This window comes from Balearica regulorum, chromosome 2, assembly GCF_011004875.1.
Source record: "Balearica regulorum gibbericeps isolate bBalReg1 chromosome 2, bBalReg1.pri, whole genome shotgun sequence".
Lineage (NCBI taxonomy): Eukaryota > Metazoa > Chordata > Aves > Gruiformes > Gruidae > Balearica > Balearica regulorum.
Genome location: NC_046185.1, coordinates 140,433,719 through 140,955,980, shown reverse-complemented (window position 1 = coordinate 140,955,980; position 522,262 = coordinate 140,433,719). Strand labels below are relative to the sequence as shown.

Genomic DNA, 522,262 nt, shown 5'->3' with positions numbered 1-522,262 from the left:
TGCAGAACATGCTATTAGCAGAGATGCCAAAGCCTAGCTAGCATCTGACACCTTAACCTCCCCAAGAATTATATTAAAGTAGTGGAAAGATGTACCACAGTCTCTATTTGTAGAACGGCAGGGACCTCTGGTACAGCAGACGAGTGGGTCAGAAAAGATTGCTATATACAGCAACTGTCAGATGAAATTGGTTGGCTGCTCAGAAATCTGTTTCTGACTATTTCTCCAAATGTACCTTAAGCTTCGTAAGACACAAAGTGGAAAGGTGACGAGGTATATTACGTATTCCAATGACCTGTTTGATTTTAATAACAGTTAACATTTTCTTAGCATGTGGCAGCTGCGTGTTGCCCTTTACCTTGCACAGGCACCCTATGGAGTGCTGCTAAATTACAATTAGGGCATTTGAAACAAGGACAGCAGGGCACGTGATGATTTTTACACCACTGATGAACCCTTCAGTTCTGTTCTTTCAAGCTGGGACTTGCTAGAGATGCTGTTATCAGCCTTTTGCCTGGTGCCAGAATTACCATCACATTTTAGCCTTGTGACAGTACAATTGATATGCCCGCTTAGGCTATTTGTACTGCAATTAGCACTGCGTTAGGGTATGTCAATAGTAACCATCAGTGGGGACTTGCACTGCGTGAATATAACCATAAGCTTGCTGGCTATTTGTGGGGGAAAAGAAGGTTGAATCCAGACAACTGTCAAGAAAAGGGACCTTTACCTATTCCTGATAACACTACAAAACCCACTAGTTGGTCAGGGACTATGAATAAATAACTCTTTAGATCTGAGGAAAAAGGCACAGGAACAAAAGAGCAGAAAGTCTGCTTTATAATAACACACTATAAAGGGGGGAACAGAATTGTGTGCCCTATAAATATATGGGCACTGGTTCAGGCAGTACGGCAACACAGGCGTTGCTGAAGGGCAGGGCAGTGCCCAGGCAGACTACAAGCACGCAGTGAGCTGGAGAGCACCGGCGGAGAGACAACGCTGCGGTCAGAGCAAAGCCGTTTCCTGACAAACAGTAATATCGGTATTTGAACATCCATGCAGGGTAAAGCTGACCCTAAAGAGCCAGTTGCAGCAAAGTCCATTGAATTACATCTACCTCCCAAAGTTGAGCAAACCCTTTGCTGAGCCTATCCTGCTGTTTCCAAGTTCACTGCTGGGAAAAGGTGCGTGGCTGCCCTGAACTCAAGGGCACGGTGCCTGCCAATGTCTGTGCTGAGCACACCCCTTGGTGCCAGCAGCTCTGAACTATATCTTGCTGGGAATCCGGAACCCAGTCTGTCATCTGTGTCCATTTCTCCCATAGCCCTGCCCTTGCCTCCACCATAAATTCATAGAATTTCAGTGATTTCTTTCTTTTGGTAGCTTTTGTTTGGGACAATTTTTTGATACATTGAAGGGAGTTTGTCCTGGTTAAAAATAATCTGAAAGGAGTTGCACAGGCACCTGTACACACAGAATAACAAGACATGAACAAAGTCAAACTCTTAACTAAAGGAGTTTCAACCTGCTGGAAAGAGAAGAGAAGAGAAGAGAAGAGAAGAGAAGAGAAGAGAAGAGAAGAGAAGAGAAGAGAAGAGAAGAGAAGAGAAGAGAAGAGAAGAGAAGAGAGAGAAGAGAAGAGAAGAGAAGAGAAAAGAGAATAGGAGATAAGAGAAGAGAAGAGAAGAGAAGAGAAGAGAAGAGAAGAGAAGAGAAGAGAAGAGAAGAGAAGAGAAGAGAAGAGAAGAGAAAAGAGAAGAGAAAAGAGAAGAGGAGAAAAGAGAAGAGAAAAGAGAAGAGAAAAGAAGAGAAGAGAGAAGAGAAGAGAAGAGAAGAGAAGAGAAGAGAAGAGAAGAGAAGAGAAGAGAAGAGAAGAGAAGAGAAGAGAAGAGAAGAGAAGAGAAGAGAAGAGAGAAGAGAGAAGAGAGAAGAGAGAAGAGAAGAGAGAATAATACATTTTTATATGTAACATTTGGTTTTTATATGTCAATACACTCACAGTGTGATTTGCAGCTGTTGGGTAGATCGGAGTACAGTATGTACCACAGCATTGCCCCAGCCTTAAAGGTCTCTAATGCAATCAAGCCTGGTGTGACCTGCAGAATATGCAGCATTCCAGACTAAAACTGAGATCCAACTGCCTTACTATTTTTGTGGGATTACTTTAGAAATTATTTGGAGGGGTGAACACAGGAATCTTTATTTCCTGCAATAATTTACAATATTTGCATATTATTTCAATGTTTCTCTGACTGCGTGCTCCAGCACTCAGGAGCTCAGCTTTGGAGGGTGGGTGCAGTAGCCAGCAAAGGTGGCAAGCACCAGCTGCAGCGCTTGGGCAGCTGGATTAGCCTGAGGATACGGATGGGAGCGAGCCAGGTGTCCTCCCCTCCCTGGCTGTGTAGCCTCTGGCTCGTGAGATGGTGCCTGATCCCCACTGCTACTCCATCACTGCACCCTCTTTTAGCTAGGGCGGCAGAGGAGCTACCCTCTCTGCTCCCCTGTGGTTCTGTGGGTTTGTGCCACCCTCCACCACCTGTGGGTTTCCAAACCTGCAGAAAGCCACCTACCCAGCCTGCTGAAACAAAGTCTTCATTTAAATGCCCCTCACTCATATGGTGGGTAGATGAAACCCAAATTCTGGATGGATTTGGAGGGCCAGACAGTGTGCCTGGCCTCACTCAGCACCAGCTGAGGCGAGCTGCGCTCACACATTTTGTCTGCCAGCATGGTGGAAGGTTCCTATCCTGTAATCAGAAACACAGGAGAGACTCCTTTTCCTGCCAGCTTTCCCCAAAATCAAATTCTGCACCCTCCAGTGGGTGTGAGAGTAAGTACATACCAGCGACCTGGGCTTCTAATGACACCAAGACCCTCTGGAGATGTGAGGCTTATCAGCAAAGCCACTGTCCATGAAGACATTTGTCTCTGGCAGCTTTTTGTGCCACTGGGGTGGTGGTTGCACCCTGCCCTGGCCAAGCCGGTGCTGTCCGGGTGGGTGGAAATGGGCAGATGTGGCAGGGAACTGATGGAGGAGACATAGGAGCTCAGCTGGTCCAAGTGGTGTGTGTTGCGGGGGGAAGAACTGAGTGAGAAAGGGGAGAAGTGGCATTAGAGTTAGAAGTGATACTGTGGTTTTTCACGTGGTGAAAACTGAGTGTCTCCATAAACCAGGGAGAGTGGGCATACACACCCAGAGATGAAGTCCAAAAGCAAACTAGGGGGAAAAAAAAAAATCCAATGGAAAACAAAAAGATTAAACATTGTCTATTTAACGACAAGAATCGTCAGCATTTTCAGGGCTGTGAACTGTGACTTGTGGTACTTGAAACTGACAGTATTGTTTTGAACACAGGAGTCTCCACTTGGTCACAGATAACATTTCTGTGTGCTCTTCCCCCAGGCACACCCAAAGGCCTGTCCCTGGCACGAAGGACTCAGGAGCCACCAGAATGGGCTGCAGCCCTTCCGTGGAGAGCAGCTTCCCACTGCAGTCACTCCAAGTTCAGGGCAAACCCAAATGTTTTCTCCTGCGCTTGTCCTCAGGGACAGCTGAGGACTCTCGGGGGGACCCTAACAACAGGCAAGCAAACAGGTGAATACACACCCCCATCCCAGGCAGACACATGATCTTTAGCAAGCCTTGGACAGAGGCATCCGAGACACCCTGACACAGCTGCGCGGAGCCGGGTGCCTCTGTGGACCAGCTCTCCTACTTTTCTTTCCCGCTCGTTGAAACTTCGCCGGTACCTGCCTCACTGCGCTACGGCGGTCACGGTCCCGTCTTGCGGGGCACCTCACACAACACCCGCATATCTCTGTGCTGTGGGGGCATACCTGAGCTGCTGGTGTCCCCTTAATGTCCTTGTCCCCTTTCCATCCTCTCAAGAGCTTTGACAGAGGGCTGGTTCAGCCTGGAGAAGATCAAGAAGGAGAACTCCTTTTTCAGCTAACCAGGACACGCTATCCGCTGTCACCCAGCTGTGTGGGAGTGTTTGCTATTAAATAGCACCCAGTCCTGCCCGGTCACTGGCACCCACTGGAGCACAGGGAGAGCTGCCCTTTCTGATGCGGGGCAGGGAGGCGAGGAGAGAGGCAGCCCTGGCTCCCCTTCATTTTCAGGTGACCTGGGGGCACTGGTGAAACTGGGGGGAAGTGGCTCTGCGCAGGCAGGAGCAAACTGCAGGCAGTGTCTGGAACAGACTCGAACGTGGGCTTGAACTTTGACGCTGCTCCTTCCAGCAGCCTTGAAAGGGAGGGAGAGCGGTGACGTGACCCGCCCGGGTGGCTCTCGCTGACTCGACATAAGCATGTTTTTAAGCTCCTGGTGCAGCCGGCGGGAACACGCCGTCCCTGTGGGTTCCCTTCCTCTCGCCTGGGCAGCTGCCAGTGCAACGCAAAGCACTTTTGCTTCCCGCGGCCCCCGGCCCCGACTGGAAGAGGCCGTGCTGTATACTGAGCCACTGTTTGTCCTTTTAAAAAATATTTTAAAAAAAAGTATGGAAAGCTGTAAGCAGAACAAAAGAGCCAGCAGCTAGCAACTGAACAGCAGCCATGCGTTTCCTGAAGGGTATTTTTAAGGTTTATAATCGTTCCCTCCTTATTTACAGTGCTGTTTTGTGTCCTTTTATCTAGCACTAGCTGCCAGTCTGCCCTCTGCTTAAACCAAGCTATTCACGTCCAAGTGTCTGGAGCTCCACTGACTATGGGAGGCAAGCTTAGCTTTTTTAGGCTCCCAGCCCCAAACAGCTGGAATAATCTTCCAGCCGTATTGAAGCGGGCCCTCACATTGTTCAAGGTTTGGACACTCTTAATCCTTTTTTTATAAAAGCCTCAGCAGTGTGAAAGGAGCACAAGCAGTGGCTGATCACTGTTGGGTGCTGTTAAAGAGTCCTGTCCTGTCTCCAGGCGCAGGCTGGGGACATGAGGACAAACTGCCTGCTTTGCCAGACAGGGACAGACTTGCTCCTCAAACCCAACAGCAGCTCTGCACCCAGACTTCGTCAGCATGGACCTGGGTTTTTGGTCTCGCCTGGCTTGAAAGGAAAGGCTGAGAGCTGACCTCCCTCTGGGTTGGGGCATTTGGAGCTCAAGGTGTTCTGCTATTCTGGTTGCGCTGCCTTGGATAAGGGCAGTGGGGCTGAACCAAGAGCTGTCAGCCAGTCTAGTGCTTTTAAATTGGCCGTATGGGCGTATACACGTGTTTCTGTTCAGCATGTCTTGAATGTCTAAATGTATGTCACGTACTTCTCTTCCTCCCCAGGTATGTCACTCGATCACAAATTCCTCCAGCACAACACGTGCCACTTGCAGACAGCATGGCAGGTAACACAGTGAGGCCAGCCTCTTGCCTGGTCTTGCACTCTGAAGGAGTTAAAAATTAATTTACTTCTTGTCTTCTAGAGACTTCCAGGAATCTATGCGTCTCCTCTACTGACCAGCAGCAAAAACCATTTTGGCTTTGTCCACGGTTCACTGGTGTCAGGAGGAAGCTTGTCATAGATTTCAGTGAGCATGGTGCGAAGTCTAAAAATGAATTCTTACTACTCTAAAATTTATAATTTATATTGATTTATTTGTTGATCACACGTTATATTATACTTTTTTATTGCTCGAAAAAGAACATAAAGGATTGGCATATGTTAGAACATAGATTGGCATATGTTACAGGAAGGAACAGTGCTGGCTACGGAACGTGAAATTACATCAGCAGAAGTTCTCAGACAAGCTTATAGACAACCTATTGATCCATTACCTATATTTTGTATTCTATACCCATAGAAATGAGAACAATTAAGTAACTACCTCTGGAAAACTATTGTCTTAAAAAAACTTCTATAAGTGAAAGCTTAAGATAATGTATGTGAATGGCCTTCTGCTAAAAATGTTTACGTTGAAATAAAAAAACCAAGCAATCTTCCAGTGTTAATATACTTTAAAGAAATGGTGAAGAGCATTTATTTTAGCTTTTCATTGTCAACAGCTTTGCTGCAATCTCCTTTCAGTTCTTATGAAATGAAACGATGCCCCTCTGAAAGAGCGTGCTGTTGAGAATAGACCTTCTTCCCCCAAACTCTCATTTCCTGTAGCAGTGGGTGTGTTTATTCCTGGGAAGAAATGGGAGGATCTGCAGTGCTTCTCTGCTCTGTTTGACTGCAATAGCACAGATTTAAAGTCAAGACACATCCACTCCCTTAACATCAATACTCACAGGTGGAGAATATCATTCTGCTGTAGAGCAAAGGAGAAGGCAAGGACAACTCTTTGGAGAAGGATGAAAGCATCTCTTTCAGTGAGCCCTGAATACTAATCTCTTTAATATAATTTCCAAGGTCTGCCTACATCAATTTATGGTACTCCAGTGAGTAGTTTTGCCATTGCTCCAGCTGGATGTTATCATTCAAGAGACAGAAGCCTGCGATTATGCAGAAGGTGCTATGATTTTTTTAATATTTTTTTTCTCAAGTGAACCAGTGGCCTTGAAAAATCATCAAAAGCTTTCGGAAGTGTGACATGCCTCTGAAGCATTGTTCCCATCCTTCAGCTACAGAAGATACCCTCAGAGCGTGCACAGCCCGGCACCAGCAACAGGGAGAACAGAGGAGCAGGATGGCAAGGCCACAGAGGTAGAGATCATGGAGTGATCTGGAGCAGCAGGTCTTCTGGGCATCTCCACATATAACATGAATAATGTAAACTTAAGAGTGTTCCCTATCAGAGTTTGAAAATGAAGTTTGCTTCATCATGTAGTTATGTAAAACCTGAGGAAAGTTGATTAAAAACAAGGGAGAGTTGTCCGTGAGTTCAGAGGGTTTTATAACAGGCCCTAACTAAGCACAAACAGGTGCTTCTGTGTCAACACAAACCAAGTTTTATGCCTGAGCAAACAGCTTCCCACGGTCTCTGAAGCAATGGCACATGCCTGTTAATATCCAGAGTGGTACAAACCATCCGACCCACCCCTGCACGAAGGTTAAATTCCTCCAGTAACATGCTTTGTAAGCAGGGGAGTGACTCTGGTCACCAATACCCTTCGCAATGCACGTTACTCATTGGGCTGTATGCTATAGCGATTGGAGGAAAGGACAAGGATCCCTGCCAGGTATTCCACCCTGTTTCTCAGTTAATTTGTTAAAAATCAACCAGAAGTGTTGTGGACAGAAAAGCCACTAGAAAAGAGAAAGCCACAAGCGTTAACACCCAGAAAAGAGCTTTCAATGCATCTGATTTCTCAATATGCCTCATGGTATCTCACAATCAGCATCAGTTACAGTTAGCTCCTAATTTTCTGTAAAAGGTCTGCCCAGTTAGTGGTATTTGGGTGTCCCAGGAGGAGTAAGCATGGCTCAGACAGAGCTCTCAGGTGCTGGTGCTGCTGCCCTGCGCGGTGCAGGGCCCCCAGTGATGAGCCTCACGCTGTCTCCTGTGGTCCTGTGGCACTGTGGCCAGCCCCAAACCCAGGCAGACCTGCAATGATGGAAGATGCAGCCAGCAGTGACAAGCTGCACAAGGGCAGCTCCAGGCTGACACAGCTTGTGTCGGCAGCCGGTGGGGTTCCTCTGCTATAGTCCCATTGGCAGTTGTTGCAGGATAACTATTGTCTGGGATTTTCCATTGTCTACCCACCCTGGCCAGCAATGACACAGTGGTGATGTTTCGAGCTCTGAATTTCCAGCCTCCCTCAACCACCCAGAATTAGTAAGGGGACTTGAGTCATGTACCTAAACATAAACGTTCACTGATACTTGAGAAAGCCAAGAGTGTCCATACAAGGTATTTGCATGCGACTGGCAGACGTGACAAAGGACCTGTGGAAGATCTCTGTTCTTCTGGAGTGACAGAAGAAAGACAGGCAGAGTGCTCCAGGGTTCCCCATATAGCATCAGGTGTCTATTTTTAGGTGACTGAATTAGCTGGGAGCCAGCTCAGAGCCGAAGCCATCTAAAAGCAGGTGCCTACATGTGCCCCAGGTGTCTAGGGTCCCATTACAGTCAGTTGAACTCTGCTACTGAAGACAGGAGAGCTATTCAGCTGGCCAGAAGTAGGTGCCTGCTTCAGGAGGAGCTGATAGCTTTCTGCAGTTCTCTGGATATATCGACTCTAGTCACTAGAGAGGGAGCTTAGATATCCAACTTACACCTTGGCATATACATACAGACACATATGTAGTGTCATGATAAGGTGTTGTACTTGGTGTGCCACATCCCATGCCAAGGTTCTTTGTTTTCAGGCCCAGTCCCCTAACTGGGGCAACATAGTACGGGAAGCCCAACCTATAAACATCAATGAAAACAATTATCTTTTTTTTACTTGATTTTTTTATTTGAGCCTTTCAGACAGGGCATAACTGGATGTATCATATTAATGTAACTTAAAGTATGGCCGTCCTAAACTAGAAACTCTTTGCCAGCATCCAGGAGGATGCTCTGCAGCCCCAAATGGTGGGAATGGTGGTTACTCTTCTTGTTGTGTTTCCCACATTGCAGGTCTGTCTGGGTTTTCAACCAGACTTGGCTCCAGGAAGGCAGCATGAGGCTTGTTCCTCAAGGTCCCACTCACGCAGCAGGAAATCAGGTAGGTCCTTTCTTTTCTTGCCTCTTCCTGCTAGGAACCACAAAGCAAGGGAGTGGCACAGGAAAATCTGTGCTAATTCTGTGTGGGCCAATTTGTTGCACTATGTTTTGGTTTTCTTTCATAGCTGCAGAAGGAATATTAAGGAGAGTTGGTGAGGAGCATCTCCTGATACCCCATACATATTTTGCTACTTATATAAAAATATTACATTATTAGGAGGCCTCAGAATATTCTGAAGACCGAGGACTGTGTTCCAGCCTCTTGCCGTGCCATCCAACATTTGAGATTGCAGGGATTTTCTGCCCTCTCCTCCCTATGAAGTGAGTGGAAAGAAGCAGGACCGACTGAGACTGCTTGCCAGGGTATCCCGCTTTCTCTTTGCTGACTGCAGGAGGAGCAGCATCTGGCCAGGTACTAGGGAAGTCATTCTGTCTTGAACATGCATGCCAGCACAGATGTGCAGTCACCTTAGGGCCTCTAACACAGGGTTGGGATACAGACACTTAAAATTGTTTTGTCAGCTTTTAAGGAATGCAGATCCAAAGGTGTTAACCCAGAAGTGTGCCCCTTCCTCTTCCCACCTCCTCAAATTAGCTGAGGGATCATAAACTGCCAAGTTCTACCTTCCATTTGCCAGAACCGCTCAAGAATTTACAGGTGGACAATTCTTGGCCATTATATCTTGATCCTCTCAAGTCATCATCACTACTGTAAGGGGAAAAAAAAAAAAAAAAATCTATTTTTCCAGTCCAGTAGTGTTTCTTATCAGAGGTAACAAAGCTTGTTTTGTAATAATGCTATGGGAAGGACACAATTGCATGCTAAGGGCAAAGTCTGGTGGATTCGAAAGCTTAGTTAAGCAATAGGAAAAAGACGATAATGAACAACCCCTTATCAAGGTTCCAGGGAGATTAATCTGGATGTGTGCCCAAGGCACCAGTAACAAAATCAGTGTACACGTTTTAGCTAACGATCTGGAAGAGAAAACAGGGCGCTTTGGTGTGTTGACATCAGGAACCTGGCTTTGCAAGGTCCTGATCAGGGGGCAAAGGAGGGAAGTGCAACATCTGCTTATCTCCTGTGAAACCAGAACGCCTTTTAGCCATGAGTAAATTCGCTGATGTCAGTGAACCTTTGACGTGCTAGAAGCAAGCCAGTCGCGGTACCTCCGGTGCTTTGCTGAATCAGGACCTGGGTGCACGGCCTCTGTCACTCACTGGGTTTATGCAGGGGAAGGGGAAAAAAAAAAAACCATTTCCACTTCTGGCGCCTTCTCGACTGCAGGAGCTTGTGGTGCGGGGAGACCGCGTTGCCTGCTGGGGCCGCGTGCTCTACACGGGACCGTACAGCAAGCCAGGTACATCCGTGCCGCATCCACGGCGTGCCTGGCTCCCACGTGCAGCACATGCGTCTCCTGAGCCTGCCGTGAGTGAGGCATAGAATGCATGTATATGTATTTCTGCTTGGAAAAAACCTGAGGGGAAATGAGCTAGTCCTGTCTCTAGGTACTGCAAGACAGTAAAGGTGGATGGGGAAAACACAATGGGTGTTTTTGTTGTTGGCTTTCATTTTCTGTAGTAGCTTATTAAAGTCCCTGGTGTACTTCAGTTCTGGGCTGTTTCCCTGAACACACCTGACATACTGACAGATGTGATAGTACATTTTTGTAATTGCAAAATGCTTAAAGTTTACACCATCTGATCCACTTCCCTGGCGTTACAGGTGAAAAAACATGGTTAAGAAGGGGAACTCAGCACACAAGGCTGCCACTTGCAGATTTACTGCCAGACACCCACAGTCTAGCTGGTTTTCACCTCTCCTTTTTCAGGTAAAGCACCTACACGCATTTTTACAGCTACTCTATCTTCTTAAGAGAGATTGCAGGACATTCCCAGGCAAACACAAGTCCACTACAGGACTGTTTGGTCATGGCACAGTCTGTGCTGACAACCACCCTTCTCTTACAAACCAGCTATTGAAAGCCAGTTGTCCCATTGCTTCAGAGCTAGAAGAGACACTTCATTTAGTCTGTGGAAGAAGTTGTTTGTTAAATATGGATTCAATGGCAGATGTCTTTTTATATAAAGCTAAAACTGGTGGTGAATTTTCACACTTTTTACATTCTAGAGGGTAAACGTGCACTGGTGAAGGATTCTCATCTCTGATGATGAATGCCATCCTAATTACAAAGAACAAGGTGATGCACTGGTTTTAGGCACTATGTAAACTCTCAGCAGATGCAACATTAAGCATAAGTAAACCACGATGTCAGTGTTTCCCTGCCCTGCTACATCTATTTGTACTGTATGAAAGTTGCTTTGCTCAACTCTATTTGATAATACTTAAAATAAAAAAGGCTTTTGCTTGCACTAGACTTCTTAGAATGAAACGAAGATACAAGATAACCATTTAGAAGATTTTTATTACAAAATTATTTCAAGATCTACATCCACATAAAAGGCTTAAAACTACAGCTGTACTTTCAGGAATAAAAATTCAGTAAATGCTGAAAAAAGTACTGTATTATCTCGGTAGATAGCCCTTAAGTAATTTTTAATACTACAGAGATCGCACATGCTATACACACCTCTGCCTGCATTGTGACTGTGTTCTGCAGATTCTCTCCGCCAAGGAAGATTACAGACATGTTTACAGCACCCGTGTGCTTCAGCTGCTTTGAGATAGAAGTTACAGCTCCTACCTGGAGTAGCTGCAGCTATGTTGCAGATGTACAGTGTATCATGAGATCATAACTCATGTTCAAAGCGTTACTGGGCGCAGACAGAGAGGTCTAAGTTGTGTTTACTTGACGACTACCTACATATGTTTTTGTGACCTTGTATTCAATACAAAAATCAACAAATATTCAAGTATATTATGGCAGTGAAGGCAGCTTTTTTTACACCTGTATATTCTAGATAAAGATATTTCATTTTTATTATCCATCTCATTCACTGAGCTGAGCTCAGATACATGATCTGGTGACCTTTGGTGACTGCAGCTTATTCAGTGGGATAAAAAACAGCCTTAATGCAGTACTGAAGTTATGAAGATCAGTTAGTAGTTGCTTCTTAGTTTTTAAAAGAAATGAAGCATATCAGAATACTATTTTATTTTCAATTGAGAAATCTATCCCAACAGGATTTTTATAACACAAAAGTAGTTCCAGCTTTCTCTCGTTCCTATTAAAAAATATTTGATATTCACAGTAGAGTATGGAGTGGCTTTCTGTCCAACAAATACAAATCTGTTTTAGAAAACCGTCAAATAACTGAGGACACTTTAAATACTGTACTTGCAACTTCTTGCAAAGGATACACTTAAGATAATATGCTAATTAGTAAAAAAAAATTCAAGTCATATTATACAGCCCTGATGAACTTTGACTGGCCAGTTTGGCTATGTCCAATAGTTTAACTTCTATTCGGTCATTAAGTTCACCTTGCTTACAAGGGGGAAAATCCACAGAGAAGATGGGAAAGGAAGCAGCTTATTGAGAATGGAATATTTTCCCAACAGCTCGCTCCCACTGGCACTGTTCCTGTGACAATTCCCTGTTATTTTGCTCTTCGTAAAACTTATTCTATAGGTTTCAGTGCTGTTCCTATTTTGAAACTTCTCATTTCCTAAGCTCTTTCCATTGCAATGAACAGTTCTTGGAATTAGAATTCTAGTTCCAACATCACTCTTCCCAAAAACCTTTCAAACAGACATTCAGTGCTCATCACAGCTTTCAAGGGGTAGAATCCACATGTACTTCTGAGCTAGTGTGGTCTAATATGAGTTTGACGAAGACGATAGGTAGAATTTGGTTTAGTGTACTGAGCCATTAATCTTCCAAAAGCATGACAAAAAGGAACAACAAAACCATGTTTTAAACATGCTGTTTCCTACGTCATGCTTACATAATACAGATCACCAAAACCTTTCCATTCAACTTGCATGTCTGACTTCAGTTCTTGGAAAATCCTAACCGACTTACTTGGCACATGCTTTCCAGAGTGCGGGGATGTAGGGTAGATGTAGCCTAACCATACAGCTGCTACAACCAAGTAGCTTTCCATTTCTTTCCAGTAGCTTTCTAAAATATCCCAATTTCCTTCTTAGTTACCTCATGCATAGGAGCCTTACTTGGCTGGTTTTTCCATGAACAGCTTAATGTAAAAAAAGTCTAGCAATTAACTCATAGAGCAAGGCATCACATAAGAATTATACTGGAATACAGGTGCATCTTTTTTTACAACTTTTTAAAAGGACTTCCTTATATATGGAAAACACTTTCTCCCTACCTCCCAAGGCTCCCTCCCATCCAGTCAGGCTGTATTTGAATGCTGTTTCTATCTTGCTACAAGACTGCCATGTCAAGTGGATCTTTTCCAAATATCATCAATACAGCTTTAAAGTACAGGTGTTACCTATCTGAATAGTTCCATAGTAAGATGAACCACTGATAACTATTCTAGGAGAAAAATATACACCGGCATAACTGACATTTATCAGTATTCAGAATTCAAGCATTAAACAGGACTCAAAAATTGCACAGCTCTACCACATCATGTCTTTGATCATAAGGGAATAAAAATAGTCTGATTTTCCTCTATACACATATCTTCTTTAAAGACATACGTGCTCCCATTTTCTTCATCCTGAAGTCCACAGCAGGATTTCACATTCAGCACATACAGCCTAGGCTATAACATCCTTATCTTCTTTCTCTTCTACCAGTCCCGAAACTGAAGAATTTGCTTGTTTGGAGGTAGACGAATACTTCCAAACGCTAGTCTTTTTTGAGAAGCCAGCTTGATCCCCTTGGGTGCCTGGATACCAACTTCTCTTCAGAGAGCTGCACTCTGCTTTGAGACATTCTTTGGGCCTTTACTTGGGACACACCAGTCATCTGCCTCTGAGGTAGCCTGGTAATGCTTGGAAGCAGATTTGTTAAAAACTGGGAGTTTTTCTACCGATTCTGTTGATAGGGCCTAAAAAAAAAAAAAAATCAAGAAGGAAAAAAGTTACATGGTTTCCACCTCTCAATAATGCCACTTTGCAAAAATTCAAGCAGTATGTTCAAGTGTTAAGCCAGTGACACTAAAAAATTGTTATTTACACAAATATTTCTACAGTAGATGCAGTAGTTTACATGCTTCAGTATCTATGGCTGCTTTGGATAATCTGGCAGGACAAATGCAGTAACATCAAGTAATATTTATGCATCTTTATAGGCCTTAAGCGTTACTCTGTAACCTGTTTGCAAGCCAGTCCTGGAAACTGTAGGAAAGAAATTTTTGAAGTTTCTCTGGGATTTTTAGGATGTTCCTTTCCTACTTCTGTATTTTGCAGCTAAAAAAATAATTCATATTCTATCAGGAAATTGTTAAATAGGAATGCTATATGTATGTAGCTGAACTGCCTCTTCCTTTTGTACTGCTTCTCTGGGCTGTGCTTCAGTGTGCTTAGAACTATGTTTTTGGTTTAGCCGAAGAAATTCAAAGCAATTTTTTCCCATGAGTAAGCGCAAAAAAGTAGAAAAGAATACATAGGCCTTTTTTTCCAGGTTATCTATAAAAACTGCAGTGCATGTTATACACCAGGTATTCAGGATTACTGATACCTGAATCCCATATATGGGCTACATGGCACACGTTGAATATAATCACGTAACTGGATTCTTTAAGGATTAGTTTATACAGACTTTCTGGTTGACAGAGTGAAAAAACAACAGTAACGAAACTAGATATATTGCTTTCTGTTACGTCACTTTCTCCCAGTACTATGTATTCTATGAACCAGTAGGTAAAAATCTTAATACAATCTAAAAACTATTTGGATAACTACTGAGAGCCCCATTAGACTATTTAAAGTCAAGTGACCTCTGTAATTCTAGGTACCAGTTACAAATCTTACTGGCATTTCTTAATAAAAATGAGAGTTTTTCTATTCATGAGCAGAGAATTCGTTTACCTTAGAACGGTACAAAGTAGTTACCTCATTGCATTAATGGTGGCTATCAACACTATCTTTTATTTAACCAAATCAAAATACATACCTTCAAGTAGATAATAGCATCTGTTCCATAACCACATATGGAGTAGAGATTTAAATCTCCTTGAAAGTATTTAGCATACAGACGAGAAATTGGCAAGCCATACCCAAAGCCAGCCTAAAAATAAAGTACAAGACAAAATTAATTTATTTTTTACTAGCTCTTATAACTTAGAATTAAATAGTGGAAAGTGTTCAGAGATTTTAAGCTGTTAGAAAGTCCTTTGCACTTACTCATCTCTACAGAAATCTCTAATCAGTTTCATATAGAATATTGAAACTGACCATTAAAACAAAAAACAAATCTCCATGGAAGAGTTTTATACGTACATCTTACATTCATGTATTTTCCCTGCCCTGTTGTGGCTAGTGCAGCTTGATTAGTAAAAGGAGTTTGCTACTGGTAGATAAACAATAGTCTATTACAGTCGTGCTTGCCTCCATAAAGATAATGCAATTTATAAGTTTGAGGACTGAGTGGGAGTGAAGACCAAGTAAGGTACTGTCATTGGAGTAGAAGAAAAAAAACAAAACCAGATTTAAATTCAGGATAAAATGTTCTTCTTTGTTTATACCTTTAAAAGCGTAGTTTTGTCCACTAAGCTAGATATTAAAAATCTGTTTCAGAAAGTGTTAATTCATGTTTATGAGGCTAAATAATCTTTGCATACCCCACAGAACAGTAGGGTGGACATAGTGTTTCATAATTTAACCTACCAATCTGTCCAATACTTATAGCAGCCTTATTAGTAACATAAGCATTGAAAATATCTTACAAGAGGGGTATTTCGACCATCATCCATCCTCGGCCTTGGTGCTGTGGAATACATGTAGCTAAACAGCTGCTCAATTCTCCTTACTGGAACACCACCTCCTCTGTCTGAGATCTGAGTTAAGAGAATAAAGTCAACTACAATCATGTGCTAAGAATGGTATTTAAAAATGCTGTTATTTGAACAAACCCTTCCAACAGTAATAAATGCAAACATTTGTTTTGCAGCATCTTATTTTTCAATTAGATTATAGCCTCTGTTTAGTGCAATTACCAGAAGGCTCATGCGTATTATCTTTGATCTGTTGTCAGAAGCTGCAAATTCTTCTAATAGAATTTGTGGCAGCATATGCAATCATAAAGATTACATTAAGCCCATGTGGTAGTAGACCAACAACATACCTTAATTGCCAGGTCTTCTTGTCCTAGAACAACTGTCACTTCAATCGGAGAAAGAGAAGGACTGTTTTCTTGGAATTCAACGGTGGCCCGCATTGAATTCTATGGAAATGAAGGTTTCCATTATAAGAAAGTGTCGGATCTATACATTTGAAATCATACCTCTATTACGCAGAGGCTGAGCACAGTTACCCTCCATTCCTATCAGTGCCTAGCTCCCAAGGAACACACTTAGCAATTTAGTGTAACAGGAGCAGAGGAGGTCTCACACCTAAAAGTGACTAAGCATAGCCAAGACTCTTCTGGGCTTGAAAGATTACACTGTTCTTGCCCAACACATAACTCAGCTAGTGTAAATTAAATAACATAACTCCCTTAAAGAACCAGGTATCTGGAGAAGAGCAAAGCTCAGCAGTTGCTAAAAGCTGCCAGAATTCTACACCCCATGTTGGCAGCATGTTAGTTCAGCCCTGTTCACTACTTCAAGATGTATCACCCACTCCAGAAAAGGCACCAGGGCAAACCTGCATGGCAGACGTAATCCCCAAAAGCAGAAAGCTAGCAGTGGTCACAAGTCCATGTCCCACTTTTACTCTTTCCCTCCCTTACCCTGTTCCATTTACCACCACACAAAAGTCTCCAAATACTCTTATGAACTACAATCATAGCTTTGGCAGCTGGGACAGGAATTTCCCCAAATAAGAAAATGTTAGAAATCTCACTGTCCTATGCAAAGCTTTACTTCGTTCACATCTAGCTAGAGATTTTAAATATTGACACTCCAGCTCAGACTACTAAGGGAAGAAACAGCTTATATTGACAAACCTTGAAGAGTTCAAACAGCATGTGAAAAAGATGAGATGGAACATATACGATGTTAATTGGCTCTCCTGGAAATTTTCCTAGAGGAAGGAAAAAAGTGACAAGCAACATTTAAAAAGGTGATGGAATTTCTGTGTTGTATCCAAATTTTACAATAAGCAAGCTGTATGCCAAAACAAACAACAAACTAAATCAAGTCTTAGTTTTGACCGAACAACTTTATGCACTCATAGCAGTGTTTAGACTCTTAATTACCACTTGCTTAAAACCAGTTGACTTTCAAATAAACTGAAAGAGTCAAGCATTAATTCCATTTTATAATTAAAGGATTTTAGAGGTTAAGCAGATTGCCCAAGATCAGACACATGCAGGAAGCCTGGACCAGCAACAGTGTTTCTCAGTCAGCCCCTCTTCCTCACCCCAGATATAGAGGTCCTCTCTAGCAACTTGTCATATTACTTTAAGTGCAGGCTAGTCTCACTTCCTGAGGTAATATTTATGAATTTGAGGAAATGTAGTGTTTAAGATACAATGACATTTGAGTTCTAACACAGGTGCTTGTAACAGAAAATGAACAGGAACTAGCCCAAGACAAATCAACTGGTATGTACCATTATGGCTATAGAAATGGGAGCCTTTTGTCTCAGTAAAAGCAGCAGTTTGGCTACCAATCAGAAGGCAGACATAAGAGCTCTCATCTTACCATTCACTTGAGTAAGTTTCAGTTCTGGAGATGTTAGGTAATACTGGTCACACAACATCTTGGAACTTACAAAAGCATCTGAAAGAAATATTTAAATAGAATATGTGAAATGTAGTATCAATGCATGGCAAAATATGATTCTTAATTGCATTAGCTGCTCAGATGTAACAGACTCTAAGCCTGTGTTTCATAGGGAATGATAACACTGCATTCACTGAGTGCATGAAAAACTGAGAATAAATAGGCAATTACAGCAGCATGGGCAAATCTTCAGTGCAGTTAGATAATTCTGTAAAACAGATGCATCTGTTATCTATCAGTAGGTAAGGACTACCTGAACACCACAGACAACTTGAACTCCTAACTCATCAGTCATTTGCTAGGCCTTATTCCAACCCTTTTTTTAAATGCTACTTTGTATTTTAAATTGTCCTATGAAAGCTTGTGTTTTGATAGACTGCTTTCAGATTTTGCAATAAAAACCAGTCAGCATCCTATACAACACACATTGGTCACCCAAATTGCTTGCAAGCAGATATAAATACTGATCATGAAGAGAAATGTTAGGGCTGAGAATACATACCATTGACTACTTCAGCAACATCACAGCAAGGATCAATACTTCCAATGTGCCTTGGGTGCCCTGAGCCAGATTTATCATCAAAAAGAAGGGCTGTTGGAGATGAAAACAATACCGTATTTAATCCCAAATACTGTATTATAGAAAAGCCTTAAATTTAGACTAATACAGTGTGATCACAGCCTATAATCACATAGAATACTGAGTGTTGTTTATGCCTTTTACAAGTTAAAAATGCTACCTACTGCCAACAAACAATGTTGGCTTTTCTGTAGTTCAACATCTAAAGGCTTTTCAGATGTAAAGAATGAGATCCCTACGTATTCCACACAAGATTTATTACAATTAGTCTGTAATCTAGAAAACAAGATTTCCCACTACTTTCGTTAAATTATACATTGTTTCTAACTTCTCAGTGTCAGACAAGTCATCTGAGGCAGATCTCCAACAGTTTTAATGAACGTTTACATTAACATGTTTCTCATTAGGTTGAAGTTTTTCCTCAGGTAAAAGTCTCTACTTACTGTGTTGGTTCATTAGCATCCGGGTAGAAATACGGCTCATGTAAAAACGATCCAAGAAGTACTGAATGTTTTGATTGGTGACAGGATCTACTTTAAAAGTATCTTTGTATTCAATTACTCCTTGTGCCATTGTAGGAACCACATCATGATGTCTGTTTCGGACTCTAATTAATGTATCTATAAAGCTAGGTCAAAAAGAGATCTTTTTAGAATATTATTCTAAGACTATGTAGAGACAAGCTTTGTACAACATCATTATCTATTCCAGCAGCAGCACAGATAACTGCAAAACAACCTTAATACTAAAATACAGACTGTTTTTTCACTCTTTTAAAAGTAATTCCTCACTGACCTAAACCAGAAGAGTTTACTATTTTTAATATAAAAGGTATAATCATTAGCCATATCAAATTCACTGCCTGTTACTCATTCAAAATAGTTTGAGCAGAGGAGAATGCCAGGGAGGGAAACAGGCCTCTAGCTGACGTCTTGCAAAGAAGAAGGTAATTTCTGCTGATATTTCTCTGTCGCGACAATTCAAGGGGCAGTATGCCCTCAAAACCAAGCTGCAACAGGTCATATTTATTTGCAATATTGCTAAACACGATCAGACACTTAGACCAGCTTGCTCTATGCACAGCACTTCATGCAAGATTATCAAATTCAGCTCATGACAGCTGCCAGTCTAAACTGACTACATCATTGTGAAAACTGGAATGCGAGATCAAAAGCTCAAAGAAACAAATGAAAAGCTTACTCGGATAAGACCTTTTGGTCATCTGGGCTTTTCTGATGGAACTCAACCAGATCCATTAGGCTTTGGATGTACCTATTGAAAAGAACACAAGAAATATATGCTATTCATTTGATTTTTATTAGTCTAGAAACAGGAAAAATACCACCTTGTCCATAACATTACTCTTAACAAGTCAGCTAGAACTTTGAAGTATCAAAATTCCATTCAAGTATGGAATCATAGATGGACACATCTTGACTGACTAAACCCTAGGAGTTTTAGAAGTCTTTTCTTGTGCTTGCCACCCAGAAAGGAATCTAAACCCTTACTTTAGGTACATAGGATCTCCTTATAGTTCCTGAGAAGTGAGGTATTTCAAAAGAAGATCCAGATGACAATACTGATCAGGAAACCACCTAAGCAAAGTTCTTCCAAGCCTGATCAGCTTTGGCACAAGCTAAGCACTTGAGCCTCTTTGGCTAGCATCTGACAGTCTTGACGCATATTGCAAAGGCACAACTGTTTGCTAGATTAAGAACAGTTTCTGGATCTCACTCTAATACTTTTGCCCTTGATGCCAACCATCCTTGCAAAGCTGCAACTGTGCCAGTAAAGCAAGGCTAAATCAGACTCAACCACTCTGTCAACCACACAGATTATGTTAACTGAATTCCAAACTTTTGGTGCACGGGCCAAGGCAATCTGCTATGGAACGGAAACTCTGTTAGTAATTCCATCAGTGAGACACTCAAACAAGTATATAGCCTGCTCTTCCACTTTTGTGTAGCTCTAGGTGTCTGCAATGCTATGTGAAAACAAAACACGTTTTCTTCTCTCCTTTCTTAAAAAAGAAAGAAGTGGGATTTGCTCTACCAGCTATGTCAAAAGTTTAAAAAAATACTATTTAATAATAACAATATAACCAGATTGACTCTCAATTTAATTTTAGTATGCTAGAAGAGAACAGCATATAATAGCTTGCAATTCAGCTCTGATGAAGGAACAGCATTTCCACTGTATTTTGTTACTGTCTTCTATTATTCAAAAAAGTCTGTAACAACAAAGTTGTCAAAGCTATGTATACAGGCTGAATTCAAGTAGTTCTTACTTACCAGCTTTTTACTAATTGTACTGATGGAGTGCCTAGTAATTTATCAGGAAGAAGTTCAATTTCTCTCAGTATGTTTGCAAACCTCACAGGAAGTTCTTGTCGCAAAAACGCAAAAGACGTTCTCTCACATCCGTTAGTTGAGCCTATGAATAAGTTCAAAATAAAAGTGTTGTGAGAAAGGTTTCAAGATACAAGTCGCTTTCTTTCCACAGATTTCAGGACTATATTCCTTTGCAATCATCATGCTATTGCTGGCCAGTTCTCCTACGTGTATGCATATGCTTGTGCTGAACGTTGTTTACATGACAGCAAGATACAGCGTGTTCCTGGGAGGAATATTTGTACATTTCCTATTTAGAGATGGGACTTAGGTGTAATCCTCTAGAAGCAGCACTCCAGCCTTTGTAAACACACGCTTCTTCGAGGTGACGTCTGAAAGTGTCACGTGAGCACAGACTTCACAGCTGCCAAAGCGTAATCGGATCTGGGTACAGCTTGTTCACTCCATCAAGACAACACTAATGACTCCTCCCCGATAACGCGTACCGAGAACACGAAAACACCTATTAGCCGATTTAACTCTTTCTCCCTCCCCATCCCATTAACGCCACCGAAACAGCTGTAGCGTTTCTTCAGCTTTGATCGAGGCAGCCGCAGGTCCCCATCGCCCGGGAAGCGGCCGGCGGGTGCCCGAGGCCGGGGGTCGGCACTGCACCGGCCATCCCCGGGGCCGGCAGGCCCCCGAGCGGGGCTCAGCCCGGACCGTGAGGGGGCCGCTCCCCGCCCTCCGCCTTGGCGCTGGGGAGTCAGGCCGGGGAGCGGCAGCGCCTTCAGCGCGGGCTGAGCCCGGGCCCCTCCAGGCGGGGGGGATCGCCGACTCCTCTGGCCCGAGCAGCGCCGCTCCCACATCCCCCTCCCGCCGCAGCCCCCGTGCTCGCCCCTCAGCGGGGACAAGTCTCCGAGCGACAGGTTTTCAGCCGTCCCCCGCCGACCGGACCCCCGACCCTTCCCTCCCTGCCCTGTTCGTCCCGTCTCTCACCGAAGTCTAGCAACTGTTTGATGGAGAGCGGGGAGGGGGAAAAGCGGGAGAACTGCTCCACTTCCCGCGGCAACTGGCCGCGGCTGCTGCTGGCCCCTGCCAGGGGGGCGGCGCTGCGCAGGGCGATCCGGGCGGCCTTCATCGCTCCCGGGGTGTCGGTCGGTCAGTCGGTCAGTGGGTGGGTGGCGGGCAAACCGATCGGCGGGTCAGTCGCTGGGTGGGTGGGTTGCGGACAAGCCAGCGGGCGGGTATCCGTTAGAAGTGCCGGTGGGGACCAGCGGGGCTCGCACTGTCCCCTCACCTGTGGCGGGCCGCTTCACGTGCCGCCTCTATTTACAGTCCCCGGGGGGCGGGGCTCCGGCAGGCCACGCCCCGCCGCCCTTAACGGAACGTTCCCTGCTCGGGGCAGCTCGTGACAGCCGTTGGCGGGGCTCCCCCCCCCCCCCCCGCTGTCCCCCCCACGTCCCCGCAGGCGAAGCGCCAAGGGCGCCGAGCGGGCCGGGAAGGCCGCGGCGGAGCCTGGGGCCGGGGGGGGGGGGGGGGGGGGGGCTGGCCCTGCACCCGCTCCCGTGACCTTGTTTACTGGGCAGGGGCCGGGCAATGTCAGCGGCGGGGCGGCCTTGCCAAGATCCAGGGGAGCCGCGCTCCTCCCGCTCCTCATTGGCTGCTCGGGGGGGATCGGGCCTTCTAGAGGGAGCCAATGGGCGCCGGCGGGCTCCCTGGGGCGGCCCGGTCCCCGCCGCCGGCCCGGGCAGCGGTGGGTGGTCGCCGGCAGCTGTATTTCCGACCCCGAGGGGATCGCCGATGGCCTGTGGGTTAACCGGGGGGAAAGGTGTCTGTCTGTGTGCACTCGGTGCAGGGGATGCTGGCGGTGGAATTACTCAAAAGTCCAGAGTCAGGGCAGAGAATACGAGGAGGGGCAAGGGGAGCAAAATTAGAACCTGGCCGAAGGGTTCAGGGTGCTTGACATGTAGGTCATCACAGTGACCTGGATTAATAGTGACCAAATACCTGAAGACAGCTGCTCTGGTGACGCACTAGTCCCAAATCACCATGTGAGCCTATTTACTCTCTCTCGAGCTGACCTGTGAGGTGACTGACTGAACCGCTCGCTTTTGGGCAGCTCATCTTCCAGGGTCAGCGATGAGCTGGAAAAAGCCTGGGTACCTTTCCTCTTCCCTGGAGAGGGAACTCTGATCTCCAGCGCTGCCTGGCTTTTTCCCAAAACGCCAAGCCCACTAAAGGCAGGGTTTGCCTGACGCATTGGAGAGTGGAGTTAATGGCAGTAAAGGACTTCTGACATCCTAAAACTTGGTCAGTAACAGCAGGAGCACATAGCAGTAAAACAACCATACAAAAGATTTAGCCGTAACACATAACTCCTCAATCCGAGTTTTATATGTGTATGTATATGCACACACACATATGCCTACTTTTTTTCCATGGGAAGGAATATACATTCCTAACAAATTTGTATTTTGATGTTGAATAGGCAGGGGAGAACCCTTTAGCGTATCATTAGATTTTTTTTTGAAATTTATCTCATTTTTGTCTTTGTAGTCATTATATCTGTTATCCCAGCTTACTGCTCTACTTCCACAGTTATTTCTGTTTTATTATTTTATTGCTCCCTGTTTTATTATTTTATTAGGAGAGTTTCTCTGTTATTATTCCATCGGATATCTTAGGTTTACCATTAGGTATATGAAATGTGAAACGAAGCAAAATGAAGACATCTAGTAATAACAAATGTAACCATTTTGACTTTTCCTGTGCTTGCCAGAAGTTGAAAATTTGAGATTAGATGTTGGGATTTGCTTTTGACTGTTTTAACTTTGTTTGCCTGCAAGTTGCAGATGACTCATGGAGGTAAAAATATCCTACAAACTTTTTAAAATTATGGAGCATGTGTATGATAGCTTTCATTTTGTTTCATGTTCTTCCTGAAGCTACTAATCAATGGGAAGCAAGAATCTCAAAATTAACACTTTGCAATAAAATCTGAGTCAAGAAAGTCCTCTGCGCTAGGCAGTTATTCTAGTTTATAAGGTCACTATATCTGTTCCTATGAAGAAACTTTATTTTAATCTGCTGGTGTGCTGACCCTGCTTAATATAACTAACTTGAACAACCTTTGTGCGTAGTCACATTACACACTCTGTTCTGAATAGGGAAAAATCCCCCTAGGAATAATTCCTGTTGTTTACATTCCTTTTCTTTACAGCAACTTGTTTTTTCAGTTTTCCTGGTAGTTATATGCAGTAAGGGATGAACAAAAATTTTTTACATGTTCAGTTTAGCTCTTAACAAACAGTACAAGTGTAGCTGCAGGAAATATAGGAAGCGTATTCCCTTCCCCAATTATTAAAAGGGCAAGGCTCCAGTAACTCAAAACCTGGCTGCTTTTCAAAACGGAACAAACTTCTACAAGGATTTTACACAGCAGCAGCGCAACAACTAATGGTTCTATTACTCCAATGAGCTTCTGGAAGAAACATGTCTTCTTCATAATGCAAAGTTGCTTCTCACTCTTTGTACTGTGGGTTATATATTACAGTAGGTTCTGAACAGTATAACTTTCCATTCTTGGAACAGTGAACTGTCATATAACATAAATATCTGGGAAATAATTTAAGAGTGTCCTGAATATTGGCCAAGACAGCAAAGTTTTAGGCACAAATGTAACAACGTATCAGGAATCATCCTCAGCCAAGCTGCATGTAAAGAAGACTAGGCTGTGAAATTTTAACCACTTCAAGTAACTCCACACGCTATCCTGACTGCAGTACTGTTTGTTCTCGTTTTATTTCCTCTCTGAACCACCATTTCCCCCAGTGCACGTGACAGTTATAAGTGCCGGTGTCGCGGGACAGCGTTTTGGTGGTGAAGGACAGTGCCAGATTCTGAACTGCCGCATTCATCAGACGGAGGGGTCTGATTGCTGCTGCTTTTATATTTTAACTAACTTTCCTCTTCTGAACTGCCCTGGGGCAAGTTTTGAAAAGGCAGTAACAACACTTTCAGTTGCTCAGTCACAGTCGGGTTTTGCCAGCTATCCTTAACAACACGGGGCTGTGTTAACATTCTGCTTTTTAGCACGACAGCTGGCTCCAGAAGAGTGGCACGAACAAAGCCCAGATTCCTGGCCATTTGCCTCCTAATTGCTATCCATCGCAATCAGCTGTCCCCCTCCTCAATGTTCCTTATGTCCTCCCTGCTGCTGGAGACACAACGTGCTGTACTTAGGTCAGAGCCGTGTTCCAGGCTAGCCAGAATACGTGATAACTGAGCATGTTGCTGATGTCTAATAGAAGGCTGATATTGCCCCACCTTTTTCTCCATGGGGATACAAATTTAAGGCTTCCTAACCCACCTGCCAACAAGTGTTGGAGACACAATATGCTGTGCTGGGGGGGGGTGCCCTTTCCTGACCAGCCGCAGTATGTGTGACAACAGCTGGTGGGCTTGGTGCTCTCTAGTAGAATGAGTCTTGGGTGAGCTTCCCCAGCCTTTTCCTCCATGTGGACCAAAATTTGAATCTCTCCTCCTTAAACCATCTGCCAGTTTGCACAAAATTTGTAGGAAGTTGATTATCTGTTCAAATTTGGTTGAAATGTTTAGGAGGGATGGTTTGGAAAACAGGTGAATAAGCAACATTATTTTTCCCTTGGGACACTAGGCAAACATTTTCTACTAGGACAAAGGTGACTTCTAATTTAGCTTCTGTAAGGAAGGGTAAATTATGACCCAGGAGGAGCAGTAAGTCAAGGTGGAAATTAATGGTAGCGCTAGAAAGTTTTGAACGTAAGCAGAAGGAATGGTCTGATGACTGAAGGGTATGAGCTGTATTCACAGCGCTTTGTGAAATTTCCAGCAGTACCACGGGCAATGCCCTCACCCTCTGCCTGCAGACGAGTCTGCATTTATGCAATTGGATTGACACTTTAATCCACTAACATGTTTGTTTTCTAAATATTTATGCGTCCCTTTGCATGGAAAAAAAAAAAAAGACAGAAATAGCATTACAAACAAGGGTCATATCTTCCCGTTCTCATCTTTCTATCACCCGACGCTGCAGCCGCAGGAGCTGTCGAGCTGCCGAGGGCTCCCGGCATGACCAAAATAGCTGAAGTAGGTGAAAGGTGAAGCAGCGAACAAACAGGCTGGCGTGCCCAGCTCCGCCACAGTTCAGTGAGGGAAAGGTCCTGCAGCTGCTCCCACGCTTGCGCAATCTCTCCAACCCACTCATAGTTTGCAAAAGTCAAGAGTACAGTAGCTGGATCGTTTTACTGCCGGAGCTGCGGCCGGCTGGCAGCCTGCTTGGAGCTGTAAACACCGGGGTGCACGTGGCAACCAAGCAGCCCTTTTCTTCCTTCCCTGCCTTTGTTATCCGTATCTGAAATTGTATGTTAACTGCTTTAAAATCAGGGGAAAAGGAGAATGGATCGCTGGTTTCAGAATTGCTTTTCCAAAAAAATAGCAAGAGGCTTGCACAAGATTAACTGTGGGTGTTTCAAACCGGGAGTGTAGAGATAGCAGAGAGGGAGAAAACTGTTTTGGAGTATAGCTGTACCCTTCAGGAAAAAAACTAAGACTCAAACTGTGATAAAATATCACCTAAAAGTGTTTATTTTGAAAAGCTTGTCACTAGAGCATGTTGAATTCAGGAGGCTGCTTACTGTGTAGAATAGTAATCTTCGGTCAATACACTATTGCAGAGGAAATAGAGGTGAACTCTCAGTGTGGGCTGGCACTGATCTAAAGGATATAGCTAGACAAAAAAAATGTCCTTCTCCAGCCTCAGCTGGCTACCGTAGCAGTTCTTGTGGAAGAGCATGTGCCATCCTTCGTAAGAGCTGCTGACGCAGGGGAAAAAAAGAGGAAAGGTGTCATCAGGAGAGCTGCCACTCTGGGCCATGGTTGCTTCTACTGTGAACTGCCCTGCTCTGGAGAGGAGCTCCTGGGAAAAGGTGGGCAACTTGTGAAAAGTCAGAAAAAGTGAATGTTACCAAAAGAATATGACTTTTAAGGTCTAAATACATTTCAGCAGAATCAGAAAACAGTTATATTTTTCTGTAGCAATATGGGAAGGGAGTTAGTGGAACAAGATGAATCAATTTAAAACCTTGGATTAGACATTTTAGGGAACACTTCATGCTGAGAAGAAGGAGCTCTAGCTTCAGCTGTAACCCTTACATGAGTCATGGGCTTTGAGCTGGTAAACATACTGCTTTTATTTTTCAGTGTGCACCACTCTGGGTGGAGATGTTTTTGCTGAGTCTTTTATATCAGCTGCGCTCGATACTGTTGACTGTAGCAGGACACTTGGTAAAATGGATGTGGTGGCTTGAGTTTCTGCTCAGAATGGTAGCCTTGAACTGTTACTCCAGATTATTGTGTCTGAGGCTGATCTTAGAAAGCGCTGTTTCCCCAGTTGTTCCCTCTCAGCATTTCTTTCATCAGATCTGGAAATATTTGTTCTCTTTTAGTGTCTGACATCATAGGAACTTGAATGAGAAATTTAGCCTAGGAAATACTAAGCCAAGACAAGAGAGAGCATCTAGAGGAGGACTCACTGTGATGTTATCTGGCCACCTTTTCGAAAGAGATGCAGAGTTTATGGTATCACTGGAATGCCGCTTCTTCCTTGTGTTTCGAATTACCCAAGGGAAGTTTGTTTCCTGTTTGCAATGTTGTGACTATTATTGCTAAGTGTGAACTCACAGATATTAATAAGTTGATCTCATAAAGACTGACTTTCTATAATGTAGTCTACAGAAGATATCCACACAGTAAGCCTATGGGACTTACTTTTTTGATTAAATGTATAACCACAGGCTAAGCTGTAATAGCTGCAGTTAAATAGGAAAATGAAGCTTGCATATTAAAATAGTCCTGATAAAGAACCAGTACAATAAAAAATGTTGCACTGTGCAATTAAAATTGTTTGGTATTGGGTCTGAATAAGTACAACAATATCTTTTTTGTCATATGACTAACAGGTATCTAATTATGGGTAAATTATTGATGCAATGTTGCTGGAACATTAAGAACAGCCTAAACAAGGGAAGCTGTTCATTAATTGTGGAACTGTTTCAATCTCGTAGTATACAAGACTCTAGCAAATACACGCAGTTTCATTATGCAGTATTAATATGGGGTTTTTTTACTGTAATTCTTTTAATATTCTTTATTACTCTATCCACATTGGTATTTTCAAATGAATTTTTCGATGTAGTGCTCACCTAAGTCACTGAACTGAAAAATAAAATCATCAAAGCTACGGTGATACTTGGTTTCTAAGATTTCAGTCTACCTAAAGTGACATAAAAACCCACACGAGTTTAATATTTCTTCATTTCACTCATTGAAATGGCACCAATATTCTAAATGAACTGTAGTGTTTATATTTATATGCAGGCATTCCCGAACATACATTTTATTTAGTTTCTAAGACCATAGATATTAAAAAATACTGAATGAAGAAAGTAGACTTTTAACTGACATATTTACCTATTTTTAAAAAGTTCAACATGTGTGCAAATACAAATCTTGATTCCCTACTATCTGGGCCATAATACCTGGGTACAAACAATCAGCAATATGTTTGCAAGCATTGGTTTCACAAAGCCGCCTTTAAAAGAATATATTTTAACATTACTAGCAGTAGGATATAGTCTGTGAAACAGAGATGAAGAATGTCTTTGTCTCTTGTTGTGAGACCAATTGAATTATAAATTTAGATGGAAAAGTTATGTTATTTAAAAAATAGATTTTCACTGCACAAAAATAGATTCATTGAAATGTGTAAGATCTCCTTTTATACCTGAGGAAACATTGTAATTTCCTCTTACACACTCACACAACTACTGTTGAAGTGTGAATTGTCTGGTCTTCCATTTCATGGCTAGTCGTTATTAATACAGATTTAAGTAGGGTTGCATATTTGGGGGTTTCCTCATTCCCGGAAATACAAGCTAGTTCTCTGGTTCATTCAGTACTGGAGAAATGTTGTGAAATGTTAATATTCAAATGAAGCAATAAATCTACTATAAACCATCAGAAGATACTCTAGCCAAGAGAAAATTTGGTAACCACCACAGGAGACCTTGCTACCTTTCAATGACTGCTGAGAGGGAAGGCAGTGCTTTCCCCCAGGGTAGCAGCTGAAACACCTGTTTCCCTCTGCTTTCCATTCCAAATATGCTATGTGAAAGCCTGAAGACCTGTTCCGTATTTGCAAGTCCCTGTATGGAATCATAGAAAGGTTTGAGTTGGAAGGGACCTTAAAGATCATCTAGTTCCAACCCCCCTGCCGTAGGCAGGGACAGCCTCCACTAGACCAGGTTGCCAAAAGCCCCATTCAACATGCCGTTAAACACTTCCAGGGAGGGGACATTCCCACTGTCCATGTCACCAACAAAGATGTTAAACAGCACCAGTCTCAATACCAGCCCCTGAGGAATGCAACTCGTCGCTGGTCTCCACTTGAACATCGAGCCGTTGACCGCAACTCTTCGAGCGCAACCATCCAACCAATTCCTTATCCACTGAGTGGTCCATCCATCTAATCCATTTCTCTCTAATTTAGAGGCAACGATGTTATGTGGGACAGCACCAGATGCTTTGCACAAGTCCAGGTAGATGACGTCAGTTGCTCTTCCCTTATCCATCAATGCTGTAACCTTGTCATAGAAGGCCACCAAATTTGTCAGGCACGATTTGCCCTTAGTGAAGCCATGTTGGCTGTCACTGATCACCTCCTTATTTTCCATGTGCCTGAGCAGAGTTTCAAGGAGGATCTGCTCCATGATCTTGCGGGGCACAGAGGTGAGACTGACTGGCCTGTAGTTCCTGGGGTCTTCCTTTTTTCTCTTTTTAAAAATGGGGATTATGTTTCCCCTTTTCCAGTCAGTGGGAACTTCAACGGACTGCCATGATTTCTCAAATATGATGGATAGTGGCTTAGCAACTTCATCTGCCAGTTCCCCAGGACCTGTGGATGCATCTCATCAGATCTCATGGACTTGTGCACCTTCAGGTTCCTTAGATGGTCTCGAACCTGATCTTGTCCTATAGTGGGCAGTTCTGCATTCCCCCAGTCCTTGCCTTTGCCTTCTGTGACTCGGGTGGTGTCACCAGAGCACCTGCTGGTGAAGACGAGGCAAAAATGTCGTTCAGTACCTCAGCTCTTTCCACATCCCATGTAATCAGGTCTCCCATTTCCTTCTGGAGAGGGACCACATTTTTCCCTAGTCTTCCTTTTATCACTGATGTACCTATAGAAGCTTTTCTTGTTGCCCTTGATGTCCCTGGCCAGATTTAATTCTATCCGGGCTTTAGCTTTCTTAACCTGATCCCTGGCTGCTTGGATAATTTCTCTGTATTCCGCCCAGGCTACCTGCCGTTGCTTCCACCCTCTGTAGGCTTCCTTTTTGTGTTTCAGTTTATCCAAGAGCTCCTTGTTCATCCATGCAGGCTTCCTGGTGGTTTTGCCTGACTGCCTCTTTGTTATGATGCATCGCTCCTGAGCTTGGAGGAGGTGATCCTTGAATATTAACCAGCTTTCTTGGGCCCCTCTTCCCTCCAGGGCTTTTTCCCATGGTATTCTACCAAGCAGATCCCTGAAGAGACCAAAGTCTACTCTCCTGAAGTCAGGGTAGTGAGCTTGTTGTGCACTCTCCTCACTGCCCTAAGGATCTTGAACTCCACCATTTCATGGTCACTGCAGCCAAGGCTGCCCTTGAGCTTCACATTCCTGACCAGCCTTGTTCATGAGACAAAGTCCAACACAGCACCTTTCTTTACTGGCTCCTCTATCACTTGAAGAAGGAAGTTATCATCAACACATTCCAGGAACTTCCTGGACTGCTTATTCCCAGTTGTGTTGTCCCTCAATAGATATCAGGGTGGTTGAAGTCCCCCATGAAGACCAGGGCTCGTGAACATGAGGCTGCTCCTATCTGTCCATAGAGGGCCTCATCGGCTTGGTCTTCCTGGTCAGGTGGCCTATAGTAAACCCCCACTACAGTGTCCCCTGTCCCTGCCCTTCCTTTAATCCTGACCCATAAGCTCTTGATCAGCTCCTCATCCATCCCCAGGTAGAGCTCCATGCACTCCAGCTGGTCACTGACATAGAGGGCGACACGCCCTCCTTGTCTCCCCTGCCTGTCCTTCCTAAAGAGCCTGTATCCTTCCATCCCAACACTCTAGTCATAGGAGCCATCCCACCACATCTCCATGATGCTGATGAGATCATAGCCCTGCAGACATGCACACATCTCTAACTGCTCTTGTTTATTCCTCGATATGTATTTATTTATTTATATGCTGAAGCTTAAGAAACAGTGATAAAGAAGTAATCAAAGAAGCAACCTGGAATTCAGAAATGCATATGTAGTTCCAGCAAGAACAGGATAATAATTTGAGTAAGATACTTAAACTGATATTGCATAGCTGTTGCCACACTGAAGGGAACAGGTATATCTGTATTTATGTTTATGGGTATTTTGTGCTTTATTAGCGCATACACATCAAGTGATGTATATGCTAATCTCCTCTCCAATATGGAAACACAGAGTCTTTAAATTGTAAGCATTTAAATTAAAAAGTCAAATCAAATCAATGCCAAGATACTAGTTGGGATGTAATTTTTACTGAAAATTACTTTAAGGCCTTGGGAAAAAACAAAGCGAACTAACGAAGACATTTCTATCGCATTTCCCATTAAAAATTTTAGTCAAACCTTCATTACATTTTTGACTCTTCTTGTGTAAATGGATATGGTATCTACCCTTTCCATGAGAAATACTCAAAGGAGTGGTGGACTACATTTTCAGAAACAGTCTGTAATTTTGTGTGAGCAGTTTTGGCTGCTTAATAAAGGCAGTGAGACGCCACAGCTCTGAGGGACTTCGGTCAGAGTTGTGAACTCATATCACCTTCAAAAATTAGGTACTAGCTCTGACCAACATCCTGAATTTAACTGTACTATTGAAAATGTGGGATAAATTTTCATCCCAAGTCACTCAGACCAATTACAGCATTTTGGCTCCCAGAATTTTCTCTTTCAAATAAAAAGGGTGTGTGTGCCCTGTTTAACCATTCATTCCTGGAGAAATCTATCTAAAATTGTACTTTTGAAACATCCAGATAATTCTAGTCCTTTACAGTCAGTTCATGTTTCAAATCTTGTGCCAAATGCTTGAATGCCTTGGAGTAGAGAATACCCAGAGGGAACACATAAAATTATATGGGAAAGGCACCAATTCACTCTTGCTGAGCAGTAATTTGGTTTGGTTTAGTAACCTGTGAAGTGGTTCACTAAAATGATGAACTTTAAGGAAACTGTAAAGAGTGTGATTATTGATATCTGCTGTAGGTGACCTTTATGTGCTGAAAAGATCATGAGGTAGTCAAGACAAAAAAATTACAACCTACTTCTCTTCTTCTCCCTAATGGTCTGAAATTGAAAAATTGGATCTATTGAACCCCAGTTAAAGTTAGGACAGCCAAATAAAACAAGTCTACAACCTGCAACTTGCAGTTTTCTAAGTATGTCATTTATATACCTTAGAGACTAAATGCTTCTGCTCGAGGGAGTCATGACTCGCCACCCTCATCTGAACAGAAATCACTTCAGGTTATTTCCATCCATTCACTACCTCTTCCATTAGCTTTCCCCTCTATGGTGAAGAAACACATTCCAACATTTCAAAGGAATAGTTAAAGGCACAGATGCAGATCATCCAAAACTTTTTCTCCTGCTTTTTTCTGTGCTGTGATAAGGACTGGGTTCCTTGCCATCTTCCCTACTTCTGCGTGTCTTTCTGGCTGCTCTTTGGTTGTTGTTTGTGTTAACCTAAATCTAAACTCCTGTGAGCATTATCAGATTTATACTGGTATTGATCAGCTTGCAGGATATGGTTAATGCTTTAGCATCCTAGTTCCTGGCATTACATCAATATATAGCAGGTAACATTTCAAATGCATTAGCTATGCAGGTGACCTTTTAACTCTGCTTAGGAGCATCTCTCACAGTTGTACAGAGTCAGCATGCCGATTAACACAGCGTTCTGAGGGTGGCATTTTAAGTGTCACTCGTCATCTTGATAAGGGACCAAAAATGCAGTAGCGTGCTGTCAGGTATGTCCCATGACATAGACATTGCCTGGGTGTGCTAGATTCTGGGAAATGCTGAAGGGGGCCCAGGCCGGAGCCAGAAAAGCATTGCTTTCCTTGATGTTAATAGCCTCTAACGATTCCCCCATAATAACATCAGCCAATGTGATTCCACAGCTCCCTTTGGGAAGGGACCCTGTCTGGTCCTGTCCTATCCTACTCTTTTCATTTTAATAAACATGTTTTCCAGAAGTACACTGAGCAACGTGACTAGTGTTTGAAATATGTGATTGCCTTATTCTGCCAATTTTTTTTCCATTAGGAAAGTTATTCATTTTTTAATTTATTTAAAATTAATTTTACATCTGATACACCGTTTACAGCATGGTCAAAAGGATATGTTTCCCGGTTCTAGCAGAAATGTAGGGACTGTCTCATCCCAGCTGCTGCGTGTATTTGCTACATAGCCTTGATTTGGCCTAAGAGAAAGTTTTTATGCTTTATTATGATTTATTTTGTGTAATGACCGAGAAACTGAGCTGTCACCAGCAGCGTTCAATGCAGACAATGCTTTTTAAAGTATTTGGGGAACTGGCAGCTGTGCATCTGAAAATAGGTTAAGGAGAAGTTGTTTACAGGGAAGGACAGGCTCTGTGTGCTCACTAACTACTGTGTTGCTGAAGAGCTTGCTGTAATGTTCTGTACTCGTCAGAGTTCAGATAACAACTGACAAGTTCGTGTATGAGTAAAGTGGATGATTTTCAGCAGGATGGTATGAAATCTTCTTGCCAGCTGCAAATAGTATTAAGTATTATGCATAAATGTTGCAATGTGAGATATTAGAGGGGATCACTGGGACATCCTTGAATGATGCGTTAACTTCTCAGCAAGAGGGAAGTTGTATATGTGTTATTTCCAGTTACTGGATAGTGTGTGAATGACTGTGAATGTAGTCCTAATCCAATATTCACTGCATTCAGTTAAATGTTCCCACTCATTTCAGCTATAGTCTTCAGTGGGGACTGGATCAAACCTCTGTAAGATAGGAGAGGGCAAAATGCCCCCTGAAAGGAGAAAATCAGTTTTAGGCTTCATATTTTAAATTTTCCATTCATTTTTTAAAACTTTCAGAAACGTATTTTGGAGTCTGATTTGCCCCTTGTTCAGCTTCCTATGTTACACATAGATTAATTGACTGAGTTGAAAATTTTTTTCTTATGACTATATCTGACTTGAGGAGGACAGTGACCTAGGCCACCTTTACACCAAGGAAAAACAAATCAGACGTTCATATTCTCGTCTTGAAATCCTTTTCTGTACATGCTTTGTTCTTTCTAGCTAAAATAAGCAGTTCTTTGGTTTTAAAAATGTTGTGACGATGTCATGTCCATCATTGGTCATGGACTGTCAGAGGAAAGAAGCACGGGATGTCTGAATTGAGAGACCAGCAAGGAGGGCGATCTGGTACCAGGAACCAGGGGGCAGGAGACGAGGATGAACTGACATTCGCCCCTTGTAAGCACTAACATCCAAGTGCTCTCTGAGATCAGGAGGGAAGCGGGGGACACCTAACCCTGGAACTGCTGAATGACACAGCAGTGTTACCTGTCTCCTCTCCAGATGTCCTGTACTGTCGTAAGAAAATATTAGAAATGTAGGATGGAGCTCTGCATGGAAATCTGTAACACATTGAATGTTGCTTTTTGCGGATCTCAGTGAAGAGAGCGTCCTTCTAATTTTCAGTCAGATGTTGGGGCCATGGCCACCACGTTCTGTTAGATAGCTCTTGTGAGCTTCCCAGACTAGACATGCAATGACATGTTAGATAGTTTCACTAAGCCATCCCAGTTGCATCCATACAGTATAGACTCCTTCTAGGACAGATATCCCGTAGTTGTCCTATCAAGGCCTTTTTAGGATTCATAGCACTATGATATAAAGGGCTCTGATTAACTGTTGCTATTATGCTTCAGCACCTCATAGCTAATGACTGAGAAGAGTGGGGTCTCAGGTGGACACTAAATCCTCAGTCTCAACTCTCACTGCCCATGGGCAGTGTTCAGCACTGTTCAGAGCCAACATCCTATGCTTTATTTTGGGACAGATAATGGTGTTAGAATTAGGGTAGAGTTACAGTTAGGGAAAGGAAGAATGAAAGGAAAATTGAAAGAACGTAGATGTCCTGTGTGATCTGCATGGACATGGACAGGTCTGGTGTCGATAGTGCACTTTTAGACAACATTTTAATTTAGGTATTCAGGTCATGTAATTTCTTGTGGGCACTAGTCACTTTGCTATTTTTACTTTAAGGATTATTTCAGATCTATGTTTAGGGAATGAAAGAAAACGAGAGTGGTTTCGTACTGCCTATATAATTTAGAATTCAGATGAAGGTTGGTGTCCATACAGGACAATGGTTTACGATTGATTTCAGTGGAAACTTTAGTCACAAAGCACATTGAAGGCAATGGTTTGGATTCAGACTAGGATTATGAATGGCAACCATTATGGAAGCCAAAGAGCTTCTCTCTCTAATTTCCACCTTCACAGAATTATCAGTGAGGTGGCATCTTCTTTATGATGGCTTGAGTATGAAGCAACATGAAATACTTCGGCTCCATTTCTTCAACTTTTCTCACTTCAAACCTGTCAACAATATATTTAATATATTGAGACTTTTGAGGGTGACACTACCAAAAAAAACCATCTTGAGGTTGATTTTTGCTGTAGGCCTGTATCAAACTGACTGTCTTAATGGGAATTTACAGTCCTGAAAATCAGTCCACGGAGTGTGCTGTTTCAGGGAAAGCTCTGACAATAGTTTCAAAGAGTCTTCTGGGAGGGTAACCTTCTGTGAAAGAACTCTGATCCAATAGCCCTGGAAGTCATGCCAAGTGGTGGAGGGTGGCAGGATAATTGCACAGTGCATCATTTGCACACTTAGTGTCATGCATCTTTCTCCAAAACACACTTCTCTCCCCATGTCTGTTGTCAGTTATACAACTTTTCAGAGCCAGCAGCCCATAATCCAATTTTAATTGATGAAGAAGTGCAGCAAGTTCTTTTCTGAGGAGTGTCTCATAATACTTCCAGGCATAACGGTTAGCCCTGCCACCTGTTGTGTGGTCCCAGGGCATTGCCCAGCTTTTTGGGTCAAGTCTTTTATTAAATCACAATTTGTGGTTCCAAGGTGGAAGAGAGGGGGACAACTTCCATGTGAAGGACTGACTGACATGAAAGTAATTTTACTACTCACATTGCTGAGAGTATTAAATACAGTTTTCTCCCTAATGTTAAAGGACAAAGTAAAAGAATTTTTGGTCTTAGCACTGAATTAATCAGCTCCATCAGCTCTTCCAGAGCTTGCTGCTACAGTCTATCGTTTGGAGATGGTGTCTGCTTATTCTGCTTACTTTCACTGATTGCTTGAGTGAATACTTTCCATCTTTTTCCTTTCATAATGATCATCCAGTTCATTATTACAGAGAAGCTTCTACAAATATTATTACAAAGAAGCTTCTAACCTGCTTTGAAAATGGTGGAATCATCTCAGAAAATAACATGTCTATGAAACAAGTTCTCTGTTAAACCCATATTGATGATATATGAATTGTGCATTAACTTTTGCCTTAATTTCTGATAGCAAGCAGGAGGATGAAAGGGGTGTACCTGTGGGCTCCAATTCTGTTTAAATGTTGGAGAGATAGAAGGGAGAATGCCTGAGGAAAAAAAAAAGGAAGTGATGGCAAAGAGGAAATAATTGAGTGGAAGAAAGAAAATGGAAGGAAGTGGAAACAGATTCCTTGATGTGTCCTTCCTTACATCTTCTGGTTTTGTTTAACTTCCCTTATACTTTTACCTTATTCCACCTTTTTCATTTCTCTATTGTCCTTCACTATCAGTGAGCTCAATGTTCTCTTGCTACGATCATTTTTGTAAATTGAAGAACTCAGGTCCAGTGACCGAGGTCTTTTTGAATACTATGAATCCTAAATTCAAAACTTTCTAGAGCTTAAGAAATATTTAATTTGTCTTATTTTTGTTTCTATTGCAAGAAAAGATGCAGGGTTTTTTTAAAAAGGTAAAAGTGATTTTTACTTTTGTTCATTTTCCTCTCTACTTACAAAAATATGTCTAGAACATCAGGGAACTTTATTTTAAAAGGCTTTTTTATAACGTTTGTTTCACTTCATTCTTCAAAGAATACTTCACTGTCTCATGGTGAAGCATATTTTATGGTCTCCCGTGTCTGCAGTTTTGGAACAAAAATTATCTGTGTGAAAGGTTGTCTGCACAGATGCTGCTGGGGTGAGCGACGATGTAACCTCCAGGGTGAGGCAGTGCTGCCACCTATGTTCATGCGCTCTCCAACAGTTCCAGACCTTTCCTGAACTTTGACACACAGAGAAAATTTCCCATCACCTGGTAGAGTAGTGTTACAGTTGGTGAAATGGAAGAAAGAAGTTCTGCTTTGGAAGCAAAAGAAAAGTCTCTGTATCTGTTTGTCCGGCTAGCAACACAAATAGAGGGGCTAGCTTACCAGCCTGGTGTTTCCAAGAAGCACTGGTATTTCATACCCGGGACTACCAGCCTGCTTGATCATGACTTTCACAGAAAGGTGTACATTCCATTCTGAATGTTAATGTTTTAGTCCCGTCCCCCCCCCCCCTTTTTTTTTCTATTTTATTGAGTACTTAGTAATGTTTCACTGGACTTCACCTCTACAAAACACCCAAATCAGTCAACCCCAAAACAGCAAACCCAGTGTATCAATCCCAAAAGCTCTGCATTGTTTATGTACTGCTTGTGGTTGGTTTTTCTTGTGTGTCATATTCTTCTGATGGACATGGAAACAAACTCTGTCCTTCTTGTCTGGAAAACTTCATGATTAGAAGGTTTTGTGGAGGGAAAGGAAGATGTCTAGACTAGTGACTTCTAGTAACTAGAAGTCACTTATCTTCATAAATTATGTCATATTTGAACTACCTGGGTAAGGATTAGATTTCTGATAATTTTTACAAAACAAATTGATAGGCTCCATTACATGAATATCATATCATGTAACATAACAGGCAGCACCTAGAAGAATAATGTCAAAACCAAATCTATATAGTCTGAGCTAATAGTGTTATGAGCAACCTTTGATGTAATGGTATGGTTTCCCCAGTTCAGCTTCTGTTCTGCTAATAGGTAAAGATGTACCATTGTCTGTTCTGTGAACAGTAAGATTTTTGAGGATATCAATTTTCCAGAAGTATAGACTCACATAGCTTCTTTTTCTCGAAGGAATCAAGGAATTCATTGACAGGATACTGATGAGAACTGACCCTAGTTCTGCAAGGAACTTCAGTGCAATTCTGCACTAAAGACACAATGTAGGTAGGATAATGAGCAAGGCAGTATATTATTATCATCTAGTTTCCAAGCAAACAAGCTGTGAGCATTTGAACCAAGTCTAGGCATAATTAGAGCCTGGATTACATCTGCTGCATGACATAAACCCAAAGCTACTAGCTCACATAAATGGAAATTATTTACTTTAACAAAGGTATGAAAGATGTATAAACATAGCTCAGACAAATTAGTTCCTGCCAGAAGCATGGCAGTTGTAGGTGTTGATTCTTTAGAAGTAGCCTAATTATGAGAACTAGGCAGCAATACAACGGCATGGCATTCCTACTTTACTCTGGGAGACAATACTTAAATATCACCTTGCAACTGAACACAATAAAATGAGAAATATTATTTACTATTCCATTGACCTCTCCTCCTCCTTACATCTGAATTCGTTGAAGATGTGTTGTTTTTCTCATTCGCAAGGTGTCAACGTTTCCATAATACATAAATCTTTTCCCACTTCGGAAAGAAGCAGTTCCTGATTCATCTGTGCTTGTCTGAGAGCTTGGCATGCCTACACGTGACCAAGTCTCCACATGCAGCATGATTTGTGCTTTGGCTCTCAGCAGAGATGGTAAGGGAAAACATGATATAGGTGTACAGAAATAGATTAGGTATTTAGGATTCAAAACAAGTCATTGTGAGATCTAATCTAGGCTTCTGGTTAAGCGATACCCGTTTTCTCTTTTAACAGTGACAAATTCTGTAATATTTTGGGGAAAAATGCTGCAGAGTTGAAAATGAAAACTTCCATAGGAATTCAAGATTATTCTTCTGAAATTATTCCATACATTCAAGTTTTCCATCTAAAATTTTCAAAGCTGTGCCAATTCTCACTAACTGGAAGTCTGTCCCTTTGTTTAAATCAATACCAGCTAAGAAAATGATGGAGCATAGTATTGCCACTAAATCTATTTATACTCCTCGTGCAAAAATGGAAGTGTTTTTAGAACTGACAAACACCTTTTTTTATGCCCAGATTTCTGGGAGTGTAACTCAAAACACCTTAAATGGACAATTAATCCTTCTCTCAGAAAGTTGACTTCCAGACTTACACTGAGCAACCAGACACTACGGTATCCCCAGTGATACATAGTGACAATATCCGCTAGGGAAGTTCTTCCTGGCCCGGGAAAACTAAGTTTCTGGTAAGTGCTTTTAACTAGAGTTTACTCCTGAAATGTGGAAAATCTTGGTGTGCACTGTGCAAGCATGATTTATGTAGCTGTTAGAAGAAATGTATGTTATAGCCATTCTTGGTAAATAACCAGAGAGAAAACTTGGAATTTAGCAAACTCCCTAAGTTAATTGTATTCTAATAAATGAAGAAGCAGCAAAATTTTGTAAAAACAGTGTTGCTGTGTCTAGAGAGCAAAAGGTTTTGAAATGGACAGTGGGCATTATTACAATGGATGAATTCTGGCTATGTTCTTCAAGACATCCCACCCCAGCAGATTTCTGCGGAGGTGCAGGATGTCATGACAGGTAACCCAGCCTAGGTTAGATATGCCTGGGTGGAACTATCTGAGCTCCAGGCTGTTGCCTGCTGAGATCCTGAAATGTTTTCTTCCTATAAAGCTGATCCTTTATTTTACCTGGTTACTTTCAGTCATACTTAAGACTCATATTTAAAGTTTTTATTTTTATTTGTTTTCAATGTTTATAGTTGGTAATTTGAGTATCTTTTGGTGTTCACTAAAGAATATGTTTTTTAAGTTTCTTTGAATCATAGTTGCAGATTTCTGAGCAGAAATAACAAATTCTTAAGAAAAGTCTTCAGGCTGCTTTAACAGTCCCTTACTTTTGGTTTTTACATTCCTGCACTGTGTCATCAGATGTACAAAAACCAACCTATCATAGCATTATTATATATGACCAACAGGCAGCCCTACAGGGTGTGAGAAGTCTGTAATTACTTTGGAAATTACTTGATTGCAAATTCTAGAAAAATAATCTCTTTTTCCTCAACATTTTGTCCACTGTTTTGCTTGTTAGTTGCAGGCCAGCTCATTTCTGATGGTGGCAGCGATGGCTTAAAATGAAACAGGAATCTTAGCTACAGCACACATAATATTAAAAATAGAGTAGAAAGGATCTAGTCCCAAGTCCAGTCCCCATGCACAAAGAGATGACCCTCAGGTGACTTGGCGAAAGGAATATGGGGTAGTTCTGTGGATCCTGCACAAAGGACTGCCAAACCAATGGAAGTCCGTTGATGTCAACAGAATAAAACACATTGCATAACATGTTCAATATACAGCACAAATTTAGATAGTATTATCTGCAAAACAATAATGATAACAACACAGTAGGACATAAGCAAGCCAGGAGTGCATTGATGAAAACTCCCTCCTCCAAGTGATAGAGGAGCCAACAAGGAGAGGTGCTGTCCTGGACCTCATACTCACCAGCAAGGAAGGATTTGTTGGGGATGTGAGGATCAAAGACAGCCTTGGCTGCAGTGACCATAAGATGTTGGAGTTCAGGGTCCTGAGGGCAGGGAGGTGGGTGAAAAGCAAGCTTACAACCCTGGACCTCAAGAGAGCAGACTTTGGCCACTTTCAAAGACCTGTTTAGATGAGTCCTGTGGGATAAGGCCCCAGAAGGCCAAGCAAGCTGGTTAATGTTCAAGGATGACCTCCTGCAAGCTCAAGAGAGTTCCATCCCAATGAATAAGTCGGGCAAAAATTCCAGGAGGGCCATGTGGATAAACAAGGAGCTCATGGCCAAACTCAAACACAATAAGGAACCATACAGTGGGTGGAAGGAAGGATGGGTAACCTGGGAGGAGTACAGAAACATTGTCCAAACATCTAGGGATGAAGCTGGGAAAGCTAAAGCCCAAATGGAATTGAATCTGGCCAGAGATGCTGAAGAAGACAAGCAGGGCTTCTATAAGTACATAAATGACAAAAGGAAGACTAGGGAAAATGTCAGCCCATTGCTCAATGAGATTGGGGACCTGGTTACACAGGACATGGAAAAGTCTGAGGGACTGAATGCCTTCTTTGCTTCTGTCTTTACTAGCAAGACCAGCCTTCAGGAATCCCAGGCTCCAGAGACCATAAGGAAAGGTTGGAGTAAGGAAGATGTACCTTAGGTGGAAGAGGATCAGGTCATGGAATACTTAGGCAGACTGGACATACGTAAGTCCATGGGCACTAATGGGATGCACCTATGAGTGCTGAGGGAGCTGTTGACATATGAGCTGGATAAGCAGGGAGGTGGATTGAAAGGTGGCTGAAAGGCCAGGTCCAGAGGGTGATGATAAGTGGCATGAAGTCTTTGCTGGACTCTCTACAGTATGTCCATGTCTCTCTTCTACTGGGGAGCCCAGAATTGGACACAGTACTCCAGGTGTGGCCTCACCAGCGCTGAGCAGAGGGGAAGAATCACGTCCCTTGACCTGCTGGCAACACTCCTCCTTGCACAGCCCAGGATACCATTAGTCTTCCTTGCTACAAGGGCACATCACAGGGTCATGTTCAACTTTGCATCCACCCAGACCCCAGATCCTTTTCTGCAAAGCTGCTTCCCAGCAGTCCTGTTCCTTCCCATGATCAGGACTTTGCACTTTTCCTTATTGAACTTCATAAGGTTCCTGTCCAGCCATTTCTGTCAAGGTTCCCCAGGATGGCAGCACGACCCTCTGGTGTATCAGCCACTCCTCCCAGCTTCCAGATTTGTGTCATCTGCAAACTTGCTATAGGTTATACACTGCCCCATCATCCAGATCATAAATAAAGATGTTGAACAGGATTAGACCCAGCACTGACCCCTGAAGGTACACTGCTAGTTCCTGGTCTCTGACCACAGATCTCTTCGTGCCACAGATCACTGCTCTCTGGGCCCAGCTGTTCAGCCAGTTTTCAGTATACCTCACTGTCTGCTCATCCAGCCCATACTTCATCAGGTTGTCTATGAGGATTTTATGAAAGACAGTGTTGAAGGCCTTACTGAAGTCCAGGTAGACAATATCTACTGCTCTCCCCTTGTCTTTATACTTTCTTTATACTTTGCCTCCAATTGCTCTTTGTAACTCCCTCAGCGTGGTTACCAGAATGGCAGAGCTAAGTGCACCAGTATACAGAGTTTTCCAAAAAGTAACCTTGTCAAATGAGGATCGATGCCACTACAGTTGTAAAGCCTTTAAGTGAGAAGTGTAAGAGAGTAGACAATATTATCACTATATCCTCGGACGTCGTGAGTAGGAATTGAATCTGCTAACCTGTTGCCCTGACAGTGTGAATTGTTGCCCTGCCACCCAGTGGCAATATGTCCCTGGATAGCAGTAATTAAGTCTATTTCTGATACTAGCTTTATTATGATTCTCACACTTTTATGAGGTGTTTTATTTTTCTTTTCTATGTATTAAACACCTTCGTATGAATGGGATCAATGTCAAGAGTCTTAATGAAAATTCTTCTGTGTACTGAGAAGCCTGAATAAATAGGAAGATCAAGAATCTTCCTATTAAATGTAGGCAGGTTAAATATTAAATAACTATATTTTACTAGCAGTCTATCAAACACATCAGAACACCAATATTTGAACAGGCTCAAAATACAGACATGAGTAAGAAAACAAAAGTAGTGTTTTTGTAATAAGTCATTTAGGGCTGTTTTTCTTATCTCCTAAATTAGGCATAAAACTTAGTGCTTAAACAAGAATTTAAATGGGGGGAAAAAAAAAAAAAAAGAATGGTGGCTGTTCCAATCATTCTGTTATATCATGTATATGCTCTACCCTGGAATATACCCATCCTCTCTTATCGACCCATCATATCTTCCTGAAAAGTATGATGGTTAATGATACGATGTGTGGTGAAAGGATTTCTCCCACAAGAATTAAAGGGATGGGTTCATGGACTAAAGAAGTATTCGTAATGTGAGTACACAGGGACAGAATCCATGGTTTGGATGATGGAGAGCAGGATCATCAACTGGATGAGATGCTGGTTTTTCAGGGGCTGGTGTTGTGGAGCAGCTCGCTCTTCTGAAAGACGCTTCATCTGAAGACTGAACATCCAAGCACTTCCCGTTGACCGACTTGATTGATCCTGACTTATCTGAAGAAGATGATGGTTATGAAAATGTACTATTCGGACAGAGGTAGCAAAAGCTCTTGTAGTGGAAAACTTACATCGGGCATCTATATGGGGAGAGATCACAAAACACGACCGGCTGCAGCTTTGGTAGCAGAACACAGGACAAATATCAATGGAATGAGCCTAACGGTCCGTTTATGAAGTTCCCAAATGCAGACCTCCCTCTTGCTATGTCAACGGCCATGCCAGACTGATCTCACAGCTCCAGAGTCACTTTGTACGTAACTCAGCTTATCTTAAAGGAGGGTAGTGGTCTGAAGTAAATGCTGAGGCATGGCAGTAGTATGGAATGCAAAAGCTTCTACTTCAACATGACACCTAGGTGGTGATGGTATATATCTGTTTGGTGTAAAGTTTCTCACAATGCACATTACATGCACTCTGAGCAAGGGAGAATTTGGCACTGACTCCAGCGTAATCAGCATTGGCTCCTTTACACAGACATAGGCCCTGGGCTGGTCACTGCAGTGTTGCACACCTACATGTCCCATGGAGCTCACTGAAATGTTTTGCAGTCTGTTTCACAGCCTACCTGTATGTCAGAGGGTTTGGGACAAGGATAGGATACTTTCCAAATATGAAGAAAATCCATAAAAATCAAAATATATACTATAGAAGAATAGAACAGTCTCAGCATGCATTGAAATTCATTGAAATTAAGTTTCCTGTTTGTACATAGAGAAACATTTTTCAGGTAAACAGGGAAGATATAAAGAAGTCTGTATTAAAAAGTAGAACATTAGCTGTCTTTCTTTAGAATAGTCATAAAAAAGTACATATATAGGATGAACCAGTGGAAAGCAGAGTATCTGGTCATGCCCCTAAAAGATATTTATATTTACTGGAGAGAGTTGTATGTTGTCTAGACACATACACAGAACTATTTTTATCTTCATCGTAGTCATGGTGAGAAACCTGTGCTGAGGTGGGGATAGATGTGTGGAGTGTGACACATAGGTAACAGTTCCTCTTGCACAGTTTGACATTTTTCACAGATACTTACTTTTCTATTAACTCCTTTATAGTAATGCCACAAGGAGGTTTTTTTAGGGGGTGGGAAAGAAAGCAGTATGCCTTTATAAATCCATCTACTTTACTTAGTGGTTACAAACACAAAACTCCATCAAAATAACATAGTTATAGTATAAAATCAGCAGTGCCCTTCTTGATCTTTATATGATCTGTGGGTTTTTTTCCTGTGTAACCCTTGAACAGGATTTCTTGGATGTGTAATAGACTGGGGGGACATTTACAGCACCTTTGTAAACTTTTTACTCCTAAGATGCTTACAATGCTTTCAACATAATTCCATGTTATCAACATTTTGCCTTGGTATAGTTGTATTAATTGGACATTAATAAAAGCTGATGATGATGAGTAGGGCTTTACATCTGTACTGTACTGCAAAGCCTGACAGTTAATTTTCAGACTCTAATTCCTGCTAATGAGTTACTACTCCTGGATGCTTTTGGAGAGGCATTAACAATACGTGCCAGACTTGCCAGCTGTGCTGCTGGGAGGTCGTGAGATCCAGGAAGCACACACGGACTGCAGGCAGCTGACAGGCAATTATGTAAAGGAAGGTATTACAGAAAACACTGCACAGCAGGTGCAGCCTGAGGAAGAAGAGGCAATGCTAGCCGCTGCCATGGAAGTGGGAACGGTTGCTGAGATAGGAACTGGTGGCCCATCATGGCTGCCCTATGAAATACACAGTCCCAAGGCTGCAGTAAAACCTCTACCTTGCCATTAGCTGTGACTATGCAGGAGCAGGCTGTGAGAACTGAAGCAGCTGAAAATGAATCTCTCACAACGTGCATTTACATGATATTTTACAACGGATGAGGATGGTTGATGTGTAGCTCATCTGACTAAAAGATGTCATCCACATTTAGGCTACAGGCATCTCCCAAAGCCGAGGCCTGCGTTCAGTCATGCAGTCAGGCAGTTTCTTGCTCCCCTGTTCATTCAGAGGGAAGCCTAGAGGCAATGATGGCTCCAGGTGGAGCTGTGCAGTGCTCCAGCATCCCTGAGCTGTTTCCCAAGGTGGCTGCAAGGCAGCTGCTGAAAGACCCCTCACCCTCTCTCCCATGTACCTGCCATACATAGCTCTCCCCCCACAAAAAGGCCTTGGAAGTCCATGCTCTTCCCCAATAGATGACACCCCCGTGTAACACAAGGTCCCAGAAATGCCAGCATCGCAGCAGGGATGGAGGGCAGCAGCACTGTTAGGGACAGCAGATCTCCAGCCTCACGTGCATTCCCACACCTCAGCCACATCACTGCCTTCTGCCGATTACAGGAGTGGCAAGAAGAAACACCTTGTCTTGGGAACGGCTGGAGTAGGGTGGGCTCACAGTGAGGCACAGCAGCACCTTGGGCAAGTACTGCAGCAGAGTCAAGACAACACTGACAGATTTCTCTGCTGACACATTAAATTTCACAGGCAAAACTTTGATCCTCAGTTTGGGTTAAGAGGTCCCCCCTTCCCTGCTTTCCCCAGACTTACAGCCAATTAGAGCCATGGCAGCTCTGCATCAGCCCTGGTGGATGATGCCAAATAGCCCTACTTTAAGCAGGTCAAACAGTGTGCACACATGAAATCAGTGCTTGTCTTAGCCACTCCAAAGCATGCCTTCTGCCTCCTCCACAAGGAAACAACCCTTTCCAGGAGGACAACAGTGTGATGCCTCTGAGATGACACAACTCTGGCAAGTCAGATGCCCACTCCTCCACGTTGGGCATCATGAACAGACAGACGGTTTGGGGATTGTCCCATTCCCTACACTGTGCTTACATGGTCCCACAAGGAATGCAGGTCCACAGGTTTCCTACTGTGGCACCTAACTGGTGCTCCACTCTGCAGCTGCCTGCATACAGACAGGGATCTGGGATGTGATTGCATTGCAGCAGGTAAGGACTAGGTTCATAGGGCAAGAAACAAGTAATTTAATACAATTGGTTGCTTCCAGCATGACTAGCAGTAAGGTAACAATGCAGACACAAGGTGTCTAGTAATGACACCTTACTTTCATGATCATTATGAAACATCATGATCTTTTCATCACTCAGACACCACCAAGCCAACGCACAGTACTTCTTTTGTGACCAGACTCTATGTTTTCCCTCTCCCTGTACAGAACATTGCCAGATGTCTCACAAGCTACGTGGGAATATGGTCTGTGGATGGACACTTACATGATTTGGCCATCACAGACTCTGGCCACTTTTAACAGCCCAAGAGGTAAGAGAGACTTATGTACGCAGACTCTGCAGCTCCTGCAGACCCTTCCTCCTCAGAAGGCTGAGGGGTGAGTTCCTTTACCACAATACTAGGAGACAAGGGAGGTGTCAGACCCTCATCACTCCTTAGCACTATTGCTCTTGGACCCTCACCTGTATCTTGCAGAGCTGCTTGTCCTGACCCTGTCCAGACCTAAAGTTCATCCAAGGCCTTAACTCTCCCTAATCCCTTTTTACTCTAATGGACACTGGCTTTATACCCATCTAGTGTACAATTTCCTAAACAAGCCTTCTGCCTCCATCTCTTCTGTGGTCTCTACTAATCCCTAGGCTAAGAAGAGTGGGGCAGGAGTTTTTATTACCAGTGAATAAGATTCATTCTTGCCTGTGGCACCTCATTCTAGAGATGCCTTTTTGGTGCATAGTTCTGTCATGCCTGGAGAGACCTTGAGAATGGCATGGGGGATGAAATGCCTACATCACAGGGGATGGGTTAGAGGAGATCTGTCAGTTATATATACGTTAGAGTGACATAGGCATCCCTCAAAGCAAAAATGTCGGAATTGAGCTGCCTGCCAAGCATAGACATCTCAATGCAGGAGATGGGTATATTAAAAAATTGTGGGGAAGTAGTCAAGATGAATCATTGTCATGCACCACAATGGATAAAATGGCACTAGATGCCTGTGTACTTTTAGTCCCAAGTCATAATCTCAGTGTCCTGTGAGTTGAGGGATCCCAAATCACTGTATCTTCTTTATGCCACAGACACGTAGCTCTGTTCAGGCATGAAGTGAGGACAGATAGCCCTGTTCAAGTCATGCTAAGGAGTCCTATTCATTTTGGCTACATGGATGCAGCCTCCTAACTCTTGACTGAAGCGCATAAGTGATTTGATTTTCCAAAAGCCTGGGTATGAAGGCCACTTTCTGCTGAATTGTATTTTACATTGTCTTGGTGGAACAGTCTGTGCTGCCATATCTTTTTCCTTAGGCTTCCTTACTAAGATGGTTGCCATGTCTGAAAGCTCATCGCATTCAGTAGTAATTTTCCCCAACTCCTCCACTATTTATTTTTAGATTTCAATGAGAAAAAACATACCCATCTACAACTCTAGGCGCTGACAGCTATTTGGGATCAGAAGCAATGCCGAAATAATCACGCTCACTCACTGCAAAATTAAATTTCCTTATCCAAGCAGCAACTCGAAACAGTGGAACAAGCCCCTTCCCAGAACTGTTTTATCAGCTATCCCCTTTTAAGAAGATTAAACTGTTATATTTCTCTGCTGCTGCTTTCATCTTCCCTCTGTGAGTGTCATCCAGGCCTCCAGGCAAGCATAGCTGTTTATCCTCATCTGGAGACTTTGAGTCAGGAAAAATGAAGGAGAGAGAGCAAAAAACACAGGCCTATTTGTCAACAAGCAATGGGTATGTATGAGAAGAGCATGGTTAAAGAATGGAAGCCATGGCCAGGGCTGGATGTCTCAGGCTCCAGGTAAGTGATTTTCTAAGACGGCAGCATAAACTCAGAGCTAGGAGACTGCTTGGAAACTTTTGTTGTGCCCCAACACATTGATAGCCACTTCTAAAGAGATCCAGATCACTACTGTAATTAGCTCCTGTTATTGTTGTCTCTGTAGATGTGACATTAAGACTACAATTTCCTATTAATTTACATCAATTAGAGCATCCAATCCATGGTTAAGGCATAATGGAGAGGCCAGCGAAGATGACTGTCTTGGGCAGAACTAAGTATGAAAAATAAGGGAACTTTTCAAAGATCCTAAAAGAAAGCATTTCTACTTTCAATCATATGAATAATTTGCCATAAGGTACGATTTGTTGTCAAAAATAGGACTTAGCTGGTTTCATATGTTTTAATATATCATCATGATTTATTAAATTCATGGATCACCTTGTATGTACTGGTGATTTTAACTATGGCTGGTGAAGATAAGCTTCAAGTTAATATTTGAGAGGTCTTAGGAATCCTATAAAGAAATGTAGTATCCTTTGACGCTTGTAAAAATGAAAATTGTTGTTGTTTTAAATCAAACATGAAGGATTGGATTTAAACCAAAGGTGGTGTAGGGAAATGAGACAGCATTTTGTAAAAAGGACCAAATAATTGTAAAGATCGCTGAGTGCTGCCAGTAATTCTGCAAACTCAGCCATTTCTTTTGCTCCCTTCAACGAAGTTCTTGAGTCATCAGGAACCTGAAACAGAGCTGAATGGAGACACCGATTTAATTTGGTTTTTGAGAGTATTTCAGTCTACGTTCCCTAAGCCACTCTTCCAGGCCCTATGATACACACTGTGGAGCTCTCCTGTTGCAGCTTCCTTGGTAATTCAGAACATGAGCACAGTAGCAAAGCACAGTAAAACCCTTCAGACCTGAAGTCCTCTACAAGTCGCTGAGTCCACACGACCATTGCCAGGAAGCTTGGGGAAGTGTCTCCCAGAACCTTCCAGTTCCTTCCTGCTATGTTTCCAAGCCCTTCCCAGTACACTGAACCTTTTCAAATAAAAGGAACCAGTTGCATTACTGGCAAGCATCTGCCATTTACAAAGGCCGTAGCAGAATTTCCAGAGGCTTTCTTTCTGGCAAGCAGTTTCTGTACCTCAGTTACAAGTACAAAACCAGAAACCTGGGTAATGATGTGTTTTAACAGGCAGGGTCTCAAACGTGAAGTCATGTTCTTGATTCCTATTTCAGATGTACAGTACTGTTGCATTTTAAGACAACATGGAAAAGAGTTTCTTGGAGAATGATAGTTATTTTTTATGGAAAGACTAAGATTCCTTAGGATGAATTCTACCTTAAGAACCAGGTTGAATCCACAGTCATCCTGCTTAGTGTTGCTCTGCTAAAGTTTGTTCAATTTGTAGAAATGTAGCTCTAACTTCCAGCTAATTGCTATTTTAGTTGGTGCTTATTATCACTCAACATTTATACTACAGCTCACCAAGCTTTATCAATCACAGTTGACGCATTAATCTACTAACTACTGTATAGGTAGATTGACTGAAGAATTTATAGTCTCATACAAATAGCAAATATAGAGTGTGCACCAACCACAATGTATAGTTAACATTGTGAATGCAGTTAGGTTTTTATTTTTTGAAAGTAGGATGGAAAGGAGGGCACACTGCTATTCCTCTTTCTCTTAACCAGGACTAGGGTTCCTCTAACTGGGACTAGGGTTCCTCTGTAGCGTAACAGGCCATACATTATCCTCCCTTCAACTTTGTACCTGCAGAAGCCAAAAAAACTGCGAGATCTTTCAAGGTGAAGTGAACCTGTCAGAGGAGACAAGTCAGGGCTACAGAGTGCTAGTTGTATGAACAACAGGGGTGGAGCTGAGGCTTCCTGGAGAAAAACCCAAACAAAACCACTAGATACAAATGGTTGTGCCCAATGCTGCTCTGTTTGAGCATCAACACGTTTTCCTCTCTTGCAAGTACCAGTGTGTCCTTGGCCGACTTTAAATTCCTTTTCTGTTGCCTGAATAGCAGCAAAAATAAAATATACTGCTGCAGCCTTGCTACTCCTTCCCTGGACATGCCGGGCATTGTGTGGGCCACCGCAATTGGGCAGATTTGCAAATCCTGAAACCAGCAACTTGTATCTTCTAAGTCCCTCAGTTACTACCTATGGCCCCAAGAACTTTGCTGAAACTATTATTTCCTGGCCCTCTAACTAATCCCTTTGGTGCCAATGTTGTAGGAAAGTGAGGAACAAAGCAAGAAAAGAGGCTTAGAAAAGAGTCTGTCACTAAAATCATTGTTTCTAAGAGCACACAAATGCAATATCTTTGAAGAGTAACCCAAATCTGGAAGAACATTATTTTTGCTGTTTCTTTCTAAGAAATAGTTTGTCCTTTTTAAGATACGTGCTTTTTTTAGCTTTGTACATGTGTTTGTGCAAAGGTCTTGGAACTGGCAATCTACTAATAGCAAATCAATTGTCAGAGGAATTGTTAGTGACTGTGTACCAGATACATTTAAACTCTTCATTTATATTCTTGCACCTATTGTGGATATTCTGATATTGCAGAAATCTCAATTCACTGATCTACCTGGAGAACTAACTGGTTTTAGCAAACAGTAAGAAAAGCTCTCCAATACTTTCTGCTTAACTTTTTGATAACCAAGTAACTACCCATGTATTTCTTCCAAGACTAACTAACTAGTTCATTTGTGAAGAAAAGATTTCTAAAGCCACGTGGAATAGCGCCTTATAGTGACTTTACTGCCATAACAATAAACCTGACTTTAGAAGCGATATTGCACACTTTTCCTAAAGCCTGCTTTCATTTTTCATTCTGCCTTTTGATCCTTTGTTTAAATCATTACCTTTGAAAAGCTGGAAGGCATTTTGTAACATCCTCTGTTACTTGCAGAGCCCAGGTAGTCTATCATGCAAAGTGTCTAGAAAGTGCTGCCATTTCCATTAAGCCTTAGAAACGTCTGTTTTGAAATTCATTTTTAATCTTCCAGTGGCACAAACTTTCAAGAGGGTTTGCTCATTTGTTACTGCCCTTTGTGAAGTAGGAGTTGCTGGTGCCTTAGGCAGGGAAATGCAATGCACTACTAATTATTTCTCCCATGTTGCATCATAAATGGTTATTGGTTTGTCAGAGCAACTTATGCCAATCTTCATTAATAACTTACATGTGAAACACTCAATATAAAGTAACTTCAAAAGGAAATTATGTCAAAATGTTTTCCCTTGAACTTTTCAAATCTAGTAATCAACCACATATTGCACTTGTTAAGGTCCACAGAAAGCTCTAAATTTTACATGTGTGTCTGTAAGATAGAAGAGGGGAGACAGGCAAACATTGAATTCTTGTAATTTTATCAACAGCCTTTTTTCCACACAGTCTGTGGGCTGTGATGAGGCCCAAACTTTCCCTTAATCTTTGATTTCTCTTTAGATGACAGCATGGACGCTGTGTGTCCACGTACAACTGACCTCTGCTGGAGAGACGGCAGCTTGTCAGATGTACGCAATCGCTGACCGCTTTGCCCTCTGTTGATGTCATAACGCACCTTGAGGCTGCAGTAACTACCTTCTGAATTCACAGAGAGAGAACTTTAAAGTTCTGAAAATAATCTTAACTCTGCTCTACTGCGCATTCACCTGGTAATTAAGACAGATACATAATCAGATAATGCCTACTGGGAGAATATGACGAGTTGGATAATATTATAGATTTGTGTTTAATGGGAAAATGTAAAATTAGTACACATCTTGAGATACACTGAAATGACTGGAAGTTTTTCATTAAATACTGTTAAAAAGATATTATTGATCATAATGATTCTTTTGTTAAATTGGATATAAACATATTTTCTTGGAATATAAAGAATTTATTCCTGTCTTGTAATATTAGTACATCCCTAGAACAAGAAATCCACAAAAATGGTGAGAGCTTTTGCTGTGGACAGTTAGAGAAGACAATGGTGAGAATGAGGTCAAAGAGAACAGAACATCACTTGTAGGGAAATGAGCTATTCCTTCAGAGAACTCCTTAAATGGGCTGGTTGTGTATTTTTTTCATATTCTTGAAGTTTGTTGGTCCTAGAATCACCTATAAAGAATATAGAGCTAGGCTCGCTTCCCCCAAAATCTCCTTAAAATAGGTGATTTTGTGGAGAAATACTGTATTTGTTATACTACCCTGGCCACTGGCATTCTTTCCAAACTCTTCTGTGAATTCCCCATCATTCAATAAATGTTTGACCAGATCTGTCATTATGTTTTGTGAGGTTTTTTACACTTTTTCCTTGATGTTTCCATTTTGATGCTTTATTTTTATGCTGTAAAGAGAGTAGTTGACCTCTGGCAACTGTTGTGAATACAGCAAATATCAAAGTTGTGTCCCATCAGACTGGTGTTTACAGTGTTTTTTAAATAAAGTCCTATGTGAGTTACTAATAGAACATAAAATGCCATTACTTTGTAACAAAAAATGTAGGACTTACTTAAGCATGGAAGAATTATTTACAATGTATAAATAGTAACTAAATAAAGTTATTTTTAATTTATGGCTACTTAATGTGAAATAGTTGAAGAAGTGCTACAGAATTGGGGGGGTTTGACCTGCACAGCCAATAGGCCAGAGGACAGAGACACTGCACTCCTTTGTGTTCAAAAAATGCCTTATATCATCATACAATGCGATGGCATGGTATGGTATATGTTGCATGTTGCATGTATATGAATCCACAATATCATATAGATATTATATATATATTATATTATATATATATGATAGCATGTTATCATATATATATAATGTCATATATATATATCATGTATATATTATATATATGTGATAGCATGTTAACAATAGTAGAACCTCATCAGGCATCATGTAGAACCAGTCTGATTTGTCAATTCAGGAATACTAAATGACCCCAAAGCCCTCTCAGAAACCAGTCAGGAACAATTTAAATGAATCCGCTGAGTTTGCAGGGAATTTGCAAATGACGCACAATCCAAAGAAATCTAAACAAGCCCCATGGGATTTATGCTAAAGCTGAGACTAAGGCCAACACTTCCAAAAGCAAACAGCAGTTTCTGAAGCTCAGTTTTGAGTGTTTGATTTTGCAAGGGCTTTATTTTAATAAAGACTTGCAAACTGAGTGCCCCAATCTTGAAACTTTCCAAATTATGCATTTAAAACCACGAGCTGTTTTCCACATGCCCCAGCCTGCACAAGCAGAAGATGTTGCTCTTTAAGGACTCTTACAGGAGATCAAGATATGAATCTTTTCTGCTTCAACTCCAGTTAAATTGAGTAACCATTATTTCATCACTGTGTCCTCACCCACAGTGGATGTCCTTGTTCTTCCTCGGAGCTCTTTGTCTCCTGGCCAGTTGCAGTCCAGCTGAGTCTGGCAGAAACTGGAGGTGAGGTGAATCCTTGATGGCTTTTCAGTGGTATGGGGTATACGCCATTCTTCCAGGGACGAGCCCTGGACCTGGAACGACAGAGGCTGGAGTTAGCACTTCCCACCACAGCAAACCAAACATGGCTCCAGGGACAGGTTTCAGAAGGGTACCTTTCCTGCTCTCTCAGACCAGAGGGCTGGAGAACATATGTCTAGGACAACATGTTTTTAAAGAACAGACCACAGTACTAAAGGGCGCGTGTTTTCGTCCTGTGTGGAGGGAACACACTTGAGTGCAATAAGAGAGGGAAGCTGGGTTATCTACACCAGAGGTGGATGTTGGTGTGGGGAGAGAGGCAGGTGTGCTGCTAGAAGGAGTCTGGCCTTCCTCTCTGGTACCTGTCCCCACAGGAGTGATGTGAGGAAACAAAACCTCTGCCTTTGGGCAGCCTCGCCCTCGTCTAACCATGAAAGCTGAGTATTGTTCACCTGCTCTGAAGCTCTCCTCATTCCTCCCCAAAAGGATAGGCCCTCAGCATGACAACTGGCCAGCCTGCTTCAGGGCTGATGGCCAGGCTGCAGTGCGGGTGATGGTGAGACTGTTGAGGATATCTAGGCAGCTTTGAGGGTGATGGCTAAGCCATTGTGGGGCTGATGGCTGCTGCCATGGGGATGGTGGCAAGGATGCTGTGGAGGTGGTGGTGGGTGATGGCTAGGCTGTGGTGGGACTGATGGTGAAGCCGTTGTGGGGCTGATAGCCAGGCTGCCACGCAGCTGCAGGCTAGGCTGTGGCAGCGGGGGAAGCCTGCGCCAATGTGGGGGTGACACCAGGGGCGACAGCGAGGGGACCTCGGCGCAGCCGGGGGAGCCCACTTCAGGCCGGAGTTGCTGGGGGGGTGGGGGACGGGCGGGCAGGCGCGGGGGTCCAGGCCCGGCGGAGCCCCGGCGGGGCGTCGCTCCCCGCCATGCCCGGAGGCCCCGCCGTCGCCACCTGCCCCGCGCCCCCCGCGGCCCCGCCCGCCCCGCCCCGCCGGGTGCTGCTGGGCTGCCGGGCGGCGGCGGGGGGTGTCGCTGCTGGGGGCGCGCGGGCGGAGGAAGAGGAGGAGGAAGGCGGCAGCAGCAGCTCTCGGGAGGAGCCTGTCCAGCGTGAGACAGCACATTCAGCCGTCGCCGGCGGTCCTGCTGCAGCGGCACGGCACGGCTCGGCAGGGCGCAGCGCCGCGGGCAGCAGCCGTTCAGGCGGCGGGGCGTCCCTCCGCTCCTCCGGCGGCGGGGGCTCGGTGAGGGCTGCACGGCGCCGGGAGCCCCTCCGCATCGCACGGGCGCCGGCGGAGGTAAGTAAGGCACCCGCGGGGGCCGGTGGGGCCGGGACGTGGCCGTGCCGGGGCGGAGGGGGCGAGCGGGGGCTCCCTTGGAGGCCCGGCGTTGGCGGCGGAGGGGCCGGGCGGGGGTGCGCTCCTCGGGATGCGCATCAGCCGCGGCCGGGCACGGAGCCGCGGCGCGGCCGCCGGAGGAGCTTCCCGGGCACCCGGCCCGGGCTGGGTTAGCGGGCATCCCCCGGCCGCCCCGCAGGAACCGGCCGGCCCTCGCCGGGGGGGTGGGCTTTTGCATCCCGGCGGCTCGTCTCCGGGGAAGGAGCGGGCGGGGAGGGCTGCGGTGAGCCCCGCCGGCCTCAGCGGCACCTGCTCCAGTCCTGGGGCTCCTCCTGGCACCGGCACCGGCTCTGGCTCCGGCTCCGGCACCATCACCGGCACCGGCACCGGCACCGGCACCGGCACGGCCCCTTCGCCGTCCCGCTCCGCCGGGAGGGGCTGCAGCAGGGTCCCCGGCTTGTGTCTCAGCGCCGAGCAAGGGGCGGGGGGGGACGACCAAAAAAAGTTTCCCGTCTTTAATTCGTTGCACAGCGTGAGCGGGTTTACTCAAGTCCACAGTGACAGCAGACGGAGAATTAGATCTTTTCCCATTCCTAAGGTAATCCTTAAAAGGGTGAGAGAAGAAGGGAATCAATGAGAGGCCTTTTTCACTAGTAGTCCATCGAAATACACTTTCAAAAGGATGTTATTACAGTTACATTGCCCTGGGAACCCCCCTGGGTCAGCAGAGAGCATAAGGCCCCTAGATATTTCCTAGACAAAGCCCCTGTTTTACTGAGTGGAACAAAGTATGTTTTTCTGTCAATATTGGCATTGACAGAAAGTACAAATTTCAGCTATAAATACGTATAAAATAAGGATTCTCAGCAGATCAAGCGATCTAACCTGCTATTATTGGGGGGATGAAATAGAAAGACCTGACGTGAAGTTGGCACGTGGCTTTGGCACTTGGACTTGGTAATTTATCCTGACATACAGGGTTTTGTCAGCTCTTCGCTTCTGTGTGAGGGCATTAAATTGCCTCTGAAATGGCTCTAAGCATCATGAAGCACACTGTTGCAAAAACCTGTTTCAGAATGGAAATCCAAATCCCAGGACCATCTATCTCCTGATAGGTGGTATTATCAGAGCTATCAAGGAATTTCATTTCTGTTACTACCAATGTGCTTTGTTGAAGTGCCTCATTTGTTCTTGCTAAGTTAATAGGAAGAAGTTGCATGTTTTCTGATTTTTTTAAGTTCCTTTTTTTGTTTTCTTTCCATTTGAGAGGACATCTCTAGTAACTGTCTCCACACTTAGTGAAGGTGGATAAAATTCCTTCTATAATTTCCATGTAGCACTTCTCAGCAAGAATGGGTTTCCTCAATACAAAGCTTGGGGCTGCACGCAGGTCTTTGCTCCTGGGAGTGCTCGCTCTGATAACCATCCTCTGCTTCATTTTGTTTTCCCAAAGCCATCCATTTATAGTCCATGAAAATATAAAATGTGTTGCCCCTTCTGCACATTCTTCTCTGTGCGTAGACTATTTTCAGGATTGGGACTTGCTATCCTCTTCCTTGATATGTGAACGACTTCTGAGGGCCAGGTATGTGGAGGTCCGAGAGATTGTTTAGAGTTGGATTAGCTAGATTTCTCCCAGCTCTAAACACCTCTGCCTCAAATTAGTCTATCCTAAAAAAACGCATTAACTGCAGTGCTGCCTGATCCGCAGTTTAGGAGAGGAATCTAAAGGAGCAGCAATAAACCACACCCTACTCATGCAGTGCTTGTTGAGAATTTGGAAATCTGGCTACTCAAAGAATAGTCAGGCAAATACTCTTTTGTACCCTGCAGATCTTAAATTAAGAAGCTGACCTTCCAGCTCTTTCTATAGGAGGAAGGGCAATGTGCTGCCCTCCTTTGTGACGCCTTTCAGTGGCTATTTTTTCATTATTGAAATGAATTTGTTTGCTTTCCAGTTTGTGTTTTTCCAGCTTCATGTTCCTGGTTCCTGTTATGCCTTGCTTTAGCAGCTGTCTTTAGTGAAGGTAATCTAAATGATGTGGCAAGAACTTACCTGCTTTATTTTCAAATAAATTAACAGATCACATCTCTTGGTCTCCTTTTCTTTTGTAAGACAGGTTTAAAGAATGATTCCTTGCTGTGATCAGTTTTCCAATCTGCAAGAAGAGAGAGAGGGAATACTAGATAGAGCTGGACGCAATGGGTTGTAGCAGAGGTCTCACCATTGCAGAAATCTGGACAACGAGGTGAAATGGGCTGGGAGGGAAAAAGGTAAGGGAGTGAAATAGAAAAAGCATAAGGGTATAGAAAGACATGGATGTTTTTCAGAGTTTCACCAACTCCTGCTAATGATTCAGGTAATCATGCGGTATCTTTCAGCTCCTCAAACTTGACTTCTTCTCGCAGAGATTTAAAATATGTTCACAGTCTCTCTCTAGGACTACTCAGGCTTATTAACTAGTGCTACACCTCAAGTGCCCTGTTGAGCTTCTTTGGCTTGGTTTGACTAACAAAAGTAGTCATTAGGAATCTTTCAGAGTCACTTATGTCTAGTGCCAAAATGAGTGGCTACTTGGAGAGGTGGTGGCGGGATCTTAAGATCCTCCTGTCCTACCCACGGGCTTTAATACTCAGGGAAGTTAGAGGGAGCTAACACTGAAATCCCCACTGAGGTGCAGGGGAAATTCATATCTGCAAAGGTATGGTCTCAGGTTTTCTGCAGCCATAGCCAGACATTATGGCCTCAGTGCAATACTCATCTGTTATTTTCATGGTTTTGTTTAAAAAAAAACCTTAAATGAAACAAACCATAATGACCGTAGACATAGTCTGTGTGTAAAAGGGACATTTTCCGGCAGGAATACTGATGGAGCGTGCTGGCAAAGTGCCCTTAGTACAGATGCATCTTGTATTAGCAAAACTGTGCTTTTGCCAGTGCAGCTTATTTTAGCTCATTTGACCAACACGAGTTATACAGGTGAATACACATTTATGTGTCCGTAAGGTGGCTTGCTTTCCAGATGAGGGATCGTATGGTCTTCCACTCAGCTGACCTATATAAGCAAGCAGAAATGGTAATGCAAGAATGATACTGCTTAAAAAACCAGAAAATTTGGAAAATCGGGGAGGGGGAGGGAAGTGTCTGAAAAGCTGCGGTGGCAGTCTGAGACCCTGGCTCAGTCTTAATCTCAGATAGACACAATATGTCCCTTTTGCTACTTGGTTATTAACCATCTAAAACCGTGCTAGCTCTTTTTAGTTAGACATGAGATTGGGAGCCGTTGTTCACTTGGCCATCTGCAAGCACTCAAAATAAGGCAGTATGCAGTATACATGAGCTTGCTCCTCCAGTACTGTTCATTTTAGGTGGCATAATCTTGCCAACTTTTCTGGGAAATGGCTACTTCCAGGCAGATGGCAGGAGCTGCAGGAGGCTATGAGGCAGACTGATGTGGAAGCCACTAGATCTCATAGACACAAGACACCTCTGATCATCTGTGAAGAGCTATGATGTCCCATCTCTTGAGTTTAAAACTGTACCACACGCCCCCCCTTGTTTTTACTGTGCTTCTTCAGCACTTTTTGCTTTCCTTTTTGAGGCAAAAGGTTTCTGGTGAGTGTCCGGGAGTTCACTGCAGCATGAGAAGGTGTGGGGCAGGAATGACAGTTCTGGAAGTGTCTTGTGGGTGGCACACCGTGACACCACGCTGGAGTTTCTGCAGGGATTAGGGGCAGAGGCCTCAGCCCCATCGCTGCTGACAGTAACAGGAGTTTCTCTGTGACTTCTCTGGTGGTGAATGGTGAATTTAGCTCTAGAGTGATGCCAGGAGTCAGCTATGTACATTGTTTGAAAGCCACGAGACATCTCCAAGCTCCGTTGAAGCCAGTCAGAGTCTTTGTGTTGACTTAACAGACTTTGGATGAGGTCCTCTGTAACTGCTGCTTTGACCTGTGTGCAGATACCTGTGTTACCTGATGAATAATCGCCGCTCAGGTGACTTTTGTGATTTTTGTGTGTAAATCTTAGAGTAAAAGTACAGCTTTCATATTTAACACTGCTGCCATGCATGCAGGTCAGCTCACCTGACCTGGAGACACAGGTATGTCATCCTGAGGAACAAACCTCCCTTCTGGACCAGTGCAGTCCTACCCGTGTATTCCCAGGTGCTGGCTAGCTGGCCCTGCTTGCCTCTAGAATAATTAATGAGTAATTCGGCAGAAGAAGAGGGCTCATTTACATCCACTCAGCAGAAGATAATAAGAGAGGGAATCTTTTAAGGACATAGCTTTTTGTTTCCGGTGATATCTTCTCCTCTTTGCAGTTCATTTCTTTCTTTCTACCATTCTCTGAGGCTTATCCTTATTTTCTTTCTTGCTCTTTCTAGTCTAACGCCATGTTCCTTCCTCACTGGTCTTCCCTTCCCTTTTGTCTTCTCTACCTGGGATAGAACTAGGTTTAGTTCCTCATTCTTTTCTCACTCTGTCTGCAGTGTGGTACAAGTAATTCCACATCCTGCTCCTCAGTTATTCGTCTTTCACTTTAGTCCAGCATTCAAACAATGGGGAGTTATAATAAGGCAAAGTTACAAAACTGCCTAGTATGATTAAATATAAGTGAAGTATAATGGAGAATATGTTGTTTGTCTATTTATCTTCAGGTCTCCAAGCCATTTCTAATACTTGATTCTAATATTTTCAAGCTGAATTTGGCAGAAAAAGCTATCCCCCAAACTATTCTATGTTAGTATTAAAAGTTAATCACTGTAGGTCCGAGACCACATGCAAGGAAAATATGGATCTCTCTTGCTTTAAACTGTTTAGCCCTTCCGTTCTGTATCCATTAACACAGATCTTAGCTTTTAAAGTGCATAGGCAGCGGTATTAAATCCATACTATTCAAGGCATGCCCTTGTTTCGTGTTTTGCACATTAGACCACCACTGTTAGGATCAGAGTGGTTACCAGGTCACTTGGTAATTGGGGCAAAGACATTTCAAATGATTGCTATTGTGTATTTTCAGAAATTAAAATATTTAACAAAACAGGGTTACAGAAAAAAAAAACAAACCAAACCAAAACAACCCAGACTGCCATCTAATATGGTTCCTTGTATTTGGACCTGTCTGTCCTGGTTTAAGCACTGTTCCACTGACTGAGCATTTAAAAGATTTTCTTCTCTGATTCTCACAGCACAAACAAAGTTGAGGGACTATCTAAACTCATGTGACTTGCTTTATAATACATGTTTGTCTTCTCTTTAAGGGAGATAAAAGAATCACCATTTTCATTAATCACAGTATTCAAAGTCGTATGACATAATTTTTTTCATCAGTTTGTTTTGAGCAGTTGCTGAACCAGAAGGTGGTTTATATCATAAGCCTGAAGGATTTCAGATCTCAATTTGCCCCTGAATGAATTCTTATTTTCTTGATCCTTTTTTAGCTCTGACTGCTCATAGAGCTGTGTTGCACACACAGCAGTTTGTTACAGACTATCGACTTCTGCTGGTCTTCATTTCCTAGGAACACAAATTACTTCTGGAAAAACCAGAGGAAAGATAGTTCATGTTATATGTATGTATGGGTGTAATCTGTGTGGTGCGTTAAACAATGAATGGCTTACAAATCTATAACCTTTTGGAATTAAACAAGAAATTTGACCTAAATCATACCCCCTAGTGTGCAGTTAGCTATTCATGTACGTAAGCTGCTGCACTTGGCAAAGCCTGTGAATGTTGTACTCCTGCCTTTCACTATCTCCATAGTAGTAATAATAATACAAAAAAATTGTGCTGATGGGATAGGAGGGTATTGTACTGGAGACAAAAAAAAAACAGTGATGCCATTCTCTGTTTGTACTGAAAGAGCCCGTGGGAAAACTGTCCCATTATTTCCCACAATATTTTCTTTTTCACAGAAAGTTGATTAATAGCAGGAAAACAGAGGAGAGCCTAGTTTCTCAGCCTTTATGGGCCGCTTCAAATATATTAAAAACACCCTGTGCAAATTCAGTACTATTTTTATCTGATAATTATAAATTATAGTGCTTATTCTCATATATTTATAGATTTTTTTTCTCATATGTTTAAAGCATAGAACTCAAAAGGTGATGGTAAATTGTATTCTCTGAAAGGGGCTAAGATGGAAAATAAAGATGTTGCAACTTTCTTACTATTGTTCTCCACACCTTTTATGGCAGCCCTTCCTTTATGTACATAACACTTACTGGGTTTATTGTTTACTTATTAATGAATCAGAGGACAAGGAAATAAAAAACTGTAGGCAGCCACATTGACATACAAACATATGATTTTTTTGAACAAGATTATAATATAATGCAATGTTAATATTAGTCAATGCTATTACTGATTTTAAAGTCTTCAAATGAAGATCATGTCTCCTCAGTGTTGATTCAGTGAACTTTCAGTTAAAGTTCTTAAAGTTTAATTACAAGTTCTTCTGAAGAAAGTTTCTGATCTCACTAAAGTCAGAGGCCTCCCATTTTTTGTACTATTTTTCTTAAAATACTGTATATATCTATAAAGCAATAAGACTGCTGTGCTTTCTCATATCACATAGCATGTATTTCTGCTAAAGGGCTGACTGTATTATCTGCTTACTCCTGGGTTTTCCTTGGTTCTCTCTTGTGATACTGCAATAATTTGTAGACTTTCTAAACTCTGTTCCCCTCTTAATTCTCAAGACTTTCTACTGGAACCAATAAGCCAACACATTTGACAGTTTAATGTGTTTGGAAACCAGACATGGACCATTTCTGATTGCCTTGTGGGCCACAAGTGGTCTGATATTTTGAGAACCACTAGTAAAAGTTGATTTCTTTTCCAAAAATATCTATAGCATTGGGTTCCTCCTTTGAAGAGAATTGGTGGCATCTGACTGGTGTCCTGGTCTCAAATTCTGGAGCCGAGGTCCTGGCGCAGTGAGTCATGCACTGAGGCTTATTTCTGGAGGAGTCCTACAGTGTACTCCAGAGATGCGATTGCCCCACCATTTAGGCTGGGGACTTGTTTGCTTCTGCTCTCAGTCAGCCCATTTGCCAAGTTTCTTCTCTGTGGAAGCTAGAGCACTTGACAGGTACGTGTGTGGGTGGGAGAGGAGATTTCGTGTGCAGCCAGCCTTGCCTTGGTAGGAGACTGTGCTAAAGGAACAGAATGTGCCCACATTTTGAACCTTGAATGTGTACCTGAATTCCCCAAACTTGAAGTTCTTATGGTGACTGGGAAGCTCAGGTAAATCCAGGCTGACAAAACAGAAACCCAAATTGCAGTCCCCAAAAATCTCTGCTTGGCTGTCACGTAGTTCTCAAAGCACATGCAGTCTTTAAAACCTCCTTTTTTCACCTTAGAGTTCTTCTTCTGGACATGTTCTTACCCCCAGAGTCAACAGCCTGGGTGTCCGCTGTCTGTCTCTGCTGGGCTGCTTCACCTAGCTTGCATTTCTGGAGCCCATCTGTCAGACTGGGTGCTCCCTGCCAAGCTGCAGCTGGTGGCATGTGCTCCCTTTTTTAGTGCACCCTAGTTTTAACAGGACTCACCTAAGGTAAAGGACCCTCAGGTAATTTTTGCCTTTGCTTAAAGAGATATTTGCCTTCATCTGTGCTTTAATCAGCAAGATACGTGTCTTCTGCAGTAGGCACCCTCCCAGTCTTTCCCACTGAAGCTGCTCCACATAAGTCTGAAGTATTGAAGATTCTTTGGGTGTGACAGAGAGTATGGGGAAAAGAGAAAGGACTCTTCAGCACCTTGCTTCAAGCGCTCAGCAAGGAAGAGGAGTCTTGGGCTCCAGATACTAAATACAACATTGTTTTCTAAAATAAACAGACAGTGCGTATAATATAAACTAACCCTGAAACAAAGACTAGAACCCAGGGGCCTCAGTTAGGGACTAAGGTTCACTCTCTTGCATCTGCTTCTTCTGGTCCAATGAATCTTTGCTGAAAAGAATTTAATAGAAAATAGCTTCAATGATTAAGAATGCAATCTCCATTCCTCTAGTTTTTCGCACCCATTAGCCAACAGTCACCCTAGGGAGGTGGGTTTCAGTCTCTCAAGACCAAAAAAACCTCTAAACCCACCCAAAACCAAAACAAAACACAAGCAAACAAACAAAAAACCAAAAAAACCCATGTCTTTCCCCTTTGGGTGGAATACTTTAACCACAGAGAAGGTAAACAGAAGACATAGACTTCTTGCTTCTTGGTCCTCTCTTGTATTCAAATACCTTGCAGTTCTTTATATGTTCTTTAAAGTATGCTGTTAGACATCTGCATTTATCATCTTGCCTTTTTATCTTGGTATACCTTTTTCCGCCTTTGTTGATCAACAGGGATGATTGCTAAGGCTAGCTCCGATCATTCATGTTGCTTTGTTACTACAACCAAAGAAGCCCCGAGAAGTACAAAGGGAATGGTAGTGTTGTTTCTTCCCCTTTCCTTCCTTAAAAATGAACTCATAAGAGAGATTCTGCATATTCCTTACAGCCAGAGCTCTTCCCTACTTTCTAAATCTTTAGGTGTATTGACTTCAGAGATGAAATCAATGTGTAATATTTTTAGCCTAATTACGTCCTTACAAACATCAGCCACAAAGCAAAGCACATTTTTGTGTTAAGAAAGAAACGATATGTGGGTAAGTCTTCCAGCAAAACGTGTATGTCAGCAGCATAGCTTGTTCTTTGATGTCTGTCTGGCAGTTGTCATAACTGGGTTAAGAAGCAGACGCTCGAGCATGCATTTTTCATGTTTAGGTAAATGGCTTTAAGTATCAGTTTGCTGGCCATATACCACTGGGTTATCTCAAGAGGAGGGTGGAAAAGTTGGACAGGTCAGTTTTACCCCCACTAAGGAGTGGATGTACATGTTTTAATGTCTGAAATGTTTTCAGGATGGAGAAAATGAGGCTTTGTTCCACTTCAGGAGAAACAAGCAGACGTCTTGAAGTGAAATTCTGTGTTAGGTCTTAGTAAGTCATTAAATATACTCCTGGGAGGCACTTTGGTATTGTTATGATGAACCAGATATTTTATATAGATTTTGAAGAATTGGTGATATCAATGATAGCAGCAGATATCATTGAAATTTGAGCATTATATGAGTACATACAAAAGAAACTGAAATCAGAAACATGACATACAGGGCTTTTCTTTTTTCCTCCTGGATAAGTGACCTGCAGCTTGAGGATTAGATTCTGTCATCTTTCTCACATTATCCATCTCTAAAATCTTACCAGTTTATAGCTTGCATTTGATTCTCTTTGAATGTCAGAAAACTTTTTTTAACCTAACCTGCTAGGTCCTGCGGTTTCTCTCTGAAGCAAGCTGGGAAATTTGCAGAAGATAAAATAGCACGACTAGTAAGACCAGTTAGTGTGTGGGGAATGTAGAGTCACAAAGATTCAGAATTGTGGTAAGTCCATCCCCAGCCAGATGCAGAGCCACATGTGGAGCCCTGTATTTTACTGCAGTAAAAGATAACAGAAACAGAAGCTGATAGAGAGGGAGCTGACCCAGAATACCCAGAGATCTTTACTAGATCAAAATGTTGTCAGGCATGCAGCTGATATTGTTTTGTTAAAAACATCTACTCTTGGTAAGTAGGGCACGATTGCTGAGTCGGGTCCTGAGGAGATACAAATTGGTATTGGCTGCATCATTGAGGATCATCTCCCAGCACCACATCTGAGAACACTGTGCAGGTCTAACTGTGCTCATTAATGCTTATTGAGGGGAAATCAAAGACACTTTAAAAGGTCTATTTTACAATCTGGTTTGAGATGATACATACAGTCAGTTCTGTGGAACTCAATATAAAGGGAGGATATTTGGTGGGAGATGTGCAGCAGCTTTGCTGGAGTGACCTGTTAGTATGTAGTATTTAAATTCATTCTAACCCTAGCTGGAATGTGGTGTGTTTCTTACTTATCTCCAGCGAGTTGTTGCCAGCAGCTTGTTCACTTCAACCATGGCTCTTCCATGGAACTATCCTTCTTGGAATTGAAAAGATCATGGTAAATTTAAGAGGCTAAGGGGGCATGAGAGAATGGGATGATGGGCAGGTGATGCTTCATTGCCACTACGCCTGGTGCCAGAAGAATGGGCAATAGTAGAGCTTTGCTTATATGCTGCTTTTTAGGGACCCTATAATTCTGCTGCAACTGAGTTAATTTTGTAGAAGGGCCATTATGGAAGAACAAGGGTGAAAAGATTGAATGGTAATAGATTGTAAGGCATGTATAACTGAGCAGTTGTGGGTACATACCTTACACCTTGTCAGACTCAAAATAAATAGGCTAGAGATGCACTGACCTGTTGCATGGCAACCAGGAGGAAGCACAGAAACAAATCTCTGGGTGTTGTGATTCGTAAACCCTTACAGAACAAAGTACAAGACCTTTTGCCGTCTGCTAGAAATGTTCAGAAGCTGAAGGATAAAAATGGTACGTTCCCTGAAATCTAACACTTAACAACCATTTTTATTTATAGATAAATACACAGATGCAGTGTAAAAAACCTGTTTTGCCTCAAGGTTATGTACAAAAAAATACTTAATCTCTCCAATTTTACTTAGTACTTCCCTGAATTAATCACAGAGGAGATTCCTTAAAATATTGCAAATGCTAAGTTTTTGCAGCTGCAAATATTTGCCCATTGTTGTGATCTTGTAAACATTGATATGCCTATTTAGCAAAAGTATTTACGTTATTCAGCTGAAGTCAACTACAAATTCTGATGCATGATGAAAAGAGGTACTCATATGTTTGCTTAAAAATTGCTCTCAGGAGGATGATTCTAGCTCCTCTTGCCCATTTGAAGTGTGTTTTGAACATTATTTTCAAATGAATACCATGGATTAGAATGCATTTATGCTAGGGTAACAGCTCCCTCTGGTTTCTTGCAGACCAAAGATGTTTATCTGCCTTGTGCAATTTCATACTTTGCATGCACACTTTAGACTTGTAAAGTCATAGGTGGATCCCATGGGAATTTCTTCTGTTGTAAAAATGTATTATATTCCTAACTGTAGGAAATGTGTTAGTCTGTACAAAATAAGGACAAATATGGTACATAATAGAAATAAGTCATTTTTTCCAGTAAAAACCTCCACATGTAATTGTTTGAATAGTAATAGTACTCCCACTCCATAAACCCGTTCTTTAAAACCAAAAATCACTGAGTAATGTATTTTATTGTGCAACTTCCTTTGCACAATATCTTCCTCAAGACATTTTGTAGTTTTGGACTCAAGAGTAACTGGCTCTTTATGAAGGCATATGAATAATACAAGTACAGCATCTACAAGTACTAGATGCTGCCTATTTATTTTAGAAAAGTATATTAATGAACCAATTATTTATAATTAATTATATAGGATGACTAATGCCATATGTAACAGTATTTAATGAACCCCTTTGGTAATTGCAATGGAGATAGATAATAATGAAAAGGAAGTCATAGGAAGTCACAAAACAGGAAAGACTGATGAAGTGGTGAATATAGTTCTACTCTAGTGCAGCTTAGTGAGTGAACAGCATGTAAAAATCCCCCAAACACCAAAAAGCAATAAAATCTGTAGGCTTTTTTATCTCCTACCAGATTTGGAAACTTAGATTTCTTTTTAGATGAGCTTGGTAATAGCATACAGTCAAGATGCTATTCCAGGAGATATAAAGAACAGGCTTTAAGAGAAAGGAGACGTTATATCTTACTTTCTTTTTCTGCTTATAAAAAGCATGCACTGTCATGATCTTCTTTGGTTTTATGTTATTCATTATACATTGGGCACTTCGTGCTTCTTTTTTCTTATATTTAGTCCAAGCTACATACATGTGTTGCACTCTGTACCTCTGTAACTGTAGTTTTATTACTCTGGCAAGTATCAATTTATTAGGTCTGCAGTTGTAGTAAACCTTTTTAGATGCCTATGGCTGTTTCTGCTGTTAAGTGCTCATATAAATGGTTCGAAAAAACATGTGCTCAAATATTGGGATACTGATCATTGATAAAGACCTTGTAGCTTATCATAAAACTGCAATGTCGACAGGCTTGTACCTATAAAAGTACTTGCATAGTCCAGTTGAGTGTAAAACACTCTTGTTCACATCTTCCATGCTTATGTGCTTACTGATGCCACTAATGAAATGGTCATGAGATGTTACTACCTGTGCGATGAGCTTAGTGGAGTAGTTCTGTCTGTGTTCTGTACAGCAGAGAAGTTTGTGCAAACACCGTTATTATTTTAAGATGAACGTAAATGGTCTTTCAAAGATCTTGTTTCATATGCTGCAAAGGTAAAAGGAACTATTGGAAGTGTATTAAGGGCAGGAATCTTCTCACCCAGTCTGAGACATTTATGATGGAGATTTGTAGAACTTAACTGATCACCCAGGGCCCTTTATCATCATTGGAGAGGAATGGGTGGCTTTGGGGCATGCTTAATCTTAACCAGTTTTAGACATCTGCTAGGATACCCACATCCTAGGATACCCAGACTCTTTTGACTTTACCTGCATTGGTGGTAAGGACACCTCTGCATCTAGACTGTGGGCATCCAGATGTAGTGAGATAAGTGCAGTAGATGGTGAAGTCCCAGAACGCAGTCCTCAGAAGCGTCGGTGCTGCATTTGCAGGTGCCCGGGTGGCTGCCATCCTGACGGGTGGTCTGGTGACCCTTTGATGTGCAAGTGGAATTGGCTGTATTTCCAAGCCTAAGAGGGGAAATCTGAGGCATATTTAAGGCATACGGAGAGAACTGACATCTTGACATACAACAGTCCGTTTCATTAAAAAAGAAGCAGACTCCTTCCTCCAGTGGCTCTCAGAGAGGAGGATTCCCTCAGAGCATGGGCAGTGCAGGCGAGTGCTCTCTGTGCAAGGCGGTTCACATCCGTGTCCCCTGCTACATCTCAAGAACCTGTCTTCGCACTTGGGTGTAAGCTGTTCTGGAGTGGGAGGATTCTCTCCTTTTAAAAGTCGGTCACTTGACAGTAAACTGGGCCAAACAAAATAAAACTTGATCTAAGATTATGCACCTCCCTCGAAGAGGGGAGCCTTTGGCTGCTGCCCTGCTATGAGAACTATTTCTACATTTAATGCAGTGTTCTGTGTGTTGGTTCCTACGTGTTCCTTCTCCCAGATGGGTTATTTAATTACTTCACCACAAAATGTGCTCCTTACTGTTTCCCTCTGACCAATGCCTTCTCCCAGGCTGGAGAAGATTAGGTCGTACATAAGCCTTGGGCTGTCATTCTGCACCACAGAGAATGTTAAAAGTAAATCTTTTTTACTGTTTGCCTTTATCTCTTTTGGTGTGGCATGCCTTTTGGCACTCGCAATGGCAATTATTATAAATTTGTTTCCAGTAATGAGTACAGAATGTTAAGTCTATGGTTAATGCCAAGTCAAAAGATAAGTACGCTTGCCTCATTGCTTACTGCTGATTTGCTGACATCTGAGAAAGCTGGTTACGTACCCTTGGTATTCAATTTGTGCTGAAATTGTAAATAGCCAGTTTGAAGGTTGGTAAGCTTTTCGGGGGGCTAAGGCATGACTATAATATATGCAGGATGAAAGTAACAAGATTAATTTCTTTCTATAACTCAGCTCTGGCAACATTCTTTGAAGGAAATTTAATACATCATCTTTGTTGTATGTAAGATCTGTTTTGTTAAAAATAGGGCAACGTTATAATAGGATTTGATCACCCTGACTGGAGCATTGTAAAGAAGGGGCCAGGCACTAAACCGGTGATGCTCAAATCAGGGAAAAAGCTAGTTAGCTTCCCTGGCATTAAGGGAGTGAATTTTTAGGAAGCCATTCATTGATATCTGACAAACAGCTTGAAAGGGATGCTGGACCCTCAGGGTTTCTGTCATGAGCCTTAAAACGCATTTGCATATTTTTTGCATAGAAACAGGAGCTCGCTGTCTGTTGCCAAACTGCAGAACTAAAAGGATGCAAAAACTATCTAGTCCGAAGGGCTCTGAGGGGAAACTTCATAATCAAAATTTAAATGTGTGCAACAGATTAGGAAAATGACTTCAAATAGGATTTCAGCCGTATCTGAAAGACACCCACAAATCCTGGGCAGATTAATAGGCAAAATACTACCTGCACTTCCATTAAAAAGCTTATTTTCTTCTCTGGGCATTTTCTCATGTAAAAATAGCTTGCTGACGTCAACTGATCACATAGATAAATGTTGTTTAAGGTGCTACTGCTTAGTTTTCTTGATATCAAATGCAGTTTTTCTGACAGTTTTGATTTCCCTTTCTCAAATTGAAAACAATATCATCATGAATAGGACCAGACTGATGGAGGAATAAATAAATTATCATCCTCCACATACAGCCAGTGGTCCAGTTTAATGGCAGTTTGTTAGCAGTTTAATGTCCTTCCTAGCTATACCATTCACTGTGAGTTGTTGTGGGTTGAACCGGGAGTCCCTTTGCCCTGAAAGGACTGCAGGGTACCTTGCCAGGATGGGCAGCTCTGCTGAAGTAAGTGCAGAATCTGTGCTGGTGTGAGCTGGACTGGTGTAAGTCCTGCTGGTGGGCTTCAGCTGGGAGTTTGACTGGGAAACCTTAGGATCCCTGCTGTGGTCCACACACGGATACAGGTGTGCTGGCCCCTCTGGTATTCCTCATGCTGCTATTACGGCTGCCATTTTCATTGAAGGGTTTCCTTTTATGATTCCACATTTTATTCTTTTCTTTCGTGAAAGGAAAGTGCTTGCAAAGACAACAAAGCATTTGGGGATGAGGTTGCATTTAATGTGCAGGTGGCATTTTGTTGGCAATATTCTCCATATCGTGGGCTAACTATGCTTTTATCATTTTAAGGAGGAAGCTGATGACTGCAGAGGAATTTATGATGGGTGAAAGTGCTGTATATTTTTTAGCATACAGATTTACTCTCCATCCGTCCATCCACCCAGGCAGTAGTATGGGTGGAGTTCTCATTACTGTTAACAGAGAGTTGCCAATTAAATTTCCCATGCATCAAGCAAACAATAGACTTCCTTTGCATATACATGGCACTGCCATTGATCTTATTGATTCTGGGTTGCAGTGGTGGATGTGGTCAGTGATGTGTGAATTAATAGGAAAGGCATAGCTAACTCTTTTCATGAATGTCTATATTAGTCAGGACTGTCGTTGAAGTAAAGTGCTAATAAGAAAATCAGTATTACTACAGTTAGATGATGGCCCATAATGCTGATGATGTTAGAAAATAAATAAATAATCTGTGACTTAAGTTACAGATTTGTGCAACACTGGTGGGGTTTAAAAACTGTAGAAAAAGATTGGTGTCCTGTGTTCTTTTAGAGTTCTGGCTCTGTTTCTATATGGTGATATTTCTTTACCCTTCACTTTCAAGGCTCATGTAACAACAGCATAGAGAGATTCGAAACACAAAGGGTGTGCATGGCTTCATATCACTGTCCTACAGACAACTGTGTTTAAATGGCAGGAGGGTCTTTTAGCAGCTAAGAAGAAATGCTTTTGCCACGTTTGCTTGGTTGGAGTCGAATCAGGAATATTAGGCACGTCTTCTGCCTCTTGGAGAGATGAGCTGAGCACGAGACTGTCAGCGGAGCAATGTGCCGCTTCGTTAAAGAGAAGCTCAGGTTTGCTGGGTTGCCTGGTTTTGTGCCTTGCCTGCAGCTTTTTGGGGGAATGGCCCAGCTTTCCCTGGAAAGGGTGGAGGAGATTCCTGCGCAGGATCGCCCCTAGCTCGGTGAGGGAGCTCCCCGGAGGGGGGAGCACGCGAAGGATACTGAGACGGAGCTGGTGGTCTGCGTGGGGCCGTACCAGCGGAACGGGAGGGGGTCCTGGGTGCCCCCTGTTCGTGGAGAAGCAAAAGCTATCGTGTTTCCAGGTTTTGCGAGTAAAATCGTTACTCGTCTCAGAGGTATGGGGCTGCTTGGGGTAGATCTAGTTCTCGTGCTTAAAATTGAAATCTGTTTATGGATCTGGGTCCCACGGTCTGGCAGAGCTGCCGAAATAAAAATTGCAAAACAAATATCCTGCTTTCTACAATGTCAGTGTAGTCCAAGGGCCAGAGTTTGTATAGAAATACATTTGTAGCAATTTTAGAAGCACTGTTTTTAATGTAATTAAGTATCTTTTTTCAGTAAATAGAAAAATCAATTCTGTTTTCAACTTGCTTTCCATAATTTTGTTTCCAACAGAGTCAAAATGTCAGACAAAAGCGATTTAAAAGCAGAACTTGAGCGCAAAAAGCAGCGTTTGGCTCAGATAAGAGAAGAAAAGAAACGGAAGGAGGAAGAAAGGAAGAAGAAAGAGGTAAATATGCAAAATGCCTTTTAGATAGCTCATGCTTGCAGAAGGTGCTTGCTGAGGTTTTGACGTCTCAGTACCGTATACCCCAAGGTATCTGTCATGTGGAATGAGATCCTCAAACCCACATCAGTCTAACATTAAAATCAAAATGCTTATTTCTAATCAAGAAAGTTGGGGTGAGGGAATTGCTTTTAAAACCGATGCACTGTCAGATGACAACAGTTTAGACAACATGATGTGTATGTGTGTGTAGAAAGAAAAAATTGCTTTGCCACAATTTTTTTTCCTGGGCTCTCCTTCAATGGAAAGGGAGTGGAGAGTGGGGAAAGACAGAAAGAGGGCTTACATTTTTTTCAAGCCATTACAACCTAAATATGTATTTTTGTACTCTGAAGACTAGTTTGATTACTAGCTAAGGTAACAGATTTACAATTATTATTCTCCACTAAAGTAAAACATAATTGCAATTGCATTTTCATCTTCTGGCATGGGTGCATCTTTCAGTTCCGTTAAAGTTTGATTGACATATTAGTTTATTTGTCCTTGACAATATGCATTAGGTTTTTCATTAAGGGATTTGTACTTCTTTTTATTCAGTCACTTAGTGGAATAGAGGTGAGAATTGACAGGGAGTGGATATTAATTTTCATGCAAAGTCAGAGAAGCATTAAGTGATTATGTTTCCTTTCCTTCAAATGTCAACACTTACCATAGTTTAAAGCACCTGTTATCCTTTACTAATAACTGGTTTCCTTTTAAACTGACACTTTAATATTGTACATGAATTTCATGGAATTACTGTGGAAATGTGATGTGATCCAAGAAATCAGCATTCCAGTTTTGGCTGTCTTTTTAATCTTTTTTCATTTGAACCATTTCTGTGCAATTACCAGCACACCCCCCGGTGAGGCTCCTGGAGTCACGAGGGGAGTCCTCTGTAAGCAGGACTTTAGAGGTTAACATTTTCAGTGTTCATTACTAGCCTGTTAATGAATTAGAGGGAAGGGAGCCAAGCTAGCGGCTCGAGGAAGCTATTAAGGCCGTTCCTTTGTCCCCTGCCTCTGATTTAATGCCTTGTGGAAATCTTGTGGTGGTTGGAACTTTCCATTGGCCCTGATAGCCAGACCCACCTCTGGACACCCAGGTCTACAGATTACGCCACGGTGCCTAACAGTGGCACCGTCAACGGGGTGCACTGGTATGCCTGACGGCCTCCAGGAGCGAAGTCTAACGTTCACTTAGGTGCTTAGCCATGTACGCTGGTGCAGAAGAGTTGTCTACAACTGAGATACTTCCGGCTAGTTCATGGGAAGAGCTGAGCACAGGAATGTGGCTGAACTTTGTCATTGTCTGTAAAAGCAATGTTCTTCTGCATCCTGGCCATGTCCAAACTGGAGAGCATGGGGATGCTTCTGAACTTCAAGGTTTTCTGTTGTGCCTGCACCATCATCAACACCAGGCTGAGGCACCGTGCGAGACCCCTGTGCCCCACACTCTGGTTTCAGCAGAAGGGAAAACCTCTCTGTCTAGAGGTTAGATAGGATCAGTCGATTTAGAAGCCACCTTAGGATCCGAAGGATAGAGGCAGATGCTGCCATACGTTCTCTATAAGAACGATGCTGAGATTGCTGTATTTAAGACATGATGAAATGATAGACACGACCACTTGCATTTTATTTTACTTGCATTATTGGTTACTGGACTAGACTACAAAGTGGGACATGGGTTCAGTTCCCTCATCTACTTGGGAGAAGGGTTGCAAGCCTGTTTCTTTCAAGGGAGTACTCTAACCTCTAGGCTGGGGTACTGGTGTTTTCCTTCTGCCTTACTGAATTGGGGAACAGTGAGCCAAATATAAGGGATTCTGACTAATGCAGATGTTGCTCCTCCTGTTTCTAGGTCCCAGTAGACTAGAAGAGAAGGAGGCTAGCATAGATATAAGGAAGCTCCAAGTGGATACAGATATCTAAGCAAAGAGGGAGGGGTCTTGTGGAACATTAGTTTTGGCTGTTAGTGCCTGGGGCTGCCAAAATCCTGGTTTAGACACATTAGTCCTTTCCTTTGCTCCTATTAGATGTTGACATTTATGAGAAAGTATTTTTATTGCCAACAAGTGCTGGGGACCAATATAGGGCCTTAAGCTACACCACTGAAGTCCAATGAAATTTTATTTCTTGATCCTTGAGTAAGTAGGAAGGGGCCATTTTTATTCAGGGTAATGATATCTGTTATTCTATGGTTGGCTTTTATATTAGCTGAATAAGCTGCATCTGATGAGTGAGAGGCAGAAGATGTCCATCAGTGTACTGTAAAAATCCTTGCAAATATACTTGCAAAGATGAGTTTTCCCATGCATTCAGGGAAAAATATTATTGATATACAGAGTATAAATTATCTAAGTTATAAATTATCTAAATGTATCTAAGTGAATTTCAAAGTGTACCTAAGCAGCGGTGCCTATAAATATTTTCCACACACTTAATTGCTAGAGCTGATTATACGTGGATGAAACTTTTCTGTTTTGCTTTGTTTTTTACTCAGGCTGATCTACAGCAAAAGAAGGAGCCAGCTCAGGAAGATTCTGACCTAGACCGCAAAAGAAGAGAGACAGAAGCTTTGTTACAGAGCATTGGTATATCCCCAGAACCACCTCTAGGTATTTAAGAGAAGCACAGTGTAAAGCATTCAGCTCTGCCACAATGAATGCATTCTTTCTATTAAAGCATGCTTGGCTTTTTTTGATTTTTGGCTGTATTAGTGAAGTGAACTCTTCTGTTTGAATGCCTGCCATACCATTCACATATACCAGCTCATGGCATTTTGAGTACTTGTCATTGCCAAAAACATCTGTTTCATTTCTTCAAGAAATTTTTGTGAACGTAATGCAGGTTGGTTTTGCATACCAGGAGTGATTTCTTTTCTGATGGACTGCGCCAGTCTCACATCTATCTGATGACCCACAAAATAATATTATAAATGCTATAATTCATTAGCCCCAAGTTTTGTTTCAAAAATTCAGATTAAGCATTTGCTAAGGAAGGAGGAGCATAGTCGTATGGGAACTCCCATTTATTTTCTTTTAAAATCAAGCAAAACTAGAGAGGGGAAATAAAAAGACAGATCACATCTATCATCATTACTGTAGACTTTAGATCTGGTTTCATGTGCGTGACCTCTTTTTTGGTTTTGATGTTTCTATTCTAGAATCTAAAGTCTAAAAATACATGTGGCAAAGTTTATAGTATCTGAATTTTGGTTACCTTGATTAAGTTCTGTCTCACTTATTGGGTGGCCCTAAAGTGAGAAATTTCCTTCCTTCCTTCCTTCCTTCCTTCCTTCCTTCCTTCCTTCCTTTCTTCCTTCCTTCCTTCCTGTGCTTTCTTCTCCCTTGAATCCAGAATCACTGTCACTGTTTTAGCTGCACTATTGGCCCCTCTGAAGGTGCCAAGCCTTGTCATTAAATTCATTGGGGCTGAATCTAGGATTTTACCCCTAGATGTTCTTGCCTGTAATATTTAGGGAAAACTCCAAATTTGACAAAATACTGAAGCCTTGATTTAGGAAAGCACCTTAACAGATGCTTGGCTGCCTATCCAAGTAGACTGTGACATTCTGAATTGGGATTTCAATTCACAACTTGCATCAACCAACATTTATTGAGAAAAGTTACTATTTTTATAAGTTATGATATAGTGACTGAAGCTTTTAAATACCACTTCTCAGAAGAACTGTCTGACAAGTAATGGTTAGGTTATTTTTATGTATCATAAAATATGTTTTGTAAATTACATTGTGATATTATAAAATCTGATACATTTTTAATTTTCTAGCATTTAAAATACTAATTTTTATCTAAAAATGAGGATATACTTCCTTATCGTATTATTCAATAAGCACATAGATTCATGTTGCAAATTAAAAATTCTTATCTTAGTTAATTATTTTGTGTTTGGTACTATCCAAAGAACATGAAAATTCACATATAAGATGGTTCGTTTTAGTTAAAGAATAGTATTTTGCCCTCTCTCATTCCCTGTATATACATTCACAATTAATATACAAAGGAGGCTTCAGTTCTGCCTTCAGATCCGCATATGATACCCAGATCTCACTGTGAACATGGAATACATAAACAGCCACGCCATACCTGTAACCTGCCAAAGGGCTGTCACAAAAATGAATTCACTTTTCATGCTGCAGTCATTTCTGTGACAGTCTCTAGTGAGAATCTGCATGAAATGTTTGACCACATGGAAAATCCAAATCTCTTGACAGGTCTGTCATTATACATTATAAAGCATAACAAAATAGTTTAAAGTTTTACTCCGTTAAATCTATAAAAGGAAATGCACATGATTTAAACCAAATGGGAAACTTTGCTCTTGCATTAAAACCCCTTTTTGTGTTTTATTCAATGTGGCTGTGTTGAAGAACAGTTGCATTAAATCTTGACTGGAGCCATCTCTGCATTTTAAATATTTTTGAGAAGCCATTTTAAAAGAAATCAGGATATTTTTACTTTTTTATTTATTATTTCCTTGCTGAAGAGCTTTAACTCGGGCTGACCTTGAGCTATGAACTTCCTTTCCTGTTTCAGGAAGCAAAACTGCCTTTGCATGAAATATGCTTCAAAAGCCCTGGCAAGCCAAAGAGAAAATCATTTCTAGAACTTGGACAAATAGCATCTAAACCGAGGGAAAATTTCCTTGAGTGTTGAAATCATATCCCACCCAAAATGGAAACTTTATATGACCTAAATCACTTGACAAACATGATCGCTGAGCAATCTAATACATATTCTCACCATCTTTGGGAAATGATTTCAGCTTAGCTGGATTTCCTTATTTAGCTTTTATTTTTGATGTCATATCCACACTGCAGTCTTAGACCATATCTAATGGACACTGGCTTTTGATTTAAATTCAAAATTTGAAAAGTATGCTTGTTCTATTGCCTACTTGACTTTACCAGAAGAGTTCACTTAGTTTTTCGACAAGACGAGCCCCTGATATTTCCTCATACTTTTAAAATCTTCTGCAAGTCAACTTTAAGCTATACTCAAGAAAACAAGTGCTGTTTTATTTCCACAGATATCTCCTCCATTGATTAGCTGTAGATTCCCATTGGGCTTTCAGTCCTGTCTAAATTCATGTCAGTCTTAACACTTCCAAAAGACTTAAAATTCACTTGACTCTCTTCCTTTTCTTTTTCTTTCCTTCCTTATTTGCTTTCACCATTTCAAACTCTCCTACTCATTCATCCACTATCATTTTGGTCCATTGGTTTTGATTTGTCTGACACTGCTCTTCATCAGTGCAGTCGCTGCATGTGTTAACATGGGATACCTGTTATTTTCATTATTTAGTCCCAACCCCTATGTCTCCCTCTTCGAAATCAGTGAGCACACCCAGTGACGCAGGCAGCCAGGACTCGGGAGATCTGGGACCCATAGGAAGGTAAGACACAAGAGTCGGTAGCATTGAATAAATGTGGGTTTTTCACTTTGCTCTTACTTTCCCATTTTTACCTTTGCTTCTGTAAATGAGAACATGCTGTATCTAATGTGTACTTTTGTTTCTGCATTTTCCACGCTGTGTTACCATCCAGTGAGACTGATCTCAGATGGGAGGTAAATAAATGCATGCAGCAAGCAGGTCTTAAGCCACGAGCCGCACACCTCATATTGGAAGCAAGAACAGAATTTACGCTTCTAAAATAGCCCACAGAAAGCTGTGAATTCTGTGTGGATATACACTAAAAACAGAGGGAAGTGCCCAGTGGTAGAACCTGTTACTCATGTGAGTTATGTTTGCTCACGTAACCAGTCCTCTTTGAAGTCCTCCCAGGTGTAACCCAGGCTGCCTCGGGTTCTTGCGTGGCTGCTCATCGCAGTGTGTGCCACTGACAGGATCAGCTTGTAGAGAAACAGGCTGAAATACCCCGGGACCCACTGGCAATGCTGCCTTGGAAACTGTGGATATCAGAGAGTTTTATGCAGAGTGGGAGGGAAGCAGCTCTCTTCTTGTTGGACAGGGGTGGTGGGGTGTGTGTAAGGGATGGGCAGAAGACCAACCTTCTTATCTTTGTTCGTACGGCTGAAATAGGAAGTGAAGTGGCAATCCCAAAATAATTCCTGCTCTGGAAGAGAAAAGAAAGGAGGATGCTGCTGGTAAAGGAGCGCATGTTCAAGGAAGAAGAGGTCCAAGCAACTATACTGTATATTTTGAGAAATATGAAACATGAGTCCTACTAGCTCTTTCTTTATCAAACTAATTCAACATAAAGCTAAGCTGTCAGCTCATCCAAATCTGCGAGCCAAGACACTGTTAATGACTTGAGAACACAGCGATTGCTCTCTGCAGTTAACAGTTGTCAGGAGTAGACACCATACCTCTACAGGCATCAACACTAATGTCACAGAGCTTCAGATTTCACCAGATCACCAGATTTCATACCACGCTAGCCTTCTGCTTAGAAAAATCACACTTCTGTAAAATGAAATTATATTGTGTGCCTGTTCAGGCAGATGCAGACGCCATCCGTTGTGATGTGGAGGTTGCGCAGCTGCTGCTGAAATCTGCTCAGCCCTTCTCCCAGATCTGCTCTCTAGAAGAAATGGAAGTTGTTAAGTAGGAAAGCCCTAGCCTGTAAGACATGGTGGTTCAAAACACAGAGAATAGTGTAATGCTACATTCATCAATAAATGCAGTACACTTCAGCAAATCAAAGTACTTGGAGCAGAATAAAAATTGTTTTTAAGCAAAGCATAGCCAGCTGTTCAGGATAAAGTTGTTTCCCACAGTCCTACATACAGCTATGACAACATTGGCTGGAGACATCTAAATTCCAGGTTTTCTTCTGAACCTTAATGGTGTAAATTTTTTGCTGTTAAGATAGTGGAATGCCCGTGGAAGAATTTATTTTACTCTGACCCATGCTAGCACTTCAGATCCCTGTCAGCAACAAGCAATGAAAGCACATGACCACATGTCCTTCCAGAGGAGAATGGCGCTTGTCCTCTTCTTCACAGCTCGTGACATACTGCGTTGCGGACTTTCATTTTGGACCCATTTTCTGGCTTCTTATGGCCATAATAGGAATTGCGTGGGAATCCCCAGACCTTGCTTGCCATCCTCTGGTATTGAAAGGGCTGTGTTTTGTGCCAGGAAGGCCGCTTGCAGGTGTTTGCCTGGAGCGATTGGTTTGTGGTAATGGCAATTCAATGATGTCTGGTCCAGGACCCAGGGAATCTCTGTAACCTGTGGATAGTACTGGGTGGCAATAAGTTTGTCACTGGGTGCAGGTAGATGTGCTCAATGTGTGGTTGTGTGAACGAGTGCACTCAAGCACGCATGTGTGATGGAGCAGTCAAAACTGGAGAGCAGAATGTTGGTAGACCTGTCATTACAGCAGGTAAAAAGCATGAAATCACCTCCGCTGTTTTCTCTCTGAGAGATGCCCAGACCATATTTCTGACTTATTTTGACTACTGCGTACATGAATACCTATCTGCGTAAGCAAGGTTACTCTGCTTCATTTTAATGCATCCTTCCACCTCGCTCTCTATGATGGAGGGCTCTTTTGCTGGATCCCCTCTCATGCCGTCATGCTTGTAACATCTTCCCCTTCTCCCCATTCTGCTGCAAACTTGCTGTACAACGGTAGACTGAGCACAGGCATTAGAGGAGAGCAGATTAGTTCCAAAGCTGCTAATGCCCCAGTCACGGCTCGTCTGTTGTTGTTGCTGCTAACACTGCTGCAGAAATGCCAAGCTCGCACAGGCTGGCAGAAATCCTGCATGCAGTCTGATTAGTCATTGCTGAAGTGGTCTCCAGAGGAAGATGCAGATATGAAAAAAAAAGACGCTGTGAAGTCATAGATATTGCTTCACTAGACGAGAGAGGCCCTGTTGAAAGCATTGAAGAAAGCAAGAGATCTTCATACGTTCCCATTTGAGGCAGCAGTTTCTGGTGCAGAACTAGGTTAGGTTCATACTTCTGTGAGTTGCTGGTGCTTCTGGTAGTTGTCAGACTTAATCTATGGGTCCCAATATCACCAAGTATATCTGAGGTATGTTTTGATGCGCAAGCACCTGTGACTTCTTACAGAACCGTACACGTAGTTTAGCCAGAAATCCAAGTTTCTGACATCCACTTTTCAGGAAGGACAATTGGTAAACTGGAGAGTTTGGACACTGTTAAGTATTTGTTATCCTGGAAACACAGACCTAATTCAATCTTACTTCACAAGATGAAAAACAACTGGTAACTTGCTCCCCAAGTATAATAGTTACTTGGGGAGCAAAAGGGCTCCAGCAGGCAATGGGTAAGAGCAGCACATTGTTTGGTATTGAAGCTGGACAAATATAAAACCAGAAAAGCTTTGTAAAATTTTAATGATGAGACAAATTAATCACTCCTAAATTTACATGAAAACTCTATTGAATCTTCCATCACTGGCCATCGCTCATTCAGGATAATGTGCCTGCCCAACAGGCAGATAATTGGTCAAACAAAAATTCATTCAGAAAAGTCGTACAGCTTTTTTTCTTGCACAGGAAGAAAAGCTGCATGGTCACAATGGTCCCTTCTGCCATACGATCTGTAGACTAGTAGTGCTGCTACCGCGCAGGACCATTGTCCATTATCTCCAGCACAATAGCTAGAGCAATGTCATCTTTTCTCTGATGCCATTAAGCTTATTAGGGGAAGGTGTGGGGCGGACTGTGTAATAGCACTAAGTTATGGAACCATTTCTGTCCTGTGTAGCCCAGGTTTGTATGGGGGTTTTTGCTGCTTGATCTTTAGTACCATGTTGCTATTTGTCATTGTCTTTTCACTAGGGATAACACTAGGTTTCAGGAGCGTTCCAGCTTCCCCCTGAGCCATGACAGCAACTGCAAGAATGAGCAGATGTTAGATGAATAATGGTGCTAGAAACTACTGATGGTTTTCTTTGAATGCTTTCAGTTGGACAGGAGAGCCAACTTTTTTTTTTTTTTTTTTCTGATCTTGGGGATTAATTCTGGGTAGGCAGAGGTGTGTTATACTTTGATTCTGGAAGATTTTACCATAACTACGGGCTTAAGAAATAGATTTGGTATGTGGTGCTCTTAGTTACCAGGTGGTTCTGAACAATTCCTTAGAGCCCTGTTGTTAGACAGCGAGCAACTTGTCTGTCTCCACATTGTTTTGCACACCCCACCTCACTTTTCTGATGGCTGTGTTGCTTGTGCTACACAGATAGGACAGGAAAATTACATCACAGTCTGAACAGATACCTGTCTCTGGATGGATGGGTTCCTGGTTTGCAAGGCTTTCTGTTATGCTGTATTCAGACATGACTCATTTTCCACAAGACAATGTTGCAGGATCTCATGAAGATTCTCCTTGGAATAGAGTATGCTTGGCTCTTTCAAGATAAGTATTTTTTGTTTAGTATTTTCTAAGCACTTTGTTGATGCCCGGTGTCCTGTTGCAGATGGTCAGCTTATACAGACATGCATAACTGAAATGTGGATTTCAGCTAACTAGATTTGAGTAAATGTTGAGTAGAAAGAGGCTGAGGTAAAAGCATTTGCCGAGACTCCTGTGCTGTAGCATAGTGTGAACACAAATTTGCCTCTCCAGGGCTATTAATATGAAGCTTCTTTGCGATAACTATCTCAGCCCTCCCTAGCAGATACTCTGAACTTTTGCTACCTTAGTGTGCCAGAGAGGATGCTAGCTATTATAGTGCAACTGTCATGAAACGGCACCCATGGAGAGGCATGTTTTACTACTCAGCATACCTTAGCCATTCATAAATCTCATCTTCTCAGCACTCACAGCCATAAACTGCATGTTTGTGTCATCCGGGAGACTACACAAGGACAGACCTTGTACAGTACTTCAGAGCCAGGCAGTGCAAAACCGGGTCTTCTGGGCTGAGCCAGCTCTCTGGAAAAGCCCCGGTGTCCAGTCACAAGTAAAGCCAGAGTACAAGTGTTGGTCTACGCTTTGCCTGCCGGCTCAACATAAGATAGCAGAAACGTATCTGTGCTGGAAGGGTGCGCTCCTGTGGCTGCGTAGCTTTCATGTGCTAATACTAGCCTGCATTCATATGAATTCTTGTGTTATCTGCAGGGTGTCCGTGTGTTCACTCTGGCGTATTGCACGCTTGGAGGAGTTGCATTTGTGGACCAAGGTGTGATTTATCTGTATGGCCCATTTTTTCCCTGCATCCTTCACTGCTTCTGTATGTTCCCAGCTAGCTTTATTACCCTACAGTGACAGGTTTGCACGGTAGCATCCCATTTGTTGTTGAGCTGGGTGGTGTGTGTGTGCGTGCAGTGAAGTGCCATGCGTGCACCACTTCCCTGCGTGCATTTTGTACTGGAACATGAGAATCCTATTAGGCTGCGTATAAGGTTTCCCACCTTCCATCTGCTCATTAAACCGCACCAGGCTCAGTTGTCATGGACGTGTAAAGGTTAATGGTTGCCATTCTTTCTGCAACAGCTTCATCTGTGCTGTTTTACTTTCTAACTTGCATATATTGCTGCCCATACATTGACATACCTGATTATTTTATGGGCTCCTGTCAAGACAGAGATGATGGGAAGCATTCTTCATCTTCTGGTAGCTTATTTCATAGAATGGTGATGTTTTATCTGCTGTAAAATAATACAAGGTGGATTATTTCATACTATTTCTCTCACAGTCCATTGTTTTTTGGTGGGTTTGCCTGGCTACAGCTAATGATTGTTCTTACTTGGATTATGGCACTGCGTAATACATAGCTTAAATGCTTCTTACCTGAATTATGTTGTCGTTCCATTGATATTGCAGTTTTTGAGATGCGTTTGATGCACTGAAATCAGTTAGCTTCCTTCAGTGTGTGACATTTACTTGCAGTGGACCAGGGTTAGTCCTTATTTAGATGAAGCTGTAAATATTTAATGAAAGTTCCAGTGAGAATGAGTTTGAGCATAGCATTAGACAGCAAAGAAAAGAAAAAATAAAGGGAAATCAGATTTCTCAAAGAGGTTTTGTAGCAGTAAAATGCCATTTTTTTTTTGGAAGTAATATGCTGTAGAAGTTAGACCACTCTGGAATCCTGATTGCCTTATCTCACCACAGGTTTTTATTTCTAGATAAGATACAGTATGTGAGCAATCCTAGAAATAGAACAGCTGTCTGTAATGCTGGAGAACTTCTCTGAGAAGCAATCTCACCTTTGGCTTTGGCTGTTAGCATAATTTTTTGTCCACTGTGTCAGTCCATCTTGCAGTTACTGTGACCTCTGAATGTGTTCCCAGTTGTATTCCAGAGAACGTGGTAGCAGCTGTCACATTAGGTTGGGTGTCATTAGTGGTAGAGAGTCAGGAGCATGTCTTCTTCTCTCTCTTTTGAAGTTTGCTGACAATATTAGTCTGCATTCATGTATGTTTCCATCAGATATGATTCTGAGTTGCTTCCCTTTACCAGGGCCACTTTGAGCCATTTATATAAAAGAATATATATGTAGTATAAAAAGAAATACATTAGGATTTTTTTTTCACTGTGTTGATGTCCACCCTCAGTTTATATTGGCCTGATGTAATTCCAGTCCTTTTTCACTGCAGCATATTATTTACTCATTTTTGTACAGTTATTAGGTGTTCTGCTCTATAATGCAATACCTAAACAGGCACAAGACTTGTGTTAATCCTGCATTGCTTCATGTCTGACTCTCAAACAGAAACATTTCTTGTTTCTCAGATACACAATCAAAAGGAAAGAGGTAGCTCTGGAGCATCTGGGCAGCGAGTGAGTCAGAGCGTGTCATTATTGTATTTACCCTTCTACAGTTTTGTATTTAATCTTGCTTATTGTCAGTCAAGTAAAAAAAGGCATCTCTAGTTAAGAAGTATGGTCTTGCCACATAATATTTGAAATCGGAAAGATTGTTTGCTGATCTCTCATGAGCGTATCTAAATGTCACCAAAGTCTTTAGGTTCTGTGCTTTTCAGGCTTTTTGCCTGAAAAATCAGACTTGGCAACTCAGCTTTTATTTTCACTGTTTTATTTTTAAACAGCTCCTTGTGTAGTACAGTAATATAACACACTGACAAGCTGAAGAAAGGGTATCAGAATGCCATTCTCCCTTTTAAATGTCTGTTTAATGAGACAGATAAAGAAGTCAAAGGAAGAAGGTGGATCCTCATCTCTACTTCATTTATACGGGAAGGTTGGATTATTGTAGTAGATGATTGCCTTTTACAGTCCATGCAGCGTATTTCCTATCTTCTCTTTAGCTACAGAAAACATCTCTTGTAGACGCTAACAAAACCATGTTTCTGTAAGATCTGCTAAAACCACTGCTAACATAACCGTATGGCCTAGGGCTTAGCTACTTTATCATTAAGTAAATGCATTTGACAGGTTCCGTGCCATGATGCTGTTTCATCACTGCCGCTCAGCTTTGCATTACCAGCATTTCATTGTGTTACTGCACTCACAAATGATAGGGATCCTTCTTCAAATGCAACCAGTACAAGTGGGCCTGTGTCGTATTGCCTCAGGAGCTGCAGCCGGAACTGTTATTAGTAGCAGGTTATTATTTTTTTATGGTGTTTTTTTTAAGATCAGTTTATATGTACAAAATGGCTTTTAAATGGCTGTGTTAGTGGCATATGTATTTCACAAATGGGCTGAGCCAAAGGAAAGCACAGAACAATGTAAAGACTCTAAAGGAGCTGCAGGAAAGACCGAGGGAAAATAATTACTTTATGGCGACCTTTGCTTGAATGGCGTTTTGTTCAGAAGAAGAAGGATTGTAACCCTGGGGACAGTTGTGTATTGCAGACATGAGTCTTTCACAGTGGAGAGTCAAGAGGAATGTTTGCTTGGTGGCTAGAAGCAAACGGGATAACCCGTGGGATGCTGGCATTGCCACTGTGTTTTGGGGGGTTTGGGCTTGGTACGGGATGTTTGCCATGACACGGTAAGGCTGAAATACGCACCCCAGCTGTTAAATTTTTTCCCATGTAATTTACCATGACACCATCCTCAGGATCTCTTGGCACACGTGTTTTATCTTACAGTTTCCAACAGTGTTAGAGGCCAAATTGTGCCTTAAGCCTTCTTGACCTGAATCGTGCTGGCATCTGTGAAGGAGTGACAGTGTTGGCCTCCTCCCCTTGCCCGAGGGGACCCTGGCTGCCTCAGCCATCTTTCTGTAGGAACTCTCCTGCTTTTTAAAGCGATGCTGCAAATCTCTCATGCTTCCTGCCCCCAGCCCCTTTACAGGACAGTATTAGGGCGGGACGGTCCTCTTTCCATGGAGCGGGGGCTGCGTTGAACTGCTTGCACACATCATGGCATCTGGCCCTGCATAGGTCAGTATACAAGGCTGGAGGAAGACAGTTTCCTGCAGTCTTTTCCCTCCTTTTGTGCCTGCACAAGAAGAACCACATTCCATCTCCTTTATATTCAATGTATACTTAGCCCTAGATATCTGAAGCCTCTCCCTGCCAATTCTTTTAATTATTTTTTTTTTAGCCTATAAACACAAGCAGACACCTTAGGGATTGATATTTGGCAGTTGCTTTCAAGTGTCTGTATATATGACCTAGAAAGTAGGGAGTGTTTTTCAGTGCGTGCCAGTTACAAAGTCAGAATGGTCCATATTAATTAGAATCATCTGCAATCCTTTTAGCATGTGAGCCTGGGGCATCATTAAGGATTTTCATGCTTTCATTCCTAAAGGATAGATAGAGTTCAGTCCTCCAGATCTTTGATTATTTTTCTCATTAGCAAGCATCTCCATGCTATAAATTAAAGGAGAAGGAAAGATTGCCATTCCCAGGGTGCTTCATAAAATGCCTTAGAAACCTGAGCCCCAGCTGCATCCAGAAGAAAATAATATTAATGTATAAAGCCCCACTTAACCATTTAGGTTATCAGGCCAGCTGTAGTTACTTCTCTGTAGTTATTTCCAGGCATATCATGCATATATTTAGTTAGACAATCAGATGATTTTAGGGACTAAAACACTAATCCTCTTAAAACAAAACAACTTACTTGCTAAGGCCAGCTCGGCTTAAACAGTTCTCTTACGCAGAATTTCATCTTGATTTAATTAAATTGTGTGAGATCACCTTCTATGTTAAACTGTTTAACATAGTTAAACTAGTGCAGTTTGTGCATGTAGATGTTTTCTCCTTCACTAGCCTATTGAAAAGCCCCTCAGAAAAATCCCCATTCACAATGTAATGTTTAATCTGAAAAATTAAAAAGACACTCTGTGTAGCTGTGTCGGTAACTATTTTTTTAGGAATTTTCTTCAAGTCCCTAAAATGTGACTTGCTGCCACTGGAAAGATATTGGTAAGTCTCCAGATCAATTTTTTTTTTTTCCCCAAGGAATTTTGGAACGGTCTAAACATCCCATATTACATTTTTTATAAGCAAAACATTTTGTTTTTTCATTTAAAACTGATTTTGATTCAGAAATTTTAGTTGTCCTTTTTTACTTTAATAATTCAAAAATCAGAATAAAATTTCTGAGCTGGTCAGATATTAAAAGTCAGATAATTGGGTCATGAAAAATTTTGACTGTTGATGTTGTTAGAAATTTTGACATTTTGATAACTCTTATACCATGAGCTCTTGTTTCAACCTAGTTGTAGCAAAAATCTCATCCCCTTCTGGAATGATTTTGCTATTTCTGTTCATGCACATAGATATGTGTATTAGCACAAAATAAATTGTGTAAAGGAAGGAAACCACCAACTCTTCTTCCAGCGAGTAGCTACTGGATTTTAGCACTGAAGCAAATGTGAAAATTTGCTGAAATCTTTCACCTTTTTCTTCAGCTGAATAATACCAGACTTAAAAATTGTAGGTTCCAGCCATCCTGTTACCTCTTTGACTCCTCTGAAAGGCTATGGGCTGTCCTTCGTAGATCTGACTAATAAATGTAACTTTGACTTTTACGTGACTGTACCCAAAGCCCCTCCAAAAAGAAAACTTCCCTTATGTGCATATCCACGGACTCTGGATCGAAGTGTTCGAATGTGAGTACTGCAGTTCCTTTAGAGCATCCACAGGAGCCGATAACATGTAAAACTTCTCCCGCCGAGTTCTTCCCTTACATTTGTGATCATCTGAGTTCTATTTTGTCATGTAGACTTACTCTTGGTATAAAAAACAAGATTAAAATACTGTTTTAAAAAAGAATTTTCTGCATTTGCTACAAGAACAAAACAACTTGTGCCTTCCCCTTCCTGAACGTGTTTTTTATTAATGCACTTTCAAAATGACCGTTCGTGCTATCTGGCACTTACAGTAAATCTGTGTCAGTTCATAGGCTCAGCAGAAGCTTCTAACTATTTGACCTTCTGTCCTCGCCGATCCAGCCTGCTGCCCACAGTGACCCTCCTGGTGAACCGGCATAAATTCACAGACTAAGATTCCTGTAGCTATAGCATATAAATTGTGAGAATGACAAGGTTCATTACGCTGACAGGAGACTCTATTCTGTAATGTAGACCTGAATCAAAGGACAGGCTTTTAATATATCTAATAAGTTCAGCAGATTGGATTAATTTAACTGCTGATTTAATTAGAGGAAGTCTGTGAAATGTAGGAATCAACAAGGTGTTGGTCCTGTGATATGTCCTTACAGTTAAAGGCATGCCTGAATTGTTCATTCTGATTTAAAAGTCAAGTGGATTTTGAGAAATGTTAAATACATTCAGCAGCATAGCCTTGATTTTAAAAGAATTTTGAAATATATGTGTGTTTTAAATATTATTTGTACTCTTTTTTTAATAAATACACCTTAAAAAAAAAAAGACAGGAGTATTTTAAACTCGTGCCCTTCTGAGAAGGACTGTTATGGTTGCTAGGCAGCTGAAAGATAGAGCTCTGCTCTCGGGGAGGTCATAGTTGCTCTTTTTATTGGGGAAGACTGGAAGTCAGAGGTGTCAGCCTGCTTGGAAGTGTAAATGCAAACGCAAGTCTCTGGCTGTGCTCCAACGGTGGTGCCAAACTCCTTGCTCGCTGAATGTATTACGGCATTTCGTTTTATGATGAGCAGCCCAGCTCCGAACACAGGAGCCCGCGGTGAAGTCAGAGCATTAGTGAGCATCTTGTTGAGAGGCACAAATCCTCCCTCACTGCTGATAGCCATCTTGCTTATAATGTGCTTCAGAAAACAAGTAGCACAAGGAAGGTATTTTTCTTTTTGCCGGTCCTTTCAGAGTGGAACAGATCTGCAAAACAGAGCACAGATGGCAGCAGAATAGTGGCTTAAATGCAAAGCATCAATTGAGGCAAGTGGTACTTTTCCAACTCTGAGTAGTGGCTTTGAGTCTTCTTTTTCTTGATGTATTTTGTTTTGGAGATGCACTTTAAATGTACGACAAATATCAGAAAGTGAAAATTAGAGTGGAGAAAATTAAGATTATAAAAATCTAGAATGAAAGGAATAAACCAAAATAGCTTATCTATACACATATATATTTTTAAACATCTGCAGTAATTTCTCACCAACAGTTTCCTACTTCAGATTTTCTAATTAATCAACAGTAAAGTAAGAGCTTTGGAGAAACTGACACAACAAAGTGGGTAAAACTCTTTGAAATTTTATAGCTAAGTAATTATGCAGCCTTAAATTCATTCTGACAATATACAGACCTAAAACAAAGAAAAAGTATTTTTTTCATTTAAATTTCATTTCAATTACATATTAAACTTGCAAATAATAGTGGATTGTAATTTGGTGACAATAGTTGGTATCATATCAGAAAAAGGCATTTAAACACATCTTAAGCATTGTATTCTACTGGTGATTTTTAAATAGGTCTCATATCTCACAGTTGTTGCATCCAGTAATTTTAAGAATATGTGAGTTGGGTGGAACCTGGTTTTCAGTACATCATCCATGTGCAGGTGCGCAGTTCCTAGTATAAGCAATTCTGAATCTTTTGGAAATTGTAATCCAGGCCTGTATTTTAAGCATAGGGCTTCTCTTTGAGTCAAAGAGAAAAACAAGAATCCTGTTATTCTCTGCAATTTTGGGCTTTTTGGTTTGTTCTTTTTTCCTAATTCACTTCTTTTGCTAGTTGCATTTGAAGTTAGAATAAAAAGAAAGCAAGAAGCAGACTGACCCTTGCAGCATCCCAAGCAGCTGTCCTGTCAATGCCCCTTGGCTCTTCGTTGGGTGCTAGCAGGGAGATGGAAGGGGGAGCACAGAATCACACAACCGAGACTGGCTGAGGTGGGAAGGTCCCTCTGGAGATCATCTAGTTGCCCCTCTTGCTCAGAGCAGGGTCACCTAGAGCAGGTTGCTCGGTCTGTGTCCAGTTGGGTTTTGAATCTCTGAAAGGATGGAGACTCCACAAACTCCCTGGCCAGCCTGTTCCAGTGTTTGATTACCCTCACAGTAAAGAAGGTTTTTCTTATGTTCAAGTGGAATTTCTTTTTTTCAGTTTGTGTCCATTGCCTCTTGTCCTGCATCACCAAGCAGAGTCTGGCTCCTTCTTCTTTACTCACCCTCCCAAGTAACCCACCCAAGTTAGTTGGGCTGTCCCTCCCTGATTATTTGTGGACAGCCACCTCTAAAACCTCCTCATAGTTGCAGTCTAAGTTGGGTGCTTGGAACTGTTGCATGGAGTAGTCTCCTGTCCTTGTGTTTGTATGCAGAGAGCCCATGGTGACATGTTTCATTGCTGGAACACTTCATTTAGGTGCCTGAAGGTAGCATAAATACCCACTGTAATGTCAAGAACCTCTGCTACCCCAGATGGAGTAAAAGAGACTAGTCACATTTGTATCATTTTGGAAGCATTACTGTGGTAAGCAAAGCTGCTTTGAGACTTCATAAGCTTTGGGTGACTCCATATGCTGTGGCTGAATCCCTTCTTAATTTCTGGTCTCTCTCTTTCAGTTTAGTAACAACCTATGCTCTGCTTAATGGGATTGGGCTTTGATCTCTGGAAACCTCAGGGCAGCTTAATCTGTGGAGTCATGGCACACTCCTTCACTGTATTTTAGGGTTAGGGGGCATAACTATTTCCCACACAAAGGGTCATTTTAGGATGTTGCTGTTGCTGCAGGAGAAGATGCTGGGTTTGGGACCTGTCAGGTCTAATGGTGTTTCATTAGGGACACATATGGATATCTCAGTTCAGCAGATACCACGGGACTCAGTACACTGTCAGTGCAGGTTTCTCCTGGTCTGGAAAGCACAGCAGCTGTCGATGACAGGACATGCCAGAATATGGTGCTTGCTTTCCTCCAGTTCTGCTCGAAGATGTGATTTGCAATGCTGTAAAGAGATTTCTACCCTGCCAGAGGCCCCTTGGGAAAGTAGGGTTTGCTGTTATTTCTGTGAGTAGCCTTTGTCAAAAGCATGTCTTTTCAGGCCTGGTTGCTCTTGACCTGGGAAGGAAGAGTGGGGGCAGAAAAGAAGTCATGCAGAACACATGTTCTGCAGCATCAGCAACAGATGAGGGAGGATTGGATTTTAGCTTCAGGGAAGCAAAGTCAGAACTAAGCTGCCAGCATGTTGCACACTGCTTGAAATGAAAAGTGTTGGATTGGGGCACTTACCAGAGCCAAGTTGTACTGCAATCTGACCATGATTCCAGATATTAAATATCATTTTACGATGGAGATTTAATAAGTATATGTATTGGCACTGATGCTTTGCGTGTTTCATATACTATCACTGAGGCCAGACCCAAAGTTCCTTAAATCAGCTGAGAAGTTCTCAGGGATTCCAGACAGTTTTACATGACAGACTCCGTGCTTCGTTAATGCATTCTGAGGTTGGGAACTTTCCAAAAGAGTTCAAATATTTTATTTCATTTTTAGTTTGTTTGTTTTAGTCTTTTCCACATTTTTAATCTACATAATTGACATTATGCAATCAGAATAAAATCTTCTGGAAGTCAGGTTCCACTGAGCATCGTAACAGATGGCAGAGTGTGTGGTTTTCCATGGTAATAATAATACAGAAAAGGGAGTGCTTCTGTTCAAATTCCTTTCACCTCCCACCTGAAATTTTGCAATGGTCTCTACCCTCTTAAAACCATGCTCTGAATATCTCCCTAATGCTTTGGACATGAATTCAGAGTAGAAAAATGTAACAAGTTGCTTTACCATCCAATCCTTTAATAAATGCATGACATCTGGGTCTCTTTCTCCTGTTGGTTTCTTTCTGCAGGTTATTCCCCTACTGACTGGAGAAAAAGATGCACTGTATCAAAATGATCTGGTACTTTTTCAGTACAAAGAGCTGAAACAGCACCAGCATTAATACTGTCCTAAATATGAGAGAAAAAAATAGATTCTTGAGATCGTAATACAAAGCAAATGGAGAATACTAAAATATGCCTATCTAAAGGAAAAGAGTGAAAGCAGATCAGTTTAAAGAGATGTAATAACACTTATACCTTGTCTACTTAGTGCAAGATCTAAAAGCCCTCATTCCCTTCATGCTGCTTTAGAACAATATTTGGTAATAGAGCTTTTTATCCTACAGTCAGCCAAGGGCAGCCATTGTGCACCAGACGTGTAAAAGGGAGATAGATTGATAGCAGGGCTATTGTTTGTCACTATGTGGGAGACTTATATAGCAACCAGCTTGGAAACAATGTTGGGTAGTTCTGATTAAGGTAGTGTCCGTGCTGTCTGGGTGGTGGGAACGGCCTGATCTGGCTTCGTCCTGATCGTGCTGCTCATGCTCGGTGAGTCTCCAGGGACCCTTCCCACGCCGCATGCACTCGCAGGAGGAGGCTCAGCTCAGATGGCTTGCAGAGTTGTGGAAGGACTGGAACGTGCAAGGGAGCACTACTTTTCCCTGGCAGGTCTAGTGCTCAGGTCTCTTTTTTCCCATTAAAATGTTAAGGTAAAATGTTTTATATCTCTTCTACATAGACCTGTGTCAAAATCCACAGAATCCGTTTAGGGGGTCTTTCACCAACTTGTGCTCTCTGAAAGGGTCCAGAGTGGGAGCACCTGTGCCTGAGTGCTGACCTACCAGCCAAGCAGTTCTCCTGGGCCATGCATTTTTCCTTGGGCTCTGTAATGTTACTGCCTCTGCCTCTGTCTTTGGGTGACTGGAAGTCCCAAAGCTAATTTCAGTTTTCTTTTATGAAGAAGAAAGAAAAAAGAGGAGGAGTGCCTAATCCTTTTCTTCCTGAAGCAAGCTCTGGAGAAAGAACTCATGCACTAGATTTGAAAAAGACTGGCACTGCTTTTTCACTGAGATTTAGTGCCATTTCCTAATTGCCACTGAGAACTGTCCACAGGAGAACAAGCGGAATTGTAGTGCTCATCCAAACGATCAAGGAGTGTCATACGCTATGTCTGCTCATCACAAACAGATTAGCTTTAATTTCCTAGTCTGGATGACAGCACAGTCTATTCAACATCATCTTTGAGTTGCTAATCCTCAAAGAATCTATTTATTTCCTTTTCAATGTTATTGCCATGGAAACTGGCTAAATTGCAGGTCCAGATTACATCTTTACTGTTCACTCCCTTTCATATTGATCTGCAGACATTCTTCAGGTGCCAGCAGGAAGGAAAGAACAAATCAGTATTATTCCTTGAAACATCTAGTCACTTGCTGTGCTCTCCAGCCTCCACTATGTGAGTGTAGCCACTTGCATTCTGTGTCTCCTAGGGCAAGAGACTTGAAACCTGAAGATCTGCTACCTGCAGCCTCATTTTCTGTGATAACATTGCTCAGCCAAGCTTGAGAGGACAACATGACAGATTGCTTCCATATCTATTTTTCAAGTCTTTGCAAGTGATAACACAATGACACAGAGCGAACAATTACCATTTGGAGCACAAATCCAGGAAATGTTTCGCAGATGCACTAAAAGTGAAAACAGGTGTAATCAGGAGTCAAGGAGAATTGCTATCAAAAGTCCATATCACTGTCAAGAATGGTGAAGTCTCTATGTCAGAATCCAGATAATGAAGTACTTAAGGGAAGAACGCGTCTCCACTACATGCATGCTCTGCCTATAACAGGTGATGGTCCGAACCATAGGTGTTGCTAGTCTCATATTTTGAGGATTTGAGTTCTGTCTTGAGTGTTTAGGCATTCAGCTGAGTATGAGGTAAATGTGCCCTCCTGTAACTTGGTCTGGATTCTTAGAGGTGGAATGTAGGGGCTCTACCTCTTTAGAGACCTGTTGCAAGCTTTTGTTTTAATCAGATGATAATGGAGTTCTTGATGATGGAATAGTCTTTATCCCTTGGGAAATTTTGTAGGTTTGAAAGTGGATGGAAGGCAGGGGCGACAACTGAAATGAGTGATATATGTTTTCTTTTAAGTGTTTGGAAAACCTGGATATGCATGCATAAGTAGCCCCTAGAGAGCTATAAGATTAGAATCCAGCATTTACATAGCAAGTCATAAGATATGCTACTGACCTTCGTGACATTACAAGAGTCATTTTCACACAGATAGCATTTTTAATGATCTGTAATGCATTAGTCATTGATGTCTTTGCCTTGCATCATGCGTTCAGATCCTAATGTCCACTTTACTTTCCACTGTACTTGAGCTACAGTCAAGTTACAAGGAAAAAAATCTGTTCTTTATTACTGTATTGTTTTGTCTCTGACCCTTTTGTAATACAGTTTTGTTTTGGAGAAGTCTTTCTGTATCCCTGTAAAGTCTTTCATGCCAATGCACATCACTATGGATCATAAGAACCTGAGGGGAATAAGTGCCCTTATGTTGCATGGGACGGCACCCTCACATTATAATTCTTCATTCTTTTTGTACATACAGGGTGTTGAGGTTTATTCTCTTTCACTCTGGCATGACAGAATGCAGCACATGCCCTTGTCTGTCTCTCCAGAGAGTGAGTTAATGTTGGTAATAGAATGGGTGAGTTTACTAAGTACAGGAGGTAACATAATTATATGGCTTTAAGAGATCTATTTCTAACCTAATTCAATAACTTGTTAAGTTTATGAGTGATTCATAGGCAGAGGTTGCTATTGTTGCAGAAAGGCTTGTGTAAATTGAGCATGGCTGGTTATGTGGCTGATTTTGGCTGAACCTGGTAATATTATGTTCTCTGTATCTTCAAAATTTGTATTTAGAAGAAATGAGGGGAGTTTTTGAGGACTGTCATTATCCGGTGTGTCTGCATGACTTGCTTTAGGGATGGAGTGCTTTCCTTCACTTTAGCCTCTGCCAGTGAGAGCAATGCATGATCTAGTGTTCATACTACAGGAAGAGGTGCTCAGGGGCCAAACTTGTATTCCTGATTCCATCATGGATTATGGCAGTTTTCTTGCATATGAGATGGGGCTTCCCGAGGGAGGAAAAATAAAATAAAATCAAGAGCCAGGGAATGAGTAGGCACTTTTGAAAATGTTGGCCTCAATATGTCAATTTATGTATTTCTAAATTGGGGGATTGTAAGTCTTTCACAGTACTCCATAAAGGCTCTGTGAGGGTTTGCAAAGTATTTTGCAGATGGTAGCATGGAAAGTTGCACTGCAATGCCAGGAACAACATCTTCATTTCCGACCACACCTCTGGAGCATTCATACATTTGGTGACAGTCCCATGTGACAGCAGTCCATTAAGAGACTATCATAGGTCTGATTTCCCCAGATGTATCGTTTTCCTCTTCCCCAGAAATTTTATCTGGAAGAAAAGAATAATTTTTTTATTTATCCCAGATACCCCCAGAATATGTCAGAGCTGGTGTCAGTGTGGCACTTGTTGGCATATGCCCTATGCGATGTTCATGCCCAGAGCACTGTTTTACAGGATGGCTTACCGTCAGGCTCGGGAGTATACGAAGGAAGAGCTAGACTCTTCAGTGGAGTTCATGGCAAGTCCTCAGTCCACCTTATCATAAAACCATGATTACAATAAATTGTGTGTGCAGGTTTTACAGATTATTATGAATGCATCAACCATAATTACAAAGAGTTAGAAATCTTACAGAAAAAAGAAGAAATGTTTCATTAACCAATATCTGAAAGGAAACCCAGCTTCTTCCCTTTGTTTACCAGTAATATGTAATTTTAATAAGTTGCCTGCCCTATCACAGTTTGACTTACCAACCTTGTTTGACATGCTGCGGCTGTCCCTTGCACTTGGAGGTTGAATGTACTACATAGAGCATGTAACTAATGAGATGTGGTTTTGTTCATCCTTTCAGTTAATTCTGTGTGTTCTTTTTTCCCCTCCCTTTGTGCTGCACGGCTGATTACCACCCTAGGACCTTGCAATGGGACACAGACCCCTCAGTGCTGCAGCTCCAGTCTGACTCTGAACTTGGGTATATGTCAGCTCTTTTTGTTATTTGTTTATCATTTCTTTGCAAGAATTATGTTGAAAATGCTTCCCAGTTGAACTGGTTTTATGTGATTTTCATTTGCTTTGTTGACTCAAAAAGTCCATAAATTAAGTTTCCTTTTTTTAGTTTCATCAGTAAGAAGCTTCAGCTTCAGCAAAGCCATCTTTGTGGAAAAACCCAACATTTAAGGAAGCTCATGAAAAGATAAGCTGCTATTTATGTTGCCTGAAACACAAATAACTATTTCATTACAGATGAAATGTTATTATTGTGGCACTTTTATGTGCATGTACAGTTACAGTGGTCTTATTTGTACCTGTTGATTCAGAATTTTCTCTCTGAATCATTTGCAAGGTACTTTTTCCCCTCCTTCCTGTCTGCCATAGGTCTGCTGTTTCCACATGCAGTAACAATTTCCCCTTTTTCCTTAGGAGCTGTATATGTGCTTATAATTGTGCATTAAATATGATCATAGTCCAAAAGTAATTGCCATCTTAGTTGAGTTCAGGCCAATCAAGCATTTTTTAAATTGTACTAGAGCTACAATTAATATTTTCTACTTTGGGATAGAACTTTGCTACCCCAAGTATCTGAAAAAAAATCAGTTAATTTAAATAATTTAGAAATGCCTACCTGCAGAGATATTTAGGACAAACCATTCCTCTAAAAAGGATAGGTAGCATTCCCTCAAGTTCTTCAGAACTTGAATCATAGGCAAACCCAAATCTCCATGTTGAAGAAATTGCTCTACCTGTCAACTTACGGGCTTGCCTGTTTGAGTCTCCAGGCAAGCATCTTATGCTTTTACTAGTTCATGTGAAATTGATTCACTGTTCTATAAGAAAAACAACAATTTCCATTTAATTAGTGATTGACAGTGTTCCCAGCTGCAGATCGGGATGTTAGGGCCATTCACCAGGAAAGATCAGAAGGGGTGGAAAGTATCCAGAGAGCTTTCTAAAGAAGGTTTCTCCACATCCAAAACTGCTAGGAATGTTTGTGATTTCCACCTGAGCATGGCTTCAAATAGATCCAGCTTCTGCAACTTTACCTGAGCTATACCAAAAAAGGTAGAGTTTTTTTGAGCTGTTTTAATGTACAGAAACCTTACGGAAATCTCAGCTGTCCTTTCCCAGAAGTTTGGATTAAAAGATGAGCACTCCCAGGAGCAAGGTTCCTCAAACATCTGTGCAAGGCAGGTTCCTTTATTTGACTTGTGAAAAGATAACACTGTATAGCCACAAGACTTCAATCTGAGTGGTCAGTGCAGAGAGAGAAAAGAAGCATGCCAAAGAGTAAATCCACAGGTATACTCCATAATGGAAGTCCTGCCCCTTTTGAAAGAAAATTGTCGTCAAAACCAGTGGAGAGATAGAGTGAGGACCAAACTTTCCTCTGATGTCATGTGACTAGATTTTAAAAAAACCCATACCAATGGAAAAGAAATGCTGCAGTCAGCAATTAAATGATGCGTGTAACAAAACACTTCTAGCAGATACATCTTTCTTCTGACACCTACAGACAGAGGAATCAATTTTAATGCATGGACTTTAGTTACTGTCCTCCTACTGGCATCCCATAGGCAGTTTTGAAAGGAATCCTTCAAAGCTTATGTGGTCTCTAAGATGAATAGTCACCAAACTGTAAATTATAAGAATTATGAGCACCTCTGATGAAAAATGGGGATGCGAAAGCAATAGACAGTTTAGTCCTGTCCTAAAAAGAACGGGAGACCAGAACTTTACAGTCCATATTTGGTAGAGTCCAGATACTGAAAGGATGCTCCAGTTGTCCTCCAGTGCTTGAGGGCTGGGCCAACTTTCAGTTATGTAAAAAACATTACAGGTTGTTTAACAGGGGCAAAAAAGAATTAAGAGACCACATTCCTTCAGAGGAAGAGAGACCTCCCTGTCTTCACCAATAATTACCAGGATATGGGCGACACTAGCCATTTGTACAGGTATCAGCAATTCCAAACTAGAAATGTCTTAGGTGAAAAAAATCCACACTTTCTGTCAGCACAGTGCTCTGGGATGTAGCTCACTTCTTGTTTAGCAGTCTACAAAGAGGCTAACCCAATTAGCAGTTAAATCCAGCTCTCCATTAGGATCGATGTTCCCCATCCTCAAGCAGTTGAGGAGATACGGAGTGACCTCATGTGAAACTGTTGTTAGAATTAGGTGAGGTTCTAATTAGGCCCAGATTAGGCACATAATTACTTAGAGATTAGACTTAACCAAGACCACAGTCAAGAAACTCTTTCAATGCAGAAGGCTTAAGAATCTCACTAAATGGAACCAGTAGCCTGGCGTAGCAGAGGACTGGTTACATAGGAAAGTCTACCTGACCAAGCAGACAACAGAGATTTCACATCTGATGCTGAAGGAGGGAAAAGCACGTGAGGTTTTTTTGTTATGAGATATATTTATTAAAGTTTGAATTCACACAAACTCTCAGTTAAAGCAGCTACAAAAATGTTACACTACTAAAACTTTTGTTAGCTGAAGTATATCACAAGCTGTGGTTTTTCTGCCCCCACGTAGGATTTCAGACAGTTGTAGCTTTTGTTCGTATTGGCAAAGTCGCAGATGGCTGTAAGGAGGGAGACTTGTTAATTTTTCCTCTTTGAAAAGCAGACAGACTCAAAGCTGTATTTCTGCTCTAGTGGTTTGTTACGCGATATGGCTGATTCATACCGATTACCTGCTGAATCTAATTGCGTTCAGCTTAATAACAACTCAGCCAGTAAGATAGATTGGAAAAATATATAGCTGATGTAGCATTAACCAGCTGAAGAGTTCAGTAGGTGTCATCCGATGATGACAATTTCCTTTTGAGACTCCCATTTCCTTTCAGATCAATCTTAATTGAATACTTAAACCTTTGTAAATGAATTAGATCAAAAAGCCTTTGACCTCTGTTCTTCTGACAATCTGGAAAACAGAGAGGATATGGATAATATGTATGAATTTTCTGCTTGTCCAAATTGCTCTCTCTAATGACATGGCAGTTCAGAAACCTCATGTCCATTAATTTATTTCCCATAAATGTATAAGTGTGCTTGCACTTATTTAGTTGATTTTTTTTTTTTATTATGCTCATATCCTTTTCTCTGCTGAAAGCTGGCATTTTTTCCAGTAAAATATTTGCAAGTAAATGTTTATTCTTCCTTCCCTAAAGACAGTCAAATAATATTCAGGAAATAAATTGATTTTTTTCCCCCCACTGTTGAGTGAACTATGTATGACCATAAGTGTTCATGTTCAGCTGTCTCTCTTCTTTCTCACTTACCTGCTTACAGTTAGTTGGCTTTACTGATTTATTTCATATGGTTTATGTAAAATTAGGGAAGTAGTAGAAAAAGAAGGCTATACTTGCCCTGTTCCAGCTGTCTCAGAGCTCCCGTTCTTAATCATAAACCTACATCAATTCCACTACTAATGACTCCTGTGGAAGGGACAATCTCCTTTGTTATGGAAATTACCCACCTTGCCAATTAAAGGCTCTGTTATTGCTCTCAGGTGAACATCTGACAGTCCTAATCCAGCCTGCTTTACATCCAGTGTGCCATTTCCACTATTGTGTAGCTCAGGCTGAGGATTAACTCCTTTGAGCAGGCAGAATGCTGTAGTAATGGTGGTGTGAAAGAGAATTTTGTTGCATGTTATGAGGGGCACAAGCAGGTCACTTCTCTCTCTCATTTACAGTCCCTCTCAGCCGCACGATCTAGAAGTTCAGTAACTGGACTTTATTACGGCAAATGGTTCCCAGGTTACTTTTCTTCACTGCAAATAGGTACTTCTCATGAATAGTGTATTGTGTTTCATCGTAGCAAACACCAAAGTGGGTTTTTTTATCCTATTCATAAAAGCAAACACTCTTGTTCCTGCTGCTGATTTATATTTAGCATGACTAACCTTTTGATGTCATGTATTCCATCTTAGACGCAGACTGCACAAACTAGGGGTATCAAAGATTACCCAGGTTGATTTCTTACCTCGGGAGGTGGTATCATACTCCAAGGAGACGCAGACACCCCTTGCCACACATCAATCTGAAGGTAAGATTTTACTTTTTTTTTTTTCAAAAAACATTTTCATAGAAAATAAGTATTTGAATAAGAGTTAAAGAATGTAAGAAAAATAATAGTAAATCATCATATAGCTACTTATCACATATTTTCTGCAAGCCAGGTATTGTTTATGTGATTAATGGCTGTTCTGGTGAGAATAATTAGAATAATGACTTTAAATTCAGGTGGAACCAAACTACTTCTGCCTTACAATGGGTTATGCTTAGATAGCAGTTAAATGAGAACATATTTTCAAATAAATCATTATGAATATAATTAAAATAATGCTTTATTCCATTTTTCTTGCTTTCTCAATAAAAGTTACTCATTCCATGCTTTGTAAAGAGGCAGTGATGAAGAGTTGCCCTCAGATATTTGGTCAGAGTAATTGTGTCCCCCTCCAGTAGTAGGTGACTCTTAGGAGAAGTTACACTTTCGCTCCATGTGCTGAAAAAGGAGGCTTACGTGTTTTGATGTGGACAGTCCTGCTTTCTCTCTGCTGACAGATATTATCGCTACTCATGGAGCTGTTTGTTAGCTGTTTGGCTTTCCTGTTGATAAGTGAATGTATGGACTAGTTAGTAGGGGAATGCTGATCTATCTGTTCCTTACACTACACATTTGCCAGTGTTGTACTGCAAAGGCCTGATTGCGGGTCAATTGAAACCATTTAAACTGCATGTAAAACTGTACATTAGCCTGATGTAATTTACATCCTATTACAAAGCAGATAGAAGAATTAAAACTGAAGACAATCTTGACTGTAATTTTTGCTGTTAACAATTAAGGATCAAGAAAAGTTCAACAATTGGGTGCTTTCCTGGAGCATATAGTGTAGAACTTCACCAGCTTCCATGTATTAGAAGAAGATTCAAGTAGGTTCCAAAAGGTGTCCGAGTAAATCCATCTAAATATAAGTTACTGTCAGAAAAGATACAGTGATAAGCATAGCCAGCTTTCTTTCTGCAACTGGGTTACCAGGTCTGCCTTTAAGAAACCAGAAATGAAAACTGCTGAGCTGGATACTCAGATTCTACTTTCCCAGACCACAAGTTTACCCTGTTGCCTGAAATAGTGCCTTCAAGCATAGACAACCCTGTTGCTTCTTAAGCAGCATGTCCTGACAGCTTTGCCTTCTCAGAGGGAGAGGCTGCCTTGGAAGCCTCCCTAGTTCAATCCAGCTCACCTCTCCTCATCTCTCTGAGGGCTGCTGAAGCCTCAAGAAGATGGGGTTTGCCCCTAAGGCCTTGCCTTCCTGGCTTGAGACCAGTAGGTTCTCAACCCTGGGGCATCGTCATGGAGTCGTCATTAGATAAGATGGAGAGGATGCTCTTCCTCCCTGACACAGGGCCTTTATCCAATGCAAGAGCCTATGGATATGGGGAGTTGAAGACATGGCTTTGATGTGTTTACCTCTCTCAGGCCTGCAATTCCAGCACTCATTAGTTGACATGCCTTTCTGAACAGGCCAACCTCTCTTGAGGAACCAACTTCTTCCAATAAGTTCTTCTTACTTCTTCCTAAGGAGCTCTTCAGCTATTACAAAATCCTTTTCTTGGATGGAAAAAAGGACAACTTCCAACCCTTCAAGGTAAAAAAAACCCAAACAAACAACAACAAAAAAAACCCCACCCCAACATTGTGCTGCTGTGGAGCCTGGCAGTCAGAACAGCAAGCACAGGGGGCAATGTGGCTTTTCTTGGTTCTCCCAACACAGAAGAAGCTCTTGCTCCTCACTTGTACGAAAGAAGATAAATGCAAACATAAAAAGTGATGGAATTTCAACTGCCTAGGCAAAACCTGTGATGGGAAGGGTCAAATGGTGATAAGTGCTTTTGGTGACTGGATTTATTATCTTTCATATGCTCTGTGTCATCACAGTCAAGGAAAAAACATCAACAAAAGTGAAGTTTTAATATTTAAACACAGAGAAAATAATACCCGATCACTTCCCTCAGATGTGTGGGGGAAGAGAAAGTTTAACTTAAATTTCCTTTCTAATCTGCTGCTAGGGAATTCTCTGTGCATAACTTGGACATCAATATGGCTCTGCATCAGTAAAGGAGAGTCAGGAAAGTCTGGTTATTCCATTGAAATGGTATTTAATAGGAAACTCTCAAGGGGGTAAATAAGCTCTGTGATTTTGGTCTCCCAGGTCTGATGGAAATGACTTCTCAGGTTTTCAGTCTCCCAAGCCTCTTTATGAACGCTGAGTCCTTCATACTGTCACTCTAAACGTGAATTCCTTGGGAGAGCAGTTTGGAGGAGAAGTCTCCATGCTGTTCCTATGCATTCATGTGATAAAATATAGCCATTATCTCTTCAAGATAAATTGTTCAGCCATTACTATGGTCATGTGCTCAATTATTCAGTATCTGAAGCCTTAGAGTTTGAGAAAAGAAAAAACAGAAACTCCTTATTTACGTAGATGAGTCTGACTTCAGCTTTCAGAATTCCGTTTCTCACTGCCTGCCTTGCACACTGGAAATGTCAAAATGCGGAATTTTAGGATGAGATTGTCAAACACTTGCTTCTGGTTTGGAAGACAACTAATGTAGGGTACAGCTGAATGGAAAGATCTTTCCTGTACAATTAAGCCACCGAAAGAGGACTTTGAGTCTGTTCAAAGTTCTACAGCTTTTTTGAAGGGTCAGCATCAGTTTTTCTGCACATTCCTTCTCTAGAAAGAAAGAAACTCTGAGGTACCTTAGACCTCCTGTTGTTCTGGAGCTCAGTGGATGTAGGCCTTTTTGGTAATGGCTATTCCCCACCAAACCTTATAAAACTGCTAAAGGAAAGCTTCATTGTGGTAAGCACATCTGGCCAGATAGCCAGATGCTATGAGCACCAAAGGCTGAGCTTGTCAGCTGCTAATTTTAGAAGAAATAATGTGGCATCATTCTTCATTGTATAAAAACAGATTAACTCCTCTTTTCAGAGCAGGTAATTTGCTTTATTTCAGAGGAATAATGACATGACATTTCCCCCACCCACTCTATTATTTAGGGAGATGTGTATATGCATCATTCAACCCTTTGATCACAAATACCTAATTCTTTTGCCTTATTTAGGTCACAGTAAGTTTCAGCCTTTTCTTTTGCTCCTTGTAGGATGACTTAAAAAACCACCCAGATCTTGGCTCTGGAGCCTGAGAAAAAAAAGTGCTCTTTATGTTTCCCCTCCTCCTTCTGTAATTGGACTTGAATTTAGGTATTCATAGGCATTAAGAGACATTTCACTTGTGCTGCTTTTTCCATTCTGGAGTTAATTAAGACCTAGACTATGCCAAATGTTTTCTGAGAGGTCTCTGGGACACATTCTTTCACTGTGCGGAGACTCTCATGTTGCCCTGGAATGGCAGCCCCGTGTAGCCTTCAATGGTTGGACCCTCCAAAGCACTGCAGAACTGCCTGTTGCTGAAGGCACACCTAGGAGAAAGCAGCAACAGAAAAGCCGTGGCCTGACCTCTGCCCAGGATGAATCCCTCACTGCCATATAGCAGTAGAAGGAACTCTGTATGTCTACCTGCAAGCTACCTTTTCAGATAGCAAAACAGCCTGCACATTCAAGCTCTGCTGGGTGCCCACCTCAGCTTCAGCTTATTGTTCTCCTTCTCTCTAATGAGCCAGGAGGTAAAATCTCAGTGAGGAGAACATCACACTGTTCCTGCACTGAAAAGGGAGATACTCCTCTGATCTGACTCCCCTCAAAAACAGACGGGCAGCAAGAAGGTGAAGGTCTGTGAGCTCTCTAGCTTTGCTGGCCAGTGTCATGAATGTTGTTATTCCTCTTTTGCAAAGTAGAAACTACTTCTTCATCAATAAAAAGAGATGTTCTTACTTTTCTGCCTTGCCAGACTGTAACTGCAAACAAGTTAGTTTGAAATACGTTTCTGAAAAAGTAGATCTCTTATAGACGGGAGGAAGATCTGACTTTCTAGAACAATGGAAGTCCTATGTACTTCACCTGTTTATGATCTTCAACAGATGGTTGTTCATGTGGGCAAAACAAATGTGTTACCATACTCACCTCCTGAGCAGGATAACCTCATCCTACGTCACAAATGTTTGCCCAGCTCTGGCAAAGAACACAGTTCAGGCCCATGGTCCATCTGTTTATCTCCCGTATTCAAATAATGACGATATTTTGCCTATTAGGGAAAGTGGAAAAATAAACTCCCTACTCCATTTGGAAGTAGACAGGAATGAAATGGCAAAACGGAGGTGCAACTCCAGACGCTAGGTTGCATTTTGCGTCTCTCTGACACTAATTATCTGAACTAATGTGCCTGAAAGTTATCCTTTTTAAAGCACTGAGGGAGGAGAGGGGAATTCTGCTTGCAGTCTAAGGCTCATGAGACTAAGACACATGAGTTTAGGTATCTGTGTGTGATACCAGACGTAACTGCTGTAGGGTGAACCAAAACTCTCTCTAGGCATAATGACTGTATTGACTAGTTCTTCACTGACTAGCTTGATAGCAGAGTGCTTCATGCAGGCATATTAATGTAGGTTTCTCATTATTGAGTAAACTATGTGTGACTCAAAGTGTCATACACTGACACCGTGTAAGGGCTGTGTCCTACTTGGTAACCAGATGAGGAGTTATCTGCGACTAGGACTACCAAGCCCCAATGCTGTGACAAGAAGTCAGACCTCTGGGAGTTCCATGATAAAATCCATAAAGTTATTTTTACTTTGATTGTTAGGGACTGAGATTTCCAGGTTTAATCACTGTGGAGCTCTGGCTCTGTCTGTCCCGTAAGATAATGTGCATCAGACCTCCAGTGCAGAAAATTCTGTACCAGGCCTGCTGTGCCTTCCCGTGTATGAGTGTAGCTCAGCTCTAGCTTTGTGAATGCATGCTTGGCTTAAAAAAAGCCAGTTCCAAAACTAAGCAAGATCAGACTTGAGCTTTCCAATGCCCAATCTGTCTAGAGCTCATGGATCAGAAGCTGGGGGTTAAGTTAAAGAGCTTACTGTGGCTTTTCCCTTCCAGAGAATCTTAGAGCTCAGCTCCAGTCTGAAGAGGACAGGCCTGGACACAAGAATAGCTTTGAACCCATCATTTAATGGCGAATGCAGATGCACATTTGTGCATCAGCATGCATGCAGCATATGTACCAGGATACATGAAAATACATGTGATAGAAAGGCATTGGACGTAACTGGGGGAAAGCAGAGGCCCTCTGTTGTAAACAAAAAGTGGTGTCAGAAAGCAGAGCAGAACCAAGATAGAAGTCACTACTAAAAAGAGGAGACGACCTAAAGATGAATCAGTGATAAAGCAGAAGTTCTATTTTTAAAGAGACATGGCCTTAGTATTAGTACTAACGGACACTAATTTCGTAAGAAATATTATGGTCTATCCTAGGCAGTATCATGTGCCACTGAGTGTTTTTAGTTAGCTATAAAAATCTAGTTTGCCTTTTCTTCTCAAACCTCAGTCCATCAGAGTCATACTGTGGATCTCAATAGCTGGCATAAACAACCTAATTCAAGACCGCTTTGTTTGATTAAATCAACAAAGCTTATTTTGTACTGTTGTACCAGACTGTACAAGATTGGATGAGACTAGAACGAAGCGGAGCAAAGATTTGAGGCATTGAACTGTGTAACAGTCTTTCAATAATTCCCCTTTATGCCTGCACAACTGCATCCTCTTTTCGAAATAACAAGATTTCAAAGGTGGATTTTTAATGTTTTTAAAATTTTTTTTAATTTAAATTGGGCATAAAAATCTTTCACAGGCATTCAGGCAGCTCCCTCTGGTGGTGAAGCGATGAAGCGACACGTCGTGCCGAAGGGATGCTGGAGGTGAGGGAGGGATGCTGGTGTGACCAGCAGAAATATACTCGCCTCATCTTTTTCTGAGGAAGAATTATACTTCATAGAAGATGTTTGAGTTGTATGACTGAAAAGCTGTGTGAGTGTAAGTGCTGGAGAAAGAAGTGCGAGAAGAGACCAAGCTATTATATAAAAAGGTGTGTGGAGGGAGATATTATGTAGAAATGTAAAAAAGAAGCCTTAAAAATTAAGTTGTTATGACAAAAATCCAGGGGGATAATACACGAGTGAAATCAGCTGCAATCCTTTGTTCTTGAAGTAAATCAGTAAAGTACGGTTTGTTAAAATACATTTTCTCCAAGACAGACACATCAGGCAGGTACCAGGTTTGGTAAGTCTGTGTTCCACACCTAGCAAGGTACAGACATGAGGTGTATACAGCTAAAGGCTTTCTTCTACCAGCCAATTCATGATAAATTTATGTAGTATAGAATTAGGATAAGGGCTTAGCTTTTGAAAATGTGTTTCTGTGTTTTTAGTTGTGCAGTATAATGTATTTGATGCTGACAAAGGTTTCTTCTGGGAGGAAGAACGAAGAGGTTGTGGCCTGTGGTCATGCACGATTTGGTGTTTGGGAGCAGGAGTAGACGAGAAATGTCTAATTTCCTTAAATATGTAGCACACATGGTCTAAAATAGGATTTTTGTGACACAGTCCCCCTCTGTTTCTAAAAGGTGGCCTGTTACATCGACAGTCTACTGGTATACTTATCAGTGATCCTTGCTGCAGTATTTGCTCCCATTCCCTGTCTCTCCTCCCATGTCCTCTCTAAAGACTTCTAGAGAAGGGGTTTTCTTATATTCAAGATGGTTTTCAGATAGTTTTCAGCAGAGAGCCCTCTTAATGCTAAACTGTTTTGAACAGGCATATCTGAGAATTTATTAAGCATCAGTAATTCTCTGGGAATTATACACTAAGAACTGATTTAACAGAGAGAAGATTGGATCTGGTCTCACACAGTAGGAGGTCTGAGGAAGGAAAACTCTTTAGGGATCTTAGACTTTGTCCTGGATCCTTTCATTACATGAAAGACAGAGTAATTTGACTCATTGCCGCTCCTCCACAATCTTAACAAAATCCTGGAAAGGTCTTCTGAAAACTAGGCCCACATGCATGGGAGTTTGCTGCTCCAAAGTGGCTCAGGCCCTCTCAGACCCTGGTCTCCCTTGCACAAGGTACCTCTGCATCAAACGCGAGCCCAGGAAACACATCTAATAATTCTCTACAAGGCTGGAAGGAGAACAACAGGCTTGTCATGGCTGGGCCTAGAAACAAAACAGAAAGGTTAACTGCCTTTCTCAGTGAAACAAGGAACCAGTTTTGAGGCTGTGGCTGCCTTGGAGAGGGCTGTGCAGCTGTCATTCTGTGTATGGAAGGAATACTGCTTCAGAGCCTCTGCAGACAGCATGGAGAAGGACCATGCTCTGCCTCCCCTCCTTGCAGATCCTGCTTGAACCTAACGGATGATCCTTGCTCTATGCTTTTGAGCAAGTGGATCGCATCTTCCACCCAAGAGATGGGAGGCTACTCTATCCTAGAATAAAACAAAAAATACGGTAGTCAGCTCCTTTGTGCAGAATCCAACCTGCTCCTTTAGTTGCAGTGGGAAATAAGTAATTGAATGAGATCCTGGTACATCTGGTGTCACTTGGTGGAAAACAAGAGCTCTGATGTTAGCAGCCTTGACCTCAAACTCCTTTAACTAGCTGCAAGTCATCTCACAGTGCCTTTGACCCATCTTTGTGTCCTGACATCTGAAATAGCAGTGATCCATGAATTCAGAGAGGAGCTCTGTAACACCTGTATGCAAATTGAATCCTTTGTTGGCTGGAAATGAAAACCTTCCTCTAAGTCCTTCCTCTCTGGAAAATATCCTGGCCATATTTTACACATGAAAAACTGCCGTATTGAGCTGATCTGTTATGTGTTCCCCTCAAGCAACCAAATAGTTCTAAACTTATTTGCAAATACATGACTATATGTTACAACTGAGCTTTAACATGAGAACAGAAGGAAACTATCCCACTAATGAACAGCACCATGATTTCCCTAGTCAACAGTCAGTGAAAAGACAGTGACCAATTTTTCTCTATTTGCTATTTTCACATGTTCCTAGTTCTCACTTTACCATATGTACCATTTCAGTAGTATTTGAATATCCTTTGAATTAACAATATGTTGTACATATTACAATGCTCAAATTGGAAGTTATAGACATGAAAATGTAAAAAGGGGGAAAGTTGGGTGCTTCCCAGTGCTTCCAACAGAACAACAAAGACACAGCTTTTTGTCTTCTGCAGAAACAAAGTATGCTTTTTCCTACCATCCCTGTAATTCCTTCTTTAGCCTAATGGATGATGCCTATTCAGTATATACAAGAAAACTAATACCCAGCACCTTCTATTGCATGTTTAGTAACCTTTGGCAAACTTTGGCTTTGTAACATGGACCAATCTCCACTGGTATTAAAGACAAGATTAAGAAAAATGTGCATCGCAGAAGTAGCATTATTAATCCTCAGTGCTCTAATTAGCACTTAATCTTTCTAATCCTGTAAGTAGATACAAAATCAGTGCCGAAATAGACACAGGCCATAATGTGGAAAGCCCTTCATTAGTAGTGTTAAAAAGATGTACAGAAAAAAACCCCACTGCTCTGTTACTTCACACTTCTCAATTTGTTTCTTGGCACTTGTGACACAAAGAAAGGAAAAAGATTCACATGCCAAAATCCCCTCCTCTGTTTTAACCCACGCTACTAATATACTGGGTCAAAAATGATGCAGCTGAAAATTCTCCTGTTCATCACCTCTCTATCTTCAATTCTATAGCTGAGCCACAGCTTAAGAAGCTGGCCAATTGTGCCCCTCTGTAGTCTCCTTTAATTGGCTCATTTCCATAGGAGAGCCCAGCTGCCTTGGATAGAGGAGTGTCAGCTGCTTGCCCTCAGACTAACTGGAGAGGGAGCCAAGTGGCTGGGTTGAGTAGAATGAGGAGGGTTCGCCACACACCACATTATCGATCACCTTGAAGATGAATGGGGATGAACCCCAAGCTGGGTCTTTGTTCACCGAGTGTGTCTTCACAGCCTGACCCGAGCACCTGGGCAGAGCCCTCCAATGGCAACCCTGGCCCCCCCTTCTCCCTCCTCAGAGCTGCTCCCAAGGTTGTGTAAAGCCATGCTATATTTATTATAATGATGAATTGTAGATCTCATCTGAAGTACTTGAGAATCCCTCCTTCAAAATCGGTAGTAGCTGGATCTTTTCCAGAGAATCCTTTTACTCACTGACACACACTCTCAAGAGTTACTGTGAAAACTGAAGAAAGGATCTGGATGAAGAAACTTTTCATGAAATGGATATGTCAGTGCAGTAAAAGTCTCAGCATGAATTCCCACTGGCCACTATTAATAGAAGATGGAATTCTCTTTTGCTACAATACAATAGACTGTCTGCACAAATAATGTCACTTTTCAACCAGGCCCATCTATCTTATTTTAAATAAACTTAGCATAAATTCACTCTGAGCCACAATTAATTTAGATGTATGTCCTAGCTGTAAAACTCCAAACTAGTCCTTGCTCTTCCTGCAAGTTAATGTGCACAGGAAGTGAGAACATAATCATTATTTTTCCAAAATGTGTTGCACTCGAGCCATGAAGTTTCACACTTATTTTAAGTCTGTAATTGCATGTTGTTGCTGTGGATACTCCTCTTTTTTTTTTCCTCACCCCGCTTGCCTTGTAAAGTTAGCCACATCAGAGCTCAAAATGGGTCCAGCGCTTCTAAGTTTGGCACAAGCAGATGCCTGCACTTACGAATAGTCCCACTGGTCTAAGTAGCAGCTGCTGATCTTTGAGGACTCTTTCAGGTCTCACTCCTTGGTTTGGAGCTGACTTTTCTGAAGGTCCGGCCCCAACTGTGGAGCTGGAGAATTCTTGAAATTTTAGCCCTTAATCATGGTTGTTTCATATTTCATTTCTTGTCATCTCCATCCAGATGTTCAGGTCTCACCCTCTCCTAGGCACCAGTTACTCAGCAATGATATGCTCAAAACAACCACTCCTGCTATGAAACACAGAAAGCACTGAAGATTTTGCCTGTGACTCCGTGAAGAACTCTCTATGTGCTGATGCTGCATCACAGATAATGTGCAGGTTGAAAACGCAGCTCAAACCAGCCTTCCAGAGTGGAGTCTCAAAATTGCCTTGCCCTGTTGTTTTCACAAATGAGAACTGGAGGGCACATACATTGTGGTGGGATGACTTTGGTTGCCCATCCAGCCCCTCTCTCACTCCCCCTTCCTGAACAGGATGGGGAAGAAAATAAGATGATAAAGCTCATGGGTTGAAATAAGGACAGGGAGATTACTTACAGTTACTATCATGGGCAAAACAGACTCAGCTTAGGGAAAATTAATTTCATTTATTGCCAATTAAAAAAGATTTGGATGGTGAGAAACAATGACAAAATTGAAATAACACCTTTCCCCCTGTTCCTTATTCCTGGACTCAACTTCACTCCTGCATTCCCAGCTCCCCTACTTCCCTTCCGCTCCAAGTGGCATAGGGGGGATGGTGATGGGGGGGGTCATGGTCAGACCATAAAAGCTCCCCTCTGCTGCTCCTTCCTCCTCATACTTTTCCCCTGCTCCAGTGTGGGTCCTCCCCATGGGCTGCAGTCCTTCAGGATAAACCTGCTCCAGCATGGGCTCTCCACAAGCCACAGTTCCTTCAGGAAATATCAACGTGCTCCAGGGTGGAGTGCTTCATGGGCTGCAGTGTGGATATCTGCTCTGGTATGGTCCTCTTTGTGGGCTGCAGGGAAGTACCTGCTCTACTGTGGTCTCTCCACTGGCTCTGGGGTAATCTTTGCTCTGGGGTAATCTCTTTGCTGCTTCTCTCACCTTGGTGCTCATAGGGCTGTTTCTCACACTTTTTCTCCTCACTCCTCTCTTTACCACGTGGTGTTTTACCCTTTCTTCAATATGTTTTCCAAGAGGCACCAGCAGCATGGCTGCTGGCCTGAGCTGTGTCCTGTGGAGGGTCTGCTATGGAACTGACTGTGTCTGGCATGGCGCAGCCCCTGGTCTCTTCTCACAGAGGCCACCCCTGCAGCACCCCCCTGCTACCAAAACCTTGCCACCTACACCCCACACATACACGTATTTAGAAAAATTTGTAGCTTAGTAGCCAAAATTCAGTTGTTTCTTGTATGGCACGCCTGGGATCAAGTCGTTGCTTTGCCTAATAGCGAATGCTTTAACCAGTAACGTGTTGGGTGATCTGGGATAAGTTATTTGTTGGACCAGGCACCAGAAGCATAGCATTTGATATTCTAGCTGCAGGTTCTTTATTGTCATGATACAGGACTGATCTGTCTCTGGATATCTAGAGCAGCAATCCTGTCTTGCCTTGGTATTCATGGATCTGAGACAGCAGTTAAAAGTTACTGGCTAATTTGGGTCCCTCTTGTGTTTTGTCACGATAGAAAATTTGGTGGTAGATTTCTTGCTTTGGAGGAGATCCATTGTTGAGGATGCTGAGAAGTGGTAGATGCTTGCCTAGACCAGAGGTAGGAGCTTGTTTCCAGTCAGGTCAACTACACAGTCTATATATTTTTGGTGGTAATCCCAGAGAATGGTCCATGCTGCCTGTGCCAAATGGAATGAATTGGCTCATCTCACCTCCCGTGTTAAAACCTCAGAACCTCTAGGAGCAGTCGGTTGTACCCATATTTCTTCTTGTCAGGCTCACAGTATACTGCAATAGCTATCCCATCATCTTACGTGATGAGACAGCACAAACTCTTCTTGCATACATTTCACAAACTTCTTACCTATGAGCATGACACATGCTGGGATTCACCTGGGGGGATGATTGAGGCTGAGAAACCTGAACCCAACACAGCCTTGTGAGGCAGGATATGGTCTGTAGCCTAGACTGTGCTTCAGTCTGTGCCCAAGTTTCCAGCCTAATGGAACTACTTGATTTGGTCCAGATGTGAACTGGGTGTGATATAACATGCTTACAGTTTGGACTGATCAGGAATAAGGATGTTGTCTTGTTTGCATTTTACTCTTCGCTGGTTTGGGTAATGTGGAAAGCTTGGATTCAGGGCTGTGGATTTCCAAAGAGGCAGGATTCCTAGGAGTTAGGCACTGAAGCCTTTGCTTACATTTTAAGGATGTAAGACTTGCTAAGTAAGTTAAGATACAATAAATTTACATCTGCGTCTCAGTTATGCAGTCCTGAAAAGGTGTCCAGTGAACAAAGTGAGCTTCCATTTTCAAGAAGGCCTTGGACAGAGTTACCGTTGAGTGTGAGGCATGAGTGCACCGCTGATACTGTGTGCCTGGGAGACATCTGTCCTGTGATTCCCAGGTTATAACGGTATGGAGGCAGAGAGTGAACAGGAGATTAATCTGGTCTCCCTTTTCTCCTTTTGTCTCTCTAGTCAATGGACTGAACTATGTTTAAAAGTTATAGAAATATTTATATAGTTATTAAGTATTTACCTATAGGTATATTCATAGATACAATGTTTAGATAACATCTATCTATATTACATCTATAGATATATCGGTACAGATACTTGTAGATACATATACCAAGCTGACCACTACAAGATCTCACCACCTGGCAGGTGATAGCCTTGGGGGCAGAGCAATGGAGTGAATGTCAGGACTCTGATCTTTGTTATAATCTGCACGTGCAATTCAGATCAAATCACAAACTGAGTTACAGTCACTGCAGAGACATAGGTATATCTTTTCATTTACCCATAGTGGAGACTACTAACAGTTTAAACATGAACTAAGTGAACTCAGAGCAGCCAAATTTACTAGGATTTTTAGCTGTCACAGAGCTAGCTGATCTAGCAGCATGACCGATGCTAGTACCCAAGCTAACTAGTTACATCCTTGTTGAGATACTTCAACATTTCAGTGTAATCACATGAGAAAGCTCTACCTAGAGGGGCCTGGCCTATTTCTGTAGACTTTCTATGGTCAAAAGAGTGAAACAGACTCTTCCAGAAGGCAGTTTACCCTACCTATTGTATTTATCATAACACTGAAAGAATTACCTTCTATTTGTGCCTTTCTTCATTGCCTACAGGACTTAGCAAATACATTTCAATTATAAGCTTCATTTTTAGATGGTTGAGGTTAGGTGAGATAATTCCTGCCATTTTGTGATGGGAATATGGGCAAATGCATTATGCAATGCTTTTCTGTCAACCCCTGAAACAGTTCTGGGAGTATTATTATTGCTATTTCTTTTCTTCAGCTCCTTCACCTCTTAGCTATTCTCCTTTGAAGTTGTTTGTTGTGCTTGTGTGAAAGCAAAGTGAAAAAGCAGGCACCTTATTTTCCTCTGAAACCTATGTAATTGAGGACAGCACTTCTACAGCTGATATTTAAAGGCAATAGGACAGAGAAAAAAATAGAAAAATGACTTTACTATTTTGTTTCTTCAATTAAATAGTGTTTTCATACTAGTCAGTATACTGTATTGTGTAGACTCAATAACACACTTTACGTGCTAACATTGATTTTGATCCACCAAGCTAATTTTTCTATTGTATAGTTGCTCCAGTGCTTGTTTCTGTCACATTTTGCTCAAGGCATATGTCTTACAGTAAAGGTAGAACTACAGCCTGTTGAATTCCTTGCCGCAAAGAGCACGGAGCAAAATTTATAGCACCATGACTATGAAATGGAGAAAACCACAAGCCTGTTTGCTGAGATGTAGGGTGGAGAATATACACTTTTGTCTGCTCTTTCCCCACTTTCAACCGTGTTACGTAGGTTGTGGGACTGTTCATCTGACGTGTGATATTTCTTGTATCAGAGTGTCTTGACAAAGTATGAAAAATGAACACCTAACCCTTATGTATTAGCTATGCAGTGAGTATGTTTTCAGACCTAATTACTGAATTAGTTAGTACCAGTCTGCAATTATCCTTAATAAGTCTGGATTAGGAATGGTTAGTAAAAGTAACTTTTCTGTTTCACAGTTCATCAGCTTGAGATAATTTAGTAACAAAGGCTCATGTTGCAATCAGGGAAAGGACTCCCACTGACTTCAATGGGACCTGGCCTGGGATCAAAATTAAGTGCCTGCCATGAGTCTAAAGAGCTGACATTGTCAATGACTCATCATGTGAAGCCCTTCAGTACATTGTAGAATAATTTTATTTGGATTTGATTAAACATAAAAGTATTTTGCAAGGCTTTCCAGCTTTGAAAAACAAAGTCATTTACATAAGAGCTAAGCAACCACATAGCTATCCTCTTTTACCCTGGTTAGGAGGTTTAATCCTGCGAATATTTATGCATGCTCTGAGCTCATGATTAGTCCCCTGGCACATTTGATTGTCTGACATTAGGCATGTATGTGTTTGCAGGAGGAGGTCTGGTGCTGTAACATTCATTTACATTGTATTTTACATTTACATTTACATTTACATTTCATTGTATCCTGCTTTGCTGATAGACTGCAAGCTTTGAAGGGCGGGAAATGTAATTGTGTATCATACAAGTATGGGATGTAGAAGACACGCTGTAAAGAAATACTGATCATTAAAAATGTTTATATATGTGTGTTTTAAGGGGAAAATAAGCTTCCTTCCTCTATTCCAGGTCAATTCACTTCGTCAGCTGCTAAAAATATGCCTTTTATTATTAACACCTTTTATCAATCCAATGAACAATAGAAACAACAACTCTGCTCCAAGACTGGCCACATCTTGCAATGATTTATAAATGCCGTATTAAAAATAATACACTTACTTACTCCAACTTTTCCAAAATGTCCCAGGGTGAGCAAATGCTTTTGTATTATTATTAGTTTTGACAAACCTGATTGTGTGCTGGCCATTGTTAAAGGGTTCTATCTGCCTCCAAACACAGTGAGAGACAAAGAATTTTTAATGAATTTAATTAAAACTTTATGTGGTTTATGGTGTTCACCTCCAGCTGGTGTGCCATTCTTCTCTGGTGAATGAAGTTTCCTCTAATGCATAATGATGTGTTTTATATGAGGGATGTTTGAACCCCCTTCCTAGTAGCCCTGAGGTAGTTTCCATGGTATGACACAGTGGTGAAGTATTTAAAAGCAGGTCTCTTAAACTTAAGTGAATTATGTATATGGTTAAATGCACATGCATGAATGCATAGATATGAATCTTAAAATAAGTTTAAGAATCCTTTTTTCCCCAGAAACAGTCCTTGTGGGCTAGCTTTTATGACCCATGCTGCTGAGCATTTGTCGGTACAAATGGCACGTTGACATGAAAGGATCTTGCTATTTAACTGCTTATATTGGGAGTAGGAAGTTGAATAATCTGGTCTCCTTTGGTTAACACACTGAAACCTGACATCTGTACCAGGCAGAAGGCCCTGATATTGATGGGCACTCCTGGTGCTGCTGTAATAAAAATGAACAATAACATGCTGATAGTCCTGTTAGCAAATGTTTCAGTGGGTTTTATGAGACATGCTGAGAAACTGCAACAAGCTGGGTCATTCCCGTGGATGGTTAGAGTTACTGGTGGAATTCTAGTTCTCTGAATCTCTCGTGCTGGTGGGACTTTCATGCAGAGTCTCTAAAAAGGGCAATGGCCTGTCTGCCTTCACTGCAAGCTGTGTTCAGTCAATATTTCTTCTGTCAAGAAACAAGATCTTGCTAAAAGAGGTAAGCTATTGATTTGGTTTAAGCACTTGCTTTTCAAAATCTTGAGTCTGGGTGTGGCCAAACTGAAACACAGAGCTGTCTTTTTGTGGTTCTTTGGATGCTGAGATCTCAGTTGTGCAAGAATCTTGAACAAGTTCCCCAGGGAAGGAATGAATGAAGCAAGATGTCTGTGACCAAAGGAACAGGACTTAGGAAGAACTCACATCCCTACAGGGAGTAGCATGATCCCTGGAGAAGTCTCAGTAATGGAGTCTACAAACTTTCAGTGGTTTTGCAGAGACTGGAAAAACTTAGATGAATGTTGAAAGGCATCTTCATAAATGATTCCTCTTGTTCTAATGCTTGTGAGGAACTGGATAGGAAAGTGGTTACAAAATCACCATGTGCCAGCATCACCTTTTATATCGTTGACCAACTCACTGGGGTGAGGAGAGCCCTTTATATAGCCTCATAGGAAAGTGACTAAGAGGAAAGGCTTTCCAGGAGGTGAACCCTCAGTGTATCAGCTGGAAAACCAATCATCAGTGGTTTTCTGGAGATAAGACCTTTTTTTTTGGGGGGGGTGGGGGGGTGGATTTCAGTCTTTAAATCCACCTGTGATCTTTAACAGAGTTTTCCAAGGATTAGTCAATAGTAGTAACAACAGTAAATCACTATATGTGTTCCCCAACTGATGAAGAAACAAAATTATACTGGAGAGGACTAGTCATAAGCTAGATTAGAAAAAGTCTTTGGAGAAAATACTGAAAAAAGATTACATTTGGCGCTTGGAATGACAAAGAGCTGAAGAGATGCAGGAGCATTATAAGCTAAAGAATAACTCCTGGTGATAGGGATGGACAAGAAATAAAGGTGAATAGAACAAGCAGGCAGATGAATAATAGATTGTAAAGAATGAAGAAATAATGAAGAGCAAGTGGAGGAAGTCCTGAAAACCACAAAGACATATTTGTATTTTCCTAAGAAATTAAGAGGATGCTCCTGGAGGTGGCAGAGGGAAAGGATGTGAGGAGCTGACATCCTGCACTGGACGAAGTCTGACCACAGACTACTGAGTCATCTTGTTGCATTGGTCCTGATTCCAGATGCTCTGATTGCGATCTCCACTGCAGTTTTGCTCTTTAGAGTAAATGAGAAATAAACTTGGTCTGATCAGTTGCAATGTACCCTTCAGAGAAGGTAAGGCTTCTGTCAGTCAATGCAGAGAGCTCTTGGACTAAATGCACCAGCAGCCGAGCGTCGTGAGGTTCTGTCTTTGAGGGTCTGTTGTCAGCTGGCAGACTAGATACTGCGCAGTATAAATCAGAACAACCCTGATATAGGCTGGGAGTGAAGGTGGCAGTCTCAGAACTGCCACCCTGTGCATCCTGGCATGGGAAGTTTGTCTCTGGAGGTGGGCAGAGCCAGATGGAGGGAAGATCACACAACTGTAAGGTCATAATTTCATCATGCAACATGGGGGTGTGCACTTCACTAGGTAGTATCAGTCAGGACATCAAAGGCTCTATAACTCACCCCCTGGTAAATCAGTGCTGCTCTTTGCCTTTGGTTAATGTTGTCAAGTGGTCAGGCTTTGAGGTTCCTATCTATATTCCTCTGGTCTCCAGCTCTAAAACAACATTATGTTTAACTTTGTTCCTGGAGGTACTTTTGGCAAGCAGTGGTGGGAACAAAGTAACAGAAACCTGAGAAAGACTAAGGTTTAGGACTACAAGGGTTGAGTTTCAGCTGCAGATGTCCGTGATGCACTGCTAGCATTTCATCAGCCTGTGAACACTGACAGTCTTGACAGTGGACCAGTGGGTCCTTTGCCGGCATAAGCAGAAAGGCAGGGCTGTAAGAAAGTGTTGGAGTCCAGGTGTTGGTTGTAGTCTTGCTGTTAAAAGTAGAGAGAGAAGAAATCCAGCAGGAAAGAAGTTAAACCACTGAAACCAAAGATTTCCATAGTTTGTCGATACTTTGCACAAAGTGGCTAATTAACAAAGGAGGAAGATGCATGAAAGTCTGATTTGTAGCAGATTTTATTGGTACATGAAACTGCCACAACAACACTGAGGATTGAAGAATGAGCTTAGCTTGAAAAAGGGGAGCTTTATCAGTTCAGCTGAAGCATAAAGTGCAACCCAGCCTGCCAGAGTCCTAATGCAGAACAAAGGCATTGCATAAAATGGTGCTGCTAAGAACATTGCGGTAGGTAGTCAAGGTGCATCCAAGGTACACATCCAAGGATGTGCCATAGGAGACATTTGTCCTTCAAGGTACACTTCTAAGTGACCTGAGTGGGAAATTTCTAGATTATTTGGATGGATTTTGGAAGCAAATCTGTGCACACATATTCATAGTAACTGTTGGCAGGACAGTACTGGGAAACAAAACCAGGAAATCTGTGCTGCTCACTCTTTTGCTTATGTTAAGCACTTATTGAAGCACAAAGTGATTTAGTGCTAGAGCGGTCATTAGGAGGTATCGTACATACCTGTCTGTATAGACAAATGTCCATTTCTTTTTCTTTGCTTACTTCAAAAGTGTCTTGGGAGTCAGCCCTATTCTTTAAAGGTGAGTTCCTCACACTCCTACTGTCACTGCCATATATATAGTTGCAGGGCCGCAGCATGCAATGTGAGTTAAGTTATGTTTTGTGCATTATTTCATAGCTTTGCGGTTGAAATATTGCACGATCATTGGAAAAGATATATATCTGCATATACATAGACTGACATGTCATTTTAGGGTGAAATAGGGTAATTTTGATGAAAAATATGGATAATTAGTAAGATACACTATAGATATCCTCTAAGTATTCTTGGATTGGAATCACTGATTCTATCTGAATATAAAAAGAATTTTATAAAGATAAAAATAATAGAAATAGTAGACTTACAAAAATAATGGACATTTAATAAGTCTGCCTGTATTTTCCTTTGTCTCTGGCTTCAGGCCAGATTGTCCGTGTGTGGAATGTCCTTAAAAGCATAAGGAAATTATATTTTCTTCAGAAGAAATATGAGATTTGGCTCCTGTATCTTCCTTAAATGCTTGAAAATCCCTGGATCAAAGCCTACAGAATCTCTCCTGAGGAGAGATTTGAATGTGGATAATTATGCAGGAAACGATGAGCACTTTTATGTTTTAGCTTCATTTACTATTTAAGTAGAAGTTAAAATGAAATAAAAAGATGTATCATGTCTTATCTTGACAGGTTTTTTTTTCTTTGTTTTGGAGTCTAATATTCACACTGTCTCCAAAGACATAATGAAAAATTCTATGTAGAATTTGTTTAGATCTTTCCTCCAGTATTCTTTTTATTGAAAAATATTCTCTTTGAAAAGCAAAACTTTATACAAAGCTTGCCAGTATTGTCAAAATGACACACTTTTTGGTGAGCTTTGCTAAATCTGCATAAATATTTCAGTCATTTTTGGTTGAGTATTTTTTTTTTCTGCAGTTTAGAAGATACTATCCTATCTGTGTCCATGTCATTAGCAAAACTCATGAGCACCTCCTTTTCCGAGGGCAAATTTTTCTCTCCTAAACTTACCCACCCATCTGAAAAACAGAGTCTTCAGCTTTGAGCCCTTTGACACTCTTGGTCATTCCAGTGAAGGGACAACAGGAGTTACTCAGCCCAGGAAGCTGTGTAGCAGAGGACGTAATTCAGTTGTGGAGGATATAAATCAATGATCCCTGTAGGATATGAGTCAATCACTGTTTTGGCAGTTCAACTTGTTTGGTCACTTTGCATTGAATGGCAATTGCCACATCCGACTAACCTGTAGGCGTGTGTCATGTAGCCAGCAATAGCCATTCCCATCTTGGACTCTAGGGCAGAAATAATTGCTGAAGTCAATTACTAAATCTCCATTTACAAAAGTGAGATCAAGGATTTACCTTGGGGATCTAAATCCCCTGAATAGCTGGGCTGCTTTACAGTGTTGTGTCCAACTATACATTTACATTAGCTGTAACGCCCTTCTCCAGTCCCAGTGCTGTATAAAACAGCTTTGGTGTACCTGGACGTGAGGCCAGAACGATTTGCATCCATTTGAATGATTTGCCCTGAAGTGATAGCCACTTGAACCATAATGCCATAGGAGGAAATTCAGCAGCTTAGTCTGAGACCTCCTCCCCCTGCCCACCCCAGCCTCGCCATCCATTCCTAGGCCAGCTTAAGTTTTGCCATAAGAAATCTAGCCCAGAATGGATTCATGTCAGACGATGTGCTGCACAGGGAACATGGAAAAGCACCTAACCCTGTAACTGAAGGAAGCTGTTCAGTGGACTCTCAGTCTGCACCATACAGTAAGAAATTGATATCAACCAGCTCTTCATGCTTCCTCCAAGCGCACCACTCATTCATCTCAGGGGTCACCATTTACAACATGGATTACTGAAAAATGGCAATGCATGTAAAATGATTAAAGTGCTGATCGTTCTGCAGCCTAAGGCTGACTCAGGAAACGATGGTCTCTTTGCCTTACTGCTGGGATCTCCTGCTTTATTGAGGTAGATGTGCATGAGCTTTGTATCATTAATCGGTGGTGCGTTCTGGAGTTGTTATAAATATGCTCATTTTGGGTCACGATTTAAAAAAAAAAAAAAGCAGTCTCTCTGATTTGTTGTAATGACGGTGTGCTGTCTGCACTGTGTCATTTTCTTTACCGTCGTAGTGGGATAACATACAATTAGGGACTGATGTCAGCCTGTAAAATTTTGGTGTAAAATTTTGGTCGCACCAAAATACCATACATCTTAACAAAGCTGGCAGACATGTCCTTTGGCAGCAGCTGCTTGCCATGTGATTTAAAACTTCCTGTCACTATAATTGATGTGTTTTTATTCTTTCCACTTCCTGAAGCCTGATCAGAATTAAAATTGCTGTTGGAATTTCCTGTCAAAGCAACTCATTTATTCGCTGAGCGCTACACTGACAGTACTTTGATTGGACATTGCCTTCAGCTATTCTCGGGCAGAGATTGCTGTGAATTATGCTCCTTGCCCAGGTTTGACTTCCCTGCATGCCACATCTGCAAATATATACAGATTGTCCATCATGTGGTAACCTTGTCCTAATGAAAACTCCACATGTAAAATGTTAATGATTTGAATATCAAACTTGGCCACCTGCTGGGGCCTTGGCTCTTGTGTTTATTTAGGAAACCCCACAGACTTTTTCAACTGATTGTCTCACCGTAACTTTCGTGTCGCCTACCAGAAAGGGCTCTGCTATACTTCTACACTAAGGAGAATTTATGCCCTTTTTCAGCTTTCCTTTAAAAAAAGCTAATGTTTGTGTGGGTTTTTTTCTTTAATTTTCTGCTTCAGTATGCTATCTGCATTCTTTCCCAGAGGTGGCTGTGTTACACTGCCATGTGGCAGCCCTCAGCTGTTACTGCAGAGAGTTTCTCCAGTGCTTTGGGAACATTCTGGTTGAAAGATGCTGTAGAGATGCAAGTTGTTATTATGTGCAGCACGAGTGCAATGTGGTGGTAATTTTGCCTGTTAGGAGAATAAGCCGTTAAATTCACTGATGGATGAATCATTCAGTTGCCCCATTTGTAACTTCGTTTTCCTGTTAGAGTTGCTTAGAGAATTACAGGTTATTTTGGGAAGCTGAATAATGGATAAGTATTGGATTGTTCTGCAGTTATAACTGACACAATGTCATTGTCACCTCAGAGTAGAATAGATATAATGATACTTACTTAACTGCCTTTGTAAAGTGTTTTGATAACCTAGGTTGAAAGGTACTTACAACCCTGTGAATTATTACTATGATTATTAGGGGCAATATATTCTTTTTAAAGTTCTAACCTACATTATTTTGAGGATGTAGTGCGAGTCTAAATATTCATGTGCAGTCTCCTTTCCCTGGCCAAAGTGGGTGCCAAGTACTCTTCCAATATTTTAAGGAAGTCACTGTGACTATTTTGGCTGGTAGTTGTAGTATGAGATCATGAGTGTCCATATGTGATTTGCACTCTACCTGCAGCTGGTGGAAACAGCTCCCACTAGACTCTAGTTGGTGGTGTAAACTACTGTTGAGCATTTATAAAATCTACCATTTCTCCTATACTAAAAAAAAAACCCAAGATTTTTATTTTATTTTCCAAATAGTTGCCCTAAGAATATACTTGCCTTATATTCATTATGGTTTTTTTTGTGGTCAGGAACTTGGACTTTTTACTTTACAGAGGCAAGTAAACAGCATGCCCCCTTCAAGCCTCTGCAGTGCCTGCAGGAAAGGAGCAGTGTCCCTGGGCTTTCCAGCTGAAGAAGTGGGAACGGGGATGCAAATGTTTCATGGAGATGGGAGAGTACGGCTACAAAGTAGGAGCTGTGGAAGGGAGTGGGCTACAGGGGAACAGAGGTTCAGGGATGGACAGTAGGGAAGCAAAGGAATGGCCTTGCTTTAAAGATCAGCAACTACCTTCTCACTGCAGACAAAATGTCAGCTCTCCTTTGTATTCAGGGTCATTCTGCATTTAGATAAACTTGGTATGTAGGAGAAAATACTGAATAATGTGTTTGAAAGAACATGCCAAAAATAAAGGTACAAAATCAGTAAGAGAAATGTCCAGCTCTGGGAGGCAGGAGCATTAACAGGACCGTGAAGTTTCTCTGACCAAGTGATACATTCAGAAAACTGGAAATTTTGTATTTTACTGAAGGAAAGCAAAAGTGAAATCCTACTTGGCGAAAAAAAAATGCTCTTAGTCTGAGGGTCAGGACAAGGCTAATGACTGCTAATAACTCATTTTAGTGCAGGATTTAAGGGAGACTCAAGCTATTCAAAGGTTGGTCTTTTGGACAGGGCTGGATAGACGAAACCTCTCACTAAAGGGAGGATTACAGAGGTGTACATACATGCATCATGAGACATGGCAGCAGGACCTCCACTGGCCAGTCCGTAACAGCGGAGATAAAGCCAGTACCTCTGATCAAGGCAGAGGGAAACATCACATTTAAAGAGTTTCAATAGGTCACTCACCTAAGTAGACACCAATTTCTGTTTGGGAAGCTATAGAGATGAGGCTGCGCATTGCAACATGTTCGACAGAAGAGGCTCAAAGCGAGTCCCTGGCTCTGGGCTGGACTCCTGCCTGCGCTGCATAGCGAGGGGGGAGCACAGGCAGACCTCTGAAAAGGAGGGGAAAGGATAGGCAAAGTGAGTTCAGTTCTTCTGATGTGGGTTGCGTTTTGTTTTGTGTTTTTTTTCAGGAGGGGGGCCAGGATAAAGAGTGAAGTATAATAAAACAAACAAACACACTCGGTATGCTGCTTCTTCAGCTGCCACGTCAGCCCAGCTGTAAATGCCCAGTGTAGGAACAAGCCAAACCAACAGTGCCGAAGGCTCCAGGAAAGACATAATGCTGACACAACAGTAACTGAGTTCCCAACTGATTTCAATCACTAGATAAATATCATTTCCAACCCTAAATGATATTCTGAAGTAATTGTCCAATGCCCAGTTGGGCTGGATCGCTGTTCCTCTGGAACCAGCTCCGGCCAACTTTAACTGCTTGGGAGTGCGTGGCCAAGAGCAGACTTATGTGCTGGAGCCTGAAATGCCATTAAACAGGCTGTAGTCAAGAGGACAAACTGCCTCGTGTGTTTAGTCTAATACACCATGGGACTTGTTTGCTACAGTTACAGTATTAAAGCTGTAATTATAGTCAGTGAACCGCAGATGTACTGTAGCCATAGGGTTTAAACAGGGTGTTATTGCAGTAGAAACCACCCCCAGTAGGTTATAAGTTCAAAGGGTCATTTTTCCCTCTCTGTTTAATCAGATACTCAAGCCTACGGACTTCTTAGTAATCGTCATCAGGTATTTAACATCTCAACCTGTTTTATGCAGTCCCCTTGGATTAATTTTAGGGTTTTGTTTGTTTCAAAAGAAAGAGTATAGCTTAATGCTTGCATATGACTTTGTAGTAAGTATTTAGTGTGAAGTGCAAATGGAATACGATTTTTATGATGTGGTGGTTAGATAGAGGGATGCCACCCTGCTGCAACCCGCAGTTCTCAGTAAATAGCGATGTAGATGCTTTGTACTTGAGTGGAGATTGAAAATCATAGCAGAAAACACAGATTTTGGTGCAGGAAAGAACAAAAATAATCTCTGAGACAGTGCAAGTATAGCATATTTGGAGATGGCATTACGCTTTTTTTATGATGTTAAAACAAAGAGATTTGGGGTTTCTGACACTGTCAGTGCCATTGTGTGGTGGCAGTCTGTATGGAAATGGTCTGAACACGCACACAGGCCTTTTGCTAGCAGGTATAGGTGTCATGTCTCGATTTGAAGTGAGTAGGGAAAAATGTCAAAATTCATATTCTTTTTGCTCTCTGTGCTTGACAGACAAAATTTCATATTGAACTTAAAAGAGATGATAGCTGAATATTGACTTTCCATTTTAGCAGTGAGCATAACCATTTTTTTTTTCTAATTAAGCAGGACTGTAATGGTTACCATGTAGGAAAATATAGGTAATATTAAACTGAAATATGTCTGTCTAGGGATCCATTCATTTCCCCAAAATAGCCAGTTTCTATTTATATATGAATGTCTGTATGTTTATATATATTTAAATGCCCCATTTGCTACACTGGTTTTAGCTTCTTGTTAGCATCACTTCTTGTTAGCATGATGTTCTACAGCACAAGGCAGCTGGAAAAGTGAAACATGTGTTCAAGAATTTATGCAGTGTCTTTACTTTCTTTCATTAAGAGAACTAACAATAATAGGTACATATTATAAGTTAGCAGTGTTAAGCAGTATGTTATAGCCATGTCTGACAGACACGTTGTTTACATTCATATTTCATATTGGTGAAACTGTAGCTTTTTTATCAACATGACATTTTTCAAATGCAATATTTATACCTCTTCTTCCATACAGAGGAAACTTAGTCATCTAAAAACATGATATGCTTTAAATCCACTTGTCTCCTTTTCAATAAAAAAAAATATTTCCAATTATTTCCCCAGCAAAATACATAAGTCAGCAGGTTCTGTATTCCAGGCCTTCTATTAATTGATGAGGGGAAAATTTCTCACCTCATACAAACAATAACCCATCTTATTTTAACATGGCTGAAACCTTCTCTGTGGGCACGTACAACCCTCCCTTGTTGCCCTTAGCAGTTTCTTTTGGGCTATGTGTACCCTCATTTTGTATGATGTGCTGTATCTGCCAGCATCAGTGGGAGTTGTTCAGACAGAGCGGGAGCAGTGGAGCACATCCTACCGTTTTCCCCGAGGAATATCCTTGCCTAAACTGTCTGAACTGTGATCTCTGTGGTCCTCAGACACAGCTAAAAATGCAAAATCTTTTTCTTACATTCATATACCCCAGGGAGACCATGTGATAATGAGCTCCAAAGTCTAATTGCACTTTATGTGGAATTGATATATATGTGGCTTGAAAAGACATCTCTGACACTGAAGTAAATAAATAAACAAATAGCTAATCAATCCATCTGAGTGTCATGTCCTTAAAGAAACCCACATTGCAGACAGTACTATCTTATCGTAGTATACAATCAACAATACAACATACGGGAGATATTCGGTAACATAAATGCCAGTCTGGATCAAGTCTGAGATCCATCCAGTGTAGTACTTTTATTTTCAACAACATCCAGAATGAGTTATTTCAGAGGAAGGTTTCAGCAACTCAGAGCAGGCAGAGGTGGATAATTCTTCCCTCTTTTCATCACTCTCAGAAAAGATCTCTCTCAGTAAATTGAGATTGCTTTAAATCCTGAAGCATAAGGTTTCATTTTTGTTCCCATACTCTTCCTTTTAGCATTAACTATTACAACCCTGGATATTACTACCGTTTCAGTACATGCCTGTGCTCTCGTAAGACCATAACCCCAGCAACATCCTGTCATAATGAGCTCCAAGGTCCAATTACACCGTATTTGAAAAAAGTGTTTCCTCCTTTCAAGTTTGAATTTGCTGCTGTTCACTTCCACAGACTGTCCTCTCGTACAGTGCATTAGGAATTTCAACCTGCAGCATGGCAGCTGCGTGTTGCAGACACACCGGTACCTGAAACATACCCTCATTGTCAGCTGGCCCTCCAAATATTATAAGCTTTTCTCATATTCACCAGTGGATCAAATCCACGTAGATAAAAGTAGCAAGAAACAAAAAATGCCACTTGTAAGGAGAGACGAAGAGTGATGATGCCCAGCAGGGAGTGTTCACCAGGTCAGTGGTTAGTCAGGAGAAGGTACTCTCCTAACCTTTTGCTGGGTGCTCCTGGTGAAGACTGCAAGGAATGCCATGCTTATCGCTCTTTGAGCCAGCCCTTTTGAAGACCCCAGCTGCAGCCTGATCACCGAACACAGCATCTGTCTTACCCAGCTCACGATGAAATGCCTTGCTTATGTTAGTTGCTGGGGTTGCCTATATAGTCAGGGACATCTCTGGAGAGCGGCAACAAAGGAATCTAAAGTGGGATGAGCTGCCTTCAGGAGATGCCTATTTCAGCCTGTTGACCACATGAAGAGCCCCAATAGCTTGCTTAAACTAGACTAAATTTAGGTAGGAGAATAGCTTGCTTAAACTAGACTAAATTTAAGTAGGAGCAGACCCAACCCATATCAGCAGGCAGCAACTGTGGAGAACACAGCAGTGGTCACTGGCCTCCCAACACAATCATGTAATCACGTATCACACGCTGTCTGGCAGGCTCCGCAGCAGGCAAAGTGCTTGAAACATGCTTTGGGAAAGAGAAGAAACATATCCGTGCAGCTGACTATTTGCTTAATAATCAGTTTCCAGTGGTTAAAGTTTTCTTCCACGTTTAGACGATGCAAGTAATGCTAGACAGCCCCCTGATTACTTCTTATTTCATACGATTGCAGGTCGTAGCGACATTTCTCTTTTGCTGTGCTTATGTTTCCTCAAGCTTTCAAAAAATACTAGGTCATAAGACAGAAATGACTCCATGCTTTTTAGACAGTTATTAACATGTAATTCTGAATCTATTTTAGAAGGATATGTTAGTGTGTGTGTGATGATGAGCTGATGTGGTAATTAGATTTCTTCTCTACATATTGGTGTGTTTTTTAAAGTCCTAGAGGGGAATTTTGTGACTGTGTGTATTCCAGAATTTCACTCAGTGATTACACAAAAAGTTACTTGAAAAAATTTGGCAAAGAAACAGTAAAAGGTGCAAACAATGCAAAGCGCACATAGCTTGTCGTGTTTTCGTGTGGTTCAGGCAATCCATTAATTAGAACAGAAAAAGTATAAGCACGCAGACAGGTTGATAGACTGTCACATTATCCTAAAGGAAGTAAGTAAATAAAATGGACCTATGCAATATTATTATTTCACTTTGAGAAAGAAGAAAAGAAAGAAATTAGTGAGCAAGAACTTGCAAAAAAAAAAAAAAAAAAAAGACAGTGGCTTTGGGGTTGTATAGCTTTATAGATTGATTGTGTTATACCCTGTGGATTCTGCTTTGGAGAGTGATACTTTTGCACATTGTATTCTCTGGAGTACTGAACCTTCAACTGCTCTGCACATCTTGGTTTACCACAAAGTTACACACTCCTGGATGTGAAAAAGACATCAATAAATTAATGAAGCTAATAATTTTTCTGTAGATGTACAAACCAAACAAATTTGATCCTTATCACATTATGCCTATTCTTTATAAACCTTCTGTACTGTTTTATCCTGTTTTTTCTGTTGTTAGACCCTCAATCATAAGAGCATTGACTGCATTTTTATGGAGTTCAGCAGTCAGCGCTTTTGTGTTGCTCATTTAGGCCTATGGGGTGTACCTTGATTTCAGTAACAGTGAGATGCAATGTGATTTCAAGAAATGCTTATATGGTCAAATGGCTTTAACGTACTTGACATGGGAGAGCTGTTTCTGGTAAGTGGCTCTGCCGACAATCCATACCATCTGACCATTACACAGAGCCTGATTGATAACAATGAAATATAATTCTTTCTGGTGAGAACGTGAAGGGAAAAAGGATCCACAGATGTCACTCACACTACTCAATGCTCTACTGAATAATGCATGGATGGTAGAGTACCACGGAGATGCAGATTCTAGAAGAAAAAAATAGATAGGCAGCATCTCTCCAAGAGGAACCCAGGGTTCTGGATGGCATCCTGCTAGGACTCGGCCAGATTTATAGACTTAAAACACATGTAATAGGCCCTGTGAATTCTACCTTGGTAAATTTAGACTGATTGTAATCACCATATAAAAGGAGAGTCCTTGTGCATCTGACCCTTACTATTATATTTATAGGTGTCTGTTCTGTTAATTGGCGGCATTGGGATGTGGAGAGCCTTATGCCATGCGCACTCCCCTGCAGTGAAGGGCTCCGAGAGCCGAGCTCTGAGTAGGTCCCCTTTGCTGGGAAGGAATGCAGGGCTGGGAGAAAGTTGTTTTCTGAGATGAATCGTAGTTGTTTCCAGCCAGAACCTGGCCTTATTTTCTGCCAGTAAAACAAAAACAGCTGAATTAGTTTCTGGATATGAATTCCTTTGGCACACTAAAAATCTTAGCTGTCTCAAGCCAACCATTCTTCTGAGCCCATTATGGAGATACACCAGAGGAGAAGGTACAATAGATTGATGCTGTATCCCCCCCCCAGTTAGTTCTTTGGTAGATAATATTAGCTAAAGTAATTTAGAGCAGCCCTGAGGCTTCTCTAAGCCATGAAACATACACACTGGTTCCAAGGTTTGGGAGGGAGGGAAGGCGTAAGGGTGAGTGAAAGGTATAGGAGCACGGTTTAGGATCTGAGCCAAAGTTACTGCAGTCAGGGGAAGTCTTTCTATTGACTTCAAAAGGTTTTGAATCAAGCCCTAAGGACGAAGGAATTGAAGTCTGACTGGTTGAATTATAATACCAAAAGGATTTAGCTTCTCTGACAGGGGTAAATTTCATCCCTCCTTAGCTGTGAGACAGAAAAGTGTGCAAAATGTGCCAGCTGCCCCAAAGATGCCATTCTCCGAAAACTATCTTACCTGTTTCCCTGTGGTGCTGTATATGATCATATATGCTTTTGTAGACAGTGAAGTAGTTGCATAAAGCAAGCTCTTGTCCTGTTTTCTGGATAAAAGAGCTAGGTACTCTATTCATAGGTGTGACTGGTTGGATGTAATCTCTTATAAACATAGAAAAATAAACTTGAAATTCTGTTGAGAACTTGATAAAGAGGAGTTCAGTTTAGTGCCATTATAGAGTCGAAGTTTTGTGGAGACGGTATTGATTTGTTTTCATGTAAACTAAAAATTACAGCTGCACAGAAGAGCCAGTTTGACTTTCAGTGACCCCAGGGAATTGTCTCTCTCTGCAGAATAAAAGCCTGGAAGTCTCTTGCAATCATGTTGTCTCTTTTATAGACTCTGTAAGAGTTTGCTTATATTTCTTTACCTGCAAGCAAAAAAGGCAAATCATGTTAAATGAATTTATACTAAAGAAATAGGTTATTCATAAAAATGTTTCTGTGTAAATATGAACAAAATTATTTGTAGGATCTGGGGTTTTGTTACTTTTTATCTTCTCACTTAATTCTATGTCTCTAGTTAGGAAGTTTCTTTTAATAGTGTTATATAGGTAGTCTGTACATATACAAAGCTGTAGTTGGGAAATGAAGATATGTTCTTTCTGAGTTACAGAGAAGTTAGTGTAGAGCTGTGATAAGGAAACAAAGATATCTGGAGCAGTGAAATACTACAAATGGTAGCATAAAATGAAAGTTACAGACTTGTTTCAAACTATTGCAGTACACTAATGACTGCATATAGTTGTTTGTGAAACCGATGTTTTTTCTCTAGGAGCTTGCATTCTTTTTAATAATAATTAAAAAAGAAAAGAAAAGAAAAGAAAAGAAAAGAAAAGAAAAGAAAAGAAAAGAAAAGAAAAGAAAAGAAAAGAAAAGAAAAGAAAAAGAAAAGAAAAGAAAAAGAAAAGAAAAGAAAAGAAAAAGATTAATTTATTTTAACCTGAAAGAAGAGTTCCGTGTATTAGACATTCAGGGATGTGTGATATATTTCAGTATGCAAGTTGTTTTTTTAACAGTAATGTTTTTGGAATGTACTGAATTGGTATATTTTGAAAGGAAAAACACGTTAAACCAATCAGTTACATGAAACTAGATTCTGTGTACCGGGTGCTAACAGCAGAAACCTCACACAACACTGGAGCACCAGTTTAGCTGTTTCTTGTGGTCTAACACACAACTTGGCATGTAGGGCATATGCCTTTGAGATGGACTTTTCATCAGGGTGAATGACATCTCTTTGTAATGTACTCCATGCAAAATCAGCAAAATAGCAGTCTTCAGTTTCATCAGTTATATACTTTCCAGGCAAAATCGTGTATTTGCACAGAGACATAAAGCTAAAGAACAGAAAAAGTTTAACCACAAACATCTTGATAAGTATACAGACATGCATTCTTCTGAGACTGTGCTGTGCTAAAATGTGGAAGAATCTTGAACAACTGAGTTGGTATGAAAGATGAAATTTAAACCTCTACCATTGTTTTTTCATTGTTAATATAGTAACAACAGTACTAATACTCTCTGTCTGTGCCTTTAAACTGTGTCACTGTGCTTTACAATGGTTGATGCCATTCTCCTTATTCTTTTAACATGGAAACTGCAGTGCTGCAAGTCAAGTGCTTTGCCTTGAGCAGTATGAGCCGGTGGCAGAAGCAGGACTTGCCATCCACATCCTTCAGTTTTCTTTTTTTCCAGTTAGACTATATTGTCTCTGATTGTATCAGAGGAACAGTAAAAGATATTGATTTACAGTAATGCGTAGGGGTTTATCTAGAAAACTGCAAGGAAACAGCCAGTAGAGTGTGCTGCTCTCTTATGATGAAACAAAACCAAAAAAAATCATCAGTTGTTGCTTTGCCTAAAACCTCCTAAATGTGTTTTCTTTTTATTATTCCTTAATATAAAATTATGCTTGCTGGGTTAAAATTCATATCCCTTTAGCATTGCCTTTTCTGGAGTGGTGTTCACAAAGTCAACAGGTAAAACAGCTTTGAGTCATGTAGAAGACAGTGTGAACCCCGAGCCAGAAGTACAGTATAAGAGAGCAATGGAGTCAGATCATCTCATTTTTCTTTCGGCCTGAAGTTCCTATTCTGAGAGTCCCATTCATGAAGGTCCAAAAAAAGTGTTTACATTCCCCCTTTTCCAGCTGACCTTACCAGTTATCCTCTGACCCTGTGTTATGATCTCAAAACATCTGTGAAACCCTGGCAACTTTGGTATTTGGGGGAGGGATAGGGAGGGGGAACTGAGGTTGTACAGGATCTTTCATCGCCTTTTGCTTTGGTTATACAGACACTGCAGTATTTTCGTGCCAGAGCTTGCATAAGAATATTTAAAGTAGTTCAATGAATTGTTTCTGAAAGGCTCTGTGACACTGTTATATTATCTTTTACGATGTTGTCATAAGGGTTTGTTTTTTGTTTGCTTTTTACAAATAACTTATTAGAAACAGCATTTCTCCATGTGGCCAAACTTCTCCCTACATGGCACTTTCCCACCAACTGGGAATGGAGGTGATGAGCGTCCTTTGCAGCTGGTGGGTGCCACTCTTGGCTGGCTGATTAGCTGGCACAAGATGTATTGTGACAGCATGAAAAATGTCGTGCGTTGGCAAACGAACCCATGCCTTCTACCACGCATGCTGCTTTTGGACGGGGAGTTCAAAAGAAAAAAACATGAGTCATGCCTCAGAGTGGATGGGGTTTGCTGTTCACTATAATTTGAATAAGCCTCTATCTTTAATGCAAAGACTAGGAGAAAAGACTGAAATAGCTCTTAATCTTTATTTCTGGTAAAAATCAATAAACAAAAAGAGGGCCCAGGTCTTCCTAGGTTCCACAGTATCCCCTTTACAATTTAGCTTGTTTTCAGAGTTTTGTGTGATGAGAGAGGATCTCTCCAGATTATTATTTTGGCCTTGTATCAAAAATATTGTCTGTCATTAAAGCAAGCCTGTGCCATTAATACAATCTTAATTATTTAACTAGAAAGTAGAAACATGATTTTTTTTCTGTATTCATTGGCAAAAAAAAAAAAAAAAAAAAAAGAAGAAACGTGATTTTAACGTTAATGAGTTAGATTTCTGGAAATGACAGGAAAAGTGGCCATAGTTAGAAAGATGGACTCAATAGGTAAAACTGTAAGTGTGTGTGAGATCAAAAGAGAACAGTACTCAAATGTAGACAGCTCTTTGTGGCTTGTATAAACAAGTGCTCCTGTTGTTACTACCTCTGTTGAAGCTGCAGGCATCATAATGATCACAGAAAACACCATGGAAAAGGGCAGATTTAGCAAATGCCTAAGATGACTGAGGGAAGATCACAGCTTTCTTAATGACATTTGTTTAACTTTTGCAACCGTATATTTAGCAGGATAGGAGTGGACTGACTTAAGTCATGATGAGCCTAAGGACCTAAATGCATCAGTGCCAGAGGATGTAGCAAAATCAGCGTGAAGGTCCATACTGCCTAATGCGAGTGCCATTTATATTAACATAGAGGAGAAATATTTCTGGTGTGATTTCCTAAAAATACTCTAGCCATGGCTACACATTCAGAAATTAGACAAGTCAAGATTTTTCTGTATGCTCTATAGCAAGGACAGCAATGCAAAGAGAGCGTGAGACTTCTCTGAAACTACACTGGCCACGTCTGTGCCATTTGTGGGCACGTGGAGCAGGGGCTGAGCTATAAAGCACAGTGCTCTCCCTGACCTGTACTCTCACTGTCCGCATTGTGCACCCTGGGATATATCTAGGGCAGCTATGTTACAGGGTTACGAGAGCTCAGGCTTCACCTCTTCCATGTTCTGGGTCGTACACAAGCACACGTTGCAGCATGGATAGTGGACAGCTGCACAGGGAATTTGGGCAGACACAGGGACTCTTGTCCTACACTTATTCCCTGCCTACCCTTAGTAATATGTCATGTAGGCATACCATGATCAACTCCGTGCCTGAGAGAGAGTTTACATGTCTCTGTTTTGACCCCAGTCTTGCTCTGCGTCTTTGTGACAGCACCTCATTGAGATTTGGGGGCTAGGAAACTGGACCAATTCTTTCTGCACCCTATTAATGCAACGTGTTTTCCTTTGTTGCTCATCCTAAAAAAAACCCGCAAACCCCCCCCCCCAAAAAAAAACCCCAAAAGCAAACGAACCAACCAAAACCAAAAAAGCCCAGATACATACACGTACATGTCACTTTTACTGTAAGCTGTGGGAGGTACACAACTAACATGAAGATGAGATTTCCTACTGCTTTCATTTGGGGTACTATAAGACTTGACTATTTAAAGCTTTTGCAGTATTACTGTATATACATATGACAAGAGTTCATTACACTAAAACAAAATGTATAGTGTTTAGGAGGCATAATCAACCATACCTAACTTAAAATATTTTAAGTTAATTAAAAATTTGACAGTGCAAAATATACTAGATTGCAAAATGAAAGTAGAATTTAGAACTGTAAGAATCAGTCAGATAGATCGTCTCAAATCCTGGCATTTTCTGCAGGGAGGAAGAAAATGGAAATAGAGTGTGCTTTGTGTGCTTGTCCTTTGCCTGCGTGCCTTTGTAATATAATTACTAGGTAAAAATGTAACAGCATAAGAAAAAACATGGCGTGTCTGAATTAAGTATAGTCTACTGCATACATGCATAGGAACAGAGGCTTCTCTTAAATTCCTGCCGTTCTGTGCAGTTTGTGAAGTAGGTCCACAATTTTTATTTAGCAGCAAAGTCCAGTACTTGTGGTGCAGTTACATGAAGACTCAGATTCTGCAATAAATATCAGTGTGCTATAGTCGTTGCTGTGTTTCTTAAAAAGTTTGTGAGAACAAATGCTCCTGCGGTACACCCTTCTAGTAACACCCACCGTCTTTTATCCTTGGCACTTCAGCTTTCCCTTTCATATGGCTTGCTCTTGTTTAAAAGAACAATATATATTTAGTTTGTTGCAGAGATATGCTTGAGTAATGCTGTCTGGGGTGATAGACTTGAGTTTCCAGAGGATAATCCGAACATCAGCCTCATTATCTCAAACGTTGACACAACAGTCACCTATCCCAGATAGAGACAATATGTCACATGAAGTGCACAACCCTTACGGCAGCTTTGCAGTAAGACTAAACAGTCTGCAGCACTCTAAACTTTAGAGAAGGGCTGCAGCATGCATCTTTTACAAGGAAAAAGTGGTTGAACAGTGATGGTACATTGAGGGCTCTGATGTTCTAAGGTGGAAACTCTGCTCTCTCCCCAGCAGGCCATTGCGTTAACGTGGTCAAGGTACAACACACAAAAGAACATGTGGTTAATTGCAGGTGGCTTTCGGCATCAGTCCAGAAGAACTCAAAACCTGTGTGTCTGTACACATAGCAAAACACCTCAACTGCTAAGCTCTCTGCGCTCTTGTAAACATATCTCTTATTTACACACGTGTGTATTTGCACACTCCCAGTGTTTAGGTTTTGTCCATGTGAATCCCAATGTTTGTGTGCCTGAGGGACAGTGTGTAAAAACTGCACCCATAAAATTATGTGTATCTAAAGCAGGCTATCTTGGGTCTTTGAAAATGTGACATTTGCTGCTATAGGGACTTATTTTGTCCTCAGAAATAAGTGCAAAAGTTATGTGACTGCAGTGGGATCTAGGTGTTCTAATAAGAGAACACTATTTTTGACCCTTAGGAGACTGTAGAATGAACAGTTTTTGAGAAGTTTATCAAGCAAGGTATAACTAGATCTGTGACAACTATCTGCAAAGATTTACCTAGGTTTCACAGCACAGACAATTTACATTTTAACTAGCATGTGGTTACATTTTTTTCCCCAGGTTTAATCATTAAACACTGAAAATCTTAATTTCATCAAATGCAATCAAAGAATTTTGTATAGTAGCAATTAAAAGTATAAAACTAGCATTTGAACTACAGCAAATTAAACAGCTGCATTGGAGTATTTTTAGCAGTCATCCCAATCAAAATGCACAAAAGGCTTTTATTTTTTTAAAGAGTATCTGCCGGGTGTAGCTCTGGTTTCCGTAATTCAACAACCTCACTAAATATACACATGTACTTTTAAAAATTCAGTTACTGATAAGCAAGAAACTGTATTTTTTTCTACAAGGCAGCTTGGGTGAAAAAGTTCAGAGGGCTTGTGCTGACTGAGTTGCTTTTGCAGAAGGGGAGCTTCCAGCTGTAGTTGAAGTGTTTAAATAAGGAAACCAAGAGCTACTTTGTTGTTTCTGTTACTTTTACTGTACTTCATGTGTGGCATTGAGTTTTCCATATTGTAAATGCCACACATGAAGCCAGAAGACCTTGTTTCTCATCATTCCTAGCTCCTGCCACATTGTGGCAGTAGGTCTTTCTATTTATTTTACTTTTTTTTTTACTGAAATGCCCAAGCTTTTGTGTGTAAGTCAGCCAACGGAGTCCTACATAATCAGCTATATAATTAACCGAATGGTAGTTCTAAGCTTCAAGTACCAACATGTTCCACATCCCTACTGTTTAGAGACTGAATGAAGAACTTTGGAGGAATTTTAGAAGCCTGTGCAATTCTGAGTTGCCCAGCTGTGGGAATTTGCCTGCATCCCCCTACTCCAGGGGATTTAAGAGACCTCAGTCTTGTTATGCGATGATATCTAGAAATACAGAGAGGCTCACCAGTTTGGTTTCTGTCCTGACCCCCCTGGAATCTTTTGACCAAGTGTTTGAGTACAGGACTAGACAATATACTCACAAAGGGACAAATTGGGTCCAAGGCATGAGTAGAGAAAGAAGTTTTGGAGTAGAAAGGAGAAGGGCTGGGTGGGAAAGGCAGAGTAGCTCCATCAGTGTATGTGCTCATGGAGAAACCTCTGGCCTGCCTCCAACACAGCCATGGAGTTTGGTGTAACAGTGAGGTGGGTTCACAGCTTCTTTGCAATCTAAGCAGAAACCTGATCACTCGAGTTATCTTGAAACTGATCTTGACCCACAAAGACCATTAGAATAATGGCATGTGAAATAGTCATAAACTGACATGGTTTCATATCCAATTCTCCCCTCAGCTTCTCCATATATTTTTTTTCTGAAAAAGAATAAAATAAACACCCAAGGCATCCATTGGGACAGAGCTCCTACTTTGTCTAATAAGCACTTAGGGAACCTACATCGTGTGGTTTTTGTGTTGCCTCTCCTGAGAGATGGTATTCTCTTCCATTCTTCTTCTAGCTTCCTCCATCTTTCTCTGTTTCACCCTTTGCTCCATCTGGCTTTTGGGCATTCCCGATGTTTTACAGATGATGTCCTGTTAATCAAAGCTGTTCTCCCTCCTCTAGTGATTCAGTTTGTTGTTTATCATGAAATGCATTAGCTTAAACGTAATGAACTTCCACTAGAGCTCTTTCCTGTTACTTGCTGCCATGAAGCATCAATCAGTATCACAACAGTAAGTGCTAGTTTAGTGTGGATGACATCTTTAGAAGGAGGGATGCAGCTGAGGAGGTGAAGGGAAGTGGCTATTTAGAGCTCAAGTCATCAATTAAATTACTCAGTGATAAAGTCACTGTCTTGTTCTTTAGTGATGTTCATGTCATGTTGCTGTGTGGGGAGATGGTGATGCATCATTGCACTCTGGTGCTTTGTGATGTTGTATCGGCGCTGGAGATATTTTGGGATAGTGCCAATATTCTGCAAGCTTTGCAGGCACGAAACGCTATAATGAACAAGAGAAATAATTACTAAATCACCCCTCCCCTTACACTGGGAGCTGGGACTGGAACTCAGCTTTCATTTAAGTGCATTTCCCAGAGTGACAGAGGCGGCCTCCTCACTGCTACCAAAACCGCACACTGGCTGGCTGGAGAACATGTTTTCATACATATTTATGCCTGCTTCAGGAAGTGACATTATGATTTTCACTGTACTTTTGAAACTTTTCAGCCAATGCTATAAATAAACAAAACTAGTGTTGCTTCTTGTTGTGGGCTACTGCTAGCAAGCTGAGAGCCCTCCAGACCTCGGCATAGCTGTCTTAATCCCCAGCCTCTGCCTAAAAATTTACTCTGATGTGAAAGGAAGGGACGAGATGTCATTGACAGTTCCCCTGAGAAGGTTATTCAGAGGAAGTGTTTTCTCAGAAGGTGTTTGGAGGCAATAGTGAGTCACTGACAGTTCCCCTGAGAAGATTCTTCAGAGGAAGGGTTTTCCGAGAAGGTGTTCGGAGGCAATAGTGAGTACAGCACAACTGGGAAAATATGGACATTCAAAATGGGGAGTAACCATTTGAAGAAGAGAGGGACTCATGAGCCCCCAAATTACTTCATCAACTGACTTACTCCATCAGCACTGTCTGGCATGGTAAGCCTAGAAATGTTGGTGAGGCTGCTCTTAGACACCTAGCTAGGACGAAACATCTGTGCACTGCCAGCCAGTCCTGGCCGTGGTGATGTACAGTGTGTAGCGTTCACCTAAATTCCCATGATCAAACATTTCTCTTGCCCAAGACTGATGCTTCTGAGTTTTGTAGACTCATGCTTTTGGGAACTGTAGCATGCACTGAAAGCCATTTTGCTGTTAACTATTGGCATGAAAATACCCTCCTAAGTATATGGAACATATGATTACAGTGGCATTAATTAAAAATACTTATCAGTCTACCCTGTTGCCAGTGCCTGAAGAGGTTTCTAAGGGGTTTCACCAGCAGCACTGTAAATTATTTGTCAATGGATGATGACAACATTGGATTGTTTATACTGCAGGGATATCCTCTTAATAAGTGACTGCCTGCCTGGCACCCTCCTTAATTTTTTTTGCCCCCTTCAGAAAGGTGTCTAAGGTGGGGGTCCACTGTGCGAGTTAAGATACCATGTTTATATTTCAAAAAGCAAGCTGAAGCCCTTAGATTTGGTCTCCAGCTGAGAGAAGCACACATTTAGAAATTACAACATTGGTATTGGCTATCTGGAGCTTTAGGAAGTGGCTGAGAGCTGGCAGTCAATTAAAACTGGGCTGGAGTTCAACATCAGAGTTATGCTGCCTGTTTTTGTAGGATGTGTTTGAATCCCAGGCTATGCTGCAATATGGTTTTGATGTAGAAGTATGTAAAAAGGAAATGTAACCCTTAAGAAGCTGTCTGCATTTTCTGGTAAAGACAGGTTGTTCTACATAACTCCAGTTCAGGACCGTATTTAGGCTGGAAAGTTGCGCCCCTTGTACTGTGATGCAGATTCTAGTCCCATTCTTTTGTGTAAACATGTGGTAAAGCTGTTAACTTTGTTCCCTTGAGCAAGGAGCTGTGTTACATGAATGTCAGAGTGTGACCAAGGTCTGTCTTTCTGTCTCTAGCACAACGATGGCTTTGGAGTGAGTGCTGTGCAGTGGGAGAAATGAGAGATTGTGCTTCTTTTTGATAGGAGAGATATAATCCTTGTACTCTAGAAATGAATATGGATAGCTAGTGGTTTGGTCCCCAAACTTTCCAGCTTTGCTATGGAAGATTTAACTGGTCATAGCAAATCTCTGTGCCCGGCATTTTTAAGCAGCTGGTTTATACAGCTGAATTCACAACTGCTTTTATATGAGGACGCTTTTTTTTTTTTCTCCCCCCCTTTTTTTTTAACTGTGGCACCTTTCAGTGTTTAACGTGTTATCCTTTACTCCCACAGCATGGGACTCTAAAAGTAATTTGCCCTGTCTGCTCGCAGTGAGTGAGGTGCCCAGATCTCTTAGTGCTATCACATTTGGTGTTCACTGAAATATTATTGCTCTTATCAAAGAAAGCAAATCAGATTCATAATCCAGAGACTTTTTTTTTTTCTTTTTCTTTTTTTCACAGTATGGTTTGGGGCTTGTAATAGGAGTGCTTGGGAGCATTTGCAGCACTGTTGTGTATGCATGAAAAATACCACCTCCCGGCCCCACGAGTTGGAGAACGAGTTTCAAAAAGGAATATTTGCCCTAAGGGCCTTCCCCAAAGACACTGAAACTAATTAAAAGGCTCCTATTAACTTCAAGAAGTTTTGGATCCAATCTCCAGTGTTTTTGTTTTCAGAGAGCTGACTGTAACCGCGGTTTTCAAGCCATGGTGCGAGGCGGCTTAGCTCCGATAGCGTTCCCAGCAACCGATGCCCCTTGGAACAGGCCGCAAATGTGTAAAACAGATTCGCCTGTTTACAAAACTGTTCTCAGATGAAACCATTTAAACTCATTTTAAAAAGAAAGGAAATAATTGTTCCATTTGCTTTAAGGGTTAATTACGCTGGCTAACGAGACTATGCAATAAGGAAAGGATCCAGGGATCTTAGGCCTAGGAGTGAAGTCATGGCCCTTACCAGTAGAGAAAAGAATGGTAATTGCCCACTGTGAGTACGAACATACTTTGCTGGCTAGCAAAGAAATGGCATTGACAACTGGCAAATCCACTCTGCTGAGGAAAAAATGTATTTTTGAGGCAGGCACACAGCCAGCGTTTTCATTCGGGAAGTCTCATAAGTGGAATCAAAACTCTTGCGGAGGTAACATGAAACTGTGCGTTAGAAGGTTGTTTTTTTTAATCCCACATTTAATTCTGTCAACATTTCATGCTGGAATAAGAAAAATATTCCTTAGGTTGGTTTTAGTCAATTCCCCTCATCTTTTTTTTTTTTTCCCCCTCAGTTCCTTTCTCCACCCCTCTCCTCAAGATTTCTTTCAGCAGCGTATTTGTTTAGAAAGCAGTGGTCCTTAGCAAAATGGTGATATGGTCTCCTCTCAGACGTGCCATGAGGGCAGCACCACACAATTTGAACTCGGCCCTGAGTTGAGGATGTGCTGAAGACCAAGGATTCACACAGAAAGGGTTGGTCTGGTGGACAAGTGGCAGGTCTGGAGACCAGCAACCCATCCAGGGCACCTCTGATGCTCCCAGGTCTTCTGCAGCCCTTCCTGCCCTCACATAGCGATGGCAGTTTTGCAATGAAATAAGAATTGTAAAAACACCACTTGGTAGTGAAATTCACTGGAGATGAAGGGGCAGAGCCAAGGCCTCAGAGCTGAGGCAAGTCTTAAACTGTGCATCTAATACTACTAGGCACAGAAATTAACTGGTTTAGTGTAGAGTCCTAGGGTCATGTTTGTAAATACATTTAGGTCTTATTTAGGTCTAAGATAAATGGACTTTGTAATTAATTCTCTACATGCCTCAAGGTGGCCATACTGGGAGCTGTTTGGTTTTGAGGTCTTCTGAAAATCTTCTCTACAATGTAGATTTGCACCTAATCTTTTTTTTTAAATGCAATTAAGAACTGAGCACTTCTGAAATATTAACCCTCTGCCTTTGTGCTTAAGGATTTATAAAAAGCTGGAACTTTGGCTCATAAATCTGTATACAGGCACTTAAACAAATAGCCTGGTTATCCAAAGTGCTGAGCACTCAACCTCTCCAGTTGATTGTCTAAGGTTTGGCCTAAAAAAGGCCTATAGAGCTGAGCTCCCTTTCCTCCCACACTTTTAAGTGGTTTAAACTGTGTTCCTCTCTATAGAACTTCACTTTCCAGTCATGTCTGCTACATTTCCTATATATCATTTGCAAAGTGAATCACTAAAATATGTTGCATGCAGAGTTTGAAATTGCAGGTCTCCTGCAATTGCCAGAACACGATGCCTTTTTTATACCAAAAGCTTCATTTCAGCAAAATTCTTTGACAACCCCATTTTTAGCTAAACCTTTGCTACTCTTTGTGCCGATCCTGGTCTCATCATGCTTCAAGCTGGTGTATGCTTTTGGTATTTGTCAATTAGGAATTAGACTAAGGTCACCTTCTTTCTTTGTATACTCTGGTGAACGGCTTTCAGTTAGCAATTCCTTCTTGCCATCAGACAGAATTTGATCCATAGAAATGAAAGTTCCTCAAGACCATTTCTTTGTCTCATTTGTTTCCCCAGTTGTTACTCTTCCTTATAACTTGAACACTGCAATAAATGTTCTGTTGTTTAAGATTTAGCTTAGAAAGTCTATTATATTCAGTCTTCTGATCTTTGTTCATGCTGTTTGGTGTGGTTCTTTATCACAAAGAACCTTAACTGAGGGGAAATACAATAAGTATCTGATGCCATAAATTTTCAACAGAGCATCTTTCCCCCCCTGTTTTTAAAAGACTTCACCAATGAGCATACCTGTTGCCAGAAAATTGATTTGTTCAGGCTTTTCTATTTGTTACAGAACAAGTAGCATAACAAAGTACAAATGTGCAACAAAAAGTTGTGGAAGAGTGGAAGATCTTTTGGAACAGGAACTACAGAAAGCATTAACGTGGCCTTATTTATGGATGAACTTTAAAACAACTATATAGAGGCAGGAAATAAATGTTTTATTTTCTCTAGAAATTATCTGCTGTTGTGTTAGAGTTTTCTGTTCTGGCAATTTTGTGATGGCACTGCAGTGGCAAAACAGAGAACAAAGTAAAAATTCCTGAAATTCTTAAAAGAATAAAAAAATCTCAGATTATTATTAGTGGCAGAAAGGAAAAAAAAAGATATTTTAATAGTCTGTCTGGATTTCCTCTAAACAAAGATGAAAGTAATTTTGGATGGAACTCTGCTTAGAACGGATTGAGATTTTTTTTGCCCTGCATTGTTTTATAGTACTGCCAAAAAATGTAATTGATGGAGGTAAATACAAAAGATAAAATATATTTGTTGTTAACTCTGGGAAATATTTTGTTGTCTTTTTACAAAAGCATGTATAATAACTGTAATGGGATTGAAAAGTGAGGGGCAGACAGAATCCTCTATAGAGTCAAGGATACTGTGCACCTGCCTACCGTTTTATTTGACCTGGGTATAAATAGAGGGCTTTGGACCAGGTTGCCATTAATCTCTCATCTTTCATTATTATTCAGTAATTTAATCCACAAAAATACTTGAAGTGGTATATTATGACCCTTTGATTTCTAAATTATTTTCCTCGCAGATCTTTTTCTCCCTGTGTGTTTATTGCATTCCTGTGCACATGGAAAGTCTGGGTCTGCTAGCAAGGCCAGAGCAAAGTTTTCCGAACAGAAAACAGTTCACCCTCACTTTTGAATTGTAAAGTACTTCTAAAGGGAGGCTGGGCCCTTTTAAACATCATAAGAGAACTGAGCGTGAACAGACCTTGCAGGGCTGAGTCCTTCAGAAGCAGGGCTGGCTTTGTGCCTGAACTTGCACTCACTGAAATTATGAGAGAGGTGTGAAGTAGAACTGTGCTTGTGGTGTGTAACATAGGCCTCTGAATGGAAATGAAATGTAGAAGGAGGTGTTAGATGTGTTTCATTATTGTAGGCTCTGGAAGAATTACAGAAGTAAAAGAACAGCCCTTTTCACTCTCCTACTAGATACAGATAACTGCAACTCCAGTGAGAGGACGTTGTTCTTGGGCTATCAAAAAGGATGAGATGGAGACCTCAGCTACAAACACTGTGAGGGAAGTTGTTTGTTCAGAAATGCATTTAGCATTTTATTAGTATGTGCTGGCAATAGGAAAGTTCAAATAAAAAATCCCAAAGATTCATCTTCTGCCCAAAATTCAAACAACTCATATTTGTGAAGACTCAGTTAACTTTGTTTAGTCAGTTTTCATAGAATCACAGAATGGTCAAGGCTGAAAGGGATCTCTGGAGATCATCTCCTCATCATTTTCCTCTATTACCTTTTGGGCTTGAGCGAACCCATGAAACAAAAATGTAAGCAAGCTGCAAAATACTGTCTCTGACCTGGATGAAACCTGAATGATGTGGAGATTTGAGAGCAAAGAGATTTTCTTGTGAAATTTCCAGTGTACTTTCAGAAAAAAATAGATGTTGGAATGAAGTCCTCTAAACTTTGGAGAAACATCTGAACTCTGGGATAGTCGCCAAAAACAGGCTTAAAAAAATAAAAAAGAGTATTAAAATGCAATGAATATTTGTGAAAGAGGCAAGATTGACATCTGTGGAGATCAAACATCTCTGCTTAAGAACGGAGCTGTTGGCAGCAGGGGTTCAGTCAGGGCTGGGCTGAGGCAGTGCTTTTCCTCAAGTGAACTGTGTGCCCAGTGTCCACAACTCTTTAATTCTTCCGTTCTGCTGAAGGATCACTCCAAAAAAGTCTCAACATTCCCTGTTTAGAGTGTTAGAAATGTCTAGCTGGTGAATTTTATCATTTACATCAATGGACATTGTGATTTTGTTATCAATTTCCCTTGCCCTTTACTCACATCTTTCCCAAAATAGGTGATCAAGTATTACTTTGATGTCATTCCTCCCAGAAGTTAACTGGTAGAATACACATGATGGCTGGGTAGTTTCACCTCTCACCCTGACGTCTTGTGATCTATGCCCATGGCTGCTTCTCCTCACATATGTGGGAGGCTCTTGGAGGCACCTACCCCAAAAATCACAGTTCCTACCACCTAAAGCACTTCATAGATACACCTTAACTTTTGTAGAGAAAGCTTGTTTCTAAAACTAAAAGACTAATTCAAGATCTTTTCCTTTTTCTGAGACAGTCAACTCATGTGTCAGCTACTGGAAGCACCTGTCCTTTAGGCTTGGAGAGAAAGACTCAGCTTTTCATCCCATTTCACTGCAATCCTCTACTGGAAATAGATTGCGGACCACTTTAATAATTGCTTTCTTTTGTTTGTTTGTTTTTAGTTAATAGGAAAAAAACAGAAACATTCTAAACCAAGTTCAAAGGGAACTCGGTCATCTCTATTTCTCCATTGAGGAGAAAAGGGGTAAAATCTGTTTTGAGTTTAGCTATCAATCTAGAAGTAAATTGAATTAAATACGAAAATGTTTGAAAGCCGAGTTGTATTTCATTCCAACTGCATTGCTGATTTAAATGGGGTGGTGGAAGGGGAAAGGGCTTAAATATTCAGCATTTTTATGATTAAGTATCCCTTGTGCCCCCACCACACCTCCTCTGAAAACAAAACACAAAGCATGTTTGGAACAGCTCGTTACTGCCACGCTTCAAGGCCCTGATGCCTGTTCTGTTAAAGCATAGCCCAAAGCAAGGTGAAGTGCTGAGCTGCACCAGTGCATGTTAGCACCGTCTGATTGTGCACGTGTATGCTTGCACATGCACATTAGCCATTGTACAAACATATCACAAGAGGCAGAGCTCATGCTTTATGTGTGTTACAGTGGACTTCTGAGGCAAATGAAGGAAAAGAAAAAAGTGTTTCCTCAATTAAAAAGCGTGCTCGTGGAAGAAAATGCCATTTGAATGATCAGCGGGCAAAAAGAATAATACTATTTAGAGCTTTCCAAGGGTAGGGAAAGAAAGTAAGTCTGCCTTTAATTCTGAATTCCATGAGCAGGACAGGGAGGGAAGTGTATCTCTGGTATTTATTTCATGTAAGGATATTGTACTGTACAAGTGGTCTGTATCACTAATTTGTGCAGAATATTCTTTGGCCCTTGCAGTGTTAGGCAGGCTCAGCAGGGTGACTGATGCACCAGTTGAAATGAGAAAAATGACATGCATAGAGATGAAGGCTCTCTACAACAAAATTAACAAAAGGAAATAGTATGAATAAGCATGTTCATATTCAGCATACCCAGGAAGTCTGGCATTAACAGCAAAGCTGCCATCATTCTGTTGTAGTCTTCAGGCAGTGGTACTGGTTCAAAACTGGGTAGATCTTATTCGCATTCCTGGTGCTAAAGACCTCGATTCAGTCACTTACACTGCCTCTTGTGTAAGGTATCAGATCAAAATACAGAACCCTGGCTTCGGTTCTCGTCTCTGACACTTAGGCTATGTCTTTCTGTTGTCATGAGGGTTCACAGTTTGAGCTTCTGCTCAAGTCTGAACGCCTCGATGCTCTGACTGTTGACTGCAGTCTGGCACAACTGTGAGCCAGCTGTGATCTCCGTGTGGAGAAACTCAGTTGGGTAAGAACACAGCAAGACACTGATCTGAGATCACATCACACCTCCACAAGCAGGATGGCTTGTAACTGGCTGAAGCTACATGAAGCCAGGAACACAAGCAGACATTCGGACGTGGCTAAATAGGAAAGGGTCAACACATCCTGAACCGGCGATGTGGGAAGCAGGAAATGATGGACAGGACAGACAAAGCGTTAGGCCAAATGCGATGGCATGGACTGATTTGTATCAAGGTCCAGCCAGAAGGTAACACGGGGGCCTGTGTTACTGCGGCAGTAAATGCCACAGGAGGAATCTGGGGTGGTAGTAATATTTATGTGCCGTTAATGAAGCTTACCTCCTTAATATTTGTAAAGAGCTCTGGAGCATGCTATCTGCTAGATTAACCTGCACTGATTTTGCATCCATTTATATGGGAAGACATGTATTTTTAACATTAATTCTGCTGCATGTTTAAATGAGACATGCTTTACAATGTAATTAAGAAACCTTCTTTTCGCACAATTGTCAGCTCGCACTTTTCCCACTTTGCTAATGCCTTCAATGCACAAAAGCCATGAAGAAAATCTTTCCGTGACATGATGGCATTACCAGCTCTTTTCAAGTGGGAGGACTGTACTCCTACACAGCAGATTTTCCCTGTGTTGTGGTATTCATGCAGCAAAGAGCTGTACTTCTGAAGGGTTTCTTGTTTAAGCTCTTTCATGCTTCTTGCCTTGGAGACTTCTTTTAGACTTGTAGCCAAGAGGAGGTCAGGAAGTGCTCTGTGCTGCAGCTTCTTTTTCTGTATATGTTTCTATGTGGTTCTCCACAGATCCATGGAACACATTCCCTTCCATCTCTCTCCCTTTCAGAGTAGTTTATGTTTCATTATTTGCAGATGGAAAAATGACAACTTGACAAACAGGGGAGGATCTTTTTATTTAAATCATCGTCTTCCTTCAGGCTCCCATGTAATGTAATGGGGTAATACCGAGAATGCAAAAACCGATAGGATTTTATTTGCCCAGTGTGTGAAAAATGAACTTCCGTGCACATTTCCATGCGAGGTTATTTTTAGCTGTCATTCTGCTAATGGAATTTGCCCATCTTCGTGACTTTCCGGTTTGGCCAAACTACTGATGCATTTACTAATGCCTTTACTGCCTTTGATTTTAGGGGGCTGAGTTTGGCTTTATAAAGTCTGTATTTTCATCTCTTTTGTACTTCTTTTTTCACTGCTAAGTACACAGAAACAACCAGGGATAAATGAAATTTTGAAAAAGCCACTAGGAATTCAGCAGTCCAAACCATCCCATCTAACCCAAGACACACAAGCTCCATTCTCCAGTTTTGTTTATTCTTTTCCTACCGTGATTTACAGCCAAAACACACTAGCTGTGCTCACTCCTCATATCCCAATCACAAAACCAGGAAAGACTTTTCTTGAACTGAGCAGCACTGTTAAGCGCTTGTCTAACTGTTTCATTTAATGAATCATTTAACCGTGAGCACAAAGTTAATCAAGTTTCACAAAGATCTGGGTGTGATCTCAGTCATGTTAGTAGGAGCTCTGGAAAGTAGTGGAGTTTGAGGGCAATGTCCTGCCTGCTGCTTGTGCCAAGCTGCTTCTCTTGTGCTTCTTTCCCTGCTATTACATTTCAGTGCTGTAGGGGAAAGCACTGAGAGCATAAGGCCGTCAGCCAGAACTGATTCAAAATCTTTCAGCGGCAAAACTGAGTGGTGGGGAAGGATGGGACAGACTCAGGGAAGAACCTACCGCAGAGTGGAGTCATCAGCTCAGGGGACTGAAGATGGGCACCAGCTGGCATTGCCCGACCATCACTCCTCCATCTTCCCCCTTTGCTGGGCTGCCCCTGTGAGAGGGCAGTGCTTCCACTCTCCTCACCTGAGTGCGGGGCTGTTGACCAGGGTGCTTTCCTACCCACCTGGCTGATCTTGTGGCTAAAGCCAGCCTATTCTGTAATGCTGTAATCAGGAGCAGCAAGGCTATAGCTGCATCACAGCTGTGGGGTTGGCAGAGCTGAGCTCAGGGGGTATTAATCAAAGAGGACATCCTTCTGCCTTTCTGCACTACTGGCCCTTGAGTACTGTGGATGGTCTGACCACTGCGTTCACTATTTAATTTTGCATTTGTGTCCGCAGTAAGAGATGTAGTACACCCAGAGATCTCTTCCAGCATCCCAGTTTTCTAGCATAGTGAGTGAGCTTTGAAGTGACTTGCGTTCATGAAAGCAAGCAATTACTTCATAGCAGCATATACTGTCGTGAATCTGTACTAAGAGCAGGAGCAAATCCCGAAACTTTCCTGTATCCTATTTTCTTGGAATAGGTGTTTTTACAGAAATTGATGTCATGGAATCAAAACAAAATTCTTCTTTTTTGTCTGTGTTTTGCTCTAAATCGTGGTTGTTACTGCAGTATAACAGAGTTCTGCTGTTATCTTCCACTTTCTCCCCCCAAAAATCAACCCATAAAAAACCTGTCAGGATTTTAGCCACCTGGTTATAGTTAGTTTCTTATTTTAAAATAGCTTTCAAAATAGATCAGACATTACACCGTTAAAAACAATTTTCCCTGTAGGTATTGAATATCAGACAGGGCTTGTAGTAATAACTGATAGGTATCTAGAATAATCTTCAGTATGGACTGAGACTACAAAGATCTGTCAATCACTGCATTTAACTTTAAACACAGATGATTTGAATTCATGTTAGCAGCATGAGGAAGTCAAAAAGATGGAATGGTGCTGTTGGAGAAAAGATGATAGGATTACCTCTGCTGTTAGCCTTTCCTGCTACTTGTTTGAGATACTAAATCAAGGTGAAGTTTATGAAAAAGGCTACAACGGGGGTTTCTAACTCTTCATTCCTGCTGGGATTTTCCTATTATAAATCTGCTGTCAGAAATAAGTGCTTTACTTGTGGCTTAATTTTATGCAGGCACAAACACCTTGGTTCAACACGTTTCGCCAGAGACAGTTTTGACTGTCTTAATGCAACAGAGTCCTCATTAACAGGGACCTGTGAAAAAGAAAAATGCACACATGCTCTTTTGTCGTTGGTCATTCATGAGCAGTCCGATGAAAACTGAAATAAAACATAAATCCCGAGGTGGTGTGGAGCTGGTGTGGAGACATGAGTGTTTGAATCACACAGCGTATGTGAATTATCCATCTTGAAGAACATTACACTCCACCTTTTGAATGAAGTTTCATTAATGTGGTGGAAAGCTCACAGTTTTTATTTGTTCTGCTGTGGCTGCTGAATTTAGCACTACCCCCAGTGCTCACCCCCAAAGCAAACACCTCTGTTGTGGTGATTTTTCCTTTTTTATCCAACTATATAACAGTACATGCGACTAAGACAATGGTTTCTGAGAAGCTCGTCAGACTTGCTTGGGCAGTTCTTTCTCCATGCAAGGACCATCAAGACAGATTGGTGGTACTTTGCTGGCTCCATAATCCATTTGTCACATTCATTTGGAGTTCTGCACGCAAAAATAAAAAGTCAGGATCAAACCTCAAAAGTGATAAATGCCCATTTGCATATTTCCTCCTAATTTTGGCACTGTCTGGTGAACTGGGCTGTCTTCCAAATGTGCACCGAGTAGATTTGTCACTGGTGTCTGTTATCTTCTTCTCAGGACATGGATGTGAAATTTGCCTTCAGGCACTCAGTACTGGAAGGATGACTTAAAGTTTGTCCCATCTAAAAGAAATTATTAATTTGAAGTCGTAGGAGAGGGAATCTCAGATCACAGGAAGAGAGATCTTGTCATTACTGTGATGAAATACATCCTTACCCCCAACCCAGTGTGTGCTTCTGTGTAGCATTAATTTCAGATTTTTAAAATCCTCACTCAACTAAGACTGCGTCCCTAAGGCGGCAGCATCAGCATTAGTCAGGCCCAGAAGGAATCCCTTCTTCATGCAGTGCTGTGAAATTTCAAATTTCAAAATATAATTTTGTTCCAGGTTGAAAGAAAACTCCAATGTACTGAAACACCACCTTAAGTAAAATTTTATCTTATTTTCCAGTCTAGTCATTCAGCACACATATGTTTTAACAAAACCCAAATATTTTTGTTTTCATTTGCTTCATCTCATATTTTAAAATAATCTAAAAGTAAAAAAATACAAGAAGTACTTTTTAATGGAAAGCCCCCCATAAATCCATTCAGAAAATCTGAAAACAAGCCATTTTGATATTGCCAGAAATGTCTCTCTGTCTTGCTTTTTCTAATCTCCCCCCCTTCCACAAAGAAAGTGGCACCATTTTGCAAAAGACTAATATTTTTCAGAGCTGCACCTTTTTGATGGAATATGGCTCCAGTGTTGCTGGCTTTTGCGATCGGCTGTAGATGGAATAGTCAAGTGATGAAATATAATGTGCTTTGAATTATCTCAGCAAAACGCTTCGCTTGCGGTAAATTCATTGGCATGTATGCACATTGTGTTTCCTCAGATCAGGATGACAACCTCATTGCTGGCTGGCTTGTGGCATCCCAAGTTAACACGTGTAAACTTCACAGCTGTGAGCTGTGTTACAACCGAAAGGACGTAGGGGCTGAAGCCAGCAACCTCTTTCTTTTGTTTTCCTCCAAAAAAAAAGTCCATTTTTTTGAAGAAGCAGAGATGCTTCTTCAAGTGAAGGACTATGAGGGAACACAACTCAGTTTATTTAATCTCTGTTTTCGCGTGGTTCTTTTGACTTAACACCCCTGTCTGTAGCAGAGAGCTCCTGAACGCTGGCTGAAGAGAGGGTCTTTGCAGTGTTTTGGGAGGAAAGGGAGGATTTTGATTTACAGGCAGTCTGTCGTATGGCACTTCAAAGCATTCATTTTCCAATGTGTGTCACATACAAAGTAGCCACAGAAATTATTTTCCTGATGGGTCTGAACTGTGAGGTGAGGAAAGGGAAGCGTGTTCCAGTGAGCGGTTGCAGTGCAGTTTAGTCTTCTCAAGTACCCCAAATGCAGATGCAGTCTGCCTGTTGAGGCATCTGAAGCTACTGAACTCTATTGAGCTTAAGCACAGAAAAACATACCTGATCCTCGAAGCTGTGGCGGATATGCTGGGTTTTAACCATAGCAAGTGGGAACTTGGGGGGCAGGGGCTGGTTTTGGTTGTTTTGGTTTATTTTTAATTAGTGTCTTACAACCCAAGTTCTGAGAAAAACCTTGAAGTGTTCATCTGAGAATCCAAATCAGAGGGCATTTCTGTGTCAAACAGGTATCTGCAGGTGGGTATGGCTTTCGGCGTGCACAAACCCCCGGATTGCAGGTAGGGGATTTTTGATATCTGCTTCAGGAAAACCGATGCCAGGGAGGCTGGAGAGGGGCCAGGAGGAAGGAAGAGGCCTTCCTGGGGGGGCGGGAGACTTTGAAGCGTGACCCCGAGCAGAACTGGGGTGGGAGTGGTGGGAGCGGAGGTGAGGAGCAGCGGGGTGCAGGGGCTGCGGAGGCAGGGATGGGAAGGCAGGGGTCAGGCAGGAGGGCGTGCGGACAGGGAGGCTCCCAGCACGGGGACAGCAGCGCCAGGAGCGGGGTGCTCACCAGACAGGTTGCAACGAGCAGTTGGGGGAAAACGGCTGTGTTTTTTAACAGCTGGTTTGACATAATGAAGGCTGAGCCCTGATCACATACCCTGGGGCAAGCAGCAGCTGAAGTATCAGCCTAGGAATCAGGAGACATGGGGTTTATTCCATCATCTGCAGCTATTTCAGGAGTGACTTCGGGTAAGCAGCTGATGTGCTTGTGCCTCGATTTCCCCACCACCAAAAGGCGTTGCTCACCTTGATACCCGCGAAACGGAGACACTAGAAGAGGAAGCCTCTCCTCTCGCAGTGCAGTAGGATAAAAACAGTGAAATTAAAATATGGCAAGTTCAAAACTGTCAGAGGGAATTCCTTTTTCACATACACTGATGCAAATCAGGGCTAACACCAGTGACTAAGGTAAACTGGCGTCAGTGGGAAACAGAATTAAGTGGGGTCTGTTCAGTGCCTGTATAAGTAATAAGCACACACTCATAGGGCCCTGACCCAGCTATTCCTCTGTAGTTTAATTTTTTAATAAAACAATTTTTTCGCCTGCCTTTTTTAAGACAAATGTTGAAATGAACCTTTGCTCATGTAAAATGCATTTGCCATATGACTAATGGTTATTTTTAAAGCGCTGAGCAAAGTATATGCATGTGTGCGTCAGGGAGACAAAGAGAGGGAGTCTTTGTGTTTTTGCTGTGGTAATTGTTTAGGAATATAGTTGTTTTTTCCAATTATCCTTGTAATACATCAGCAGTCTTGTCTCCATTTCTCTCTGTTGAGGTTTGTGTATAAATGTAGAGATTTATGCTCTCAGATATTTCAGTTACAAAAGTATATGCTACATCTTAAGCACTGATCTTTATTCATAAAGTGCTATAGGACAGAGAGAGAGAGAGATATTTGTGGAAAAGATGGAGTTAAAAGTTAAATCATGGTCATGCAAACAATTGTGTGGCCATACAGCTAATTTCAGGGCCTTGGACTGAAATGTTATTTCATATCCAAAAGACAAAGGAGAAACTCTGAAAGGCCAGAACTCATGCTAATATCTGCAGAAGTTAAGGCCAGAGTCAGGGCTGGACAATTTGACCTAAAGCATAGTAGTGTGGCTTCACTGACGGAGACACAGTATGGAAGTGGAGAATTTTTCCACAATAGCAAGATTTTATAATCTTGCTCAAGCAAAAGCACGGTGGAAAATAGGAGAGGTGGCCTGTGGAGTATAAAGTCATTTGCGCTTGGAATAAATGAGTCTGCGAGTGAAGTCCCAGCCCCTATATGTCAGCAGTAAAAATCCCACAGACTTTCCTGGGTCTACAATGTACTTAAGGTTTTAAGTACTAGTGCCCAGCTGAGGGAATGGTCTTCCGTGACCTCCGAATCAGGCACCATGTAAATGCCAGATACATCATCTGTGTGTGTGTGCGTGCGTTTAATATGAAAGCAGCTTTTGTTTTACAATTGCTGCTAGTGCCATAGGTTGTGGGGACTGGTTTTCATTAACATACTTAGGCTTTTGTGATTTAACACTATTACATGATCTGAGTATTTGAAAATGACTTGAGCAGGCCCAATCCACAAAGTCTGCCACGTGTCTCAGTGCCCTTTCCCAGGGCTAGAGTTGTTTCACACTGCTGGCACGACGTGATTCCTTCCAGCAGCACAGCGGGAAAAAATCCTTACAGGTTTCAGAGGTTGTGAAAATCTGCATTGTTTAGCAACCCCTTCTTCATCCACAGAAACAAAGGGTCTCTCTTGCTATCTTCCTCAAGGATAACACCACCACAGTTATATTGCAGCAGGATATTTTAAATTTATGCTATTTGGTTTTGGAGCTAGAGCTCTGTAAATGCTGCTGCAAGGCTTCTGCTGTTCAACCATTATTTCATGTTGGCATTTTTATTTGAAGGCCCAACAATGGCCAAGAAAAGGAAACTTCTGTACTTTTCTTTTTGTGTTACATCTTCCAACTGGAATATTTTCAAGCACAATAGAATTGAACATGGGCTTTGGGGAGGGAGGAAGAGGAGAAAAGGGAATCAGCTAGAAGAGATGATGGTTCCAGTGGGGTACTCTGCAGTTTAGTTCTCTGGGGACTGAAAAATCCTTTCAACCAGTGTGATGTTGCAACAATCCAAAAGAGGAGAGAAAAATCCACGTCTGGTCTAGACCGACCAGAAACTAAAAACAAGGGACACTTTGAATTCTGAGACTCTCACCACAACTGAAAACTGTGCTCAGGCCAAGTAACTGGAAAATCAGTTTCTTGGGTTAGAGAAATGCTTCCCTGAAGAATCAGAGGCAGCTTTCCATTTTAATTGGTAAAGAAATTATTATATTCTGAAGCATTGATTCTAACACTTGAAATGGTGCAAAGGTTTGCAATCAGGGCTGTGAAGATATTTGGGTAGTTTCATATGGAGCTTAGTGAAATGCTACAGTAAAACATTTTTTTCTGTGACATTTTCTTGCCATTTGGCTGCGATAGTCTATCATTTGTCACAAAATGGAAAAATAAGATCTGTCTTCATAATATACCAAAAAGAAGTCTGACTGCAAACACCAGTCAGGAAGAGGCATAGGGACTGGAGCTGAGTGGTGAAACCCTAGAACAGGAGATGGTTATGATAACTCATATACCAGGAGAGCTGAGAATCCCCCGACCAGGAGTAATTGAATGCGGTAATTGTTAAGGAGAGCTTTAAAAAGAAATGTTGAGTAAAAATTACTTACAGGGTGCTTGTTTTAAGAGGGAAGTGTAGTAAATTTCAGGACAAATTTTTAAGTGGCAATAGTACAGGCATGGCCTATGCTGTAGGTAATATAAATTTTCTGAACTAAATGACTCCTCTCAGTCAGTCAGGCTACAGTGTTTGTTTTCAGGATGAAATACGTATTTCCTTCATTGCACTGGTACAAGGATGGCTAAAGCCTGAGAGGAGGACTCTGGGGATCTGGTTGAAATGCCCGGCAATACCACCTGCTCCTTGTGGGATGAGGAGTGAACTTTGCTGAGGTTTGCATTGCAGAATAAGGGACAGGATCAGAAAACCCTGTGGGGATGTGACAGACTGATACATGAGTAGTATTTCATATTGCAAGAAACAAGAAAATTGAGGTTTTTTTCTCTTAATCCTGCACTTTTAAAAATAGTATCTTTTTGCTAGTCTGCTCACTGTGGAAGGTTAGGCTAAATACGTTAATTCCAGGGAAAAGTGCCCTGCAGTCTTCTGGATTAGAGTGATATGTAAGTGCCAAACATTATCTATATTATTTCATGATTAAATTTTAAACCAATATTTTCTTTGAAAAGATTCAGTCAATATACCCAAGTCTGGTAAAAGTAGTATGACTCATATAGCCTATATTTTATCAATATGTGAAGCCTCTCTTTTACAATTACAAAAGAGCAACACAGTACTTCAAGATAACAAAAAAATCAAGGGAGTTGTTTGAAGATGCTGGCCAGTCTGTTCTTGTAGTGCTGTGATTTATTCTTGCTCTTGCAGAACTGAAGTCAAAGAAGATACAGATTGACCATTTTTTTCAGATGATTAAAAAAGGTACAGATAGAAAGTGGAGAAAGAACGTCACATGCTTCTGTTCAAGTCCTTTAGGTGCTCTGGCCATATGATAATTCCAGACGTTCATTCATCCAATGTTACCCTTTCTTTTCCTAATGTTCCCTTTTCATCTGATGGCCATTAGAAAGCACAACTTCTTTGTACTAGTTCATAAGGACAAAATGATGTGTTGGGAATGTGCTGTATCAGGGACGGGGAATTTCAGAAGGATGACCTGGAACTTTTTTGTGCTCCTGCAATGCATATTTAAGTATCGTTCTGGATAGGAGGCAGAGATATCTTGCACGCATATGATTCTTGCATGCAGATATGCTTGCAAGCTCAGGCTCACATGAAATTCTCATCAGAAATTTGTTGCCTGTTGCACAGAGCTTTGGCCAAGATCTGTTCACCTCTGTTTTTTCAGTATTCAGCAATGAGCAGTCTTCCCTGCTTTGGCTAACTGAAATACATTTTAGGAGGCAGCTGCCTATTGCCAAGAAGAGCCCGCATGCAAGAATATTTCCATCTGGGATGACTAACATGTGCCCAATGTACGTCTAGTCTCACATCCCACTCTACAAACAAAATCTACTGATGAATTAATTCTCTTCTTGCTTCAAAGAGAAGTCAAAAGATGAAAGTGAAAAACTGGACATATTTCAAAAAATTACATTATATGAAAAATGGGTCATTCAGCCAGATTGCAAATCATAGATTTTCAAAAATGTGACATGTCAAACAGTCCTGTTTGAAAAAGTACGTGTTTCCTTGGTTGTTGCATATTTTGCTAGTGATGGAAAGACATATTCAAAAGGGAACGATAGTGTTTTAACTCCTTCTTAGGATAATGCCAACAATATTTAACTTGTTTAATCCAAGCTTATGTCAATATAAACACGATGCATTTGTTCTTGCCCAGTTTGTAATTCTTTCATAATAGAAACAGCAAAATTAATTTGAACAGTTGTAAATACAAAAGTGATGCAACAGTTCCTGGTATTTCACAGTTGCAAATATCAAGTCTGCCTCTTGTGAAGACACTTGATTTTATTGAATGTGTCATATGCACAGCTGATCCTTCTCATGTGCTGAAGGAATGTCAATGCTGATATAAAGCCCCATATAATAACCCACTGGCTTCTCATATATCAGTGACTCAGGCAATAAAATATATAATTGTGATGCTAATTAAATTGCTGTTTTAAAGATATGTCTTTAATAAAGCGATTGTTGGTGCCTACCCAGTATTAAAAACAGAACTGTCAGTCTAATGCAGTATAGCTGTCAATACTTAAAACAATACACAGAAGCTGCAACTTCTTAGCTAGTCTCAGAGGTGCAAGTCTGAGGAGGTGTAGATCCTCCACCCAAGACGAATGCACAACATGCTGCATGCTGTTTAACTGGTGGTACATATATTAGCAGAGCAGAGGCCTATAATTACATAAATCCTCAAAAAAAATTAGCTGTTTAGTAAACTATTTGAGCAGTACCAGTGCTAACTGCTTAAAACTGGCAATCCAAAACTCAGCCAACAAAGAAAATGTTGACCCAAGCAAAACAGTATTCATCTCAAGAATTAAAAACCTAAGCCAGTGTCATGTGCAGTCCTCTCAGATGTAATTATTGTATTCTAGTTTGTCCTGAATGTGCCCGGTATGTTTTTCCATGCTGTAAAAATAAATCCAGTGATTCATAACCCTGGAAAGTCCAAGTAGGTAATAAATAGTCCAGCTCTGTAGAAATGTGGGGTCTGACTTTCTGAGGTCATCTGTGCTCTCTGAGAACATTTCGTCCAATTCAGCACATCTGGGCATTTCTCCTGCAAGAGCCAGCGGCTTAGCCACGTGTTTACAGGGCTTCCCCTTCCATTTATTGCAATTGCAAAGTGGTGATCCATCCTTGTGGAGGCCAAGGCAAAGGCCAGGCATAGTGCTCTATGCTCATAGTGCTCAGGCTCATTGGAGCTAGTAGTTGGGCAATATTCGAAAATTAGTAGTTTACATGCAGATTAAACAAAACCAGCTTTGTAAGGAGAGATCATACTTTTTCATTAAAGCAACTTCTATAGTTGGACAAAGAAGGCAAGCTTTTAGACTGACAAGATCACTTCTGGTCTGGAACAGAAGCAGTGGTGTTCAAATCTGAGTACAAGCTGAGAACAATTGCTCTGTTTTTACTTCATCATGTTAAACAAAGTACTGTTAGGACTGATTGGCCACCTCCTAGAGCCTGGAGAGTCATCAAACTCTGAGTTAAGAAGAAACGGTATTTGGTCTAGCTATGTCAGTCTATATTAATCTCACATATGGCTCCCTCAGTTTCAGCAGATAAACATCTTTAACCTAAGCATTTAGTGATCATTTCCATTGAGGAATTGTTTACTTACAGTAGAAGGCAGGGTGGCCTTAGTGGACAGGACTCTAGGCTGAAACTCTGCAGCCAACCCTCCATGCTTCACTCAGCTGCTGGTCTACTGAGTGATCTACAGCAAGTGGGTCTATCCATCAGCTTCTGCGTGGTAAATGGGCATAATAAAACTGGCCTCCTTGCAAAGCCCTTTGAGATCTACAAAGAAGAAGTGTTACACTGCAGCTATACACTTCTTCATTACTAGGTCTTTTTCATGTGGTTCCTTTAATAGACATTTGGGTTCTGATTTAGATCTTCTGAACAGGGTGTAACACTACTGGAGCTAGTAGCAACTCTGTGTTTGCCAAATGTGACTAGAAGACTCCTACTACTGTGATGTAAGCAATTAAAAAGTTATTTCTCTAAACTTCCCAATATCAGATATGCTCTTAAATAGGGAAAGGCTATTTGTGTTCAAGAGCTACAGAAGCGTCTTCATCTCCCTGAACAATTACTACGATGGCACATCCAATCTGAGTAGGCACGTGTAGAAACAAATAACCATGTAGACACTCACAAATTCTCCAATAAATGTATGATAAATGTTATCTTTTTCACATTTAAGTAAAACACAGGAAAATTAATGCTGAAGCATTTGCCATTATTCTGTAATGTACATGTATGTGTACATATGCATAACTATACTTCGGCACAATAGCAAATTTATGTACTATGAACATTTCTAAGTATGCATACATTGGCATTAAATAGTGTGCAATATAAAAAAAAAAGGCAAATAAACATTCAGATCGCAAAGCCAGCCAACATTGGATATTCCAGAATGCAGGTTTCCTGGGCATCCATAATTAGCCCTTTTGAATATGTATGATGATACCATTTTAATTACATGATAATGTGTAGGGTTTTTTTCCCTAACAGATTCTTGGTTCAGCCAGTCAATGAGGAGTAATTTTTTTAACCCTTCTATTTTTTATCTTCTTCTATTTGGTGCTCTGGCCTCAGATCTCATGTTAATGCAGACGGTCCAAGCATTACACTGAACACGGAGAAGATTAATACCCTTCCAAGCTTTTGTTTCTCTTCTGCTCCCATGACAGCATCTTAATATCCCAATGAACGTCTCTCTGCAACACATTTGTGCAGGGTGAGAATACTACTATCTTCACATTATTGCCATCATGCAGAAACACTGAAGCACAGGGAGAAAAAGGACAAAAATATCAGAATGACAACTTTCAGTGAAAGCTGAGAGATGTGGGAGCTTTTACATGCGTAGCTTTTCCCTAGCACTTTCTCCACTCAAAGCACAGGCCCAGTTGACTTCAGCTCTCAGCACTTCTACATTTCAGGCCCCAGGTGTCTCTTGTTGAGCACCCAGAAAATGAGGCCAAGCACTCAAGAGGGAGGAAATTCCAGAATGATGTCATCATGCCTACACATGGGGAGGGGGAGGGAGCTAATCGTGCCCAGGCAATCCAAATTCTGGCATTTGCTAACATTTTAGCATTTGGCTTACAACCATATCGTTCTTTTAGCTGAGTTTCTCTGTGCGTGTGTGTACATTTCTCTGTAAATAAATAAGGACATCTGAACTGTGTCTAACCTGCTAAAAACTCTTGCACTGCCTTCCCAATAAAACTAATTTATTGATGTGTATCCCTTGGAAAAAAAGGCATGGCATGTGTTGTAATAGCCTTTATTATTTTTCCTGCTGCAATTAAATCTAGGGAAAGCTACAGAAGCTTGGTTTTGATTGTTCCCAGAAGAAGAAGGGAAGAAGATCTACCTTCGTAGGTGCTGAAGTATCAATACGGCCCCCAGCTCCAGCTCTGCCTCAGCCAGTCATTCCTTCTCTGCGTTAAAAGCAGGAACAGACAATGGGCAGGAAAACATTATGGCACCCAAAATCTGGGGGATCAAGGACTTGTAGGGGACAGGGATAAATTTACTTCACTTCATCCTGAAAACTCGGTACTAAATCTCAAGCTTTACATTTGCTACATCACCTCTATCCATTAGCAGCTCAGGCATTAAAAAGCATAGCATGCTGCCTTAAAAATGCCAAGATTTTCAATTAAATATTAGTTTATTTTTGGTTTGCTTCCTGCAAGTTTTCTCAAACCATTCCCTTTTTGAAACTTCCCTGCACAAGCAGACAGGTTGGAAACAGGTTAAAAATGGAAGCTGAAATCCATATGTAAACAGCTGGCTCCAAGAGCTGGTGCTCTAGGGAATGAAAACTTGTAATGCAAGACTCACAAAACTCTTGTGGGAGTTGGCTTCATTAGGTATCTACCATAAGCGTGTCTGTGTGCATAGATCTGTACACCGTTGTGATCCTATCTGTGTGTGCATGTGTACCTGAGGTTAGCAGAGTATTCACTCCCTGCCTCACCCGTCACTCCTCTCTCTTCTCACACTTCTCATCTGTTCTTTGAAACTGGGAGTGCCTCTCTCTTTCACACATCCCCATCTCCACTAGTGCCACAGACTGATGGCAGAAGGACCTTTTTCTTACACCTCCTTTGTGCATACAGCAGGTGAGCTTTTCTCGCTGACTGCTGACTGCGTCGGATGTTATCTACCTTTCAGCCAGTGGACAGAGCGATGTGTTCACCCTGCTGAACTGAAATGCCCTGGCTTGCTCTCTAAAAGCTCTTCTCCATAGCCCTTCTATATAGAGTACCTAGGGAAATGTAATTGCCAAGGGAGGCATCAAAGGGAGGCATCGTGAATATCCTACCTTTGCCTCACTCTGAGTGGCTGTTTCCTCTCATGGTTTGAAAAATCCCTGATAAAAGGGTGGCATTAGTTAGTAGTGCTTTTAATTCGGGAAATGCCTCCCCATCCATGCTGGATTCCTCCTCCCTTCCCAGCCTGGGGACCACATGGTTATCCCTCCTTGCTGATGACTGGGGAGCCCAGCTTTCCTCTTCTCCTCGGTGCAGTCACTAGCAATAGGGGGAGCAGATCTCATGCCAACATTTTTTTTCCTAAGAAGGAAAAGCATATCTGTCCATGCTGAGACACTTCCTTACAGTATGTGGCTAAGCCATGCTCTCCAGCCAAGATGTCAGCTAGCAACACGTGTTCTGTGGGCTTCTGGGGGAAGAAGTCCTAGGGTAGGCAACGTGGTGGGAATAGTATGGTGCCTAAAAACAAAATACGTTACTAAAAACAAAATACAGCTGCGTGTTACTGTTGGCTGAATGCAACCTGTCAGCACCAACATCTCCCCAAGAAGCCAGGACTGATTGCAGCCAGCCTTCACAGGAAAAGGTGCCAGTAGCTGAGCAGTTGGAGAAGCATGACATGTTGCCCGCTTCCAGGCCATGTTAACGCGGCAGTGTCAGAAAAGGGAGTGTGCCTGGAGAAGCGCCATGTCACGAGGAACCGTGTGGTGACAGGCAGATTGCTCAGAAAGCCCCAAAGGAACTGCAGCCATTTTGCTGACAGCTGAGTGCCCTGGGGCTGGGACAACACGCATTCTCTCACGCGATGGGCCAACCCTGGGCACCAGTGGTGCTTGCTATGCCTTGATGGTATGTCAAGCTCCAGAATAATTCCTCCATAGGCCACAGATTTGCTCATCCTAATTGCTAATTACTGTAACTCTTTTAGGACCAGGTCTATCTTCAGTCTTCGTAATTCACTGAATCTAGGTGGCTAGCGGTCCCTACCCTCTCATGAGTGTGAGTGGGTTGGGTGCCAGCCCTGGGCACTGGAGAATGAATCACATCATTGCTGTAGCTGGGAAGAAGTAATGAGGGTTAGGTAGGCTATGAGCCATTTTGGTGCATCACCATCTTTCCAGCTTTGCTGTATTATGCTTTGGTCTGGACAATCAGAACCCTTGTAACTTCAGACAGACATCAAGGAAAGGAATGAATGGTTTGCCCTCCTGAATAAAATGAGAACATGTGAATGTGGGGAGAGAGGGGAAGGGAGAGAGGCATTTGCATAGGTCAGGAAAGGTCATTAAAACATCTGGCAGTAGTAACTGACATGTGTCAAATTTTAGTGTTCGTTAAATTCGTATTAATGCAAGAATGATTCTTAAGCTCCAAATGCCACTTTCGGTTGCCGTGTTCCCCTAGTTGATGGTGATGACTTTTCAGAACTGTACCATGCTTGTTTGCTTGCTAGTGGCATCTGACCTGAGGTCAGTTTTCTATTTAACCCCTTCCTGTAGGTCAAAAGACAAATTGATCTGGTGAGAATTGAATTGGAAATGAGGTGTCTGGATAGCAGGTGTCCCAACCATGGAATAGCTGCCAGACTGAAACATGTTTGCATCTGTTCTTATGCCATCCCAGAAGTCATCTCTGAGGTCAGGGAGATATTCAGCAGACATCTGAGATGGGAAGTTGCCACAGGGAGCACAAGTGGCAGGTGCCCTGTGTTAACGGATTATCTTGCAGTCTGGGGGGAAATGTCTGAGAGTGTCACTTTAAGTATAAATGTAGACATTTCCATTTATTGTGTGCTTTGCTTTACCTGTGTTTACTACCAGTTTATAATTGTAAAGAAGATACACAATTTCCATCCCCCTTAAAGAGGAGAATCTCACAAGTCTTTTTCTTCCTTTTTTTTAGAGGATGAAGATGATGAAGAGATGGTGGAGCCAAAAGCACAGGATGACTTGGAGACGGAAAATGAAGATCAGAAGCAGGAAGTTAAAGAAGGTACTTTAAAAAAAGAAAAGGATTTTGTTACAACTTTAAAGGACTGAATCCTGCAAGTAGTTATTCACATGGGCAGTTTCTGTTATTAAGAACACTGCAAAATCGAAACAGTCACCAGTTTTATTGATTCAGAACCACGTGAGGTGCATAAAGCAGAAAATTGTATCCCAACAACCCAGCTGGTAGGTCTGAGAAGCTTGTGAAAGACACAAGACTTACTTAGGCTGTTTAGCAGAACAGCATGTCCTCATAATTTGGGAACAAAGTAGAGATTCTTGGATTCCAGGACTGGTGCTTACTTGTCCGCTGGCTCAAACAGCCTGCTTACATGAAAGATTTAAAATGTGAATGCCAGGCATTCCAGCGGCTCCATAAAGTTGGTTGGTCTTCGGAGGTACTTAGAGCCCATAACTGTCTGCCTGCTTGAGAGGGGCACACTTAAACATAGTGGTGGTCAGGAATCCTCCAGAAGAAAGCCATTTCACTGGAAAATGTTGACTGTCAAAATTTTTTGTAGGAGCTGCCCCCAGGGAACTTAAGGTCAAAACTGAAACCAGACAGGTCCAGCCCCTCTATCCATTTCTCTGGATTGAGACACTCTCCAGGGTTACAAGAGACAAAAATTCAGATTACTACTTCTTTCTGGTGCAGACAAGAGACACGTGTTGAAGTGGTGCATGTCAGCATTGGACATAGTAGATATGCTGAGCGTCTCTTGTTTCCTTCTCTTGGACCTGTTCTAGCTTTTGTAATTAGAAGAGGGATGTGAAATTTGGTCTTCCTCATCTGGGAATTTACTGGAGTATTGGTTATTCTGATGTGTCGCCTTGAACAGTCAATGCTCACCCCTATATGGAGTGGGGGAAAAGAGCTGAAATATCAGCAGCTCCGGGCTGAGAGGAAATGAGTTTCTTCTCCAGCATTTCTTAGCTCTGCATTGCCAGGACTGTTCACAACGCTGTTTACCCTCTTGCAAGGTAACTTCCTCAGGTAGGGCCTAAGCCACTTTGTGCTATGGTGATCATTATTGGGATGATTCTGTGACCTTGTCTTTGTTTTCCACAAGATAATCTCACTATGGGAAAAATATGGAGTTGTTTTACAGAGAAGCGCATGAAATTGTTAACTGTGAATACAGCAGTGGATGCTCCTTTCTTATCCAGGGGAGCCTGGCATGATTTATATCAGTGTCTAAAAAAACGTGAGTCTGGTGTGTAGTGCCCACATTCAGTATCTTCACACACCAAAGTGAGTTGCAGTACCAGCCATGCTGTTTTGATTATAAATTGATCTTTCTTCCCTCTTAAGAGCATCAGAGAAATCACCCATGCCATAAATCCTGCAGCGTCCATTGCTCGTTAGGTCCTTGTAGAAACATGAAGGGGGGAACTCATGCCTCCCACCCCTCATCCTTCTGCATCTCCCAGGGCCCCCAGGCACCGCTGCCGTGGGCGGAGGGGAGCAGCAGGAGCAGAGGTGGCAGCAGGAGTAGGAGTCACAGAAGAGTCTGCAAAGGCAGAACTGAAGACATAAGCAAGAAACATGGCAACATTGGAAAACTTACTTTTTCCTAAAAATTACTCTCCCTCCAAAACTGTAGGCTCAACTCACAGGTGGGCTCTAGCAGTCACTGGACCTAGCACAGTATCTCTTTTACTGATGACAACAGGAAGCCATAAAACCCGGTATCACTGCACTTAAGCACTGTCCTGAGTTGCCACATGTCCCTCTAGTATTCAGCTTACAGCTGATCCCACCCCGATTTATTTCCACATAAAACTAATGCTAATGCTTACACCTGGGGAGAAAGCACAAACGCCTGCATGATGAAGAGAAGAAAAAAAAAATCTAAATACATTCTGAACTGATTTATTCCACTTTTTCATGGGCTTTCCAGTTAGCCTTTTACATACTTTGCTGACCAAGCAACACCGCCAACATCTCTTCTTTGTTGTGTTTTAGTCTCAGGGCAGTGCTCCCCTTCTCTGCCTAGCAGACTCCCCAGGAACAGTAGATGAACTGGGCTAGTTTAGTTGTGTGTCTCAGACACACAAACTGCAGGCTGTGCAAGCAAGGCACAGCTTGTTTTATCAGAACCGGCTTTGTGAGGTGCTAACACTTGACTGGGTTCAAGAAAGAAGAAAACATGCTCATCGCCTGATAGAAAATGAACTTGACCTGCAGGACGTGTTGTGACAGATAAAATAGTGGCATGCTTATGACTGGCATTAAATGCTGTGAATCAAATGAAGCAGTCGTGCCCGAATTGACAGGGAATGGAGTCACATTTTTAGTGTTTGGTGTCGTTCTCTCCCTGTTGGCTTTAGCCCTTTCGCCAACAAAATCCTGTTTTCCTCTCTGTTGTAATCACCCTTCTCATGTTCTGAGCAACATTCAGAATTTGAAGCCATCGTTTGTGTTGCATGGAAGTGATTAAAACCATGTTACAAGTCAAACAGGAGTTTAGAAGAACATTTCCTGTCAGTGCTGCACTGTGTGCCTACTCAGAATTAATAGCTTTTCTGCAAATTAGCACATAATGGGTTAAAAGCATGTTTATGTTGGCATTAAGTACTCTGGCTTCTTTTTCTCTGCAAGGCAAGACAATATTTTGCAAACTTTTTAAAGAATCTCTAATAGATATTATAGTGGCGCCATTCACACTGCTATATAGTAGTTAAGGCTGTGTCAGCACTTCCATTATGAATCCTGTTTTTCAGGGATTTATAACCCAGCCGTAAAAATTTGCTCTGGGCTGAAATTTGGTTTCAGCTCAGGGAGCACATTTTTTAACAGATTAAAAAAAATCAGCATGGCCTTTTTTGAGTTATAGGAGTGTAAGAAAAAAAACCATGGGAGAGAGAAGTGTGAGGAGAGAAAGGCAGACAATTTTTTCACCAATATAACTCAAAAATAGGTCAGGATTAAAAATAAAGCTTGGTTCCAGTCTGTTCAGTCTCCCTCTCCCCAAGCCAACAGGACAGGGGTGCTCTATTTTTATAATGGTATTTTAAGAGGAAATGTGATTTTTTTTTTCTCTGTGGTTTATAGGTAGTCCAATTTAATTCTACAGACATTTATTGCATGCTTAATTTCCTCGTCTTCCCCCTGCACACCCCAGAGTTGCTCTGCGGGGTTTGGTGGGATTATTCAGCAGGTACGGCTGTTTGCAGGGTCTGACCCTAGTTCTGGACCTGCCTCGGCATCACCGTAAGGCACAGTGCACCTGCGGTAGGGCAGCCTGCCTGGCACAACACCTCTTGCACGACTGCAATGCCACAGAGGTGCTAAGGGCAGAGGAGCGGCTCAAGCCCCCAAAGTGTTTCTGGAGTGAGAGGTGAAGATCTGGCTTGTTGACCGTTTGAAGCATATGAAGCTGTGGGACCCTCCTGTGTTTCTTCCATGGTGCTGCCTGTTGTCACCCATGTCGCAGGTACATGGCGTCCCCGCCATCCTTGGAAGAGCCGAGTGTGGGATACTTGCTGGTGAACTGGGCTGGGCTCTGCCTGTTCCCAGCCTCTCCTGACCAGGTAAACAAGAGACTGGTCCTAAACTGTGGCATCAAATGGGTTGGGGCTTTCCACCGGCAGAGAGCTCTGGAGCTCCACCTAAGGTGCCTCTTTGTGTCAGTGAAAACCACATGAACAGCGGGACGGGCTGGGTCTTGAAAGTGGGCCTCAAACTGCATTTATCTGAAGCCGTGGATATATCTGCAGAAACTTGCATGAGAGGCTGTGATGGGGGAGGCTGGGATCTGCACCTTCAACGTACTGCTGTGCCCCCCTCTCACCCTGGCCCTGTGCGTGGGGCTCGGGTGTCCATGCGGCAGGTTGTGGCGGGGGAGATGGTTTAGCTCTCACCAGCTCAGGCATCAGTATGGGAGAAGCAGGACAAGGTTGCCGGCTTTGCCCCTGTGATCTCTGATGTTTGTAATGGCCTGTAACACCACGGTTTCACTGCCGCTGACACCACAGAGAGCTCGGGGGGGCTGACCCATCCTGACAGCCCAGCTCAGGCATGCTCAGGGATGGTGCTCAGCACGCCCCTGGAGAAGCACCATCAATGGGAACAGCCCTGCCTGGCACAGTTTCAAATTTAAGGCTCTGGACCATGCTCCAGAACTGAAAAACCCCTACATGCACCTGGAAATCTCTCTTTACATGTTCAGCAATTGCGCCATGCAGGGACTTGTGTTTTAAACCCAACACAACCAGGATACAGCCCATATCAAACCAGGATACGGCACACATCAAGCCTGACGTGAAAGCGAGAAGCACAAGAAAAACAAGAGGATCGAGGACAAAAAGCTGCTGAGAGCCCCTGAGCACCTTGCAGTTCTCATGCTGTACATTTTGACCATCCTCGGTCGTCAGCACATCTGAAGTTTACATGGGTTTAAATACACGCTGAAAGAAATAATACAGCTCTTAAAAGGGTTTTACTAATCTCCTTCTGTCTCTCGTTATATCTCTGGGCTCATAACAAGGCTGCTTCCTGCTTTAGTGTTTTTATTAGCTCGCCCTTTCTTTCGTTCACTTACTCTTTCTGTTCTTTTTTTTTTTTTGTCTTTAATGGACTTCATTTCTTTTGTCAGGTTTTTACAATTGCTTAGGAGAATATTTTTTATATTCTATTGTACTTATTTAAATGTGGGTCTCTTTTCTGGTTTTGGGGGGGTTTTTTTGTTTTTTGTTTTTGTTTTTTTTAAATATCTTTTTGGCTCCCTTGGGAGAAGACTCGAATCCTGGTATTTAAATATTTTTGAATTTGATCCTGCACTGTTATCACAACTATTTATATTATATTTACTACAAACCTGGTTCTACCGGATAAGAACAAGTCTGAAGCATTTTTTATCGTAGCTCCTAAAGATCCAAGGAAATGTTTTCATGCTGATTTTTTTTTTTTTTTTTTGCTGTTTTGTGGACAAAAGACCTAATCAGAATTTTTGTATTTCTGAGGATCATGTTAAATCACATGTGAAATTAAAAAATGCTCTTATTTTTCAGAAATAAGTGTTGAGTAAATCTGGGGTTTTCATGTCACGTTCAATATTCGTTAAATATTCTAGACCTTTTTGCTCATGCACAAGTGTTCCATGTCTTTCATTGTGGATATACCTGGCATTTCCTTCCCCTGTGGTGTCCTCTGTGCATATATAACTGCACAGTGCTTTAATTTCAAATGTAAATGCCATTTTATTTTGTACAGTATTACACATTAACATGAGTACAGGGCTTCCTAGGTACATGTTATTGACCCCATAACCCCAGAGCCGCCCAGACTGCACTCTGCTTGTGGGTAGGGGATCCCATCGATCAGTGGACAGACGGGATGCCTGGTGGCCCTGTTAGGCAGAACTGGGTGGCTGCACTGTGGGTCCTCCTGCCGTGAGCTGTGCGGAGCCGTGGATGGGTTCAGCTCTTCCGGGTGGGAAGGAGAGCACAGGCACAATAGTTCATTACGAAGCTACGGTATAGAAACAAGAGCAAAGTACGAGTCTTCCTTTGCAGGAGCTTTCATTGCACGCCAGGCAATAAGCACGTAACTTTTAGCACTGGTAAGCTAAGCATCGCGCTAGGCTTTGTTAGATACGGAAGGTTAGATCTTGTTTGTTTGGGTCTTTTACACCAGGGAGAGCAGATACTTGAAGGCAAATGCTGTATTCTTGCAAGGAATTTCTGAAGATATTGTCACATCACATAGGTCTCTGTGACAAAATAAAACAAAAAATACTTTGATCAGCTACTTATATTTCTCAAGAGTTTTTTCCTTGAAGAAAGCCCATGTCTCTTGAAAGCTCAGATCAAAGTAACTGTAAGCTCCCAGATAGGAAGAAAAATTGCTGAAAATTACATAGATTCTTTTTATTTTATTCAAGGTAATGGACAGGCAGGGAGAAGGAACAAGGGGAAAATGGAAGTGGCTCTGAAAGATAAGTGGTTAGAAAACCTTCATATTTGAAAGAACAAGCCTGTCTGTTTTGGGTTTTTTGCTTATACTTCATGTATTTGCAGTAGTTACAGCAATGTTTTACACTGGAAAAAGTAATGATGTTAACATTCTTGTAAGAAGAGATTGCCTCAAATAAAACTTCAGAGGCAGCCGAATGAAAGAAGAAAATAAGGTTAAAATATGAAGCTTAATATCGCCAGGGGGCATCTGGTGTGTCAGTCAGATGAATGAGGTAAGCTGATTTATGCCCTACAAACTTTAGCCAAGGTGTTTCTGATGCCGAAGAGGGTTTAATAGACTGCTGGCCTCCCACGGATCAGTGCGAACTGCAAGGGAGATTTTGCTGAGGTAGAACTGCAATCATGTATGTCTCCATTGCCTGTGAACACTCCACAGCTCCCAAACTGTTTATTTTTTGCCTTTTCCCTTTCTATTGATTTTTGGTTGTATTTTCTTTGCCAGTTACAGTCAGCAAATGGCGGAGTAATAAATTTATATTTCCAAGCTGCAGAGAGGATTTGATTTAGCAAATAATTTTTACCATTTGGAGCGGTTTAAAATGAGTTTTCCAGTTGCCTTTGCAGTTATTTTCTCCCCTTTTATGCCGTTTTGCTGCATTGTCATGCTTGTTGTCTTTGATTCTCGGAAAGCGATGCTTTAGTGGTGACAGTGGGATATTGCCTCATTACAGGCTTCCTTGCCAGATGAGTTCCCTTAGTGCCAATTACTATTCAGCAGTGGATGCTGCAATAGGTCAACCTGTACTTTTTGCTAGTCACTCTTTTTTTTTTTTTTTTTCCACATGCATTGCTTCTGTCTAAAGCACTTAGAGGCAAATTGTGCTCCTGCCTTGGTAATTGTTGCTCTGCTACTCAGGGGGACCATGCAGGGGGACGTAAATATTCTCTGGATGTGTGGAGCTCCACAGGGACCACTAACCTGGTGGTAGGAGACATAGGGCCAGGGCCATAGGAGATCATCAAAGGCTAAAGTTTCTAACTTCCTAGCTGCTTTGTCTCCTGAGGGCCAAATTGCTTCTCCACCTTTTGCATTTTTCCTACTCTCTATATTTAACCCAGGTGTAGTGCAGAGATTTTGTCTTTCAGAGCTAATGCTTTGACCAGTTGAAGCAAACCTAAGCGTGGTGGTAACAGCCTCTCCCAACCACAGGGAGTGCTCTGAAAGCAAGTACTCTGAAAATCGGGGGAGCCGAGTAATGCTGACCATGTCATTGCTCCTCCTTGCTGTTGCACCTTTCAGTCTCTCCTTGCCTGTGGGGCTAGTGGTGGCAGCGTACTTGGGCACCAGAACTCACAAATCTAGTGTGAACCACGGGAAAATCAGGCAGTAAGCAAGGGCTCCCTGATAGCTGAAAGTAGCTGGGTGGCACGGCACAGCAACTGGAAAATAATTTCAAACTGCAACTTTAAACTGTGTCACTCGTCATTTAATTAAACATGAAGATAGGTACGACAGGGCTGGGAGTTAAACTTTGATGTCTCCTGGGTGTTCTCTGAGGCACCGTGCTGAATTATCTTTTTTGGCTGCTGGTGTTTTAACCCCATATGGCCCAGGGAGACTGCACGCTCATTTTCACAACACCTCAAATCTGTAGTGTAAAGCCAATGCAGGAGACCTTTGATCGACAGTTAAACTCTAAGTATGAGTCTCTGTACTTTTGCAATAAATCTGTTTACGATATGTTGTTGTTCCTGTACCTAATTATAAATTTGGAACAAAATTCTCTGTTAGCATAATTCCTGTGATGTCAACAGAGCTTTTCATGCTGGGAATTTAAGCTAGTTGCAAGGTTTGTTTGGTGTAACTGTGAAGATACTAACGGCATTTTTTGAAATACAAGTAGTTCTGAAACATAACTAAAATGATGGTTTAAAAGCATGTGTGGGCAAAGGCATAGTTGAGATACAACATTGCCACAATATCAATATGACTCTGCTAGTATAATTGAGAACAGAATTTTGCACCGTAGCAATAGCAGCATCCCAATTTCCTTTCTCTCTGATGCTAACATTTCAGTTGGAATTTACTGACAGATCATTAAACTGATGAAGACATAGCATTGGTGCATCCTGCAAAGATAGTGTTTTTCAAATGAAGGGCCGTACTGGAAATACTGGTTTGGAAGCAAAGGTTTAGCATCTCTGTGTACGTGTAAAGAAGCAACTTCATCTTGTGGGGGCCAGGCTATCCTAATCAGTGCCCGAAACAGCTCCTACCCCTTCCCAGGGCAGCTTTGGCCATCACTCAATGGCATTTGTTGTTCTGGCTCTTAGGATTCCTCTGCAAGGAATAAAACTGCCTTAAAGAAACTGATGTGTGGTCGGGTGCTTTCAATTTTGCTGCCTCAGAGAATATCTTTGGTTATTTACTTCATTGCTTCACAAAAGCTCTAAAGCAGAGACAGAATTTATCAGTGACACCAAGGAGAAATGGGAAGAAGTGAAGGGAGAGATTATGTGAGCCCTTTTAACACAAAGAACTGTAGTATAAGTTAAGAAGATTATTTTATCTTTGGCTCCTCTGACAGGTCCCCTGTTACATAAGTGTTCTGCTTTTTTGAGTTAGGTATTGCCTAAACGTCAGTCACAGCCATTTCCTGAAATAGGAACACTGAGTTTATTTAATTTGGGGGGGTTTAAGTATTTTCCATGTCAGAATAATAAATATATAAGATATAGGATCTCTTCTATGTAAATGCTACATTCTGGGAATATACAGGAGTATGTTTAGATATACTAAAAAGTTCTTAGTCATGATTTTAAGAGTAAAGCTTTGATTTTTTCCTGACATTGCTACGGCAAGCTTTCATGTCAAAAGAAACCCACTGAAGATGTTGATTCATTGGGAAAGGGGTGAAATGTCATACTCTTAACTACATCTTTTCATTTCCCAAGCTCCTCCTAGAGAACTGACAGAAGAAGAAAAACAGCAAGTTCTCCATTCAGAAGAATTTCTGATATTTTTTGACCGGACAATACGTGTAATTGAGCGAGCTTTAGCTGAAGATTCGGACATCTTCTTTGACTACAGTGGCAGAGATGTAGAAGAGAAAGATGGGTCAGTTTGGGATTTGTTTGCTTTTGTAAAATAACCTTTATAAAAATAATACCAATGCCAGGAAGCTTTAATTTTGGAACTAAACTAAACATTTTTACAGTTAAGAAAAGTTTAAAACCTCTCCGTGAAGGCCTGGGTCACTGTCTTAATCTAAATTATTTTGTAAAATAGCTTCATGCTTTTTTTCTCTGGGTTTTTTTCTTTGATGTGTTATGCATGTGGTTTAATTTTGGGGTTTTTTTTTGGGGGGGGGATGAAATTTCAAATTCTGAAGAAAAACATTAATAATTGAAACAGATAAATGTGTGTGTACACATGTATGTCTAGATGTGCATGCGTACATTCCAGTGTGCTTGTATCATGATATTTTTACAAATTCAAATTGCTTTTGTTTATATTTTACTACTGCCTCAGGTCTGTAATGGATCCCACTGTGCTATGCATTGTGTGGATGAAAATGATGATCTCCCAAAGTGTTTGCAATCTAAACACATAAGACAAGAGGTGACAGGTTATGTATTCAGCAATTGATAGGGGAGTAGAAGAAGCAAAACTTGTTAGTAGAATAGGAAGTGTTTAGATTTCAACAGCTGCGTATCCGATGAAGCCTCATGGCACATCAGTAGCTGTGTTGCACTGAAGTTACTCACTGGAGGTTACTCTAGAGCATCGCTCCTATGACCAGCTAAATGCATCGGTGTGGCAGTGGTGGACCAGCAGTAAGCCACCCTATTGGTGCCAGAAGGCATCCAGGCAACCACCATCTCCATTGTGGGAGGAGGTGCTGTACCTTTAATATTTCAGGAATCAAAAATAACAGAGATTTGGTTATAGCGTGGAGGTGAAGATTCAGAAAAGGGGGAGCTGAATGCTGGGGCCAGGTTTGGTCCTGAGAGACAAAGATGGCAGAGGTGGCTGAGGGTGACCCAGAAGAGTCAGGAAGGCAGTGGGAAATTAAGAAATGTGGTTTTGTAAAACAGATGTAAAATTTGTTCCTTGGTGCAGATTTGTTATCAGCAAGATAGTCAGTGAGAGCAATTAAATCAAGGTGGGAGACTTCCCCAGACTGCGCAGAGATTTGAGAAGTAGTAGTCAGAAACTTTCACATTATTTTTCACAGCATTTAAATGCTGGTACTTCAAAATGTCACTTTGTTTGAATTCATACAGAGATGTTCAAGCAGGAGCCAACCTTTCCTTTAACCGTCAGTTTTATGATGAGCACTGGTCAAAGCATCGTGTCGTCACCTGTATGGATTGGTCTCTTCAGGTAAGATGTGAAGCTGGGAGAAGTTTCCATATCCCTTCCAACTTCTCCCTTAAAGAACATGTCCAGCCTGTTTGCCCTTCGTTCTGCAGACTATGATGGTTTTTTTTTTATCTAACAGCAGGGCCCTGAATGAGCAAATGTGTGTTTCTCTGTAAGGAAGAGCAGTGGGCAATAATGAAACTGTCATTTTTTTTGAAGTATGTTACTTGGTCTTCAAAACCAGGATGTTGTATTAAATGTATAGGTTAACAAACCTACTAAGATGAAGGAGTCTTTACTTTTCCTCCCCTCTCCACTCCTTCAGCACATGGAATTTTTTTTAGGACAAAAGGTTTAAAATTGAACCAATTAAAAATAATTTCCTAAATATGTAACAATTGATTTAATAGTTATACATAATAATATATAAAATAACAAATAAGAATAATGAGGAATAAAATTTATTTTTCTAATACACTAAAACTCAAAATGTGAATCTGAACAACTTGAAAAGATTGAAAAGATGTCTTTTGAAAAATGCTGAGTCCTGTCTTGGTCCAATGGAAGAGGAGGCTGCAGCTGGCCAGGGGGCATGCTAAAGCAGCGTGCCTGGGACATGCACCACAAAGCATTGTCATATTGCAAAATAAAACTGACCATAGAGCTGCTTAAGCTTCCCAAAACCAATACAGCCACATCAGCAAAGCACAGAAACCAGCTGAATTAGTTACTCTGTTGGAGAGCTGGGATTAGCACACACACATCACCACAGGTCCTGTCAAATTCATTCGGTCCCAGTTTCGCTCCAGCCACCCTCATCCTCTCTGCTTCACCCCTGTTAGCCCGTTCCTAGGTTCCAGCCTGGAGCAAAGCAGCTGCTTTCCCTGGGGAGGAAACCAGAGAGATTCTGCTCCAGGGTCCTGGAGCAGTTTCGAATTCATCTGTATTGTGAACCTAAGCTTTGCTTAGCCTAACCTTAGAAGTAGCTGCTCTTTCCGCACTATGTTAGGTGTTGCACATGGAGACAGCATGCGTTTAAGGCCAAGCATGTAAATGGTGCGTGTGGGCTGGAGGAAAGCAGTGGATAAGGAGCACAGTGACTCTCGCATCCATCCTTCTCTCCTTTGCCTTGAAATAGCAGCAGGGCTGCTTCCATCCCTCCAGGTGCTCCTCAGGTAAGGTGGCAGCTGACTGCACAGAGGAGAGGACTTGGAGGGTCTCGCCAAGCATCACTGGTAGGCTGTGCAGGTCTGGCTGTCCCACCAGGTGTGGTGCACAACAGCCAGCTGCAGAGAGGCTTCTTGTAATATCCAGCTCGTGCCATGTGTGTGAAATGAAGGATTTATCCCTTTGCTTTCATACAAAATATCAGCTTAACAACAGGTATGCACTGCTGTGACGTGGGTGGCCTTTAAGCACATATGGATTTCCACAGAAGTCAAATATAAGCCTGAGGAAACACTTATCTTAGGTTGTTCACTTGTTCAGGGGCTGGAAATTACATGGAATTCTTATCTGATATTTTCCTAACAGGCAGCTCTTACTGTATTCCCAGGGCAGCAAGAAAAAAAGCCGCCTCAGAAGAGCACTGCCAAATGTAATTGCTCAGCCCCTGGGGCTCGCAGGCATGTTCTGCTTCCCACCTCTTTGTTCCAGGGTGGCCCCTCCTGCCTTCCCCTCCGTTAACTCCTCATGCTCAGCTCCCTGGCACCCCAGCAGGGGCTTCTCCGCCCCGACTTCTTCTCCATGCCGAGGGGCTTCTGCACGCTGCCCTACGCTAGCTTGGGAGGAGGGATTTGCCGCCTCTCTTGCCTGCTTTGAGGTGTGTCATGCGGCAGGAGCTGGAGCCGGACGGAGGTATTTCACCTAACCGCTAGCTGCTCCGCTTCTCACCCACGCTCCAGGACATGGCAGTGTCCAGTATGCCAAAGGATAACTTGAATAATCATGGGAACTGCAGAACACATTGCTCAATTTTCTGTGATAAAACTGTTGCTGCAAACAGCCTGGAGGCAAATAGAAGCTTAATCAAAGGACCTTGATGCATTGATTAAACAAGTTACTCTGTTCCCAGTCACATGTAAAATACAGTCCCAAACATGTGGGATCATTCATACCATTAAAGCTAACCCACTAGCCCCTTGATTCTTTTGCAGAGCAAAGGGGAAACGGCTTAGATGCTTCATCAAGGATCTAAGGGAAAGGCCCAACAGTGTAAACATAGAGAGTGGGATCACCTTGCTCTGTCCATGAGGAGGTAACTTAGCTCATCTGAAGCCAAGAAAACCACAGTCTCGGGGATACTGCTGTGTCTTTCTTGACTCTCAGGTGGCAGCCTTGAAAGCTGTTTCCCACAGCACCATTTCCACGTTGTTTTGAGTTGCAGTCACAGGACAGCTGGGAACCTGGTGAGGACCGAAATTCCGTAAATGCGAGTAGATTGAATGAAGTGGCGAGTGTGCAATGCCAGTGTGGATTTAGGGTGCTGCACTTAGCTCTGCTTTTTTAAGAGTCAAAAAGCCTCATAATGATGTTGCTCAGCTAGGTATGACCCCAGCATCTGTGGAAACCTGAAATTGTATTTCCAGTCCGATGCATAAACTGTGATTGCAAAACCTATGTATAGACGAGCAAGATTGGAGTCTGTTTGTTTATGGCCAGACATGCTGCCAACCAGAACATGCTCGCTAAACTTTCCAAGAGCGTGAACCAACCCCAAAGTGCCTCCAAACTGGTGCTTCAGACCTGGTCACACGCCCTAGCTGGCTGCAGTCACGCCGGTGGAAGGGCTTGTTGCTTCTGCCTGCCAAGGTATCTGCCCCTGCACGACTGCGGGCTCAGCTGCTCGCGCGAATGGTACCTAACCTGTTCAGTCAAAACGAGGTGCCCTGGCAAGAGCCTGCTGTGCACTCTGTTTACTTGAACCTGGGCCAACGTGGGATGAAAAGGTTCAAAGGAGAAGCTGAGCTCGCTGTTCAGAAGTGGTTGTAAACTCTGTTGCAGGAGAGAGAGTGAAGAGGGGGGTGAGATGGATGAGAGCAGTGGAGGGCAAGCTGGTACAACTGTGTCCAGAGAGGTGGTGTCTCAGGTGTGGGATTAAACCACCTTCAGGTCTTCCTCAGTTCTTGAGGAGGGAGAAGAGGTCGTTTGTCTGCTGCATGCTTTAACTCCCATGCAAGTGATTTGGGTGCTAAATTACCCTTACAAGCTGCGCCAGCAGCCAGGGTCTGCTGGGATGTAGGTACCACTCAGTCAGGGCTGCCCCAAAATGGGAAAGAGATGGCTATAGTGGCCACGTGTGGTCACTGGTTCTCCCACACGTGGGTCCAGGCTTATTTGGAACAGTGAGCTTGAATAGAAAAATCATCAGCTCCATGATGTATTATCCACGGAAGTGTACACAAAGTGGGAAAGAACAGCTGCTGATGGCAAAAGTTATAGCTGTGTGCATTATTTCTTCCAAATAGATTTTGAGAGCTGAGAGGTTGAAACCTCGATAATAATGATATAAAAGGTAGTGGGGATTTTTTATTTATTTTTAAAATGTGTGTTGTGGACCAAATTCACAGTTTCCAATAGCACTATTGGCAGTTTCTTTGTCCCACTTCTGTTATATCTATGAGCTGCGCTGTTCCCCTATAAAGTGGTGAATGGATTGGCAGGAATTTACCTGGGAATGACAAAAAGTGGCAATGATTTGCAGAGATCGTTGAGGCTCAATTTTGAGGGAAAGCATTCCTAGTTTACAAGAGGAGGGTGTGGGTCCTGTGGAGCTTGGGCTGCTGGCTCGTTGGTCTGCAAAAGCCACGTGCTTTTCTCTGGACATGCCAGAGAGGGACTGTTTACAAGGGCAAGTAGTGATAGGACAAGGGGTAATGGGTTTAAGCTGAAGGGGGGTAGATTTAGATTAGATGTTAGGAAGAAATTTTTCACTGTGAGGGTGGTGAGGCACTGGAACAGGTTGCCCAGAGAAGCTGTGGATGCCCCATCCCTGGAAGTGTTCAAGGCCAGGTTGGATGGGGCTTTGGGCAACCTGGTCTAGTGGAGGGTGTCCCTGCCCATGGCAGGGGGATTGGAACTAGATGATCTTTAAGGTCATTCCAACCCAAAGCAATTGATGGTTCTATAAGGTCCACTGCCTTACTTTGACTATTTAGAGGGAAGGACAGAGGCTGCCAGAGGTGCCTAGAGTCAGACATGAGAGAGTGGAGAACTGGGTGCTATCGTATAGGCAGAAAGTAATTGATGTTTTGTGGGCAAATTGTTTCTTCTTACAGTGTTTTGAAATGATACAAGGTCATCAACAGAATGTGAAAATCTGACTTTTCATAAATGATACTTCTGTGTGTGTGTGTATATATATATAAACACAGCAAATGCATGTGTGTTGCATATCTACTTCTATACATAGCGGATAATGGGTGTACAAGAAAATATGGATCTGATTTTAAAGTGCTCATTGCATCAATCTTACTGAGTCAGTGGAATTCGAGGTAACCCTGTGCTTTACAAGATGACCTCAGCATCTTGCAAAATTGAGCTGTGAAGAAAATGTTTTGTTTGCTATTTGAATCATCAAGAAGAGCTTTCAAGTTGACTCTACACATAAGTGAATAGGAAGAGTACATAATGAAATAAGAAAGAATAGTTTTCAGGAATGCTGAAAAAACTGTGAATTTCAGAATAAAAGCAAGTCAATGCTATGGTCATAGTGTTTTCATTATCAAAATCAATTAAGACAATGGTTTGTCCCTGAAGAAATGGTTAAGCAAATAGATCAGAATTACTCAAGCTTTCGGATTTTTCCTCTTCCTTGCTTTGCATTCACTTTATAAATATGCTGCTAGTTGTCTTTTCTGAGAATTACCTGCAGAAAATAACATTGCCTTTGTGGTATCTGAGAATAACTGAAGGAGAGCAAGGAGCAGGGGCTTTAAGGATGTCAAGGATGAGTAAAACAGAAAACCAAAATGAAGCTGAATACGATGTTTGGACTAGAGTGTATTATAATTAAAACCAGATATTGCACATTTAGTGTGAGATTATTTCTGTCTCATCTGATTTTGCATCCATCTTATTTCATTTTCTTTTTCTTTTTCTTTCTAGTACCCAGAGCTGATGGTTGCATCATATAACAATAATGAAGATGCTCCACATGAGCCTGATGGGGTAGCCTTGGTATGGAACATGAAGTTCAAGAAAACCACACCAGAATATGTTTTCCATTGTCAGGTAAGACTGAGGAAGCCATTAATTTCATGCTAGACAAAACAGAGTTTACTACGTGGTGCATCTGCCCACTGTTTATATGAAGAGGTTGAGGTTAAAAATAGGCATTTTGGGAAAAAATACAAGTGGCGGTCCAGTGTTTTTAGAAGGCAACCAGCCTTCTCAAACAATACTGAAAGCCTGTCAGGGCTGCGTGTCATTCTTTGTCTATTTAAAACAGTCCCTCGGAGATTTACTTTATAAAGTCCTTGCACTTATGAAGTAACTGTGGTGTACCACTTCCTCACCCAGGCAGCAACATATGCTTTCCCACCCACATTAGCTTCCTCGCATCCTCTGCACTCCAAGCTGCCTACCCTTGCCTCGGTTCTGCTCAATATCAGGTTTTGCCTTTAAAATTGGGACATACACTTTGCATTTCTGGGCATGTGTCTTGCTTACAGCTTGATAAAAACAGTCTCGATTACAAGGACTGCTCCACCAATTCCTGTTTGTCCTTTAGGTTAGCAACTCAGTGTTTCACTTGACTCAATGCTACTTTATAACCATACTATTTTAGAAGTTTATGGACACTTCAGAAATAATTGTGTTTTATTCTATAGGTCTGTTTACTCCTCTTTTGCCACAGCTTTTGTGTGTGAAATGGCACAGCCTCATAGTGACAGAAATGTTCTGCTCATTGGCTCTATCTCTATCAAACTGTCCAAACTGTGGACCAGGGCTTGGGCCAAATTTCCAACCTCTTCATTAATATCCTTCGGTGGTAATTAAATACAGGACAGTGGTACAGCCATATGGAAAAGTTTCAGCAAGTAAAACTGAACAATCAGAGATTAGTAAAATGCAGATTATTCTGCGGTAAAAATTGCTTCTCTTGGAAGGATATGTATTACCTGGCTAATTGTGTAAGCTAAGTGTCATTTTACATTGAATGACCAAACATCTTTTTGAACTAAGTTTATGTTTGGACTTGGGTACATTATCAGATGTAACATAGTGGGAGGGAGTTGCTGGAATTGAAGTTACTGCTTCAACCCGATTAAGTAACCTTTAATTCTGGGCATGTTTTTCTAATTTGCTATACTGAAAAACAACTTCACAAAGAGTCTAGGCCTGCACAGCAAATATGCTATACAGATTTATATACATATATATTTATGTGTGTGTATTACCTTTGAAATGAGAACTTGCATTTTTCTGGATATCATATTCGGCAGACTGATGTCTTCTTTCAGACTGCTTAAGATCTTAGCTCAGATCCCATGTTCAAATTCTTCTAGGATATACATGCAGTTTAATGTTTTCTTTAAAAAAACCCAAACATTCAAGAGAAGAGATTGCCCATTGCATTTTCAGGAGAATAATCCTTAAACTAGATTGATTTTGCAAGATAATAACCAGATTCAGGGTAGCCCTTCTAGTACACAAAGGGGAGATTGACTACAGCCATAACAATGTGCTCTGTTAATTAAAAATTCTATCTAGTTTTAAAAGTAGGTACAGTTAAACAGGGGAGGTATGACTCACTAAATTGAAAGTATTGAGTCAAGCTATACTTTCTATTAGAAAAACACACACAGGAAAAAGTAGTGGCCAGAGATTTGGCGTGGTTGAGCTTCTGTCTAGTTCTTCCTTGAAGTTGGATGTCCCCCTTTTTAGAACTGGAACCTTAAAACCTGTGAATTGAGAGACACATATGGCACTGTGTTTTTACATGCATCCTGGATTCATCATCTTCCAGTTAAACAAAACCAGTTCTTCTGTCCATGAGAAATATTTATTTTCTTGGTCAAACTGTCCACAGATAATTTGCATTATCAGTCTGTTATGAGTTGGAATCATGTTTGAACCACCATTATGGGGTTTTTGACATGTGGAATATCTTCTGCATCTCAGATCGGATGGGGATACCCACATGAGATTAAACGGGGAACCAAAAAGCATGAGAGTTGGTCTCCTGAACACAGGTTTTGTTCTAACTGACTCAGATGGAAAATAAGAAAAAAAAATTATCTTAGCTCAGAGTCTGGAATTCAGATCTGTAGATCATCATGTTATTCTGTTAGTGGAAACCAACTGTATTATTAGTCAGCCCCATATCATTTATATTACCATTTTGCAAGAGAAACATTCCCTTATTCAGTCCTGATTCAGTCATTTCTCTAGGTCCTCTGTGAGACAGGCCCAATTTTAATTCCGCAATACACGACCTTAAAACAGTCCAGCCCAGCAGCTGGAGATGAACTCACACCTTATCGTTACAGCTAGGTTGCCCAGATATGACAGACGCAGTTCTTTGAGCGTATTTTCCCAATAGACCTCTATTTTCCTTTCCAAAGACTTTCTATAAAAATATGTTCTTAATAAATACTATATGGTGCTGACTAATATACCTTTTGCCTTTCAATTTTTGGGCTCACGGAGCGAGATACAAGCAAGTAGAAACTCATTTCAGCTGTGGCAGTTGAGGAACTCATGCAAGCTACTTCTGAGGAGCCAAATCAATAAATAGGTTTATGAAGCCGTTTCTGAGGAACTTCTAAGAAATTCCACCTCAGGAGTTCTGACAACATCAATAGATATAGATACGTGAAACATCTCTGGACAGCTAAAGAGTTGGCAGAACTTCAGCAGGTAGAACTTTAGATACCTCTTGTGCACATTTGGTAAATTCTGGAAGCTAGGAACCGTAATATTTTTCTGTCCTTCCTGGTGTATTATAGAGATTTAAGTGACATGATTACCAAGGAATTTCTTAATTTTCTTTACCTCTTTCTATGACTTTTTGTAATCTTACATAAGGTCATTGAAATGGTCATAATCAGAACAACAGGCTTTCCCAGTTCCTTTTGCTGAAAGTTGCCAGATCCCAGAGGCTTCACCTAAAGTTGTCTGTCAGCCATGGCAGACAATGATGCAAAATCTACCAGCGATGATGTTCTTTCCTAAATCCAATCAGCAAAACATTTGATTTCAGGCCTCAAGTGTGAGGGATGATATATTCTGTAAATGTTTATCTTAGCTGTTGTCACTAATGATCTTACTGTTATGAAAGTCTTGCCCAATTTAAAGTCATATTAGGTTGTTGGCTCATTAATACAGTGTAGGTGGTAGTAAATTTCCTAGCTGTACAATATGTTGTGTTCCAAATACCGAGTTCAATTTTACTTGATATGCATTAAGGGAAAAATTACTATCAGCCAAGTGGACTTGTTTACTCATTAATTCATGTGAACTGCTATGTGATTGATCAAATCCTTTCTAAAAACACCCAGTCCTGCTGGCTTCTACTCTCTCCTCCTGTGGAATATTTCTTTTCTTCTACTTGTTTTATTTTTGCCCTTCTTTGGGTTTTTATATTTCTACTTAACCCAGTGACATGCTGACAGTATTTTAGCTGGGACTCCCACAGATTTTTTCCTCTATAGCTCATCCTACATCTTTTTACCACAAGGTTAGAAATGGGAAAGCAAGGAGGAGTGAGGGATCGGGCAATTTGTTCATTTGTTTTCCTATGCAAGCAAAAAAATGTTGTCTCAGAAGCAAAATCAAAGTGGAAGGGTGATATCATTTGCTAAAAGAATGAATGCTCAATGCTTTCCTTAGGTAGTGAAGAATAAATTGAGCATGCAGTTAATACTGCAGAATGCAGACTGGGAACATCCTTGTAGGGAAGAGTCAGGAATCTCCTCTTCCCCCACGCTGGAGCATCACAAACTCTTGGTGTAATCCAGTGCATTCCAAAGGCAAAACCCAAACCTTTCAGAAGTACTTTATGAGGCCCTGTGGATGAATCATCCCTGGTTGGGTTGGTTTGGCAGTATCCAGAGAGGGAATGAATTCCAGCGACAACATGGAAATCACATTGACTCTTCCTCGGTTTGGTGGTAGAATTTAAGCAGTGGTTCACACTGCTTCTCTCAGCTACTGTTGGTCTGCGTTTAGGTGGGGGTGACAAAAACGAAAATCGTATAGCACGGTTATTGATGATATGACTTGACATGAGCTCAATCCCATATTGATTTATGCAATACATGGGGCTGGCCTTATATGTGAACATTCCCGTACTACTGATTGATAGAGTAGCATCAACGATCTTTCTCAGTCTTACTCTCTTTCTTAGAAAGCGCTTATATCTCCATAATGTGTTTTTTCACTGAACAAACAAATAAAAAAATCTACATTACCCATTAATTATGAGTATGATTTGTAATACAATGCCCATGGTCATCTATGCCCATGATGTTGTTCCCGTTTCCTGGTGGTCTGACCTGAGTTTTCTAAGCCAAAGTGACCTGCAGAAGTATCTGAAACTTTGTACCGACATATCTGGTTGAGTGAGGCAAATGAGAACTCAGACTGTCTTTGCAATAAATTGGCTAGTTGAAGTCTGAGCTATTATACCCTTCCTTTCAGCAGGGCCTGTTAGCATGGCTACAGCACTGCTCTTACACCAGATCTCATAGCTTTTGGGTTAGAGCTGATCTGCAGAGACAGAAGACTCAAGGAAAAGAAATAATCAGTGGATCTAAGGGACTTTAGTATATTACAAACTGTTTTCTTTCTTCTGGAACTAAAGAGGGGTTATTAAAGTTCATTGAGGTATCTGGACCTCAGCTTCAAATGTCCATCATTTCAGGAGAAGAGGGGTGGGGGAAGACAGCTAAAGGTATTAGTTTTGTGCAAATAAACCAAATTGAATGTTACTTTCTGATTTGGAGGACTCTGCATTGTGTTTGGAAAGTTTGGTGAATTCTGCTTTCCTACACCCAATCTAATGATAGCAGCAATAATGAAAAATACTACATTGACTGCATTTTGATTTATTTTAGATTATTTCCTGATCTATTAATTTCCTCTTTCTCAGCTATGTCTTTTCCAAATGTCTCCAAAGGGCAGTGAGAAGTACAAATCTGACACTTAGAAGTAACTCCATTCAGTGTTTTTTTAAGGAAGGAGAGCACATGCGAAGTAGCTTTTATTTGAGGAAGCAGTAACCATTTAAGACTTCTTTCAAGGACTCAGATTGACTTCTACCATAATCACAAAAAGATTTCAGCAGTATATCACTTTTAATAGCTGCAGCTATTTCTGTCCTTTTCCTAAAATGCCATGCAGTCAGATTTACTTGGTTGCTTCCATCTCTTTACTAAACTGTCAGTTTTTTGTGGGATATGGGACTTGTGTTTTCTATTTTAATTTCAAGAAAAGCTGTCCATGGTTGGAAAATATTGGTGGATTGGGTACAGAAATCAGCCACTCAGCCGCACCACAAAATGTTTCATTCTCCCCTAGCTTTTTTGTAGTGGCTTCTATACACTGTCATTAAGTTATGTGTTTGACCACTCTTCATTGCTTATCCTGGTGTGGTCTTTCCCTTTTCAACTGACTGGATGGAGTTAGAAATGCGTATCTTAGAATTAGATGCACTGAGGTAAGTGAAGGGCTATATTTAGTGGCTGATACTGGCTGGAGTTGCCTTTTTTTTTTTCCCTGATTTGGTTCCTTTGTTGTTGTCTGCTCTTTCAAAATCAACATAAATTCCTTCAGATGTGCTTTTTGCTCCAGCAGCCTGCCTTCTAAAGGTGCTGAGCGCCCAAATCCATGAGACTTGTGTGCGGAGCAGTCTGAGGTAACAGCATAAATTACTAATATCCTCCTTTTCCTCTTGTCCTTGAGTTTCCTTCACTGTGGAAGCCAGACCAGAGCTCAGTCCCTCCAGAACTTTAAAAGAAAAGAAGTACTGAAACAAGTTTAATTGTCAAGAAAGTGTGCTTGGAATACTTAAAAAATAAGGAAAATTTTTTCTGATAATTATATTGGTGTTTTTCCACAAAGGCTTCTTCACTTTGTTGCTGCTGTCTAAATTTCAAGTAAGGATTCAGCTTTTCAGAGCCACAAAAGAAACGACAGCCCCTAAACTCCCTCCAAGCTTCCCAGAATTTCCTAAGTAAAATCAATCCAAAGAACCAGCAGCATGTCCAGTCCCAGAGCTGACTTGTCTAGTTCCTCAGTTTCTAGTGAGAGGGGGCACCTGTGGTCAGTCTTTAAAGTGCTGCAAATCTCAGAGAAGATGTATGGCTCTGAGCTCATGGCAAATTTTCTAAAAACAAAACAAAACAAAAAAACCCCACCACCAAAAAAACCCCCCACCAAAACAAAAAAAAACACAAAACACCAAAAACTCCAGCTTTGGAAAAGGCTTTTTCATCAAAAAGTGTCGTCTTGTTAAAATAGAACTGGTCAACAGAAGATAAATAGGTTTGATGGGTACCACTGAGGCTTGGTGCATGATGGGAGAACGAGAGACAATGGAAGAGGAGAAGTTCAGACTACGTGGAAGGAAAAGGCTTTTCCCCATGGGGACAGTCAAGCATTGGAACAGGTTGTCCAGACAGATTGTGCAGACTCCATAGTTGTCTTTTCAAGACAGGCTGGGTGAAGCCCTGAGCAACTTCATGTAATGTCACAGCTGGCCCTGCTTTGAACAGGAGGTTGGACTAGAGGTCTCCTGAGGTCTTTTCCAACCTGAATTGTCCTGTGATTCTATGATCCTGGACATGAATCCGATTCTGCCTGGGTTTGTAGCAGTTATCTGGTAAGCGGACCTCTGAATGTCTGCCTTTGAAGATACTGGGGCAGCTCCCATACTGGGAATGCTCCAATACCCAAATTTGTGGCAGACTTTCTGTAGCACATACCAAAATGTTGTAACATGAATCAGGAAGGACATCTTCATAGATATGGCGGTTGTTTTGTTTTCATTTCTGTTTCATTTCCTGCTATGCGTCATTGGTAGGATGATTTTTGTGGACCTGTGTAGAGAGGGCTCTTCTGTGCCTGTTCTCCGGGACTCTTTGTTGTTACTACAGTTGTGACTATGATGTGGTCATTTGCATGCTGCAGTAATTCATGCAGATGTATAGGGGCACCATTTTGAATTAAAATTTGGGAAAATTTATAACTGTGCTTCTGGGGGAGGAGAACAGTTTCAGCTGTGGCTTGTGATAGAAGGATATATTCATTCTGTTCTTATTTTAAAAATTTTTTTCCTCTGTCCTGTTGTGTTTGTCCAGGCTGGAACATAGAAACACAGAGCACAGTTTGTGCTGGGAGGATTTCAGTAAACAAGAGCCCATGTCTTGTCTCTTAGGCTTTTGTTGTAGATTATTCCTCCTGATCTCAGCTGATAGCGGCTATCTTTTTTTTGCTCCTCTTATTGGAGTTTACACAACTTCTAGCCTTTGGTGATTAAAAATAACTATCATTTGGCCTAAAATTAGTGCTCCAATACTTGTGGAGACATTGTGTGTGAGTCAGTAGAAGTTACACCCACACATCTGAAGGCTGAATGTAGTATTTTGAAAATAGTTTTCAGTCTCTTAGGTGAAAGGAGAGAGCTGCTTGCAGCAGATATGTAGAGGGGGGCAAAGAGGACCAAACAAACAAGAGGCAGAGTCTCCTGTCACCCAGATGCTACTGAACTCAGAGGCGTCAATGGGGGAGGACAGGAAAGGCACTGAAAATGTGGAAATGTTTATTCTGTCTTGCGTGCTACAGTGTCTTACACAGTCCTGAAATCGCCACTATGAAATGCCCCACGTGAGCCTCAAGTCCTGCTTTACTGCTGAAATGCCACAGCTGTTAATGTGGCACCTGCTAGCATCTGCAGCTCAGGAAAAAGTATGCCATGTTTCCCATATAGCCTTTCAGTCCTAAAATCTCTTTCAAATGGCTTCATTTCCACAGAAAATCAAATTATAATTTTTTCTAGCAGGAGTGGGAGAAGGAAACCTTCTTCCAGACAAGGCTGGAGAGAAACTAAGCATCATTATTGAGACTGAAGGGATGTCAATTGGATACACAGAGTTGTATGTCTTCCCTTGGGCTTACCTGTACCTTTCCTAACCCTTAGCAAAGCTGCTTTTTCCATGATGACTCGGATCTCTTACTATCTTGTGCAGAACCCTGAAGAGCAACACACCCATCAAAGCCAATGTGTACACTATAACAGCAAAATTGTATGCCATATCCCGTCAGTCTGTGAAATGACTGCTAATACAAAAGGTGGGTGCAGTTTCCCTGTTAGTAATTAACATTCTGAATTACTTGAGGACTGTGTTTATACACACGAAGTCTGCTAGCAACAGAATGCTCCTTTGCTTAGAGCAATGCTTAACATAGATAATCTTCCTCATTTGAAACTGAGATTTCAATTATGAATCAAAGAATTAGGAAGTGAAAAAAATCTGCTTTTCTTGGATAGAAAATTTTAGGCGGTTCCTGCTTCTAAGCCTTTTTTGGAGAGGGTAGATTATCATATGCTTAAATGATACGCTGTCACTACTAGCAATAGCATTGTGCTTTTTCTAGGTGTTCAAATAGTGATTTGTAATGAATCTGTACTTAAATATCCTGTTTCTCTCCTTAAAGTTCATGTATTCTTCCTTTCAGATCAAATATAAAGAATATGTTGGCCACTCAATACGGCAGGCTTTTTTTTTTGTTTTCAAAATTTCTTTGTTTCACTGATATCTTGCATTGTACCTTTCTGAATTTCTGGCATCTAATATGCAATATGCAAATAATGCCATTTGGAGGAAACCTAGCCTTTGAATTTGCAGAGTTAGACATGCAGTATTTTTAAACTTTAGCTAGCTAAGGAAAAAAAAATAAAAGATCTCAGTCAAAAACTATATTTCATAAGAGAAAATTATAGTGATATTGACGGTTTGCCAAAACCTCAAGCAGTGACAAAATCCACAGAGTGTCCTGAAAGAGATGCCTTTGCAAAACCATGCCTTTGCAGATGGCTTAGATTATTGATACTTATAAACACATGACATTATTCATTCGACTCAGAATTTTTAAAAACTCTGTTGATAAAAAATGCAAATTTGTCAGACTATCCCAAGATCACAGAGAAAAAAAATCACCAAATCCTGCAGTTGTTGCTGAGGGTGTTTTACAGGTTAGTAGTTGTTGATTTGGTTACATTTCAACATGACCTAGTGTAAAACATTTTAAGAAAAAAAGGAGGAAGGAAGAGAAAAAAGAGCATAACTTTCCTTTGTTGATGTGAACATTACAGTTCATAGTTTTTCTTGTATATCTGAAACTCCCAGTGCTAAAAGGGTTTTGAGTGAACAAGAAATGGAGGATCAGATGTGAATCAATAAGTCACTGGGATCCTTCCACCGAATTTTTTTGCATAAAGGATATAAAATACCATGCAATTCCCTAGCTGCACTGCAAATGATGGATAAACAGCCATAGGCATGACTTTTCTGTTTGGGTTATGTAACTGTTCTCAGTGCAAGCTACTTGCAATGGAGAGGACATTTGGTCCAAATTCAAGAAAATTATTTTACCTCATGATTTTTGTCTCTGTGGGAGCTCTGTGTGAGGAGTGAAGCCTCTTTCTATGTTACCTGGCACAAAATATAAAACAGTTACTCTTCTAAAGTGCTGTAAAAGGCCCCAGAAACCAAGGAATCCATCATTACCGGCTGGGATACAACTGTCCTCTGCCTTAGGTCTAAAATCAACAGTCTTCCGCCCTCTGCCCCCCACGGCTAGATGACTGACAAGCACTTCCCTGAAAAGAACTTCTGTATATGGGCAACATTGATTTAATGATGATGAACACTCCCTGCTTCCCACAAAGGGAAAGCAGAAGCACGTGCTGATGGCTGAGATGCTGACATTATCCTTGGAAGACGTTTCCCGTGGGGCAGAGGGTCTTCTGGAAAGTGGCAAAAAGGAGAGTCTCTATCAGCCCCCTCAGAGACTGCCCAGTAATTATTGTACGAGCACTACTCTGCATAGTGAGATCATATTTGCTGTCACTATAATGATGTTTACAAAAAGTGAGCCTTTGTTAGTAATAAGTGCCCGTATGAAGTCATTCATAGTGTTTTTGCAAAAATTTCACGATCCATTATATAACCATAATAACAGTATACGACCGATGACAAATACCATAGATTTAACTTTCACAAAGCAGATCTATCATCTGGTGAAATTTTAGTAAAACAGGATTGTCTTTATCATGAAAAGTATCAGAGAAGAAAAGCTAAAGTACATTTATTTTAGCATGAGATGACAAGCTAATGTCCTACATGCAAGAAGCAATATGCTTTTACAAACTTGTCATATTGGAGAGATCAGAGTGTTTTCATTATCTCTACGACAAAATGTGCCAGGGTGCATTAGGATCTATGATTAATTCGATTGCTCTTATAACTAGATTTAGTACTTTGCAGCCAAGATAAATATCAATTCCACTTCAGTTCCATATTGTTCATGAACATACACTGAATCACCAGTCATTCTGTGTGGAGAAGAACATGCTTAGCATTTGCTATCTCATGTTTACATCTGTAAATAAACAGAGCTCAATTCGGACTGAGTTAATAATGTACAGGAGTTGTGCAGAATTGCTATTTGCCATGAGCTGTCTGGGGTAAATCCATTCTTCCTGGCAGGAACGTGATGCATTATAAAATGTTTTGTCACTGGTGAGAGCTGATGACCCAGGTGAGCTGGTTTTGAGCAAGATGGGGTTCTCTGTTACTCCAGGAGTGAGCAAACATAAGCTGGCATAACTACGCTGATTTATTGTAACCAAGACTTTGACCCTTAGACTAGAAAAACACTTATCTCCTTCCTTCCTCCTCTGCAAGACTACTCATGGCAAAAAACAGCAGAACCTTGCAGGTGAGGAAAGTGGGATGGGAAATTTCAGGAAACTAAGGTTTGTTTGGATAAAGGGGGATTAAAAATTGGGTCTATAATGGGAAGTAGTCATCTATCCCTGCCTGGCCTTAGCTGCTCCCTGATGCTCTATGGGTGCAGAGCCAGGCTACTCATATCAGAATTTGTAATTTACTGTAGGAGACATGAACAGTGTGAAGGCAACTCATGTTCCCTCCCTCATTCTTAAATACAGACTTGCCTGTGGTATCTTCTGCATTTCCAATAGATAGCTGTTTATCTGTGCCTCTCAGCCTCTCAATCGTCATATCTATGTGCAATGTTTAATTAATTTTCAATGATTTCCAATTATGTAGTGACACTACTTATAAATGATACATCAGTGAAAGTGATGGATTTGGGCAAATATAATAGCCTGTCAGTCTTCACTAGAAGCTACAATTAAATCAAAAAGATAAGAAAAGATTACTGTAATTATTTTGACACTGAACTGATAGAAGTTTGCCCAAGTGACACAGACTACAGAGTACAGAATGTCATTTGCTTAGAAACAAGTAAAATAAGATACACTGTTGTCCCTTTGCTCCTGTAGGACTTCCTGCTGAGGTCACCTCATAGCCTTAAACTGGAAAATGGAGTGACCTCTCTCCAGGATCAGGCGGAACTCCATTCAGTCTCAGTCAAAGACTTGTAGGGTCCTTGATAAGTTAAGAGGGATCCAGAGCCCAGAGATTCTGGGCTTCCCAGTGCAAGAGAGACTTGGACATATTGGAGTGAGCCCAGCATTTAGGGACTAGATCATCTCTCATGCGAGGAGAGGCTGAGAGAGCTGGGACTGCTTAGCCTGGAGAAGAGAAGGCTCGGGGGATCTTATCAATGTGTGTAAGTACCTGATGGGGGAGTAAAGAGGATGGAGCCAGGCTCTTCTAAGTGGCACCCAGTGACAGGACAAAAGGCAATGGACACAAACTGAAATACAGGAAATTGCATTTAAACATGAGAAAAAAAACTCTTTTACTATGAGGGTGACTGAGTACTGACAAAGGTTGCCCTGAGAGGTCATGCGGTCTCCATCCATGGAGGTACTCAAAACTCAACTGGACACAGTCATGAGCAATCTGCTCCAGCTGATCCTGGTCTGAGCAAGGGGTTGGACCAGACAATCTCCAGAGGTGCCTTCCAACCTTGGCAATTCAGTGAGTCTGTCTGTGACATTTCATGCTCCTTTCTCCTTTCCTGTCTCTGAGCTTACACAGAACTCAGCTGGGCTGTTACTGTCTCGAATTCTGCAGTCTTCCTGGGACCAGCTGAACATCAGGGGATCCTTCCTTCCTCCTTGAAAGAAGGTCACTGGCTCTCAGAAGTCCTGAATCAAGAAATTGCCTGTTTAGGAATGCACTTACCAATTTGTTTGGCTGTGAGTGGGCTTTTGAGTCATTGAAATCATGGGGAGCTTAGAAGAATTACCTACAATTAAGTTCATGGACTTCTGAGAAAAGATGGACTTACATATATAGATAAGTTCTTTCCTCAGCTGGGGCCTTAAAGTGTTCTTGGTCTGACATGTTCAATCTTCTTACCATGCCTGGGTTCTCATGGCCTGTGCATTTATTGTGGGGGTTTGGACTAAGTGCTACACTTGAGATTTATCTGCAATTCCCTTATAAGCAGCTGTGACTACTATGCCCAACTTCACAGGCTGAGCTGTAGATAATTGTTCTTGCAGCATCTGCACTGTGGCTTTGCATAGTTTGATTGATCAAATGATGTGTGGTTTAGGGAACTGCTGCCATAGAAAGCTACCACCACAGCTCAAGAACAACTCGTGTTTCTATTCTGAGTCTGGAATTTGCTATTTCTATATGCTCTGTAAAGCCCAACTGATATTTCCAGAACTTGCCATCAAGTGATCATCTGGTTTGCTTTCTCTGTGAAGAGTCCAGGACACCAGGATGCGAGGCAAGCCTAGCCCATACCTCACTCTCTGGGGAATCTCTTCTGCTTTTGCATAGTGCTAGACAGGGACCACGCTGGATAGGAACTCTTGAGCCTTGCTCATGAGGCCAGCTCATGATTTCGTCAGAAAGCAGTCTCTGCCTGGAGAACAGGTTGCAGCAACAAGAAGCTTAAGTTCTTAGACTAATGGCTGGGGCACTTTGTGAGCATGGAGCTGAGCTGCTAAAACTATATCTGTGGTTTATATTAGATAATACCGGAGAATGTGCATAAGTAATTCAGGAAAAGTGACCAGAACTCCTGGACTTGTCCCTCCCAGCCAGGTTACCCCAGAATTTGCTAGACAGAAGTGGCTTCACCTTCATAGATGCTTTTGCCTGGAGTTGCCTATCTGCAACACTTAGAGAGGGCTTTGGTTTGTGTGATGTTTTGAGTATGTGCTTCTCAAGATCTGTATTTCATTTTGCAGTGCTTAAAATACTCCACCCCCAAAAACCTCCACAGGAATGCAGAGATATGATGGTGAATATATTGACCAAAACAGGCGAAATTGAACTCTTTCTCTTTTTTTCACTATGAACTCTAATCTTGTTATCTCTATTCTGCAGTCCACATGTGTGAATAATAATGCATGGACATGTAAACAGTGCTTTAAGGCTATGCAGAACATAGGGCTTTTGCAAACTTGTCCTATACTAAATGCTCTGCCTCTTTCAGGACCTTCAGGCACTGAATGCTGCAAGCTCTGCCCTGCTCGCCAAAATGACTGCTAAAGAGAAAGAAAAAGGATTAGGGAAGCATCAGTCTCCATTCCTTATTATATTATCAGCATGTATTTACAGTAGATTTAATATATACACAGTGGATTATGCATAGGGTATAGTTTTTAAGACTTAGTGCATAGTGTTAGGGGTAGTTGCTACAGCAATTGTTGGTCTCTTAGTTAAACGGTCCCTAAAATTCTGCCAAGACTATGTCCATAAGCATATTTCTTTAGAGTCTGTAGGGAATGGAGAATTAAGCATTTCAACGGAGCTGAAAAGCTGAATGTAAAATCTTTTGTTTCTCTTCAGTTATTGTCCCTTCATGAATTGCAGCAGACCATTCATTGTAACTTATCTTACTGATTTTCTGAGCCCAGATGAAACCCAAACACAACTAAGCTAACATGGAGATTGCATGGCCCTTCCATGGGAGGGTGGTCACACTAGCACAAGATGGAGGTTACGGTTTGGTTGAGGTTCTTTATTTGGGGTAGCTATCTGTGTTAAACTGCCTTTTAATATTAGAAGTCCAGTCCAATAAGTCCTTTTCTGACAAAGACAAAAAAAAAAAACCAAAAAACCAATTGCAATCTGATATTACTTGGTATTGAAAGGAAAACTGTATAGTCTCCATGGCAAACAGTGTGCAAGCTGAAAATAGAAGACTCGCATCTTGCCCTGAATTATCAATGAAATACAGTTGCAAATTGTTTGCTGCTGAATCTGAATTTTGGCTGCTGGCAGACAAATTAAGACATTAATTTATGTTCCAATGTTTTTGAGCTAGATTTACAAATGTGGTTAGGTGACTAACGATGAAGAAAAAGGCAGGCAATGGGATTTGCAAGTACATTTTGCAGCACTTAAATACCTTTGTCTTACCACCCAGCTTGTGCGTGGATAGACATCTTTTGTGTTTGAGATGCTTTTTTAAAACAGAAGTCAAAGTGACTAAATGTAAATGTGTGCAGAACGTTAAGGAGGCGTCATCAATAGAAAATTATTCAGCCTGCAATTCACCAAAGATTTTAACTTCTAAAATCTCTTAGAATTTCCCTCTGTGTGAAAACAGCAGCCACTAGTTAACAGAATCAAGCGTGCCAGTAGAAACACACCAGACAACTTCTGTTTTGCCATGTCCCATGTAGGTGATGACTGTTTTCAGAAAGCAACTGAACACTCTTCACTTTAAGAACTGCCTCTTACCTAATGCATTTCTGACCACTGCACCAAGAAAATTTTTCATATAATGTTATTATTTGGTCAATTCTAGAGACCTTCACTAGACCGAGATGCATTTGAAAGAAATTTGTTACAAACCCACCGTAACAAAGCAGTCTCTGTCCCAAAGAACTTGTAGCTGTAGTTATGAGTGGTGGCAGGTGGTGACACCATTTCCCCTGCCCTGAGCTGGCAGCTCTGGTCCAGAAGCCTTTGGCTAACACTGTGCTGAAACTAGTGAGCCCTGTTGCATGCGGAGTGCCAGAGCTCCGTGGTCAAGCTGATACCTACCATCTGCTCCAAATTCTGGCCAGCCTGTGGTATGAGTGGGGACGGCAGAAGGTCTCTGCGCTCCACCCACAGACACATGCCCTAAGGCTCCAGGTCTGCAAGGGCAGTGCAGACCCGTCACTTCAAGTTTATGAATAACTTAATCAAAACAATTAAGAGTGCTCTCGTATAACTGTTAGAATGTCATGACCTAAATAAAACAGACAAACCAAGGAGATGCTTGCTTCTCCATGACACAGGCACATGGACCTTAAGGATTTGACAGTCTGATAAGCAGCCAGGTCTTAATCAGAGAAAACAGATGAATTTGGATACTTAGCATGTAAGCAGTTGGGTGGAAAGAAAATTTGATTTTGATGTGCTCTTGTTATGAAATTGCTCCTTATTTCTTCAGGCTTTAATTCTCTTATCCTCAGTCTAACAAACAAAGTACAATACTCAGCACAGACTGTATTCTTAGGCTTGCATGTTATCTGCCGTAATTCAGGGTTACCAAATTGGTTTGTTGTTGCAGTCAGGGATAAAGGCAAGCAGGATTTCCCCATATTGCATTTGAGAATTATCATGTTTATCTGCTTTTGCAATACAGCAAACAGTTTTGCTGCTTTTCTGAATCATCACAACACCACCAAATGAATAATATTAGCAAACGCGCCTTCCAAAAGGACTGAAGTGCAGATTGCCTTTTGGCAAGGCAGCTTGTGGACTTTATTCTAACTAATTTTTTCTCATAGTTACACAGACTGAACCTGCAGTTACAGCGATGAAAGCAGAAAGCTTTCTGCCCTGCTTACAATGAAGGCATGAGGCTGGATATTGCCTTTCTGCAGACTTGGGCAGAGCACTCTGCTTCTGCTGCCATGCTCAGATGTCAGCGCTGAGGTTAGATGTCAGAGTTACCTACCCCGTAAACTCAGCTAAGAAAGAGCTGTGTTTCCTGACATACTCTTTTCCTTCTTTTTAAGGACTTAGTACTTTTTCAATAAAAATAAATTTAATTTGTGGCTACATTTCAGCTCCATTGGTTTGATGGTATAAGTGGAGCAATACCAGCTTTGGATTTAGAGCAGTCGTGTGGCTGAGTCTCTCTGTGCAGCTTTCATGTGGTCGGGTGAGACATTCTTAGAATCCCCAAACATTTTTGAAGATCCTAAACTGGAGACATTCACAATTCTTCCCTCCCTTTCTACCATTAATCCTTCATGTTTTAACAAGCACTGAAGTTAATACAGCCTACACTCTTTCCTGTCACACTGGGGCCCCCTCCCTCCTTTCTTTCTCTTGAATAAAGCAATCTGTTCTTTCCAGCCCATACTCTTGTAAATCAAAGGGATAGATGTCGACACACACCATAACCAAGTATAAACTTCCTTTTTTTAATTAAACAGGATTCTGACATTTGGTTTGAAGAAGTGTTTGTTTGGTTTTATTTATTTTTTTAAATACATGAAGGATGTCAACTGCTTTTATTTTATTTTTAGTAGAAGACGAATTTTGTATGGTGCCACAAATAATCTCTAGTACAAAATCCTTCAGATGCTATTTTGTAGTTGAATAGGAAGAGAGTTGGGGGGAGCAATACAGAAGTCTTGGCATTTAAAGCTTTTAGAATTAAGAGTTAACCTCTTCGGTAAAGGTTTCCGTACACATAAATCATGCTTTAGGTACCTTTTCAAATTTAATTGGGGAAAACAGTTGTAATTCTGTTGCTATCCTCTCTTGTCATTTGCTTATTACTATTAATTATACTTAGACATTTATGTGAAATACAGAAATATCCAGATTCATAATAGCTGATACTAAAAATAAGCAAGACTTTTGGAAGGAACATAGTCTCTATTTCAGTGTACAAATCCAGGTATCTCATTAGCCAGGGCAAAGTCACCCTAGAATTGCCTCTTTCAAGGTATCTCACACCTTCTTTTGTGGTGCAAAAAGAATGTAATTGGGCACTGAACCAGACAAACCAGTGTTCAGATCTGATACCACTACTTTCCATGCTGATTCTCAGTCTTTGGCCTGGCAGGAAAAGGGGCTTTATTTAGCAAACCAGTTGCTGTTTTTGTTTCTAGGTGATGATTTTAATCCACCTTTGCAGTTGCGGTATATCTTCTCTATCTGTTCGGGGCCACATATAAGTGCGTTGAGCAATGCAAGCATGAGGAGCATAGTCATAAAGGACTATGAGTTTGGCAGCTTTTTGTGATTCTAGCTAAGTGACAGTACTACAGCTTTGTCCCTCTGCTCTCAGTGCCTCTAAGCCAATTCCCTCCAGCATGGAAAAGGATCTGCTGCTTCATCTCAGCTACAGTTAATTTTATTGCCCGCTGTTGTGTGTGTCAGACTGACCTATAGTAGCATGCCGCAGACTAGCGCTTTTTCACATGTGAACGTCTACCCAGGGGTTTCCTGAGCGCCTGCTGCAATATAACCTGGTATTTTGGAGTCTAGAAATGCCTGTGAACTCCTCAGATCGCTTCTTCCCACTGACGAAGCTTTGAGATCCATCTGGTGTCAAGTGTAGGCATATGGCACCAGTATGGCAGCGCTGCCTACGGGGGTGGTTTCCTGCAGAAGAGGTCTCGCCGAATGCAGTAGTCGTTGCCTATTGAAAGTCATTATTGTTTAGCACCCAGGTCTTTGTGAACTTGTTCAACCGGTGGCTGGGCAGAGTGCCATCCGAATCTACGGACATGAGCACAGACAGCTGAGTCTCTGGGGCCTTACAGACATCAGATGTGGGTACTGAGGTCAGGCTTCTCAGTAGGGAGAATCCAAATGACTGTCTGTCCCAAGCATGTGTATCTGTGGTTGAAGGGATATGCCATCATTAATCCAAATCTGGGCCAGATTAAGCTGCTAAAATAAAAACCAGCTCCACCAGCCACTTGAAGAGGGTTCGGGGCCTGTTTGAGTCGAGCGCATCAGCGGGGAGGGAGGAGGCAGAGGCGGCTGAGCAGCCGCCATCCCCTTGCCCCTGTAGTGCTTCTCTCCCTTTGGCACGGGACGGGCTGACATCCGCCAAAGCAGGGCTCAGGGGTGCTGCCCTTGTCCCCTCAACTGCAGGCCTCTCTGAGGGCTGGGCAACGCTGATGTTTCTGAGCCCAGCCCTCTCTTTGTTCTTGTAACAGCCAGGAGCAGAAGCTTTCACATTTGGGGAGTGGGATCGCACATTTGCCAGACAAAAATCTCAGTTTGCCAGCCTGGGCCTGGCTCTCCCTTTTGCCTGGGCAGTGGTCCTGCCTGGAGCTGATTCAGGGTCGTTCGTCTGGCCCTTTGAGAGCTGCTCACCTCCGCAGACAGGCAGAGCATGCACAGGGGGTGAGGCAGCAGCACCAGCGTGGTGGCACCCACCAGAAAGCCGTCACGAAGGTACAGGAGTAGAAAATCTGGCTGGAAGATTGCAAAGTCAGAAGTATGAAAAGTGCTTTAGTGGAGGTGCTGAGAAAGCTAAGGAGAGACAGAAAAAGCTAAATCCAGTAGACTGTATTTGCACAGAGTGAGGAAACACCAGAGCATTAAGCTAAAGTGAATAATGAAATGATTTGCTGTACAGAGCAATTCAGAGAAATGACCAAACACTGAGGGTTACCTGGTTCTTGCAGGTCTCAACAACTTGCAGACACAGATGCTCTGTGACACCCATAAAAAAGATAATGCTGGGAATTTCCTATTCTAAATGCCACTTTTATACTCTGGACACTAAACTCCCTGTGGAATTGCCTTCTGACATGATGCCTCTTATATTTCTTACTGCACTGTTGCCATGTACTATGAAACTAGCTGCTTCTGTCCAAGCACCTACAGCAGGTAAAATATGCCAGACTGAATAATTGGGAAGCTTTACGGTCGTTATTGGAAAGTGCTGTGAGATTTCCCTAGAAAGGTGTGGTAGAAATGCAAAGAGGGTTGTGCTGTTATTTTAAAACCTGACCGTGCGCTGGTTCCTCCCCCTTTGAAGTCAGTGGCAAAACTCTGGTTTAGAGGAGCAAGACTGCTTGAATCGGCAAACAAGAGGCAGCCTGGAGGCAGAAGAGGCTTACAGGGAATGGTCTCTGTTGCTGTCCTCCAGCACAGAGCTGCTCAGACAGACTGGAGACCTGTGGACCGCTCTCTCCCATTAAGGCTATGAAATGAATGCTTTTAAGGTTGTTAAATGGATCTTACAGCCCTTACTCATCTGAGTACCGCCATTAACTTCAAGAAAATAATCACTTTATTAAGTGCTATGGAGTGGAGTCCTTGACTTGTTAAATTCTAATATTTGACAGAAGGTTTTCCTCGATAAAAAAATAATATTGACATAATTAAAAGGATGTGAACATTTCATCGGTTGAACAACGTGAGTTACTTTGGAGCAATACCTAAAACTGGAAGCAGCGCAGAGGCCTTAAGTCCGTGTCACGTCTGTAGGTTATTTTTGAACTTTATGAAAAACATACTTTAGCAGTTTATATCCTGACCATTGAACTGTATTCTGGGATTCTGAATTCAAAAACATGCTAACCATGAAAACACAACATTTAAAAATACACTGTCCAGTTGGCTTCTTCGCCCTGCTTCAGAGACTCCCGAGTTTGTTTCGGACAAACTGAGAACTTTGTTGTGGAATGACTGTTTGAATTGGGGTTTCTTAAAATACATGTGGAGCCTTGTAGCTGCTGCGGGGTGTACACAGTGGTGGAGCTGTACTATTTTAAAATCATCTGGCTATTTCACTTCATGTAAGAATATCTGTCAGCTTAGTTATAAGGAATGAGAGAGGTTGATTAAAACAACTCACGAAGCCATTAAACAAAGAGATAAAATGTAGAACATGTGCTGTAGGGTAGTTTTAATTATAATGTATGGGGGATCTGTGGAAACCGGATGGCAGCTGCATTGTAGCTGAGTTTTAAGCCCCTTTCAACAGTATCAAAGTCCTGTTACTCAGAGGTGGGTTTTCTTATCTGCAAAGCTAATAGGTCCTTCGGAAATGTTGTTTGGAAACTACCTTTTGTTACTACAACTGACCATAGTGTAATTATTATGCTCAAGCGCTTAGATATATATGGACTAAAATAGGCAATTATGTATACTAATCATCTAGTCATTAGCTACTAGACTGTATAACATCAGAGAAACGTATGCAAAAGCTTTAGTCAAGAAGAGAAGGGATCAAAGATGTCAAGTGAACAGCCACAAGAATCCAGAGAGAATGGGGAAGAAAAAAGGTAGCGCCAGCTTATTTCATTGTCTTGGCGATCTTATTAGGTCAAAAAACCAGTATTGAATATACTGCTGTATGCTAAAAGTATGACTACTAAGTCAATTTAGCATATAATCTGGCTTTAAGAAATAGATATCGGGCAGCCACATTAATTCTGTAAAAACTGTTTAAACTTCACATTTTGCTTTATTCTTATTAACCTTGTTATAGACATCAAGAGTTAGCATAATTAATTCTAGTCCTACCAGAAGGGGTTTTAAATCTCTGGTGGAAGAGTTCAAACCAGTCTCTAGCCACTAGAAATAAGGACGAGAAGCAGTAAGGAAAGAAGACAACACATCTGCTCACATCAAAGTTTTTACAACTCCATCCACTCCTGCCAGAGACAGGGTCGTCAGCTAGGTAGACACTGGGTCTAGTTCAGCTTGGCAGCTCCTATGTTCCCGATTCAACAAAGTTTACTTAAATGTCTGCAATGCTTTTTATGCAACTGAAACAGGGTAGTTTAGTTAACCTTTTATCACTGAGTAAAATGGATTCACACATAGGAACATCACTACTTCAAAATATCCAGTCATTAAGCTATACCAAAGATTTGTTACCAAAACTCATTAAAAACAGCCAGAAAATTATGTTTTAAGAGTGCGACCTCTAACAGTGAATTTAACTTTCTGACCGTAATTGCCACAGCAGTTCATGTCTTGCTCTGTGGCTTGTAAGCATGGCTAAAACTGCCCATGAAAAAGATGACATTTGCTTCTGTTTGCAAACTGTCTGTATTAGTATGTGAATTCTCAGGAAATTATATGAATGCTGAAACTTTCGCTTTCCAATTTGCATGAAACAAAGACATAACATCCAGGACCAATTATATAAAAATGCGAAATAATTCCTTAGAAAGAGGATGGAGGACCTGAAGGAGTTACAGCTTGTTGCTCTTGGCTGTAGCTTGTTGGCACTTGAAGGGTCTGAGGACTGTTCCCTTGAGGTCTTCAGATATTGTACGTAATTTTAAAGAGACCGGAAGGTGATAGTTGGGGTAGATACCCATCTCCATACTGGCTTGTGGGGCACTATACCAGATAACCAGGGTAACCATTACACCAGTCTCCCCAGCTAAAGAAAATGTACAAAAGCAACTCAGCTGTAATTAAAACAAGGGAAAACTCAGTGTAAAGGAAAGTGTGGTTCCCTCTGCTATTAGAAGAGGACATCTCTGTAGCAGAGAAATCAGTCATTGATCCAACAATGAGACGCAGCTTGTCAGCTGATGCTCTCAAGGCAGCACACCTTGAGGTGCACTTTGCAGGGTCTCTCACAAACTCACCTCAAATTGTTTGAGAGTTAAAATCTAGAGGAGCAATAGGGGAAAGGCTCTCCCTGATGGGAAATCATGGGCCAGGATGCCAACCTCTGTTGGGTTGGCATCTGGTCACTTGAAGTTCTCACTTTTGGAAATGAAATTAAGCACTTTTCCATCACTGTCATGGAGAGGTTATCTCAGGTTTCTAGCATCATGGTAAGACTCATCCTATAGTACATATTTTCCCTAGGACCAATGGAACTACACATTACAGGGTCAAAATTAGCTCTTTGCATGTGTCCTATTGGCTTTAGCAGAATTACTGGTGTGCAAGGAATATGAATAGAGGTCATGCAGTGATTTCTAAAATGCAAAATGCTAATTACAATATGCTTCCTTAAGGAGAGAACTGAAGATGGCTGACCATGTAACCCCTCTCTTCTTCTCTACCTGTTTTACTCCAGTCCTCTGTGATGTCTGTCTGTTTTGCCCGCTTTCACCCAAACCTGGTCGTTGGTGGAACATACTCTGGCCAAATTGTGTTGTGGGATAATCGCAGTCACAGGCGCACTCCGGTTCAGAGAACTCCCTTGTCTGCTGCTGCTCACACGGTAAGGATAAAAATCACCTCTTCATTCCTTAGAGAAAATGGTCAGCAGGGAAGTGGAGCTGTCTACAATGCCGGTTGCCACACAGATGAAAACAGAAGTGTGGCCCTTGAAGGGAAAGAAATAGATGAGAGATATGTACAACCACCTCTTGTAAGTGCTTAACCATCACTCTTCGTATGGTCAGGTCAGATTATCCTCCTTTCCAAGGAAGAGGGCAGGATCAGTTACAACACTCGAGTGAGGCCCCTTTGTGCCAGTGCAGTGGCAGTGTGACTCTTGCTCTCCGTTGCCCGTAAAGAGAGCCAGGTCACTACAGGGACTGTGTGTCTGTCAGTCCAGCGTGGCAGGCAATTTGAATCATTTAGTGTTGTCTTGTTGTATGCGAATTTCCCTTTTGAAACAGATTAGGCACCTATGGTGGTCTCAGTGGAGTCCTGTAAGTAGACACTGGTGGCCTTGAAGACAGTGGGGCAGTTTCCTTCTGTTTTCCAGCAGAGCAATACATAAGTGCCTGTCATGGTCTCCTACTCCAGACAGGCCCACTGGGCAGAGCTTGCACAGTGAGGAGGAGTTTGTTTCAATAGAATGATGTGGAAGAGCATTTTGCCAACACACACAGATACCTGCAGATATAGTGATGGTGGCACAGGGCTCTGGTGATGTCTGGGAGACATACAGGCAGAGCAGTAGCACAAATGCCTGAGAAGAAAGAGACTTTCTTTGTGATACAAAGATGCTGTCTGTGGTAGAAGACTCTCTTACATTGCAAAGTACTCATATTGTGCTGGAGGAAGAGACAAGCCTGGATTGCCTACTAAATTGTCCTCACTCTGCTATGGCGCGACCTCCAGTCCATCCTGCACTAAGATGCTGTGCATTCGTGAGCTCTCCTCTTCCAGAGTTTGGGCTCAGGCAGCCTCTTCATAACAGCTGGGTGTACTCTATGGATGGTAAATGTATCTCATCTTGGCAGCGGGCTTAGGACCATTCCTGGATGAGAAGCAGAAAATACAGGCTGAAAGAAGGAGAAAAATGCAATAGCGTGATATAAGAATGCAGAAAAATGTAATTTCCTGAAACACAAGAAACTGAACTACACGAAGCACTCTGAGAGATAAGATAATAATCTTGTTCTAGCAGAGTGAAGGATCAGACAAAGTGATAGGTCTTTTGCACCTCCAGCTTTTACAATTCAGCGATTCTTATCTTTGGAATTTGCAGATCAAGGTTCAGTTTTTGGTTGACTGTGACAACATAATCCCTGGAGTTAAAAGACAAGGTCTAGAAGCCATGCTATGTGAATTAATGCAAAAGATTCAGTGTGGGGCCAGTATGATGATGGCGAGTCTGTTATATTAAAGAATGGCAGGTGTGCACAGACACACTTAGTGGGCCAGGCAGTACAAATATTGTTCCCTAAATTTCCACTATCATGAGTGTTGATGTAATAATGTAATGATCTGTGCCATGGGTTGCAACTTCAACATTGCTTTTCATTTCCCTAATGTTTTTGCTCATTTTGTCACCGGTAATGTTGTTCAATCTGCATGAAAAGAAACAGTCTCTCCTGGAAGTGCAATTTAGAGATGTAGCAGACCAGAAAACTAGTGGCAAGAAGCTGACTATCACTGAAAATTGAACAACTGGGATTTAAAATCTAGTGGAAAAGAAAAGATTAATGGGAAGTAATTTGTTTACACTCAAAAAAAAAAACGTTTGAGACAAAATTGTACCTCCTGGAATTATACATTAAACTACTTTTATTATTGCAATAGAACAATATGTGATGTTTCACTTTTGACAAATATAAATAAATGACTTTCAGTTGTGGATGGGCACTTTATGTGCTGTCATGGATTGGTATAAATAATTGTTTACACAGTCTAACACGAGGAAGCATGATGTTTTTAAAGAGCGATCAGATTTTACAATAAAAGAGTGCTTACTTTATGTTCATATATAGGATTCACTTACATAAACTGTAAACAAAGTCTTGGTTGCAAAAGGCTAGCTTGAATCCTAGCTGCCAAGAAAAAAAAAAAATTAAATTAAGACAACTCTACTGTGTCAATGTTACTTTATGTACTGCTAGATACGTGAGTTGAATAGTCATTTTTTAATTTGAACTTATAATGCCATATGTGAAAAAAGGATTTTTCTCTTTTCTTTCTCTCACTTTGTTTATTTGAAACAGATAGAGTGGGTTGTTATCACTGACTTAAACCTTCCTGGAGTTCAGTATCACTGGTTGCCGCCTGGATTCACCAGGGAAGAGAATTCTACCCGCAGCTTACTCACTAATTTCCTTTCACACCCACCACACATCTGCATTTGGGACAACAGGAAATTTTAATTAAGACAAAACCGTTTTGCATGATGATTTCATTTCCAAAATAAATAAAAGCAAGCTGGCAGCGACCCTTTGAAAGGAAGGAGCCTGTTTAGACTTTCTGTTACATACAGTTGGTTGTCTTTTCCATCCATTTTCCTTACATCTTTTCATTTCGGCCGTTAGTTTTATTGTGCATGAAATTGATGACTGGTAACCCTGATTAAAGCCAGACCTGGGCCACTGAGGTGCTGCTGGAACGACATGGCTCACTCTCTCCCTCCCCCTCTAAATATTCTAGATACTCGGCTGCTTGCTTTAGCTTCCTCCCACCCGCTCTGTCCCTGCCTGTTTGGACTAGTGGTGGTCAAACACCCATTAAAAAGTAGGACTGTACTTAATTTCACATATCAGTATGTGCTAATCATATTTAGCACTGGGGTCATTAGCTCACCGCTAAGCATGAAGAAGGTCCATCGTATGAGGGTAATAGCGTGAGATACATGAGGACAGGCTGGGGTCCATTTGATCATCTGGGGGACACCAGGTGCCTGACAATCTTGCGAGGAAGAGAAAAATCAGTGTCAGAATTGAGACTTACTGGTGTGTACAGGTGGCCTCCGAGCACAAGGTACTGTTTCAGCAGTGATTGCTAATGAGTCCCTCTCCAGTGTGTGCATTCAGGTCCTGCCCTTTTGTTTGCACTTAGAGGCAGGGGCATTTACTGGGCTCACTCAGGTATCAAACCTGAGAGCTAGCCAGTGCTCTGAAGATTTCTGCCTTTCCATGCTGACTGGGTAGGTGACCTGCAGCTGGATCTTAAAGTAGTTTAAAATAAGTGGTAGTTCTGCCATTTCTTTCAGCAGGAGCAAATGCTAGGTTTCTAACCCTACATGCAGTTGGCTTCGAAGCTCTATAGGGATCTCTTGTAAGTTGGTCCTAATTTTCTTTGAATAAGGAAAGTATTAGTGAAAAGTATTTTTTCTTCCTGGAGACGCAGGTCTTCTATTCATCGGCAAAAGAGGCAGAGAAATACAATTTTTCTTTGCTTGACTTGTGTCTATGTCTTACCCTTAATTCAGCCATATGACTTGTACTGGTCAAAGGAAATTAAATCTTATTGTCCAGTCTGACTGATTTTTCACTCTGGTGATTGCTGAATGTGAACCATCCCTCATATGTCACCATTAGCTATCAGGTGACACTTCAGGCTCAAAATGTTACCAGGTTCCTTGGAAAAGGACTAGGCCAAGTTTCATTATTGCGTATTGCAATGTGTATCACATTGGAATTCAGCCTCCATGGAATGACTATACTATGGTGAACCAGGTGTAACACCCTAAATTTAGTCATTCCACATTTGTAACGACAGATCTAAAAAGGTACCTTGGCCAGTGCTGGAGAATGCTGATGGACTTGTTCATGTTTTTCAACTGGAGTACTTTTGCAAATATTTAGCATGCAAGCCAAATTCTGGAAAAGTTCAAGTTTTACGCAGCTGTTTTCTTGAATAAAGTTTTCATTTTGATTCCATTTGGACAATTTGCCTCTTTCTGCCGGTTATTTTCAGTGTCAAAAGACATCAGTAGAATGGTACATGTCCCAGTGGGTGAAATCTCATCCACATAATTCAGTATTTTCACAGCATTACTCAGCTGGATTGTTTTATTATGACAAAAATGAAACTTTGAAAACATTTCCACCTCCATAACATACCTCTTAAAACTTACATTAAAATAAAACCAAAACAATTCCTATCTGGTCAAAGCCAAGTCCTGTATTTTCCAGGCATTATGTGCCTACTTAATCATTCTTTAAAATAACATAGGAGACGTTAGAAATTTGTTCGTGAAGATGCGAGAATGGCTCTCTGACTTCCCGTGTTAATGTGTTTTCAGCATCCCGTGTATTGTGTGAATGTAGTTGGAACACAGAATGCGCACAATCTCATTACCGTCTCTACGGATGGCAAAATGTGCTCCTGGAGCCTGGACATGCTCTCAACTCCACAGGTGGGTTTGTTTTCACCTATACAGGAAAAAAATGCACCTTCGGTAGAGCAGGATACCTGCTTAATGGAACTTAGCTCCTAAAAGCCAAAACCTCACCGTCCTCTACAAACTAAAACCAATGGATGCACTTGAAAGAGTACAGCTTGCTTCCAGCAGTCTCTGCTAAGAGCCAAAACCCATTTCCTTTACCACAAATCATGTAATTATTGTAATACGTTAATACATAGGTCAGTTTCAAGTGAAAATGAAATAATCCATTTTAAAGCAAGGTAATTACAGAAGTCGCCTGTGGTATAAATTGTACTTATTCTACAGCGTTGTTTAACAAATATGGACTAGATTGCACTGCTGCTGCACACACCCTAGGCGCTACAGGTTTCCAAGGCACACAGTCAGAAAGCTTACTTTGCTGCCTGCCTGCAGTAGCCAAAGGAACAAACAATGCAAATCCAAAGTTTGGGGACTAATTTCCCCCCTCTAGAATGTTTGCTGCTGTTGTCTTTCCCCCTCTCCTCTCTTTTGTACTAGAAATGAAAGGAAATCCAGGAAAATTGTCCAAACGAGTAGTGATTATAATAATGGAATCTAATCAAAGACTCTGATATTGAAAAAAGATGCATGGAAAGCATCTTTTAAAGTGTTATCTTCTGGAGTAGTGCATTTTCTATTCCAACACATCACTGATTTTGTATACATTATTTCTTAGGAAAAAATGCTGTAGTATCATTTTTGCTAAACATCGTGGGATCTGATCTTGTTTCAAAATGCTGCGTAGAAACTCCCTTTAATGATTCCATTAATCATGTATGAATGTGCAATTAATACTGAATTATTTGCTTTTCAGCCTTGACATAAGAAGTGGGACTCCTCTATCCTAACCATAGCCGTCTAAAAGTTAGGTCTGTGTCAAGGCTAAGCTAGTCATTTGAGTTCCCTTTACAGTTAATGTAGAGAGAGACTGGCCACTTCTGGAGGATGACTCATCCCATCCCAGTGTGAAATACCATTTTGGATACCCCGGGGTTTAGAACTGCCAAATCTTAGGATGGAAGGGGCTTCTGGAAGTTAGTGCATCTAATCCCCCACTCAGATTGAGGCCAGCTTCAAAGTTAGATCATGTTGCTCATGCTCTTCTGAGGCAATGCTATGGATCTGGTAGTTGTGTCCTGGGACTATAATAAATCAATACTCTTCTGGAATAGAAGTGGGGGCATCTAAAATGGCTCAGACATCTATGTTTAGGCATCTGAATCCCTTGCCCAGTTTCTCACTTAAATATCAAGAAGATAAGTCCCACCCTTATGTATTCACTTACTGGAATGCTAAATTTTGAAGCAGAGATTTGTGAACATCTCAGTTCCAGTATTTCATCACTCAGATGGAATTTCCCAGCTCCAAAACTGGCTTTCAACAAGGATGGGAACACACCCCACATTACACTGAAGTTTGTCGCATGGCTCGTGGTGATCTAGAAAAGAGAGGCACAGAACATGATGTCAAGCTACATGCCATAGCTTTAAACTGGGAGGAGTAGAGCGTTGCTGATGTGTGTCAGTCCGAAACTTGCCAAAGACACAGAACTAGAGCACTCATGAACAGGGAGTCCACCACAGTTTCTGGCCGTGTCTCCACAGAGACACTACATGATGATCTCACCCCAGAAGTTTTTCACAGAAATATATGGTCCACAGGTGCTCTGCCAATGCATTTTCCAGGTCTTGTTTTGCCTTTTTAATAGAGACAAATGTATTTCAAAGAAAAGTATAAACCAAGCAAAAGTATTTCTCTATGGATTTGCAGCCCTCTCCTCTCAGAGGGATGCCCACTTTCTTTAGCTACAGCAAAAAGCCCTTCTGAGAAAATGCTACAGGCTTTGGCCCTGGAAGAAGAGCAGCTTAGACATCTTAAACATAGAAGACATACTCACTTAAATAGCTAAAAATGGAAATTGCTAAACCATTCAGCCCCTTTATGGATTCTTGAGTTGTACCATTTGGGCTGACCAAACAAAAAGTTGTGCAAAATCTGCTCAAAGTGTATGCATCTTGCAATGGCCACAAACTGTTCTCGCTGGTTGTACTTGCAATAGCAAAAACGGGCACGCTGATTTACTTTGAAATATAGCTACCAAATAAAAATGGAAAATATGCTTGCTGGTTTGTGGCTTGATGGTGGAGTCTAGAGGGAGTGTTCATAGTTACCTCAGAAAATCCCTGAAAAGCAAAGCTTAGAATGGTGGTAATTACAGGACCCCAACTTTCTAATTTTGTTCTGCAAAGGGACAAATGGCACAGTCTGATAAATGCCTCAGGTGCACACAAGATTACACGTGTTTCCTGACAAAAAATTGATTTCAAAAATGTTTGTAAATAGAAGGGTATTGCATGTTTTATTAGAGCCTGGGGCTGGCAAATGTAACCATTAAGGTATTATCTTCAGTTTCCGCACCATTAGATTTTAAATTCTCACCTGTCATCTCTGTCTGATTTAAGATGATGTAGCAGAGACCAGTGCCTTCCAGCCACTCTCGAATGCGTGACGGACAGTGGCAGGGATGGCAGGAGCAGTGCATCCTAGTTTGTGACGTTGCATCTTCTCGCAATACCTTATGTAGAAACCAAAGTCCTGTGGCTGAGTCAAATGACTTCTTCCCCCCTGCTACCCTGTGTAACATTTAGAAATGAATTAGCAAAAAAGCCCAACCCCAGCCAAACAAAAGGATGGCTGCAGAGTAATAACCAAGACCTGTTTTGGTAGGAGAGCATGGAGCTGGTGTACAATAAATCCAAACCAGTGGCGGTTACAGGAATGGCCTTCCCAACCGGAGATGTCAATAACTTTGTGGTTGGCAGTGAAGAGGGAACAGTCTACACAGCCTGTCGTCATGGAAGGTGATGTTTGGCATTTTGTACTTAAATAACATTGTGTACCTGTGTTGGCGTGAGGTAGCCAAGTGTGCGTGGAGACTGTTTCATTTTTTTTCTCTGGGATCAACAGCGTCTGTGCTGTTCTGCTTCACACCACTAGGATGCGAGTCGCCTGACTTTGGGCATCTGCGCTACAGCCCTTTGCACTGGGGTAGCTGCCCCACGCTCCCTGGTGGGGAGCAATGACTGCTCTTAGGGTTTGATTTCCCTCACCTCTTTCAGACATCTGCTTGAAGAAGAGATGATTGGCATCTCAGAAATGCCTTGTTTCTCACCCGTGAGGTGAGACGGAGGTCTAGACAGCTAGCTAAGATGTAGGTGTATATGTCTGGGCAGGCCAAGTCAGGCCCTAGGAGACAGTTTTGTTGCAGGGTTGTTTGCCTAAACCACTCATAAGAGATGGTAATCCACTTTCTTTTTTACCATCCTCAGCTCCATCTCCAGTCTCCACAGGCATACATCAGACAAATGCCACCATGGGCACACCTGCGTGTGAGAAAGAGAGCACGTGCGCCCCGATGCACGGCCATCCAGCACCGGGCATTCCCAGGCAGCACCACAGGCTGCATCTGGCTAGAGACTGAGCACCGCTGGCACCTGCTCTCGGTGGGCACTTTGGACGCACCCACCCTCTCCCGGAGAGCAAGAGAGCTTTGTTGTACAACCGGGAGCCACACCACACCGTTTACCCTCAGTCTGGGCTGCTGCCTGGTTTATTTGCTAACAGGGACGTAGCCACAGCGTGCCACGCAGATGCACGAGCTCTGGCTGACCCACTCCCCAGGACTGGTACCCTGTGCTCCCTCACACGTGGTGGTCACATCCCTTCCTCACAACCCAGACTCTGGTTTAATACTGCAAGTTCCTTATTTTGCACCCTGTCAGTCTGCAGGATGCTTGCATTCTCTGTTAGCTTCTGGCAGTAGTTTCATACTCTGGAATGCTTGTAAGGTTTTTGTAAGGAACAAACTTTTTTCACTAATAGATTTAAAGCTCACCCCCATTCTACAATAGTTTGCAATATTCTCTGAATTATTTTTTTATTTTTATTTTATTTTCTTGTTTTGTTGACCAAATAGACATTGTAAGACTTCTATCACACGTTCCTAATGTTGGATAAGTACTGTTTTACATATATTTTGTTCAAAATAATTTTTATTTTAAAACCTTTTTTTTTTTTTTTATTTTAGCCTGACTGCTGATGCTATTGCAACAGTGTGTCTGTTTAGGTATTACACTGATAGGCTGTGTGGCACCTGATGGTTTGAATTAGGCTGCTGTGACAAATGAAGCGTGCCCAAGGGCACTTCTCACTTCTGATCTTTCAAACATGCCTGGTTTGTCCTTCACAAGAGGAGTAAGGTGCCAGATCCTCTCGTTAGCTCACCTTTGTAGCAAACCTGCTGACCATCAATGAACACACTCCTTTTCTGCTCCTGCCAGCCTTCCCCAGAGCTTTTTGCTATCATCATCCCTGCTTCATTTCCAGAGGCTCCTTTGTCCTTCAGCCCAGCAAACATTATTCTGAAAAAAGGTGTGTCAGAAGCGCAGCAGATGATACACAAGGTGTTCTCAGTGCTCGAGAACTCCCCTGATCCCAACGACGACGTGGCAGACAGATGGGGATGAAATAAGAGATGTGCTTTGTACCCAGCACTGCAGGCAAAAAAGCAAAGCGCCTGGTTGCAGAGGCACTGCAGAACTCAGCCCCTGCTCCAGCACCTGCTGCAAGGGCTGCCAGTGGAGCCTAAGGGTGGCCATGCTCTCATGGTCAACAAGAGAGGTGAGGGGACACCACACTCGCAGTATGAGGGACCAGTTTCCTCCAGTGCAGCTCCTCATCTCTTTGGGTATGCTGTATTCACACTGGCACAGGGCTGGCAGCCTTGTCAGAGCTGTGGCTAGTTTTAATGTATTTTCTTCCATTGGCAATTTTTCTGTAATGTAACTAAAAGGGTAATTTCATGATTCCCCTTTTTGTATACACCATGAGACAGCACTGACAACTGATCTAGCATCATTTGCTTCCAGGAAGAAGAAAACTGCGCACATTCTCTCTTACACAGCACTGTATTTTTCCTCCCTAATAGCTATTCCAGCCTCAGGCGATGAAATGCACATCTCCCCTTATTCGAAGTAATGACTGTATGACACCTGATCACAGGAACGGTTCCTGCGCTTTTTGTGAAAAAGGATTTGCTTGCTTGTGGCTTGATTGACTGCTGTGGAAAGTTATTTTAGATATTTAGAAGAAAAAGAATTGCTCATGATAAGTCATTAACATATTTGCATTTTTATTTTAATGGTTATTCCTTGTGATAATTGCTTAGAGGCATAAGCTATAGTATAATTATAATTTAGAATTATTTTATAATTATACATAAATGTTGTTTCAAGCTACAGTAGTAGAGAGTGTATGTAAAAGTGAGTAAGGCAAATCTTCAGAAGTAAGAGAAAGTCTCCCTGTGCTGGATCCTGAGCATTAATCGTGCTCACAGCAGTAAACCTCTGCAGGCAAAGGCCTTACTGAAAGGAGAGAGATTTACAGATTAAATGGAACTTTAAAAGGAAATGGGAACCTCAGAGTAAAGAAATATGATGGTAAATCACCAGATGTTAAATCACTCTCTGAATGCAAATGTCTCTTCTTCCTGCAGTAAAGCTGGCATTGGTGAAATTTTTGAAGGCCACCAAGGACCCGTCACAGGAATCAATTGTCACATGGCAGTGGGTCCAATTGACTTTTCCCATCTCTTTGTGACATCATCATTTGACTGGACAGTCAAGTTGTGGACGACAAAGGTGAGAAATCTGAGCTGGGATGGGATGGGTAATGCTACTTGTGAAAATGCTGTTGTCAGAAATATTTCAATATTGTCTATATCAAGTCCTAAGGATCAATTAAGTGAAAGGCTGTGCTTAGAAGAGGTGTAGTGATAAAATTATAAGTAAAATATATACCGATTGTAACTGTGTCAACCATATTCACCCTGGAGTACACACTGTGCCCTTTAAAGGTAGCTTCAGCTGGCCTGCACTTCAGTATTAACCCTAGTACTGAGCAATTTCAGTAGACAAGGACATGTCTTTTACTGCAAGTCATCAAACAATCCATCCAGCACTCCCTGTGCAAGCTAAATTGCAAGGCTAATACTATGTACCATGGTGGTGCAGCAGCAGGAACACTTTGTTCTGATGAAGCAACAGGGGAAGCACAGATATGACTTAATGTAATCAATATCGCTTATGAAATTTATTGCTGTAGGAGGTTGTGATAGCCAAAAAGTATAAATTGTCCCAATGACATTAGACACCGATGGCTGGAAGCAGGGAGAAAATACATGCTGGAACTTACATTCATGACCGCAGTGGATCTGTTGCTGACTACTCTATGGACGTGTCCACATGACCGCTTGCAGGGAGAGCACTGTGAACCACGGAAATGAGTACACAACCCTGTGAAGCTTTGAAACCCCAGCACCCCGTAGAACTGCATGAATATGGGGTAATGACAGCATGAATAAAACTGTGGGACAGACTAAACAGACCAACCTCTTTCATTGGACAGGCTGAGTAAAACAGGAGAATGAGAGGTAAAATCCTAATTATATGTCATCTAAACAGTTATGTTTGTCATAGACCAGAGTAGAGAACGCCTTCCAAATGCCAGGCTTTTGTCCTAATGGTGTCTTTATGCCTGCGTTTGGTTCACATCTTGAGCTGCACCCGGCAGAGTTCCCGTACTGGAAGTTGACCCCGGTCAGGAAGTATCTTAGCGTGTGTTCCTCCAAGACATCAGGGCTTGGAGATGCTAGGACAGATGTACAGCAAATGTAAACACAGAAGTGATCAGAAGGGCTCATGTGACAGCCTTGTGCTGGACACAGAAGCACAGTTATCTAGATAATAACTTGAATCAGCCTCCATAGTAGCTTCAAAATGCATTTGTTAATGGCCTGATCCAATGTGCATGCTAATTAACAGGTATATACAGTGGCCACAGCTGATGGTTTTGTCTTGACCGTTATATTTTAGGGAACTTGTTACGAGGAAGGTGCATGATTTGTCTAATTTGCATGCAACCATACACATCAGTGGACTCAAGCCTTAACCAACGCAGAAGTGGTCCAGGGGAGTGGTCATGGGCAGGCTGGAATGGGTCTGGGATGGGTCCTAGGTGGTAAACGTTAGAAAGGGCTGCAGGATAACTAAGGGATAGAGAGCTTAATTGATAGCTGTTTGGGGCTGGCTAGGCTGTTTGGTGTCAGAGATCAGGGAGTCCTGGACGGTGGTAACGGGTGGCAGGGGAATACTGGAGGGCTGAAGTTGAAGCTGAGTAAGGGGAAAAGAAAGGGGGGCTAAGGGGAAAATGAAAGGCAGGTACAGAATTCCAAACATACATGTCCAGAAAAGTCTAGGATCAGTATCAGACCCTCAGCTTGAGGTTGAATATGGCAATAAGGTTTCATCCATCTGCAGCTTAAATGAAAATATATTAAGGAATAATAAGGCCTGGTTTTTATTTTAATCTCCTAGGATTTTAGCAGTTAGTGGTAACACTAACACAGCATATTTTGGGCACAAAGACACTGCAGTTAGCAGTACACAGTTATCCTTGTGGAAGAATTCAGTGCCAAAAAGGTTAGGTCAGATTCTGTTCAGTGCAGTCACTTTTCAAAGAACTAAACCATTTAAATTTCTAATATCTATCAAGCTGTGGCTCATCTGGCAAGAGGGGCTTCCTGAGAAAGCCGTTTGACCTAGCTGATGTGAGCTGTGATGTGCATGTGACACACCACAGCACCAGTCAGAGCCGGAAGCCGCATTGCTGTGTTGGATCCCTTGCTTTCTTCTGGAGCAGGTTTGAGCAGCAGCAGCCCCAGGCTGCTGTACTGCCAGCCACTGCCCTGTGAAGACATCCTCTGGGACACTAAGCAAGTTCTTGAACTGTGATGAATGTTTACTTTTTCCTCCAATTTGACTCCGGCAGAAATTTCTTTCCATACTGTCTGGATAATTCTCTTGGCTGGAGCTGTTACATATTTAGGGCTTGCTTTGTTCAGTTCCTATAGTCAGGGCATGGTCAGTGAGTGGGCTTTGAATAAACCCATCAGCATGCTTGAATATCTGAAAAAATAGTGGATTGATATGAAGCATTGAGTGCTACTGCTGGTTTATGAGAGTTTACTCAGAATTGGTTGATTCCTTTGGTTTCTTATTTGTAAATTTAATCTCTATCAGCATTCAGTGCCATATTGCTTTCCTGCTTCTACCAGTGTTGTCTACTTAATCCTGTGCACATTATCCTCTTTGGTCATGAAATTCAATTCCTTTCTGTTTCACAGGTTCCGTGTCAATGTCCAATTGTAAAGTGAACCATAAAAGCTCTGTGTTCATATTGTCTATTGATGTTCCGTAGCACCCTGGGGTGCTTACAAGAAAGGCACTTTCATAGCAGGCATTTGACTGATGGATTGAAAGCACTGTCTCCCTTAAAAACTCTGGCTTGACATTTTATAATCTGTTTTTGTGGTTAACACATTTTCTATCCAAAGGCAGTTCAACCAGGTGACTGAGAATAAGGTTTTCACTAACAGAAGAATGAAGGTTTTGTAGATAACTCTAATACAAGGTTCACATTATCACCCATCACATTAGCCAGCAATTAGATCCCTGGGTGAACAGTCGGCAACCAGAAGCAAGAGGAAAAGAAAAGTAATTTGCAAAGATAGTCGCTTGATAACCAGGGCATTACCTGGTTCCTGATGAAGTCAATAGGGCTTTCAACTTGAATTCATGCCATATGAGCAAGTGTTGGATGCAGAGCTCTGAAAGGGAAGTCCTGATGCGAAGTGTCTGTGGAGCTCTGCCCTTAATTAGGTATTGTCTGTACGATGCTTTGAAGAGGTAAAGCACTAAGTGGAAATGCTAAGTGTTGTTAATTAATTAAGCACTAATCCTCATGAATGAATAGCATGAGGTTAAATAATGAAATGTAAGTATTGTTATTATTATAGAAATTGCTGTTTGGAGTGGGAATTTTTAGATATTGTGTCAAGGGACAGGAGCTAGCTTGGAATTGTTAAAGCATAGCAAAACATCAGCTAGGTTCAGCTACAGCCTACAGATGGTTTGTTTGCTGCTGAGGGAGTTCATAAAAGTCTGGATTGAGAGCTGGAGTTTGTTAGCTCTGATCCTTCACGTCTCCTTTATCTCTTATCCTTCTACTGAGGGGAGGTGCTAATGACTGTGTTTTTCTCCTCTTGCATCTATGCCTAAGTTATGCTCAGATGGGCAGCTGACGAGAAGAGAGATTGGGATAACTGTAACAGCATTGCAGTATCCCCATCCATTCTTATCTCCCTCTTTGCCTAATATTTAAGTAATGGTGGTGAGTGCCACAATAAGAAGTGAGCAGATTGGTAGTAGGACCACCACATAACCATTAGCAAGGACTAATCGAGCGAGAGGACATGTGCGCCTTCAGTGATGGACTACCTCCTTTTGTGTCCCTGCTCAGCTTTGCCTTACTAGCATGTGCATCAGTGGTAGCTCCTTCCTAGCCTCTCTCCTGTGTCTTCTCTTTCTTTTGCTCTTCACATGCTGCTCTCTTCTTTCGGTGTCCTGTGTTGCTCCAGTGTGCAGTCTGTTGCACCTTTTGAGAAACCACATTTTAAACAGCAAAATTCACATTTCTGCGCTATGTGTCTTCACGTGTATTTTTGTACCTTCAATATCTTATGTCCATCTGTTTGCTGATTATCTTGGTATGACCCAGTCCTCCTGACTCCTCGACTAAATTATTTTATCTTGCACTTTTGTACTTTCCTACCAGCACATAACTTCAAACTTCACTGGTTTTAATTTGGTTTAGAGGTTGAACACTGTCTCCTCAGAGGTCAAGCTGAAATCTATCACTAGAACAAAGCAAAGAAGCATGTGGTGATGGTGTTGCTAAGACAGGTACCTCTACCCCTGCAGTGCCCTCCCTCAAATGCCTGGCTGATAGGATCTGACAGGATCAACTTGATAGACCAAACTTACTGTGACGGAAAACAGTGTAGCAGAATGAATCAGAGCATTATATGATTGTGTGGATTAGTCACCAAGAAAACAATGCACTCACAAATGGGCAATTTTTAAGATTTACTAAAATAACAGAGTCATGTCATCACTTTTTTTAAGTGACTTTAAGACGTTACAATTTTTACATTATGTATCAAGAAATCTGTTTACTGGCTTAGATTTTTTCTAGTGTAATTTTAATCACATTAAGTGAGAGCCTCTTGCGTTATAGATAGCATTGCCTGACGTTAAAGATCCAAAGAGAAATGTAGTCAAATATTATGCATGATAAAAGGACAGTTAACTTTGTGAACTATTGCAACAACATGGTAAATTCTCCCTCATGAAATTTTTTTTTAACTGTAATTGGAAATGCTGGAATTAATGACTTGATTTAGTGAGGTCCCGTGGCAGGTGATTAGAGTGGATCACAGATAAGAGACACTGATATTAGTGGTTATTGGTATATAGCATTCCCCTGCCTTATGGAAGATGTTCCTATTCCAGTGAATATGTAATTATTTATGAAGAGTGTAGGAGCTCCATGAAAGTATCCCGTAAGCCAGTGGTTTGGGCACCAAGCCACGCTGAAAAGGTCTACCTAAGTGGGACTGGAACATGTGTCTTCCCTAAGGGGAGGAAATGCTGTAATTATCTTGCCATTTTGCTCTGAGCTGTATCTTGTGCCTATGAACAACTCTGGTTTCACTGAAAGTAGGATCTTCTTGGAATAAAGCTTTGATATTAATGTGCTGATGCTCCCTGATGAAAACCAGTTTTGTCCATTTGGGGCCAGCCCTACTGTAAACAGGATCAGACTGGTCTCTGACAGCGAAATGGACTGGTGAAATGCGGAGGTTACTCATGTACCTTATCTTGCATACACTTAAGTGTAGATGAGAGTTGGACTTAGTGAAATTTAGAAAGTATCATTACTTTCAGTCTTGAACCTGTTCATTCTTAATGTTATTTTCTAAGCTTTCCTAAACTCTTTGGGCCATATTCAGTCTTCTCACATCAGCACATGAGGCATTTTAGATCACTCTTACTGCATATGAAGTTGGATCCTCCTGAATCCTTTATTATTTAGGGCTTCCATACTTTGGTTTCTTATGCAGCCACTGGAAAGAAGTAATGGCAATGCATACATTAGACATCTCTTGGAGGTACCACCATTACTTCCCACCACTGACTATACAGGAGCCCAAGTCTGGCAGATAATCAATTGTAGCTTTTGATGGCTTTCTTGCATCTAGACAGCCTTGGGTCATATCTAAACTGGCAGATGTGGCAGCATTTCTGAGCTCCTGGGTCGTCTTCTTATTCTGGCCTCTCCCAAACCGCTACCAGGAAGGAATCAGCCTCTTTATCCCATGCCACGCACACAGAGCTATATCTTGATTCTGCAGACAGAAGAGCTAAGATACAAGCAGAAGAAAACCAGGGTGTGCTCTGACCAGATGCTAAATCAAACTACAGGGGTGTCAGGACCTCTGAATCACCCCACTGAATCTGGATGCAATCCGCATCTGCCTGTAGTGCTATGGTGAGTGATCTCAAAAGGGCCCAGATTGTTTAGGGAGGCGTAAGAAATAACGTCAAGAAGAAAAAGAGGAAAAGAAACAATTTACTACTGTGAGGGAGACAAAAACTTCAGTCTGTTTTGGGAGTAGGTGGACTGAACACAGCTAGTTCTCCCGATTTTCTTCTCTCTGTGGAATCCATTACTAAACCCTCCCTCCCATTGATTTTGGTGGGGCTCAAATGTGTAGCTCAGGGGATGATTTAACCTCTCTTGTTTTGGATACCTGGCTAGAATGGTCCCCCCCGCTGCTGCATCACAACACGGAGCTCCTTCTTGACTCTGCTCATAAGACAGTCACCTTCCTTTGACAACACTGCATTTCCAGTGCAGGCTTTTCTCTTTGATAAAAGCAATTAAAATTATTAATTTGATAAATCACTGTCCAAATACTAATTTTATCTGATTATAGGAAAATACAAACAGTGATAGTGTGCTGGATTTCATGGAAATGGTCTCTCTGTGGTGTGAGTTCAGAATTTTGAATTTTGTCCAAAAACAAGGCAATGAATGAATTTGCTTCAGAGCTCACTTTCTGTCAAAAGGCCAAGCTGACTTGGGGAAGAGGGTGGAGTTGCCTGTTCAGACAGGATTTTTTTAGTTTTTGCCCTTTACCTCTGGAGCCAGAGGTCTGGCTCTCATCCAGCTGTACAAAAAAAGAAGATTATGGTATTTTCTAGGTAATTTTAAAGAGCAAAACCAAAGTGAGGTCAGGTGGCTTGAAATCAGCCCCAAGTTCTTCACATGAAATGTTTCTCATGATCCTCAGTTTTGAAAAGCTCAGCATGACCCGGCAGTGTGCGCTTGCAGCCCAGAAAGCCAACTGTGTCCTGGGCTGCATCAAAAGAAGCGTGACCAGCAGGTCGAGGGAGGTGACTCTGCCCCTCTACTCCGCTCTTGTGAGACCCCACCTGGAGTACTGCGTCCAGCTCTGGAATACCCAACATAAGAAGGACATGGACATGTTGGAGCGAGTCCAGAGGAGGGCCACGAAGATGACCAGAGGGCTGGAGCACCTCTCCTGTGAAGACAGGCTGAGAGAGTTGGGATTGTTTGGCCTGGAGAAGAGAAGGCTCCAGGGAGCCCTTATAGCACCCTTCCAGTACCTAAAGGGGCCTCCAAGAAATCTGGAGAGTGACTGTTGACAAGGGCATGTAGTGATAGGACAAGGGGTAATGGCTTTAAACTGAAGGAGGGTAGATTTAGATTAGATTTAAGGAAAAAATTCTTCACTGTGAGGGTGGTGAGGCACTGGAACAGGTTGCCCAGAGAAGCTGTGGATGCCCCATCCCTGGAAGTGTTCAAGGCCAGGTTGGATGGGGCTTTGGGCAACCTGGTCTAGTGGAGGGTGTCCCTGCCCATGCCAGGGGGGTTGGAACTAGATGATCTTTAAGGTCCCTTCCAACCCAAACCATTCTATGTTTATATGAAAATATTCTTCAGCTGGCCAACATACTTCATTTACTTACGCAAGTAAGTATGCTTCTTTGTGAAATGCTTCGTGAAGAATGGTGCACACACACACATAAAAGTAATCTAAAATACCAAGGCTGTTCTGAAAAACTCAGTGGGCTAAACTCTATTTCAGAAAACCCTAACATATATCCAGCTGTAGCCAGTGAACGCTTTATTTGCACATGAAAACCAGAATTGGATTTCAGGAACTCATATAATCTGTACAAAACAAAGTCTTGATTCCTTCTTCCTCAGAAATCAAAATGCAAACCTCCCACTGACTGTTCTGTTACAGAATTACACTGGAGGATTGGGCTCACATGGAATAGTGAAACATTTCTGGAAAATTATCAATATATAAAGACTAGGACTTCTTTACTGTTGGAAATTTTCTCCCACCTGCTTCATACAGCCATCCTTTCTCTGCTATGTGAGAGACTTTTGTTATCAGTAAAAAAAAAGGTTCTGCATTCAAAATCCTACAAGATCAAGTTCTCTTCAGTAATAATTAGCCTCAAAATCATTGCTTGCTGACCCATGAGAGCTTTGCAGGCATCCTGGTGGCAGCAGTTACAAATACTAATCTTGACTGTTCAGCAGACGGTGCTGTAACATCAGGCTGTGTCAGCCACCCTGCGATGTTCCCCATGCTCCTGCCTGCTCTTCCTGGCAGCTGGAACTGCAGCAGCAGTCACTTGAAAGCCTGGTAATTCACTGAGTCCACATGCAACGCCAGGCTGGGTACCCTGTGATGAAGCAGCATTTTCCGTTAAAAAGAAAAATTGAATTTTCAGGCGCCTCGTGCTGAATGTTCCCGTCAGAGCCACAGGGATGGGAAACAACCCCATAAACCACAGCTACATTATCCCACTTCTCTCCTCGCCTCGCAATTTGAGCTAAACTACCTCTCTTTACCAACTTGAGGCCCTAAGCAGGGAGATCATTCCCATTGACTCCAACAGGAGTAGGCTCAGGACATAAGTGCATGCCGCTGCCTCTCCTGCATGACAGGAGATCACTACTAGCAGAGTTATCCAGCTTCTCCCAAAGCATCCCACTCACCTTCCAGCTCTGCTTCCTGATCCCACCTATGTGGGATATAAACAGAGAGTGACAGCTGGAGGTAGAAGACCAAATCTGCCCTTCTTCAGTGTTTCACTCTGTGTTTCCTCTGACCAGGATTCAGCGATTCTTCCGTCAGTCTAGCAAAACAATACCTGGCTCGTATTTCTCACCAAGTTCCCCAAGTGTTTCTCTGAAAAAAATCCAGGAATATAGTAACGTAAAGGCAGATGTATGAGCTACAGAAACTGTGAATCAGTTTGCTAGGCAAGGACACTAAGACCTTCTATAGTGTTCTGAGCTTCTTAAAAGAAGAACATGAGCCATCTTTAGAAATACGTAGAAATTTGAAAAGAAAATTATAGTGACTGAAATTCATAGTTAGTAGGATAGGAAGAAGTGCTGGCTTGCTTAAAAGCATGTTTCAAATAAAAGGTGGAAAACCTTATTAACATTTAACGATGAAGTCAGCAGTCTGAGGAAATACAGAACAAATGGGAAATACCTGTACAGGCTTCTCCACTGTTGCCATCCACACTGCATCCAGCTTGATGTGGGCAGGTAAGTATTAAACCTCAAGCAGTGGAAACCTGTAGGCACAACTCTTGCAAGTGCAGAGTAAGAGGGGCTCCAGACAGGGAATGAAACTGGGTGATCTAAACCACAGAAACCAGCAATACACAAGCTTAGCCAGTAGGAACTGGGGAGAAAAGCGAGCTGGGGAGCACTGTCCTCCCCAGTGCCTCACTATAACCCAGTCTGCATATTAGCTTCTTCATAAAATCTTGCTTATGCCTGTCTTGTAGAGTTTCAAGGCCTTACATACCGTTTGATGTTTGTAAAGTTCATCCACGGCAAGCAATTAATGATATAATTAATTCATTTACCTTTACATTAGACATCAAGTAATACACATTTATATCAAACTCACTGAAAATAGTTCCTCGGCTAATATGCAGTGCTGAAGAGGACTGCCATACTTTCTGCTTTTTTTATTCAGAAAATAAAAAGGTCTTTTTTCCAATGAGTAAGTGGAAAGGCAGGGTAGAAGAGAGCTGGAAGACCAAAGCGAACAACTGAAGTCTAGCAGCACAGCCTGAAGTTGTCGCATCTCTGCAGAGGACTTAAAACAATTAAGGAGGATTAACCAAATAAGCAGTTTACCAGTCAGTATAGCTTCCAGGCTATCTCCATAGACCCCGAAAGCTCTGCTGTCTGACTTTGTGATGCTCCTAAAAGTCAGGTGATGTCTGACTTCCCAAGTGCTTTTATTTTTTTTTTTTCCATGCCACAGTATTAGACATTAAGATCGGTTCTCATCAAAACCGCCTGTGCCAATCATCAAACCTTTCTTCCTTCACTTCCTTCTTGTATGTTCACCCGTGACGCTTTGCTTTGAAGGAAACCACAAAAATGTAATCATCATGTTATCTCCAGACTTGGTCTGCTCTCATAGCCCCTTTCCTTTCGGTCTCACCCTTGTGCCCTCCTCCATCTATAATAATTCCCACATGTTTATGCAAAAATATTGGACTTTCTTTTATTATTGGCAATTAAGAGAGGCAACAGTTTCAGCATCTCTGCAAGAACAATAATTTCTAAAAGTGAATAGTTTTCTGCCTTGACTGTCCGCAACTTTTAGGATGCCAAAAACCAATCAGCGTAGTAACACTACAGTACTTAAATAAAACAGGGCTGTGAATAGTGTAGGGATTATTTCCACGCTCATTTCTTCGCCCCCTATTGCCACTGAATCTAAAAATGAAGATTTCTCAAAAAAAATGTAGTTTAGACTCACCTCAGTGACCTAATAATTATCTGACAGTGCGATGACACAACGTACATAGGTCATAGCCCAGTGAAATGTCCATTGAGCCCCAGAGGCTCATCTGTGATTCAGCACTGAATCTGGCTGCCAGAAGGAATTTAAAGACAGGCAAAAGAGCTATTACTCATGTAACTCAATTTAGGGCACCTCAGTTAGCCAGTGACATAGGGTGGCTAAAGCTGAAGAGCATAAACATCCCCCTTTTGCTTTTGCATTGCCATCCTTGAAGGTCCTGGAAAAGGTGGAACAGACTGCAAGTTGTGAGTTGTATAGTTGTGTGGTATTGGGGTCTGCGGGATAATGATACCCTTCGGGGAGAATGCAGACAGGCACCAGGGATGTACCTGGAACTAGCGCCTCTGTTTTATGGCATCTCATAACAGTTCCTGGGACTGCTGTAGCTTTTAAAAGCTAGCATAATCTGAACTAAGGCAAGTCCCATAATAAGTATAGTATTAAAGTAGGAACTATTGGATTATCCTAAATTATCATAAACGTTAGAAGACAGATTTGGGAGAAACATGGCAGTCCAGAACTGGCAAAATTCCCACGGGGATCAATGAGTCTGAATAAAAACCAGGACCTCTCTGACTCCATACAAATGGAGAATGTGAAGGCTTACAAGAGTAGTAGAGCCTTATACACAGGAGAGTATATACATACCACAAGAGGTATGTACCCCAAACAGCTAACATTTGGTGACCCAGGAAACAGACTGTTGAAGGAGGAAAGGTCAAGACCAGGGTAAAGCTGATTTGAGGACTATTTGTGTCAAAATTCCCAGCAGCTTTTAGTTTCTGCTTATGCGGTCTGCATCTTTTGGGTTGGCCTGGCTAACTGGCAGGGTCAGAAAGGAAAAGATGAGCCGGGATTCAGCAAAGTAGTAAGATGCCTCTCTCAAGGTAGAGAAGACTTGGCCTAGCAGCTAGGGTCTATAAAACAGGGAAAGAGCTCAGATCCTAACCTGAGTAGAAGTCCCACAAGCTCTGCCTTATCCTGGTTTCTTTTGCATCCCTCTGATCTGTGTGACACCCTATCACTCGCTTTAAATAAAGACAGCAGAGTTTTGCTTCCCTATGTGTTATCTATGCTGAAAGAGATGTCTTCTTTTGACACCATGGTGTAGTTTGTTTGGTTTTTTTCTTAATGAATAAAGGTTATTTATACAATATTTGGTCCCATAGGGGCCAAACTACCTGGTTTGTTCAAGGGCCAGACACAAGAGCAGCCACTCAGCTTGGGACCACTTTGGCTCTGCTCTTGCCAAGTGCCTGAAAGCTGGAGCTTGAGCCTAAACAAACACATCAGCTCATTTGGAATGTTTCTATGCCAAGGACTAATGAATCTGTCATATTTGCTGCACACCTAGAAAAAAGCAAATTCACTTGAATCAGCTTACAAGACAGCACAACACTCATGGCTGTTGTTAATACAGCGTGAGCCAGAAGTACGGGTTTGGCTTATTGTCTTTAGAATGGAAGACAATGGAGTGGAAAGAAGGAAGGGGAGACCATAGAGTTATGTGGTGTCACCATACATCTGTTCTGCTGAAGGTACGGTCTAGGGAAGTACCTTTAGGTGGAGCTGACACCCACAGAAATTGCGCCAACCTGTAAAACACTCCTTTCATGAAACAGGCAAAGCCAATAGCCTTTTCCATGGCTTTTCAGAAGTCAGATGCTAGTTAAAACCTGTGGATATGTATACATTCCTTTATATGGATAATTAGCTACTTTATGTGTGGCGCCTCCTGGATTAAAGAAAATTCTTCTATGCAAATAAGAAGTGGAATAGACTGGTCAAATTTATATGTGGAAAAAAAGACCTCTTTTATATAAATACATAGTATTTATTTAGGTGAGTTTCTTATTTCATAGACAAGTGCTAGTTCCTAGACAGCTCCCGTGTATTTAAAACGTTCATTCCGCATTGTTCTTTTAAACAATGCCCGTATACAAACCCTGAGGAAGAACAATAGAATTTGACGACATGCTTAAATAAATGAGACAAAAGCATGGCTTTTTCGCTTTTTCCACTAAACATTCAAATCCTGTCCTGCTGAAATCAATGGCAAAACTCCATGGATTCCGTAGGGCTGCATTTTCACCCCAAACTCTCTTTTTTCAGTAATAAGGAGATTTGGCCCAAGTTTGTCTGAAGATACTGCTTTAAACTATTTCTTCTGTTCTATTGAATAACAGAGTGAGTTGATATTTAAGAATGAAAGCTCATCAAGTTTAAATTTCAGTTGTTTTATAATAATAGCCATATGTTAGTTGTAGATTGTGTAAGTCTGAAGTTTTGGTAATTTAAAACTGCTTTAAAGTGACCTTTACATGGTTCCACATTTCAACATTTTCTAAAAGTGGTTGGTATCGGTCCTTACTCATAAATCCTTACATTAAAAGAATCTTCTGGCCTGGGCCCTTAGTTAACAGGCTTACAGTAAGGAAGTCCTGCAAACATTTCTCTACACACTTAACCTTACAAATCAAGTCTTCACAATGAAATCAACATAACTGCTCTCAGCGGGCAAAATCAGAGCAGGATGAAATGTCAGCTTTTAAGAAAGGTCACCACTACTCGCTCTTACTATTGAAGACAGGATGCTAAGCAAGAGGGACCTCCAGCCTGGCCTGATGTGGTTATGTTCTTCTCTAGTTAAAAGTGCAAGACAAAAAGACATAGTATGGGAAATGCTTTATTTTTCCCCATTGAAGGGTACGCAAGCGGCAAGAGCGGGGAGGGAGGCAGATACGTACTGGGGGCACTATGAAGGCTTTAGCTCAGCTCCACCACCACTGCCTGGCGGGGCCATATTGTAGGTCTTTCTTCCCCTTTCTCCAACCACACCACAGTTGATCTTGCCTTTTTCTTGGGCTGCTCGCATGGCTGCAATTTCTTATTGCCTTACAGCGCTCCGCTCCCTATTCATCCCCATTAATTTGTGTATCATTCCTCGCGTGTCAGATCTTTCTCAAAAGCCGTATTATTCCTGTTGTCCAGATTTTCCCTCTGACTTCCTAATCTGACTGAATATTTCCACTGTTATGGTAAAGTCAATGCACATTGCATATCTGCTATGCCTTTCACCTCCAATACCAGCACTTCAAAAGTGTTTTTATTTTGCTAACAGGGAAACTGAGGCACATCAGCTACAGCTATTTGCCAGAGATTGTACAGCATGTGAACAGCAAGATACAGACTAGAACCACATCTCCTGACCTTTCCTTCTAATGCTTTGGTCTTCAGGCTTGAATTGGAAAATAAACTGGCAGAACTAAAAAGAACGTAATAGTGTCACACTCAAAATAAGATCAAAACGAGTTTTGATATGTTGACAAAAAGGAAATGCTGATTGAAATCTGCCCTGGATTGATTGATATCTTAATAGTCCTCTTACTTCTGTGGAGTTTTGTTACTTCTCCCATGACATTAAATGTTAAAGTGCTATATGTGCAGCACATTTCCCATGAATAAGAAAAACACTGGCCACCTAGCAGTTGACCAGATTTCCTTTCCCTTCGGTATACTATTGTGTTCAATGCCCATTTTTCCAGCATTTAGACGGTTGATGTATTCGAACCTAAATTAGATGTTTTCAGTGAAAATACACAATACAGCAGATAGACATTGTGGATCCGTATGGCCCACTCTAAATACTATTTCCCAGCTCATAGCTGAATAGATTAACTTTGAAATTTCCTCTTAAATACCTCTGCCTCTTCTAAAGCTTAGTCTTCATTTGGCCCTCAACCCTGCAAATGTTTTAGCACAGGCATGTAAGTAATTCCATTAACACGTGTAAGTAACTCCACTGGTACTGATAATATACTAAGCAGATACATATGTTTGGAGAACAAGACCTTGTTTAGGTAAGAAAATATTCTAGTTATTTTTTCCTTTTCTTTTGCAAAACTCCAGCTTTGGAAAAGAAATAAAAATGTTATGTAAATTTGAGGTAATAATCTGAAGCTCTAATTTCACTTTATTGTCACACAAAACAAAAGGTTTGCTATTCTTAAGAAATGCACCAAAAAACATTAGGCCAGTTATGAAAATTTGGGACCTGATCCTGTAATGATTCGAAGTGCCTTTCATTAATTCAAGCATAGGAAAAACTGGCCTATAGAACCTGATCTCTTTGTATCGTCAGTATTTTTTCAAGGGACAAAGTCCTGTAATGGATGCTTTTGATAGTTTTTCATAATGCCTGTGATGAGCAGAAGTATTTCTAAATTATTTAGAATACAGCACTGCAATAACAACATCCCGTGACTACTTACAGATATTGCCATGTAGAGATACGCGTGCGCACACATACCCGTCCACATGCTGAGCCGTGGCGCTTGCAGCCCCAACACGGAACGAAGCACCACGAAGGGCGGGAAGACCGAAAACAAAATTGGCGGGATTAAACAAATCGCTTTATTGTTCGAAATTAATAATATACAAAAGAAAAGTGATGTTATAATTGCAATCAGTCACTCCGCTTTTTGGAAAAATAACGCACGGCAGGCATTCACGATGTTATTTCCTTTGTGAAACGAACGGGGGTGCATTCTGGAGGGACCTGACCGAGATATCCCGTAGATAGGACTCAGACATTTACAAAGGCACCCTACGCCGTACTTTGTTCCCCGCAGAAGTGTTCGGGAGAGGCCGGTGGGGGCTGCGGGCGCTCGCCCCGCGTTCCCTCCGGTCCCCGCCGTGCCCCTTGCCGGGGGGGGGGGGGGGGGGGGGCGGCAGGGCCGCCGCAGGCAGCTGGCGGTGAGGGAGGGAGACCCCGGAGAAGTCCCATTGTTTAGATTTCTGTCACAAGCCATGAGAATATTTAATTTCTTTCATCTCTGGAGTTTTCATTATCATTCAAATTTCATTTTCCATTAATTGATCGGGGATTAGCGAAGCCATTATGCAAAAATTAGACAAGCCAGATGCGATGAATAATTCATGACAATTACACTATATTCGCGGTGTACTTCCTAACTTCCCTCCGACTTCCCGCCTGCTGGAAATGACAACCGTCGCTCCCGGCCGAGCGGGGCTCGGCTGCCGGCACGGCGCCCCGGCAGCGCCGCGGGGCCGCCGCAAGGCGAGGGACGGGCGGCGGGAAGCTGGGCCCTGAGGCGGCGCGCGAGGCCGGGGCTGTGCGGGTGCTCGCCCCGCCCGCCGCTAGGTGGCAGGCGCCGCCCGCGGTGCGCGGAGGGCCGCGGAAGGAGCCGCGCAGCTCCCCGACGATCTCACGATCCTTATCGGCGGCGGCCGCAAGCGCGGTTGGGGCGGGCGCGGCGGTGCCTGCTTGCCTGCCTGCCTGCCTGCCCGCCCGCCGCAGCTCCCCCCCCCCTTCTCCTCCCCCCCCCCCGCCGTCGGGGTGCCGACCGGGAGCGGGAGAGGCCGCGGGCGCTCCCCCCCGCCCCGTCACCCGCGCGTCCCACACCCCTCACGCCGGGCATCTCATTTATCCCACCGGACAGTTGTTGCCCCATTAAAGCGCAGTCCCACCCTTCGCGAGGACCTTTCATCTGGGGAAGTTTTATGACACTTTGTAAATGTGCAAAGTTTTTAATTAGACTCGCCAGACAGCCCCAGGCAGCACTAGCGCCACGAAGTCTTCATGCTTCTCTCTGCTTTACAGCACAACAAGCCGCTCTACTCCTTTGAAGACAATGCCGACTATGTCTACGATGTCATGTGGTCGCCAGTGCATCCCGCGCTCTTCGCCTGCGTGGACGGGATGGGGCGCCTGGATCTGTGGAACCTGAATAACGACACCGAGGTGAGGCGGCGCGGCGGCCCGACGGCGGCCGGTGGTGGGAAGGCGAGGGCGGGAGGGCGGCGGGGCGCTGGGCGAGACCTTAACCCTGTGAGGGCCGGCGTGGTGCGGCGCTGCCGAGCACCCCCGTCGCCCGCCCTCGCCGGGGGTCTGCGGGGGCGCCGGGCTCCCTCGGGGTCGGCCGCCGCCCGCGCCCCGTGGCACGGCGGGGAGGGCAGGTCCCGCTGCCGGGGGCGCCTGACCGCCCCCCTCCCCCTCCCGCCTTCCCCGCCTCCCTCCTTCCTTCCCTCCCCCGCGGCAGGACTGCTGCTCCCGGGTACCTGTCAGGGGTGGGGAGGGCCGACTGCGGTACCCCCGGCAGAAGGCCAACACAAATAAATAGCCGCGGTGCCGACTGGGGATGGAATCTCCTTTCCCTCTCTGTTATTTTAAGGTGCACTTTTAAACTGCGCCCGTTTTGTAGGTTTTTATGTAACACACCGCGTTTCTGGCACCCCACGGTTCAGCCAGGCGCTGCGAACGCCAGGTTTTCGATGCCTCCCCTCGCTCAGGCGGTCACACCTTGGCAGCCCGGCCACAACCGCCACAGGCCTGCGGCGTGGGCCGAGGCGCCGGGCAGCCCTTCGCCAGCCTCCTGCGCTCCGGAGGTGCGCCCTGTTTGCGGGGGGAGCCTTCACTTCCCTTCGGATTTATCCTCTGCTCCAAATCCTCTGGAGATGGTAACTTGGAAGCCCCGTACCAGTGCTCCGCCGTGTCAGAAAGCCAGCGTGCCTCTGTCTCTTCCTTCACCTCCGGCCTTTCTGAGTCGCTAGCTGCTCCGCTTTGAGTTTTTTAAGCACAAGGCATCTCACATGTTATTTGTGGTTTTATACCCTCACCTTTTTTTCTCTTCAAAATTTGCTGTGAAACTTAAAGGCACAAATGCAAATGAAAAATAAAAAGTTTGCTTTCTGTCACTATTAACTAGTGGGGACCATTGGGGAAGAAATGTCACACCTTTACATTTCACAGACGAGAAAGGATTAATCAGAGAGCTTTTGCAAAGATTGAGAACAGTAAATACTGTATTTTTAAAGTCATTTTCTAAACGTGCCGAACTCCCCTTTTTGCTCATGTTATTTCAGATTAAAAAAACCCACATGCTGCAGACATATATTGATGCTATTTTTTCTGGATTTGAGTTTCCCTAAAAAATGTTTTTAAGAAAACCTGTCATGTTGCTTGAGGTCAGTCTTAGATGACCAGCAATCAGCACGACAATTGAAATATTTTTCCACAACTGAAGTCTTGCATATTTTTACTTAATGCCACGTAAAATTAAGAACAAACAGACTGAAAAAAAGGCACGTATTAACTGTCGGTTTCTTTTTATTTCCAAAAAAGAGAAGACTGAAGAGCAAGCCCCAGTATTTCCCCCCATACACCCTATTTTTTACAATTTTTAAAATTTTTAAGATTAGTTTGATCATTAATACGCCCTTCACATAAACATGCTATACATTCAGCCAGAGTAAAATACGGGTGCAGTTTATGGCTTCCAGTGAGTGGTGCTTGCCATAAATAAGCATGGACAGGTAAGAGGAACCAGCACTGGGCGCTGCATTGTCAAGGGGAGCAGTAAGGCCTTTTGAAGTGCTCTGAGCAGGAAGCAGCGCAGCCTTTTTAATTAGAGCACATACAGCTGGAGGATATACAGGAGGAGTCTCCTCAGAATTTATTTTGGGAAGGGAGGGACATATCCTTCAGGTGTTCTCATTAATGCAGGTTTAAACACAGAGCATAAACCCCAGCATTTTAAGAAGAAAAAAAAAATAACCCTTTCCCCCCAAATACCAGGGCTGAAATCCTGCTCTGCTTGAAATCAACTGATGTTTTGCCATTTAACTCAATGAGACCGTAGTTTCTTTCCAAAAAATTAGTATGGACCGCTTGATCCCAGTCCCATCAATAATAAGGCTGTACACAGAAAACTGCTGATATATTTTCAGTGTGTTTACATATAAATACATAGGAACATCAGAAAAAAAAATTCATTTCAAGCTTGATCCTGCTTTTCTTCTGCATGCAAGGCCACCCCTGATTTCACAAATGATTTCCATTCTGAGAGGTCAAAATCAGTTCTCATGTAAGGATCAGACTGGAATTATTTCCATGGTATCGGAGCTTTGTATTTTTATGAGAATTGAATTTGAGTCTCTGGAGGCAGAAATACCATTTGGTTTCCTTACTGAGCACTGATGAAAGAAATAAAAAAAAAAAAATCTTTAGAAATGATAAACTGGCAAATTCTGAATAGATGTGAGGTTTTGTTATGCAGGAGACGCAGCAAAAGTATCACTGAAAGAGAGAACTGTAAGCAGTTTTTTAAACATCGTAACTGAAAGTGATTATTGTTTGCTTTTGCCCTTTATCTGGTAGGCCATAATTAGTTTATAATTTTCAAGATTTCTGTAATTGATTATGCCGTTTAAGTCTGCAGTGCTATTTGCTAAGAAAAAGTCCTTGTCAGCACTTTTGCCTTTGTAACAAGAAATCTTGAAACACCTATTTTTTTAGATCATTATTACTTTTAGATGTCAGATATGTGACGTTAAAGTATTTGTGAAGACAGTAGAAAATGACAGGTATATTAATGTGTTTAACTGCTAGATATTGATAAAAATCTCTGTGTGAGAACTAGATATGATTGTTATTAATGAGACCTGGGTTTGTTTAATTTGGGAAATAAGTCACATTTTTATTTACGTATTATTTTGTAAACCAATTAAGGAAATACCTGGTTTTAGTTACAGTATGCTACCTTCAAATTTTTGAACTGTAACATAGTTTCCACTAGTGTTACTCCCCGTATTTATTAAAAACATTTCCCCTGAGAGCTAGATGCTTTCTGATCAAAATAACTAAAATCGTTTGACCGTACCACAGATTTAATCAATCTGATTATTCTCAAAATCTCAATGTAAAGTAACCAGAGTATCTGCATGTTTCACGTTGATCTGTGGATACCAGAAATTGTTTTTGTAATAGCAATGAAAGTCATCACATTTTATATTTCACAAATGAATATAAAACCTTAAAAAGGAAAAAATCCTTCATTCTTTTGCAAACTGAATAGTATTTTATTTGGATCACTATAGTGAGGTTTGCAGATAGTTTCAGGATAGCAAATGCCGATTTCTTACCTATGTGTCTGTAGGTACATTTCTTTTTTGATCAAGAGTGTAAAAGGTCTTGAGGTTATTGATGAGTCTTATTTATCCATGAACTGATATTAAACAGACTTACAAAATTGCTTATTTCAGCTGTGTTATATCCTATTCACATGTTTGTTGGGGTTTTTTGTATGGTGTACCTTAGCTTTGAAAGTGTGAAGATGGTGTCTATTTCTAGAAACAGGTAACAGATGTATTTGCAAGCAGGTTTTGACACTACGTAAGCAATAAAAGTAAAACAATAAAAGGTGTATTCTTATCATGCAGGCTTTTCTGACTGCATCCTTCTTAATCTGTTACCTGTTAAAATCTCATTTCAAAATTGTTAAAAATCTGACAAGCACCAACTTCAGAGGATTTATAAAGTATTTCAAATGTGATTTTAAAAACATAATGCTACCATTATAAAATAAACTCTTATCTTTGAAATCTAAAATAGGCACGTGTAATTTAACCTATCACTACAGAGAGCAGACAAATTTATTTTAAGATACTATGGTTTGACTATATTTCTCTCCATGTCACTGGAGAAGAGACTTTTTATTTAGATTTTTAAAGACTGTTTCATTATTGCTTTTTATTTTGTTAGATAGCTTTGTGGAATAGTAACAGGATTTTACAAAACCGTCGGGTTTTGGAAAAAAGCATGGCTTGTGTCTTGCGTCTGCGGCATGCTTGCTGCTTATTTTCATGTGGAACATTGAAAGAATGCTGTATTAACAAAAAAACGCCAGCTCTAGAGTTATGTATTTCATCCTTCTGAAAGATTTTTTGAAAATTCAGTGCCTGTGTATATTTATGTATGAAACAAATATCTTTGATCTACAGTTTTCTGAGAAACATAGCTGGTTAGTGGATTAGTGCTCTAAAAATGTGGCATTTAGTTGTTGTTTGAAGAAACCCATTTCCAAATGTTATGAAATTAATTTTGGCTGGAATTAAAATAGTGCGCCTTTTTTTTTTTTTTTTTTTTTTTAAATCACTGATCAGAGGAGTAAAACTTGTTTTTTTTCTACTGTGATTTTATCATGAATCAATGACCCCATGTCAGATTTAGGCCATTGACTCTTTCCCACTAAGCATTAGCAGACTTGGGATGAGGAGTGCCAGCTTTTTTGGGTAATACTGCCTTGGACAGGACCTAGGCCTTGCACAATGGGAAGATGAGTCCAGTAGCTTATTTGCATTTGAATGACTTCTTAAAGGGGGGGGATGATGGTATCTGCTTTCTGATTGCTATCCAGCATTATTTCTACATCATTCTGCAAACAAAATCCTCTTGTATTTCGTATGTGGGGCTCAAGGATGTTACCACAAAGCCCTGTGCAGAGGCAACGCTTTAGCTGGGCAGGCTGGTTTTGGTTTTGAAGCCTTGTGTCAGGTTTGGTGAGGAGGAGTTGGAGCGAGGAGTCTCCAGGGGAAGAGGGACAAGGCAAGCACTCCTGCTTCCCAGTCTTTGTCCTGCTGCTGGCATGGCTGCGCACACAGTGCAGCCCTAATGAGAGTCTCGGGAAGTCTGCAAGGGTTCAGCTTCCTACCGTCACTCATCGTGTGTGACACAATGAAGGCGTTATTGCTGAGGAGAGGGAGATTGGCATGGGAGCTATACAATGTTTGTTTTAAAGTTATTTCTCTCCTGAATCTTTGGACCTATCTCACAACTACAATATAAAACTACAGCCAGAGAACCCAGATGAAGTCAGCAAAATACTGGTTTTGTTAATCTTGTCAGGTTGTCAATGTTCAGACCAGGCTTTAATACCACCTTACAGCTGCCGCCTTCCTGCTTCTGCTGTATTGTGCTGACAATGAGGACAGGAGTATCTGTCACTCCTCCAGAGGTAGCTCAGACTCTGGTTCCTGTCCAACTGCCTCTTCTTGCCTGGACTGCTATCCTATTCCATGTCCATTTATAGATCCCAGGACACCTCCTTGTCCCCATCTCCCTGTGTGACCAGGACCCGTTCCCACAGATGGATCTGGTGGAGGAACTGCTTTTGCAGCTATCCTATCCCATTTGCGCTGACCTAAAAAGCATTAAAGCTAAAAAGCCTTGTTTGGAAGATTGTCATGCCAAGCTACAGGCTCCTTGCTCAGGCAGGTTCTCCTATTAAAGGCGGCTGGGTGGAGCATTAGCAGACTTTCAGGTTACTGTCATTTGTCTTATGAGGTGACCTAAATCAACTGAGTGATCTACCTATCTGGGACAAACACCCACACAGTTCCTTCCTCCTGCAGCATCTTTTGATGCCCTCATTCCAGTGTAGATTACAAATACTTCTCCTAAGATTATGTTCATTGCTTTATTCATCCCATGCATTAACCAGAATCTTTATGTATCCTTGTGGATCACCTGTTAAGTTGGTTGACTTGAGGTGGGGAGGGGTGTTGGAAATTAGACAGCATCCAGGTGTATTTAAAGCAGAAGAAGTCTCCCGGGGATGTAAAAGAGAATTGTGGGAATATATTGTAGGAGTTCCTAAATGTCAGCTCAGCTGTCCTCACTTCTGCTGTGTCCTCACTCTGAAGCGATTAGCTCAGGACTTTTCTGACGTAATACCTAAGTTTCGACCTCTGCATCTAGCCGCAGAGGTGAGTATGGATTTAAAGAATGTGTCAGCATGAATACAGGGATGTGTCTGCTGACCATCAGGTTATCTGAGCCCGAGTCAGAGACCAGAAGCCAGGGCAGGACTGAAGCCAAGTCCTACTCTCAGTTGGTTCTTGTTAATAAGTCACTGACTTTTGAGAAAGAAGCACATGTGGTTTTGCATGTCTCTGAGGTTAAGAGGAAAAAAACTGCTTCATTTACCGGCCTTTACTGTGGAAAAGTCTTCCCTGCTCATTCCAAGCAATCTCTTACTCTTTCCTCTTTTTAGCACATGTGATCGAAGAAACAATGAACCCTTTTTTTTTCCTCCCCCCGATGAGGGTTGTATGTTATTTCCAGCAATGCCAAGGGACTTGTGACTCACCCAGCTAAGCAGGACATTCAAAACTGACCCCCAGGTTTGCAGGCAGCGTGATTTTATTGTCCTTCCTGTTCCTATTGTTTTGACAGGTTCCCACAGCCAGCGTCACCATAGAAGGAGCTTCTGCCCTCAACCGTGTCCGCTGGGCCCAGGCCGGGAAGGAGGTAGCAGTTGGTGATTCAGAAGGCCGAATATGGATCTATGATGTTGGAGAGGTATTATTATTGTTGTTTGGGGTTTTTTTTAAAGCTCAGCTCCTGGAGAATACTACATCCAAGTCTGAAGAAAGATCATATATCGTAACACATGAATAGGACACCTCCAAAGATTAAGCTAGATTTCTTTCAGTTGAATCCCCATTGATTTTGGGTTGCCAACAGTGTGTTAGTCGTAAAGCTACCTTGCAAAAGAGTTAACTGGTTAAAGTCTTTTTGAAAGTTTTCAGTGTGTTTAAAACTATTTTTTAATGGTTCTACGGTTACAGTTGGGAAAAGTTACAAAGGAATATAAAGAGGAAAATAGAGGTGCAAAAAGAAGCTGTGTTGTTCTGAAGTTGATCCTGAAGGGTTCACCTTTTATACTCCAGTATCTCTTATTTCATGACTGGCTTAATGCTGTAGATTTTGCTCAGCATGACATGTACAGAATACATCTGTTCTTTTAGTACTGAATAATGCTGAATATGTCTGAATATGTGCAAAAGTACTAACAGGAGGAAATAAGAGGTGTCATTGTGGAGGATGGTAGGTGCATGTGTGATAAAGAGTATGTAGGTGCTGAGAAATAGCAGGATATGTATTCTGTGTCTAAGGCTGCTCTCAATTCACCCTGCTACATCTTATAAAAGCCATCTAAACTGCAGTGTGTTTGGCACTGATGGAATCTACCTCTTTGTTGATGAATAAGGTATAGAGTGTTCTGTCGGCATTACAATTCCTTGGAACAGTTAAGGGTGAATCTCTGAGCAATCAGCTTTTATGTAGAGAATTTGTTTTCCATCATTATCTGTGATAGGATACTGAGATATCCATCTCAACACAGTAGGGAAACATTATAGAATATATACAGAATTATCTGTAACTCTCATAAAGTGATTTTATGGCCCATAGCAAAATTGCTTGTGCATGACTCATATTTTTGGATTGCGTTCACTTGTGCAGGAGTTGCCTTTCCTCACAAATGTTTGCTGAAACTTCTTGCTGTATTGTTAGCGTAATTTCTAAATTGTCTAAGGTTACTGCGTTCAGATTTCCACTATGACACTGGCAGGTCAGGCTGTTTTTATTTATTTTTCTTTTTTGCATGACTGTTCCAAAAAGGTGGGATTTTTGTCTACCAAGTGATACGACAGGCTATGGAAATGTCTTTTGATGACAGCGCAGTCTGATCTTGTCTGGGAGTCTAGACGGGCTGTAGAAATGTCTCTTTTTGCATATCATACACCAAATCATTCATAGGATTGTTTATTCCTGGGAGCTCACCCAGGAGAAAATAGATTTAGTGTTCTGTGCAGAAGAAGTAATATTTAAGTTTTTGGCCTTTCCTCTGTATAATCAGAATTCAACTTGCAAAATGAGTAACAGTGATATGCTCAGATCAAAAAGAAAGACAGGCTTCTATTACTTGAAAAGGAAAAAGACAAGAGAGTAATCCAACTATTTATTTGTGCGACTCCCGATCAGTGTTAAATAGAGTGTTCTGCTTCATGGATGTTGCATACCCTGCCCATGCAGAGCCCCAGCAACTCAGCTCCATACACACTTACACAGATGGATATCCATCCCCATGGCTGCTGGCAGGTCATGGGCCATTGCCACCCCTCCTTCTCTTTGAATGAAGGAACTCATTAATTTGTTGCCTGGGTCATTTTGGCAGTCTCTGTAGTAATTCCTGTACCAAATTTAGGACAAGTGGTGTGGGCTGCAACAGCTTCAAATACTACCAGGGCTGCTGTGTTGTTAGTGGCTTTTTCTGGTTTAAAAAAGGAGAGTGCTCCTATATTCTCCAGTGCCACTGTCCTCACTATAAAGCCTTCAGTGAGATGCAGAAATGCTTTGCAGCTGAAGAGCCTGGAACCAAGGGCTTGCACAGTGAGTTATTTCGTGCTTAGCTGTCCTCAGACATGATGCACAGGGGATTCACAGCACGCACATGCACTTTTGGAAGTGTCTGGCAGAAATAGGCAGCCTTTAAGGCTCCCTCTTTACTTCAGTGTCCAGACATTGGCCAGTTCTTGGCTCAGCTGGGGTCCTCCTTTGACTGTCCTTTTCGTATGGGTTTGATTCTGGGATGTGACGGGGCTGATCTGACAGTTTAAAAGGGGCAATCCTTCTCCCCCTGCCATCCAGCCATTGCTAGCCATGTTCCTTGCTTTTCAGTTTTTGTGCCAGTAGCAGTGTTTGTCACCACCCGCAGTGTGGGGAGAGAGCTAGATCAACAAATAATTATTTATTTATTTATTGTTTTGTTTTCATTGGGGTATTTTTCTCCGTGAACTGACTCAGTGTGAGAGTAGATGAGTGAGCATGTGGCTGGGGGCAAGGGGTAGGCAGCTGGGAGCTGTACCGTACAGTACCTGGCAGCACCTAGCTCTCATATTTGACCCAGCTGTATTGCAAAGCCTGACGCTAAGCTGCAACAGTTGACCTTTCAGCAATAGCACTCTACCTGTCTCCTACAGCACTGGCTTCTGAAAAGGCCTCATCACTGGAAGAACTCGTCTCTGCCTGACTGATAACTTAGTAGCATCCGCTTATTTGAAGGTGCATCTCTCTGATTTGGGAAGATGAGTGTTATTACTTGCATTAGAAAGTCAGCAGGCCACTTTACAAAGACCCTAAATACACATACCAAAAGCATTCATGCTCCACTTACATTGCAACCTTTTAAAAACCTTTACTTTCTCATGACTGTTCCAAATTTCACATTAGATCAGCTGTAAATTCATAAAACATTGGTTCCATCAGAAAAAAAATTGATTATATTTGTATTATAATAAAGCACAGTGTCTTTGAATTTCACATTACTGTTTAAGCAATTTTTCTTACCTGTTTGAACAGACAGAATTGACTCAGTGAATTTTGATCAGAGCAGAAAATATCAGGATATCAAATCGTTAAGGAAAAAAATTAAGTGATAGTAATTTTTACTTTGGTAGATTAATCACAGTTTTAAAGAACTATTCTAGAGAACAGTAAAGTTTACTGCTGCTATTAACCCATGTGGTGTAAAGAGAAAACATTATATGGCCAAAGTGAAAACATACGACACGAGGCCTAACCTTGCATCCTTTGTGAAGAAAAGGAGTGTGAGATCAGGGCTGTTTTGCTTGTGTAAGACTTTAGGATTTGGCCCTTTTTGCTACGTTACCCAGTCATAGTCTTTACGACTATGACAAGAAATGGCAGAAACATGAAGAATGTGGCAGAGTCCATGACCAGGGAGTTAAAAATAATGGTGACATTTTCAGTTAGGCTATATAATGTTATCTCCTTAGAGTATGTACTTTTAGTTGTTTGATTTCAGCATCGTGTCTGAAAATAACTGAACACATTTATTTTCACAGTAAGGGGTCTATTTTCTCCTCAATGCGTGTGCTTTATGCCCATTAGCATTAGTGGGAGTTATACATGTACTTCCAGGGGAGAGGAGACTTAAATAGTCCATATAGATGTGCTCTTGTGGATCAGTAACCACTGATTTAAAGAATGTTAATTATAAAATGAAATAAAACCCCAAACTAACACACAAAAATCTGATTGTTTCAGTGTGATGGGATCTTAAACCTATGTAACTTAACCAGAGACTATAACCAGTCATTGTAAATACACTTTACTATCTGTAAGATCTAAATATTCAAACTGGTCTAGTAGTTGAGATACTATTATTGTGATAGTATGTATAATGTATTTTAGCTTCTGTGGTCTTATTTACTGCGCAGCAAGTTTTCTGTAGGGTAGAAGTTGATTTTAACAGAACATGGACCACTGACTGTAGATTTATTCACATGTCCAGATGATTGATAGTTAGACCTAACTGCATGTCTCTTTTGTAGATATATTTTCTAGAAAGCTTGCTCCCATTGTGCATGCTTGAGTGATGTTACACAGTTGCCGCTGTCATAAATATTCTCTAACAACCATGTTTGTTGCTTACCTGGCTTATTGAGAATGGTTTTTGCACCTTTGGTTGTGAAAGAAGCAGCTTCTCATCCACCTTCCATTATTTTTTTTTTTTCCCCTTTAATCTCTTCCAGGTCATATTCTGCTTGCACTGTGAATAAATAGATAGAAACTGTAAATCAATTATTTATTATTTGTTTGTAAAAAATATAAAGTTTACAGCACAGGATTGGAGAGTTTGAAACTGTAATCACAAGGAGCTTATTACTGTACATTATTTTGTTAAACTACTTACAGGACAAACTATTGCATCTGTTTGGTGGTCTTTCAGACAATTGATCCTAGTCATGCTTTTAAAGGATGCCTAGTATGACAGGTGGAACTGGAGAAAAGTAAGAAAAGGTCATTCCCTAGACCATCCAGGAAAGCCGTACTCTGTACTCATTTCTTTGCAGTGAAATCAGTATCATATTGATGTTTCTGGACTTTGTTAGGTTTCAGAGTTAGTATCTCCTTAAGGCCTTGTAGGGCTGCTGTGCTTGGTTGTTTGTGTACTTGCCCATTTGCTCCCTGATGGGTGTTAATCCCATATCTCACTTTCAAGTACATGACCAGTGAGGGAGGAGCTGGCAACTGCCTGAAATAGGTGAAGTGGTACAGTAAGGAATAGCCCACTGGTGCCTATAAAATAATTTCCTTTGATTTCAGCAGCCTTTAACAGCTGCTCTGAGATTCTTAGGGTTCTAGACAGAGAGAAATGCATTTGCAACCAATTCTCACATTTCAGCATGACTATTGAGTCACTTATTTTTCTAGGCAGAGTGGAGAAGCGTCGGTACTTTGTCCTCCCATCTTGAGATCCCTGTGTCTCGCTATAGATTTCATACGGAAAACATATCCAGCATCTCTTTCATGCAGTTAAAAACTACCGTAGCCCAGAGAGAGAAATGTGAAACTAGGTTTTGTGTCATGTAGTTATCCAGGTAGATTTTCCAGTAGGCTTACTTTTGCCATTATAAAGCTCCTGTAGAGCATATATTGAGTTAGGAAATGGTTTTGCCTCAAAAGCAGAGTTGAGACTTGACATAAAATATTTTATTTTAAAATCTGTGTTGAGTTACAAGTATTGTTGGAACACAGATAAATGGCTCACACACATATTTTGAAGGCAAATTTGAGCAATAATAAGGGGTTGTGCTTACAACCAAGTTTTATTCAAAAGCGTTCAAAGATCAAGTAAGATACAGTAGTTACAACAACGCACACAATCCAGGCATAAAGGATAATTAAATGGATTGTGAGGCAGCGCCTGAATTTCACCATTGATATTTTTGCTAGGGAGGTTGTAATGCTGGCCTCGGAGGATTTTAAAAGCATGTTTTAACAAAGCAGAATCTCTTAAGAGTTGTTGGAAAATGTAAAGAGCTAGGGTTTTGATTTGCTTCCCCTCCACCCCCAGTTTTATAATGTTCAGTCTTGAGAGACTTTTAAAACTGGAAGTGCTTAGAGATGACCAAAAAAAACAAAAAAAAAAAAAAAAAAGAGAATGACAGCATGCTAGGAACTCCAGCTTTTTACTTGAATAATACCTGAAATATTGAGGAGAACAAGCTCTTCGTCCCTCATCATTTGAATTCTCACTGATATAGCCAGTATTCACAAAGGGATTTTTGAAGTAGGTTAAATAAGAACTCCCTAATGAAAAAAATGCACTAGTTTGAAATCAGTCAATTTAATTACTGTGTTTTATGAAGGCCATTACCCATTGCTGATTACTAGGGTGATAAAATCTTTAAGCTTTGGTAGCCTCCATAGGGGGTGAGCCGATCTAAGTAGAGCAAAGTCCAGTCATTATCACCCTAAATACTTATGTTTCTCATTACAATATTCATTACTTTAGGTTACTGTGAATGCTTTGAGGTCTTTATGTAAGCACTGGTTTATTCTCCTGTAGAAAAACAATGTTGTTATGTTGATAAGTTAAACCCAAGCATTTATATACTTTTACAGTTTCAAAGGAGGCTTGGCATAGAAATACATACATTTATGCCTGTGAGTTCTCCTGTACACTCGTATTCATGTCTGTGTGCTTGTCAGTACGGTCATACTAGTCTGATAAGAAGTGGAAAAGGATATGTGTTACCTTGTTCTTTCAGTCTGTTTTGGTACTTCAGTAAGCTGGAACAGAGCCTTGTGTTCCTAATAACAACCTTTATTAGGGAAGTACTTTTCAAGAGGGAAAACTGAGCCATGATCTAACTAATCTGACATACCCAAGGCCAGCTGCCGAGGGTTGGAACTGTTTATCTCCAGTGCCAGTCTAGGGCCTTGCGCTTCCTTTCCCGGACACCTCTTGCACATCATGCGGCATTGTTGCCTCTCTGCCCTTCTCAATCACCTTCACATGGTCTCCTGACTTATAAAGCAGCTTCATAAAACTGATATTAATTTAAAGATGGCCTCAAAATCATTTCCCCTGTTTAAAAATGTGTATTTTTAAAAAGAATGCTTGCAACACATCAGGGAGAGATGTGGGTCTGGGCTACTGGGAGAGGAGAGTAGCCTGTAGAAAGAATCTGAAGAACTTGGTGTCACTAGCCAAGGAAGTCTGAGCCTGGTGGCAGTATAGATGATTCATGTACTTAAAGAAATAGGAGTGCTTGGGGCCAGAAAGGGAGAACTGGTGAAGGTGAGGACATGCTGCCACCAGAGCATGCGGCTGCAAGCTGGCCATGTGTTCAAGTGAAAAATTAGAAGAGTATTTTTAACCATCAGGAGGCTGAAGTTCCAGAGCGGGTAGGGACAAACGGCCTCTCTAAGTGGGGCCTCTCAACAGGATTTTGTCATGCGCTTGTGTGTGATACAGCAGTGGGTCACACCTGGCATACGAGGTCACTCTCCTGCCTGATGCCATGATGTATACTTCTTGGTAATGAGAGTTTCTTCTGTTTCACTACATATATAAATGAACATGAAATTCCACTTTCATTTTACTACCAGAATATTGCTTGTTAAAACTAAAGGAGGAAGCACCAGGTTTTTAACGAAGCTACCCTTTCTCTCATATGTTGATTAGACAGTGGAATTAAATGGGCATTAGTGAACACAGACAGAAAGGAGGGGTGAGGGGGATAAACAGTCATCCTAAAAATTCAATTGATTCTTTATCCTTACCTTCCAGTTGCTTATGATGAACTATTTCAGTAGTTCTCCAGGGATAGCGTACTAGCTCCCTGGAGAATTTCATGAGGTAAAAAGACGTGAGCTTCCAATATGATACAAGTATCTTTTATAAGAATTCCTCAAGTCCTCATCATATGAAATAAAAAGCTTAAGAAAACCAGTCAACCAACCAACCAAAATCTGGCTCCAGTCCTTTTTATTCATTTGCACACTACTTTTAAAGCTGGCGTATGTTTCCTTTTCCCTTGCAAAGGCCCAGATCCTCCCCCTGCAGAGAGGATCAGAGAGAACAAGCCACATGTGACAGGAGTTAATCATGTAGCTTAATGCACTATTAGAAGGCACTCAGATAATGAAGTGATGAGAGTGGCAGAAGCGAAGCTGTAAGAGATCATTCCCTTTCTGCACAGTAAAGCCTGCAGGAGGGAGAGAAGGGAGAGCTGTCTGTGACAATCTTCCTGTTGGTATTTCCCTGCTGAGCTGGGAAATACAGTAAAGGGGAAGAGAGAAAGGAGAAAGGCAGGCTCCAGATCGGACATACCACTCTGTCCACTGTATGTTTAGTTCATTGGCACTACTGGTGGCTTCACTACTCCTCAGTTACTGCTGCTTCTTAAAACATTTCAGGAGGCTTAGTGGAAAAGATAATCTGGGTCCCGACTTTCCATGGTGCTTGTAGGTGAGGCAGGGGAAGCTGAGTGAGTGCTTTAGCTGGTCTGCCCTGTCCTGACCTTGCATCCTGGAACACCCCTGGGGGACAGAACTGAAGTCAATGCATGCTAATAGTGTCACAGAGTATGTATTTTAAATACCTAGTCAGTCTGTTGGGTGATACTTTCTCTGAAAGTTTTTATCCCCTTTCTGATGTAAAGAGAAGTATTACTGAAAAATGTTCATAGCTTTAAGTAACAGAGAGTGTGGAAGGGGAAAAGTACCAAATGCTAGATTTAGTATGAGCTCAGTTTCTGTGCAGCAATTTGCAAATTTCATTAAAATTTACATGTTATCATTGTGGTGTTAAAACACTTCTGAAACAAGAGCTACTTTGTGTAATTAATTTTCTTCATGATGCTTCTTGGTTTCAACCTGTCACATCCAGTAGCAGTTTTCATTTTGAGAATCCTTAACTACGTTTTCAATCTTCTTTTATGGTTTGCAAAATGGTCTGTATTTTGAACATGAAAAAATACTTAATTCATGACTTGGAAAGTAACGGTTAAACCTAAAATATCAGCTGAGGATAACTGTGGGCCTTAATGCATCCTATTTGGCGGCTAAAATTCCATATTCAGTGTTTAATTTAAATGTGAAATGTATCCTCAAGTGCCTAGAGTTATGTCTGAAATGAAAAAAAACCCCAACAAAACAAAACTCCCTGCTATTTCATGGATGAGCTTTTGCAGCTAACGGAACATGTGCAAAATCTCAGGGAAGGTAGCAGCTTTCCTGCAAACCAAAATCTCTGAACAGTTCATAAGCTACTTTTGGTGAGCATCCGTTTGCCAACTGGGAGCCAGAAAGCCGTGGTAAAAGTCCTTTACAGTCCTGGCATGAGTCATGGACACGGTTTGGAAAGGAAGCAAGCTGAGCTGAAGACACCATGATTTATTTCTTCTCTGAGGCTATAGTCCTTCACTCAGCTGAACTTCCAGGGAGGCAACTTTGCCAGTGCAGCTACCCCACGGGCTGAAGCTCTAGTATGTCAAGTAAAAATGATGGGGCAGTTGTTCCAATCAATGTAGTTGTCAGTAAAAAAAAAATACAGATACTGGAAAGAACAATAGGTTGAAGGCTCCTTACCATGAAACTCATGCAAAAAATTACAGGAGTTTTCAATGACTTTGAGAAATGGAAATCAAAGCAGGACTGAGATCCCCATGGCAGATGAATGGCAGTAGCATGCCTCACTGTTTTTCTTAATCAAACTGTAAATTGATGGCATTACAGAAGTGGTGGAAGGGTAGGAACTGCAAGAACTTTGCTGCTTAGGGCACTACCTCTTTTGATGCAAAATTGTTCGCTTTTCTGAAGCATGGCAGATGCTCTTTCTGCTCCTATAACTAATTATATTAAATCTCTTTTGTTTCCAAGGACTTAAACAGGCCAATAGTCTCTGCCATTGAAAGTATCACTCGAGGAGATCCATAGGAGAGGGACTCCCACAACACGGCTGGTGAAAGCACTCTGGTGTGCTTCAGAACAGGCTATAAGCTTATAGCTTAATGTTTGTATTTTAAAAATAAGGGATCATCTAAGGAAACAAAAGTAATCTAAATTTCAACTTTCAGTCATGTCTTTCAAGATGACTGGTAATTACTCAATACTTTATCCTCTAGATCTAGTGCAGCATTTTGATACATTAATTGAGGGAAGAAAAATCTGTTTGATAGCTTGGACATCATTCTTTCTGGTTAATTCAGGAGAGCCTCAGCCAGCTCTGAAATTATAGGTGGAACTGCAGCCTTGTCTACAATTAAAGATACTTTCCACTTCCTTGTTTTCTTTTCCGTATGCCCTATCAAGTTTTAATCCTTCAGGCTGAAGTTTTCCATAATTGGTGTTTGCTTCCAGCACAGGTTTTGTTTTTTCTTACTACTTTTTTTTTTTTTTTTTAAAGATTAAAGACAGTATCATAACGCAAAATAAATAACATGCTCAAATTGAGGGAGTTAGCCTTAACTCTGACATTTCGTATCTTTGAAGTGTTAGAGTCTGCAGTCTTAATGATCTGTTAACATGCATTTGTGTGTCATGTATGTATAATTTACAGACTACATTTTAGTCTGTTCTCTTGTTAGATTGGCATCGAGGTGACTATTGCAGACAAAGAGGACTAAATTTAGGAAAGAATTAATGGACATTCAAATGCTTGAGTTTCTGTGTAGGCCCTTTATACAGTGTATAAAGCACATTACATGTAAATTATTAAAATAACACCATGGTTTGCCTGGTATTCAAAACATGATTTACCAACAACTATGTAACAATTCAGCAGCTACTGTTCTCCTTAGGAGAAAGAGTCAAAGTTTGCTGAAAATGGATTCGGTTTCTGTTTGAGATTAAGCTCTTTTTTGTCATATAAACTAATATTTTGTCTTCTTTTTACTATGGCAGCCTAGTTAAATCAGACCCTGCTAGCGAATTGCAAAGAAATAAATCACAACAGACATTAATCTAGATGAGGGCTAAGTAATTAACTTCATAGAAGGGTGGTGTATACTGTGTCTGTGACACTAGACTGACTGCTGTGCATAGAATAAATGCAGCATTTAGGCTGCCTATGGTATTCCACCCCTTCAATTAAGTAAACAAATATATATAGAGCTACTCTGGAGTGTATCCTTTGTGGTCTAAACACTGTATCTTATTAAAATCATCTGCATGCAGTCTGTGGGGTTTGAGTTCCTGCCAGTGGTTTCATCCATTGTTAACAGTGATGCTCGGCTCTCCCAAGAGTTAAATACAGTGGTACTATAGTTATGTGAAAAGGGTGCTCTTGGTTACTTTGGTGGCCATTTCGTTGCATATTACCTCCCACTTTGTTTCCATCCATGTGTGTGGCATAGGGTGTTGCCTGGAAAAATATAGGCTTTTTCAGGAAAAAAAAAAATCCATATAGGTTGAGAAAAATATCAAAGGCAGTCTGTAATTGATTCTGGGAGGCAAGACCAGAGCCAGAATAGGTGCATGCCTGCCTGCTCTATGTGCGTGTAGCAAGATATTTAATATTTACATTCATACATCTCTTTTCACCTCAGTGACAGTGATAAAACATCTGTTGAACTCTGGAAGATAGGATCAGTTGTTTAAAGGCAAACTATAATTCTTGTTTTTCATTTGTAAGCATTACGATCCGTATCCTGCAAGTGCTCTCTTTTACTTGGAAAATTAGACTGATTGTTCTACTTTTTAGAAAAATCAAGCTGAAGTAGTTATATTTTATCATCATTAAAAATATTTTTACCTACAATGTCATAAATGCACAAAGTATTTGCAGCAGATTTCTTTTCAATATAGCACTTAAATTTAGAGGGTGATATGGACAATATTGGTTGACAAAAATTCTGCTTAGAGAAAATAGCTAAAATGATATTTGCCTGAAGCTATGTTTATTTGATGATGCTATTAAATTGAAAGAATATAAAAATGGTGATAAACCACATATACAAATAACTTAGTGTGAAGTCTGAGATTTTAGTCATTAAAGCTAGTTTGCCAGACTTGCTGTTTTCCACAAACTCAAATTAATCTGAATATTTTCTAAGCTTTAATTAGCTATCTCTTCAAAGAGTGTTTAGCTTGCCCTTCTCAAAAGTTGTATTAGCAACCGAGTATTTTAGAGATGAGAGGAACATTAATTTTCATATAGTTTTTATTTTCCCTGCTGGATATGAGATTTTTTTGCAAATATGGCAGTGTTGAAGCAGAGGCAAGTAAACGGGATTGTCTAAAATAAGATCAGCCTTTGCCTGTAAACAACAATAAACCCAATGCAGCTAATAAAAGAAGTGTGTTAATCAGAAAGTTTCTGATCTCTAGGAGCATGGTGACTAGCTGTAGAAACCCATCCACTTAAATCAGAACAAGGTTTTCTATATACAAAAATAAGAAAGCATTGTACTTCTACGAAATGTGTTTGAATGGGTCATGGATTTTTGACTCAGGAACCGCTGTCACCCTTAGAGTGTATCTTGGACCACCATGCAGGCTCGTCTGCAAACGTCTAATTGAAAACAGTGTGTGGCAATACGGTTGCGCAGGCCGGCTGCAGACCACATACTTTGGCAGATCGTTCCAAGTCGTGGTGTAACGGTTCATTTTCAGATTCTCCTTTTACACCTGCGTCCACGGGACGTGTGTGTTAGAATCGATTATAGACTGTTCTGGTTGGAAAAATTCACCCTTTCAGAACAACCCCTCTGTCAGAGACAACACTGAGGACGTTCTTCCCACGGCTATTTTTGATTTGAGGCGTCTGAACTTTAGGTGAAGATGAAAAAAAAAGTGATTAATAACTTGGTGATTGGGATCACACGATACTTTCACCAGGAATCAGTGCTGCCGGTTATGATCTGGTGTCTCAGTGACAAGTACATTGACCCATGAGGTACAGTCATTAAAAGGAAACGCAATAGGTTGAACACGGACAGCTGTTCTCCATTTGAGTGTATGGGACACTGGTTCCTCCAAAGTGGAGGCTGCTGCTGCTGAAACTGCTGTTGTGTTTTTCCTCCTTCCCAGGAGAGTTCCCAGCCCTCAGAGGAGAGCTGTGCTGGACAAGAGCATGGAGGGATGAAGGCAGAAAAAGTTGTCTGCTCCCATCCCAAAGATTTAGATGCTTCAGGGAAGGCGAGGAGCCAGGAATAAAGTGAAATACCCTCAATGAATAATTCATTTGCTGGAAAGTGGTTTTTCAGGGAAACTGAAGTTATACAGAGATTTGGACAAATTGAGCTGAAACGTTCTCAGCCATAAAAAAGATGGATAGGAGGGGAATATACCAAAATCTTGAAATATGTTGTAATATCTTATTTCAACCTTCTGGATACATTCCTTTAAAAGGCATATTCAAAGCTTTTTTTTTTTTTTTGGTCTCAAAATCATTCCTTTTTCTTCTTTTTTTTTTTTTTTTTAATTGACCTAACTTAAAAGAGCAAATGTTACTAGAAGATGTTAAATGACCTGAAAATGAGAAGAAATTTATGTTGGCTTGTGTCTTCAGGCACCGGATTTTTGTTGCTTTTCTGCTTGCTTGGGGAGCCCAGCGCTAGCTGACACAAAAACTCTTGACACGTCAAGAGTTGTCTGGTCCCGAGCATCTCCTTTTCCTGAGTTCTGTCTTTCTTACAGTTTTAAGAGTAGTAGTGTCCAGTGAAGTTGCTAATAGCACAGTTTCTGGGAAAACACAGGAAATACAGTTTGTATTTGTAAGATCTCTGGTGTATGGGTTGGACGCTCAGCACTCAGGGGTAATCTCTGCCTTGACAAGAAGATGGAGGAGGCTGTTCCTGGTGAAACTCACATTCATGCCGCTACCTGCAACGAGTTGGCCTGGCGAGCCCTCGGGGGAGAGTGCTCCATTACTGTCTTACCAGATGCACATAAACCATCTCCTTGGTCAGTACTGGCATCGAGGAGGGCACGTGTTTGTGCTTCAGGGTTGGAAAACAAACAAACAAGTGCTTGGCTAGAGTGATCACCCAGGAAACACAGAGAAGCTTCAGAAGGTTCAAAAATCCAAGGGCTCTGTGGTGGCACCAGGAGATATGGTTTCGGTGTGCATGCGGTAAACCCATGTGATATTGGCAAGGCAAAGCCAGGTGCTCATCAGGAAGAGCCTGGCTGTTGTTTCCTTTGGGTCCGGTCATTTTATCCTTTATCTACACTGGAGAATAGGCACAAGTTGGAACAATCTTACCTTTAACCTTTACAAGCCTTGTTGCTTCAAAGTCTACTGTAACCCCATGACTCTGAAAAATGAAATGGAGGGACCTACTGTGGTTGACCTACGTGGCCCAGCTAGACAGCCTAAGTTAAATATCTTCACCCAATTAAAAATGGGTCACCATCCTAGCATCTTGAGAAGATGTTTTCCTATACTAAATTCTCACTCCTGTAACCAGCTGAGCACGTGTAACTTAAGAAGCAGAAGAAGGTTTATTTGGATGCATAAACTTGTAGTCACACTTGCAGGTCTGTAGGCTTGCAGCCTGAACTTCTGATATTTTGAAAGCCAGACAGATGACAAAAGTACCCCTCTTCCAACAACTTAACAGACAAAGTTTGGCTAAAGTCACCACTTTGCTTTGAGAATACTGGTTTTCCTCATTAGAATTACTATCTGACGCAACCTAAATGTACCATGGTATTTAAGTTAAAGCAGTGTGAGTAATTCAGTCAATTAATTAGGTGCGGGTAGCACTTACCTTCCATTGTGAAGGGATCAAAGGAGAACACTTAATAGCATTTATTTTCTTGTTCTGCTCCATACCTTAGTGTCAGTTCATTCAAATAACCTTCTGACCCAAATGTTAATCTAAGTTATTATATTAAGTTATTATGCTTTGGTGAACATTTCTACCCTGCGTCAACATCAGCACTCCTGGGACTCAACACGTCCTACTTTGTAGTAACAAAAGTGGACAGAAAATGGCAAAAATGCCAAATGAGTGAGGAACCCCCAAACAGCTCTAAACCTCTGCCCATTGGTGAAGAATCTCCTCATTTCTTCCCCCCGTGCCCTGGTATTCACAGAAAAAAAACTTGTGCATAGAAGCTGAAAGGGAGATTCCACAGTTGGACCCAGGCCTCCAACACTTGTGGGTGTCATTGTGCCCAGCTGAAGGAACTTGAATGGAAAATGGCTGGAAGGGGACCATTAATTCAGACAAGAATTTGAATTGGAGTTTGTGGATACTTTTGGTTTTATTTGTGGTCTTTTGCTGTATAACTATTGTGATTTGATTTTAGGGCCTTCACAGAGAGAAGGGGGGGGGAATAAAAATTAGTTTTTCCTTTGACTTCATTATTGCCAAGGTTTCCCTCTGCATCCCTGAGGAATTTATATTAGAGAGGTTTATTCTACTAACAGCCTATTAGCAGGATTGGCCCCTCGTTGAAAGCATGATGCAGTGTGTGAGAGTAAATAAGGTAAAATAAGACAAAGTTCTAAGTAATTAGATTGTGTGTGGGCACTGAATGTTTTCATCTCTGTGCTAAAGGTATTCACTTCAATCATTAATTGGTTTGTGAATTGAGTTATTAAAAATGGCCCAGGTCTTGCTAACACTGGCAGCTAACATAATGCATGTAATGCATACATTTGTGGGGAGAATCTTCAAGTTTGCAATACAAAGTTGTTTTAATAGTCCGGACTTGGATTTTATTTGTCTGTGGCTATGCTGTGGAGTAAAGGAAATTAAATTATCTCAATGTCATAAATATATTTAAATATTTTTACTTAGAATGACATATTGTCTTCTTCAGCCATTTAATAGAATGTAATGCTGTTTAGGACTTTAAAAGACAAGGAGAAATGAGGCTTTATTAAATTCAGTAAGTCCTTTGCATAGGATATTGCTCCACTTTAATGATGTTACTACTTGAAATAAGTGAGACTCATTTCATGTTTTCATTCAAGAGTTTGATAAATGATAGTGCCGTACACATCACAAGAAGTAAAATCTTTTAGGACACAAGCAATAGTAACAGGGAAGTTGTTACACAGCTGCTTGTGGTTGCAGCTATGGTAGAAGGATCTCTGCACCGTCACTTAACTCACTGTACAGTAGCTCATATAGGTGTGTGACTGTGACCAAACCTGTGCTACTGGTACTTGTGTGTTGGTGCACTGACCTCCATTCTGGTGTTACATTGCCTTCTGCTGAAGGTTTGAAAGAACAGAGCTGTCTTTCAAATAAAGACCATAACAGATCCACATACGTGCATGTGAGCGTGAGAGACAGCTGTCTTAAAGCATTTACTCCTGTAATTCTGGTCTCCATTCCTGCGAAAAGTAAAGGAGAAAAATGCAGTGGATGACAAGGTAAAACCCAGAGAGCGCACCTATTATAGAGGGCTGAGACGCCTTTCACACAGATTGCATTTCTCAAGTCTGTAGCCTCAGTAAATGCTGAACTGTACTGTATTCAGTGTTTCAATAGGCAAAAAGCAAACTTGCTGTACACCAGCCCTTCATAATGTAACAGTGTCACTGATATATGCACTATACATGGGAAGCTTTAAAACACACGCTATGTTTTTCTCCAGAATATTGGACGTAGAGGCGAAGCTAGATACAAAATAGTTGAAAAACTCTTTGGCGCCAGTGAGATACGGAGGAGATGTTTAGATCCAGTATTGCAAATTCCTGTCCATCCGATTAACACTGAACTTGAAGCAGCGTACATGGAGCTTTCACACGTGGTTAACATTGGGCATGCACACAAGCTCTTGCCCCAGCTGGGCATGCTAGTTCATGTAATAGATCCTTTTCTTGGTCTGCAGTTACGTGTGTTCCTCCTGGGATGTAAGGAGAGGAGAATAATTTGACTGTATTCCAGTACAGCGTACCATACAGCCTCCAGTGTGCACCTCCAATCTGGTGGTGCCAAATGGCAGTAGTTAGCCAGCCTTCTGCATGGCATTTTTGGTGGTGTTTTAAAAGAAGTCAGTCAGTACAGATTGAATACTGGGATTAGCTAAGGTCATACTCATTTGTTAGTCTAAAGGCATCTGTTTGCTAAGGTGGACAGCAGTTTATTATGCCCTGGAGTTTCCAAACAGTTGCCTTCTTCAGCACCAAGCACTGCATAATATCTTCAAACAGTTACTTTTTCATATTATGTTCAGGACATGATCACAGGGCTTCAAGAGGGCAGTAAAAATGTGCATGGTTCATCTGGATGCTTGTTCCTGTTTTCTGGAATTTGAGTTAATGAAACCAAAGTTTGAGAAAACTGTCCCCCCCACCCCCCCACCCTTTTTTTTTTTTGTTTAATTATCTCAATCCCAGCTTGCATTATCTTCCAGAAATTGCAGTGTTGGATCCAGCTGAAAATGACTGCAGTATTATTTTGCCATAGCACTGAAGCGTTCTATCCGGAAGCTTAGCTATTTAGATTACACGTCCCTCTTGAAGCCTAATGTTCAAGAGCTCTTCATTAGAAACATCAATGGTATTAAATGGAAATGGATATTGCATGAGCATATAAAAAATGAGGCCAGTAATGCAGTATCCAGTTGGTATAACATTTCGATTGTAATACATTTCTTGTAATTGTGAATTCCTTCACATAGGGGAGGGTAACTAAAATAACACAATATATTTATTTTACTATTAAGAGCTTTAATGAACTTCAGGAAAATAGTTTCAATACAGTGTTGTAAAAGCTCTGTTACCTTGCACACATTGACCTCGGTCCTGCAAACAATTACGCTTGGGCACAGCCTTGCTGACTTCAAATGGGCAGTTCACATGTGTAAAGTTAAACATACGTGCATATATTTGTAGAGATCAAGGCCTCGCTTCAGTTTGGAAAATGTGAAATATTTTAACAAAAAGGGGTTGATTTTGCAACAACACTCCAACAAAATACTTTGCCTTAAAATCAAGCAGATGATAAAGCTTTTTTCCTCTGACACTTTCCATAAAAGCTCCTTCCAGCCGGCACTGCGCAGGAAGCTGCAACCGCACCGATCGCGACAGGAGCTCTCCTCAAAGGAGGTGCCTCCATTTGGGGTCAGAGAGATAACCGCCTTCCCCACACGGTCTCTTAATCCACTGTCTGTTTCTTCCCCAGCTGGCCGTTCCGCACAACGATGAATGGACCCGCTTCGCTCGGACCCTGGTGGAAATCCGCGCCAACCGAGCAGACAGCGAAGAGGAAGGGGCGGTGGAGCTGTCGGCCTAGGGGAGGAGAAGGAGCAGCGCCCGCCGTCACCGGAACAGCAGCTTTCCCTCGCCAAACACGCTGGTGTTCAGTGTCAGAGTCGGTCTTGCTGTGGCTTTTGATGCCAGTGTACATGCCACTATTGCTCAAAGCATTCCGTATTAATCACACTGCTTTACACAAGGCTGAAAATATCCAGAGCATTTTCATACTTTATATTTCTGTCTGAAAAGTAAGAAAGAAAAGACAAATCAACCCTTTATGGGTTTAGTTGTTGCCTTTTAACTACTTAGTAGCTGTATTTAATAGCTAGGAACCCCTGGTTAAACTTGTGCTCACATTGCCCTTCTGGCATAGTCCTATTAAATCCATATGAAGCCAGATATGATTATGTGCAGATGTGGTGTGCTTCACTGTATGGGACTGGGCCAAAGACGTTAGATGTGGTGTTTCACATGGTGACTTACATTATGAATGGATGTACTATACGAAAGTTGCTGCTCCTTATTTATTGCGGTGTGCTGCATGGAACATATTTATTTGAAAGCATTAAAATAAACGATCCTAAAGCATGTGCATAATGAGAGAACTGCATTGTCTGTGTGCTGCTGTAGAGGTTACATTAAAGTCCACATAACAATTACAGTACATCAGTTGTGCTTAAGATGTAGGATCTATAAAGGTTGGCTTGAGTGGATGGAATGAGTTTCCTTTTTTTTAAGATGCCTATTATTTCTAGGCACTTTAACTATATTTCAAATACAGTTGGTCACTGATACTTGTCATGCAAGTTAACACTAACAGGCTGACAAAGGGTTGTGGTTCCAGAGTATGACACTGGTATTGCCAATAAAATGTATCAAGCCCGGCCTGTTGCAGTGTGGTTAATCTTTCCTCGCCAGCAGTGCTCAGTGTGGTCATTACCGGTCACTGGCGAGGCACTGGGAAAATGTGACTGCCCTGACTGGCAGAGAGCTCATGCAGCTGCTATGTAAATAGATACCTTCGTCTACAGGGACCCACCAGTAATGGACTTACGTGCATCTTTACGTGAGCAGACACTAATCCGTGTCAGCTTCTAGGCTTGATTTAGGCATTACTTTCCTTTCCTCCATCCCTAGCTGTGCACACGCAGAGCAGCACCATCCTGCTGTATGCACTAAAAGAAGAGGCAAGACAAGGCCACCTCAAACTGTCTGGAGAGACAGGTTGGGATAGGGAACAAGGGAATATTCTCCTTCATGACAAACTCTTGTGGCTTGAGCAAAGAACTAGGGTGCAGACTGATGGCATTGAGCACTGTGGCCCTGAGGGCCATTGGTGAATGCTGGCCTCGGTGGTGAGGCTGCTAAGTTACGTTCGCACCACATTATACCGAGCCAGAGCAGGGCAGTGACCCCCAGGTTAACAGAGTGGGTAACACTGTCACTTGGGCAGCCATTACAGCGAGAAACATTGGAAGTCAAGCAGCAACAAAGGTTTTGTATGTGAGTTTGGAAGGAACTGCATCGTATGTCTGTGCCATCATACTGAGGAATAGATGAGCTCATGCTCTTCAGAGCTGTGGTCAAACCCAGAACCACTGGGAAGTATCTGCCCTGCTAAAAGCCAGAATAGGATGAGAAAATTAATCCCTGGGAGAGGCTGCATTTCCCTCACTCGCCTGGTGGTTAGAAACATCTCCCAGTGAGAGTGCATGGGCTAGTTTCTTCTTTGCGGTGGGACCTGAAGATACATCCCAGTGCCTGTGGACAGGGGACATGAAGCTGTATCTCCCAGTGTCCGTGGAAGTGCCTTGCCCACCGGGCTGTGGTAAGTGGGACCTAGTTCCCACAGCACATGTCTGTCATTGGTCTGGTGGAGCCGGCATTAGGGAGCCTGGTGTTCCTGCTGCCCCCGGGTGCCGGCTGAAGGGCTGCTGTAGCACTTGCAGCACTTGTGTAGCTTGAAGGTGAATGCTGCTACACCACCAGGCCAGATACTTGCAGAGCAGCAGTTTAGATATCCTCTCTGGGCAGGGGGTTCCCCAGTTTCTCCCTGTTCTCCTTTGTCTATGTGCATGGGCAAAGCAGATATGGTGCAAAGTGGAAGGGGGGAGACACACTTTGGCCATTAGCAGGTCACAAGATTAGGAACGCTGGCACGGGCAGATATACAGCGAAACTGTGCTGGCACTGGGGAGGCGGGTGGCTCGCTACCCTTCAGTGCCTACGGTAAATCCACACCTGAAAGTGTGGGGACATCATGCGAGACTACACTGCAGTGTGAAGGGAGGGGTGTTTAATCAACGTTGTCTCCCATTGATGGTAACCAGCACGGTGGAAACAGTTGGCAAAGCTGCTTCCACTTTTTCCATATTACCGTTCAGTTTTAAGAACCTGGGGAGGGACTGCATGGTCCCCTTCCAAGCTCTCCCTACACTACGGCATCAGTAGCTTGGAAAAATGGCTTTAAGAGCAGTCTCAGAAGACCTTTAGCATTTGCTGCTGTGTGCAAATGAATATGACCAAAATGCCTCTTTCTTAGGGTTGGTTTTTTGTTTTTTTTTTAAGGGGGGGGGGTGGGTCAGCAGTGTACAGAGGGACCAGGGCTCCAGATTTCCACAGAAATGACCAGGGTTGTACACACAGAGCACCAACACGAAAGGCCTGTTACAGGTAGCTGAAGCAGATGGAAGAGAACCCAACAAGAACAAGAGGCATTTACTCCTCTTCTGCTGGTGGGGACTGCCAAGCAGTGGAGTTTCTGAGCAGCCCTTGTTGCTGCTCTTCCAGAAATCTCCAACAGTTTGTCTGATTGATTGATTTTCCTGCTGCTGAACAAATAGCTCCACCTTTCTGGCTTTCCAAAAGAGCCTATATGACAAGATGTTCCTCAGAACCTGCCTGATAGGGAAATAAATTTGAAATGACCCTTCATTTTCAGCAAAAAGAAAGGATCTTCTCCAGGCTCTTTTGCCTACAAACATCCAGAGAACAGAAGGAAGAGCATGAAGAGCACACTAGCGCAGTGAAGATGAGCAATGATGTGGGCTGAGACAGGCAAGGCCGAATTGAGGTTTAGGATGGAGGAGAAGTCTGTGAGGTGGCTGTGGAAGAGACAACTGCCCTGTGCTTGATGAAGGGAAGACCAGCGCATCCCTTGATTTCAGGATCAAAGCCACACCAAGACAAGTGAGACGCAGAGGAATGGCGTGGCCAGGGATTTGGGATTTGTTCTGAAAGGAGCTGCGAAAGGACATGGGGAGACGTGGCCGCATGGGGAGACACGGCAGTGACACTGGGCGTGGGAGCTGAAGGCATTAGCTAAAAGGGGAAGCAGGGTCACTTCACCTTCGTGACACGTACGCTGTTCAAGAGACCCCCATGGTAACAGAGGATGATGGCCAGGGCACGCTGAAAGAGCACGTGCACAGCATTGGCCAACCTGGAATCTGGCCAGGGCACACACCGAGCGTGGGGCTGGAACGCCAGGCTCATCATGTAAATACTGGCACTTGGACCAAGTGGATGTTTGAAAAGTGGAAATGAAACGGGCTACCTCCCAAGTCAGAGAGCACCACAGACATCTCCATGGAAAGGCCATCAGAGCAAGAGTTTGCTGCTTGAGACTAGGCTCAGCAGAGTTCCCTCAAGCTTGTTACTGCAAAGAGAGAAGGGACAAATGGTGCTGGGCCACAAAGATTCAAGAGCTGCAGCATTTTCCACAGGGTACTCGGCAGTGCTCCAGTGAACCTTTCAAGATGAAAGGTACTTCCTCCTGGGGCTCAAAACCAATGCCCCAGCGTTAGGGTAGGAGCCCCTACCACATCCCAGAACCCCATGAGCTCTTACTGCAAATGACAGCCTGCATCTCTACTGCTGTGGAAACAGCTGGGAATAGGTTCCTTCACATGACAGATGGGAAAAGCTCTCAAGACTTTTAGCAACCTTAGACACAGAGCAAACACAGCAGAAGACTGGAAACCCCTCAGCGAGCAAGACGGCATCCCACGTAGAGTAGGATGGTCCCCACTGACCAGTGACAGACAGAGGAGACTCTGCTATCACCAGGGCAGCATCAGTCCTAATGAAGGACACAGTGCCTAATGGTGCCTCTTCAGGCATAGCAGCCTGTCCCCAGGATGCTCACAGGACTGCTTCTCCTTCGGTCACAAGCAGAGCTACCTCTGCAGTAGCACCACCATGCCTGGTACACACTGCCTGCACCGCCCGGGGCACGAGCAAGCACTGAGGGAGGCCAGGCAGCCCCTCACAACGTAACTGGAACAACTGGAACAAACGTTGCCAGCAATGGTACTGCTTCCCAAGGCGGTGAAGAATAGCGCAAGGAGCAGTTAAAATGATGAATATGTGTCTTAAAATGCCATCTTTGTCTGCTAGGCAACAGGCACCTTGATGACATCCTCACGTTCAGCACTGGGAGAGGCTGCCAGTGCCACAGCCTGGGCTCTCCGCTGCTCACCGTGCAGAAAGCAGAACTGCCCTACGGCACGTGGCGTTCAAGAAAACACTTCATCCCAGGCTGTTTCTGTGTTATTTGCTGGGTTTGAAGTTCTCTGGAGACACTTAAAATACAAACATCTTGAGATTTCTATATTCTCAACCATTGAATGACTTACAAATCATCACCACCTCTGGAAATCGTCTTCTAGCTTATGCAAAAATGGCAAATATTTCAACCAAAACCAGAGTCTGAATTTCACAGCAGTTTAAACAGCAAGGTTGGACAATTCCCACTCGCCCCTCTGCCACGCGTGCGTTGTTGGAGAGCCGAGGAGCCCAGCAGTAAGCGGCATGCCATGCGTGCACGTCATGGAGCGTACGGCAGGGACATTCCTGAGCAGGCTGTCCCCTCCTAAGGAAGATGCACAGCAGTTTGTTGGGTTTTCCATTTTTAGCAGGTTTAGAAAAACCTGCCTAGGTTATTTGTGAAGCCTGTGGTATGTTTGTGCACAAAAGCATCCCTGCAAACTGTCAATATTAAGTCAGCTTAAACGCAACCCATTCCCCGGGGACCAGGCAGAAAAGCATCCCTCAGTTTCTGTGGGACCAAGCAACACAAATACGGGGTAACTGCTTCAGAGACACACGCACACCCCCGATGCTGCTAGGTGACATCATCACCAATATTTGATTCCTTTTTTTCTGTAAGCCCTGCCACGGGAGTTAGCTGGACTGCAGGAAGCAAGTGAGGTTACATTTTATCCCGTTCCTCCCACACTTTGCATAACTCACCCAGAAACCCAAGAGGACAAACATCTAAACATTGTCCTCGGGGCCTTTTGTTTGTTTGTAAGGCAATCTGACAATTTCTTGGCCTGTAAGCTTTGCAGAGCAGGAATGCATCCTTTTGTGTCTGGAGAAAGCCGACTGTGGGCACAGATCTTCCCCAAGATCTCCGGGCAGATCTGTAGCGTGCTTTGAAACATTTCAAACTGGGTTGCGTGCTACTGAACCAGCCACTGGCTCTTCAACCCTTCTGCCCCTGCCTCCATCCTCTACCGGCCCTGAAGAGAAGGGTGGAAGGACAGAACCACCCCCCAAAAGACCATTAATGGGGAAGGGCCACCATGGGTGGTGGTGTCAGTCCAGCCTTGTTCATCTGCCTGCCAGGGCGAAGTTGAAGGCTGTGGCCTTCTGAGATGGACCTGCCATGGGAGAGCTGGACCTCAGCTTTGTCCCTAGGCTGGGAGCTTTGTCCCTTCATCCCTGGGATAAAGGACAACTAATAAACACCCTGCCAGGCCTAGGAAAGAGAGGGCAGCAGGAGGCAGGGGAACGGGTCTGAGTTATGATTTGCTTTGTCAAGCACAAGCAACGGTCTTTATCACACGAGCCAAGAAGTTGTGCAAGTCTTACAAAAACCCAGCTCTAATTCCCATTCCGTTCCCGAGGTTCAGCGTCAGGAGCAGAGGGACGTGCTCTGGGGGTGCAGGCTGGTGTCCCTCGCCAGGCTGCGCAGGGAGGCAGCAGCAGCTGGCTGAACCCCCGCACGTGGCCGGGCGCCTCCCCTCCTGGACCAGGGGAAATGCGCAGCTCAGTACTCTGACATCTTCCCCGAGCTGCTCATTGTCCACAGAAACCCTTGACAAGGTACCTCAGGCAAAAGTGAGGGATGAAGCGTAAAACCAGCTCCTAAAGAGCCTGAAATCTCAAGTGCTGAGCACAGGCAGCTCCCAGTGAGAAAAGTTTAACTTTTATGACAAGCCTTAACCAAAAATCCTGACAGTTAATTTTGGAGTAATACAAGGGGCAGCTTTTTTTTTTTTTCCCCATTTCTGAAATGAAGAAGCTGTCATCTGGGCATACTCGGATATACAGGGCTGGGAGGTCGCAGCCGCTGTGAGAGCACAGTGCAGTGTCTCTGCACACTGGTTTAGCCAGACTCCCAGGACGCAGCTGCAGGTAGATGTCATCTTCTCCCCTCGCTTCCACATGTGTGAGTGCTGCAGATGCTACCCCTGCCATGGCTCCGTTTCACCAGTAACTTCAAAATGCAAATTAGTCCAAGAAAATAATTTCCATGATGATCAAATACAATAGTAGAGCCATTTCCATTTCAGTATTTCCACAAATTATCGTACAACGATATGATATCATGTACCTAACTCATTTGTCTGCAATGATGCTGTGTCTATGCATTCCCTCAGTTTGCAGTCAACGTCGAAGGCACCTGCCCCCCACCCCAAGAAGCCAAGCAAGACCAAATTCTTCCTGGTCTGAAGAGATATCACAGAAGACACCCAATCGTACCTTCAACTGACCAGGCAGTCAGACTGTCCATAACACATTAACCTCCCCCCAAAAGTAAAGGTCAAAATATCAAACCAATCCTGATTTTTGACCGAGGAAAAATGTCTTTTTTTTTTTCAGTGACATCTACACCACAGATGTCTTTTCTAAGCAGGGGAATTCAGGCATTTTGTTCTCAAGCTGCAGGTGTTTTTATAGGCTTCGTGTCCAAATATTATAACTTTATAACTGAAGTTGAACAAGACATTTGATGAGCTACACTGTTTCCGTAACAGAATACCATGTGTGCATCTGTTTGAAAGGTTTATTTCTATCTTCATAAATACATAATTTTCTAAACACTGTGCAAGGCACCAAAAAATTAAGTAAAATCTTTTCTTTTAGAGTATTTTAATCTCTTTTGACTCAATGAAGTAAATAAGAATCTGAAACCACCTATTTGCCAATTACAAGCCAGCAGTTAAGGCAGGTACCATTGATACAGTGCATGAATTTTCTATTGCAGTTATTTAAACAAGCAGCGTTTCACTATAGAAGTGCATATACAAACTGAATTCCAAACACCAGCAACCCAAGATAGGCACCTAGTTATGAAATTTCCTTGTATGTGTAGTAGAATGCCAAAAGTACTGCCGTAAAGTGCAAAGACTATGGACAATAACACTTTCTTTTGAGCATTTTGATACCAGTAACATAATACAACGGCTAAACATTTATAAATGTGGTTTCCATTACAAAAACATGTTCCACATAAAAGCTTCATAATACAATCCAGAAACAGAACTTGTGCGTTCACGTATTTAAAAAGTTGAAGCTGTACTGGCATACTTAGGTACCGGGTATATATTTGCTGACCTCTACAGACACGCACTAAGTTTATAACTGATTTACATGTACAGTCAAACTCGTTCCGCTTTGAGCACCGTGATATCCACTGAGTTTTTCCATTTGAGTGACGATGTGCGACATCCGCCCTGGTAATCTGCAACCCAGCGTTGCCTGTAAGATGATCTGGTTCACAGCTCTCACCCAGCCCTCCCCAATAAACAGAACCTAAAATTAGTGTCTTCCCAACACGCGCGCATGTCAGATGTGGACAAATACATTCATGGTCCCAAACTTAAAACAACTGGTAAGAATTTCACAGTGATCTGGTTAAGGAAGCACAAAGACAAATGATTACATTTAAGATGAAAATTGCCTTAAAACTCAAATGAAGCTAAACTGTTAAATGATGAGAAGCTAAAGGAACAAAGTATTAACCAATTAGAAAAGTGGCTCTTTCTCAGCTAATAACAAAAAACCTACAGCAATAAACTTAGGGTCCTACTGCAGCAGCAGCCTTTGAGGTAGGTGGCGATGGCTTAAACCGAGGTAGGTAAAGTCCAAACTTGTTTTCAATCCCTGCAAAAGTGGCAACTGCCAATTTGTAACCACCAACATGGTCAGGGTTAGGAGCAGGGAGCGTGATCCTAGATTTAGGAACTGGCTCTGACCCAGCCGGTTTTCTGCAAAATAACAAAAATAATAAATTAATTTCCACAGAGTAAAATCAGTATTCACAAAAATCTCCTCCATCAAGTAAGCTGACTGAGGCATCTGAGTGTACCTCCCAGTAACTAACTAAATTAAATTCTACAATATAATGAGAAATACCCTGGCTTAAAACCTTCCAGAACAGTTAGGAGCCTTCATGTTGATTGAGTATGGTCAAATCCAGATAAAATTTGAAGTGCCTTAATCAAAACTGCAGTATGGGGGAGCAGGGGTTCCTAAGTCTCTGCCACAGTGCACAACCAACCCAGGAACCTAGCAGAGTTTAAGTAATTTTTGTTGTGGCTTTCAAACTACTGTCCCCAAAGCTTCATAAACGGTCCGCAGCTGCTCCTGGGATGACGTTAAACAGCAAAGCACATCCATCTGTATCACCAACAACGACAGGAGGCAGAGCTGAAGCTCCAGCAAATAGTTCTAGGACTTGGTGACACCTGTAGACATTTTTGGATGTCAAATGCCCTGCCTAATCAAGGGCACAGCTCCTCCACCAAGCTAATGAGGACTAATGCAGAGTGTGTCCTGCTCTGGCAGGCATCACGCTTCCCCTGCCGTTACATCCCCAGCCCATGATTCAGCCTCTCACTGTCTCTGCTGACACCAACGCAGGTCCCCAGCTTGAAACGGTGATAGAAAACGTGGAAACATCTTGCTGTGAAACAGGTACTGGAATATCACCCTAACCTACACCAGTGTAGTGTGGCTTAAATAATATTTACAAAGCCTTTGCAACGTGCCCTACGTAATAGCAAGACCCTGACCCCGACATATTGAGGAGCACAAATACGCACACAGTGCAGCTTCAGGGTCCCAGGCAGATTCAGACACCACATACTTACACTCCCCCAAAGTCCACGTAAAACCATCTCTGCAGCAGCTCGTAAGTCACCAGAGTTACACCAAACTGAGGAGAAGATCGAAACACACGAGCTTGAAAGAAAAAAAGGAGAGTTCCTAAGTGACAAAACTCACAATTAGAAATCACTTGGCAATCAAAGCTGTTTTACACACCTCCTGCTCCTTTCCACAGAGCCTTCGGACCTTCCTCTCGAAGGATCTTCACAAAACAGTCTACAACGCCGCTGTAGGTGGTCTGTCCTGCCCGGGCTGCCACCTGTAGCCTTGTTTTGATGACATCCGCAGGGGTGACCAGAGAGGCTGCAGGCATGCCTGCACAACACAAAAATCAGCTGGTGAGTACCACCGACTTGCCACATCTGCTACATCCCTCATTTGCCCAGGGGTCACCATGCCTTTCCCCTTTCTATCAGGAGAATCCAGCCACGTTTGATTTAAGCAGAAGCTGGAAAGGAGGACAAGCAAGAAAAGGCAGCCGTTGTGGACGTGGCTTCACCCAGAGAGAGCTTCTCCTAGAGGAACCACCATATCAGATGCTTCCTGCCGAGCTGGGAGGCACGGGCTGGATTTTTCAGCGCTAACCAGAAACTTGCATAGTTAATAAGCCCAAAGTTTTTGGAGGTGAGGTCGATCTTTCCCTTTCCTTTTCACGCCTCTCTGTGGTTCCTGGCATTCTGGTTGAACACTGTGCTGGAATAGCCAGCACACACACACACCCCCCACCTCACACAGCAACGGTACCGAGCACCAGATAATGCCGTGCACGCTCAGCAAGGCGTGAGAGCTAAGGTTTAAAAAAAAGGGTCATTCTTCTCATTAGGAACGGCAGACTGCTCAGCTGCAAAGCCACAGCTGACATCCTCGGCAGAACACTTGGAGGAAGATTTAAATTTACCCTGGCAGATAGACAACTGAAAGCAAAAAATACCAAATTACCAATGGGTGGTATTTCTAAAATCATTTCTATCTAAACTGGGGCTGCCCACATTTAGAATTAAAAAAAAAAAAAAGCCAAAAAAAAAGCACCGAGACTGTACCCAGAAGACACTGTCTCTTATGGTTTTATTACTTTTCCATTCTGCATCTGTTCCAAACCAACTTGGTCAGATGTAGATGCATAAATCTCCTCTGCTTTTTTTTTTTTTTTTTTTTTTTAAGCTTAATAATTCTTTAACAACTCTTGTCCAAACCAGCATGGTCTGGCTTCAAGCACCAGAGCACCCTTCCTGCAGACTGCTCTGAGAGATGTAAGCGTGTGCGTATCACCAAAATAAGAACTCCTACTCCTCCTCCTCCTCCTCCTCTCCTGGACCCCCCAAAATAACGCACACGCTGAACTTGCACAGTGGTCAGTCTGGCAGGGAAGTGCTAAAACCCGGTAAAGATTTCTGAATTCCAGAAATGTTGAAATTCCTCTTTGCTTAGTCTTACCCACACCAGGATATCGGGTGAGTCAATTTAAAGCTGGACTTTTGTCCTTCAAAAGCCAACCAGTGTTTTCAAGGAAAACCAAAGGACATACTTAGAAACAATTCTGCTTACTACCCATTGACTTCCATCTCCTTACTCTTCATTCTTTATTACTGAGGATATTTTGCATTTAAAGATGTTTTTAATCTTGTTTTTAGAAGCTACGTGTACAGGAAAAAAGACTTTACAGACAAATAAAAATTTACAGGTCACTGCCATGAGGAGCTTACAATCGAAATGAGACAAATGGCACAGCAGGAGCTGACAATAAAAAAGAGGAGAGAGGGGAGGAGAAGGAAGTTCATGGAGGCAATAAGCAGATGGAGCAAATTAAGGAGAGATCCTGTAGCTGATATTAGAATCATCTCCTCAGAAAATGCTGTAGCACAACAGGTTGAGACATCTGGAGAACAGTGAAAGCCAGAAGCAGATCGAGCCAGATGACATGCACGTTGCGAGTGTCCCCAACAACAACGAAAAGGAAGAAAATACACCCAGCAGGAGCAACGCCCACTGGCAAAGGACGCAGGTGTGCATCCGAGCGGGGCCAGCTTGAACATCCCAGCACCACGGGCTGTGGAAAGGTGGAGTTTCTCCACCCAGGTGGAGCTCATGCAAATGTATGAAGTCCAATGACCAGGCGAGATCCCCAGCCAGAGCCCAGAGACCGAACCAGCGTTTCAGAGGTAGGGGCAGGGGCGGGGGGGTGTTGGTTTGTCTTCCCCTTGACTTTCTTGTGGCAAACCAGAGCGGACACATACACCTCCACCACCCTTTACTTGTACCCAATAAAAAAAATTCCTTGTTTTTGTAAACAGTACGATGAGTGTTGTATCTTTAACACTGTAATTTGCTCATGAGAGTTAACCTAGGATGGGATTCACAGGAAGCACTGGATAAAATTCACATTATAGCTAGTTTGGTAGGCCATATCAGCAACAATAAAGACTGCTTCTGTGCCTGAACTTCAAAGGGATGGTTATCTCAGTCTGCAATCACCTGACAATGGCTAGAAAGAGAAAAATAGGAAAATCTAAGAAATGACTTGGCTTAAAAATACCAGCTTATGTTTCAAGTCTGTAAATATGATCTAAAGTTCAAAAATTGTTTTGTTCCACTAAAATGGGTGAGAAATAAGCTGGCTGTAAGCTCCTGTTGGGGGGCTTGGAGGCTGGCTCGGGTTTGGGGTGGGGGAGGAGAGGTGACAAGGGGGTTTTGAACACCAGTCATTTGAACACAGCTGGTTTTCTTAGTGCCAGGTCAATTCCTTTGGACTACGAGCTACTGAATACAGAGCTATATGCTTCAACAAGACCAACTAACTGATCTCGGCTGTATCCTAAGCCCAGACACTGTCCCTGCTTCGCAAGAGACCCAGCCCCGTGTATAATCCTGACCAAGAACAGTTTCCCCAGGGAGAAGCAAGCTTAAAACCAAATGAGAAAACATAGCTAAACCACATATCTGTACTGGATTCATGCCACTCCGTCATTTTTCTCACCTGGCAGCAGGTCACAGCAGCCTGTCAGGGGCCATGCTCAAGGAAGAACTCAGCTGCAGCTCAGAGACCAAGCAGCCCCCAATGAACACAATGGAAATATCTGCTGACGTGAGCCCTCCTACCTCCTACACACTCCCTGAAAGGTCCTGCTGCACAAATTTTCAAGCCCATTTGTTTCCTGAAGGGAAAACTGTGGCCATAGCAGAAGCAGGACTCTCAAGCTACCCTATCCAGGAGACCAACAGTGGTCCTCTTTGGGTGCAGAAGCTGGGTGCCATGCCAGGGACCAGCTATGCAGCAGACGCAAAGGCAAGCTGAGGCTACAAAGCCTGTTTCTGTCTTTTCCCTTAGGCTCTGGCACACCCAAGTTAAACGCATCTGTGACAAATTAAGTACGATTTGGCTCTCCTGCCCGCTATGCAGCAGACTAAAACAAGCAAGTGCTCAAGATCACAGCACCTCTGTCCTATCTGGGTACGCTAGGAATCAGCAACCTGTGGCACAGCAGGAGTTTTCAAGCTTTTCTGTTTTAATATAAAAAAAATATAAGGGTGAAATCCTCATGAAACCAAGTAATTGCATGGAATATTGTGGGCAGCAAGTAACTGTCATCATTTTGTCACGTTATATCATTGTGTCATATTTTGAAGAACTATATTGCTAGCATGGCTTCTGGACTCTATATACCTCAATTCAAGATTTCTTTATCATAAAGAATTTAACAAATGCCATGATTTTGTTTATAAACCACCTCAAGAAAACTTTACCAGTCAAGACACAGCCATAACCAGCAGAGTAACTTTACAAGGAATGATGATATATGGTAACAAAACATCAACACTTAAATCCTTCCCTTTCTTTTGCCTCCTGACCATTACGATTCGCAGCATCATAGAATCTCTAAGGTTGGAAAAGACCTCTAAGATCATCAAGTCCAACTGTCGACCCAACACCACCAGATTATACCAGGAACTTATAGTATCTTTATTTTTAACTTCGACTCACTCTACAGCATGGTAGCTTTCTGTTATTTGGGCATAAGGTTGCAAAATAGAGTATAAGTATAGCTGTGTATAGTTCTTCCGAGCTTTTCAAAGTTCTCCCTGCCATAACTATTGCGCTGCAGGTGCAATGTAGTGCCGCGCAAAAAGAAATTTGGGCACTTACCAGCTATCGATCCAGCCAAGAGCAGGTTTCCAGGGCTAACCCTCCCATCTTCATTTGCAAATGAAGCTTTCAAATGAGCGTAACAGGGGAAGTAAATGGCAGAGAAGGGGATATCACGCAAAAAACACGCCTTAGCACCCTGTGTTGAAAAAGAGAATGAGTTTTAAGAATGAGCAAATTTAACATGATGAAATATGAACATGACAGAACAGAGCAACATTGTAGCTTTGTTCTGCTTTGTTGCAAAGGGCTTATAGAAAAAGCAATTCCTCCTCTCAAAATTTTGAGAGCGCCATGTATTTCACCCTGCTGAGAAGCGTCTCTGCATTGTTTCTTGGTTCAGTAATTTCTGTCATTGTATTTATCTTGTCTACTTGTTCTTGTACTGTAGTTATTTGCTGGTAATAGAGAAAATGTCATGTGTTGGAGTAAACTCTGATAACACCTTTGCAAAATTTTAAATAGTTGACATTGTAGCCAGGCACCTGTAGTGGGACTTTAGGATGTGCGTGAAGAAGATTGAGCCACGGGACAGGTCCGGCCCTCTCATTCCCACTTACAATAAATACTTCAGAGAAAACAGTGCCCAGTCCGTGCATCTACGCAGACATTGATAATGCAACATATATAGAGGGAAAGACGGAAAGAAAGAGAGTAGGGCCATAACACTTACTCTTTTGCAGAACAGTAACAGGGTGATTTATTTGTGATTTTTAGAGTACAAGTTATCTGGGATATAGTTTGTTTCAAATTAAGTTTCAGGTCCTACTGTTAAATTTGCCTAGGTATCGATTTGTGTAAGTGGTACAAGCAGCCAATGAAGTTTCCAGTAACATAGCTGGTTTCAAATCTAAGAGGGTGGCAAACAGGCAAGGGAAGTTTTGGGGTAGTGGCAAGCAATCAACTGTTTTCCAAGCAGCGGGAAAAGCAAAAAAGCCACTAGGGGTGGTCAGCCAAAATAAAATACCAAATAATATCCATGCTCTAACAGCAAAGGGGACTTGCAGTCTGCCTTTCCTCAATATGGAGATCCAGAGGACACCAGAGCCTGAACACACCAGGACTGAGACCAGCAGGAAGGCGCAAACAGGAGGTGGCTCTGGAAAATGGGTAAAAAACTTCTGAGCTTGAGAAAGAAATGGTTTGTGGATGAGCCTAAGCCTCTTCTCTTTGAAGCGAGGGTGGAGTCATGGTGAAACCGCTTGAGGTTCATCCATGAGCACTTCCGGACTGCGCTTGCTATTGTATTTCTCTTGCATACAGTTCTACCAGGGCCCAGTACCAGGCATTTCACAGGGGACGTGCTAATGTCCACAGAATTTAATTAAATCTAATGCTATGCCTGGACATAGCTGTAAGCTTAGCTTGTACTATATAAGCAGTTAAAATAATAGTGCTTGTCCAAGGTGGATGCTGGTTATTAAGCAAAGATGAAAAAGCTGCAAGGTGTCAGAAAAACTGAAAAGTTGCCTTTCAGCGAGGGGAGGCAGGGGCGGGCGAGCAGGACGTGGCGGGAACACCAGGTCCTGCAAGCCTCTTCACAGCAGATGCTAACAAGTGCAGTCTGCAGTCAGAGAACACCTCTGAGAAAATAAAGATTCATCTAAAACCAGCCATCAGATCTTCTAGTCAGACTCTGCGTGTCACAGGCTCGGTTACCGAAGGCGGTGAGCACAATGCGCTCTGCTCCAGCCCCAGCTGCTCTCCACCAGCTTCCTCAGCTTACTTCTTGACATTTTCAGCCCGAGAACCGACCGCTTCCCGCAACGCTCCATTCGGAGGTTAATGACTGCTGCTTTAAGACCCTTTCCCTTGTTGCTCAGCTGGATTTGTCTGATTTATGCTGCCAGTTGCTGGTTCTCATTACGCCTTTCTAGATACACTAAGGAAAATGCCACGAAGGAACTCGAAGCGCTGCCGTCACAGCCGCTCCGCTGTTCGCCTGTGGTGAATGGGGTTGTCAGCCACCGAACAAGGCAATGCTGGGCTGGATTCTCCTCTCAAAATTACCTGGAAAGCCCATGCATACACTTTACCTTGAGGGCACAGAGAAGGTGAATCTTTTGTATTCACCAGACACAAGAATTCCGGCCTCTCGTGCGCAACAGAAGCCCCGTTTTACAGTTCACCTTTAATCTTCACATAAAAAGAAAAGACTAGGGTTTTACCAAGCTCTGTATGAAAAAACAACTTTTTAATGATCAAATGTCTGCACTGTATTTACCTCACAGAAAAATTACGAAACTCACTAACGAAACACTGACAGACCAACATGGTTTCTTCAAAGATTTATTTTTAGAGCGTGCTTTTCCTCAGAGCAAATCTCCTCACTGCCTTTGCCCTCAGGGCGCATTACTTCTATTTTCTTTGCAATGTTGTCATTAAACACTGTGCGCATTTTTTCCTCCGCATTTTTTTCATACTCTGAAATATCTTGACATAGTTAAAATAACTTACGGAAATCAATAAACTCCAAATGCAAGCAACTCTTAACTCAGCCCGAGCTGCTAATATTCCTCCCCCTTCATTAAAAGGCTCTTTTTCATGGGGCAGAAACGGCATATTGCTAATATCACTAATAATATACATTCAGGTACACGGAGAGGGAGGGATGTCCATCAACTTAGTTGGCTCAGTGTAAACAAAACCTGGATTAAAACTTGGATCCACTTTAATAATAACCCAGCTTGGCTCCGGTCCAGTATCACAACAGTCTAAAGTTTCCCCCCATCGTTCCGTTTAAAGTCTGGGAAAGCATGTTTAAAAGCAGGCCTCATTTAACTTCAAGTTAATCATCCGCAACCAGCCTAGGCCAATTAGGAAGGCTTAGGGGGATTGGCCACAGTATCTCGAAAAGCAAAAGAAACATTTATTTTACTTCTCGCACCTTTTTGATGTGGACAATGTGCTGAAAGCCAAAAGGAGTTTTAATCAATCCCCAGAAAGCTGTTAGGATCATCCGCCCGAGTTTATTCTGGCAGCCAAGGTGCAGACCTGCCAGGCATGAAATTGTTGGGAGATCCTACACACCATGACATGCGCCCACCTCACACAACAGCCGGTTGGCTCCCATCTTCCATCTCTTTAATAACCTTAAAGCTCTTAATCTCGGATAGTATCTCACTGAATAAACCAAGGAGGGGGGGGAACCCCCAGCAAAAAACCCCACGATTGTCAAAGATTCGGATAAATAAGCCCAAGTCAGCGCTGGGGCAGGTTCTTTAGAATGCTAATTCCTGCTTATACCAGCTCTACCTGCAAATAAGGCTCTAAACAAACTATTCCTACTACAAGGGGAGGGTAATTATACTGACAAAGGCACCTCTGTGTCGGGTTGGGCAGAAGGAGCCGGCAGGTCTGGGAGACGCGGGCTTAGCCCAGTCTCCTGCAGTGAATGCACATTGTCTGGTGCGGGGGGGTGGGGAAAATGCCAGACTGGGGGGACCTAGCAGCATTCAAGACAACAGTGGTGCACCTTGTCTGAGAGGGTTATTTAATGCTTCTGGCACCTGTACTTACAGCCACCCCCTCTTTTTCTCCTTTACAGGTTTAGAATTTATTTGGCATGTATAATTGTTATTTTGATCCTATAGCTACAAACAATAGGCAGCATGTCATTTCTTGATCATTTTGCATTCTTCTTGGGTTTTACTACAGACTTAACCCTTTGGAATCGGAGCCCTAACAGGTTTGGTAACAGTCAGTCAAATATTACTGGCATTTGCTTTCAAGGGCTGTAAATTCTTCTACTGTAAAATGACATTGCCTTAAAAGCTGCTATAGGTTTTTATTCCCATATATTTACACCAACCGATAAACGAAACTGATTTAGCACACGAAGCTAGAGGAATAAACGCTGATTTCAAATGCTGTGCCAGCAATTCAGATTCAGTTTGCAGACAAAAACTGTAGCACTTATTAGGAGGAAGGGCTTTTTTTTTTTTTTTTTTTTTGCTTATTTTCAAAGAAAATTTCTGAAGTGCAAGTTCTCACATAGAAGACAGTCCCAAATAGGCATGGTGGACGCAAATTAATGTAACTCAAAACTTTTACTACTCTGTTGTGTATGTTTATCATCCTGCTGTAAACCCACAACTTCAAGAGGTGAAATACCTCAGCTGTTATCAAGCTACCAGGCGGGAGCTGAATACACATCCTGTCAACTGAGATTGCACTTTCCAGGTCAAGACACAAGAAGCCCGTTTATGAAGTTGTCAAAAAAATTGAAGAAGAGACTTTCAGAAGCTTTTCTGACTAGTTTTGGAAATGCAAACCGTATTGGCAATATCAGCCAAAGCACAAACCTGAGCTGAACACCTTCCAGTAATTGTAATCATAAACATTACCACAACCAACGTATCCTATCCTCGAGGAATCATTTACTACCGTATTATTTACCATCTTCTTGGGATCACAAAATAACTTTGTTGTGCAAAATTATGTAGTGACACTGTCTGTTATGCTGTAAAGCACTATTCAGAATGATTATTTATAAAAAGCGTAACATTTTTTAAACGTTCCATGGCAGATATTGTATGGATATGAGTTTCCATGATGCACAAAATAAGTAGGTGTACTTACAATGTGTATTTACATGAGCACTTTAAAGATATCTTTTGAAACCAACAGAATATAAATTCAGCTGACTTTAACGGGACTTTATGCATATTACTGTGTAAGACAGGCAGAAGACAGAAAATATATTAGCTAATCTTGTACGATCACTTCAATATTCTACTGTGACCAGAAATTAAATAAAACCTATTAAAAATACTAAAAACCAGAAACATATCCTTTCCCATTTCTGCCAACACAAGTGACATTTTGCACTAGGTTAAATGATATTTTCCCTAACTGGGATATGTTGTCTCTATATTTTTAAGAATAGCTGTCATCTACAGAACATCTATAGCTAAAGAAGAATTTACTAGTCATAAGCTTCCATGCCCTGGTGCTTTCACAGCAACAATTACTGGCAGAAAGAAGACAAATAGAGGAAACAAATTCCTTCTTCAAGAGTGCTGCTACACGCCTCCCCAAAGGAGCAGCTGGGGTTTGAGAAGTACAATGTTTTAAAATATTTATTTACACAAGTAGACAGAATTTTAGACAAAGGCAGAAAAAAATATTTGCTTTCTAGCTTTAAAGAACTACAGGGGTTTGGCCCAGCAGTTCGCCTAACGAGCTCTATGTGTCAAATCGTTTTATTGCTGGAATTACAGTACATTTTATTTCTAAGTTGCTTATCATTACAGAATTGCTAGTATCTGAACACCCAGCAAAGGCACAGTGAGGCTGTGAGGCTTTAAGTTGTTGTACTTATTATGATGGACAATATATTGAAGTGAAAAAAGCCCTCTGTTTTTCCAGACCTACTGGTCTTTAGTTCTTTGGTGAGGAAGAGAAGGAGAGGAGATCTAAATTATCTGACCCAGTCCTCTATGCATGATACCAATTTTCGCCCAAATAAAAACTTTTAGAGTTACAAAGGTACACCAGGATAATACAGATCTTCGAGGACAGTCTCAGCATGGATGAAGCGGGAACTCATGATTGAGTTCATATGCAGAAAGTAAAAAGGAAGCAGAGGTGGGGATGGGGGAACACAGAACTGCTGCTTGGGCATGCGGCAATGGAGTCAGAAAAGCCAACGGTCAGCTGGAGCTGGATCTAGAAAGGGATGCGAAGGGGGAGTAAAAAGGGCTTCTATAAGCACATCAGCAGTGAAAGGACAACTAAATAAACTGAGAGGCTGTTACTCTATGGGGACAGGAAACATAGTGATAAACTACATGGAAAAGGCAGAGAAATTACTTTTGCCTTGCTTTTTACTAGTAAAATCTGCCCTCAGGCCTCTCAGTGCCATGAGCCTGCCAGACAAATCTGCAGGAGCACAGCATTACATACAGACAGAGCACTTAAGCCACCTGCACACACACAATCCGTGAGACCAGAAGAGATACCTCCAATGGTGCCAAGATAGCTGGCTGATGTCCTTGTGAGGCTGTTATTACCTTCAAAAGGTCAAGTCAGTCAAGAGGGTTCTGATGACTGGAAAAAGAGAAAGATCACACCCATCCTGAAGAAGAGCAAGAAGGAAGCTCTGGGAAACTACAAGCTGTATGGGCACACCTCTGTCCCTGGGAGGTTTATAGAACAAATGCTCCCAAAAGCCATTTCCAAGCATATGAAGGCCAAGAGAGAGACTGGGAACAACCAGTATGGATTTACCAAATCACAGCTGGCCAACTGTTTGCCAGACCCGTGGATGAGGGGACAGCAATGGATGTTGTACACCTTGACTATGAGAAAGGCTTTTGAGATGGCCTGCTATAGTATCTTCATAGTTAAATTGGTGGAACATGAGCTGCACTCTCAGATTAGCGGATGATACTGAATTGATGGAGTAGCTAGTGTGCTACAGGGCAAGGCTGCTATTCAGAGACACCTTCACAGGATGGAGAAATAGGCTGACATCATGAAGTTCAAATCAGCAAAGTCCTGCATCTGGACTGGAATAGCCCTATGCAGCACTACAGGCTGAGGCTGAGTGGCCAGAGACCAGTTTTGGAGAAAAAGCATGGAGGGTACTGGTGGCGAAGTTAAGCATGGGTCAGCAATGCCGCTTTGCAGAGAAGACAGCCAGCCACACCTTGGGCTGTAGTAGCAAGGGTGCAAGGGAAGCACACCTCTGGAATTCCCCTCCATTCAGCACTGGTGAGACCACATCTGGAGTCCTGTGTCCGGTTCTGGGCTCTCCAGTACAAGACAGATGTTGCCATGCTGGAGTGAGACCAGTGCAGGGCCATCAAGCCAGTTGGGTAGCCCGTGGTATATGAAGAGGCTGAGGGAACCCAGTGTGCTCAGCTCGAAGAGGTGCAGGCTAGAAGACACCTTACTGCTCTTTTCTACTACTACTAGGGAGGGTGCAGGGAAGACAGCTCTTCTTGGAGGTGCACAGTGGAAGGATTAGAGGCAACAGACAAAAGCTGGAACATGACCGGTTCCAATTAGGCATTAGGAAAAGGGTGACTTTTTCTGGTTTTGTTTGTTTGTTTGTTTGTTTTAAACCATGACGGTCATGAAGTACTGGGTTGGGTTGTCTAGATGACCTCCAGACTGGCTTTCAACACAAATGATTCTAACATCAAGTCTGCAAATAGAGTGGAGCACAGAGCAGAGGTCTCAGCAGAGTACTACTGTGAATTGTTTTGCGCCACTAGCATAGTGACCACAGTAACATGCAAGGAATGATCCAAAAGAACATTAATCTCACTCTTATAGAGGGGCATCAAAACTATGCAACCCAGCTTCTCAGTGATTCTCAAACAGCTATTCATTTGGACTAGAATGCTGGGATAATTACAATCATAATCAATACAAGATTCACTCAGCTGGATGCAAAAAGAGTTTACATAGCATTTCCTTTGTTAATTTGTTGACATGAGACATAAGATTTATTTGTGCCCTGGTTTTCTCTGTTTATGCAAGACAGGAACACTGAAATTACATCTATCAGGGGTGTATGGGCATTTTATTTTAAAATCCACAGAAAATGCTTCATAGGTAGAAATTAACACAAAATATAAGAATTCAAACAAAAAGCAGTAGATGTTGAGACATGCAGGAATTTGCCTCATGAAGCTAAGACTGACATACGTAATTCTTCGCATCTTCTGGCTGCAGTTAAAATTAATGAAAGTACATTCTTCCTTGCTGACTACTATATGGGACTCTTACAGATTTTCATCTGAATTTCAACTTAAAAGATTCACAGGAACTAAGAAGAGCATGCTGGATTGATCTATGGTGGTAAGAACAGCTTTCAAGATGATTTATTTCTGAACTGGGAAAAGAGAATTTTCACTGCAGTCCTTGCAGCAAAACACCACCAAAGCGGAGCAAGAGAAACAGAAAAGTCAGTGTGCAGCAGACTAGGTGACCAGATTTAAGAGGTTTGTAACTTATCAACACAGAAGTAAACTCACATTGACAAGCCATGGAAACGCTTCGGCTCTACTATGAGCTTGCAGACTGACTGGTAATGCTCTCATTCATCACAAAAAGAACAGTCACTCAAAAATATCTGTGCTCCTATTTTGAAAAATTATCATTATGGTTTCAAGTTAACTTCGTGTCTTCTGGGCACCATCTTCCTGTTAAATACGTGATATCCCTCCATTTATTCTATCTGTATAACAAGCCTATTTTCTCCACTGCTGGCAGTACAGAAAAATCATTGATCTTTGCTCTCCGTGGATTTCACCAGCCAGCCATTAGGTTGAGGGAATCCCTTTTCTTCCCATCTCAAAGCAAGACCTTTAAGGAAATTCTATAAGCAATGGAGGATGTTGTTCCTCTGCACAGATCCCTGTACTATCCCGCACTACTTGGCCTCATCTAGACAGTGGCCATCTTCCCCTTTTCCAGGGACACAGCACTACAGGCACTTGATATCCATTAATCCAGGCATCAGAAGTGAATTATTTGGATGGTCAATAGTGGAAACTGCTGTAGAAAACTGCAGTCAACCCTTCTTAGAGCAGTTTTACAAGAATTTCTAACAAGTCAAGTGGAAAAGGAGGAACATTATGGTCTTGAATCAAAACTGATGGAGTAGTTAATTTTTGTTGGATTTGCTTTCTTTTGGCCACAAAAGAAAAAAAAAATAATTCAGGCCATACCAAACAGAAAAAAATGAAAACAAAAAAGTTATGAACTACGAAATGAAATATTACATTTAAATTTTGGATTCTGAAACAAATTTTTTAAAGAAAACTTATGGGGGGAAAAAAACCCCATCTATTTATTTCAAATGAAAATTCCTGAAATTAAGTCTAGAATTTTTTGAATCAGTTGGTCCAACATCATGGCTAAGACAGACCAGTGTTTAAACAGCTGGAACACTTAGATGAAGGCCCATCAAGCCTATAAACAAACTCGAAGATTGACAAATAAAACTGTTTTCTAAAACAAGTATCTATTCTTGTTTTTCTGCAGCAGTATGTATGGAGTCTTACTTAGATCTACTAATATAAGTACATTCAGGGCTTGAGACACAAAAGACAAAGCTAAAACAAAGACTTAAGATGCAAATGAAGGAGCTGTTCATGTTAAGAGTGAACCACATGAAAAGTACTGATAGACACAAAACCCTCATTCCCGTTTCATAGTTTTAAAGCTAATTTGATTCGTTAAGAATACAAGCATTCCAAATGTATCAAGATATTTCAGTTCCCTTTAGTAGAACATTTATTATTATTTGATGTTCACCTGGTGAACATCATTATACTCACTAAATTAGTTTCCTAGAAGCACCACCAGAGAAGATAGCACCTACAAAATTGAGTCTTGGCTGAAATTCAGTTTAGACCATTGATTCCTCTGGGCAGTGTTTTCTGGGGCTGGTGACGGACATGCAATGAGTTATTAATCCCTGCCGGCCTCACCAGCACTGCCAGCTTCAGCACAAGCATTCAGAAGAGGATTGCTTTTGCCTCTAACACTGCTGCTCCGCAAGCGCCTCAAGGTAGTATAAAACTCCTCTGATACAGCCTGATGGGTTCCCCATGCCATGAAGCAACTTGTCCACCCTGAGGAGCTACAGAGTGAGCTGGTCTGGGTTCAAAATAAACTAAGCTGTGAGGAGGAGGCTTTAGTTTTAATGAGTTTCCCATTCCAGATCAGGCTGTACTAACACTGGCATAGAGGAGAGGGAGACTGCCTTATTTTTTTGGCTACAGGGCTGAAGTGTTTGGTGGACAACCGCACAAACCTGTGCAATGACAAAGCTAGCGGTGACCAAGGGTGCACTTGGACACAAGCCTTCTGATGTGGCCTGTGCTCTGTTGGGTGGATGACTGCGATTGTCAAGTTAAATTCTCTAGTTTTGCCAAATCAGTCAAGGTTTCGTAAGCAATGAACCCAAATTGGACATACAAAAGGATATGAACACAAGGAGCGGGGCGAAGGGGTGGAGAGAGACAGAAACAGAGACAACAGAAGAGAAAAAACATAACAAAACCCTTCTGTGGCTGTTTTTTGTGGAGGTAAGTGGACTTAATGAATGAACTGATGAAACTGTGTAGCTTGTGATTAAATAACTGCCTGTTTCAATGTATCACAGTGCTGTAACCAGCTCCTGTTCAGGTGTATTCCTTACAAATATTCACAAAATACCTACTCTAGAAAACAGAAATAAATCACAATACGACTCAAGACATTAATGCCATTTAAAAATATAAAAATGTAGCAAATTCTGCTCAGCCACCAAGAGTAGGTATTCAGGAGAAAAAAAAAATAATCTAAAACCTGTTAACTTTAGTAAACTAGTTCATCACTCTTTCTCGTTTTATTTTTACTAGTCTGAGTAAAAGTCAGTAGCTGCCCTCCACTCCTGCACAGTAGCTGCCCTCCATTCCTGCACAGCCTCAGGGATGCAGACTGTTTACCATATCCATGTTTTCAGTTGTAAATGTTGACCTGATCAACACCATAATGCCATTTACTAGGAGTTTACACAAAGCATCAGCTTCAGTAAAACACCTAAAAAATTAGCAAGTCAATTTAAAGGGAAAAACAACTCCCCATTAAATCCTATTCAGACCTGCAAATTCTCTCCAGGCCAAAACATACATACATCTACTCCCGGGCAGGCTTCCTCTTTCTAATGTTAACAGAACAATTTAAAAGGATTGGATCCTTAAAAATGGAGATGGAATTTAAATGTTGTGGAGGAGGGGGATGGGGCTCACTTGGTGGTTTTTGAAGCATCTTCAGTTTACAGTTGCACTGCTGTAAATAAGAAACAGAGGAACGCTGCCTGCTGCATTAGAAATACTGGGACAAATGGGTGTTGTGAAAGCTTTCTCCTGAGAAATAGGCTGCAGAATCTGAAGAAACACCACATGCTGCTCTGCAGTATATAGCATTCATCGCAGTTTTTGTTTCAATAGTGTGTGTACTGGCTATCTCAAAGTACTTCAAGACCTTTCATAGTCCTCCATATCTAGTTCCCCCATCTAAAAGTAGAAGGCAGAATGTTAATCCTTTAAATTATTTGCAACATACATCCTCTTAGAGTCAACAGAATATGTTTCTAATCCTGCTGCAGTCTAACACCAAACCTAATTTTGCTTCTACATATTTACATATCTATGTGAGGAAAGTAATGTAGAAAGCAGAATTGTAGCGTTTGTAGTATACACTCATAAAAGCAGCTTTTCCTGGTATTACTTGTGGCAATGTTCTTCTAAAGTAGCAAAGGGAAGCCTGCTTTAGGAGTTTATTTTTATGTTGGGTTCCCACTGTCTGTATTTCTTCACTGTTATTGTGCTGCAATTAATTCCCATCACCAAATTAACAATGACATCTGGGAAAAGTTGCTGAATCAAACACAGAAGAGCAAAAGCACAGCTCCAAAACTGTGAGCTCTGTATCATGAATTAGATGAAAATAAGTTTATTTTTACACCAGAGAGAACATCAGTAATCACAAACTAATCCTTAATGAACAATACTTACACCTGCCAAAGTGAGAAAAGAAATCTTAGTAAGATCCACAAGAACCACATGCTCAAAACCATGAAACATTCTAACTTCCCTTAGTTAGAAATGAAAAATGAAGATATAATATCACATAATAAGGAAGAATGTTTTTAAAAGTGCAATTATGTCCACCTATGAAAGTTTGTGAGAACAATGAAATCATCTTTTGATTTGAAATATTCATAATTGGCTTTTAATTCATGTATATATAAAAAATCCCATACCTTGTAGAGACCAAAGAAGCCTAAGTCCCGTAATACAGTCAGGGCACTAACTCGTGGACCAGTGGTAATTTCTCCAGCCACCTGTAATCGAATCTTGACAATTTCCAGTGGATTGGTAAAGATCACTTGAGAACCTCCAGCCTGAAATTAAAAGGGGAAGGCAATACATTAACCCGCTACGTTATTTGCAGCGTACGTCCTGTTACGTTCAGGAGAAGACATTTTTAATCCTGCTGCAGTCAGTTAAGCTATTAGCAGACAAGAGTTTTAGTATTAGTTAATAAACTGCAGCTCACAAGGTAAGAAACCTACCCTCCCACGAGATGAGCGGTCAGGAAGAAGAGAGAGGAAGGAGGTCAGCCACTGCAGGACACTGCAGTACATCCAACAGACACTAGCTCAATTCTTGCTGCAAGAATACATGCACCGACACCAATTTATGCAATACTGACAAGCCAAGAACGTTGTAAAGCAAGTAAGGAACTGAAAGGAAGAATCAGTACCTAAGTAAAGAAACTGAGATGTGCATGCCAGTACATAGAAAGTGAAAACATACTATTGAAGAGAAAAAGTCTGGCAGAAGCTTTTTCAATTTTGGCATGGGTTCATAAAGCGAAGAACATGTGGATTCCAAAGACCAGAACTGCAGATATATTGCGCTTTTTTTTAAAACCCCACTGAAATACCAGCTTCAGTGCCATTGAATTCTGTTTGATTCAACAGCCTGAGCTCCACTTCATTATTTGTGCACCAGGTAATAAAAAAAAGAAGGTCTAAGACTGAAGGATTCTATTAATCAAGAACTACTATATGTTTTTAATGTGTCAGTCTCCATTTGTTGGGAAGACATCACTCAACTGATTTTGAAAGTTCAGTTTAAAACGCAACGGTGGCAAGCATTTCAGACTCCCCGCTAGTTCTCGTAGAGTTCATCTCCTTCACACTATGTAACGTAGGGCATAACCTTTCTGCTACACCGACAGATCCAGAGTTAAAAATTTGAAACAAGAAAAAAAAGGTAACATGAAGGTTACCTAAGTGTATTCAAAAAAACCTCATTCAAACTCCATCTGGCCCAAATTCAACAGAGTGTCATTCTAACTTCTGCGAACTTCTTAATTATGCGGCCCAACAGCTATGCCCTTCTCTAGGTTCTGAAATCACACAAACTATGCAAAGGGCAACCCTCACCCGCCCCACAACAAAACAACTGTGTTTTTTTTTCTAGAACGTAATGACTAAAGTGAAAGAAGCTGGATTTAAAAGCACTTGTACCTAGCCATGTCTAGTATGTAAACACTATGGGCACATCTTTTTTAAATTATCCAAATGTTAAAAGAATTAATCATAGCTCAGATTAACTATCATTCAAAATTTAAAAAAAAATGCAGTAATATGGTTTAAATAATGTGCTGAAGAAACAGCAAATCGCATGAACAACTACTCTTGTCTACCACTTAGACTGAGCATACACAGTGTGGTTACAAATTAAAGTCTTTACATAACCCCCAAAATATCCCAAATGTTTCCTATTTTGACCAGAAAAAGCATGCTCTTGTGTAACTCAACTGGTTTTGACTTTCAAATTGGCATAATTTAATTTAACTGCTTTTACCAAACCAGAATCCTGGTACATATAAAACTGCTATTCTTGTTGCCATCAGAAATTAGACTGATAAATTATTTGGCACATATGCTGACTTCAGTTTTGCACTTAAACTGAAACATATTAAGTAAGTAAGCATTCAAAACAAAAAATTGTTTCTTTTACTTGTCTACTCGTCTTGCAAAGTCTCAAAATAAATAAAAAATATGCTGGAAAGGTCCTTATGGTGAATTACAAATTCCTATGTAATAAACATTTTGGTCTATGTATTACAAATATTAAGCGTTCCCACATGCCATCACACATATTTTCTTCTTAAAAGGATAAAATCCAAATTGCAGGTGATAGTGTTCATTTGCAAGTTTGCTATACCACAGATGTCCTCTAAAACACACTACTCAAAAACTCATACCCACTGATCTATCTCAGCACAAATAAACTACTTTGCCTCAGTATGATATTCTTGCAGTTCATTGTGCCATGACTCCATGGGAAGTGTTCCTTTAATTTTCAGTATGGGAAAAACCATACTGAAATTTAAAAGATGACAAGAAAATTAAGCATTATTATTGGTATTGGTATTATTATTACAAACCAAAACACTGAGCAACTTAAAAATCTATAAAAATGTTTATAAGTGAATGGCATATTTAAAGAAACAGAAACATATAAGTGATTTTAAAGGAGAATAAAGGCAAACAATTTCTGAATTCAAACAAATGGGAAGTACATCAGGTACCAGCACATAGAAATGTTTATGTTTGCATGTCCAACCTGGCTGCCTCAACACTTGCAGTATCAGATGTTTGTGGCTCTGGGTAAATCACACAAGACTTCCTCTGCTTCAGCTTGCTATTTGAAAATTGGGGACACTATTATTTACCCACTTTGTACAATCAAGCTCGCCGCATTCAGATTTTTAAAACATTGAGACCTGCGTGCACCAGGCATTACTAAAAAGATGACCAGTTTTGCTGCCCACAAAGCAGGTCTGAAGAAAGACATTGGAAATTTCCAGTGAAGTTTTTCCACAAAACTGCCCAAGTACTAGCCCAGAGCTCCCCGAACAACTTGTGTCATCCTCTGAATTTGCTCAAAGATAGACTCCAAAAAGTCAAATGGTGAATAACTGAAAGCGATGAGCCAGACAATACCTGACAGAGGGTCCCGGTAGGAGGGTTTCTACCACCTGCCTGCTTTGTGATGGAGAGGAAGGCTGGTTTAACAGCCCGTGCAGAGGCAGTTCCAGTGGTAACAAGTACAGTCGCCTCGTGGGGAGCTTTTACCACTCTGTTATTTAACCACCTATGCTGGTAACTGCAGCTCCTTACTCTCAAAAGGGAGGGGAAGCAAACCGGAGATGGCTACTATACACTCTAATGAAATTATTTCTTGCTTGTCTACTACTGCGTTATTCGCCATCATAGTATGCAAGTGTCTCATAAATATTAATGATATTCCCTCCCAGTGCTCCTGTGAGGAAAGTACAATGGCTCTAGTTTTGCAAGAAGGGGATTTGAGGTAAAGAGGTTAATTGTATGCCCAGTGCCTGCGTCCCCCTAGCTCAAACACGCACAACTTGTAAGAGTCTCCAGATATCCTGATCTCCAAATCAAGTAGCTTGAATCACAATAGCATGGCTTCTGTCTTCTTCCTGAGTTTTTGCATAGTGACTACAACGAAAGAAATCTCATCTCTTTTTTTTTTTTTCCCCAGTCTCTTCACAGTGTTATAAACTGTTATGGAAATATATAAATATATATTTATATATTTATATATAAATATATATAAATATAAATATATATAAACTGTTATGGAAAAAAATTGACAAAACATCATCAGCACATCACATCACCCTGCTCATTCATTCTGTTTGGCCAAAAGTTGAAGAACATTGCCCTCCTGTTTGCTAACTTTTGCAGCTGAAAGTGTATCTCATTTTAAAATTTCGAAATATGCTCCCAAAGGTCAGAATCTGAAACCTATTTTTTTGGCCAGTATAAACACAGCTTAAGCTCAGGTTGCTCAAGCTTAGTGATTTCTCCACTAGCTGTCACAAAAATCAACTTCATCAACTGTTTAATACAGATAGTTCTCAGTAACACCAATTTTTCTATACTGAAGTTAAAAAAACGAATACCCTCAACTCTGAATTCCTTATCAACTCTTCCAATCATTTTTTAAAGAAACAAATGATCAGACTGTAAAAGCAAATCTATCACTTTTCAGTTGTTATCATGTGATTAAAATAAAAACTGCAATTTTGAGTTATTTATAGCAGTGGATACCTAGAGGTACTGCACAGATAATTATCTGTAAGGGCCCACAAAGGGCCCATATTATTCTGAAAGAATTTAACATTTGACCTAATCACAAGCAGTTATGGTCTGGTTTGATGTAAAGCAAGAAAATAAAAGGGAAATACCTCTGTCATCCAAGAACTCCTCATACACACACAGCTAGAAATCTGCATGGCTATAACATGTTCAATGTGCTTTAACACACGGACAGCTAGCTATGCAGCCACACACATGAATTTTTAAAAACAAGCTGTTTTGAGGGGTTGGTTTTTTCATTTTGCAGCTCTTCAACTCTGTACTTGGTATGATATCACCCAACACCTCTCGATGGCAGTATAGTCTTGTACAGTAATACAGTACTATCACATGCCTCCTTCTACTTTTCTAATTTACTGAACAGAAGGGAGAAGTAGAAATAGTTGAGGTACTTATTTTTTCTGCCCATGGGGAAATAAAACCCACTCCGTTGTGGGGGGAAAAAAAAAAAGTTTAATAACAACTGCTTAATAACACTCCAGTTTAAGAAGTCAGAATGTTTTCTACTTCTTCACGTGTTCAAATCACCTTGTAATCAACTTTACTGGAAAATAAACAGATTTTCACCCCCCTCATTACACTAAGACAAGAAATTCCTGTTCTTTTTAATGTAACTGCATTTTGTGCCCTTATGAGATTAGATAAGAAATGAGCACACCAGACCCAATCTCCTAAGGCTTTTACATCTCCATTTGAAAGCTTCGGTGTAGGTTCTGAAGAGAATACAGCTTGCAATTCAGGAAGAAAATTCTGTGTTTTCCATCCCAGAAGAAAGTACTAGATTCTTTTCCTTTCATCACTACTGACCATCAACTGTTCTTGTGCCTTTAATTAACCTTATTACCTACTTCAAATCATAGCCTTTTTCCTGTTCTCAGCTAAGAGCATTTAGGGTCAGCCTAGATCTTTCTTCTGCATCCCATCCAACTTGTCACATCACTTTTTAAGGTTTCATGGATGAAGAAGGGATTACTACTGCTATTAGAGTGTTAGTATTTCCCAACAATATCACCCAGGGATAGCAATTATGGCAATTAATGGCAACCATTAAAATACATAAGCAACATATTATACGATTATCCAAAATCAAGCTCTGCAAAAGAAATCATTTACAATGTCTTGCTTCCTCGTTCACTTTAAAAAAAGACAAGCAGGTGCAAGTTCCAAATTTTTTAGTCAATTGTTTATCACATTTGGTCATACTGAATATCGTAGGCTGTCCCAGGCCCTTGCTCCTTGCCAGTTGCCAGATGCAGCTTGTTTTCCTGTGCATTTGCTAGCATCCATTAATCCTAATTAAAGTCAGGGTTCCTAAAGTGCTGAGCATTATGCAGACACAAAATAAAGATATTTTTCCTGTCATAAAAAAAAAAAAATCTAAATTAAAAACGCACTCAAGGGATGCAAGAATGGAAGAATTGCCATCCTCACTGTATGATAAAGGGCAACTAAGGCATAGAACTATTCAATGATTCACCACAAAATCACACACTGACTCTACGACAGAACATGGCTTAGAAGCCGGATTTACGGAGTGCCACTGCAGTGCTTCAAGCTACCTCTAAAAGTTGTGGTGTTTGTAAGGCAAAAGATCCCAAGAGCATCAGATGAATCATGTTGAGCTGCTGCAGAGATGATTTCACTATGGTCCTGCCTGTTACCAGAAGTGCTCCCGAGTAACAGACATCTGTCCAAAGTGACTGTTTTTCTTACAGATTTCAAAGGTGACAACCTTAATTACGTGGCTCTGTATGTCAAGGGCAAAGCATACTGGGTTCTCAAAAGCTTGGTTCTACGCTACCTTTTTTCCCAATAAAGCCTGGCTTCAAAAATCCAGACAAGCCATCTCATGCTATTTTGTGTCCCTCTCATCTGTGGTCCTGTCTATACAGGATTCTGATAATGCTCTCTAGCAATGGGAGTTCATATAGTAAACACCTTTTCTTCAGATCACGAGGAGATTTCCTGAGCCCTCAATCATCTGCTTTTCACTACCCTGACCAGGCTAGCACAGAAAGCGCTTTCATGCTGCTCAGGCGGAACTGTCTTTTTCTCCTTTTCTTCTCAATCTTTCTTGTCTTCTGAGGACAGCCTTCTCTTGGTCTGGCGAAGTTTTTACTTTGGGCAGCTCAAACAGTGAACACTGCTAGAATCCCAGTGTCTTGCTAACATCCAAGTGTACATAAAACATAAAGCAAGCTCCTTCAAATGCTCACGTAGAAGTGCTCATAAATAGAATTGCAATTAGCCTGAACAGAAGTACATTCCTGCTACTGCTTCAGACACATTTCCAAGACTTGGATACAAGTTGTGCCGACTGTCCTACAGTGGTATATTAATGAGCTGGCTAAACAGAAACAAACAGGACTATGGTTTGCTTAGAAGCACTGACCAAGTCTGCAGTGGGGAAAAAAAATTAAAATTGTGGATTTGATATTTTCCACGTTATAGGTAATTCAGTTCTTAGAAGCCTAGCCAAAAAATCAAAGTGGAGCCTACTTGATTGACATTATAAAAGCAATTAAGTTACAGACCTGTCAAATATGTTAACATTTGGCTCTGTCTGCTCTACTTGTCTATTTTGACTAGTTGTAGAATCATTTAATGATTTACAGACCTTTCAAGTCTTAAGGCATGGTAGCTGTATTAAAACTGTGACCCATTATTTCTTGGTCACATCATAAATTACTGTGACATCATAAATATCTTCCTTTTTCTCATAGAAAGCTAGATTTTAATTCCTGATTTGAGTTTAAGGCTTGGTTTTTTGTTGGTTTGTTTTTTTTTTTTTTTAATCTGCACTGGTAAACACTAAAATATTTTACTGCCAGTAAAAGAAGGAGTCATAGGAGAAAGGGATGTGTAGTAAAATATAATTGTCAAAACAAATACATGTTTTAAACTGTAATGTTAGTTCACATAAAATTTTGCAGTTGTTATTTCTAATATAATAGGGGAAAAAAGAATATGTTTCAAATGGAAAGAATATTAAGTATGTCTGTTGGAAAAAAATGGGCTTTTTAAGAGTTCAGAATGTTCGGTTCTGCAATCAGAAACATTTCAACCTAAACCTATGCATCCCTCCTTGTTTTACAGTTTGAAAAATTTCCCTTTTTTTTTTTTACGGGAGGAAATGAAAAGGAAGAGGAGAGGGGAAGCAAAAGGGGAAAGCACTTCTAATTTGTTATGGGAAAATACCTTTGGGAAAAAAAATTAACTAATCCAAAAGGAAAACTCAAAATAGAGTGAAATCATGCACTGCATAACTCCTTACTGCTTTCAGGAAAGGCCAGTTTAAACAGGTATAACTGGGTGAAATTTTCAGCTATTTTTTACAACATCTAAACCTGCAAGGAAATGTGGGGTGAGGTCAAAGAAAAAGAGGAACCCTACTTTAGGAAGTCCACCACCCTTTGGTACAACCTCTGGGTAGGGCTACTATGTTACTGTATGTTGCCTTCCCAAACTTCGTTATAAGGTTTGAATCTAAGATTAGCTGAAAATTAATCAGAGACAATTAAAACAGAGCAATGTTGAAATACAACGGGTTTGCAAATGTGAAGTTAAATTTAAGTTCAGATCTAGCTGGGAGTTTTTATACCAAAAGTTTACAATTAGTTTAAATTATTTTCAGTAAGCTGAAAATAACTACAATTATAGTGGTTGAGAGGAGAAAACGACACTTTAAAAATACCTAATTAATTATAGCATATTCTGTTACATTTTATTATATTAAATTGACTTTAAATCTAATTAATTTACTTAACAACATAAATTTTAAGTAAAGAGAAAATAGCCTTAAATTTAATCAAAAAAAAAAGTATCAGGACTGTCTGAACTTTTCCTTAAACAAGAAATGTGAATGTTGGACTTTTACAGATGCAGGTAGAACTCCCCTTGAAAGTAATGGAAGTGAGATTCCCTGACTACAGGGAGAACAGACCTCTGAGAATAAATCTGTTAAGAGTTCAAGAGATGTATGCCATTTGCTTTCAAAGCTAATATGAGCAATCATCAAGAAGACCATCATTACTTAACTATCTCAATAAACTACAGCAGAACTTTTCTGTGTGATAGTTGTTGGTTTTTTTTTTTTTTGTTTTTCCCCAGATGTACATGAAGAGATTTTTTTCCCCTGGCATACATAATGCTCAGTTTCATTTTACCCATAGCTCAGCCTTCCTTGCCAAATAGAAGAGAATTTTATCAGATTTAGGTTTCTGAATAATGAAAGCAAGAATGACACCTTCAGTCTCCTTTAGCCTACAACTTAGAATTCCTGAATTTTTGCAAGTAAGAGATCTGAGAAGTGTGGGAATTGCAGTCCGTACACCCTCCATCTCCACTGCAATGCCACAGAGAAAATGCAGCTCAGTTGTGGACTTAGCTTTATTACTCTCTGAAACATAAAATCAATGTCGTAAGTAGCTTAATAAAACTATTTGCACTGGATCGGTTATTTGGCACAATTCATCTGGAATTTCACATCATGTTTCTTATAAAAATTAATTCTGGACAGGATTTTGCACTTTCTAGATGAACTCCACCTTAATCGTATCTAATTTTTATGTTCCAAGCAGCGCTGAGGTTGTCCAAGCAGGTCCAATATGTTTTAACTTTATTACGATTACAATAAAGTCTCTAGAAATATGCCTAAAATTGTCTTGACAACTTAAATAAAAGCAGATCTGTACGGGGTCTGTAATTGTACTATGCTACATGATTTAAACCGGCTAATAGTGAGCACACACTGAGCAGCTGGGAAGGAAAAGACTGCGTGTGCTCGGAAAGAGGAGGGAGAGCAGAAGGAAAGGTTAATAAAGCAAAATGTTTTTCTCTTTTCTTGCTGAAAATTAAGCCTCCGGTTTACCTAGATAATTAGTAAATGCAGACGAGGCAACGTATATTATACAGCTATTTCTTTCTTTTTAGTCATGCTATGATACTTCTGTTTTTCTTAATATTCTGTATGTGTTTTACGATCACTCCATTTTGCATCTTTGCAGATCTTTCGCGGTTACTTCCAGACACACAAGGTAATTTTTTCAATTAAACGTGGAACTGCTTTATTTAAGGAACTACGCAAAATTACTGTCTCACCTAAAAACTCAGTGTTAAAGGCAACACCTCAAAACCCCAAAAATAATATTTACGCCACTTTTACAAGAAGAGTTTTCAATTGGTTAACATAACTCAAAAAAATAAGAGTAATGACCAATCAAAAAAATCAGGTTACTTTTAACAGAAGCTTTTAAGTGAACTAAGTTTAAAAGAAGCAAGCAGCTAAACTCAGTATGACTAGTGATTTTATTTAAAATATAAAATAAATTGAAAGACCATGAAAAAAAGCTTACAGAAACGTCAAGATTATTACCACTGTAAAAAAAAGAGAGATTTCAAGTTGTACTTACAGCTTACCCAAGATCATCCTTTTATTAAAGAATCCCTGAAGATAAGTTACAGCACGAGTAGAAATCAAACCTACCATATTTGTGCACTTTTTCATTCAAGGAGGTTAAGTCAGATTTGTGGTTTAGATGCTCAGCAGATTCTAGCTCTGCAGTATCATTACACTATGTCTTGGAACTGAAGCTTTTTACTAGTCTAATAATGATAAGGGCTATATAGGATTCGCATGAGTGATGAGAGTCCTAAATGCACAGCAGAGACCAGAGTTCACAGTGGGTGTCAGGCATTGTGCAAATCTGGAAGTTACATATATTTCTATGGGTAACAAATACCATAGTCACTAGGAAAATTTCTTACAAACAAAGGAGAAGGAAATTTTGAGTTAGTAATTTACATAACAACCCTCCTTTAAGATTCTGTATAAACATATAAAGGTCAGAGTTTTAATTATATTCTTGGGGGGTCTCAAAAAAAAATCTCAACCAACTATCACTTTCATCTTCACATAATAAAAAGCTATGAAACAGGCTGTTAACTGAACTAAGTGCCAGGAGGTCATGAAGTTAAAGATCTATTTTCTTCTTTTCTTTTTTTTTTTTTTTTTAGGAGAGAAAACAGTTTACAAAACAGAAAGAGACTTGTTCAATGAAACAATCAGCTTTAGTTACAAGTGCAAAAGTCAGCCATGTGTACTAATTCTCAGTAATTATGATGCAAAGCGAACTCCTTGGGGACTTAAAAGTCAACGCCTGGCAATGGTTGGGCAAACAGCGGAGTGGAGCTACTCAGGTGATACTGACCCCTTCAAAGCCCTTTGTGTTACTGAACAGCCCAAACCATCCAAGTATCTGCTCCGTCCTCCCTTTCTTAGGTATTAATGCTATACTGTACTCACAGGGCTGGTATTTAAAACATTAAAATCTAGCACTCGTTCCAGCACACAGTCCTTGCAGAAGCAATGAATGCATTGCAAGGAAACAGAAACACAGAAGAAGGAAAATTTAACATCTGTGTTTGTTACAGAATCACAGCTGAGAATTAGACGTGGAGAGCAGAAAGGTGATAGGGAAAGTGTCTTTTATAAAATTCATCTTAGTTGGCTGCCCCTTTTTAGACTCTAACACATCATGCACTCCTGTCTTCTTGCCTCCCACATAAGCGATTACTACATTGTGGAATGAGGTAAAAATCCGAGACTGAAAATTTTCAAAAGCGTTCAACAGTGTCCTTACTGTTTCCACAGTGAAATCGCAGGTTTCACGTTGGCTTAAATGGGGACAAAAAGTTAGACCAATACACTGCTGAAAGCTATAGGAATAAGCCTGTCTCTGGCATCTCATATTTTATGCATATATTTACACCATGAGAGAAAAATTCACCCCAAAAAGCTAGGCACCACTTGTAATGAGAGTCTCTGTTGCTAGTCTGAATTGGGTTTAAAATTACAAAAAAACACAAAGACCACCTGCAGAAAAGACAAGTTGCAACCTATCACCTGGCACTAGGCTATGTATGCCCTTAAGTGGAGCACTCCAGTTAAAAGAAAACTCAGGGCATTCTGCCATTGCACGTCTACCGCTACAACTTTATGCAGCATCTCATTCTTAATATATATTTCAAATACCAAATAGGAGAAGGCAACATTTACAGCAGGTTTAAAATAGGTCTCAAACCACCTATCTCTTAAAGCAGATCCTTAGTTTACAATGAACTACTGGCAAAAAGCTCGCTGCAGCTTTCTCATGAATGACAGGTCTCTGCAAAGAGTGCTTTTTGTACTGCATTAAAAAATTCACAGCAGTCTGTAAAAATAAAAACTCTAGATCAAATGACATTTAAAATGAAAATTTTGCTGAATTCTCTATGGCTGCTATGTTCATAAGATGTTTTATTAGTGTAAGGGGCAAATACTTTTTACTCTGCAAGCACTTTATTGCATTTTTCCTTCATTTACAGCATGCTTTTTATTTAGGGCTTTAGAGACCCACATTCTTCTCCCCCCCCCACCCCCCTTCTTTTTTCTCCCCTGACTGCTCCTAAAGTTACAGAACAAGGGGATCCTACCTGGCAGTCTACAACAGGTCAGTGATCAAACAGAAGGAGCAGTGAGACAGCAGCCAAATCCTGCCCCATCCCCTGAGAATTACAGAAAGCCAGGGCTTCTCAGCCTGCAAGGCAGCCCAGCCACTGCACCCCGAGGCTCAGAGATAATCGCAGTAGGCTCTCTGCAAGCACATACAGCACAAATCTCCGCACCGACCGAGGTTAAGACACAAGCATTTGTTTTTAAGTTGCTGCTCACTGTAGTTTTCGACACAGGTAGAAGCTGCTTGAAAATGTGACCTCATCTGTCTTACGACAGCAGAAACAAAGATAGATTGAAAATATACCAACATTGCTGTGCCCCAGTGATCAAAGCCGGTTTAAATAAACAGTGTTCTTTATCTGTAAAGTGCACTGGTCTTTGAACAACTATTCATTTTACCTAAAGTATTTACATTTGCTTGAACAAAATCAATATACCAGATAAAGTAAGCTATAATATGAACAGACAGAACTAGACCAAACCGTGAAGTATTATCACCTACCTAGTAATATGCCAGTTGTTCATTAAGATACTACTTCGTGCAAGCAAAACACTCTTAAAAACTTAGTGGGTTTTAAATACAGCCTACATTCAGGAATGCATTATGTACTGAGTTAACATTACACAGCCTACGTCTGCTATGAACTCAAAGAAGCATGAGTAGTTTTTGCCATTTCAAAAAGTCAGTATCACTGCAAAAAGTGAAAATTAGTGGGCGCAATAACACATCAGGAAAGGAGTGACGTGGCAGAGTGGGTGCCACAAAGTAGTAACTAATTATTAACTTCTGGAAAGGTTAGCATGAATCCTCCTTAGGCCATAAGCTACAGCCAACATGAATAAAGACACATTCTTTATTAAGGAAACAAACTTTAAGCTGTGAGAATCATACAGCGCAGCTGAAAGGCACAATGCACCCAAACATTTACCCTTTCATCAAGAACGGCTGGCCTATCTAGGAAAGAACTGAGATGCTCTAGTAGAGTCTGCTCCTGAACCGGATCTGTGGTTAAACAGAAGCCTTAGTCCACATAGTTCATCTTACACACTGCGCTTTCATCTATCTCATACGAAGGAAATTAAAGATACTTACACAGCCACCAGCAAGAATTTCTGCAGCCAGTGGGACGGAGCCATCTTTAGTCATAAACTTATCTCTCACAAAATCATTAACCTTAAAAAACAAACGTTTATGAAAGCTGATAAATTAAAAGGTTAGAGAAAACACTCAACAGCTGCAAATTCTGTGCAACTGAAAATGCAAATACATCCATGAAGCTACCAAACTAACAGATATCAAACAGATCTTGGATTTTACATGAAATATTGTAAAGCTATGTTTTGCTTTCTAACAAAGATTTGCAGAATGATTCACATATTTATTATTGAAAAAAGATAACAATCACTAATTAAATAATAAGATATGAAAATTAATTATAAAAACATGTAAGATTTTAGACATGCTCAGTATATTTACAAATTTAAATATAATTTCAAATTAATATCACAATGCTCAATAATAATTTTTAACACAACAGCAATTCAATTAATAGCATTAAGTACCTTTCTGGTTTTTAAAATGCATACTAGTAGCTTTGGTGAATACTAACTTAACGTGAATAACCAATACATTAGGATTGGGTTATAATAAGAAATTCTTTAGTGCCTTAAAAATCATTCGAGAAATAACTAAATTACAGAAGTAAAACATTTAGGGGGAAAAAAAAAGCATGCAAACAAGTTCCTTTCTTACCAACACTTCATTACATACTCATATTATCTCCTGTCGCACTAGAATTAAACATACAGGAACCACGTGGAAATAAAAAAAAAAAAGCTCTCCATGTCCAATAAATAATTATTCATTTTTTGCTAAGAAGTAAAACCAAAGGTCTGCGCTACTTACAAACAAACAGATGAGCTGAACAAGTTGTTATATTTTGGAGTGAGTCCAAAAGTAAGTTTTCAGTAAGATTCTTAAAATGCATGTGACTTGCATACCACTTGTAATGTTCACGAGAGAGATAAACAGTTGTTTTGTGCTGTTATAATTAAGTTTGTTTCAAGCAAAAATGATGGAATACACTCTACCATGTTGCTGACACATTAAGGATAAAAATCCTTAACGCGCCAATTGTAATTAGAGGGACTTTATAATGTGGAGAGATGTGAAATCAATCCATTTGCAAACTTACAGTAAGTTTTATGGCCTTCTCTGGTGCTACTCCTAATAGCTGCGGTAACAGACCTGTAACATGGAAATAGAGAATTCAGTGCATCGAATAACTTAGTATTAACTAAACAAATCAACAAATATATGTAGAGATCACCACCTAGAAACGGGCAATTTTTACAGCAATTTTGTGTTATTATATTTAATGAGAGTACTTAAACATTCCATTTTGAGAACAAACTTTGTGCTACCACTTCAAGTCAGAGGAACTGCCTATAGGTATTTGTTACTTTAGCTTTTTTAAATACGTGGTATTAGCTCATTTTACACTTAAACACTAATACAGATTTTAAAACTGTGTTTCAGCACTCTGTCCTACAACGACACTTATTTTCTCCATCTTCACACAAAAATAAAGACTTTCTAATTAATTCTGTGAGATACACAACGTATGCATTTAAAAAATCATGAGCACAGTACCTTTTTCTGGCAAAAACAATGACATTAGATGGCAGAACCCAAGGGGATAGGAATCAAAATAATGCAAAACATTCAAACATGTATGACTGCATTCTCGAGCACTTTCCCCAGCTAATTCACCCATTCTTAAACCTAAGGAAATTATGCTGCTTTCTTCCCAGCTCTGGCATTCCCTATTTTATTTTGTGGGAAGTGATGCGCTACAGAACTGGAAGTGGGGATCTCTGACTGCTGGCTTCACTTGCTTGAAGTGAATGTCACTATTTTGTAAACTTTTGGATGACACAACCTAAAAATATGCAGACCTTACCAACTAAGCCCGGGGCTAGAATGGTGTTGCAAGCATTCATCAGCATAACAAAATTAGGACACCATTCAGAAATGTGAGAAAATCACCCTGGCTAGAGTTCCTGGTGCAGACCCCATCTGGTTTAGTAGCTCAGGCAGCACCTTTGGTACTTTCTACAAAGCCTGACATTTGCACCTCTCCACGGTTTTAGTTTTGGGGAAAGAGACAACAATTACAGTTCCACCTCCAGGAGCTACCTTGCCAAAAAGCATTTTCCCAACAGCGAAATGTCAGAATAACAAAGAAAAAAATGTACATGCACTGGATTAGTTTATTCTTACATTCTGCTACCACCCCTCAGCTTTTCTGGTTACTACTGATGCCGTTAATAAAGAAACTTTGGGAAACAGCACCATTTGGCTTGTGGTAGCAGATGGGCCAGCCATATTTATATACTAATGCCTTTAAAATTTTGCACTTGTATTCACATATTTGTTTTTCAAGTGTCAAAAATAGTAATTAATTGTTTATACACACCTAACATCTACCCAAGACAACTATGTTGAATTACGATCACATGTCTGAATATTCAAACCAAAGAATACAGTAACACTAAGTTCATATACAGTTGCTCAAAAAAGAGATTCTGCAGAGAAAGTTAAATTTCAAAATCTGAACTTCTGATTGAGGTTTAGTTGTACAGGTGACTTGAATCCGGAATTCAATGAAAAACCATTAAGACAGAATTATGTAACTAAATATTGCATTTTCTGCAGCACTAGGAAGAAAACACAAGGATATACAGTGAACAGGATATTTACAGTTTTAGCTTTATACAGACCAAATTATCGTTCTAAGTGCTATGGCATTAATCTAAATTTACATCTTTTTATAGGGTATGTGTGGCTTTGTATAGACATTATGGCTACTGAATTCGTATCTTCAGAGATTAAAAAGATGTTTCATTTACTTTACAAACACAGTACCTGATCCCAAGTCTAACCCAGTAGGACTAGAACAGGCCTGTAAACAGATATATAATTCCAATAGAATCTGGAGATCGTTAATTTTAAAAACATATATATGTATATTATTACACCTAAGCTATATGCAGCATGACTTTCACATTATATCAAATAAGTTACAGAAAAAGACATTCTAAAGTATTAAGATATAAAATTCTAAAAATACTCCAGTTGGAGATCTGTATGAACCTCCAGTTTTGGAAGCTACATAAGCAAGACAAATCAAATTCATTTTCACTAGACTGAGCTGAAGATGGCCCTTCTACCATTTTTTTTTTCAGCTCCTAAGACTTTGCATTTATAAAAGGAACTTGCAAAATCTCAGGAAAAACATGTTTATCTTGGCACTTGGCACAAGTTATTTTTTTCCTCATCTGGTCCACTCCTTTTGCACTCAAATCTGAGTGGGACTGTTATGACTCAAAACTTTCCATAAAATTTCAATGTAGAAGAGAAAGATTAAATAGAATAGGTAGAAGTTACAAAAAAACCCAGAGCATTTTTCTCTTTCTCTGTTTCACAGATGATTTTATAGTATGAAAGTGCTTTGTAAGTTTAATTACAGATAATGCTGTGTACGTCTACTGCAAGATAGCATATAGTATTCTAAAAAAGGTAGCATTAATTTTAATACTACATTTTATGCCTTGCCAGATACCAGCTAGGTCTACTGTCTCCAGCAGCTCAGGAAGGTAGTGGGACTCTTCATTTACTCTCATACCTCTGTAATAGAGCTATCTGTAAGTGGTACCTGTGCATTGTGTACATTATGACTATCAAAGCTAAATCATCTTTTCTTTATCCTTTTGATGGGAGCCCTGAAACACTGTTGAAAAGATTTTTGAACATGATAAAGATGGTAAGTTTTGGAAGAAAGCAAACACATGGAGGGACACATATGAAAATGTCATTTTTCTGTTTGGGTTATTCTGACACACTGGGAATTTTTCAGTGTTACTGTGCACTAGCAGATCAGCAATATGACACACGCACAGACGCAGGCCAGGCTTAGAAATGTCTGACTGTCTTAAAAATGTATGCCTCTTATAACATCAGATAATAACATTTTGCCCATATGCAGCCTGCTAGTATACTATACAGGAAACATGTTATTCAACCCATTTTTATATATCCAAGGCTCTGTAGTAGCAATTACCACTTATCACTTCATATTTAACACCCTATCATAGCAGGACTGTATGGGAAGGTGAAGGTATATGCGAGAGAGAGCACCAAGAGCTGCATTCAGTTTGTGACATCAAACAAATTACTTTCTGAAAGCAGGCTAAATACATTTTGAATATACGCGCAATAGCTCATCCAGCCCAGCTGCGGTGATGGCATCGAGTAAAAAAAGTCTTATTTGGCCAAAGTATTTTTTCAGACGTCTAACAGAGAAACTTCAGTTTCACACTGGGTAATGGACGCACTTTTCCCTTCATATTAGGAGAAAACCCACTGACTGATAAGAGTTCTTGCTCAGTCTAGGTAAAATATTTGAAACCATTTGGACATCTGATAGAAAGGTGGTAATAGAATACTGCCAAATTTTTCTACTACACAATTCACACAATAAATTGGACAATTTATCACCAGTTGTCATTCAAGCACAGCTCCCTCAGACTGGAAATGGGGTATTTCTTGAAGATTTTGTGCTTTGACAGAACTTTGGGATAGGAATAGGCTTCTACTTCCATTCTACAAAAATGGTACTTCACTGCATACTTCTGGAGGAAAGCTTGTGTCACGGTCTTGTTGTCTCATTAGCATGGGAGTCCACCACTAAGAATGAATTTGGATGAATTTGTACTAGCAGCACCACTGGAAGAAATAAAACTAACAAGTTCCTTAACAGTTAATGATTACAGATAACAGAGTCTTCCAAAGCATCTCCTGTCTTCTTCATCCTCTAGGACAAGTGCCATTAATAGCATGGCTACTGAACATTTTCGTGAGCTACATTTTATCTCTGGTACTTAAATTTCCCATAGAATTTCTATCAAGTATAGGTGAAATAATCTCTATTACATGCACTGCTTAAGACTGTGAAGCATTCTGTGACTCGTTAGGGGGACTTCTGATTAAAATGATATTAAGAAATCTAGGTGACCTCATCAGCTGGAAGAGATGTTGACAAATCACAGCTTCCAAAATTTTCTTGTATTTGCATATATATAAATACCTGTGAGTTTCTAAATATGTATTTCAGGCATAAATGTAGACAGAACAGTATTCTCATACTCATATACAGGTATATGAGATGAGTATTCTTTTCAGCCATGCTGAGAAAGACAGATGAAAAATGTATCTCAGATGTACAGTTTTAAAAAAAATTAATCTAACAATACAGCATTCAAATAATGCATATTATAAAGATTCTAAAGAGGTTAATATCATGTTCGGTTGGGTTTTTTTTAAATCAAAGTATCCTGTCAGTGGAAACACCGATTATCCTTAGAACCAAATTCACATTAAACAAAATTTAGTGCTCTCTTTGTATCCACAAGATGGTGTAATTTATCCTTATCTGAGATGGTGGTTTAGAACATGGTGGGTTTGCCCCTTTTCAAGTTTGGAATAAAATAATGATACAAAAAAGAAAAATCAGTTCACTTCACCAGATGGAAATATGTGCCTTGCATTAAAAACATCATCTGAAATGGCTGAGTTCAGAGTAAGGTTTATAATTCCTGCTCGCTTTCTTGCAGTGCGGCATGACAAAGAGACCACTGCTCCAAACGTTTCTACTATAATTTTTTTAAAAGGTTTTGCATCACTCTTCAGCTAAGCAGGAGAACTCTACCAATTACTACTCCCTCCTCCATTGGGGAAGAAAACCTGTTTACTTAAGTCTGAACCCATCACAGTGTAAGAAAGAATACCCGTTACCAATGAGCAGCAAAAAGTAATGTACTCCGTAGTGTGTCTTACCTAGTGTAATATTTAAGACTAGAACGAGATGATTCTTGCTATAACTTTACTGCATTAAATTGCGTGAATATACTAATCTATAAAATGTTCCTTTCAAATTTTCTTCTCTCAAGCTTAACCAGAAACCTTCATTCTGCACTCAGTTGCTCAACTTTCTCCAAGATGATCTCCTTAGAAATCAAGCAACAGTCTGAATTTACAGACTGTGCAGGAAGCTCCACATTTTGACGGAGTTTTCTCTATTTGACTCTAAAAAGACAAGTTAAATCAGGGTGCCCTTTAAGCAGAGAATCTGTAGAAACACAGGTCTCAATTTGCCTCGGAAATGATGGTGTTCTTTGCCATCACACAATTCCTACTATATAATCCAGAAATGAGATTATTGCCCTGGGTTTAGAAGTTCAGCTCCACCAAACCCTCCAAGATTTCATTATTCAGTTCTCCTTGGACAACTGAAAAATAGTAAAGGGGATGGGGAATGGAAAGACAAGCTATACTGATGAAGGTTCCTAAAGTTCCCCAAATCTGGCAATGAAAAAATCACTCCAAAAACACGACAAGCAAACAGAGTTAAAAACATGCATTTATGACATTTCTGAAGTTTGTTTTTTCAGGTGAAAAAAATCACTGTGCTTCAGAGTTTCAATGAGACAGAAGGAGATAATAGTGGAATTCTGCATATTTATTCTTTCAGGATCCCAGAAGAAGCAGACATACATTTGCAGGGAATACATTTTGTTCTTTAGCCAATAACTGGGACTTTTTACGATTCTGATTGCTATAAATCTTTAAAAAGTAGAAATCATGTCAATACTCTTTATTAAATTACTAGGCCTACTCAAAAAATTGCCTCAAACTCAGTCAATAATAACAGAGCCTTCCCATCTCCAATTGTGCTGAAATAATTACAAAGTCTGGATTTTGCAGAGGAGCTACTTAGCCAACCTCCAATAACTCAGGTCATATGTTAAACAGGTGCACCTGTATCGCATCACTTACTTTTAATGTTGTTTCACACACTGTCTTATAAACTGGTTTTTTTCAGGTGCATACAGCTTTGCCAGATCATAACAATATTTTACTGAAATGCTCTGTTCTTCATCCCTGACTCGACTGCTTCTAGTAGTTAATTTCTGTCATTACAATATTCTTATTTTCAAAAGTTAAAAGAAGTTTCTAAGCAAGCTAGCTAAAACTGAAAGAAGTAACATAAGTTTCAAATCCTCCCCAATTAATATGGCAGAGGGGGATAGGAGATCTCAATAACTGGGATACCAGAAATATAATTTTCTTTATCTCTGTGACACAGAAGAACTGCAGTCTCATGCAGTAGCTCATGATTCTCTACGACTACTTCTGTGTTACCTGAACTTACACCATTGATGCCATAACTGGGACAAGTACAAAATAAATAAAAAACCCAAACAAACCATCTAACTGCAGGCACTTACCTAATATACCCAAAGTGAGGATGATTTACATCCTGAACGGAGTAAATGAGCTTTTGGAGCTTTCTCCATTGACTACAAAAGGAGCTTGGAACAGCTAGCTCCATAACTTGGTTTTATTGGTTATGTATATAAACCTAAGTGGGTTGAAACCCAGTTAATCTCTCTGGCTGACTCAACAGTGACAAGCTAAGAAGAGGTATACATAAAACTCGATAAAGATGACTATTCCCAATGATCAGTGAAGCACATGCAACTGGTTCAGAGAGATTTTTCTGTGACAAAAGATATCACAAAAAGAGATCTGGTTAATAACAAGGTACTCTATTTTCTCTCTGGTTTTATGTTTTTAAATAGAAAGAAAACAGATAAAAAAGAGCACTGAAACAAAACAAAACAAAAAAAGGATGATCTAACTTCTTACCAAACAGGACAAAATATTCTTGGTACTAAGGACTGCTAAGGAAATGAAAACTTGATTAACAGTATGTTTTTGCTGTAGGCATTGCTATTGTTGCCCTAGTGCAGATGAGGAAGGAAAGGACAGAGAAGTCCTACAGAATTGTTCTCATTACAGTGAGGTTTTAATTATCAAGAAGTTTGCAAACCCTACACCTGTAACAGAATAGAAGCAAAAGCACAAACCAGGAAAAACTGAAGTCTTAACAAAATAATAGGCTTAAAAATCCTGAGTTCTAATGAACTCTTATTAGTATCTTATCATTAGTATATACCATCTTTTAAACTTACCTCTATAAAGCCCAAAGAAACCTTCATAACGTAACACTTTTTTGAAGCAATCAAAGCTGTTTTTATACATCAGTTCTCCCACAAAAGAGCCTGTAGAGCGCTGGTTTTGCATTCGAGTTTTTACCAAATCAATTGGGTAGACTGCAGTGGCTCCAACAGCTGCAAATAAAAACCAAGCTGTAAGAAAACATGATTTTGCATTTGCAGTGTTTGACTGCAACTGTCATCTTCTGCATTTACATCTCAAATATCAGTTGTATCTTTTCTCTCCACGATATATTCTGGATACATTAAACTACCTCCCACAGTTTTAACCAAAAGCACTTCCTGGCCCTACCTCATTATCAATCTGATTCTTCTGAATCTGGTTTGGTGACAAATCAGACAGCAACACCACCTGAAAACTCCAATGGCTTGTAAATTCCAAAACTCTTGTAGACCAGATGACCCCTTCCTCTTCAATCTCATAGTCATCCCATCCCTTAGATACAGCTCCAAGGGAAAGACTGAGAAGCTTTCCACACTTAAAATGAAAGGCAGAAGAAAAGAAGAAAAAAACCCAAACGGTGAAGATAAATATTCTTTTGCTCAGCCATAACTAACCTCCAGCAACTGAACCAAGGGCAAACCTGTACGCTGATTCTGCAATCTGGATGAGAACAGGTCGAGACACATCGCCTGGAGCTTTCTGTCAAGGCAGGATTTAAAACAAAAGGAAAGACAAGAAAAATAATCAGAACGTCGTATTTCACGAGACAACATCTTGTGATCAGACAGATAAAGGTACCTGGAGAAAATCCCACAATACACTGAGGATTTTGTTTTCAATTATTATTTCTTTTCCACTGATTTCTAAAGTGCCATATAATGTAGCCTCTTCAGATGGGATCAGCAAAGAAAAGAAAGACTGATACTACAGCAAAATTATACATCTCCAAAGGCAATGGTCCAAATGTGCATATGAGAGCTCACATATTGCATCTTAGGTCATAAATTTTCTACAGCTAAAAGCAACTCCGGTTTCGAATTTCTACTACCAGCAAAACCAGGTACACTTACTATTTCTCAAGCTGTCAAAACAAGTATGCAAGCGTTGTTCATACATATTAGCTAAAGGAAAATAAGGTTTCATAAGGCACCCCCACAATTTCATTTTGCTCATAGTCTATGATTGCCAGATTCAACCCAATGAAAACTAAATTTCAGAATAAATTTCGGAAGTGCTCCAGATTTAAAACTGCTAGAAAATAATTAGGAAAACAGAAGTTCTGCAGGGGCATTAAGTCTTCCATACTCACTACCACTTTTTGTAATTTTTTTTTTTTTTTTAGGCTACCACAAGTATAAATAAAATATGGACAAAATAAAAATATGGATATATTTTTCCTGAAAATGTGTTTAGGTTTTAGCTACTATTCCAATGTAGCTGGACATGGCCAGAAAATAAACTGAAGGTATCAACACAGGTGAAACTCCTTTCAGTCTCAGCATCAAGCGGCTGACATTAAAAAGGAATTGCATGGAAAAATGAAAAGGTAGGACACATATGCAGAAGAAATGCTAAGATTTTAGCAGGTTGATATGTTCTAGCCTCTTAAAATGGCATAAATCATACAAGCGAAGAGAATGGCCCCAAAGCAAAAACTGAAGAAGCTACTACTTTCACCACCGCATTTTTGGCTACATTTTACTGCCACCTATTGTAACTTATGTTACTTGATATTCAGTCCAATGCAAATGCTTTTAACTCCTTTAGGAGTCTTCTAGGAATAGATGGCGAGCTTTTGAGAGCCAGCTCGTTTGAATTCATCCCAGCACAGTCAACAGTTAGTCACTGCTCAAACAAACAGAAAACCACCACTGTCTTGGAGCGGTGGTGGGGGTGTTCACATGTAGGGGAGGGAGGAGAAGAAGAAAGAGAAGCAAAAGAGATGCATGTGTACACACACACACACACAGGGCTGGCTTATGGCCTGGTAGTCCTAAAAATGTAGCCTGCATCAACTCATTGTGGTCAAACTGGCGTCTCTGCACAGACCCAGAGCAGGAAAAAAAAACCCAACAAAAAACCCCTTAGTCTCACAAGACACAAAGTTAAGACTGCCTTAAAATAGAGACAGAGAGAAACAGAGGGTTAGTTTTAAATCTATCTGTACAGAAACTTGTATCAATGCAAATATAAGATATGCTAAAATAATACAAAAACTAAAAGATCAACAGGTTTGCCATTTAAAAAACACTCCTATTTCTTTTTGCCTCAAACACAACAAAAGTTCATTTGCTGTTATACCACTGAAAGTCAATATCCTTTAGTTTTTGGAAATGCAGAGAATATTAATGCTTTTACTGAAACTGTGATGGTAGACTAAACATAATCTCTCCTATTTTGATATTCAGCAGAGCATAAGGCAAAGCAGAGAACACTCTGAAGCCAGGAACATGCATGTCTGTTCAGAACAAGGGCTGCCATTTAATAAGCTAGATGCTGAATTTACCATCCATATTCGAAGCAGGAAGTCTTCTTTCCTCATTAAAAAGAACAGAGAGTAACAGAATCACAAAACATAAACACCTTAATTAGCTATACACCTAATATTTACTAAATGGCTGGATGACACTCATATATGTTTTATCTTTTGAAAGTAAATTACATTTAGCCTGTCAAAATGCAGCCCAAGAGAGAAGGGCACAGAGAAGAGATGGAGAGGACATGACACAGGTTAAAAATAAATTCTGAGAAGAAGGTATTCCTCACAGATATTACAGAACACAAGAGAAAAGCAACTTAGCTGACAACACAGAAGGAGGTTGGCTATCTATTTACCTGGCACTGGAAACAGATAATAGCATCATACTGGCTTCTGTTCTTACCTGCCGCTGAGCCTCAGCCAGGTTGTAGGGCAACGTCCCCTCCTCCAGAGGAGCAATTCTTTCAATATCAGCTAACGTCATGCGCCTGAGGAAATTAATTCAGCTTAGCATTTGCTTAGAGATGGGTTTTCAGATCCCAAGAAGTTACCTGCACGTGACCACTACACTGCTCTCCTGTTCCCCAACGCCACCTCCCACTCTTTCCAAGAAGGACAGAGGAGGAAGGGAAAGAGAGGATAGGTAATTCTCCACTTACCCCCGTGGCTCGTATAGATCTGCTAACTGAAACAAGATGTCAACTTCCATGGGTGTAACCTGACCAAATTTCTGAGCTGCCAGAACAAACTCCTCTGCAACAGAATAAAAAGATAGAAAACCTAATCAAACCAGAACAAGTAATCCAGAGCACCCCAGAGTTGCTTTATATTTTAGTATTACATAGAAGATGCTGGTGGGGGCAGGAGAAGGGGAATAAAAGTTACCCACCACAACAGTGTTCCTGCCACTACATAAATGTATATTTTAAATGGTATATCCTTCATGCAAATAAGTACAACTCTCTGGTCTTAAAGCTTAGCACTATCAGCAGGATTTGGGATATTTGACATACGGTATCAATCAGTTGCGGGTCAGAGGGGAAAAAATAAAATAAAAGGCAAACAGGAAAAAAAAAACACAGGAGTCAAGAGATGTAGAACTTTTCATGCATAGTCCCAGTAGGCCACATTAATGAAACTTTGGCATTGCACAGGGAATTCTCTATAAAAGTGGTTAGATATAGCAGATAACATCTTGTTCCAAGCTTGTAGATCAGCTTACTGTGCCGCCAATACAAGTTTATGGAATTCTTCAACTACCCTTGAAGGTCACTTTAATAGGCTGCCAATTTGGCAGGAGTCCTAGGAAGTTTTTTAAACTTTTAAATATTTTTACATACTTTCCTCACCCTGCCCCCACCGCCAGTTTACTAGGACCTTTTTCTGATTGAAACAAAATGAAAAACCTGGAGGGTGGACTCCAAGAGGAGCGTACAAACCCGAGTGGCGTACCCAGGAACGCTAACGAGGCAGGCTTTCTCCCCCTCCCATTGATTTAAAAGCATACAGATGAGGTCTCTCCCTCCACCTGCCCCAACCAAACACCCAAGGAAACTTCCAGACTGCAAACGTTTCTACCAACCCTTAGTGACTTCCACATCTTTTCTGTTTCCAGCCAGAGTACTGTAGATCTTTCTAATGAGCTCCATGTTGTTAAGGAGAGAATTAAATCCATTAAAATAGGAAAAGCTGACCTGATGGGAAGTGGTACCTCCAGCAGCCTAGAGTGGAGACAGTAAAAGAAGAAAAGAGAAAGGAGGCTGTTAACAAGACTAAGAAAAATCTTGAAATAAAGGTTTTTCAACCTAGGTTATTTTACAAGAGCAACAGTAGCACGGGGCTGCTTTTAAAAAAAAGCTGCAAAATAAAGAAAACTATGAAAGATTCTTAGGTTACTGAAACTAATCATGACCAGAATGTAAAATTCTCCCCACCCTACAAACCTAAACAAATACATATGCAGGATTATAACAACATAACCAGTAGTAATTTACAAAGTTCAAATTTCAGTACTGCTTCAGTTGGAAATGTTTCATAAGTTGGCTTATTTCTAGTAATGAGGAAATCTACTTCTACATGCAAAGTATATTACTGTACAGAAAACTTCAACAAAATCAAAACATTTTCTGAAAAGGTCAACTGAAACATTTAAATTCACAGGCATTTCAAGTCATGGAAAACCAGCAGTAAGCTCTCAGGCTTAGATCAGGCAGTCAAACAAAATGGGAACAATAAGGTTCGAACAGTTATTCATTCTCAAACGAGAACTGAGCCTAAACCTTTATTTTAAAGTGGTGTTGGGTCTGCACACAGAAAAATTATTGGATCAATTCCCTATTTAAAGTATAAGATCAGAGATCAAGCAAATTTCTGAAAACAATGCATAAGCTTGCCAAAATTTAATCGACCTTGAGGGAGAATCAAAAATCTTATCTTATGTTTTATGAGACAGTATATGACCCAGGAAAGCTGGTAACAAGACTGGGGAGAGAAATGAGGAAGAAAGTATCAGATCTCATTGTCAGTCCCCAAGTCTTCTGGCTATGTGTTTTGCTGTTTGCTTCTTCCAATATTCTGTCCAGAGTTTGCAGTTCTCATCACTTCACACATCCCCTTGGAATTCTCCCTTGCAAGTCAAAGCAGAACAGATTTCTTTAAACCTGGATATGACCAGACTTTGGATTACTTGGAAAGCACTACTACAAGTTCCCCAGATTAGAAACTGTGGTCAAAACCGAATGTACCTTTTCCTTTCTTCAGTGAAACTGTAGAATTGTAATATTTAATTTGGTTTATGCACTTCAATCTGAAAATAAGTGTATGCTCAAGTGTAACAACTATCAGTTAATACATAGTGAATGTCCTTGGGTGATGTTCCAGTTCATACAGTGTCCCAGGTGCTTGGAAATTACACTCAGGAGCTTAGAATTGACATTACAAAGCAAGTCCTTTGAGGATGACTTCCTAAGTGGGATGCAATGGCATTCTGACATGTTTGACACAGTCTACTACAATGAAATGACTGGAAACAATCAGGTAAACTCTACATTTGTAGGCCGCTACTAAGGTCCATCCACCTGCTTTGTCTTTTGTCTCAGGAGGCCAGGAACACTGAGAAGAAATATTTTGCAATAAGGGTTAACTTTCATATGTTAGTAGATATGTTCAGTAGATGATAACTGCTAAACTTAAAAACATGCATCCATGAACTGGACTACGTGCCACATCCAGTGGTCAGGGTACATAAAAAAGGAATCCCACTTCTGTATCCCAGGTGTTTCCCAGTTGGGATACCAGAACTACTCACAGCTACTAGACATTCTTCTACAAATGGTGTCAGCATGTGTGGCCGGATAGTGACCATAATGTCCCTGAAGTCCATAGCTGTGACTCTTCCAGCCTGAGCATTGTCTCTCTGCACAAAAGCTTGTTTTGCATGTTCTAACTGTATCTCCTGAAAACATATGGGGAAAAAAAAAAGTTAGGTTCAAAACCATCACCTTAATAGTCAGATTTTATATAATGCAATCCTACAATACTTAACAAACCACAATTACATGTAATCTAATTTTAATTGGATATTGTATGTGTAACTTTCAGCCTTTTCTATCAGTGGCATATATGGTCTCTATCATTGAGCTTAATATCTAGGATAACCATCATGATTTCTCTGCTGTCTGGAGATTAGGTCATGCAATTCATTTAACTGAGAAATGGAGGGCATGTATCAACCACTAGCACAGGTAATCTCCCACTCATGAACATTAAAGTGTTCCACAATGTGTATTATCCAGTTTATTGCATGTGTCAAAGCAGGTCAAAATACTTTCTCTAAAAGCATTTTCTACTCCTTGAACCAGGACAATGGAATCATCAGAGATTTCCACGTAGACACGAACTAATCTTGAAAGCGTTCCCTCAAAAAACATGCTCATTTAAAACATGAACTTATTTCTCTACAAAAACACCAGCAGTTTAATTTAGAACTCCTTGCAACTGATTAAATATCAGTTCTCAATATTTCAGCAGCAGTAACGGCCAGAGATCAATCACAAGCATTATCTGATGCAACTACCCGATAATCTCATTTTGTGATTCAAATGTACCCCTGAGAGAAGAGGGGAGAAAAAAGGCATTTAATGTCTCAAAACTGCATCTTTTCCTACTGCGACCTTCACCCTTTCTTCATACATAACTGTTAGACTACTTTCTTATTTTTTAATTTTTCATTCAAAAGGAACAATCCTGCACAGATAGTAACTTGATAATATAGATGAACTTTCTGTTCAGTTCTACAGGTTTGCCAAAACCAGAAATACCTTTTGGTGATGTAGACTTCCCAATCTGTATTTCTTTGTTGAATGGGGAAAACAAATCATTGCCATGTCCTCCCTCAAGGCTTATAAAATCTTCCTCACCAGAAATACAGTGTTAAGTCTGAATATGTATTCACAATCAGTTATTCAGAAAATGGAATCAGAGCAAAAGTATGTCAGCAATACTAAGCAAGTCTTGCAGTGGACCATGACACTATCCTATTATTTCCATTATATTTGCAAATATATGCCTTAAAAGTCATATTAAGCCAAGAGTCAGGCTAGTCAAGAATCCCCAGCACAATGTATTCACAGGGAATATGATCCCCTGTATGTTGATACTTATCTCACAACAGCATTTCAGGGAGCGTAGAGTGAAGGGTGAAAGGCAAACTCAGCCGGCGTAGGACCAGACCTGCCAGAGGTCTGCAACCGCCATCCCTCCTTCTGCTCATGCCACGGCCACTGATGTATGTCGCCACTCAAACCACACTTGTCTTTTCATTTCAGCCTCTTGACCTCTCCAATTTTAGTCCTAATTTCTAATTAAAACTCAGTACTCTGCCTGCAAGGTATGGTGGAAACCTCCTAATATATTAGGTAGAAGGAGGAAAAGTGGGGAAGGAGGACTGGTGAATGTTTCAACACTGCATTTCACTCACAGAATTATTCAGAAACGCTTGTGGGGATTTTAATTTGAAGTGTTACAACTTCAGTTCTGTCACGTTTCCTTTACATTACAGCCCCCAGTGGAGGTGTTACAATTCAGCAATAATAGTCACTCCGGCTGGATGCAGCCATGTAAGCTCTTGCTTCGCTCCAATTCTGACTATAGTTTCAACAGAAATTTGGAAACAAGCAATTTTGGGAGGTTTACAGTGGGAGGAGCACAAGAACACAAAAAAAGTTCATCAGCTTGAGGCAGGCAAGCCACTCGGGAGGCAGAGAACTTTGAAGAGGAGTTAGGTATAGTAACTCTTGTATCCCTAAATACTTACCACCAGGCAGGTGGAAATGTATGAATAAACGAACAAAAATGTTTGTCATTAAGTGGCAGCATCACCAAAGAAAAAAGAAATTTAATTTAGCAGATGGACTACATGCGAAAGTGTGAATGTTGCTTTCTTCTCCTTCTTTCATTCAATTTGTTTCAACCACTGAAACTACTGGCAGTGTTGTGCCAGCAGAATCCAGAACTAAAATGCAGTAAAAAACCTGGACGCTGCCTGCAGAAGTTGAATCTGTCACCATCTGTGTACACCCATCAGCGGGTCTGGAGGTGTGTATACCATCAATGGGACCTTGGCTGACAGTGATGTCTCAGCCACAGAAGCAAAGCAGGGCTCACGTTCCAGAGAGATTCGTTAAGTGCATGTTTCTCGTCATCACCCAGCTAACTGCAAAAAGGCTGTTAGTACTACAGTTGAGTACGAGCCAAAACACCCTATCCTCTCCTTGCTAACATGATTTCTTTCCATCTTCTCGGTACGTGTGGAACCCACTAGAGAGAAGAATTATCCCACTTGGTTGAACGCATAGTCAAGGACTCAGTGCTGCCATTTGCCCATACTCTTGTCAGCTAGGAAGGAACTACTTAGCTGTAGATAGACAGCAAGACAAAACCTTGAATAGGATGATGTCAGTCTTCTGGAGCTCCCTATTTGTACCTCCTCCTTAGTTCAGAAATGAAATGGTTTAAGCATACTGCAAATAGATACAGAAGATTCATCCCACCTTCTCAGAAAGGTATGCTCTTTTTAGGCTACAGTTATTTTGAGCTGTGCTATGCATTTTCCAGTTGCACCGAGCAGAAAAAAAAGCACAGGGACCTTCAGCTGCGTGACATTCCCAAACCATGACCATGGCAGCAACATGGCATACGAAAACATGCAGACCATTACATGGTAGCACACTTAGCCTCAAAACTGAATTTCAGCTATAAAGTCTGTCACAAAAAAAAAAACCAGACAGATGTCACTTTTCTAAGCCCTGTACATTGCATAACAACGTAATAAACTCCTTGAAGTGTTTAACTCAAAAGAACGGCTATCTATTCTGTCAGACTCCAAGCCTGAAAGTCGAGACATCTCACAGCATGACTAACTACGTTTCAAAATGAGGCTCAGTAGCTACTAGCAATTTATCAGAGAAATCTTTAGGAGATGTTCGTAACATTGTCTATGCCATGTATATGCGGCTAATGTAAAAAATACCACCTTAATAGTAAACTGAAAAACAATAAAGCATGTCTAAACACTACAACTTTGCTATCTGACTTGCAATAATTTTTATTGTTTCACCTATTTCAGTCCAATATTGTCTACCTAGACAGATTAAGGTTTAAAGGAATACGATCCCCATTGCCTTGCAATACAAATTACACATCCTAAAGAACCTTCCCTGACTAGACCTTTTTGTAAACTTAGATATACTTAGAAAACAAGCTTCTCCATTGATGCTGGAAGTCCAGAATTCTTCCAGGTAGCAAAAGACTTTGTGAAAAAATAATTTGCACATCATATCAGGCATGCTGGCATCAGAATTTTCATAAAATTATTTCCTATCTAGAGATTTTACCCCAGCTTTCACTTACAGCTCATTAAAAGCTTCTTTACTTTCCACTTAGATAGAAATTTACGTTTGGGTTCCACCCCAATGGATCTACAAGTCATCAGGTACAGCACAATTCCTTCCACTGGAGTAGATCCTGGGGTTTAATTATAAAGAGTACTACTTCATCAACTAATATGCTGGGCACAAATAAATTCCCAGACAATGTGGAAATGGATTTACCAGGCCCACATATAAGCATATGTTAAAATTCATCCTGCGGAATAGATTTTACATGCTGAGAAAGGGGCCAGTGTTGCTCTTTGTGAAGCAGACTTGCCACTTAAGTGATGATGGAACATGACCATATCCAAACAGATATACGTGTGACGGATATATAGTGGAGACATATGACCTAACTTTAAGCTAGCAAAATGAGAAGCTGAGTAAAACAACACATCTTGAGCTCTGGGTTGATGCAAATAGATTAACTCTATCAGAGCCAAGCAGTTTGGAGGCTTCTCTGTTACTGTAGACAAAAAAAGTGCTGGCAGGATATAAATATTCAGAATCCCATGTAAAGTTTTCTTATTTAAAGCCAGAAGAGATCCATCTTGTGCATGGACAAAATACACTAATGTTATTTTCTACATACCTTCAGCTCTGCCAGAAGCGATGATTAGCCCAAATGCTGCGACAGATAATGAATATGTAACGACTTTATGCAGCATAATAGGACCCAACATGAATGAATTTGGATCTAGCTGGATTATTTCATTAAAAAATGCAAATTGCATTGTACTTACAAAGCAGTACCTGAAGCGCCTTACAGAACCATCTGGTCCATGTTAAGTGCAATGTAAAGAGCATTCACACATCAGGAATGCAGAAAGGTAATTTGGTACCCACTGTGGTCTCCTGCTGTCTAAGGCCCAAGGTCTAGACATCAGACCAAGGAGACTGACTCATGCACAGGCAGAATATCAGAAGGAAAGGCTGAGTACCAAAGGTTACAGAGCTTAAAGGAAGATTTCCATGCCTGTGAACACTAACTCTCCAATTCGTTCTGAAAGTCATTTCTGTGCCCAAACTTCAGTATCTATAATACAATGCTGCACAGCAAGAATCAGCAAGGAAACTTATGTGTTTCAAAGATTTACAGTTCAAGAAAGTGGGTGAACTGATGTAGCCAATGACTGTGACTGACTGAGCACCCTAACAGACTGTACTGATAGCAGGCAACTTCAGCAGAATCTTAGGACAATTAATTTATTTGAAAGTCCTTGCTGCCTGCACCAATGCTGACAGCATCTTTATTAGCAGCCTTAGAACTTTTACTGAATGCATCTCACCTCTCTAGAGGATACCCAGAATCGTGATCCTTATTCTCCATGTTGATGCTTTTCCTTCCTCTTTCTGCCCTATATGGTTCAGCACCAAAAGGGCTGTCTGGCTCATGAGGACCACTGACATGTTCCAACACAACCTTTTTACTCTGCACTGCAACTAGCTAAGATTCACTTTTGCAGCAGAGCTGGTTTAAAAAAAAAAAAAAAAAGAAAAAGAAAAAAAAAGAAAAAAAAGAAGAAAAAAAAACCAAACCAAAAAAGGCAAGACACACCAAAACCAAATACAATTCTCTCCAGAATATGATCACATCCAAGAAAAGTCCTATTAGACAAGGAAAGAGGAACACCCCTCCACAGGATGAGAAAGCCCAGTAGTTAGGACTCATCTCCAAAGTTAGAAAACTCCTACCTCAGATCTTGTTTTTCCTAATTCAAAGAAATTTTTCCTAATTCAAAGAAAAAACACAAAAGAACTCAAAGACACAAAGAAAGAATTCAAATCTTCCCAATACCCAGCCATGAGGTTATGGTCCTTTTAGGCCTGTGGCTCTAACCTCCCTCATCGCTCCCCTCCTTCCTCTTTTTTTTTTTTGTTAAAAAAAAGTGTCCTTTTTCATTCTGGGTTTTTCTTCGAGTTTTCCTCAGATGTCTAAACAAACAAATGCATGAGGCAGACAGGACTGGTACTCTGTTAAGACTGTGATTTTAATCCACCAAACTCAGGATACATGAACACCAGAACATGTGGCCAGAGACATTTTTTCCTAATCAAGTAACAAATTTGCTTTTTTATCCAAAAGAGGTTCTAGCTCACTATTCTGTCACAAAACTGGTCTATGTCTTAGCTACTTAGGAGTTACAATAGTCAATACAAAACCTAAGGGAATAAGATTTAATCATGTGATACCTGACGTCCTCTTCATACAAAGTTAATTAGGCTCAGTTCTACAAAGTCAATTTGAAACATTTGTCTCAATAGCATTATCTTAATTATTCCTCATCAAAATGATACCACCTCCTACTGTGAACTAACATACTTGTGTAAACAAGAAAAAAAGAAACCTTGCAGTCTTGAAGCAGGTTCCCATTTTAAAACTCTCTAGCGTAAATACTAATACAAGCATTAAGTATTCAGAAGGAATACAAATAAGAAACTCACGTGTTTTACCACTTCAAGGATCACTTTTCCTACTGGAGACTATTTTTAACAGTACTGCTGAAATACAGATAATCTGTTTATTTTTTAATAGCATAATATTTTGTTTTCTGTATTGAAGTACCCTAAAGTGTGAATAGCCAAGAATTCCTTGCAAAAGAAAGAGTGTATTTTATTCTCTATATACCATATTTCCCTAAGATACTCTTGATTCAAAAAAGGTCAAAAGTAAAGTGTGTCGAAAGGGCTTGCAGCAAAACAACATCTTTATTAGATATCAGCACTGAAATAAATACAAATTTGGTAAACATGCTGTTTACAGGCAGTACTTTTTCTTAATAACAGTCTGGCAATTGGGTCCAAAATGTTCAATACTGTTATTTAGCTTTCTAACTCATACGATTTAAATATACAGGAGGTTTTTAGACTTTGAGATCTAGGTTTTTGATTTCATGTCTCTGTCTACACAACAGTGTAGAAAAGATCACCTTCTGCACACAGGTGATCAAAAATGAAAGAAAAGCAAAAAACCTCAGTTAGCCTGAATCAGCAATCTTCCCACAGGCATATTCTATTTATCAACACACTATTAAAGTCCAGCACCCTGACTGTAAAAACCTAGGCTTGGTTTATCTTCCAACTTCCCTACCAGCATGGTATTTGGCAAATTTGCAAATACTTTGATTCTTGCATTCTTCTTATTACACTTGACAAACTGTATTGTATTAGACCCACCAGTAAAAACTGGGTGAACTCCGCATATGTTAGGTGTCTTTTTCTATCCTTTCCAAAATGCAGCTGTACGAATTCTGAATTCCAGTTAAACGGAATGTGCTGATGAATTGTGGTCTGGCCAAAAACTTGCTTAGCATCCTCTGGGAAGAAAAGAAAAATGTTCATTTAATAATAATAAAAAATAACAATAGATACAAGCATATATTTATACGAGTAAAATAAATACTATATTTTCTAACAGGAAGGTAATACTGTTCATTCAAATTCATAACAGACTGTAAAGTAAACATGATTTTTTTGTTTACCAAAATCATAACAAATGAAAAGTTTTAAACAACCTCACAAATACAATCTCTGAATAATCTCTTCATTTGTGAAGTTTTATACTCACAGCATTTGATTAGAAGATACTCAACTAGACATTTCAAGTTTCAAAGTCAAGTAAGAAAAGATCAAAATTCAAAGTCAATTTATAAAAAGATGACTAAAGCTAACCAGTTTTCAGCATAATCTTTTCAAGCTGCTAACAATGAAAGTTTTGTGTCACTATAATTCAGGCTTTTGTATTATTCCCAGAGTTCTCCACGTTCAAACAAATCAACTACAAAAATACCAGTATTTCAAGATCCACTTTTCTGTATTTACCTTACAGGAGCAGCGACATGCAGGGCAGGGGATGGTGGGGGGACATGGCAGGCAGGAACAAAACCTTATCATCACCTCCAGCACTAAGCAGAGTTTAACCCTAGACCTCTGCTACAAGGAGAGAGACAGCACGACGAGTTTGTTTGATCACACCTAAATGCAAGCTTCACAAGTTTAGTTCAGTTCAGTAGTCATAACTGGGCAATGGGCTTGGCAGACTTTTTGGTAATGCATGGCATTTTTGGGGAAGAAACAACTATTTGAAACACACCAAGTTGTACAATCGGTAATAAGGACCATACATTGCTGGAACTGGACTGTACATATTTTAACTAAGGGAAACAGCAACAAGATCTGAGGAAGTACTTGTCTCACACTACAGCGCCCACTTCAATGTCTGTCTCAGCTAAAAATATAGGGCAAAGATATCTTCCGAAGACAAGCTCAAGGCCAGAAGTTCCCGACTGCTCTATACCTTCCTAATTGCTGTACGACTCCTCCAGCAATGCCAGCCAAGAGCCTGTTCTTGTCTCCTGCTAGCTCCTGCAGGCATGGAGAGCTGGTTCCCAGAGGACACTCCTCACCCGCAGGGAGGGCCAGGAGCTGGTCTCCTGCTCCCTTCACGCTTTGTGGAAGAAAGACCAGGAGCCCAAACCCAGAGCTCCTGTCTGTCTCTGGGAGGTGCAGAGCTGGAAGCCAGTTCCCAAGCATGACTGGTGCCTGGGGGCAAGGAAATCGGCACAGCTTTGTGCCTGCCTGTGTGCAGAACAACCTGGGAGCCACCTCGCTGGAGCCAACCTCTGCCTACCAGGCAGGTCTGGGAGCCGCCTTCCAGCTCACCCCAGTGCCACAAGCAAAGGTGGGAGCCGACTCCTTGGAGTCTCTGTGAGGTCCTGTCTCCCACGCAGGTTGGGTTCTGGCTTCTGGTTCAGCCCATGCCAGCCAGGCACAGCAGCTCTGCTCACCTGGGGAAACCCCAGCCAGGGTGAAATTCCCACTTTCAGGCAAGGAAGAAGGAAAAAGTGAGAGCGGGGTGGGACGGCCAAGAGCCAGGAAGATGTCAGGAAGCGCCCAAGTGAATGAAGGATAAAGACATAGGAAAAAATGGTCCCAGGGAGGTGAAAGGGGCAGGTGTCCTTCTGCACAGACCCAAAAGCACTGGGGTGGGTGTCACCCACAAGGACAGCTTGTTGTAAAGCGAGGGGGCTTCACAGAGAACAGAGATGATACTGCAGACATCTTTCCATCCCTCAACACAGTCAGTAGTTTCATCTTTAAAAACACACTACCCACTGATCCCAGGGAATCAGTGGTGAAACAGCAAGTTGGGTTTAACTTACAAACAGAAAGACTGACCCCAGTTAACTTCAAATTCTTAAAATTCAGAACTTCAAGTCCTAATGTACTATGAGAATTTTCTCCAAGCAATGTCAGTGACCCCAGGACAGCATTGTTCATTCATGTCTTCAAGCTCCATCACAGCTAGCTTGGATCTTGTCCGCCAGCATTCTCCAGGAGCAAAATTCTGCTCTCAAGGCAATGGGAGGGAAAGCCAATTGGTTCAGGGTGAGGTCCTGTCCCTCTACTGAATGTCTTTTATTTAGGATGCTTCCTACTGACACAGCTCGAGGCACCCTACCACATGTCACTGGAGATCACCTTTATAAAGTCCTGGCTTTCTGCCAGACTTCCTTCAAAGAAGGGAATCAGCATGAAGAAGACAGCTTGTCTTGCCCGCAAACAAGAGGAAATGAAGCCTGTCTCTTCCTGGTAGCAATCAATCTGCTTTTCCAGAGGAATGAAAATCCACCCAGAACAGCTCCGGTACCTGTCTCTTGCACAGAAATCAGATGTTCATCTGCTTCCTCTTTCCCTCTCATCCCACCTCCTGAATTTCCCCAGAGCAAGACACTGATATTGTTTGGATGAGATTAGGAACAAGTCACTGTTTACCAAAAGCTATGTTTAGTTGGACTCCTGATCTGTCTTTGACAGAGAAAAAAGGTGCTTTCTTAGGAAAATCTTAGCCGGTATAAAAGCAGTCTCAAATTCCTTTGATGGGGCCAGGCTCCTCACAATCTTTACTTCAACTTGTTAACATATGAAAGTTACAGAGTGTCCTCTGATTATGCCACTGTAATTTTATTTTAATTAGTTAATATACATTAGCTATCTTGAAGGAACTATGCATCTTGCTCCCCCAACCCTGTGCCTTGTAAACCCTCCTCAGTTGGGACCCAAATGAAAAATTTCAGCTTAAGAAAATCAACCATCAAGAAGTGAAAAGAATGGTTATTTCAGACTAAATACAATGTTTAATTATTGGTATTATAAACGGCAAAGGAACCCACAGCAATGGAACTTAAAACCTCATCAAGCCAGCTAGGAATATAGCAAGCTATATATCCAGGGCATTTGCATTCCCTTCTCTATTTTAGAGATGAAAGGCTACATGCATGCCTCAGAAGTTCACGTCAGTACAAATATCCCTCCAAACAGTCCAAGCAGGAGATGTACACTTAATTTTTGCTATGACTTGGAAAACACAGACTACCGCATTAGTGTAGGTACTTAGTACAATAGTAAGAGAACTCCCTACACTACTTGATCTTTTCAAAATCATACTGTATATTGATGTCAATATGACTTGGCAACTAATACCAGGTGCTTTTCTGACAGAGTGCATGTGGGATTATACAGTGCAGGTAGCTGACTGGAAGATCGCCTGCTGTGCTTCTACTGATTCTTTGATGGCATGAGATACGGTATCCTGTTTGCCACTGCCTTTTTACACATATCCTGTACTTCGTTTTTGCAACTATTTGGTTCATAAACTATATATGGTCAGTGGACAGCATTTTCCCCCCTTCCTCACTAGTCTCACTGCCCACTCATCTACAACAATGTCACTGACTCATGTCTTGTCTGTAGTCAGATTGCTCAATTCAGACATTAAAGACCATTCGTGCTCCATGAACAAATCTTAAGTGTTTTAGTCTGTGATTTAACCATCAAAAGCTATCTAATTACATACTAGAACTCACTCCGAGTTATTGTTCAGTTCTAACAGTATCACCTCTGAATCATCTATGTCCAGGATTAATATAAAAAAATGTACAATTTTAAAATGTAGTTTCACCTTAAATCTGCAGTTGAAGTTCCACGACTATCCACAAGTTGCTGAATATCCTTCAGCAGCCAGGCGTTATTTTGTTTGTTTAGATCTTTTTTTAAAGGAACTTATTTCACAGAGTCACAGAATAATTTGTAATGGAAAGGACACCCAGATGTCATCTGGTACAACCTCCTATCAAAGCAGGTCAAATCAGTTCGGGTTGCTCAGGTCCATGTCCAGCTGAGGTTTGAGTATCTCCAATGTTGGAGATTCTACAATCTCTCTGGGCAACTGTGGTTTGATTCTAAATTGGTATTTAATCAAAATATCCGATAAACTGAAGCTTTTAAATCCATATTAAAAACACTCTTTTTTTGTTTTAGTTTTAAAAAGACGAAGTGTCAATGCTCCAGTGTCTGGAGCTGTAAGAGCACAAGATCTCAAGCCAGGAAAAGATACAACCATTTCTGGTTTTGTATTGTTGGAAACAGAGTTGTTGGGAAGCAAAATGAACAACAGGTTGAAGGAGAAGATTTTAAATATTAATTTTTAGAAATCTATGCTGTCATTTGTGTCAATCTTAAAAAAAACCCTAAACTGTGAAACTCAATTTTAAAATAAATTGCAAAGTTCTGTAATAAATAATTGTATTTCCCTGCGCTGCCTCTAATTAAAGAATAGATACCTTGTCATTGGTTTCTGATCACTGTACAAAAAAGATGTTCTATCTTCCCTCCAGGTGAACTGCCTGCTGGTTTACAGTGCGGGTTTCCTGTCCTTTGGGTTCCAGGGACTTTCTTCTCTTCAGTGCACTAATGTCTATGCTTACATGCTTACTGTACCTACAAGTACACCACATTCATATTTCCACACTGTGATTAAGAATTATAACTAGAAATAAAGAGTGCTTTGGAATAACCACAGATCCTTATGACACAATAAAGACCATCAGATTGCCCAAGTGAAAATTATCTATTTGAAAAGTTGAAATTTTAAAAGGAGCAAACGGAAAGTCATTCTCCCACTGTATTTGGCATTTAAGAAAACGACTCAGAAAACCTCAGCTCTTTTCTATGCATTAATCAAATTTATTGGGAGAACTAGTTGTACATGCCATCTAGTCACTTGACAGAACAAGCTACTAAAATCTTTACAGGCTACAGTCCATAAAAAGCTGATGTATTAAATCTTAAATTCTTTCAAACTATTTATGTGCACAACTACCTAAACATTCCATGCAGTGTCATCGTTCAGTCTAATGAAGTTCATACTATCTCAATGCACAGCTAGAAAAAATTTATCATCTACAAAAATCCCACTCCCCTTACAAAATAGCCGCAACATTTCTGCAGAAAAGCTGTCAAATTGCCTTAATTTTATATAAGCTATATGCTATATATATTTTATATATGTCGTGTGTTATACCTTTATGCATTTAAGCAATTTGTGCATGGTATAGAAAATCTGTACCAAAACCCTGGGCCTTGATAAAAAATGAGATTTATCCTGATGACAATGGTAATAGCAACTTCTGTAAAGAATACAGGCTACCTTCTGCAAAGAGGAAAACAAAAGACAAATTTTAAAAGACATGAACTATCATATGTTAACAAGAGTTCCATATGCACCGACAACCTTTTCAAACCCTTCTGGCAGTAACTGCTTCTATATTCATCATACTTAAGGCCCTGAAGAGGAACATACGAGCATTGTAGTTACAACTTGGATCAAACGAAGCAAAATTAATGCAAAGAGTGTGGAATAGATATTTTAGTATAAAGAGATAAGGTTTTTTTAAACCTGCATATGCAAATCTCCATCATTCTGCTCAGACAAAAGGTGATACCTTTACAAAATCATGTTTTGTTAACGGTTAAGCAGTTCTGTTCTTGCATTTGGAAACAGTTTCGGTTAAATGACTGTAACAAAAAGTGCTTTCTTTTTTTTTTCAAAAAGTCATTTAAAATAAATCCTACACAGAAGAAAAGGCAAAGAAGTAAGTCCAGTTGGTCAAATTAAACTATTGATGACAGTACCTGTTTCACTATCATGACTAGGAAACCCCAGCACCTTGCCAACTCCCAAGCAAGACCTGACCTAAAGCTTAGTGGAGATGAGAATAGAATGATTTCCACCAGCTTTGCGATGGGTCCTCACTGACCATTTGAAAGAACTCTACATTCTTCCATAACCTCCATGACCCTGAGTGCACCACCAGGTTCTGCAAGCTCTTCCCCATGCCCCAACTATGAGCATGCGGATCAGGGTCCATGCAAAGAGCCACAGGAGAAAGAGCTGGGAGAAGTATCATCTCAGGTCCTTGGTTCTCCGTGCCTGAGCCACCCCACAGAGACACCTGCACCCACCCATGCACTTCGGTGACCCCGACTCCCTGACTTGGCTTCCCAGCCTGACCTCGGACCTGCCTCATGCCTGCAGACCCTGGTCACTGCCACCAGACCTGCTCTGCTGTCCTTGCTCGGGCAGCGTGGGACTACACCCCTTGCTGGGTTGTCTCTGCCCATAACGTGGCATCTTGGTACCCTCACTCAGCTGCAGGTTCACCTGCCTGGGAAAGCCACTGGCCCTTGTTACTCCTGGCCACAGAAAAAGTATAATAAGCTTGTGCAAAAGCATATGTATACAGACACATGCATATATACATGTAAAAAATACTCAAGTAATAACATTTTGTATTGTCTTGTTTACTAGAATTGTTTGGGTTTATCCAAGGTTTGGGTCCGCTTTTTTTTGGTCTGGATTTTTGTTTTGTTGTTTATTTACTGTTGTGAACTTCAAATACACAGCTAATTAGTGTTTATTTCCATCCTTCCACGGTCTGGCACAAGGACTGTTCTATAACGATAACTTTATTTTGGAAAACATATGTCCACATCACATCTACTCAGCTAAGATGTGGAACGATAGGTAGTCCAAGTACTTGGCTGGGTTGTCGATTTATTCGTATTCACCCAGAAGAGGGACAACACTCTGGAGGTACAAGCATTACCTTCTTGGTCTCCCTGCTGCTTTGTCAAGGAAATGGGTTGAAATACTTTTATAGTGGCCATACTGTAAATTAAATAACACATTGGAATAGCTTGATTACTAGGGATTGCAAAGGAAAGGTACTCATCCATTCAACCTCCCTCAACTAAGCACTAAGAGCAGGAAGGGCTGTCACAGACACCTTCTTCTACAGGTTAGAAGCCCTGAAATAATACACTAATGATGTATTTTTGCTACCTCTTAATTACTTGCAAAACATGGACTACAACTATTCAGAAATTATGAATGAAAAAATTAAATTACATTATTTCCTTCTTAAAATATTACTAAGAAGGTATGTGGTAGAACACTCAAACTGAAGATGGCACAGTAGAAATGGAGCACATAATTTGAAGATAATGGGATTGCATTACAAGACTCAAGAAGGGGGGGTGTGATTTGAAAAAAAAGATAGCAGCTCAGGTCAGTGCAATATATCTGCGCTCTATCATGTGGTACTGCTATTCTTTTAAAACAGATTCATTCAAAAGAGTGCAAAACCCTTCATTACTGCACCCGATCCATTTAGACTAAGATCAGTTCCATTTGCACCTGAAAAATGTGGCTGCACATACACACTTGCATATATAAACACCTAAAAAAAAACCTGAATTCACTTCTTTTGATAATTTTGTGTGTGTGCACACATACATAAGTGGTAGCTTATTTTTTATAGGACTAGTTACTCCAAATTCAGAGAAAATCCCCAAAGGCAAAATTAAACTGAAATAGTAAAAATGGTAATTTTAACCAATTTAACGATGTTGAGCTAGTCCAGGTGTGGACTAGTGCTGAATTGTAATGGACAAGCAGGAGTTTCCACTGCTTAACATAAGCCAGTGTTGCTTCTGCGTAACCAAAGCTGTCATATCAAATTCAATGTCCTCATTTCCATGTGGGCAACTGAAATCATTATCTGGACTCATTTCTGTCATGCCTATCATGCAGATGTTAAAAACCCAGGACTTTCAGAATCCAGACTGACTCAACACCTTTCTTTACACCAGCAGGGGCTCACTTTGCTGTAGTTGTCCAGGAATACATATTTATTCAGAATTCACATGACTGTTTCCTACAGCAGTTTAATATACCAACCAAAGTGATAAAAGCAAACTCTTGGCTCAAAGAAATTATCCTAAACTTTACACTTTACTCTCCAATACAGACTTGAGAGCTCTATTTCTTTAACAGCTATTTTGCTTAGATAGATAGTATATAAAAAAAAAAAATCACTTTCTTGCAAAGCATTAACATACATTTTCCCCCACTTAAATACTTCAATTTCAAATGCACCACAAAATGTACTCCCACAACAGTACTGTATTAGTATAAAACTATTTTAGTTCAATTAAAATGTCTAACTATCTACCCCCAAACCTACCTAAACTGTAATTTTCACTTTGAGCACTTCCAACATGTTCTCAGTTTTGTTTTCTTTTATCAGCTTATCAAATCAGGTCCTGCATTCCAAATGTTGGAAAAAAATAGTCATTAACTGCTAGGTAACAGCAGATTTTCCAATTTAGAAAACTAAATTACACACACTGCAAAAGTGTGTGTATTTTGCTATCTGAAATTTCATATTAAAATTTGTAATAACAAAACACTTTCCTAGCTCTTAGGGCCTGCTGAAGTTTTTACCTTCTAATCTGTAATTCCAGGACAATTTGAAAAGGGGATGGGGAAAAAAAATTAAAATAAAAATCCACCTTAAAGTGGTATACTGCCGCTGCCACAGTTTAAATATATTCTGGTATGGAAGTTTCTGGTTCCTCCCCAAATGCTGCCAAGTAATCATGTTGGGCTTTTTTTTTTCCAACAGGATATACAGCTGTATGAAAGATGGCTAACCCTCAGCTTACTGTTAACCAAAGCGTGACCTCATATAGTTGAAATTTACTCTCAAAATTGACTTTTCCCCCCCTTTTCTACACCTATTTTTTTCTTCTTAAGTAGCATGAAGTAGCAGCAGAAAGTACAATATTTTAGCCATCTGAGCATGTAGTATTCTTGAATTATCCCACCAACTGGAAATGCTCTCTCTTACCTCTATCTTTTCAAATTGGAGCCATTACAGTCAATCGTGCAAATCTACGGTTAGCCTTTCATAAAAAGTGGATTTTTGACCCACTGAACTGGAACAGCTTCTGAGCAGTTCTGATCTCTGACAAGGTATCATACAACACATGCATGCCAGTCTGATACTGGTGCACATCTACATTAGGAGCAGTGTTTTCTGAATAACCGAAGTCATTAAAAATGTTCCAAAAATGGGGGTGGTTCGTTTTGTAGCAAAAACTGATCATTTAAACAAGCGCAATAAAGCTCCACATGTATCAAAAAATGGATGCCTTCACAATGGTTTTTCACCTCCAGGTAATATACTAACATCTGGAGCACATCAATGGAAAGCAAAAGCTTGTATTTGTTGAGTTGCCCTCATAAAATGAATTGGTTGGCTCAGCGCATCGCCAGGCAGAAAAGAGACTGTACTGCAACAGCCCCAGCGGAGTGCCAGTACCCTCAGAGGCAGTCATCGCAGGAGGCTGGAGTCTCTCACTAGAAGTCGTTGCTTCCCTTCAGATGTGAACCACATCCATTTTGTGGCTGGAAGAAGCAACAAAGGCTGTATATAGCACCTGTTGTACACAGAGGTGAGAGTAAGACCAATGTTGCTAACCAAATGTCATTCAGATGTCATAAGTAGATTTTAAAGATGACAACAACCAAAAAAACCTCCAAAGGCCCACAGCAAACCATAAAGTCCAGTACAAATCCTAACAAAAAGTTTAGCTTGCACTCCCTTTTAGGAGAGAGGCACTAGCTACTGAATAAAATGCATTTGGTTATAACTTCATGGCCTTATCTCAACTTTTCAACAAGGACAGAGCAGTCTTACAGGTTAATCTTATGTTAATGAAAACATTATCACGAGAACATGCTTGTGCCTTCATGATTTTTCCCAATCAAAAGATCCATGATAAGCTTCAAGTTTCACCCCTCTGCTGAGAATGTTCTCACTTTTAAATCCTCTTACCTTCCTCCTGCTCTGGTTGGCTGTGCTCTTGTCACTTCTAAAAACTATGAATTCACTTCCTTGTGACATATCCATACACAGTCCAATTCAGCTTGGCCCTGATTTTTCACTGAGATACCTGAGCACATCTGTTACCTCTGCTAAACATTGCAAATACCCCAAAAAGCAGGCGCTTTCCAAGAGTACCATCACTTTCAGCAGTTAAGACTCTGGATCCAAGCCTGATTGCTTCTTCTGTCCTCCTTGGATGTACAGGGATATAATATGAATATATACATAGAGTATTACATAACTGGCTTACAGAAAAGATTTTCAACATTTTTCCAAAATGAAATCCCTTAAAAATATTTCTACTTGAGCTGTGGCTATCCATAATTTCAGCCTTACATTTCTTTATTACCTTTCCTGGCCTCCTTAGAAGTGAGGAATAAATTGCCAGAGCCCAAAGACCACAAGTTTGGAAAGCATTAGGCCCCATGAGGGAATAAAAACTAAATTTACCCCTTTTGCCCTGAAGAAGAATTAATAAAAAACCCAGATCACTTCCACCAAGGTAAACAGCATAACATGGCTGACTAAAATAAAATACCACTTTTATTTTCTCCATATAAGATAGTTGGGGGGGTTGATGCACATGACATGCATGGAGAGGCTGATGGTATGGGGTTTTCTCAGCCTGGAGAAGGGTGGGCTAAAGAAGAACCTCATTGCTGTCTAGACCTACCCAATGGGAGGGTGAAGGGAAGACAGAGATGCACAGTGGAAGGACAAGAGGCAATGGATGCAAGATGGAACACGGGCAATCCCCGCTAGGCATCAGGAAATTATTTTTCACTATAACAGTGATTGAACACTGGAAGATGCTTGCTCATAGAGGCTGCAGAGTCTCTATCCTCAGAGATATGTAAAATCTTGATTGGATGTTGCCCGCAGAGGAACCTGGTCTTGATGGCCCTGCAAGGGTTTGAACCTTGGCTGCCACAGTCCCTTCCAACCTGAACTGTTTGATGATTTTATCATCATTCCTTGGGTGTTGGTAATGAACAAGAGATGTGCTCAGCCTTCAGCCTGATGTTTGTCAGTAGGCAACTTTTTTTTTTTTTTTTTAAATCAGAGATAGATGAAACAAAACCATCAACAAAGAACAAACTGAAACACCAAATTTCAGTTCTGGATGATTTAGAAAACTCAGTTATATTTTCTACAAATGAAATACAACTGTGTAAAAGGATGGAGCTTCTCCTAGATACAGCTTCTCCTAAAATTTAAAATGACAGATTTACTTTGTGACCAAATAGGCTTTGTTTTACTTAAGATGCCTTCATAAAAGTCTGCCTGGTTGCATAACATTTTAGTTAAAAAGAAAAAACAAAACAAGAAAAACTTGCCAAGTTCACATATGTCTAGAAATGAAACTCTCCTAAAATAGTACCAAGAAGATTTCAAAAATTGTTTTGAAGAAAATAAATATACTAACAAGTCTACCTTACATCCTCTTTAAATTAAAACTGGCCATTATTTGTGCAAAATACAGTACAAAAAACCAAAAAATATCAGAGACAAAACAAATCTTGCATTTGTAATGTTGCTGTTGGGATCATCATATCTAGGCAACTGTCATTTATAAACCAACAAATGTTTCACTGTGTAGGTGTAAGCTAACACATCACTAGCTACAAATGGTTTCTAACCAATTTGAACCAGCAATGGAAATTTCACTGAGAAATACTGAATATTGCAATTTATCAAGTGATCAAAGCTTATAGCCTCAGCAATTTATTTTCATAGTTCAGATTGAGCTTTCCCTTGCTTTTATGGTATTGAGTGTACCAGACTGGGCATCACTAAGCTAGGTGTTGTGCAAGGAAAAAAAAAAGAATTACAGATCCCATAAAAAGATCCAAGTCATACTGAGCAATTACAGGGCAAAGCATAAAATAAATAACAAAACAAAAACAAAAGCAAGAGCTAGCTCACACAGTCTGAACCTAATTCTTTGATCAGGAAAGCAATTGTGAGACTGCTGTAATAATTCTTTGTGTATTGCTAAAGTATCAGAGCGTTATCATAAGAGGAAAAACTCTGAAGCTCATCATAATAGCTGTATAGCTATTTAAACCTCTGTTAAGAGTGATGTGCTTTTAGAAAGTTTACAAACAAGTATTCAGGCAATTCAAGTATCAGATAAGCAAAGAGGAGTGCTTAGTAAGATGTATCCTTAATTAATGTGTTTGTCTAAGAATTGTACTGATAGAATTAATAACAGAAGCAGAGACTCACAATACCTGCTGTCTACATGTAAATAAAGTTTTGTTTTGAGATAAAAGCAGAATACATTGCTCGATTCTGCAGCTGCTACGCTAAACGAGCAACAATTTGGGGTTTGGGTTCCCCATTCCCTTTGCATTTTTGCTGGGTTTGGGGGGTTTTGTTTGCTTTTTCACTTTTCTTTAAATTAAAGGACTGACTTGTTTTACAGCATACTCATATTTCTCAAAGCAGCACAGCACAGCATCCATTTTGAAATGGCTTCAGGTTGAAATAGAGGACCTTTTAAAAAAACCCCAAAACCAGAAAAACACACACTATACCACAGCTACATTTCATTAAGTACGAGAGCACAAATTTCCGTCTGGTGGGAAATTCTACTTTAAAACAAATCAGAATTAAAATCTTCAGCCAGGTTCAAGGCCAGTGGCAGCACAGACTGGGGCAATCACATCCTTTTTTGTGCCTTTCCTTTCTCTGTGAGCAAAACCAACAGGGACAACACTTATTTTGCCCTACACTAGGGCTGTGAGAACCAGTAAGAAAAGGAAAGTTCCAGTCCCTGGATATCACCGCTGGGTTATTCACAGCTCAGAACTGTTAGTTCCCATCATTTAATTTATCCATCCAAAATTAGAGATGGAGGTTAAGACGACTTAGTTTTTAAACACTGACATTTTTACCCAATCACTTTGCCTTTTTTTAAACGCCGTCTAGTAAAGAATTTCAAAGGGCTCTGCTTCTTTAATGAGGCATTAAAATACAGTCATACGACAAAAAAGCAACTCTACTAAGTCTCTTAAACCCCTGGACTTACATTATCAGCTTTTATGTGCCTGTCAACACTCAAGAGTAAGAAGCAATGGTTTGCTCTTTGCCTCGAATTTAAAAGCCAGCTAAACTTCCTCCCACTTTCCTGCTGAGAGCTTTAACTCCTTGCAAACTGTCAAAGCTTTGACACTTCAGCAGCAGATAAATCTACGACATGATGCAACAGCCAGGTGTAGTCTCAGTCAGCCAATGGCCACTAATTTACTAGTGGCCATTTTATTCACCTCAAAAAAGCAATAAACTAGAAATACTTCCCACCCCATACACACACTGCTTGCGGATCAGCCCTTTAAAATAGATGCTACCTCTGTCAAAGAACCAGGTACAGTTAATTTGTAACTTGAAAGAAATGAAACATTTAAAATTGTAGAGATGTCACCATATGGCTAAAATGCAAAGGGGTTTCCAACCCAGAAGCTAAGGTAAGAGTGCAGCATTTTTCAAGAAAACTAAGTGCAAAGAATTAAATACTGGAACTTCTTTATCCAGAACATTTCTCTAAATATCCACAGCCTGGATGTGGCATTCAGTGTAAAAGCTCATTGATGCAAAGCCCATTATTAATTTGTTTTACAAAGGTGCCAAGCTAAGTGCACCTGTAAAAGAACAAGATTTGGATGATTTGCTTATTAGAAAATGTGAAGTTCACAGCTGGGAAGCCCTATATTCCGTTTGGTGTAAGCTAAAATATTTATACCATTACCTCAGTATACAGAAAAGCAATGACTGCACAGATAAGCCATGCTGTTTCTTTACAACAATAAAATGAGATACAGACTTATAATGGAATCCTTGAGATACTACACTTAACAGCAGTATAGTGAAAAATGATCCTTTCCCTTTTCTTCTGTTCCTTTCACACTGTAATTCCACAGTATACAAAACCCCTATTTAAGTCTCCTAACCTTGATAAGGACTTGATCCCACTCTCATTCAAGTCAATGGAAAGAGATCTCATAATTAACCTCAAAGACGCATGACTGAGGCATCGAGTGGGAAAGTTACAGGACAGTATTGTAATAATTTATTTGTGAAAATAAGAGGGGTTTTTTTTTCATAATAGAGGGGAAACGAGGTTTTTTTCTTATGACAGAAATTAGAAACCAGCTTTGTCTAAAGGTCAACTGTTTCTGCTGAGAATGCACAACACTGAGACAGCTCTCACATCCTCCCCACTCCAGGCGTTTGCTGGGGTGGTAGCCATGAGGTACTATACAGAAGTTACAAATGCATTTATGCTTTTAAAGCGGGAGAGGAAGGAATTTAAAAAAAAAAAAAAAGCTATCTGAGGTTCTGCCAATGTTGGCATGTCTCCTCTTTCAAATACCTTAAGTACAGCCTGGCATAGATAAGAGTTTCTCTCATCACTAGAAGGACTTCAATGGACTTCAAATGCCAAACAAATCCCTTGACTCACTGTATCAAACCCCAAGGGAAGCATTTGCCAGCAGGAAAAATACAAACAAGAATGCCAAGAGTTAAAAAGTTAAGTCGGACTGATTCAGCATTCAGATCAAACGACTGCAGTTCTTCCTAGATTATTAATGAGCGCTCCAAGCAACCGGGGGCTCTGACGCAGACAAGAACCTGCACATCACAGGCATTCCAGGAACCCTGGTTTGTCTGCGCTGGAACAAAACCTCTGCAAAATATGTGCACCCTCCTGATTTAAAAGCATGCCGTCTCTCGTTGCCTCTCTGTCCATACACATGCACAAAACTGTTAGGCACAAAATACTTCCTTCATCAAGGTTATGATCAGCAGATCTTTTTCCTGAAATTCTTTCAAATCTTTTAGCATCTGTAGTAATTTTTCAAAAGCTGTTCTAACAAGTAATACTGCACACAAAAAGCACATCTTTCACAACCTCAACAGACAACCAAAATAAAGAAACACCAAAATAGACACAAGAAGAGACAGCAAGTCTTCTCACCAGCCGCAACTTCAAATACAGATTTTTGGAGATGGTAGAAGGAATACAATGATGCTTCAAGCAATGGTAACAGGATCTCGTCAGTTCTAATGGAAAAGGAAGGGCTTTTTTAACTGAGCATAAAATATGTGTGGGGAATACTAGAAGACAAAGGATATGTGAACCATACATTTTGGAAAGACAAAAAGTCAATGTCATCCAACTTTCCTTTTACTTAGAACTGTTTAACAACCAATTAATAAAACTTGAAACATATGTATAAACGTGTCCAAATATGGCAGATTAGAAATAGCAATTTTATCAGGTGCAGGTACTTAGGGCAAAAAAATCCCCCATACTTTTGGTAGTGCAAGCTCAATGTCTGAAGTTATTCAAAACCGCTAATTTCTGAATCCTTCTTCCAGACAGAACGGCCCTTATCATTACGAAGGTGGCAGATATCAAAAGTTGTCTCTATGGTAACTAGAAATAAACTGTCCCCATAACCAAGTTTTAAACTGGCCTGAGTATTTCTCATGTTGTCAATGCAAACACCACACCTCCAATGCACAGCTGAATTGTCAGGGCACGGAGGCAGGTAATAATGGATTTATTACTGTAAAATCTCACAGAAGAAAGTTTTAAGCCTTAAAAGGAAGCCAGCTTGAAATACAGCCAATTTAAACAAAAAATAATTCAGGGTAATTTCAGACTCAACATTCACCCAAGTCTTCTGGCAACTTTCTTGCGGTTTTAGAATCATTTCCTATAGCCACCTTTCACTGCTGTTCTGAAGACCTGCACAAGCACGTTGGGCAAGAGAAAAAGAGAAGCGACCAGTTCTCCAGAGAAAACCAGGAAGATGACCATGACCTCGACTTCATATTGAGCACATGTAAATGATTAAAAAAACTCAGCCAAAAAGCTGCTTGGCACTAGCATAGTTCCACTACCAATCACTGTGTTTCCTACGGTAGGTAACAGAAGGTGAAATAGAGTTTAGCATAAGTAATAACATTTAAATTAAGAGCATACATTTTAGAACAGTCTTACCAAAAGTAACTTCTCCTTTGCCAGTCTTGTCAAACAGCTGAAAGGCTACTATGAACAATGCATCTGGAGCACACAGGACTGATTCAAATGCCACAAACTCTTGAAAGGATATCAACCTAAGGGATAAGGGAAAAATAAAGAAAGAGCTATGAAACCACTTGCTTGCAGAAAATTGAAATACAGTATAGCATAGATTATACAAAAGAAATAAGATCACAACCAAAGCATGGACAAAATGTTATTAATAGGGATTAAAATTTATCCTAAAATGCCCTATCATCAATGCTGTCAGGAGGCCTTTATATTGCTAGATGGAAATGACTTTGTTGAACAAGGAACTATTCCTCTCAGCAAGTCGCAACAGAACATAAAATAAGCAAAGTGCTCAGCGTGGCCACTCACCTCAGGTTTAATATCTAACTGAACTGCCCTCTGGGGGAGCCTACCTCCCTCCGCTGGCAAGACAGAGAGCCAATAAAGATATGAGCAACTTCCCTCAAGACTCAGTACTTACGGCTTTTGTAAAGCAAATCCATTCAAGACCTACATGCTGCCACTCACTTCAGAAGAAACTGATCAGAATGTGTTATCTGTTTGCTAGCAACTAGTTTATTAGTCATCCATCACAGCCCTCCAGTCCTGCGTGTTGAGTCACAAATTTCAAGCAGCAGTCTGCACGTTCTACCTCAGCCCAAGAGCAGTTTATTCAAATTCATCACTGCAGCCAGGTTCCCAATATGTGAGCGCAGTAGCAGAGCAGAGATAAAAGCAGAAGTGCCCTTCCTTAAGTTACTTTATAAGCAGAAATACATAATTAGACAACTTGGCGTTGTTTCCAGCAGTAGATTTGTTACAGCAAAGACCTTGAGCAGTTCTAATTTCTCTGGGTCACACCCAAGAGTTCAAATGGAGATCAAACTCCTATTCTTAAAGAGGCAAAGGCCAACCATTCTTCCGTTTTGCTATTTCTTTAATGTCTAGGTTGTAGTTTAAAATCATCTTCAAATGCGTGGCTGCAGGGGCTGCTGGCAGTCTGGGAGGTTTAAGATTGCCCTCTCTCAAGGCTGCTTTATGTCAGTGTTGCAAGCCCAGAGCTTTAATGGGTTCACGTGGCAGTAGCTGGGGAACAAAGATTTATTTCCAAGAAGCACAAAATTCAGTGCAAGAAATGTCAAGAAACACACACAAAGCCAAGCAATTAGTTTTTTTTCTATTAGAAACTAACTGTATCCTTAGGACTTCTACTCAAAATGACACTGCACTCAGTTTGATGGAAACTTCTACTCGGTATGCAGTAACAGTGAAGAGCAAAGTATTCAAATAGGTTGGAAAAGACATTCATTCCATCAAGTAAAGATGACCCATGACTATAAAGAAATTTCTAGTCACCCTGTCTTAAGGGAATTAATTTCAGGTCACACAGCAGTGTGCTTGCTGCACATCAGCAGCCAAACATCCACCGGGTAACAGAAGCTGATTTCTGGGAAGAACATGACAACACGAGATGAACAAAAGAGAGCATTAAAAAAAAGCATAGCACAGAGGCGGCCCAAAAGATGTTCTGCTTTACCTCCCTCAATATATATGCACTAAATAAAAGAAAGCATATGTAGAGGCAGAAAGAGTTTAACAAATAATTAGCTCTGGGAACTTGCCACCATAGTGTGAGAAATAAATAAAAAGAAACCTCCTCAGGTATTCTTAATATTAAACTCACAATTAATGATGCCAGTAAGCATATAAGCATGCCTTAAGCTTTACTGGCAAAGAAGCCAATGACTTACTACATATGCACATGTTAGCACATGGGCAGGCCATCAAGTCGTTTATTTTATGCTCCTTGGGAGCTCTCAGTACTCCCCATTGTTAGACACAGAATACACAGGTACTCCACCTTTAAATGGACAAAAACTTCCATCTCTCTTAAGCCAAAAGAAATTTTAAAAAATCCAACATTTCCTTCAATTTTAAACCAATATATCATAACCTACATAGTTTTGCATTTATGCAGATTTATTGTTACTACATGACTTACAGGTTATAAAATCATAGAATCACAGAATGGTTTGGGTTGGAAGGGACCTCAAAGATCATCTAGTTCCAACACCCCTGCTGCGGGCAGGGACACCCTCCACTAGACCAGGTTGCCCAAAGCCCCATCCAACCTGGCCTTGAACATTTCCAGGGAGGGGGCATCCACAGCTTCTCTGGGCAACCTGTTTCAGTGCCTCACCACACTCACAGTGAAGAATTTCTTCCTTAAATCTAATCTAAATCCTTCAGCTTAAGGCCATTACCCCTTGTCCTATCACTATATGCCCTTGTCAACAGTCCCTCTCCAGCTTTCTTGTAGGCCCCTTCAGGTACTGGAAGGCTGCTATAAGGTCTCTCTGGAGCCTTCTTTTCTCCAGGCTGAACAACCCCAACTCTCTCAGCCTGTCTTCACAGGAGAGGTGCTCCAGCCCTCTGCTCATCTTCGTGGCCCTCCTATGGACTCCCTCCTGAAGCTCCTTGTTAGCCGTTATTATTGGTTACATACCTGACAACTTCCACAACAGCAACCAGATACAAAACACTGAATTCTACTGTCCCAAAAATTATAAAGCCCACACACAAAAAGAACAAAATAGACAGCAGGCAACAAGACTCTAGAATAAGATTGTTTAGAATTAAAAATGTAAAATATCTGCCAACACCATTTCAATAAAGCTGCTTTCTGTGTGAAACAACAACCAGCGTATGTCCTTACCAACAGATCCCAACACAGTGATGAAAGCACAGAAAAGAAATACAGCACCTATCCCAGCAGAATCCTAGCACCATGCTAATAACATATTGTACATTATTAGGCCTGGATTTGATTAAAACTTCACATATTAACACTGCTATAAGATTTTATACTGGTAGAAGCATTCTTTGTCAGTACTTGTAGGTAATAAATCCCCATAATAAGTCAGAGATAGATGCTTAAAATAACCCCATATCCATTTTTAAAAACAATTATTCATAGTACTAGGAAGATTAAAAGTGTACAAATTGTGTGGTTCTAGCCAGACTACTAAAGAAGAGACATTAATATCTGCTGTGCCAGCTGAATTCAAATTAACCCAATTTTTACATGTTAATTAAACCAGCTATTTTCTTCTTATTGTATTTTTGCTCCCTAAGTAGACTAGCCTGCTAGTGATTCCCAACAGATCTATTCTAACAACAATGACGTATTCATTTACTTCTATTATGACCATACAATACAGTAACTGAGCAGTAATTTTTCACAGTCAATTACACGTGTGATTCTTAATGCTTAAAGATGCTGAAATAATGCGTACTACATAGCCATATGCTCACTTCTCTATACTGCACAAGGGTAGTTGCCTGGGTAACACATTTTCTCTCCGGTTTAGCATCACCCTTTTGGGTTTAGCATAACCCTTCACTGAATACCATTAGGTGTCATTAAACAGCACATATTAACACGGACTTCAATATACTACTTAAGAGTTATTTTATCTACCTAAACAAGTGGTCATTTATGTTACAAAAGCAGAGAAAAGTCTAGTGATTTTAACAATACAAAGGGAGGAAGCTGAAATGTTTACAAAATTTTACTTCAATCTTGAAGATATCCTACCCAAATGGTCAAAGTCTTCCTTCACCTTCACGTCCTCATTAACAGCACCAATACTGCACAATTTATTCAGGAAGGTTGAAATCTTGGTATTTTAAAAACATCCACACACAAGAGTTACAGTCCAAACACAACAACTGGGTATGGTGCAGCAAAACCGCTATTTACTACTCTCTCCTTTCTTCCATGCTTCTTTTGGTGCTCACGCCCATGGTATCTGGGCACCACACAGACACGAAGCATTCCCACCAGAGAAAATCCACATGTAACCATGCAGAGAAAAAAAGCCATTACCCGCTGTAATAATACATACAAATGTAATGATGAAGAGGTTTCTTCAGAAATCAATGCATATGTTTTTACTGTATCAGCAATTTAAACATGATAACATAATGGGACACAAATTGAAGCTACATCTATTATTTTACGCTGCAACCCAGGTAAACTAAGTACAGTGTAAATTGGTGCATTAGAGGATAAATTTATATCCAATAATAATGGAAAATGCTGGCATTTCCAAGTGTTATTTTTGAATAGTTTGTCCTTTCTAAAAATAAAGCATACAGTATTTCTTGGTAAAGTGTTAGTTACTACAGTCCAAACAGACATGTGCAGTAAATACTTATTTTGTTAGACAGATGTTTAAAAGTACAACAAAAGACTGAAAAACAATGTTACAGTAGGCAGGATTGAAAATGCCTGGCCTGTTGCTGATAGGCCTTGATAAAGCCACTGTATTTCGGCAGAGTTTCTGATTCAGCTGAAGCCAAATGAAGCATTTTTTTTTCAAAATGAAGTTAGGAATGAGAAGCTTAAGTCCAAGAACCAGCGAAGGCTCTTCAGCCCGTTTCATACAAACTACATCCACGTGATATAAAACTTTTTAAAAATTCCGTATTATTACAGACATACTACTTTGAAAAGCTTCTCTGACCATCGGCAAGAAAAGCATTTCCTTTTCTTAAAGGAAACCTTAAAAAGATGCCTCCAAAAGAGGACAGAAGGAAAGCCTACCTCCAAATATCCCTATGCCCTGACTTCAGACGGAGATGAAACCTGCTCTGGTGGCAACAGATATACACTGAACACCAGAGTCAGCTTTAACAGGTCTCGTACCTTTGTCACACCACCAGCAACTCCTGTAGATACCCTTGAATCCTTAATCTCTGGCAATGTAGGAATTGTGCTAGAGCTACACGAGAGACTTTGTCTACAGTAACCACAGTGAGATCACATGTAAGAGCTACTGTTCTTTACACTTTGCGCTAAGGACTTCTTCAGCTCTGGGGTAAGCAACTCTCTGCCCATCTATTTGCTCTGCTCATGAGTCAGAAGCTCTTGTGCTGTCTGCCTTTCACCCATGTGACTTACCCATTTTAGTATTTCTCACTGATTACACTTGGTACTTATACCTAACTTCTCAAGAAAATCAGGAGGAGTTAAATAATGTTTTAAAAAGTGCTAGGAACAATCCTGGCAATCCTAGGCTCAGATCCTTTCGGTGAAGAGTAGTCATGCTCACCAGTCGTGAAGAACAGATGCTTCTTCAGAGCAAAACAGGAATCCAAGACAGTGGATAAATGCTTCTAGAAATATCCTATCAGTATTTTCAGAATTGCACTACTTTAAGCCACTAATGCTATAACAAAATCAACTTGTCATTGCTCTTGCAAACTACCTTCTATTTTATTCTAGAAATAAAGCTAAATTATTGAACAGACTTGTCATGACCTTAATGCATTTAAGTCTCTAAACACTGATCAGCCTATTAAAAATGAACACTAACAAAAGCAGTTTTGTACTTCACTTTAAAACCAGGAGCTCAGCACTGCCAAGTTGGAAAGAATTCAATAGGAGAAGACCAGTAGGTCCTATTGCTGTCCCGAGAAGATTTCATTCCAGGAACTAAAAAGCAAGTGACCCTTGCTTCAGATGATGTGACCCTTGCTCCAGATGATCACTCTGCAAATTACTTTATACACCACTAGAAGGTACAAATGGCTGGCCACATGGTAAAAAAATGCTACAATGCCAGGTTAGAGAGAGACGAATCCTAATTGGTTTCAGAACTTTCTCCATTCTTTGACATATTAGTATAGCAGCTAAACAAGACGACAGCCTGAATACCAGAAGAGACTCTCCAAAGACGTTAGGAACGTGCAGTCCCCTGTCACTGCACAGCCTGGACTGCAGAAACAGTCCTTATCCGTGGCAGAAAGCAGCAGTTAGAAGCCTCAATACTACACTGCAAAACTCCCGCAAGATCACACCAGGTTATGAAATCCTGACTTGTCAACACGTTCACATAGGTTACAGTTTTACATTTTGCTCTTCCTGATACCAGCTTCTGCTTGTGAGGGAGATCCAAATCACAAGGTATGGATTATACTCTCAATCTTCTTATTAAAAAATGATTTGAAGCCGTACAATTTGTAAAATGCCATTTTTGCAGGCATCAAACAAAGGGAAGAAATCTGAGAAATGTTTAACATTTTCAGTCAAATGTTATCTGAAGCCACCACTTTCTTGCTGCCATCATGCCAATGTTACCAATATAACCTTTCACAGAATTCTTTTACCAGGGGTAACAATCATCACACTAACTTGTCTGCAAGGTTTAAGGTGCCCGGCTGCCAGATATATGAGTCTGGCTGAGCAGAAAAGAGAGCACAGAAACTATTGCAAAAGTTCTCAGTTATGGATGCATCTGTTCCCTAGGAAGCCTGCATTCTGTAGTTATGCTTTATTTATCTCACATTTTACTCTCTGCAACCACCGATATGAGTCATGGCTGAAGTTTTCTGGTTTCTAAAAATGCCACAACTACAGACTTTAAGTCCATAGCTAATGATTCTAAAGTTTCTCTAAAGATACTTTAAAGGCAGGGTTCAAAAAATGCATTCATATGGGTGAAGAGACAGCTTGCCTAGGCAAGTACTAAAAGCAAAAGCTAGAATTTCATTAAAGGAGGGGGGAGGAAGATGGAGGGGTAGCTAATGTTGCCTATTGGCAAAGTCAGCCTTTCAAATGCAAACCATGTGCAACCAACTTTGCTGCTGTCTTCCCAAGATTGCAAAGTGGCTCCCTAAATACCTTAGTTGCTCCTCCTCCCTCCTCTTGAGGGAAAAAACAGTGGCAAAAACCTTTGCCCAGTGCTACAGGGCAAAACAAAGCAGGGACTTTTTTATACAATCTCTTCCTACACCATCTAAACTTATTTTGGATTGCTATTTGAACGTGTTTGTGACAGATACATAAATAAACAGAGACAGAAAGACTTATGGAAGGAAAGAAAAGCAGGAGTTAGGGGAGCCAGCCAACAAACATGAAAGGTTCCATGAATTAAAAATACATAGTAGACAAAATGGTTTGCTCAGCTAAATGGTACATGCAGCTCAAAACATTGTTTCTACTCTTTCCACTTAAAAGATACTGTATTCCTTTATGTATCTGCAGGCAAAAAAAAAAAAAAAAGAAAAAACAAAACACCACCCTTCAGGGTTCAGATTGTTTTGGAAGAATGGTTTTATATTTTTTAAATGAACAAAAGAAAAAGGAAAAAAAAAACCCACAGAAAACCACTTACCCATCTTTTGTCTGATCCACCACACCTGCAAGGAGCTGTACGGTGCTTGCATTAGGCAAACCATCTCCAATTATCTTGAGGTACCGTGTGACAAAGTCATTAGGAGACATGAAGAATTCGCCATTCTTCTCCACACTTGCATACTGTTAAATGAATACAATATTTAGTGCCTCAAATACATCCTTCTCCAGGCATTTATTACCACCACCCATAGTTTCCAGTCAGGAGCAGGCTTACGTTACAGCAGATGACAGTTCTGCTCCGGAGAACCTGCAGCCTACACCCAAACAGGAAAGAGCAGCTGAAGGCTTGGCTTCCCAGCCAGAAGAGTGGCAGATACATGATTTTTTGTTTATTGCATCAACAATTTCTCCACGGTAGTCTAGAAAGAGTTAATGCTCCAGTACCAAATGTTTCTTTGAAGCAGAACAAGAAGCAGATGCGCATTTGCAAACATGTACGTGGCATCTCAGGCCCACTGAGAGTATAACAGCAACAGGATACTCCAGCATATTTTATTTATCTGAAATAACTCCTTTGTGTAGCCATTCTACTTCAGGATGAGAAGGCAGGTTTACACCTGTGAAATGCCACTGTGGTGCTAGTGGAGTAAATGGCCCCACAGGAGTGTCCACCTGGGGGTGCTGTTTTGGAGCCAACTCCACCGCAGCATCACCTTCAGCCTCAGCTGGTCCCTAAGCGAAGGAGAACCTACGGATACTCCTCCTTGGCTGAACTGCTGAAAGGAGGCCAGAGAATATCATTTGCAGAAAAATGTAACAGAAAACAGTTTCTGCAGTTCAGCACATTGCAGAAACAAGAAAAAGAGTCCAACACCTCACCAAACACCGTTGGATACGTTACTCCTGCTTTATACTGGCATGCTACTCCAGAAAACAGCTCTCAACAGACCCAAGTGTATTTGCTCCCAAGGGAAGCCTCTAGTATGTTACATATCAAGGAAAAGCAATATTAATATATTTTTAAGGTAATACATAAATAAATATAATTGCCTTTGTTACCACCCTTAGCCTGATTCCTCAGATATCCCTCAAAGTTCAAAGCCCTCATTTTCTGTAGAAGGATGAACTTGAAATCAACCCTAAATATGTTTGGGTTTTTTTGGTGGGGTTTTTTTTGTTTGTTTAGGGCTGTTGGGGGGGGGGGGGGTTAGGAAAACAGAAAGGATAAGGACAACAATTAAAAGGAAAAGAAATCCCAGGCAACATTTGCAGAACCGTGCACTAGCTTTAAGGGAAACAGGTCCGTCTCAGGATAACAAATGTGCGCTGAGAACAGGAAAGCAACTGTTAATTTCTTTTTTTTTTTCTTTTTTTTTTTTTTTTAAGGTAGGGTAGGATGATAAACCATTGTTGCAGCTCCCCACAGAGCATTATACACACTAAAGTCATAAATAAATGAGATGCCTATTGCTGTTTTGTAGCGTACTTCAAAGACACATGTTTTGTTTTACATTGCTATGGTTCTGCTAAGGGAAGGAAACTGCCAGTTTTTATTTCATAGAGCCACACCGGTGCCTGCAGAATATTGTTCTACCTGCTGTAGGCACATAACTCTCAGAGAGATGCCAAAGTGTAATGGTAAGTAGATTATTTTCTTCTAGTGCTATATAAATACAGTCTTCAGGTACAGCAGTATCTTCAAGAAACAAGGCTTCGGAGAAGCAAGCCCCACCAAAATGTAACCTGCTTTGGCATTTATATATTGGTTAGCATTTAAGGATTCATGTTTCAATAGACACTGTTTGTAACACAAGCTTTCTAGTTGATACACTGCAAGGAATTTTCAATTGTATACTTCTATAAGAACTAGCAGATCAATTGATTTCAATGTAATCATTTGCAGGGAGACCAAATCGTTCAGAATCCCAGCCTCAGAAACTTTTAACACAGCTGCTGTTGAAAAACAAATCAAATAAGTCAGCCTAGGCGTCTATATTTCATTTTTTTCTTCCAGGCTAACCTCCTGCTAGGGCACTCAATAACAGAAAACAGCACAAAGTTTCAGTGTCCCCCTCTTTATTGTCATTGTGATTTACTCAAGTGTATTTGAAATCCAATCACGTACTCTACACTACATATAGAAAATGACCTTGGAAAATGTCAGCTTGATCACTTTGACTAAAATCTAATCTCTTAGGGGTTACAGTAGAAGACTTAGAAAAAGTCAAGTTACTCTTGGAAATTATCATAACAAAAAGAGAAAAACATCAATTCTATTGGTTTTGGAGGAGAGACATTAAAAAATGGTTCTTTACAATTGTATTTTTCCCCACTTTGGCAATTATACCCATAGAGAATTTGATATTATACAATAGTACTTAATGGCTTTTTGGTAACTTATTTCCATACATTTTAGATAGTCAAGTATTAACCAGTTCAACCCCATCTTAAATAAGATTTGCAAACATTTTATTGGAGGTTTGATGTATTGAAAATGCTAAAAGTTGCTCTTCAAGCATTCGCCTCTGAAAACCCCATTATCCCCATTCTTTTTCAAGTCTCTTTGCCCTCCTGACAGATACAAGTTCTGGGACTTAATAAGTTAAATCCTGGCTTTCTCAACTGAAAATCTGATTTCAGAGCTATAAATACTGACAGTATATGATAAAACTATAAATACTGGCAATATACATAGTGACACCTACACATATTGTTAATAATAGCTCACAAGGGACAATGGAAAACATGCTAAGAAGTGCACAGAGAGTGGGGCATGACGCTGGAAAGAAGGAAGGTGGAAGGAGGAATTTGGAAAGGTATGAGCTCTCTTAGGCACTCAACCCCTCCAAAAATAATTCAGATACAACAGCCCCCTGTAGCACTGGGAGCACCTACCTCACATATATTCTCCAGACCCACCGATTTTTCATATCAGACTACCAAACTAATACAGAAATTGTACTAATAAATCTTGGGAAGGTTAGGAGTAATTATTTAAATTTAGGAAAATGGGTCAAAGAAAGCCATATTCCAGCAAAACGCTAAAGCACACTTCTCTGAAGTATACAAGTACACGAGTCATTTCATTGCTTGCATACTTCTACAGCAGGCAAACACAGAAGGAATTTTAGTGAAACAAAAAATATGGCCAGCACTTCACAACGTGAGCTTCCCAACACTTCTACAAATTAGAGAAGAAGAGATAAACCTGAAGGAAGGAAGCAAGCAAGGATGGGAGAAAAAAGTTTACCAAATGGTCTAACAGTAAGGTGTCTACACGAACATTTTACCATGTGTAGGAATAATATTGAAACTCCCACCCCATTCTCCGAACAATGCGGGTTTTTTTCTAAGATAGTAATACTTCTTCTGAGTCAATACAATAATCACTCAGGAATGTATCTGACTTCTTGGTGTGCATTGTTCAATTCTGATAATGGTATTTAAGTCTAACATGGTAATAATACAGTGAATGATTAATGGTTGGAAAAACTATCAAGAGTTGTATGCTGCAATAAAGGAGCAAAAGATATGAAAAATTTAAGCAGAAAGAGTAAAATATTTACTTTATACATACCTTCAAAAATATTGTTTTCAACTCAGCTGGATCAGCTCTCTTGGTTAGAGCCACCTACAAGTAAATACAATTACATTAATATGCATAATTTATACAGAAGATGTCAAAGTGTCATTTAAAAGGAATAAGTCAAACAACGGAACAAGTGATGAAAATAAATGTTCACCTTAGGTAAGTTAGGTACTGCTTTAGCTGGCCATGTTTATTTTACCCATTTCACATTTACACTAAGTTATTTATCATTTTTGTTGTAACTGCTTCCCTTATGCAACCCTGCAATTCTTAAACAAGCACACATTAACAAATCATAAAGATATTCAAGTACCAAATCTTTTCAACATACCTCTCTGCTGGGATTCAGCGTTATACCATCTTTACCATATAGATTTTTCTACTTCCATTGTCTTTCATCTAAGGATTTCAGAGTACCATATGCAGCCCCAACTGACAGATAGCAAGAATAAAATACTCAGACTTACAAACTTGTCCAAAAAAGCATCTCCCTAAAAGACTGAATTCCATTGCAATTATTTCATTTACTGGTACTTCTATGTCCTACTTCCAACATTTTAAACTATTTAATCTTACATTGCACACCTTTTTGATGAGGTAAAGTCAGAAAGCACAGTATACAGATTTTTCTGCAGATCAGACAAAATCTAAGATAGATTTAGCACCACAAACCAAAAGTAATTAGAATTTTTTTTCCCAGAACACTGAATTAAAAAATATTCTATATCCACTATGGAGTAAGTCCATCAGTATTTTCCTTGTTGACATACTGTACTATCCATTTGCTGCTTTTGGCAGTAAATGGATTCACCCCCTCAGTTTGTGCCTGCTATAGAGTTTCCCTTTCTTTCTTCAGGATACTTTGATAAAATCTTGTTTGCCAACATAATAACCATCATCTATTATGTCAATTCAGCACATCAATCTATTTCTAATAAAAAAAATTAATTTGCAAGCAAACCTGGATTTTCAATAAATTTGTGAAAACATCTCTGTAATGGGGAATAAACAAGCCAAAGGGCAAGATGTAAAATCATATCCTCACCTAATAATTAAACATCAGAAACGTTATCAATAAAACATGACTACCTGCTTCCTTCAGTTTCCAGAGCAATAGTAGACTGTAAAGGTGAATGTGACTACAAATGCATTTGTAGTAGCACACTAGACTACTGCAGAAAACAGTAGGAGTTTGTCTAAGTCCGTACAACAGCATTATATCCTCGCTCTTATGTTTAATAAAGAATCTTTACTAAGTTTTTCCTCATCCTAAATGGGTCATTTAAAAAACTGACAAAAAAACCCTCAAACCCAGAGTATTTGAAGAAGAGTGTATCAATAAGGTTTCTTATAAAATTTTAGAAGTTTTTTTTTTAAAGGGAAAAACCACATCTGAAATTATGCTAGGACTCATCTGACAGAGTCCACAGCTGGAGTCCCACGTCTGTGTTTGCACAGAAATCCATGCGGAGGCAGTTGCAAAAAAATCAAAGTGTAATTGTGAAGCTGGGAATCTAAAAATGTGTATTTTCTAAAGTATAAGCTGTCCTAAATGTAATCACTGTGTAGTGAGCAGATATTTACTTTAACCCCATTTGTAAAAATCTGGTACTTTACAGCAATTGGGAACTTTGTGGAAAGAAAAAAAACCCAACTTTTCTATGCTGCTGCAATGCAAAATCTTACCACTATATGGGCAAACAAAAGACACTTCAAACATCTGTATCCATTAAAAATATAATCGGTATCACACTTAATCTGCCTTAAAGTTTAAATTTTATGCTGTCCCAGAAGTCTAAGCCTAAAGCAACCAGGGATGAAAAGAACAAAGGAAAAGGGTACATGCCGATGGCTGAACTTCCACTCATTTTCCTTTGGTTTCACTGACATTAACCATCTTGAGAAACTCTGGAGACAAACTGTGCTCACAGCCCAACTGCCACTTTTCAGCCCCCTTTTGACTGTGGGGGAATTTGGCAGTTTTTTACAGCAAGTTTCTTTCAAACCCTATACTGAAAGACAGGCTGAAGCTGGCCAGGTCAATGAAGGCAGAGCAGCACTGCAGACCAGCAGCCCAAGCAAAGCTGCAGACCACAGCTTCCCTCTATTTCCCACAGTCTACTTCCACACTCTTCCACTTCCCAGGAAACAGGAGAGGAAAGGGATGGTTAGCACTGTGTAATGCGTTTGTTCACGTGTCCCCCACCAATCTCCATTTTGAAAGGTCTACTTGATCCCGAGCAGGGAAAAGAGCCTCTCTTACGCTATGTTACAGTTCAGGAGGACCGATGCTAACGCAGCCCCACCAGTGCTAAGAGCAGAAGTATTTACTTCAGCCTTTCATTCATCCCCAGCTGCGGGCAAAGCTGAAGCTGCACACACAGACACAAGAACCGATCCTGATGACAGGTGTTACGAGCAGATTCCCCTTCTGGAAAAGGTCAAAATATCACTTTCAATACGATTCTGAAAATTGTTCCCAGTTATGTTAGCAGTTGAAGGTGGGCTAAGTAACTTGATGCCAAGACTGCAAGCTAACAGGTAGCGTGCCTGATGAAAAGCGACCCACAGGCACAAGCTGCTTCTCCTGCAGTCAACTCAGGTGATACTTACTGACTTTCATACAAACTGGGCTTACCTTCTTCCATATTTACACTAATACTACCACAACCATACACAATCATTATTCTAACCTGGCGACTCGCCTTGGTCACTCTCCCTCATCACACACAGCGTCGTAAGTTACAACAGTGTTCTGTATTAACACCAGTCCGGGGCACAGTCTCTTGTTTTCGGCTGCCCCATAACCATTTTTTGTTAGCCCAACACACTTCAGCATATTCTCACCTCAGCAAAAGCAGTCGTTCCTTTTGCAGGACAGAATCCAAGAAAAAGAACTCAACTGTGATCTGAAACGGAAAGCAATCTACACAGAATCCAGCATCACGGGGAAGTGTGCAAGCAAGATGTGGACCAGCTCACTAAGCAGGGAACCAGACAACAGCAAGGAGAGCTGGCATAGAATGCAGATCAAAAAGACCTTCTTGACAGAGCTCCTAATGGTAAACTGAGTATTTCTCCCAGGAAAATATAATCAGATGGCATTTGGCATACCTACCCAAAGGCTCAGGGTAAGGAGCACAGTAAGAGAAGCTGATAACAATTAAGGAGGTACTTCTATTACATTCAGTCTGATCAGTCAGAACACAGTCAGCCTTGAGAAATGTGTTGGGTTTGCGTGCCAAGGTTTTGGTAGCGGGGGGGGGGGGGGGAGCAGTCTACAGGGGTGGCTTCTGTGAGAAGCTGCTAGAAGTTTCCCCTGTGTCTGACAGAGCCAATGCCAGCCGGCTCCAAGACGGACCCGCCGCTGGCCAAGGCTAAGCCAATCAGCGCCTCTGTGACAACATATTTAAGAAAGAGAAAAAACACTTAGCGCTTTTGCAGCCAGAGAGAGGAGTAAGAAGATGTAAGAAACTCTGCAGACACCAAGGTCAGTGCAGAAGGAGGGGGAGGAGGTGCTCCAGGCACCAGAGCAGAGATCCCCCTGCAGCCCGTGGTGAAGACCATGGTGAAGCAGGCTGTCCCCCTGCAGCCCATGGAGGAAGGATGAGGGGGTGTAGAGATTCCACCTGCAGCCCGTGGAGGACCCCACGCCGGAGCAGGTGGAGGCACCTGAAGGAGGCTGTGGCCTGTGGGAAGCCCACGCTGGAGCAAGCTCCTGGCAGGACCTGTGGATCCGTGGAGAGAGGAGCCCACGCCAGAGCAGGTTTGCTGGCAGGACTTGTGACCCCGTGGGGGACTCACGCTGGAGCAGTTTGCTCCTGAAGGTCTGGACCCTGTGGGAGAGACCCACGCTGGAGCAGTTTGTGAAGGACTGTAGCCCACCTGTGGGAAGGACTCATATTGGAGAAGTTCATGAAGGACTATCTCCTGTGAGAGGGACTCCATGCTGGAGCAGGGCAACGATGAGAGGAGTCCTCCCCCTGAGGATGAAGAAGCGGCAGAAACACCGTGTGATGAACTGACCATAACCCCCATTCCCCGTCCCCCTGTGCCGCCGAGGGGGGGGCAGAGGTTGAAGCCGGGAGTGAAGTTGAGCCCGGGAAGATGGGAGGGGTGGGGGGAGGTGTTTTAAGAGTTGATTTTATTTCTCATTCCTCTACTCTATTTTGCTTAGTAATAAATTAGATGAATTCCCTCTCTAAGTTCAGTCTGTTTTGCTCGTGACGATAATTAATGAGTGATCTCTCCCTGTCCTTATCTCGACCCATAAGCTTTTTGTTGTACTTTTTCTCCCCTGTCTAGTGAATGAGGGGAGTGATAGAGCGGCTCTGGTGGGCACCTGGCCTCCAGCCAGGGTCAACCCACCACAAGACAATAACATTTATTTTCTAAAAACAGTTCTCCTCCTTGGAGTCAAACATTACAATTGCATTTTGCAAAAGGGTAACCCTATACTAAGTAACTGTTACTGCATTCCTTTGTCTAATAACACCTAGCTAAGCTAAGAAATGTTATTAATAGTAATCAACAAAGTCTTCTCGGATCCTACAGGCTGATTCAGTACACAGAGCTGCAGAACAACCACTACTGAAACCAGACAGTTGTGCTGAGCCTACCCCACACAATGGTGAAGCAGAACAAAATTTGCTAGCTGACAGAGACAGCAAATCTCAAGCAAAACTATTCGCATCCATCTTCACTCTGTCACAATTATAAATCTCTGGGCAATTCCCAGTCCAGCTTCTGCACTGTCATAAGTGGAAGCCTCACTTCCCCCAAGCGCATCAAAGCTAAAAGACCTACTTTATTGGGCAATTACCTGCTAGCTGTGATCCTACTTTCAAAGTCCCAAAGCAAATGCAGCTGGCTTGTTCATAAGATGGTTCTCACACAAGGAGATTCCCAATAAACCACAGTATTTTTGCAGGCAAACTGACTGGGGACCAACACACAGTTATCAATTACATACATACAGGAAAATCCTTGTCCAGTTTGTCCAATGCTTCCAAATACGTACAGAAAAAAAAGGTGGGAATAGTATATATCTGAAGGAAAACTGCTACAAGAATTTCCAAGGATAGCTAATTAATGCTGTGTAAAAAGACATTTAGACTGTGTACTTCTACCATTTTCCTACTTAAAGACCTGGAAACCAGAAGGACCATAAAACTAGCCCAATACTAAAGTAAAAATACCTAGGCATTGCCATTGCTCAGCAAAATTGTTTAACAAAAGGAAAAAGTATCATACTGTGATCAATACTATCCACTCCAAACTTTAAGCCTGTATCAGAAGATGCAGTTAGTAACAAACTGGACTATTGGTTTGTAGTCAGCCTCTGGACTAGGACAAGGATGCAATTGCTGTGATTCCCACAACAAAACACGATATACTACACTACAACGAGAAACTGAACCTGAACCTGAAAACCAACTCTTTGTGAAAAATAGAAATTTTTCTTTCACTTTTCATGTTGCTATCAGAAAAAGCTCCATTCTCCAATCACTTTCTCTACCTGTCTACCATAAAGTGCTACAGTACTCTGACTGCATCAGTCCATCTTCCTCAAAGTAATATTCCCTATTGTCTCATAGCTCCTCTATAACATGTTTTTCCTCAGATGATCTTCAGGACTGTGATCCAAAGATACACAAGCAAGCTACTTTGCTATGGCCATTATGTAATACTAACATATCTCAATGTATCTCAGGAAACTAGAGCTCACCACTCACTTGAACAAATGTGATATTTATACATAAGATATATCAGGAGTTCTTCAATGAAAAAGTTTATTTCCAAATGAGCTGCTAATGAGAATGGGCAAATATTTCCATCAACTCATGGGTATTTTTCAAAAATACCCGCCTCCTGCTCACCACAGATGGATGGGATGATAGATGCTAACACTCTTACTTTGCTCTTCCTTCTGCTTCCTTACACGTTCAGAAATGGAGGCATATTTAAGCATTATGAATGTTAACTTGCTAAAACATATTTGGTGGCTACCTCAGCGCAGCTTATAGACTTTCCCTTTTGATTCTACCAGGGCTTGTTCTGCTGCAACACTGCTACTGTACAACCAATGCACTGACCATAAGCTCAAGACATCAACTGCCTCACGTCCAAAAGCTGTCATCCCAGTGAGCTAAACTTCAGGCTCACATGTGGCAGGAAAATAGCCATCTCGCTCAAATAAGCAAAGGATAGGAAAATTCTTCAGTGTAACAGCAAGATCAAAAGTAGTTCCTGGAGGAAGCAGAAGATACCTGTTATCATGCAAAAATTTTCAGGAAGTGGCAGACTATTAGGGCAACATGAATTTTATGTGGCACCCAATGTTATGAGCATAAAATACATATGTGGACCAGGACTAAGCAATGGGTAAGCCACAATTAAGACAGAAGGCTATTTAATACCATGGTTCTCACAAAGTGGCACCTTCAAGAAGCACCACCTCACAGCTATGCAGGGTGCCAGTGAGCTCTGTGAGAGTCATTGCTGAATGAAGAACACAACTACTAACAAGCTTCTCTGAAGTCCCCATGCTCGTGGCGCTCAAGGATCCCAACAGCTCACAGCTCAACAGAGTCAACCACTTCTGGTTTCACCTGGCTCCTAGCTCCAGCCCCCAACACCCAAATGCTCACTCTGCCCCTGGCACAGCACAAAGCAGCTTTTACAGCCTAAATGATCAGGTGCCTCTACCAAGGTGAGTCACAATCAAAAGGTTCAAAAAAATAGATATTATACTGCACCACCAAGGAACTTCTTGAGAGTCCTGCACTGCACCTGACACTATGCAGTGCACACAGCGACCTAAAAAGAAACATCTCACGCTTTATCTGACACCTTCATATACTACAGAACCACGACAGAAAAGAATGGCCAGGATAGACACCCTGAACAGTGTTACAAAAGGTTTCTCTGTGATTTTTCTCTCCCAGATGTCAATGCACAGTTATACTGTGACACAAGGTCCCAGTGAGTGAGCAGGTTTGTTTGCAGCAATAAATAAAACCTCCTGCCCTTTGAAGAAAGGAAAGCTGGAGCAGTGCCATACAAGGGTATCATAACAGAATGATCTGCTCTTAGGTAACTCCTAATTCTGTAATAAGGAAAAAAAATACTATATTGGTGTGCCATCAGTGCCTATAAACTTGTGGAAAGGTCTGTCTCAAGTTGTTGCTAGACTAACTTGTTATTTGTGACTTCATGCTTGTGAATAACCAAGTAAAAGAAATGTGCTAGAGAGAAGTTCCTATACATTACATGTCTTGACTAATAATTGTGTGACAGGAATTATGTAGGAATAACTGACAGGTAAATGTATTTTGTTTCGGTGTTGTGTTTTCTTCTTTGAACGCAGAAGTTCACTTTTCAAGACCCTATTTATAATCAAATCCATCTATTCAACTCTTCAAAATGCTACACCTCAGCAGCTCAGAGAACTGGGAAGGGTGTGGGAGTGGGCATGCATCGCTGCGTGTGCATGGATCCAATTCTACAACCTTAAAAAGAACAAAAGACAACTGCACAATGGAAACAACATCACACACACAAAGCAAACTTATTAAAGGCTAAAAATGATGAGACTCAAAGAAAATCTTAAGTCCTGTGGTCATGAACCCTTCGTCATAGCTAACAAAAATAATAGCAGCACTCCAATACATATTTGGGCAAATAAGAACACTGTGCTACTTGAAACAATAAGAAAAAAACCCATAGGTTCTTTTTTCTTTTCTTTTTTTTGTCTGTACAGCATTCATCACAGTGGAGTACTGGGTCATGGGGAGCATGCTCTGTGACAGCTGGAAGAGCCACAGTAACTATCCACCTTTCCCAGATAAACGTGCGAGTCAACCTCTGACTATGGAAAAACTGGATTTTCAAATAACAAAATATATCTCTCTCCCTTAAAGATTTTTACCTGTCATCTCAAAATACATATGCCAAAATATGAGTTTGCAAACACGCTATCTTGCCTGCAAGGAACGGTGTCACTATTTGTCCAACTCCCATCATATGGGTTTCAGTTTTAAATTACTAGATCGCCTCCCTGCAGACAGGGCAATTACAAACTAAAGGCAGTTCAACATTTTCTTTTACAATTCTTACGTTTAGTATTAACAATAAACAAATGCTTGGTGCTTAAATATTAGCAGATTACACAGTTGCCACAGGCCCCAGTGGGGATATGACCTTCATTCTTGCTGAGGACCTGAACAGAAAGTTGAAGCTATCAAAGAGAGTACTTGGAAATAATTTGCGGTTTCATGTGGGAATATCAAATAATCCAATGAAGAACTAAATCATTTATGTAAGGCAGTGACTGTAATGCTACAGGCTCATTTGCCAGTCACTTGCCGCAACTCAGTCAAAATTGTTAATGAGTTCACAATAATTCTCCATAATCTGCAAAAGTTGTAAGATACCTGACAACAATAATTAAAAACTTCTCATCTCCTTAAGAAACTATGGAAACATTTCCAGCATTTTAATACATTTTAATTAGAAACTATTCTGATTTTAGCTTGAATAATTTTGGCTTCTTAACTTTGAGCCTATTTTATTACATATATTTGCATAAAGCAATAACTTTCATTAAAACATTAAATTTACTTCTGCTGCATAGCTCTCAGAATAGTTTTACGAGATCATTTGGTCGCATTGGAAATGATGATGATGTCAAACTAAGCATTCTGATTTAAAGATAGGAATTTTAAAAAAATCCTAAAATTACTTTCAGGCCAGCATGTTTAGCAGAGAGGAAAAGAGAACTAAATCTTTTTGTTTGCCAGGAAAAGGCTTTCTATTTTCTTTGGGGACACTGCAGTTAAACTAAAATGTAAAAATGCCAAATTAACCAAACACAGAACAGAGTTTAAGATACTAGAGAAATTCTAGCACTATTCTCTCAATGTCTCATTAACTAGGAGTCCTTCCATTTCATTCCTTGGACACTTGGGTTGATGTCAGCACACTGACATCACCCAATGAATTCAGAGCACTATGTCTGCCGTCCCACAGTATCCTACCGGTATCAGCTGACAATGAAGTTCCCTTTTTGTCATCACCTGTCAAAAACAGTAAAATTCAAAAAACTTGTTTCTGACCAGCCGATCCAGCCCTTTGAAATGCAAAAAATTAATGCTTTGCCTCATGAAAATGGTGGGTGTTCAATCAGTGGTTACTCCTCACAGCTTTCACAACCTGTGCCAGCCCAGGAAGTCTTCTAACAGTGAACAGAAAAGCCAGGAGAACTCACTAGTTTTCTAGTTTTCATTATATATCCCTTTGTTTAATCAAACTGTGGGTCACGCACAATGCAAAGTACCCCCAGGCTTTCAAAACCATGGAAGAATTGTAGACACATATCCTGCATAAAACTTTCTAAAAACACGGAAAGATACTCATGTATTTGACAGAGTCTTTTTGTGTGTACTTTGCTAAGCTCTTTCCATCATTTTCAAAAGTTGCCCTCTTTCCCTCCTTCCCTCCCCACCCATCCACAGGAAAAAGGGCAAAAGCTGGTTTACTATCCTTAACTTGTCAATGGCACACAGAACAAGGAACTATCAAGTGCTATTTTAATTATACAGTATTTGGGTTGAGTGTTTACACACTTGAGAATTAAGTACTCTGGTTTGGGCTATTCTCATAACTCAGATACTGAATGTATAGGATACATGCTATGGAACACCAAAAGCAAATTGCAAGAGGATTACACTCACTACCATTTTCTTTACTGTGGAAGAAAAGAGAAGCCCAAAACTTCTGTAGTACAACGTTTGCAATGCAGAAAAGAGTGAACCCGCTGCTGCACACCCATCAGTCTTGAGAGGAAAGATGCAGACCAAGTAACCGATTTGGGTATGTGAACAGAGTAAAAGCAATTGTACAAAGTTTGTTGTTGCCATGTTTTTCTTCCTTTTGAACAGCATCAACATGGGACTAATTCATGATCTTTACAAAGTAGTTTCCAGTTAGACTGACACACAATGGCAAGCAGCATTAGACAGGTGAAGTGACAGGAAGGAGGAAGGCTGACTTGATGTCAGTGACAAAAACTATTTTAATGGAAATGTGAAATTATTCAAAAATTTCTTCCCCTAAACACGTGAAGACTTCTCTAGTCAGATTCAGACTGCACAATGGGCTGAGAGCAGAAATCAGCCAGACACAGTATTTTTACATACCGCATTTTTTCTAATGGCTTTTCATACACGGTGCCTCACTTAAAGGTTTCTTCTGCCAAAGATTTGTTAAATCAGTGATGTTCCATCAAACAGTAGTTGTCAAACATGATAAAGAGCTACAATAATAAAATACGTGACCAAGAGGTTTTAGTAGCCAAGGATCCAGGGAAGAGTGAAAATAGGTCATATTTCCAAGGCACAGTAAGATGACAATAATAACGAACAGCCTGCTGTTTGTTCAGTAATACTAATTTTCAGACCTCTTCTCTCCTAAAATCAGACTTATGCATCAGGTCACGCAATGGATGGATGTGACAGGAAAGTCACGTAACAAAGGACAGATGATAATGCTTGACTGCTACTGCAGAACATACCTTCCCATTAAGTCCTTTAAGTAGGGAGCCTCCTGCCCTGGTACTGATACAGCACAACACCCTAGTCTCTCTCACACACCGTAACATCACACACCAGATCAGAGACTCCACTAAGAAGCAGTAGTGGGCACCTGGTATAAAAGAACTGCAGAAAAAACGCAAAGCAATGCCACAACCACACAAAAGTAGGAAGAAGCATTAAGGCATAGGAAACCACGTGTGAACACAGACCTCCAAACAAGAGTTGCGTGCATAGACATAGAATCTTTGTGTCATGATCCTGCTGATGGCCTTTAATGTTTTGGAGATGTTACCTGCATTTTGATTAACACCTATCAGTCTTTGATGAGAGGTGTAGTCAGATGCCGCTCAAGCTACTCCAACACTGAATAATTTGCTCTAATTTGTTCCTTAAAAAATTTATTCTAATTTACTGCTTTACTTAGATGAAGTGGGCACATTTGATAACTTCCCAGAATTAAATATCCATTGACTGAGGCAAAACCCCAAAACCCCAACCAAGCAACAGTTCTATTGGCTGAGAGACGTTGGGGAAGTTGGGCTAAGAAACAGCAACCTAAATATGAAGACAATTAGAATTTCTTCCTCCTACTGGCCAGATGATTGGCATTTGGCTCGGGATCATCCTTGTGAAAGCATCCTCTCCGGCTGACTAAGTCCACTTTTACGCAGTATGCAAACACTGTCAGGAAGAAGGTAGAAAATGTGTGCCCCTCTATGACTCCATATTCTGAAATCTACAGACATTTTTTCCAGTACACAACATCAGAAAGAAAAACAAAGAACAGAGAGTGCTAGTTGTCATTCCCTCCTCATCTCCTTGCAAAGCCAGCACTAAAAAAAGACTCCAACCTGTCAAGGAACCTTCTTTGAACCTTCTATTTCCTGCTAAGTTTAAACTTATCCTCTCAGATAGAAATGAAGTTCGGCTCCAGGAGAGAACATTTTTAAATCTTCAGTGAATAAAGATCAGGCAGTATTCACCCTACAGAAACTGAAATACCTGAAAAGATAAATACATGTGCATGAAGCTGGAAAAATCTGTGGTCAACGGCATTTTACACAACAATCTGAATTCCAGGAAATCAATTTCAATTACAAAGGAAGTACCAACAAGATTACAGAATCACAAATGGAAAGAGAGAAAGAATAATCTCTACTGGGGAAATAACAAATGGAATTCAAATACATCACATCACTGTTCTCATTCTTTTCCTAAAGTTTTCAGTTTAAGAAAAATTTGTTCAGCTATATCAGAAAAATTCATTTTGATCCCCTGCGCTTCCCTCCCTGGGCAGTTCAACAACTGCTCAGAAATGTTATGTTTTAAATTTGCTCAACAGCTGTTTAGCTCAACAGCCAAGGTTTTAATACTCCAGAACACTAATTACATAAAGGCATCTGAAGGAGGAGGGAAAAAAAAGAGCCTGCTTCTATCTATTTATAAGGCTGGCTAATAACTATGGTCATCTAGCCACACAACACCTTCTTCCATATTCTAACTTTGGAATTAAGGTTGCTCTTTACAATTCTTCAATTGCCGTAATCACCAAGGACATAAAAATCATAGCTGTAAAAAGCACACATATTACTCTTCTGGTAGGTCCCCATAATTGCAAAAATAGCCTTTAAAAGCCTTGAAATTTTTATACTGATGAGAACTTTTTTAAAAACTAGACTTTAAGAGTTTGAGGGTGTATTATCTTCACATGGGATTGATTTCCGATGGGACCTGAAGATTGGAAAAAAATTAAAGACTGCATGCTAATACCCTTCAAGTAAAACTATTTTCTTAATATTTCTGTTTTGAACAGAAGACATAATCAAGTTCCAGCTATATAATTTGTGGCTAATCTCAATATATCTTAAAGATAGTTCTACAGGTAACTACAACTCTAGGATTATCATTGCTGGCTTACCAAAACTTAGACCTTAGCAGGTCAATGTAATTCTGTATTCTAGCAGCTTTCAGAAAATAAGATGTGCTGGTCAGAAAGCATTTAATGTGCTCTAAAAAGGTCAGTTTCTAAATGACTCTTCTTCAATTTACAACATATCATTAACCATTTACCTCCCTGATCAGTCTGTGATCACACCTGAGAGATGTGCTGGAGCAGTACATTCTTTATCTGCTTTCTGTGAAGCACTGCACTTCACAAAAAAGGTGATCCTACCTTCTGAATAAAGACAGATGTCTCTGCATTTCTCTCCACATTACATTAAATTTAATTGATCTAGCAGTATGTAATAAGATGCAGCACTGACATCTTTTTTCATGATTTTCACCTATTTTTAATCAAAGAGAAGTAGTAATAATTCAAACAGCACTAATATGGCTGGGAAGTCTTCACCTGTCCTAAGGACAATTTGTGGAGCAAGAATTAACAGTATCAAGAGCGGTTACCTGTCCTATCCATTGCAATCACAGCCACCTAAAATACTAGCAGTAAGAATGCCAAAAATGTGGAAAGACTAAGGAGACAAGACAGACTCATATGAAAATCTGCAACATCTACTTGAAAACAAGAGGCTATTTGGACACTAGTTGACTGAGAGCTTGGGTAAGAACCAAAATTGTCTCATCTTCTCAGCTTCCACAAACAACGCTGTGGTGTAACTATGCCCTACCTAAAATGAAATTAAGCTCTAACTGATGGCAAGCCCAAGAATCTCCAAAAAGCCGACATCTCAATTTAGTAAACTCAACTGATGGTGCTTGAGAAGGACCACAAACTGTCAGGCATAAGAAAGGCTGCTGCGAGGACAAGAAACAAGTACTTATGTGAAAAAGATGAGGGTTAATGGGTAGAAGTTACTCCTAGGGCGATTCCAACTGGACACTAGAAGAAAATTTTTCACAATGAGAACAATCAGGCATTGGAATAATCTCCCCAGGAAAGTGGTGGCTTTCCCAACATTGGACACTTTTAAGATTCGGCTGGATGGGGTGCTGGGCCATCCTGTCCAGACAGTGCTTTTGTCTAGATGGAGCTTTTGCCAAGACAGGTTGGACCACACAATCCTTGAGGTCCCTTCCAACCTGGTATTCTATGATTACGATTCAATCGGCCCATCGATCCAGCTTGTCCAGATCCCTCTGTAGACCCTTCCTACCCTCAAGCAGATCAAAACTCCCACTCAGCTTGGTGTCATCTGCAAACTTACTGAGGGTGCACTTGATCCCCTCTAGATCATTGATAAAGATATTAAACAGAACTGGCCCCAACACTGAGCCCTGGAGAACACCATTTGTGACAGGCCGCCAAATGGATTTAACTCCATTCATCACAACTCTGTGGGCTCAGCCATCCAGCCAGTTTTTTACCCAGCGAAGCGTACATCCCTGCAAGACATAAGCAGCCAGTTTCTCCAGGAGAATGCTGTGGGAAATGGTGTCAAAGGCTTTACTAAAGTCCAGGTAAACAACATACACAGCCTTTCCCTCATCCACTACGCGGATCACCTAGTCATAGGAGAGTCACATATCCTAACCTCCAGTCAACCGGGACCTCCCCAGTTAGCCAGGACTGCTGATAAATGACGGGAAGTGGCTTGGTGAGCACTTCCACCAGCTCCCTCAGTCCCCTTGGGTGGATCCCACCTGACCCCATAGACTTGCATGTGTCTAAGTGGTGTAGCAGGTTGCTAATCATTTCCCCTTGAATTATGGGGGCTTCATCTTTCGGCACATGGGGATAGCCTGCTCCTACACCTTTAAGATTTTCTTCTTGAAGAATGTCCAGCCTTCCTGGACTCCTTTGCCCTTCAGGACTGCCTCCCAAGTCCAAATATGGTATCTGCGTTAAAAAAACAAAACACAATGACAACTCCCATAAAAGGTCCCAGATGCCTGTTCCCTGGGGATATAAACCTCCCTCCAGCTCTGGTCCAAAGCCTTTGAGATTGGGTCTCCTGCTAAAGGGATGAACAAAGCACCAACATGGACTGGTATGGAGCAAGACTGAGGTGATGTGGAGGTCATAGTCATAAAGGCAACAGTAACCTAAAACACAAATGCATGAAACCTCTTTGTAGCCAGGTTTTTCATTTTGACCTTTATACATTTTAATACAGGTAATTAATAAAATGCCATAAAGCTTAAGAATTCACATGTGTATCAATAATTCAAAAACTACCAAGCTAGGAAGAAAACCATAAGGATTACTGCATAGCATGCAAGGTTCCATCATCTTCACCACTAAGGTCACTCCCCTTTACTCTCCCACATTTCTAAAGGGAGAACAAAGCCTCAGAGAGTTAGGATTTAACCAGCTGCCTGACTCCTGCAGGCTAAGCCTGCAGTCATCTTCTGTGTGTGGTGTTGAGCTAGAATCAATCAGCACTGTTAGAAAAACATGTAGGGACCAGCTCGGCTAATCAAGGCACATACAAACAGAAACCTGCCTAAAACATGAGGCAGTTATTCCTTCTACAGCAAAGTCGGTTCACGTTTGAATACATAAATACACCAACCAGAGACACATCTTTTTTAAAAAAACAAAACCAATACATCACTAAACCATTCGCAAGGGCAGTCTGATTTTTTTATTTCTGCTTCCATGGAAAATTCACACCAAAGATTTTCTTTTAGAAATGCTCCCGTCATTCCAGTTACTGGGGTATATAGAGAAAATGGGACAAAAGACTTTCAAAGAGTTTAGTATAAATATTTAAGAGGAAAACTGTGACAAAGTTTTCTTAGTGTTTCAGTTCCATTTTTTACTTTCCCTCTTATGAACATTTAAACTGACTGTTGCCTACTGGCATTTAAATAACTAGCGGGTATGATAGTTGACCAATTAGTTCTATGACAATCTCACAATTTTTGCCTATGCAAAACTTACAGTTACATGGCTACGTTCTTGCACCATGCCTCATGTTTAGGGAAAAAACCCTACCACCTCCATGGTTATCCCATTGTGAGCCAAGCATGAAGGGTTGTCAACAAACAAACCCACCATTTTTTTGGTAAAAAATAATTCCTTCTCATTTCTCTACTGAGGAGTGGAAAATGCAAAAATATCTATAAATGCAATTCCTATGGTTGTAATACAAGACAACCCTTCACAGGTTTCCATTTTAAAGTACTTTTATGCTTCGTGTTACATTAGAGCTTGCCATTCACATGACTTTATGCTGCTTTGCTGTGAACCACATTAGGGAACTGCTCTCACTTAAAGCAAACAAAACCAATTTATATTAAAAAAAAATTGCCAAGTCAGTTACCCACTCTAATTCACCCTAGCACCCTTATATTACCCTAGTATTGCTACTGAATGTTTAGTGATATTCAAGCTGAATCACAGCTTCTGGGTTACCACTGAATTAAAAACACAGTGACCCAGTGGTTCGGGAAACAAACGTGTACCTCTCCACACCAACAGAACAGCTATGTTCAGCTGTTCAGAGTTCAGCCCTGGCATCAGAGCAGACAGACAATCAGTCCAGTATCAGGAAGGCAAAAAAGGCAAAGAACCAGTCCCAAAGCCCTGATCCAGCCTACTCTAGGACTCAAAAAAAACCCCAATAACCTCCTAAAACTATGTAGTAGTGATGATAGTAAGACGACTTAAAAATTATTTTAAAAAGGTTTGGCTGGGCATATCTGCCCATCTTAGTGCTCTCCCTACAAATACTGTGTGTTTGTAACCCCACTTTGCTTGGCCTCTGAGGGTCAGATCCATTAGCACGCTCCACTACCTCAGTCACAGCATGATGCAAAAAACCAATCCATCTACGAGCAAAAAGGCACACGCGATTTAAGATTTTTAGGATTCCAGAAGTTCCACCAAGGTGCACATCCAGAACCGCTGCAGCCCTGGCTGAGCACGTGCAGGCATTTCAGACCAGGCCTCCCCACTCCAGCCCAGCAATCATGCATGCAACATGTCTAACGTGCGCTGCCAGAACTGTATTCAGCATCAAGCACAGCAACCCTTCGAAACCGTGGCAGGTGGAGGTATCGTTCATGCAAAATGCACAAACTCCACTCGCAACAGAGAATCCAAATCTCTTCCCCCCCCAGCTGGGTGCCCAAATCGCCAACACCTGCATTGGGTTCGAGCCCACTCCTCTGTCCCCCCAGCGTCCCTGCCTGAAATAGAGATGCCAGCCTTGCTGTTTGAAGATCCTCCTGGGAGATCCCTGTCTTTTTATTTCCCACGGGCTGACCTAGATGGTCCCCAGTCAGCATGCTGGCTCTTGCAATACCTGTTCCTGGACACCCTAGATTTCCTAATTCTACTTCCCTCCCAAGCCAAGTGGGTAACATTTAGGCATGGAGATGTTGATCTACAGAACACCAAAAAGTTGTCTTAACCTAAATTCCAGGCTCTAGTTTTCACATGGCCAAGAGTAAGCCAGTGAGTAAGGCAGATCTTCAAAGAGACCCCAAGGGTGAGCTTACTGGTGAGCACAGAAACAGTTCTTGCAGGCTGCTAGGCGTGCAAGGCATCAGAAGCATATGAATCCAGCAGCTGAGGTTAACACCTCACGATTATCCAACAAGAGGAATTTGATCAGGCTTGCAACAAGCTCTATCTCCTCTGTTTCTTCTCTAAATGTACGTAGTTTGGTGTACACACATGCACTTCTCCACTCTCTCTCAAATGTTTCTCTTTTTCCATCTTTAGAGAAAAACAAAAATGCTGACAACCCACTCCTTATGAGCAATTTCATCCTTTAACACACTGGGGTTTGTGCAGGCCAAGTAACATTTTGGTAAAGAATATAACTGCAATTGCACGTTTCTAAGGTATTGTAAATAGCATGAAATTATTTTAAAATGTTATGAAAAATGCATTTGCAGTGTTGCTTTAAGTGTTTTAACAAAGCTTCAGTTGAAATTGCTTTATTCCAAAGCAATCGAAGATAGAGTATTTTTATAAGGACCTCTTTATCTCCCTGCAACTGACTGAGATACGGATACTTTCCAGAAAGAGAATGCACCAGAAAATATGCAACCTTACATTGTACTAGCCATGGTTACCTAGCACCATAAAACATCAGCTGCTCTGTTTCTGAAGACTGTGCCCTAGCTGAAGCAAAACAGCACAATTAGCAGAGTCACAGTAGTGCCCAGAGGCCTTATGCACGTTTAGGTTTGGCACCATAGAAACATACAGGCTTTATTCAGCATGGTCAAGCCATTCTACAGCCAAAGCAGCAGCAACTCCGCAGATCGAAAGCAAAAAGGAAGCTGAAATTAAGCAGCCATTCATGCCATCTTCCAGGAAATACGGTATCACATACCTCCTTGTCATACTCCTTGGACAACATAGATAAATAAAATAGACACTGGCCTAAACAAGCATGTCAGAAGACACATTGTTATCATTCAGGGCTGTAAGCTTGTCTACATTACAGGATCAGGAGGAGCGCCTTTAACGTATGGTTTGAAGCACACCTGGAAGAGCTTCTCTAACTTCCTGGACACAAAGCTGCACAGAAAGAGGAATTCATTTCCCAATGTGAAAAGATCCAGATAACTTAAGATACTTTTCAGTGGACATCACAACAGATGAGATGCACATGAGGATGTACACGTTAACTGTTGGGTCCAGTCACACGCCCCCAGAGCTACACATGAAGCGAGGTCACCCTGCAATTCCTCTTACAGGGACACTAGAACAGAAAAAAGCAAGTTTCAAAAACTTGTTAAAACCACTAGCAGTTGCAACATGCGATCCCATCAGTACCTCTCTAACATATTAAAGACATAAATCAACCTCTTTCACCACCTCCTCTCACTCCCACCTTGTCTCATAAGAAAGGGGAGGATAATAGTAGTACAAAGAAACAGATAAACTCAACTAAGACAAAAAATGCAGTGCAATAAAGCTCCTTTTCAGGGTAACTCAGCATTCACTGCAGAAGAGAGCTGTATGGACTTCTTCCACAAGGGAATCGCTCCATGAGCAGCTTCCCTGGGATTATCCTTGCCAGTGGGCCCCATAACTTGCTGTGCACCTTCTGGGAACAGGAATCTAGCAGTCCCCTAAGGGTAAACTTCATGAGCAAGGACTTCTGCAGTAAAAGAAACCAAATGAAACTAAACACATAAATAATGGTGGGGAGGACAGGGAAGGGGAGTAAATGATTTGCTTTCTCCTCTGTTTCAGTCACAGTCATCAATGCATGCTACTTTGTACTTAGAAAAGGTTTGAAGTTATCAGCACCCATACAATTTCCCTTTATCAGGCAAATTCTGGTATCTTAAGACGACAAGATGAGTAATAAGTCATAAGCAGCATAAATACATGTTTTTTCTGAGGGGGAAAGTGGAAAAAAGAGTCTCATGATACATAAGGTATTTAAGATTTTACACACTTATGCACAGTTCCAAAACATAACTACACATGAGCAAGCACCACTGGACCTGTACAGACTAGCAATGGGACTTTCCGTGTGGATCTTACATGGCGCTACCACAGCCAGAAAAATTACCATGGTGCCATTAAGTGTCATGACACTATTAAGTCTACAGTATACAAACTCAGTGATGCTTCAGGGAAAGATTCCTCTCTCCTTACTCACCAACCACCCTCTCACCCAATTTTGATCTCACTGAGTGGCTGAAGCCTGTCCGTAAGGGACTCCACTCCTTTCACGGACACAGTAGCTCATCATGATGCTAGGATCCCTCACCCGCTCCTTTCTGAGGATCCATCAAAACCACATGCAATGCAGTGCAATTCTTCTCTACCATTTTGCTGGAGGAAGGGAAGAATGGCATCAATGAGGGCAAGGAGAGTGAATTCAGTTGTTCCCAGGCACATCCCACCCTACTGCTAGCACAGGGGAGAAAAGCACGGGAGAAGGAGTTGAACGAAGAGGCATGATGGAGCTGGATGATGCACAAAGGAACACATTGGGTACGCATGACAGCAAAATAACCAATGTGGCATGGCTGCACCAGCATCTACTAGTTTCAGCGTTGTTTGGGATCACCTTCATTTAGAATTGTATTGCCATGGTATTTGTATTTCAGCCATTGCTTATCCAGCCCTCATTAATTCCCATTGCCCAGGGCAGGCACTGGATCATTTCTGCACACAAAAAGGCCCACAGAGCCAGGGCCAGCGGCATCAATCCTTCACAGAACTCCAATTAATTCAGTCAACGTGATGCATCTTGCAGGACTGGGCTGTTCAGTGGGAATGTCTGACTATATTAACACCAAAACATGCAAGGAGCCTGTGGTAGGGACTAACTATTTTTGATATGACAAAGTTAAGGATTTTAAAGGTAAATATGGCAGTAACCAGAAAGAAGGTGTAACTCCACTGATACAGCTTCCATAGTAAACAGTTTCAAAAAAACACAAGTAGAAAGAGAATAAAAAAAGTGTTAAATATAACAAAGCTGCATAACAAATTTTCTTTACCTTGCATTAGAAACATCCAAAATATTGTCATGTAAGTAAAGTCAGTAACAAATCTCTTTGTGTTACCTTATTGATACATTTCTGACAGTCAGGCACTCCTTCTTCAGAAGACTTACGCATGCACTTAAAATTAAGCATGCACACAGTCCCACCAGGTACTCATGTAAGGTTCATGCCTTCACTTGAATACTCACTTTACAACTAGCTTTTTTAGCATGTGATATTTGTGTTCACTTTGTCCATAAGAGAATATTTTTTAGATAACTTATACATTCTAGGTAATGGAAGCAAACAGTATATGCCCAATGGATAGAAGTTCACACATGCACCAAGAAACAATTACATTAGAAAAAGAGAGATATACCACAATATTTAAAAATAATCTCCTATATCAGTACTGTGCAGTTCAATACAAGTATCAAAATTTATTCACATGCTATCCATAGCAGAGATGAAGTTTAATGGGGTACAAGTGCTTCCATGCTAAGCCCACAGTTTTTACACAGTTTCTAAGCTTTAATTTATCTACTGAAGTTATTCAAGTTTGGAATTTAATGCAATTTTTAACTGTTTTGAGTGTAGCTTAGTGGTTATGAAATTCAAAGTTTAAAACTATTACATATACTAGCTCCCACTATAAATATCAGTTTCTGAACTTATGTTGAATGAACAAAGTAGCACAGTGGCAAAGGCAAAATCAGCTATTGAAAGAGGTGTCCTTGAGAAGTACCTTAGAACTTCCCACTGAAAATGAGTTTCTGTTTTACCAAGCAGTAGTATAAAAAGATAGCAAGTCACACTTTGCACATGCATGACACAACAGCTATGCCCAGAACTGTGCAACGCGTCTGGGCCAAGGGTAGCTTACATCACTCAACAGGAACAGTTAATGTTGCTCTAAGACATACATCAGGCGAATAGCAAGGGGCATCAGGCTAGACTATGTAACTTCTCTTTATAAGCATCTGGCTAAAGGGCATAAAAAACTTTGTGATTGCGTTGTTAAGCACTCAAAATGAAGAAATAAAGCATGACACACTATATAAAACATCATTATAGCTCTGTACATGCGTTACCATAAAGACTTTCCACACAGCCTGTTTTCTGTGTAATTCAGAAAAGCAGCCAGTACCTGTGATGGTAATTTAGTTACCAATGGGGTAAAAATCTACTGGAACATCTCACCTGCAGTTTTTACTGGCAATTTGTGCAAATATAATTTACAGTGCAGATTTCACAAAACACTTTCAGAAAACATTTTCAAAGATTCAGAAAAGACACTGATGTGCAATATCCATTGTTTAAAAAAGTGTATAAATTGTAAGACACTGAGAAAAATACAACAAAGAAAATTAAATGGCACTGTTATGGACATTAAAGACTCCGTGCATAAAAGCTTTGCCCATTTCTTGATACCTGAGTGCTTAACTATGCAGCCTTAACAGTATCCCATTTGGGTTTTCCTTCTGACAGACTGAATTTAGCCTAGAGTCTGCTTAAAGTATCAACATTTGAAATCTTGCAAGCGAAGAACAATTACATTCAATCCCAAAGACTCATATGCCTAAAAGGGCATAATTAAAAAATTAAAGGAAGCGGTCATGCAGGATACTGGCAAGGATAAGGTACTGAAGGAATTTTAGAAAAATCATTCGACTCACCAGTCCATTGTTTGGCTGAGGTGAAAAAGGCAAACATTACTGAGATGCATCAGTGAGGAAGTTAGAACACAAATCAAGGCCCATGCCTGCAAGCACATGTGAATAACTTCAGGCCCTGAAGCAATTTACGTGGCAAAGTTATTCATATGTGCACTTGCAGAATCTGAGCTCAGAGGTTACCGTTAAGAGTACAAAACGCATTTTGCCACCAACTTTGATAAAAATAGAAATTCGTCTGTGTTTAACAGCAACTATTTCACCTCAAGAAGATAAAAACCCTTCAAGTCTCACAAGGTAACTTACTAATTAATCCATTCTAGCTGCTCCCAGCTCTACTTTTCTTTAAAAAAAAAAGTCTCAAAACACATTCAAGCCTGCAGACACTATGTGAGGGCTGTAAACCCTGCAGTACAACGTGCTGTCTTACAATGCGCCAAGGATGCTTATGACGCTAGTGACAAGCCATTATTCTTTTCATCAGGTATCTCTCTGCGAAGCTTGACATAATCAGAAACATTCTACATTCAATTCAGTTTCTCCTTCAGTGTTGAGTCTTTTCAACGTATGCTTGCAAAGATTTTGGTGATCTGAACTGTGTAATAAGCAAAGTCAAAAGAAAAAGGACCCCATGCAAACATAGCATGGAGCACATGTGTATACCAGATTAGACAAACACTAACTACTTCTGCAACATTTTTTAAGTGTGAGTTGTATGGATTCAAATGCATTGCTGATTAACAGCTGCTGCTTGGAGAGGAAAGATAAGTAGACGGTTCATAAGTTCAGTGAATGGAAGACTTCTAAGTCTTTTAACATCAAGAGTTTGGTAAGATGTAACTGATGTGCTATGTGTACGGACCAGTGGGCAATCAAAACAGAAAAGCTAGACAGGACAGCTAAGATATTTATAAATAAGAAACATAAGATTTGGGGATGACTGTTTCACATACCCCAACAGAAGAATCAAATGTTGCCCAATCCACTAAAACAGTATGCATCTCAGATAACCCCAGTTCTTGGTGAGGAAGGTGTTGACAGGAGCAGCTCTGTCATGGACTCACTGAAATAAAGGAGCATAGAACTCCGGCCAGACTGAGCACATGTGCTGCTTTGCGTTGTTTGGGGAAGTTTTGTTTTCTGATGTTTTCTCTGTACAAGTTTCATCACTGACTTCAAAAAAATCAGAATGTGGCCAATTTCTTTTAAAGTCTCAGTATTCAAAAAAGAAACTTAGTGAAAGCCTAGTAGTCAGTTTTGAAACACCAACACTACATATAAATTTACCTGCCATTAGAAGTGGAATACCTATTTTTATATGGCCTTGATCCAGCTAATGGCTAATTTTTTCTTTTTCTGGGTTGGAAGTGTGTTATTAAACAAATTATATAAGTATGTAAATTCATTTATCCTCCTGAAACAGCAGAAAAGCCTAACAGGCATCAATCTGGCATGAAAGCAGAGATGTGAAACTGGTTGGAAATTAGAATCAAAAATGAAAACAGGTATATGGAGAAAATGGGAGCAAAAGCAAAAAGAGTGTATCACACTAAGGCCTGCAAGTGGGGCAGGGCCAACATCAGTGCCCACTCTGGGCAGGGCGAGCCCGACAAGGTCCTGACCCGCCAGCTGCTGTCCCAAGGACCCATCGCATTCTCTCCTCCAAAAGTGTGTATGTAACATGCATGTATGTATATTTTTATGCATTTATATATTGTGTGTGTATGGCGGGGTGCTTACTGAGGCACACCTGGGCCTAACACCGCTCGGCGGAGCCGCGGCCGGGCCGGGGCGCGGGTGCCCGGCGGGGCGGTGCGCGGGCCGCGGCGGCAGGCCGGCCGCACCGGTGAGGGCCGCACCGAGCCGCGGCGGCGCCGGCACGGCGGGACCAGCCACCTCTCGCCTCTCCGGCACCGGGAGGCGGCCGCGCAGTGTCACGCAGATGGTGCATTACAAGCAGAGAGCAGGCCCGCTCTCCGGGGATGGCAGGTGGGGATCTCCGCCGCGCCGTCTCTGTACCCGCCGGCACCGAACCCCGCAGGCCGAGGAGGTGGGGGGGGGGGGGGGCCGCCTCCGCTGCCGGCGCTCATCGACCCCGCAGCCCACCTCCCTCCTCCCCCGGGGCCGGCGGCGAGGGGCCGCGGAGCCGCGAAGAGGAGGAGGAGGCGCCACCCGCCGAGTTTCATCAAGGACAGGCCCGAGGTCAAACCCGGCAGCCGCTCGCCGCTCGCCTCCCGCCCCGGCCCCTTCCCCGCCGCCAACGGCCGCGCTGGCGCGCGCCGAGAACCCGCCGCCCTCGCCGCCGCCACCCGCGCCGCCTCCCCGCCCGCCGCCGGCACTGACTTACCTTGGCAGCCATGCTGTGCCCGGCGCGGCCACCCCCTTCCCGTCCCTTTCCTTCCTCCCCTCCCCTCCCCTCCCTTCCGACCGCGGCAGGCAGCTTCCCCGCCTGCGCACCAGCCCGCCAGCGCCGGCCGTCACCGCTCTCCCAGGCATGGACGGGGCGCTCGGCGCCGCCAGCCCATTGGCTGCACCCCGCCCGGGCCGGCTGCAGCCCGCGTGATCGCCCGGCCCGGCCCGGCCCAGCCCGGCCCGGCCCTGCCCGCGGGGGACTGCGAGGTCCGCGCTGGGCGAGGCGGCGGGAGATGCGGCCTCTGGCGTTTCGGGGCGGGCACCCCTAGTCCTGTGAGGGGACCGGTTTACCTCAGGTTTTCTGCCCCGTTTACGGCTGATGGCCTAGGAGCCTCCGAGTCGCCTCAGAGGGACTCCGGGCTCCGAGGGGCCCTGCAGCCCCTCCGGCCGCTGGAGAGAGTCCTGAGTGACCACACCACCACTGCTCTTAACCCCAAGAGATGCCTCCAGCGCGTTCGGAGGACGGCAGGGCAAGCAGCGGAAGGATGCCAGGCACCTTCACTGCAGCCATGCTTGTGTTGCGCCTCTCGGCAAACCCTGCTCTGCTGCCCAGAGCCATTTTCTTCTCTGCACGTCAGACTGCTCCTTGAGGGATGTTTCATCCATTTGCTGTATCCCAAGGCTTCATTCTGGGATGTTGCAAGAATGAGCCATGCTTTCAACCAAATTTTGTTAATGCCGTTTTAGTTCCTAAGTCAGCGTGAACGTGACACGTAAGCAGCCCCACTAGAGTCCATGGCTGTACCCAGGATGACCACAAGTATGGCATCGTCGGCCTCACAGTTTGCAGACTGTCTACAGACAGCCTGTCTGGGCATGTTTGGCAGCGTACCATTTGGCATGCAGGCCCACGGCTGTGACCAGGGCAACCACCAGCCTGGCCGATGCCCGCTCTGGCTGGCTGGTGCCCGCTCTGGCTGGCCTTGGGGCTTCTGGCCCATGGGGGGTTTTGAGGTTGGTATTGCAGACACAACTTGTCACACGCGCGTAGCTGAAGGTTGCTTATAAGAGTAGCCTGAGGGTGAGGTTTTGTGTTTATAGTTGGGTATCAAGTTAGTCGTGGCTTTAAGGTGTTATCTTCCAGCACTTTCCCTAAAATGAGTTTTGTAAAGATGCTAAAAAGGCGGAGGATCTCAAAGACAGATACATTACAATATAAACCAGAACAATTAGCTAATTAATTGTCATTAATTTTCTTAGAGGGAAACAGTAGAAAAATTAAAAGGATTCATAAATGCGTCTGTCCTTTCCCACTATATCTTTGGAGGATGGTTCGTTTTATGTTTGTTTTCAGTCCAACGAATTAATCACTTTCTGGTTTTCAGCAAATTATACACAGTCTCCTCTGTGTCCCTCAGAAGTTTCTTCCATCACCTGTGACGCCTGGCAGCATATCTACCTCCGTTGCTTCTCAGCAGTCTTCAGTCTCTGCCTCTTGTAAAATCTTCCCACTTGCTGGATTCTCTTCCTTTTCTACCTGCCCCGGATCCGTGTGCCCAGTGCATGTGCTCGGCTGTTCTGTGAGACAGCACAGCCTTTCTCTCCTTGCTGCATCTCCCTGACCTAGAAATCAGCAGTTAGAGCAAAGCAGACTTGGAGCCTTCCTCCAACCACACCTTTTCAAATGAACATAAAAAACAGATTATGTAGTGCCTATCTGCAAACAACTAGATAAGTAAATACTGTCACCTTGTCATAAATGAATAGATAATAGCAGTCCATTTATAAACAACAAAAAACAATCTCAGATTATTTTAATAATACCAGTAAGAAGAGAAAAATTACAGAGAGAAAATAGCATAATAATTGTCTTAGAATACAAATACAACATTCTGTGAATATACAGAAGCTGGGATATTTACATGTGAGGCTGAAAGTCTGTCCTATTGAGCTTTATATTTGTGAAAAGAAGCTTCAATGGGCTTTTTTTTCCCATATTAAGACTGCTAAGAAAACTACAACAGTTCTCACATTATACTGCCACATGGTCTCAAGCCAGCTGCCAAGGAAAAACACAATAAAAAAACCTATGTTTCAAGTAGACTGGCAGTGAAATTCAGAGAGGTAAATGAAGAAGGATGACCCTGGAAAGCCTCATTCAGCTGCTCCCTAAATATGACAGCACCTGAGCTCTTAGCACTTAATTTCCCAGCCTTTAAGAGCTCCAGATGCCTCAAGACCTGAGCGTGCCTTCAGCCACGCCTTGGTCCCAGCAAGGCTGGAAGGTCATTGCCTGGCTGACATGAAAACCTGAGTGCAATCAGCATAAAGGGTTTGGCCTGGCAGGTCTCTGACCACGTTCAATGCGCATGTACAGGCCCAAAGCTCTTTTTATCTTCATAGAAAAGGCAGTGAAAGGTAATGTTCCCTTTTAAAACAGCATATGATATGACTGTAGTAGATTACAGCACTCTCTTTGGCTAGATAAGCAACTTGTTTTCAAAGTCCGTCATTGACTGAGGTTAGATTCAGACCCATGTGTCATACTCCTTGCAGTATGTTTTAACCACAAAGCCATAGACTGCTCTGGAGAATAGAGAAGGAGCATTTTTCATTCTTTCTGGTGAAGCTGTGTCATTATGCAGAGGAGAATCCAAGATTAGCTGGACTGGAAAGAAGCGTGACTCTTCTGTATGGTAAAATGCAATGGGATGAGGGTAAAATTGTGAGTCAGTTTTCATTACAAAGCATATAAGCACATCATGGAGAAGTTAGGAGATTGCGTCTCCTCAACCAATAGCTTTTTCTGTGTCTGATACGTAATAAGACAGAGCACACAATCATCCCAGGGCTCCCCTCTGCAATGAGAAACAACCTAGTTAGCTCCTTCTTGTGCCCTCTTCTGATACAGGGCATCTTGAGTTTGTTTGGACATATGGGGACAAGTTTTGCAGGAAGAGCTGTAGCTTGTTTCCAAAATAAGCTGCAACCTAGTATCTGGACACTGTCCTCGAGATTGAAAATTGAAAAATTAGGCTTTGATTGTTTTCATGTTTTAACTGCTAGAGTATCGTATAGCAGGGCAACCGTATCTCAATAGGTATGTATGATCTTTGCTGAGCTTATTAAAGATTACCTAGGGGAGACTGACGGCCTGGGGCTTATAGGATTTTTTAGATTTGATAAAGGATCAACATTTCTGATTGTCTAGTGTCAGGCAGAGCTCAGTGTGCTAGCTATTTTGGATCTTATTGTGACATTCATTTCTCTTAACAGTGTTCTGGATTTTGCACTGGCAGACAGATGCCTAAAATGTAGGCATTGCAGTATGTAGCTTAAAGGCAAGAAAATATCTTCTTGGATCTGGAAAGATCTGGATTCACTGAGTGCCTTGGTGAAAAGCTGAGATAAAGCAAAGACTGACCCAAGGCCCTCAAGACCTATGATACTATCCAAATTATTGAGCTGTTTTCCTCAGTATACCTTCTGCCTGTCCCACAACACGGTAATTGTCTTCCACGCAGCTTCTTTTGTGTTATGTTATACATACAGCAGCATGGATAGCTTGCTGTATGTTAACTTACCACAAAACTTGCACCAAGTATGTCTTCCATGTCTACTATGAGTATAGCTTATAGTAGAAATAAACAAGTCACCACATTCCTAGTGGGAAAGCTGAATGTTCAAAACAAATGAGCACAAGGTTTTCCTTAGCAGGTTTTGTTTAAATAGTTCTTAAAACTCTTTATTGACTGCTGTCCCTCAGTGAAGCCTCAAGGAAAGGCATGAAGCCGTATCCCCTTCCCTAGGTCAAGGGTTTGGTTGGGGGTTTTTTGTTGGTTTTGTGTTTTGGGCTTTTTAATAAATGATGTCTGGCTGATGTGAGGTAGCACACCAGTTTTAATGAGTCTCAGCCAAGAATTTGTGCTCACACAGTAGGCCTAACCCTGAGAATTTCTCTAATAAAATAAAGTATGACTCAGTCTGAATGAATCATTCACAATTCTTCTTTCTCTTTTTGAAGAATATTCACAGCAGATCATGATTTCTTCAAATATATTTGCTGTTTTTCTGGTTATTTTAAAATGTTGTCTGATGATTGTCAATGTTTCCTTTTTTGCTTTTTTTTTAATATATCACACATATTTGTTATTTAAACCCTGTTGTTTGTCTGTGGTTGCTGAGGAGGTCAGCAAAACATGATCTTGTTTCCTCTTCCTTAGAACATAAGATTTTCAGATATTTTCACATGCATGTTTAAAATTCATTGTCTATCAGTGTTTCTGCCAATGAAAAACCAAACCAGTCATTTAAATGGTTCAAGGAAAAGTGAGCATAAAAGCAGCACATCATAGAAGTATGAATTCATATAAAAATCCATACAAGTGGTAGTAAATTCTCATGGCTTTCCTATCTCAAAATACGACACTATCCCCCACTGTGTGTATTGCGTCTACCAGGAGACAGTGGAATTCACAAAGTAGGAAGGAGACAGCTATGATTCTGTCTTACAGCTGATGATGGCAGTTACACAGACATTACTGTTAAAATGGAACAGCTGAAAATGCTTTACTATGGCTATGTTTTAGAAATGCATCTGAAATAACTCAGGAAACATTGATGCTGATGATGAATAGAGGGTTAATTCTTCTGTTGGTGTAAATCAGCATAGCTGGTAGATTTGTGCTGATTTACATTGGTAAAGCCCAGAAAATAGAGGGGATATATGACAAACAAAGGATGCTATATTTATTTCATAAGTGAAAAATACTTCATAACTCAGGCACACCATTGGCATGAATAAGTTATGAAAAATCTTCACAGCCAAAAGAACATAATCATCCTTCATGTATAACAGATTTGTTTATTCTGTAAAGATTCATTTCAGTTGATTAATTATCAGTATCTGCTGATGGTGGAGGTAACAAGCCATCTCTGATGAGAGAATCATTTTAGGACATGCTCAGAATATTTTATCACCTAGCACAACTTGTGTATGCTTAGAATATTTATCATACTGTGTACTAATAGTATCACATTTTTAAAGCTAAGTGCTGAATGTAAATTATATTACAGATATAGGAGTTACCTATATTTTTCTGTTTTTTTTTTTTTAATAAGGGGCATATAAAAAAATAAAACACAGTAACAGTTGTGTTTGCATGTCAAGTGCTGAACTGTGCTGGTGGATTAAATCATTGTTATTCTGAACCAGTAAAAAATTTGCATAAGTGCAAATGCCAGCTCCTAACAATGCCGTCAGAATTGTTTCTGCTTACACCAAATCCAATCTGTACCAGCCACATTGCATGCTCACTGGCCATTATTCACAGATGGAAGTTAACAAGATGGAGGTTTATCAAGGGGTAAATTACCTTCTTTTTCTTGCAATTGTATTTATCAAGTAAACAAAATTGCAACACCAAGTTAAAATGCCAAAAAAAGTATTAAAGCTTCTCAATTCTGAAGCATTTATGAAGAGGAAAGAATTATAAAAAATCTGTCAATCACTGCAAAGTAAAGAACAAAAGTAGATTAGATTTTCAACGCAGTATATTAATTTGCTATTTATAAAGTTAACCTAGTCACCAAAACATCTAGAATGTAAAGCATTATCCATAACAAAGCAGACTGAAATCTGTTAATAAATCCATTCACCAAAATATTGGTCATACTTGAACAGCCACACTACTTCATCCAGGCTTTACTCACAGAAGAGAGTAGGCATCATTTATATGGAACATACATATGTCTATAAAATGTTATTTATGAATGTCTGCACACACTGTACATACATTGTGTGCAAGAGGACAGCTGGATTTTAATTAGCCAAGACTTTGCAGAACGTAACAGTACCTCTGCACAGTTTGGTACAAAGCACTGAGTTTCTCTTAGCTTCAACAAACGTACGTGTTTGAAAATATAAACATTTGGTCACCTTGAAACTCAGTGTTTTCTTTCATTCTCCAGCCAAAACCCATCATTTTTTATTTTCCATGGAGATACAACACTTATTAATTATTAGTACACATTTCCAGAGGACCTACTATGAGTTAGTCTTTTTCCACAGCTCAAGAAAGATGGTCTAGCCCAAAGTCCATTAAAGCCAGCTGGAGCTTTTCCATTAGTTTCAATGCTTTGCTCAGACTCTAAGAATATCACCCACCTAGGTATTTACAGCTCTCCATTATCAGCATATGCAGCTTTTGGTATTTGTTTTGTTAAAACGAGCTGGATAAAGACAAAAGTTCAAAAGGTTTTAATGACTTAACAAGGCTGGAAGCATTGATAGCAAGTGTGTTTACCTAGGGAAGATGATAACTTCTAATTATTTGGAGCACTTGTTTTTAATTTGATTACCAAGAACAGCAGATGACATTGCTTTTGTATGTATCTGGTCAAAAGTCAGCTGTTGGCCCGTTTCAACCAGGCCTGAGAGAAAAGCAACGATCTCAGAGGTATTGCATTCCTCCAGATTTTGTTAAAAACAACAGCCTGATAAAGAATAAAGACTTCTTATTGCTCCCACTGAAGAATAGACTATGTTGTAAGTTCATCTCTTAATATACTGCAAAGAATCTGTATCTAAAGAGAGACCATGAAAGCCTAGCCATGTCAGCCCAGCTACTGAACTCTTCAAACTCCAGAAGAATCCAGAGGAAATCAGACTTTCTGGGCTGCTCTGCTCACATAGCTGCTTGTTTGGTGGATTGTTTCTCTCCTCTTTTTCTCTTTTTGTTTTGTTTGTTGTTGTTTTCAGCATGGTTGGAACGAGCCCTGGAGAGGTGGGAAGAAACCATCTGTATCTACAGTTTCATGCTTCAGAGTAGGCATGATATTTCAGGATGACTTGTATGATTAGCGGTGACTCAGTAAAAATGTGTCTTGCAGCTTTTGTGTTCAGTGTCTCAGAGCTTTCCCAGCCAGATGTCCACACTCTACATATCAAAAGGAGATTTTAGGGGCTTTCAGCTAAGTTCCTGAAAGTTGAACTGCAACAGATGTTTTGATTGTTTAGTCCACTATTTCTGCGGGTAACAGGATTTAAGCAATAAATACAGAAAATCTATTGCTATGCTTACTGAAATCAATAGGAAAATTCCCATCTGAGAATATGATTTATCCTCTATTAGATTTTGTGGGTGGATAGTGATGTACGAGGCAGAAAGAATCCAGCTCTTTTCTCCTTCTCCACTGCTTCTACTACAGTACAGGGCTAATCAGATGTGAGTCAGCAAAGTGTCCTTTTCCAGGGAGAGAGAGGAAAACTCGCAAAAGGGAAAAAAATTGTCATCTCTGCCGTGGTGAAGAGAACAACTTTATCAGGTACTGCTTTGCCTGTTTACATTAATATAGAGTGACTTAAAGTGCACATCATTGAAATGTTCATCGCCTGATGAGGGAATCCATTAACTTAGCTTTCTGTAGGAGCATCAGAGAAGTAGTCATAAAATGCACTCGAGTCCTGTGTACCTTCCTCTTCTTCTGGTATTTCCCTATCAGTGCAGAGTACGTACAGTCATCGTGAGGCTCATTACTAGATTCAGCCAGAAAAAGCAAATAGGGTATATTGATTGAGTGAATATGTGCAATTTTTGCTATTGAGATTTGAAAGCAATACCTTTCTTGAATCCTCAGCCACAATTCAGATGCTAACATGATAACCAGCACTGATGTGTTACAGGTTGGTTGTCCTTCCGTAAGGGACTGGCAATTTCTTTGAGCATGGATCCACTGACTTTCATTTTGCCTCTTTGAGACTGGGCTCGATAAGGTTCACACAGAGGCTGAACCTGAAGAACATTTGGAACTTCAGAAGAGTTTTGTTGTCTAGTTAATAGTATGGCTTGTTGGGGGAAATGTATCTTTAAGAGACTCCTGAAAGAGCCTGCTAGTATAGTTATATTGTTCAGAAACTCATATGGAATAGCAGTTAGCAGCTGGAATTCTTAGAGTGAATGAGACACATCTGTCAGACTTCTTGACTCCGGGAGGTTGCAAAATGCAACGCTTATCTCCCATTCTGTCAGGCTTGTGTTGGTTCCCAAAGAGTTCCTAGGTATATAGTGGAGATTCTAGTTTTAGTTTATTTGCCCTTAAAACCTAAGCAAACTAACAGCCTTCTCTCTCTTCCCTTGTTATACTTGCTATCAAGTAGGAGACCCATGTCCTGCAAAGGCTGAGCATAAGCAGAAACAACCTTCAGCTCCAGAACACGGTCTCACTTTTATTCTGAAAGGCCTGAGTTTGCTGACCTGCAGTGCCTGTTGCAGAGCCCGTTGTTCAGTGCTTTTTGGACAAGAACTGGGGAGATGAGATCTAATCAATTTTTGTGGGATTGTCTATCTATCTCACTTTGCATTGGCAGATATTAAGTGAAGCTTAATTAATCAGATCTTTTGAGAGTCTTATTAGTCCAAGTCAGAGCATTATCTCTGGAAGAAAAAAAATATTCCATGAGTGATTACATAGAAACAAGCTGAGCGCTAGCATTTAAGGTACTACCCTGTATTTCAGGGAGGAACTTTAGATACTTAGGTCAAGTATCACAATAGCTGAGCTTTCAGTTTCCCTTCAGGCAGATCTTCTATATTCTTGTTGCTAAAATGAAAGATACTCACTTTGGTGCCACCAAGTTTGAAATGTTTATGTGAATCATTAACATGAACCATTTATTCTGACCACAGCTACATGGTCTAAAGTTGCTATTTGGAATCTGTTTAATCATTACTCGTCCGCTAATATCAGAAGGTGATTCCAAGCACTCCTGCCAACTTTTCAGAGGTCAGTACCTCTGGCTTTCTTTGCATAACTAACCTGCATCCAGCTGCTGTTAGAGGGTCTGAAATGCCTGGTCTAGTCTTTTTGTCTAGTGCTACCTGAAGAGATATCCTAAATTCTCTGGGTCAGATCCGTGAAAGGATGGTGAAATAGTTGGACATGTGATCTCAAAGCTGTGTTGTTTATTGAATAGAGTCTGTTGGCACTGGAACCCCACACAAGCCTCTCTGCACAGCTCTGTAGGCGCCCAAGGCAATGTCTCCACTCAGGTCCTTACCTGGCCCATTCCTGTTAGAGCTGAGCAGCTTAGTTCATAGCTCAGCCAAGGTTTTAAGGGCCAGAAACCAGCATTCCTTTGCCTCAGAAGGCTTGATCCAGCACAGACTTCAGACACTGAACAGGTTCTCACACAATTTGGCTTGCAGTGGGTACATGACAGCCAGAGAAAGCTTCAGAAATAACTGAAGAAGGACATGGTGGTGCCCCTAGTTGCTTGGTGGCTACTGATTTTAATTATTCCTATCACATTTTGTTCTGGTGCAGAAGTTAATTCAGGATCTTTGGACACATTAAAATATTCCAGTTCTTGAAGGGACTGTAGTCCAGTGCTTGTGTTTTTAGATGGTGTTTTTTTGCCTCAGTCATACACAGGTCAGTATTGGCCTTTCATCTACTACCCTCCTGATAATGTATTGTCCCCCTCCTTTACATATCTTGGTCTCTCCCCCACAGCTGTTCTACGTCCTTGGCTACTTCTCATGAAATTCCTTATCTGGCCAATCCCCTTTCTCTCCTTGGTCCTCATTTCCTTCTTTCTGCCACTAAGCAGCCTTCCGCACTCTGACTAATTTCTAATCTTTGCAACCTCACCCTTCTTCAGTTGATCTGGTTTCCTTTTTAGCCCAGGGCTTGAAGCCCTTTGGCAACTCCTTTTACATTTTTTCAATGGCTCCTCTTCCTCAGCCTCTGTGTTCTTACCTGAAACTTTGCTGCTGTTTCCCAACCTATCAGCTCTGACTTGTTTCTCTTGTGCCCTAATTGAGCCATTTTCCCCTCTTGTGCACTGGAAACATAAAAGAAATTGCCTAATTTTAATTTGGCTCTTAAGTGCTGCATTAGCCAACAATAGCAAAGAGTAGTCATTCCATGGAAATGCAGAGAGCCTACATCCTTCAGCTGCTGGCTCAATGTAGAACAAATATTTGAAGAATTCAGGTACCAAGCCTGAGCAAACCATTACTGAGAATCTGCAGATTTCAAATTTTCCGAAGTTTTCATCTTACCCAAGTTAAATCATTTTACTGGCATGAGGTAATGAAAAGCACATCCCTAATACAAGCATTAGCTGTCTATTAGTTTTTATCCATCTGTTTCAAAGTGTGGTGGATGCCACAGCTAACTTTCTGAAAGCTTTGCTAGCATTGAAAAAACATCCTTTTCATCTTGTTCTTCAAAATGACTGCATTAGTTTTGCTAAAACTTTCAAAAAAATGTCACTGTGAACCAGCCAGCCACCATGGAATATTCTGGCCCGGAGTGATGGGTTAATATGTAAGCAATTGAAAATAAAATCTTAAAATGGAGAATGCTGAAAAATTTCATATTTATCTCCAATTGTATGATAAATTATTTGTATAATTTTTTTCTTTATTGCATTCTTTTTTTTTTTTGAGACATAGAATATAAGTAGGTACAATTATAAACAGAACAACATCAGAAAAATAAGTGTGATTGCTTGCTTGTTGTGTCAAAATGCTAGATGAGAGATTCTATTTGCTTTGAAGAAAAGGACAGGTTACAAAAAATAGCTCAGAGAAAAAACAGTATTTTTTGTCAGAATTAAAATGCTTTGTATGTTCAGTCTTTTAGAAAGGTAAAAGGTAAATGACTGCACAGAATGGGCTGTAGAGACGGTCTTGACATCCCTTGACACAATCATTGATCAGACACTGTAAAGCCTCAGAGGTACGTAGTCCTTAGAGAATGACAGAAAATTAGAACAGATTAAGAATATTTACTTTGGCAAAACAGAACCAAAGTTCCTGAAGCAAAATGTTTTTTGACACAGTTGTAGAAGTAATTGTGTAACAGTAGAAAGCGTTCCAACTAGGAATGGGATTTGTACAAATCACTGATTTCTTTGTTGTCTGTTGCTTCAGCTGGTATCCAATTTTATTACTGTAACTATTCTTTGTTTTAGAACTAATTGTAGATGTAGGATGCAAATGGATTACAAATGTATATTTGTAAATACAAAAGAAATATCAACTCTACACTACTGGGAAAAATAAAAAAATATTTACTTGAATAAAACTTTTTATGTAAAAGTTCTGATCCCAGATTTAAAAAGAAAATCTTACAGATTACAGGTATTATTTCAACACTCACGGTTTAGCAGTGTTCTGTAGAGTTATGCTGTTTCTTAATGGTTTTCTCAGGGAATTCATTCCTCATGATGAGCAGTACCTTAAAGCATAATTAGTTGCATGGAGGAGAGTGGTGCTGCTCCTGAATTTAGAACTTAAGTTAGTAAGGATGACAGATCACCCCTTTAGGTTGCAGAGTCCTTTTGATGACTAAAAGTCAAGGAAAATCAATTGTGTTGACAATATGAAGCACTCAATTTTAGTGGGAACTGAAGTTTTGACGTGCTGCAGTGTATTTACAGACCTCCAGAGTGGAAATCGCATATATGTGACTGTTTTCATCTGATGCCTGGGAGAAGTTCTGAGTTCAGGCTGCAGTAGTCATGCTGGGTTAGCTGGAAGTTGAGGGGAAAGATTTTCAATAGATGCACAGAAAAAAATTGTTGAAGGCTACTGCTGTTGGAGAACATATTTAGCCAAGAATAAACCAAATGCTGAACTGAAATATTTAATTGGTTAATTATAGATTAATTAATTATAAATTATATAATGTTCACTACTCCTCAAGAAACAAAACAAAACAGTGCTCTAATTTTAACCTGAAGTCTTTGTCATTAACTACAAATTCTAGTTGTCATTAATACAAAGCAAATACAGTGTTCTTCCATTACAGAGAGGTATTGGTAGTTCTGAGAAATCCAATTTGTCTTCAGCGTTGGCGTGGTTTTGCCCCAGCCGGCAGCTGAGCACCACGCAGCCGCTTGTTCACTCCCCCCATGGCGAGATGGGGGAGAGAATTGGAAAGAGTGAAAGTGAGAAAACTCGTGTGTTTAATAGGTAAAGTAAAAGCCACGCACTCAAGCAAAGCAAAACCAGGAATTAATTCACCATGGGCAGGCAGGTGTTCAGCCATCTCCAGGAAAGCAAGGCTCTGTCATGTGTAACGGTTACTTGGGAAGACAAATGCCATCACTACAAATGTTCAGGAAGCCCTTCCTTCTTCCCCCAGCTTTATAACATGAGCATGACATCATATGGTATGGGATATCCCTCTGGTCACTTGGGGTCAGCTGTCCCAGCTGTGTCCCCTCCCAACTCCCTGTGCACCCCCAGCCCACTGGCTGGTGGGGTGGTGTGAGAAGCAGAAGAGGCCTTGGCTCTGTGTAAGCACTGCTCAGCAACAACTAAAACATCCTGTGTTACCAACACTGTTTCAGCACCAATCCAAAACACAGCCCCACACCAGCTACTATAAAGAAAATTAACTCTATCCCAGCCCAAACCAGCACATGTATATCCCCTGTTGTAAAAGACCACTTTTTTTGCTGAAGGACATTCGTGAAATCTTGTCTTTTCTGCAATCTTTTCTGCAGCACTGTGACATTTGTAAGCTGCAGATCTCCCATGTTGTTTTCCAAGGGAAGCTATTTCCATGGCCCGAGTGAGTGAACTGTGCAAAACAGGCCACAGAGCAGGAAAAGGAGAATGAGCGTCCGAAGGAAAACAACCACAACTGTGAACAACAATTGCACTGAATGAATTGGTGGAGCCTGAGGTTTTGCAACTCTCTCAAACTAGCCTTTAGAAAGCAAAAGTAGATTCAGGTCACAAACATGTTTATGCTCTGGGACAGTTTTGTGATGTGTATTTTCCTTAAGGTCCCAGGCAGGCAATTTCTGCCAAGGGGTGTATGACAGCATAAGCAACGGCCTAGAATTCTGATTACAGTTAAGGATACCCACAGTGAGATTTTGTTAAGGAAACTAAACACATTCTGCAGGAGCAGATCTAGTGGTCTTGCTTCACACGAGTTAAAACCCTTCTGAAGTCAATAGGATTATTTGCTGGAGTGGGGAAGACGGTAAAGAAAAATGAGCCCTTGATCCACACCCTGTCTACAGGCTGCAGATTTAGGTAAAGCTGGTATTTGCCCACACTGTATGTTCTGGCATTGATAGCAGTCGATCACTGGCTATGACAATGCAGTCCCAGGAGTATCCTCTTCTTCACTCACGTCTCTCCTTCTTCACTCACGTCATACCACAGTCATAACTGATTCAGGGACCGACTTACAGAAATATGTCTCTTCAGCTGAATAACCATGAGCACCAGCATCTCTCTGATGATTTGCTCTGAGCTTTGTAGAGATAGATCCACATTCATATATAGGATCATGTCTGCTTGTCTAAAAGAACTCTGTTGTAAATCTAGAGGGTGGAGATAAGAAGAGTATTTAAACCATTTTCATCCCAGGAATAGGACCATCCTATTCAGTTTCTTAGTGGTTTGTCTAATCCAGCTGGAATGGATTCAGGTGATACAGATTTCAACATTTTCCTTGGAAACTGGTAAGAAATTCTGCTATTAGGAGAACTTTCATAATATTACACCTAAATTTTGGTTTGGTTATGTCTGCATTTCTTTTGCCTGTTTCCACCTATGGCTAGCTGAAAGTTGGTATCCACAGGGATTCCTTTCTGAGGCAGAACAACAAGGGGAGAGAGGACATGTGGACAGAGAGAACGGTGAGGAAATCCCTTCCAAAGTTTATGAACTTGACTCCTTTGGGTCTACGGGAAAAAAGAGTGATGGTGAGCAGGAGGGATGTATTTTAGATGCTGGTCTATTCCCTTCCTCTCTCCATACAGGCTGGTGTACAAAACTTTGTGAGATTAAAAGAAAAGCAGAAAAAAAAATTGTGACATTTCTGATACAGTTGCATTTGTGGATACCTAACTGTGGATATCATATCTGATTTCCATCATGTTAATATCAAAACAGTGATCAAGTGAAAGCCAGCAAAGATCAAGGTGTTAGAGGATGGAAAAGAGAAGAATCAGAGGACACTGAAAACAACTGAAGTTGTTTGCTTCACGAAGGAGATGGTAGTTATATTGTAAGAAAAGGATTGTTCCAGGAAAAAAGTGAGCTTGGTAGTCTCTGTTCTCTCAAAAATGCAAGAGCAGACTGACTTTCAAAGAAATTGAAAGGCAGTAAATCTAAAACTGCAAAAAGAGATGCCCTTTTCCACTGCACATAATTACATTTTAGAACACACCGCTACAAAATGCTACTGCATTAAGGTACTCAGTAAAAGTCCAAAAGTATTATTATTTTTTGTTATGAATACTAAGGATCCCATCCTGTTACATTTACTAGAATAAAACTGTGTTGAGCCCACAATTTGTGTTTGAATTTTAGAAAATGCTGCTGGAGCCAAGAGAAGATAACTTCTCTCCGGTGATTTTTTCTTTCTTGCTTTTTTTTTTTTTTTTTACTTAAAACTGTGTTCTGTGGGTAATTTTTATTATGATTTGAAAGAATGACTACTTTTGGGTAATAAGAATGCTGTATTGCCTGAGATGGAAAGACTATTGCTGTGCATACATCCTGAAATAAGAAGTTCTCTTTTCATATTGCTTCATCATTTTTTCCCCTCTTTTGGACACTTTGTTCACCAGATAGTTACCTCTTTAGATTTGGGGTTGATTACAAACATTCACATTACTTCAAAAGAGCTTTTAACTTTATGATGTCTTTGGTTTCTCTTTTTTCCTAAAGCCCATGGGTTTCTAGCATTTGAATACTCTAGTCTAGGTCTTCAGCTATTCTTTGTTATTGGTGTTATCCTTCATTCATTTTATGTCAGTAGCAGCAGAGATCTCTCCAGCAGAGATCGGGCCTTCACTGTCTTAGGGGTGATATAATCAATCAATCAGTAGGATTTAAAAAATGTATGTATCTATTTATATAGAAGGCAAAATTATAAATTTAATTTATAAATTATAAATTTTGCCTTCTCTAAAAAAATAGGAGATCTGCTTGTTGTTTTCTTTGTCTTTGAGAATCACGCTGAAATAACTTTTGTGGAGTGTTTGGCCCTTTGGTCACAGTTTTTGTTCCATCCAGGTTGGGTTTGAGCTGTGCTGCTGAGGCAGGGGTGTTGTACCACTAGCATCAGCATTGGAAAATATGATTGTGTTGCTTCTGACGCCAGAGTTGGTTTGTTTGGAGCGAGCAGGGATCTCTCTGCCTGGTAGTGCATTATGCTGTGTAAGAATAACCCTTACACTGATATAAAAGGGATTTCTTTCTATGGAATTATCAATAGGTAATTACTGGCCATGATCAGTAATGAGGAAGTGCTGTGATGTGCCCATTTGAGGCACACATTGGCCCTTCTATCATCACATCGCATGAGATGCTTGTAGCCATGTGGCTAGCGCAGCCCCAGTTGGGCTTGTTGCCTCCCTGGCCCTAAGCAGCCTCAGCTTCTGCTTTTCTCTATTTACAAGTACACTCATTTTTCAAAGGTGCTCAGCTCTGTGAAATGTCAGAGTGGTTTCACAGTGCAGTCCAGCTAGCCTTTCACACATAAGATCTTGAAGGCCATGACAAAATGGTCTCCAGCATGGCCAGAAGAACCCACGTATTGAGTCCACTGAGGTCTGCAGAGGTCATTCAGGATCGGATATCTATATAGGAGTGACAGAGCTTTTTATAAACTTCAGAAGAAAGAATAAAGGTTTCCACAAAAGCCCAGAAGCCACTTTCACTGTAAACTAACAAAAAGTATATTATATAGCTGATATTTTAATGAGCTTACTATTTTGGACAGGAGGATGAAAATGATGCAATTCTTCCATTTTCCCTTTTTCAGGACTTGCATTGGTTACAGTGTGGTAACCAGTAGACCAGAGCCTTTTCTGTGTAAAGTGGTGAACATTCAAAGACCTACCACATGAAGTCCCAGTCCTGCAGACATGCGGGGAGAGCTTCCCATGCGTCCAGAGGCCCACTACAGCCAACAGAAACATCAAAGATCACTTTTGAAGGTATAAGCTCAGAAACTGAGAGAGATTTACTTTGATATTTTCCTTCCATCAAAACACAGACATATTTTATATTTCTTTTTTCATTCATCTCTTTAATTGCTAGTATTGTTAATTATCTAAAATATACAAACGCTTCTAAAATATGACATAAGAGAAGTGATATAAAAATGTATTTTAATTCCTAATATAGAGGATTATAATTATGTGATTCTATGATTTTTTTTCCTTCCCTGATGTTTTCCAGAATGTGCTGTAAAAATAAAAACTCACCACTGTCTCCTGGCATGTGGTAACATGGTATTGGCTTTCTTTATTTTTCTTTTCCGGCCAATTCACAGTCACTATTTTGAAAAATCAAAGTCTTTTTATTTATCTTCCTCTGGATCACTTTGTCCGGAATAAGTGTCCAATATCAACAAAGAAGAGACGTAGTAACTTAGCGTGTCCCTTTGTTCCCTGTATGAAAAACGGCAGCGCTATACATCTTTGCTCCCACTGGCTGCATGACTGTCAGACATCAGCATACCAGCGTTTTTGGAGTAACTTTCTCAAACGTGGTTCATATTTATACAGACTAATTTATGTGTAACAGAGGACTCTTATAGTAAAGAAAGTAGAGCTCCTGAATAAACCGGCATCTCCTCTCCTACAGAAACAGGAGTTGGCGGAGGCCTTTTTTATCAGTGTTAGCTTATAGGAAACAACATGAAACTAAATCTAACTGCTTGTTTTTATTGATATCTTCCTGCTGGCAAGGTGTGGAAAATCACGTCATTTCAGAACTAGGTCATTTCAGGCACTTAAAAAATGTACATATATTTATGATAAATAACTTCAAAAAAAAGAAAAGAAAAATAGTGCTATGACCACTGAGTGAAAAATGGTGTGGTATAAATGTCATACCTTGCAAGATACATTACAGTAAGTTGTTACATACCGTGTGACCCCTTAGAAGACGACACTTTCTTCATCTCGAGTGCCCGAGAGGTCTAGTCTTAATGACTGCTCACATCACTGAGATACCCTGAGCCCAGAGACTTGGGTGGGCTGGTGCGATGCAGTACACGTGCCTGTTCTCAAAAATAGGTGCCTGCCCCAAAGAACTTCCAGTTTCCAAAGGTCTGAATTTGCTGGCATGGAGAGGGCTTGAAATTCAAACACTGATTAAGTTGCTAGCAATTATATAGTAAGAGGTTTTGTAGTAATCGTAACATACAAGTGAGCCTTTAGGCTTTAAGTGTATGTTGGTTTTATCATACCATAACTAGTTTACCATTATGTTTCCTTGTCACAGATTGTTTTCTTCCCTGAGGGACACAGCCATTGCTAATATTTCCATTACGCTAATATTCTAAGGGCCAATTATCGATATTGACATCACAACCTTTTTGAAAAAAGTACCATTCATGAGTCCATGCCATTAATTTTCCTAGAATGAGTTAATTTTATTTTTTTTTTTTTTACCATTAGCATGTCAATTACTTGAGTCTCCATTGATTACCCAGTTCCTGTGGATACTGCTGTCTGTCATTGCTGCTGAACACTGATTACTATTCAAGAGCCTGTCATACCATAGAATATTTTTGTAAAACCAAACTGGCTTGCTTCAGACACACAAGACCTAGGAATTCAAATGGCCAGCCCCAGTCTCCAAGAGCTAAACAAACCACACAGCTGAGCTCAGATATGGAAAACCCTGCAAACCAAACAACCAACTTGGTATACGCAGCAAGCCAAAAAGCCTCCCAGATACAGAGCCAGGACAGCCAGCTGAGAGTGGCTGTTGCTAAACAGGAGAGCACACAAGCAGGAACTACTTAGGCTAGCAAAAAATAGGCAAAACTATTCAGGATAAAACAGGGCTTAGCATAGAAGTGATGTAGTCTGAATGAGTTGCTCTACAAAATATTGTCAAGATGCTGCTGCTTTTGCCCTCGGTGCTCGTGGAGCAGGAATTCTGCAGAGAGCATGCAGAGAGGTTGGTGTGAGGATAGCAAGAGATCTCGGGGGGAGGAGTCCCCCAGGCATTCGCCACCCCGGCCAGGAAGAGCCCTGCTTCTCTTGATTGTAGCACCCGCAACTCACAGCAACAATTAAGTTAGTTAACCAGCTTCCTCAGCTGCCTGGCCTGAAGCTGAGCTCCAGGGTCATCCCACAGTGTTCTGATATTGGTGGTCACCTGGGGATAGAAAACCTGGGGAGCAAATGAAGAATAAGATGGCTAGCGTGTGTGAGTGACTCCAGAGGAGGGTAGAGAGCCGGATTAAGTGCTGCCTGTTACCTTGAAAAGCCTTGGAAGGGAATGGTTGCAAGGATTAAAAATTAATGTGATTATTTTAACAAATGATGTTTTTGAGAAGAATAACAGGGGTAAGTTCCAAGCAGAAATGTCTTTGAGATTGTGAAACAATTTCTAAAGTAAAATGGTTCCCAAAGATCCCTCGTTAAGAGTTATTTTAAACCAGTTTGGACAAGACACATATAAACAGGGAAGAAATAATCTATAAAATAATGAAAATAGTTTCTTACCTAGTAAAACAACTGCCTAGAAAACAAAACAAAAACCCCCAACTATGTCAGATTGAAAAGAAATATTCTGACTTTAAGATCTTGTGCAGGCAAGCACCTTGAAGCCACTTTCACAGATGAATAACTGAAGTCCAGAGATACAGCAAGTAACATTGCCAAAAGTATGTAAGTAAGTCACAACCTTCAAAAGTGACCTTCATCCCAAGAACAAATCTCAGAATTGTATGGGCTGTCAGTTCCTACTAAAATAATTGGAAATAAGGCCTGGGAATATCTGGATATCATAACCTTGTTAATTGAAAATCACTACTATTACCACTTACAAGTCCAGCATGAGAAGAAAACACAGGTGCCCAGTTCCTATAGTCAAACCATTGGGCCTTTCATTAGGCATTTATTTTCCATATACAGTGCTAAAGGACATTTGTGTGCTTCAGAATGGGTGTCTTCATGTCTTTTGCAGTACTTTATGCCTCTAAAGCATTTTAAGAAAAAATAAAAATTCAGGCCCATATGTTCCTTAGGTGCCTCTGAGGTTAAGCGGTAGTTGAGCAGGAATTGGCAGGATTGCAGTCTTGGTCACAGGTACTTAAAACCTCCCTAAGTTCCATTTTAATCACATAAGCCCTTTTCTAGATCTAGGCTTAATGTCCAAATCCCTCTTGGTAATTTTATCCTAAGAGAATGTCCTGAGGTCATGCAGAAAACTTATGAGAGAAGGAATTGAAATTAGGTAACCTCCTCTGATAATGCTTTGCCTCTCTGTATATCCTCCCAGAAAAATTGCTTTGTGGTGTAATATGCTAAAGGTGATTTTTGATGCTCTAAAATATATCAGAAAATTATTAGGAAGCTACCTATTTTCAGAGCAGATGCAGGATGCCTTTCAAAGTAGGGTAGATATTTACATCCAAAGGCTTTTTTCTCCTGTAGGGAAGGCAGGAAAATGCACAGTTCCAGATCATTTACGGCACATTTGCTTGGCATGAAAATCGTGGTTAGAAGGTCAGATGGTGTCAGGAGTGGATTTAGGATGTCTCAGCGTGAGATATTCGCTGTGGCTGTCACAGAGCGCAGTGGCAACTGTGAATTCAAGGGAAGGTGAGAGGACTATGTGGAGCTGGACAGCAGTATTACAGCGGATGATGACTTGCATGGTGCACATAGCAAAGGGAGTATAGAGCAGCATTGTTCCCGTTGCCCTGAACAGGAGGCACGGCTGAACACAGAGAATGAGCAAAGTCACTTGCCATAATTACAAAATATATTAGATGTGGTTTATGTCTCCTTTCAACTAAATTAGTGCAGCATTCTTAATACTGTATGGTAGGAATACATATATAGTCCTTCACTGAGGACAATATAGAGATGGCACTTTATAGTTTTATGGGTAAGCAAGTTGAAAAGAAAACCCTGGGACTGTGCTGATGTAAATTGTTCCTGCCTTAGTGAGGTCAATGAATAGTGACAGTTACAATGCTTGAAGATTTTCCTTCAAGAGCACCATAAATCGCACAGTAAAAACAGTTAGGCATCCCACTTAACATCAAGAAATTAGAATCAATTGATTGCAATGCTGTATCTGCATAAAGCTGGTTAGTCTTCTAGTTAAATGTGAAATTGTTTCTAAAACTTATCATTTGATGTTGTATGTTCGGTTAATGCAGAAAAAGCCATTACCATACTTAGGTTTTGCCAGACCTTCATTAGGTTCAGATAAAAGCTGATGCCAAGTAATAAAATCATATAAATGGAAAAAAAAAAAAAAGGTAGTCACAATAGTTTGGTTTAAACAAAAAAAGGGAAATTAATTTATTTTCATATTCTTTACTGAATAAAGCTTCTTAAAGTTACCTTTACATGTAGCCTGTGGATTTTATACCTTTAATCTTTCTTACTCACAACCTTTTCTTTCCAGTCCTGTGTATGAAGCCATAAACACTCTTTTGTTTGTTAGGGGGGATGCAGGGGGGAAGTGAAAAAAGGTGCAGTCAAAGAAGCCTTTGCATGCTTGTTTGCTCTCAGATCTCTGAAAATAAAGCAGAAAAGATGGCTGTCTGACATTCAGGGAAGATTTATCATACTTCAAATACATTTTAATGAATGTGAAGGGGGTTTAACTCTCTCTCTGACTGTACAGCTTGCTATTCCCTTTGAAAGTAGTTTAATTTCTAAGCATGCAGAGGCTGCTGAGACTCCAAGACTGCTAAAACAATTACAAACATACCCTGACTTGTGACACTACAGGGTAAATAAAGTCTAATTTTGTAAGGAAATCTGTTCCAGTATCCAAATTTTGTCTTTATTAGTTGCTTATTGGATGAGATCACAGGTCAGTAGACTCAGGGACCAAAGTAAAGGCTCTCCGTTCCATGCTTCACCTGGTATACTATTTAAAACTTCAAAAAGTTGCATGCTGAACACATCAAAAGATTTTTTTTTTAATACAGTAAAAGTATATAATAGAGCTTTTGTGTTTTCTCCCAAAAGTTAATAAGCATCCTGAACTTTTAACATAAACAAAATCCTGACATTCATTCAGTTGGGCAAATTGAGCAAATCCAATGTTGTGGCATGAAACAATCTCTTGTTCTCATCAGATGGAAATTAATATCCCGGTATTTTAGGTGCAGTAGTCTGAAAATGTCAGAGCAGTTTATGCCCGTGGAAAGGTATCGGGAGGAAATATCATCAATAAAGAAACCCAATGGGTCAATAGTACACTCGGTGGTGTTGTTTTGCCGATACCTTTCAGATACGCAGCAGTTCATACGTTGTACAGGCCGGCATCCCAAACAGCGCACGCTTCCACCTGCAGAGTCAGACAGGGCAGGTGGGAATGGCAGCGAGTATCTTATTGCACTGCCTCAGGTTTGGTGGTGGCACTTTATCACCCAGCTGACACAACATGTCATCATGACACAGCATGTACATGGCTTGATTGAGCAAATGTGAAGAGACTTCCCTGAGAGACCAAGGAAGCGCCACAGCTCCATCCGCCACTTCTCCACTCCTCCTCCCAGCGCCCACAGGCGTGGGTGGTTGAAAGCTTGAAGGCTGATGAAAGACGGGGTTCCTGTGAACAGCTTGCAGTGGAAAAGGGACAGTGTGAAGTTATTAGAACTAGCGATATAAGAGAAGTGCCTCCTCTTCAGCCTTGGCTAGCCTTTTAGTTTGAGGGGGAAAAGTTAACACGTGCCTCATGCCAAAGTTCACAGATGCTCTGAGCCTGACCTTCCCATCCTACTCTGGCAATACTAGAAGGCCTTAAAATGATTTACTTGCTATACAGTGCATTAGTGCAAAATACAACTGTCTCAGTACTGGACTTAGCACCCAACAGTCCTAACCTTAGGACCAAGCCAGGTGTCTAAGACCACAGTAACACAAGTACATAGTAGTAACAAAATAGACATCAGATAACTCAATGTGACAGGTCCTTCTGGATGAGAGTAACTCTAGGAGCAATCAGAGAGAGGAAATCTACCATTCAACCTAAATAGAAATAATTCTTTCATATTTTGGGTCAAGGACTGTACAAACTGTTGGCAAGAATAATTGAAAAATTGGCCAAAGTAAGGAAGTAAATAAAAAATTAAAAAAAGAAAAAGCAAGGAAGGAATGAGTCACCCATTGACTGATGCTCCATAAATATTTCTCTCCGTCTCTCTCTTCTTCCTGCAAGGTGATTCAAAGGATACGCTTTGAAATTAAATCCCTCTTTTTTCTGACCCTGGCTGCTTCTTTTTTGTCCCCCATGAGTTTACAAGAGCGCTTGTGAAACAATGAACTGGGTAGTGGAACTGGTGTAGTTAGAGGTAGCCACCTCTGCTGAATACTTGGGTTTAACCTAAGCAATGCCCAGACCTTCCTGCAAAGGCAAGAGTTGGAAAGGGAATTTGCATCTCCAGGCAGACCAAAAGGCAGAACTTCCCCTTTTGCTTGAAAATGCTAGGGAAACTAGTAGCCTGTTGCTAAAGTTAGCCTGATGCCAAAAATTTAACAAGATTAAAAACACAAAGAAACAAGGATTGGACATTTACGTGAATAATGTATTTCTATACAAATTTAAGAGCATGAATTTTTTTTTTAATTAAGTAGCGAGAACTTCAGAATTGCTGACCCTTTATGTGCCATCATATGAGCCGTCCTTAACAAGCAAAAATGAGAGGTAAACTACCTTAGGGACAAACTATCTTGTAAAACCTCATTGCAAGGATTTGCGCATCTTCCTTTGAAGCAGCTGGTACTGGTGGATCCCACATGGCCGTTGTGCAATTTCCAGCTACAAAGCCCAGCTGCCATAGATGTCGTGATGACAAACGTTACACGGCATGTGCCCACGTGCTAGAAATTTTCCAAGTGTGTTTTCAAATGTTCACACCTCTGGTGCACTCAGAATTAAATACAACTAAAAGTGAGCATCTAGGAGAAATTTAACTGCAAATCTGGCAAGAAAAGTGGCGATGACACCGTCAAAAGGGAGGTTGTGTACCTCCTTATTCTCCCTGTAAATGGAAATGTGGTCCCCCCACAAATACCTTGTCACCTCCCCGTTACAGCCCAAAAGCTCAGCTGGGCTTCTCATCTTTACCAGTTTTGAGCTTTAACAACGCAAGTTTCTCTTGCAGCGCGTAAAAATGTGTTTTTATGACCCCAGGAAGAACTCTGTGACACACACAGATATTCAGGGAGAATTCGACCGACATCATTGGCAGATTTAACAGAAATTTGGCTTTCCTGGCCCAGCTGCCACAAATGTTCCTGATGGCCTCCATATGTAGATTTCCCTCTGAATTGTTTCATTAAAAACATTCCCAACTATCAAAAGAAGGGTGAAAAAGAAGCAAAGAAAAAAGAAAATGCAGAGAAAAGACAAATGAAGCACAGACTTGGGCAGTGAAATGGTTAATTAGGGAACAGTTACAAAAAAAGATCTCTGAAGTTATAGCGAGCTCAAGAATGACTTACTTCTTTCTGAAGGATGAAATTAACTTGTGTTAGACCATCACTTTGATTTTACCGATCTAACGAAGGAAGAGGTATTATTATTTTCATAGTAGGGGTTGATCTTCTGAATTACACATTGCTGATCTGTCACTCAAAATGACAACACAGACAAGGGATCTTCTTTGATCTCAAGACAGTTGAGGTTTCAGACAGGAGTCCACAGGGAAGGCAAAGTTAATTTTTCAGACCCTGAACCTCACAACATCCACAGCAAAGAGAAGAGGATATTACAGAGCGTATTTGTAAGTCATCAGTGAAGGCCATTGATTTGCCTCCTAATAGCTATTACGATAAGAATCTGGTAAAGCTTAGTAGCCGATTACCAATTGCATTACTACCATTAGATAGCAGTTTAACTTAATTTACCAGCGGTTTAAAAATAAAACAGTTAATTCTTCACATAGGTTAGGCTGGCCAGATCTTCAGCTCATTTATACCAAGGTCTCTCCTTTAAATAACTGTAGTTATTCTGATTTAAAACATTTGAGGATGCAGCCCTCTACCTATATACAACATTGTGGATGATACTTGAAAATATAGGGGCTTATTCAAAATTAGAAGTAAACACTTTTTCCACAAATATTTGGACAATAAAGAGTAAATGAGATTGTTTGGAAATGAGGCAGCAGATTTACCAAGGCAGTCCATTTAAAACAGTTGGTCAATTTAGCCTTGGATCCTGATTCAAAGCATCAGGAGTCACTATGTAGTTTTCCGTTCTGTTGGCATTTGCAAGCAAATATTTATACGAGAGCCTCTTGAAGTGTGAATGTATTACTGACAGCACATAAAATAAAATAGAAACTACCTGAACTCTTGACAGTTGGTTTTTTTCAGCTAAGTTTGCAGAATATTTTTAACCTCTGGCATCTTAACTGTCAATTTGATTTTCATAATGTAAATAGCAAACAATGGAAGAAGCGCACAGCCCCAGGTTTCCACACAGGATGTGTAAACGTGTTTATTCCCTGACCACTGACATTTCTGTTTACCTACTAGCACAAATTAGTAATTGTAAGCATGTACAATCACTCGCATTTACATGTAAGCTTTTACAATTGCAATACCCAAACAGGTTTTCCTTAGCCCAGTGCTTACTCACAAAGACTTTCAGCCACGGTCTGGCTCCCACAGGTGAGCAGCTGGGGCTTAAGTCAACGTAAAATCGGTGTTTCTATTCACCTTGTGTTAAATGGTAGGACATCAGTGCTTGGAGAAAAGGAACACCACGCGCTGTGCATGGGGCTGTCACACCGGTCCAGGCTGTCAGCAGCATCCCTGCCCAGTCCACCTTTTCTCCGTGATGTGCGCTGACGCTCACTGTGAAGCAAAGGGGATTCTGCTGAAAGGTCACTTTTCAGAAACAAGGAGAAGAGGAAATCTACGCAGGAAATCCATGCAAGAAAATCAGTGAAAAATATTAAAATGCGATAAAAAAGCAAAATAGTGGAATGATGGTGCATATTTCTATGTCCTTATTATTTCCTGTCACTCTTCTACCACAAGACTGGAAGGATATAGTATTTTGAACCAGTGTTACCAGCCTGCGTTTGAGTAAATGGACAAACATATTCTTTTAATTCCAACATGCACATCGCTAAGCCATGGCTGCATAAATTCAGTGTGAGAAAGCAAAAACTCTGCGAGAACACAGAAGTAGCCTTTTCATGCAAACTGTGCCCTGGCTGTCCCAAAGGGTGGAGAACCTTGAAAAGGGTGGAGAACCTTCAAAAGGACAGATGCTGAGTTCCCTAAACTCCCACTCATTTTCTGTTAGGTTTTTATATGGTTTTTTTTATAACTCTTTGCTTGAAATGAGCGTCAGGCTGAGCTCTGCACTTTGCAGTCCTGGCCTCACACCTGATCAGCACCAACTTCTCCCACCCAGCCCCCCAGTCCCTCAGTGGATACAATCCTCTGCTCTATTTTCTCCTGGTCTCTTGTGCTGTCAGTAGCTGAACCCAAACCCTTTACTTGGATTTTCAGTCATCCCATTAAAAGTGCTTTAAATATACTGTCAATGCAGAAATTTCTGTTCTTGGGAAGGTTAACAAACATCCCTCCTGCTGCTCTGAGCCAGCCAGGGGGTATGAGCACCCCACATCAGTGGGACTATGGGCCACGGACCTTTTCCATTTCATATTTCTGCAAAATAAAGAGCCCCTTCACACGCGCTGGAGAAAACTCTTAATAACTGGATGCGAAACGTGTTTTGTTTTTCTCTCAAAGGAGTTCAGTCTTGAATGTACTAAGTCAACATTCACATTTCTTCTGAGTTTTAAGAGGGATAAAAGGCAGTATTTACAGCTTTTGCCATGGAGCCAGTAAAAGACATGAAAGAAATAAACAGTCTCTGGTGGGTGATGATGCCTGGATGGATCCAGCCTGTGGATGGGGTCAAGCAACCAAAGGGCTTCTTTACCACTGCTCAGTTTTGCTGGAAGCCAAAAGCCACCGTCCAGGTGGGAGGCCATGGCCCGAGGTGAGCACGGGCGCACAGGCAGGGTGTGAGCACAAGGTGCAGCATCCCCGGGCGGGGGTCCTGGCTGCACGCCTCTGGCAGCATCCCCTGCCAGCTCAGCCGCAGAGTGACCTTGGCAGCGGGCTCACAGGGGTCATTTAGGTACGTTTCTGTCCAGGGTAAAGATGTTACAGTGACAAAAAAACAAACTTTGCTTTGGTAATGATGTCAAGAGGAAATAGGAAAAAGCAGGACAAAATATTAAATGTTGGTTTAGCAGAGGGAAGAAATAGAGCGCAGAGCACTCCACCTTGCATTGAAAATGTCCTTCAGCATCCCAAAAAGCAAATCATCTCCCCTTTTCAGTTTCTTGTCCCATAGTCCAAACAAAAAAAGATATTTGTAGCTATTATGTAGGTAGTGCGCAACTCGCCAATCAAGCTGGATCTGATTTGAAAATACTGTTGATGGGAATTTCAAAAGCATTCCATTTTTGCTCGCGCTGTTCCCTCTGACGCCAATGAGATTTGTCACTGTAACGAGGACTCCCCTTTACTTCTGCAGGAAAACCATTCAACCAGGACTGAATACATTGGCAAATCCTAGCTGCTAATACTCCATGCCCATTAGTTTTTTATTTAGCAGTGAAGAGACATAAATACCTCTGCTGAAACTGCCTAATCACTTTTCCGTGCTCATCTGGCTGATTTCTTTGGGAAGACTACCCAGATTTATGTTGGTGGTTAAGGGAGACTTCTGTGTTCTTTGCATCCAAGCAAGGAGGCAAGGCTTAGAGCCCATGAAATGACTTACAGTGCTACATTAAATAAGAAAAAACATTGCAATAAATGGGACCTAAAACTCTCTGCATCTTGATTCATCTCCAGAATGGAGGATGATGTTTGACCTCTGTAGTTATGCCCAATATCTTTCTAATAAAAGCAGCTATTTCCACACTGCTCCCAGACAGGTATATGCTTACTATGTTCTGTTTTAACCCGCTAAAGCCAAGAGTGAATGAGTGAGCTAAATCCTCAAACAATATGAGTTTTTTATTTGCTGTGATGTTTAGAATTATCTTTAAAAATGACATTTGAAGATTTTTAAAAAGTATTTTTTAAAAAGTACTTAAAAATCCATGATAAAATTGCAAGGATTAGCAACATTATTGGCCCTCTTTTAGTGTGAAGGCTTCCATGCTAACATACTGAAAATTTAAGCTACTACAAAGAAGGTAAGCTTTTAGTTCTCCCACTGTCCAGTTTTGCATTTCTGAACATTTTTAAGTTTTAGCTTAAATTTACTACTTTCTACATCTCTTCTTTTTGTAATAGATTACACCACGCTTGAATTAAATTACTTTTGGTCTTTATATGTATTTTGGGTATATGCTGGGATACCTTCCTGGGCTTTAAGAAAAGAGACATTTAACAGATGTGTTTCATTGGTGTGACCCAGCAGTCCCATGTGCTTGCTTCACCTGCCATGCTTTCTCAGGTCTTGTAATGACATCTGATGAGATGCTTCCTTTGATCCGAGGCTGCAGTGCAGTGGGGGAGATCTTTCTGAGTGCTTTTTGTTGACTGTCCTATGATATGTCCACTTGGAAGACGAGATAGCACCTTTTCCAGGGAGAGGTCCCAGCCCTCTGGTTTTCCTGTTGCTCCTCCACTCCTCCTGAGTCCTCCTGAACTTTGCAGTACATCATAAGCACATGGTTTTGGTTCAACACTTGTTTGAGTTTGTAGCTCATTGATGAATAAGATCTTCTATTAGTGCTAACAGTGCAAAAAGATCTTGTACAGCCACAGAGGCCGATTTCTCTTTGCTTCCTTTCAAAACCTACAGGCAATCATTAGATGAGCTGGGTCAGACAGAAATCCTAATTTCATGTGCTGGAAATACTCAGCAGTAGAAGCCTGCTAGCACTGCAGTGGCCTGCTGCTCTGGGAAAGCCAGAATAAGTGCCAGGGAAGAGACAAAACAATAATATTGTACAACGCAAAACTGGTGGAGAGGTTGAGAAGAACAGATGAAAGAAAGAGAGCAGAAAAGGTCCCATGTGTGGTGGGCAACACAGGCCTCCTGCAAGGACCCTGCTCAGGGAGAGACACAGGGAGATGTGATAGTCCTCAAGCAAGAAGCCCCTAACACCGGCAGGGCTTGTGAAGGGTAAAGATACGAGGACAGTGGCAGAGCTGAGTGACCTCTCTGTATGCACCAAAAGGTTACCATGGCTGGTTCAGGCAGGAAATTGGCAGAACAGGAGGAGGTTGCACTTTTCAAGGACTTGGAGGCAGTTCAAATGTAATCACGCTAAGCCTGTAAAACTGTTCAGTCCGTGCGAAGTGGTGTGATGATGGGGCACTTGTCTACGGGAATGTTCCTGGATGCCAGCGTGTGGCCCCAGACACAACATGGTGTGCATTCCCAAGCCAAGCACCATTTCCCATATGAAGGGCCCCCGCTTCGGTGCGTAACCTCTGCACTTGCATGCATCTTCCGAGGGCCCCTTGGGAGGCTGCTTAGTGAGCCCAGAAATTTTGAGTGGGGTTTGAGCCAGTGCTATTCACTTATTCCAGGAGGAGCCTCGAGACCTCTGAATACCACATTTGTTGATTCCTACAATGGCTGGCAGTGGGGCACAACTGAATAAATGAATAGAATTATATTTGATGAAATATGATATGATTTCTCATCACTGAATTGATCTACTGTCCTTCCGAGTGGCTCTCTATGCATTTTTATAATCCCTGTACACTGTTTAGATATTACAGTGACAGACACTTTTGAAACATTTCTAGCTAAATCACAGCTGGGAGTCATGGCACCATGGTTCTACTTAATGAAGTGCCTATTCTTATTCATGAGAGCCTATTGTTGAGATTAGCAGACTTTAAAAAAACTTTGTGGCCACAATATCTACTAACCAGAGATTTTCTTCTGAAAAATCTCGTGACCCTCAGACATCACCCTAAAAGGATCCTACTTACTTTGGAAAATCTCATTATCTTCTATTTGTATGTCCACTAGGACGTGGTGACAGGACTTCAAAAAGTCCTTTCTCAAAGATACCTTCTAAGGCCCTACAAGGCAGTGTCATGGCCCTGGGCTGAAAGGTGTCTGCTGGAGAATCGAGGCTGCTCTGGAAGTTAATCTGTTCTAGGATGCTGCAGCCAGGCTTCGTATTCCAGCAGCAGGCTGAAGAAGACAAGTGGCACCAAGATCCTTTGGATGTCACCCCCAGCAACTTGATTAGGGAGCAACCTCTGCATCCACTTTGACATAAAGTTTTCCTGTTGCATTTCTGGCTAATAACAACAGGAATTAACACTGCGTGCTTTTATCTGGAACAATCCTGGAAGGCCTTGTTCAAACAGCGGTGAAATACAGCCACGCATACCCTTTAAACATAGCAGAGAGTTTTTCTCCAGCAGCACTATGTGAGAGTCCTTAGGAGAGGAAAAGAGAAATGACTTCCCATTTTGGAAGCAAAGGGTGAATCACTTGAGGTAGGAAGGGTATCATTAACCGGTTTGGGATATGTCCAGGGCTGTGTGTATGCAGTAAGTCGCTGCACGGAGACAAACAGTAGCAAACTACAAGCAGGAGGTAAAAAGAGGAAGAAAAAAAGAAACTGCTGGCTGAAATATGGACTCAAAATAATAAACCAGAGATCAATTTGGTACACAGGAGCAGGAAGGATTTGGCACAGAGAAGAGAACAAATACTGACTTGTGGACATAAAGCCAACTCCCAGCTTGCCTTCTGAGAAAAATCTTATGTAAGCTGAGCTCAGCACCTACAGGACTTCCAGCTATTCCAGGGAAAACCAATCTCTCTCTGCACATACAGACCCTTTCTTTACTCAAACATTCAAGAATGCAGTCATCATGCTGTTGTCAGGAAAATGTGGTGCTGCTACTGTGGTAGCTAGCAAAACCTTTATCCCCTATGACACATCAGCAGCATATACACTCTTCTTATTATCATATATTTGAGTCAAATTCATTAAATAGTATAGTCATTTAGACTGTGTGTCAGCTATGCCTGTTTAACAAATCCCACAGTCAGACAGTTGTGCGCATGGGCGATGGCAGAATGCCACTGCATTCCCACAAAGGGAAAAGCAGCTATTTTTAAAATGTGTGAGATTAAAAACCCTGCACTGTAATTTTTGGTAGCATTTTGTTTATAAACTTTTTAAGTACAGTGAGTTCAACTGCAAGAAAGGAATCCATATTGAAAGAAAACCGATTAATACATTTAAAACCTTTCTAAAATAAAGATCTTCATGTATGTATACACAGACATACCCCTACATATATAATATAAATATATTAATAAAAGCATAGCTGTTTCTCAGATTAAAGGCATCTGTGGCAAAGACTCTGGCTTCCTTCAGATTTCTTAGTCACTTGGTATTTTTTTTGATGGCAAAAATTTTTTCAGGTAGCTAGAGTCTAATAAAGGTTTTTTTCTAAACAAAAGGAATAGCTTTACGAAGCCCATAAGGCCACATCAAATAGGCAACTCATGCAAGTATTCTGCATAGCCGAAGAGAATTTTAGTGTCTCTGACATGAAAGAAGTTCAGTTCACAATTTGGAAATCCCTTCACTGAGTTAGAGAGTTGGGGTTTTTTTAAGGCCACCATTACTCTTTCAGAGTCAATATGGCTGTGGTGAAGAATGTAACTCAAATGTGTTCCTGAAATATCCAGGAATGCAAATATGGGAGGGTGGATGAGTGGCTGCAGTGTTACTCAGGGCAGTGCTGAACCAGCACTAACCCAAGTTGCGAGTGTCCCAGCATGTGCTATTTGCAACCGGGTGTGCAGGCAGTTTAGGCCTTCTGTAGTAAGCCCAGAGTGGGGCAGCATCAGACATTGAAGTCTTTCCATTAATGAGGAGCTCATAAAATTATGTTCTACACAAGATAATAAGCAAGAGAAATCTTAATATTCATTGAGAAATGGACTCTGGATGACTATGAGTAGAAATACTGAGGTTTTTCATCTTGGCGTGCCTACAAGCTACAGCTGGCAGCACAACCTATACGAGTTTTCATTTTCGTGTGCATCGTTAAATACAGGCTTAAGCAATGCTGTGGTGTCATTTCCAAGGTAGGGCACCCACTGAAGACACATGCTCCGTGTCTGTTTGTCCTACTACTGCCATCTAGGGCAGGATTCAGGTGCCTAAACCTGATGCCAGGGAGATGCCTTAAGGTAGTCAAGATATCTGCCTAGGACTAGGAAAATCACGTAGCAAATCTGCAGCGGGTTCCTACTAGTAATGTTTGTTTCTGGTGGTGCAGAGCGGCTCTTTGCAACAGGTGGAAGGGAGAACTTCAGGCAGAAGCCCAATTTTGGAGAGAGCTTACAGCTAGGTTGCTCTGCTTGTATCAGAAACAGTGTAGCCAGCAGGACTAAGGAAGCGATTGTCCTCCTGTACTCGGCACTGGTGAGGCCGCACATCAAATACTGTGTTCGGTTTTGGATCCCTCAGTACAAGAAAGACATTGAGGTGCTGGAGCGTGTCCAAAGAAGGGCAACAAAGCTGGTGAAAGGTCTAGAGCACAAGCCTTATGAGGAGCGGCTGAGGGAACTGGGGTTGTTTAGCCTGGAGAAAAGGAGGCTGAGGGGAGACCTTATCGCTCTCCACAACTTCTTGAAAGGAGGTTGTAGTCAGGTGGGTGTTGGTCTCTTCTCCCAAGTAACAAGCGATAGGACAAGAGGAAATGGCCTCAAGTTGCACCAAGGGGGGTTTAGATTGGCTGTTAGGAAAAATTTCTTTACTGAATGGGTCGTCAGGCATTGGAACAGGCTTCCCAGGGAAGTGGTTGAGGTATTTAAAAGAGGTATTACATCTCTGGGTATACAAAAGGGTATACATCCCTGGAGGTATTTAAAAGAGACATAGATGTGGTGCTTAGGGACATGGTTTAGTGGTTGGACTGGCAGTGTTAGGTTAAAGGTTGGACTTGGTGACCTTAAAGATGTTTTCCAACCAAAAATGATTCTATGATTCTATACTGTGAAGCACCACTATCTGACTCCCTTCTGCTCTGCAGGACTCTGCAGCTAGTACATGCTGGTGCATCCCTCCATGTCCACCATCCCCTCCTCGGCCTACAGTCCAAGGCCTCCATCAGTTCTTTCTGGTGGAACGAAGGGGCCTGGCCAGAGATGAGCAGAGGCCAGTCTTGTCCAAGAACATCTCAACAGCTGTTTGGGAAGAGGAGGGAGGACATTCCTGGGATTTGTGGAGGTGAGGTGAGCCCTTCTTCAGATGAGGCATATGTTATCTTGCAGTAGGTAACTATCAGTGAGAGCCAGAAGTAAATAGGGTTTTTTTCAGGCATAAAAACTGTTGGTGCACTGGGAATCCAGTGTGGGATTGATGCCGTGGTGGCAGAAAGCCATCTTCCTAGCGGAGGCAGGGATGGTGGGACATCTGCGTGGTCAATCCAGCAGACAGGAGGGCTGGGTTCTCTGCCTGTACCACAGAAACTGAAGAAATATGCTGTGTCTGGAGGCAAAGACTTAGTGTAAGGGCACAGAGGCATAGGCTCCAACATGCTGTCGCAGGAAGTGCGTGCTGGTGGGTGGAGGTGGCTCCAGGTGGGGAGGCTTGCAGCCGCAGGATCAGGGAGCGTCTGGAGGCACTGCAGGCTCCGTGTGCACGCAGGGACGCAAAGAAGCATTACTGAGTGTGGCTAATCTCTACCTCCTGTACCCCTGTCTGTGTGGGGCTGCTTTTATGATCTCTGCTAAGGCTGAGGAGATATGTAGCTGGGGAATATGTCCTTAACTGTGCTCTGGGGGGTCAGAACAGCAGGACTGCAGACACAAGCCTCCTTCCCTCGGAATCAGTGGTGCAACCAGCTCTCAGCTGCATGGAGGTCAGAGACTAGGCTCCTGTGTAAGCTTAGTCTAACGTGGTGCTCATTAGCCCGTGATAGCTGGGAAAGCCTGCAAGTTTGGATGGAACTGGTGAATTCCCTAACTTCTAAGAGAAGAAAAAAACAAAGAAAAGCACAGCAGCTGTTCCCAAAGCAATGAGAACAGAGATGCTAGCAGGTATCTGTCAAGGACAAATTCAGAAATGTGATTAGTGAGTAGAGAGAATGCTCATCAGAGAAATAACTTGGAGATGCAGACGAAATATGGACTTAATGTAACATTTCTGCAGAAGCAAAATTTTTAAAAAAGCAAAATTTAGAATTCATGGAACAATAACCAGAACACTCTTGCAAATTACGGGAATAATATTATTCTCTTGGCATAGTAATGGATATATATTTCTATAGGAACATATCTTATTCTGAAATAGCAACTCCCAAGTCCACTGTCTACAACAGTGCTGTGATCTATGTGTGGTGCACTTGATGACACAAAAGGCCTTTTCTCTGTATGGGAAATACTGGGAATAATACTCTGTTATATGTTCCACCAGAGCTGTGCCTGAGATATCCATTGACGGCAGGCATATTGACATGCAGAAACTGCTTCCCCAGGCATCTGTGCTCCCATGTGCTTTCTATCAGCAGCTGTAAACCAGGGCACTAGAATGCCATCACATTATACAGCGTGAAGTTCAGCAAGCGTTCCCAACGAGTGTGGGGTGAGTCTGTACACCTGTGAAATGCAGTTCCTCCCCATACCTCCTGATCTCTAACCCAGACCCCCCTCGTTCCTTAAAATTGCAACTCGAGAAACTCACCAACAGTTAACAAAAGAATTGCTGTGAACTAAAAATAGAAAAATATCCCACAGGGCTGATGGTCCGTGCTGCCTACCACCTTCAACAGCTGGTGATGCTGGAGGGAAGTATGGAAACCAACGTATCAGAAGGTACCAGTGTTGCAGGGAACTGTACCTTTGGGAGGATGTCCTTTGGGGAGCGGTTAGCGTGCGTTAGCTTGGTCAGATAAGAGACTTTGACAGCCTGCTTGGCCTAGAGTCACAGTGAAGAAATACCAGAAAAGATTTTTCACTAAAAGCAACACCTCATCTCATTCAAAGCCAGGGATCCACAAGAAGAAAGATGTGACCCAGAAGATGGTATAAACTGCCACCATGCAAGATCATAGCAGTGTTCTGAATTATTTAACACTGAAGCTGCCACCAGGTTTAAGCACTGTATGAAAGTGCAGTAAATAATGGATCCGGTCTCAAAGACATTACTGTTGTTTGTATTGTGTCTTAATGTGCGCACAGTGGTTACCAGACAAATAAAACTGATACAGTTTCAGCCTGAAGGAGTTTTTTTATTAGACATAGCACACGGCATTAAATCACAAGTCAGTAGGGGGCTGGGATAGATAAGGGTTTCAGCAGACTCTGTGAGTAGCGGTAACGTTATTCCCCCTATCTGGTACAATCAGCCGTGCGCTCCAAAATAATAATCCAGGAAATTTGTCAGGCTATAGGACATCTAAGGCTGTCCTCATAACTTCCATTTCAGAGAATGCCTTCTGAAGAGATGGCAACTCAGAAAATTATTTTTCTCAACAGGAGGAAAAAGTAAAATTAGCAATTGCTGACCTGCCAGCCAATAAAATAGCCAGGAGTCTTTATGGCTACAAATCTGACAGGTCAAACAAAGAATTTTAAAACAAAGAAAAGGAGCAAACATTTTGGGAAAAAGACCAAAATGTAAGGAATTTATTTTGGTTTATTCCCACTATGTAAAATCCCATTGAAACAATTTTCCAATACATAAAACAGCCTCCAATACATTTTCCTAATAAACATATCCCTTAAAGTTCTTTATTGACTAAAATCTCATAGAACTCTTTGGAAGTATTAAGGGTAAGTTATTGTCTAGGTTGGAGAATAAAATGTATTTTATTTTAAAAGAAAAGCAAAAATTCATAAATGGATTTAACATTCTGGGCATGAAAGCATATCAGAAGAGACAGGGCTTTTGTCTGAAAAAAAATCTGCAAATGAAACCAGAACAGAGGAAGGTTTTCTAAGAAAGTGATTTGCTAAAAACATGTGTCAAGCAAGCATTTTTAAAAACATACTTAGATGCTTTCTATTTCTCCTCAGAATTTGATTCTAGTAGCATGCTTTTTCCTGCAAAGTCACACACTGTTTTCGTCTATGCATATTGCTAGCTATACAAAAATACACACATATAGTAATATGGCTGTAAGGTTCAGAGTATATACCAATAACCTAAGGGTAAATAAAGAAATTGCAGCTATATCAGCATTATCTGAAGCCAAATTATTGTGCAAATAGCAATTTACTAAATAAAATCACACTTAAAAATAAATTTGAGCAACTCGAGGTTAAAAAAATTACTTGGGTAAGCATCTAAAGGGCCTGAATTGTCCTTACAGACACCCTGTGCAATCAGCATATTATCAAAATGTTTTAGTAGTGGTCAGTCCTGCTTCAACGACTTTGATTTTTAAAGATACTGTCCTTCAAAAAAAAAATTACTTACCTTGCTGGCACCTCACTCTGCCATAAACATTATTTTCCCCTTCATGTTTAGAAATACAGATTCATAAACAAGTAACAAATCCTATCTTTCTTTATGCCTCAAATATAATCACCACATGATGTTGGTTTATTAAGCCCTTCACTAAAAAAAATGGTTATTAACTTTTGCTACAAAAGAACCTCTTTGAAATTTAATAATGTCTTAATAGTTTGGGGAGGAAAGTAACAGAAGCTCAATTGTTTTAGGAGAAAAAACCACCCACAATGTCTTATTTTTAGTGAACCTATTTTTAGCATTCTAAAATTAGCATTAGAATAACAAAGTAGTAAACCAAGGTCCTAGACTACTTCATTATCTTAGTTATTAGCCTGACAGCCTAAGTGACTCGATTAAACATCAATGACAGAAGAGCTGAAGAGTTTAAAGGTCAATAAATACGGTGATAGGAATCCTTCGATGTAGCCTTTTGCTACAGACTTCTGGGGCTTAAATGTTGACAAGCTAATTACTCTTCTTCCCTAATTAAGCAAGCCTTTCTTGATCAGCTGGTCAGTGAACAGCTGATCACAATTGCTCATTTTGAAGTTTGGAGAGGTCTAACCCAACCTAAATTAAACTTGTAAACAGCAGAAATGAAAGCCAGATCCCAACTCGTTGATGTTCTTAATTGAACTATTGTTGAAAAAAATTCTATTCCCAAGTTGTAAAAGCAATTATGTCATTGAGCCAAATTCTGGTTCACAGTCACATGAGAATGAGCCACCTCACCCATCTCCATCCAGGTGGATGAGTCTTGAGAGTATGAAGACTTAATATGGAAAGTGTCAAAGGAAACAGACTGTAACTTTCTCTGTTGCCTTCTTCCATCTCTCTTAATCTCTGTTTCCCCCATTGAGTGAGGTGCTCTGCAATTACCCTGAAAGATAAAATATAAATCCTCTATGAAGTCAGAGGGCTGCAGGTAGAGGAGGGCAGACAAAGGTGGCTCCACTGCCCTCATGGTCAATGTATAACATATTCATTGGCCGGGTTAGGAAACACTAATTCTTATGGCATCCTGCTTTGACTAGAGTGTACCAAAGAAATGACTGGGGTGGAAGAAATCTCCCAGTCCTCTCATCCCTTTCCTGTCAGGAAAGGATTTGAATAAAATCCTAAAAGCTTTCACGGGAAGCGTGAAGCCCCTTCAGTTCCCCACTAGCCTATTATTAACACTGTTTGTCTCCTATTCCTGCCATTAATGACCTTGCAACTACCGGTATCAAAAAGCAGTGTATTCTTTCATATAGATGTATGTCCTGTGGTGGCTTTTCAATAGCTCTGCTGGCCATTTGTGCTAGCTGCCCCTCTTTTATATAAAGGGAATTTGAAATGATATTTACATACAAATACAGATAAGAAGTAGAAAATGCAGCAGTCATAGAAATAAAATGAGCCACATGTAATGGAAAAAGAATTTTACATCCATTTCTCTGAGCTACAAGGCTACATGAGGGTTGGTAAGCACAGGGGAAATAGAAAAGCAAAGCATATACGGTGCAGACTGGGACAGGACATTCAGGCATTGACAGGAAAAAAGGGATCCTGGGGATGCAAGGACAAAGCTGTGCGGGGGATAAGATAAAAAATAGACCAAACACCAGACAAGAAGATCCTGGAAGGAAAGAGATAGCAAAACTTTCCCCCCAGTCTCAGCCAGAATTATTCCTTCCTCTTTGCAGCTGCGCTTCAAATGCTTCCTATGCTTTGTCTGACCCCGGCTGCTTTGTGGCCCACTTTCACCATGCTTGTAGGTGGTGGCTTGGATGGAAGAGCTTCCAGCTGAGTACTGCAAGGGAGAATGAGGCTAGAAAATGGCATATGTGCATGATAAGAAGAGTCCAGGAAACAGACCAGCCCAAGTAAAAGAAAAATTACTGTGCTAGCTCCACTGGGAAGATTGGAGGATTCTACTGAGGCTACTGAAAAAATGATTTCCTAATGGAGAGCGCTGTATACTAGGGTTTGTCGTCGAAAGTTTGTTGCTAAACTGCACTCCATCATCATAAATTCCCCCTTCTGTTGGTTAAAACATGTATCAGTTGGAACCGCATGCTGTAAAATTAATATATGGCTGGGGACAAGTGGGTTTTCCACATTGTTAAACTGATTTAGTAACTGAAATGGAAAATCTGGCTCTCTGATGTCACATGGATTTATTCCAAAATCTATGCAACAATAATCTAGTGCTTGGAAGCGTGGATGGGTGACTGTAAGCATCTACTTAAATATTATAGGCTCAGTCTCTACCCCATGAAAGGAACCCAGAAACCTGATGACATGGCTGAGTGCTCACAGGTGGCAATATTTCTCCACTCACAACCAGTGAATCCAAAAGGAGAAGAAAGCAAAATTTTCCTGGGGTAGAGGACAGCAAAGACAGAAAAAGCAATATGGTGGTAAATTGGAGCAATACTTCTGACCTCTCCATCCTTGCCTCCTGGCTGTGGGTGGCTGATGATGCTCCTCCTCCACAGCTGGACTGCAGCTCCTTGTCTGGACTTGGTTATTAGTCGGTTCACATTGACTCTGTCCATACTAATAAATTAAATAGTACTGAAGAATGTTTCCAGGCCCTAGAAATCAATCATTCATCCTTTTAAATTGTGTGGAAGGGTGGACAGTTTAATAGCACAGACACAGGCCATCACATGCCAGCCAGCCTTAGGGCCAGAAGAGCCCTGGGCACATTGACCGGAGGTCCCCAGCCACTGCCCCTTGCCCCCTGCGGACAGGCTGAAGCCAAAGTAGTCGTAGTCCTGGAGTGGAGGAGAGAGGAGGTTGTTCCAGCTGTTCCTGCTGAACTGCACCTCTGGGGCTCAGCTCCTGCTGAGTTTGGAGTTATTTGAACCATCGCAGTGGTGTCCTATTTACCCCCAATTGGGACATTAAGGGTCAAAACCGGTGCCAGGAGGTCCCAGGAAGCCCCCAGCTCTTCAGTAACAGGTATCATGCTGTTAATATTTGAGAGTACAAGCAGTCTCTCACACGCACATGCCTTAGGCACAACTTTTTAGGAAACTGAAATGCACCTGCAGTAGACAAGGAAAATGATAGTTTCTCATGTAAAATGTAAGAAAGGATATAGACTGTTGGAATTACCTGTTTGCCAAGGAATATTTAATAGAGGTCCTCTTTAGTTCTCATACAAGGAAGACTCTGGTTTGTTGACTGTCCTAAATCACAATGAAACTGGACAACAAACCTACCTAAGCAGATGAAAACATATTAATAAGAAACCATATCTGAACATAAAGGTCATTCTACTCATCTTTTGCAGTGTTCAGAGATCCGGATGTGCAAATCTACCTTATCGGAAAGAATTTTTGTCCACAATTAACTGTCCCATAGACAGGTCAGTAAGGCAGTGACCCTCTCTGCTGGGGTTGCCTCTTCCTTGCGTGTAACACGCTGCAGTTGTGTTCAGTTCAGGACCCACTTCCCCCTTGCATGGGCTTGAGCAGTGTATCACAGCTTGTCAGGTGCAGAGCCTGTAGCAGCATAATTTTAGTGCTGGTTTTTTGTTTGGCTCAACAACAGCTGTTTTACTTCTTTCCTCTCCTTGGCCATTCAATCACTGCTGAGCTGCTACAGCTGCGATTCCCATAAGTGCATTATCGTAACTTCCACTGCACAGCGGGAGCGACTATTCTACCCAAAGTTGCATCTCCTTCCACCCGGATATATGTTAAATACATGGCCAGAGGGGACCACCCCCAGCAAAAAGATATTTCTAATCTGAATATCAGATGCCTAAACCTCATCCCCAGACACTTTATGAAGTGTTTTGGTTTAATGGAAAATTGAGATGGGAACAGCGCTATTGGCAGAAGCTTAGCTCCCGTTGATACTGATCATTTCATTCACACGTGGTCTGCACTCAAGGACAGAAGCACTATTCCCCTGGCAAAGACAGGAAAGGTGCAGCAGGTATCAGCATCATTTCCAGAAAAAAGCTGTACGAGGAAAATCTAGACTGTTTCAACTAAACCCAGCAAACCAGTAACCCTGACAATATTTAGCCAGATTTTCCTGCTGCATGTTTACAATAAACATGGTGAGTAAAACTATTCACTATTATTAACTCCTGTCAGTTTTGCAAAGAGAAAAGAATAATTTTTCTGCCATAGCCACTCAGCGGTGCAAATTGCAAGTTAAAAAAAATAAAATTAAAAAGGGACCTCCACACACACACTTTTTCCCAGAAATAATATCACTTGTAGAATCACAGTCCAAGTTCAAAGAGAATCAGGTCCACTGCAAGAGAGTAGCACATCAATTTTTTTCTCTATAGTGTTTTTGGAAGTTGATATTTTGTAAGCAACAAAATCCGTTATTGTTTTGACAGAGTGTGGACATTTAAAATGGAGGCACTGTTGTGTTATTCAAAATTGTAAATTAATGCTTATTTTTTGGTTTGAACTGGAATTGCCAGCCAAACTCTGATGGAGGTCTCACTGCGAATCAGTTAATCGGACTCCGTGTTTTGCCTGCTGAAAGGGTCTGAAAACTTTCAAGCAAAATATCGCCTCATGTTCTCAAGCCTGGATGTAAAAAAAAAATTATTCAATTTAACTGTCTATAATCAAACAAAAACTCAGTCTGTTTTCTTCAAGAGCTGTTGCAAAGGAGCATATGCAGCTGTACTAATAGTGACTAAAATTTTATTTGACAACCAATAGGGTAATTAGTAAATTAAAGCTTGTTTGTTTTGATGTCTGATTTATTTGAGTGACATCAGGATTTTCATTCTAAACTAACTTTTTTTATAATTTGTCGCCCACTGGATTTTATTCTTTCAAGTATATTCCTCTGGAACACAGCTCTGCTTCCTCCTGCTACAGAAGACCAGCAGATGTAAATCAGATCTCGGTGGGGTTTTTTTAATTTCTCAAAGAAGTCTTGTATTTGTCAGTTTGCTTAACACTAAAGACTTCAATGCAAAACCTGACTACAATATGTCAAGGGAAAGTCTACTTATGGAGGAAGTAAAGTTACATAATCTCATTTTCAATTACGTTTCATTTAGGGCATATTCTCATCATCACCCACTATTAAATACAAAGATTCTTGACAAGGAACTCCTTGAGGAAAACATGTCATGTTTAAGGATATATAGCACACATGTTTTGTAAAGGGCCAGAAACCTTGTTTAAAAAATCCTAACAGCTCAGTGCTTTAATTATCCTGGGATGAGCTTCTGCAAATCCACGACCTGCACATAGCTCCCATTAAGGAAAGTGGTGATTACTGCCTGGATGCAATCTCCTCATCAGCGGGCCACGCTTTCATGCCATGTCTTAATGGCAACTTCAGGATGGACATCCACAAGTCAAATGTCCTGTTAAGAGGAGGACGTGTTGTATTCAAGATTAAATGAAGCTAAAGGACGCTTCAGACAATCCAAGTTTCTGATGTTGTTTAAATGTTGTGGGTTACATTAGTCTCTGATGTGGGAGTTATTGCTAAGATGAACTTGACACAGTTTATTTTTGCTATCCACAAATGCATCCTCATATGGCAATGAAAAACTGTGCTAAATGGACATATGTAAGAGCCATCACCTTGTTATTCAAAACAAACTTGACTTTCTTGAAGTGTAATCTCAGAAAATGCACACCCAAGGCTGGAGACAGACTTTCCTGCTGGACAGGTCAGGTTGTTATCATAGCCAGGCTGGTGTCACATTTTCTGCAGAAGAGGACACTTGAGGAAGGAGAATGGGTTGGAGATAGCTTTCGCGCATCTCCCTCTGCGCTGTGCCGAGAGACAGCAGGGATGCGCCCCACCGCAGCGGGCAGAGGTGGGGGGAGTTGGCGCAGCGGCACCCTGTTCTGGAGGAGAAGGCGAAGGGTGAAGCACGAGGGACTGACGGCTTTAGAGCCAAAGTGAAACATGTGTAAATTAAGCAAGATTTTAAAGCACTTTGGACTAAATTAGTCTCTGGTGGAACTTCGCTGGTGTTTGTGGAGTTACGCCCTGGATGAATTGGGTTCTCTGGCATGAGAAATGAATGCTGCCTGACTTTAAATAGAGCATGAGCTGTTTGCAGTTGAGCCAGGCTTGTTTCCTCTTGGAAAAAAATTTTCCTTGCAACCTTTGTACCCAGTGATTTTGTGTCCTTATAAATGGGCTGACTGAATGAGACAAAAAGTAGTGGGGTACCATGCTGCGTGTGTATGACAGGCAGACTAATTTAAAGTCTTAACTTATGAGCTGGGTTTTTCCAAGGCCATAGATTTTCATTAGCTATTTGCTGTTTTAATAAGAGACAACCACAGCAACAAGTAGTACAAATGTTAGCTTTGAAATACAGAGCACCTCTTAAACCAACAGAACCAGCAATAAATGGTGTGTGTATATTTGCTCATTTGGCAAAGGTAGACATAGACCGGACCAAATTCATCCCTAGGGCAACTCCATCAGCTTCAGAGGAGATACTCAGGGAACGAATTTGCAATTTTTCTCTTAATGCCACTTCATTCCAAACATAATTATTTTTTCATGGGCTATTCAATATGGTCCAGCTGATCCAACACAGAAAGGGGACTGCAAAGACCTGTATATTGTTTCTGGTTCTTCCTTTGTACCTCTGTTGCAATTACTATTTCTAATGTGTAGCCATTTGCTCCACACACTTTTTGGGGAGCAGGAACTGTTTCTTATTGTGTTTTGCTTCATTAAAGACTTCTAAAACTAATCATATAAAAAATTGCAAGACATTAACGATGCCTGTTCTTTGAAAGGATAACAAGATAGCCTGAGGAATGGTCAGCAGAATTAGTCCAATCTGCTCTCCTGTGTTGGATTTTGCTGAGGTTGAGGTAGCTGGCCCTTCTCCGCATCTATCGCCACATGGCATCAGAGGATACAGATGAAACCAGTAGGTAATTCCACAATTTTATTCTGGTTTTGCTTTCTTGCTTTAAAAAGTTGGACACATCTCGGCAGGCGTGGCAAAGTCCCATCTGGCTAAATGCTCCCTCATTCATTTTTCCTTTTGGCTCAGACAGAAAATGTACACGTATAGACCTGAATACACAAATATAACCTTACTGTAAAGCCCCAGGAGGGCATTTACTTATGTGCTACCACTTTCTTTGATCATACTCCACTGAGAGCCAGTAGATAATACAGCTGCTTACGATCAATGAGCAATTTGGTGAGCTGAGGCTCCATTAGGAGATGGCTACTGAGACCTGAGCCGTGGGAGGAGAGGGCTCTCTGCACTTCTGCAGAAGTAATGAGATCCATGGACCTCCCCATCAGTCAGACTGGTAAAGGGTGGCAGGATTTGGATGGTTTTTCTTACTCACCTGGCCTGCAGAACATGTCAAGGAGGTGTGCTGAGGACCCAGCCGGAAGTACAGACCCGCCACTGAAGTCTTTGCCATGTGCTGTGGATCTCAGCTGAAACTGGAAAATCTGGTACCTAGTGACATAATCAGAGAGAGAATAAAATTTTAACCAAGAAACACCCTCCCTTTCTGAGAAGGGCTGCAGTACCATCCTTTCTCTGTAGGCGCTTACTCCTGCCTTTGTCTATTGGGATACAAAAGGTCTAGTCGAGCTGCTCTTGCATGAAGGTGGGTCATTCCTTTGTGCCCCATGCTCTGTGGCTAGTGCTGGCATCACAGCATTACCTATTGCCTGCATGGCATCGTTATTTCTTAAATTAGGTCCTTAGATCGTGATTGGTGAAGACCATTGAATAAATCCACTAAATTTAATGAAATCAGTCTAACAGCTCTAGAAGTAATTTTGGGGTTTTAAAATGAAAAAAAATTTGCTATGGAAATTGTGTAATTTATTCAATTTCCATTACAATTTAATCTATAAAAGGACAAAGAAAAATGAAATTATGAATTTTTCTGATATATATTGTCCTGCATGTTCAGTTTATGTGATCTATGTGGTCCTTCTTTAGCCCTGGTGTCGTGCCACTCAGTCCGGCAGGATATGAATCCACTTGGCTTTTTTCCCTGAGGAGTTTTTCAGGCTTCATGTCTTCAGAATTGACATTGGGTTACTGATTTTCTGCCTGTTTTCCGTCCCTGTGGGACTGCAGAGTTCAAGTCCTTCCCTCCCGGTTCTGCAGCTCTTGGAGGACTCCCCCAGCCTTGTCAAAGCTTATTTGCCCTGGCCAAACTGCCTGAAAGGTGGGGGACAGGGGCAGCACATCTATTCAGACTGATACACTTGTCTTTTAAAACGTCTTAGCTCTGGTGGTAATAAGGAGAGGGAATGTATGGCTTGGAGCTGTCTGCCAGCCATATCCTGTGTGACTTCTCCCTTCAAAAAAGATTACATTCCTTTAAAAAATTAATCCCAAATATAAAACATTGGCAAATGCAGTTTCTGAAATGCTGGTAGCTGAGTTTTCATGTTAGTCATGTGAATATGCTACCAGCAAAGGAGACTTTTGCATAACCTGCTGGAAATATATGACAGACAGCTTGTCAGGAAATGCTCGGGGTAGGCAATGATTTGGGACTAATTTCATGGATGTTTTCCAGTTTCTATTTTCTCCCCCCGATCCTCCTTTCTCTTTCTCTGAACAAGAGGGCTCCTGAAATTTCCTGCTTAACATCTTTCACTTTGAATAAAGAATACACTAAACATCCCCCCTGCAGCTGGTCCTGCCGAAATTGCTCCTCTGGAGGGACCAGCAGATGATGTTGGCGGATTTGAGAAGGTCCAGGCGGGAGGGTTTAGCCCCCAGCAAAGCCCACACTGAAGCCTGCAACCTGAGACCACACACACCCCCCCGCTGGTGCTCCCCACCTTCCACTCGCACACGCGTGTGCGCACACACACACACTCACATGCGGAGGCAGGCAGGGACTTTAAACGAACCCAGATGGCTGGCACACAGGGAGTAGGCATCCTGGAGAAGTGCCCCGGGGCGCTCTGGTTGCTGTCATCTTATTCTACAAACCAAGTGCCTTCAAGATGTCTGTGTTGTTTCTTAATCGGAGCTCACTCCCGTTTGGGCTCTTAGCCCCTTCCTGTTGGGAAATGTCACCGAGGCATCAGAGAGATACACAAAGATTGATTTGACTGAAATCAACCATTCCCTTAACTCGGAGGTTGTAGATTATTATCCTTAATAAAGACCATATTGTAATAAAATCCAAATCAGATCCCAACTGAGAGACTGTACTTTCCCCTCTCCGGTGCATGTACTGTTGTCTGATTGAGCGATTTGAGTCTTGTGCAAAAGAAATTAATTGGCTACGAGTAATATAAAATGTTGATGAAAAGTGTGAATGTAATGAATGCTGATAACCAGTTTCAATTCTTTCTTCTTCTTTTTTTTTTTTTCCCCCCCAGTTCAATCACACCGAACACATGTTTCCCTTCTTTATTTCTCTATAAAAATATGCAAACAATTACCTGGCTTTGGAGACATAATTACAAAGAGGTTCATCTCTAAAAGGTTATTATTGATTTATAGAGTTCTTTAGTTTAATGGAAGACAGACAGGAATAAAAAGAAACTTTCTGTTTTCCCCACAAATAATAGATGAGCTGCAAGGGAAATGTAAGATTTAGAAGTAATTTTTACAAGGTACACAAGCTGCATGGTTCAGAGGGATGTTTCTTGTACGTGCACACCATCATTCAGAAACCATAACACAGCAAGGCTGGTGCAGGCGTCTTCTCCTGTGAGTAATTCAGCATGAAGCATTTTGACAGGCCGTGATAGCCGCTATCTGCAGATAACACTAAAGATAAGGCGTATGGGATAATTTGTAACGCCAGGCCTAGTGCTGGATTTTGAAGGTGACGTACATCAGCAGAAGTGTGTCTAAGAGGAAAATCGGTTGATTTGTGATTAGCAACTACCAGGCAGAGGCTTTGGGGGTGGCTTTCTTTAATAGATGTAAATCTATACATAAGTGTGTGTAGGAGGATGGAGTGGTTTTGGTACACCTGGCCTTCGTCCGGCTCACCTTGGACTCTCAGGGAAGCAGCTCGGTGGGGTGGGTGGGAACAGGACCATGCCCTCACTGAGGACACCACCTCCGGCAGTGTAGGGCTTTGGGCTCTTTTTCATGTGATTCTTTGGTGTGACTTGTGTCTGCTTTAAAAATCCGATGTCGTGAGCCCCTCAGGACAAGGACTGCTGTTTTGTCCAGTGCATACCCATGACCTGCACGGTGGCATCTCCCAGAGGTTTGGTGATGGGACCTCGGCGATGCCACAGTCCCACAACCTGCTCCGGGTCTGGGCTTGTGCACTTATTAACCAGCGAGCCCTGCCATGAGAGAGAGACATGGGTGCTACAGCCATACCTTACAGCAACTACTTCCTTATTTTCTGTAAGTATCCAGGCAGAGCAAAGTCTGGTTTGTCTTATTTACTTGCGTGCAGCAAGCTGGATTTGCTCTTAAATCCGCACCCTGCAACAAATGTTATATTCATGGTGTTGCAAAATTATTCACCAGTGAGCATTAAGGCTATATATGATTCGTCCATTTGGATTTAAAGAGAGCAAAATATGTCTGATTCCCATCCACATAACATCCTCAGTGCTTTCCCCATCCCGGCGCACACCCCGGCTCCAGCACAGCTCCCAGGTACGCACCCCACCGAGGCCTCGGGGCTTTTGGGAAGAGGGTGGAAGCTTTCCCGAGCCCCCCAACAACCCTCGTGGAGAGCACGCTTCTGCTGCCTCTGCTTTATAATTAGCATTGCCTGAATCTGATAAAACAGCTTGTAAACAAACGCAGTCTGAGGCAATTTTAAAAGAAAAACAGATTAAATCAATAGTGCATCGTGTGCGCTGTGGTTGTAATTGCTCTTGATGGCCATTCGGCTTGCGTGGTTGTTGTTGTTTTTCTGTCTATAACATGGAAATTCTCAGAATAATGATCTTTTGTTCGGCAGCATTGCAGAGGGGGTGGAGAGCTCCAGTCTAGCGGCTCTGGGCAGCCCAGTATGGCCCCAGTATGGCCATGGGAGCGCTGCTGGCACCACTGGAAGTTACTGAGTCCTTACAACCTCCACAGCTGCAGCCCAAAGCAGCGGGATGGGGCTAGATGAACATGCTCTATTGGATTTTATTAATTCGATTTTATCGTGGGTTGCCTTTAGGGAGCTTTTCTGTGAGGCTGGGCGACTGTCCTAGATGAACATCTTCCAGCTCTCTGCACAAGCGAAGACGCAAAGACTTTTCATGCTGTCCTTTTCTCCTAAAGTGCATGTTTAAGCTTCCTCAGTTTAACCCCCTACATAGGTATCATTTCTTATATCGTTCTCAGCAAAACACATTCCTTACTGCTTTATGCCTTTTGACAACAGTAAGCAACTGCTGCTGCTGAATATTATCATAATTTGACTTTGGGGCTTGGAATGTCGAAATAAGTAGTGCAGGATTATGTTTCATTTTATATACAATCTTATAATGAACCATAATATCCTCTTGGAGATTTTGCCATATGAGAAAATAAGACAAGCAACAAGTTTGCATCAAGATTTCTCTTCCCTTATGTGTCTATATTGAATTACTGATTTGCACCTGATTATACTCATTTAGTCACAATTCTCAAAGGTATTGGGCTCCCAGAACCTTCTCAGAAACACAGAAGCCAACTGAAGTCATAGTCCATGAATAATATTTAAAAACTTTAAAAACTTGGAGGATCTAACCCATTGTCAATAAAATAGTTAATTTTGTGTCCTATAGTTCAGAAGAATCAGCTGTAAGAAGAAGTACAAAAAAAAAAGTGCAAATTAAAAAAATTAATTGTCTTCAGTAGTTGCCAAGCTTTTTTTTTGGCCAGGTGCACCCTCAGCAGTGGCAAAAATATCAGTTACAGCAACCAATAGCAGCAGTGGCAACAGGTACTCTCTGCCTAAGGCAGCTGACAAGCCTCTGATGGTATCTACACCTCAGTACCATGGTACGCCTACCAAGGTATGGGAACCTGAGACCTACCCGAGCTTCACCTTAATTCTGTGTCTCTAGCTCAGCTTAGGCAAGCCAGCCCTATGTCCCTGTTCCCTCAGCATCTCCGCTTTGGTGTGCAAAGCTTCTGCAGACAGAGCTTGCACATCTTGGTCCGTGAGCTCGACCATACACTACTGTCAGTAATAAAAGCCCTGTTTGTTACTATCGTGTAAACCACGGAAAAATATATCTGTTTGAATGAATGCCTACAGGATCCATCAGAGGGAAAAGTTACAGACCTCCGAGTGGCCCGCAGAGTCCTATTCTCTCCAAGTAGAGCTGAGCTGTGTTTCCTTTTATTGTACAGCCTTAATAGCGATCATTGATCAGCACAGCTAATGTTATTTAATTTTATTTAGGGCTCATTTTCAGATGTGATTGCAGTTACCATTTTGCAACTTATTCATTTTGCATCTCATAATAATAAAGTGACACAATGGACGTGAGTGGTGACACTGTGCAGTTGATGCAATAAAGCAAATTAACAACAACTAATATCTGGCAGATAGCAGCAGATCAGTTGATTAAACAGACAGCAGAAAGCTTGGCATTTGCCATCCAGAAACTCGGTATAGTGCTCTCATCTGTTCTCTAGGAAATGCTTCAGGAAAACAAGAGTACTTTTCATCGCTTCAGTCTGCTAAAAAAGCAAACATGTGGAGAAGGTGACCGGTTTCCCTCCAGAGAACTGAAGAGCTGATGCTTAGGAGGAGGATGGGAGAAAAGGCCAGATTCCCTAGCTGATATTTCTGTTGCTATATGGAGAACCTGCAGGATCAGCCCCAACATTTGGAAGACACAGGTCCTCCCTGGTCCTTCCTCTAGCAACCGGGTGCCTCTAAAACTGCAGGAGGAATAATGCAGCTGAAAAGAATGACTCAACTATTTAACTCCTTCCTTACATGGAAACCGTTCAAATGCTTCCTTCATTTATCTGTCCCAGTGGCGTATGAGAAAAATGGCTTGTGGGCTCTGCCTGGTGCCACAGAGATGAGAGGACGCACATGGCTCGCTGCTCCTCTCTAAGGATCTCTTTGTTCTTCCCAGTCCCCGGGGCACATGTTCCATGCGAGGCAATGACAGTTCTTGTTATCGCACAGACCTATCGGTTTCAGTGACAATCACTCCCTTTTCAAAAAAACATTATTTCTCATGATTGTCTCCCTCTTGGAAAATGTAGCCTTTAAAGCCAAAGGGGGTGGAAAGAAGAATGAAGGGGAGACAACGAATGTCCTGGCGACACAGAAGTTAAACGGTGTGTTATGGGACAATCAGTCAATCGGCTCCAAGGGGTATAAATCAGCAGATGTGCGTGCAGAAAGGAAACTCTGGGCCTTGCATCACAAAAGAAAGAGGGAGCGTTTTGTTGTGCCTGTGCAGGTTTAGCAGATACTGCGGAGGAAACGGCACATGCAAGAGGAATAAAGGGAGGGAGGGAGGGAGGAAGGCGGGGGGGGGGGGGGGGGGGGGGGAGGTGAGGGGCTCACTAATAACATGTTTTTTCCTTCCTTCCTAACTCAATGGCACATGTGACCTCATGAAGCCAATAAGTTATGAGCATCTGATGTAGAAGTTTCCCCCAAAAATGCTCCTTTAGCAAAGACCACTGGGTAGATGGTGTCACGACTAATTTCTGGAAATGCCTTGATTTAAGGCAGGCGCAGGACCTGAAATTCACACCAGCTCTTTGTGTGCTGGAGTCATGCAGATACCAGGCTTGGTGAGAAGAAACTGCATACTTCCTATTTTATTTCACCACTGCTCGACCTGCTTTTCCTCAGACTTAAAATCATTTGCCAGGTCAAAATAAACTCTTCAGAATCCCAATGTGAAAAATGTACCTAACAATTCAATCCTTGTAAGTTGGGAATTGGAAGAGAAAGTGCAGTGGAGTCTAATTAAATTATATAATAAGCAGCTTAACTTGTGGTTTCACTTTGGTTTCTGTTTTTCTTATTATCATAAGCATTGTAGCTGGCAAGGAGCTATTGAAATATGCAAAGCAGAGATGACCAAACTGGAGATTTTTTGCGTTTCACAAGAGCTTGTCTGTCAGAGCTTGGGTTTGCAAAGTCGAATTCAGAAGGGAGGTCAGGCCAATTCCGATTTAATTCAAAATTTTCCTCAGAGTTAGCAATGAGTTCTGTGTTTGACCTGTCTCTATTACAGACAAAAATCAAAGGAGATTTGGATTTGCAAATCCTCACCTGTCAGGTCCTGGTTTGCAAAATGAAAACCAGCGCTGGCTCAGATTTGGGTGAAGCTGAGTATATAATGCTGGCTTTGGCTTTCTCTCATTAACAAGTCAGTTGGTCTTGCCCAGAAGATGGCACTTCAAAGATGAGATGATGCTCCTGGCACCCATGCGGTGCTGTAGACCTGTTTAGCCCACCCCACTGCCGGGAGGTCGCAGCGCGACTTATGAAATTTTGCCCTTCGTTGAAGCCTTCTCTACTGCCTGGCATATAGCTCCAGGAGCCAGAGAAGCAAAACTGCTGATGGTACATGAAGTGGGTGAGGAAGTGCCAGATGAGCTGCCACCAGGGAGGGTGACAACTTCTTACAGAGGTCAGCAGCTGCTGGCAGGGAACACTGCAACATCGTGAACCAGTACCATTTTTTGAGTAATAATTTATGCTCTGTCTAGCACAGATATGTTGACAGAGATTTACTCCATGCTTTACCTTGATAGTCAGTAAAGCTGACTAGTATTTACATACTGGTGGGTTCCTTCATAAAGTGAATGCTCATAAATTTGAATAATCAAACCAGAGATCTTTCCAAAAGTTTGGTATACATGCTTGGCCTGCCATGGAAACAGGTTGCACTGCCCACCGAAATCTGAATCCGGGTCTAGGGCTTCGGTCTGGCACCGTTTCTAGTTTTGAAGACTGTCTCATGCAAGCTTTAAGCAAGAATAATTTCAGTCTGTTTAGTGGTCTATAAATCCAAGTGCCCCAAGTACAAATGAATCACTCTGTTCTCTGCCCCAGGGGTTTGACTATTACAAACAATGACTGAAGTCATCAGCAAAAGACGAGGTCACAGGCTGAAAGAGGAAAATATGCTTTTTCATTTCTAGTATAAAAAAATTGAATGCATTGTTTGAAAATGTCAGTGCCTGAACTAGACTAAATGGAAGCAGACCAAGTTGGGCTCTGACATCTAATGCTTCCTCCTCCACTCCTAGTTTGTTTAATTTGACAGCTACTTACCAAGATACACAAGCTCAAAAATTCAAAATAAGCTGCTAAGGAAGAAGCTTACAACATTATTCATCCTCTTTCCTGGCACTGTGAAGTCTAAGGACTCAAGGTAGGGACAAGATGGGAGAGCCCTGGACTCCAACCTGGACATTGCCACTGTCTGCCGCTGCAAACAAGGCACTTAAACCCTCTGCCAAAGCCTTTCTGCAGCAGTTATCTGCCTTGCACTGGTGAGGTGCTGCCTAATGAGCAATTACTGCTTGGGAAGCACTGCGAGATTCACAGAGCAAGTGCTGAGCACAGGGTGAGTTGCCAAAAAATTTATGGGTTCATCAAAGGTCGATGATCTCCAGAGTGTGCTGAGGAAAAGCTATTTACCATACACAGCCAAATCCTTGCTGATTTTCAGGCTCAGGCAACCCCACAGGTTCTCAGGGTTGGTTAAGAGAAAACAGTTTAAATCTTATTTATTTATGTATTCATATATATATTCATATTCATATATGTATAAGTAAAGGCAATCAATCTAGTAAAGGTAAACCACTTTGAAATACTTCATACATACCATAAAGTAAAAGCATGAGCATGGCACACACTGTAAAGCAGGAGTGACTTAGAGTAACTTACAATAACAACAACTTTGTTTCCCTAGTTGGCAAATCAAATATGACCCTTGGATCTTAAATCCCCATAGGATACAAAAAAATGTCATCTTGCATGTAAACACACTGCTTGCCAAAAATTTCTATCATAATTCAAGGCCAAAGGAGTTTAAAAAAAAAAATCTTCAGTTTAATATATGATCTCCCAATGCTACGTGCAATAAGTGCTTTTACTTCAGACTTTATCCTATAAATAGGAAAATCCCAACCTTACTTGTCAAGCTGCAACAGAAGATGTAGTGTTAGAGATTAGTTTGAACCAAACCTCAGATGAAACTTTGGTCCCAGTGAAGTGAATGTGTGTGTTTTCTCAGTGGCTTTAGCGGAGCCTGCCCTTCCAACATCTTCCTCAACCCTAAGCCTTAAAACATGGGCGTGCTTCATATCAGTGGCTCACAGGAATATTGCTACTTCCTGTAAATCCAAAGGTATAAACACATTCTGGTCGTAACGTTTCATCTGTATAAACTGCCTCTAACGTACTTTCAATTAATGACAATTTTCACTTCAATGCCAAGAGTTGGAGCTTGTTCTCTGATGCACACTCTTTGTCACACAGAGCTGTAAATGCAGGCACCAAAGCAAAATTCAGATTTACAAAGTACGTAGGACCTCATCTAATATTCTCTGTCTAATGATGTAAAAAATCCCAAAAAACAAACAAACAAACAGAAGAAGCCGGTAGTCTCAAATTAGGTTGTTTCACCCATGTTTAGGTACTGAGAAGATTCTGTTTGCCTCCCGTAGATGGAAGATCCTGCTGTCACATTCTTGTTCTTGAGATTTTGGTGGATGCTTTAAAAAAGTGTAACGACTCCTTCCTCATTTTTTTGCTACAGTCATCCAGTTGGGCTAGAACGACTCCTGCTCTGGCCAGGAATGGTAATTCTCAATCTTAAATTCCTGAAATAAAAAAAAATAAAAATCAGATACACAGCCATGACACTCACCTTTAAAAGGAGAGGAGAATGTTTTTCCTTCCCTCTCCATTTTTTTCCTTAATATCCAGCAATATTGGAAATCTCGCAGAGAGGAAGATAAAGGGAAGCTGGAGAGCATTTCTGCATAGGACAGAAATTCCAGCACTCAGTAGAAGTACCTGCAGGCGCAATTACGTTCAAACATCCTTCCTCCGTGTGTATGTAGGCAATTAGCTTGTCTACTCCCGATATGGCTCTGCTTGCTAAAGCTAGCAGCAATCTTATACACAGGCTGTTTCCCTGCCTAAAACTGTCAAAGGCAAAAATATTTTGCAGAAATTTCTGACCTGCGATGAGAATCTGTTTTGAAACAGGAGAAAAAGAAATCTTTCTACCCTCTTAGAACACAGCACTTCAATTTCCCAGAAAGATGACTTTTTATTACAAAGTTTTCATTGCATATTGTACAAAATAGGTTTAATGATACAAAAAACCCCAAATACTTGAACAAACACATCTATCAACTTGTACTCTGAAATTTCCACTTCTGAGGAATGCTTTGGGGTTTGTTCTATTCTGGAATGGTCACATTTACATTTTGAAATTTCACTTCAAAATGAGAAATCTGGCTCCCCCCCCCAAAAAAAAAAACCAAACAAACCACCCCTCTGTGTCTCTGGCTGCTTATCCTATGCCTTTAGAACCTAGGTAAGCAGTTTTAAAAGGTGCATCAGCAGTTGAAACGTGGTTGAAGAATACAGCTGCAAATTTTTGGGCAACCAACTGTGTCAGCAATAGAAAAGTCAGCTTTTAAGAACGCTAATCTTTCTTTAGGTTTACTAGGCAGATGAAAATATGAGCAAGAAAGTGTTTAGTTTGTCTCAAGCTTCTTCTGTGTTCTGTGCTGAAAGATTCTGAAAACAAAACACACAAAAAACCCCAAAAGGGGCCAAAAATGTTCCCTTTTGGAGCTCCACTGAGCCAACACCCTTTTATTAGGGGTGAATTTGGCCCATTGTCCCCAATTTCTGTAACTCTTGAACCTGAGTGCACATGCTAAACCTTAGACTGATTTAGTATTTAAATGATATACAGTAACCATCCTGCTAAATGTAAATTAAATGCACGCTTACTCTTTAAGACAATTTAAAGTGTCACCTTTATAGCTAAAAGACTGTGACATTTCATGAACCCACAGCCACATCTTCCCACTGATGATGCCAAGCTGAACTAACTGGGCTAAATTCAGCTGTGGGGTAACCAAATGCAACGTTCCTGCTGTCAACGGAGTTATACCCATTTACACCAAGGTTGATTCCAGGCTTTCATTATCTACACTTAAACCTAGCATAATTTATTTGAAAAAGCAGCTGAGAATAGTAACATTTCAGCTGTTATTCACACTATAGGCACAATGTTCCCTAGTAACGTACGTTGGCTTAGCTCCTTTGACTACAATGGAAGTACCTTGATTTATGCTGGGTGAGGACCCAGCCCTAGCTGAAAAGCAAAGACAAAGAAATTTCACCTAAACTGACTTGTTCTTGGAGAACTAAGTGAAATCATAGAGACTGATGAAACAATTAATAGCAATTAATATGTTCTAGTATAAGCTAACATCACAAAGCAACGGCGTGGGGTTCAAGAAGATACCCTTGGAGAGAGATGACTACCCTTCAGCATGCTTCTGAGCAAGGCTGAGCATAAGGCATTCATCCTTGTTGGTGATCTGGGCACTAGAGCCCAAATTTCAATGTATTTAGGCGCCCAAAGGTGCAGGTTGGCACTTGGCTCAGAGCTGTTGCCTCGCTTCGTGTCTCTGAATTGGAGAGGTGCCTGTGAGCATTGTTCAGCCACAGGATGCCTGTGGAAATCAGACTCAACAGAAATTCAGATAAGCATAAAACCAGTATTAGGATCAATTATGATGTGAATAAAATATTAACATAAGCAAGCAGTCGGTGTGGAGTTCATCTCGTGCTATGTGTAGCCTTCTCCCTCAGCAGCTCTCCCTACACGGCTTCCTCTCAGCCATAGCTTCTTTGCTCACAGGACCTCCTTAGAGGAATCAGCAGCTCTCCTTATGTTTTCTTCCAGTAATCCTTCCATTTCAAAATGGATGGCATATTTGGCCTTCCTAATTACTACACAGAATTTATCTGAAATATTTTTTGGGCATCTTCTGTACCAGCATTTAAAATCAGAAGTTAGCATGCATTATGAAGTTCGATTGTATGATTTCCCCTCACCTTGGTCTCCCTAGACCGAGAAAAAAAGTGCTTTTCAACGTCGAGTGTTTTAAATAAAATGCATTCATTGTTGTCAACATGTAGAGCTGGTAAATTGACAAATTCATCATCCCATTATAATCCCTGCACCTGTTCCAGTTTGCGGTCTGCGGTGTGTTTTAGCTCGGGTATGGTGAGTGCATCTGCTTAACAAGGACAGTTAACTGGCAGAATTTGTTTATAAACCCAGTGAAGAGCTAAATGAGGTAAACCGCATTATCTTACACGTTAATTGTATTTCATTGCAGACAAACATTTATTAAAGATGCAGACGGCACACCATACATTCTAATTGTGTTTGCATCCATTTCTGGTTTTACCCTGGTTTCCAGAATTTCTTTCACCATCATATTTTAGGGCTTTGAGAGCAGCCTGAGATATCCCTTAAAGAGACCTTCATAGCAGTGCCCGATACGCACGCACGCACACACGCAGGAGCTGGGCGAATCATTCACAGGAACAATTCATTAGAAGGATGTTGCCATGTTCTCCTGTCTGGCAAATGTCCCTGAAGAGACACAAATTTCTGGGAAATTTCACCATCGCTTTGAAATGACATTATGAATATTTTCTGGGCACAGTTTCATCAGTGGTGGGGACAGAGCTCCCCAAGGTCCCTGCCTCCCCATCCTCGCTCCCACCACCACCCTCCTGGACTCCAACATCAGTGCAGGAGCTGGAATCGCACGATACCTGTCAAAGAAAGAACCACGGGTCCTACGTCACAAAAGAAATTTGGCTCACGGTGCCTGCCCAAATTGTATTTTCTCTCAAACTTGTTATGATTTGAATAGACTAGGTGACACAGGAGCTCAGGAGTGGGGGAGCAGCATTGCTTGGCAATTGGGGAGCTGAGGCAGAGCTACCCACAGTGGAATCAGTGGAAAGGCTTGGGCTGAACTGGGTAAAACCCTAAACACCACCCAGGCAACTCGAGGTCCAGCGACGAACAAAATCCAGATCTCTGAGACCTTGTCCAGTAGCGCAGCCACAAGAACCTCCTCCTTCCCTTGCCCTCTCTCTCTGCATGGTGTGTTATTATCTGATCGTGAGCTCATTTTTGTGGGAGAGGAAGGATGGCTGGCTCCTCAGCGTGGGAGAAATCCTTCCTCCCATGTCCTCTACTCCTCACTGCCTGAAACCTTTCTAGAGTCAAACCGTTCTGTAGCTGAGGAAAGACTGATGGGCCCAGCAGCAGGACCAAAATATTAACTGTTTGAAGACAACTGCTTATTTTGGAGGTTGTACAAGTAGAGTAGGATGGCCTTGCTGCAGAGGTGCTATATGAAAACAAAGGGGCACCTGGGGGTAGTTGGACTGTTCTGCAGATACATGGTTGTTGCAAAACATCATTCACTGGTTTCCTACCGCACGCTGAGGTCTGCGAGACTGAAAGTCAGAGACACGAAAAAGGTTTACATTTTAAAGTAAGCAAATGTGATATGAAGATGCAAGAAGTGTGGACCCCCTAATCCCACAGCTCCTGAGACAGTTTCCCGGGGAGCCACCACACTGCCGTTCCTGCCGGGAGGGTGCTGGAGCCCACCAGAGCACCCCGCATTCCGGGGTGCTGCCCCATTGTAAGGCAATTAAAAAACCACGGCAATTTCAGAACTTGGGCGGCCCCCCCTGGCACTGCCGGAGGAGATACATCTGGTCTTGGTTTGTTGACTTTTCCTTGGGAATGCCTCAAAATTGAAAGGAGATGGGGAAATTTTTGAAAGATGGAGTTCACCGTGCTAGTCGGTGTGTTTGGTAGGCATGTAAAGGTCTCTAGGCAGCAAAGCAGCCACCGCTTCATCGCTGAAGGTGCACCCAGCACTCACCTGCTGGTGACCAAACACCCAGATTGTTTCTGTAGGGGAGGCCAAGCCCTGGCGCTGGAGGTCAAGCATAAGAATAAAGGTCAGATCTCTGAAAAAGTTTAAATACGGGTCTGAATTTACAGCCGCTCTAGGGAAATTAAAGAAAAACAACATTATTGGAGTAAGAAGGGTGCTGAGAACGAAACAGAGATTCTGGCCAGAGAGAGGGGGAATGAAAAATAAATCTGCCAGGCTGAGAAACTGCATAGCATGTGGCTCTCATCCACTCTGCTTTTTGCTTCATATGCAAAGAGGCTGCAGCATTAGATTCCCTAATCCAAATACTTTAGGACTGATTCTCTAATTTCCCTTGGAAATTCATTAGTTTTTTTAAATGAGTGGTAATGCTGCTTGCATTTTTTGGTTATGGGAAGATTAAATGAAGGAAATCTTTGCCTAGAATAATCATCATTACTTAACCTAAATTTATTCCATTCCTCTGAAACTTTGAAAAAGAGCAGCTCTTTGGTCCCTGAAGTTACACTGAAGTAAAACTCAACAGCTTGCTAAAATATTGCCATATGAGTAGAAATATTCAGCACTGAGGAACCGATGTGGTGGAGGAATAAAAGGTTGTTTGTTAGCGCTGGCTGGCACTGGGTTTTAAGCAATACCAGGAGCCTGCCAACAAGAAGCTGATAACAAGACTTTCTGAATATCTTCCAAAGCTTCACAGTATTACTTGCTTGCTTAATGTTTTACACTTAAGCTCTTAAAAGTTTGCCAGAGAAAAGTGGCTTTAAATATGTGCAAGCACTCCACACACCTATGTATGCCTGTATAGTGGGAGGAAAACTGACACTGAACACAAGAAAATATTAATGTTTAAGATGTGCAGATTGAGTGTAAACAATAGGACAAATGTTTCTGTTTTGCACTCTAATTTCTTCCCTGTAGCACACAAATGGCTTAACACCTCAGTTGGATTTAGGTCGCCCTACTTATGTTTTAGCTATTTCTCAGTGTCTTAAACCAAGGGAGAACTCAGAGCATGATGCCTGCTCTTTTCCTTCCCTTCCATCCTTCCTTCCTGGTACGACAGTTTTAATTCAGAGCTAACGGAATTTTTGTTTCTAACTTTGTGTGAGGTTTCTGCTACGTGCCAGCACAAAATTTAAGGCAAGCAACTCTCTACACAGTGCTCCTGATGCCTTTCGGTCTTGAACTACAGCATCTCTTCTTGCTCTAGTCTGAGCTCTCCAGGGCAGGCATTATGGCCCCAAAAATTGTGTCTATGGAAACTAAAAGAAAATGTATGGACGTGGGACCAGAACAAGATCTTTAGTCCTACAACATGAATTTGAATCTGGATCTCCAGAAGTAAAACGCTACTGTACTCAATAATCCCCAAATTTGTACTATCATGGGCAAAATCTTTCTTAAAATGTTTTATCGAAATGTGGAGTAAAATCCTGGCCCTGATGTGTCAGTAATAAAGCTCCCATTGTTTCAATCAGCTCCTTTACTCCATACAGGAATAGATCTACCTTATCCCTCTATGGCATTTCCAGACCGCATACAGTTAGTGCGTGCACAGTAAATCCGATTCAGCGTGGCTGCCAGTTTGATAGCACTCCCAGATGTCTGGAAATCCCAGGTAAACACAGGCAATTCTAAAAATCTGCCCAGACTAAATTTCTGGATAGAAAAGGAGGAGATGCTTGGAAAGCCCAGATGTATAATAATGTACCTTTACATAGCTTGGCATTGTCTTTCCACTTTGTACCTGCTTCTGATTTGTACACAATTTAAGCAGCTTACATTTTTTTTTTAAAGTCATGGCAGAAATGTAATGTACTCCAAAATGTCCATATGTGCCCTGTCAAGTAAGTGAAACCCCCTGATTCCAGCTGGCCCTCAAGAGCGTGGAAGTATGGAGTGAAGCAGCACCAACCATGCCCAATTTAAGGGACACCCCACCTACACCTCATGTTGTTGTTCCCCAAAAACAATGCGGTAAGAGGCATTGCAAGGATCCAAAATGCAGAACAGGTAAAGGAAGGAGCTGCACAGAGAATAGCTTGTATTGAGAGCCAGAGCACGGTGGCACGGGGTTGCTGTGCTGACCCTGGTAACAGTCAGCTGCCCAGAAACACAGGTAAAGCTCCTCTTCCTTTCTACTAAAGGGAATAACCTTGAAATGATGAAGATTTTTCACTGCTCAAGGAACAGTTTCAAGTGACAGTGCTCGTGGGAGTGAAAAACAGAATACACGTTTGTCTGAGGCAGCGATGCCATATCCGACTGCTGAAACCAGGGAGAGCTGGTTCCTGAAGGCACCCAAACTCATTTTTTCCTCCCCTTGGAGGTCAGTCCTGCCAGCTGCTCGGCTCTGTGACCTGAGCCGCTAAACTACCTGAGCTCAGTCAGGCTGTTCATGAGTTTGAAGTGGCTGAGGGCAGCGACCCCAGCACCTCTGAGAGCTGAGCTGTAGGAGAGAAATTATTTCTGTGAACGATGTGCAGGAGCACTAGTGGAAATGCTAAGTGAATTTAGACGTCAGAATTTCTTGGTCAGTGAAAGCTGCTGCTCCAGAGATGAGAAATGTTAACGTGCCTTTTCTAGAGCTGTTCCCCAATCATGTCCAGAGACAGGCATAAAAATAGGTTTTGAAAGAAACAGTTGGAGTTTTGCAGTGTCTTTGGGCTGATAAAGGTGTGGGAAAAGCAAAGATTTCCTACCTACCCTCTGCAGAAATAAACAAGGAAGGCGTTTTTTGGGAGAAAGGGGAAGCCGGACCCAAGCACACCAACATCCTTCAGAATTACTACTCAAACTGGGAATCATTGCTGGGCCCAGAGCCTGAGCAGGGGTTTGGCTCCAGCAGCCAGCACCAGCACCGGGGTCTGCACCGGGGAGAGCAAACCCAACGCGTGCACTCCCTAAAACCTGGGTCTGATTTCCACCTCTCTTGGGGACTTGTGGGCAGCACAGTCACAAAACTCCTCTGGAAAGAGAGAGGAGAAAGGGACCATAAGCAGAAGGAGCAGATGAAGTTCGCTTTCTACATCTGTTTTTTATTGAGGGAGCTATTACTGTGAGTAAAGTCAGCTGAGACATCCCAAGTCATTGCAGCTTGAATATTTAAGCCAGGCTATAAATATCTGATTTTTTTTTTTTTAACAGTGATTATTGTTTATGCTTTCTTCCTATTTACTCTCCTTTGATTTACTAGCATGGGGATGTTTGTATCACTTTAGCATGTCAATTGGAAGCAGCCGTCAGCTACGTTAGAGATAACCTCTCGTGGATTACACAGTTGGGATTGTGCTGTCCGTCTCCCCTCCGCGCTGTGACCCCAGGTGGCTCAGAAGTACTTTGGGTCAAACTTATTATATACTATTCACTATCCCAATAAACAAGTAGCGTGTTGTCACATTTGGAGTGCTGCGTATTTTTCTAGTAATTATGCCTTATTATATATTTACTATTCAGAAAATGCAGGTGTAGGCTGTTGAACTGGGGCCAATGAGAATTCGCCGAACTGGCAGCAATTCCTCGGTGAGTCATGTTTCACTGTCTGTTGGTTTTATAACTGTTTTCACTACTAATTTAGCTCTGCGATGCAATATGCAATTAGTTCTATTATGGAAGCAGCTGTATTCAGTTTTACAATGGCACTTTCCCCTTTGGCTTGTACCAGAGCCTGTTGTGGTTCTGCTGATTTGATGACTGAAGTTGTAAAGTGGTATCTGGATGAGCCACAGTGAGCCATGAGCCTCATACAAATATGATTCTTGCTTATACACCACTGCTCTAATGCTATTTCTTACAGCCCAATTAGAAATGCGGTCACAGAGAAAAGCTGTTTCTTGCTACAGTAAGTAGTATTGTCATGCAGCGATTTGTTGCTGCGCTGGTATCACCTCTGGAGTCTTGCAGCTTATTATAAAAAACATTTGGTAGCCAGAAAGTGGGGGCGAAAAAAAAAAAAGTGCTTCTGCTTGGAAATAAGCTTCTGCTTGGAAATTAGCTTTTCCAGGCTTCAAAAATTAGTTTCCAAGCTGTAGAACCTGCATGGTGGCCCCAGGAATGAAGAAGGGCCAGGTGCGGTGTGGTGGCTGGGTGCGGACCCCGGGAGGTTTTGGCGAGCCTGCAAAGCCGAGTCGCTACTGCGACAGACCGGGGCTTCATGGGCTCGCCGAAACCTCCTGGGGTCCGCGCTCATCCCTAAAAACCCCTTGTGCCACTGGCATAGTTGCTCCCTATATGCAGCTCTTGCATAGCAAGCACGAACAGCCTCTCTCCAAAACTACGTGAGAAAACAGCCGAGAAGTAAATACAAATATCAATTACTCTAATTAGCCGCCTTTACTGTCAACAAGGACGTTACAGAAATCAAATACATATTGCTTATTAGTTTAATGTGTATTAGAGCTGCTCTGTTAAAAAGAGTGGGGTCTTGAAAAATCGCTGAGAACATTCACTACATTTTTTCTGCTGTGTTATTACCCGTTTTCACACCCATACATATGTTCTGGTTTTGTTGCGTGTCACACAAAATGGTAATTTGGTGGTGAAAAAAATGAGAAATCATGACATTTCACATGTGTTTTCAGTAAAACAACAATTTTCCTCCTAAAGGGCCCCAGTTTTCTTCCTCAGAAATAGGGCTATTTACAATGAAAACGTTCCTGTTGTGGTGGAATAATGACACGAAGAATGGCACCAGGCTGAATATTGCAAAGCAAAGTTAAAACGCTTGCGTTTCCAGTGCTTTGAATGCCAGGTGAGGTGAATTGCAGCCTCTGAAACACCTCCCGCCTAACCGGTGCTCGCCAGCGGTGGTGCTGGCCCCAGCAGAGCCTGTTGGCCCCTGGGATTGTTTCTGACCACCGTTGCCCACAGTTATCTTTCTGGTCAGGCTATTACAGTAGAAACTATTTTGCAGGAACTTTCTGCTATGAGAAACAAAGAAAGTCTCTGCCCTGCAGAGAACAGCCATTTGGGAGAGCTGGACTGATGGAGAGTTGGTAGTTTGCCCAGAGCTTATCGTTTTCTATCGAGGCTGGCTTTATGCTAGAGTAAACAGCTGGAGTTATGCACCATATTTCATCACGAGCATGTAAAACAATAATGAACTTTATGGTTCTATAAAGATTTGCAAAATTATTCCCAGGTCTAAAGTTTAATTGTTTAATGTCACCAAATGACTTTGCAATAACTGAGCACTGTGGAGTGGCAGAAGTTAATCACTTGACTGAAGTGAATTAAGATTTTCTAAAGCTACATTTATCACTGTAATTTCAGGCTAATTTCATTTTCCATTCATAAAATATGATTTCAGTTTCTGTATCTCTATGAGCTGTGGAGAAGGAACGTGCCTGTTTTATAAAACATGTTTTTGTCAAGCAATGTCAAAGATGATGTACATACTGATAACAGGAAAACGCTAAGCTTATCTTGGCACTGCATTGCATGCACATGCTTCCACACTGGAGTTCACGTGCTGTTTAAGACCTTTCTCTGTTTTGAAACTCAGTGGGCCAAACCTTCGGCATTTCCTTTACGTTATCTATTCTTCCTGACCCCCCCATCAGGACGTCAATGCAGTAGCAGCCCTGCTGGAAACAAGAGCTAGCCAGGACAGAGTTGCTGAAAGCAAAGCCTGTGAGACAAAAGGCTTGTTGCCAGGGGCTGCTTAACTCCTAAAACAGGTGAGGGATGCCTCAGTGCCTCCCTGCTTGACTTTTGCTTTCAGGTACCCAGAACAGGTTTGATTTTAGCCATCTGGAAGTAACCAGAAGTCACATATAGTTGAAGAAAGTTGTCTAAGCAACACCAATAGTCAGTGGAAAGAAATGGGTGTCTGTCTGGGGTGCTTTATCCCATTTATCTCCACTGGCTACAGTGGGAGCCCAGACAGGTATTAACCAAAACACCTATCCCTGGCAGGGTGAAGTTAAACCCATGAACCTCACCTTTCCTTCTCAGCTTGGGCCCCGTGGCACATCTCTCCTGCCAGAGCCATAATTCAGTTTTCCCTCCAGCTAAGTCCCGCGAGGGTCTAATTCATCCGATGCTCTCAGAGACTGGCCACGACACGCTCATGGGACAAGCCCCATGCCAAGGGCAGTCCCAGGGAGGCAGAGCTGGCTCTCCATCCCATTCAGACATATCACGGGCTCAACGCTTGTTCTTCAATGAGTGAGCCCAGCTGGGGCCTGATCTGTCTAAAGGATGCAGGGAGTGTCTCCCTGAGCCCAGGGTGAAGCTGGTGGGTGGAGGAGAGGGAGGCAGGAGTACCCATGCCTCTCCCAAATACACCTCGAGGCCACCATCAATGTCGATATAGCCTGGCTGCTGGGTGGTCATTGGGAGACAGTGCCTGGCAGCTCCCAAACTTGTTTCAGTACTTCACAGGAAAAAGTCACTGGGAAATATGTATAAATCCATCTCTCAGCTTTCTAATTACACAATGTGGGAGCTAAAATGGAGCTCAGCTTACCATGTCCAGAAACTCAGAGGGGGACCTCAGCTGTTGTCCCAAGGACTTTGCAGAGTTTCCCCACCGTCCTGCATCAGGCAATTAGTCCTGGCGAGGGACAGGGTGTTACACACAGCCTTCTCCCAGGCGGTGGCTCACCTGCCTACAAGCTCCCAACTCATTGGGCTGGATGTCCCAGATCACCACTGGGAGATACTCGGCTCTCCTTGTGCTAAAGGTGCTCATGGTGGAGGCAAAAGGAGCTGGTACTCATGAGCCGAGAATCCCAGCATCCAACATACAGAGGATTAAATCCCCTGGCAGATCTGTCCTAAACACCTTTGCAACTTTGCAAATTGTGGCTTTTGACATTTTTTTTCTTCAAATAAACTCATTAAGAATTTCTCCAGGAGAGAACTGCACCACTTGAACTCCAATTCAAATTCTGGACCAAAATCTGCAAAGCACTGAGCCCTTTCCTCACCTTTTAAAGTGGCTGGGCTCTCAGATACCAGCTTTTTTTTCTTTTAGTGGCATGGATGGACAAAGAAAGAGACGCACCTGACTGTGAAGGCCAACATCTCTGCAAACTTTCCCAAACACACAAGAGATTGCCTAAACCTGGGATCCAAATCAAAGTAGCTAATATGGTGTTTTCATAATTTTTATTGAAATGAGGACATCTCCCACCACCAATTTCCTTCTCTCCCTCTTGCGTAAACCCCATTACTGTGAGGGAGGTAAAAGGTACTACTTACTGTTTTTCATTAGTAGTGAATATGAGTGTGGTTAGCCATATTATGGTATGTTTGCACTCCCCCTCTACACAGAGCATGTACTCAGATGGTGTACACACATGTAACATGCTGTCCTGGCCCCAAATTGTTTCCAGGTTAGGTCGTTGCTTCAAGCCCATTTCCCCTGCTTTTTCTCCCTCACGTTTTATTGGCCTGGTAGAAATTAGCCACAAATCCAGCCTGGTTTTCGTGTCTTTTGCACTCGTTTGTTCCAATTTTTGTACCCCCTGAACTCTTCCTCTCACACACATACAATTTATTCCCACACATGGCAAGCATGCTTGCTCATGAATTATTTATATACCTTTGGTAACTTCTACTTTTCAAATAACGAGAGAATCAAATGTTTCCAGTGTAGGAGTCTTAATAAGAGAGGAATCCAGGCAGGCTGGTGGGCAAGAAGGTGGTAAAATGCCCCAAGTTAAAAATAATACATTGCTTTTGAATGGCTGAGGAAACACCACAAGGGCCTTTCAAAACAATCATCATCTACTAATCAGAAATACTGCTGGGTGGCTAAAATTAGGAGCTGATATCCAGCAATGACTAAAGAGGCTTTCATTTCCCCAGTTTTTCCCAAAGGTTGGGTGGGATAAATTCACCAGTTGCCTAATATACCAACAGCAGTGTTCCCCCCCTACTTGCATGGAGGGAGAAGCTATCCCTTCCTCTCCTGAGTCGAAACGACACCACTTTGCTGAGAAGAACAAAATTAATAACATACACTGGGGCAAAACACACTATGTGACACAGCTTCTGCGGTGCTTTGATCTTTTATTATACTGAGAAGTAGAGGTAGGCTCTGCTTTCACTTCCTAAACACAGCCAAGCACACAAAGCAGGGAATGCAATATCTAAGAAAGATGCCTCATTTAGACAGAAAATTGGTAAGAGTTTGAAAAAAATCATTCAATTTCATATGTGTTTTCAAAAAAGGAAAGACACTGGTGGTAACACCGAGAATGAAAGGATATACTAGCCCAGGGAAGGAGTGAGGAATTAAATGAAATAATGACTCATTTTACATAGACTTCACCCCAAGTTTGGGTAGGAAGGGCAGAAAACAAAACCTCATGAAGGCATTCTCATGCTAGCAGCTCGGAGCACAAGGAGCCAGCTACTGCGTCTGCCACGTGCTAACGCGCCGTGGCTTTGAGCAGGGTGATCTGCTGGTGTGTCATTGCCCTGCCGCAGAGGGAGCGGGGTGGCAGTGCCGGCACGTACTGCCCGAGATGAAGGCTCACCGTGACAGACACCTCCTGTCGCTGGGTCTATGAGGTTGGATGATATAGGTATTGATGTACTTTCTGGTGGGTTGTCGTAGCAACAAAGAAATAGGCAGATGGAAATCAACGGCACCTGCCTGCCTCCGCCTGCCTGCCTCCATGGGGGATGCGGGAGAGGGTGCCCGGGGGGGGGGGGGGGGCACGGGGGGAAGCAGGGCACAACGTCTGGCAAGCGAGGACTGGATGGCAACCCCACCTCTGTTGACCTGCATGTCCTCTGTGTGTGGACAGCTCTGAATCCTGTTTCTCAGAGACCGTCCAACCTCTCCTTCCTCTTTTTCAGTAGGTTTAAACTTGGTGTTTCACCACTTCATGGCTGATGCGTGAGAAGAAGAAGAAACACTGAAATATCATGAGAAAACTGTTTCTTCTGAGATTTCAGCTGGAATTCAGTAGGAATTGGTTGATTAGTAAATGTCATGATAGCAGCAAACTAACCAATTGTTCTAAAAGTATAATCCAATGAGGATTTGCAATCACTATGCTTTATTCACAAGGCTACATGAAAAACCATCCATTAAAAATGAAGGTTCCTAGTTAGAGATTTTACTTTTGCCCTCAAAATGCTTTGACTTTTTTTTTTTTTTTTTTTTGCTGTACTGTAGCAGTTATTTGAGACTTAGTCTGATGTCCCACCAAAGTCAATGAGAACTACCAAGCTCTGTTTTTCCTGGACCCAAGTGGCAACACTCTGCTGCATTTCCCAGCCAGGTCTTAATGCCCAAAGACTGCCAGTTTTTTACATGGTCCATGTTGATTTGACAGGTTGCCTGTCCCAATCTACTCCTTCCTCCTTGCAGGTCTTCCAGAACCCAATACTATGATGAACAGGTTGCTGTGCTGATTTTAAAAAGTGCATTTTTCCACAGAAAGTAGTCCCTCCCATATTTTAATAGCCCTCTGCCCAAAAATGCCACCCAAATATCTTAACATCATGTTTCTTCCTATTGTTGATTTTGGAAACAGTTGGATCCTTCGGCTTAAGTTCTTTACCCTCAAAGATATCAGCTACAGACAAAAAAATGTCAGCTCAAATAGTTTAAGCCTGGCAAAATGATAAGAAAGTGAAAGCAGCTCTATAAAGGTTGAAGAACCCATCAGTTCACCAGCTGCCCATCTAAACTAGATCTTCCACTCATCTAAGGTAAAAATTGACAAGAATTCAGAAAAGAAACATTTTGTGCTGCTGAAGTTAATAAAAAGAAACTGAAGGCCTAACTCTAAAGAAAGAAAAAGTCAGGTTTAGGAGATTACAGGAGAAGGAAATCAGTGCTGGAACAAACCCTTCGGTCATGAAGTTGCATCATTTTTGAGGTGTTCAAAACAAGGCTAATACAAAAGGTTAGTACAACTGTTCCTTACTGGGGTTTGGACTAGATGTCCTGAAAGGTCTTTGTCAAAGCTATTATCAATGGTACTGTGATACCTTTATAAGGCAGCTTTTGTACTCCAATAACTCAAAAATGGATGTTCTTTTTAGAATGACATTTCACAGCCTGCAAATCCTAAAATGGACTAATGGCTTTGACTTTTGGGGGTAGAAAGATTGGTCTGAAAAGTAAAGGGCTAGCTTGTGCTCGAAACTTTTGAACCTTTATTTGTTGGGTGAGAAATGGCTCGCACACTTCCCCTATGGATAATGATGGTTCAGAAGATGTCATTAAAGTCGAGAAGGTCAACAATTTGTGAACCACGATTTAAGTAAATGGGCTTTGAGAGAAAAGCTTTAAGCCAGCCAACGCCATGGCGGGCTGACATTAAGTAGACAGATATATTTCTTTGGAGACTCTAGGGATACTCAGATATTTTCTCACAGACAAATTTGAACTCAGAGGTACATCTTCTTATGGATTATGGTATTTCTATGTGTATTTTTTAGTGGAGACTAAGACACACAGACACAATTTGTTGACTTGAAAGGAGATGCTTCTCTCTGCACAGAAGATGACAAAAAAAGATGAAAGTGAATGTGATTGTAACCTCTTATGCTGCTTCTATCTCTAGTGCTATAGGCGCTAAGTTTGGCTTTGGCTGCATTTAAGATCAGCCTCATGGCTGCTCTAATATACACTGCTTGAGATGGCTCCTGAGTCTTTTTTACTCAGCAATTCCCAGGGCACTTCCTCAGCAGTAATTCTTGAGAACTTCGCAGAAAATACAGAATTACTCAGTATCTCAGCCATCATCAGGTTAATGATATTATTCTCACACCCTTATAAGCAATCAAATAAAGGCAAGTTTGTAATGCTACTAGTTTGCATAAAGGTTGTAAAAAATAAGAGATGTTGAAAGAACAAGCAGGTGTGGGTTAGCCGGAGAGCTCAAAGGGTGGTTACCTCCATGCTCCTCTAGCACTGCATGGTGCAGCATACACATACCACTTCAGCGGCAGCTAAACAGAGCCCCATCCAGCTCACGGTGGCATCTGGCCCAGAACAAATAGCAGCTGTACAAAATTTGTGTGTATTTTTTTGTAAGCTTCCTTTGACCTGAATATTTGTCTCGGAGAATTTCAGACAGAATCGAAAACAGTTTTTGCTGTCAAGGTAGGCATACCACACGTAGCCATGTACCTAATCCTGCATTCCTCCTGCATTCCAGGCACCCACAAAGTCAATGAGAATTTGAGATGCAGAATGAATACGGGGCCAGGCACATCGTTTGAATATTTTAAGGAATGTTCTTGGATTTTTACAGTTGATGTCATGTTTTCTACCCCATCAATATGGATTAACAATGGTCCAGAGCAGCAGGAACTCATTTCCTATTCATATATGCTAATTGCATGGTGCTGGATAGCAGGGATTTCTTCCTAAACTTAAAGTTTCTTTTTTTCTTCCTAAAAAATAGAAAAGAATGTGGCTATCAAATATAGAAGTGAAGAGGATTTAACACAAACACTGAAATATTCGGTACTTCTACATAGGTACTCCACACTTAAAAGAAGCAAGACCAGCAGTTCCTTCTTATACATTTCACATGGATTAAATCCATCCTTCCTTAATCTGAACCCCAGCTGACTTTGAGGTAAGTCTGTTAATCCTATAATTTATTTTTCATTATTGTTTCAATATGTTATTTCATTTTTTGAAATCTCTATGGAGGTAATTCGTTAATAGTTTCCTAGCTACATATCACCGCTGTATCTGGCATCTTAGAATAATGCATGAAGTAGTAGTATAACAACCACTTGCTGTATGAGACAGAAGTGTGTATATATAAAGTGTTTATATAGCTCCATCCAACCCGTCTTCAGTCTTAACAACTGGAACTCGGGAGTTCTGCGGACAGATCAGCACATAACTATGTTATTTACATTTTCAGATAATGCACACGATAAACCTGTTTTTCTCTCCTAGTTACCAATGCCAGCTAGGAACATCTATCATCATTTTATAGGTCATCACATCATCGTATGGATATAGAATCTGTTTTTCACAAGCTCTTTGATTAGATTACTAGTATTAGATTATGGGGGCTTTGCTGATGCTAAAAGCCTATTTACTTATAATTATGAAAATAGTGCCAGCTAGCTACTACCTCTCTGCATGCTCTGAATTCAGGACACATTCTAGTTGTCTGTTCTTTCATATGACGTCTATCACCTTTGTCTCATTCACAGAAGACACTGCAAATTTGGCAGTGGCTATGGCCTGTGTGCATCCCACATGTGAAACAGAGCTTACGGAAACGGCAATTGCATTCAGCTTCAAAATTCCCAATATATTTCAGGCCAGGCAGGGGGCTTTGTTTTGAAGACAAACCGGGTGAGACCAGAGGGTCTGGGAAGAAACCTTACCTCCTGCTTCCCCATAGCTCTGGGATGCTGCGGCTCACCCGAGTGGCAGCTGGGACACCCCGGTCCCTCTGCCATGTCCTGCTCCCGTGCTGGAGGCAGCACGGGCAGCGAGGTGGGCACCGGCCAGGCGCCTTCCGCATGCTCCAGAAATCTGCCACGCTGGAAAAGTCCCCAGAGGAGACTGCCATGTATTTTCTGCTCGTGCAGTGTACAATGTGATGTTGGCATAGGAATCAAAGCAGGGTAGAAGGTCTGTCACAATACGTGATTTTTAAACTAGAGGAATTAGGGGACAAACCCCTTTTTAATATACGTTTTGGCACATAGACAGAGACAAAGAGAAGGGGAGAAGACTGTTTAAAAAGAAGGAAATGTGTTTATCTCCTGCATAAGAAACATCTCTTAGTATAGCAACATGGAGAATAATACTACTTTTGTGCTCTGCCAGATAATCAGAACAACAATTGCAAGCACAATTGGACTTTGAAGCAAGAATGAGATAAGAATGCCAAATCTACCACAGCAGCTCAATAGCACCAGTGCCTGGTAACGGTGTCTCGGTCTGTTTGCAAATGAGCGTTTGTGTCTCTGCACGTACAGCATTTATATCTAATCCTGCCGATCTGTATTGCAGATACTGCATTTCCTGAGACTTACAGTAACTTCTCTTATAATTTCTGAGAGATTAAGTGTGATTTAAAAAAAACAAATAATCAAACTTTTATAGTAAAACTCCTTTTGACTTGACTGAGAGTGATACGAACTGGGGATCAGGCACATCTGAAAATCATGTCCAGAAATAACAGCACCTTTTTGAAGATGCAAATCGTATATTTTTATTGACATAATAGTGCTTCTCATTCTACGTTCTTCACAAACAGTTGGTAGATATTTCCTATCATGCCTCAGTTGTACATATTTAACACATTCAAACTGCAGAATGGTAATCCAGAGCAAACCAAACGTGGTTTTCCTTCTCCAACTCCTTGTTTTCCTTTGCCTTTACTCAGTCTGATAGCTCCAATCTTATGGCAAATGACCTCTCCTGCATTAAATATCTGTAGCTTCCACTCCCTCCTTAGCAATCATTTAACTTGTTTTGATACCACCAGACCCGTCTGCTAAAAGCCTTGTCCACAGCCCTGTTTTCCTCTGGTTCTCCATCTTCTCAGTCCTTGTTGCTCTTTCAGGGTTTCAGTCAGACCATGCAGCTCTTTCCCCTCCCCACGGCAGAGTTTGCAATCCTCTTTTGGGATCCAAATGGAAATATTGCTCTCATTCTACAGATCCCTTTCAGTGAATGCAGTGCTCTCTAAACACACCATTATTAAATGTTTGTGTATCTATCTATCTATATCTGGAGTGTGAATCCTCCAACTTAAAATTAGCAAAAGCCCACACAAATTTTTGGGAAAAGGGTATGAATTACATTGCTTATTTCAGTTGCAAACATTTCAAATCACAACATTGATATACAAAATATTACCATCATTTTGGTCACATTGCATTCAAAGGAACCTAAATCTTCCTGGAAGTCTGGGAGACTCAGAGACATATGTCTTTTCCATTCCCTGCCCAGATATCTTTGAGTGTTTTACATTTTGGAGGAAGTAAAATACATTCTATTGTTAGAACATTTTGGCAGAGGATTTTTTTCCATTTTTCCCATGAAATTATGAAATTTTGAAGGGGGGGGAGTGGGTGGTAAGATTATATTTAAGATTTAGTTGGTCTTTAGCAACTAAAAGTTATCAGCTGTACACAGACATCCATTGTGGTGGATCCCACAAGCTTACTTGGTATCACTCTTGGGGTCGAGAGGTTCCTCTGGAGCCAACCCTGAGCACTCCCGTGCTCCTCCGTTTAGGGAACAGAGTCCTTCCTATCAATTGTGGCAGGAGGACAGTGTGGCTCTGCTTCTGGCTCACTTTTGTAAATGTTAGTGAAAAGGTTGTGTTTCTGCTGTGTGGGCTTGAAGGTCGTACCCTTTGGTCCTACTGAAAAAGCATGGCCTTGCAAGAGACCTCTTCCGCTTCTACGTTTTCTGGACGGAAAGCTTCCTCTGCTGCTATTTCTTGTGCATCCAAGGACTTTGAGGGTATTTCCTAGAAGGAGATACCCAGAGACTGAAAGTTAAATATGCTACAACTGTATCTTCATCTTCTCTGACTCTCTTTACATTGTTTAATGTAAAAGCCAGTGACTGCAAACCATATTAACAACTACTGAAGAATGGTTGGGATGGACTGGGATGACTCCCTGCTTTTCTCTCTGGAAGAGTTTTTCTCTTGAGTCTTCACAGTGTTGGTGGATATGTCACACATTATTGAACAGTGTACCTTCCCCTAACGCCAGCAACGAGTCCCCGCAGCCTGCTTTGGGCTGGTGCAGGTGCCAAAGGTGTGGGGCACTGGCAGGACAACTTTCCCCTGCCCAGAAGAAGATGAGTGAGACTTATCAGGTACCATGGTCTGACATGCACCTCTGTTGCACTTCTGACGGTTGCTGCTGCCTCTCGCTGCCTTGCCATTTATTCTTGTCTCGTGGCATGGGACTTTTCACGTCAGCCACTGCCAGTGACCAGCCCAGCCCAGCGGGTGCCACAGCAGCACCAGCCTGTACTCTGTAAGCCAGCAGAAGGGAGATGCAGTTCACCCCCCCCAAATAAATCCCAATGCTCAGGAACCATGCCTTGAGCAGTTTGTAACAAAGCAGGTCTGGCCACTCCTCTAGCCCTGAAGGGCCAATAGGCCCAGGTACAAGAATTGGTTCCCACTCCTCTGCTGTCAGTGCCTGTCGCTTATGATGTTTTCATCACTTTGTAGTTCCGCTCCCCCCACTGGTGTTTGTTGCACTGTCAGCAACTTCTGGTTAAGAGTCAATTTAGACCGATGAAATTCCCATGAAGGAAATGGCTCATCCTCCCTTCTCAGGTGTGGTGGCAAGACCATGGAATGTGACCGATTGCTACAGAAAAGGCCAACACATCTGAAGCACTTCAGCTCAGTGCTGCTATTCCTACATCAGCCTTTTCCATTCAGCATTTGATATCTCGGGCACAAATGCTTCTCAGTGACCTCCTGAATTACAGCAAACTCTAACCTTGTGAAAATAAAACAGCTTCACGAAGCAGAGAAGAGTTTGGAGCCTCCAGCTTTGGAGGCTGAATTGTGGCAAGGTGACACCCCCAGCCCATGGTGGGGGTGATGGACATGAGGCTGCTTGTGGCAGTGAGAAGGACAGGTGGGCTATCTACCTCCAGTTCTCCTTGGGAGATTCAGTGCGCAGAAGGTGGTCTTTCTGGAAGTCTGAATCTGTCAAATAAGGAATTGGTGATGACCTTCAGTTTCTGAAAGATCCTCAGGCACCTTTTATTCCATGGAAACAACCACTCTGCCCATTCATTTAAGAGAAAATTAGAAATTATTTTTGGAGAGAGAGATGCTTGCTCGACTCTTCCTTCTGTTAAAGAAAGAGTTATGAATACCCTAGAAAGGGATAGTAGCACCAGGAGAAGCTTGCTGCCTCTGCTGTGTTAAGTTTTCATTCATTTATCTGACAACAAAAACCCTAAAGAATTTCAGTAGAAAAAAGCTTTTCTTATAAGATGTCCCATTTTCCCCAAAGGACATTTACATCCACAGGCCAGACAGCCAGCTTGGAATATAATTTTAGCAAATTGTTACACTTACCTCTATTTTTAGACACAAATCCTTTGCTGACCTCAGTGGGGTTCTACGTGAAGGAAAGGGCCCATTCGTGGGAGACTAATTGTAAGAAAAGAGCCCTAAAGCGAAAATACTGCACCTGCCATCTGAGTATAGCATTGAATAGTTCGTGAATTTTTCAAAGCAGGTTTTGTGGAACATCAGGACTAGATTTTCAGGTAATGGTTCTCCATCTCCAACATCAGGTGGAATTGCTCATTCTTGAGACTTCTGGAAAGTAGGGCTTTCATACTTTGTTTTACACATCACACATTTAAGAATTGTTTCCTGGGGAAGCGGTATGTTTTCTATGAAATGGAAAAAAACTCTAAAGCAATTTTTATTTTACTTCAATATCTGTCAAAAAAGCTGTGTTAAGTCTTTCTTCTCCAAACAACCAAGTTAAGGTTTGCAACCAAAGTTTGGCATCTTAAGTTTAATGTAGTCAAAGTGTATGAGAAAACTTGCACATAATTTAGTAGTCTAATGCACTTGTTTAAAAAGGAAGAGCAGGTTTAATTGAGCATACAACCATGTCAACTTGTCACTCCTGGAGTAGGTAGTGTCTGCAGACTGGTGTTGATAAATGTTGCTGTAGCTGTCTGAATAAATCCTGAATTTTCAGGGGAAAGGGACCGATCCAGCATTTTTCTGTCACCTAAAGATCCAATGGATAGTGGCAGACATTTGGGATGTGCAATGGATTCGAGCCTGGGGAGGTGTGATTTCATCACACTGGAAGTTATTGGCTTATTAGAATATAGGGAAGAGAAAGGAGACTGGCCTGACTCAGTATTTCAGCTTTGGCCCAGATGATGCAAGTGGCTCCCTGTAGGTTGACTCCTGGTGGGGTCATAGTTAACCTGAAGGCAATAGTTTCCACAGGGCTGCAGAAATCCAACCAAGCAGGACTGGTTGCAAAAATCAGCATCTCAGTTGTTAAAAAACTGAGGATCAGGAACACTCATCAGACAAAGCACAGCTTTTGAGTGAAGAAAGAGAGGATACTGGATTTGGTGATGATACAGCTGAATATCTAAACCAGTGTAATATACTTGTCAACATAATTGCAGTTGTTTGTCTGATGATCCTATTAAGTGTTACAATTTCTTTTTCCCCATTTTTTTTGTTTTGTTTTAGGTAATTTTGGAGTGTGTTTTTTAAGCAGTTATATATGAATTATAAAGGAAACAGGTAAGAGAAATTATAATCTAAATACCATTTTGAACTGGCTTTTTAGACTGTAAGCAGCTATGATAGCCTTACACCTTCCTCCTACCTGTTTAGGAACACCAAGGGTTCATACTGTTAATTGCAAAAGGAAGAAAGGTACATGGTCTCAAGAAAACAACATGCATTTCTCAGAAAATCACGTAATGGAGACTGTTGTTGATAGCACAATAGCTGTTGGATCTAAAAAACCTGGGGCTCCGTGGTCTACCTGTAGCGAAAGACCAGCTAGACAAAATTGGCAGGGGAAAGGGGCACGAAGAGTCTTGGAGAGGTGGGGTGGTTTTCTAAAGCTGCTCAGTATAAGTCAGTACCAGAGCTGGAAAGAGAACAGAGTATTTTGATAGTACCTCATCTAGCAGGCTCCTGCCCTCCCTGTCTGCTTCCTTGTTGACATATGTCTAGTGAGCTTATGAACATGGCACCCTGGTGCCAACCACAAACCAAATATCCGTATTACCTTTTGTCCAGGAGGTGCCCTATTCTCCAGCTCCGTGGCAGCAACATGGGCTCACCAGACATCCCAGCCCTGGGCTCCAGCATCCCTAGGGTCAGCAGCAGCCACCTGGCAGATGGTGGGGCTGCACCCTGCAGGGTCCTCCTCAAGAGAGCCGGGAAGGAGCATCCTTCTGCTGCCGTGGAGACCCATGGCACTCGGGGTCTGGCAATGCTTCATGCCCGGAAGGATCCGACTTTGATATCACCAAACAGCAAATCATTAAGAGATTTGTGTGTCAGATTGAACGCTTGAGTGGTATGCTGCAAATACACAAGATATTACACATCATCAGCAAAAATCAGTTAACTTGGAAATCCCATCTAGATTGGGCTTTTTTGGTTCTATTAAGGTATTTACATAATTTTAAATACAATCACAAAATAGCACACTAGTAGTTTTACTGTCAAATAAATATTTTGTAAGTACAAGGATTTCTTCCCCCCCCCCCCCCTTTATCTTTTGCTTAAATCCTTCCTCTCCAGAAATAATACAAATCAAGCCTCTGGGGCCTGTTTATATAATGGGGATTTATGTCATTTCAAGACAAATGGCATTTGCTAAGTTTCAGGGAAGCACCTGTATTAATTGTATTTCCTGCTCATGTGTTGCTTTTGTTTGCAATAAAAGAATTCATCTCAGGTGAGTTAACCTTGCTTTTAGAGAGGGCACCTGCAGTTATCTTAGTGCTTATTGTAAATCAAAACATGTTGAGCCTTTAAAGCAGTGAAATAAAGAGGCGCTGACAAGAGGGTATGCCAATAGGATTAGGAGCTTTTCTCACCACTTGTATTATCAGGATAGAGAATTGAGTCACGTTAAATTACAGGGGGAAGAGATATTCCCAGAAATTCCACAGATCAGAGATTGACTTGCTCCTTCAGTAAGCCTATGGATAGGAGGGGCATTCTGTGTTCGGTGAGATTAAGGAAAAAAAAAAAAAAAAAAAAAAAAGAGAAAAAGACACCTCCCTTTTAGCCTTAGGCGTCTATAATTGACCAAGATTTTTCTGCTTGTGATTTGATCCATCCAAACCCTGTTAGAGGCACTTGCCCCCAACTGAGACCAAGGCTGAGGTGAATAAGAATTAGGTGACTCACTCATATGTACTATACATGCATTCACATCTATTAGGATAAATGACATGTCATTCAATTTAAGCACAGGCAACTGGAGATTGTCATATTTTGAAAATGACAACTGTTATTTATTTATTGAGAATATTTATACAGGTTCTTCCTAGGTACAGAGAATGCATTTTTCAGCAGCTCCCGCGACACCGGTGAATCAGGCGATTACACAAAGACCAGCAAGGCAATTCCACAAATGGAGAAACAGAGCTGGCGGGCTACTGGCCACCAGGACCGGCAGGGCTAAAATGGTGCAAAACACCACCAAAGTCATTAACATAGCGGTTTTCTGTGGTCATTTTTAAAAGTGCTGATCATCATGCTCTGACCCCTGCAGCATTAATAAAGTGCTGCAGAAAGCAGCATGTTAGGTGGCAGCAGGCAACGTGATTTAGCTCAGGTTTTAAGAATGCAAAAACTGGAATTAGTTGGATGCTGGTTTCCTGGATTTGGGGGCAGGGGAGAGATGGGAAGGAGAGACTTGCCGTCCCCTGTCCTCAACCCTGTGCAGCCTTTTCCCTGTGGCAAGGCTGGTGTGGTGCATCCCAGGTCACATACTGCAGTCTGGGGGGGGGACAGTCGCTGTCCTCCCTATCCCTGTTTAGATCACGGCTTTCTGTGTCTCTCTCTCTATTGCCAGGCTGTGAGCTGCTTGTTGAAAAAAACCAACCCCATCGTTATTAGTGCTGTTCAAAATTGAAATTATTTCCATCAATGTCCCATCTTTTTGTTAAGCACATATTTTTCATTAAATAGGTAGATTAAAAAGAAAAATCCACTTGCTCATAAAAAAGGCAACATTTACAAAGTGGCTGAGTTTCCTACTCTTATATCAGTACAAAGGAGGACTATCTTTTACATCCATGTCCAATCTTCAGGTTGGACACAGCTCTAATCACTGCAGCATGGTGGGACTCCCTCCAGAGTGAACACAAGGAGCTCAGTTTAGTATTGCATTTTTTTTCTAGTTATCTTTTATTATATTCATTTTCCAACACATTTAACTTTCTTCAGAGAATCTCATCAGTAAAAAGATCATATTTCTGAATCTCAGAATTCTTGTCTTCTTCATTCTTTATGATTTGGAAGTCTTTTTTTTCTTTCCATAACTTTGGATGCAGACTAAATGGGAAGCTAGAGCTCTCTGTATCTTTTATAAGCACAGCTAATATGCATTTTTGTGTCTGATGATAGTTCAATTACACAGTGATATGATTTGTTTCATATTAAAAATCCACATTCACCACAACCTTCATCTTGTTCGGTCTTCTTACTTAGCACTGTACACTTTCAAAACACTTGAGAGAAAGGTGCTGTAGGTGTGAATCACTGACTGCCCTCAAACGGGAGACAAGGCTGACCAGCTGTTTAGGGACAAATTGAGCATTTACCTTGCAGCATAAAACACACGCTCTCCACTGAAAGACAGCATCACAGAGCACCAAGGCCAACATTTTCAACTGTATGTTGACTGAAGTTAGCAACCCAAACAAATACCCTATGCTTCTGTGACTCTTGTTAAATCAAAGATGCAGCCCCTCTGAAAACTAGTTATGAGTTGGAACAAATGTGACCAAAAATGCCTCTCGAGAGACAGTCCGGCTTTGAAACATTGGCCTGTCTGTTTTAATGCTTTACATTACATTACTGATTTTCCTAAGGATGTACTTTGCAGAGTCTGGCACCAAAACAGATAAGAAGAACAAACTGAAGACAAGAGACTGTTTGAACATCAGCAGACCTGGGGTTTTTTTCTCATGTGTTCTTCTAGTCAAATACTTGTGAGAAGAATCAAAGGAAGGGTAAGAAAACCAAGACACTGGATGATCAAATTTTATTTGATCTCTAAAGAGGAGAAAGCCTCAGGGACCAACAAGGCAATTCTGCTCCAGCTCGCCAGGCACGAGAGGGAAGAGTCTCATGAAGATGTTTGGCCACATGGCTGACTGTGCGTTGAGGAGGACAGGGCTGTGGGCCAGCACAGCCTCTCCCAGGTCAGGTCCCACAACGCGCGCTCCATGCGGTGCAGTACAAAACAGGGGAGACACATCCATCCTCTCACTGACACGCCGGGAGGCACAAATAACCTGCTCTGCTGGCCAGAGGTAGGATTTGCAGATTTATTTATTTTTTAATTCCCTTTTTCTTTTCAACTCAGCTTGAAAATATTTTGTTCTTCAACAGGAAAGATGTAATTGAGATCCATATAGTTTCAGTCCACCGAGAGTGAGGTGTTTCTGAAGCCCTGGGCAGGTATTTTTATCCATATGAGAAAAAATAATGAGTTACATTAATTAAATGTTCAAAGTTACATTCTATTTCAGAAAGCCAAAGGATTTTATAGGGGAAAAGTCCCATCAGGTTTGACTTTTCTGAATTGTTTCCCCCCTGTGTTATGACTTGGGGGGGGGGGACTTGAAATTTCCTCTTGATTTCATCTGGAATTTACAAAGACTTTCCTTTGCCTAACACTATGTTTTTCAGGGAATATATTGAACACCTGAAAAATCTCATTAATCATCTCTGCAAAGGGGACTGTGGGAAGCTGGTGCAGGGGTACAGGTCCCTTTTCCCTTTTTGTCCCTCAGCCAGAGCCCTTGTGTCCCCCAGAGGCGATGACCCTCACTCGTGCTCTGTCTTTGCACGATAATCCCCGAGCAGCCAGAGGAGAGCGGCCGTGGGGATGACCTTCCTCTCCCACCCATCTCCCATGGACCTTGGCAGCACGCAGCCCATCTACTTGATTTGACATGAGGAGTTAGAGGGTATGTTTAAATTCTCTTCATGGTTCAGACCCACATCTAATGCCTGTCCCTCAAAACGTGCCATGAGGTACCAAGTTGCAGCAGCCAAGAATACACCCTGGAAAACGCCGTCTTTGACGGATGTAGGGAAACAGCAGCTTCACTCAGGCACAAGCACAGCAAAAATGGGAGGACGATGGAGCAAGACCCATTGTCCGTGCCCCTTTGGCCCACCAGAGAAACTGAGGGAGGCTGCGTGTGTGCACTCTCCGGGAAAACCGCGTCAGAAAACAGCTTCTCATGCTGTTTCCAAGGTTTTAGCAAGGATACTGCAATTTCTTAACAGAGTTAATATGAAAATGTTAGAAATGAACCAATAAATGCTACTGCAGAGACACTTCTAAATTGCCTCGTTAATTGTGGGGCTGGCAGAAGTTATGCAGACAGTTAAAAAGATAGTTCAATTACTTGCAACGCTCACCGAAGATCAGCAGCTTTAAATTACAAATAATCGGCTTGCTCAGAAATATCAATTGCAACAACAAAGGTGTTTGAGTTGATGCAGGAGCCTCATCCAGCGAGCGTATGTTTGTAAAAGCCACTTGCCTATGCCAATCGAACTGCAGTTCCCTGCCCCATCCTTCACGTTTTGCTTATTTCTGAAACCTGAATGTTGCCTTTTTTCAGGGATGTGTTCTCTGCCAGCAGAGGAATGGATACTATTTCACCAGCTGATGGAAAAGTGCTTACATCATTTATAAGGTCCAGAATGATGGACAGTGTCTGTCTCAGACCTCATGCTTCAGGAAAAAGTTAAATTTGTCAAAATTTTTGCAAGACTGGGGTTTTAAATCTTCTGTACAACTCTTGGACAGTAAGTGATGAAATGACCTTTAATGAGAAGTGAATGCGTCAGGAAGCAGTTGAAATTTAGCATCCTTTCAGGAAGTATTTTTGCCTACCAGGAGGTTTTGAGGAATATATATTTGTTAGTATCCTGGAAACACTATTATTATTTTATTCTATTATGAGCAATGCTTGAACAAAAATATACTTTTTAATATTATTAGTTTCTCAATAATTCACAACATCTGCTGTCCAGGCATTCCATCCCCACATAAACTCATATAATCCTTAAAAATTAGTCATTCTCTTACCATTGGTGTACTTGTCTGGGTATTAAATTCTGCCCTTCCTATTTGCAGCTTCATGATGTGATTACCTTAGTATCACTCAGTTATGTATCAATGATGTTTTGTCATAATATCATGTGTCAAAGATATTTAATCATCAGAGAAGACAGACAAACTTTTTCGTCTTATACACATCATCTATGTAAACAAAAAGATGGAACAATCAGGCAGAACTGGGGGAAAAAAAATGTATTAAAGGGTTCCTTAACAGAAAATGACTTGTATGAGATTCACAGCTTCTTCTAGAAAGCCTTGCTGTGGTTTTTCTGTAGATCCTGTAGTAAAATCTATAACACAGTTAATTAAGGAGTTTATCAGAAGCATCCTGGCTGGGAGTCCTTCAAAGCGCAGCTGATTTTAAAAACTCCTGTTTGGCACAAAGCAACCACCTGCCAATATTTCAATTACTTCCCTCCCCGCCTGATCACACTTCAATTGTTTTCCAATAATTATTATAATCATCCACCGCAAGGGCAACTAGTTGTTTCAGGGTTTAGGTGAAAGGCAAAGAACTGAAAAAAAAACCCCAAACCCAACCCCAAAACCAGCCACCCAGTCATTTGTACAGATCTTTCCTCGGGGCAGCTCCTTATTTGAACAGCTGCTGGTGAGGCACAAATCAGGCTCAGAGCTGAGCCAAGCCTGGATAGTATGATGCATCCTAATTTCTAGGGGGAGGGTGGTGGTGGTGTTTGTTGTTGTTGGTCCTAATTTGAGTCCTGCACATGACCAGCCGCTTTCCCTACTGGAAATAATTTCTCTAAATTAAAGGTTGCTGCAGTGTTTCAAGCCTGTCAAAGATCTCTTGTTGGACAGGCTCCTTCAACAAAAAAAAAAAAATAATGAGTCAGTGTCTCAAATCTTAGCCTCGAGAGCCAGGTTTCTCTTGATGCAAGGACTGAAAAAAAATCATTTGCCAATCAGGATATTTTTCTCTGTTAGATTTTGTGGGAAGAAAAGATTTCAGTTTTGTTATTATTTTATGGGAATAAATGGCTTGGATCTATTGTTATTTATGTGGCTTTATTCTCAGGGAAAAAAACCCACAACTGAAAATCATGACCCACCCTACTAACACTGCAAAACATCTGAAAACGTTCTAGTTGTGATGGAAGCTAGTGCAAGGTAACCTAGAAACACTGAATATTTTTGATCTGGTCTCTTACTATTTTGCACTGATTTCATACCAGTGCAAATGTATTTAACTGAGTGGAACTTCACTTTATTTCTTTGAGCTGCTGTGAGTTTTGAAGTGATGTTATAAATATTACTCAGGACAAAACCCGGAAAATCTATTGAAATCTATTAGGATTTCAGTGGAGCCAGGAATTCACATTTGAGGATAAAAATCCTGTGGAGGAAACATGTTGGATACTATTACGCTGTTCAGCCCTGGTAATAATATTAATTGTTATGCATGGGGAAGCCAGTGGGATTGCAATGCTATTAATAAATAGTATTGTTTCATAACAGAGAAGGAAAATAACACACACTGGGGTGGGAGGAAGATGAAAATAGTGGCTCTTACATCCTACAGTGTTTGCACTGAATCTAGCAACTGGAGAAAGGGAGACGGGCACCATTACCAACAGCTCGGGGAAGACTTCAGCCTAATGTGCAGCTACAGCCCAAAAGCAAATAACCACTTTGCTGTGTAAGGAACAGCAGGCTCCGTCGTATGGAGGCTGCTGCAGCCTTTGTAAAAGGCAGTAGAGAGCCCTGTCTGCAAGGATGGGCAGAGCTCTGCTTCCTCCCATCTCGGAGGAGCGGGGGATCCTTCCGGCCGAGAGACGCCTGCTGAGCCGGGCTGGCAAAACTCTCCTCTGAGGAGAGAATGAAAAAACGGGGTCAGTTTTCAGTAAGAGACAAAAAGAGGAGCCACGAGAAAAGTAGGTAATAGAAGAATGACTGCATGAGAGAAATTACAGTGGGAAAGTCTGTTTTCTCCATCTCATAATAACACAGAAAAAGAAAACTTTCAATTTTGTTAATAAGGGAGAGTATTGAACTAGAAAACGCGGAAATGCTTACTCTATACAACGTGCAGTCAGTCTGCGGAGCTCCCTGCCATCGCCAGGTCCCAGGGGCGTTATGATACTTTGATTTGTATGGCTATAAAACACATCCAGAATAACCAGAAGAGAGGATGATAAAAATAAAGAAAGAACAGATCTCTTGGAAGAGAATCCAGGTCAACAGTTAATTAGCAGAGCAGAGGAGTTCTTCCCAGAAGCCTGCAGAAGGCAATCCCTGCCTGGCGGAGGAGCAGCTCTCCTGCCTGGGGAGAGCTGCTGGTCCCTTCGGTCCACGCCCAGGGGCAGCAGCACCCCTCTTGCCGCTAACCTCTCCTCCAGCTCCCAAATCCTACCCTCCTGGCCTTCAGGAGCGTTTCCATGCTGAAATACTTGTGCTGTCTTCACCATCTCTTCCTACTTCCATCTCTGCTGTCCCAGTGGAAGAGCACTTTCCGTGCCAGTGAGATTTAGGATAAGCTTGGTGCTTTGGCTGGAGTTCTCTCATATGACAACCTTTCTCTTTGCCTTGAGACATAGTAGTAAAACTCTTCAATCAGTCTTTCTGACCCTTATCCAGAGCTCAGCCTTTTTCTTTAGCTTGAAGATTGGCAACATAAATGTCTTTCCCCACTTTTCTTTCCACTACTTGTATCGCATCCTTCTGCTACACAAGCCCATAATCCGATTATGTTTTGTTGTTTGACTCCTGCCCTTTGTGTGTTACAGGTACTTAAAATCTGTTGCTCTCTCCTTGATTTTCAGGAGATCAATTGCAAGGCCTGATCGTTAGATGTGTGTATGGCCCACCAAGGTCAAGGGAGAAATGGTTGTCCCAGATTTCTGAGAAATCTGAGCCCAAACCAAGGCATCCACTGACCACAAGCAGCACTTTTTGGAAACTTGTTGCCCGTATAGAGGATGGCTGGGAGCAGACTACCACTGCCAGCATTTTTAAAACACACCGCCACTTGAAGTAGTCCTGTGCATGTCAGCTGCTAGCGTATGACTGGCTCCTGGCTTTTACCAAATGCTCTGCTTTGTTTCTTTTGTGGGATTAGGCAAAAAACATTGGCAGTAGTGACAGGATATTTTTGAAAGAAACTATGCACAAATACCTATCCAGAAATATATGTAATTGTTGAGGTCAGGAGCTCCATGGTGGCAAACCTTTGAAGAGCTGACTATAGGAAAAACACTTTAAATCCAAGTTCTGTTAGCAGTGCACAAACAGCACATGATAGTCTATATACTTCTATTTTGCTCAATTTACGTGAGTTTTTAAAGTTCCTATTTTTAATGCATATCTTTGGAAAAATACAATTATATCAATATTGTATTTATATCAGTTGACATGTGAAATCTGGGTTTCCTTACATAAATTGTGTAATTTTGTGAAGTGGTGCATTTAGCAGAAGTTGTTTAAGGTTATACCATTAATTCGTGAAGTTAAAACACATCATATGGTAAATAGGTTCCAACTCTCGTTGATTTGCAGCCTACGAATAGGCCATCGAGAAGATTTACCGTAATCCGTTTGTCATTTATCATAATAGCTTATAATTTACTCCTATTGCTGCCACCTTCCTCCTCTGCCACATTACACTTCTTCACCTGACCTCTGCTCGCCTACCTGTTGTCTACTCAGAGCCATTTTAAAGTTTCCCTCTGCTTTTCTTCCTCTTGTTTGAGCTCCTGCTAAGTGATGCTGCTCTGTTGAGCCATCCTTAGATTGTTCCTCCTTTGATCGTTTCAAATTGGCTCATACTTTGCACTAGTTCTGGTTTAAAATTAGGTAGCTACTTAAGTGCTTTGCTGAACTTGGGTGTCCTTTGTGTAATTCGGTTTAATCTTTTCCCTGCCTCGCGGTCCTTCCTCACTGCCTTGCTGTGATTAGTAGCGTTCTCCTCTGACACAGGCTCTTCCAGCAATGTCAATTTTACAGTTGCTTTTCTTGTTGAACTGGTAGGAAAAGGTCATTAACTTGTTGTCCGCGGTCTATTCTCGGTTACCAATGAACTGTTCCCCACAAACCAAGGGTCAAGAGTTGCCCCTAATGATACGCCCCTGCTCCAGTAGCTGCAATCTCCACACTTGTCTCACACCATCAAGTGTAAATGTACACCTGGCAGCGGGATAATGACACAGAGCCGCCGCCGCAGCTTCCATCGAGATGAGGTTTCAAGGACTGAAATTAATAGCTATTGCAAAAGCTATCAAAATTATATTAAAACACACAGTATTGCTCTTTCTACTTAGGTCTTTCATCCAAGGATCCCAGCGCTCATTACAAACACCAAGTCAGGCACTTTCCAGTAATGCTGCTTTCCTCTCCAAGGTTTCCACCTTTAATGCCACCCACCTCCCCTGCATCTTTGATTTCTTTTCTCATCTTTTCCACTACTCCATTTCTTCCAGAGCTTACATACACTTTCTCTGTTCCTGCTCCCTTTGCGATAAAAGTCCTGATTTCTCCCACTATCTCTTGGCTTCTTCTCATGCTCCCTCTCCACCACAGGCCCTTCACCGCTGGCCATCTACGTCAGCAGCCCTCTGACCGCTGCCGCTGCTGTTTGCAGATGCAGAGAGCTCATCGCTTTTTCCACATCCTGCCCCATCGGGCGCAGGAGCCCCTTGCCCCGCTGCAGGTGCTGGCGAGGAGCTCCCGTCCTGCCGGGGGTGAGCAGGGGCCGAATATCTACGCTTGCGGGTAAACCACTTCGCCAGCTATTCAGAGCGAGCAAATTTCCTTGTATAGTGGAGGCACTGAGATGCTCCGTAAGTGGTTCCTATAGCAACTGTATCCAGGTGAAAACTCCTGCAAGAGCTCCCCTTCCCTCTCCCCACCTCTCCTTTCTTTGCAGTGGTTTTTTTCGTGGCAGGGGGTGAGCGAAAGGGATGCTAACCAGGCAATTTAACTGCCGTGGGTTACCCACGCGAAACACGTGTTAAGTGCTGTCGCTGCGAGCCCACGCGATCTGTCGGGCAGCTCGTTGGCCAGCCAGGTATCAGTGACCACAAGCGATCAATATGTATGGACTGAGGAAACAATATCAACTGGTTTTTAAGGCTTTGCAAAGGTCTTTTATCTGCCACCTTCGTTCTATTGTACTTGTCATCCGAGTCCTGCTCTGTGCCCAACAGCTCTGACGCAGAAATCGCCACCTCCTTCCACACAAAAATTATAATGGAGAGCTAAGCAAGGGAGACAAAAAGGTCTCCTGAGTGCAAGAAAGGAAATTCTCCAGAATAAGTTGCTACACCATCCGAGAGGGGAAAATACAGATATCACCTCCCTGCTGTGAAGGGAGTGTGGAGAGCTTCACCTGGGACTTCCATTCAGCCTAAACAACGGGTGCAATGGTGACACACTGAGGTCCTCTTTCGGGCCTGCTGTGCCCATCCTATCATGTATGGGTGGAATGGACTCTTGAGTTATGCTGAGTTCAACGAGAAAGCTAACTGGGTAAGTGTAGATCAGCACTCTCAGCCCTTTATCTAAGGTAGCTGACTTTGCTGGAGAGACACTTAAGGAGTGCCCAAGACCTTTCTTTGTCAGCGCAGTTGGAGGATAACATTCAGTGATGCAGTCTGGTAACAAACAGCTCTTGGGATAGCAGCACCATCAACAGAAAAGCCATATTCAATGGTCAGAGAGTCCTGTAGGTGATAACACAGCTTAGGAAGTACCGAGTTCAGCTTGGCCAAAATCAGAAGCAAGAAGGAGATAGATAACCCATAGGTTATCACACATATCCTTTGCCAGGGTCTTTACACAAGCTATTGGACCTCAAGCTTTTCTCTCCAGCCATAAGGGCTCGAAATGTACTCTTAATTCAAGCAAAAAGTTAAAGTTATGAAATAGCAAGAGAGGTAGGAGCTGTAACTGGAATGAGTATTTCCACAGCCACAAAAAATATATAAAAATTAGCAACACTGTATTTGTTTACCTATCTAATCATGTCCTGATGGAATCAATGAGAATCATCCTTTAGTATCAGGGGGTTTCCAACAAGTCCGGAAATTGCTATTTCTGCTAGCAATCGTAGCAGCTGTGTGGCAGTTGCAATACAGGAGCAAGAAATCACAATAAGCTGCAAAAATCACCAATTTCAGTGTCATATCCCATATTCAGATCTGAAGCCTCTCAGTGTTTAGATCTCCATCATCCTTGGTACATACCATGCTGCTCAGGGTAACCATTTGATGCTGTCAAATTACTGACACAATCATATCCTCTGAGTAGCTGCTGATAATGGTGAGCAGCCCCACAGCCAATATTGAGGGTCAGATTCCCCTTTCCCTGCCCCACCAGCCTCTTTTAGGACACTAACACAGCTATGCAGGACCTTATTCTGACCCACCAGATGCAGAAGCAGGAGTTTCTCACTCCTTGCTATCAGCCTACACCTGCTCATGCAGGCACCTCGGGTGCCCGAAGTGTGGCTGTGCCAGAAGGTGCTTGGACATGGGTGCCAGCAGATATCAAGAGCGGTGCGATAAACCCTAGAAGGGCTCCGGCTCTTCTGCGGTGCCACACTGTGAGATATCATTTACAGCCAGAGGAGGGTTTTCCTAAACCACGTGCCAGTGCTTTGTGCTCAAACCATACAGCCAGGCTATGGATTAGCTGACTAATCCAGCATGGAGAGAAAAAGACTCTGTGCCAACACGCTTATCGCTTACCTCTCATGGGGAGAGGGATGGATTTTTTTGTTGTTGTTTTTCTCCTCAGGGTTCCCTCCTTAGGGAAAGAACCTCCTTTAACTTTTTGCAGCTTTAGGTAGACCATACCATACTGACCTGACTCACCATATGGGATCACAGGATATAGGATATAGGATTCAGGCTGGGAGAGATCTCAGGAGGTCTCGATCCAACCTCCAGCTCACAGCAAAGTCAGCTCTGAGATCAGATGAGGTTGCTCAGAGCTTTATTCAGCCAGACCTTGAACCCCCCTGGGGGGGGGTGGAGACTGCACAGACTCCCTGGGCAACCTGCTCCAATGTTTGATTGAATCTCCTTGTCAAGAACTGAGAAGGACCAATCCATTGACATTTTAGGGACTCAGGAGGCTTCACAGTCTGTGGTGGAGTATTTCTAGTGAGAGAAAATGTCTGACAAGATTCACTGGCTCTGAGTCACTATCAGGATGTAGGCAGAAAGGTGTGACCGCCAGTGAGGGCAGGGAAGAAGTGGAAGGAGGAGACCAAGGAGCAACCAAGGAGACCATGCCTAAAACTAGCTCAAAATCATTGGAAGCGGCTCTCTGAATCTGAAAAAAAGACCAGATACCTTTCCTTTGGACTCCTACTTCTAAAGTTTGGTGCTCTAAATTCATAGCTTGCCATTGCGTCTCTGAAGTGCAGAGTCTTCTTGCTCTTGTTTGCGAGAGGAAACAGGGAGTGATTTATGCTCCTGACTTGGAAAACTGCAAGAGGAAAAATCTTGATCAGAAGCTGTAGAATATGTAAGGGAATTACTGAATGATCTTTAAAACTACCTGAAAATAACTCAAAGTCTCTGCTGATCTGAACTGTGCTGTCAGCTCTCCCGAGGGACTGCCACCCTTGGGGTAATTGCGATATAACACACGTTGCTTGATGTGCCGTGGAACAGGAGGAGCAGCACAGCCGCCAGAGGCTGAGAAGCAGAAGCCCCAGACAGGGAAAAGGCAGGGTCCTGTGACTTTTTTAAGGATCCCAGAAATAAAAGCCAGAAAAATTATTCTGAAAATACCTGAAGAGCTGTGAAGAGCTGTGGCCTAGCATCTCCAGCCTTTCTCCTGCCATGCTCAGCTCTCTGCTCTACTTCATTGTACCCCACTGACAACATGGCTGCTGCCAGCCTCCTCGCTTCAAATTTATTTTTAATGCAAAATATGTTGCAGCAATGGAGACACGGCAATTAACTCGTTGCTGTCACAAAGTGAGGAACAGCTCTCCAACTAAGTGTGGTTTTACAAGCCATACTTAGTAGAGTCATACTATGGCTGAGTAGTAGAGTTAGTAGAGCTATACTATGGCTGTAGAGTCCTGACATAAGTTGTGATCCGAGTAATACCAAGAAACAATCTCCAGATGCAGCAGGAAAAATGAGACAGATGTAAGCAGAGGTCTGGGAATCTTAATTTGCTATAACCATTGAATATCCCAGACATGGGCTGACCTTCACATCCACCAAATGCCCCGTGACTGCTGTGCCCCAACAGGAGCCAGCGCAACCTCGTCCTCCATGTCACCAGACTCTGCCCAGCGACTCTTGCCAAAATCGGGGCCTTGAGAAGACAAAGCAAAAAAAGAAGCATCCTTTTTTGTGCAGGTTTATAGCTAAGACAGGAAACAGAAACAGCGATCATACACCCTTGGGAAGAAATGCCATTCTGGCAATGATGTAGCTATGCAGACCCCCTAGCTCTCAGCCAAGGTAGGACTACATGGCTGCACATGGTGATTGACAGGAGGGGAAGGTTACAAGCTCTCTGCTTTTTCTACCTAGAAAAATATGCCGGCACCATTTTCTATTTATGTGGGACTAGCAAAGGGAGGGCTGGTGAGAGGGGAGAAGGGGGCTCTTGGGAAATGGAAAACAGCAGGAGAGCTGGATTTTCTTTGCTACTCTATGCAAATAAAGCGAGCGAACATGACTCTGAAACTGAGCTGATAAATCTGATTCTCATTTCTCGAGAAGGCTTCTTTCTACCAACCTGACAATGTACACATGCATTACAGCGGAGACAAATTACTCTCTGCAAATGAGAATCTTGCCAATTCATTTTTATAACTTACCTGCCTCCTCACCACCAACACATGATTGTTTGACAATTGAATAATGCTTAGAGATGTGCAAATAAATGCAAATAAAAAATGTCAAAACTCCCAAAATTGAGGGATCGTTGCTTTTTTTTGTTTCACATGCAGCAGCCAAGCTGGTGCCATCAGATTAATTCTACACAGCGGTGGTCAGTAACAAACATTGCATTGCAAGGAGAAGAAATAACCTGAGACTTGGATAAGATGTATCATGCACATTTACTATGCGAACTATGAGCCTGCGAGAGGAGCAACATTTGGATTCAGCTACGCTGGAAGCCTGCCACAGCTTAGGGAAAATGTGTGTGAAATGGCTAGAATCAAAAAAAGAGCCTTTAATGTACCTCGGCTTTTCAACACATGTTTTTGGCTTCGGAGCTGAGTAACTTTATCGACTCTGAAGAATATACATAACCGTTTTGACATGGAGGGAGCAGAGAGTGAGAAATGACCATAAGTGCAGCCAAACATTTGCTATTTCTGAGTGATTAGCCGTGAACTCTCCCCAGGCAGCCAGGATCTGATCGGGGAGACGTTTTCCGCATGGCGCAGACCCTGTGTAGGTGTCTGCCCGGTACGTCGGGAGCAAAACTCCTGTTGGCTTTCCAGCCATGATGCTGGAGATTCCCGCACCACCACAAGAAAGCCTCAAGTTCATGAAGGGCACATCGTCACGGTTTCTCACTGAGCTATTGCATTTGCTGTCCCTCACTCAGTACTGATAGATCAGTAATGTTTTTTAAGCTTCCAGGTGTCTTTTAACATCGCTGTAATCTTCCTTATTCAGTTCTCTTCCATCAAATCTACCTCCTGTGGATCGAAGGCTTTCCTTCTGCCGCACGCCCGTGCAACAACACCTGCTGCTGCTGGGAAAACCGGAGAGGCTGGGGCTGAAACAGCTGCCAAGGCCACCAGCCATCGCTCCTGATTCATGGGCGAGCGCCAAGCAGATGACTCAAAATTCCTCTTTGATTTCTCTTCCCACCAGGGAAAACTGCTGTTGCCTCAACCACAGAAGGCAGCTTTCCGTCGGGCCTGGCTCTCACCCAGCGTCACGTCCCCGTCCCCGGGGGAGCGATGCCTCGCCTGCCTGGGGATGCTGGCGGCGGGCACCCTGCAGTCGCGCCACGGCAGGGCCCATCGCTGCAGCTCCTCAGAGGAGGGGGTGGCTCAGCAGCACAGCAAGACCTTCACGGGAGGTGGTGGGACACGCAGGTGGGCACACGCACGGCTCGGTGGAGGACACATCGGCTCGGTGCCGAACACTCTGTCTGCGACCACATCGGCTCAGAGCTGGAGGTGATTCACACTGCCGTATTTTTCAGCTGATATTAGAAAACTGAGGAGCTAAAATGAAAGATGTCTAAAATTTAATCTTATTTTTTGAGTTGCACACGGCACCTTTTTAATTTCCACTTGCCTTTTCTCTCCTTAGTTTACTCTGGCATTAGCAGCAGCAATGCCAAACATCACAAGACAAATTGTTCTCCAGGTAGTTCAAGCCCAGAGGGCAAGACAAAATGCTGGAAATATGGCAAGGAAGTCTGCACTATGTCATATTCACAAATTAAGCATCCCCCATTCAAAAGACTGCTTTCCCTCTGCCATAGAAAAATCCGTATTTTCCAGCATCAGTTGTCCTGGCTACAAGTTTTGACGTGGATCCAACACATCAAGTCTACGGAAAAAAACACACAATTCTTTATATCCAGTTCCAAGGTACTCTGCATCACATACAAATCAATTGCAAATTAGCAACAATTTGGCATGAAACCTGTAATTATATTAAGGGAAAATTTGCTTGATTTAAACAATTTAAAGGGCATGGGAATAATTTAAATGTTTTTAGGAAGCATGGATATTTGGGGAGATTACTTAACACAAAGTAGTCTCAAAGGTTTCTGAATTCTCACCCATGTTGGGAAACCATGGTTCCTTCTCACAAAAGTTTCTAAGTACAGTTCCTAACAAAAACCAATGATAAAGCAACAATATTCTTAAGGAAAGTAGCATAAACCAAAATGGTGTGTATGCTCTGCAGTTATCCATGTTCATGGACTAGGTTTCTAAGAACTGTAAGGACAGTCCTTGGCTCAGATAAAATATTTATTAGTAATAAATAATTGTTGTAGCGCTTCAAACCCCCGCACTGAGCCTGGACTCTATTGCACAAGGCTTACCGGGCTTTTCCTTTATCCTCCTCTGTCGTTCAGGTTTGCATTTGTGGAAATCAGGTTTTCGTTGTGAAAACATGGCTGTCGTACAGACAAATAGACTTTATAGGGAGTCACCCTTCACCTGTCAGATTAAACAGCAGTTCTGTTTTATGAAGTACACTCTGTAAATGTCTTTACACATGGAAAAATAATTGCCTGTATCTATAAAAAACTCTGATGTGACAGCAGACCCAGACTACAGAAGACAGTACAAGTCCTAGGATTAAGGATATCTGACCAGTTAGATAGTCAGCTTTTTGTTGAATGATACCCAAAACACCCTATAGATGCAATTGTATTTAGCAAGCAGACTAGAGAAAGCCTTAGTCTTTCAAAATAATTTTAATGGAAATTATTTCAATTCTTCAAGAAATTAAAAGCAATAGAAATTAACTTCTTCCCCACTGAGCTCATGGATCATACAAAGTTACGTGATTGTGGTTTTGATAAATGATCATATAATGCAGTATGTTACAGTACCTTTGAAACTACCTGGAATATATCATATTGCAAGTACTTGGTAAGTACAGCACAAAGGACATATTCTCTGCTCTTCATCTGAAATAGGAAAGCTATTTAGTACTTTGTAAAACATGTTAAATGGAGTTTGCTCTCTCTTGGAGATAGCTATTTTTTCTTCGTTCTGTGCGGGTGGAATGTTTGAAAATTGCACGAGACAGGCAATTTTGGCACTTCAGCTTGGAGTACCAAATGTTAGCAAATCATCCTGAATGGATCTGAAGTTTAAGGCTGCAATGTTATTCTGTGTGACAGTGGATGCATTTTCATTTTCACCTATTTACATATTCACAGTCAGAAATGCATGGTAGTTATTGTGTAAAAGGGGTCTATTTAGGAAGAAAAGGCAGATACCGTTTTTGAAAGCCGTTAGTCAAAGGGTGTATACGCACCATGAAGTATATAAACAAGCTTTACCCAAAAATGTTTGTAGCAGGCAGCAGAGCTGGACAGGAGAAAAGAGCCAAAGCAGAAAAAAACAGAGATGTTCGGGTCTTCACGGGGGATGCCAAGCTCCCATGGGTCGTGATGCAGTAGAAAACCACGCATCATGTAGAAAGTGAAATAGTTCAGCTCTGTTTCTCAACAAGTCCACACTGCATTTACTCACGACAGCAATAACCCATTTCAGTGAGCACAAAATATCCCATCCAGGGGTCCCTTTCAGCCCCTTCTCCATCTCTGTGAAGATCTCAGGTCTGGGAGGGAGTTAGAGTTGCCGTGATACTACAATTTGTGCAACTGAGATGCTATTTTAGGCAGAGGGTTGTGACTGTCATTATTTCATTCACACTGGTATTTCTACTCCTAGCTTCCCCACACAACCAGCTCTGCTGCTTTTGGAAACGCCCTGGTGCACCTCTGAGTGAAACGTCCAAGTATTGCCAAAGGAGTGTGCAAGGAGGGCTGGTCTCCACAGCTTGGTGGCTCAAGCACGAAACAGTGGATTGTGACTGTAAAATGACAGGATAAACATTATTTAGCTAGGTGTTTTAATGGGGGATTTTTTTTAAAATATAGGTTTCATTTTGCTATCAGTAAATTACAGTGATGATGGCAGGAACCACTTAACCACCCAAGAGCATTGCATCTCTACATCGGCTCTGAGCTACAGCTCACCCACCTCAGCACCCAGAGGGGTGTGATACGGACCCAGCCTCTGCATGGAGACCCCTCCTATAGGTACCACCATGGCACCAAGACCACAGCAGCTACTCAAGGGTGACAGAAATAGCAACAAAAAGGGTACCACAACTTTAGGGTCAAAATCTAATCTTAAAGGAGTCAAGAAGTGTTTTTGGTGGGGGCAGGTGGTGTATTTCCCCTTTAGCAGCTACTTCAATGTCTAATAAAAGATCCAGTAAGAATCGTGCCCAGAAGCAAACATGATTATCTGCGTGTAGGACACCATCAGGCAGCAGGCACGATTCACTTGCCTAATTAACCCAACACTTCTGTTGTTGGCCCGTGTGGGGTAATATTTCATCTCCCCATGGGAAAGGTTTGCTGCGGTTCCTCTAGCATCACTGCTTGTCCACCTCAACTTCTTCCTTCCAGCATCCGAGCAAGCACAGCTCACCGTCCTGGCTGAAGCCACAGACCATTCGCTCTTCTAGTTAAAAAGTGATCTTGCTTCAGCAAAGTCCCAAGCACTCTCTCTGAAGACTACACTTAATATCCAGAGCATTAAACAAATCAGTGTGTATGAGTTTTGGAAGAAAAGGCATTTGAGTTTCAATGCAAAGGCCAGCCCTGGATAAAACCGGGGTCTCCGCTCATACAGATCCACACCTGTGAAAATCAGGGCTGAATGGGAAGCTTTAACCTCTGGGGTTGATGGAGACCAAAATGATGAAAGGATTTTTTAGACGTGAAAAGAGGGATCAAGAGTTTTACTAAATCCTGGGTCAGAGGGAAGGTTGAAAAATTGCCTTTGCTCTGAATCTGGGACATTTCAGGCTGAAGCAGGTGTGCCTCACATCTTGAACGTTTCACGTGTTTTCATTTCATTCCCTCTATTTTCAATTCCCATTCCCTCAGATTTTATTTACTTGTTTCTTCCAACAATATGATAGCAAAAACCAGCCAAGCTGCAAAGCTTCTCTCTAAATGCCTGATTTAAATAATGCATCCATTAATTTTTGCACCAATAGGGGTACAACATAAAATAGTACATTATTTTTCAGCATCTGATGCTGCAAACATTAGACCATTTGACTAAAATATTCCTAATGTATAAATAAAGTTACTCTTGTGCATTAGTGTTTTCAGGCTCAAAGCTTTAATGTGCTATTTTAAAATACAAATATTTTCCAAGGTGCAAAATATAAATGCAACTATATTTAAGTCATCACTGAAATGAAGCATGAAAAAAAATAGTGATGAAGGCTTTTCTTCCTGCTGCTGAAATAGAGAACTTTTTTACCAATTTTAACAGAACATCCTTAATATATACCTAGAATATTATGTGTATAGTAGGTTGTTACTCTGTAATTGGTTTGGCTGATTACAATGATTATGCTAAGTTGGCACAATAGTATAGCTACCTGGTGAAAGTACTTCTGTAGAGCCCACAGAAATCTGCTCACTGCAGACCATATTGTGTGTTTGGAGGTCAGAAATTCTGATTTACAAGGATGGCAGCTTTTTAACATTGCTTACATTTCATTTTAAAATAAAGCTGACTATTTGCCAAGTGCTCCTTAAAATAAAATGGAAAAGCCCTTTCCTAAGGACTGAAATTTTCTTTTTGCCAAATATTAAGAGATTGTGTTATCTCTTGTATAGGCTAAATCCAAGAAAGGTTATTATTTCAAAACACATTAAAGAAGTAACATTTTGCTCTCTATAGGTAAAGTGGGAAGCGTTTAACACCACTGCACTTGGCTGTGATCTGGACAGGACATTGCAATGGTGATGCCCTTTGCCAGAGCTGTGCTCTTCCACGGGGAGGTTTTGCTGCCCAGCTTTAGGTACACACTTAGGCAAACGGGAGGAAGGAGCGAGAGGTGAGTTCACGCCAACGGTGCCCACCATCCATGTGAGGAGCGAACCTGGGCACCTCTGCCCTCAGACATCTTTTTTACACACAAACACCTGTACGCAGCCGGACATTGCCAACGTGGGGCTGGACTGGCCTCACAGGCTCAACCTCTCCACCTCCCTTGCCAGCAGGGCAGCGGGTCCCCAGTGGGACTCCAGCGGGGGCTGACGGCTCCCAACAGTGCGCGTAGCTGAGGACAGAAATCAGGTCTTCCTTGCAACCTCTCGTGCAGAGGTGTGGGGCGGATGGGGCTGCTGTTGGCCTCAGAGGGGAGGATTTAATCGGCAATTCTGTGTTTCAGTAAGTTGAATAATAAAGTCTCAATGTCTCGGCTCTTCACACAAAAAAAGAAGCAACGCCGCACAACGCCGCTTCCCGACACACGTCCCTCCCTGGCATCAAGTGCAGCTCGTTAAAGGCTGGAAAAGCTGCCATGAAAGCCCCGTCATCCTCCTGGCGGGGATCCCTCCGCACGGCGGGGCATTGCACCCCTTTTTTGGGGGCTGAATAGCGGGTGGCGCGGAGCTGCTGGCCACCGTGCTCCCCGGCCGCATGCTGGCAATGGCTTTCTGTCGGCGAGGGGGAGAAACGCCCTCGCTCCATTGCGAGGAGTATTAAATGCTTTTAGCAAGCAATGACCACCCTTAATGATTTCCAAGAGAGGAAATGAACCTCCAATCAATTATGACACTTGATTAGGTTACTTAAATTGCTGAATCTCCAGCAAAATCAGCAGTGCCAACTCCCTGACACCGTGTGTGTGATTCGATGGCCCTTATAGTAATGCAGCTCTGCACACCTCCTGTTTTATGTACGTTCCCTTTGCTGTTACTCAACTTCCATCTCATTAACGGGAGTGTGGATTTCTACCTCGTCACTTCACAACCATATTTGAGCATCGCTCTGGTGATCGCCCGGTGATTTTTAGGCATTTTTTTTTCCCCTTGAAATACTAATGCATTCCCGAAGAAAACAAACACAGGCCTGTGATTGTATCATTGCCTCTGCTCAGTTTAATTTCAAATGAAACAGAAATGCAACTTCAAAGCCATCGAAGCAATAGGTGACTATCAAAAAGATCATTGGCCTCTGATAATATGAAAGACTGCTTTAATAGGAAAGTCTTATGGGAACTTCTAGAGATAATTAATAGGATGTAATTCACTTATTTGCTAATTATAAGAGTGCCATTGGTAGTAGAGTGGAATATTGAAACCGGTGTACTGTGTTATCACAGCGCTGACCCCGCTGAGGAGGCAATGTCCGCTCTTCTTCCCACGCCACCACCATTGCCCCATCTGCTCTCTGGTGTCACGGAGCTCTGTGCCCCTTCCTCTGGCCCGATACCCCTCCACAGAATTTGCCCCATTTCTGAGCAGGGGATAGTTTTTAATCCTGCACACTAGAAGTGAAAAATCTGTAGGCAACTATATCTACTAAATCCCCTGACTGAGGTGGAAGGACAGATGGCAGATTGGAGGATGCAGGGTCCACGGGAGGTGTAACAAAATACGGGCCCATCTGGGTCGAGTCCCAGGGAGGGTAGGGGTTGTACTGAGGTCGAAGCTCTCCTGCGGTCTGTAAACCTGTTAAAAGGCAGCTCTGGCAACCTGAGCAAGAATGTTTTGGCACTGGAAAGCAAAAAATGAGGTATCTTTTATGAGAAGACACAAATTTCAGATACCTAAGTGTTGGGTGATTGAAAATAGTGAGAACTACACTGCTATAAATTCAGCAAACTTTACCAGACAAAAATGACCAACAGGGTTTCAGACTGTGAATTCCTTAAAATAGCAAAAGTATTCCTGAATAGGTGGTGTGGGATTCCCCCCAAAAATGGAATTTTCATTTATTACCGTTTCCTCAGCACAGACCCAGAAGCTGCTGAAACTCTGCACGACAAGTGACGGAGCGGAAGACCCTGCCTGGCAAATCACCGGTGGGTCTGGCTGCCACCCCTACCCCCGGGGCACAGGTCCTCCACCGGTGGGTGGCAGGTTGAGGTGCCCAAGGGGACCTCTGCCCACCCAGCTGCTCCCTGCCCTGGGGTAAGCAGTTGCCAGTAACCCTCGTACAGTCTCCCGCTCTCTTCTGTGTTTATCCTGATCTCAGATCCTAAATGTGTAGCTCGACGTGGTACCTTCCCACAGAGACTCGTGGCTTCAGGAACTAAATATTTTCTGAAAAATTAAAATTTCTGGCCAGAGACATTCTGGTTAATGCCACAGGGTATGCCCAGGTGGGGACGTGCAACGGCTTGCACAACGAGGTGTCCTTGGAAAACCAGCAGCTACTTCCAAGAGTTCAAAGTAAGCAAAACCAGAACACCCTCCTGCAGGAGAGTATCTGCCCAGGGGAAGGTTTCTCCCCAAAGGACATCCACCTGGGAGCTTGCCATCACTTTGTAAAACAGATATGTCGACATACAGAGAGGCACAGCCCAGGCCCTGGTGCAGCTCTGCATACCAGACACTGGTGAAACACCTAGATCACTCAGGCACAGGGATCAGGCACAAGCATTCATCCTGATGCAACATGTGTCTCCCGGAGGAACGCCAGATCCTTTGCCTCTGAGGTGGTCCCAGCCTGAATTCAACATCTCTTACCCTCTTCAGCTCAGTGGCTGTGGTGGCTTTTATCTCTTTTGCATTTCCACATCTCTCTTGGTGTCCCTACAATTACATTTTTTCTTTCTTCATATGTTTTACCAAACCTACTAATTCAATATTTGACTTAGCCCATCCCCTCCCAAACTAACCATATATTTGTTCTCAAGATTTTCCAGCAGTAGGTTGAAGAGATTCAACTCCTTTCATGAACGTCAGGCAGTTTCTCCAATCACTTGAAGTCTCAGAAAGAGCAATCAGTGATGACGATTAACAGCGCTCACTACAGAGCTGATGCTGAAGTGCCTCAGATGATCACTGTGGCTCATCGTAGCAGTAAAAGTTACCAGCTTGCACCATGGAGACATCCTCCCATGAAGGCAAAAATGCTTCTCTGTGACCATTTCCCCACTCAAAACGGGACGCCCATGCCAACCTGCCAGCAGTGCTAGAGGCACGTCTCTGACAGGAAGCTTTGGCTGCAGGGATGCTCCTCCCAGCCAGGCTCTCCCAGCAGCCGACCCCTCCGGGCACAGAGCCTCTGGTCTGACCTCTTACAGCTGCTCTTGAGGCACACGGGACCTTCACTGTATTAAGGTGGTTTTGTACCGTGACACTTACCTCTGAGCTACCTTGTCAATATGTGGAACAGGAGAATATTTACATTTCTTGCTATGGGGAATCTTCTCTTGAATCAGTTCTGTGGTTCTGCCCTGCTCCTTCCTCCTGTCTTCAAAACCATTGTGGAAGCAGCACAGGTGAGACCATGAGACTCTTCCACCTACTGGAACTGGCTTCAGCAAAACCCAGGAGGAAGCTCCCTGAGTGGTCTTGCTAATATGACCATCTATATCTTCAATTTATAGAGCTGAAGCTCTCAACAGTTTCCATCAGGATGGACTCAAGCCATTGGACTCCAACCAGTGGCCCTTGGAAACATCAAATATTTGGGAATTTGTACACCTTGCTCGATATTTTGAAAGTTTGTAAGGAGTTTGGATCTAGTTAAGATGATGTATTTAACTCCCCGCCTCTGCAGTCTTCTGAAGGAGGAGAACAGGAAATCCATGATGAGAAAGGACTGAAATGCTCATATGCACTTAACCCCTTTAACCTGTCCATATACCCATACTGCCATTCCTGCATCACACCTACACCCTCATGCTCAGCCATCACAAAGCATCAGGAAGCAGCCTAATCTTGATTACCAGCTCCATGGTAGACAGGCCACTACATCTGAGGGAGAAAAATCTTTCAATGGTTCAATTCAGAACCTGCTGTAAAAATGTACAGCCTGAATTTGTCAAACTTGAGCTTCCAGTCTCTCGGTCTTACTCTGCCTTTATTGTGAGGCTAAAAGGCCATCTCCTCATGGGACAATTTTCTTCTCCATAAAGGAAATTGAGAACTATGACCAGATCACCACTCAACTGTCTCCTAGATGAAACAAATTGACCAAGTTCCCTATGTCTTTCTGGTATGCTGTTCTTCAAGCTAGGAAGAGAGCTCATTTCATATCAGCCTTTTCAATCCAGAAGGAACCTGGATCCAGTCCATTTTAACCAGTGAAGCCAAACCAGTGTCCCCCTTGCTTCATCCTAACTCTTCACTCAGGAGATTCTTCTTTCTTTTCATCTGCCTGCCCCCAAACATCCATTTTTTTGTGCTGTTTCACCAAGTGCCATCACAACCCACTCCATCCTCTCTTGCAGCGTATCCTGTGTGTTGTTTCTGTCTCACCGAGAGTCTCAGGGCAGGGGGGCCATGTCTGATGCTGTTTGTAAAAGCACCGTGCATGCCTGGTGTGACAGAAAGCTACTGCTAAAGTGTGTGTTTTCTCAATAAACAATGTAACCCGCAAGCCCCAAATACCTGTATAGCATCAAAGTTATTTTTAAAGAGAACAGTGATTTCTAAATATGTCACTGCAACCACAAAAAAAGGAGGCTATTTATAACTGTAATATATATATTCTGTTTAAGACGAGTCACAGTTTCTGTGGTTCCATCAAGTTGCAATCATATCTCTACCCATTGGTTTTATAACTACTCTTTTAACTGCTGTAATACCTCTAAGGCTTACCCCATGCCAGACCCTCTGACCCTCTTTGTGGTACAAACAGCAAGCACCTACAAAGGGGACCAAAGAGTCTCTAACGAGGCCAGCTTCAGCCGAGTAATGCCTACAAATGACATCCTGGGAAAGATGTACAGTACCAATGTAATCTTATCTGTGCTCACAGGCAATGAAACAGTATTTTGCTCTCTCTTCTAATGGGCATTGATCATAGAGTAGCTGAGCAAGGACCAGAATCCAATGCACATTTTTATGAAATCCCTTAAATTTCTTAGCACCTACTAATGCTTCATCCATGAAATGTCAAGTCAGAGGCTGGGAGAAAGCCACGTTCCTAGGCTGAAGCCGAGGCTCCCAATAGGCAACACTGGGCACCCATCTTGCTGCCACATTTGCGGAGCGGGTTTCTGTTCTGCAGCACCAGGGATCAGCTGCAGCCAGAACCTGGCTCTGAACAGACCAAAGAGCTGCCCCTGGTCGCAGCGCTGGGTGCTCAGGAGACGGGCTCTGCAGTGGGACAGCCAGAGAGAACTGAGCTCATATGCGTGGGATGAGGCCAACTTTGTGCTGCACACTCTATGTTCTTAATATGCCCCAGAAATAAAGAGAAAAAAGAATATGCCCTAAAAAAAACACTGAAGCAACAGTCTTGTAATGGATCCCTCTATGCTACTAGAGGTTACGTCAGATCGGACTGTTCTGCTAGAGCTTTTGCCTCTTTGTGCATTTCTGACCTGAACCGGTGCTCTTGGATGTAGGAAAGCGGTACTTAGCTAGCATGACCAGAATCGTTATACCTGTGTTTTCTGGATTTACTGGCTCCAGCCAGCTGCCCCAATGCTTTCCCCGAAGGAGGAGTGGCATCAGTTTGCTATCCTCAAAAAACAAGATCTCAACATTACTGCCAGCTTGACAGTACCACTGAACACTCCTGTGACAGGGACAATTTGTCCTTTTAATCTGTATGGATGTTAGAGGCTTGTGTTGTATAGTTCCACCGCATCCTATCTGGACACTGCAAACCAACACCACAAAAAAGGAAACACAGCCCACCACCCACCCTCCCCAGACACCCTAACTTGCCTTTTACATCTCACAGACTACCAGGTCCCTTGGGAAGGAAGTGCTTTTATTTTGCTCCTGGCAGGAGGAACCCAAGGCGGGTGGCTGGAGTATTAGCAGGGCTGTTTTCGCATCCTGGGTGAGTCACCGAGCTGCTGCCTCTGTCAGGTGCAATGTAAATCCAGTCCAGTGCCTGCTCCTTTTCATTAAGAGCCTTGGGCTCACTGCAGAAAAGATGAAAAGGGCTGGTCATTATCCATTTCATGTGACCCATTCACTTGCTGATGGGCTGGTTTTCATCTCCCTGGCCTGCCTGTAGGCAAGCATCCCCCAATAGCCTAATCTGCTTTTTTTATTCTCCACCATTTATTTTCCTGGGGGCCTTGTCAATGGTGGCTCCGCTCCTTCCGAGTCAGAAGCATTAAAAGGTTCCAGCTCACGCTAACAAATTCCAGAAAGTCTGCCCGTTTATTATGAAGCCAACATAGAAAGGATTTGAGAAAAGCACGATGTAATGAGAGAGCCAGGGAGATGCGGAACACGGCCACATCCTGGAAACATGCAAAGGTGAACGGGAAGGGGAGGTGGGGAACATTTGGAAGCCCATTAAATGAGGGCTTATCATCTGATTTATGTAAATCACTTCAAATGCCTTCATTTATTAAAAGTATTAAGCTGCATTACTGTTTGCCTTTGGTCTCCTAATTTGGTTGCTAATGTCTAAGACAACTGTTGAAATTAATTTGAAATTAATGTTCCTATATAATTACTTAATGAATCTCACATTCACTGCCCTTAGCTCTCAGTTGACAAAGGATCTCACCCACCGCATGTAAGAGGCTGGAATACTGACTGTGATTTTAAAACGGCTGCTAAATTATAGTTTGCAAATATTTTACATTTATATCACACACTTCATCTTGAAGGATCTCGGTGTGTTTGAAATGTTACATAACATTCATTCTTCAGTAAAATTCCATCACAAAAACTTTCTGGGCATCAATCTTCTTACTTCCCTGCATGCCTCGGAATTAAATCAAATTTAGCTGTATTATTATGCAAACACAAAATCATACCTGCATTAAAAGATTATTATTAGGGCTGTAAAGTCAGACACTTAAAAGATAGGAAATGCTGGGACTGTAACTCTGTGCAATATAAACTCCTTTTTCCATACATATGCACTCTCATAGACTTCAATTTTATGATCATATATTTTCCTATACTCACCCCCTCCCTCAGGAGACTTATTAGTCCTTGTTAGTGTTCAAGAAAAAACAGGATAAGAAAAAATAGGGTTACAAGAAAAAGCTAGCAGGGGAGCGTAGCGACTTGTGGAGTCCTTGCCTCATTCCTTACAAAAGCTGCAAAGGTTGTAACGCGTGTTCCTCCTTTTCTGGGTGGCTGACTTGATACCCCATAAATCCTGATGGGCAGAAATGCTGAATATGCACAGCAGTAACTGAAGCTAAAGAAACATTTGAACGTGCAGAGCATTTTACATACTACTGAATTCAGTGAAACATGAGGTCCTGGGGTCTCATGCCGAGCACTTAAAATTAGCGTACACTTCAAAGAGGGGAAAATGCTTCTCTGTCTCCCAGGGATGGTGGAAAATGTATTAGAGCATTTGCAAAGAACACAGACTGCAGTGATACGGAGACACAAACTTACGCGTTCTGTACAGCACAGCGTGGACACAGTGCAGTAAGCAGGGAACAGGACACACTGTGACCCAGGAGCAGAAAGTATCCAGAGAAGCTGTTTGTGCAGTCGTGCAAACTAGCAGAGGGAGGCAGGGACCTGACGGGAAAACAGCAAGGACTTTTCTGAGACAAAAGAGCTGAGTTAAAGGCTATCCAGACAGCCTGAATTCAGACCGCTCACCATTTTACGTGCTTATCTGTGACTGCATTTCTTCTTATGCATGTATAGTTTCTTGAGGATCAAGGTAAAGCAAGAGCACCAGACTCATTAGCAATCAGGGGCCCTTCACGGCTTTCCTCGCAGTTAACCGAACAGAGCTTTGCCTCAGAACATCCTCAGCATCAAGGACAGAGCAAGTCAACCTTCCCATGCAGCAAAACGCCACCGTAAGCTTCACGCAGAGACCTGGATCCGCGTACCCCATCACGGCTCAGACTAATGACAGTGTGCCCAAGGGCCTCACAGCTCGACTGAGGGGTGACCTGGTGAGGAGGTTAGGTCCCCAAACACAGGGTGACCTCAACCTCTTTGTGACCTGAATCTCCTTCCCACAGCAGGGAACAGACTACCCAGCAGCCCCACACCCAATCGCCACACGCACCCCACCACGTTGTCCTCCTTTCTTAACTAGAAAGCCCAACCTCTCCTGTGCTCCGATCTTCACCAAACCTCCCTCCCCACCACATTCCCACCCTTGCCAAGCGACAGATCCTCCTTCCCAAATCCCTATCTTCTCTCATATGTCCTCCCTCACACCCCCAAAGCGTTCCCATCTCCCACACTTCATGCATTCCTCAGCTAACAGGGATCACTGGTACATCTTCAGGAAAGACATCCAAAGAAAACCTCTCCCAGCATGACCAACCTAAAAAACTCAAGCCTCCAATCACATTGGAAGATTAGTTCCTTTTAAAGTTGTATAGCAGGTAAATTAGAGTGAATTGCTATGGTGACATCATGGCCAACCACCTCAACTGCCCCCTAGAACAGCGAAGCTGTCAAAGATGGGAAAAAAAAAAGGGAAAAAAAGTCTTCAGCTTGTCTTAAAACCAGCTGGGGTTTTAAAATTTTTAGAAAAATGAAACAGCCAAGTAGAAAGGTTAAGTAGAAAGGTTCCCAAATCATTTTAATACTAGAAAGCTTAAAAGGAACCATATGACACAGTAAACTTGAGGGCAAAAAAATTAAGAATAGAATGGTAATTATACAGGCCATCAGCCCCACAAAGGGCTTGATTTTGCAATAAGCTACATTCTCAGTGTTTTGCACGTGACTTGTTTACTCCTTTGCAACAAACTCTTAGGCAGACAGCATTACATGACCATATTATCACACCAACCTTCAAAGTACATTGCTTTTTTTTTTTCTTCCAGCTGAAGGTTCGTGCAGAGCCATCAGAAAACCACAGCCTAGGCTGCCCTTTCAATTCTGCTTTTGTGAAGAAAGTGTAAAAAGATACTAACACAAGACAACTGTGGCTCAGCAAAAACTAAAGATTTCTTGAGGCAATGATGTTTTTCCACCTCCAAGGCTTCCTCCCGCTGCTAGCAATTGATGGCACAGGGCTGCTTTAGCCAGGTTTCCAGAATCCTGTAATGGAAAGCAGCTGAGCCCATCCCAAAGATTACACCAGACATCTCCACAATTCTTCTGTCATCTTCTTTGGTCAGTCTTATTACTCAACTTCCCAATATTGATGTGTTAATAACACTAGCAATCCCAGAACTGTACCAAACATACTTTTTTCTTAAATTCCCAAGACTAACTTGAGGATGTTTGCATTGCTATTTGCCACTCAACACAGAGACTTTTCATTTGTTACTTGTCAAAATACAAACTGCAGGACTTTGTATGCTACTGAGTTGGGCTGCATGAGCCACATATTTCAATCTGAGCCAGTCAGTCACTTGAGCACAGGGCAAGTCTACTTGAAAGGGCCTCCCTTTCTCTACCCAAGCAGCACAGAGCTGGACAAACTGACGACATCCAACACCATCTGAAATGTTTAGTTTAGCAGAACCATTCAGCTGGCAATGGAAGGTCTTTACAGAGCTATCTTCAGAAAGCAGTAAGGATCACAGAAAAATCTTGCTTCCACCATAAATATAGCACCATTAAATAATTTGGTGAAGGGGAAGCTTCTTCGCATTTTGCATTAATAAATGTGATTATAACATAAGATACTCAGTTATTTAAAGCATTTAATACCATTACTGCATGTCCATCGACTAATACCTTTATTCTGAAAGCTCACTCTAAATAACAATTACCTCTCTGCTTCTTTACAACGAACTGCTGGAAAAGCAAGCAGCTAATTCAAACTCTAAGAGTACATAGCTATACGTGCCCCTTTATTAAAAAAAAAATTTTGATGCGCAATCATGGCCTGCACTTCCAGGATCGCCCCATCTCCCCATGTCTTTGCGTACACCAGCTTTAACAGCTCCTTTGGGGAGGATTCATGGAATTGGTAATAGGTTTTGTAATTTCCACCTTCTGTTTTCTAGTTCAGAGAGTAATCAAATCCAGTCACTACTGCTGTATCTATCTGGCAACTATTTGTCAGCCTCCATGAAATGAGTTGGAAGTTTGATTTCCGTTCTCAGCAGGCATGTTTGTGTGATACAGATGAACTGCTGTAACTGGCAAATTGGAAGCAATTTCAGAAGAGATTCCTAGGCTTAAATAAGCACGAGAACAGAACTTTTAACCTCCGGAGAGGTCTCCCTTTTAACAGGCTTGAGAAATGACAGGACAAGATTGGAGAGTTTTGATTTCTGCCGTTTTAAAGTGGGTTTTATCTTTTGAGCCTATCAAACTGGCAACCACATGAAATTACTAACAAAAATAAAACAAGCCATTATGAAGTAAAAAATCTTGAGGCAAAATAAGCTCCTTTCTACCTCTGCTGCATTTTAATTGGAATACATGAGTATTTTATTTCATTTTGACATCTCCACATCCCCTATGACAGAAACGTTCACTATCTTCATTCTGCTTTTTCCACTCCCCATGATGGGAGCTGGTGCAATACCATCAGCCACTGAGAGATCACGAGTAGCATTCTAGGCAAGTCCACGAATTCTGTCACACACGGCATTTCAGAACTGAAATACAAGTTACTAGGTTAGTGGAGGCTGAAGGTATGACTAGGCTAAGATTAAAAACTTTTATTTTTTATACAAAACAATAATAAATCCAAGCAGATAATGAACTAAGTGTGTCTTCTCATTTTCCACCTTTTCTTCTTTTCTCAATATAGTCTATCCACAGTTCAATGTTAAACTGCTCCATATTCAGCAAAAACTATGAGGTTTCCATCTTGTATCCGTGTTTTTCTAATTCAGCTCTGTATAGAAAAAAAAGAGGGGTATATTAAAACATAAAAATATTGTCAGACATTTGCATTTTAAAAAATTAAATATACTGCACAATATACAATCATTTTAGAAATACTATGAACATGTCACACTGCTTTTTGTTTGATTCCAATAACCTTGACCTCACTTACTCTACAGTTCTTCATCTTCAGCTTAATGTCTTAGATCACTAAAAGTGACTGCTAAGTGAAAAATGCAAGTACTTGTTTTAATCATAGTTACTGTCCTCTGACCCACCATGGATAGACTACAACTATATGGTATAAAGCAGCACCTGTGAGCCTGCAACAACTCCAGACACATGAGAAAAAACAAAATAATGTCTTACAGCAGTTATTCTCAAGATTTCTTTAAACCAAATGAGCTCACTAATCTGAGAGATTTAAATGCATACACTTCCAAAATAATTTTAACTTTTTCTTCTTTTTGTTTTAAATAATAATACCAGACTGCACTATTTTTAAATCTTGGTGCAATACACCTTCCAGTGACCAACTCTGAAGAAAAAGGATTGCTTTGTTCCCCTTAGTTGTGGCCAGGACAGCAAGTCAGCAGCTGCAAACTTTATCGCTCTTGCCCTGTCCCCACTTTGCTTCTCACCTGCTTCTGAACACACCAGCCAGAACTACATACTGTTTTATTTCCTAGGCTTAGTATACATGGATTTAGATACAGTAGTCCAAATCTCAGAAAATATTTCAGCTTAGTTTACATACTTAGTGGAGTAATTTTAGAAGTGGAGGACTGCAGCATTTACTTTCTAAAGATGAAATAAAAACATGCTGCAATCAACCACCATTACAAACTATCATTTTAACACTAGTATATGGTCATCAATACTACAGGCTACAGTTAACGCACAATTACTGAAGGTTAGTCAAGATTAACTACCTTCATCATGAATTACACTACTCCTTGAAAGACTGTTTCACTACATAGCAACTTATTTTCTAGTATTACAGTTTAACTGCCTTTCAGTCTTATAAGAAACAACTATACCAACATTTTTCTATCTTCTACCTAAAGGATCACTTTCACCTGAGTACAACAAGTGAGATCAGCCCAAGAACTGTTCAACCAGGCTGTATTACAGATAGTTTGCTCCTCATGTAACATACTGAGGGATTAATTATAAAATGTAACTTTATATTGATGCTTGAAACAATTTAAGTTATAATTATGCACCAATAGAGGATTAAGTGAAACTACAAGTGACAAAGAGGATTAAACAACTGGATTAGAAGTACTCAAATTGCTATTGCTTTTTTTTTAAAGCATATGATGAACAATTACTTTGCTATTGTTGCTCATAAACAGCATGCTCACCACACACGAGGGAACCTTAACATTAATATAGATAACTGATCTCTAAAAAATTTTCCATTTGGACAAACAGCAATGGTATAGAAATATAGAAAAAAATTTGTAACACCACACGTTGCATACCATGTAGCACAGAAGAGATAATCTTGAATCTCTTGCCATTAATCTTTGCAGTACAATTCAGAATTTTCACACATGTGGAAATCCTTAGAGAAGGATTTATTCATGTTAAATTGAAAAAGTATCACCAGTATCACAATTTGCAGATGTGTTCGTACTGTTTAAGTTGTGTAGCACAACAGAAGCCAGAACATGTCAATGACATTAGGCACATTTCAGGGCTCACGGTAAGATTATTAAAGGACGAAATGCTGATCAGTACTTCACTGTGCTGTAATGTCTTAAGTCTGGTTCTGAAAGGCTTCACACAGATAAGCACAAAGCAGAGCTTTCATTTATTTCAGTATCACATCTCTTTTTTTAAAGTAACCAGATGTCAAACTTTCAGATATTAACTAAACATTTTACCCATCTTCTAGAACAGTAAGTTATAAATAAAATTACCTTAACTGATTGGAGAAGTCATCTTCTACATTGTCATCATCCCAATTGTCTTCCCAGACATGCGCATCTTCATCTTCATCTAAACCAGTCCAATCTAAAGACAACAAAAGAGTTCTAAATATTGTATGCTGCATTGCTTTGGTACTGTGTCTTACTGACAGATTAGCTCAGCCCCTGGGCAAGGCAGACTTCTGCTGGTAACAAGTTTCTCTCTTTAACAGAAAAGTCTGGATCACATTTAAGTATTTATGAGACCAAAAAGCACAGAAAGATCTAAGAGACACCTCACAATTTCTTGAATTATAATAAAAACACAACTTGGTAAAAAAAATATCATTACACACTTCACATCATGGCTTGCAGGATTACATATTTATACGAGATATTTTGCATGCAAATGGACAAGCTGTAAGGCCATCATAAAAAGGAAGCAATATTGAGTACTTGATTCTTAAAAGCTCAAAGGTGTGCAATTCCAGGTTTTCATTTAAATATTTTTTTTTCTGATTAAAAAAGTAAATATGTATCAAATGCTTTTGCCAAAACATATACACACAGATCCTCCGTTCACTCAGATCAGATGCAGACAGTCTGTGCATAAATGCCAAAAACCTATCTGTGATGCAGAAGCAAAGGCAAATTGAGAGGCATCTGCAAACAGCAGTTGCTACCCATAACCAGCTACTTCTGCACAAGCTGTTTCCTTACAGAGACAAGACACTAAATGTCCATTTGCTAACCTAATGCCTATTTTTCCTATAATAACGTGGCACATCACCCGTGACAAATTACTGAACACCCACCTAATGTTTCATTCTATAAAAAAAAATAAGATCAAACTAACTAGCTAGTTTAGAAAAATAACAAAAATGAAAAATCAGGAAGGCTTAGAATCACTATATAAATACAAGTCAGTTTACTCACTGGGGAACGCCGTTTCTCAGTTTTCTTCTACTGACAGACACCAAGTTTTTCTAGTGTTACCAAAATAAGAAGCAACTCAATTTTGACACTTGTGACCTTATCTTTCTCAAAGTCTATTAGTATATTTAAAGAGATAAGACTGTTCTTCCCCTTACAATTCAGTAAGCCATCTGCTGCCCATCCAGAGAAAGCTCTGAGGACTAAGGCCTAAAGTAACATTACAATGAAGTATGAAAAAAAACTAGTAGGGTGAAAGATTAAAAACTAATTTACTGTGAACAACTAACTTTATAAGAATGAAGGTTGGTCCTTGTGCATTCTCCTCCTTTTTCTCATACTGACAGGTGACAAATAAATATTTGAGATTAACCAGGACAGGAAAATCCATTTGTAACTGATTAAATACACACATGGAAAAAGCATTACAATTAAACTTCCCTACTCAACTAAATTATATAATGGGAAACGATGAAGGAACATAGAGATCCTACTGGTCATAAAGACAGCAAAAGAAGGAACTGGGGAAAAAAAGGTGAAGAAAAAATGCAGTATTAAAAAAACCCATTATTTTAATTTAGTAGTACTGCTAGTTGCTCAAAGGGAAGAATTTTATTTTAGTACTATGTACAATAAAGCTTTGCCTATTTATATGCAACGGATTATTTATTTTTTTCTTGTCAACATAAAAGCTTTACCACTCACATTATTTATCTGGATTTCAAAGATACAAAAAAAAAAAAAGCTCAAAACAGTTTAAAAAGAACACAAAGTCAAACTTTTCCATCTACTAATATACAAGTAGCTCAGGCAGATCTACAAATTTGAGAAAAGTCATAGTAGCTAGTATCCAGCACAACAAACAGCAGCTTCAATCATAAAAGGTCAGTTGGGGAGACTGTGAAAACATGCTCCAAATCACACTGAGCAAAGAACCACCAAAAAGGCACATGTCATCTTCCACACTGAGGGGGAGAGAGTGAAAGTAAAACCTAAATTATATTCTGATCACTGTAGCTACAAGACTCTACAGTATCTTCAAGCTGACACTATACACCAGAATTGCATACTGAAGTTATTATTCCCAGCTACATTATATGCCTGTGACTAAATAAAAGTAAAAAATAATATAGCGTTGCCTGGGATTGAAAGTATTAAGAACGTTTGAGAGTCTGCTACCATTAAGTATTACTAATATACACCAAAGTTACAAAATCAATTTTGATAAACTTGTCATGGCTGGACTCCTTAAAAATTTAATATACTGATCACTGATTGCCATCTTTTGCACTTGGGAAAGGAAAACAAAAACCAGTTTTTTTTAAGAGTAGAGGATAAAAAAATCTAAAATCCTACCATCTTACACATTACATTTTACATTCTGAAAAGCATCATACAAAAAGTTTCAAAGTGACCAATTCACATACACTTGAATCTATCCTGCTATACTTATGCTGTACTTCAAATAAAGTGTCCTATAAAAATAGGACATACCTGCTTTCAACTCATAAACTTGATTTGATAAATTATTTGAAGAGAAATTTTAAGTCCTAAAAAAGCCAATTTTTATTCCTTAATATAAATTTGCATTATCCAATTTACTTTGGATCAAAACTGGGTAATAGAATGCAAAGTCCTTCTGCTGCATAGAAAGTGGTGTTTTCATTTGAAAGAACAATTTGGCATGGGTTTGAGCACACAGTTATCACGAAGATATCACTGAAGATAACATTCAATCAAGGAATGTCTGAACATTCCTTATAACACCTCAAAACTACTATCTTGCTTAGAGATTTAAATAGGCCTCTCTAGAGGTTCTTAGTTTTTGCATGATAGATCAGCAAGTAGTCTGATTGTGGTCCCTCTTTACTAAGTCTCTGCTCTACCCAGGAAGTTTGCACACTACTTGGTTTTAGCAGTACAGCTAGATTCAAGTAGAATAAATTTCACCTTCTGTAACAGCAATTCAGTGCTCTGACCAACCCAAGGTTCAGAAGCACGCTTCAAAGACTTCCTTCACCCCTACTGGGAATATTTAAATTTACATTAAATAAGATAAACTTTTTTTGCCTGTTTAGGAAACACATATGGAAAGAAAAGCTAGTCTTCTCAGTTTAGAATAGTTATCATCTCAACTATGTTAATAACTTTTTCTGTCAGTAAGTGCAAAAATACTGTTTTTACTGGTACTGAAGGATTCAAAACACCTAAGGCTTGCAAGGCCACAAAACAAAAAAACCCCACATATAATGAAGATATTACAAAAAAAAAAAAACCACCTGACTTTTCATCCATCACGTTTTATACCATTTCTCATTATCCATAGTTTGAGACCATTCCCAGTGTTAAGGGCACAGAGAAAACAATCATGCTCTAATAGGGATCTTTTTAAGACTGTATCTGTAAAAGGCCACTAAGTTGTCTTACTGAAGTCCTGACTTAATTTCCTCGTTCAATATATTTGTACCTATGAAAACCAAACCAACACATAAATATTCGTGCTTCAAAAGGTAAGGAGATTCAGAACAACAACGGAACTCGTTCCTTCCTTTTCACGCTGTTTTCCACCTGCCACCCCGTTTCCAGCCCCCATCCCTCCTCTCCCTCGCAAAGCCTATCCCGAGAGCTCAGACGCAGCAAGTTTCTCCAGCACTTGTGCCCAGCCCTCTCGCACAATGACACAGCACTTCGGCTGCGATGTGCCCAGCACCCTGAAAACAGCACAGCTGAGCACGGGCAGCACGTTCGTGCTTGACCCCGACTCTGACGGGGCTGTAGCCCCGCACCTCTGACCGGGGCGCGGAGGCAGGAACCGGCGGGGCACCGGAGAGCTGCTTCCGTGTCGCTGAAGCGGTGCGTGCCGAGACGCATCACACCGCCGGGGAGACCCGGAGGGCTGCTCTGCGGGCAGGGACCCGCTGACAAACCGCGCCCCGGGCCCGCCGCTCCGCCGCCGCTACCGCCCGCCGGAGGCCGAGCGCTCCTTCCCCGCCTCGACCGACGGGCCCGGCCCAGGCCGCGGCCTACACGCGGAACCAGCGCCGCCACCACCCTCGCCGCCTCTCTTCCCGTCCCCACCCCGCCCGGCACCTTCGGCCGGGAACTCCTCAAACTCGTCATCCTCCTCCAGGAGCCCCAGGTCCACCGGCTGCTTCTTCTCCGACATGCTCGGCCTGCCGCCCCAGCACCGCGTCCCGCCGCCCGCGGAGACTGATGGGACACCGGCAGCCGCCACCGCGCCTGCGCCCTGCCGGCGGCCGGCTCCGGGCCTCCCGCCTCACTCCGCCCACTCCCACCGCCCCGCCCGCCCTGGCCCCGCCCCCGCGTCCCCTCTCCCTCCGACAGGGCCGCCTCACACTGGTCCGTCTTCGCTCCCCGCCTTCCTCGGGCTTCCCGCAGGCCCGGCCCGGCTCGGCTCGGCTCGCCCTGCCCGGGCCAGCGCTGTCTCCCCGCCTCTCGCTGGGGTCCCCTCAGGGCGGCCTCCCTGGCGCCGGCCGCCCGCCGGCCCTGCCTCCCCGCCGGCAACCCGCGCTACCCCAGACCCTGGCCGCACCGGCCACCGGCTGCCGGCTCCGGAGCCGCTGGGCAGCTCCGGCTGCAGCCGTGCCGCGGCCCCCCTTGACCCACGGGGCGCGGTAAGGGAGCAGGTGCCGGGGGGCTGGGAAGAGAAGAGTCCATAAACCGGGATACGCGCCCGCCGCCTCCTGTACGTGCTCCCAGCCTCCGGAACGGCTCCTGCCGCTGCCAAACCGGAGGGTCACCGGCCGGGTCTGGTGGCAGCGAGGTTTATTATCGCTCCGGAATGAGCTCGGGCTCCCCGGAGCTGGCTGATGTGCCACACGGGCCGAAGCTGAGAAAAGACACCCTGTGTGGAATGTATTTTCAATACTGTGGGTAGAATAAATCTGTCCGCTGCAACATTAGACGAAATTACACAAGCCACCGCTGCTACTGAACACATCTGTTCTCTTTATATTCTTTCATTATTGATTTATATTCAGGCAAAACCTAGCAAGTATTGGACTTTTGTCCTTCTAATCTATAACCTGTGTTGGGATTTTTTTTTTCCCTTCTGGCATTTTAACATGGTTTCAAACCCTACATCTAATTTACTGTCTTTTAAATTCCTTGTCCATCACATCAGAGAAGCGAGGAAGCAGGTTGAAGGAGAGATTATGACTATTGAATAAGAGTTAGGATGTTACATGAAAACCAGAAATGCCTTAGTTTTTCAAATATTCCAAAGTGTATTCATTTCACTTAACTCCAGATTTTGCTGATGATTTAAACAAAGGCAAAGTTCAAAGCTTACTAGCCTGAACAAGTTTGTGCGTGTGGCGGCTCCGATGGCTTCTTTCTAGGAGATCGCCTTATAACAGAACTGCCAGTTTGTCGGAGGGGTTGGTTTTTTTCCCTTGCTCTGTGAGAAGCTGATTCACGAGACAGTGACTTGCACAGCTGGGTTATACCGTGTCCTAGATTTAAAGTCAGGAAAACAATGAACAAAAACCTGGTGTGGGAATTCATATATAGTTCAGTTTCAACCCAGTATAAGCATGTTCTGACATGTGGCCACAGTTAAGGCAAGGTGGGAAATGAGCCCTTCTGGCAGATGAAAGGTCTGATCGAGCGGTCACATTTTATTTTTATGTGACGGAAGGACTGACTGACACTGATGATTGTGAAAATTATGAAAACCCAGGTTTAATAAATCAATACGTGGAATCTAGTTATAACTTGGCTGGGATTTTTAGCAAGCCATGCATTTTGGAATAATAGATGACAAGATAAAGTCACAAAGTGGATAGATGTCTGGTGTATCAGAAGCTTGCAAAGATCCATGAGCATTCAGTTACTAAGGCCCGTATTCATACCCTCTAGTTTTTGCCTTACCTAGAACTAAACTGGAGTTTGCAGCACATCATTGGGGAATATTGAGATGCTCAACTGCACCTAGATTATCTAAGAAAAAAATGTAACTTGGAAACTCCTATGGACAAGTAGCTTCAAGTAGCCCTGGAGCAGGAAGCAGCTTGAACATGTTTTGGCGACTTTACCTACATATCTGCTTGAGAAAAGATACAGCAGTCCTTTCCGCCTCCTTTTGTCCTCCTTCTCTGCTGAGCTGCTGGTTAGGAAGCTCTGGAGTGCCAGGAGAGAGAAAAATCTGTACTTTCCTGGGGGATATGGCCAGCCACTGCACAGGGAAAGAAGGAAAATCAAGGACTCCTGAAGCAGTGTCTTAGTTATGTAGGGACTGACCACAGTCACTTTCGGATCTGAGTCCTCCTTCACATTTCCCATCTGCGGAGCTGACTATTCCCGTATCACCAGTAAGCCAAATTTAGTCTTATGTTGTCACCAAAATCTATAGTGTCAAATTCTCCTCCTTTTACTATAAATCTCAAAATTTTTGATGGTTCTTTAAAATTTGTGGTTTCTGGAGTTTTGTGGTTAAATAGCTTATCTCTTGTTTAAAAAGGAGAAAAATAGGATGCTAGCACAAGCAATTTGAAATGAGCTTGAAAATACAAATGAGCTTGAACAAAAAGTATTTCAGATTTACCCATTTTACTTGTAAGATTGTTTTAAAAGAATGGATTTAAAAATAAAAACTTTAAATCCATTGTTTTAAATCCAATACCACAGGTTTTGGAAGCCTGGAATTTACATTACCTTATCTAGCCTTTCTAGCAGATGAATGCATGGATGCACACCTCACTGTGATTACCCAAAACCCTTTAACTCTTTCTAGTAAGGTCTCCAAGGGCATAGGTATCTGCCATACCATGTTTCTCTCGTCAAGGTATGCCCATCCTGCGTTGCCTGAAGGACCTGATCTGCAAGGCATTCTCCAAGCCAGCCTGCTAGACCTTGCAGAAAGAGGTGCCCAGTGGGCAAGGCGGCAGGCTTGCCTTCAAATCTCCACTGCATCCAACTTGGATTTGAACTGATGTCAAAGCCGAGTGCCACAACCACCGTGCTGTTTGATGGTTATTTGGGGGTTGAGTCAGTCTTTTTCTCTCTTCCAAAGTATATTCAGGTATTTTCATTCATGGTGGAGCAGATTTGACAAGTAAATAACTCAGTCTGCAACACCAAATAGCCTACCAAAGAGAAATTTTCCTGGGCGTTGGTTAATGTGGGTGACATACCATATCCCAGATGTATGCTCTTAACCACCAGACCATACAGTAAACAAGTAGAAAGAACTTATCCTCCTATTTGAAAGCACTGTTTTTAGCCACTGCCTTAGCAGAGGCATGGTCTTAAATCATATTTTCTTAAGGTTTCCTACTGGCTTTCTTAGGTAGCTTCCTACTCAGCCTGTAGGCTTTGTATATCCCATACCTTACTGCCCCCAGGAAGCATGTAAGGAGCTTACATTTCTCACTGAGAAAGGACATCTTCGAATTCCACAAAGCATCACAGCATCTAAAAATTTGGTGATGCAGTTTATAGTACTCGAGCCTTTTGGCTTGACTAGTCTTAATTGTTTAGAGAAAAGTGCATAAGGATTCAGCTGTCCAGAATAGATTTTCCAGTGTAAAAAAATATTTGAAAGATTACAGAAGAGTGCCCAAGCCCCATGTTCCATTGGAGTTCAATAGTTTCTAGATGGGCCATCAAGAATAAGAGTTGCCTTTCAGCATCTACACCATGCAATCGGAGTGGGAAAAGGCCCTGGTATCTAATCAGAGCATGCTGCCATTTATTTTTGTTTTATCCTTCCCGTGTTGCGGTCCCAAGACTGGTGGCAGTCTTTGGAGTCACCAAGCCTGTGTCTCACATGGACAGAGGACACACAGAGCAAGGAAAAGTTTTAATCAAATTAGGGAAGGCACTTCCTACATTCCCAAAACAGCATAAGCGAGCTGCAGCCCCTGCACAATACAGCAGCTACATACTGAATAGATCGATCTTCCAGGACCAACAGCCTGACATTATTGGGTGCTTCAGCAGGGAGGTCTACATGCCTGTTCCATGGAAATTAAAGGAAAAAATTCCTATAGATTTCAGTGGTTGAGGATATGACTATCTCTATTAAAACCTTAACTTAAATACACCCTTAACTGGTAGCATGTTTAAAATAATTGAACAAGACAATCCTGAGTAACTCATCAGTCCCTCTATTATTCTTTCCAGAGCTGCACAGCTTTACTCAACATGATTTGTTTTAATTTTTTTTTATTCAGCATGTTTTATGCATTAATATCAGAAAAGCCTGTCTTTCTCTTGGCAAATGTTACTGCAAGTTGTCTGGCAGGGAGGTGAGATTATGTAGATTTATTTATTCAGAGTGTAATTTGCATAAATGAAAAATGGAAATAGAGCATTTTTTCTGAATTAGAGCCTTTTTTTTTCTTCAAAGTGAAACAAAAATGCATGTAGTACACTAGTTTGGATTTCCAGATATTTTTTTAGGGCAACTATTCGTCATTTCAATGCCTGGGCCCATTTTCTTCTACTCGGATGCTTTAATGGCTGAAAGCATATTCTGAGGAAAAGATTAGGAAGAGGAAATATAACAGATTGGAAATGAATTTGCTTATAAGCAGTTAAAGGTGTCCTGTTGAAAAAAAAAAATCTGAGAGTCATGTTAAGGGTTTTAGACACCCTGGGTAAACTGTTGGTTTGGAGTTCTGCATGGTCCCAGGCTACCAAACAGTGCTTGTTCAGAGAAACCCTATGCTACACAGAAAATTGGCTTTGTGTGTATTTGATCCAGCTGGCCTCATCGACATACTGTGAAATCTGTGTGCATAGGCACTACATCTAATGGACCACCAGCTCGGACACATCTGGCTCAGACCAGCAATGTCCACACAGTTTATCTGGATGGGAGAGGGACTGTCTTACAGTCCAGGCTGTTGGATATCCAGGAAAGCACCTAGTTCCTGAAAAAAAGAGGAAGGAAAGCTTATTACCCTGTGCTTTTCATTCAAAATGCAAGAATTAACCACGCAATACAAAATGGCTGTTCTGCATTATATAGCATACCTGGCAGTCCAAGCGCTGGTTAATGCATCCTGGGAATCCCTTCAGAGTTGGAGTTCCGTGTCTCAGGATTGCACTGCATTTCATGCTGTAGTTTTTTTGATCAAATTGGAGAAATAAGCATATCCTACATTCAGTGCATCTGGACGTTAGGAATGGATTGCCCCGCTTCCTTCAATAGCTCTGTGCAGCTCCAGACCCGTGGCATTATTCCTGAGGTCAGTGCCTTTGGTTTGCCACTATTTATTTATTCATGTCTGCAGAGGTCCTCTTTTTCTCTACAGCTGCTCCATCATTCACCAGCACCTCCTGGTAGCCCACCCTGCTCCCACAGCCCATCCCTTCTCACAGTTGACCCTCACTGAGGTCAGGATGCGATTAGGTGGCTGGAGATCATAAGGAATATTAATCACGAGGAACACTTAGATGTTGCTTTACAGACTTCCTTATGTGAAATACACTGTGGCAAGCTATCGGGTTACCAGTGGCTGAAAAAGAAACAGTTGTCTCTTTACCCTTGACAGTCAAAAGAAAGTTTGATTTATTTTCTCATTTTCAGTTAGTCTAAAGGCAGCTGGGCAGTATTGCTACAAAGCTCTAGCTGTGTGTCATTGTAATAGGGGCAATATGTTTGTTCACTTCTGCTCTCTTCCTCTGTCTAATTGTTCTATTGTCTTTCTGTTTTCTCTCCACATTTGGGCTGACAAAATGTCTCCTTGGGTTTAGCCCTCTAGCCAAAACTTAACGGGCTCCTAATCAAGAACTAACACCACCAGCAGGCTATTTCCTGTCTTTGTTTACCATTCCCGGTATCATCTTTCTTCTCCTCTACAGTCCATCATTGCAAATTTTCACCATTATTTTCCTTTGAATCTTCCTCCATACAGGGTGCGGGAAGCTTCCTATATATTGTTCCCCTTTCGTTTTCTGGCCACTGGATCTCTGGCCTCCCAGCTCTACATCCTGGAAGAGCAGCAGATGCATCCAGAAACAGATTTCAAAAAGCCAACTAATCCTGGGACAGCTATATATTCCACGTAGCTATATCAGCAGAATTATTATTACCAAGCCTCGATGCAAATTGTACTGATGTTTGAACATAGAAGGAGTAATCACAATATGATTAATTATTAGGTACTGTTCAGCACAACTTGCATTTCCATGCAAATATCAAGACCATCAGGGTACAATTCAGTTGCCTAAACAAATGTTTCTAAAGTGGGTTGAGATGCCCTAAAACACAGGACTGCCTGATGTAATCTGGGAGACCTTGGCCCTTCCCAATGGCAGTTGGAGATGAGGCAAAATATCCCAGGGTTTCTAAAAGGGTACCAGTTGCCTGTGTTTAAGCAACTGAATTGCACTCTTACCGTACATTGGAATAACTGCTATCGGTGCGTGTCTTTTTCATGTTATTGCACAACTTCCTTTGGTTATTTCTGCCAAGTCTGTCCTGAGAATACTACACTGTGATAACCTCAACATGAAATATTCACTGGATAGGTTAGTATAAATCATTAGGAATCAGGTAAGCAGAGTAGACCTTTTTTTCTATTTAAAACATCCTCCTACATATCTAGGTAGTAGCTAAGGTGTGGCCAAGGATGAAGTTCAACCCATATAAAATAAAATGCTGTAGCCTGGAAGAATTGCCAAGCATTATTTCTGATGTTTTGATAGGTAAGCAGGGCTACTCCTCATTAGCAGTCCTGGCAAGCTGAAGGACTTACTGATACCTAGACCATTTCAAGGGCCAGAATCAGGCCACCGAACTTCAGGCCACCCTCACCTTAGGCAGCTTACTCAGCCAGACAACCCCTCTGGACTCTCAGTTCAGAAAACAGAGATAAATGGGCTCTTCCAGGTGGAGATTCAGAGCATCTGGGTTAAGTATCAGCCTTGAAATGTAATTTGAAGGGACTTGTCTCATCTCTGACTATATTAGAAGCCTAGGAAAACTTGCCCCATAATTATGTGCTGAAAGTCAGGGGATGTAAATAATCTCTTACAAGTCCGGGTAACAGCAGTCACCCTCGTTGGCCACATTTTTTCCTTTGGCAAAGTTCCTCTGGGGCATTTTTAGCCCAAAATGTATCTGTTTAGCTTGCTTATCAGCTCAGCTCTCCCCACAGGAGCTTCACCAGTGTGCCTGGTAGGAGCTGGCAGTGGCAGTTACGTGTCACTCAGAGCTTGCTGCTGCATGTTGGCTTTTCCGTGCGGGTAGGCAGAGCGTCCTCGCTGCCCTTCCATCCCCCTGGGGCCTGCTTTTCACCAGCCCTGGCTGTCGTTCAGCTGTTCTGCAGTTTCACAGGCAACACAGTCTCAGCTCAGGGAATTTCACCTAATTTAATTTATTGCCAATTAACATGAACTTTTAATTACTGATTCGGGTATTGAGGGGAAAAAAGAAACTGTATAATATGGAGCAAACACTCTGGGAAACGCCTTTCCTCAAGCTCAACTTCAGACAAACACCTCTCCTTTCTCCCTCCTCAACTCCCCCTGTTTTCACCGTTTGTTCCTGCTTCCCCTCCCTCCCAGTCCCTTCAGTGAGGCGGTTGGGATGAAGGCATGTCTGCTGCCCCTTGCAGTTCACTCCTTGCCCTCCGCTGCTCCTTGCTTCTTACTGCTCCTTGGCATGGGTCACCCATGGCCTGTGAAGAAGTGCTTGCAGATGGTGGTTTACTTCCTAAGCTTGCATACACATCTTTGTTGCAAACACGCCAGGAAAGCGAGATGGATGCACTTTATCACATACACTTATGCAGTAAATGAAGGCCAGGTATCTAAGGTATGTTTTGGTGCCAAAGCCATGGATGTAGCTCCTGGGAGATATCGCATTGGTGCCAGCAGCGCAGGGCCAGCACGGTGCATGAGCAGGAGCACTATACTGGCCACCCCAGCTCCCGCGCTGCCAGCTGCCATGCAGGCAGAGGGGCTGCAAGACCACCCCAGCTGGAAAAGCAGATCATGGCGCCTGTGGCATGACCCAAAGCATTACTTTTTATATGCAGAAACCCACAGAACTCCAAAGCTCTTCCTCATCTGTCCTGCAAAGCAGGCTACCTTCTACCTCAGAGCTCCTGTTAACCTGTCATGTATCCTTCCACATGCATAGAGGTTTTGATGAACCATCTAGTGGTTTTCCACAGAAATAAATGAAGAAATGTTATGCCATTAGCAGAGGTGTCAATTCTTTTTTTTTTAAATGAGGACACTCTTGAGAGCTTAATCAAAGTCTGCTCTTTATCTTAGGTTCCCAAGTGAAGTTGATGCAGTATGTCAAATCAGAACCATGAGGAGCTATTGCGTCAAGTCCTGTTCTTCGTCTGGCTCGTACGACCCTTTCACATGAGCGCAGCCCAGGGCAGACCCTGGACTGTTGTATGAACAGCCATGTAAGACTGATAGTCCTTTTGTTTCTGTTAGATAGTAGTTTATTCTGAATGGTATTTTAAAGAAAACCCTGGAAAACAGACTCTCTCTGTTCCTGACTTGGTTTCCAAAGCGCATAAATCTTTTGTAACTTTAATTCTTAGGCCCATAGCAGATACGATAGCACCAGTGACAGCTGGAATGCTTATAAAAACAGCATCAGAGAAAATGGTGAGCGTAAGTCAAACCAATCTACAAACCCAATGGTTTTAGAGAGTGTATATATATAAAATCCTTTTGTCCACATTGTACATGTATACATAAATTCATATATTTATGTGTACAGTACTTATTAAACTACAAGAGGTAAACTGTACAATTAAGCAGGCTCAAATGATAGTACAGTGGTGCTAATTATTATTCTAACATACAAAGTAAATTAAAAGTAGGTAGGATCACCTACAGCAGTATATTACAGCAAAAAAAAAACTTAGATTTGAGTACATTGTTATTGAGGTTGGCTGAGAAAGAAAGTAAAAGATCTAAACTGATTGTCATGTGAAGGAGCGCATTAGGAAACAGCACTCTCAGTTTTACTGTTTCTGGCTGTATCTTTTGTAATACACAATAGGGGAGTCTTTTCTCTGATTTGCTTTTAAGGCTTTAGTACAATCAAAAGCTGGAGGTATTGTAAAGAAAATCTGCAAATAGCATGAAAATGTCTTGTGGTGACATTCTTATTCAGGCTCTGGGCCTGATTTTGAAAGATCCCGAACACCCAGAGATGCCAATGCTAAGCACTTCTGCAGATCAGATCTTTGAGGTCTGAAAGATTGTTTTATAATCTTGTTTTCATGCTCTTGCAAACCTAAAAAGTCGTTTTTCCACATGTAGTAGCACAGATTTTATTAAAACCATTCAGAACAGATATCCGTGTTTTAAGGCAACAGTTTTGTGCTGACTGGTAAGATACATAACTTTAGCCAGTAGAACAGTTTCCCTCCTTTCAAGAAACTGATAATATATTTAAAGTTAAGACAACATTAATTATTTAAAAAACCCCAAAGTCTCTGCGATGCTGGGACTTTTAGATCCTCTCCATTGCATCATTCTGCCTTGCTATGGCACTGTCTTTACAAAAGTTCTTGCATATTAATGGCAAGTGATTTATAGGCCGTATAAAAAGTCAGTGCATAAAAATAAATAAATAAATCTGTTCTTTGTCTTTCATTGGCTTGTTATCTGTAGGGAAAAGTCCATATTTGCCATTGTGTCTTCCCTCAGAAGTGGTTTGAGGTGGCTGCAGTCTAAAGTATAACCAAACCAAAACAATAAGGTTTGAAATTGTATGTTCAGTGTTTATGCAGGCTGTATGTAAACCACAAGGAAAAATAAATTTAAACAATCACATGCAGATCTGAGAGATGCAACTGAAGCAGTGGCTCCTCAATTCCCATAAATATGACTAAATTTAGAGTTTGATTTCCCAACCCGTTATCACACGCATGGTTTATTGGCACAGTGTAACTGAATACATCCAAATGCCTAGCTCTCGATTTGTATGAGTTTAAACCCAAAGCTAAAAAGAGAATAGAAAAAATGGGTATGTTTTTTAATGCTGAAAGAGGGGTCAACAGATGTCACCTGTGCTGTCAGATATTCAGAATTCCTAACTAAGATGTACAAGACTATTTAGAAACATCATATTTTGTCAAACTGTTGAGAATCTCCAAATATTCACCAAGGACTCGTGACAGCTGCCTTTTGGATATAATGGAAAACCCCCTTCTCTTAAAAGCACAAAGCAAGTAGTAATTGGCCTTTAGTTTTGCATGCATACTGAAGTCCAAATTCTTTGAGATATTACAAGGGGGGTTTCACCTGTCTGGTGCTCACAGGACAACTCCAGGTTTCTCAAACTTTGGCCCACAGTACTGACAATCATTTAACATTACTGATTTTACACCTCTTCTTAAGGTGATTCCACCTTCTCTACATTTTCGATGACTTTCAGAAATGCCCCTATAATACAGCTATTTTTCTTCAGCATATGAAATGCTCATTTGATTGACAGAATCATATAACCTACCTTATTTTTTTTAAACAAAAGAAAAATCCAATCTATTTGAGGCATATGTAAGAAAAAACCAAAAATTATGAATACAAATTTGCTAAAGCAATGTGACTGGTAATCATAATAAAATTTAATCACTTTTTTTTATATTCACACAGGTAATTGGGTATGTTATATATGTATATACTATATTATATATATGCTGCAGATGGTCCTTTGTAGTTTTGCATAAACTTATTTAACAAGCACATCTGAAACAGTTATTGCATAGAAATCTTGAATTGTACATTATAAATAATGATTTTCAAATGATAAATTGTAATTTTCATTTATGGCTGTTACCAATTTATGTTAAAGCTTCACTGAATTGGACAATTTTTCAGTAGAGTTTACTTAATGTTAATCTATTCATTTGGGGGTAAATGAAGAGTTTAATGGCGAAGTGATGTAACTAGAATATAGTCTCAAGTGGTGTGTTAGGTTTATCAATCAGTGAAAATTGTGCACTTGAGTGTAAGAGCACATGTCTATCCATACGATTCTTGCTACATCAGTTAATTGAAACCCTTTTCCCACCCTATTATCAATACTTGAAAAATAGCTCCAACCACATCTATTAACCAGTGTCTTAATAGGCGCTTTATCAGCTCCATATAAATTGCATGTATTTCGCTAGAAAGCAATTTCACTAATATAAGGGTCAGTTCTACGGTTCACTGGAGATGTTCACTCAGGAGGTGTTGGGGCATGACTGGATGGATCACTAGAGATGGATAGAGCTGTAGGCCTGGTCTTCAATCCACTGAAACGCTGTAGATGGTTGGATGTCCAATCTGCTTGACACTCTCATCGATTTAACAGAAGCGTGTTCATGATGAAGACTAGTTAAACATCACCACTTCCACTGAGAAATCTAAATCAGAATAGAAGTATATATTTTTAAATTTCCTATAAAACGTTAAAAAAAAATTAGTTTAGACACAGGACAGCAGAATTATACACCAATAGTGAGAAGTCCTAAACAACTCTGAAATGAAAAGTTCTTCCTTCTAAGGTACTTCTCCAAAGTTTTCATTGATATTGACACATTTCCTCTCTCCCCTAGATACTTGCTTTAAATGAAAAATAAATATAGATTTTCTGAGCAGCTTGGCTCCGTGTCTCCTGAGATCATGGACAATTCAGCTGTGCTTTACTGTGCCTTAAATAAAACCAAGGTACTTCCATCTCACAAGCTCGACATACAGAACATGTTTCTGAGCATGTCCCAGCCTAATTTTGTTGATGGAAACTTCTTCCACATACCAGTCCTTCTACTTTCTGCTCCTCCTTGCCCTTCACATGCCCTTTCTGGTTCTCTCCTTTCCTGTTGATTTTCATGCCCACTTTGCCTCTCTTGGCCAATTGACAACCTCATGAATCAACAGCAGAAGGAAGATGAAAGCATCTGCAAAACAGGAAGAGAAAGAGGGATCTGAGATGCTCAGCAGTGTCTAATCTAGTACTACCTAAAACTCTCTAAAGCCTTCTCTAATCCTTAACGGCATTTTGGACCCTTGAACCCACGGGGGTTTGCCTCTGCTCAGAGATTACCCACACACAACAGATTCTGCTTTCCTTTCTGTGGCCAAGCTGTCTAATCAGTTCCCTCGGATGTGAGGATCCAAGGTGGCTGCTAATGCTTCTCCATCTTGGAAGGGGCCAAATGAGTGGCTTACACTAGGGGAGCATCAGTATCTTCCATTAACTTTACCATTATCTGTCAAAGGTGGGTTGCTAGTAGTTGTTCTTTCAAGAAGGGGAATTTGTGGAAACAATCTTTGACAGAGAAAGGGTGTTATTAGTGTGTTGTCTGCACACCTCTGGAAACACATAACCCCCACCCTTTTGCTCAGTTTTGGGGAGATTCTTTCTCATGGTTACTTTGACTCCCAGTTCCTCGGAGAAGCTTGTTGCCATCACACAGAACAGAGCTTTGCAGTGTTGAAGGGGGGCCACTAGACAGCATTAGTATCTTGTTGGTTACTATTGCTTCTTTGTGTAGATCCGTCCCAATGTTCTCCCTCGGTGATCAGTGGGCAAACCAGCGGAGCTATGAGAATTAACAGGTTCTATACTGTTGTATAGAAGGATCTATATCCAGTTGTATGCAGAGGGAATATACTGAAATAAATTGCATTACAGGTGAGTAAATAACTTTTCTTTTAGTCTTAAAGCACAGTTTTATGGGACCATATGCTCTGTAGGAAAACAGAGCTGAAAATGGCACTAAATTTATCAGGGCATAAAGTTTAGTGCTTGTGGCACAACTATTCCTAGGGAGGGAAAAAATCCCACATCACTGCCATCAGATCCGAGCTATGGATCTGCAAACTGGCCAAGGCCAGCTTAGAGCTCAGTGCGATACTACCAAACCTAGTTTGCATACAGGACATTAAGGCTTAAAGTTACAAAAAAAGAGTACAACAAAGATCAATGCTTTACCACGTTTGAAAACTTACTGTTTTCATTTTCAAGACTTATAAAAAAAATTATACTACAGTGGGCAGACAGGGCAAAACCATAGCTGAAAGCTAAGAGAAATCCTGTTATGCAATGAAGAACTTCCTTCTACGGCGCGGCATTTCTTCACTGAAAGCAGATCATTGCTATAAAGAGCAGGTATTTATCAATTTTCAAAGGTCTTGGCCCATCAAAGCTAGTGTTAGATTTGGAATTTCGCTTTTGTTGCCAAGGTGACAAACACTTATAAATATACCACATCTTCTAATGTGCTTTTAACTTAGTATTTTTATGGCTTTTAAATCAGATACCATTAGCAAATATATTAGGTAATTTAGCTGAAAGACCATTTTCTACTAACACTTTTTGTTACATTTCCCCAGGTACTTCAGTAAATGTCTGTTGTGACATTGCAGTCCTGCCTGGCTTCTAGCATATAAGGATACGTACAGTACCTCTGGTAAGAATTAACATATTACCTTAGGGTTTTCCATTTCTTTGTATTGATAATTACAAATTGTGTAAAAGAAGACAAATATTAAGGCTTGGATCCTACAGTCCATTGACTTCAGTAGGAACTCTGTGGAGGTAATGACGCCGGGATTGGCCGGGGGCCGTACCGTGCCTTGTTATTCTTGGCTCCCGTCTCCCCTTTTTAGAGCACAGTAACGAGGCTGAAAGCACAGGGAGACCATAACGGTTCCGTAGCAGGGCCCTTCTCTCTGCAAAGGCGAAGCAAACAAACAAAACCTGCCTGGGTGTTTTCTTCTTTTTCATAGACTCAAAGGCCAGAGGAGACCTTTGCCATGCCCTGGTGTGATGCCTTGCAGGACTCCAAGCTTTCCTGCTGGGACACCGGCTGGTGGCCACGCTGGCCGTGTCTCAGCCAGAGCACGGCTTGAGGGAGGCTGGCTAGGAAACCGGTACTGGCAGATGGGAGGTGGGCGCAGGAGCTGCGTGGCCACAAGGAGTGGCTGCACCCTCAGGAGGCTCCTGGGGGTCGCAGGAGTGAGATCTCACTGTGGGCAGGTGCTGGAGCCATGAGAGAGCTAGGCAGCAGGGATGGAGGTGGATCAGCAAGCAAAGGCGGCCACGGCCCCTGTCAGCCTCTGACTGCAGAGAACTGCAGGTGTGGAAGTTGTGCTTTCCCTGCCATCCCAAAACCACATCTGGAGGCAGAAGCTGTGCTGGGCTTTGCTCCCAGGACCTCCATCTTGCACCAGGAGCCCCATCCTGCACCGTGGAGCATCCTGGTTGGGGGTGCAACCCTGTGAGCAGGCAGGGCTGGAGGGGTGGGGTGCTGACAGAAAGGAGCAATCACTTCCAAATACAGTTTTTAAAATTTTTGACAAAGCTTGCCAGCACTGAGGATTAAGCACAGTTCATAAACCAGTGAATAAGCTTCCTACAATAGCAGCGTGTTAGATTGGGTGGAAAGGTCCGGTGGAGAAGCATCCAGGAAACATCTTTCATGCCTGCATATTAAATTTAATCTGCCACCCCTGTCTTTTAAGACTCAGCATTCATCTGCTGGAAAAAAAAAAAATGTTGATCTGAAAGAAAAAAAGGGGGGTGGGGGGGAGAACCCAGCCCGCTATAACAGTTTGCTTGGCAAAGTGGGAGACTCTTAAGGAGAAATTCATTGTGTGTGAGTTACAAAGAGCCGCCCCGCACTGCACACACAGGGCCTGTATCTGCCGCTCTCTCCCCCAACCCAGCACTGTCCCATTGGCCTCTTCATTCAGCACAGCTATCTGTCATGAAGAATTTAAGCTTCATATTTTCATCTGTCAGTTGCGAAAAGGCCTGTCAGCCGAAGCTTACACTACCGTTTGCCAAAAAGCCTATAGCCCACGCTGACAATACACTCTTATATTTGTGCTTCCAGGCTCCAGATAATCCCCTCACTTTCCTCCTCAGCAGTCCAGTTATGATGAGGCTTAAATTGCATATTTTGGGGGTTTTTAAATCCAGATTTTGCTGATAAATGCTATCAGCGGGAATGAAATGAAATACAGCACGGTTTAGCTCTTATTACCAGCATAAAGCCTACTATGGGTATTGTGAGGGCTATAGAGACGGTATTCATATTAAGCAGGTTAATGTCTATAATGTCTGTAGTCACAGGAACTAAATGTAGGAATGCTAATATCAGCTTTTATCTACTTTGTCTGTTTGCCATCCCTGAAAAAAACCCACCTATCCTTCAAGCAGGACATTTTCCGGTTTGTTTCTTCAATTTGATTTGCAAAGGGCAATAAGACAACCAGCTCATTACAAATCCACAGATGATTGTTTTTATGCTCTGAGATGCCACAGAACTGCTTGTACAATGCCATCGAAGGAAGAAATTGTCTAAATCCCCAAAATACACTTGCAAACCCCAACACTTTTCCTGTAAGACAGTTGACAAAAGTACCACAATAAAAGAGGGTTCCTGTGTTTATGAGGGTAAAGAAGGATACAAGAAGTTAATCCTCACACCTGTAACTTTAGGACTGCACAGCTTTGATGCTCACACCTAAAATAACATCACAGTGAAAAGTAAAATTGCTGCAAAAACTCAATCTCGTCTGAGGATTGTCAGGGGACATAGCACAGAATCTAAGAAATTGATTGTCCAACCATAATGCAACCACAAAGAAATCACATCTTTAACTCATTAAAGGCTTTTAAATTGTCTAATCGATTATGACTCAATTACATTTTTCTGAAGTCAATATTAGATTATGTTCCTATGAAACAACTTTACAGTTTTCTTCTTTGGTGAAACATCTTTTTTCCTTGCAGTTCTAAGATATTCTAATATAATATACTAGTCCCAAAGGGATTTCTGTTTCATTGCCTTATATTGTCATTTGGAAACTAACTTCAGAACAATGTTTTTCAACCCATGGTCTGAGTCCGAGGGAAGTCTGCGAGAAGCACTATGAAAAGCAACCTTATTGTTAGTAGGTTTCAGCCTGATCCATTTCTCCCCTGGAAACGGTTTTCAGGTTTTCACGTTTACAAATATAAGGTTGAGAGTTACTGCCTTGGAGTATCTTTTCCATGAGAAGCAAGGTGCGAAATTGCTTTCCCTCAACTGACTCATGTCCAGAAAATGAGGGCAGCTGCAAGGTAGTGTATAAAGTGACCCCTCTATGGAAACGTTTCTGCAGGTGCTTCACACAGTATTCCTGCAACTGGAACAACTTGTGTGTGCAGATTTGAGCCAGTAAGTGTCCTCCAGGTCAGAAACAAATGCAGTCATAACGCTACTGAAAAAGCCTGAAATAGAGGACTGCCATGAATGTCCTACCTGATGGGGTCTAGCTGTCTTCTACCACAGCCAGCTGTGGCAAATAATTCTTCTCCCAATAGGATCAAGTTCTCACCTGTAAAATATTTTTTTGCCCATTGTATCCTTTGGCTGTGTCCTACCAGAAGGTAAAGAGCAACCAAGAGAAATGAAGCTGGAAAGGAGTGCTGTATCACAGTATGCATTTTTATTTTATTAATTTCTGTATGTTAAGATTTGAACAGGGTCATATAAATAGATAACAACAGCTGACAAAAAATATGTTAGTAGCATTATTAACACCAGCAATAATTATAAGACATGCAGTAAATCTATTTTTTTCTGTAACGATAGTGACATACTGCCAAGAAAACAGCAATGGGGCATTGTCTGTTCAATCCCTGGTTCAAAGCAGCAAGTACATCCTGCCCCAGAATATTCCCACACAATGACTTTTAGAAAAGAAGGGTGGGAATTAAGGTAAATAGGGATCATTCTGAAAGGCAGGGGAAAAAAGGAAACGGTAAAAGCCGGTGTAGTGTATAAATTGGCTCTTGGTGCATGGAGTAGTTGGAGATGTCTGTGAAGCTAATCAGTGCTAAAGGATGGTGATTTGTGTCAGGTTTTTTGGTTTTGGGTGTTTTTTTTTTTTCCCAAAAGATTGAAATATCTGAGGGACAGAGGTTTTGTGTTCCTCTGTGTTACCACCTGGACTATTTTGGATCTCAATATATTCTTACTGTTGTTACAAACAAGAATTCCCTTAACATTGCATATATGTTGACTGTCTTAACTTTTTTAAAAAAAAATAGAAGTGAAAAGACTAAAATATATTTTGTTTCAGGAATAAATTACTCCAGGAGCTGTAGCAAGTGACTTGATTCCCTAAGCATATAAACTTATAATGTCTGAGTTGCACTGTCTTGGGGTAAAAATTCAGAAAGTAGTTTCACCTCACTGAAAAGCAGGATTTTGCTCCTGAATTCCTGGGAAGTTCCCACCTAAGTGCCTTCTCCTTTCCTGCCTCCCAGTTCTTTTGTCTCTGGAGTTACTCATTAGGAGCAGGCTCAGTGCCTCATTTAAAGAACAACAAACCGAGGAGGCAGATCAACATTTCTTTCTGCATTTCTTTTTACCTACAGTTTGGGAACAGCTTTGGTTAAATCCAGGTTACCCTTCTCCACAGACACCTACAAATCGGTCTGAGGGTGCCCAGTATATTTGTAGATGAAGAAAGGAGGGAAAATTGTTCTGATATAACATTCTCTTTGCAAGTTAGAAATACTGGCCTTTCTTACTAGGTTAGGCTGGGCAGCTCCCTTCTCCAAGTGCTGGCTTTTAGGACTCTCGTTCCTAGATGCTGAGCAGCTAAGTTTAATTGCTTTACTTTTTCTGAGACACTAAGCCCTTACCCTCTGTATGGACCCTCAGCACCTAATGTGGGGTAATAAACTCATGCAGGCAGCAGGATGCTTAACCGCCAGGCACAGCAAATACTCACCTCCCAAGTCTCTTTTAGAGATCCCAGCCAAACCTTTCTTCCCTTTTCTGTTATTTCTATTCTAATTTTTCCTTCTTCCTCCTTTCCAATCTCTTTGAAAGGATTTGTTTGATTATTAGCTACATTTTTCTACTTTAAGCAGCTGGGTTTGACTCGACACACAGGTAGACGCCAGGAAAAATCACTTCTGTCGGGTGCAGAGCTCAAGGTAGCGACAGGAGATCTCATCTCCAGCCAGCACGGTAATCCACTGGCACAGACACAGGAGCCGCTGAGATGGAAAACCCCGCGCCCATCTCCTTGAAGTCAGTGGCCAGGTTCCAGTTGTCTTCGTGGGAAGCATTAGGTGCAGCGCTCCAGGACTTCTTGGAGGAAGCTAGTAGGACTCTGCGTCCTTGCTTAATTGGTCCTGGGATAAAAACAACTACATCTCGTCCTGCCCTAATGCAGGCACAACCTGCTTCCACCAGAGTTGGTGGTAAAAGTACTAAGTTCTTCTTCCCTAACTTCTTCTTCAGGCAAGATTCACGTTTGGTTCTTTGAATATTTTATTGACTTGTCAGTGATGTTCCCCAGAAACTCAGGCTCCTTTATTTTTATTTTCTTGTTTGCTTTGCTAGGGAATAAGAGAGCCAGAGGCTAGGCATTTAAATTAATTAGGATTATACTGTTCAATCTTTCTACGGTGTGAGAAAGTTGTTGTGGCCAGCTCTGGGGAGTCATCACCCTTCTGACCATCAGGGTTCACGTTGGTTTTGATCTGGCATTGCAGTAATGAACTCTCTTTGTTTCCTTTATCGGCAGGATGGTATGTGCCTCCAGAGACGGAAAGACCCCCAGGTGAGAGAGACAGAGGCCACCGGTAGGACCTGTGTAGGAAGCAGTGGCAAGAACATTTGCCGGCTACCAGAACATTATCCCACTGCTTGCCCTTGCGCTTTCACCAGCAGTTGTGTGGCTCGAGGCAGGCCAGGCTGCAGGAAAATAGTAAGAAAAAACACAATAGTGTTTCCTTTTTGAGTTACAGTATAACAAAATCAACAGCAAAATCAACTTGTCCTGCTCTGTGGAACAGATAGAGGGACCAAGGACAACTAACTCTGGTCCCCAATTTTTCATCTTCAGTTGATCCTGGATATTAAATGGGATGGAAAGGTAAACTGGGTATTTTTCTGAGTTGTGTGTAGCTGATGGAGCATAACATAGAGGAAAGTACGAGTGCTGTGGAGCCAGAAGATTTTGGTGCTACCATATTGTACATCCACAGTCGTCTACTTCAAATTACTCACTTCACAAGATGTACCAAGGTGGGGGAATTCAGAGACCCCAGCTGACAAAAAGTGAAGAAACAGGCTCATTTCTCCCCCAGACAGAATGTTTATTAAGCTTCTCTTGCTTTGTTCTTTGAATCAGTATTTCCTCACAGTTTTTAAACGACACATCTTTGTAAAAGCCACTGCTTCCCACAATGTTATTAATTTCAGTTTGAGAGGATTGAAAGAGCAAGGGCACAATTAATTACACAGTATGAAATAGTTAGATTTAACAGAAAAATGCAAAGGTTTATTTTTTTAAATGTTTGTCAACTCCAGCACTAAGAGAAAGTGTAAAGCAAAAGATGCTGGATTTTTTAAATGTCAGAGTAATTTTGGCTTATCTCCGGCCTTTCCATTTGCCACATTAAAGCAGCCCTGTTATTCTGTAAACTTCATAGTCTCAGTGGGAATACAACACAGCATTTGCCAGGGCCAGCTTTAAGGGTAGGCAAAGTAGGCAGCTGCCTACCCTACCAAGGAGCTAGATGCAGCAAAAAAAAAAACCTAACCAAAAAAAGCAAATTCACAAATATAAAACATTATTATTTGCCAGCAGTAAGTGTCTCCTGTTCAGATTGACCAAAGAGAGTAATATAATTCTTCTAGTATTTTATCAGGGTGAAGAAACCCATGGGGGAGGTCATGGAAGAGTCTTCCTGACATAAAAGGGGTGAAGGCTGGCACGGGCTCCGGCTGCTTGGCTGTTTGAGGTGGCCTTTGGCAGCCGATGGCTGAGGAGGCTGGTCGGAGCAGATCTGCTAACCCCGCAGAGGGCAACACACTTAAACACGCTTGCTGCTATGGGAAGGCCTTGCCTCTACAAGCAAGTACTTTTGGAATAACTTTAGAGGGGTTTTGTTCAAAATAAACCGCCTCGCAGCCGTATGCAAAAGTTGGGTTGGTTTGGGGTTTTTTTGTTGTTCTTGCTTTTAAACAGCCTGATGTTTTATTCCACATCACCTGCAAAAGGGGCTAAAGCAACTATTCTGGGGTTTTGAACTGATTTCTTTTCTCTTTGCAGTTACTACACTAGAGAGAAGCACTGGCATTTTAGGTTTCCAGCACCTAAAAACTGCAATCTTGCAAGCTGGCATCTTTTAAATGGAAAGCAAGAGAAAAATGACAGTGGTTCACAGTGAAAGAATGACTTCTGGGACCAGACATTGGAGTCCCTCAGTTCTGAATCAGCCAAGCAAATTAAGGTAAAACCCAGAGGGACAAATGTACTGCACAGATCAGCTTGGGAAGCACCCTTTTTTATAAACAAAGGGGGAAGTAAAACACTGTGCTTTAAAAGTGCATTAAGTATACTTTATTCCTCAGCTCAGAGTTAATTCAAGCAATAAACTCGCAGATTTCACAGAACCTAAAGCTTCCTACAAGTCTCACAACTGAGTTCCCTACCAAACCTCAGGGGTAGCTTTTATAATGATAACTCTCTCCCCCCCCCCAAGCTGACCTGGAAACGCTTAGAGAATTGCGCTTAGCAAAACTCTTGTCCTAAGACTTTTTATTATTATTGTTATTACCTGTGTTTTTCACTGAACCGCGTATATAAAAGAGAGGGGATTTCCCCTTGCACCAATTAAAACCCAAATCTCACCTCTCCTTTCTTCCCCCTCAACAAGAAGTTAACCCCTGCTGAGCTCTTTCCCCCAAGGCATCTATAAAGCCTCACAGGTGAGCTTGCTGCAGCCTAATGAGAGTGAATCAGCACTGATCTTCCAACAGATAAACACCAATCTTTTATTCTAGCCACCTGGCTCTGGACTTATCAGACAAGAAAAGGGCCATGGTTTGAGATAGGTGGATTTTCTTTTCTTTTCTTTTGCAATATTCTTCCTTTTGTATTTTCCTTCTTTTACTAAGCACTCTTGGGAGCAAAGATGCTTTGGAACATCTTCAAGCTGGGATTTTTCTTTTCTAAAATCCACATCCTGACACTTCTTGGTGGAGGAAATTACCTTGTTTTGTGTATGCTTAGTCTCTTAAAGTCTTTCGGTTGTGTCAGAACTCTCTTTTCACCAAGTCCTAGAAATACAAGTTTGTTACACCTGGACAGAAGTAATATGGAAATATTTTCATTTCAGTCAAGATTCAGTTATAATTAAACCTGGTTGTTATACCTTGGGGAAAATGAAAAGATTTGTGTGGTTATATAGGTAAATTTGTCTTGTCTCCCTGTGGTTTTGACCATAAGAATGTAGAGCCAAGAATTATAATAGTTCAGTAAAATATTTTCTGTCCTAGATGTGCATGAATCATATAATTGTTTGCCTAATGAAGCTCTTAAGAATAACTAGAAGAAATGAAATGCATTAAGGAGTCTAGCAGGAGAATGGGCCATGGTGCCAAATTACTTTGAATTTTTATGATTGTTCTCAAGTAGGGAGTAAAGTGGGAGGATGAGAAGACAATTCTCCCATTCAATTTCTACCTCTTCACTCATTTCATGTTATAAATAAGTGGTTTATAGGACTGCTTTCAATTTATTATCTGGTCCTGGCAGACAGGTGCTGTCCTGTTGCCTTTAAATTTCACCTTTCCCTCTTCATCTCATGTGCTTTGAGGAGAACATCAGCAAATACCACTGGGTCCTGTTTTCTTGAATACTTTCTAAAAAGTATTTTTGAGCAAATACCCTTATTTAAAATTTGTAATATGAATTTTGGGCTCTGCTGCTACCCACAATTTTTTCTAAGCCTATCACAGGATAAAGAATAAGGAGTCCATGTTCTAAGGCTTTTAAATGTGTGCCTGTTGTTTGCTGCATTTTTACTTTATCCACACTAAAGGGAACCATCTTTCGGAAAAAAAAAAAAAGGTAAAAATGTTTATCATCAGTCTCGTGTGCAGCAAGGTTATTTGTACCAGATAGTAGCACGGATGTATTAGCTAGAGTTCATGTTGGGTTAAATTCTGGGAAAGCCACAGAAGAACAAGCCCTCTATTTAACTGGCATTTTGTATCTACAAGGGAGGTTGTGTTGCTAAAATCCAGGCAGGGTAAATATCCCTTGTGTTTAGAGAACTGCGATATTAACAGATCTGCTGCTGAATTTATAATGGTTATCAGTGATTTACTGGTTTTGTTGTGTCCCTTACCTGTTAGGAAGTATTTAGGTACATGTATTTCTATACATGTTTGTTAAAATCTTGCTTCTCAAGAGCTGCATTTTGGGTTCAGTCACTGCCTGTGGAATATTCCCCAGAAATTGAATGTTAATTGTGTTGGGGACAATAGACGCCAATATCTATTTACATACATAAATATTATTATTTTATGCATAAAGCGTTTTTTGCTAAAGCAATTTTCTTTCCTGTGGATTTGAACAGAAATAGTCTCATTTTCTCGCTTGGTGACTTAGATATGAGTAAATAATTTTTCTAGGCTGCACCTTGTGTGGAAAGAGAAAGATGGGCAGGGACACAGCCATGTTATTTATGATAAATGAGAATTAAAAGTAATTAGTGGAACAGCAGAACTCAGAGGATTGGTAATAGAATCCAGAGCCTTTTTTCTTCCAGGTGTTCAGAGGCCGGGTAATGAACATGTCATAAATACCTCCATGGCGAGGTCACCAGTTTCAATGAGGTTTGTGTAAAATGCAGGAAGGTGTTAGTGCACGAGCATCAGTCACCAGGACAACATACACTGCTCCTGTCTGTCACAGAGGGGTGAAGACCAGGCTGTGTTGTTCAGGTCCACACCAGCCCCATCACCGAGGGACCCTCTGCCAGGAGTGGCTGTCGCCATACACCCTGGCATAGGCTGCTGCTGTTCGTGGTAGCTGTCCTAGGAGGACCTTGTCGACCAGAGTGCTTGCTGTGTTTGCTCTGTGACTTCTGCTGGGTTTTCTTTGCCTCACGTGGCTATGTACAAATGTTATGGCCAAAGGTCCCTAACGGCCTTATGTGCTGGAAGCAGCAAATTATGGCTTATTTTATGCAGGAGATGTAAAGTAGATGATTGTGCTAACTCTGGCCTCACACTGTAGTTCTCACCGTCTGTTTCCATCTAAAAATCATTACTTAAAGGAAATGCTACACTCACTAACCTCAATCCATACTCTTCCTGTGCTGTAGAGGAGCAGGGTTGGATCCCAGGTGTGCCTTTTCTGTTTGAAGGCAAAGCTGCTCACAGACTTGCTTAGAACAAGGACCAAAACTTTATTTAGCTCACGGTTTGTATTAACATCATTGGAAGTTTAACCGTTGTTTTGAGCCTTTTCTCTTGGAAGCAGCAAACAACTTGGTCAGAGGGCCATGTCATGCCAGCACTGAAGAGAATTAATTCCTTTTCGTATATATGGAAAATACAGTCTGTGCGGTTTCTTAGGACTACTCAGAGCTGTGAAGAGCACCTAATGCTTGGAGCTTAGCTGCATATACCTTTAAGTATTTCTACTTGGAAAACACAAAGCATTGTTTTCTCTTGGAGAATCAGTTCCCACTTTGGATTTAGGAAAGAATGCAACACTGAGATAATCTCACTTTTCCCATCATCATCCTTTCATTCTTCTTCGCTTCCCCCTCCCCAGACACAAGGTGACATATCCAAGTACTTGTCCTTCAACAGATTCTTCAGCAAGCAACAGAGCAGAAAGCCCTAATATCTATTCATTTGTAATCTGTCATTCTTAAAGTATTAAGGACAATTGACTTCACATGTCTCAGGTAATTAGAATAGTCATCCTTTGCTCCAGATTTTTAAAGTAAGTGTCTCACACTCTTAATCAGTACATTTATTGATGTCTTTCAACATATCTGTTTCTTGTCAAGTGTGTGTTAGATTTGAAAAAAAATCTTGCATACTGAATTGTGCATGAAAATTATATTAAAAACCTTGTTCTATTGCTTTTGTAATCAAATAAAATATATTAGTGACAACGTGGTATTTTCTACATTCAGAGTAATCAATCTCTTTTTTTAATATGGAAAACTGCTCAAAAGCAAATTAATAAATATAAATGTCAGGAGTTACGTTTACACAAATGTTTTAGTACTTGTTTTCCCAAGTTTATATTTCCACATCAAGCAATATTAACTATGATAATAGCTAATACCATTTTACAAGCTCTAAGGGGCTCATAAAAAAAGGTTGTTGGATTTCTTCAGCTGTTACTGATCTTAGCAAGAAAAAGCAGCCATTCCTCACCTCAGAAACCTGAGTCCTAACTTTGGCCGCTAACACAAGTTCACGTAATTTTTGTTAGCTACAGCTTTGGGAGATCTTTGGGGACAGGAACACCTAAGTTGAGTGTCCTCAGTGCCCTGTTGGAGCACGAGCGTTTTCAACAGATAGCGCTCCCCTGGTCTGGCAGATCTGTGTTTGTGAGAAGAGCAATCTTTAGGGCTTGCTAGGGTCTTGCCATTATTCTATAGCTATGACTATCTCGGCTTATCCACAAATGGGTTTTTTGGGCTCCCTGTCACATTGCTCATTTCAGCTGTCCTATTCCAGACACCCTTCCCCAGCATCTCTTCGGTAAGGAACAGGCATGTCTCAACAGCTAGCACTACTCATTTGGTCTCTCAATGCTTTAGAGTAGTGGCTACTCAAACTGTCCTGCAAAGGAGTCTCGGGCTGACTTCATGTGCTGGACAGGAGAGGAAGAAACCCAAATCTGGAGTGGTTTTTATTGATTTGAAGGCAGAGTGGGGAAGCAGCTTGGGCAGTGGGAGATGTACGTCTCTGTCATTGCTGCAGTTTTCTCCTGTTAGCCATACCTCACCAAGAGCAGGAGAGTGTTGCTACAGCAGGGATTTTGCATGGAGAACTGGAGCCATGAAGTCAGACCAGTGCGGAGAGCAAAGCTGGTCCCTCCATCCCCTTGCCAGTGTGTGCTCTTGTGCACCCCACTTTGTAAGACTTTCTGTTTTGTCGGATGTGAGATATTTGCAGTCCCACTCAGGGACTGGTTTGAACACTTAAACTGAGAATCTTGTCTTTTGGTTGGGATTTTTTCATTATTTGGCAATAAATTACTAACAAAGGATGGAGAGGGATATATTGTGGTAAAACTAAGCTTAGGGATAACCTGGTGTTGTCAGTGTGTCCTAGCCATCCCCCAGCCACCGGATATTCCCTAGCATCTCCCTGGGGAATACGCATTGTAGACAGACTAGGAACCACATATAGACACACACGCTCCTAAAAGGGATGTAGTGCAGACCTTGTGCACATCCAGCTTGTTGGAAGAAACGAGGATGAGCTCTGGTAGCTCTTTCTTTCATTGGCACTCCCTCTCCTGTGCATCTTCTTCAGCTATGCAGGCTATACCGATGACAACAAGAAGAGCGAAACTCGAGCGGGCGGGTTGTAATCCAACCTGAGCCTTAGAGCAGCCCCTGGTCTCCTGGGAAAGCTGCTTGCTCATTATAAGAGAGCTCTTTATTCCTAAGGATTGTGTGCATGATTTGCTACAGGGGATACAAAGGAATATATCTGAGGTGTGCTTATTGGGACTTGTCCCCTTTTTGGTGAATTTCTCCCCTCTTCCTTTCATTTAATTTCTCTTTAGGACCTGGTGTGGGTTAAAACAGATTGTGAGGATGTGGAAAGACAGAACTCCTCACTGAGGAAGAATCTCGTGAGTCTGTGGATGCTGTGTATGCTAGTACATGACAGAATATCCTGCAGGCTTCAAATGAACCCCCAGTTTCACCAGAGAGTGGAAGACCCATGGGGTATAAGGCAGCTGGCAGTCTTCATGTGGATGGTTATCTCCATCAGCTGAGGAGTTATACCTCTGGACTTCAGTATGTTGGGTAACAAAGTGATTCTGAATGGTAAACCTTCAATGGCTCTTTGTTCATAATGGATGGATTCTCTGATTGACTTTACTTCTCCTCTCCTTAAGAAATGAATTAGTTCTGCACATACATAATACTTTCTCCTTTCTGTAATATATTACTCAACATGGAATAATTAGGAATGCAAAGGCTGCACTGAGCAGCGGAAGGACAATGCTTGCCTCCCACTGAATCATTTTTGTCTCTTTAAAGGATTTATTTCCCAATTACTGAACTATTTTAAACATAATATTTAACTTTCACCTTCTTTAGTTTGCATGCACATTAAATAAGCCTGATAATTAAGGGCTGTTGCTGCATTTTGAAAATTTGGGGCCCCATTCTGAAAACCATTACTCTTATGAATTATCTCAGTGGAATAATTGATGTAAAAATAGCTGTGATTTTAATATATAGATGATTGGATTTAGAATTTTGCCTTCATTCATTTCATTGGAAGGTACTTACCTGCATCCCTCTGACTGCTTTGAAATTATTTTATGTGGGTATCTAAACATGCACACAGTGACGTATTGCTATGTTTATCACTGTTTCAGTTCACCAAGAGCCACTTCAGCTGAGCTGCAAATTCCAAATCTTCCCATAGGAGAGGTTAATTGACTTGTGCTTTTGTGGTTTATGGTGTCACCAACCCCCTTGACACAATTCTAGCAATCTGTTGAATGGATGCTAATCTATTCTTATTCTACCTATCGACTTAATGTTGATATAACATCTATCTATACTTCTCTTTCCTAAGAAGACAATTTATAATTCAGTTATGATGGTAAATATTGTATCAACTTGAGACATCATGACTCCATGGAAAAGTAACATTTTGGTGAAGTTTATATAGATTTTTGGCTTCCTAAAACATATAATACTGTATCAAGAGGAAAAATATTGGTACTGGCTCTGTTCAAACTTTTATTTCAGGATTGGGACAAAAGAAATTTGGTTTCATAAAAGTGTCCAGAGCAATTTTATTGTTTATTAAAAGCCATAAAATATATCTAGATTTGCTGTTACATTATAAATCATAGGCTTTTTCAAAACTAAGATTATGTAGACTGGATCTCTCTTTCTTCAGTTACATAGCCACAAAAATGAGTTATCCTATGCACTACATTTTGTCAGACTACAGAATGATATTGCCATGAATCCCAGAACTACAAAGGGGCCAAAGTGGAAGCCAGGGATAGAGTTAGGGCTTAGCTTTATCCCAGTGTGACTCTGTTGACTTAAGAATAACTGCTTTAAAGCTCAAAGCTTAGAATACAAACTCCATCTCATGTGGGAGCTTTTCCACATGGAATTTAGGAAGGAGATAGGATGGGAGTTTGAAACCTTCCTTCATGGTTAGGGAACTGGATGTGTTTAAAGTGAAAAGGGAGGATGTTCTTCATTCCTGGTCTAGAGGGCTCAGATTCTCCTGAGTGGAGCTACTAGGGGTAAGATTTTAGCTCAAGGTGGCAGAAAGCCAATGAGGGCAATTACTGTCCTGACTTCACTCCTCATCCCCTTTCAACTGGTGAGTACCTCTGAAGCAGAGACTGGAAGAATTTAAAGTCCCAGGTCTGAATCTGAGCTTTAGTTGACCCAGAACTTGGGTTTTAGGCTAAATTATAGTACTGTCCCTCTGGCCAACCACAGGTGGTGTGGTACAAATGAGCAGCTTGATGGTATATTACCATTCACGTTCTTGCTGGGGCAGATCCAGCTGGGATGTGTAGAAAGCACAAAGCACACTGGAGCTGTAGCCACAACAAATAACGAGTGGGTTGGTGTGAACATTTTTATCTGCAGTATGTATTAATTGTTCTTTACTTCCTGACAGGAGAAGATGAGCATATCTGAAAAGAGAGGAATGTTAGGGTATGCCTGGGAAAGTGTGGGAAGCTGAAAGGCAAGGCCTGGTGCTCTTAATAACCATTATAATAAATTAGCATATGATACAAATAATGCATCAGAAGGAAAAAAAAAAAGCTGTCTTGTAAAGCAGGACATAATTCTGCGACATGTCTACTGTCTCTAGATAAAGGTTTGAATGGTTTTCCCAAGAAGAAGCTTTATGCAAATGCATACTGTCATGTGAATCAGATTAAGGGAAGAAAGTCTATTTATGCATGAAATCCAAACATATTTCTGGAGAAAGAAGAGGAGAAATAAACCCTTTCTTTCACCTCAAATACAATATATGTGCAATGACTAAAAAGAAATGAATGTGTTACCTCTATTACTGACACTAAGTGATTTCCCACTAACAATTAGCATGAATCGTAGTGGTAAAAATCTGAGAAGGAAAAGACGTATTAGAATAACATCTAGTCCATCTCCCTGTAAATACAGGAATCTCCCTGATGATTTCTGTACAAAGGAGTTCACTACTCAAGAGTTTGTGTTTTCATCAGTGCGACTTCACATGGGCAGTTGCTGAGAAGTCTTTACAACAACTACCATACCTGTTCTTCACCCAAAAAATAGAATTACGTCAATTCTGCTCTTCCAGATCAACATCCTTCTGGAGATACTTTTGGTCCTATAAGTAACCTGCAACTTAAAATATATGTTGTTGCTTTACAACCCAATGGGTTGTCTTTGCTTTCATGCACCACAGATGTACAAACTGTTCATGTATTCAACCGCGGCACGGAGAGCAAGGAAAGGAAAATGCTTGGTTACAGTGAGATAAAATAACGTAGCAGAAGCATTTTGGGTGACACCAAACTGGACTCAGCTAACGGGGCAGGTGCATATGGAGGTATTTGTGGCCGCCAAGGTTTTGGGGCTTGTTCTGTGCCATTTTTACCCCAAAGGTAGGCTAGAACAACCTTAGGGTTGCTCAGACTCCTCCCACCTTGGAATGGCCAGAAAACAACTTGTTCCTGCACCCTTTTCTCCCGCCATGTCCCTTCTGCTGGGCTGCGCGGGAGGCGATGGCACCCACCTGGCTGTGCTGGCTCTGCTCCCCCCAAAGGTCTCTCAAGCAGAGGGCAGCTCTCGGTCAGCAACACAAAGCATCAGGGATGTAGACCACAGTCTGGCTCTTTGTAACCAATGGGCCAAGCTTCAATGGGAATTTAGGATCAAATTTGGCACTAATCCCTTTTTTTAACAATAGAGTTGTACTGCTAGAAACAGAATTGGCTGGGAATGCCTTTGAAGGTAGACAGTCTGTCTCAGCTGACATCAATTGATTTTTCCCCACTAATTTCCATCGACAATAATTTCTCATCCCAAGCATTCTGCCTGAACCTGAGATGCAAGGCTGGGCGTTTTGCTGATCACCCCCAGGACACACATCATTACGGTATGATTCAATTCCTTCTGAAGTCGACTGGAAACTTTCTACTAAACCCACGGGCTGCCAAGCAGACCCTGTGGAAGTAAAGGCTGCAAGCGAGTGCAGAGATATAGAGCCAAATGATTTTGTGTGAAGGTTTGTTTTTTATTTTTTAAAAGGGGTGGTTTGGGTGTGTGGTGATTCTGTGTTTGTGGCATCCTCCCACGTCCCTGCAGAGGAGGCAGCGGTCCTGTGCGGGAGCTGCCGCTGTCCCGGGGAGGGAGGAATGAAACAACCCCCTGCCTGGGCAGCATCAGCTACAAGTTTTGTTTAGGTGCCTGCGGCTGAACAGCGTTCGTGTGCATGCAGCCTGGAGCAAATGCGAAGGCTGATCAAATGATCCCAGGCAGATAAATTTTTAAAGGATATTGTTCCTCTGAAATGCGTCAATTTGCCCCACATGAGCTAAAATAATTTAGATAAAATTGATCTACTCATGGTTTTTCTGATTGCTTGTAATGATTTTTCTGAATTACAATGATCTTTAAATATTACTTTTAAGAGCAGCTGTTACAAAATTTTCAGGCAGAAATCCAATTTACTTTTTACTTAAAATAGATAATGGGCATTTAAAAATAAGAGTTCCCCAGTCCTGGCACAGACCCAGTCACGGGTGTCCTAATGTGTAACACAGCACAGATCATTTGAAAAACAAGAAGTTTGCTGAACAAATATAAGTTTCCCGCAGCCCAGCATGTCTGTCCCCACAGACCAATGAACTTTCCTGTGACTCGAGATATTTTTAATTCTGCTCTGGACTTTCTCCAGGAAATCAGTAATAATTACTAATTGTATTTTTGTAAGCTAAATGAAAGGATGCATTCTTTCTTGAAATTCTCCCTTAGCTTTTGCAATTAATTATGTTGCTCTTTTGTGTGATTAATCCTTGTCTTTGTGTTACAACTTCACTTAATCAAATAGTGCTGTGTAGCATGCCAAGGGTTCTTAAGTGCAAGATATTTTCACCTTTTTTATTGGCACTTTTTTCTTTTCTCCACTACTCACATATCTTCTAAACTTTTAGCAAAGGGATGTTTTACTAAAGAACTAAAGGGTTCTGAAATCATCAGGGGAAATTTGCATGAGATTATTGTAACTTGGCAAAGCTCCCCTGCCATGCATGGAGCTACAAACTGATTTTTACCAGCTGAGGATATGTCCTTACATCACCAACACATACTAAGGCAGTTTTCTGATAAAATTATTTCAACAGGTCAGTCAAAACCCCTAAGTGACCTCAGGTTTTCTTTCTAAACCTTTACTATATGAAATATATTAAAACAGACTTACCTGACCACCTTAAATTATATATTAAAATTATCCTCTTGCAATATGCCCACACTGGAAATGTCAGGCAGAAAGGAGCTGGTTTTGAGTGGTTTAGAGAAAGTCTTAAACACTTAAGTTGCTGTGCAATTTTGTGGCAAATCTTACTTCTTCCTTTGCAGCCAGGGAAAGTTTTTTCTGTGGTGGAGGTGGAGCATGTCTGTCATTCCAGCATAGCATGGCTGCAGTATTGCCAGCATTAAATGTTCAAAAGTCAGGAGACTGGTTTACATAGAGCAAGGTCCTTACTTTAAAATAAATCATTTTCTCTTCCAATTTCTTATTTTTTAGTGTGCCCTAGGGTCATGTTTCCAAGGCCCCTTCTATATCTTAAAATGAATAAAAAGCAGACAAAATCACCTTTGGGAAAGGTGGCAACCTCATTGCTCCAGGACCTGGGTCTTAAAGAGCAAGATCTGACCAGCCTTACAGTGCAAAAAGCAGAACTGGTTGGAACTGCAGGGGAAATGTAGTCATTTTATCACCACAGAGGCGTCAGTGGGTCAAGGACAGGTCTGACCATCTATTACCATGGAAACCCTCTCTCCCTTGAGCACAGCAGAGGATGGGCATTGCCCGTTGGAAGCTCCACCAAGGTGAGCTGGACTGGAGCCCAGGAGGACCTCAGTTGTTAGGAAAGCACTGAGGAGGCTGCTTACCTTTCATTATGGGATCACTCTCACAGTTTAATAGTGAAATAATAAGTGAAGGTTGAAATGTTCTGTGCCAGTGTAAACGTAAGTGGTTAGTGAATAGATAAGATGCTAAAAGACATTAAAATACACAGTGCCATCACTGTAGGATGAGTCAAACTTCTTGCTGGTGAGTACCACAGTGGATTCCTCTGTGAAGCTTTTTACACAGAGTTCCTAATTGCAAGGAGACTGAGCAGGCAGAGAAAAAGAGTGAAAAACTAAAATTAATATCTTCCACTAAGCGCTTAATAAATGCTGAAAAGTAGCTTCGAATATTCAGGCGACTGACCTGCATCAGCAGAGCATGAAGGTGCATGCTCACCCTAAACGTAGTTGTAATCTCACGGAAATAAAATAAATAAAAAGTATTGTGGAGTTGTATGGCCCTGCTTGCATGAGTAATGCCAGGGATCTGCTGCTTGAACCGGGTCCTTTATGCAAATAATAAGTCACAAATGTGGTAAGGATTTATTTTATGTTCTTTCAAATGAAGATGGGTTGGCTGTATTGAGTATATTAAATCCTTCCTGCTGCTAAGCTTAAAGAAACTGATTCTCTTGTAACATATTTTGATTTGACTACTGTAGCTTCCAAGTGCTATAAAGCACTAGAGTAGTTTGCCTTGGCCTCACACCTAGTTACAGTAGTGCTAACTTTAAAATTGCTGAAGAAACCCACATCTGGAGTCAATTGAGTGAATTTTAACCAGCTTTGGTGGTAATATGCAAGTAATATTTCATTCTCATGTGTATTTCACTCATCTTATAAAAAAGATGCCTCATTCCAAGACTCCTAGACATATTTCTTTGCTGTCTCATATATCAAGAGTATCAGACTAAGCAGACCGCTTAAAACTGGATATGTCCAAACACTCTCTTATCCTAAACAACGGCAAATATTTTTGCCAACACTTCCATTTCCTGCAGTGGAAAAAAAATATATAACCCCAAAGCCTTGGCCAGATCCTGCTTTCCTTGAAATGCATGGCAAATTTGTCAACAAAACACACTCTGGCTCGGTAGTGGGGGGAGAAGTTTAACAGCTGGAATTAACCAGCAGGAATAATGTGAAGCAGGCTGAACCTTCGGATTAGGTTTAGTCTAATGCCAGGGTTCAAGGCTGAGCTTGCGTTCTGATCCGCCTGTGCCAAAATCACGGAAGCGACATCCAAAACCAGAACCAGAGAGCAGGCCCTTTCAGCTCGGGATTTGGCCCAAAGCCAGACCAGGGCTGCGGGCATCAGTCCAGGAATCCAGCGCTGAGACACCCGCAAGGCCCCACATTCAACGGCTTGAAACTCCAGTTTTCTACCATCGAAAATATTAGTCTGGTGCAAAGAAAGTACTTTTATTCATGAAAATGTTGTAAGTATAATTAATTCCCATTTGCATAGACTCCATTTCCCTGACTCTTTGCAGGGGGATGACCAGCCATATGGGAGTCAGGCATTAACCTAAACAGATTGGTTTTATTCTTTTTTTTTTTTTTTTTTTTTTTTCCCCATCAGAAGAGACCACCACTGGTGCAAGGCTCGTTTCTTGTAGTGCCTCAAAAAGCTATTAAAGGCAATTGTCATGCTGGACAGTCTGGGAGTTCAAATCCGGAGGTACCATCCTATTGGTGCTCCCAACATTTGCCTCCTCCACCCCTCTCTGACATGAATTTAATGCAGGTGCAGACACAAGCCTAACATAAGGGAGCAATTTTCTGATTCATTCATGTAAGACCCTGAGGGAGAGTAGGAACAAGATGTACAAAGGTAATGTGGCATTGTTAAAAAATTAACTTTGCTTCCATTTTGTGGAGCCATAGTGCTGTGTTGCTTAGTTACGTGGATCAGAAATTTAACTGTAAACAAGATATTTCACTCCTCGGTCCCTAGGGTTTTCAGCTCCATTTGAAAAGCAGTTAAAAATGTGCATCTTTTGCCATAGCCTTGGGTTGGTTCTTGCTATTGCTTGTATCCTTTGTGTTTGCTGCTGCTGTTCCAGCAGCGCTGGGAGACAGAGGTGGTGACGTCCGTGCTAGCGTGACCACTGCCGGGCTGGAGCCACGCTCCCCTCCGAATGCTGCACTTGTTCGGAGACGAGACAGACCAATTATGACTTTTGTTTGGTTTTTGTTTGTACAAATCCTGACTCCATGGGTTCCAAGCATCGGGATCTTGCCAGCTGGACTATGCAGTTATTCAAGCCATTGGGAGTGGAAAGGGGTTAATTATCCTGGTATATTATTACATCACTAGTGGAAAGTCTGTTTTTGCCCTCAGGATCTCCACTGCTGTGTCTGCTCAGAGCGGTTAAATATGACAAGGTCACTCACCCTGCGTTAGTAACAATGAGCGCTAACAAATTTGGGGGTTGCATGCTTTGTCATTGCTCAACAGGGTTGTCCCTGTAACCACAAGTGCTGCCTGTGCCTCGTACCCAGCAAACCTCACAGCAAATCAGATGTTAGATCACACTGCATTATGTTGGAATCTGTTTATAAAAACACAGTGACACACAACTTCCCTGCCTATTTACACCCTTAACAAGATTAGGCAACTAACAACTACGGAGAAGATGGGGGGAGATAAGTGCTGAAGAGAGGTTAATAAGTAGGGCTGAAGATATGAACAAAATACTTTCATTGATAAGGCAAACTTTCAAAATATTTTTCTCCTTCCTTTTCCTTCTGGCTCTGTAGATGGCTGGGGAGAATCTGTCTTTTACAACACCACGTATTGAAGCAACATGTACTTTTGAAGTTTAGTTACCCACTAATTACTAGTCTTTCATTAACAGCACAGAGACACAAATGATGAAGTACTTGCTTATATCCAGTAGTCTCTATTGTTGAGGCTTAAAAAAATAAATCATTAGCTACATGCTTGTTAAGCATGCTAAGACTGTTTATGTAAACTCCCTTGCTCTTATTTTGGCTCAGGCAGATGGTTAAGATACTTCAGCTAGTATTTCTTAGTCTAAAGAGAGGGCTAATTGCCTAAACGTCAGAAGTGCTGAGTATCACTTGTCTTGGAGAGAATGGGAATGTAAGGTGGGCACAGTTCATCGTAAATGTGGGTTGCTATTAGAGATTTGTTGTCTGGTTACCGATTTGTAAGAACAGCATCATCACAGTTGAGGAATACCTCTGTTCTGGCCACAGCCACGCAGGTTTCTCAAATCTCGTGTTATTTAGGAACAGTTTAGCATTTCTCCACCGAGGGTGCTCTTCAAGGGAATATCTGAAGGCTGAGGCAAACATTAGTAAGCAATGCACTTGTTTGGTTAAGGCTTCAGCCTTGACCTCCATCTTTAAGCCCTTGTTCATTATTAATCACGTGTTTCCTGAATCAAAGAGAATATTTTTGGAGAGGGAAAATTGTTCTGGGACTGGAGCATTATACGCCAAACAGACTTGCCCAGATGACAAATAGCCTTCGCATGATAGCCAAGGTTCATCCAGCTGCTCGGCCCCGTACCAAGTGATTGATGGTGTTGATGTTCTAAATAGGCTTAAGATATGCCAAATATCAGGGCTGTAACAAAGTCCTTCAAATATATACTGTAGATAGGCAAGAAGGCATGTTCCCAGCATATGGCAATTCTGAGAGCGGTGTCAGGATTATAAGCAACCTCGCAGGGTTTGTCTGGTTTCTTTCGAAGTTAGACAAAAACAGTTTTCTGTGCCGGAATGAGCAGGGTCACGCAAGGTCTGCGCGAAGCTTCCGATTACCACCGATTTTCTCTGTAACTGGACACCCTTCGGAGTTATAACAACATTTGATTTCTTAGCAGAGATCAATAAACTGTTTTTCTACCACGGTTCTGAGGAGGAAAGAAGAATAGGATGTGCTCGGAAGTTGCTGTCAGGGGTTTTTTATGTCTTAAAGGAATGGGAAATTCACACCTGAATAGTTTTATCTTGGTAACACAACAGTGCTGGTTCTTTCTACTAATACACAAAGGGCTGTTCATCGATATCCCGCAGGATCAAGCAGCTGCACCGCAGAAGCAACGGTTTCATTGATCGCTCCTTTCCCCCCAGAGAAACTTCTTTATTTGGTATTTTCCCTCTGCTTTGCAGTAAATGCAGTTCCCTGGACCGAGCGGGGCTGTGTGCCTGCTAGGCAGGGAGCAGAAGCGCATTCTGGGAAATGCCAGCATACTGGAGGACGAGCTGCCCTCTTCTCCGGCTACAGGACAGCCAGAGGTTAGAGTCAAGGGTGGTAAGGTTTTTCTTTGCTTCATCATTCAGAGGTGATGCTTAGCCTGCTTTTCACATCTTCATCTACCACTGAGCCCTGGCATCTCCACTGGGAAATGTGTGTTCCTGGCCCCGCAAGCTCTCCACTCAATGCCGTAATCTTGCTAAGAGATTAACCCATCTTGGTTTTGAGCTTGCGTTTGGTTTTCTAGGAATGACGCTGAGGAAAGCATCTTTTGTGAAAAGGCCTTGATGGTGTAGGCTATTTCCTGGATAAAACTATTTCCTCACTAATTGGAAGATGAGTCAGGCTCACACATGCAAAACCAACTTCTCTACTGAGTCACTCCAGTTTGGGGCCAGTAGATCTCTACTGGATCCTGCCATGAGAAGTGGCCAAGACGGCCTCTGCCATGCACCAGATCTGTAGTGCAAATTGGCCATGAAATAAGATCAAGTGACTGCAGGGCAATCAAATTTAGCTGGACCGTACCAGTAAACTCAGGATCAGCGATGCTCAGAAACACCAGCTGAGCAACAGAGAATGGCGTTTCGTAATACCCAGCTCAGTTTGAGGCCACAACAGAGAGCAATTGGCCCATGTTCCTTTTCCACTGGGCCTGGCTGTAACTGGCTTCTTAAGAGATGAGAGGTTTCAAAATTTCCCTTTCTGTCATCCCCACGGGCTAGCTGGAATCAGCCAAAATCCCAGAATCCGTATCTTTATTTATTGCCGACTCGCTTCTTGTTGGCAGTTCGCACGTTGTGTCACCTGCCTACCAAGCCAACAGGCTGTCAGTGATAATTAGCAATTAAATCTTACACCTTTCAGGGCTCTGTGGTGCCTCAAGTGATTTTGTTTGCATCCATCCTGGGAGCGGAACAACAAGCCAGCTTTTAATTCACATTGTAATTTAAGCGTGAGCCTGTGCGTGGATGTTCTTATCTCTGCGCGCTCTGTTTCAATGGAGCTCAAACTCGTTCAAAGTCACTCAAGTTAAATCAAAAGGGAGAGCTCGGAGAATGAATGGAAAATGAATACTCACACAATTACCTTCAACTAATTCGATATATAAATAAAACCAGAACTAGCTTTTCCAGTGAGTTCCTGTTCACAGGTAGCCCTCAGTGTGACACATCAAATGCAACGCCAAGAGTAAAGCTGGTCGTGGTCACAGTCATATTTTTGACTTTCATATCTGCTGCTGCTGGGGACATTAAGGTCCTAACGAAACACCATGGGTACATGGTCTGACCTGCACAGCACAATTCATCAAATATTATCTAATAATTTGGGCATAAGGCCGATAACTTCTGCTTGAATTATAGCCTGCATCTCAGAAAGACAGGCAATGAGGACTTAAAGGCTACAAGTCACTGAGGCTCTCTCCTATCCGACCTGATCCAAGGGTTAGTTACTCCCCTTAAAAGAAATTTAATTTCTGTTCCATAGGCTTTTGTCCAAGTTGCATGTATAAAAGTCTGTAATGATAATGAACAGTGATATTCCTTACTTTTGATGATTTTCAGTTGTAGGGCAAAAAAATTAGCATCCCTGACTTTGACTGGACTGAGACTACTAGCTAATGCATCTGGATATTCCTGTTGATTGAATAATTTCAGTAAAACTACATTTTGGAGCAGGAAAGCTAGATTTGCTAGACAGAGGGTGATAGTGTTGTTCCTTTTTTAGCCAACAGCCAGGACACTCTTCCAGGCTGAATTGAACCCAAGTTCAATTTCTATATCTGCCTGAGAGGGTTATGACCTGCGAGTCCCCGGCACAGCTCTGACGCAGTTGCGTTGTGTTTCTAGGTGGGGGCTCCAGCAGTCCTTTCTGCTGCTCTTGGCATGGGATGCTGATGTATCATTTAGCCAGAAGGGGTGGCAGGTGGACGTGTGTCCTGAGGCTGGCGGGGATAACACCGATTCCAAAGGTGGAACATCTCACCTCAAGTGAAAATTTTAAATATAAGCATAAAAAATGGAACAGTGCCAAGAAGAAAATTGAGCACTTCCTTTGCCTCGGGATGCTGGAGCCTGGCAGATAACGATCTCCCCAGCTATGACTCCTGGAAGGAGGACTATTGAATCCCCTTCTCCTCCACTGTAGGAGCCATTGGATGGAAAAAGTTGGCTCCTTCTCCCTCCTTGTGACTTCAGTCTCATACGCTTCTCTCAGAAATGACCAAAAGGAATATTTCATACTGAGCAAAGCAAAATATTTTTTCTTTCATATAGAAGAATTGAAACATTTAAAACTGTCATTTAAACTGTTCCTTAGACAGTTGCTCTTTTGGATGCTAAATCAGAGAACCAAAAATTAGCTAATAGCCCTGGATGAGGCTGTCTTTCCAGGAATGACTTGTGAATAGGCTGTATACAAGGAATGGTTTGTCTGATTATGTGCTTTTCTTATATGGCCTTTACTGTAAATAAATTAGACGGCTTTTTTGTTTATTATCTTCTTTTCATGTACACTGATGCAGCTGTAGTTATATGGGTGTAACATTGATGTGACATAAGTTCAATCACTATTTCTGCTATGACTTGCATACATCAATATTAACTCATTGATCCTCCTGGAGCCTCCTTCAGCAGTGAAAAAGCTGAAGACATGATGGAAATCTACAGCAGAGCTAGAAAACAAATCAAGTCCTTTGCGTTTCAGTTCCATGCCCTGACAATGCTTTCTCTTCTAACTCCTTGTAACAGAGTATGTTCTGCAGCATTTTTATTATTGTAACACTTGTGTAATTTAAACCCCATTACTTGTTCTTCTGGCCTTGTAGATTAATTACATTAATTGGTCCCTGCCTTCCTTTCTGTATCTAGAGATATTTTCTTACTCCTCTCAGCTCTTTGACAGACTGAACTTCCCCAGTCCCTTAGGCTTTTCCCATGTGGCAGATTACACAGATGTCTCATTCTTGCTGCTCTCCTGAGCTGTACCCCAGTCTCAGTCCTTCAGGAAGTTCAGCATCCATCTCATCCTCCCTTTGCTACCATGGAGAAGTGTTTGGATGTGTTCTCGCTACAGAGCAGATTTGAACCAGACTTCCAGAAGTCAACAGCTACGTTGGGCCATTGAAATGACAAAGCTGGTTCTAGTTCTTGCAAACTTGCAAAGTTTTTAAATGTACCTAATGAAGGTTTGGCTTTGGATATCCCCTGCCTGCGAGCATTTGATCTGCTCCGCAGCTTTGAGTCTCCCATTTATTTACAGCTAGCTATTTGTATACTCAATGGGCTCCACTGTGTGAGGAAACTGTTTAAAAATACATTTTAAAGAGATTATTTCACTTCATGTGGTTTTTTGCCAGCAATGTGGTTTTTAAAAATGTTTTTTAAAACCTGTGTAGTGCGCAACTATGAAGCTGTACCTTAAAAGGTGAAGCAGAGCCCTTCACTTGCTGAGAGTGCTGAAGGGAGCTGCTGTTGGAGCACATTGCAAGCCCTGTGCACTGCTTGAAGGCTTGGTGGGAGTTTGCTTCCCTGTGTAGGAAAAACAGAGATAAGGTTGTGCAGAAGCAGGCAGGAAAGGTTATTTAAAAATTGCTTCAATATGGCCCTTGCTATAACATTATCTGAATTGGCCTGGATATTTAAAAGAGAATTAGCCATAATGATCTCACTCTGTCACTTTTCCTTTTGTATCTACTTTTCCCAGAAAAAAACAAAGAATTTTGTTTATCAACAAAGTTCGGTTGGGGTTTCTGCCTAGATATCCCATGTCCGACCCATCTCTCTGCCGCGTCCGCGTCTGCCTCAGGAAGGAGTGCTAAGGGCGCTCGTGGAGATGGAAAGCCACGTCAACAAAATCATTCCCATCTAATCCCTCCGTCTTGATTAATGTCTGCTACCTCCAAAGAGGTGAACTCTGTCAGCCAGGTCCAGCTGCAAGGGGAGCTGAGCGTGCCAGTTTGCCCTGCTCGTCAGCGGCTTCTCTGTTACGGCAAAGCAGCCTGCGTGGAGATCCCATGGATCGGGAAAGGGGTGATGATTTCTCAGCTGGGTGGGAGCGATCTCCTGAAAGACATTTGCCTGCTGCAGGCAAAACAGCTGTGCAAGGAGGCTGAAAATTATGGGACTTCAGACAACCATCAAGCCCTGTAAATATGTTCGCTCGTGGCTCAATCTCCAAAGTAGCAAATGTATCACATTCTTAAAACAACGGTAAAATCTCATTTTACAAAATTTATTTTTGAGGTGTATCAGACTCAAGATTATTTTAATAAAACAACAGACCTCTTCTCCCCTCTCCTATAAATTAGAAGACATTTCATCTTGGAGCAATATTTTTGGTCAAGTTATAAAAGAAAAGTAAACAAAGGAAAATGTGGATTTCTTAAGGAAATGCAGATAGCAATTGCTATAATTCTCAACAGCAGACCGGTATCTACAAGTTTTATCCATACATACTTGGTATGTACTGCAGCAGTAATTGGTGGCTGAGCCCCTTGTTTTTAAATGACGTGCTAAAAGCAGCTTTCTGGCCACAAGACAAGAGTACTTTCAGTTATTCAACTTCATTTTGCAAGGAGCCTTCCTACCCTGTCATAAATTCTCTTTGCAAAATGCTGTGACAATGAATTCCTTAAAAGCAAGTACAAGTGGGTAAGGTTTCTAGGGAGAGTTAATATCTGTTATTTGAGCAGTTGATTTATCCAAAAGCATGTTTGGTTTTTTACAGCCAGATTTCTTGGTTCGAATTTGGTTTGCATAAAATCTCAAAACAAGGTATCTATTCAAAATATTCATGATTAATTCAAAGGTTTTCAAATATTCTTCTCAAGCTTGTAGAAATTTTTAAAAATTATAATCCTCAGTGGTTCCTGCTGAATTTTGTGTGCCTCACATTGAGCAGAATTAGTTTTATTCTTTTTCCCCATTGGCTCCGTCCAAACAAAATCTTCCAGTTTTGTATTTGTCGTCCAAAAATCCTTTTAGTCTCCTTCTTCTCTGCCTTAAAATTTCGTAAGTATTAAATTCCGTACTGAAAAAATTGTCTTTGCATAATTCCATACAATTTGATACCAAAAATGTTTGGAAGGCAAAGCAACATTCCAAATGCTAAAAATCATCTGAAAGGGACCAACCAATCAGGGTTTGGAGCTTAATTATTTTTTTTCCCAGAAAAATAAAAAAATAACTCTCACACACTTCTTTCTTAGGCAAAAAATTTGGATAAAAAATAAAGAAGCTAGAAGTGGCTGGAAAAGATCTTCTGAGGAGTGATTATTTTTTTCCCCACTAGTAAAAGAGGTATGGAAAATGTAAGTATGCACAGCTGTGTTTATGCCAATGATTAGACATTCTATTTCTCTGTGACCTCTCTGCATTGAGCTGGCAAGACACCTGGGTATGCTTAGAAGTGTCTCATTCATACATTTACATTTATTCAACTCAGACCTTTCTTTCTCCGTCCCATACCCTTTTCTTTTCTAAAAAAGACCAAAGAAAGAAACAAACAGGAGAATCTGGTGCACTCCTTCCTCTCTATTTTTTTTTCCCTTTTGCAAGGTGTTGGTTAAGACTCTACGCTGTGCCTTTACACATTTTTAATGAAAGCATTAGCACTATTTTAATAGTGAGCATAAAACCTTTTTCAGGGCTTTTTTCAGGCTGAATCAGAGGGACGGGGTGGCTGCAGTGCATCATGTAATGTGACTGTACACGTGCAGTACCGGGAGTGCAATAGAAGCTAAGTCCCACTGTCTGCATCTCCGTCGCATTTTATGTATGCAAAATATGTGCGTGTGTATCATCTGGTTTATCGTTGCACTAGTGCCTGACTACTCTGGTTGATATTGATTGATACTTAGCTGATACAGAGAGGTTTGCTTCTAAAAACAGAAGGTCAGCTCAGAAATTTTGCAGTCCAGACTGTGTTACTGATGTAGAAGTGAGACAGAGGGGTTAAAGGCTTTCTTCACTGTCATTGAAGTTGTTTGGTATGGAGCTGAAATTCCCCTTAGGTCTTCTGAGCCTCAATCCAATGTCTTACCTGCTACTTCAACCTTCCTCTGTAAGTATGCATTAGGTTTGGAGGCAGAGCTTCCTTTATGAGTGTCCAAGCTTCAAAACCTTTCCATATTTGTTTCTTTTCTACTATCATTGAAGCCAAAAGCAGAATCTTCTGTAAATTGAAAGTTGCCAGATCAATTCAAGACTGATTCCCTCAAGCTTATTATAGTTTCTGCCCCTGCTCCTTTGGATATCTAGGTATTTCAGAGCACTAAATACTAACTGTAAATCCAGTTCTTCTTAATAACTCCATCTTAACATATTTTTGGTTTCCTTAGAGCTACTATAAATTTAAGCTGAAGAAATATGACTGTATAGACACAAAATTAGAGTAAATGAAATGACAATGGGAAGCATCTGTACGTAAGGCGCTCATTTTCCTTTCATTTCAAGCTATCTGAATTCATTAGCTGGCCTCCACAGAGCATGCTGTGTACAATACAATGTCTCCTATCTCCTCTGCTCTGTCAAATTAGCTTTCTTTTTTCTGCCTCAAAACCGTAACTCAAAAGCTCTGAATTGCTATTGGGTATTAGTCAGAGGTGCGTTTGATTTGCTGTTTTGATCTTTTTTTACAGGAAATGTTTAGGAAGGGGTGACTCCCTCACATATCATAATTTTTACTTCGTATATGATTAGGATGTGTTTGTATTTGCCATACGAGTTGACTTTTCTAGGGCTCAGTCCTGCGCAGGGCTGTGTCCAAAGCTTTCCACTCGAGTCAGTAGCAGCGGCCCGTGCTCAGCACCCAGCCAGAGCTCCCTTCCCATGCTGAATCAAGCTATATATTCTCACGACATATTTAAACACTATCTAAAGAGAGAATTACTGGGAGATTTCAGGCTCCCTCACTCCACAGCAAGGCTGAAAAGTGCTGAAACTCGAAAATTCAACATGGTAACCCATCTCTTCATGTGTCCCCCAACATCATCCTTCAGAGCTGGGGAAATGTAGGCAGATCGAAAAGACTTCACAGCAAAACAATTCTCTAATTAGATTTGTAGGGGAGTGTAAAGAAAAGATCTAACTCTGAAATAAATGGAGTTTTGTGTATTGGTTTGCTTGCCTTTGGCTAGTCTGCTAATGCACTGGAATCTATAGGGCCAGATCTGTATAGCTTGGTTATGGAAAAGGGAGATAAGCAACTGTTGCAACACACAAGTTGGAAGAAAGGGAGTAAACAAGAATGAAAGTTAGGAATAGAAACAGCGAGGCTCGAAGGAGAGAAAGCAGTCACAGGGACACAGTATGAAATCTTTTCTTTGCATTTGAACCAGAAGACTCTTCAGGAGGGACATTTAATATGAAGCCAGGCAGAGTACTAGCTTGTCTGTTTGTGTTACCAACCTTGTCTTTTATGGGAATGAGCTGGTACTGAAAGGAGTAGATGCATGGAGTAGTTTCCTCCGGTGGCAAAGCTGATTTAAAAGGTTTCCACCACCTCAATTAATTGATTTGACCTAAGGAAAAGAAATACTTTTCTTTCAATCTCTAATATTTTTAAAACTTGGATCATCTCACTTGTCTGGTTTTTAACATTGCCATGAAGAGCTTGTCCTGCTGAGCATGAACTGAAGGACCCCAGTGGGGACAGCAAGCCGGGGGTGCTGCAGGTGGCGGTAGTAGGGGACATCGGAGGGAAATGTCCCAGTGCCACCAGAAAAAACACATGCTCTAGGTACCCTCAGCAGCTTCGTAGGGATTTCCCTCTGCTCAGTGGAGGGAGAGAGAGGGGACGACTTTCAGGGTTGGCTGTCCAGAAGCATCCAAGGGGTTTAAGCACTAACCCCCAACAAAATATAATGGGCAGGAGGTGCCTGAATCCTTCAAACCGTTTGAGATCACACCTTGGTGGAGCCCAAGGAGAGCATCCCCTGGGAGGGCATGGGGTAGCCATGACTGTGAGAGCCCATCCACCTTGCCAAGCCAAAGCAGCAGAGGCCGCGTCGTAGAATCATAGAATCTTTAAGGTTGGAAAAGACCTCTAAAATCATCAAGTCCAACCGTCAAAGGTGGGAGACCCAGAGAGCGCTGGGGGAGCAGGTGTACGAGGCTCCTTTGAGCTCAAAGCGTTTTGGGAGGGGTGGGGAAGGGCTGCCTCCCCAGCCCCAGGTTGAAAGGAGGCCTGGAGGGAAGGGGTGGGAACCAGCAGCCTTCCGTGCCTTGGCCCCGGGCGGAAAGGTGGTATGTTTGCCGCCTTCACCCCTCCCACCTTTCAGCCACATTAAAGCCCGATTATTCACGCTTGATGTCAGCAAGGCAGGGCCCCCGCTACCTGCTGCTCCCAGATCCCTTCCCCGAGGGGCCAGATTACCCCAATGTGCACCGGCCCATTCGGGGTGGGGTTCACAGGGCGCCCAGGCAGGCGGGAGCCCAGGGCCAGCACCCTCAGCCCCACACAGCGCTTGCTTCATCTGACCCATGTCCCAGCAAGACATCGCTCCATCAGCCTCTGAGGGACAGCGGCGGCTGTCAAGAAGTGGCTGTCCCTCACCATGCCCCGCAGGCTGCGAGCTCCCCTGGGGTGATGGCCAAAGTGGCTGTCCCTCACCCCGCTCCCTGGGGTGATGGCCATCGGGATGAGCCCTTGGCACTGCTGCAGCACACGGGCACCACAGGCTCATCGGTCACACCGGCTGTGCTGCTCCTGGCAGAGTCAGCCCTGGGACCAGGAGACAAGGAGGGATGCCGGACTGCCCCACGGAGAGGCTAGGGGCATGAGGGATGATCTGAAAATTCAAGAGGAAGGAGAGAGGGAAGGGAGAAGACTGAATTGACCCTTTTTTCCCCTTACCATTCACATGCTTACAGATTTTTATCAGGCTTTTTAGCTGCAGGGCAAAGTGTTTCTTTATAGTTCCTTCCAAAGCGCTGCTGCCAAACTCAGTCTGCTGTTGCAGCAGCTGTAACCCATCCCCCAAGGCCTGCACACCCCTGGTCTGGGCGCAGCCGACAGGAGCGGCTGAGAGCATGGTGTTAGCCTGGCGGGGAGCGGAGTTCGGTATCCTCTCAGGCCTCTGTGCGTGCAGTGCTGTGAGCATTTTGTAAGGGCTTTTGCCAGCTTTCGCAAAAGCGGTTTGCCAAAACACACGTGGTCGTGGCAAAATCCCACCGCCTCGCCCTTGTGACCTGGCTGCTGCAGGGACAGAGGGGAGCTGGGCTGTGCGGTTGTGTTTCAGGGTACCCCGGCTGCAGGCACCTCTCTTCCTGGGATGGGATTTACCTGCTGGTTGATGGGAACCACAGGCTGATGATGCTCGTGCAGAGGAGGGCCGGGTGTGAAATCCACGGTGATGGGCGCCGGTACACACCCAGCACTGCTCCCTCCTCTGTGGCAAGCCCAAAACACACTTCCCCTTAGTGGCATCCCGGGGAAGGGGGCTGTGCAGCACCCATGCGTGGGGAGGGCCACAAGCTAAGCCGGCGCTGAGCAGCTCTGCCCGCTCCCAAGGCTGAAGACAAGGGGGTCACGTTCTTGCAGGCAGAATTAGATACTTCTATGGCCTGTCTGGGGCTAGTTTCTCTCTCTCTGTCCTTTTTTTTTTTTTTAACCTTCCCCAGCAGAGACTTGCTCGTTTTTAATAGGAAGGTTCATTGTTTTCCCGTCTGATATTTCTGTGATTACTTAAAAAGAAATCCCAGAGGCTTGTTTTCACAAAATAGTGATTGCATAATTGATGTGATTATGATGTATTTTGCTGTGTCACTGCAGCTCAGTTGATTATTTTGAGAAGCTCTGAACACTGTTAACGCTGCCATGTGTTGTACATGCGTGGCCCGGGCTTTCATCCCCCTCCGCATGTGTACGAGAGCCTTTCAAACACTGTTTCCTCCAGCGGGGACTGTGCGAGACCTTCCTCGGCGCTAGGAAAAGGATGCAGACCCACAAATGGCTAATACCGGTGAAATGACAAATACTGTGAGGTGCAAAGCTTTTTCTGATTTAAATAATGACTTGCTGGCATGAATAATCTCCCTAAAATCAGGTTTATCATGTGGATGAGTGTACAAGTAAAATCATGGGGCCAAATTCTTATTCCCTGGCTAAAAATGTACAGATAAAGCAAATGCAGACCAGTCAGGTGCGCTGGAAATAAAATTCCTCTGAATACAAAAAAAGTGCAGCAAATCATTAAAGGTAATTATTAATTATAACCTGAAAATGTATCCACTAGCTGCAGATAGGAATATTTAAGAGCTTACCCAGGGAAGCCTTGTAAGAGAGGATCGCCTTCTGTTTTTTTGGCTAGAACTTTTTAATTATTTTCAGCTTGAGGCCAGAGACCATCCTAAGAGCCCTTTCTTTCTCCCAGTGACATTTTTAAAATTTCTTTTCTGTATTCTCCTTTATTTTGCTTGTAATTCAGGGATGAAACTTTGCCCTCAGTAAAGATTCTTGGCCAAATTTCGAGATTTCTGAACCTTTTGTTTTTCTCAACATGTGTGCAATTTTCACTATTTTTGTCCAACCGTGACCTCTGGAATTCCAGAATAATTTTCCCTCCCCTTCCTGGTGCCCTCACGTGACCCAGGAACACAAACATCTGAGAGACCTCTGGGCATCTTCACATCTGCTGGTATATAAGATCAGAGCCATTGTGTGATGTATTTTTAACAGCAGGTGTTGGGCTTGGAGAAGGGTGTGTTGGTTTTTGAGGGGCTGGGCAGAATCTGCACTTAATTCTTAGTTCCCAGGCTATTTAGGAACAGCTTAAAAACACACTTAATCTGTTTGTACAAATTTAACATTGTAAAACCACAATAAGGAATTGCTAATCAAGTGCAAGCCTGGATTTAGTTTCAGCTTTGCATCATTGCTGTCCTAAAAAAAAAAAAAAACAACCCACCACCAAAAAAACCAACCAAACAACAAAAAAATCAAACTTTAAAGCTGAGTCCAAGATTCTAGTTTACAACTTATTTATTTTCATGGAATACTATTGATTGATTACTCAAAGCCTGTTAATTATTATTTAGTCATGGTTTTCAACACAAACTCCTTACAGCAGCAAAACAAACAGTGTGGATGTTTTATCTTTTGCCAATTAACACAGTTTGAGCATGACTTAAAATAGGCTGTTAGCTCAGGTTCTGATTCACAACTGCATCTCTCCCAGTTGTGCCACTGTAATTCTGTTGATTTCCATGGCATTGCGGGAACCTAGGTGCAAAATGAGAGAAATGCTTCTTTTTAATTGACACCTCCCTCCATGTGTAAAGGACCCCATGGTACATCAAAGCCTCGCACATGACTCTCTTCCATGGTTCATTAGTAGAAACTTAGCATCTAAATTAGAGAAACAGTATAAGCAGAGTGTTTTCCCCAAAATATCATTGAAATCCTATTTTCACAGAAATCTCTCTCAAATTTTTTTATCAGACAAATCTAAAATGGTGCTTAGTGTTCAGTTATCTGCCAGGTATAAATGGCATAAATGGGTGATTACTTTAAATACATCTTCTCTGAGAAGTGAGTTATGGGACCTCACAAAAGCATCAAGCTGTGACTACTTTCAGGAAATCACTTAGAAATAAATAAGATAATAAAGGTTTCTTGCAAGTCCTTAGATTCTTGTTGCCTTTTTAGGCAGATAATTGAATTCAGTATGAGCTGTAATTCCTTTCTGGTATCACTAAAGAACAAATTATTTATTATTTGGGAGAAGAGACTGAATGACCTGACAGGTCCTTTCAGTCGCAGCACCTATGATTATAAATTCTCACGGCACCGGGGTGTAAATTCTCTCATGGAGGTGTATCCAAACTAAAATAAAGACAGATTTTAGCCTTGTTGGAGTTGGTGATATTTTGGTGGTGGTGGTTTCACCAGTAACATGTTTTCACCTGTCCACTTTTCTAAGCTACATCTGAATTCTACCACATGACCTGTTGAGTTGTCTCTGGCTGGAATCAGAATAGCTATTTCTGAACAGTTATTTGTAATAACATGCCACATCTGGGTACTTCTGAAATGCAAGGCCCTTCCTGTGGATTGACTCAGTCTGCTCTGAATTCATCCCAGCTGCTGGGCGTTGAATTTGTGTCCTTTGTTTATCCACCTGTATTCGAAATTTTGTTATAGAAAGGCGCTAAGGGGACCTGATATCCCAGGAGCAAACCGAAACACCCTGGCTCCTCCCAACTGCCTCCTGATGTTGCTGACACACCGCTTGCTATCTCAGAGACAAGCAAATAGCAGCCAAACGTGCCTGTATGTGCCTGGCTTGTTGCACTGGTTGGGACCCACATCCTGCCCTCTCCTCACCCTCTTTGCCCCCATCAGGCTTCATCAGGTGAGATACAGGATGCCAACAGTATGTGAATCCCTCTACCTTACATCCAGCAAAACATGCCTTGCATGATCAGAGATGTGGCTTTCAGAAGATCAAAGCAGTTTCTTGAACAATTGGATGCCTGCACATGAAACTTCTTTTCATTTCTTTTTTTTTGTTATCTCTATTCTACAATTGAGGAAATGGCACTATTGACTGTCTTGGCATGCGTCAAGGTCTCATCCTTTGGGCTGCTGGACTTCATGGTGCTGCAAGAGCTGTTTCCAGTCCTGTCTGCTGCATTTCCACAATGACACAGGACAACCAGGAAGGTTTCATGGAGCAACTATGAGAAGGGCTGGAGGAAAGAGGACCTCTGAAGGAAGGGCAAAAGCATTGAAGTTTCTTAGCCTTAATAACTAAGAGATGACAAAGGCTGAAATGCTAAGGGATGACAAAACAAGTCTATGTCAAAGGCTGCTGCAAAGAGGAAGGGAAAGGTTTTGTATCCCCTGCATGTTTGTAGGGGATAAAGCAAGGCTTGAGCTTCTGTGGGAAGAATTCATGAAGAGCTAGGGTAGCAAAGCAGCAGAGTAGGTTACCCAAGAAAGCTATGGAGGTCTTTAAAAAGAGGTCAGTCAAACTGAACGACAGTAACAGCCCATTCTGCCTTGGGTTGGGGTATTTCCAGAGGTCCCTACCAGGCATATATTTTTTTAGTGATTCTCAGGAGAATTAGTTTTTCCATCCACTTTAGTGTAAGCAGAATCAAAAACAAAGTAGAGGAGGTCTCTACCTCAGTAGAGGTACTAACAATGGTGGTAGAGGATGGTTTTGGGAAAGCTACCCTCTTGCTCTTCTCCATCTGGGGCTGTGGACAGGGGGTGAGACCCCACATCCTGTAATGAGATACAGCAATGGGTGTCTTCCCCAAGCATATCAGACACCTATCACCATTTTGCAAATGTCACTATCTTTAATGTGGTTGGAAATACTTTCCAAACATTTCTATTCCAGTTGGTTGTGTCCGTAGGGCATTATGAAATCCGCAGTGATTGTGCAAATTTGTTTTACACTAAGACTTGCTCCATAACTGATCTGAACTGACTGGGATGATTTTTAAGAAATATTAAAATAATTATTGCTTGAACTCCAGAGATCCAGTCTTGTAGACCTTGGTCCTTGCATCTTTCAAAGCACAATAAACCTAACCAATAAAGCAGAGAAGCTGTAGGACAGCTATCCAGTTGAAGTAGTGGGGAAGTCACCATGTGCATACAGGGCCCTTTCATCTGCCCTGTGATGTTTTTAAGTTCCTGGAAACTTGCTTCATACCACTTTAAATACAATTTGGGTTAGACTTTGGACACTGAGGGTGTTTTCAGACAGTACCCAGCAACCTACATAGCTGACCTGAAGCAACAGAGGCAACATTTTTTTCTCCTTTCACCATTCCCAACAGACTGGAGGCCAACTATCTCCTTCTGCCCTCTGCCAGATTTCTGCAGTTGTGAAGCATTGTATCTCTTGCCTCTACCCTCCAAGCAAAACAACCTGAGGTGGTACAGCTGCACTCCTCACTGGCAGGCCTAAAATATCTCTTCTGTTTTTTAGTACAAGGATAGGATATGATGACAGGGGATGAGGCAGTTAAAATCCCAAGTAATTTCAAGATAGAGTTTGAGTGAAAGATGAAGGAGGGTACCTGCAAAATAATGAGCAGTATTCAGTAATAGTGGATACCCTGTGTTCCTATGAATAACGTTACAGAAGATCCCACTGATGCTCAACCTGGTTAGGTTGTTGAGACCTGACAAGCCCTACACATGCTGTCCTGACAAGGAAGTGTCATGGGAACACACAATCCCATTCTTGGACACTTCAAGCCTGGATAATGCACTAGCTAAGGCCAGTGGGTGATTTCCAGAGAAGAGTCAAAAGGTCTCTGGTGGTGTAGCCTGCTGGAACTGAAGCTCTTTGTATAATGTACTAAGGCTGTTGTGCTGAAAAAAATGACCAACAAAAAATATCATGCTAAGGAAGCAGAAGGAAATGATGAGGAGATAGAAAAGCATAAGCCTTATCCTTCAAAAAGAGTTTGCTGTCCTGTCCAAGTTGGTACACGGTGCATCTCTTGTCTGTACATCAGTAGAATCCTCTCTTGTACTGTTAGTGCCTATGCTGACCCTTTCAGAGAGGATACAGCCAGAGAAAGAGGGTAGCTCTCACTTCGGTTCAGTAAATCCACCACCAGTGTTCTCATCCATGCTGATTGCACTTGATTTCTCTCCTGCTTTTCTCCCCACTTGGCTCTAGGAGTACCTCCTGACTGGCCCATCCACAGAGGCATCTTCAAGAGCAGGTGTACCTTCAACCACAGAAATTACTTGAGACTAAAACCTGTAAGACAGACAGCCTCCCCTCACTCAAAGAGGATGAACCTCATTTCACACATGCTGCACGGGTTCTCTGACCACTGAACCACGGAGATTCACCACCATTTTTCTTACTGAGCTTTGCGTGGTGCCTGATCTAGAAGGTGTGCTCTGAAAATACATGTCAGATCAGGCCTGGCAAGCGGGGGGTAATGCTTTGTTTGCAAATCCCAGAAAAGCTTAGATGTGATTTAGGTGCTTGGAGGCTCACACTGTTAAGACCTTGGCAAGTTCTGGGCTGATATTTAGGAATTTTTCTGGCAGGGAAATAGACACCTCTGGGCATATGCAGCAGCTCAATGGGAATGCAAATGGTGGTGCTGAGAAGTACAGTGGCAGGTAAGTGGTGCTAGGTGAGTAAACCTTTTTGTGATTCTATTCCAAATCCACTGCATGTAAATAAGGATAATATATGAAATGCTGGAATGGTGATCTGAAGAAGGTGCGGACTTGAAAAGGAGGAAGCTAATAAAACCAGGAGAGATGTCATGGAACAGAAAAATTCCATTTAATGAGCTCATCCGGTGAGGATTATGTAGCAATATTTAATCCTCTGTTAAAAATCAGACCCTCTGCATTTGTAGCTTACCTTGAGTTACAGACAAGGGTGGCTAGAATCCACTGGCAGAATCGATCATGTCCTGAGGGTGGGTTGAAATCTTACACTGTGTTTATGTAAAAACACGAGTGCTTCTTTGCCTCCCTCCAACCTTGACGCATAGAATTGCTTTGAGTTGCAAGCAGGCTAATTAATCTGGTTTGTGCCTGCTCGTCAAATCTTTCTTGTGGTAAGAGTATTTCTAGCCATTTTAAGTGAAAATTATTTTATTTTGGAGAAAATTGCCTTCTGTTGCAGATTTGGCGTTATCCAACAGGATTTTGGTTAGGACAAAGGTAGCAGCAGGCTGCCCGTTTGAGGGCCAGGAGCCGTGCTTCCCGCGCTCATTTGGCATGGGGTGTGTGTATGGACGTACGCAGCCACGGCGCTTCGTGGGAGCTCAGCCCTGTTCATCTCATCTCTCCCTCTCTCGTGGCATCGTAGATGCTGCTCTGCTAATACCTTCTGGGCTGCTACAGCCTGGCTGCCCTGAGAGCACGTTGTGTGGCTGCACCCCACCTTCTCTCCCCCCGCCTTGCTGAGGCTTAGGGCAGTCAAGCTGGGCACCCTTCTCGAAGGTCCTTTGGGTTTTGGTTCATGTAGCCAGCATCTAAGTCCTGTGACAGGAATGTTACACTTTATACACTTAGAGTTAGCTGAATCTGAGCAAAATACTTTATCTTATCCATTACTAAAAGCTGAGCTGCCTTTGTTGTTGTTAGCAAAACATGTTTTTCTTCTTGGCCTGTCTTTTCTTTTGTGTGGCATCTACATTTTGATGTGGAAAAGATCTTTTAGCATGCAAATGCATCTAACCTCAACAGAATGGTTCATGTTGTGTGCAGTATGTTTGCGCAGTGGTGTTCTGAAAGAAAGCAGATTTTCCCTATGATGTACAGATCGATTCACCTTAACCCCAGAAATGGGTGCTATTGTTGCTGCTTTTCTCTGCACACTGTAGAAGAAACACAGGGGAAGAGCAGACATGAAATAGATTTTTTCAAACAAACTCCAGACAGAACAATAGATGAAATGAGTCTCTTCAAGGTTTCGGTGTCATCAAATGTTATTGTTGACACTCTGAATGTAGTAATAGTTGTTAGGCTAATTAGAGTGGTGCAGTTCTAGAAACAGGAACTGTGAAAAGACAGTGTCTAGAAGGTACTAATAATCTTTTGATACCTGTATTTTTGCCATTCTTTATTATTATAATGAGAACGTTAATGTGCAGGGGAGAAATCATGTGTGTCCTTAATAAAGAACGAAGCAGCACAGTTGTTATCATCTTGAGTATCATATTCATTTAAAATCAAGTAGGCAACTCAAAGGTTAAGAGGTTTAATGTTCCTGAACTGTACAATTGAAGCACTATAGTCCAGGTTATTGTTAGCAATTATTCAAAGTGCTTGGGAGTCTTTATTAGAAACTTCATTTTCCAGAAGAAAGTCCCCCACAATTTTAGCCAGCATTGCTGTGTGACCATTTAAGAGCCAGACACTTCTGCACAAAGTGCATCAGGAGATGTTGTCATGGCATAATTTGCTCCCAGCTATATATATGCCGTTAGATAACCATCCTCAAACAATCTTCAACCTCTCTTAAGTTTTCATGCCACATATCTTTCCAGTGAGAATCAGAAAGCTTAAGAAGCTCTGTATTTAGAGATTAACGTGATATTCTGCATGCATTTCTCCCAACATGAGGAATATGCCATTTATTTGCAGCTTTTCCAAGCACAAGAAACAGACAAGCTTACTAAAACAGATAGTATACCAGTAAGCCTATTGGACTGTGTCATGTAAACCAGTGAGCACAGGATGAATATTATGGTGAAGAAATAATGAAGGAAACCAGCTAACTAGAGGGAAGAGAGGAAGCTTGGAGAGGAATTACAGATAGTTTAGGACTGTGTTAAATGCAAAGCTGAACTCCACGTCTTAAGCACAGGCAACCATAAAAGCTAATTGATACAGATGCAGATGATTACAACATAGCATCCACAATTAACCTTTTACAATAGGGTCCCTGTAGTAAACGGGGGAGGTGACGCACATGATGGAAAAGATGTGTATGAGCCTGAATTAGCTCAAGGAACTGGAGAACACTTTTGCAGGATCACTGCAAAACATAAGAAATGCACTAACAGAAAGGTGACCATTTACTGAAAGGCAAAGATTCTGACTCTCTTGCCTACTTTTTACGTCTTTAATCCCTCTGGGATATTCTAGAAGCAACAAAACTGCTGGGTGTTTTGTATTACTTCTCTTCCACTTGATCAGTCACGGCTGTGTTGTCTTCCTTTGGTCCCTTAACAGAGGCTTATTGGCAAATACATGTAACTACAGGATGGGTGTTCCCAGCCAGGTTCTCAAACTCATGGCCTTCTACTTGAGCAGCTAATTTACAGCCTGGTGCCTATAAATCAAGACCTTTCAGTTGTGACTGTTTAATCTGCTAACATGATTTATGGAAGTTACAGCTTAGACTCCATTTGAGCAGCATCAGTCTCTATCGACTGTATCTCAGCTAGCTGAGTTTCTTTCTAAACTCTAACAAAACCCAACCAGAGGGTGAATTCATTCCTGTTTAGGGATCTTCCCACAGTACAGAAGGACCGCTAAGCCAAGCCTTATGGGCTTAGTTTCTTTGAGTTTATTGATGTGCGCATCATTCCAGTTTTACTTCATTAGCTCAGAATTTTGAAGTTTCTTTAACCTTTAACTTTATTTGTGTGTTTAAAGCAGTCTTTTCATAGCAGTATCCAACAGTCTTTCCAGATCCTTTCAAACCCTTGTAAAAGAAGTCACCGATACCTCCTTGCACATTGTGCCCTATATGGAGAATAAACTAGCTTCATTACATAATTTACTGGTCAACAAATCAAGCATTTTGGTGAATTGAGACAGAAATTTAGCTCCACAGTACAATTCCCTCACTTTTCAGCACATCATGTCTCAGAGCCAGCAGTTGAAGCCCCCTTGCTATTACACAAGGAAGGATACTATCTGATGTGGCTGAGACGCAGTTCCTTCAGGATGGATAAAATAAAGTGCAAAGAAGAAAATGGGGCAGAGCCAAGAGGTGGAATGACAGATGTTACCTTTACCAACATTTTCCCTGATTTGCAGATGCTCCAGTGATGAAGCCATATAGGAACCCCTTAAAATGAGTTTCTGGCTTGTGTGCAGAAGTAACCTAGAAACCTGGGTGGCTCCCCAGGCTCCGACCATCTCTTGCAAGAAGCTCCTTCAAGGCCCTGCATTGGCCTTGCTGAGGGTGAGGGTTGGAGGTGCTGGGCCCCAACAGTACCGTGCTGAGTAACAGCGGTCCATGATGATGGGGACTGTGGTGGGAACGCCTTCCTCTTTTGGTGTCACAAATTAAAAATTAAAAAAAAAGAAAACCTGAAAGAGAAAATAGCCATCTGTGCTCCTCTAACTAGCTGGTTCCCCTAACCTCTGGCATGATCCTATCCTTGTCTGATCGACTCATAACCAGTTCTGCTTCATCCAAGCCACAGCTGCGTCAAGGCACAGTGAGAGCCAATCAACCCTACCAACTTCGTCTGTGTGTCATGACAGTTTAATCACTGAAGACTGTCTCTGTGTTGAAATATTTCCCCTTGGGGTTTCGAATAGCAGGATTATATCAAGGCAAATGGAACCAAAAAGTGAAAAAGGCACTTGCCTTCAAATCCTTTGGAGTCGATACAAAAACACCTCTTCTGTTGCCTTTGCAGCGAGCATACATACTTGTCATGAGCCCTCCACTTCATGCAGTCATAGTGGCTCACAATTCAGCTGAAACGACTGCATTTTGTATTCTTCTTTTCATTGACGTCAGTGATGACATAAGTTAGAGGATACAGCCTAGAAAGATAGTCAATCATCTCACCATCCACGTCAGCTGAAATGAAGAAGAGGTACCGGACAGTGTGAACTGATGGCAAATATATTATTTCCTGGGCTGGATTCACTCTGGTGGCAATCAGGAATTAGTACTGAAGTACTGAGAGTTAGACTGCTCCGTAACTAGGCCATGTAGGAACAGGGTCAGAGGAACAATTTCTATTCCACTGGTGCCTTTCTCAGGTTATAATTCTAAATGCACAGTGTCATATTTTCCTCTGCATCATATTTTTATACCATCTGATAGTATATGGCTGATGTGACTCAAATTGGTGTGTTGAGATTCACAAAAAAAAAAGCAAAATGGAGAGATAATAGAATTGAGTACCGAGCACTGCTAACATGGGACCTCACTGCTTTCACCCTTCACTGGAACAACCATCCAGAGACGCTTGTTCACCCTTTTTGTTAAAAATTTCTAATCAAACCAATATTATTAATATGTACAAAACAAAATTATCCAGTACACAAGTAACACTGCTGTAAGAAAAATACTCTTTTCAGTGATGTTACAAAAATTACAGGTCATTGCACCCACCAAAGTTATTTTAGCGGTGCTATGTTGTTAGCACTGGAACTAAGCCATGTTTTCATAGTCAAATGATAGGCCTTTTCTAAGGTCGTGCCCACCCAGTACAAAGCCCACTAAGTGCTTCATTGAAAAGGCTAAATGGAATTCACACTTCTCAGGCAATCGTTTCATTATGATCAATATAAGTACTCACAATGTAATTTTTAAAATCTTGGAAATAAAGCAGGCCAGTATCTAAGAGCAATAATATTACATGTCATGTTGAAAAGCTTGTGATTTCTGGCTTTCACTTCCAACATATAACATACCATACAGTGAAATGAGCATTTGTTACCTTACTCTTGCCTTTCAATCACATGGTTCTAGCTTACAGTTTTGCAGAAAAAAAAAAATCCACTTAAAAATAATAGAAATCAAGATTTCACTTTTTCATACTGAGACCTACCAACAATCATGTAATGTTATGCATTATATAGGTGGTATGAAGCCTTTAAAGAAGGGACACCAAAATGTCAGTGCATGGATTTAGGATCCTTCAGAATTCACGGGGTGTTTGGTTTTTAGCACCTGGTTTAGGTAAATCTAGACCAAAACACGGTGCGTGGGTTCATGAAACCAGACTTTCATTATCCACCACAAGTGGATCCTGTTAGTGTTAACCTAATTAATAGATAACCCATGAAGAGGTACTTCTAGGCGGTGCTAGGCGGGGCATCTGCTCTACCCCTCAGCCTCTAGCTATCATCAGGGTCTCTCTGCAGGAGATTAGGCTCTCATGCCATTGCAATGAATAACCACTGACATCCTCCGTGAGTTTGTCTAAACCTTTTCTGTATCACGAATGCATCAGACCTCTGCGACAGCCTGGGCACTGCGTTCCCCAGTGTAAGCACAGGTAAAAAAAAAAGGGCAGAGAGCTGTCAGCAGGCTAGTATGTTCACATGGTCTTGCAGGGTTGTCTAGCTTGACTTCAGGAAGACTTTTGTCATCTTGGTGCATGGCATTCTCATAAGCAACCTATGGAGAAATACCAGAGGGTAGCTGCATAGCTGACTGGGTACTATACCCAGGGAAGAGTTTCGTGTTTCAACACTAAAATCAAAAGATATCTCAAATACAAAACTCGCTCCTGCCAGCTTCTGTCTTAAACACGCTGCTTTTTTTTATCCTTTAGTGAGCTGGGTGATGAAATAGAAAGTACCCTGACTACAGTTACAGATGATATGTTACTGCAGAGATTGCTGGCAGATTGGAGGATAGGCTTGAATTCAAATTGATCTGGACAAGCTAAAGAAATAGGCTTGGAAAAAAAGGGGGAAATTTAACAGAGACATGTGCAAAGTGCTAAATTTAGGTAGCAATAATCAAGCAAAAGCACAAGATGGAGAAAAACTGGTTAGGGAGTAGTTCTTCAGAAAAGGAGACAAGCATTATAATGGATCACAGGCAGAGTCAACCCTGTCATGCCGTTGCAGAGAAGTCAGACTTTATGTTGGGTGTGTGTAGTG

General features: G+C 41.7%; 3 protein-coding genes and 1 long non-coding RNA gene across 13 annotated transcripts; 1 reads left to right on the top strand and 3 right to left on the bottom strand.

Moving 5' to 3' along the window:
* Positions 1-10,981: 10,981 nt before the first annotated feature.
* Positions 10,982-21,614, bottom strand: PDK4 (pyruvate dehydrogenase kinase 4). The gene is made up of 11 exons (XM_075746152.1): positions 21,306-21,614; positions 20,268-20,409; positions 19,177-19,248; positions 18,420-18,604; positions 17,899-17,988; positions 17,316-17,393; positions 16,616-16,692; positions 15,794-15,892; positions 15,396-15,506; positions 14,624-14,737; positions 10,982-13,556 (listed from the first exon to the last, which is right to left on the bottom strand). Exons 1-11 carry the CDS (start codon positions 21,445-21,447, stop codon positions 13,413-13,415), a joined length of 1,254 nt encoding a protein of 417 aa, XP_075602267.1. The 5' UTR covers positions 21,448-21,614; the 3' UTR covers positions 10,982-13,412.
* A 32,472-nt stretch (positions 21,615-54,086) lies between these two features.
* Positions 54,087-247,179, top strand: DYNC1I1 (dynein cytoplasmic 1 intermediate chain 1). Of its 6 annotated transcripts, none has more exons than XM_075746142.1 (17): positions 54,087-54,413; positions 70,661-70,775; positions 73,314-73,428; positions 76,138-76,228; positions 94,011-94,070; positions 98,033-98,148; positions 158,726-158,815; positions 167,686-167,848; positions 169,018-169,117; positions 174,203-174,328; positions 196,250-196,396; positions 200,624-200,737; positions 203,495-203,628; positions 206,322-206,466; positions 222,295-222,435; positions 228,706-228,831; positions 246,222-247,179. In XM_075746142.1, the coding sequence occupies exons 2-17, from the start codon at positions 70,668-70,670 to the stop codon at positions 246,330-246,332; spliced, it is 1,887 nt and encodes a 628-aa protein (XP_075602257.1). In that variant the 5' UTR covers positions 54,087-54,413; positions 70,661-70,667; the 3' UTR covers positions 246,333-247,179. The 6 variants fall into 6 exon arrangements, with proteins under 6 accessions (XP_075602257.1, XP_075602259.1, XP_075602256.1 ...); XM_075746144.1 differs by having other exon boundaries at positions 54,164-54,413; positions 76,171-76,228; XM_075746141.1 differs by having other exon boundaries at positions 54,273-54,413; positions 76,087-76,228.
* SLC25A13 (solute carrier family 25 member 13) lies at positions 246,397-355,254 on the bottom strand. Of its 4 annotated transcripts, XM_075746138.1 has the most exons (20): positions 355,153-355,211; positions 352,809-352,823; positions 331,157-331,210; positions 327,617-327,759; positions 320,403-320,518; positions 304,494-304,633; positions 297,695-297,841; positions 295,970-296,108; positions 295,047-295,140; positions 294,791-294,875; positions 292,523-292,607; positions 291,920-292,078; positions 285,019-285,071; positions 283,917-283,997; positions 271,387-271,527; positions 259,617-259,755; positions 255,632-255,790; positions 255,460-255,550; positions 254,375-254,574; positions 246,397-246,536 (listed from the first exon to the last, which is right to left on the bottom strand). In XM_075746138.1, the coding sequence occupies exons 1-19, from the start codon at positions 355,162-355,164 to the stop codon at positions 254,385-254,387; spliced, it is 2,043 nt and encodes a 680-aa protein (XP_075602253.1). In that variant the 5' UTR covers positions 355,165-355,211; the 3' UTR covers positions 246,397-246,536; positions 254,375-254,384. The 4 variants fall into 4 exon arrangements, with proteins under 4 accessions (XP_075602253.1, XP_075602254.1, XP_075602251.1 ...); XM_075746139.1 differs by lacking the exon at positions 246,397-246,536 and having other exon boundaries at positions 253,357-254,574; positions 352,809-352,894; positions 355,153-355,234; XM_075746136.1 differs by lacking the exon at positions 246,397-246,536 and having other exon boundaries at positions 253,357-254,574; positions 355,153-355,210.
* A 99,647-nt stretch (positions 355,255-454,901) lies between these two features.
* On the bottom strand, positions 454,902-465,858 carry LOC104636872 (uncharacterized). Of its 2 annotated transcripts, none has more exons than XR_012834139.1 (4): positions 465,678-465,858; positions 461,667-461,760; positions 456,367-459,748; positions 454,902-454,916 (listed from the first exon to the last, which is right to left on the bottom strand). It is a non-coding gene; the product is annotated as an uncharacterized LOC104636872 (long non-coding RNA). The 2 variants fall into 2 exon arrangements; XR_012834140.1 differs by having other exon boundaries at positions 458,307-459,748; positions 465,678-465,852.
* Positions 465,859-522,262: the final 56,404 nt, after the last annotated feature.

What these genes read in the sequence shown, in the direction of transcription:
- PDK4 (XM_075746152.1), bottom strand. Translation starts at nt 21,447, where the DNA reads ATGAAGGCCGCCCGGATCGCCCTGCGCAGCGCCGCCCCCCTGGCAGGG. An exon ending in GTACAATTAGTAAAAAGCTG is followed by an intron (nt 19,249 to 20,267) that starts GTAAGTAAGAAC and finishes TCTTTTCAATAG; the next exon opens with GTACATCCAAAGCCTAATGG. An exon ending in AAGAAGACCTGGCAATTAAG is followed by an intron (nt 15,507 to 15,793) that starts GTATGTTGTTGG and finishes CTCTTAACTCAG; the next exon opens with ATCTCAGACAGAGGAGGTGG.
- DYNC1I1 (XM_075746141.1), top strand. Translation starts at nt 70,668, where the DNA reads ATGTCAGACAAAAGCGATTTAAAAGCAGAACTTGAGCGCAAAAAGCAG. An exon ending in AAGAAAGGAAGAAGAAAGAG is followed by an intron (nt 70,776 to 73,313) that starts GTAAATATGCAA and finishes TTTTTTACTCAG; the next exon opens with GCTGATCTACAGCAAAAGAA. An exon ending in ACAGCCTGTCGTCATGGAAG is followed by an intron (nt 203,629 to 206,321) that starts GTGATGTTTGGC and finishes TTCTTCCTGCAG; the next exon opens with TAAAGCTGGCATTGGTGAAA.
- SLC25A13 (XM_075746138.1), bottom strand. An exon ending in TAGAAGAATGTCTAGTAGCT is followed by an intron (nt 296,109 to 297,694) that starts GTGAGTAGTTCT and finishes TCTCCACTCTAG; the next exon opens with GCTGCTGGAGGTACCACTTC. An exon ending in TTTCTTTGGGCTTTATAGAG is followed by an intron (nt 285,072 to 291,919) that starts GTAAGTTTAAAA and finishes TCCATGTTACAG; the next exon opens with GTCTGTTACCGCAGCTATTA.